Source organism: Neofelis nebulosa, chromosome 15, assembly GCF_028018385.1.
Source record: "Neofelis nebulosa isolate mNeoNeb1 chromosome 15, mNeoNeb1.pri, whole genome shotgun sequence".
Lineage (NCBI taxonomy): Eukaryota > Metazoa > Chordata > Mammalia > Carnivora > Felidae > Neofelis > Neofelis nebulosa.
The window spans coordinates 16913259-17487027 of NC_080796.1; the positions used below are offsets into that span (position 1 = coordinate 16913259).

The window sequence follows — 573769 nt, forward strand, 5'->3', positions numbered from 1 at the left end:
TTGGCTCAGGTCACGATCTCATGGTTCATGGGTTTGAGCCCCGCATCAGTCTCTGTGCTGACAGCTCAGAGTCTGGAGCTTGCTTCAGATTCTATATCCCCCTCTCTCTGCTCCTTCCCCACTCGTGCTCTGTCTCTTTCCCAAAAATAAACATTAAAGATTTTTTTTTTAATAAATAAATAAATAAATAAAAGCATCCCTGACAGCTTACATTTGTAAGGTTAATGGGCCAGCTACTCTCATGGAGAGGGGACACTCTTCTTGGGTCTGTTGAAGCAGAAGAACTTGGAGAAAGAATAATCATCACCTTCCTCGTGGCCATGAGGGGGCTTTAGAGACCCCAGTCTCTGAGTTGAGAGGTCTTTTCCCCCTAGACTTGAATGAGAGGCAGTCGAAGGGAAAGAAACCAGGACAGAAAAAAAAAATAATAATAATAATGCCCTGATGAGTCTCGGGAGGATGCGCTGTGTACAAAAATTAGACATTCAGCAAGGCAGGACCTGTGAACTGCGGCTACCAGAGATCAAGAGATAACACCTTAGGACCAAGTAGGATCGAGTTGCATGTGTGAGCTGTGATGTGGTTTTTTGACTGATAAGCTGACAAGGGATAAAGGAAGGGAGAGAAGCTTCATTTGTTTGTTTACCATGTGCTTCCTGAGTGAGAATAAGCGCGAGGAAGGCATGTGCTGAGGAGACACTAGAGAATATTGAGGAAAGAAGACGTGCCCACACTGTGACAGGAGGTAGACAGAGGGACCATAACGAGGGGAGGGGAGATGGCTATGGACAGCGCACATTGCTAGCAATTTAGGAATTCCTCTTCAGCGTTTCGTTTCTCCTCAGTAATGATCCCTAAGCAAGCGGTCACCCTCCTTAGCTCATCAAATGTTACTACTACAGGCCCTAAAGTGCTTTCTTACCACCCCACATCCTTCTTATCAACCCTAGTTCTCCCTCGGGTCCACCAGCCTTATGACTTGTGCATGGGTATGAAAGAAAAAGCACCAGGCAAACAGGCAGACTCAAGACACAGAGCCAGAGAGATAATTCATAAAGCCTTAAACACAGCTGCAGAATTAAAACAAAAATGTCAAGGGAACAGAGTGTTCCAGCTGATTTAACTTCCTGTTGATAAGTCTCTGAAGAGGAGGGGTGAGGTCTGGAGTTCTAGAATTGTGGCAGAGGGAGGGCTGGGGTGCGGGTGGACACTTTCTCAGGCATGGTCACTCAGGAGCTGGGTCCCCATCTGCAAGGCCCTTAACTCTCACTTCCCGAGCTGACGATGGTCAGAGGAGGCTTTCAGCTACTGATGTGCTCAACCTACAGAAAACAGGATGTTAGGTTTCAGATCTGATTAGGCCACGAGATGCAAATTCCTTCCCCACCCCACCCCCACCCCTGCTCCCTACCACCGCCACCCACACCGTTCCCCTTTCCGCAGCAGAGACCGTTCATCTCCCTGCGGATTTCCATCAGGGACTGTCTGCCTCCTTTGTTCATCACCAGCCGGGCTGGGTAGGGTCACATTTAGTGCCTAAGCCTTTTCACTCTAGATTTATGGTCATTTTCATTACGAGCGCCTCACTTCGTCCCTGGGTGACCGATGAGAATTATCCTCAAATAAGGAAAGAGAATGGCCAAGTAACTTTGTCCTTTAGGAAGCACACAGGTGGTAGGAAGGGTCCTGGGGGCCCCGGGCCTTGGCGTGGCCCCTCTGCCCTCAGTCGCTACAGGTGAGTGGTCGTCCTGTCTCTCTCCCTGCTCACCCCATGTCTTTCTCTGCGTTGCTGCCTATAGTCCCCATCACGTGCGAAAACAAAACAAAAAAGACAAATCAGATGCAACTGTGCTCGAGGTCAATGCACATGTCATCTGTTTTTTTAGAAGCAGATACCGAGCGTAAAGCACTCCCAGAACAAAACTCTGGGAGCAGCCGGCCCTGCACAAGGAGGTCAGGATAGAGTAAACGCGATGCCCACTCAAAGGGCTAACGTGTGCCCGTTGCAGCGGAAAGTGTACACCTGAGAAGGATCGCCCAGGCTGGCGTCAGACGAAGACTCAGTTCCCTCTCCGCCCCTCCTCAAGGCTCCTGGTTCGCTCACATGGTTCTTCGACCCAGATCCCCACCATCCCCGTCTGTACCAAGCACACCGAGCTCAGCTTCCTCTATCCTCTTGCCTCCGGGCCTTTTGTGTTTAGTTCAAATTATGATTCAAGCGTTCAAGGGTCTACTCAGACCTTTATCGCCTTCTCAGATAAATGACACTCCTGTAAGATTGGGACCCCGTGTGGGCCTCACAGGGCCAATGGTACTGGGCACACCAAGATGAAAACAATCTTAAAAAGCCTGAAATAGGGGCGCCTGGGTGGCTCAGTCGGTTGAGCCTCCGACTTCGGCTCAGGTCACGATCTCACGGTCTGTGGGTTCGAGCCCCGCGTCGGGCTCTGGGCTGACGGCTCAGAGCCTGGAGCCCGCTTCGGATTCTGTGTCTCCCTCTCTCTCTGCTCTCTGACCCTCCCCCGTTCACGCTCTGTCTCTCTCTGTCTCAAAAATAAATAAACATCAAAAAAAAATTTTTTTTTTAAGTCTGAAATACTATCACAGGTCAGGAAGCAGAAAAAGAAGAAAGTTGTGTGCAGGAAACGTAGTAATGACATACTCCGAAACTGGACGCTCATAGAAAAGCCTTTGGCACGAAAAGTTGCAAGGTTATCCAATAGTAGATGAGGGCAAGTAAACTAGTTAATAAGTGGTAACAGTCGGAAGAGAAGGTCAAATCCTTGACGATTCCAGAAAAACCCCATAGTTTCTGCATGAAATTGATGCATTATTTAAATGAGGGTAACTTAAAACTCGTTTCCAAAATGAAGAAACACTGCTCAAGCGAGTGAAATGTATTTATAATTGAGATATGAAACCCCTGCCTCCCTTCCCATTTTTTTTTTTTTTGGCCTGTGCAAGAAAAAAAAAATGCAGAATTGAATCTGAACATAGAATATTCAAGAAGTGCTGAATAGAGTACAAATCAGAAGAAATATGACAAAGATGACCCCACGTTTATCACATTCAATATTCACTGGCAACTATATTAAGCATTTCCCATGTATTACCTCATTGACTCCTGACAGCTCTATGTGGTAAATTCTATTACCCCCATTTTACAGATGGAGAAAAAGAGGGGCAAAATGGTTAGGTGACATGATCAAGGTCACAGGAGGACCCAGGAAGTCTGGTTTCAATGTGGATCTTTATAAATCTCTGTGCTACCCTCTCTGTTACTATGCTTTATGGTTTTTTTTTTAATTTTTTTTTTAATGTTCATTTTCGAAGGAGACAGAGACAGAGTGTGAGTGGGGGAGGGGGAGAGAGAGAGGGAGACACAGAATCCGAAGCAGACTCCAGGCTCCGAGCTGTCAGCACAGAGCCCGGGGTGTTCTGGAGAAGAGGCCAGAGAGGCAGGTGTGGCCTTGTCAGGAAGGGGTGTGAGTGACACATTTTGGCAAGACTGCTGTCCGTAGAGTGGAAGCTGTGTGGGGGGAGATGGTGAGTCGGGACAGCACGGGAGACGCACGGAGACGCACGGAGGACATCTCATCCGGAGGAACCACGGTAAGCCACGGTGACGGTGGCTGGTGGGGGTGGGGCAGGATGTTTCAGAGCCTGACTCGTAGCACCTGGTGGTGGACGTGAAGGAACAATCAAGAACGACTCCCAGGTTTCTGTCCCGAGCAAATGGATGAATAGTGAGACCACCACAAGAGGAAAAGAGAAACTAACAGGTGACGCCATGGGTTTTTAGCAGAGTTTTGCAGACGTGCGCTGTGCTGGGGTTGCAAATGAGCACATGTGTGCAGACAACTTTCCACTTCATTCTTTGCCTGTTGTCCGTGTAAAAAAGCGAAGGGGGATGAGTGGCAGGCGGGACTCGGGTACTCATGTTTCTCATAACCCGTTCTACTTCATTCGTGTAGAATCATCGCGGATATTTATCTTAAGGCCATGTGGATTTTTATTTTAAGGCCAAAGCCTCCAGCCTTGGACAAGCTCTGCCCAATCCCAGATACTGATTCACATTAGTAAACGCCTCTACAAGCAAACCTGCCTCAGCACTTACCGATACTAATATCCTACAAGAAATTGTGATACGCAGTTATTCTAGGAAAACGTACTTTTAATTCTGTACCTACCACCCACTTTTCTTTCTAGAAGGAATCAGTCCTTTTTCTTTTTAAGGACAAGGAAAGGGGCGCCTGGGTGGCTCAGTTGCTTACGCATCCGACTTCAGCTCAGGGCATGACCTTGAGGTCCGTGAGTTCGAGCCCCATGCTGGGATTCTTTGCTGACCGCCCAGAGCCTGGAGCCTGCTTCTGAGTCTGTGTCTCCCTCTCTCTCTGCCTCCCCCCGCGCCACTCATGCTCTGTCTCTGACTCTCAAAAATGAATAAATGTTAAAAAAAAAAAAAAAAAGAATAAGGAAAAATAGATGATTATCTATACCTGCTCCCCCAAACTCAGATGGGAATTAAGACACTTCAAATTCTGACAGTGATTAATCTCATTTATTCAATCTAAATTTTTTTCGTTTCCAATAGGTATTAGCCAGGTTTCCCACTTTTTGGGGGGGGGGGGTGGCATCGTATTCTCCCATCTCTGTTTATCTCTGTATGTGTGTGTTTCTCTCTCTGCCCTTCTGTCCCATCTCTTTCTCCACATCTCTGCTGAACATTTTTTGAGGAACTCCTTTCCCTGCGCTGGTATATATGTCTGATTTTGTCTTCTAAGTTTGTGTTTATCTGAATCACGTGGACGCTAAGTTTGTGTCTCTCTGACTCGCTTTCAGCTATAACAAAATATTGTGCTCCAATGGCTTGAGCCACAAACAAATATATTGCGTCATATAACAAGAAATCCAGGGGATAGTCCCTCTAGAACTGGTCAGTTCAGTGCCTTGATAGTCATTGGGGTTCCTTATTTGATGAATATTCACTGAGTGCCTATTTGTGCCTGGCCTTGATTTAGGTACGTGGAATATACACGGACCAAAAAAGAAACAAAAGACTCCGTCTTCCTGGAGTTTCTATTCTGGCTCTTGCCAGCTTTGCCTCATAGTAGCAAAATGGTTGATGCACTCCCAGGCATAACATCAGGTAGGAAAACACCCAATATTTATAGAGCTTCTCTTCCTATGTGTTTATCAGAAAGCATAAAGATTTTCCCCTTTTATCTCATTGGCCAACATGTCCTCACTTATTTCTCTCCAATCCAATTTCTGGCAAGAGGAATGTTATTTCCATAATTGGCTTAGACTATTCAGGATTTACCTCTTGGCTGAAGCTTACAAAACACACTGATACCTGGCACCACTCCCTGTCCACTGGGGTGGGGCCCAGGAATAGATTTTTTTTTTAATTTTTTAAAATGTTTTATTTATTTTTAGGACAGAGAGAGACAGAGCATGAGTGGGGATGGGTCAGAGAGAGAGCGGCAGACACAGAATCCGGCGCAGGCTCCAGGCTCCGAGCTGTCAGCACAGAGCCCGACGCGGGGCTCGAACTCAAGAACCGTGAGATCATGACCTGAGCTGAAGTCAGACACTCAACCGACTGAGCCACCCAGACGCCCCTAGATATTTTTTTTCAAAGCTCCTTGAGGCATTCTAGTTTACGGCTGGAGGTGAGAGGCTGGTTCTCAGGTGCTCTGCTTGAGATGCTTCAAGGCTGAGAAGGTTTGAGATTCCTCGTAGGGCTGTGTAATATCATTCCAGAACATGGGGTCTGCCTCAGAAGGAGAAGGTCGCAATCTTTTGGGGCCTCCAGACCACCCACTTTGGGTTTTTGTCAACAGTGTTCCTTGGCCTTGGTGATGGGACCACGTTCCTAGCTGAGCTGCTCCTGCCCCACCCTAGGAAATCCCTAATTGGCCTTCTCTCAGCTTTGGACCCCCAGCCCCTTTCTAGGTGCACCTGAGTGCAGGCTTTGTCAGTACATACAGCCCTCCCTGAGTCCAGTTTGGTTCTTTGATTTCTTCTTTTTTTAAATCCTCCAAATCACAAAGATGCATGTAGTTATCGCAACCACAGAAAGATATTTGTACAAAGACTTGAATAATCTCCCCCTTCCTGTCTCCATCCTCTGTCATGCCAGAGGACCGGGTATTCTCTGCCTATCGTCTCTCTCCAAAGCAGGGGACAGTAGACCCCCCAGCCACCTTGTGGATGTCTGGGTGGGGGTGGAGCGGGGAGGAACAGACGACGGAAGGACTGGATAGGGAGTCAGTTGAAATCAAAGAAATGGGACAGCTCGATTCTTCCCCCACCACCTTTTTTTTTCATTTCTTTAGTTTGAAATAATTTTAAACACTGAGAAAAGCTGTAGGATTAATACAAAGACCCCCCACATCGCCTTCACCCAGGAGTCCTTACGGTGTTGCCAATTATCCTAATAATTTCTTTTTTTCAGCTTTACTGAGGTATCGTTATATGGACTGGTAACACTGTAAGATACTTAAAGTGTATGTGGCCATGATTTGATACAGGTGCATACGATAACCCTTTGATAGACTTTATAGTAAAAAAAAAAAAAAAAATAGACTTCATAGTCAAAGCAGCCAACCCAGAACCACACATGGAACCAGTGGTCACGTGACCTCCATCTCCTTCAGCCTAGGCCCCTTCCCTGCACTTCCTCCTCTGACTGCACTTGGAGACCATGGACCCGTCACTTTGAGGAATGTCTTCCTATGTAGCTTCTGCAACGTTTCCTCATGATTAGATTCGGTTTATGCACTTTGGGCAAGAATATCACAGAAGTGATGGTATGTTCCTATTGTATCCCATCAGGTAACATGTGATATTAGTTTGCCCCACTGTCAGTCATGTTTACTTTGATCACTTGGTTAATATGGTGTCTGTTACGGTTGTTCCCTGTAAAGGTGCTTTCTCCCCTTTGTAATTTATTTTTTTTATTATTTTATGTTTTTTAACTTTTTTTTTATTTATTTTTGAGACAGAGAGAGACAGAGCATGAACGGGGGAGGGGCAGAGAGAGAGGGAGACACAGAATCGGAAGCAGGCTCCAGGCTCTGAGCCATCAGCCCGGAGCCTGACGCGGGGCTCGAACTCACGGACCGCGAGATCGTGACCTGAGCCGAAGTCGGACGCTCAACCGACTGAGCCACCCAGGCGCCCCTCTCCCCTTTGTAATTAATGAGTAACTTGTAGGGGCGATCTTTTTAAATCATGTAAAATCCCATTCCTCATCTCGTTTTTCCCCCACTGGATTTAACACCCCATAATGTTTCTCACCTGAAATTATAGCTACGATGATTGTCACACGGCAGTTTTCTTCTAAACTTTGTTTTACATTTGTTCATTGGTATTGTGCGGTAAGAACCTTCTCTTCTCCCACTTGTTTGTTTATATCAGTTTAGACCTATGAACTTCTTTTATTTTTTTTTATTTTTATTTATTTTTATTTTTTTTTCAACGTTTTTTATTTATTTTTGGGACAGAGAGAGACAGAGCATGAACGGGGGAGGGGCAGAGAGAGAGGGAGACACAGAATCGGAAACAGGCTCCAGGCTCCGAGCCATCAGCCCAGAGCCTGACGCGGGGCTCGAACTCACGGACCGCGAGATCGTGACCTGGCTGAAGTCGGACGCTCAACCGACTGCGCCACCCAGGTGCCCCGAACTTCTTTTATTTATTCTTTTTTTTTAAGTTTATTTGGAGAAAGAGAAAGAGCGGGGGGAGGGGAAGAGAGAGAATCCCAAGCAGGCTGTATGCTCAGCACAGAACCCGGCGTGGGGCTCGAACTCACGACCATGAGGTCGTGACCTAAGCCGATACTCCTGTAAGCGGGCTTCGGCGTCTTTTTAGTGTCTCTCTGTCATTCATTGAGAACTTCCATATTTTCTGTCAAAACAACAAGTTCCAGGCTCATCTTGTTCTTTATCTGCCCCAGCCCTGTCATCACCCATTTTCTCCAAGGAGCCTGTGGTCCTTTAGTGGAGAATGGTATTTAGAAACCAAGACCTGGGCTCTGGGTGCACTGATTGCTACTGGGGTGTCACTGCTCCTACGCTCTCTCAGTGGCTCAAACTAAGAAATAGATGCGTGTGGGTATATGCATTGCTATTTACAGCTATCTACAGGCTGAAAGCCATGACTCCACACCATTACCTCCCATTCCAATCCAGCACCAGAGTTCATTCTAGTCCAGTCTAGTTCATTCTAGTCCCCCCACACCACCCCTTGCATATTTGTACCTCCCTTCACCATCAGTGAGAAACTTCTCTCCCACTGGCTTCGATATATCAACTTATTTGCTCGACTTCCCTGTGTAGCCAATCTCCTGACCCCCAAAGGGCCAATCAAAAGCCTTCCTCATGAGGTCTCCAATCCCTGCTGACGGTTCTCCACACACTTCAACGTCTTCCCTATGGCTCCATTGCTACCCTGCTGCCTCCCTCCTCAATTGACCTTTCACACATGAAATACAGCTACTGTCTTCCTCTGGGAAACCCTCCATGGCCACGCCGTAAACACGTAAAAACCCTAAGGCTTTATGCTTTCCTTTCAACGTTTTCAACTCCGTTCCTCAAGGATAGTCACCTGCGGCAGAATGAGTTGTTTTGTTTTTGCCACATTCCCTGAACTGAGGGCTGAAAGATCTATTTTTTTAAAGTTAATTATTTGCAGTCATGCAAGAATATTTGTTGGGTTCCTTGCTCTTAACTTTTTTAAAAGTTTTAGTTACTTAAGCAATCTCTACACCCCATGTGGGGCTCGAACTCATGAGCCCGAGATCAAGAGTCGTATGCTCTTCCAACCCAGCCAGCCAGGTGCCCCTTCCTGCTCTTCATTTTAAAAATAGACCATCAGCAGCACGCTGTGGCCGCTTACTAAGAGCTGACTGAATGAGCTCTTGACACTTCTGTTCAAAAATCTCAATTTTGAAGTTACTGCCTAACTTCTCATGGCCTTCAATGATCTTTTCTCCCAGTGGGTCTTTTCTCCCCTTGGAGACCTATCTATGGAAAAGGCTTTGTCTTCGATTTAAAGACAAAGATTCTACTAACTTGCTTCACTTATTCGTTTGTCCACTCACTCACCAAGTATCTGTTGAGGGCCTGCCATGTGTGTCCGGCTGCCCGTGGTGATACGGGCTCCACTAGGGGATCCCTGCACTGGCTGTGTCTCTGTTGCCCTCTGTTCTTCATCCTGCCCTGGCCTTTATTTACTGCTTGGCTGGTTCAGACTGCAAGGCTGTGTGCAGGGGGCGTGGGAGAAAGTAAAGGAAGTGGGTCCTGATGACACAGCCAGCCCCCCAGAGAGGGAGGGGAACCACCCCCTCCGAGCCACTTTCCCTTCCCCTTAGGCTGTCAGCTTCTCCCAGCCCATAGGGCGGCAAGTCACAATCCCAGGTGACCCAGCAAAAACAGAGTGTTTACCAGCAGGCTATCGCGACTCTGGCTTCTGGGGATCTTCTGGAGGGGCAGGAGGGGCAGAAGGGGGGCACACCCCCCACCCCTACTCATGGCTGCTGAAACTGAGCTCAGAGCTGTCGCTCCCCCCACCCCACCCCCCTGACCCCTCTCTCCCCATTTTCCATTCCTGCCTCCAGTGAAGGTCTCTGTCTGGGGCCCAAAGCTGCAGCAGCTTTCTACTCTGCAGATCTCGAGACCCCGGAGCATGGCAGAGGCCGAGTTTGTTCGCACTGTGGGCTGTGGGTGCTCACTGGGCAAGGGAAGGCCTGGGGCAGGGCGTGGGGTGCAGCTGCAAGTTACCTTGGGTGACTGAGATGCTATCTGGGCCTAACGGTTTCCTTTGGGTAGGCACTTCCGTCCTTCTGTTTTGAAGCCAGAAACCTGTGCCGGGGCAGTCCCCTCGGCTCCCTTTCTGAGCCGAAAGGAAGGGTGACAAGATGGAGGCAGAAAGAGGCGCCATGAGTCAGGGTTAGAAGACATGGTAAGAAACTATGTTCCTGTCACCAGCTCAGCCATGCCCCTTTACCCAATGTTTTTTATTTATTTTTGGGACAGAGAGAGACAGAGCATGAACGGGGGAGGGGCAGAGAGAGAGAGGGAGACACAGAATCGGAAACAGGCTCCAGGCTCCGAGCCATCAGCCCAGAGCCTGACGCGGGGCTCGAACTCACGGACCGCGAGATCGTGACCTGGCTGAAGTCGGACGCTTAACCGACTGCGCCACCCAGGCGCCCCAGCCATGCCCCTTTAAAAGGAAGAAAGGAAGGGGCGCTGAGAGCGGCTCAGTCGGTTAAGCGTCCGATTTCAGATCACGTCATGATCTCATGGTTGATGAGTTTGAGCCCCGCATCAGGCTCTGGGCTGACCGCTCTACAGCCTGGAGCCTGCTTCAGATTCTGTGTCTCTCCTCTGTCTGCCCCTCTGCTGCTTGCACTCTGTCTCTCACATCGTCTGAAAAAATAAATAAACATTAAAAAAAAAAAATTTTTTTTAAAAAGGAAGAAAGGAAAACAATCACAGCCACAAGTATGCATTGGAAGGTACCAGGAAATTTCCTTTCCTGCTGCCAGTCCTGCCCTAGAGTCCTCACATCTGTAGCTGTGTGGCTGAAACGGGAAGGGGACCCTTTCCTTGGGCCCCAGAATGCCCTGCTCTAAATAAAAGAAAGATCTGGTCCCTACCGATTGCAGCTTGTACACAAAGTGAAACATTGTAAAAATAGCTACTCTTCTCAGAGTGACTACTAAACTGTACAGATTGAGGAAACCGGGGATCAGAGAGGTCAAGTGACCTGTCCAAGGAAACTCAGCAAGAAAGTAGCGGAGCTAGAATACAACCCTCAATCTGTCTCTGAAATCAAGGTCTTTGCCCCCCGTTGTTCCATTCAGTTTGATGAACTAGAAAATACTTGGGCATTCGGGCTGTTAGTGTTTTAGAAAGTCAGGCTTTAGAAGGTTCTATGATAGGAAGAAGGTCATGTTTCTAAGACTGGTACCCGAAGCAGCAATCGAAGGGCCTGAAAGACCCCCCGGGGTGGTGTTGGGATGAACAGCAGAGTCAGGGCAGCTCTCCCTAGTGTGAGCAAACTCTCAACTTGTTTCCTTTATGGGATTCTCCGTATATGTCCCCTTCACAGGGCCCGCTGCCTCTTGGCTGCCCAGAGGGCTGGGACAGCGCTGGGGGAGGGCTGCTATGCTGGGTCTTCTGGGAATCGGATGTTCAGGATCTTGGCCTTTACTCTATTTAACAGGAACGGGGAAAGGCCCTTTAGCAAGCAGCTTGTGGGAGCTGACATTCCCACAGAATCCAATGCATCAGTCTAATCAGGGGAAAAGAAAAAGATTTCACTCCACAGGGAACCTGAAAATCTTTGCTTGGATTTCTTGTCCTTCCTCCCCAACCCTACCCCCCCCACCCCCACCCCGCCCTATACTCAGATGAGAGACGGATAGATTGATAGCGGTTTCCTGAAAATGTGACCGTGCACGTGGAAAAGAAAGGCGAAAATAGGAAAGGTGGTCCTGTCGGTGCCACCCTGAGCGTTGCCACAGCTCCCGTCTGGGGCCGTGAGAGAGCACGGACGCCTCCACAGTCCTCTCGCTCCCACGCCAGAACGCCAGGAAACCCAGGTATGACATGAATGCAATAATTTAAAAAAAAAAAAAAAAAAAAAAAAAAAGGAAGAAAGCAACAAGGATGCACGAAAAAGAAACAGAAAAGAGGGGAGAGGAAAGGAACAGAAGAACAACTTTAACTTTTAGAGCCAGAAAAAGGCATGTGAAAGGTGGGCGAGGTTGAAAAGGGCTGGGACCCGGGCAAAGACCGGGGTCCGGCGGAAACTTCGCGAGGAAGAGGGGCCAGGCGGTTGTCCCATCCCCATGTTTGGGCAGATTAATGGAGTCGCGGCTCCCTCGCCCGAGTCCTGCCCTGGGAGGGGACAGTATCTGTTTAGATTTGCGTCTAAATTTAAACCCTGATCGCCGGCCTCCCTCCCCCGCTCCCCACCCCTTCCCCCCTCCCCCCACCCCCGGCCTCCCCCTCCCTCGTGCTCTCGCGCAGGGCCGGGCCGCCCGCAGTCCCGAGCGAGGCAGCCGGCGCGCCGCCGCCCCCTTGCCCTGCGCGCCGCAGCCCCGGCCCGGCGGGCGCGGGGAGCCGAGCGGACAGCGAGCGCGGCCGCCGCGGAGCCGGCACCTGGAGGCCATGGAGGTAAAGCCCCGGGCGCAGGGCTGGGGGCGCGGGGCTGCGGCCGCCCCTCCAAGGGAGGGTGGACGCGCCCCGGAGCGCCCCGTGCTCCCCGGGAGACATCCCCCCCCCCGGGGCGGCGGGGGGACCCGAGAGGGAGCGCGCGGAGTGGGGGGGGGGGGGGGGGTCGAAGGTCCCGTCCGGGGGCTCCAGGTGTGGGGTGTGGACCTCCGGGCTTCAGAATCCAAGAGTGCGGTGCAGCCGACTGCGTAAACGCGCGAACGCGTGGGCGAACACTCGCACGGAAGCCGAAGCCCCCGAATCTGCAGAGAGGACGGGTACTGAAAAGGGAAACAGAACAGGCGACGCGAGGCACTTCTGTGCCCGGCTGTGGGCTTCCCTTTTCCACTGCAGACTGGCCTCTTACAGAGAGTCCTCTTGCTTGTCAAGCCCCAGTCTGTCGCATGTCCTTTCAGAACTTTCCGAGAAGCTCCCCTCGTGGGCAGTGAAATGGCACCGTTTCTGGTACACGCGCGAGTCCCCTGCATGTCCCCGCCGTCTGAGGTGTGCTGGCCGCGTGTGGGGGGCGCACCCCGGGGGAGGCTCTCCGCGGCTCCCTTCTGTGCGTGGGTCTTTCCTGGCGCCGTTCCGGCCTCAGTGGGGTCCAGGCGCCGCTGTCCTGTGCAGGAATGCCCGCTGGATTCCCAGGTCCCTCCCTTGGCCACATTTGGAGGCGTCCGTAGATTTCCCCCTTGAAATGGAGACCTGACCTTCAGCCCTCAGCCAATCTTAGCAGGACAGGGCTTTCAAAAACGATGAAAGGAGAAGGTGCAAATGTTATGTGGCTTCTAAGGTGATTCCCACCCACATTCACCGCTGGAAGTGCGCCTGCCAGGGGTGCCACTCCCACCCGTGTTCAAAACGAAAACTGTTCCTCCTGAGGCTGGCAGCGACAATCAACTCACAGTTTTCTCTCTTCCCAGCTCCAGGCTCTGTGCAGGAGCCCTGGCTGGCTGTCCTAAGCTAGACTCTCTGCTGGGCCTGCCTCTGTGACTTCTCTGCAGGGCTGTGGGTCTGTCCGGAGCAGCCATCCCGCGTTCAGGCATGCAGCTCGACCGGTTGTCTTCAAGGAACAGGGATCATCTTCAGGGAGCCTGCAGAGTGTGGGATGGACCCTCCGTAGCAACATTTGCAAGTCAGGGAAACTCAGGCAGATCAGGGCTGCGGAAGGGTGGCAGGGAACTCTCGGCAAAGCTCAGCAGGTGGTGTTCACAGGATTCTCTCCGTTGATACGGCCTCAGGGCAGATCAGGGCTAAGGAGGGAGATGCCCCCCCCCCCCACCCCGGGGCGCCTGGGTGGTCAGGCAGGGTGAATGAAGGCTCCTAGAGAAGTTGCTTGAGAAGTGGGTTCCCTCAGGGGCACCTGGGTGGCTCAGTCAACTTCCACTCAGGTCGTGATTTCAAGGTTCGTGAGTTCGAGCCCCATGTCAAGCTCTGTGCAGACAGCTCAGAGCCTGGAGCCCGCTGTGGCTGTAATTCTGTGTCTCCCTCTCTCTCTCTGCCCCTCACCCACTCGTGCTCTGTCTCTCTCTTTCTCTCTCTCAAAAATAAATAGACATTAAAAATGTTAAAAAGTGGGTTCCCTCCTCTGGGAGAGTACAGGGGGCCTCAGGCCCTAGGCTAGAGGTTCAATATGATGTAGGACCTGGCTCATTTCTTGCAGAAATGGACTGGGGATAAGAGCAAAGCACGCTTTAGGCTTAAAAGCATGTTGCCGCTTGAGGGCCAAATGCGTGTGTGAACTTTGTTCTGGGAAGAGGTAGAGGGACTCCTTCCACAGAGGCACTCTCTTCTCCCTCAGCTGAGGAAGGAATGGTGTGCGGGGAGGGGTGGGGAGGGAGGCCCCGAAATTCTCACCTGAGCAACTTCCTGTGTGGCTTGGGGCCGGTGTTGGGGGGGGAGCCCCCCTCTCTGTGCCCCCCCTCCCGGCTCCAGAGATGCGTAGTGTAGTTACTGATGGGGGAATCTCACCAAGATGGGGGGTGTGGGGGGTGAGGGGGGATGAGAGGAATTGCTCAGCTAGCCAGGAAGTCTGTCAATGTGCCCTGCTTTTGAAGTTTCTTTGTCAAAACGACTGAAAAAAGAACTTGGACTGCGGGCCCTGGAAAAGGAAGTAAAGAGGAAACCGAGAGGCTGGGGAAGTGACAGTTCTGAACCAGGAAGTAAATTTTTTATGGGGGGTCATGGTATGCAGGAGTGGGGTTTGGGAACTCCTGCCAACTCGCAGAGTAAAACCCTCTTTTGAGAGATGAGACTCCCTTTTGAGCTTGAAGGCACCACTATACTTGGGGAGAAACTGAGTTATATTAGCAGCATTAGGAATTCAAGTCAGACCAACAGGGCTGACTCAACATTCATTCTCTAGAACCCACTTGCCTATTAGAAGTCTTTGGCGAACCTTTTCTTTTTTTCAGTCACTGTTCCCATTATCGACAGTCTCAATCATTACTTCAGCCCTCATTAAGCCCTCTGGAATAAACAAGATAAAGATGGGTTTTAAAAGCTCACACACAGTCCGGTAGGGGAGATGGGACTTACTAGACCCCATCGTGGACGCAATTTTCAGATGGGTGAATGCCAAATGAATGACTACTGCAGATCATAAGTGCTACAGTATTCCGATATTTCGAGGTGAGACTTGACAGAAGCCTTGAAAGAAGGGTGGGTGGTGAGGAGGAGAAGGCATAAGGAATGGGTACAGGGAGAACATGCCAGCTTTGTTCAGGAAAGTAGGCCAGTTGGCTGGAGAGGAAGGTAGGGAAGCAGTGAGAGGAAAAAAAAAAAAAAATGAAAGTAATAAGATAAAAACCACAGGGCCTCCGAGTTTAGTGGATGCTGGCCAAGTGGGTGAGTGGGAGCTGGAATCCAAGCCATCTGGAGGAAGGGGTTACTTTTTCTTCCCACAAAGTCTCCTTGTCTCGCTGTGCCCCCAAGGGGTGCCTTTTTCTAAATCAGACAGAGGCCAGCTGCAGGCCTCAAAGGCCAGGTAGTGGATGGCCCCGGGTTCTGCTCCATGGACAGTAGGAAACTGCCGGGCATTTAGTAAGATGGCGGCCGGGAGGTTGCAGGGATGAGTTGGCAGAAATGCCAGTTCATTGAGTGACCAGGGGAAGTAGGCTGAGAAGCTTCTCTGAGGGTCCGCGCCCAGAGTCTGACTTCGAGAGACAAAAAGGATGGAAACGATGCAGGGGTGAAGACCCCGTGTTGAAGGAGAAATGAGAATTGACGTCTGGTGTGTGAGCTCAGTTAGCACAGTGCCTAGAAGTATAATCATCTCATTTCTCAAGAGAAGTTTGCTTGGGAAATGAATTAACAGCCACAGGGAACTCCTTGACCTCTCTGTCCGCGGCTCCAGTGTCTCCGCCTCGGGAAGCCTTCCCAGATGCCCCCAGGGTCGTCGACCTCGCTCTCAGAGCACTTTGTTCAAGCTGCATTAGAGTCCTAGGCCGACTTGGAACTGCCTGCCCACCTGGCCCTCTCCCTGGAAGGCCCAGCAGACCGTAAATGGTTTTTGAATGAGGAAATAAATAAATGATTGATGATGGGAGAGAGATCGGATTTTGTAATTTAATCTTATTTGTTTTAATTTATTTTTTTTTTTACATTTATTTATTTTTGAGAGACAGAGACAGACTATGAGCAGGGGAGAGGCAGAGAGAGAGAGAGAGGGAGACACAGAATCGGAAGCAGGCTCCAGGCTCCGAGCTGTCAGTGCAGATCCTGACACGGGGCTCAAACTCACAAACCGCGAGATCATGACCTGAACCGAAGTCGGATGCCTAACTGCCTGAGCCACCCAGGTGCCCCAATGGGATTTTTTTTTTTTTTAAAGCAAGGTTCAGGTATATTGGTTTTGGGATGCCCAGCACTCCATGAGAAATACAGGCCTCCCAAGATGCAAATGCGATTCATTTTTAGAAGAGATCGTAGGTGACATCACTGTGGATAGGAGCCCAGAAGAGAGAATTATATAGTAAAGAAAGAGCTGGAGACTTAGGACATCTACGTTAAATTAATATCCTTAGTTGTTTAAATATAAGTTGCAGGACCTATCAAATAGCCTGAGAGTGCTTGCAAAAAGTTTAATTTTTACAGACTAAATGCTTCACGTGTTCAACTAATAGTAGACACGGGAAAATTAAACTTATCTCCCACGGCCATATGTCTATTTCGTTGAACAAATGAAAGATTTCGTCTGGAACCATTAAACTTTATTGCCACTGAGCAAACAATGGATTTCTAATTTAGATGGAGACAGTTAATGAGCCCTTTTCTCTGAGGCAACTCCACGTCCTTCCCAGATATTCTTGGTTATTCGTCCATTTATTCCATATTTACTGAGCATTTATTGCATACTAAAGCTTGTGTTTGAAATGTTACCTGTGGGGCTGTCATATCTTTTATCCTTGCAGACTGTCAGTAGCACGATGATGAGAGAAAGAGGGAGGTACAGAGTGTGTGTGTACGTGTGTGTGTGCCTGTATATATATATATTTTTTAACCTTTATTTATTTATTTTTGAGACAGAGACAGAGCATGAACGGGGGAGGGTCAGAGAGAGGGAGACACAGAATCTGAAACAGGCTCCGGGCTCTGAGCTGTCAGCACAGAGCCCGACGCGGGGCTTGAACTCACGGACCGCAAGATCATGACCTGAGCCGAAGTCGGCCGCCCAGCCAACTGAGCCACCCAGGCGCCCCAGTGCCTGTATATTTAACGTATTCCGTTTGTAACCTGCTTTTTCACTGATTTTTTTTTTTATTTCATTAAATTTTTTTTTAACCACAATTTCACCAACAGCCTTTGCTGGTTTTGGACTCCCCCTCTCACTGAGCCATATGTTGGCTGCTGGCTGGAGTTTATGGGTCATAATCAGGGACCGCATGGCCTCTGGAAGCTGGGGTTTAGCTCGGAGGACTTGTGGGCATGCCCCCATAGCCCCACATTTCTGTCTGGCTCCCAGGTGCTCTGTGGGACCCACAAAGTTACACTGGCTTCCACTTAGCTGACACCTTTCATTCAAGGGGCTGCAATGACAGCGGGAACTTGGGGCAGTCGAACTGGAAGGGCCCAGGCCCGATCACAGGAGGGGTGAGTGTGCATTCCTGGGAGGGAGTCAGGTTTCAGAGCCTGATCCGCAGGGAGCCTCCTCTGGGCAAGGCGAGCGGTTCCGTGGGAAATCTGAACGCTGGCGGCTCAGCAGCCCGGTAATCTTATCAGGGCCACAGGGGAAAGCATTTTGGTTCCAGAGAAGTCTGAAGGCAGCCCTGCCTTCCTCTAGTATTAGTTTTAGGTTTGCAGCCAGCTTGACCAGCCCTACTCCACTCACTACAATTGAAACATCTCAAGGCTGTGGGTGGAATGAAACCATCTCTCGGCTGTCCCCCCTCCGCGCCTCTTCACCCCTTCCCCCCCGCCCCCCCCATCATAAGGGAGGAAGCCGAGACACTGAGGTTGCTGTTGGACCTTTGGAAAGCCAACAGCAATGCTTCTCTCGTCTGGGGAGGAGTGCAGCCTAAGCCTTGAGAAGTACGATCGTCAGTTTCATCACAAAAGCGATACCACTTCATGTTCGGCCTTCGGGGTATCATACAGACATTTTTATCTCTGTGTGCAAAAGAGGACAAACGATACTGCGGACACAGTGCTAGGGCTTGGTGGCCGCCATCAACCTTACTGCCCTGAGGCTCTCCAGGAGCTCACCTCCTGAATGGATCTACCTGAGTCAGACCGGCGAGGACACTGCCCTTGTACCCTGGTCGTTTGGGCAGTGAACGCCCCATCTTCTTCCTTTGGGGGCCTCCTGGATACCTGTCTTCCAGGGGATTGTGGACAATGACGGCTGAGCCTGTGAGGCTCCCCTGTAAAGGCTCATTTGGATGGGTCACATCCTTTTCTGGGAGAAGGGGCTCCAGCCACTGCAATCACAGCTCCAGTGGCTCCCTGGGAAGGTGATGTGGATGTGTAGGACGTGTAGGAGACCTTTCTGAGATGCCATCAGAGCCCATCCTTAATGGATAGTGTTGGGGCCCCCGAGCTGGAAGCACTGAGAAATTCCGAACACCAGAGTCCGACATTCTCTCCAGCCAAGAAACTAAGTGTCTGCATTGCCAGACGTCCCCAGCCTTTTGTTTGGAACCTGCTTGTGCCATATCAGGACCACCCTCCTGGCCTCGGGGTAGCAATCACAGCTCTTTCCCAGACTGGATGTTCTGTAATCGATCCCTACCAATTCACAGGACACCACACCCTCGCTCTTTAATTAGGCCAGGCACTGGGGGCACAAAGATAAAGGCCTCACCCCGCCCAGCCTTGCAAAACTCAGGTCTGGGGGCAGGGCGAGCACCCAACAGTGCAGAACTGAGGTTTGAGCTGCCAAGCACCCAGGAGAGGCAACGCACCTGGCCTGAATTCAGGGGGACTTCCTGTGACAGACCGTTTCTGAGTCTTGAGACATGAGTAGGAGTCTTGGTGCACAAAATTGGGACAAGTGTTCCAGTGAGAGGAAGTGACAAGAGCAAAGTGTTTGGTGCTGGAAACAGCATGGTGTGTCTGGGGAACCACCTGCCGTTCGTTCCTGGAGGATAAAGCGAGATAAAGGTATTTGCAGTTGGGGGACAGGATGGGGTTACAGAGAAATGTAAGTTACAGTTCCCGCCTTAAAGGAGCTCTCTTCTATTTGGGGAAACAAGACGTACACACATGACATAACATAAAAAAAAATTCAAGATAGTGTCTTGGTAAGGTCTCAGGTGTGTAGGAGTTCAAAGGCAGCCTCTCTAATGGGAGCCAGAGAAAACTTGCTTCCTCTGCCGGGGATCCCCCCACAAAGGTGCAGCCTCCTGGCGGCCCTGGGGGTGCTCAGCCATGGGGATTTCAACCCAGTGACGAGCGTGCTGTGCCCCAGGCCTGCACCTACACACTCTTGCTGAGGAAATCCATATGAAACGGGCTGCGGGCCCCAGGGGAATGCCTTTGGTCAGGCTCACCAGAAGTCACCCCCACGGCCCTCTTTCCTTCCCCAACAGAAAGAGGCCTCTGGGACAGGGCACCTGGGTGGCTCACTCCGTGAAGCGTCTGACTTTGGCTCAGGTCATGATCTCACGGTTTGTGAGTTTGAGCCCCGCGTCGGGCTCTGTGCCCGGAGCCTGCTTCAGATGCTGTGTCTCCCTCTCTCTCTCTGCCCCTCCCCTGCTCATGCTCTGTCTCTCTCAAAAATGAATAAACTTTAAAGAAAAAAAAGAGAAAGAAAGAAAGACAAAGAAAGAAAGAAAGAAAGAAAGAAAGAAAGAAAGAAAGAAAGAAAAGAAAGAAGGGAAGGGAAGGGAAAGAAAAGAAAACGAAAAGAAAAGAAAAGGAAAAGAAAAGAAAAGAAAAGAAAAGAAAAGAAAAGAAAAGAAAAGAAAAGAAAGAAAAGAAAAGGCTTCTGGGAATAACCAGGCTCACAAAAAACCTCCTTGTCCATTCACACCTCTACCTGCAACCCCTCTCATTCTTCCCACTGTGGCTGTTGTGGCCGCACAGTGTGTGCATGTTCTAGAAAACCAGCGTTTACCTTTGGCCCAGGGCAGTGCAGGGACAGGCAAGGTGGGCCCAGCAGCAGCCGAGCATGTGCATCGCCCCGGCTGGACCCAGCGACACAGCACAACAGAAACAGGAAGCTGAGCTTGTGGCTGCTATTACGAAAGCCCAGCACCCACAGCAGAGGTCACTAAGAATTTACGTGTCACAATATGACACCCAGGGCTTCAGGCGCCCTCGGGGCCTCCCCTGCAGGCCCTCGGGGCCTCCCCTGCAGACCCTCGCCCAGCACATGAGCTAAAGGGACAGCTCTGCCAGCATGAGGGGGTGGCCCCCACGTCACCTCCCCCCCCCCCCCCCCCCCCCCCCCCACAAAATACATTCCCAGGCTTTGGGTCTCTGGCTCATCTTGCTCTTGAGGTATGTTTTGATGGATCAGGGAGAAGTTCTGAGCAACCACATCGATGTCAGTGTGGGAGTGCCTACTAAAATACAGAGGTTTTGCCTAAGTTTATCTTTTTTTAGTCCTCATAAAGACCCACCACATCTGTTTTCGTCGGTGTGGTTCAGTTATGTCTAGAAGGTGACGGTAGTCTGGAAGAGCCAGCCCCCCCATTGGCCCCTGTTCTTTGTCCTGCACTGGAGAGGCTCTGACCGCCCCCACAGTGCCTGTGTGCTCACGGGGAGACCACAGGCCCCTCAGCCTGGCCACTCCTTCAGCTCAGGGCCAGCATACAATGGAGGCCAGGTGGCTAGGCCTGGGGCCTTAAAGGTCGGGCAGAGATTTACTCTGAGACCTTGCTACATATCGGAAAGATTTGCGAAAGGTTCCAGTTGTATCTCTGGGTGAAACTAGCCTAAGCGTCTATGGCCAAAAAAAAAAAAGGAAGTTTAAATAAAAATTCAGTTTTAGGGCTTAGGGTTTTGAGAGCAAGAAGGAATGTTAGCAATCTCTCCCGTTCCGTTCATTTTAGTTTTTTTTTTTAATTTTTTAACCTTTATTTATTTTCAGAGAGAGAGAGAGAGAGACAGTGAATTTTCAGAGAGAGAGAGAGAGAGACAGTGTGAGTGGGGGAGGGGCAGACACAGGGGGAGAGAAAGAGAATCCCAAGCAGGCTTCACGCTGCCAGTGCAGAACCCAGCACGGGGCTTGAACCCACAAAACCACAAGATCGTGACTTGATCTTGTCAGATGCTTAACCGACTGAGCCACCCAGGTGTCCCTATTCCGTCCATTTTAAACATGAGGAAACTAAACAGAAATGCTTGACCGATGGTCATGCTTAAAATCAGTTAGTGGCGGGGCACCTGGGTGGCTCAGTTGGTTAATCGACTGACTTCGGCTCAGGTCATGATCTCGCGGTCTGTGAACTCGAGCCCCACGTGGGGCTCTGGGCTGACAGCTCAGAGCCTGGAGCCTGCCTCATATTCTGGGTCTCCCTCTCTCTCTCTCTCTGCCCTCTCCCGCTCATGCTGTCTCTCTCTGTCTCTCAAAAATAAAATAAACACTAAAAAAAAAATCAATTAGTGGCAAAATCAGACCTCCGCCAAAGGACTCTGGGTGCTCAGCGCAGGAACTTCCCTTGTACGGGGCACTGCACATCCGTGTGTTGAAATCAGCTCGTAATTCCTTTCTTGCCTCCCCAGTTCTGTGTATGGTCTACGTGCAGGCAGCGGTGCTCAGTTTCCTAGGTCATACCCAGCAAGCACCATTAACTCTGGGAGGGACAGGGACAGGAACAGCTTTTATTGTCATTGTTCTAACCCAGGAGCGCAGAGATTGGGGGGGGGGGCGGTGCTTGGAGGCCCAACCCCCCCAGGTGCAGTGCTATTCCCTTGTTCTCCTAGCCTCCCTCGAGGGGTCTTCCTGGGAAAGCCCCTGGCCCCTGTTTCCCAGTCGTGCCCAAATCCCCTCCCCTCCCCTGAAGTGAAGTATGCGGGAGAGGAACCGGGTTCCAAGCCCCTGTGTTTTCAGGGGCGACGAATGGGAGGCCCTGAGAGCTGCCGACGCCCAGGCGACAGCAAAGCGCCCGAGTGCTGCCCACGTGGGGGTCTAGAGCCCGTGGAGATGGCAGATAGAAGAGTTTGCTGGGACTGCCACAACGTGGCTGCAAACGAGGTGGCTTAGAACAACAGGGATGTATCCTCTGGGTTCTGGAGGCCAGATGGCTGCAATTGGTGTCCCAGGGCCACATTCCCTAAGGAGGCTCCGGGGAGTCTGTTCCCCGCCTCTTCCAGCTCCTGGCAGGCGCCGGCTTCCTTGGCTTGTGGCCACTGCAATCTTTGCCTCACGTTCACGTTACCTTCTCCTCTGTGTGTCTCTCGTAAGGACATCTGTCATTGGATTTAGGACCCACACTGATAATCCAGGGGAATTTCCCCATCTCAGAATCAATAACCCTTTTACTAAATGAGTTAACATTCCCAGGTTCCAGAGACCGTGGAGTGATCAGATCTTCTTGCAGGGTGCCGTGTAGCTCACTACAGCGGGCAACTTGCTGTCCGTTCTAGGGGCAGGGGACTTGGGGATTGGCAGGGTGAATCCTTGGTTATTGCAAGCCACATTGGGACAATACCGCCTCTGTCACTGCCCTTGAGTGAATTACCAGTGAATATTTGTTGATATCTGTCATGTGACCAATTTCCTGCCTCTCGGGTAGCAAGACCCACATCGGGGTGGATCGCAGCCACATTTCTTTCTGGTCAGAGCCACAGTTGGGAGACGAGGTCCACAGGGTGCCATGGGACATTGCCATGGAGCTATAAAGATTATCTCCCCCTGGTCTGGTCTCTTTCCAATGAGATAAGTGTGGTATTAGCTGGCTGGGAGGAGCCACTTAAGATTATCCAGGATCAACTCCACATTCAGAAAGGATTGTGCCAACAAGATGATAAAATTGCATTTTACAAGATGTCATTTGATATTCTGTTATCAACTACCTGTTCATTATTCATCCCTCTATTCACTGAGTTGGGGACATGTTTTGAGTGGCTACCAAATGGACATTAACAAGACATTAACAAGACAATACCTGCTCTCAAGATCCATAGAGCTTGGCAGTGGAGAGGGCGCAGAGGTGGAAGAAATGATACAAAACTGTTTGATTGGCTCTGTAAAGGCAGTGAGTAAGCAGTTTGGTGTCACACGTGATGACAGGTAATGGTCAGGACAGGCTAGTGTGTGTCTGTAAAGTGCAATTGCACAGTCTTAGCGGCTGAAGACAGCACAGGTTTCTTTCTCTCACGCTACGTGTCGGTTAGGCGTTGGGGTGGGGGTAGGGGCGCCTGGGTGGCTCAGTCGGTTGAGCGTCCGACTTCGGCTCAGGTCATGATCTCGCGGTCTGTGAGTTCGAGCCCCGCGTCGGGCTCTGGGCTGACAGCTCAGAGCCTGGAGGCTGCTTCCGATTCTGTGTCCCCCTCTCTGTCCGCCCACCCCTGCTTGTGCTTTCTCTGTCTCTCTCTGTCTTTCAAAAATGAATAAACATTAAAAAAAAAAAAAAAAGAAAAGAGTTGGGCTGGGGGTTCTGCTCCGTGTCCTTGTCCTCCCTCTGCGACCCGGGCTGATGGAGCAACTTCCATATGGAACATTGTCAGTTGTCCTGGCAGAGGGAAGGAAAGTTTTGGAGGACTGGCACCGGCCCTGGCTCTGGCCGTACAGCCACACTCAACCCCGGGACTGGGGAAGAGCGATCCTCCCATGTGCCCCCATGTGCCGGGAATGAGAAGAGTTAGGAATGTGTCGTGAACACCGTCCGTGTGCCTTGGGGTCTTACAGGACTTCCAGAGGAGACGAGATGATCCATGAACTGGGTCTGGAAGCAAGACCGTGTCTTTCACGCTGGCAAAGGTGTAAAGCCTGGGGAAGAACACTTACCTGTGCCGCTCACGCTCATTCCCTGGGGACTTACACACCTCATGGCTGGAGATGTTTCTCCCCGATGAAAACGAAACCTGCTTCGCAAACACAAAGAATGTTTTCAGTGATTTTAATTCCCCTTCATGCTTTGGAGCGTGATTCGGAGCGGCAGGTGGGTTTGGAGGCAAAGTCATGGGGCGAACACACACCCCCCGTTTCTGTAGGAAAACGGTATCAGTGAAATAAAACATGAGCCATTAGGTGCAACTGTTTGTAGTGTTTCTCAAAGAATAAATGAGTTAGGGGCACCCGCGTGGCTCAGTCAGTTAAGCGTCAGACTCTGGCTTAGGTGGCGATCTCACGGTTCGTGAGTTCGAGCCCCCCATCAGGCAGCCTGCTTCGGATTCTGCCTCCCTTTCTCTATTCCCCTCCCCCTCTTGCACTCTGTCTTTGTCTCAAAAATAAAATAAACATTAAAAAAAGAATCAAGAGGTTACAAGAAAAAAAAATAATAGAATCGAAAAGTTTCTCAAACATCTTAGCCCCGGAGCAGCCAATTCCACCGACTGTGCCACCAAGAGTCACTGCTTGCAGCCACCCTTGCTGGCTCGGAAACGCTCCCCCATAGTGAAGAGGGAAGCTGTGCTTTTTTTCCCCGCATGTAGTCACAAAACACGCAGAGTTACAATTTTTCCCATAAGCCCTTCCTTCTGTGTCTAAGGAAGGGGTGAGTGAAAGCCTAGAAATATCACTGGAATCAGGTGGTGGAATTTGAAGGCAATGGTAGCAACAGGCCACCCTCTGCCCTCGGTTCCCCCTTGGGTTTCCTTTTCTGAGCACCGCATTTGGGACAGGCCAACAGGGATGCTGTGTGGACGACTAAACCAGGAAACCTGAGTTCCGGGTCCACAGTCAGTAAGTAGCTTTAAGGTCCTGGTTGGTACCTCCGTCTATAAAGCTTGTGCCCGCTTTACCTACCTTAGAGGGTTCATTTGAGAAGGAAGTAAGATCATGTGTGATGGAAAAAAAAAAAATTATGAAGCTGCCTTGGAACATGAAAACATCCCATGGATATAAAGTCATGGTGGCATGGTTATTAATATTTGTTACGTGGATATTGTGAAAAATTGTAACATCCCTGAGCGTGTCTTCTGTAAGAAAGTTCTGGTGTTCTCTTTGCCTAATGGGAGGCGGCAGAGGGAGTGCAAAGAAGGGGATATTGGCGTCTATGAACACAGCTAAGACTTCCCCTGAAGGCCGGAAGATGCATAAAAAAGATCCTGGTCTGTGTAATGGTCATACGGAAAATGTTTTCCAATTCTACCATGCTTTTTTAACATTTACTTATTTTTGAGAGACAGAGAGAGGCAGAGCATGAGCAGGGGAGGGGGAGAGAGAGAGAGAGATAAAGAATCTGAAGCAGGCTCCAGGCTCTGAGCTGTTTGTTAGCACAGAGCCCGATGCGGGGCTCGAACTCACGGACCGTGAGATCATGACCTGAGCTGAAGTCGGACGCTTAACCGACGGAGCCACCCAGGCGCCCCAGCTTTCTTTTTAAAGCACGCTCCCTTATCTCTTCAACTAAGCAGTAAGCTCTAAGAATCCTCATCATTGGCCCTAGTAGCCTACAATCAGCACAGTATGTATTCAACACACCCTTTTGAATGAAGATCGGATTGCAGGCTTCACATCACCTCCCGGAGAGGCAACGACGTGGCATAAGGGTTAAGAATACACACACAATGGGGCGCCTGGGTGGCGCAGTCGGTTAAGCGTCCGACTTCAGCCAGGTCACGATCTCGCGGTCCGTGAGTTCGAGCCCCGCGTCAGGCTCTGGGCTGATGGCTCGGAGCCTGGAGCCCGTTTCCGATTCTGTGTCTCCCTCTCTCTCTGCCCCTCCCCCGTTCATGCTCTGTCTCTCTCTGTCCCAAAAATTAAAAAAAAAAAAAAAAAGTTGAAAAAAAAAGAATACACACGCAGGAGCCACACAGCTGGGTTCGAGTCCTGACTTTACCAGTTACTAGCTTGTGACCTCTCTGTGCCTTGGTTTTCCCATCTGTAAAAATGTAAGAGTACCTACACGATTGGGTTGTTAGAGGATTCAATGAGTTCATATTTGCGTCAAGTGCTTAGAACAGTGCCTGTCACATAGTAGGTTGGACGTGATTGCTGAATAAATGAGTAGATTTTTAAGAGAACGGCCTCCCTCGCTTTTGGTGCAGCTTTGGCTGGGACCCAGGAGAGACAAGAGGACATCTGAAGTTCTCCTCCGGCCCGAGAGTGCGTGACTCCCTGATAGCGTGTGTGTAGAGGGGCGCACAGGGCCTGCAGACCTCCGCTGGTGAATCTCCCTGGGGCCTCTGTAAGAGGCTGGTGCTTGGGGCGGTGCTGGAACAGCAAATCCAGGCCGCAGGCTCGCAGGACAGCCAAGGCCTGGAAAGGAGAAGGGAGTATCATTGGCTCAGTAATTATATTTCAAAGAAAGGGGTGTGGGGACAGGAGACGGCACGTGTGTTTGGTAGGTTCGCCTGGTAGGACAGTGAAATGAGGCAGGACCTGGGAAGGAGAGAGGCTGACCATCCTACTGCTTTTCTCCCCCTCCCTCCCTCTCACTTACCTGGGTTACGCCTCCCCTGACCTGTCCTCGCCTTCCACACCTGCTCGGGAGGCCCCTGCTGGGGAGCAGAGGCTGCTGGGACGTATTTGGAAGTTCATCACTCAAGCCAGAACCCTTCTCAGCGGACGTCAGTCCTGAGCTTCCGGCTGGGTTGAAGGAGTTGAGAGCTTCCATGTGCCAGCCAGGAAATGTTGAAATCTCAAAGAGTTGCGTTACTTGTGGTACGAAGGATTTTTCGGCAAGATGAATTCGGAGCGGGACGAAGTACCTTGCCCAGAGTGTAGGGGGCCACACTTCACCCCTCAGGGTTTTCCGGCGGGATGTCCCCAGGGCTGGGCCACAGGGCTCTGTCCTGAGCCCTGGCTTTGCGAAACATGTTTATTCATGCCTTTGATGAAACACTGGGGAGAATCCAGATGACCCCCAGCCAGGATAGTTAATACACGCTGCGTGAGGTATTCAAGTTCAAAATGATTTATATAGGATGGGGTGCTGGGTCCAAACAGACCTAACGAAATTAAACAGGGATGAATGTAAAGTCCTGTGCTTGGTGTTGGGAAAACGTGCGCCAGGCCAGGAGAGGCCGCTTGGTCCGTCATCCCACGTGTGTTTAGTGGGCCTACTAAGTAGGTGCTGCCTCGGTCCCTCCTCGGAGGGAGTCACACATAAAGGCAGGATCTCAACCACCTTCCTACCGGGGGTGGGAGGTGACAGGATGCATCGGCACATAAGTGCAGGGCACAGGGTGTTATGTAAGTGACAAGATCACGGGACCGGGGGATTTTCTCAGAGACTGGTGCTGTGCACGAGGCTTCAGGGGAGGGGTGACTTCAGAGCGGGCACTGAACGCGAGGAAGGTTTTTTTAAGCAGGTGGCTGTGGTGCAGGGACGGGGAAGAAACGGTGGTGCGGAGCTAATGTGACGAGGAGGAACGAGAGACGTGCGTGGGCAGCCATGAGTAGTACCTCAAGTGACCGAAGTGGAGGGTCTCTTAAGGGAGCGCGCGTGTGTGCACACACGCACGAGTGTGCGTGCACGTGGGGGTGGGCAGAGGTGGGGCTGGTGGAAAGCTAGGATAAAACTAGACTGTGCACCTGCTGGAAAGACAACACTGGTAATGTGGGCTTTCTTCAGTGGGAAGTGAAGGTCCTGGGGGGGGGGGGGAGGGGGACTCCCAGGGTCAAAGGGGCGCCCGAGGGCTTATTCATCTGGTCCCAGCGCACAGGGGGAGGGTGGGGAGACTCTGGAGGGTGATGTACCAGCTGAGGGGCTAAAGCACAATGAGAGGTGGCCTTGAGATTGGAAAGGCCAAGGAGCTGCAGAACAGATGGAAGGGGGGATCCCCAGTATTTGGTATTTCGTTGGAAGCAGCCTCGGGGGCAGCGGTGAGAGAGAGAGCGATCAGAGCGACTGCACGTTCCATCCAGAGCAGCGAGAAGAATGTTGCTAGTTTGGCAGGGGAGAGGCTGAGTTTTGGTTGAGGCACCGGCAGGACATTGGGAACCGGACATTCAGAAGGTTCAGTGGTCCCCTGCACAGAAATAGTCTCTGAAGCAGGGGAGGTAAAAGCCACTGCAAGGAGACAGTGGCCAAGGCCATGGGCAACTCTCACGTTTGAGGAACACCAGGAGATGAATAAGGACAATGAAAGAGCGCTTTAATTCACATGCACAGGGTTGGGAGTTTTGTTTGTTAATGTTTATTTATTTTAAGAGAGAGAGAGAGGGCAAGCAGCGGAGGAGGGACAGAAAGAGGGACAGAGAATCCCAAGCAGGCTCCACAGCTGCCAGCACAGAGCCCCACGTGGGGCTCAGACTCACACACTGTGAGATCATGACCTGAGCTGAAACCAAGAGTCGGATGCTTAACCTACTGAGCCCCCCGGGGCCCCCCCAGTTAACTGACCATCAACTTCATGTAAACGAACACAGAAGAAAAAGTACTCCATCTCAGTCTTTCTCTCTGTACCCCACCAATGTAGGACCTGGAGTTTTTATCCTGCACAGGAGGCCTCCCTAGGTCTCTCCTTTGTGGGGTTCCATTTTCCTTCCCTTAACTGTCTCTCAAGCTCAAGGAATGGGGGGCCTCCTCACCTCTCAGCTGTGACCCGGGGGCTGGGATTGTGATAGCCAAGAGGAAGAGAATGGAGGGGGAGGGGACAGAATTATTTATTCAGTGGGCAGAGGGCTTTTAAGTGCTGTTTGTGGCGATCAGGCTACAGACCCCACATCAGAGAATCCATAGACCTACAGCCACATGTTGAGAAGGTCTGAATTAGGATGTTCTTGGTATTATTTGTAAAACAATGCTAAAACCACAACCAACAAAAAATCCTCCCAGAAAACCCTAGGACGTTGTGTTCAGGAGTTTTCACTTTAGCTTTAAACTGTTATTTTAGGGGCGCCTGGGTGGCTCAGTCCATTGAGTGTCTAACTCTTGATTTCGGCTCAGGTCGTGATCCCAAGGTCATGGGATGGATCCCCATGTTGGGCTCTGCACTGAGCGTGGACCCTGCCTAAGATTCGCTCTCTCTGCCCCTCTCTCCTGCTTGCACTCTCTCTCTAAAAATAAATAAATAAAATGTTACTTTATTATTAGGTTAATATTGCACATTTAAAGGTACAATTGTAAAAATTCATCATCCTAACACAACTATTTTTCTTTTTCTTGCTCCTTTCTGATCCTCAATTGTAATTCCCTTTGTCATTAAGAAAAAAATTGGGGGAAAAAGATGATTCCGCGTAACGTAACTACTTTCAATTTTGTGTGTCTTTATTATTTTTAGCCACACACTTAGTTGTTACAAAGTTGTAATCAGCGTATATGGGAGTCTATATCTTTTCACTTAGTCTTGTTTCCAAGACAATATCCTTGTTCTACATAGCCCTCTTTTCATTTTAAATGTTTGGATGGTATTCTGTTATATAAATATACCATAACTTATTTAATCATTTTTTTTCTATTTTGGGACATGGCATTTGCTTTCACGTTCTCCTTACTGTAAATAACATAGCGATACACAGTACATGTATCTTTTTTGTTGTCCTTTTGAATTATTTCTTCGGAAGCAATTCCCAGGAGTGGAATTATTAGGTCAAAGACTATGAATGTTTCTGTGGTTCTCAGTAAATGTCGCCAAATCGGCCCCATCCTTCCTTCCTTCCTTTCTTCAAGGCTCTCTGTACCTGGCGTGCACAAATTGTAGGGAATGTGAGGTGACAGCGACCCGTGGCACCTGGGTCGGTGCAGAGCCCTGTCCTCCCAGGTCCTCCTGTGGGTCCGCCACCAGCCGGGAGGAGCAGGGGAGGGCAGGAAAGGGCTGTGGGCACCGTGGGAAATGAAGCAACAATCTGGTACTTCCGGCTGGAACAGCTGCAGTTAAAGGGGAAATTACATGCCAGCGAGGGGGAGGCGGGGCAGAGACAGCATGGGACCCCAAGAGCCTCACTCCCAGTCAAGGGTGGGGACAGAACACCCTAGGGTTTGGAATGGCCTCTGGGGAGCAGTGGACTTGCACCTAGGAACCCCCTCACGGTCATGGGCAAGAGTGGTCTGGATTAGGGAGGAGAGACACTCACTCGCTTGCTTGCTTAGTAAAAATATGTAATGAGCGCCCACCATGTCAGGTCCTGTGCCGGAAATTCTGGACACAAAAGGGAATAAAACTTGGGCCCTGCCCACAAGGGGCTTGCAGCCTAGTAGGGAAGTTGGAAGGATAACAGGTGACTGCAACAGCGTGGTCACTTATTCTAATAGATGTGTGCCCGGGGACACAGATCGGGGTGTGACCTGCAGGGAGGAGGAGAGGTGTCCCAGAGGAGGTGATACCCGGGCTCAGTCTGGGACGAAGCAGGAGAGAAGGGAGTGCGCGATTTCTGCGTAGGATTTCAGATTTGCAAGGAGTCTCTTTCAGGCTCGGTCCGCTTAGCTCACAGTCCCGATCGCGAGGGAGGGGGAGCCTGAGGGGCCCTGGAGGTGCATTTGTAGCACACACTTTTTAAAGTAGTCAGTTGGGTGTTTATTTGGCGTGGCTGATGAGATCATGGGGAAACCGTTAGAGCTCTCCAAAGCCACCTCTTGGTGCCCCCGCCGCTTTATTCTCAGGGCAATGGGGGGCACGGAGTCATGTGATCAGATTTCCATCTCAGAAAGTTTGCTGTGGCTCAGAGAGAGAGAGAGAGAGAGAGAGAGAGAGAGAGAGAGAGCTCGGCATGGGGTCCTGTAGGGGGCTGGTCAGTCGTCTGAACTAGAGATCAGGCAAGTGGGGCTTCAGAAGGGACTGTGGGGGTAGAGGGGGGAGGACCTCCCTCCCCCCTGGAGGGGGACCCTTCCTCCCAGGGCCATGAACTTTCTCCCTAAGGCCTCCCTGGAGACTAAGGGAAGGGGCAGCCCGGTTCTAGGGCTCTGTGCTCTAATGGGGATGCCGAGGTGTGGCCACAGCGTTTGAAGGGAGGGCAGACCTGGGGCTGGGCTTCGAGTGTCCATAGTGAAAGGCAGCTCACCTGTGCCCCCGGGGCCTGTGAAGGGCACTGTGGGTGTTGGGGTGTGCCCCGGGGGAGAACCAAGCGAGTGTCACAGCCCAGCTGGGAGAAGTCAGGCACAGGGGTGCAGGTCAGGGCTCTGGACTGAAGTCCATCGCTGAATTGCTGTGATCAGTGGCACAAGATTTGGGGTGCTCACCAGGTGTGTCACCATCCCTGCTTGGCTTATGGGGAGGATTGAATGAGACCATGTGTTCGTAGTCAAGGACTTGCAAAAGGTACAGAAGAGGCAGGGTGTTGTCACCTTTGTGCTTTGGAAGACACAGGGAAGTATCTGGAAAACGACTTGGTGCCTCAAAGAGAGGCAGGCGCTCTGGAGCCTGAGAGAGAGAGAGAGAGAGAGAGAGAGAGAGCGGGGGGAGGGGGGAGGCGGGGAGAGCCACAGGGTGTGCACCTCTGCCTGGGTCTCTGCTTCCTCCTCCTCTTGTGGTTTGCCTTTGAAACTCAGAGCAGCTGTTATAGACAGGTTGGGTCCAGCCTAGATCACTGGGCTCAGAGGCAGAAGCCATGTTGGATCCACAATGAGGAAGCCGGCAGGGGGTCGGCAGGACTTCTGGCCTCTCTCGTCTTGGATATCTCTGACCCGATACCCCTGGGGCCCACCTGGAGGCCCTGGGTCATGAGGAAGGGCCTCCTGTCCATACTAGAGGGACCACTGCCCCCTCACTCCAGCCGGGAGCTCTGCTCTAGCCACAGTTCAGGGCAAAGTTCAGGAGCTAGAGGGACCCCCTTCTTCTGTCCGGTGGCGCGTTTTGAGTTTTAGAAACACAAATACCAGTTAAGACCAGAGCAGGGAGGGCCAGAATTCCAGCCCAGCCAATGGCTCGGTTTTGATAGCGCAGGGGAAGTGAGGCGCTCTGGCCCTGATCCCATGCCGTGAGGGAGCGCATTCACAGCGGGCTGGCACGAGGGGGACCTCGGGGCCCAGCCCCAGAGGCAGCTTCCGCAGGCCGGGTTCAATGCCTGTGTTAGTTGGCTGGGGCTCCCGTAACCACGTACCACAGACCGTGGGCTCACACAACAGACGTGCATTTCCTCACAGCTCTGGAGGCCAGAGGTCCAAGATGAACGTGTCCTCGGGGCTGGTTTCCTCTGAGGCCTCTGCTCTTGGCCGTAGGATGGGCGTCTTCTCCGGCATCTGCACGGGGTGTCCCCTCCGTAAGTGTGTTTCCTAATGTCTTAGAAGGACACCAGTCACGTTGGATGAGGACCTGCCCTAAGGACCTCGTTCTCACCTAACTTTCTCTTTGAAGACCTGTCTCCACATGGTCTCCTGCCGAGGTCCTGAGGGTTAAGACATCAACATACGAGTCTGGGGGACACCGTTCAGCCCCTAACAACACCCTCAGACCCAGAGCCTCACTTCCAGCCGTAGGTGAGAATGGAGAGGTTGCGGCGGAGGTCACGGCCCCCGAACCACCGCCACGGGGTGGAAATGAGCTCCGAGGCCTCTGAGCACCGGAGCGGTGGCCCAGGGCCCACCTTTCACTCCATGCCTGGCTCCTTGTTACCTCTGTCATGCCTGTCCCTGGGCCATATCCTGGAAAGAGGGCACCCGGGCACACTGAACCCTGCACTGGCAGCTCCCGCCTGGCTCTCATGCTCTCCGTGCTCCCCTCACCTAGGCCCAGCCTCCGTCTGGTCACCTCTCCTGCCAACGCACAGTGCGGTCCTGTGGACTGCGACCGTGGCACTTTCCGGCCCTTCTGGAAAATTCTCATAGCTTCCTGTCTTGTAGGCCTTGGCTGGTGCTGGTCCCTCTGTCTGGAACTTCACCGCTCCTCCCCATCGCCCTGCGGGTAGTTTTTGTGGCCGGTACGGGGCTCTTACTCCCCGGTCACTATTCCATTGGGGATGCCATGGCTGCCCGGCCAAGATGAAGGGTGAATCTCAGCAGGACCATGGACATCAGTCCACTGCCTATGTGCCCTCTGTCGAGAGGGCGCTGGGGGCTGGCAGAAGGAGCCAGAGCCTCCAGCAACCTCTCTCCCAGTTGCTCCTGAAGAGGCTGCTCTCCCCGCCTCACCTCCACTCCTGTCTGGGCGGGGGGCCCCAGATGTTTCCTCTCCCACAGACAGCAGCGCCTTTTCCCACCCGAGGGCAGCGCCCTGTTTCCAGGCCCAGGGAGGAGATCCCCCCCGCCCTGGCTCCTATCTTTGTTCACTCTCCAGTGATTCCCTTCTTATCATCCGGACTGGAGAGGATTAGAGTTTAAAAGGAACTGGGCCCCTTTAAAGTTGAAACCTCACCCTGGCCAGATACAGGCACGTATTTCCAGCCAAGAGGCCTAGGTAAAGATACCAGCAGCTGTCAGACTGGCACCAGGCCTCCCTTCCAAACAGAGAGACCTGCCACTTGCTGTCCCAGCTGGGGGCACACGTCTTCTAATGATGAAAACCGTGAACAGCTTCGAAGCTCACGAACATTACGGTTTTTTGTTTTTTTTTTTGCCCATCCTTCAAAATTGACTTCTCTTGTCTCTGTCCGTTTATATCTGTGTTTCTGTGAGTCTCATCACTGCCTACCAGGCAGTGAATCTCCCAGCCCTTGTTTTCTTTTTGTTCCATAAACATCTCTGTGTCAGGAATGTGGAGTGCTTGTCATTTTTAATGGAAGCGTAGTGTTTTACTGCCTTCGTGCCGTGTGGTTTTCTCCAACGGTTCTCTCAGATTTAGTATTCAGACGGTTTCTAATTTTTCACCTTTATGTGAATAGCAATGCTGTAGATAATTTCATATAAACTGCATTTTTCTTCATTTCCTTAGTGTCTATTCTGAAAATAGAGCAAAGCATTTTCAAGCTCCTGTGACACAGTCCCAGACCATTGTTTCAAGAGAGGGCAGCACGCATCAATAGGTAATGCTAACAGCAGTTTTTAAGGAAACCATTTCCCTATAATCCTGGCAATTCTGGCTTTTTATCATGATGACACATTTTGCCAATCTAATGGTCGTGCGATGTTACCTTAAAGTCAATTTGCATTTTATTATTGACCACCAACGTTCTGTGTCTTCCCAAATGATAACTTGGAGTATCTTCCCCTTCAGTTTTGGAAGTTTTTCTGCGTTAGTTGCTTTCTGGTGCTTATTTCACAGAGATTTCACAGGTGTAAACACGTTGTGTGATTTCCCTTAGCAAGCTTCTGCCCTGGCAGCCTTTGCCTCCTCTAAGTCTTTTTTAGATCAAAGCAATGGTTTCCAGCCCTGGGTGCGTGTTAGAGTCCTGTGGGAGAGTTTCCAAAATACAAACCTTGGCCCCCTTGGAAATACAGGAGAGGAGCCGAGTAGACGACGGCTGGTTTTTTCTAACAGGTGGAGGCCCCGAGACTTGGTCCAGAAACCAGGGCCTCAGTCTTTACCCAGTGGCTGTTGTCTTCAAACCAGGAAATATTTATTGCACACCCACTCTGAATTGGCCACTCTGCTAGGAGTGGGGGAAGCCCAGGTAAAGTGGATGGGACATGCCTGCAAGGGGAGTCATGCCGGTGAGAGGGACGGAGTTCATTGTAGCCAGGGAAGTGCTATGGGAGAGGTCCCCGAAGGCTTCGTGGAGGCAGCAAGAAGCTGGGTCTCGGAGGAAGAAGAGCTATCCAGGAGGAAATAAAGATGAGGCTTTTGAGGTAGAGAAACAGCACGGACAAAGACACAGAGGCATGAAAATACAGAGCGTGCTTGGGACGCCGCAGGAGAGCGTGGTGGGAAGAGGAGGGTGTGGAGCTCGACTGCCAGGGCTTTGCCATCATCGTCCACAAGTCAGGTAGCCTCTCTGAGCTCCGATTCTGCCGTTAACATGCATCTGCAGGCAACATGATGATCATAATGCCTGGCTGGCTGGCTGGCGGTGACCCAATGAGATCTCTTTATTGAACACTAGAGTATTCTTGGCACATGGTAAATGCAAGATAGGTACTGACTGTTATTGAGAAAGTTCCAGGAGAGGTGGGGGTGGGGGGGTGGGGGGGGTGGATGCCTTTAGGCACAGCGACCGCTGTGAGAATGAAGGGGCCAGACCTGAAGTACAGGATGAACAGAAGACAGTCACTAGGCTTGGTGACCTGTTGAATGTGGGAAGGCAGGGGAGAGAGAGCAGAATCTGATGTCTCCTCATTCCACCACCTGCACGTCCGCTCCTGGGCTCAACCTGATCCAGGGACCCAGCGATTGTCGCTGACCTTCATGGCTCCCAGAGACCGAGTCCCAGGGGTTGGGAAAACCGTGGAGGAAGAGCACAGGGGCCCCTTGTTTCCAAAACTAGATGGAGGCTACACCTCTGCCCCAAGGAAATGAGCTCAGCTTCCTCAGTCCCCCGCTCCTGCAAAAGGAATCTCAAGCGTGGCGACTTAGAGCCTGCTCAGGACCTTCCGCGACCGCCATCCCGGGCCTCCGGACGTCTTGGGATGTTGAAGCGTGTGGCCCAGGCACATCTCTGCCCACAGGAGGGATGTGCTTTGCAGAGAGGAAATGGCTCAAACCAGATATTGCCTTGTTTGTGTTCCTTGTGAAGAAAAGGGACCATTTTACTCTCCTCTTTTATTTATGTTTTCGGGATCAGGCAGTTATTTTTAATTCCGCCAGTTTCCTGCTGTCCACAGGTGTTTCCTGTGGCGGTGCCGTCAGAACGAACAGAGCCCATGACATCCTCAGCTTTGTTCCTGAGATTTCCAAAACGTCTCCCCGCTTTGTGACCTGCGTGTGCCGCCTCGGATCCCCTCTGGTGCACACACGGCCCCTCCACAGCTCGCTTTGTGCTGTCCACCATGCGGCCGTGCGGTGAGCGGGCCTTTGCTCCTAATGCCACCTGGTGAGAGGTGGCAATGGGGAGACTGCAGAGCGGGAAGCCTAGTCTCTGCAGACCTCTGGTTGTCGAGTCCCTAGCTGTTGTGGCATTGATGACAGCTTCGCAGCTCCGGGAGGATCATTCTTTATTTCTTATTTGTGGGACAGTTAGTTCTCCCACCTCCCACCAATTATGATAGCCCTGTGGAACAGCTACTGAAAAGGCAGAATATCTGTTTATTTTTACCCCCAGAAAGTTACACACAAAGGAAAACTTTGGGGAAAGCCTTTTGGTGACGGGAAGCCCTTTCGTAAAGCAAAGAAACTCTCAGTAAAGCACATCTCTCTCGGTTCATCTATTTTACAACATACGTGAACCTACGGAGCCTCGTATCTGTCTCTTACAAGGAACGGGACACTTATTTATCGAGTACTTTTGTTACACGGCTAGTCTTTTAAAACCTTCACAGCCGTTCTGCGAGTGGGGTATTTCTGGCCCATGTTACTGATTAGGAGACTAACGCTCAGAATGGTTAAGGGGTCTAGTGGCTGCTGAGGGGGCAGGAGCAGGACTCAAGCCCAGGTCCCTCCCTCATCCTGTCTGGAGTTCACCCTGACCCCCCTTAGAATCCGATGAGGAGATGATAATGCCCGCGATGTTATTTAATATTAAGAGCGATGAATCAGTGATGAACACTTGATAATCAAAACTAAATGCACCTATTAAACCAAAGGATAGCTCCGGGGATTATCCAGGAAAACAGGCCAAATAGGATAAACATTCTTTCCATAAATCAGAAGTAGCAAACTTCTGGATCACATGCCGCAGGCAGACATTGTCTCGCCCCAGTGAAGTTTTCCTTTTTTTGTCTTGTTTTGTTTTATGTTTTGTTTTTTGTTGTTAAAAATGAAATCAAGGAGCACCTGGGTAGCTCAGTCGGTGAAGCATCCGACTGCAGCTCAGGTCACGATCCTGTGGTTCACGAGTTCGAACCCCGAGTCAGGCTCTGTGCTGACAGCGCAGGGCCTGGGAGCCTGCTTTGGATTCTGTGTCTCCCTCTCTCTCTGCCCCTCCCCCACTCGCCCTCTGTCCGTCTGTCTGTCTCTCTCCCTTTCAAAAACAAACATTAAGAAAACCCAAATCAATAGATCATACTTACAAGTCAGGCTTTTAATCTTCTCTTGAAAAAGCTAATCACTTGAATGACCCTCTGCAAAACGACTCAGTGTGAGCCATGCGGGCAGTTGGCTGGAGAAGGGTGACAGCGGCCCCTTTCACGGGGGTGGCGGGGGTTTCCCCCACCCAATCCTGTCCATCACCTGCCTGGCCTCTGAGGGCACCTCGGTTTGTAGCGCCCACCCTCAGTGAAAGCGGAGAGGTGCATAAAAACAGGCTTTGGAGGTACACTCGGGATCAGAACGGGTCTTGCACGCTGGGAAAGTCTCCCACCCGCTCTCAAAGAGGTCGTGGCTCCCAACTGTCAAGCTGCATTCCCAGCATGGCAGCTCTTGTTCGGAATCCACACCATTGACATCTAGAGTACAAACACACGTCATGGAAGGGAGGATGGCTGTGTCGCGGTAAGCGTCAGTCTGACCAAGTTCTGCACCCAACTCTGCTAGACCAGCGTGGGACTCTGGGAGGATTCCTTTATCCCTGTGCTTCCTTGTCAAACAAGGCTAATGGCATAGCAGTATCTACCCCACACGGCTGTTGAGGGGATTAAACACTACGTCCATGATCCGCCTCGAACAGAGCAGACACACGATCCGTGTTGACTCCTGGCCTCTTTTTCCTTTCCCAAACCGCTGATTACACGACTCTGCTGGGGACGTAGCCTGTTTCTCGTCGAGGGTAGAGATGTACCCGTGCTGAGTGGTCCAAGATCTGTAGAAAATCAGGGTGTGGGGCCTAAAGGAAATGACCTCTTTCTCCTTTCTCTTGTCTCGTAATTGGTTTTTTTCTGAGTATATGCTGACCCGGAAGGGGATGCTTTGGCTTCGGATCGATCGTTTCCTTGAGCAGAGAGCAGTCTGTAACTCTGCTCTCTTAAATGCAACTCTGCTTTTAAATGCAAAGGGACGGCATTTAAAAATGTGTTTGGGGGGCGCCTGGGTGGCTCAGTCGGTTAAGCGTCCGACTTCGTCTCAGGTCATGATCTCACGGTCCGTGAGTTCGAGCCCCGCGTCGGGCTCTGTGCTGACAGCTCAGAGCCTGGAGCCTGCTTCAGATTCTGTGCCTCCCTTTCTCTCCCTGGCCCTTCCCCACTCATGCCCTATCTTTCTCTCTCAAGAATAAATAAACATTAAAAAAAAAAATTTAAACTTCGTGACACAGTACCTTTTTTTTTTTCATTTTATTTTTATAGCCAACATACGGTGTTATGTTCGTTTCAGGTGTACAATATCGTGATTCAGCAATTCCATACATCGCCTGGTGCTCATCATAACAAAGGCACTCCCTAATCCCCATCACTAATTTTCCCCATCCCCCACCCACCTCCCCGCTGGTAACCACCAGTTTGTCCCCTGTAGTCAGGAGTCTGTTTCTTGGTTTGTCTCTTTCTCTTTTTCTCCCCTTTGCTCCCTTGTGTTGTTTCTTAAATCCCACGTGTGAATGAAATCATGTGTGTGTGTCTTTCTCTGACTGACTTATTTCACTTAGCGTTATACTCCTAGCTCCATCCATGTTGTTGCAAATGGCAAGATTTGACTCTTTTTATGGCTGAATAATATTCCATTGTGTATATATACCACATCTTCTTTTCCATCTGTTGATGAATACCTGGGCTGCTACCATAATTTGCCTATGCTAAATAATGCTGCTACAAACATTGGGGTGCATGTATCCCTTTGAATTAGTATTTTTGTGTCCTTTGGGTAAATACCTAATAGTGTGATTGCTGGATCATAGGGTAGTATTTTTAACTTTTTGAGGAACCTCCGTCCTGTTTTCCACAGCGGCTGCACCAGTTTGTAATCCCACCGCCAGTACAAGAAGGTTCCTTTCTCTCCACATCCTTGCTAACACCTGTTGTTTCTTGTGTTGTTTTTAGCCATTCTGACAGGTGTGAGGTGATGTCTCATTGTGGTTTTGAGTTGCATTTCCCTGCTGATGAGTGATGTTGAGCATCTTGTCATGTGTCCTTTAGCCGTCTGTATGTCTTCTTTGGAGAAATGTCTGTTCATGTCTTCTGCCCATTTTTAATTGGATTGTTGGTTTTTTTTTTAAATTTTTTTTTTTTTTCAACGTTTATTTATTTTTGGGACAGAGAGAGACAGAGCATGAACGGGGGAGGGGCAGAGAGAGAGGGAGACGCAGAATCGGAAACAGGCTCCAGGCTCCGAGCCGTCAGCCCAGAGCCTGACGCGGGGCTCGAACTCACGGACCGCGAGATCGTGACCTGGCTGAAGTCGGACGCTTAACCGACTGCGCCACCCAGGCGCCCCTGGATTGTTGGTTTTTGATTGTTGAGTTGTATCAGTTTTTTATATATTCTGGATACTGACCTGTTATTGGACGTGTCATTTGCAAATATCTTCTCCCATTCTGTAGATTTCCTTTTAGTCTTGTTGACTGTTTCCTTCACTGTGCAGAAGCTTTTTGTTTGGATGACATATGTAGAATAATGTTGCTATGGTCGGTGTCAGAGACCTTGCTGCCTCTGCTCTCTTCTGGGACTTTTATGGTTTTAGGTCTCACACTTAGGTCTTTAAACCATTTTGAATTTATTTTTGTGTATGCTGTGAGAAAGTGGTCCAGTTTATTTCTTTCGCGTGTCGCTGTCCAGTTTTCCTAACTCCATTTGTCGAAGAGACTGTCCTTTTCCCATTGCATAGCCTTTCCCGCTTTGTCCAAAACTAATTGATCATATAGTTGTAGGTTTATTTCTGGGTTTTATATTCTTCTCCATTGATCCGTGTGTCTATTTTTGTGCCAGTACCACATTATGTTGATTACTACAGCTTTGTAATATAACTTGACCTATAACTTGAGGTCCGAAATTGTGATACTGACACATTTTTTTTTAATTCATTTCTTAAAATCCAAGTTAGTTAACATACAGTGTAGTCTTGATTTCGGGAGTAGAACCCAGTGATTCATCACTTACATATAACACCCAGTGTTCATCCCAACAAGTGCCCTCCTTGATGCCCATCATCCATTTAGCCCATCCCCTTGCCCACTTCCCCTCCAGCAACCCTCAGTTTGTTCTTTGTATCTAAGAATCTTATGGTTGGCCTCCCTGTTTTCATCTTACGTTTCCTTCCCTTCCCTATGTTTATCTGTTTTGTTTCTTAAAGTCCACCTATGAGTGAAATCATATATTTGTCTTTCTCTGATTGACTTATTTTGCTTAGCATGATACACTCTAGTTCCTTCCTTGCTGCTGCAAATGACGAGATTTCATTCTTTTTGATCACCGAGTCATATTCGGATACTGGATTCATTTTATTTTAGTATCAGTATAGTCAACATACGGTGCTATGTTCGTTTCAGGTGTACAATATCGTGATTTAGCAATTCCATACATTGCCCGGTGCTCGCCATAACAAATGCAACACAGTATTTTTATGGAATTATTAACTTCGCTTCCTCCTTCTCCTCCCATCTGGGCATATGTGTCCTGTCCCCTGACACTCAGGTCCTGGTTTTGATATTTTGAGAGGACTGACGACCCACTCCAGAGATGTTTTCAGGTATTCGTTCCCCTGTTCCAACCGGACCTTCCCGAAAGATTTGGGGAGTAGAGTTTCAGAGTCTCATTTCAGTATGCAAACACTTTTCATTATGTTTATCTTATTATATGTCTTGGCAACGTGCTTGCTTTCCTTTGAAAACAACGCTGGGCAACCCTAGAAATCAGTTCTAATTTACTCATTCAAATACATATACTCAACGCGATGTAACTGAAATGATAGCAAGCATATTGGGTTTTACAGGCAGTGTTTTCCTTTTGATTTGCCTCCACCAAATCAGCTTCCCTCCTCCCCACCCCAGCCTCCAGAAATCTCATATAGCCCTTTCTGTAGGATAAAAGTATTCTATCCTATGTAAGTCATTGCATATATGTTATGCAAACACACTCCTGTAGATACACACACCTAGTGAGATGGGTCGCTTAGCATTGCTTTATAAAACTGAAGTCGTGTTTTTAAAAATTTTCTTTTACATTTATTTATTTTTGAGAGACCGAGCACAAGTGGGGGAGAGGCACAGAGAGAGAAGGAGACACAGAATCCGAAGCAGGCTCCAGGCTCTGAGCTGTCAGCTCAGAGCCCCACGCGGGGCTCGAACTCACAAACTGTGAGATCGTGACCTGAGCTGAAGTCGGACGCTTAACTGACTGAGCCACCCAGGCACCCCAAACTGGAGTCGTATTATACAGACTTCTGTGCATCTTACTGTTCTCACTTTACAATTTTTCATGGAAGTTTGGAGGGCTCTAATTCATCCTTTTTAATGGTTTCATAATAACCCATTACGTGGATGGGCCATAAACCATTTCCCTCTTTATGGGTATTTTGCTCTGTTCCCAGTGTTTTGCCGCTATAAACAGGGCCGCAATCAGCCTCCACGTCCTTATACGCTGGGCCTTTTATGTTTATGGAGTATATTCTCAGGAGCATGGGGCTGAATTGCAAGGTTTGTGTAATCTAATTTAATAAATATTGACAGATAACTTCCCCCAAAGGCTGTAAGAACTCACATTTCCTCCAGCAACGTATGATGGTTCCTTTTTCCTGTTTCCCAAACAGCAATAACTATTTCTCTCCTCTCCTGCCTCCCCCGTGACCTGTCTGATAAACATAAAGAGAAGTCTTAGGGTTAATTTAACTTATATTTCTCTGCCAACTCACAAGTTTGAGCATCTTTTATGTTTCCTGGACTTTGGGGGTTTGCTTTTCTGTGAATGGCTTGTTTATATCCTTTGTTACACATTGTTCTTGTCATTTTGTAAGAGCACTTTACATAACAGATACCATCTCCTTTTCATTTGTTACAAACACTTTCAGATCTATTGTCTTCTCTTTACTTCATTTACAGTATTTTTACCATAAAAAAAGTTTTACTTTTTTTTTTTTTTTTTTACAGCTAGAGGGGCTTCTTTTTTTTTTTTTTTAATTTTTTTTTTTTAACGTTTATTTATTTTTGAGACAGAGAGAGACAGAGCATGAACGGGGGAGGGGCAGAGAGAGAGGGAGACACAGAATCTGAAACAGGCTCCAGGCTCTGAGCCGTCAGCACAGAGCCCGACGCGGGGCTCGAACCCACGGACAGTGAGATCGTGACCTGAGCCGAAGTCGGACGCTTGGCCTACTGAGCCACCCAGGCGCCCCTAGAGGGGCTTCTTTTTAAAAGCTTCTAGAATTTCTCTCTTAGTTAAAAAAGGGAAGTACTTCATTTTAACAGTTTTATCCTGTACTCTGCTGTTGTGTCCTGTGCTTCAGCTAACTAATCTCAGTGCCTTCAAAATGTCATAAACCCCAGGGCGCCTGGGTGGCTCAGACGGTTAAGAACCTGACTTCAGCTCAGGTCATGATACCGCAGTTTGTGGGTTCGAGCCCCGGTCAGGCTCCGTGCTGACAGCTCAGAGCCTGGAGCCTGCTTCCAATTCTGTGTCTCCCTCTCGCTCTGCCCCTCCCCGCTTGTGCTCTGTCTCTCTCTAAACTTAAAAAGATAAAAATTAAAAAAAAAAAAAAAAAAAGACTATCAATTAAAAAAAAAAATGTCATGAACCCCAGAGCCAGGCGTGGGAATTTAGCAAAGCATGCTGGGAACTGTTATTCCAGGCTCCCCTCAGACCACGTGTGTATTGTCTGGCCAGATCCTACAGCTGATACCAGTCTGGAGTTTTTCTATCTCCAGCTCTTAGCCTCTGTCTTCTCTTCCCGCCCCTGACAGCCCCCTCCTCCGTTTGCTCCTTAAATGGGATTTTTCCTTCCATTTTCCCAGCTCTCTTCTATATTTTGTCCGTCTTTCTGGCAGAATAAATGTGGAATGTCCCTGAACTCCCCATGCGCTCCTCTCCAGAGCCTCCGAGGTCACAGGATCCCTTCCTGCCGCCTGAGCTGGGTGTCCCACACCTTTTCTCCAAAAGGCCGTCTGCATCACTGTGGGCTGCTCGAGTGCCTCTTTGCAGTGTGGTTTGCCTTGTAAGAATTCAGGACAAATTTTTTTCCTTTAAACTCCCCGATGGACTCCCGACAGATTCAGGATAAATTCTCAGCCCTTTGGCTTCATGTTTAATAATAGCCTGCGCTGATCGAGCATTTATTACGTGCCAGACTCCGTGCTAAGCACTGTATGCACGCTGTCCTTTGAATCTTAGACAAGACCCTGATGTAAATATTGCTATCCTCACTTTACAGATGAGGCCCCCGAAACCGCAAGAGGCGAGGTTCCCTGCCCACAGTCACATCAGGAGCAGAGTGGGGCTAGGAGTCAAACACGCTGTCTCCAGAGCACTGTCTGTAACCACCTTCTGATCCAGTCTTACCCCCGTCCTTACCCCGTGGCTTCTCCTTCCTGGGTCCTCACAGGCAGCAACAGTTACCGCCTGCGCTATTCCCTGGGGCCACTAGTCATGCCTCCATGGACACGACGTCTGTACTGTCATCTTCGTCACTCGCTCCTGCTTTATTTTTGCTTCAGATTTCCCCAACTGGACTCCACAGAGCAGGGACCGTGACTGAATTTCTCTCAACAAATCAACTTGCTGATTGATTGCTTTTTAATGTTTTTAATCTTAATTCCGGTATAGTTCACATATGGCAGTGTTCTGTCAGTTTCAGGCATACAGTGTAGGGGTTTAACAATTCTAGGGGCGCCTGGGTGGCTCAGTCGGTTGGGCGGCCGACTACAGCTCAGGTCATGATCTCGTGGTCTGTGAGTTCGAGCCCCGCGTCAGGCTCTGTGCTGACAGCTCGGGGCCTGGAGCCTGCTTCCGATTCTGTGTCTCCCTCTCTCTCTGCCTCTTTCCTGCTTGTTCTCTGTCTCTCTCTCTCTCTCTCTCAAAAATAATAAACATTAAAAAAAAATTCTTGGGGCGCCTGGGTGGCGCAGTCGGTTAAGCATCCGACTTCAGCCAGGTCACGATCTCGCGGTCCGTGAGTTCGAGCCCCGCGTCAGGCTCTGGGCTGACGGCTCGGAGCCTGGAGCCTGTTTCCGATTCTGCGTCTCCCTCTCTCTCTGCCCCTCCCCCGTTCATGCTCTGTCTCTCTCTGTCCCAAAAATAAATAAAAAACGTTGAAAAAAAATTAAAAAAAAAAAAATTCTATGCATCATTCAGTGCCCATCACCTGTTTTCACCTTCCCCCCACCCACCTCCTCTCTGGTAACCACCCGTTTGTTCTCTATAGTTAAGAGTCTGGTTTTGTGTTCATCTCTTTTTTTCTTTGGTTGTCTGTTTTGTTTTGTTTCTTAAATCCCACATGTGAGTGAAATCACGTGGTATTTGTCTTTCTCGGTCTGACTTATTTCACTTAGCATTGTACTTTCTAGATCCATCCATGTGGTTGCAAATGGCAAGATCTCGTTCCTTTCTTACGGTTGAGTAAAAAAGTAATATTCCATTGTATATATACCACATCTTCTGTATCCATTCATCTATTGATGGACACTTGGGTTGGTTCCATAATTTGGCTATTATAAATAAGGCTGCAGTCAACACGGGAGTGCGTATATCTATTTGAGTATTTTTGTTCTCTTTGGGTAAATACCCGGTAGTGAAATTACTGGATCATATGGTAATCCTATCTGTAATTTTTTGAGGACCCTCCATACTGTTTTCCAGAGGCTGCACCAGTTTGCATTCCCACCAACAGTGTGAGAGGGTTCCTTTTTCTCCACATCCTTGCCGACATTTGTTGTTTCGTGTTTTTGATTTTAGCCGTTCTGACAAGTATGAGGTGATAATCTCATTGGAGTTTCGATTTGTATTTCCCTGATGTTGATTGATGTTGAGCATCTTTTCATGTGTCTGTGGGCCATCTGATTGCTTTTATTTTTCAGGAACTTTCTCTGGCCTCCACTAAAATGAGGTTTAGCCATGACTTCTGGGGAAATATTGTATCTTTTTAAAATCTTGCTTGGCTTTAAAATACCTGCAGTGATGAACCTCTGGAGAAGTCCCTGCTTAACTTAAATATCTCAACGACCAAGCAGGTCCTAACCCTAACAAGGACCAGTTCTTGTTGAGAACCATCTCTTGATGAGATTGAATCAAATTGGTGGAGAGTAGGAACAATAACTTTCGGCTCGTAAGACACTTCCCACACTCATTTCATTTAATCTTCGTAATGATCCTATGTAGCAGGTATCATCCGCATTTTACAGACGAGGGAATGATTTCTAGAGGAGACGGGTCCCCGCTGAGAGGGGCAGATCTGGGACTAGACTCTCCTTTGGACTCTGAGCCCTCTCACTGCAGCTCACCGGCCTGAGCTTGGACAGCAGGCTGGCGGGGCCCGTCTGACCTCATTACCACACCATGCTGACCCTGAGATGGAAATAAGCACCGCTTCCTCTCTGTTTTCCGTGGGGGTTAAGGAGGTCCTTTTGCACTCCCAGATTCCCTGCGTGTGAAGGGGCCTGGAAGCCTCTGAGAGTGGAGCCACCTCTCCCGGAAAAGCCATAGCAAAGGCCTTCCCGGGCTCCCTGGAGGCAGTGAGCAGGTGTTGGGGGGGTGTGATGGGATTAAGTATTGCCTGGGATGGGCACAGCTCCATTGTCGATAAGAAAAACCAAAGCGGGGGCGCCTGGGTGGCTCTGTCGGTTAAGCGTCCAACTTTGGCTCAGGTCTTGATCTCACGGTTCGTGAGTTCGAGCCCCGCGTCGGGCTCTGTGCTGACGGCTCGGAGCCTGGAGCCTGCTTCGGCTTCTGTGTCTCCCTCTCTCTCTCTGCCCCTCCCCCGCTCGCGCTTGCTCTCTTTCTTTCTCTCTGTTTCTCTCTCAAAAATAAATAAGCATTAAGAAAAAACCAAGCCATCTTGTGCCCAATAAGTGAGGAGCAGATTGGCTGGTGTCTAGAGAGACTTCCTATGTGCAGGCGGTGGAGGAGACAACAGAAGCGGAGGAGAGGACAGGGGGAGGAGATTGGTTTATTTGTGTCTTGGGCCCTGTACTCATTGCTTCCTGGGCTGGGATCAGTGTATTTGTGTGCTCACCATGGGAAGGACCCCTTCCGGGTTTCTTGTGATGAATTTCTGCCCAGAACCTGGGGGGCCCATGTGGAAAGGATCCCTCCTTCTTCCCACAGGGCCCCAGGGAGTCACCCACGCTAGGGTGCCTGTCCGCACCTACCCCCAGAGCTTCCTTGCGGGTCCATTAATTCTTAGAGCCCTAGGCAGGCACTAGCCTGCCTCAACCCTTCCCCCTTCAGAACTGCGAGGCTGCACCTGCCCCTGGGTGCACAGATAGCAAACATGCCCAGGGGTGTGAATGAAAGAAAACCAAACCTGTCGTGACTTCTTTGTAAGGCTTCCCAGATGAATAAATTTTAAAAGAAAACCAGAGCGAGGGGTTCTTCTTTCCCCACCTGGGGCAGCAGCACAGGAAAGAACCGGCCTCTCTTGTACTCCTTTACTTTGTCCCTTCACAGGTACGCGTCTCTGGGCCTCGTACCCCCGGATCCAGTTTGGTCGTTGTTCTTTGTTGCTGGGTTTTCGTCCACTTTCTCTTGAGTGCTGAACGCTTCGTAGGCTATTTGAGCCATGCCGTCTTGCTCTTCTGAAACCCTTCTTCCCAAAAGAATTCCTGAGCCCAGTTTGCCAATTGGAATGAAGGGATTACATCACATTGCCCATTTGATTTCCGGTTTGAGAATGGGAGGGGGGTCCATTCTTCGACTCTTCCTTGGAAGGAGGAGGAGAAGAGCTGTGTGTAAAGATGTTCAGGCCGTCCCACTCTTATCTCCTTGGGATTCCTGAGCTTGCTGGCAAAGTTTGCTCCGATTCTGCGTGAACTTAGGCTACCTCCCTCCGTTTCCATCTCCACAAGAAAGATGACCTAGGTATTCGTTTTCTTCAGAGTGACGTTAATGTGAAAAAATAAAGAGCGAGCTAGCTTTAAGGGCCTTAGTGAGCCCCTCATTTCGCAGATGAGGAAACAGAAGGGCAAAGAGTTCACACAGCTCCCCTGACTGCTGGGTCAGTGGCCTCCCCGCCCTCAGGCTGCTCAGCTCTTGAAATAACTCATCTGGATATTCCCTTCTGCAGGACAGAGCATGTCTGCCCAGAAACTTAACCCCTTATTCCCACTCCTGCACCATTTGGACCCAAGCATGTTCCCTGGAGAGCTGCTCAAGCCATTCGCCCACAGTAGCCCCAGAGGGCCTCTGCTCCCTCTTGAGAAACTGTCCTGGTCGGACTTGGACCTGCAGGGGCAGGCATAGCCCTCACACTCTGGCCGTGGGGCTTTCTCCTTTTACGGCCCCTTCGTGGTGCAGGGCCCTGGGTGAAAGGCAAGACCCTTCCCCACCTACAGAAACCCGAGGCAGACCTCCCTCTGATGGCTGGTCCCGCCCCCATCACCCCCAAGACGTCCACATGACCCAGCACACGGACGGCCCCGCTGTGAGTGAGGCTGCTTGTGGCTGGGGTCCAGAATCACACTTGATTCTTTTGTGTGATTCAGAAGATTCCCATTTGTAAACTCCTCTGACACTGAGCTGCAATGCCAACCCACCTGGTCGGCCAGCTTGTTCTGCAGGAGGAGAATGAAAGTGACTTGGCAGGTCCCTGCCCAGCCCTTGCAATTCTTCAAGACCAACTGGCAGCGGCCAGACATCCCTGCAAGGAGTGCGAGGGAGCCCACGTCCCAACTAACACCTACTGTGTGGCAGTCAGTATCTTAAGTGACAACAACAATGGCTAACATGTGAGGGAAACCTTGTTATGTGCCAGGCTTTACATGCATGATCTCATTTGGGCTTTATAGCCTGAATAATATAATCAGATGAGACAAGTGCTATAAAAGCTTTATTTTAGGGGCACCTGGGTGGCTCAGTCGGTTAAGCGTCCGACTTCAGCTCAGGTCATGACCTCACGGTCCGTGAGTTCGAGCCCCGCGTCGGGCTCTGGGCTGACAGCTCAGAGCCTGGAGCCTGTTTCAGGTTCTGTGTTTCCCTCTCTCTCTGCCCCTTCCCCGCTCATGCTCTGTCTCTCTCTGTCTCAAAAATAAATAAAAACGTTAAAAAAAATTTTTTTTTTAAAAAGGCTTATTTTACAAGCGGGGAAACTGAGACTCAGCAAAGTTAAGAGTCTTGCCTAAGATCATAGATCTAGTAAGAGGCAGGATGTGGATTTGAACCCAAACCGTCTAATCAGACACTAACTCAGCGTCCCCGTGACCCCACAGGGGCCGTTATTAGCCACATTTTACCGATGAGACTCTGAGCAAACCAGGCAGTTGCCTGAGATTCCACCACCCGTGAATGGTGAAAAACCGGGCCTTTTCAGGCTTCAAATTCTGTACTTGCCTCACCATTCTTGCTTCATGAGTGATGGCAGCTGCCCTGGGTTAGACCGGAATGGCTGGGTGTGGCTTGCTCCTAGAGGCTTCCAGGGGCTGCCAACCTCCTGCAACCGTGGTGCCATCTTGCCAATGCCATTGGGCCCACGGGGCTGGCATCCTGGGACCAGGCTGGGGTCCCTAGCCCCGGGGCAAGTGAAAGGACACCTCATGCAGACAAAGTGCAACCTCAACCTTTAAAAACGTTTTAATTTGATGAGTACTTTTTTCTTAATGTTTTAAATGTTTATCACATTCATAAGGTAAAATCTGTACACGGTAAAATTCACCTATTTTAAATGTACAAATTGATGAGTGTTGACAACTATGTACATTCATGTACTCCCCACCATAAGGTATAAATCACAGCCGAGGGATAGAACATTTCCTTCACTTCGAAAGTTCCCTTGTACCTTTGCAGTCAGTCCCCCGTCCCTACCCTCGGTCCCGGGCAATCAGCGATCTGCTGTCATTTTAGCTTTTGCCTTTTAAAAATATTATGTAAATGGAATCATACTGGTAGTGTTTTGTGTCTGACTTCTTTCATTTGGCATAATGCTTTCAGGATTCACCCATGTTGTTGTACGTACCTCTGGTTTATTCCTTTTTTGCTAAGTAGTATTCTGTAATACAAGTATCACACAGTATTTTTGTTTACCCCCTCACCAGTTGATGGACATTTGGGTTGTTTCTAGATCTGGGCTATTAATAATAAAACTGCTCTAAATATTTACATACGAGTTTTTATGTGGAAATATGTTTTCACTGCTCTTAGGTTAGTGTGTGTGTAACTTGATGGGAAGCTGCTAAAATATTTTTCTGAGTGGCTATCCATTTAGCGTTCCCACCAAATGGGAGGAGCGTTCCGGTTTCTGTGTAGCGTTTCCACCAATGGTAAGAGATTTCCAGTTTCTGTAGCGTTCCCACCAATGGGAAGGGTGTACCAGTTTCCGTGTAGCGTTTCCACCAATGGTAAGAGATTTCCACTTTCCAGGTAGCGTTCCCACCAATGGGAAGAGCGTTCCAGTTTCCGTGTAGCGTTCCCTCCAATGGGAAGGGCGTTCCGGTTTCCGTGTAGCGTTCCCACCAATGGGAAGAGCATTCCAGTTTCCGTGTAGCGTTTCCACCAATGGTAAGAGATTTCCACTTTCCATGTAGCGTTCCCACCAATGGGAAGAGCGTTCCGGTTTCCGTGTAGCGTTCCCTCCAATGGGAAGAGCGTTCCGGTTTCCGTGTAGCGTTTCCACCAATGGGAAGAGATTTCCACTTACCATGTAGCGTTCTCACCAATGGGAAGAGCATTCCAGTTTCCGTGTAGCATTCCCTCCAATGGGAAGGGCGTTCCGGTTTCCATGTAGCATTCCCACCAATGGGAAGAGATTTCCGGTTCCCGTGTAGCGTTCCCACCAATGGGAAGAGCGTTCCGGTTGCTCTGCAGCCTCACCGACATGTAGTCTTGTCGGTTTGGTGCATCTGAGCCATCTTGTGTGCGTGTAGTCGTGTCTCTTTGCAGTTTTAATTTGCATCTACCTAATCACGAATGTGCGTATTAGCCGCTCATAGATCTTTTCTGGTGAAGTGTCTGTTCAAATCCTTTGCCCATTTTTTTTTTTTAATTGGGTCGTTTGTCTTATTACTTAATTCAGCAGTACCTTTTAATCTCAAAATGTGAACTCACAAATGCTTTTCTGCTGGAGGCCGCGTGGTACTGTGGTTAGGACACGGGCTTCTGTAGACCGTGTGCATGTGGATGGCAGGCCCGTCATGGGTAGCTGTGCAGTACTGAGCCAGTTCTGGAGCTGTCTGTTTTCCCATCCGCAAATTGGAGGTGACCACGAAACCCGTGTCCCAGGGATGTTGTGAGACTTGAAGGAGACAATCTTAACACAGCACCCGGCATGGTAAACGCGCGGCACGTTAGCTGCTTTATTATTGCTATTATTAATTCAAAACGAGTTTCTAAAGAGAGACGTTTCAGTGATGGCAGTGGGTGCGGATAAATCACTCCGAGTGTTGACAACGTTGGGTACAACGGGGACCCAGTGGCCCTGTAGTCACTACACGCAGGTCTGCACTCACAAGGGGCTGCTGCCCTGGAATGCTGTCAAGCAGCACCTGGAGGGACCGCTCCCACCAGGCCCCAAGGGAGCCGCTGGCGCGAAGGGCAGAGGAAAAAGGGAGGTGTGGCCATCGACCAGCCTCTGCAGGCTGAAGGCCAAACTCCCCACCCTTCCTGTCTCCCCTTTTCAAGACCAAGGAAGCCAGCAGTTTTGCTCTATAAAACCCAATAGACCTTTCAAGTGAAGCAAATAACTCAGGCAGATGGTTTTCTTTTCTCTTCTTTGAAGGATGTGGCAAGACGAGATGGGAAAGATCATTAAATAAGAGCTTCAGGACCTCCGGCCCCTCCCAGCTGGGTAGGCTTCCAGGGCAGGTGGAGCCTGTCCCGTGTATGGGGCCTCTAGGACGCATCAGAGATCACAGACTCCTGCCGAGAGCAGCCTGGGCAGCAAAGGTGTGGAGGACGGTGGCAGAGGTCAGGGCAGAGCTGTGGGCCTCAGATCCATTGGGGAAGGCGCCATTCTACTTTGGCAGGGGACCCGTGCCTCCCTTTGCCTCAGTCTGCTCCTTGGTGAAACGCGTCCGAAAATATCGACAGGCGAGCACAAAGATTCAACCACTCTAGATAGAGAAATGGACAGATTTTAAGGATGTTTTAGATAGGTCATGTTTGAGGATAGATTGGGTTGTTAAAGCTGGAGACGACAGATGCCAGGGATGGGAATACGAAATTATAATGGATTGCCCAGCTCCGAGCAGAGGTTGGAGGGTCAGACTGCCAAGTATTCGACTGGGCAAGGAAGATCTCATTCCTTGCCCCTTCCTAGCCCTCCAGTTATGATTGCAGTGACCTTGGATGAGTCAATGAGCCTTAATGAAAATATTCAGCTCTGGTATGCCCAGAGCCAACCCTGGCTGACACTTTGTTTCCATTTTCACTCCAAGGTCCTGATCTATATTTATCAAGCTTTCACAATGTCAGCCCAGTGCTGTTGGCTAGTACCGTGGCGTCATTCGTTTCTTCATTCATTCATTTACTGGCATTTCTCAAGCACTTAACGTGGCCCAGGCAATGGGCTAGGGGATGGGGACATGAATAAGACATGGTCCCTGTGCTCGGAGGTTACAGCAGAAGGAGACAGTCTTGCAAAACTGTGGGTATTTGATAAGCTCTCCGAGTTCCAGCCTCCTTTCATTACCGCAAACACCTGTTCTCGGTTCTTGGCCTTTGCGTCAGCTCTCCTTGGAATGCTCTTGGCCACCCCCTCCCCTCCCCACCGCATCTCACTCGCATCCCTTCTGCTTAGTTTTCAGAGCTCAGTTTAAACACCATCGTCAGGTCAGGTCCCCTTGTCACTTGCTCTCCCTGTCCTTTCCCCGGGGATCCTTCTCCTCCCTGGTGAACAATCAACTGGGGTAAGAATAATGATGACCGTGGAACTCATGGCTCCCTCACTAGGCTGTAGCTTCCGTTATGGAAGAACTAGTTTATTGTTCTGTCCTGGCCCGGGGCCTGGAGGGACAGGAAGAACAGATGGATGGATGAATGAATGAATGAATGAATGAACGAGGCCAAGATGTGGTAAAACCACAGGAGGGAGCAGGGAGGGAGCGGAGGGCCCGGCCGTGCACCCTGCCTGCGGTGACCCAACCTGCAGAGCGTCCCCAGGGGCTCCCTGCTAAAAGTCCAGCCCCAGAGGTGGAGGGAGGAGGGGAGGGCAGGGGAGCTGCTGTAACAGGAGAGGCTGCAGCTGACCGGGAGGCAGGCCCAGGTCCTTGGGTGACTCGTTCTAATCTTAGAAGGCATGTCTCCGCTTTCTGCTGCGGCCTGAAGGACAAATGTCCCGGACCCCAGGACACATGCTCACTGCCACGTTCACCCCGGAAGCAGGAACGGCTTCTAATTAGGTTCTCGTGCGGGGCCCCCAGGGGGCTGCGGCTATGACCCCCGGGGGTGGTGGCTCCCTGGGCCCCACCCCGCACCTCAAACTTGAGGGGCTCTCAGTGAAACGGGCCTTGTTACGGCACTAAGCAGTGTGAGACAGGGCCCTTCTGAACTCACTGGAGAGCCACGGATAGTAGGTTGATTTGTCGGCCTCGGTGGGGGAAAACCCACCAGAAGAGCCCTGCCGGCTATGCGGAGTCAGTTCTTTTAAACACTCCCTTTTGGCCTACAAATTATAAACAAAAACAAGAAGCCGAGCTGTTCAGAGGCCGCCCGACAGGCAAGGCTGGGGGGGGGCTGCCGCTCCTCTGCACCTCAGCTCACCTTGTAGCAGGAGCCAGGTTTCTTTTTTTTTTTTCAACGTTTTTTTTTTAATTTATTTTTGGGACAGAGAGAGACAGAGCATGAACGGGGGAGGGGCAGAGAGAGAGGGAGACACAGAATCGGAAACAGGCTCCAGGCTCCGAGCCATCGGCCCAGAGCCTGACGCGGGGCTCGAACTCACGGACCGCGAGATCGTGACCTGGCTGAAGTCGGACGCTTAACCGACTGCGCCACCCAGGCGCCCCAGCAGGAGCCAGGTTTCAAACCGAGGGTGCAGACTCCAGAAATCCCCGGCAGGCACTTGGGGGGGGTGGGCGGTGCGGGGGCTGACCCCTGACCCTCCTGAGAGCCCTCCGCTCCTGGGGCTGGCCCTGCCTCTCACCACCCAGCTCTTCTCCCCGGGCTCCCCTCTCTGGAAAGGGAGCCCCTGTCTGCCAGAGACGTGGGCAGGATCCTGACTTCTCCCCGCACCACCTGGACAGGCACCCATCCTGGTTGGGAATCCTTTCTCCCAAAGTGCTTTTGAGTCCTGTCCCTTGCCAGTCTGGGAAGATTCCCTAGTCTGGCAGCCCAGACTAGGCTTTACGGCTGTAAAGCCATCCTTAAGACAGCCACTGAATCCCAGATGGACGTTTTGCTCACGGTCTCCTCTGAGCCCGGGTCTCTGCCCCTGCGGAGTCCTGGTCCTCACTCTTCTGCAAGGCCGGCAGCCCTAAGCGCCCCATCGGCCCGCTCACCCACAAACCCCTGGAGTCTGGCCGAGGGCCTGCCGTGTGGTAAGGGCTCGTTTACATCTTCTGAGCGGGCGAACCCACAAACTCTGCGGCCTGACGCTATTCCTTTACCCACGAAAGGTGGGCCGTAGACGCTTGGGATTCTCACCCCTCAAGAAAACACAATAGGGGCGCGTGGGTGGTTCAGTGGGTTAGGTGTCCGACTTCGGCTCAGGTCATGATCTCGTGGTTCGTGAGTTCGAGCCCCGCATTGGGCTGCGTGCTGACAGCTCAGAGCCCGGAGCCTGCTTCGGATTCTGTGTTTCCCTCTCTCTCTGCTCCTCCCTCTGCCCCTCCCTCCCTCACATGCTGTCTCTCTGTGTCTCTCAAAGATGAATAAAGGTGAGAAAGGAAGGAAGGAAGGAAGGAAGGAAGGAAGGAAGGAAGGAAGGAAGGAAGGAAGGAAGGAAGGAAGCAAAAATAAAAGGCTGCTGCTTGCACTAATAGCCTTTACTCAAGGTGCAGATTGCAGGAGGGGCCAGATAACGCTAGACATCTAACAGCTGTACATCTGAGATTGCAGACTCCCGACCTTCAAGACCCTTGGGCCCCCTGTCACCAGACTCGCTTTCATCCTGGCCACTGCCCCCAGCCATTGTCCCTCAACATTTGTCAGGATCTCGGCCCCTTTCCTGCCCCTTCCACTGTTCCCCGCACTCAGTCTCCCCGAACGCACCTCCTGGCCGCCCTGGCAGATCCAGACCTGGCCAGAAGCCCCGTGGGCAGCAGTGGCTTGTCAACATGCTCATTGTTCACCTTTTATGACAATGGCAACAGCTTCCAAACTGGGCTCCTGTCCCCAGCCATTTCTCAGCCACAGGGATCATCGAAGTGAATCCAGTGGTTTTGCTTAAAACCCTCCCGTGACTTTGCCTGGCCCTTAGAACCGGGTCCCAGCTCAGAGGGATGGTGTCCTCAGTTCACAGCATCCTCAACTGAGAGTCACCTCCTCCCTCCTCTTTCCTCCCCCTCTTCCTCTTCTTCCTCCCCCTGCCCCTCATCCCCCTCCTCCTCTCAGGGGGGGGGGGGTGGTCTCCTGTGATCACGCCCCAGAAGCAGTGCCCGGCGCCCCCTTTTCGGGCTAACCCTTCAGAGCGTTAGCACCACTCACATACAATACATCCACTCGTTCATTTGTTCACTGCCGGTCCCTCCCCCCCAAACGTGGGTTCCAGGGAGAGCAGGTGTGTCGTTTTCAGCACTGTGATCCCACAGCCCAGACACATGGCCAGCGGGTGCTCAGCAAGAACTTGCCGGCTCGCGCTCTTTTCCCACAGCCAGTGTAACAAAGTTCGTGGCTTCAACAATTCAAGTCTGTTGCTTTGCGGTTCTGGCGCTCACGAGTCCGGAATGGGTCTCTTCTGTGTCACTTCTGGAGGCTCTAGGGGAGAAACCCCCTCCTTTTCCAGCTCTGAGGCTGCCTGCCCGGCTCAGCTGTCGCCCTCCTCGTCTTCAGGGCCTGGGGTGGTGGGTTACGCCCTCCTTACAGCCTCACTCCGGCTAGCAGCCCCCTTTCACCCGGCTCTGCCACATCTAGGAATGCTCGTCACTGCACTGGGACCACCCAGCTAATTCAGGACAGTCTCCCTATGTTAAGGGCAGCTGATCGGCAACCTTCATTCCACCTGCTCCCTTCATTCCCCTTGGCCACGGAACCTACCATAGCCACACGTTCCAGGGATTGGGATGTGGGCGTCTTTGGGGCCCATTTCTGCCTACCATGCAGATCCATCACACGTTAGATACGTTTTAACCCATCTCTGTTCCCCAGCAGCCCATAGACTCTGGGGTGCAGACAGTACCCATCCTGGCCATCTCTGCTTCCTCTCCTCCTTGAGTCCTCCGAGCCTCACGACTCTCCCGCGAGGAAGGTGAGGCGGGCTTTATTCTCCCCGCACAGAAGAGGAGGCTGAGGCTTCAGGAGCTCAAGTGACACAAGAAAGGGACCGATCCGAGATGATGCTCGGGACCTACCTGGTGTCCCTAACCAGCAAGCCTCGGAGAGCTCCCCATGTTAGGTGGTAACAAGCTATAATCACACCAGAAGGAGGAAAAGCGAAGGAGGAGGCGAGGGGGACGGAAACACACTTCCCTTTCCACCAGCACCGCCTTCACAGAGCGGCAGCTGCCCAAGGGCCAGAAGGGATGGAAATACATGTTGTTGTACCACCTGCTTCCAGAGGGACGCTTCCAAACAGCAAATCCTATAGCTCCCCGTGAGAATGTGTTATGAGCTCACCCTAGCCTCGGGAAGAAAGTCCACACCCCATAGCTCAGCCTCAGTTCCGCGGCTGGCATCGTTCACGTCCCACGTGCCGAGGTTCGAGCCTAGCACAGAGGAAGCTCGGGGTAAGCGTTGGCTCTGGTGGCCATCATCTCATGCCCTCCTCATCCCAGCACAGCGAGACGGGGATTACCACCCTGATTGTACAGGTGACGAAACCGAGACTCAGAGAAATCAAGATTTGCCCAGGGTAAATACAGCTAACAGGGAGACGCCAGGGCCTGACTTAAATTGTGGAGATGCCTCAACCCTGGGCAAGCCACAGCTTTCCGTTTCTCTACCTCTTTTCTATCCCCCCTTCTGCTTAGCCCACGTTGAGCCAATTAAAGTCTCCCCAAGACAGAGTAGTCTTCCACGCTTTGACACTTTGCACCTGCCAGTGGGTCCCCTGTGCCTGACGAGGCCTCTTCCCTCTCCCCCCACCCGCCGTCCCCCCGTCCCTCCGTCCCTCCCGGCCTTCCAGACTGCTTAAGCGTCACTTCCTCGGCGAAGCTTTCCCTGAGTCACCCACGTGGCTTAAGTCCCCTTCTCCTGAGCTTCTATCGCAGTGACACACGTTTCCCAATTGCAGCCACGGTCTTTCTGCATTATGGTAGTTTTCTTATTCTGTTTTTCAGCTGGACGAGAAGCTCCTTGAGCGCCAGGACCACGAGCTTTCGTCTTTATATCCCCACACTGAGGCAGTGTTGGGCACATGATAGATGGTCAATAAATATTCACGGAGTGGATAAATAAATGAGGGACCGTGGACTGAGTGCCCCCTAAGTGTCAGGCTCTTTGCTGGGTGTTTGGCTTCAAACTCATTCCGTCGTCCTTACAAACCTATAAGGTACCTGACTACATAATCAGCCCCTCCAGCAGCAAGTTGGGAGAGACTCCTTAGATAGGTCTGCAGCCGTAAGGCATGCTGGGAGCCTGGGAAAGCCCGAGCCTGTGGGTAGAGGAGGCCGACCATGAAGGCAGGGAAGTCAGGAACGTGGAAACAGAGCTGCTTTCTCTCCATTGGCCTCTCCCACTCCCAAACCGACAGGCTTTATTGAGAGCGAATTTGCGTGTCACACAATTCACCCATTTAAAGGGTGAAATTCCACGGTTTTTAGTATGTTCACAGAGTCGTGCAACAATCACCACGGTCAGTTTTGTAACATTTTCATCACCTCCCAAAGAAGAGGCCCCTTGGCACGCACCCCCTCCCCCCTTGTCTACCCCTCCCCTCCAGCCCTCGGCAACCACTGCTCACCACTAGGAATCTATTCTCTTGTCTCCAAAGATTTGCTTCCTCTGGACTTTCTGTATAAGTGGAGTCATGCAACACGTGGTATTTGGTGACCGGCTTCCTTCACGGAGCGAGCGGCACGTCTCCAACGTTCATCTGATGCTCTGATCCAGCTGCTTTGATTTGACAGTGCTTTGGACAGCTGGGACCTACGTCATGACCCTAAAAGCCATCCTATTAAGCTTAGTTTCGCTTACTGTTTTTAATCGCGCGTTCCTGTGCACGCCAGTTGCTCGGCGATGGTTTGAACAGCCAGTGATGGAGTGTTAGGAGACTGCCCGGGTAATAAGACAGCCCATCCTTGAGCTGAGAATGGCAGGAAGCAGCGGGAGCCCAGGTTAGCCAGCTGGGGCTCCCCCTGAGGCTTCCGTGACCCAGAGGGAATGGAAGGGCAAGAGTAGATTCGACAAGACCCTGGACATCCCTTGGCACATTTAGGGGAGCCGCTAGCCCCACAGCCAGCGTTCAGTAACAGCTAACAGTTCTGGAACACTTAACTTCATTCCGTGCCCCATTCTAAGCATTTTACATGCATGAACTCATCAACTCCCTCCAGTGACCATGTATCATAGGTGCTACCCTCATCATCCCCCATTTTACAGATAGAAACTGAGGCACAAAAAGAAGCTGAGGCACACAAAGGCTTCAGGTAGCTTGTCCGAGGCCACAGAACTAGTGAATGCAGAGCCAGGATTTGAACCCAGGCAGTCTGGCTCAAATCTGAGCTGTGTGCTCTACTGCCCCACAGAGAGCACGATAACATAGTCAGCTGTGCACGCTTCCTGGAATAGACCAGGCTAATTCTAAATCTCGTGGGGACTCTGGGGCTATCAGCCACTTGCTGGTGTGTATGAGAAAACGACGGTGCAGCCTCCGGAAGACAGGGCACGTGTTGCACATTGGGTTGGAGCAAAGGCTGACGGGTGTTAGCAACTCTGTTTACAAATGAGGAAACTCAGGGTCAGAAAGGCCCGCATCCAACACACGTCAGAGCCAAGACTAGAACCCAGGTCTGACTCTGAATTAGTTGCTCTTTCCACTTCTATCAAATTGTCCTTGTGCACTGCCAACCGCATCAGACTCAAAAGAAATGTTTTCCTTATGCTTGTCCGATAGTTAATGGGTCTTTATAAAGAAATTTAACATACCGTATCTCCCAAATTACATTTTTTAAGGTCCTGTCTCTATAATGGCACTAGAACGAGCATCTCTGTCCCTCTTCTCTGTTGTCCCTGCTGTTACCTGGGACGCGCCTAGACCCTAGCCCTGCCTGCACCACTGCCACTAAGCCCGCCTGGGTGAGCCACCAGGCACCTGGGGCTGTGGGCTACACTGCTTCCGAGACCACGAGAGCAGTCGGCACGGTGTCCTGCCCATCGAGGGCTGCTGAACTCTGTCTATGCTGCTGGGCCACAGCACCGCATCCTGGGAGGAAATGGGAAGCCCTGAAGGTCCTCAGGAGGGACACACTCCTCGGGTCAGGGGCCTGCCCTTCCTGCAAGCACAGTACTTTACCTGGGTTTTCCCTGGGAGAGATTCTCAGAGGCCAAGCACCTGCTATTTTCAGATCCTTAAATTCTATAAGTGGGTAGGGAGGGGATATTGGGGACTTTTTTAGACTTATACGAAATATTTGTTGGTTTTAAAAAAAAATAACAACTTAATGTTTATTTTTGAGAGGGGCAGAGGGGGAGGGGGAGGGGCAGAGCGAGAGGGAGACAAAGAATCTGAAGCAGGCTCCAGGCTCTGAGCTGAGAGCACAGGGCCTGACGTGGGGCTCGAACTCACGTGAGATCATGACCCGAGCCGAAGTCGGATGTTTACCCCCAAGCCACCCAGGTGCCCCTTATGTGAAATATCTGATCAGCGTTCACATCCGCTCCCATTCTCCTGCCTCATCATGTTGCTGTTCTCCTTCACATCCCCTCCACTCCCACCTCCTCCAAAACAGGCTGTTTCCTCTGTCAGGGTCACCGTTATCCCAGCGCGTCCTGTGGGATCTACAGATGCTCAAGAAATGAGGAATAAGGGGAGCCAGCAGCATGGGTGAAGGACATGAGGTTTTTTTCTGGCCGGTGACATTCCAGGATTTCTTACCTTCTGTCACCTAAGGCACAGAAGTCTTCCGGCGCCCACTCCTCCCGTCTGCAGTCTGCAGGGAAGTGTCTGCAGGGCTGGCCTTGCAGCCCCAGGAGCAGTGTCCCCACCTTTGTGAGCAAAGCCAGCTCAGCGCCGATAAGCAGGTGGCCCAGAGTTCAGTCTGTGGACCTCCTCCTTTCCCTGTTCTGTGTATCCTGTGATTTCATCTAGTCCTGTGACTGCAAATACCATCTCTAATGAGTTTTGTTTCCAGCCTGGATGCCTCCTCTGAGCTCCAGATGTGGGTGTCCATTCGGCTCCCTGCACTGTTGTCTCCACTTGGGTATCTACAGACAGTCCAGACTTTCATGAGCAAGCAAGACCTGTTCATCCCCCCATCTACCCTCAGTCACATTTCTTTCCCCAACAAGCCGTCCCCAACCCAGGAAACAATACCCCCGAGTCCCGTTGTCCAAATCAGACTTCCGGGAGTCGTCCTTGGCCACTCTCGTCCCTCGCGTCCTGGACCTGGTGCATCAATAATTCTTCGCTGTCCTACTCCCAGCACACCCTTTCGCACCCCCTGCCTGCTGCAAGTCTGGCCACGCCACCATTACCTGGACCACTGCCAGAACCTTCCTCCTGGTCTCCACTTCTACTTCTCATTTGTCCTCCACAGACAGCCTCTTATGTGTGACCCAGGTCACACCCGTCCTTGAAACCCTCCAAATGGCGTTCCATTCCTTCAGAATAGAATACAGATTGCTTCCCACATGGCAGGCCCCAGGCTGTCTGTCGCCCTTACCTCCCCTTGTCTCACGTATCCAACACGTCCCTGCCACGCTTTTCGCTCTGGCCCTCAGCCTTCGTTTCTGTCTGTGCTTTCTGCTCAGGAGAGTTTTCCCCCCACCCTTTCCTCAGCTGGGATTTAACTCGGATGATGTCTTCCCTCATAAATGCCTTCCCACACCCCCCAGAGATAAAGTGCCCTATTTTATCTCTTCCTTAGCATTTAACGAGCTACCTTATTTATCTGTGTGTATGTTCACTGTTTGCTTCCCTCGCTGGAATAGCAACCCCATAAGGGTAAGAACTCTGCCTTGTTTGCTATTATATCCCGGGGCCTAGAACAGTAAATATTGATTGATGGCAGACTAAGATATTAATGACTGAATAAGATAACCCTTCCAGTAAAGGTCTAGAGTTATCTAGCATGTTGGTCTGGAAAGAGCTAGAGCTTTGGAATCTAGATAACTGTGGGGCTGGCCCTTCCTAACTTGAATAGCAACTCTGGGCAGTTTCTTCTTCTGGCAGCGGTGTTGTGAGCGTTACAGGAAATGTGTCAAGTGCTCTTAAGGACAGTGCTTCCCACATAGCAGGTGTCCTAAGTATGTAGGGGGGTCAAATGGGCCCATCTGGTTCCCGGTCCAGTGCCGTTTGCATCATCCAAGGATGGTAATGGCTGGACACTGGGGTGAACTGAAGTGTCAGGGATATAAGGTAAGGGTGTAAAGGAAGACTCTGGAACCACTGTGGCATCCCAGAGAGACTTGTCTGTTGAGCCCTTTGAAGTGTGGTTTAAGTATGGTCCTGTTGGAAGAGTGCAGATCCCTTAAATGACCGGGTTAAGATCCCCTGTCGATCTAGAAGTGCAAAGAAGCAAGCACACCTTATATTTTCAAGGCTCTGGGTGTCTGGCCTGTTTCTGGTGAGCAAGAGAACCTTCCGTTTAGCCGAGAGCAGGGGTTCCTCAGCCCCCGGGCAGAGCCCCCTCATTGCTTCTCCTCCCAAGCTACAGATGAAGAGGCCTCCCTTGGTGCCTTGTTTCCCTAATCCAAGGCCCAGACACTGTCAGATACTTAGACTTTGGGCCACGGTGGAGGATGGAGAAACAGGGGCAGAGCCAGGGAGGTGGGCAGAGCCCAATTCGGACCTGTACACAAAGGTCCCACTATGTGGATCGTAGGCAGCATGCAAATCGTATTTACTCAACATGGCAACAGCTTGGGGGAAGTTCCATGCCGTCCAGACACAGGGGCTCCTCAGTTCTGAGAAGAAAGTCCCATAGAAATGGAAAGTAAACACCAGAGGTGATTTTTTTTTTTTTTTTTCTGGCCTAGGCAAAGTCAGACAGGAACCACACAAGTGGTTTCCAAGCTGGCTGGCAGAGCCGGGCTGGAATGGTAGCAGGGAGGGCTTGGTAAGCAAGATCTGGGCCCAGGAAAAGGGAATGAAGACCGACAGTCCGAGGAAATGAGTGTCATCTAAAGCAAGACACAAAGGGACAGGAGTCCAGAAAACAGATTTAAGACCTAGAGATTGGCCCAGGAAGAAAGGATGAGCTGAGGTCTAAGCAGTGGTTAAGACTCAGTGTGGATGCAGGCCGGGGTGGTCCTGTGACCGACACGGTCCAGAGTGTGTCAGTGACCCTGGGAACAGGTACCCAGGCCCTGAGACTGCAGGCTGGGTTGGATGTGGGGAGGAGAAAGACAGCACCCTTCAACAAGACTTTCTATGTTCCAGGCTCTGTGTTAAATACTTTGTGGACATTTTAGGGGCAGAGAAAGAACACTTAATCCCGGGGAGGCTGAGGGGTCCCAGGAATGTCTGAGACGAGGCAAGGGCATGGAAGTCCTTCTCAGTCCAGGTGAGAGCATGGCCTTACCAAACCAGCCCCAGCGCCAAGACAGAAAGCTAGTGAAGTTGCTCACTAACCTGGACCTGAGGTGGTGTGCCATCAGACCCCTGGAGGAGGTTAGTAGTTGTACCTGCCAGAGTCGCAAGGCAGAAATCCAGGCAGGACCTCAGACGGGCTGGGCCACTGGCTTCTGTCCACCTCCAAGGCCATGCTTCTTCCATTGTACCCGTGCAACCCAGTGGCTAATAATAATTTCACTCTTTGTACAGCACTTTAGTTTTCAAAACACCTTCACAAATTATACTACTTAACTAATATCCTTTGCTGGGTTATCGGGTGTTGGAGTAAAATGTTTCATAGATTATTGTTTGGCTTCCTCCTGTGTGACTCTGGCTAAGGTACTCGCCCTTTCTGGGCTTCAGTGGGCTAGCTAGGAGAAGGCAGTCTTCTACAACTGAGAATAAGAGACTGTGATGGGCATTGAGGAGGGCACCTGTTGGGATGAGCACTGGGTGTTGTATGGAAACCAGTTTGACAATAAATTATATCTAATATTTAAAAAAAAAAAAGAATCTGAGGAGGGGCGGGTGGTGAGTGGATGTAACAGTTTCAACCAGCTCTGGAGTCCTTAGACGTTCTGAAGAAAAGTCATTCATTGGGCTCCAGGAAAACAAACTCGGGTGTATTAAAATCTTTCCTTCAACCCAGCTTTTAAGCCCTAAATGCTTCCAGAAGCCTCACAGTTCTCTCACTTCTGAGCCCCTGGCCAAGCCCAGTTTCCAGACAGGGAAGTTAGGGAGGAGTTTTTGATTCCTATACAGCTCTATTTTTATCTGGAATGTATCTTCCTGCACACCAGTGATTGGGTGCCTTCGAAGCTGAGGTAAAGTACGTTGTCAGCAGGACCCCGAGCAATAAATAGCAACGGACAGAGAGACTGATCTGTTAACGTGGGCAGGAAGTTAGACAGATGGACAAACTGATCGGCCTGGCGTCTTTGCCAAGGGCGGCCCAAGTAATCACACTGTGCCCGAAGCCTCTCCGTTGTTCCCAAAGGATGAGCCGTTCCCCTCTGACAACCCCCATCGTGGCAAGCGTGGAAGGCAGACAGGTGTGAGTCGTGTGCCTCTGCCCAGCGGGCCCCTCCCGGAGTGGGCATCAGATTCCCCCGCTTTTCCCCAGCATTACGGAGAACCTGGCATCTTGAAAAGAGGTGAATCTTTTCACATCTTTATGCGAAGTCAGCATCGGGTGTTTAGGCTGGAATGGGGTTGACCTTGAATCGCCGCCGGAAACAGTAAAGGCGGACGGACTGGTCTTTCCTCCAGAACAGCCTGTTCTCAGATCTGAAGGGCCGTGGTCCCAGCACTTCTTGCCCGTCTCTGAACAAAGCCTTCCTCACAGAGTTCTGCCCCATCTACTTAACTGCACCTTTCCTTGGTGGGCTCCGGGTTTGCCCTGCCCCAAGCCGGCAGCGTCTGGCACAACCAGACACATTTACTGCGACACCCCTACGGAAACTCACCAAGGCAGAAAAAAAGGAGGGCCTAAGAAGTGCGTGCGCGCGCATGTGCAGTGCACGCGCCCCGTGGGCACGCATGCGTATTGGCGCACGCATGCGTGCGTGCGTATGTACGGGTTTTTTTGTTTTGTTTTGTTTTGTTTTTTGGCGCGCGCATGCGTGCCTGTGTGTGTTTGTGTGTCGTGGGGGCGCCGGAAGCGGGGGGAAGCACGCCTTGTGTTTGGGAAGTATGCGCCCCGTGGCGACGTGGACTTTTTGGGCCAGCTGCCGCTCAGATCCTCCCAGTCTCAGGCCACCCATGAGGAGGGGAAGAGGTAGGGCGCGTTTGCAGCCGTGTGAGAAATGCCGTCAACGTGGTCACAAAACACAGAAGCCTCATGTCTTAAGAAGGGACGTTTAAAAAATTACTATGGGGGCCGCATGCGAGGCGGCCCTTTACAGCACTCGCTGACTCACCGAGTGTGTCGTGTCGCGGTGACAGGTGGCAGGCGGGGGTGAACGGTGTCTGGGGTGCGTGCGTCTTGGCCTCCTGGGGGAGCCTGGAGGCACTGGAGGGAGGGAAGGCTGCGGGGAAGCAGTGGTCTTTGCTGGTGGCAGGGCAGGGGCACAGGCACGCTCGTAGCCAACGTGGAGAAGCCCATCGCCCAGGTGGTTCCCCCAGCAAAAAGAACAGGAGGGAAAGCGATGAGTTTCTGGGGAGACAGAAACGCACCGTGTCAAGCACCTGACCTGAATCATCACAGGGGCTCTTGAAAGGACCCCGTTGCTGTAGGAATTTAAACAAATCTTTCAACGCGCTTACGGGTGTGCCAGGCCTGGTCCCAGCCCTTCAGACAGATAGTAAATCATTTAATCCGCAGACCCTGCGAGTGATGTGCTACTATTATCCCCGTCAGGGCACAGAAAGGTAAAGGCGTTCGTGCAGGTCACTGAGCTAGTGGGAGACAGAGCCACCCAGGGGTTGAATCCAGGGGGTCTGGCCGTGCTACCTGCTTCTCCTGTCATTTATTTATTAATTCAACAAATACGTACCGGACGCTTCTTTGTCCAAGGCATTCAGTTAAGGAGGGAAGACAAGACATATACACATGCTAAAAGTTGAATAAAGGGCATTTGCTTACCCCATTTCATACACTTGAAGCCTTGCTTGCCAATGCATTTTGCCAGCCCCCATTTCTGAAAGCCTCTTCTGACCAAAGGAAGGCGACTCCTGTCATCTCCTCTCCACATGCCCCTTTTCAGTCTAGGTCTTTGCAGCATGAGGAGCACAGGGCTTACGCTGCTTCCCAGACCCCTGGGTTCCCCTTCGGGTCGGGACCCAGAGCCACACCCAGGGCCGAGCACACCCTAAATATTCACGGCACGTGGTTGACTGGATGATTTAAAAAAGGTTTTTTTAATGTTTGTTTATTTTTGAGAGAGACAGAGACAGGATGCGAGTGGGTTAGGAGCAGAGAGAGAGGGAGACACAGAATCCGAAGCAGGCTCCAGTCTCTGAGCTGTCAGCACAGAGCCCAACATGGGGCTTGAACTCACGAGCTGTGAGATCATGACCTGAGCTGAAGTCGGACGCTCAACCGACTGAGCCACCCAGGCACCCCGACTGGATGATTTTTATTTTTTTTTTATTTTTTATTTTTTATTATTATTATTTTTAATGTTTATTTATTTTTGAGACAGAGCATGAACGGGGGAGGGTCAGAGAGAGAGGGAGACACAGAATCTGAAGCAGGCTCCGGGCTCTGAGCTGTCAGCACAGAGTCCGACGCGGGGCTCGAACTCACGGACCGTGAGAGCATGACCTGAGCCGAAGTTGGCCGCTTAACCGACTGAGCCACCCAGGCGCCCCCGACTGGATGATTTTTAAAATCCTTGGATGCAGGGGTCAGTTGCAAGATGCTGTTAAAATACCTCATTGTCACAGCTTCTCTGCTTACGGTCACAAAACAAGGGCCGTGTGTGGCACCCAGTAACAACACTGAGAAGAGCCAAGGATAGATTTGCTGGTTAACTTTTGCTTTCCCTTGGTTTGCCAGGAAAGACCGGCAGAGACCAGTGCCAATGTGGATGACTCGGCACCCCCCTCGGTGGCCCAGCTGGCTGGGCGGTTTAGGGAGCAGGCAGCCGCTGCAAAGGAGGTGAGTCAGGCGTCTTCCGAGCCCCTCTTCTGGAAGGGGGCTGGAGGAAGGGGAAGTCTGGGTCAGGCCCAGAGGAGAGGGAGGGAGGAGGCTTGGTAATTACCAAATTAGGAAGAGAAGCCAGAGAGGGGTCCCTCTGAATGTGAGGAATGTGGCCATGCTGCTGGCCTGTGCAGGATCTTTCCTCACCAGAGTGAGGCTTACACTGTGGCCCGGAGCGAGGAGACAAAGGGCAGAGAGCTGGAAAGATGGATGCCTGGATTCATTTCCATCTCGATCATCCACTATGGGAGACTTAGATCTCGCCCAGCTGTGCCAGGCCTAGACTGGTTCAGAATAAAGAAATGCCCATCCTCAGCCCTGCCCCAGGGTCCAGGAATCAGGAGCAAGGCAAGAGGGGGACAGATTCTGAATTGAGAGTTGAAGAGGAAGAGAAGAGTTACAGGAACGTGCATTCAGATAGGAAGCCAGGGATCCAGAAGGACAGGGATCCAATGATCAGTGGGCCCCAGAGGTATCCTGCTGGAGAGGACAGAGTAAAAGGGGGAGATTTGGGCTACATTTTCTGGAGTCACGCAGTCTGAAGAGCTCCTTAGGAGAACATGAAGGAAGGGCACCCCAAAGTTGGGGGGTGGCCCCTTGGGACAAAGGCGTTGCTATCATGCTTTTTTAGGTACAGTGTTTTGTGCTTTTGTTTTGCCATCTGAAAAATCAGTCCTTGATTTCTAGACATTGTAGGAATGTCATAAAGGGTGAAGAAGCTAGTGTTGGTCTAGGGTACTGGCAGCGCCTGGAGGCTAGAAGCAGATCTCGGTTTGAGATGTTGTTTCAGGCCAGCGAATGTCAAGTAAGGCTCCAGCAGCAGCAGGACTGGGACGGGAGCCTGGGAGTCAGAGGGGTGGACGGGTGGAGAGAGTTCCTGTGTATGGCTAGTGGCAGGCAAGCCGTCCTACATCTTTTCTCCTCCAGACATCCCTGAACATTCCTCAACCAGCTTCCACTTCCTCCTCTTCCTCCCTGTTGCCTGATTACCTCTCTCTCTTTTTCTTTCTGTGTGTCTGTCTGTCCCCCTCCCTCCAGACACCAGCCTGTAAGCCAACAAGAAGGAAACCACCCTGCTCCCTCCCCCTGTTCCCCCCCAAGGTAGAGCTGGGCCAGAACGGTGAGGAGGTAAGTGCCGTTCCAGGGCTCAGGGGACACCGGTCGTGAGTCTGCCTTCTTCTTCTGACGGGAGGGGGCACAGGAGGCACACATTCAGACCTTGTAACCTGTGCAGGGAGTTTCTCCCTTTCAGACTGGGGGATGCATCTCCTCTTACTGCTTCCAGAATTCTTTACTTTGGAGACCAGGTTCCTTCCTACTCTCTCTAACGGAGCCTCCTTCAGGGTCTGTCAAGGACAGGAACACTGTTTCTCAAGACTGAGAATTTCAACAAAGAGAATGTGCTGTAGAGTATTATGTTCTACTCCAGGTCCGGCTTATATGACATTCCTTGTGGAAAAGACACCTGGAAAGAGACGCAGCACTTACATAAGGCAGAATTGCCACATGAGTGAATGCCATGGTTCTGTGCTATCCTTGCAAAGACTGGCTGTTGTTCTGGATCATTGGAAGAAAATCAGAGCACACAGAAGCCTCGTTGCCCTCACATATAAATAGCCAATGTTACCAACACAAGGAAGGTGCTGGTATCACAGATCATAGCCGGCAGTAGATTCCCAAACTGCATATGTACCGACCCTTATTTATCTAATTGTAGCTGTAGGAGTGACTTCTCCGTCCCCCATCCCAGCAGCCCATGAGCTTTTACTGTGCTCCCGTCACACTCCCGCAGAAATGAACTCACGTGTTCTCTTGTCCAGCCTGGGAAGCCAGCCTCTAGAGAAAGCAAGCAAGCCAAAGACGGTTCAATTCACAAATCCCGCTTCAACTACCTCCCTCCCCCTTCCTTTTTGAGGACCAGCAGCCTGACCATAGACACTAGATACCCGTGTGACCTTGAGCACGTATGTAACGAACACGTGGAGGAGAGCAGCCTTTCCCACCCAAGGCTTACAGGCCAAAGCCCACCAGAGAAAGCGGAAACTCGCAGCTGCCCCTGATCCAGTGGGGTGGGGGCGTCTAGAGCCCCACTGCTCAGAGATCGCTGCCCCACACACCGAACAGCAGCCTTCTTCTGGAATGGGAACCCCGAGAAACACGGTTTTTAAAAACTGAGTCTTTTCTGTTGGCATTTCTTCAAGCACTGACTTGATGGTTGTGTGGCATCATGGGGTTATGAGCTCGTGCTATGGCCAGATGCATACCGACAACTTCTCTTTACCAAGGGTCAGCTTCTCCTTGTGACTTGCAGCCCCTGGGCGACAGGCTGCGGCCTTGGCCATCAGGAGCCTCCTGTGAGGCTACCCCCTGATGACCCAGAGTTGGCCCTGGAGAAGCCACCATACTGCACTGAGCCTTCTTCCTTATTTGTGAAGTAAGACAGGAACACTAACCAGACAGATGATGGGGGCCAGATGGGGGTGTTTTATTCTCTGGAATAAAAGCAGAATGAGTCAGGTTAGTTTCCCGGCTCTGGGAGAAATAAACCTACAGGCTCATCCCATGAGGTACCGCCCAGCGGTTAAATAGCATAGAAGAAGGGCCAAGGGCTGGATGAGTAGGAGGGTGGATGTTAGAGGAAACAGTCCTGTCTGGAGTGACAGGCTGCTTGCACATAAGAAGGACATCGCTTCCAGGATCGATGACTTTTTGTCACCTTGAAAATCACACAGAAATAAAAAGAACAACCAGCTTTGTGTGGCTGGGCTGGACGGAGTCTGTGGCCTGCAGTTCTCCACTTTACGTTCCCACGGCGTGGCCTTGGGGAACCTCAGGGGGGCCTGAAGGGAGGGCCCCAGTCGGGCTGCCGCTCAGTCCCCGAGGCGCAGTGCAGGGAAGGGTCTCTCCGTCCCTTCATTCCCGTCCTCTCCCTATGCCTGCTCAGGCCTGAGACCATGGGGTGACCAGGAGTTACTCCTTTCTGGAGAACCCAGGCAAAAGGGTATTTAATATGGCCGTAAACCTTGCCTTGTCTGCCAGAGAAGGGCCGAAAAACACTCCCATCTGAAAAGTCAGGTTCATGATTTCTAGACGGTATAGAAACATCATGTGCAGAAATGAATATACACACATAGAGCTTGAGGCTGGTTTTTCTCCTTCGGTGGTCTTAGGCCCAGCCACCTGCCTGGAGTCCCGTGTTAAATGGCAAAGGAAATGCTGCCACCTGCTGCCATTCCTAGGAACTGCACTAGCAGCTATTTTTGGAGTCCTCCTGCTTTGCTGTTCAATTCCAAGCAATAAGGATCTTGGGGAGCATGAGCTAGGTTCCCCGCACTATCTTATAGCGAAGGCGCTGCGTGTATTGAATTTTCACTCTCATCAGAAGATAGTGGTCAGGGGGCGCCTGGATGGCTCAGTTGGTTAAGCATCCAACTCTTGATCTCAGCTCAGGTCTTGATCTTGGGATCGTGAATTCAGGCTCCATGTTGGGCTCCGTGCTGGGCGTGAAGCCTACTTAAAAGTATATATATGGGGGCACCTGGGTGGTTCAGTCGGTTGAGCATCCGACTTCGGCTCAGGTCATGATCTTGCGGTTTGTGGGTTCGAGCGCCGCGTCGAGCTCTGTGCTGACAGCTCGGAGCCTGGAGCCTGCTTTGGATTCTGTGTCTCCTTCTCTCTCTGCCCCTCCCCCACTGGTGCTCTATCTCTCTCTGTCTTTCAACGATAAATAAATTATATATATATATGTATGTATATATACACACACACATACACATATGTATACGTATATACATATAGTGGTCAGTTGAGGAAGAGAAGAGTTTCTGGTATTACAAAAAGCAAAGTTTGTCAGCAAAATTGTTGCTGCACTTCCTTAAACAGTATCTTTAGAAATAGTGGCTCGTGTGAAATTTCACCATAAAGCACAGAAGTCAGCTGAGTTGGGGCTGGCAGCTCTTTGTACTTGTCACCAACACAAGACGCCTTGAAAACTGCTCTAGGAGTTTGTCTGACAGTGTAAACTCATGGAGCCAGAGGCACCTTCGAGCTGGAGGCGTTCTGAGAGTCATTTATTCTAACCCACCTGCCTGGGTGTTGGTGGAGGAGGCTGAGGCCGGGGCACCCGTCCGGCTCTTGTCAGAGCCAGAGTCCCAGCTGGAAACTGTCCCACTCCAGTGCCTCTTCCTCAATGTTGGGCCTTAAAAGGGTCACAAGGAGTTGAACTGAGTAAATCTTCCTCCTTCCACCACTAAAATACAATCATCTCACTCAATAAGTATCTCAGAATGTTTCCAGGAGATTGGTGTTCTTCTTTCTGTGATCCGGGTAAATGAGTCCACGGGGGCTGGGGCAGGTAATGTGTGTGGGGTCTCTAAACTGTAGAAAAATCCCTTTTGTGCCTTGGCCTCTGCTAAACAACATGGAAGTCACCGCCATCTTCTTTTTCACCATCGTCATCATCAGTGTCCTCATTTACCTGTAGAACCAGACTCAAGTTGCAGGGATTTTAGACAAAACAAGAAGGGGTCCATCTTTTTAGATACAATAAAATACAGACAAGGTTCCTGACCTACATTCATCACAAACATATCTCCAACTAGCAGAACATAACGTATGGTTTTGTTTTTTATTTTTAAATTTCTTTCAACGTTGATTTTTGAGAGACCAAGAGAGTCAGAGCACGAGTGGGGGAGGGGCAGAGAGGGAGGAAGACACAGAATCCGAAGCAGGCTCCGGGCTCTGAGCTGTCAGCACAGAGCCCGATGTGGGGCTCGAACCCACAAGCTATGAGATCATGACCTGAGCTGACGTCGGACACTTAACCAGCTGAGTCACCAAGGTGCCTCCATATGTATGGTTTTATATGTATGTATCAGCCCTCGATCGCTTCTAGAGGCCAGAGACCATATCGTGTTCATCTTCATATAACCAGGCAAGACAATGCCGGGAATGTAGTAGGTACTCGGCAAATGTCTGCTTAATCGAAATGAACGGTGTTTTGGAAAATGATAATCTATAAATAACACTATTGGTGGTTTGGATTTTCCAAAATATCATTAGTTCAAGGGAGAAATTTCAGTTAAACCTCTGTAAGCTTTCACCTTTGGTCTGTGGTGTCTTCTGTTGTTTGTACAAACAGAACAAATAGTCATTTTGCCCTTTCTCTCTGGAATTCCCTCCCGTCATTGGCTCATGTTGTTGAAGGTCAGGAGGTGAAAATCTCATCCCCTCAGACATAGTCTGTTGTCTCATAATGACCAGGAAGTCATCCTTTCTGGAACAGGAGACCGCCTGTGTTTCAGATGTCTGTCCAGCCTGCTCTGATTCATAGATTCGAGTGGTCTTATACCTGTGAGACGAGGGAGGGGTGGTGGGGAGCCCACCCAGGCCCAGGCCCTGACCAGGTGGGTGGGCTGCTGAAAGCTAAGTGGGAAAGCGGTGAAATCAACTTCTCCTCTTCTTTCACCTGGGCCTTTGGGGCTCCAGCCAGAACCCCACCTCCCTTCACCTCACTGATTCCGTTGTTTTGGTCCGTTTGCTCTGTAGAAATCACCGCCCAATGCAAGCCACCCTCCTAAAATCAAGGTGAAGAGTTCGCCTCTGATTGAGAAGCTTCAGGTAAGTGCACAGTGGTTACCCATTGCTACTTCTGACGCCACCCCACCTCTTGTGCAACCTGTGCACGTCTTTGGGGCTCCTGGGGATAGCACCGTCTGTCACCTGAAGAGTTGATCTCTGATAACCAGCTGTGAAGGATGAGGAGCCCTATCTAGGGGCAAAGAGCTAAAATAAACATCATGTCAAGCATGAGCTCATGAAGTTAACAGATCATGGCGGTTGGCGGATAATGGGATGTCTCAAGAATCTTACAGGAAAAAGACATTAGAGCCCAAGAGACACTCCAGGACTAGCCAAGTCCTCCCAAGCAAGGCCTGAATGCCCCCACGAACCGTTTCAGCTTTACACAGGGCTGAAATTCAACAGCTAGGCATTGCACTGACATGGCAGAATCCGTTGTTTGGAATGCCCGCCTCTCCGTCTATCAGCTTGTGAACCCAGAGCCCTCACCATTGCACCACAGCTGGCCGCCTTTCCTGGGGATGGAACTGACCGTGCGGCACTGTACTTGAGCTCGCGGCCTTTTGGGGGAGACGGGATTTTCACACCTAGTACAATAAGAGACTTAAAGGAGAGGAAACCCCAGAGGTCTAAATGGTGTGCTTGCCGTGTGTCAGTTCTTACTCCTCTAAATCAGAGTTCCTCAACCTGGGCAGTGTTCGCGCAGGATGATTTTGTGGCGGGGCACTGCCCTGTGCATCGCAAGATGTTTAGTAGTATTTCTGGTCCTTACTCACTCAATGCCGGTAGCACTCTCCAAAAGTTGTGACAATGAAAGACGTCTTTGGGCATCTCCCGGGAACACAGTTGCCCCCCACCGTCGCCCCAGGTGAGAGCCGTGCTCTAGAATTTTAGAGCAAGAAGAGAGAAGAGTGGGCAGGAGTAATTAATGAATGCTTTATGAAACACCTACACCCTGAGTTGGTCCTCAGGGATGGGTGGCTAGAAAGGAAGGAGGAAGGTGCCCCTGGTGTGGGACAGCGTGAGCCAAAGCGCAGAGGAGTGGGGCATGTCTGGATAGGGCGTGTGGAGGACGCGAGAGCTCTCACCACGGTCTCTGTGCTCCACCCAGGAGAACCGTAAGGCTCCTGTGCACCGTATCCTCCCATCTGGGCCCGACCAGGAAAACCTAGTCAGAAATCACTGTTATAGAGGCGTGCCGAGACAAGTAGCTGCTGCTTCTACAGTTCCACCTCTGGGAGAGCCCGGGCCTGATTTCTGGTCAAGAAAAGCCTCTCTGGTTTCTGGCCTGAGCCCGCCCTGTGGCCGGTGGGAGGGGACTCCCTGAAGGGTAACTCCTGCTGAAAAGGCCTGATGGCACCACAGCAGCGGCGGGGAAGGAGCTTCTGCCTGTGCAAGGCTCCCGAATACGTACGTAAGGAGGGTCTCTCAGAAAGGATCCCGATGCACAGCCAGCTGAGGGGTGTAGCCCGGGACCTGCACCTTGGCCTTCCTGCAGCCCACCTCAGCCCTCATCCGAGTGCCAGAAGTTAGTTCCCACATGCTCTGTGCCCCGCAGTCTCGGTCTCCTTCCCCTTTCCCGTCAGTGAGGAACATCTCTGGGAAGCTCAGCCACTGAGAAGAAGGTTGTGATCACTGATCCTTCAATCTCATTAAGAACATCAGCAGCAAGGAGCGCCTGGGTGGCTCAGTCGGTTAAGCGTCAGACTCCATCTCAGCTCAGGTCTTGATCTCAGGGTCGTGAGTTCTGGAGCCTACTTTTAAAAAAAGAAGAAGAACAGAATGACAATTTGGCCAGGTGCCATAGGAGCCCTTACTTTGTTGGGAAGGGGGGGGGGGGCCAAGAACTAAGAAATGCATCATCAGCTAGACTTTCCTTCTAAATACTCTATTAGATGAGTTATGAGGTATGATTTTTCTTCACTGGACTAGCCCATAATTCCAAGTTCAAGTTTCCTGCTGGCTAGCAAAATATATTTTATTTGCAGGCAGTCTTACAGAGGGAACTTTCCAGCTTGAAATTGGGCGGGGGTGGGAGGGAGACCTCTTAACTCCCAACCCAAGTGTCCACTGCCCTGAAGCCGTCACAGGCACTCACCATGTGCTGCTCTTTGCCATGGTTTGGGCTCACAGCGTTGCTATGCAACCTTCATGTTCTTAACTCTTACCGTGACTGAGTTTTGTCCATATTGTAAGGCCTTTTTTTTTTTTTTTAAGTCTATTTATTTACTTGAGAGAACAAGTCAGGAAGGGGCAGAGGGAGAGAGAATCCCCAGCAGGCTCAGTGCTGCCAGCTCAGAGCCCAGTGTGGGGCTCAAACCCATGAACTAAGAGATCGTGACCTGAGTGGAAATCAAGAGTCCAATGCTTAACCGAGTGCCATCCAGGCGCCCCTGCTGTAAGGTCTTTCTTAATATCACAGAGATACTGGTACTTTCCTAAACAAGAATAACAGCGTAGAGTCTGCAGGTCCAAAAGCACACACAGTTCTCCTGGACAGCAGAGCCTTGGCTGGAAGAAGGGGGCACTGGGGGGGCTCTGGAGGGAGGCAGGGAGTGTGGAGTATGAGTGGGTGATGGCAGGAGCGAGTGCCAGGGACCAGATCATGAAGGACTCAGGCGGTCACGCTAACCGGTTTGGACAAATACAGTTCAAGACTCAGGCTATTTATTGGACTCACTGGAGGTCACACAGCTATTAAGTGAAACATCTGAGCTTTGCAGTCAGGTCTGTCTGTGTGGAGAGCCCCTGTACTTCCCACTGCGTCATCTGCCCGTCACACCATCCCTTCCGGGCGAGTCCTCCCTGCTGGGCCAGGATCTGGAGACCCAGAGGGCGCCGGAGCAGGAGGACTGCCCCTCGATGGCGCTAAAGAGGACCCAGTGCTCACTGCAATCCACCCCACAGGCCCTCCTGCACCACCACCTTCTCCACTGCCACAGGGTGGAGCTGGGACCACCTGCCTCGCCCTGCCCCCCGCCCCTACCCAGCTCTTGGCTCCCTCAGGCCTCTGTTACCTTTGGGTAACCTCTCCCCTCTGTTGCCCTCCGGATGCCCTTGAATTTGGTTTCGCCTGCCCCGCCATGGCCCAGGTGGGGCACACACTGACGTCTGCTCCGCGGGCTCCCTCTTGGAAGGGCTGGGCAGCCTGCTGTGTCCACCACTCTTCTGGCCATCTACCAACAACGCATAAGAGACCAGCAGAGCTGGCTTGAATCTCGGGGCAGGCTCCTTCGCCACCTTCCTGACGTTCACGATCAGAACAAAATGGAACACACAGGTCTGTTGTAGAGGGGAAGGTTTTGTATGCCAGCAAATAGGAGGCATCCTGTAGGCAGTGACTACTATTGGCTCTGCTGAGAAAGTTGATAAAGGGCGTTGACTTGCTGTGAGATCGTGTGCCTGCAGGTGCTACTTTGGCCTCTTTGTGTATAAGTTGGAGCTGTTCCAGGGCATTTTTGTTGGATCCAAATCGGTACTTTCTGGGCTTTCTGGAATGCAGCCTGTGGTGAGCCAGGTAGCCAGAGATGGCTTGAGGAGGCAGTGTTTCCAGGGGTCGGACGCGATGTGACCGTGGATAATTGGTTAGGAAGTAACCCAAAAAGCCTCATGTTATATAGTCGCAACCAGTTCCAGGCCAGGCACCCAACAGGCTCACGCAGACATACCCATCTCCCACCCATTTGAAACGTCTCACTTTTCTCGGCAGGCCAACTTAGCTTTTGATCCAGCAGCCCTGCTGCCTGGTGCCTCACCCAAGAGTCCTGGACTCAAGGCCGCGGTGTCACCATTCCAGAGCCCGCCGTCCACCCCCAGCAGCCCTGGTGTGCGGTGTCAGGCTGGCGAGCTGGAGGAGGTGCCGGTCAGCTTTGACCAGCCTCCGGAGGGCAGCCATCTGCCCTGCTACAATAAGGTAACCTCTGGGTCCGAAGCGCTGTGGCCCTGTCCGGTGCCAGTCCTGGATTTTCTCTGCCCTGATGTTGTCTCGGGGAAAGGGGGACGCTTTTGAGCTGCAGTCGGAGTTGGTTTCCAGCAGAGGGGAAATTTCTTCTGTTGCTGGTGATCTGTGACTGAGATCATCCCTCTGCCTAGCCTGCCTCTCATCCCCTGTCCCAGTAGCTGTGCTGCTCGCCCAGAAAGCACAGTTGGGGGGTGGAACGCTCTATCCTTTGTGGAGAGAGGGGTGAGAATTCAGGACCGACCCCAGCTGCACAGAGAGTCGTGTCAAAAGCTGAAAATAAACGCTAAAGGCCCGATCGGTGATTGATGCAGAGGGTGGGCAGGGTCACTGGGACTCCAGAACATTCTGTTCTGGCTTGATGTTAATACTTCTAAGCGACCCAGTATGGGTTTAAATCATTCTTACTGCAGCCTGCCCGTTAAAGAACATCCAAACGGTTCCCTTTGCAAAAGGATGTACCTAGGGCCCATTTCTGTAGATGCTGCCCTGATGTGTGTGCTTCCTTTCATCAGATCCTCTGCCTGATGCCATACACAGTACGAATCAGAGATATTCTCCAATACAGCCCGTGCAGGTGTCCAGCAAATCTGGGCCAGAGCCAGGCAAGGGCCGACATAAGGGGCGTGTGACTCCAGGGAATGGCGGATGGATATAACTTTAAAGTTATAGATGGAAAGAGTGGGGTCTTTTGGGCCATTCCAGAAAACCCATCTAGGGGAAGAAAGTCAAATGTGTAGAAACAGGTAGGACCCAGGGAAACAAACTGGCGCTAAGGCTTGAGTCTGCTGGCTGGGGATAGGTTGGAGATCCTCCAGCCCAGAGTGAGACCAGAGAGAGACCCCTGACGGCAGAGAGGAATCCAGGGGAGAGCCTTGTCTCTTCATAAGGTGCTCTCTAGGGAGGCTAGGGAGTCGGGGCAGGGAGGGAGGCACTGCCCCCAGGTTGTAATACTGGAGGCTTTAGCCTTCTGACAGCAGCAGAGTGAGGCAAGGTTATTCCTGAACCCTCTGATCATGAGGGCCGGGCAGAGCCTTGATAGCTTATGTAGGGCTGGCAGCACCAGGGTCTCAGGAAAGGGCCTAGGAAGCCCTTTTAAACCAAGTATTGACTCCATATTTCTGAGAAGGAACTAGAATTGACAAATAGCCAAAATGTAAGCCAGTGGGAAAATCAGATTTGAGGTTTATAAAAATAAGATTTCATCTACATATAAAGACTTAAATAAGGACACATCACATGAATAAAGTAGGGCATCCAAATAAACATTTCCATTGAAGTTATGGCCAAGTCCAGTGGGCCTACGTGAGGCCTGAGTGATTCCCAGAGAGGAGAGGATCTTCAGGCAGCTCCGTTGGACGCTTCTAAGGCATGGCTTCTGCTTACGGTGGACCTGGTTCCTGGAAAGCAAAGGCATCTAGCTGCTCAGCTTTCCTGGCATTAGCCAGTGCTGCAGAGGGCCAGGAGGGCCACGCCGGGGAAGGGGGTGAAGCTAGTCACCAGCTGTCCAGCGGTGTGCCCATGAGGTCCCAGAGCAAGGCCAGGCCATCAGCAGGCCCTTAACCCTCTCCTCTGTTGGGTTCACCTTTGCCAAAGTATAATTTCCTGAATGCTAAAACGTGACCCTTACTCACAAGAGAGATAGATTTTATTCAGCTTGTCAATTTAGATGGTAAAGCTCATTCAGAGAACAAACAACTGGTTATTTATAGGCAATTGAAGAAACAGATGTTAGAATCAAATTGCTAAGTTAGACATGAAACTGATGAACGTTTCACAGGATAATAAAATTGGAGGTTATCCTTTTTAGTGGAGGGAAAGCATTTGCGTTTTCATGAGACAAAAACCTATGGGTTACCTTGTGCTTTCACGACCCCCTGGGGCCCTAGCCAGTGATACACAGCACACAGGGTACATTCTCCTGGAAAATCAAATGACCCTTTGACAGCTGGCTGACAGAGCGGTGCTTTGGACGTTGAAGGAACATGCCATCCTCCTCTTGGCCTTTTTTTACAGGCTTCATATAATTTTTCTTCACCTGTTCTTCCAGGTGCGGACGAGGGGCTCGATAAAAAGGCGTCCTCCCTCCAGGCGATTCCGAAGGTCTCAGTCAGACTGTGGGGACCTGGGAGGTTTCAGGGCCCCCGAGTCATCCCAGGAGAATGGTGCCAAGGAAGAGAATGGGGATGAGGTGTTCCCATCCAAGAGCAAGGCCCCGGGGTCCCCGCCGCCCAGCGAGAAGCCGGTGGGGGAGCTGGGGTCCCAGGAGAAGCCTCCTCTGAGGAGGATGTCCAGCAGGACGGAGAAGCAGGAGGAGAAGGGCAGGGCCCCGGGGGAAGCCCAGCATCACCAGGAGGCTGTGGGGGGCTCTGAAGAGGAGGCCGGCACCCGTCCAGCCAAGGAGGAGGCCGTTCAGCCAGCCCCGGCCTCCAACCCGGAGGCAGCGAACGGGTGCAGGAGCCCCACAGAAGAAAAACCAGCCGGGGAACAGACAGAAAAGTCTGCAGAGGTGAAGGAGGAGAGGGCAGAAAATGAAGAGGGTGAGCCCGGGCAGAGTTGCCAAGACACAAAGGGGCTGGCGGAGGGAGCTGCGGGGGAGGCCCCACCGAGCCCCCCTGGAGGAGTGGAGGGCGGCCACAGCTTTGAGCAGGGGAGAGGCGAGGAAAAGGACCAAGAGGGGGCCGTTCTGGAGCCAGGCTGCAACCCCAGCGATGAGGCCCCCAAGACAGAGGTGAGTGGCCGGCGTGTTCCCCTGAGGAGGCAGGGCCGGGGCCAGCGCGTGCCTGCTCACACTTCCTCGCAGATGAGCTCAAGTGTGCAGAAACACAGGCACTGGGTTGAGACGAGTTGTGGCAAATGTGAGGGGACAGAGGGACAAGAAAGGAGGCCCGTGCCTTCTCCACCTTCCTGCCCATTCGGAGGTCTGTGGTGCTGTGGGTGTGTGCGGAGACCGAGGTGACTGAGTCAGGGCCCTGGGCCCAGCTCCCTGCCAGAGAGGCTCAGAGATGAAGGGGGCACACCTTCCCCATCAACTTGGCTAGTGTGGGGGACCAGCAGCTCTTTGGGGCGCTCTGAAGAAGGCGGAATGTGGCAGTGGGCAGGGAGTTGTCTCGGGGAAGCTCGAAGCACAAGCAAAGGAGAAAGTGTGTGTGTTTAGATCATCTACTCGTGGCTAAAATTACTCACCTCCTGTATTCAATACCTAGGGCTGCCATAACAAATTCCACAGACTTGGGAACTTAAAACCATAGAAATTTTATTTTCTCACAATTCTGGAGGTGTGGGCAGTGTTGGTTCCCTCTGGAGGCTCGGAGGGAAAGTCTGTCCCGAGCCGGTTCCCTAACTTCTGATGGTCGCTGGCACCCCCGGCCCCTCCTCGCCTCTCCCAGCATCTGGCAGCCGTCAGCAATCCTCGGCATTCCCTGGCTTATAGACCTGTCACTCTGATCTCTGCCTCTGTCTTCATGGGGTCTTTCCCTGGCTCTATGCATCCCCAACCCCCCTCCTTTCTCTCAGAAGGACACCAGGCATTGGATGTAGGACCCACCCTAAATCCAGAATCATTTTGAGGTCTTTAATTACATCTGCAAAGATCCCAGTTTCAAGTAAGTCCACATTCACAGGTACCGGGGGCTAGGATTGGACATATCTCTGGGTGTGCATCCCACTACGCCTCCCCATCCCCTGTCCCACGATATCCCAGTGCACTCAAAGTAAATCCAAACCCTTTGTGAGGCCCTGCTGCTCTCAGGTGCCCCTGATCCTTCCCCTCACTGTGCTTTAGCCACATCAGTGGTCATTTGGTTCTTCAACTATACCAAGCTCACTCCCTGCTCAGAGCTCTGTCCCGGTTGTCCCCCACCTGGGACGCTTCCCACCCATCCTTCGGATGTCCCTCGGGCCTGTCTTGACCACTCGGCTACTCTCATCCACTGTTGCACTTTGCCGTCATGGTGTGTATCGCTATTTGATACGCTCTTACTTATTTTCTTATCATCTCTCTCTACCTTTTTCCCATCACTGATCCCCAGCATTTGCCACTAAACCGAGAACATTGTAGTTCTTAAAAAGTATATTTTTTGAGTGAATAAATGAATTTTTAAAAAGGAGAAAACTGCTTGACCCAAAAGAAGTAATCTCTAATGATAGAACTAGACGTATCAGAGGGGTTGATGTGTTTGGGGGCAGGGGAACTCACCAGGGACCCTCACGTTATTCCCACTCAAGAGAGAAGGTGTGAGTCCCAAAGACTCTTGAGGTATGACTAAGACCCCTCTGGCTGGGCTGTTAGACAAAGATGCTTCACGTTTCTTTAACACCGTCCATTATAGATGCATGATCTGATCCTGTCACCTGGAGACCTCCACCAGGTGTCCAGAACGCAAACAAGTGCCTCGGATATGGACTTTTTTCTTTTAATGTTTGTTTATTTTTGAGAGAGACTGTGTGTAAGCAGGTTGAAGGGCAGAGAGAAAGGGACAGAGGATCCAAAGCAGGCTCCGCACTGACAGCAGAGAGCCCGATGTGGGGCTCGAACTCACGAACCGTGTGATCACGAACTACGCCAAAGTCGGACACCCAACCGACTGAGCCACCTCGGTGCCCCTCAGATCCTCACTTCTTTTTGACGATGAAGCCACTGAGTCCACGTGGCCACCTGCCAGTGGCTGCTGCCTCTTATTTTCAGGCTAGGAGGCGCCTGTCTTCCCAGGAGAGCTTCCCGTCTCACTGGCAGCATCTTCTAGTCTTGAAGGGTTAGGAAGTCACCCTGGTGGAAAAGCTTCAGGGAGGTCTCAGGTAGAGAAGGCTTCCTGCAGAAGCTCTGGGAGCTTTGGGACAGGCTCACCTGGACCTCTCGGGTCACTTGTATCTGACAGCCCTGGGGAGGGAGCTGGATGCCCTCACCCTCATGAGCGCTCTGCTTCCAAACCCAAGCCCAGGTCCCAAAGAGTAGCTCCCCACCCCCCACCTCTCTGTCCTTCTCCCCCTCCTGACCTGTCACCTGTCACGGAGGCACAACACTTTGACACCCTTCCTCCAACCTCCTGGTTTTCGAGAGGAAGGAGCTGAAGCTCCAGGAGGGGACATGACCTTGTCCAAGGTCACAGAGCTCAGTGTTGACATGACAGACATGGGCTCTAGTCATCAGAATAAGCTACATCACACAGCATCTCTGCACATCCGCGGATTCCTTTATCCCGGGAGGCGTGTCGACTCCCATCCTCTTTGTCCCTCTCAATAATGATGACAGATAAAGTGATGAACAAAGACAAGATGGGAATAAATGTGATTCTTCCCAGAGACGGCAGCCCTATGTGAGGCACAGAGGACGGAGCGACTCCTTCAAGAGAGAGCAGGGGAAGGCCGCCTAAGTAGGCCCGAGGCATCGGCACTGTGGAGGGTTAACCGCCTGTGTCCCAGCCCCTCACAAGTATTTTAACATTTGGTGCTTAAAGAATGAGCCATTCCGGGAACTCCAGTCCTGGAACAGGCTGGCTATATCAAATCACAACACGGGCTTCTGTTTACAGGCAAAGCGCCCCCAGAAAGAGGGCACCGAGTAAGATCCGGCTCCCACACTGTAAATAAACTGAACAAGTGATTCTCAGATGCTTGTTACGTACCCAGTACTGTGTAGGGCGCTCAGGTGATGCCAGAGATAAACTTACCCCAAGGACGACACTCAGGATGTTTGACATCACATTCAAGACTTTGTAGGACCGACAAGTGCTGGCTTCCTCGCTGCCTGGTTCCAATGCTTTTCCCGGGCATTCTCCTTGATCTCTCAGTATTTGATTCGAAATTCCTTTCTCCCTCAGCTGATGAGATACCACCTTCTCCTGGGCCTCCCCTGCCTTTAGAACTCTGTTTACTTTTCCCCCCTGGTTAAGTGGGCAGGTCTCCAAGCCTCAGTTCTTGGCCTGTCTCTCCTCACTTGGGAACACACTCCTGTGCTTTCCCTCTTCAGCCCCTCCCTTAGCACCTGTCCTACGCCGAGAACTCAGGGGGGTCACAGGGACCAGGTCCATGGCTGGCACTTCAGTGCTATCCTGCACCTTCATTGCCCTCACTTATTTTGTTTTATTTTATTTTTTATTTAAAAAAAAAATTTTTTTAACGTTTATTTATTTTTGAGACAGAGAGAGACAGAGCATGAACGGGAGGGGCAGAGAGAGAGGGAGACACAGAATCCGAAACAGGCTCCAGGCTCTGAGCTGTCAGCACAGAGCCCGACATGGGGCTCGAACTCACGGACCGCGAGATCATGACCTGAGCCGGAGTCGGACGCTCAGCCGACTGAGCCACCCAGGCGCCCCAATTTTTTTTTATTTTAGAGAGAGACAGTGCATGTGGGTGGGGGAGAGGGGCAGAGGGAAAGAATCATAAGCAAGCTCCTCGCCAAGGCTCGATCCCACAACCCTGGGGTCATGACCTGAGCCGAAATCAGGAGTCGGACGCTCAACGGACTGAGCCACCCGGGTGCCCCCTTCATTGCCCTCTTCCCATTGACCTCCTCTCTCTCTAATCTGCAAAGCTAAGCCACCGTCGCACCACCCTCTTTGCCAAGACTCGTGTGTGTCACTGTGCAATTCACACGGCCATGCTGCCTGGATCTATTAGGAACTCTTACCAACCGGGCTGAGCCAGTCTTCACCCACATTCCTCAGTTACTCCTCCCCCCAGCCCCTCCCGCTCTGCAGACGACCTCACCTCCTAGGTGACTGAAAGGAAGAGCAGCCGGGGCGCTCCCTGCCTCAGACCCTCAGCGTGTGAATCCGAGAACAGGTCCCTACTTGCTCAGACAAACCCCCATCTGCTGTGATCTGGCTTCCCCCAAATGCCAGTTGCTGGACATTTTTACAGGACGCTTGTAGTGTGTGTCTGTGCATTTTAAGTGAGGGGTGACACTGAGGATTTCATCCATCCATGTATTCTTCCGGGTTTCTAGCCCCTCACTAGCTCACCCCCTTCTGCCTACAGACCTGCTCTGATCTGCCCAGTCCTAAAGGAATAGCCCCCAAGTCTGCCCCTCCCCTATCGCTCTGTCTCCCTCTCATTTGCTTCCCCTTGTGGTCTTGCTCTGAACTAAGAATTGAAGCTCTAAGTGCCACCAAAGACTGGTCATCCTCACCTCTGCCAAGGGGCTGATGCTGCCAACCTGCCCCGGATGCCACCTCCCTCCCACCGGTGTCCGTCAGCGCTGGGCCACCCAGCCAGCCTCCCTCCCTCCCCCTCCTAAAGAAGAGCTGCCACATTCTGTCCTCAGCCCCGGCTCCCACACTCTAGCTGTTGTGTTTTGTGACTGACCCCTGAGGTTGGGCCTCACCACCAGCCACTGGGCCGCTCCTGACTGCTTAGCGCCAGCCTGGCCTGTGTCCCAACCCCACGGACAGGGCACTGTGCTCGGATGCCTGCCAGCCCCTCACACCCAGAACCAAACTCCTCCTGCTTCTTCACTTGTATTCTACTGGAAGCCAAAGGGTTCTACTGGTTTCCTTTGTTCTCTTTAAGCGTTTCTGCTGATGAGGTACTTAATTTCTCCCACCTCCCTACCTAATCATCTGGGTCTCAGGGAGTTTCCCATTTGGTGCCTTCTGCTGTCCCTCCATCTCCGCCGTGGCCCCAGCTCTGCCCTTTCTTGTCTCTGCAGTCACAGCCCACTCCGAACGGAATCCCTGGTCTCCAGACCCGCCCTGTACACGAGCACCAAGCTCATCATCCCGAAAATGCCACCTCCGTGGCTGCTCTCCTACCGCAAAACCTTTGATCCCACTTGAGTTCACCCTCCTCAGCATGCTGAACTCCCCCGTCCATTCCCTTTCCCCTGTGATGGCGCGGGACTCCAGCCGGCCCGCAGCACCCTGCATTCCACAAGATGCGATGCATCCTCCGCCCCCCACCAGAAACGCCTGCACCCCCAACCGAGGTGGCCTTCACTGCTACCTGGAAATCCTCCCACTGAATCTCGGCCTTCCATAGGCCTTCCCCGACCGCCCCAAGGACAAACACCCCCAGAGACTCAGGCGCCTCCACACACTCAGTATAGTCCATTGGGGGGGGCAACGGCACATGCTACCTGATGCCTCGGGTGCGTTCATAAATGTCTCTTTCCCAGCCAGAGAACTCACGGTGGTAATGCCAGCTCATCCCAGAGGGAGCTAAAACTAATACTTTTGGATGAGTGTTGACTAAATGGCTATTTTCCTGTCCTTTTACTAAGTATCCACCTTCTCTTTTCGATTCCTTCTGTTCTTGTTGCACTTTTATGCCACCAAAGATCTTGGAGCAGTGTAACAGGAAGATGAAATTCAGTGGGATGAGGTAGTGGCTAAGAAGCTAGGGCAGGAAGCACATGGGAAGTCAGGTGTCAGGGAACGGGCAGTGTCACCTAGTAGTTGAGGGCTCAAGCTCTGGTCCTTGGTTTTGAATCCTGACTCCATTACTTCCTAGCTGTGTGACCTAGAAGTCACTTGACCTTTCTGTGCCTTAATTGCCTCACCTGTAGAACAGGGCTAATAGAAGTACCTAACTCCTGTCGCTTTTGTGAGGAATAAATGGGTTGATGCATGTAAAAAAAAAAAAAAAAAAATACATCAAGCACATAGCGTTATTATTACCGTCACTTCTACTGGTGGTACAATTACTGCTCGATCTGGCATCCCCAAGATGTGCTGAGGATTTTCCCCACCGTCTCTTCCTAACTCCTTCTTTCCTCCTCTGTTCACAGGATGACACTCCTGTCCAGGACACTAAAATGTGAAGAGCTCCTTGTGCCTAGTGATGCAGCTGCTGGAGACCTCTCTTTAGAAGTAGCAGCAAGAGTAGTAGCAGCAAATGAAGCCAAAGCAGAATTTCGTGGAGGGTCGGAGGCAGCCTGAAGACAGAGCGTGTTATTTCCAGGCCTCCACGCTGAACGTCCCCTTGCACACAGAGATCCGGCAGAGGGCAGCAGCCTTTTATCAGCCTGAGTTTGTGTCACTTACCGGACTTGGTTAAAAGCAGACAAACAAAAATTATTTAAAACAATTTACTGTGGTGACAACTCCCAGGAATACTGGTCAGCTGCGGGGCCTGAATCCTATCCACACCCACCTGTCCCTGTGGCTGACGTCGGAACTGGATTCTGATTTAGCTAATCAGATTTTGTTTGTGTAAAGCGATAGCCTTTTTACTGTTCTGACAAGTTTTTATGATTCTCAGATGTAAGTAAGAACTAATTTCAGACCGGCTAGGAACAAAAGAAAATAGAGTCGCTGGAAATATAAATCCTGTAAGTTACAGAAGACCTTACATTTTATCAAGACCCGGAGACAGCCTCTCAGCTTCATCCAAATTTGAACTGGCCAGCCAGTTTTTAATCCTTGGACTGGAAAGAGATACTTACTGCAACATTAAAAAAATAGGTATCTGTTCCATCCAGAGGGAGCTTTTACTTTTGGGTAGTTTTCTAGTTGTTGGTACACCGGGAGGTGACAGGCTTAGCCGTCCCTCTTCTGCCGAGGGGGAGGGGGGAGGAGGTGGAGGCAGAGAGCAAACCTCATGGAGAAGCAGATGTCAAGAGGTTTCACGGCTCCGTGCGCTGCATTTGCTGTGTGCAGAGCAAGGATTCCTTAACGATGCCTGCCCTCGGCCTGGAGGGATGAGATTTGCACTTCCAGGAGGAGATCTTGAGCATGGAGTAGATCTTTCCTGGGAGGTGCTTTGAGCATCATATTTTGAAAGGTACAAAACTAGAACATCCTTCCTAGATTCCCTGGGAAGCTGCTCTGGAATCAAAGCCCGGGCTCTCTTTCCAGACTCAGGAGGAGGGTTGGGTCTTCAGTCTGTTCTCACTGGGTAGCTTTCGCTTTAATGTTCTTGGTGGAAAGTGCAGGGGCTTTGCAAGGAACAGGGGCCTGACTACCCGTTCCTTGACTAATACCCTCCTCCCCTCTTGATGCACTCGTGCCCAAAGAGGTCAATCCACATAAATGTTTAATCTTTAGGGTTGGTTCTTACTCAGGTTCGAGTATTTCAGTGTCTCGTTGTGCTGATGAGGTAGGTGGGCAGTCGTTTTTCTGGAGGCCTGTTAGACCACCTCCTACCCTGACTCAGAAAATAGTCCTCCAGACCAAGGGCCTTATGTCACTGCTGGTACCTCTATGTTTTCATCCTGTTACAGTTTTCCTAATGCCAGAATAGTGTTAATACTTGGGATATATATTTTTTCAAAACTATTTTTAAATACATGCATCTTCTAAAACTTGTAACATAGTCAAGCCCAATATTAGAAGTTTTATGTTTTCACAGAGTTTTGGGAGATGTGTGTTTCAGTTAATTTGAGGTCTATATAATGTATATCTGTCCATCCAATCATCTATCTATCTGTCTATCTATCATCAACAGAGATGTATACCCCCCCCTCCCCGCAAACGATTATATATGTCTTTGGGTTATTTCTACACGCACGCATATTCAGACCAGAGTTTAGTGAATGTGTGCATGATTATGAGCATGTGTGACATAAAGGGGACATCTGCCACTTTCCTTGACTTGAAAAAGGACTGGAACAGAAAGCATGGGATGTAGATGTGAAGATGAAACTATTTTTTGTCTGGAGCGGCTACACCTTACAGCAGCAGGTGAGTAAGGAGCAATACAAAATGACAGGAATGTGACACGGAAGGAGCAGGTGTGATGGGGTCAGAATACCTTTCTGTCTGCCTGGGTCCCTATTAGTCACATTCCTGAATCTCTTTTGTGAGAAAGCAGAGACCCTATTCCCAGAGGTTGTCATTAGTGATGGGGGCTCTCAGCAGGGAGTTCACAAAGTGCAGGAACCTCAGAACCCCGGGTCCCGCCACAGGCTAGGCCAGCTGGTTATCACCCTCCTCTCCCGAAACAACTCTGATGATGTGTTGCATTTGCAGATCTGGGATCTCAAAGGTGAGGATCAAAGGAATCTATGGCTGTCTTAGATAGCTCCAGGTCCTTACCGGGCCAGGAAGATTGTGTTTCCTTCGGGCTTCCCTAATAGGCTTGAAAGAAAACACTGATTCTTCACAGCTACAAGGCTAAAGAAAGGGGGCAGAGTCCCTCCTCCTGTACCTCTGTCATCCAGCTTGAATTTTAAACTGTATCCTCCCTTTCTCCAGAAACGGAGCAAGGAAAAAACCCCGGATGCTTTGAAAGGATGTGCCCGTGTTTACTAGGGGGCTGTGACACTGTTTCAGTTGCATGTGGAACCAGATAACCAGATGACCACAAGAAGCCCCGGGGTCTGAGCCCTCCATTCTCCTCACTGAGGTCACCCTGAACCACGTTGGTTTGGGCCTGTGATCAGTAGACTAGACAATAAATATATGTCCAATAAAAGGAAGAAACTAGTGGACAGGCAATCGGTTCATCATCTTCTTTTGATTAAATACTTGAGGGAGTGTAATAGTTTAGTTGAATGAATGAGGACCTGCAGTTGCTAATGAAAGAAGCCCAACTCAAATTGGCTGATGAAAACCAAAACTATATGAATCAACCTCTCTCTCCCTCTCTCCCCCTGCCTTTCTCTCTCTCTCTCTACCTATATACTGAGGTATATTCCCAACCAGGCTCTTCACAGCCTGCAAACCAATTGGAAAAAGCAGATTCTTTTCCAATAAAAACGGGGGGGGGGGGGGGGGAGGAAATCCTGCAAAGGTTTTCTATAGGCCCCTGTGGATCACATGTTCCTAGCTGAACCAGTCTTTGTGACCAAGGAGATGCAGAGTTCAGATTGGCCAGGCCTGGGTCACATGACACCACCACCCTGACCCCTGCCAGGAGCTAAGGGTCAATCCTGTGCAATCTGCAAGGACTGTGAATGGGAACAACGGAGCTCAAATGGGGTGCTGTTACCAAAGGGAATTATGCTGGGTAGGCAAACACACACACGCCAGATGCGTCCAACAGGGAAATCCCAGATACACCAAACTACTATTCCATCGTTTACTAAAGAATTAAATTTGTTTTAATCAACTTGATGCTCTATGGACCAGGTAAAAATAGTATGAATAGAATGCTTCTATATGATGTGTGACCAGATGACTTCTGAAGATACCAAGACCACTGAGCAAAATGCAAAGCGCTACTCAAATAAAATGGAATTTCTTTTCATAAGCCACCAGTGAAAATGAGTCTCATGATTTCATGGAATAATGTGTTGCCTGTCCAGAGCTAACCTGGAGCTCCATGAGGGTAAAGATGATGTCTGTATTGTTCTTCATTGTGTATAGTGCCTCATGCGTTATAGGTGCTCAATAAATATTTGTTAAGTAATGAATGATTGAACTGATTTCGGAGCTGGAGTAGGATTATTTTCAACATCTATCGCTACCCAACACCTCCCTTATCTGATACCAGATGCCTGAAATGTCATAATTAGCCCCTGATCCCACTGGCTTCGGTCTTCTTTCCCAATCAAAATGCATGTCCTGAGAGAAGGAATAGTTTAAGTCTCCTTTGTCATCCCAGCTTGGGTTGAGTTGGTTTTTGAGATCCTCCCCAGATGGGGTTGAAAAAAGAGCAAGGTATAGAAAAGTCTAGGGGCAGGAGACACACTTCTCTCACCTCCCAGTATTGCTTGGGGTAACCCAGGTTCCCCCTCAGTCCAGTGAGGTCCCGACCCCAGTGATTATGGTTGCTGAGAAGACGTTTATTCCAGCTCTGCCCTCAAATCCCACAAAGCTGTGGGAATTCCGGAGAGGCTCCACTGTGGTCAAATGGGGCGGGAAACCGTGGTTCTTTGAGACCCCACAGAGGAGGAGGAGACAACGAGTATGTTTCATGTTTCTCAGTGAAAAGGGAGCCACCAGGGCAAAACCATCCCCCTCAAAAACAGAAGCAAAAAGACTTCTTATTCCTTCTAATCCTGGCAAGTTGTGGGCTTCTCTGTGGGAGCTGCAACACCCCGGTCCTGGCATTGCCAGGGAGATGCCAGGAGAGGCACATGATACAGAAGGAAGGGGTCAAAATGAGCAAGAGTCCCCCTGGGTACTCCCGTAAGTAATGACTCTGGCCCTTCATGGTGTAGTTTTACATACAGATTTCAGGAAAGTTCTTGAATTTAGGCAAACCTGTCACGTCAGTTATCACACTTCTCGACTGCCTCTTTTTTAAAAGAATGAGTGGACTGGATTGTACTGGAATGTACTGGAATTGTCTGGAATGTACCAGCATTCAGAACAAGACTCTAGGATGATTATATATGGCTGGTACTCAAAATAATAGGACTTCCAACACTGGTCACTCCTGTCGGACTATCTAAGGAAGCCGCAGGTGCGGCATGGTGCTGGGCATGTCCCCATCACAGCTGCCCCTGGCCCCTCAGGGGTGACAGTCACTCACTGACCACCTCTGGAAGCAGCTGGCATGAAAAAGCAAAGGGCCTGCTTTGCACTGCCTCCGATTCTGTATCTCCTGTCTTCCACCAAGCACAAAGAAAGTTTTAAGCCCTCTGTGTTCCTTTGTGATTTCAAGATACTCATTATCCTTATTTTTTTCCCTCATTATAAAAGCAGTACATCTTTATTTTAAACAACTTGTGGAGGAAAAGAAAAATAAGCAAAAAATTGTAATTCCTCTACTTAGAAATCACTGGTGTTAAGATTTTATGGATTTTTCTAGTTTTTAAATCTGTGTGTATATATATATATATATATATATATATATATATATATATATATATATATATAAAATATATATATATATTTGTTTTGTTTTAATTCTTGGTTGTAACAAAATTAAGATCTTACGATATGTAATCGTCTATCTTTCTTCCTTGTCACACACCATCATGAACAATCACACTTGTTGCCCATGGAAACCGTGCACTTCTGTCCTCTTCTCCCCAGCCAGTAACTTCCAGAGCAAGACCAAGTGTGTATGAAACAGAAGGAAAATAAGATGTGCTGGTGGAAATGGTGTTCTGGCAGAACGTAGTTCTTGTCACAATCTAGACCTTGGACTTCTATCCCCTCTAGGACTTCGTGCACTCTCAAAGCTTAAATCGAGTGCAAACTTGGGAGTGAAAACGCTCAGGCCGAGGCAGCTCCAAAGATTCATTTCTGATGATCCAGGGACTGCAAAATCCAGAGGAAGGCATGAGATAAACCTCAGAAAAAGAGTCACCGAGGGGAAACCACATCGCAACCCAGAGATGTGTTTCGTAAAAAGTAGCTGAAGCTACTATGGGATATTGGACTGGAGCCTGGAAAAAGACACGCATGTGAGAGCAGATTCAAGTTTCTGTTTGGATCAGGACATGGCCTGCAGTGGTGAAGCAGATCTGCCAGTGGTGACAACTGCGGTGGCCTGAGAGGCAGTTGGTGCCTAACCTCACAGGCAGCAAACAAGGCTCGGCACCCAGTCGAGAGTCCAGTCCCGGGGGGCCGAGTGAGCAGGAAGGTCCCTCTGAATGGCGGAGCCGTATGATTAAATTGTATTCTCATTTCCAAAGAGTAACCACATCATGGCAGAACCAACCTCTGCACCGCTGAGGTCTAGATTGGGTCCGAATTCAGTGGCACACAACCATTAATCATAAAATAGGAACCTAAGTGATGTTTAAAGCCATTCACAGTTTCAAGGCTGACATCCTCCCAGCGTTATTCTAATCATCTCTTAATGGACCTTCTCTAATCTCCCCATCTTCCTCTCGTGCATCTGACCCCAAGTCAAAGGTATCTTTCTTCCGTCGGACTTCTAACGTTACCGTCATTCTCAAAAAGCCTTGATGCCCCCAAATCCCTTAAGTAAAATTAAAACATCAAAGCACAGGTTTCAAAGTTCTCCAAGAACCACCAGTCCCCTTCTTCCACGCCAGTTTCCACCTTACTTGCTAACCAGCCAAGCTAAGCTCATTGGCATGGAATTGCCTCAAGAGCCGGAGAAGTCGTCAAAGGACAAAAACGGTCACCTCCTTTGACCATGTCACTTCAGGAAATCACCTAGAAATCTGGAAAAGGGCAGATGCGTCAGTCAAGTCACATTTACATGGATGAAATGTTGGACACCACTTAGGGTCCCTTACAGAAGAAGGAGATCATGCTGCATTGTCTCGCTGGAGCCCTCTGAAGTCACGGCAGACAGCTTAAGGGATGAGAAAGCAAGCGTGGGAAATTCAACAATAACCTTGAGAGCGGACACGGGCAGAGGCAGGAGAGGCCTCCAGCCTTACCTCCCATGGCACCTGGCGAGGGGAAGGAATGAGCCCCAGGAGGGGGCTCCAGCTCAGGCAGGGCAGAGTGAGCCCAGCGAAGGCACCGTCTCAAGGAGAGGGCAAAGCGGATCGCTCAGGACTCTGCTGAGAGCTCCTCCCGCCCCGCGGTCACCCCTGAACCCACCGCACCCCGAACCTGTCCTCAAACTACGAAGGAGTTCGAAGCTCTGAAACCTCGGCTCAGGAGGAGGAGGGTCACCTCAGACAAGGAGAGGGTGTCGTTAAAAGTTTGACCGGCCATCAGAGCAAATAGAGGGCTTGGCCGGGCTGCCCTCCTCCGCCACGTCCTCGGGCAGGGCTCTGGGATCACTACGGGGCCAGATTCGGTTATGAAAAAGGTTTTTTAGTTTTGCTCTCTGATTTGAGGGCTTTTCACTTGTGTCCCTCCGCCCCCGCCAAGGGCGTGAGCTCAGGTCCTGACCTTCAGTCACTGAGAGACACCCCAAGAGCCCGCTGGCCTCAGGAGGAAGGGAGAGGCGAAGAGCAGAGAAGCTGGGGGAAGCGGGGAGCTTCCAAAAGGTGAAGGGGCAAGAACACTGACCCCTCGGGAGAGCTGACAGCTACGGAGCAACGGCTGCCACGGACCCCGACTCAAAGGAAGCTTGGGGTCCTGAACCTGGCCCTCCGCAGCCCTGGGAGGAGGCGGGCGCCGGGGGCGGGGCGCCGGGGGCGGGGCGCCGGGGGCGGGGCGCCGGGGGCGGGGCGCCGGGGGCGGGGCGCCGGGGGCGGGGCGCCGGGGGCGGGGCGCCGGGGGCGGGGCGCCGGGGGCGGGGCGCCGGGGGCGGGGCGCCGGGGGCGGGGCGCCGGGGGCGGGCGAGTCGAGGCCCCGCCCTCCCGCAGCAGGGGGCGCCCGGGCCGGAAGTCCTCCAGGCCCCTGCAGTCGTCTAGGCGCCTCTCGCCTCCGCCCCACCTGCCGCCCCTTCCGAAGCCTTTCTAGCCCACCGCCTCGAGCGAGCTACCTGGCGTGTGGCGCCTTCGTTCCCTTTGCAAAGGGAGACCCGTAGTGCCTACGGGCGGGACGTGGCGAACATCCTGCGAGCTCCGTACCTGCAAGATCCCATAAGCAGCACTGGGAAAGTTAGCTCTTAACCCTCCTCCGGGGTTTCTTCCGCGCCCGCTCCGCCCGCCTGCTTTCAGCAGCGGGCTGCCGTCCGAGGGGGCGGACGGGAGGCTGAGCCAGGCGCGACGGTCCCCTCGCGCCCAGCGAGCGCTGACGGCGGCGAGACGCTGCGCGGCCGGCACCCCGCGGGGCCCCGCACCCTCCCAGCCGCGGCCTCCGCGCCCGCCGCCACGCCGTGTGCAGCGTAGACCCGGGCGCTGGGTGGTCTAGCTGAGGCGAGAGGGGTTCCGAGGCCCACCGCTGCGGGTGCACGGTCCAGGCGGTGGGAGAAAGGTCGCAGGTCGGGTCGGCGGGAAAGGCGACGAGAGGCGGGGCGAGGCTGAAGGGAGGCGCCGGGAACCGTTCTGCCGAGAGTGGCTCGTTGGTCTAGGGGTATGATTCTCGCTTCGGGTGCGAGAGGTCCCGGGTTCAAATCCCGGACGAGCCCAGGCTTTTCTTTCTTTCCCTCCGCACTTTACACTTTCATTCTTTTTTCCTTACTCACACTTATATGAAACAGAGTGCTCTGGTCCCTTGAGCTCGAATGTTGATTCCCCCAATTTTGCGAAGCAAGAAATCGAATGGGATCCATTCGTACCAAATGGCCACGGTGCGTCGGAGAGCAAGGGGGAGAACCGCTGTAACCTTACAGCACGCGCGCTGGGAAAGAGAGGCGCCTGGTGCAGAATCCTGGTCCCCCCAACACCCCCGCCGCACGTGGGCAGGGCGCCGAGCACTGGCCGGTCGGCGAGAAGGGGCGCGCCGTCCACCTGCAGACGCCCAGCACCCGGCCCGCGGCTGGACGGGCGCGGTGGGGCGTGGTTAAACCACACCTGCGGGCAACCGAGAACGGAACTCTGCGTCCCTTGCCCACGCGCGCGACTCGGGAACTGGCCGGGGTAGGGACAGCGTTTCCAAAGTGTTAAAATGTCTTCAAACTTTTACGTTTTCACGTTGTCTTTTCATGGTATCGGGTGTAATGTTCAAAAACAAAAACAAAAACCTCAATTTCGAGTTTTGCACCAACATATGTTTATTGCGTGTATTGCTCTAAGAGTCAGAAAGTTTTTAATTCATCAAGGAAGTTTTTTAAAAAGGAGGGCTCGTCCGGGATTTGAACCCGGGACCTCTCGCACCCTAAGCGAGAATCATACCCCTAGACCAACGAGCCGATGGAATATTCTGCTGCCTGCTATACTAAAGGAAGGGAAAGATACTTATTCTGGCGCCCCCAAGTGGTTATTTACATATTGAGTCTCCAGCGTTCGCATGGTTTTGTGTTCTAGAGTTTTCTATTTTCCTTTTTAACTTTTTATCTTCGAGAATCCGACACAGAAGAAAACAAACGGTCTCGTTACCAGCGTAATATTTACCTCTTATTTCGAAAACCGTAAGTCTGTTTATATTCATCGCTAAAAGATCGCAGTGTGTCTGTTGCAATGTCCCTGTGGCAGGAAAATCCTAGACACTTTCCCTTACCGTGTTCTGGACCTTGCGCTTTCTAATAATAGTAAAATTGTCGGTTTCAAAATGCCACCTTTCCAAGCCTTGTGAATTCCCATTGTGTTTTTACTCAAACTATTCTCTTCAGCTGGAAAATCTCTTTCCTTTCGGATAAATCCCAAGCTCTGACCTTCCGGGAGAGATCCTGTAACATATTAACATCAACTGTATGTGGCATATAACTGGGGTGCAGTCTTGTCTCCTCTAATCATGATTTATTGGAGGACAAGATGCCAACACCAACACTGAAATCTGTATAACTGGCAACCAATTGTGTAATTCATTATAACTGGTGTCCGATCGTCCCAGTATCTTTTATGGCATGACTTGCTTACTATATTTTAAATTCTTAAATATTTAGTATTTAAACTTATGCCAACAGAGCTGGTGCTCAGTAATTGGCGAACTGGTTTCAAGTTCCTTAACAATACAAATCTTGGTAAACTGTCTCTCTAACAAATAACAAACCAGATCGGCAACAACAAGCGGAAGGGTGGCTACCCTAAATAGACCCCTTCATTTGTTTTATTTCATATCAGTGCGTTCATTCATCTGATTGCTCAACAAACAGTACAATACTATGTACCAGACACTGAATGGTCAACTTTCTTCCTATGGTTTTTGATTTTATTAAAGCCCCAGGACAGGACCCATGGGCAGCAAGAGCCGCCAAGAAGTTTCTATTTCTCATGAGAATGAGGAGCTAAAAATTATGACTTGTGAGATAAACTACTGTCGCCACTTCAGATTTCTGAAAACCTCAGTTTCTACGGTTCCTAAGGTGTCTCTGTGCTCTCCTTTCCCGCTTGAATTTGCTATAGTTATTACTGTTTTCAGGGTTTTTTTTTTTCCTTACTCCTAGTGCGCTCCAGGGATTGCAAAACAGTTTATCTATTACTCTTCAGGCTCCATCAGAGTATCTTACTTGCCTCTCACAACGATGCAGGAAGACCGACAGTAACAAAACTTCAGAATATCGATTGCCCAACCCACAGTGATAAATATGTGTGTCCTGGTGAAGGAACACCTGTGACCTGTGACCCTCTGCAAGGGACATTCTTCCCTTGTAGGTTTCTGTGAAGCAGAAGTGGGGTCCAGGGAGGCAGAGGATCCTAAGGAGCATTTTCTCCCCGTCGCAGTGAATGAAGAAGCCTGGCGACATGTACTTCTACAGTCAACCTCTCTCTAAGGACCCCCATTATTCTTGTTACCCCAATTTGGTGCCCAGAAATATCATAGACACTAGAACTCTAATTTTCAGTATTTTCTAGCAAAAAATGCAACCCTTCTGAATTAAGCCGTCCTGGCAATAGAAATGTCAATGAAATTGATTCAGCTTCAGGCAAATCTTTTTCATGGTGGCCTGGGATTCATCTTTGACTCTGATATCTATTTGTGAATAATCCGATTCTCAGTGTTCCAGAAACCTCTTGCTATCGCGACCCACAGATCACAGTGTTCCAATGCCTCTAGCAACAGATCTTAAAAGACAAGGAGGGAAAGGACGCCAGTGAGAATACGGGAGGTGGGGGAAGATTCTGCCACAATCACAAATAGCTGTGCGAAATTTTGGTGTCTGTCACCCTCTTCCTAATTTCTCCCATTAATTCCAGCCCTAGAAAATTCTGTCTGTATATATTTGCCAGCACTAGATGCTCCTGAGTGCCCCTTATCTTTTTTTTTTTTTTTAAGTGTATTTATTGAGAGGGGGAGAGAGAGAGAGAGAGAGCAGGGCAGGGACAGAGAGAGAGGGAGAGAGAGAATCCCAAGCAGGCTCCACACCAGCAGCACTGACCCCGACGCAGGGCTCTAACTCATGAACATGAGATCATGACTTGCACCAAAACCAAGAATCAGACACTTAACCGGCTGAGCCACCCAGGCGCCCCACAACTGCATTTTTTGTGCACTGCATGGAAAAGGAAGTCTGTGAGCTGATGGGCCTATGTAGATAACTGTTATCAGAAGGCCTCTGTGCATGACTTTTTCTTATTATTGATTTTGTGGGGAAAGTTCTCCCCCAAGGAGCCCCTTCTTTTCAGAGGCAGTCATCCATTAAAAGGATCTTTCTGACTTGATTGGAAGTCCTCAGTGGATTCTGATCGTATTGCCTCGACTGCTTGAGCTGGTGAAGGGAAGTTTCTAGGAGGAGGAAAGCGGTATGGGAAGACAAGGAGGTTTGTTGGGTGAGGATCACGGACGGCTAACCAATAATGATTGGAATCCAAAGGTTTTGGATTTGTTTTCCCATTTACTTTCTACAGCCGGATCAGAAACCACAGTGTAAGGGCTGTGGCTCAAACAACCTCGCAAGATTGTTTTTTTCTTTGTAACTTCACTAGATCAATTTAATGAGCATTCCCCGATCTCTTCATCCGACAAATATAATGCAGACATAAATTGCATAGGGAGGGTTTGCGACTTGAATGGGTGGTAAGCATAGGCCTCTTTGAGAAGATAACATGGCAGCAAAGGCTAGAAGGTCAGGAAGGTGTGAGGCAGGTCCGTATCTGGAAGAACCAACTGGGTAGAGGGGGATAAGCCAGTGCCAACACCCTGAGACCTGAGTGTACCCGAAATGTTCCAGAAATAGCAATGGGGACAGTGTGGCTAAGAGGAGGGGAGCAAGAGTGAGAGTAATAGGAGATGAGTGTTGCTGTGTGCCAGGCTCTGTCTGAAGGCCCTGGGAAAACATGGAACCGTATGGCTAGTCCCTCGTGTCCCTAGAGGGGGACCATTTTATATGGGAGACAGACAGGTAAGTAGATAATAGCAAGCAAGTGCTGATATGATACTAGTTAACATTTATTGAGAACGTACCGCCCAATACATTACTCCCATGTGTGTTTGCAAAGACCCTGAGAGAGGAATCCTATACTAAAACCTAAAGACGATGCGTTAGAAATCAGAAGGAGTACAGAGCTGTACCGGATGGCAGTGGTCAAGTGCACACAGGGCGGCGTAGGTATTACAGACCGCGGGAAACCTTTCTAGAGGAACTCACCCTCCACTTATAGTCTGAAAGACGAGAAGATAAACTTTGACCGTCAAGGGACAGAGGGAGGCCTGAAGCCTGAGGAAGCAGCGAGAACAGAGCCCTGCGGGCGTGAAGAGGCAGGGCTGGAGCCGAAGGCAGGTTCGGATTGCACGACTGGAGTGTGGGCTGGAGGGCACAGGGCAGGGGCTCACAAACGCAGTCTGCAGGGATGTGCATGCCGGCCAAGGCGTTTGGGCTTCATGCTTAGGGCAATAAGGAGCCGATGAAAGGCTCTAGAAAGGATGTGAATGGGAAATTCATTCTGTCCGCTTTCAGGTGGAGGCCAGCCCCCTGCGAAACAACTCATAGTGGAGGTTTTCTCCTTTGTTCTCTCTGGCCTGGTTTTCCTACCTGTGGGGGGTGCACACAGGCTTTGGGGGACCGGAGAGAATGCCAAGGCATGCGGGGAGAAGCTGGCTGGGGCTTGAAGCTAGGGAAGAAGGGAGGGGGGCTGCTGTGCTCCGGTCCGGGGGTGGCCAAATCCGGGTGTCATCCAGGAGTCCCAGCAACTAGTGCTCGGATAGACAAGCCCTCTGACTTTTCCAAGCAGGTGATGTCTCAGAGGTCGTTTTTCCCGTGTACTGTAGAGCATCTCACTGCCACGGCAGCCTCTCAGGCTCCATGTAGCCCTTCTGCGGCTTCCCCGGGCGGCAGACCTCGATACCTAATTGCCTTCTGGTTGCCCATGGTGTGTTCTCGGCATTTTAAGCTATGTCCAAGGCCCAGCTCGTTAGCCGTCCTCACAGACCAGTTTCTTTTCCTTGGCTTTTATTTTATATATATATATATACACACACATATACATATATATATATATATATTTATATATATGTATGTGTATATATATTTATTTACATATATATGTATATATGTATATATTTATATTATGTATATTATATATTTATATATATTTATATATAAATATTATATATTTATATGTATTTATATATAAATATTATATATTTATATGTATTTATATATTATATATTTATATTTATAAATATATATTTATTTATATATATATTTACATATATATGTATATGTATATATATTACATATCTATAAATTTCTTTATTTTTTATAAAAAATTTTATTTATTTATTTTCATTTATATATTTATTCATAAATTATTTTATATAAATTTATTTGTATATATATTTATATAAATTTATCTGTATATATGAATTTATTTATGTGTTTATTTATATTTTATTTATATTATATGTATATTATTTGTATATATGAATTTACTTATTTATTTATTTATTTACATCCAAGTTAGGAGTAGATTCCTAAATGCCCCTTACCCATGTAGCCCACCCCCGCCTCCCACAACCCCTCCAGCAACCCTCTGTTTGTTCTCTATATTTAAGAGTCTTTTATGTTTTGTCCTCCTGCCTGTTTTTATATTATTTTTGCTTCCCTTCCCTTATGTTCATCTGCTTTGAATCTTGAATTCCTCATATGAGTGAAGTCATATGATATTTGTCTTTCTCTGACTAATTTCACTTAGCGCAATACCCTCTAGATACATCCATGAAGTTGCAAATGGCAAGATTTCATTCTTTTTTGATTGCCGAGTAATACTCCAGGGTATATATATCCCACATCTTCTTTATCCATTCATCAGTTGATTGAAATTTGGGCTCTTTCCATACTTTGGCTATTGTCGATAGTGCTGCTATAAACATGGGGGTGCATGTGTCCCTTCGAAGCAGCACACCTGTATCCCTTGGATAAATGCCTAGTAGAGCAATTTCTGGGTCATAGGGTAGTTCTATGTTTAATTTTTTGAGGAACTGCCATACTGTTTTCCAGAGTGGCCACACCAGTTTGCATTCCCACCAGCAGTGCAAAACAGACCCTCTTTCTTCGCATCCTCGCCATCATCTGTTGTTGCCTGAGTTGTTAATGCTAGCTATTCCAACAGGTGTGAGGTGGTATCTCATTGTGGTTTTGATTTGTATTCCCTGATGGTGAGCGATGTGGAGCATTTTTGCATGTGTCGGTTGGCCATATGGATGTCTTCTTTGGAGAAGTGTCTATTCATGTCTTTTGCCCATTTCTTCACTGGATTATTCGTTTTTTGGGTGTTGAGTTTGATAAGTTCTTTATAGATTTTGGACACTAACCCTTTATCTGATATGTCATTTGCAAATATCTTCTCCCATTCTGTCGGTTGCCTTTTGGTTTTGCTTTGTTTCCTTTGCTGTGCAGAAGCCTTTTATTTTAATGAGGTCCCAATAGTTCATTTTTGCTTTTGTTTCCCTTGCCTCCAGAGACGTGTTAAGAAGTTGCTGTGGCCAAGGTCAAAGAGGTTTTTGCCTAATTTCTCCTCGAGGATTTTGATGGCTTTCTGTCTTACATGTAGGTCTTTCATCAATTTTGAGTTTATTTTTGTGTAGGGTGTAAGAAAGTGGTCCAGGTTCATTTTTCTGCATGTTGCTGTTCAGTTTTCCCAGCACCACTTGCTGAAGAGACTGTCTTTATTCCATTGGATACTCTTTCCTGCTTTGTCAAAGATTACTTGGCCATACATTTGTGGGTCTATTTCTGGGTTCTCTATTCTGTTCCATTGATCTGAGTGTCTTTGTGCCAGTACCATACTGTCTTGATGATTACAGCTTTGTAATACAGCTTGAAGTCTAGGATTGTGATGCCTCCAGCTTTGGTTTTCTTTTTCAAGATCCCTTTGGCTATTCGGGGTCTTTTCTGGTTCCATACAAATTATAGGATTGCTTGTTCTAGCTCTGTGAAGAATGCTGGTGTTACTTTGATAGGGATTGCTATTTTATACATATTTTAAAAGTTCATTTACCTATTTTGAGAGAGACAGAGACAGAGAGCGCAGGCAGGGGAGGGGCAGAGAGAGAATCCCAAGCAGGCTCTGCACTCAGTCCCAATCCCAAGAGTCAGACACTTAACCAACTGAGCCACCCAGGAGCCCCTCTTCCTCAGCTCTTAGTTTTGGTTGCCTGGTTATCACCATTCTTTACTCAGGCCAAAAACTAGAGGTTACACCTGTCTTTCTGGATTCTTTTCTATTGACTAGACTTCCCATCCAATTGATCCCCAGCCCTGTCACCATCTCCCTGAAATGCTTCTCCACTCCTTGTCTTCCCCTCTACCTCTCTTCCCACTCACCTGGTCTGCTGCAGTGGTCACCCTCCTAAAACACAGGCTTGAACTTGTCCCTCCCCCTTTACCTCTCCCCACTGCCTGTGCAATAAAGACAACCTAGGGCTCTTCAAAAGAGGACCACAGCCTACTTTTCCAGCATTCTCTTTCCCTCACTCCTCTGAAGTTCCAAACCATGCAGGATTTACTATTTCTCGCACCTGGTACTGTTTTCCTGTTTCTGAGTTTGCTTTTCCTGCCACTTTCTGGTGAGCCTGTACTCATCGTTTAAAGTCCATCTCAAATGCTACATCCTCTGTGCACCTATCTTTCCCACACATCTCTTGGGCCAGTGGTTCTCAGAGGGGGAAGGTATGTGTGTTGAGGTACATCACAGTCAGAGAAGCTTGTAACATCGCATGTGTCTTTGAGAACCACTGCCCCTGTTGGCCTTGGGTTTCTCCTTTATTCGCCCTTCTCTTCAAGCATCAAAAAACCTCTAGTACCAGGGTACCTGGGTGGCTCAGTCGGTTAAACGGGTTGAACGTCCTACTTCGGCTGGGGCCATGATCTCATGGTTCACAAGTTCGAGCCCTGCGAGGGGCTCTGTGCTGACAGCTCAGAGCCTAGAGCCTGCTTCACATTCTGTGTCTCCCTCTCTCTCTGGCCCCTCCCCTGTTCACACTCTGTCTCTCTCTCTCTCTCTCTTTCTCAAAAATAAATACAAAATTAAAAAAAAAAAATCTAGTACCTGTTTGTCTACTCTGGTGGATTATGCACTTCTTGAGAGTAAAGCCTAGGTGTTCTACAGCTATAGCACATAGTAGTTCGTCACTGAATGCATTTGTATTCTATTCAATGGACATTCCAGACACACTTCGTTAGGATCTTATAGGGCAAAATGTCATGCTTTTTTAGTTTTCTCTCACTAATGCTAATTATTATGAATTTGCATACAAGGTTGGAAGGCTAAAACAGCAAAAATATCAGGACCGGCGTTTATAAAGCTGACTTTAGACAAAACCCAAAATGAGAGATCGCACTTGGGTTTTCTCACCAGGCCCCACTCTTGTGCTAATTGTGTACGTTTCGTTCCTTCCTTCACTCCATCGCCCCCCCCCCCCCCCCCGCCGCCAATCTGTATTCTTCCTTTCCTTCACTTACTCTCAACTTTTCATGCTTCTGTTCCCCCTTCTGTGCCCTTCTTGGGTATTCTCATAAGGACCCTTCCAAACACTCTCCAGTGCTTATTGGGCATCCAGTGAATGGCATACACTGTTCTGGGCCAAAGTAACCAAGTTGAGCAGAGTCGGCCAAGGCACTTCAGAGTCAGAAACTTCCCCACGCCCACTTTTAATGACAAATTGAGGGACATTTAGTGTGCAAAAGGAAAACAAACAAAAAGCACATTCATTCGCGTTCCAAGCAGCAGGAAAGAGTTCCCAGTTTCCACCCTTTCTTAAGCCAAAAGGAGCACTCCTAAGAGGAGATCCGGGCAAGATGGAGACTTCTTTTAAAGCTAGATTTCTCCAATTGCGACACATAAATTACCTAGTCGAGGCAAAGGACAGGCCTCGCAAGGGGCCAGGCGGGAGATGTGCTCCATGTGGGCGACCGAATCATCCCATCATCCCATCGTCCCCTTCATTCTATTTTCTTTGTAAATGAACTGCTGCTTTTCCTTTAGGTGAGGCTCCAGAAACCCAGAAGGGCTGACCCAGAGGCGAGCGCAGACCCGGCGAAGACCCGCCGGCCAGGAGACACTATGCAGAGATCTGCTGGACTGGAGCTCCGAAGAGGCAGAGGAGACGGCGGCCGGCGGCCGGTGGACGGGACGCTGGCGGACACCGGAGCAGGCGGCGGGCCGGGCGGCAGCCCAGCGCCGCCCAGGACCCAGGCCTCCAGCGCCAGGAGAAGGAGCCTGGGGTGGAAGCCTGGGTGGGACCGGGGGGAGGGCGGGCCTCCGGAGCAGAGGGCGTGATGGGCAGTCGGTGTCCTCCAATCGCGTCCTGGCGAGGGAGCGGGGCCGGCCAATGAGCGGACGGCTGGGGTCGGCGTGGGGGCCAGGAGCGGGGAGCGCGGCGTGGAGGTGCCAGCGGGCGCGGGCGCGACGAGGCTGGAGCCCCTGTGGCGAGCCGAGCCGAGCGCAGCGGGGACGGGGACCCAGGGCCGCGGCGGCGGCGGCGGCGGGAGGACGATGGCAGTGCCCGCCGGGGCCGAGGCAGTGATTGCAGCCCCAGCCCGCAGGCGCTGGCTGTGGTCGGTGCTGGCGGCGGCGCTCGGGCTGTGTGAGTGATGCCGGGGCCGGGCCGGGGCGGCGGGGGCCTCGCGGGGCCGGCGCCCTTCCCTCACGGCAGCCGCGGGCCCTGCGCGCCGGGCGCCGAGATGGGGAGGGGGCGCGGCCTGCGCGCTCCGAGGCCGGGGGAGCGCGGAGCCTTCCTTCCTCCCGATCCCTGCGCGTGCGGGAGGAGGGGCGAGCTCCCCACCTTGCTCCTTCCTGGGGGGGCTGTCGGGACCGCGGGCCGGCGGGGTCTCCTGCCCTCCCCGCCTGGGGACCCGGGGTGGTCGCCCGGGCCCGCCTGGGATTCCCGTTCGGGAGCCCGGGGTTCGGGCGCTCTCCACCTATGCGAGGTGGCGGAAGGTGGTAGGACTTTCATTTGAAAGGCCTTTGTTGGGTTGTTTCCCCGCTTTAAGCGAATGTTTGGTTTTACCTTGTAAGTTCCATTTCGGGTGCTCTCCGATCCATTTTTTAAGGCTCGTGATGGAAGAGCCCTGGGGTCTCGTGCGTGGCTTGCAGAGCGCCCACCGAGGGAACATTTAGATTACCTCTGCGTTAGGAAGCAGAGACTGGGAACATCACTGGAATACTGGAATGAGCTGGCTTAAAAGAATTTGGTCAAATACGTAATAACTCCAGGCATAGTCACCGCAGTTTGTCAAGACACATTAAAAAGCCCGTTTTTCCTTTTCCCTTTTTTTTTTCTTTTTTTTTAATGACCCTTTTTTCTTGCTTAATTTCATGGATCAACTTAAGGTAAACCCCAGGCTCGATTTATGGCATTGGGTGAGTTGTTTTATGGACATCTGAAGTGTTGGCCATAGGACTTTTTTGTGCTGTTGTTCAAAGCGGCGTACTTGCTTCCTCAGAATGTGGTTAAGTAATGGTTATAAAGAGGGCCAACTCCTGGGAAACCACGTAGACTTTTTCGTTTCTTTTGTTTCTCAAAATACCAGTTGCATCACAGTGTCTGAATACAAGTTTACTCAGTAATTTCTTCCCTGGAAAAGTCTTCAGGGTAATCTTCCGAACCAGGAAAACTTACCATGTAGCCACTGATTCCAACATGGTGAGGGATGAATGTAGAAGTCTCACCCTCCTTGAAAATGTACTTCGTATGCCTAAGACAGTCCATTCCCTGTAAATATCTCTAGTGAGGAAAAAAAAAAAAAAAAAGTTAAAAGTGTGTGTGTGTGGGGGGGGGTTTGTTGGTGATGATGACAATATTTGTCTTTTAAGTAAAGGTAGGAAATAGCCTAAAACTAAGGTTTGTCAGAAAGCTCGGGTGCTTCAGACAGAATAATCAGGCACGAGAGGTCAGACATTGTACTGAGGACGTCAGGATGATCTTAATTAGACTGAAGGTGCTAAAAAAAGCAGAACTGAAAACCTGAGTATTCATGGATATTAATATGAACAGATCATCAGAATGATAGCTACCTTTATCTCGGATGTACCCAGCTCTTCAGTAATGAAAGGTGACTACTGATGTATGAGTGTCAGCAGCTAAGGTTAGCTTAATTTTAGAAAACGATTGAATGCTGCTTCTTGCCAGATCGTCTTTTTCTGGTCATGGACAGTGTACATAACAGTTCGTTTTTATAGAAAACCTTCCTGAATTTGATGCAGATACATAGTTACTCAGCAAACCTTTTAAGTACCAAGCACCAAAAGTATTCTAGAAGGATGGCCGCTGACTTCACATCATTTCCAGTTCAGTGGGAGAAACAGTGTGATAGTTAATACAAGAAGTCCTTGGATAACGGTGTGCTGTGAGAGCCCTAGGCAGAGCCATCATCTCAGACTGGAGGGCAGGCCACCAGAGGAAGGGGTGCTTAAGCTGAGTAGGCACTGGGCGAGGAAACCGCATATACAGAGTCCTGAATGGACCTGTTGGTCGGTCCGTGTGGTGGGAGGTAGGAGTGTGGCTGGGAAAGAGATGGGGGCAGTCAAGGCAGGAGAGCCAGCCAGAGGCATTAACTCACAGAGGACCTTGTTTGCCATTTGTAAGGCTGGATCTTTATCCTGAGGACTGTGGAGGCTGGTGAAGCCTTTCTTTCTCTGTGGAGACGTGAAGGATGGGTCGGAGTGGTCTGAGACTGAGGAGATCAGAGGGCTGTTCTAATAATCCAGAGAGGGGGGCGTGAATTAAAGCAGTGGGATATGAAGAGAGGACACACTCTTGAGCGCTAGCTAGAGAGTAAATTTGATAGGGCTTCCAAATTGATGTGCTGTCGGCTTGAAAGAGGAGGGTAAGGTGATCCGAAGGTTCGGGGCTTGGGAAGCTGAGCCTATTTTTGGCAGGTGGGGCTTCTCACAGGTCAAGAATGTGGATGAGGGAATAGCGTGTGAGGAAGACGGTGATGAAGTTACTTTGGGGTATGTTGAGCTTTACGCGCTGCTGAGACATCCTAATAGAAGTGGGCAGAAGACAGTTGGGATAGATGGTGCTGGAGAGATGACGAGAAAGCTCTGGTTGGAAGCACAGATTTGGGAGGCATCACAGAAGAGAGTAAAAGCTTGCATGGTTTGGATGAGGTCACTGTGGAAGAGTGTGTTGAAGGAAATAGCAGGGGGCCGACGACCGAGCCCTGGGCTATAGGGAACCTGGGAGGGAGGTCTGATGAGGAAATGAAGAACTGAAAGAATGTGGTGTCTTGGAAACCAAGACCGAATGAAGGTTGAAGGAAGAGATAGTGGTTAACAGTGTCAGATGAGGATTGAGTGCATTTGGCAATTGTCGTGTCTCTGATCACCTTTACATAGGAAGGACACACACACAGGGTCTGAAGAAGGAAGCTCCGTGACCCGCACCACCCATTTCAGTAAATGGCGTTCATCTAATTGCCCAACCCAGAAGGCTGGGACCCACCCTCGATTCCGCCCTGCCCCTCATCAAGCCCCACATCCGGTTCTGCCATCGCCCAAATGCGTTTGGAATTCACCCCCTTTTTTTCTGGTCAACGAACAGTCCGCTTTTAGCACTTTAGGCAGAGTCACCCAGCTGGTCTCCCCATTTCCCCATCTTGCCTCTTTTTAATCCATTCTTCGCCCAACTGCAGGAATGATTTTTAGAAAAATGTAATCAGATCGTCTTACTTTCTTGCTTACAGTCCTTAATGGCTTCCCCTGACATTCGCAATGACTCACCAGCTTCTCCCCATGGCCTGCGGTGCTTTGTGTGAGATCTGGTTACTGCCTCTCTGACTTCGGCTTGTGTCACTCACCCCCTTGCTCACTATATTCAAGCCACACTGCCATCTTGTTCTCTTGGACACTCATCCCCCTCTCAGGTCCTGTGCATTTGCTGTTCCGGCTCCCTGGCATACCGTTTCCCCAGGACTGCCCAGAGCGGTCTCCTTTTCACCAGTGAGGGCATAAATGTCACTTTTTCAGGGGCACCTGGGTGCCTCAGTTGGTTAAGTGACCGACTTTTGATTTCAGCTCAGGTGGTGATCTCCTGGTTCGTGAGTTCAAGCCCTGCATTGGGCTCTGTGCTGACAGCACAGAGCCTGCTGGGATTCTCTGGTCCCCTCTGTCTCTGCAGCTCTCCTGCTCGCATGCACACACGTGTGCTTTCTCTCTCAAAAATAAATACACATTTCTTTCTAAATGTCTTTTTTTCGGAGAGGCCTTTCTGTAACCACCCTACCCAGGGGAGTTCCCTGTTATCATTTCCTGGTCCTTTGTTTATTTCTTTTTTGTAATTTCTAACTATTTGGTTTTTCTTCTTTCCTCTCTGAGAATCCAGGACAGAGATAGCGTTTGTCTTGTTTATATAAATATCCCCAGTGCTTAGCACAGTGGATAGGATAGATGCTAAAGGGCAGCGAGGCATATGTATGTCTCAATAACAGTTTGTTAGTAGTTTGTAATCTGTAGTTAGCATTTAGCCTGGCGCATAGCGGGTATCCAGTGTTTCTTGAAACAAGGAATATTTTTTCCCAAGTGTGATTTCATGTATCATCTGGTTATTTTCACTCTTTAAGTATGTGTGCGATAAATTAACATTCTCCAACTACTTTATTTTTTTTTTTAGTTTCCTTATTTATTTATAAGCTTATTTATTTATTTTGAGCGAGACAGAGAGAGTGTACAAGGGAGGGGCAGAGAGAGAGGGAGAATCTCAAGCAGGCTCCGTGCTATCAGCTTAGAGCCCGACGCGGGGCTCAAACCTACAAACTGTGAGATCACGACCTCAGCCAAAATTAAGAATAAGAATCAGACACTCAACTGACTGCCCCTTAAGGTTTATTTATTTAACTAATTCCACGCCTAATGTGGGGCCTGAACTCATGATCCTGAGATAGAGAGTCACATGCTCTTCTGACTGAGTCAGCCAGGCGCCCTCTTCAACTACTTTAAATATCATAGTTCTGGAATTACTAGTTATTACATATGTAAATTATTTGATCATGTTCATTGTTGCCCTTAAGCGTTTTGTCAGTAGGACTTTTCTATTACTTGACGCTTGTTGCCAAGATTTAGACTTGAGACACCACCTCTGCAGTTGAAACGCCACGGATCTCAGTACTAATTCCGTCAGCCTTTTGCTAATTTACCCGTCAGGATACTAAAACTTAGTCTTAAAAAAAAAATTCTACCACTTGTTTTTACTCTAACTCTAGCATAGCCCCTAGGCTCAGATACTGCCAAAAGAAGAAATAAAAACAAGTCCTCTGTGAAAGATCTAAGTGAAAAGTACATGAAGCGAAGTTTGTGTTTTCACCAAGTCTTTATGCACTAAATAAACACCTACCGAGTGCCGGGCGCCCTTTGAATTACTGTGGATACAGCAGGGAGACTGGATCCTCCACAGGATGGATATGCTTCAATCATGAATAGTGAAGGACAGATTATGAGGTGCCTGGGTGGCGCAGTCGGTTGAGCGTCCGACTTCGGCTCAGGTGACGATCTCGCGGTCCGTGAGTTCGAGCCCCGCGTCGGGCTCTGTGCTGACAGCTCAGAGCCTGAAGCCTGCTTCGGATTCTGTGTCTCCCTCTCTCTCTGCCCCACCCCCGCTCACGCTCTGTCTCTCTCTGTCAAAAATAAATAAACATTAAAAAAAAATAAAGGACAGATTAAAAATTCACGACAGTCACCACTTTTAAGAAAATATGATTCACCTATTATGCAAATTCACAGAATTAAAAAAAAAAACCCATAGAGCACTATTTGTATTACAAAATAGGTATTTGTTTCAACTCACAAAGGACACATGAGATTTCGTTGATGGTTGATCTTTCCTACTGAGTTTTTAGAATGCGATTTGATTGGGAAAGACTCGATCTACATGGTTTTTCAGAAATATTGCTGCATCTAGAAACTGCTGGCCTACCTGTTAAATATTTCTCGCATTCCTTTCTATTCCCACTGAGGCTGATTCATGTGATTCCACAATCACATTTTTCCTGGATGATTAGAATCTTCTACGGGCCCCCAAAGCCGGTGTTTTTATTTCAGTTGTATCTTTTATCTGAGAATTTGAATTCTCTGTAAAACGTGCATCTCACGTGTGCCTAAACCTTGTGAAGATTTTAATCTTGCTCTCTCCGACCACTGGCATAATTTGAAAAGCGAGAATAAAGGGTTTGCTCTGACAGAATTTTTATGGATTCGCTTGGTCTTTAAGTCCCATCGAAGGGAATTTAATTATTAGAAAAACTAGAAGGTCTCGAGTATTGTACGGCTCTGGGTCTTGGTCCCTGCGGCTGAGGAGATCTGAAGTCTTCGTGTATCTCGAGTGATTTTCCTTTCTTCCTTTTCCACTCTTATTTTGCCAAGTGCTTGACATTAGCAATGCCCTAGAGTCCAGACCACAGTCCTTGGGACTTTGACTGCCACAAGAAGGCAGAGATCAGTTGGCTTTGGGCCCATTCCTAGTGCCTAAATTGAGAAGTTTAATGGTCTCTTGGGACCTTTATATCTTTGCCCTTAAACCTCTTTATTCATTATCTTTTTGAATGCATGTGGCTGCTGTAATTTTTATTCACTTGTAATTATCTCTTGGTCCCATTAAGCCTTTGTCAAGAAAAGGATGATTTCATTAATAAATTGTTCGGTAATCTATTTATGTATTTTTCTTCCAAACTCCGGGGTCTCTTTAGAAATTGTGATACTTTGCAGTACCTCTGATTGACTGGGCATGCAGTTGGAATGTGGTTGGCCCTTGAAGAACACTGGGGTTAGGGACGCTGACCACCCCCCCACCCCAGTCGAAAATTCAGTTACAACGTTGCTTCCTGAAAACTTAACTGCTAATGGCCTACTGTCGACTGGTATTGTTCAAGGGCTCAACTGTAGTTTTCTAGCAACTGATACACTGTACCCAGACCTTAGTTGTAATTAATTGGGTTTAGAAATGTACTATGTCTTTTTTTTTTTTTTTTAATTTTTTTTTTTCAACGTTTTTTATTTATTTTTGGGACAGAGAGAGACAGAGCATGAGCGGGGGAGGGTCAGAGAGAGAGGGAGACACAGAATCAGAAACAGGCTCCGAGCCATCAGCCCAGAGCCCGACGCGGGGCTCGAACTCACAGACCGCAAGATCGTGACCTGGCTGAAGTCGGACGCTTAACCGACTGCGCCACCCAGGCGCCCCAGAAATGTACTATGTCTTTACCTAGCCTGTTATTTATTATTGTAGATAACTGCCACGCAGATTGAAATCCACAACTTGAGCGCAGTTAGTATCATGCTGTAACCAACTGAACAAACTTCAATGAATTTGCAGTGAACATTGTTCATGCTAGGACTCTGATGTTCTACTTTGGGATCTGGGGAATTTATTCTGTGCAATTGAAAGACATTTTTGGGGGTGCCTGGGTGGCTCAGTCAGGTAAGCATCTGACTTTGGCCCAGGTCATGATCTTATGGTTCGTGGGTTCAAGCCCCGTGTCAGGCTCTGTGCTGACAGTGTGGAGCCTGCCTGGGATTCTCTCTCTCTCCCCCCGCCCCCCGCCCCTCCCCTACTTGCATGCTTGTTCTCTTGTTCACTGTCTGTCTCTCAAATAAATAAGCTTTAAAAAAAATAAATTATTTTTAAGATGCCTTTATCAAAATTAAGAAATGTGTTATTCTTTTCTCTTCAGTCACGAAGGAACACAGTGTGGAGTTATGTCACTTTAACATAATCTTGTGCTTTTTCCAGATAGCACTTGAAAAAAATGAAGGTGCTATATTGAGCTTCACTGAGAACTTTATGAGTCTGCACCAGACCGTGTCTTATAGTTAGTTACTCTCCAGTCACATTCAGGTTGTATTTGTTATATAGCCTTCTTCTACCTAGGTGATAGGTAAAAGACTCCGTTTCCTAAGAGAAAAATGTGTTAAAATGCAAATATTTGAAATCTCCTAAATGGCTAAGAAGGGCAGAGAGAAAGTGAGTAGTTAGGGAGAAATTTTGAATTGATTGATATTATATCTGTCTATATAGATACAGGTTCTGTGTGTGCGTGTGTGCGTGCGTGTGTGTGTGTGTGTTCTACCATCTATACTTCCTGTTTCTTAGCCCTTGAAATTTGGATTTAGAACTAGCTTCCTGTTGTCTTTTGCTCTGCCTTTAGTGACTGAGTGCTTACTGTGTGCCAAGCCTTTGCTAAGCAACTTACGTGCATTATCTCATCAACTCATTACAATTCTGTGATAATTATTATTTTTATGAATTTTATAGATGAGGAAACGAAGAATCAGATAGGTTGTGTAACTTGCCCAAGGCTACACAAAGCTAATATATGATGGAGTTGGAACTCAAAGCATATATTTTTGCAACTTCTCTGCCGTATTATAGGATTTCTCTTGCGAAGTCTCCAGACATTTTTTAGGAGGCTTTTGGCATATCTGAAATGTTTACAGAGCGTCTTTACTCTGTCCTACGGTGTCCACCAATTTCCTTCTCTTTGTGGTAATGTTTGTGTGAGACTCTCCAAGCCTCCGTACTGCTGATTCTGCTCTGGAGACACAGCCTCCATGTTGAAGCCATCCTTAAGAACAGCGTGGAATCTGTTCCACCCAATGCTCTGACTACTCCTCAGGGTTTTTAAAGATTTATTATTTATTTTTGAGAGAGAGAGAGAGAGAGAAGGAATGCGGGAGAGACAGAAAATCCCAAGCAGCCTCTGCACTGTCAGCACAGAGCCGGATGCAGGGCTCGAACTCATGAACCGCAAGATCGCGACCTGAGCTGAAACCAAGAGTCAGATGCTTACTCCGACAGACACCCAGGCGCCCCTACTCCTCAGGGATTTTTAATCTTGAGTGGTTTTCGTAGGTTCTTCTCCCTCTTACGCAGATCCTTCTGGCTAGGACACAGCCGGAATCCAGTCAACCAAGTGTCTGACTCCATGCTGGGCTCAGAAAGGTCCCTTGCCCCTCGTCAGGAGGCACTACATGTGGACCAGGCCACTGAGCCTTTGCCTCTCTCCTTGGGCTGAGTTCTTCTGGAGGCTGTGCAGATCTTTCTGCAGTTAGACCAGTGGCAGGCTTGCCCTGCAGGACGTCCACACAGGCCCAGGGTGTTTGCAGCAGAGGCTCCTCGCCGGTGCCTTTCTTTGGCCCCTGCACCCCTGCATCCCACTGGCCGAGGCCCTGTGGCCCTGTGGCCTTGCCGTCTGCCGCTAGAGGAGGTCCAGCCCTGAACTTGTGGGGACTTGCTCTTCATCAGCTTTCCACTGTTAGGAACTTAATTTTTTTCCCTGGTGCCTGGCAGTGTAGAAGAACCCTGGTGAGAGTTGCTGAATCGTACATCGTGGAGAAGGTAGAGAAAATCTTGACAGTACGTCGAGGCGACACCGATTGCGATCAGGCTGTCATACGTGCGCTTCAGAAACAGAACATGCCGGGGGACAGTTTCTCGTTCTCCCTTCAGACCGTAGCTTCGCAGCCTCTTATCAGCACTTTAAAATCTCCAGATCTCTGGAAACCAAACGTTTTTTTCTAAGCTTGACACAAACTCTTTTGGTTGCAGAATTTGACCGGTACTAATGAGAGCCTATTTTTAGGCACGATCCCAACTCGGTGTGACTGATACGTGTTTCACTGCAGAAATACTGATGTGTTTGGTTACGGGATGCTGCCCGGGGCCCTGCCGGGACTGGGAGACGATATAAAGTGTAGGCATTGTATTCATTTTTTTAAAACCTGAAAAATTCTCCATCTGAAACACATCTGGCCCCAGGGGTTTTCGGTAAGAGGTTGTGGGCCCGTACAGTATTTTATCTCTGAAATTTTCTCTTACTCTTGTAAATACTAAGAACAACAGAACACGTTTTTAGTTCTTTAAGTATTTTGGTACATAGAGCTAGTGGTTTGCCACTTAAACACCTTCATTCAAATTCCTTTTTTTAATTTATGCTAGTTTGGACCTGGCCTCCCCTTTATTGAGGGGTTCTGGGTCTGTAAACTGGCTCAGGGTTGGAATTGATCGAGGACATGTGACTTTATGTTTTTATGACTCAAGACTTTGATTCACTTGACCTACAACTTTTCTGCTTATAAAGATCAAGTGGGGGGGGGGGCGCCTGGGGGGCTCAGTCGGTTAAGCGTCCGGCTCTTGATTTTGGCCCAGGTTATGATCTCACGGTTCGTGGGTTCGGGCCCTGTGTCGAACCGTGGGATTCTCTCTCCCTCTCTCTCTCTCTCTTCCTCTTCCTCTCTCTGCCCCTTCCCCCGCCTCTCTCTCAAGAAAAATCAAAACAAAACATTAAAAAGCCTTTACATGTCAAGAATTGAGGAGGCTGCCCGTCTATATCTCTTCTAGGAACACCACGATCATCCAGCTAATGCTGCAGGTCTGTGCAAGGCTGGCTGTTCCGATTCTGCCCTCACTCCACAGTGTTCAGGTACCCAGACCCACCGCTGCCACTTGGCCCCTGCCACTCCAGGAAGCACTTCCTTCCATCGCCTTTAGGAGGCACTGTTCCCACCGAAGGGCTGGCTTACAAAGTAATCACAGAGCTTTTCAGGGATGCTGGGGCTCCTCCCGGAAATTCATTTCTCACCATCATGGGGAAAGGTGTGTCTGTTGGACCCTCCCGGGGGAGTGGGGGGGTGGGGGGTGTGTGAGTAGGTCTTAAATGACAAATCCACTCTAACGTTCCAGTCTACCTAAGCCTTTGAATCCCTTCCTCTCTATTAACCCAAGACAGGCCTGGCACTTCATGTTCATTTGCTGTGGCCACTTGTGATCCGCGTTTCAGCCAAGGAACCAACTATTAGAGCTCTTCGTGACTCTCTGAGCTGCCACACGAAATGCAGAACCTCTGTTGAGTGCGCCCATATCAATAAATTTGGCCTGATCCAGTTTTGTTTCTTTTTCCATTCTCCCACACGCAGTCCCTGGATTTCTGTCTGTATAAATGAGAAAAATCTAGTAGTTCTTTTGGAGTGTAGTGGGTCTCCTCGTGGGTCATGCTCTGTACCTCCAGGGGCCTTCTGTGACTTGAGTCTGCTTCTAAATCTGGAAGCACAGAGGAGTGGTGGGTGTGGGTCCCGAGGAGAGTCGGTGTCTTTCAGGGCAGCTGCCTCAGAGAGGCCATCACCGTTTTCTCAGGTTAGTCTGCTCAGACAGGTGTCTTGTACTGAGAGAAGACTCGTCAGTGTTCAGGGGTTCAGTGTCTCCACCTTATCAGAGTCTTGCCACAGCGTCCCTGGTTTTCAGGGTTCTAGTCCTTTCTAGTCAGTGCTCTCACTTTAATAGATGCCCTGTGAGGTTAGGAATTCTGTTTGCTTTGTAGTTCAGCCCCTCTCAGGATGAGATTCTGGGCTTGGTGTCCTCAGTCTCAGCTCTGTGGCTAAAGCAGGTAAGGGTCTCTTTCAGGATAGAGAAATTTTCTGATCATTTGTTCAGAAATTCAACTTGGAATTTGGACCCCCTCTTTCCCACCTTATCTAGTGACCTTAGGAACAATCAGCCCATACCATTGTATTCATTAGTTTGATGAATGTTCAAAGGTGTTATATACTTGGTGACCCAGAACCTTGCCTTTATAAGTGTTTGATTAGTAGGCTATCCAGTGGTGATGTTTACATATCTCTTTGATCATATCGTGCCATGGACTATCGGTGCTCTCTTTACCTACTGGAAATTGAGTCATTTGTGTCTTTAAATCTAATCACATTAGAAAGCCAATTCCAGACACCCCAGGATCAGATTCAGAAAACTGGGCCTTGAGATTCTGTTAGTCTAGAACCATTCTCTGTACCCAAATCTGTATTAGTGTTTGAGAAACAGAACCATAAGGATGGATGGATGGATGGATGGATGGATGGATGGATGGGTAGGTAGGTAGAATAGATAATTTTAAGGAAATGACTCACACAGTTATGTAAGCTTAGTAATCCTAAAATCTACAGGATAGGCCAGCAGGGTAGAGAGTCAGGGAACTAGTATAGTTTGAGTCTAAGGGCAGTCTGCTGGTAGTATTCTTTTTCAGGGGTGGTTAATCTTTTGTTCTTTTACAGCTGAATGGATGAAGCCCCCCTACACTCTGAAGGCTAATCTACTTTACTCAAAGTCTGCCAGTTTCAGTGTTTCAAAAAACAACTTCATAGAAACATCCAGATTAATCTTTGGCCAACGATTATTGGTCCAGCTGGTGACCCAGCCAAGATGATACAAAAAAGCAACCACCACACCAGGAATGAATTATACACGATAGGCCGTAGGTGGAAATCTCAAGTTGTTGATGTGGCCGGGTTGCGAACAGTTCTGTTCTTTGCTCTGTTTCAGTACTTCCTGTTCACATCTCCTGTCGTGATGTCTGACCTCCTCTCACCCATGCGACACTTTGATAAAGGCCACCTGATATCGCCAAACCAGATGACCTGTTGCAGGCCTTTTTGTTCTGGACTTCTTTGCTTTCTTTGATGTTGTCAGCCGCTCTGATCTAACTTCCTCGGTCTTTGAGTCGTCGCTTCGGCTTCTCGTTGCTCTTCCGTTCGCCCCAAGCCTTTCTCTCCCTCTGGTGCCCTGGCGTTGATTTTCCTTCGGTTCTGCCCTCAGCCCTCTGGTAGTCTCACCATGCGCTCATCTTTGGTGACCTTCTCCTTTCGTTCTTTCTATCACAACCCATATTCGGTAGATACAGGCATTCCATTTAGGGTTTGTTAGGGAAACGGTGACTCCCAAATGTGTCTTCATCACCCTGAACTGCAGACTCTTGGCCTTGTCCACATACTTTCCTCAGAGCATCCAGAGGCACCCCGGCCCTGCCTATTGAAAACTCAACTCCACGTATGTCTCCTTTCCCACATTGCACCTCCACTCCACAACCCCCCGCCGCATTGTTCTCATTTCCTGCTGTCCCATTTGCTTTTCCCTCAGTCGCCCAAGACAAAAGCTTGAGCATCATCTTCGAATCCTCCCTTTCCCTCCCCCACCTCCGTGAATGTAATCAGAGTCTTGCCAGTGTTTTCCTTCTATTTCTGAATTCATTTCTACCTTTCCAGTGTGCTGGGACAAGTCCCAGTCATTTTAAGTCCAGGTTACCATGAGAGCCTCCTCACGGGGCTCCCCTCCGCGACATGTTCCCCTCCGGTCGACCCTCCCAGCTCTTGCCAGAGGGGTTTTTCTTGGGCGGATGCAGTCAGGCCACTCCTGTGCTAAGACCCCTTCATCCCTATTATCTCTGGGATGAGCTCAGGTCCTTGGCTTGATTCCTACGTCCTGCCCTCATCGCCTGCCATTCTCTTGCTTGCGCTCCACTGATCACGTTTGCAGTGTTTCTGCCCGATACTCATTTTGCCTTCTTGATTTTGTGTATGATATATTCAGTCTCCCTCTTGATTGCCCTTCTCTGTATTTGTTTACCTGGCTGACTCCTCTGTAGCCTTTCCATCTCAAGTGCAATGTCATCTAGCAGATATCCCCAGGTGAGGCCAAGCACCCTGCCTCTAAGCTTCCTTTCTATTGCTTTATATAAGATTATCTTCTTATAAGATAGCTTCTCCAAATGCAGAAACGGTGTCTTGTTCATCTCTGGGTCTCTAACATTTAGCACAATACCTAGACCATGGGAAGCATTTAGTAGATCTTAGGCGAACCATTAAACTGAACCCCAGGTGGGAACTGTAAACATCAGAGCAGAGAGTGAGCGAAAATAAGGAGGCAGGTCCTCCTAGAACTTGGGACCTCAAGATCCAGGGAGCAGTCAGACCTTAGTCCAGACACGACTTGACAGTGATACGGCTCAGGGGGAAACCATCTAACCAAGCTCTCAAGGGCACGATATTCAGTAAGAACATAATGTCAGCTTATTAACTTAAAGTAAGCGTTATAGATGCTGGGGCGGGGGGGGGCAAAGTGGTTAAGTGGATGGGGTTGATAGTGCATTTTTCTCCCCTGTGTAAAGACAGACTGTCCTCACAAGATAGTCCAGGGAATATGGGATCATCAGAGTGACCACAGTGGCTACAGTCATCAAGCAATGGTAGCCTGAAATAGCTTTCTGTCCGTGGTAGGAATATATATATATATATATATATATATATATATATATATATATATTTATAATGAACTGACAGATGCATTGGACTGGTTAAGTCCTGCTCTTCACTGGCCAGTGCTGCCCCGCACCGACAATTACACCTTAGACATGAAGAGACAGCCTAGAAACCTTGACTGGGCTTTAGAGTTTCCTGTGTCTTGAGAGAGCCCCTAGACAGAGAGCCTGTCGCATAGAGTGGATTCCCCACGGGTGAATAGCATCACCCGTTGAGTGTTGATGCTTCTCGTTTCAAAATTCGTTAGCCTCTTTGTTTTTCTTAATCTGTTTTTTTTTTTTTATCAGGTTTTGAGGTATTTACTACCCCAACATAACATGGAAAGAATGTTGGGCACAGGCGTGCACAAAAATGAACGCACGTGTGGCGAACGCCCGTGGCACCTAGCAAGGCAATGGCCCCAAGTAAAATGAGCATGAAACTGCCAGCCCCATTATTGCTGATGTCCATAGCTCTCGTGTGTAACCTCCCTACTGTTTATAACAAAATATATTCTTTTTTTTCCTTACATGTCTACTCTTGCTTGGCTCTCCCACTACAGTGTAAATCTACACTGGGGCCCCAAAAAAGAACCTGAAACGGTGGGAACCCAGTAGATGTCTGTTGAGTTGTGGGTCACCATATAGCAACGTGTTGCTATATACTTGGTTCAAGTAAAGTTTTGAGATACAGGAGCTTTCTGAATATCTAAAATAAAAATTAAAACTCTAAAATCGGGGCACCTGGGTGGCCCAGTTGATTGACTCTTGATTTCAGCTCAGGTCATGAACCCAGGGTCTTGGGAGCCCTGCGTTGGGCTTTCTGCTGAGTGTGGAGCCTGCTTAAGATTCATTCTCTCTCTCTCTCTCTCTCTCTCTCTCTCTCTCTCTCTCTCTCTCTCCTGCCTTTCTCCCTGAGCGCACACACTCTCTCTCTCTCTCAAAAAAAAACTCTAAAATTTTAAGGTATGATTTACCTTATAAAAGCATAGAGTTTGAGCTGTGAAAGTCTCAGCAGGTGCTGCCTGCCTCTGAGCATTGCCATGACCACCCCCCCCCCACACACACACACATACAAGGAGCCCCAGGGAGCCTGCTGAGCAGCTTTCTACCTGGGGAACAGGCCAGAGGGTTTGTTTTGTACCTCCCTCTCAGGGAGTGTCTGCATTTTCCCTTCATTTGTCATATCCCTGTTGACCACAGTCACCTGCAGGGAGTTTCCAGGCGCGTGCTGCCTCTTGACGAGTTGTGTCTTACGGCTCTGAACATCTGCTCTGACCATCTGCCCTACCCGCTTGTCTTCCCCGAACCTCGTCAGTACCAGAAAATGCACCAGCTCCAAAACCTCCCCCTGTCGGTCAAGCACCCTCCTCTTCTTCGAGTCTGACTGCAATACTTTCTGGAACTCATTACCTCTGATGCCTCCCCATTTTCTTATTTACGTGAATCACTTCCTGGCTGCTCCTCTCTCCTTCTCCAGCCTGGAGTCTGTGATCCATTGTTAGAATCACTTCCTTGCAAAAATTCCTGCCTCCTTTGCCCTTCCGTCCCTTCATTGTACCGGGTGGGGAATACAGCTTTGGGGAAACCCGAAGCTCTTTTCGTCTACCCAGAGCTTCATTGCTTTAGTTATTGCCTGTCTTTGGATCATTCTTCTTACAATACACCCTTTCGCTACCTTTCCAGGCTCCGGCTCTCAGCAGAATTTCTCAAGAACTGCCTGTGCTCCTGTCTCTGCACACACTTCCTTCCTTCCCATCCTTCTGGAGTCCAACCTTGTCACAGCTGCTTCCCCCTCATACAGACTTCTCCTGTCAGGATTGTCCGTGCGCTCCAGGCTGCCAGTCCCTTTTTACCCTTTGCTGTGGTCATCTTCTGAGACCTTTCTGCCACTCCCCTTCCCTTGGCTTCCTGACACCCCGTTCTCTGGTTTTCTTCCCTTCTCACAACTTGCCCCCGTCTTCCCTCCATACCTGACCTCGACAGCTCAGTGCTCCTCATCACTGAAGCCTGGCCCTTATCTTTCTCTACATTATTGTCCAATGTGGTGACATTTTCTTCTGTGATTTAATTTTTTAATGTTTTATTTATTTTTGAGAGAGAGAGAGAGAGAGAGAGAGACAGGATATGAGTGGGGGAGGGGCAGAGAGAGAGAGGGAGACACAGGATCCGAAGCAGGCTCCAGGCTCCGAGCTGTCAGCGCAGAGCCCGATGCGGGGCTCGAACTCGTGAACCATGAGATCATGTCCTGAGCCGAAGTCGGATGCTCAACTGGCTGAGCCACCCAAGCGCCCCTCTTCTGTGATTTTAACGACCACCTGTGTATTGCTATCTTCAGAAATGTATACACAGCCAAGACCTCCGTGAGCTTCAGCCCTCCATATCCTGGTACCTACTTGACTCCATTCGGAGGTATGTAGACGTCTCAGACTCAACATTTGCAACAATGCAGGTTGATTTCTCTTCCTTCTCCCCAGCTAAACGTCCAGCTCTATGAGCACCTTTATTTATCCGGTTGTTCAGGCCAGAAACCCAGGAGTCACTCTTGGTTCATTTTTCTTCATTCCCCCGTTCAGTCGTCAGCACGAGGTCCTGTTTAGTGTCCATTTCTGCCTCGTCACCCCGCCCCTGCCGCCCAGGCCACCGCTACCCTGTTCCAGAACCGCTACGGTAACTTCCCCCCGGTTTCTCTGTTTCTGTCTGTATTGCCCCCATTCTATTTCCCGCGCGGGAGCAGGAACCATTTTGCATCAGATCATATCGCTTTCCTTAAAATCCTTCAGTTTGATCAACTTATTTTTGTTTTCCACATAATGTCAGAAACCTTGAACGCAAGTGCCCATGTAAGAGCAGGTTGGTGAAGTGGAATATTACGGGCAGAAATATTAATAATCACTTTCAATAAAAGGTAATTTTCAACTCTTAAAGTAAACATATATGGATTGCCGGAAGGCATTCCGTAAGGAGTCCCCTGTCAGTCTACCAGAGTCAGAATGGGAATAATTGTTTCATGTTTTAGAGCCAAAACATTTTTTAGGTGGTGGTGGGTGGTAACTTTGAGCCAATGTTTGCTCTGGATGATATGATACAGAATTATAAATGTGACAGAGGAATATCTTTTCCCACTCATTCCGTTGCTAGGTTTATGGGTACATTTTATCACTGAAGAACAGACACTTGGTGACAGTATTCGGCACGATTTCTTATGGCTGTCACAACCAGCTTCATAGGCACACAGCCAGTGCAGTCACACGGGGCACCGCACTCAGAAGGACCCCTTAATCAACTTGGGGTTTAATGCTCTGAGGTCACCGTCTTGAAGCTCTTGATCATTTTATCTTTTTTTTTTTTTTTTTTTTTTTTAACGTTTATTTATTTTTGAGACAGAGAGAGACAGAGCATGAACGGGGGAGGGTCAGAGAGAGGGAGACACAGAATCTGAAACAGGCTCCAGGCTCTGAGCTGTCAGCACAGAGCCCGACGCGGGGCTCGAACTCACGGACCGCGAGATCGTGACCTGGCTGAAGTCGGACGCTTAACCGACTGAGCCACCCAGGCGCCCCAATCATTTTATCTTTTTAGAAAATGACTTATTTAAGTACTCTCTACACCTAACGTGGGGCTCGAACTCACTACCCTGAGATCAGGAGTCATATGCTTCTCTGACTGAGCCAGCCAGGCACCCCAGTAGTTTTATCTTTGCTTGTTGTGTGTTTTTTTTTAATGTTTATTTATTTTGCAGAGAGAAAGAGAGCGTGAGGGTGCATGCATGGGGGAGGGGCAGAGAGAGGGGGAGAGAGAGAATCCCAGGCAGGCTCCACGTCCTGAGCAGAGCCCAGCTGAAGGCTCGAACTCACGAACTGTGAGATCATGACCTGAGCCGAAATCAAGAGTCAGACGCTTAGCCAACTGAGCCACCCAGTCCCCCTCCCCAATAGTTTTATATTTGAATGTGTGCTTTAAAAATTTTTTTTAATGTTTATTTTTATTTTGAGAGAGAGAGAGAGAGACAGAGTGCTAGCAGGAGAGGGGGAGACACAGAATCTGAAGCAGGCTCCAGGCTCTGAGCTGTCAGCACAGAGCCCGACGCAGGGCTCGAACCCACAGACTGTGAGATGATGACCTGAGCCGAAGTCAGATGCTTAATCGACTGAGCCACCCAGGCGCCCCTTGAATGTGTGTTTTGTCCATGAGTCTGATGAGACAGTGGGGTATACACAGGGACTTAAGAGCCTCTGCTCACATGCAGACTTGCCTCTTGCCACCTCCCTGCTTCCCTGGGATGGGTCTTTTTACCCAGCTGCTTTCCAGCACCTGGTCTCCTGGGCCCTGCACAACCTCCCCTGATCTGTGACCACTGCTCTTCTCCCAGGGAGGATCAATGTCCGGTGCACGCTCTGGGGTATCTTTGGGCGTACGGTGTGGTGACCATTCCCATCCCCCTGTGGGCTGGCCCCACCACGGCGAGTGTGGTGGGTAACTCAGCAGGGACCTCTCACCCTCCTGATCTAGGGTACCAAGCCCTTTCCCACTCCTGGCTTGGGCCCTGCAGAGTGTGTAGCACATGGCTGCCTTGGGTGACTGGTAGTAAGTGCCATGGGAAATTTCTGGACTAAAATCGTGTTGCCTGTGCTCTGTGTTCTAGAGCCAGCAGTGTGATCAGTTCATTTCTACTTCATCCGGGGCCATTCCCAAGGATTACTCTCCAAGAAAAGCGCTTGCTGTCACCTTCAAGGGGCCCGCCCATCGCTCCCCTCCCGCGGGTGAGGTGGCCACAGATCTGGCTACAGAGAGCCTTGATTTGGCACCTCGGTTTTTACAGCCGGCTCTGTTCTTTGATCTGTTAAGAATGCGGGCCTGCCTTTGATAATCAGCACAGACCCCAGTGGCAAAGAATATAACGGAAACGGTTCACCAAACAACTTTTATCAGCAGCCCAGTTAAGGGAAGTGGTCTTTGTAAAGGATTGTTGAAGTGAAATACAGTCCATTTATTTCTGAAGCTGTTCCACGTTTTGTCCTTGGCTTGGCTTTGCACTTGGACACTTGGGCTTAGGCCCCTTGTACAGTTACTTTCTTTGAATCTATTGTGGTGTCGTGTTGCCAGCCAGGGAAAGCTTTGCTTTAGCCACTATATGGACCATATCTCCTGCCTCTCTGTGTTCTATTCTCCTACCCCAATATCGATCTTTATATTTTCCTGATTTCCATATTTTATTTAATATTTATATGCATTTACGGTAAGCAACATCAGCTCCTTTAGGCAGAGTGTGAGTAAGTGAAGGTAACGATGCCTCTTGCTTCCAGTAGTCAGGTCATAGTGTTTGGGGTTTTTTTAAAAAAAAAAATTTAATGTTTTATTTATTTTTGAGACAGAGAGAGAGACAGAGCATGAGCAGGGGGAGGGGCAGAGAGAGAGGGAGACACAGAATCCGAAGCAGGCTCCAGGCTCTGAGCTGTCAGCCCAGAGCCCGATGCGGGGCTCGAACTCACGAACTGTGAGATCATGACCTAAGCCGAAGAGGGACGCTTAACTGACGGAGCCACCCAGGAGCCCCAAAAATGTTTATTTATTTTGAGAAAGAGAAGAGCAAGTGGGGGAGGGGCAGAGAGAGAGGGAGACACAGAATCCGAAGCAGGCTCCAGGCTCTGAGCTGTCAGTGCAGAGCCCGACACGGGGCTCGAACTCATGAACCACGAGATCATGACCTGAGCCGAAGTCAGCCGCTTAACCGGCTGAGCCACCCAGGCGCCCCGATATTGTTTTGTTTTCCAGGGCTCTGATCCTGGCTAACTTGGCCTCTGTCTCTGGATTCTGTGTGAACGATTGCTGAACAGCCTTTACTTACCGATTGCTTTAGAACACCTTCCATTTCGAGAAACAGATCTCATTGAGGTGGGGCTGGGCAGCCTTTCTAGCCTCTCCTTCCGGCTACAACTGGTACACCGTTGCCGAAGTAGCCAGTCCGGCCCACATCACACAGCTAAGGAGGCTGACGCCGCAAAAGTGCCGTGGCAGGTACAGCAGAAGCCTGGGGGGGTGACCTGTGTGTGCACTCAAGGTGCTTCGAGTGCATTTGGAGGGAGAACAAATAATGCATGAGATAAAGGGGACCACGATTTGGGAGCTCCTTATTGGTACAGTGGTTGCTCAGAGAAGGGCGAGGCTACTGTCTGTTTTGATGGGTACTTGGTATAGTCCAGAAGCATCCCGTTGCACAAATATACCTGAGTGTCATTGAAGCTGCTTAGTGATTTATCAGAAGTCCATGTGGAGCTTCCATAGGCCAGGCCTTCTTCTAAGCCCTTCAGCCCGGTAATGAGATACTAGCTCATTTCATTCTTGTAATAACCATAGACACTATGGTTACCATAGACACTTGTAATAACCATAGACACTATTATGAGAACAATTTAAGCAGAAGTGGACACACAAAGGGGTCTTTGCGCCAGGTTATACACCATTCTTTGTGATTTCAGGTAGCCCTCTGGCGTCCACAGTGACAGAGCACATAGCCACGCTGGTAGTTTTTCAGGAAAAATTGTGGTTATCATGTCAAAAACTTACCCTACAGGGGGCACAACTTTTTTTTTTTAATTTTTTTTTAACGTTTATTTATTATTGAGAGACAGAGGGACACAGAGTGTGAGCAGGGGAGGGGCAGAGAGAGAGGGAGACACAAAAATCCGAAGCAGGCTCCAGGCTCTAAGCTGTCAGCACAGAGCCCGATGCGGGGCTCGAACCCACAAACTGTGAGATCATGACCTGAGCCCAAGTCGGCCCGCTTAACCGACTGAGCCACCCAGGCGCCCCAGGGGGGACAACTTTTGATAAGTAAAACAAGTAAGATCTGTTAGAAAGTGCGGCTAAGTAAAGTCCACGGATTCTGTAGGAACCTATGGATAGACGGGCAGTTGGCCTGCCACCTCCCTCTGAAATTAGTTCTCCTATGGGCCTTAATAAAAGTTCTTTTCATGGACCCTTTACAACAGTGGGTGAACATCTATATGTGTTGGTTTCATTAAATCTAATTGGGAGTGAAATCAGAAGATCAGCTCAAGAATAACTGTTGTGGGCGCTGCGGAGGTGGAATGGATCCCCCTTCCCGTCCCCGCAGTATTGGGTTCAGATGTAGAAACGGAACGTACCGCGTATGCACCAAGAAGGCATGACAAGGTTTGCTAAACATGTAATGAGACGTCCTGGGAAGAGCAGGGCAGGCTTCCCAAGCAGGGTCAGAGGTGGCTTAGAAGAACAGGTAAAGGGGACTGGCTTCATCTTGACCCTGACCAGATGGTGGGGCGGGGCCAGGGCTGCTGGCTGGGGTTCGGTTGTAACTTCCTGCCTGCTCCACAGGAGGGATCACCTGGGCTTTCTTATCAGCCTGCCTAGGGGCGGGGGCATGGGGCCGCCTGAAAGCCGTCAGCAAACATCGGACAAAAATGTTTTTAAGTGCTTACCATTGTTTCTGTTCTAGGGCAGAAATGCTGTCTGTGGACTAAAGTAAATACCATGTCACATTAATCTAATACTGCAAATGGAAGGTTCTGCAAACTCTAATATCAAGAATGTTTCGGGGACCTTGGACCCAAGGCCGTATCCTGTGTATCTTTTAAAAACACTGAAAATATTTGACATCTTTACTACGTTCGGGTTAACCCCGATTCTGAAATACTTGGTGTTGTCTTGGTCGTTGTAGGCAAAGAAGCTTTTTTTTTTTTTTTAGTTTTATTTGTATGGCATTAATGGTTTCTAAGTCTTATCACATTCTTTGTGTATTTATTAAGCAGATGCTTAATAAATAGAAACTCTTGGTTTTAAATTTAATAAATGGGACTCCTGTTTTACTGTGCGCATCTTAAGTTTTAGGTTCTGGGTTAACTGTCGGGGAGTAGGATCAAATGGGAGTAAAATGCAGATTTTTAGATGCCAGAGGCCTGGGAGAGACTGGGAAACAGTTAGCAAGAGACGTGTTACGGGTAAATAGTCGGAAGACGACATCTTTACCTTTCAGATTTGTGGTTTACTGCAGATCTTTAATTTTGAGACATTTTCTCATGTTTTAATATCTCTGACATTGGGATATGCCTTACAGTTGCTGGTGAGTCAGAACCAGCATTATTCAGTTCCCACTGGCACATGAAATAATGGGTCGTAACCATCAGTGGCATCTTAGAATTGATGAAAGATGCAAATCTGTATAGCTTTATGCCTCTTCTGCAGAAGTGCATTTAAGCTTCAGGGAAAATATCCACAGTCAGAACCAAGTGACAGATGTGATTGTCTTAGAGTTGCCTTGAAGGAAAAGTAGGCTTTAGCTCAGTGTGAGTGAGCGGGAGAGAGGAGCATGTGCAGAGCACGTCGTTGTTAAGGACTGTATTGTGTCGGGGAATGGGCTAGGAGTTCGGTGTGGCAGAAACGTAGGAAGGAGCGGGAGTGACATGGGGAGAGTGATCAACTGGCGGGATGGTAGTCTGGAGCCAGCCTTGGGAGGATGGGTGGGGCTGGCTGGGGAGTTAGGTTGTATCGGTGCGTCCACATAGCCTTGTAGACCGGCTGCCCCTGTTTGCATCCGCGAGGGGTGGGTAGCACTGACATAGTAACAGAAGAGGGTAGAGAGTGCAGTACATCAAATTCCATCAGCGGTACAGAGCTCTCCCAAGTGAAAGCAGCTAGCCAGATGGTGCGGAATTGAATGGAAGGGAGAACTTTACCCAGTGGGGCTATTTCCTTCTGCCCCAGGTGTGAGTAGAGCTGGGGTTCGGTGGCTTGTTTTGGAAGAGGGGCAGAGAGAGAGGGACACGTAGAATCCGAAGCACGCTTCATGCTCTGAGCTGTCAGCACAGAGCCCGACGCGGGGCTCGAACTCACAAACCACGAGATCATGACCTGAGCTGAAATCAGAGACTTGACCGACTGATCCACCCAGGCCCCCCAAGAATGGCTTTCATAGGGTAGTTTTAATCCAACTGGATGGGAATTTGGAGGAAAGCATGCAGGAAGTAGTGTTTCTAAGCTGTTTTTGGCTTTCTCCTAAGGGTCATTTATTATTCTTATCTTCCTCTAAAATATAACATCTGGTAGAAGAAGGTTTTAAAAAAGTTTTTCAAATAGATTTTTTTTTTCTAAGTTTGGAAATTTGATCCCTTATAGGAAATATTTGTTCAGTTTGGGCCTCCAAATAAAAGAGGCACAGAAAATGTGTTCATCAGAGAGCCACTGAGATACAAAGAGAAGACCAATGAGGAAAAGTTAATGGAACCGGAATTAAACAGTATAGAAAACCGCGAATTTTTCTGTTATTTCCGGCTAATTTTGGCCTTCATACCCTCTGCTGTCACTGAGTATATTGTTGCACAGAGCTTTGCATTGTTAAACTAGCGGAAGGGACTAGTCTATTAAAAACATTTTCTAATTTCAGTTCACCTCTAATAAAAAAAAAAATGGACATAGTTCAGAAGTTTAAAAAGAGAGTACTGTACATAGTAAGAAATCTTTCTGTCTTCGGAGTCCTTGCTGAGGAGGCCAATGTTAGTTTCCTGTGTATCTTTCCAAAGACATTTTATTGAGACCTGAGCAGATCTGTAAATTGGTAACATCCCATACCCGCTGTTCAACAACTTGTTTTTTTAAGCAGCAGCTTTATTGGGATATAATCCACCTAGTGTAAAATTCACCCCCTTAAAGTGTAAAATTCGGTGGTTTTTGGTATATTCACAGAGTAGTGCAGCCATCATTGCTACCTAATTTCGGGACACTTCCGTCACCCCATGAAGAAGCCCTGTACCCCTTAGTGGTCACTCCCCATTCCTCTCTGCCTGCAACCCCCTCTAATCTACTTGTCTGTCTCTGTGGGCTTGCCTCTTCTGGAGATTTCTTGTAAATAGAATCACAGTGCGTCTAGTTTTCCTTAGCATGATGTTTTCCAGGTACGTCCTTTGCGTATATCGATATTTTGTTTCTTTTTATGCCTGAAAAATATTGTACCGGACTTTGTTTACCTGTTCGCCAGTTGATGAGCGTGTTTTCAGTTCTCTTGGATGTATACTTAGGAGTAGGATTGCTAAGTCGTAGCAACTCGAGCTGCCAAACTGTTTTCCAAAGGGCTGCACCATTTTATGTTCCCACCAGCAACGCAGAGAGGCTTAATTTCTCCTCATCCTCACCAATACTTGTTACTGCCTTTTTGATGATAGTTATCCTAACAGGTGTGAATTGGCATCTCATTGTCGTTTTCATTTGCATTTCTCTCGTGATTAATGATGTTTCAGCATCTTCTTATTGGCTTATTGGGTTATTTGTTTGTTTGGGTTTTTTGGGGGGAGAAATATCTATTCCAGTCCTTTGCCCATTTTTTAATTGGTTTGTCTTTTTTTGTTGTTGAGTTTAAAGGTCCTTTGTATGTTTGGTTACAAGCCCCTTCTCACATACAAAATTTGCAAACAGTTTCTCCCATTCTGTGGGTTGACTTAATTGATGGTGTTCTGTGAAGCACAAAAATTTTAATTTTGATTTAAGTCCAGTTTATCTATTTTTTCTTTTGTTGCGTGTGCTTTTGGTGCCACATCTAAGAAACCGTTACCTAATCCAAGATCGCAGAGATTTACTACGTTTTCTTCTAAGAGTTCCATAGTTTAAGACCACATTTAAGTCTGTGGTCCATTTTGAGTGAATTTTTGTATTTTTTTCATTGAATTTTTTTTTTCATTGAATATGCCTTGGAGATCATTTCATATCGACGCTAATGGACTTCCTCGTTCTTTCTCATGATATATTTACTTTTATAGATATGCCAAATTTATTTAAACCGTTCCCCCATACATAAACATTTGGATTTGTAAATTTTTTCGGATATCCTGGGGCTTGAAAAGTGATTTCATATCAGCCTCCTCAAGATGGCAGTTTCAACCATTTGGCAGGCTTTTCTGTTCTAAGCGATTCTTGTCATCCAGAAGCCTTTGAGTAAATGCCATTCCTCTGGGGAGAATGACTCCAAAGAATTGTTTCCAGAGATTTCATCCCATTAAATGTTCGTAGTAAGTCAGGAGGCAGAAGATGCTCTCCGTTATCTGAAAAATACCTGGAAAAATACTTTTGGAGGAATAAGGCGCTCCAGTTGTGCCTTACATTTTATTGTGTTGTGCACTTTAAACTATATTCGGTCCCAGATGACTTAATGGCATGTGCCCTCCTTTTGCTGTTTGGCCGCATTGCTGTGTCTCATGTATATAAATCTAAGTGAGTAATAATCTGAACTTTGGGCAGTTCAGCCAGGCACTCTGCAAGCTGTAAAATATCTGGAGATTATGAGACATGTGGGTTTCTTTTTTAAAGAAAGAGGAAGCTTCGGGGGGAAATCTTAAAATACACCAACGCCAACACTTTCCTAATCCGCGGAGGCTTATCTAGCTACTTGGAAGTAAGCAAAAGGGGGCACCGAGGTGGCTCTGTCAGTTGAGCATCTGACTTCAGCTCAGGTCATAATCTCACGGTTGGTGGGGTGGAGGTCTGTGTTGACGGTGCAGAGCCTGCTTGGGATTCTTTCTCTCTGCCCCTCCTCTGCTCTCTCAAAAATAAATAAATTAACAACAACGACAAAAAAGAAAGACACGGAAGGTCGCTTTAAAAAAAAAAAAAAAAAGTAAGCAAAAAACCCTCCAGTGAACAGCAAAGATTAATATGACAAAGTCTGCTCCTTTGGGTTCTTGCACTTTACTCATAATATGCTTCTTCATAAATAAACCACTTTATGTTATTTTATACCCTCATCAGACCAGCATGATGTCACAAGCAGAGCAAAACAGTTGTTCAGATCCTTCTTCTGTTCTTGATAATGTGGATACCTTCTATCAGTGACTTAGCCTCTCTGGGCTAGAATTGTGTCATCTGTAAAATGAACGTGAACTAGGTCAGTTTTTCCAAGCCCGTAATAGATTAGAGCAATTAGCAGGCGCAGTAGGGGCTGCTGGAGGCAAGCTGCAGTCGGCAGTGGTGACGGGGATGCAGCAGATAGGAAGAAAATTAAAAGCATTTATAAAAGTTCAAAAATAATCATGCTGGGGACCTCTAGATCGGGGCAGATAGCCTCATGTATCCGAGGGGCCCCAATGGGCATCACTCAATTTTATTATGTTCCTGATGTGCATACAAGTCCTGTTACCAAAGAGTCAGCAAAACAAAAACAAAAGCAAAACCCCCAGTTAAACAAAATACTACATTATTTCTTGTCCATTTTTATTTTGATGTAATTTCAGACTTACAAGAGAATTGCAAAAAAAAAAAAAAATAGCATTTACCCTTCACCCAGATTTCTCAAATGTTAACATTTTACTATATTTCCTTAATCCTTCTCCCTCTCCCTCATGTGTGTGTTTTTCAACCATAGGAAAGCTGCAGAAGTGCTGATTCTTTATTCTTTTTTTTTTTTTTTAAGTTTATTTATTTTGAGAGAGAGAGAGAGAGAGAGCCTACACAAGCAGGAGAGGGGCAGAGAGAGAGAGAAAGAGAATTCTGAGTAGGCTCCGTGCTGTCAGCGTAGAGCCCAACTTGGGGCTCGATCTCACAAACCTTGAGATCATGACCTGAGCTGACATCGCGAATAGGACACTTAACGGACTGAGCCACCCAGGCGCCCCGATCCTTTATTCTTAAATACTTTTGTGCGCCTGCGTGCATGTATGCCCCCCATTATCTTTAAGTACTTTAATGTTTCTTTAAGTACTTGAATGTTTCCTGAAGACTAGGCGCATTATCTTACGTAACCACGGTGTAATTATCAAAATCAGGAAATTAATGTTGAGGCGGTACAGTTACTGTGTCATTCAGATGTTGGTGCAAGCTGTCCCAGTAATGTCCATTATGGGAGTTTCTTTGAGCTGTCGGGGCCCTTCTGTCGCCTTCAGTTTGCATTACTGCCTGAATCTTTTTTCTTTCTCTTCTTGAGTTTACATTAACATGTTTTAAGAATAAGGGCCACTTACATAGTAGAATGTCCCTCCGTCAGGTTTGTCTGATGGTTCCGGTCACACTCATTTGTCAGGAGTACCACAGAAGTGACGTGCTGTTCTCAGTGCATGTGATTGGGAGGCATGTCTTACCAGTTTGCTCCATTACTAATGACGTCCCCTTTAAATTTTTTTTTTTTTAACGTTTATTTATTTTTGAGACAGAGAGAGACAGAGCATGAACAGGGGAGGGGCAGAGAGAGAGGGAGACACAGAATCGGAAACAGGCTCCAGGCTCTGAGCGGTCAGCACAGAGCCCAACGCGGGGCTCGAACCCACGGACCGTGAGGTCATGACCTGAGCCGAAGTCGGACACTTAACCGACTGAGCCACCCAGGAGCCCCTGATGACGTCCCCTTTGATCCTCAGTGGAGATGATGCCTACCATGTTTCTGTACTGTAATGTAACTATTTTTTTCCTTTTGTATTTAATAACTGTCTGGGGGAGGAATACTTTGAAACTATGTAATCGCTGTTTCTCTGCAAACCTTTACTCACCGTATTATCTTTTTAGGAAGACAGAAAAAAACAATACATTTTGGCAATATTTCCATCAAAATGGTTGTAGTGTTAAAAGGAGCTTGTGGGAGCCATATGACTAACGTAATCATGTGGAATTATTAATTATTTCAAAGAAACTAGATATATGTATTACTTAGTTAAAAAATGTTTTAAGTTTATTTATTTTGAGAGAGAGTGCCTGAGCTCGAGTGGGGAGGGGTAGAGACAGGGAGAGAGAGAATCCCAAGCAGGCTCCACATTGTCAGCGCAGAGCCCGACGGGGGGCTTGATTCCCCTGGACCAGCCCCCCTGGACTGTGAGATCATGACATGAGCTGAGATCAAGAGCCACACCCTTAACCGACTGAGCCACCCAGGCGCCCCGTACTACTTATTTTTTTAAAAATATTCCTCACGTATCTAAACTCACTTCATAGGGTTATATACGTAAGAATAATTTGGTCTGTAGTAGCATTGTTACTTATGAAAGATTTAGACAAGAGTCATGCCTGGAAGTTTTCCTGTTTTGTCCAGTGGTGGGGGCAGAAATGAAACAAACAAAAATCCTTCGCAGGGAGAAAATCTTCTGAATGTCTCTTCTTTCCCGCCTTTTTTCTGTGTTTTTCATGTCTCCGCCGAAAAGTCCACTTGAACCGTATCATCCTTCTCGAATATACTCAATGATGTCCCCCCTTCCTGCAGGATCAAGTTCCAGCTTCTTGGCCTACCTTTTTAACTTTAAAGCTTTGTTCTACCCCAGCCAAGTTAACCTACACAGTTCATTTGTAAACATCATCCTGTTTTTCTCTCTCTGCAAAATGCCCTTCTATCCATCTATCTTGGTTCTTTTCAGCATTCCAGATAAATTGCAAGTGCATTTTCCATGAAATGCTGCCTCACCTCTTCATTTTTCAAAGTTCAACTACATATAGTCTGTTTGCTACTTTAAGGAGATGTTTTCGTAAGGAACTTTTTTAGGGAGAGTAAGGTGCTATAAACAAGAAGTAAAGTACAGACGGGGTAGCCTGTGATCCCCGTTTGGAGGACTCTTTCCTGGTTCCTGCATCGTGCCCGGACCCCGCACACTGTCGGCACTTGCTGTTTGTTGGGTGCATTCGCGATGCGCGTGTGTTCACGCGGGGTGTCTCATGAGACTGCATCCCTCACAGAACGAGCCAGCCCTTATTTGCTATTCAGGAAATGAGTTGTTTAGTTGATACTAATCCTTTTTTATTATTATCTTTAAAATTATGGGGCGCCTGGGTGACTCGGTGGGTTGAGCGTCCGACTTTGGCTCGGGTCATGATCTCACAGTTTGTGAGTTCGAGCCCCGCGTCGGGCTCTGTGCTGATGTCTCAGAGCCCGGAGCCTGCTTTGGATTCTGTATCTCCCTCTCTTTCTGACCCTCCCCCACTCACACTCTGTATGTCTCTCTCTCTCTCTCTCTCTCTCTCTCTCTCTCAAAAATAAACATTAAGGGGCGCCTGGGTGGCGCAGTCGGTTAAGTGTCCGACTTCAGCCAGGTCACGATCTCACGGTCCGTGAGTTCGAGCCCCGCGTCGGGCTCTGGGCTGATGGCTCGGAGCCTGGAGCCTGTTTCCGATTCTGTGTCTCCCTCTCTCTCTGCCCCTCCCCCGTTCATGCTCTGTCTCTCTCTGTCCCAAAAATAAAAAAACAAAACAAAACAAAAAAAAATAAACATTAAAACAATTTTTAAAATTTTTTTGTTGTTATCGTTTTATTCTAACAAAGCCTGCATCTCAACAAGAAGCAAATGTTTTTTCAGTTCTCATATTTTATGTTCTGTCCAAGGATGAGCATCCATACTTTGAACGCTCGATGGCGGTGACAAAATGGTGCTGATTAATCTTGTTGCCTGAGGTTAGGTATCCACTAAAGGGCAAGTTGGTTTCTTTGATTTACTTCAGCCAGAGAAAAGTGCTTATATGTTTCATTAACAAGAACTTCACATTACAGGAATCCTAAAAATTCAGCCATTAATCAGCTTGTTTCCTCCTTAAGTGTTCTTTGAGAGCTTTGTGACCACCCGGAGGTATCCTGTGCCTCGGCCCACAAAGGCCAAGTAAGATGTAACTCCACCCCTCAAGGAGTCTTGAGTGTCGGGGTGGGGGGTGCTCGGGATGATTGCTGCACCAAAAAAAGACCTGGGCTCTCACTTGAAGGTGCTGCTTCAGTAATCAGTAGCCACAGAGAGATGTATGAGAAATACCGAGTATTGGGGCAGAAGAGGTAGTCAGATCAGGGAGGGTCTCACTGAAGTCACGTTTAGGTGGAGTTTTGAGAGTCTGCAGGATTTTAGAGATGGACCTCTGTTGCCCAGAGGTGTGCCGTCTGCGCGACCTGGTGAGGGAAGTGAGAGCAAGCTGGTACCAGCCTATCCATTGGCCTTCACCGATGTAAAGCAGAAAAGGCGGGGGGGGGGGGATGTTACTTGGAAGAGTCTAGTGCTCCATGCTGAGGACCAGGGGCTTCGTGAAGCAACGGGGCGACTTTTAAACCGGGTTTTATTTTTATTTATTTATTTTTTTAATTTTTTTTTTTTAACCGTTTTATTTATTTTTGAGACAGGGAGAGACAGAGCATGAACGGGGGAGGGTCAGAGAGAGGGAGACACAGAATCTGAAACAGGCTCCAGGCTCTGAGCCGTCAGCACAGAGCCCGACGCGGGGCTCGAACTCACGGACCGCGAGATCATGACCCGGGCCGAAGTCGGCGGCTTAACCGACTGAGCCACCCAGGCGCCCCTAAACCGGGTTTTAAATTTCAGAAATTGGCATGGGTAAATTTGCATTTAATTAAGAACGTGCCCAAAGAATAAGCAGGGAGGAGACCAAGCTCTGAGAGCACCCATAGCTCTAACCGGAGTGAACCATTTCCTTCTCCGTTGGATCCACTTCTCCCGTGTGGTTAACGTGTGGTTAGTCTGTCTGACTGTAGACTGCGGCAGTAGCAGACTGTGGCTTTACTCCCCTGCGGTAAACCTGAACTTCTCAAAAACCGAGCAGAACGGTAGTTTCCGGGCTCTCTTCAGTAGATTCCCGGGGGCGGGGGGTCTGGCAGCTATGCTTTTAGAGCTTCCAAATGTTGGATGTACGTTTTTTTTCCTAAAGTTTATTTTTTAACAATGAAAATAATAATAAAGAGCGACATACATAGATATGAAGTTATAGGCATAATTTGAGGACTGTGAGACCACTGCCATGTTGATTCCAGCAGCTAATGCATTCTTCAGAATGAAGCAGATTTTTGTAATTTCTGTGTATATGTTTAAACTTGCAAGTGTGTGGTTAAGAAGGTAGTCAATCACTGCCTTAGTCTCGTAAAAAATTCAGGTCTCTGCATGTGTACTAATAATATATTTTACAAGTGAAATACTGCACCTACACTCAGCCAAGTGCCAGGTAAGGCTTGGCCCGTATGCTTCGGGCCCGTCTCACTGTATTATAGTACCATATGTACAGCCCCATATCTCACTGGTCTATAAGATAGTGGTTACAAATTTAGAATCACCTAGGGGTCTTTTAAAAGTCTTGGTGCCCAGGCCATGCCCCATGCCAATTAAACCAGAGTCCCTGGGGTTAGGGGTGGGACTCAGACATCAATGTTTGTTTTGTTTTTGTTTTTGTTTTATACTTATTCATTTTTGAGAGAGAGAGAGAGAGAGAGAGAGAGACAGCACACAGGCGGGGGAGGGGCAGAGAGAGAGGGAGACACAGAATCCGAAACAGGCTCCAGGCTCTGAGCTGTCAGCACAGAGCCCGACGCGGGGCTCGAACCCACGAACCGCGAGATCATGACCTGAGCCAAAGTCAGACGCTCAACCGACTGAGCCACCCAGGCGCCCCAATATTCGTTTTTAATAGACTTTATTTTTCACAGCAAAATTGAGAGAAAGGTTATATATCCGTATGCCATTTTCTCCCAGGCATGCATAGCCTCCCTGGTTACCAACATCCCCACCAGAGCTGTGCATTTGTTACAGTTGATGAACCTACAGTGATACATCTGAACCACCTGAAGTCCCTGATTTACAGTAGGGTGTACTCTCCAGGTTGTACAAATGCATAATGACATGTATCCATCATTACGGTATCACGCAGAGTAGTTTCAGTAGGCATCGGTATTTTTTACAGCTACTGTTTTTTTAAATGTTTTATTTATTTATCTTGAGGGAGAGAAAGCATGAGCAGGGGAGGGGCAGAGAGAGGGAGAGAGAGAATCCCAAGCACGCTCCGAGCTGTCAGCACAGATCCCAACATGGGGCTTGGTTCCCATGGACCGTGAGATCATGACCTGAGCCAAAATCAGGAGTCAGTTGCTTAACCCACTGAGCCACCCAGGTGCCCCAGGCATCAGTATTTTTTAAATTTTTTTTTAACGTTTATTTATTTTTGAGACAGACAGAGACAGAGCATGAACGGGGAAGGGTCAGAGAGAGAGGGAGACACAGAATCTGAAACAGGGTCCAGGCTCTGAGCTGTCAGCCCAGAGCCTGACGCGGGGCTCGAACTCACGGACCGCGAGATCGTGACCTGAGCCAAAGTCGGACGCTTAACTGACAGCCACTCAGGTGCCCCAATGGCATCAGTATTTTTTAAAGCTCTTAGGTGATTCCAGTGTGCAGCCAAGGTCGAGAACCATTGTGCTGTGCTGCAGTTCTTGGACTTAAATTGGAAGTTTTGAATACTTCTTATCCGACTTGTATGTGAAAACTACCTCTTTCTCCGTTACGTACTCTGTTCCCCAGAAGAACCCATATTTTGTTTGAATAAAAGATTCATTTAAAGCTTGAGAATCAGCGTAGCGGAAAGAGCTAGGCTTTGGGGTCAGCACATCCTGGATTCAACTTTTGGCTCCATATCTGCTGAGTAAGTGACTTGGGCAAGTTCTTTAGCCTCTCTTGAGTTTCCATCCAATAGATAACACCCAACAGTATTGTTGAAAAATGATACATGTTCCTTAGTTTAGTAATGCTTTACCCGTAATAAGCACTCAGTACGTGGTGTTTTTCCGTTGCACCCTTTTACCTTATTTTGGAGGTGAGGAATACCCTTCTTGCCCTTGACCACAGTCACATTCTTTCCAATCTCATGTTCTGTTGTGGGCTCTTAATATTTTGTATTTTGGTTTTTTTTTTTTCTGGTTTGGATTAAATTTCGGTTCAGATATCTTCGAACGTATGGTAGACCTTCTGATAAGATTTGAGAGCTCGGAAAGATACACGTAAGGTACCGTGGTCTTTTGCTTGACTAGAAAGAGAAGTATATTTTAGCACACGAGAAGCGTAAAGTATGTGATAGTGTTTTGTTTGTTTTTGGGTTTTTTTGGGTTTTTTTATCTATAACATGTGCCCCCCAGAGCTTTCAACATGCTCTTTACGGTAAGCCCTTTAGTCCACTATCATCTATCGGAAATAAGATGATCTGATTTCTTACTTTCATCAGTTTGCTAAGAACTGAGAAATGCTAGGACACTTGATGTAGATGGTACAACTCAGATTGACTACAACTGTGGCATTTGGGTTGACTGCTTGACTGTTTGGACACTTTGTCCCTTAGTGGAAGCCCTGGTCCTGTAAAGCCTCTGCGTCCCTGGGGCCAGGCACCATGCCTCTGCCACTGCACTGTAGATACTTGTTTATTTGTCTCCATGAGACTGTCAGTCCATTAAGGGCAGAGGCTGAGTCCCAGTGTGGTTTGAAAGAATGAACCGTTGATTGAAGGAAAGGAAAGCGGTAACAGGAAAGAAAGATGAACAGTGCATACATAGAGGAGGGCAAAGAAGAAATCCCAGGGCTTTAAGGAGTCAAATGATCAGTTCAATGACTGGCCCGATTCAGGACCTTTTGAATGTCTCTCATTTGAGAAACAGAAAGACCTTTGTTGGTGCAAAAAAGGTTAAAGATAGAGATGTGGCCAGCTGGACATTGATCATTAGTGGAAGGAATGGACTCTGAGAGGAGTTGAGTAATCCTGTGTGTTAGTGAAAGTACACAGACTTATTATTATTTTTTTCAAGATAAAGTTTTTTTTTTTTTTAGTTTTAATTCCAGTGTAGTTAAGATACAGTGTTATATTAGTTTCAGGTGTATAATATGGTGATTCAGCAGTTCCATATATAACTCAGTGCTTATCAAGATAAGTGTGCCCTTAATCCCCATCACCCCATCCTCCCCCACCTCCCCTCCGGTAACCATCAGTTTATTCTCTATAGTTAGGAGTCTGTTTCTTGGTCTGTCTCTCTTTTTTACCTCTGTTCATTTGTTTCTTAAATTTCCACATATGACTGAAATCGTGTGGTATTTGTCTTTCTCTGACTATCTCATTTCACTTAGCCTTATACTCTCTAGATCCATCCATGTTGTTGCAAATGGCAAGATTTTATTCTTTTTTTATGGCTGAATAATATTCCATTATATATCTTTATCCATTTACATCTTTATCCATTCATCTGTTGATGGACACTTAGGCTGTTTCCATAATTTGGCTATTGTAAATAATGCTGCAATAGATAACATAGGGGAGCATGTATCCCTTTGAATTAGTCTTTTTGTATGTTGGGGGTAAATACCCTGTAGTGCTATTACTGGGTCTTAGGGTAGTTCTTTTTTTTAATTTTAGGGGAACCTCCATACTGTCTTCCATGGTGGCTGCCCCAGGTTGCATTCTCACCAACAGTGCACAAGGGATCCTATTTCTCTACATCCTCACCGATACTTGTTTTTTGTGTTTTTTTTTTATTTTAGCCATTCTAATAGGTGTGAGGTGATGTCATATTGTAGTTTTGATTTGCATTTCCCTGATGATGAAATGACGTTGGAGCATCTTTTCATGTGTCTCTTGGCTATCTGGATGTCTTCTTTGGTGAAATGCCTGTTCATGTCTTCTGCCCATTTTTAAATTGGATTATTTGTGGCTTTTTTTTTTTTTTTTTTTTTTTTTTTTTAGGGTTGGGTTGTATAAGCTCTTTATATATATTTTGGATACTAACCCTTTATCAGTATGTCATTTGCAGTATCTTCTCCCATTCGGTAGGTTGTCTTTTAGTTTTGATGGTTGCTTCTTTTGCTGTGCAGAAGCTTTTTATTTTGGTGTAGTCCCAATAGTTTATTTTTGCTTTTGTTTACCTTGCCTCAGGAGACATATCTGGAAAGATGTTGTTACAGCTGATGTCAGAGAAATTACTGTCTATATTCTCTTCTAGGATTTTTATGGTTTCAGGTCTCACATTTACATCTTTAATCCACTTCTTAATTTTTTTTAATGTTTATTTATTTTTGAGAGAGACAGAGACAGGATGCGAGTGGGTTAGGGGCAGAGAGAGAGGGAGACACAGAATCTGAAGCCGGCTCCAGGCTCTGAGCTGTCGGCACAGAGCCCGACGCGGGGCTCAAACTCGCGAGCTGTGAGATCATGACCTGAGCCAAAGTCGGGTGTTCAACTGACCGAGCCACCCAGATGCCCCCATCTTTAATCCATTTTGAGTTTATTTTTGTGTATGGTATAAGAAAGTGCCCAGTTTCATTCTTTTGCGTGTCGCTGTCCAGTTTTTGCAACACCGTTTGTTGAAGAGACTTTTTCCCATTGCTTATTCATGCCTCCTTTGTTGAAGATTAATCGACCATATAAATGTGGGTTATTTGTGGGCTCTCTCTTCTGTTCCACTGATCTATGTGTCTGTTTTTGTGCCAGTACCATACTGTTTTGATTACTACAGCTTTGTAGTATAACTTGAAGTCTAGAATTGTGATACCTCCATTTCTGTTTTTCTTTGTCAAGATTGCTTTGGCCATTCAGGGTCTTCAAGTACATAGACTTTTCTTACTGAACGTTTCCAAAGATGAGTCTCCTTTGGGATTCTCTCATCTAGATTGGAAGGTGAGTCTCTTGAAGCCTGGCTCAGCCTCGTCCAAGACAGATTCAGCATCCGAGCCTGGCCCTGAGTCATCTTTGCAGACACTGTTTGTTTGGGGCATTATCCTACAGGCATTTGTTGTGAAGCAAGTGTGTAATTTTTATGGCTGAGCTTATCTGAGTCTAGTTGGTATGTTTTCTTTTTCTCTCTTTTCTTTCTTTTCCTTCCTTCCTCCCCATTTCCAAGCAAACGTTTGTTGAACGCGTTGACAAAAGGCATTTGTGAGGTGATGAGAATATGACGGTGAACAAGGTGGACACAGTCCCCTGCTCTCTCCTGGTTCCAGACAGCCGGTCATTCCGGTAGAGTGTGAGGGAGCCTTCACAGGGGCAGGCAGGATGTGAGGGAGCACAGGGTGGGGATTTGGGGCACACGTTGTAAGGATGTCACTTTTAGATTGAGGCCCAAAGCATAACAACAGACAAAGCGTGTAGTAGAGGAGTGTGTTCCTGACAAGCGAAAAGCTGAATTTATTAATCGTTAGGGTTCATTGAAGAGAGTCTATTTTTGTAGTCTCCACTTACTTTGTGCTATCCAGCCGCGGGAGTCCAAGATAGATAGCCCTGACTCACGGAAGAAAGGAGCCCGCTCCAGCTGCAGAGTGGTCCCGTTCTGAGGATGTGAGGCCTCCAGCCCGGCCCCTGTGCTGTTTCCACTGACACACGTCATCAGTTGGCTTCTTGGTATCCAGCCTGATTGTAGGAGTCACAGTTGACACTGTGAGGGAATCCTGTGCTGAATGCTTTCACTGGAGCATTCTGGAATTGAAGTAAATCTCTTACCACCTTACTGATGTCTTCCTTTCTTTTAAAAAGAAAAGCAGTTTTTATTATGAAAAATAAAATACATACAAAAGAGAGAGAGAGAGAGAGAGAGAGAGTGTGTGTGTGTGTGTGTGTGCCTACAGTTTACACACCTCACGTTAAAATGAGCTCCCATGCCCTCACTGCCTACCCTAGGAAATAAAACGTTACCAGTAGTGTGTGCCTTTTTCCTCCTGCCCCATCTACCTTCCTCCACTCAGAGCCACTCGTCTCGGTTGTGTTCAGTGCCCTTTTATTTCTCCCTTTTAGTATGTTTTAAAAGGTCATGTTTATGCTTGTGGTTAGGCGATATTATGATATCAGGTTAACACTGTGTACCAGTGAGATAGGCCAGAAATCTATTTAAATAAATTACTTGATTGTATTCTTCTAGGCAGGAGAATATTCTGGTGACATCAAAGTGTTTCCAAAACAAAACAAAAAAATAATCAAAACAAAAGCCTTCTTTCAGTTTCAAGGAAAACTGTGGTGGGAGCTGTTCAAAGGATAAGGTTTTTCAAACCAGGGTACTACAAATGGACCCAGAAGTGATATGCCAAAGAATTGTTTCACTTGTTAAGTGTTGGGATCTCCGTCTAGGCCCCGCAAGTGTTTATTCATCCGTAATAACGCTATTCCAGTGTATTTCAGATGATTTTATAGTATGAGTTTGAATTTACTTGGAGCAAGACCATTTGGCACTTCTGGAGGCATTACTGACATTGCATTTCTTCCACAATTCACGGTATTGAAACAGATCACATCAGGAAACAGACTCCTGGCCAAACTATTCTTGAATCTGAATTTGCTTTTTTTCCTTTGTGGTTGTGATGGGTGTTATTTTTGTATCGTGTATTTACTTGGATTTTCCCCCAACACTGTTCTGGTTCTCCATCCAAAATGGAAGAAAACCAAGTTGTAGGTGTCACAGTTGACTGCTGTAGAAACAAATGACCCGTGTTGAGTTGATTCTGCGAACTCTTTGATTACTTGTCAAATGATTTTTCAGGCTTCTTTCATTTGAATTGATCTCCTACAAGAAGGACTGCTCTTGTTCATCTTCTTGCCCTCTGGATGCTGGTGTAACTTAGCAGGTCAGGATTCCTTCCCCAGGAAGAAAGTCATAAGCTCAGCTCCTGTTACCGTTTTTGAAATTTACATGTAAGTTAATATGTAACTCAGAGTCCAAAGTTGGCAGGATATAAAAACGTTTACATATCACTTAATCTTTCCATTTCATTTCATTTCATTTCTGTGTTTTTTATTCCTGAGGCAATTGGTTTTTCCGGGATTCAGCAGGACACTTTTCCCCATCCAAGTTTTTGAATTAAAGCTTTAATACTTTTCACAGCAGTTTTTGCCCGTGTACTGTAACTGTAAATCTCAGGCCTAAAAGACCCCTATTTAATGTCTCGTTCGGACTGGGATTCCCGTCCTCAGTGGCATGGACTTGATGGGAGTTTAGAGCAGTGGTTTCTCTGCATCTCAGGGTACTTTACATTTGCATTTTTAGCCATTTTAACTGGTCCCTAAAAATTCTCTTTTGTGACTGTGAAGACAGGCCCATCTGAATTCCACAATAATTTTACTGTGTATTCCCATAATACTCCTAGTGACTCAGGAGGGGAAAAGAAAAGGCCTGGACAAAGCAAACCATTCCCAATTGTTTAAGAAACCAGTGAACTCATCCCTTGCTTGAGCCTCATGGAATGCAGTCCGAGAGGGAAACCGGTGTTTTCCCCACACAGGAGAGCTTCTCTGGCAGTCCGATCTTGCTCATCGCATTTGGTTAGAAACCGCCGTGCTGTGCTTGGCGACCACAGGCACCGTAAGCAAGGGTGTCTCCCCAGACTCCTCCCGAGAGCAGCCGGGGGAGAGGCACCTGACTCAGGGTGCCACATCGCTGCTTGCTCTTCCCTTCTCTCTCCTGGCATCGTGACTTCCTGGGATACCTCCATCTTTTTGTCCTTAGCGTTCTCTGTCCTCGGGGGCCCCCATCCCGGGCAGAGGAGCTACAAAATGACCAGGGTGGCTGCTGCAGCGTGTCTGAGGGAGGAGGGTGGGAGGCGAGGTCTGAGAGGTGGCTAGGAGTTAGCTCTTGTCGGGCTTTGTGGACCTGTGAGGACTTTGTCCTGATCCCGGCTACTGTGGAGACTGTTTGGAGTGTTTGGAGCAGAGGAGTAATAAGATCTGATATGCATTTAAATTTTTTTTCAGTTTACTTATTTATTTTGAGAGAGAGGAACAGAGCAAGTGAAGGAGGAGCAGAGAGAGAGGGGGAGAGAGAGAGAGAATCCCAAGCAGGCTCCACACTGTCGGCATGGAGCCTGATGTGGGGCTCGAGCCCACAAACCATGGGATCATGACCTGAGCCGAAACCAAGAGTCAGGCACTTAACCGACTGAGCCACCCAGGCACCCCCTGATAATGCATTTTAAAAAGCATGGACTGCCTGTGGTTAAGTGGGTGAGGGTAGGAGCAGAGACACGAGTTTAGGAAGCCACTGAAATATCCCAAGTGAAAGAGGAGAGTGGCTTGGACCAAGGTGGCAACACTGAGAGAGGCAGGGAGAGATCACTTTTGAGAAGATGTTTCTAAGTAGATACAAACCTGTTTTGTGACAGCGTGGTGGTAAGGATGTGAGAAAGAGGTCTCAAGAAGGACTCCCGGGTTTTGGCCTCAGCCACTGGAAGGCTGGAATTGCCATTTACAGAAATGGAATAGGCTGTGGAAGGGTGGGTTTGAGGATGGGAATCGGGAATTCAGTTTGGTCATATTAAATTTGAGATGCCAGGTAGATCCAAGTGAAGTCGTTGATAGATGTGTGTGTGTGTGTGTGTGTGTGTGTACAGGGATCATCAGCGTTTAGGTGATATTTATAGCCTTGAAACTAGATGAGGTCCCCAAGAGATAAGAGGTCAGTGGGAGAATCTGGGACTCTCCAACATGCAGAGGTCAGAGAACTAGAAAGGAACAGGCAGTGAGATAAGAGAACAAAAGAGTGATGCTTAAGAAGTTAAACTGGGAAGAAAAACTGTTCCAAGGCTGGGAGGGATCGGCTGTGTCAGATGTTGCAATAGGTCAGTTTGAGAATTGACTGTTGATTTAGCCACATGGAGGCCATTAGATTCTTTGACAAGAACAGTTTTTAGGGGCACCTGGGTGGCTCAGTCGGTTGAGGGTCCGACTTCAGCTCAGGTCATGATCTCATAGCTTGTGAGTTCGAGCCCCTCGTCGGGCTCTGTGCCGACAGCTCGGAGCCTGGAGCCTGCTTCAGGTTCTGTCTCCCTCTCTCTCTGCCCCTAACCCACTTGCATCCTGTCTCTGTCTCTCTCAAAAATAAATAAACATTAAAAAAAATTAAAAAAAATAGTTTTAGTGGAGTACTGGGGATAAAAGCCTGGATTGGGTTTATTCAAGAAAATATGGGAGGGGGTGGCTGGGTGGCTCAGTGGGTTAAGCATCCAGCTCTTGATTTCAACTCAGGTCATGACCTCACGGTTCGTGAGATCGAGCCCCGCATCCTGCTTGGGATTCTCCTTTCTCCCTCTTTCTCTGCCCCTCCCCCATGCGTGCTTGCACTCTTTCTCTGTCTGTCTGTCTGTCTCTCAAATAAACTTAAAAGAATTTTAAAAAGGGAGAGAATATGGGAGGAGAGAAACTGCGCACGGTGAATATAGACAGTTCTTTCAAATGAGATGCAGGGTCAAGATGTTTTTCCCCCTAAACCTGGGATATAAATATAGGTATTTATTTGGCCGGTGGCAGTAACTCAGTTGAGAGTGAGAACTTCAGGAGAAAGAGGGAGGATTGCTGGATTAACATCCTTGGTGAGGCCAGAGAAGATGGGGTCCTGTGCCCCGAGCAGGGACTGGCCCCGAGGAGAGGTGCAGACCTTTCGGGCGTGGTAGCAGAGGAAACACGGAGCGCGGGGCGTTGCTGCGGGGAGCGAGGGACGTGAGGAAGTTGCCTTCAGGTTTGCTTGTTTTCTCGGTGAACTAGGAAGCACAGACCTTAGCGGAGAGTCCAGGCGAGAGAGAAGGGGTATGAAGTGGTCCTCTGGGGGGGGGGGGGCGGGGGAGGGTGACAGATCTTAGGTTCTGATGCGGCTGAAGGATCAGCAGAGTGTTGGAGGAAGTGGTCTGGAAAGACAGGAGGAGGCCGTCAGAGAGCAGAGAAGCTTGAGATTGTGGAGCAGGTGCTCGTATTGGTAGGGCCTGGGGCACTGATTCTCAGCCACGGGCACTTGGCCCATGAGAGGATGTTTCAATGTCTGGGGACCTTTTTGGTTGCCACAGCTGGAAGGGGAGAAGATTCCACTGACATCTGGTAGAGGCCAGGGACCCTGCTGAACATCCTGCGATGCATAGAACAGACCTGAGCAGAGAACAATCCAGCCCCGTTGTCAGTAGTGCTAAGGCGGAGAAGCCCTGGCCGAGGGTCGGATGTGAGAATGGGGGGCTGGGACAGGCCTGAAACATTTTTGTAGAAGAGAAGATCAACAAAGAGACCAGGGCTTTGGGAAGTTCATTTGATGACTAGTTGGGATCTCCAAGAACTAGGACAGCTGGAAAGAGAGAGAGAGAGAGGGAGGGAGAGAGAGAGTCAGGGATCACAGGATGCTAACTAGCTGTGCATGGAGTCATTTTGTTCTTTTGGAACAGCTGATTGGCCAGAGTTGGAATCCATAACCCTGGCTGTAACAGCTGCCTGTGCAAATGAGCCAAAGAGTGAGGGTTTTTGTTTTTGTTTTTGTTTTTTTTAAGTCACGTGTATATTAACCAGCTCTGGTGTAGTTAAGTCTGTCTCAGATCGATTGTCTAAAAGCCACTTTAGGGATTTGGTTAGTCTTTTCGGCCAAAATTCCGTGACTGTAAACTGAAACATCTTTAAATAACCTCTCCGGTACCGACCAGATTTTGCAGGCCGGCCTTGAGGCAGGGATCTGGCTTGAGAAAACCCTTGAGGAGACTTATTTATTGACTTCGCAGACTGGCTTTCCTTGTAGCGCTTGCCACTGTGGAGAAAACTAGTCAAAATCACGCAGCATAAATAAGGGTTATAAGCCAACACTGCTTCCTGGAAAAGCTGGTCAGATCTTCTGGTCTTGTGCTTTGTCCCTCGTTTTGAACTCAGATGCCCTGGGGCTGGTTTTCTGCCTACCCACAAAGGCAAGGAACATCTTTTGTTTGCTTCTTGTTTGAAAGAAGGGTTTGTTTTGAGGTTTGGGCCACAAATAATAATCCATTGTTCTCTATAATAATAATCCACCCTCTTTAGCAGAAAAAAAATCTGATTGATACAGTATGGCTATCAGTTTATTTAAAAGAATAGCCAAAGTGCCCATTGTGTCCTGCGAATAAACATTTGGAAGATGGTTGGGAGAACTGGGGGAGTACTCTTTTTCTGCCTGGCCTAGAGTCTCGGGCAAGACCTCAGGAAGAAAAACTGAGTGTGATCATCAGTCCTGGGTGACAGTAAACCCCTCCTCATTCTGCTCATCTGTTACATTCTAAGAATAATTGGAACACTGCAGATACGGATTCTTTCCAAACCATTTCTTTAGAAAATACCCTATTTGGAAGATAATATTTCCTCCATTAGCTTTAATTGTGTCCATTTTTAGGCTAACGAATTTCCTTTCTGACCTTCATTTCATCCAGGAAAGTGTCTTTTTTAAGTGAAGATTATTTTAACAGCCATCCTTAAAACCCTGATTAAAATTAAGTTGCCTCTGATTACAGATCTTGGAAAAAAAAAAAAAGGAGCTATTTTTGTATTACAAGTGATAGACATTTGAATTACTATTTCTGGGCTTAGGCTGACTGAATAAAACTCAAGGGGTAGAGTGAAAACGTGGCCCGGTGTGGTCAGCTGGTTCTCGAACTCACAGTTATCTAGCACAGGTTACACTGAGATGTAACGGTAGATGGGATTTCATTAACGAAAACAGCATGTTGTGCATGTTTTTTGCCTTAAATCCCTTACAGGAAAAGGATCAGTGAAATAATAAACACGGCTCTGAATGAAGTGATACCTTACCTAGAATAGCTTTAATTGTGTTAAAATTAAATGGAAGATGAGAGAAGTTCAGTGTGATAGCAGTTGAAATTTAACAGGTGAATGTGAGAACTACTTAAGCAAAAAAATATGTATATATATATGTGTATATATATATATATATACACACACATACATATATATTTTTAATATATATATTTATATTTATATATAATATATATTTATATATTTTATATATACATATTTTTAATATATATATTTATACTTAATATATATATTTTTATATATACATATTTTTTGTGTATATATATATATATATATATGGCCTCTACATCATTAAAAACAGACCACCAGGGAAGCAACCAAGATGTCCTTCAGGAGGTGAATGGATAATATCCATACCGTGAATATTACTCAGCAATCAAAAGAAATGAACTGTCATGCTATAAAACGACAAGGAGGAAACTTAAGTAAATACCGCTAAGTGATAAAAGCTAATCTGAAAAGGCTGTAGGATTCCGGCTCTATAATGTTCTGGAAAAGGCAAACGTACAGATACAGGAAAAAATCAGTGGTTGCCAGGGGTTTAGGGGGAGGGGGGAGGAATGAATGGGTGGAACATGGGATGTTTAGGACAATAAAAGGATTCTGTGTTTTGTTATAATAGTGGATACATGACATTGTACATTTGTCAAAACCCATGGAATGTGTAACACACAATGAACCCTACCATAAATGATGAGCTTTAGTTAATAGTGTAACAGTATTGGCTCATCAATTGTAACACATACCACCCTCACAAAAGATGTTATGAGTAGGGGAAACTGGGGGTAGGGGTGGGGGAATATACTGGAACTCTCTGCTTCATGCTCAGTGTTTCTGTAACCCTAAAACTGCTCTAAGAAAAAAAGTCTGTTAATGAAAAAGAAAACATAAACATGAGGTAATAGCTGAACTCGTGAAAGTATCTTCTTACTGAAAACCAAAAACAAAATCCCAGACCGTCAGCAGTTTATCCCGCTTCTGGGAAGCACCTGGCTGTGGAATATTCTGCCAGAAATGTGTATGACACAATGGCAGCAGAGAGAGAGAGATGATTGATTGATAGACAGACAGATAATCTCTATAACTGTGTATATCAAGTAACTTTCTCATATCTTTGTCATATGCAGCATGATATTTGTACTAAATGCTACTCAAGCTTTCCTTGCTCCTCTCTCTCCAGTGACCACGGGCACATCGGCCTTGGAGGTATATACCCCGAAAGAAATCTTCGTGGCAAATGGGACACAAGGGAAGCTGACTTGCAAGTTCAAGTCTACTAATACCACCGGCACGTTGACCTCAGTCTCCTGGAGCTTCCAGCCAGAGGGGACCGACACCACTGTGTCGGTAGGAATGCTTGATCGCGCCTGCTGGGCCTGCCTCCCGGGTTCTTGACGGCTGTGATGTCATAAATACCCATTCTTCTGATGGTTCCCTTCCCAAAGGAGTGACTGCGTTGACCTGGAGATTTCAAGGCCCTTCCCTTGCTCTAAACTCTCCAGGAAAAAATAAGTTCAGCATCCCTTGCTGCCCCCCACCCCCACCCCCCGCCCAGTTCTTCTCCATCAAATCCCCTTATGGAATTTCTCTTCCACGGAGCCCCCGCTGGCCAGCCTTGCTGACTCTGATCGTGGTTTATGACTCTGATCCACATTTCAGCTTTCATTTGCCCCATTTTTTATTGAATTTCTTTGAGGTCTTCCTGTTACACACACACACACACACACACACACACACACCCCTTTCTGACTTCATTATGAGGTTGTTTGCATTTATCGTAGAGCCGCCTGATTCAGCAGTCGTCCCTGGAGCTCACTGTGCGGTGGGGATGTGGGGTCTTCAGAACCGTCTGCAACCCAGGCTGTCCCTCAGTCCTCAGGGGGAGTAAGGAGTGGGAGTGGGGTGCCTGGGTGGCTCAGCCGGTTAAGCGTCCCACTCTTAATTTCATCTGCGGTCATGATCTCTCGGTTGTGAGATCGAGCCCCGCATGGTGCTCACATGCTCTCTCTCCCTCCCTCCCTCTGTCTCTCTCTTAAAAAAAAAAAAAAAAAAAGGAATGGTTTGTGGGTGACTTCAGACTAAGGTGAGTGGCGGAACGAAAGCGAGGTCCAGTTAATAACTAGCCGAGTGCTGGCTGAGCCGTGGGGTTCTTCAACACCGACCATCCTGGTTCTTGTCCCAAAGAGGGGGGATGCTCACACCTTCTGGGGCTGCTGTGAGGGCCCAGGGGGACATTGTTCAAGTCTGCTCCTGCTAAGTCTAGTTCCTGAGGTGGCTAGCGGGCATAACTCACCGTGTTTCCGTTCCGTCTGCGTGTTGACCGTCCTTTAAGTATCAGCATGTGCTTTCTCAGTGTTTCACAGTCCCGGTTGTCCGTGCGCAGCTGGGACAGAGTCTGTCATTGCTCTTCCAGATCACTTCTTCTCTTCCATGATGACGAGTTACCTTGTTGGTCCTCACCCGGATATAATTACGCCCCTCACATCACCCCCTCACCTTCACGAGGAAGGAGACTTCTCCCCACTTACAGGCTGGGGAGGGCCTGGGGACCTGCTCCGAGAGTCGTCACACCGTCCGGGCTGGAATCATTCACACCCCGTTTTCTTGCACTCTGGTTACTCAGTTTTTTTCCCTTACATGTTCTTTCTCTCTCAGATGGAAACATTTGTTGATAACCAACTCTAGGCTTTAGGGATTGCTTGAAGCACTGTTTCTCAGTCTTTTTATTCATGGTCACCTTCCTAAGGAGTCTTTTTAAAACACACTTTTCCCAATTTCTGCCCCCCATCTACGAAACTTCATTCATTCATTCATTCATTCATTTATTTATAGGTTTTTTGGCTTTTTTTTTTTTTTTTTTTTTTTTTTTTTTTTAGAGAGAGAGAGAGAGAGAGCAGGGCACAGGCAGAGGCACAGAGAGAGAGAGAGAGAGGGGGGCTCCATGCTCAGCACGGAGCCCGACTCAGGGCTTGATTCCATGACCATGAGATCATGACCTGAGCCAAAATCAAGAGTTGGACCCTCAACCGACTGAGCCACCCAGGTGCCCCATGCAATTTTAATACTACAGATATATTGCATATCTGTGCTTTATGTGTAAAAAGAGCGAAATATTTTTCTCTTTCTCCCTTGCCCTTAGAGCCAGTATTTGCCCCCCCTACCCAGGGGAGATGTCACCCCTGTTGGGAAGGCACAGCTTAGAAACTAGTGGGAATTATCTGCCTCATAGCTGCTGCTGCTATGACGTTTTGAAGTGTCTTTTTTTTTTTTTTTTTGCAGAAAGCCTTGTGTTAAGAATTTACCCTTGATGCCTTTCCTTAAAGAACAGAGGGACTACCTGTCCATTGTCTCTAGGTCCTGAGTTCCTGAGGGTCTTCTCTGGGAAAACTTGGGGGTGTGCATTGAGATGACTATAGCCCCTGAAATAAAACCGTTTTTATGTTTAGCCTCAGTGGCTTCAGTTTCATATGTGACGTTATCAAAGCTATGTATCTTCTGTTGAAATAAGTCTCCAAAAGAAAATCTCGGTTGCACTGGGTTGGAATATATACCCGATTTCCAAATTCTTGGGTGGACCTGTGTCCCCCAGGATTTATATAAAAAAGGAGGAAACCCTGGGTGTTGTACCAAGAGGGAAGGAAGGCTGAGGTCAAGTCCAGGAGTGCTCACCGGGTCCGGCTGGGTGTGATTCTCTGTGTGGTAGCACAGGAGTGAGTGAGAGCAGGCATCACACACACACACACACACACACACACACACACACACACACCTGGGAAAAATTACTGCTGCTTCACACAAATGTGGCCTCAGTGCACAACATGCTTCCTGTAGAGGCAAAAGCAAGCACGCGTAGGTTTACTCAAGAAAGTCTGAAGAATAGTTTAAACCTGCGAGGGTTTCCCAGCTGAAGTCTTTGGTCAGAGTAGACATGGGGGGCATTGTTTAGTCTACAGCAAATTAAACATCCCCTGGAAGATGTCCAATGGTAATAACTTTCTTTCAAGTAGTGGCTCCATTTATGCTACAAACATTCTTGCCGAGGGGGTCAAGACAGGTGAACATACCTCAAGACTTACTATAAAGAACATGCTGTATTTTTGATGAGTGTATATTTAGCTAATCCATTGGTACTTCCACACCAGCCTGGTTACAGGTAGTTCCAGAATGCTTAGCTATTGATGGAAGATCTTTTAACTCACAGGTGTCAGAACGTGTATAAGAAGATGAGCAGGATGCTTTTGATTTTCACAGATTTTCAGGAAAATTGAAGCCCGGCATACCACAGATGCCTTTTCTGGGCTGTGGAATCAGAGTCCCCATGTCTAAGCTGGAACTCATCTTTTCTCCCCTCTGTTTACCTTCTTTGCTAGTTCTTTTCAGGTAGCTGTGTCTGTCTAATGACCCAAATTTTAAAATCTTGAGTCTTATGGGGGTTCATTTTGGTCCTGTCCTTCCCTATCTGCTCCCACTTCTTTTCCATCCCAGGAAATAAGAATGTTTGCTGGGTCTTCTGTTTTGATTTCTGACATTTAGCGCTCATCAGCCTTTCCTACTTCTCTGCTCTCCATCACATGATAAAAACCGTGCTAGGACTAGTGCAGTAGCCCCATTGGTTGTTCCTCCACTTCTGTTCATCTTTCAATCCAATCCTACATTCCACGAGGTTCATAGCCCTACAACAGTTCTTGTACCTTGTCCCTCCTCTCGTTGGAAAGCCCAGTTTCCCACTGCTAACAACGCTCAACGCTTTGTCTAGAATGTCTTATAGGTTACTTCCAGCTTCACACTTCAGCCCTGCTTCCATTCTCTTATGAGATCATCTCCAAGCTAGTAAAAACTCTAACAGACTTCCAAGGAGGGTAAAATCTGAGAGCCTTCATAGTTGTTTGTTTGTTTGTTTGTTTGTTTTAACATTTACTTATTTTTGAGAGAGACAGAGTACAAGTGGGGAAGGGCAGAAAGAGAGGGAGACACAGAATCCGAAGCAGGCTCCAGGCTCTGAGCTGTCAGCACAGAGCCCAATGCGGGGCTCAAACCCTTGAACCATGAGATCATGACCCGAGCCAAAGTCAGATGCTCAGCCAACTGAGCCACTCAGATCTTAGTTCCTGAGAGCCTTCATAGTTCTTAACAAGCATTTAGATTATATTAAGCATAGGGGTATATGCTTGATAAATGATAATAATGTAATTATTACTATTAATATTTTCTAGTGATCTTTTAGGCATGGTGGAGGGTGGGTTAGAGGAGATCAAGGCCAGTAAAGAGGCCACAGTCCAAGATGATGAGAGCATGAAATGAGGTATTATCAGTGGGACTTCAGTAGAGAGAAGAGAGAAATATATGAGGTAGAATTGACAGGATTCACTGGGTGGAGATTAACTGCATGGGAAGGAAGGTAGAGGAATCAAGGATTACTCCAGGATTATAGTTCGGGAGACTGGAATAATCCACCAGTTGAGATGGGACACACAGGTGGAAGGTGAAGGTTACAGAACAAGGTGATAAATTTGGAGGTAGGCAGCTGGGTTGTAAAGTGAGTAGGCATTTGGGTGAGGAGATTCTAGGGCTCAGGGGAACATCACGGATGGAGAGAGGGGCTAGGGAGTTACCAAAATATCAATGGTCCTTAAATCTTAGGAATGGATGCATCATAGGATTTGCTGTGGTTCTGAAAGAGGGTTCTGAAAATGTTCCGTCTGAGTTATTGTAGAGCTCGTGGTTGACTCCTGCTGATTTGTTTGCCTGGCCCCACTATCACCCGACCTGTGAATAAGAAGAAAGGCATCAGGCCTCCTGCCGAGATACTTGGATTGAAGCCAGGTATCAGGATAGATCCCCACTTGCCAGGCCTTAATCTAGTTTCCAAGGTGCTGGGCTTGACCAGCCCTTGTCAACGTTTTCTTTGAGAAAGGAATTCCTTGACTAAAAGCAGGTGTGAGGAAAGAGTGAGCTAGAGTCTGACTCTTCAAAGAGAAGTGAGAACAGTGGGGGTGTCTGGGCTTCCACTCACACACCCATGCCATTTCCAGAGGAAACATACATAAGAGGGAGAAACCCATCAGACTAGCTGATCTGTCATATTTAGGCTTTGTTTTCTTATGTCTTTGTATAACTAAATAGTAAACTTCATGAATCCAGACTGAAACTTTTGGATTCACAGGCTCTGTCACGATGACAATCACTGGCTGTGAAGGGTCAGATGGTCCTGACTTTGACTTTGGATTCATCACCTGTTATCACTGTAACCTTGGGCAAATGGCTTCTTTGAGTCTCCTTTTCCTTCTATATGAAAAAGCGGGCAGTAAATCACTACCTCAGGGGTATATTGCGAAGATTTAAGATGACACATGAGTTTATTTCTTCCACTGAAATAGGATTGAATCCTGTGATTTCTAAACGGTCTGGCTTAGATTCCATAGCTTATTTGTGATACGAAGTTGTATTTCTTTCTGTATGAAGTCTTTTTTTAAAAAAGAACCTTCCACACACAGCATGCCTATTACAGAGTTTAGAGCGTCTGCCTTTAGAAAATCTCATGTGTTCTTTTTTTTTCTAATTGCAGTTTTTCCACTACTCGCAAGGGCAGGTGTATCCTGGGAATTACCCACCGTTTAAGGACAGAATCAGCTGGGCTGGAGACCTCGACAAGAAAGATGCGTCAATCAACATAGAAAATATGCAGTTTATACACAACGGCACCTATATTTGTGATGTCAAGAACCCTCCTGACATTGTTGTCCAGCCAGGACACATTAGGCTCTATGTTGTAGAGAAAGGTACTTCTTGAGTATTTCGGCGGTGATGGTGGCAGTCCCCTTTATCTCCGGTTTAGTTGGAGAACAAGAGTTCCATCTGGGGGTGCATTTGGAAGGGGTGTTTTTGTGCTAGTTATGTCCCTGTTTCTGTGCACCTGTGGTCCCTCTTCACGTGCCAGGGTGCGGGGAGCCACACTCACACAGCTGTAGCAACCGGCCTCCTCATTCGTATACCTGGAGCCTGCTGGTCCGGTTTCGGGAGTGTCCAGTTTTCAGTATCAGAAGTTAAGACCAAATCCGCTATGCTTGGGTGGGATGGGCACCGGGAGAGAAGAGGAATACTGCTTCTCCATTCTCCAGGAGAAAGTTTTAACGTTTGCAAAAACAGTACAGTTCTTTCTCCCCCCCAACCCTCCTTTTTTTTTTTTTTTTTCCTTTTTTGGAAAATAAGCAGGAAACGCAGGTTCTGGTGTCTCATTTTGAGACAAAGTCTGCTTTGTTGGAGAGCACACTGAGGTAAATTCACACCCTGGATTTTCTTTGACTTCAGAGCATTGAAAGGGAGGGATTGTGTGTGCAGAAACGCTTCGCCCGGAAGCTCATTCTTTAGAATTTGTACATCCTCAGTTAGACACCAGAAGTTCATAACGCGGATGATAAGAGAGGACGTGGTCACCTCTAAAGCACTCGCTTACTAATTTCATAAAATTCCACGTCTTCTCTTGGTAGCAAAGCACCTTAAAACGATTTTGTTCTTTCTCTCTAGAGATCTTGCCCGTGTTTCCAGTTTGGGTGGTGGTGGGTATAGTTACTGCCGTGGTCCTAGGGCTCACTCTGCTCATCAGCATGATCCTGGCTGTCCTCTATAGAAGGAGAAACTCTAAACGAGACTACACTGGGTAAGACGCACTGCTTTTGGGGGGGAAGGGCGGGGGGGGGGCGGTGGGGGAAGGAATCAAAAACTGTCTGTATTTTTTATGGAAAAAGAATTGTGAAGAATTAGTTACTGTTTGCATTTACACCAGAATCCGAGGCGTGCCGACGTGGGCGCGCAGAAATCGGTGGCCTGCTGTCAGACGTGGGCTGTGACACTAATCCCTGCTTCAGAGGGATCAGTGTCCCTTTCTTAGGTCTGGTGCAGTGAAGCCAGTAAACGGCTTCAGCTGACGGACGTGATGACGAGGGCTTTTCCTTTCTGTACTTTTGTAAGCAGCTGTATTGCTTTGATCATTCTGGAGTGCATGGCTGGACCCATCCGAACTGGGATACAGTAAAAGTTGGGCACCCAAACGTAGAGGGAAATAGATGTTCTTTTTGTTTATGGCCGTTCCCTTGGAGCAGAGGGTGTGTGCCTAACTGAGGACCTTCTCTCTCCCCGACTCCAGCTGGACAGCTGACCCATGTAAGCTATGTAGAACTCGTGGGGTAAGACTGAGCGGAGGCTGGGTTCCCGTTGTAGCACGAGCCGGGTCCCACGTGCACGGGCGAGGCTTACCCAGCCCGAAGGCACGGTGATCTGAGAGGGTTGCATGCCCCGGACCCCCTTGCTCGTGGGCGGTGGGAACCCGGGCCCCTCTGCGCTGGGCTTTAGGAGTGCCGTGTTTTAAACAAGCTCGAGTGTTCAAATTGAGATACTGTTTGCTCGGAATGCTTCTGTTCTGCCGACTGTATCTCCCCCCTTGCATGGTGAGTGCTTTACGAGGAAATATAACCAGAGTGTTGGTTTTCAACGGGAGACTAATCCAGGATGGGGACATACTGGCCTCTGTAGTTCTTCGCTTTGGGGTTAATAAAGGGGCAGAAGAGCGTGCCTTCGAATCCTGCATGGCGTCGTGAATGCTGCTTTTCTTCTTACTTCGGTTTTTTTTCCCCCTCCCTTTTTCTACCTTGGTGTGCCGGGATCAGATCCTGCTTATCTTCTTAAGAAAAGCTGACATAGACGACACACTGGGACTGTAACAGGGCTGGGGTCTCCTTCCACCTACACTAGACACATGGTAACTAATCACATCGCCCGTTGCTGTTAACATCCGTGTGTACGTATTCAGCCCATCTCCCTTGTTGACGACTAACTAGCTTGCTCCGAGCTAACCCAACAGTTATTATGGTTTGTCCGCAAATACGTTCTGCGTTTGCACTGGCAACTTGTCGAGCATACCAGCCCAGTGAAATTGGGTTGTCAGGTTTCCTAGGGCTTTGTATGATTATCCGAATATATATGTTCTTCATGTAGAATGGCTTTGTGTGTGTGTGTGTGTGTGTGTGTGTGTGTGTGTGTGTGTTTTAGTGTTCTTTCATGCATGAATCGTGTTGTGATTGAGACCCTCTCTGTGTTAGATACTCAGGCCATTTTCATTTGGGATGCAAAGCTTCCCGTTTCAGAGAAGACACAGCTTAAACACACAGCTGGCTTCGGTCTTTGTAACAACACTTGAACGTGAACCTTGCCAAACTCCTAAGATTTTCTTTAAAAATACATCCGAAAGGATTGAAGTTCTGACAAGTACCAATAGAGAATCCCTAAAGAGTTCCCTCCCGGCATTTGCCTTCCCTTCTTTATTTACGAGATAATCCTTGTTGTTAAAGACCCCCGCACCCCCCCCCCCCCGGGCCCTTGAAAAAGTCCAGCCTGTGTGATGTGGCATTCCACAGTTTCTTATCACTCACGACTTCCTGGGTTTTCTTCGGTTTGGTTGTAGTTCTGGTGGGGGGACACTGAAGATGGGGAACTAAAGAATGAAAGGAATGAGATGAGCCAAGACTGCAGCCTCGATGTGGATCTGTAATTCGGGAAATACATTCAGCAGGGGCTCGCCTTGCATTGCTGTTACGAAGGCTTAGCTTGCTCCCGTAAACCTTTATCCCAGAGGAGTGACGGCAGGAGAAACACACAAAGCAGCCAGAGGATAAATGGGCATTATAGCCAGAGGCCCTTCAGGAGACAGGATTGTTGCACAGTGAGGCAAAGAGGTGGCACCGTACTGGTTTCTGTATTTAGCCCAGAGGAGGTTCACTGACTTACAAGAGATAGTGTCAGGGATTAAAAAAAAGAGTCTCAAGATCTGTGATCATTTTGACACTCATCGTTCTGTCGTGTTTTGTTCTATCTGCGGCTTCATCTTGTCATCACTTGCATTTCTGTATTTTTCCCCCTTTATTTTAATTAATTTTTTTTTTTTTTTACATCTGTTCTCCACATTGCCAACTCATCAGCTGCAGTACATCAGAGAGTGTCTCACCGGTTAAGCAGGCTCCCCGGAAGTCCCCCTGCGACACAGAGGGTCTAGTAAAGAGCCTGCCTTCTGGATCTCACCAGGTAACGGCTGATTGCCCTTTTGCCCGCCGCCCTGTGCTCTCTGCCACTTGCCTGGTGCAGGAGAGGACACTGAGCCGCGAGACAGAAGCGGAGTAAGACAGAAAACAGAGCAAGAGAGGACGAGGGGAAATAACGCTGGCTGGGGAGGATCGCAAGCACCACTAACAGATTGTTCGCCAATAACGTGGCTCCTCTGGCCCGAATGAAATTAGGAAACGGCTTTGGCAGGTGTAATTCCTTCATTGCTTAAGGAAATAAATCCAAAGACCTAGATTCTGTTTTGAGGTCCTCTATAGGACCAGAAATTCGCAGGGAAGAGTTGATATTCTTGGTATTGAAAATAAAAAAATTATTTTGTAGGAATTCTTCAGAAGAAATTGAAAGTCAGCATTTATCTGGATAACTGGTAGGCTGGATGAACAAGGAAAGGCGTCGATTTCTACTTCTAGAGAGTACAGAAGGGGCACCTGGGGGCTCAGTCGTTGAAGCGTCTGACTCTTGATTTTGGCTCAGATCATGGCCTCGCAGTTTGTGAGCTCGAGCCCTGCGTCAGGCTCTACGCTGATAACACAGAGCCTGCTTGGGATTCTCGGTCTCCCTCTCTGCCTCTCCCCTGCTCCTGTGCGCTCTCTCTCCCTCTAAATAAAAAAAAAAAAAACATACTTTTTTTTTTTTTTAAGTACAGAAGAGAAAGAACTTTTATTTGGAACTTAGCACAGAATCTAGCATCACGGTTAATACTGTGTTTTGGCTATGCTATTGTAACCGTAATTGTGGCGTGGCAAAAATTCCACAGCTTAGTATATACAATTCTGTTGTAGAGCAATTTTGTTCTTCTGGGGTCGAAAGCATCCTAAGGAATTTGGTTAGTTACAGCTTTTCCCTGAGGTGTTTTAGAGGTCGGATGGATTCAAAAGGAAATAAAGGTGTTAATACATAGTGAGGAAACTGAGGCATTGTGGTATTAAATTACTAAAAGCTCATACCCAGCTAACAACAGAATTAGGGCTAGAGCTCAAGTTTCTAGACCGTACATTCTCTGTCATAACAGCATCAGGGCTCATGACTTATTCCTAGTCTGTCTGTCTCTCTTGGATAACACAGTATACCTCAGATACACTAATTTGGATTGTGAATGAGAATAGGGTTGTGAATAAAGGCTTGAGAGTTGGGCCTAAGATCTAAAAAGCCTTGGAAACTTTTTTTCTGCCTTTGAAGTGCTGTGGGAGTTGCTCACCCGCTGAAAGCAGACTAGGAAACAAATGGTTTGGGGACGTTGGCAAACAGGTTGAATGGTACTGTTTTCCCTGAGAGAAAGGAAACGAGGAGTCCCGTGATCGTCTGAGTTTACTGCCTTGAAGCAGTCCACACTGCAGTGCCAGGAGAAGAAACAGAAATGGAGCTCAGTTGTCTCACCGAATTGAGGAGGCAGAAGTCAGTGTTTGGAGAGGCCAACGTAGCTAGGCTTGCTGCAGCAAAGTACCAGAGAAGAAGAAACTACACAGAGAAGAAGAGAGTTTCAGACATCTGGAGTGGTGGGGCTCCCTTGAGCCTTTTCTGAGTATAGTTTTTTGCATGCATGGGAGAAAAGACCCTACAACCAGAGAAAGAACCACTTGAAAAGAAGTAGGTTATATGATATCCTACAGGGCTAGGAATTGTTTGTGTTCCTAAAAGCCAGAGTGCAGAGACCTGATAATATACAGAATATCAGTCGTGGTCCTCAGAATGGTCATGCGTTAGTAGTGGGGTTAAGGTAGCACCAGAAAAAGGATGCTGTGGATCTGCCATAACAAAACGTAAAAGGAGGCCTTTAAAGAATCAAACTAAGAAAGTATTTTAGCTGCATGCCATAACAAAACCCAACACCCTTTATAAGAATACAACAAAATTCAGCACCCAACAATGCAAAGTTTACCGAGTCCAGCACCAGTCAAAAATTACCACACATACAGAGAAGCAAGAAAATAAAAACATAAATAAGAGAAAAGCCAATCAACAGAAACAAACCCAGAAATGACAGACAATGGAATACATAGAACCAGGACTTTTAAACAAGTATGATGAATCTTCTAAATAACCTTAATGATGTAAAGGAAACCTTGACATAATGAGGAAATATAAAAAAGACCAAAGTGGAAACAAAACAAAATAAAACAAAACATTGGATGGTGTAAACCACAGATTAGACACTATAGAAGAAAAGATCAGTAAGCTTGAAGACACAGCAATAGAAATTATCCAAAATGAAGCATGACGAGACGGGCAGACGAGTGAAGATGGACAATATCAAACAATCTGATGGGAGTCTGGAAAGGAAAGGAAAGAGAAGGGAGTAAGGAAAAAAACCCAAAGAATAATAGCAAACGCTTTCTATTCTTTTCACTATTTCTTCTGATACTTATCTTCATGTTTCTAAACAACTTTATCACATTGCTACTTCAGTACTTCAATTTTAGATACTATCTACTGACTCCATACTATGAAAAACGAGAATATACATTTCTTTTTCTCCCAGCCTTTCTTCCCAGCACACACTCTGTCACATACATATATATACACCGGCCTCTCCCCAGTGTGTATCTCACTGTATTTAGGTATATTTCAGTGCCACATGTACCTGTTTGTTTTTCACTGTTGTACCACATATATATGCTTCCTTTTATACTTTTTTGTTTTTCACGGAGCCAGTATTTGCCTCATTTTTTGTTTGCATAGTTTTCTAAGTACATCTTTATATTCCATCTCAGAACTCTCTAATTGGAACACCTTCAAACATGTCACATATTCTGTTGGTTTCATTTTCTTTTTGGAGACATACCTGTTAGAATCTTCTAGCTTTGTTGTGCCTTAGGCTGCTGCAGAGCAGTCATCCTGGGCCTCCTCTCCCAAGGAATTTCATTTACTCATTTCTTATTTAGACCTCAGGTCTTCACCTTTTTAGTTTATTCTCATGTTACAGTGGGACATATCATCCATCTTTTCTTGAGAAAAGATGCACAGGAGATAAAAATTTTGAGGCTTTGTTTGATAAGCAGAATAATGACCCCAGAGATGTCCAGATTCTAATTCCTAGGACCTGTGGAAGGTATTGCCTCACCTTTCACAAGGACCCCACAGCTCTGATCAAGGATCTGAAATGGGGAGATTCTCCTGGATAATCCATGCGGGCCCAGTGTCGTCACAGGGGTCCTTGTAAGAGAGAGAGGCAGGAGGGTCAGAGTCAGGGAGAGATTTGAAGGTGCTATACCTTGGGCCTTGAAGATAGAGGACGGAGTCTCAAGCCAAGGAATGCAGGCAGCTTCCGCAAGCTGGGAAGAACAAGGAGGTGGGTTCCCCCCCACAGCCCCCAGAGTAACGCAGCCCTGCTGATACTTGATTTTAGCCCTCCTGGCCTCCGAAACTGTAAGATAACACATTTGTTTCTAGCATGTCTAAAGTTGTTTTTACTCTCCTCCCTCTGACGTGCTCGATAATGCAGTTGGGTAGGATTCCAGGTTATAAATTGTTTTCCTTCAGTATTTTGAGACGTTGATTTTTCTAGCTTCTAGTGCTAAGTTGCTGTGTTCTGATTCCTGCTTCTTTGGTAGTGGTTTTATTCCACTTCACAGAATCTTTTTTATCCCTTGTGTTCTGAAATTTTATAAAATTGTGAGTCTTTTTTATTCATTGTGCTGGATGCTCCATGGGCTCTTTCCATTTGAAAACTGTGTCCCTCAGTTTTAGGATATTTTCTTCCATTATTCTTTAGAAATGTTCTTCCTTCCATTTTCGGTTCTCTCTTTTTGGAAATTCCTACCAGGAATTGGACCAACTCCTAGATCAGTCCTTTAGTTTTCTTATGTTTTGTTTTGCAGTTTTTGTTCTGCTTTCTAGCAAATTTCTGCAATATTATCTTCAACTTTTATTGAATATTAAATTTCAGCTTTTTATTTTCCAGAGCTATTTCTTTTTTTTTTTAATTTTTTTTTAATGTTTTATTTATTTTTGAGTCAGAGAGAGACAGAGCATGAGCAGGGGAGGGGCGGAGGGAGAGGGAGACACAGAATCTGAAACAGGCTCCAGGCTCCGAGCTGTCAGCACAGAGCCCGACGCGGGGCTCAAACTCACGGACCTCGAGATCATGACCTGAGCCAAAATCGGACGCTTAATCGACTGAGCCACCCAGGCACCCCTCAAGAGCTATTTCTTATTCTCTAATTATAACGTCCTCTACTTGTTTTCATGAATGCATAGTCTTACCTCTCTGAGCATATCATTTTTTCTTCTGTTTTATGTGATTTTGTAAATGTTTTCTCCCATCACTTGATTTTGCTGTTTCTTTTGAATTGCCTTTTTCTCTTATTATTTCTGTCTTTCATATTAGAAGCTTTACTTAAATGCCCAATGATCCTTGGCTATCCATCATATTTAATTCAGGTACTCAAATCTGGGGGCGCCTGGGTGGCTCAGTCGGTTGAGTGTCTGACTTTAGCTCAGGTCATGATCTCACAGTTCTTGAGTTCAAGCCCACACCGGGCTCTGTGCTGATAGCTCAGACCCCACTTCGGATCCCCATTCCCCCCTTGCTCTGCCCCTCCCCCCCCCTCAAAAATAAATCATTTGAAAAATAAGGTACTCAAATCTGATCAGCTCTTTGTGCAGAGATAGAGCTTCCTGGGGGGGGGGGGGGCTTCGCTGTTTGTATAAAGTGCTGTCTGTTTTCCAGTTCGGGGCCTCTAAGTGTCAGTTGCAGAGGGTCCTTTCTCTTGAGTTAGTCAATTTTTCCAGAAGGAAATCTGATCTCCGGCTTGGGAGTTGAACAGAGGAAGGAGAGATGAGGGCTCACTATTCAGGAAGCAGACTCGCCCACCCCGTTTTCAGTGCAGACACCTCCCCCAGCCGTGCCTGCTGTTCTTGAGTCAGAGACTGCCTCACTTCCTGTGAGTAAGCCCCCCAGGGTTCTGCCCAGGCCTGACTCGATGGCATTTTCTAGAGGTTGGTGAGAATTCACGCACCGTGTCGATCTCTATTGGCATTTTTCGGCATTTGCAAGATAACACCAGGGTAGCTTTGGGGTGTTCCTCATAGTCAATCCTTGGCTTATTTCCTCGGGCTCAGTGCAGACCCCTGAACGCCCCTGCTCTCCCCGTCCTGTTGTAAAGCAGGGTTTCTGTTCAGGTGGCATGGACCTGGAGTCCCCTGGGTCTTCCTCGGTTATTTTCATCTTGCCTACCAAACTTTTTAGTTTCCAGTGGTGCTTGTTAAAACTAGTTTCTGCCTTGCACGTTTCTGGAATTTACCAATCCCGTGCCAGTTAACCCAAGGCTTGGAAGTGGACCGTGTGATTTCCTAGCAAATTCATCTTCTAGTATTTGTTTCATTGAGATTTGCATTTAGTGGGCGTGTCAACTTACAACGGGGAATGTTACCCTAAGGTTAAAACATTCGCTTCACTTACTCTGCAAGCCCCGCAGAGCGTTAGCAGGTGACCCTGGTGTGTGTTTTTATTCACCACCACACGCTACCTTCAGCTCATGTCTCAGGGGTGCATACATTTCAGAGCCCCAGAGTATTTAACGGAGGTGGTTCTCTCCAGAATCCTTTATGGTAGCTGTGTCTTCAGTTTGTTCAAACTAAGGCCACAATGGTTTTCACAGTTTGGGAAACTTGACCTCATTAGGGAATTTAGGAGATTAAATACGTTTTATAAGTTGGGCACAACCAAACAATAATTCTTTTAAGAATCTAATCATCCCAAGGGGCACGTCGGTTAAGCCTCCGACTTCAGCTCAGGCCACGATCTCGCGGTCCGTGAGTTCGAGCCCCGCGTCAGGCGCTGGGCTGATGGCTCGGAGCCTGGAGCCTGCTTCCGATTCTGTGTCTCCCTCTCTCTCTGTCCCTCCCCCGTTCATGCTCTGTCTCTCTCTGTCCCAAAAATAAATAAAAACGTTAAAAAAAAATTAAAGAATCTAATCATCCCTTTGTATGTTCTGTTTTGATCACTTCCACACACAGGTGAGTGCTTACCGTACGTGCAGTGTGGGCCGAACACGGGAGATGCAGGGGTGATTAACACCCAGGCCCTGCCCTTGAGAACCTTTGAGTCTCCTGGGGTGTTGAGATCATTTTTAGGATTTTCCATTATGTGGAGAATTTTTTTATACATAGCCTAACGCATAATTGTTGTCATTATTGTTTTTTAATACCCTGACAAACAGCCTTGAGGAAATCTTTGTATTTAGGTAAACTTCAGGGTAGTGTTTTCAGAATTAATGCTGTGTGAGGTGCCCGGGTGGCTCAGGCGGTTAAGCGTCCAACTTCAGCTCAGGTCACGATCTCACAGTCAGTGGGTTTGAGCCCCGTGTCATGCTCTGTGCTGACAGCTCAGAGCCTGGAGCCTGCTTTGGATTCTGTGTCTCCCTCTCTCTCTGCCCCTCCCCCACTCATGCTCTGTCTCTCTCTCTCTCTCTCAAAAATAAATAAACATTTAAAAAATTTTTTAAAAACAATTAGTGATGTGTTACAAACTAGCACTGACTCTGGGGTCTAGCCAATGGTGTTAACTTGGGGAGAATTATTTAACTTCAGCGTCTGTTCTCATCTCTGAAATAATGGGTTAGGGCAAGTTGATCTTCTCATTTTTCTTCTTCTTCTTCTTCTTCTTCTTCTTCTTCTTCTTCTTCTTTTTTTTCTTTTTTTAAGTAGGCTTCATGCCCATTGTGGAGCCCAGTGTGGGGCTCAAACTCACAAGCTTGCGATCAAGACCTGAGCTGAGATCAAGAGTTGGACGCTTAACTGAGTGAGCCACCCAGGCGCCCCTCATTTTTCTGTATGTAATTATAAGGGCCCCTGGTGCACTGTGCTTTATAAGAACAGGTTTAGGCAGTTGCTGCCCACCTTAGCAATCAGGTCGGTGAAGTAGGGGTGTGGATGGGAATATTTGCGGACGATCCCTTGGTGCTTTCCTCCAAGGGTTCTACCGTGACATGTTCCCTGATAAGCAAAACCTTCCATTTCCTGCCTGCAGGCGTCATCCTATCTAATAGCATTAGTAATGACCACTTGGATGAGTAAATACCTCCATGTTATCAGAAGATGAGTAACATCCAGAATGCGCTAACAAGGAAATTTACAAAAGATGTAACACCCGGGCAGGACGTTAAGTTTGCTGTATTATTTGTCTGTCCTTGGTCACCGTTTTTGTTATAATTGGAAGACTTAGTAACAGAAAGCTTGAATAAAAGTGGCTTTCAAATTAAGTAAGAGGCTTATGGGGCGCCTGGGCGGCTCAGTCGGTTAAGCGTCTGACTTCAGCTCAGGTCATGATCTCGCGGTTCGTGAGTTCGAGCCCCATATCCAGCTTTGCGCTGACCGCTTGGAGCCTGGAGGCTGCTGTCTCTCAAAAGTAAAAAACTTTTTAAAAAAAGGAAGAGGTCTGTTAACTCACAAGAGTCCCAAGCACTGTACTTCTGTCTGGGTTCTTCCGGTCTGTGGCCCAACGGTGTCGTCCACGACAGTTCTTTCCATCGTATCCTCTGCATATTGTCTTTGTTCTCAGGCTCCTTCCCGCAGCTGCCCTGGTTCCAGGCCGGACATGGGGAGGGGGGCAGGGAAGAGCTGAATCTCCTTCCCTGCAGTTTTTATTATGGAGGGAAAACTTTACCAGAAGCCCCCCAGCGAACTTCTGAGTCCCCTTTGGGGCAAGGTCACATGCTGTAGCCTCTTCCAGTCATCTGCAAAGGGACAGGAATTATGACTGGCTTCACCCCTGGGGGCGGGGCAGGGTGGGGTCATTTACCCAAGCAAAGGGAGGGTGAACACCCAAACCTAAAGCAAGGTCCTTCCAGCGAATCGGATATGGAAGGTTGGATGAGCAAGGGTGTTCGGTAGGCCCTCCTTGGGGTATCGCGGCATCAGGGATGAGAGGTACCATTCTTTCTTTGTAAAGCTTAGTTTAATAATTTTTGTGGGTATCTTTTCTGAGGAGTTGGCTTTCTAGATCCTTTTCTGGAAATGGTTCATGTTTCGTAGGCAACAGGCAGCCCTTGGGGGAGGGGTGATTGAATGGACCAGTTCGGTACTGGTTGGCTGGGTGCACAGACCTGGTGATGCTTGAGGAAGCCCCCCGCCCCGGGGCATTGCCTCACCCTGTCCCCACAGCAGCCCGGCGAGGCACGTTGTCTTGTCCCTGTTTTACACATGGAGAGACTGAGGCTTGGTTAGGCAGAGTCACCTGCTCAAGGTTACTCGTTAGTGGCAGAGCTGGTGTGAGACCGAGATCTGTCTGGCTGGAAGGCAGGCAGGCGCTCATGGTCTCGTGTCTGTCCGGTTCTTTTCAATGATCGTCAGTCTCATCGACCTCGGAGTTGTAATACGCAGCTGCGTTTCACATCTGTGTGCGGCAGAGACACGAACACCGACAAAGGTGTTGAGTGAAAGTCACCGAGCACGTGGTGGAAGCAGGTGTTCTGTCTTGGTGGTGCCTGTGCCAGGGGCTCAGGTGTGACTGAGGTTAGAAAGGGTCACAGAGACCACGGCAAGTGGGTGGCCGGACACACTCAACACAGTGGCTTCGGCGTGGTTAGTGCCTGAGTGCAGCTACAGGCCTCCTCGGTCTCCCCCAGCCCTCTCCCCTCACCCTCACCCTCACCCTCACCAGTACGTTTTCATATTGGAATACATTCCATGCACGTGGAATCCAGGAGTAATTTTCTCTCGAATTGGCGCTAAAAGAAAAGATCGGGGTCAAGCGGTTCGTGTCTTGAAATATTTTCAGGAGTTAAGGATAATTTGTGCAGTAAATAGTTGGGAAAAGATACATCCAGAGCCATTTTTCATTTGATTGTTGTTATTTCTTAGTGGAAAAGTTCCCTCACCATCCCCTGCCCTCCCGCCAAAAAAAAAAAAAGTGGAGGGTGGAAAGGGTGAGTGCCAAGATGTACGGTAAAAAACAGCTAGATTACTGATAATGCTGTTCTGGGGGTTGTTTTGATTCTCGAGTCCCCAAAAGTGACTGTCTTAGCAGTGGCAGTCATTTCCAAGTTGATATTGATTCCCTGGATCCTCTGTGTTCCACAGAGACTAAGGATACTTTCAGCTTCCAATTAATCCTGAGAACCCAGCTTCAGAGAGCTGTTCTAGATTGAACTAGACCTGGGGTGCCTGGGTGGCTCAGTCGGTTGAGCGTTCCGACTTCGGCTCAGGTCATGATTGCTCAGTCTGTGGGTTCGAGCCCCACGTCGGGCTCTGTGCTGACAGCTCAGACCCTGGAGCCTGCTTCCGATTCTGTGTCTCCCTCTCTCTCTGTCCCTCCCCCCCGTGCTCTGTCTCTCTCTCTCTCTCTCTCTCAAAAATAAATAAACATTAAAAAAAAAAATTTAGACTGAACTAGACCTACCAGCAGATGCCTGATCTTGACCTACATCCCAGAAGTCGAAGTCCTTTCGTTCCATTACGTCATCCACCCCCTCACCCAGCACCTACTGGGTCTGCCCAATACTGCTCTAGGCACGTAACTAACAAAATCCCTGACCTCAGGACCCTATTCTAAGAGGGAAGGAGAGTGAGGGCATTGGATAGTGGTAAGCAATTTGTAAAAACCAAACCCATCGACAGGAGGGAGTTTCTTTTATTCTTTAGTGATTTCCCAGTTGCTTTCAACAAATTGTTGTGTCCTCTTGTCATAAAAGACCGCACTGTCTCACATGAGAAGCCTTATTGGTATTTTAACATTTACTGACTGATTCTCAGATTATTCTGTGTTCTTTTTCTTCTTTGCTTTCTCTGTTCTCTTTCTGTTCCACTCCCCTAGTGTGTCAGTTACCTAATGCAGTGTAACAAACCACCCCGAAACATAATGGCTTAAACAGCCACCATTTATTCGGCTCCCAATTCTCTAGGTGGGTTGGGTGGGTCTTCTGGTCGGGGGGCAGAGCAGCTGATCTCCGCTGGCTCACTCGTGCACCTGCCGTCGGCTGGACAGTCTACAGCGGTCTCAATCACCGTCTGTTAGTGGGCAGGCTGCGGGCCAGAGACACAGTTCGAGTTCGAGTGCCCACACCCCCCAGGATCCGCCGTGACACCCGGGGAGATGCAGGCTGTGGGCCTCCTAGGTGGGAATAAGGATGTTTTGTCCAAACACAGGCTTTTGGCTACCGAGCTTATGATTCCAAAGTTGGAAGCTTAAGCACAGTATTCGACTTCTCAAGGAGAGTTTTCCTGGATGGGGAGAAGAGTTGACTTTGGGTTTGATTGGACTTTTCTTTTACAGTCAGGGCCATTTTGTTGTTGTTTACAATTTTAGAATCTCTGGGTTGGAAGGGTCTATAAGGGTCATGAAATGCAAGCACCGGTCTGATAATTGAAACCCCAGCCTCTGCTCAGACCTCCTCCCCAGGCGTCCAAGAACTCACTGTGCCCCGCCCCCCCACCCCACCCCACCCCACCCCTGCCCGCAGCCCACCTTCCCTGGCTGCCCCCGCTGGGGCCCTGCAGCCCCCTTCCTCCCTGCTGAGGCCGAGGGGAGGACCTCTTCTACGCTCGTCCATGCAAGGTTTTCTTTGCATCGTAGCTTCTTGGTTTTTTATTTTGAAATAGGAAAAATAGTTACCTGCTCTTAAATATTAAAGAGGCAGTGCTTTTATTGGTTATGATAGGATCAGACTAAAAGGATTATACGGTAGGTATGTACATGGGAGAATATTTGAAGTGTTTTTAAGCACCTGTTTGTACAAAGTGACCAGTTCAAATCGTTCGTGACTTTGCTGGCATCCAACACACTGGTTTCCTACGTGCATCATTCTGAGGCTCACCACGTCCGTGGGTCTCAGGTTGGTACAAGTCCCCATCTTCGTCCTCGGATCCCAGTTCCAAGGGTTGAGGAGCCCTGTGACAGGGACTAAGATAAGGCTAATTTCTGAGGAGGAATATTGCAGTGTATAGAAACTCCCAAACAGATACACAGCCACGTAGAGTAAGGAAACACCTCTGTGCACCAGCATTAACTGTTACCAGAGCAGCCCAGCCTTGGTGATAAAGTCAGTCCTAGACATCCTGCTCCTAAGAGATCTTCTGGAAGACCTTCCGAAGAAGGAACCCTTTACTCTGGAACCCTAATGTTAGCACTCTAATGATTGCTTCGGCACCTGCCCTCGAAGGGACCACCCGTTTCCCCAGATCCCTAATAACTGTCCTTCTCTTCTCCAGGGCCCAGTCATATATGCGCAGTTAGACCACTCTGGCGGACATCACAGTGACAAGATTAACAAGTCAGAGTCTGTGGTGTATGCGGACATCCGGAAAAATTGAGAGAAGACCCAGAACGTGTCCTAAGCAAGAAGCAGATCCAAACTGGACTCTTACGCAGCAAGGGTAGCCCGTGACCACGTGTGGCCTTGGAGACCTGGGCAAGGACGAGCACATGTGTATTCATGGAGGGAGGAAAAGACGTGTATAGACGATATGCGTAACTATTCTATTTAATCCGATGTGGGGAGCCAGTGTTGCATGATGAAAAGATGCTATGACTCTACGTGTATATAAATTGTCTTGCTGTTTTGTGCTTTCCTTCAGGGTCATTTACAGTTGAGCAAAGTCAGAAACATTCCTGTCGCTGTGCTTTAGGTGTGGTTTGCCTTACCGGAGGTGGTAGCCGATCTTGGTATTCGAGTAGACGTGGCCCTTTGGTCTAAGGGCTTAACCGGTCTTAGCTTTTATTGGGGTTGGAGAGTGGAGATACCGGTGACGGGAGCACGCCCGGGGTGGCCTCTACCCAGTGTCTGCACCACCTGTCCGGCTGTCGTTTTTAGAAAACATCCGCGAGCTCTGCCACTTGGACACCGTTTGAGGGTTTTTGTTAGTGTTTGTCTCTCTAAAATCCAGGCGTGGTTTTCTTTGTTTTTGTTTTTGTTTTTTGCTTCATGTGTGAGGCTTGCTTTAACGTCACGCCCTTTATCTTAATCAGTGTGTGGACCCATCATAGCAAGACTAGCAAAGGGTGAATGCCAAGGTCACTTCCTTCCAGGTACTTTCAGATCAATGCCATACACACAACTGAAGTAGAAAAGCCAGGCCTTGCTTGAGGAGTGCGGTAGCGTTTGGAGGCTAAAAGGTACCACTTAACATTCTTTGCCAGAGTCCTTGCTGCCTGAAATGAGGGTCCCCAGACAGCGGAAGGAGACGAGCTTCATTTCCTTTTAAGTGGGCACAAATGGGCTAATCGGAAAGCCAGCCCGTGGTACCCCAGAGCTCTCGCTGGAGAATCGGCCTTGTAAAAGCTTCCGTCATCATTCCAGCAAGAGGCAGCATCCGTCGTGGCTCTGCGATAGCTTCTCGGTGCCTCAGAGACCTCGAGGTTCAGGACAGTCTAGGTTTTTTTAAATCAGCATAAATCAGCAAGCAGGGCTGTTAGCACTATTCTTTCGGGAATCTCTTCTCATTCCCGTTTCGGGGCTTTTTGTGGTGGTTTGTTTCTGGTTTTCCTTTTCTTTTTTGGCTTTTCCTTTTCTTCCCACCCTTTCCCATTCACATGGAATTGGTAAGCAAGGAGATGAGGAAAAATCTAGACACTTTGGGTATTCTTTCCAGTAGCTCATTTTCTTCCACTGACTACCCCCACCCCCTGTCGGGCCTCTGAGTTTTTATCTTTTGCTGGGAGTGAAAAGCATGGCGAAGGTCCTCGAGCACATTTACATTGTCATTCCCCCTTTTTCTAGATTATTTTGTTTTAACAGAATTTAACAGGCCCCCAGCCAGCCAGGGATGCAGAGGGCTCACCCCGAGACATTTCTGCAAAGCGGTCCACTTTTGCCTGGCGTCCTAAAACTTCCTTGCATCCATTGTGAGAACTACAGGAGCCTTTAAAAGACGTGTGTGTGTGTGTGTGTGTGTGTGTGTGTGTGTGTGTGTTGGGGAGGGTGGGGGGTGCTGGGATTGTCACCCTTCTTCAAACTGATGCCAAGTTAACAATATTCTTGGCAAACCTTTGCCACTGTGAGAATCTGTGACCAAGACTGTTTTTAAGGCAGAAAGAACACGAATTGTTGAGAGACCGAGTGTGTGCCTTTGTACGTGTAATGGTTCCTTACAGTCGCTTTTTACAGAGAAAGGGCCACTCTCCTTTTTCTGCACAGGTCCTGTGAATAAAGCATACATTCCTGACACCTCCTGACAGCAGGAGTCCCGATTCCTTCCTTTCCTTGCCGGGACCCTGTGCTCGTGAAGGTGCCACCCGGAACCAGCCCCGCGCGCCCCGCCTCCCCCACCCCTGAGGTTGCCTCCCACCAGGCCAGGCGCCCTACCCACCCGGCCAGACACCCCGGGCTGTCGTGTCAGCCCGTGCACGGTGGCCGAGAGTCCCCCACCACGCTGCAGCGCCCCCACCCCGCTCGGTCCGCGGGGCAGGCTTGTCTGAAGGAAGCTGCTAGCAACTGGGGTAGAGTGCCTCGGGGGCAGGGCTTTTGCCTAACCTCCTGTGGATTTTTGGGCCCTTCCTCTTGCCTGCCAGCGTGCCTGGGCCTGGCCACACAGGACACTGGCCCAGTTGCCTTTTCCATGTCCAATTATTGGCAGAATGAGACCTTTTAAAGTTACATGTGATTTTTGTAGGGGGCCACCTAGAAGGGATTAGAGGTGCAAATTCCAAACCACCTGTAGTGTTTCGGTGGAAATGTATCTGGCTAGGGGAAAAACCATCAAGTTCATTATTAATTTTTTGTTTTTTTCCTTTCTCGATTGTACCTTTGTGAATATTTTAATACATCTTTTTCAATTACTGAACTGTGTCGTGTGTTCATTTTTAACCAAGGAGAGAAAGAGAGAAAAGCCTTTTCGCTCCTCCCACTCCGGCCACACTGGCCTCCTCCTTCTTCAGAAACACCAGACATGTGCTGGCCGCGGGCCCTTTGCACCTGCCGCCCCCTCTCTGCCTGGAGCACATCCTGCACCTGTTTGTGTGGTTTGCTCCCTCACTTCCTTGAAGCGTCTGCTCAGATGTCACCTCCCGGAGACTTTGTGCCACATACAGAGCAACCTCACCCACCCCCTGCCGCTGGCCCTCCCTAGCCCCCTTACTCCCACCTTGTTCTTCTCCCTCTGTCCAGCTGTACGTGTGCTGCTCTGTTTTCCCCTGGTAGCAAAAGCACCAGAACTTTGCTGTTTTGTTCACTGCTCCGTCTTCAGTGCACAGGATAGTACCTGGCACCTGGGGGCTGAGCAAATGTTAACTGGTTGGATGATAGTGGCTATTCCTTCAACAGAGTTATGTTGAGAACTGTCCCGTGCCAGGCAGTGTGCCAAGATTAGGAAATAAAATGAACAAGACGTAGCTCCTCAAGGACCTTGCCACAGAGTAGGAGTGACAGGGGACATAACAGAAATAACTAAGAGCTCCTAAGGACTTGCTACGTGCCAGGCACGTTGCGTTGCTTACTCTGTGTTGCATTATGAGTTTACGCTGGTTGTACTCAGACCTGCTTTTGGACAGTGTCGCGCTTAGGGTATATAACTTGTCCAGGGTCACTCGGCTAATCAGATCCAGAGAGGCAGGGCCGGGCCTGGGGCTGTTTGATCCCAAGCCCTGTTCTTAACCACTGCGCCCTTGGCATAGCTCAAAAAAAGAAAAAGAAAAAAAAAACAAAAAAGATCTCTTCCTTATTCAAATAAGTGTGCTGTGTGCCTGAAATAGTTTTCTGTGTTCCTTACGAGCCGGGTGGGGGTGCAGTGAGGGAGGTGGTTAAGCCGTTGCTGGAGGCCCAGGGGCCTGAACCTCAGTTTGGAAAACTATATGGGGACAGCCTGTTGAGAGCGGTGTCACAAGTAACGTCTTACTAATAAGCATGGATTTCCTGCGATTTATTAATTTAGTAAATTACTGTGGAAGTTCCTGCGAGTAATGGAAACTCGCAGGTGCTCTGCGGGTTCTGCCCCAGTAGGAACTGAACCCTGGGGCGGTCCCGCCAGCCGAGGAGCTGGCCTCCGAGCCGCACAGGGAACCTGCCAACCAGATAGGTGACTTCTGAGGGCGGCCGCGGCCCGGGTGAGCTGCTTGGGCGGTACCCAAAGAGGAGACCTCACGCTCTTACCCCCTTGATGCTGAAGGCTCCCTCCCGATCCTTCTGGGCGATTCTAGTGCTAACCAGCTTAGATTTAGGAACCGGATGATGTCATCCTCCCGACTGTCCATGGAAGCTGAGGGGGCAACCTCACGGAGGAGGAAAGTGGCATTTGTAGTGTTGGTGGAGGTGGCATAAGGAACTGACCACCTGTTTCATGGCAGGTTCCCACGCAGACACATTTTTCCCGTATATTCAAGATCGTGGCATAAAGAATTTCAAACAGGCACAAAAGAGAACAGTAAAGCTCATCCTCAGCGATTGCCTCATCCACCCCTTTTGGCTTTTTCCTCTTTTTCGAATTAAAACAAATCCCAAAGCATGTCAGCTCACCCCTACATTCTTTGATGGGCATCTTGTAAAAATATGTACGTTTACGGGGCACCTGGTGGCTCAGTCGGTTAAGCGTCCGACTCTTGACTCTGGCTCAAGGTCACGATCTCACGGTTTATGAGTTCGAGCCCCGCGTTGGGCTCTGAGCTGATGGTGCAAAGCCTGCTTGAAATTCTCTCTCTCCTCTCTGCCCTTTCCCTGCTCGTGTTCTCTCGCTCTCAAAATAAACTTAAGAAAAAAAGAAATAAAAATATGTACATTTTCTTACATAACCATAATACCTTGTCACATTTAACAGAAACATTTTTTTTTTAATTTTTATTTTATTTTAGAGAATGAGACTGTGAAAGAGGAAGACGGCGAGAGAGTCTTAATCAGGCTCCTTGCTCAGCACGGAGCCTAACATGGGGCTCAATCTCACGACCATGAGACCGTGACCTGAGCCAAAATCGAGAGTTGGTCGCTTAACCACCTGAGCCCCCCAGCCGCCCCCAGAAGCATTTTTTTTAAAAAACGCATTTCAACAGTTCCTTGATGTCATCTAATACTCAAATTTCCCCCTGTCTCAGAAATGGCATCTTACAAATGGTTTCTTCAAGTGAGGGTCCAAACGTGGCTCCGGTAAAGACTTCCCTGCCTGTTTCACAGACAAGAGCCTAGTACCCTGCAGTTCTCTCCCTCAGCACTGTCAGGCTTCTGTGGGAGGAAGGAAAGAACCAGACCATTAGCCCTTAACACCCATGGGGCCTTCCCTTGGATAGATGTGCCGTATTTAAATTTTTTTTTTTTCAACGTTTTTTATTTATTTTTTGGGACAGAGAGAGACAGAGCATGAACGGGGGAGGGGCAGAGAGAGAGGGAGACACAGAATCGGAAACAGGCTCCAGGCTCCGAGCCATCGGCCCAGAGCCCGACGCGGGGCTCGAACTCACGGACCGCGAGATCGTGACCTGGCTGAAGTCGGACGCTTAACCGACTGCGCCACCCAGGCGCCCCTTTAAATTTTTTTTTTAATGTTTGTTTTTGAGAGAGAGAGAGCATGAGCAGGGGAGGGGCAGAGAGAGAGGGAGACACAGAATCCGAAATGGGCTCCAGGCTCCGAGCTGTCAGCAGCACAGAGCCCGACGCGGGGCTCGAACTCACGGACCGCGAGATCATGACCTGAGCCGAAGTCGGACGCTTAACCGACTGAGCCACCCAGGCCCCCCCATGTGCCGTATTTGAAGCCACTTCTGGGGCGCCTGGGTGGCGCAGTCGGTTAAGCGTCCGACTTCAGCCAGGTCACGATCTCGCGGTCCGTGAGTTCGAGCCCCGTGTCGGGCTCTGGGCTGACGGCTCGGAGCCTGGAGCCTGTTTCCGATTCTGTGTCTCCCTCTCTCTCTCTGCCCCTCCCCCGTTCATGCTCTGTCTCTCTCTGTCCCAAAAATAAATAAAAAACGTTGAAAAAAAAAAATTAAAAAAAAAAAAAAGAAACCACTTCTGACTTTGTGGATGTTTCGATTGTCTCTAGTTGTCCTGTTTCTGTCCATCCCAAGTGGTACTGTAATTGTCACGTGTTAGGAACTACTGAAAAAAAAAAAGGCGAAGGTAAATTATTTGCAGCTACGGAGACGCAGCGCGGGACGAGACGCATCCTCCCGGCCCCCTTGGAGGGGGACCTGATGTCTGAGGGTCACGACGGTGGCTTTCAAGCTCACCTCCCTGTCACATCCTTCTGAAAGCCATCGGGGACTGGCAGAAGGGCCACCGGCTGGAGCTGTGGGAACAACTGAGGGTGGGAGGCGGGCGGGACCCCCAGCACCCAGAGGGGGCCCCGGCTGTGTTTACGAGGAAGGAAACGAGCCGTTCGAGCTCCCAGAGGGGCTGCCGCTTCCAGCCAGTTTCCTCCCGCAAACAGGATGTTTAACTATTGTCCCTTCTTGGCTCCGATTTGGGTTGGATTGTCGGTTCCTCACAGACCTTGTGGACCGGTTTGCAGGACTCCTGAACGTAAGGAAGGGGCTGGGTTCTTTTTTTTTTTTTTTTTTTTTTTTTTTTAAATCTCTACAATTGGGAAGAAGTCTGGCAGGTTTTATCTTCCCACATCGGGGTTGGAGCCCCGCCCTCCAGCGCTGTGTGCCTGACACATTTGGGGTGATTCTGAACCCGAATCCCTTTCTGCTGAGGCACTGGGGGACAGGGCAAAGCCAAGGCCAGCTTGCTGAAGGTCTGAGGTTTGCCTTCTCCTTGATACGGACTCCAAAGACACGGAGTTTTGAATCTAGACCCATTCTTGGTTCTTTCTCCGGCTTTGCATAATCTTTTTTTTTTTTTTTTTAACGTTTATTTAGTTTTGAGACAGAGAGAGACAGAGCATGAACGGGGGAGGGGCAGAGAGAGAGGGAGACACAGAATCGAAAGCAGGCTCCAGGCCCTGAGCCATCGGCCCAGAGCCCGACGCTGGGCTCGAACTCACGGACCTCAAGATGGTGACCTGAGCTGAAGTCGGACGCTTAACCGAAGGAGCCACCCAGGCGCCCCTCATTTTTTTTTTTTTTTTTTGAAATCATAGTTTCTTTCAACTAGATAAAAGAAACATAAATTTTTAATTTATGTTGAGGGGAATCTCTTAGAATGTACAACAGCCCCCGAGGAATGTGGAACATTTTGCAAAACCCTGCCCTTAGCTCTTGCTGGCCCAGCAGAACCCCAGAGGGTTTGTTTATAACATGTCTGGACGTTCCTATCTGAGTAAAAGCCCCGGCCTTTGCTCTGTGTAAGCGATTCCTGAAGATAGTTGCTCTGCCAGAGGGAGAAATGTTTCTGAAAAGCCTGCTCAAGGATTTTCGTCCCGAAGAATGTAAAATGTCTGCGGGCCACACGGGTGTGCCCTGTGTCCCTGCGCCCAGGCAGCCCAGCCGAGCTCCGGGGTCCAAGCTTGTGGAACAGCACCGCATCCTGGAACAGAGCTCACAAGGCAGACGGCGCAGCCTGAATCCCTCTGACACAGGACACCTCAGGACATGCCAGGCTCTCGGAGAGGAAGCTGAGCTAATGACTTTGTGTTGGCCCAGTGAGGTTGCACCAGAGAGAAGAAAGCCCGTGGGAGAGAAGGAAACAGGAAGAGAGCTCACACCTGGCTAGAAATAACTGGCCTCCTTCCATGTCCTGTCTAAAAAAAAAGAAACAAAAAAGTACCATGAGAGAAACCGAACGATCTGCGTTCCTATTGTAGGTTTTGTCTATTTCAATTCATTTAAAGCTTTTAGATTATGGCTCTTCCAGGACTGCCCTCCGTGCCTTCTCCTCCCTGTCAGCAGGCATGCATCAAAGTCATTGCAAAATGCAATCCCTTCCCCTGGAGGCCGGGGGATGATAGGAAGGAGGACAGCATTACAAAGCGGCCTCGCCAGCGTGCGCCCTGGGCACTAGACCGACATCAAATGTGTTGTTAAGCACCAGCTGGACGTCCTGGAATCACATTAATTGGAGAAATACATATGGATGAGAGGTGTAGGCGATCCAGCCTGATACATTTTCTCTTCTCCCCTCTGATCCAAGCTGCTACCATTCTTTGCTATAGAAACGTCCCAGTTCAACCTTTGGGGGTTCTGCTTTGGCATTTTTAAGGTCAACGAAATTACTGTGGTGGCCAGTGGCCGCATGCGGCCATTTACATTTAAATGATGTGAGATGAAATCAGACTTAAAACTCAGATCCACGGTCACACTAACCACACTTCAAGCGCTCGGCGGCTACCTGTGGCATGGGACAGTACTGGACAGTGCAGAGATAGGGCGTTCCTGCCTCGCAGAAAGTTCTGTTGCACAGTGCTGGGGTAGACCGTGAGGGGGCCGGCAGGCCTTTGGTTAGCTGTGCACACATGCTCACGGAAGACTGGTGAAGGCTGTTCCAGCTGGGAAGAAGAGCCCAGAGGTTTAGGATGGGAGAGAGAGAGAGAGAGAGAGAGAGGCCAGCGTGTTTGCAACATTGGATTTGGCGGGGAGCCAGGCCTTGAGAGCCTGGTTAAGAAACTGGGATGTTGTCCTGAAGGCAAATCGGGTTTTACACAGGGGACAGAGCAGTAGCAAACGGGGATATGTGCAGGTTAGCAAACTCACCCCGCCCACCGGTGGGGGAACCGCAATCTGAAACCGGAAGGGGAGTGCCTTGTGTGGCTGTTGGAGGAGCTCAGTCACAGATGACCAATTGGATTTTCAGCGGCAGTGGGAAAGCAGATGGTCAGGGGGGCCTGAGGGTCAGGGAGAGTGTGAAAGGGCTTTGGCAGATACAGAGACCGGCAGGGGCTGGAGAGAGAAGACTCGGGAGGAACAGTGACCAGCGCCCCCGACCGATGGGAAGCTGGGTCACGAGCAGGTGATCCTGGGGGAGCTGGGGGCTGGGGCGGAGGCGAGAGGGGGTGATGTAATAGTCCATCTAGCAACTGCTAGAAGATGCGAGTGCCTGGCCCTTCCCAGTTCCCAGTTTACTGGGCTTCTCCCTATGTATTTGTGATTTTTGAGCACCCTCCTTGAGAGGCCAGTCTCTGAATTCAGTGCAGTCTGCCTCCTCTCAAATCAAAGACCTTATCTCCATCTCTGCTGCGCCTTCCCTCCTGCAGGATAAGGTCCCAGCCCCCAGGCTGTCTGGTCCAGGAGGCCTTTAGCCCCGAAAAGCAACCCCCTGCCTCCCACATCATCATTCCCCCCCTCCCTCCCCCACCTCCACTCAGTGGAGCTCGTTCAGACCAAGTGGGAGGACCATGGCTTCCAAAACCTCTCCAGCACCGAATACCAGGCCCCCACCTGGAAAAGTCCTATGTCTTCTTCCAGGAAGCTTCCTAGAAACTTCTAAAGCCATGTTAGGGTGCGTGCCTCCCCATTTTGTTCTCCCACAAACCCTATGCGGTCCGCTTCATAACTCTGCATTTTCATTGCCTGCTTGTTCCTTCTGCAGAATTCTGAGTGCCTTACCTGAATTAACTCCTATCAACCTTATTATAAGATGGAGAGTATTAAATCCCCACTTGAAAACAACAGAACTGGGGCGCCTGGGTGGTTCAGTCAGTTAAGCATCCCGCTCTTGGTTTCAGCTCAGGTCATGATCTCACAGTTCGTGGGTTCGAGTCCCATGTTGGGCTCTGTACTGATGGTGTGGAACCCGCTGGGGATTCTCTCAGTCTCCCTCTCTCTCTCTCTCTCTCTACACCTCCCCCTGCATGCTCTCTCTCTCTACCTCAAAAAATAAATTTTTAAATATTTTTTTAATGTTTGTTTATTTTTGAGAGAGAGAGGCAGAGCGTGAGCGGAGAAGGGACAGAGACAGAGAGAGAGGGAGACACAGAATCCGAGCTGTCAGCACGGAGCCCGACGCGGGGCTCGAACCCACGAACCGCGAGGTCGGACGCCCAACCGACTGAGCCACCCAGGTGCCCCTCAAAAAACAAACTTAAAAAAAAAAAATGTTACAAAGAAAAGTAAAACAACGGAACTGACACACAAACAGGTTGAATAACTTGCCAAGGCTAGCAACTGGCAGTGTGGAGATCCAGTGTGGTGATGTCCCAGGCCCACACGTGTCACCTCCGTGCCGGCTGGTTCTCATCGGTCCTTGCAGTGGCAGCACAGAGCCGGGCCCGTGCAGTCGATGTCAAGGAAATTTTGTTAATCTCCACGAGGGTCCACATAGTTCACACACTCAGTAAATACTGGGTTCCTACTCCTCAGGGGGCCTGGAGGAATGAACTCGAGATGGTCAAATGAAAGTGTTAACACATTCACCAGTCTGCCAGCACTTTCCGAGCGCTGTCTGCCCAGGCACGCGGTCTGAATGTGGGCCGAGCCCCTGCCCTCCAGGAGTTCATACCCTGGTGCGGGAGGCTTCAAAGGCTCATGTTTAATAACACAGGATAGAGCATCACTTCTCCGTTCCTCTCTGTTCCCGAAGCCTTCACGGCTTCCGTGTCTTCTGAAAAGAAGTCTCAGCCAAATCTGCTTTCTCCAGCGATGCCCCTGGAAGGCACGAGCACCTCAGAAGCAGAAGTGCTTCTAAGGCGTGAGGCCGCGAGCCTGGAACTTGACGAGGGGCAGGGAGGAGGACAGACTCACCTCCGGGACAGCACAGCCTCTGCAGAATGCCCCCCCCCCGCCCCCCACCCGAAGCTTGGCCTACATCTCCCATAAGCTGGAGTCACACACCTGTTTTCTGTTGGCCACGGCGGGGCTCACGCCTGTCCCCGCCTGTGCTCGCCCAGGCTCTCCTATACCCCCACTTGCCCTCCACCCACTCCAGGGAGGGACCGTGTAACCAAAATGACTTCCTTTCTCAGGCAGTTCCCCTAAGCCTTCGCAGCCGGCTGGCTTTTGTGTGTGCTGCTCCCCTCCACCGCGCCCTCGTCTAATCCCCGAGCAGCAGCTACACCAGCTTTACCCGTGTGCCTTCCTCCGGAAGGTCCGTGAGCTTGCCCAGGCCAAGAACTGGTCTTTTCGGTCTCCGTATCGCAACCTCCGCTACTGAAAGCGTTCCTGGTACTCGGTGATTAGTCAAGACAGGTCAGGGCACCTGGGTGGCTCAGTCGGTTAAGCGTCTGACTTCGGCTCAGGTCATGATCCTGAGGTTCGTGAGTTCGAGCCCTGCATTGGGCTCTGTGCTAATGGCTCAGAGCCTGGAGCCTGCTTCTGATTCTGTGTCTCCCTCTCTCTCTCTCTGGCCCTTCCCCTCTCGAGCTCTGTCTCTCTCTCTCTCTCTCTCTCAAAAATAAATAAACGTTAAAAAAAAAAAAAAAAAACAGGTTGGTCAGAGGAGTGAATATGGGAATGGATAAGTGATATACAAAATAATGAAGGTCATTAGAAAGCAAGGACGTATGCAAGTCGCAGAATAGCAGCTTTGAAGGGGATGACCCTTACGTGAGGTTCGCTATTTGATGTGTTTATTTCATTTTCATTGATTTCGAGAGAGGCAGGGCGTGGGAGCAGGGGAGGGGCGGAGAGAGAAGGAGAATCCCAAGCCGGCTCGGTGGGGCTCAAACGCAAGAAACTGTGAGATCATGACCTGAGTCAAAATCAAGTCGGATGCTTAACCGACTGAGGCACCCAGGCGCCCCTGCCGTGTTTGTTTTTAAAACCAGTCATCTCATGCTAATTTTACTTGTGTGGCGGGCGCGTTGTCGTCTTCAACACCTTTTCGCCTTCGTTATTCTATCCACTACCCACACCCGTGCACTGAAATAGGGAGGTTACGGGACAAGCCACAGGGACAATGTGTGTGGCAGAGTTCATGCTGGAACTTAATGCTCGCATTTTCCTGGGCTGCTGTCCCCACTCCGTCAGGCCACCGGGCTTCTGGGGCTAGCCTCCTTTGTGGAACGCAGTTATGGTACCAGGACGAAAAACACACGGCTTTGCCTTTTGTTGCAGGACGACAAAATACTGGTCTATTAAAGAAACGCCCTTGGGGCGCCTGGGTGGCGCAGTTGGTTGGGCGTCCGACTTCAGCCAGGTCACGATCTCATGGTTCATGGGTTCGAGCCCCGCATCGGGCTCTTGCTGACAGCTCGGAGCCTGGAGCCTGCTTCGGATTCTGTGTCTCCCTCTCTCTCTGTCCCGTCCCCCACTCACATTCTCTCTCTCTCTCTCTCAAAAATAAACATTAAAAAAAAAATTAAAAAAAAAAAAGAAAGAAAAACAGCTGGGGGGGGGGCGGGGGGTGGAGCCAAAAAGCAAAGGTTGAATAGGACACTTCTTGCAAAGAAAGAATCAATAGGATCTTGTGGCAGGAAAGAGAGGTTAGGTGATACTGGTTTGACACCTGGGAACCAGGACAACAAATCCCTCGGTGGACAAAACTGACAACCCAAGGGGCGCCTGGGTGGCGCAGTCGGTTGAGCGTCCGACTTCAGCCAGGTCACGATCTCGCGGTCCGTGAGTTCGAGCCCCGCGTCGGGCTCTGGGCTGATGGCTCGGAGCCCGGAGCCTGTTTCCGATTCTGTGTGTCTCCCTCTCTCTCTGCCCCTCCCCCGTTCATGCTCTGTCTCTCTCTGTCCCAAAAATAAATAAAAAACGTTGAAAAAAAAAATTTAAAGAAACGCCCGTTAATGGTGGCACCGCCTATGGAAATCACTATGAGACAGCGAGGTGTGTGTGAAAGGAGGACACGTCGATGCCATCAGAAGAACCCCCTTCTGGGATCAGAAGAGGCCTGGAATCGACACACGAAAATCCGGGTGCACCTGCCTGAGGTGACCATGGGGGCCCATGAAATGAGGCAGCACGAGGGAGCTGTGGCAGGGTGGAGGTGGCTGAGTCTCCATGGACTCCACTTGTCCCCTCCGAGGCACAAACTGCCACCAAGACTGCTTCTGTCTGCCCAGAGAGAGTGACTGCAGGTGGCTCTGGGGCACAATCTCCAACATCTGGGAAGTGAAATTGAATGCTATTACTCTCTGAAATAAAGCAAACTAACTCTAAGCACGTAAGCGTACCCACAACGAAAGTACTATTATCTCAACTTTAAAAATTGTATCTCCACAGATACTTGATGCGTGTGGTTAGAAGGGCTTGGAAGCTGCCGTCAGGCGCTACGAATATGTGTCTTTTCTTTTTTTATATATATATTTTTAATGTTTATTTATTTTTTGAGAGACGGAGAGAGACAGAGCATGAGCACCGGGGGGGGGGGGGGGGGGGGGGAAGGAAGAGAGAGAGAGGGAGTCACAGAATCCGAAGCAGGCTCCAGGCTCTGAGCTATCAGCCCAGAGCCCGACGCGGGGCTCGAACCCACGAAACCTGACATCATGACCTGAGCCGAAGTCAGGTGCTTAACCGACTGAGCCACCCAGGCGCCCCCAAAATGTGTCTTTTCAAATCTTGCCCTTACAGACCGTGAAAAGCATTTGCCATTTGCCATATGCCGTGCGACGTACAAAAGATGGGACAACTGGACACGTAAAAATAAACATTTTCAGTTTAATAGAGTAACTAGAAATGTATCTGTCGCTGCATGAACCATTTTGATATTCATTTTTTCCCACAGGACACACATTTTGCCTGGGCTGAAATGAACAGGTCGAGTTGAAAAATGAAAGGCAGGTACAGTTTGGGTAAAGCTGGGAGAAAGTAAGCATGCGGCCGCTGACCCTTTCTGACCCTCCAGAAAAAGAAAGAAGAACCCGGAGCGTCTGCCTCTGTGTCTGGAATGGCAGAGAATACGCAGGAACCTGGAGGGTGCTGGTTCCAGAGAAAGGTTAATAATGGATCATCGCAAGAGAGGGAGCCTTACTGAAATCTTTGTTCTTTTTCACGAAAGGTTAGAAAGGATTGTCCAGGATGTTAACTCTCATCAGGAATTTGTTTTTTTGAATATCCTGCATGTTTACCTTGCCCGATACAATTTTTTCCCAGGAGGGGAGATTCGAGACTGTTTGAAGCCATTGGTCGTCCATGAACTCGGAGTCTGAGTACCACCATTCCTGAGAGGAGAGAAAGGGCGAAGAATTAATCAGCGCTCCCCGACTTACGTGACCAAGCCCGGTCTGATACCAGAACTGGTCCAGGGTCCTTGAACTTTTTTTTAATGTTTACTTATTTTCAGAGAGAGAGAGAGAGAGAGAGAGAATGCATGTGCACATGGGCGAGGGGCAGAGAGAGAATCCCAGCGGGCTCCGTGCTCCCACAAACTGTGAGATCATGACCTGAGCCAAAATCAAGAGCCAGACGCTCAACCGACTCGGCCACTCGGGCGCCCCCAGGTCCTTGTGCTTTTAAACCACATGAACCCACAGACAAATGATGAATTTTGCCCCCCAGACTAGGCTACTGACATGTGACTCTAAATAAACACACGGAAGTATAGGCCCATTCGCTTATTCAACAAGTGCTGAGTACAAGGCGCTGGGCTGGATGCTACACGTGATGTTCGCCTTCGAAGAGTTCACATTCTCAAGGGGAGGAGAGACCTGCGTAGCAACATTAACACCAAGTGGAAAGCGGTGAGGGCTGCAGAGAAGGGGCGGAGATCTTGCCAAAGCAGATGTGAACTCGAGGGAGGTTCCATGGGAGTTCCAAGGGGACGAGGAGGCACACACACCTGAGCTACGGATCTATCGCCCCTTTTAGGAAGAGTCCAGAAAGGCCCGTGATGGCCTTCCGTGCTTGGGGAAAGCTAACGAGGCGGTAGGCTTGTGGGGCTTCCTTGGAAGGGTGGGCATCCCCACGCCACCTGCTGGCTGGTGGTACGTACTTTGCTCATGTTCAGCCAGCATTTCTCCAGCACATTCCCCTGTGTTTCAGAGAGCCGTAAGGCTGTGTTCAGGAACAGGTCACAGTTCTGGCCGTCTCCCATGAGTATGCAGACGTAGGCCATCAGGTGGTAAAGCCTCGGGTAGAAGACAGGGCCAGTGGTATTCTGGGTCACCAGACTCTCCAAGTTCTAAAGGAAAAACAGCATATCAGAATCAGAAAGGGTCCTTGGCCGCAACGATTTTTTCTCCACGGATGATGTGGGAACGTTTCAAAGATTGAAGCAATCAAATGAAAAAGCGTATTACAGAGACAGTACATAGGATGTAGTAGACACAAAGTGACACGCGTCAAGTGGGGTAGCTTCAGCGTTCTACCCGGACCAAGCATGCGATATGGGTGGGCTCACTAACCCTTTTCGGCAAGCACTTTTTTTTTTTTTAAGTACCTTTTCTTTTTATTACCAAAGCAATATAAGTTACTGTTCAGAATTTAGGGGGAAAAAATGGAAGAAAAAAAAAGAATTACCCATAAGCTTAGCACCCGGAAAGAAATATTTTTTTAACATTTAGGTACATGCTTTCCCACTTCTCTCTGTCTCTCTGTCTCTCTCTCACACACACACACACACACATACACACACACACACACACACACACACACACATATCATACCCCCAATTGGGATCATACTAATCACATAGTATGGCAACTTTTTTTCTCATTTAGCATCACATGATAAACATTTTCCAGTGACATGATTCTTTTACATCAGAGCTCACAAATTCAAATGCTGACAAGAGTCAGGCAAGGAACATAAAGAACCAGGCTGGCTATAGCATGATAAGAGCAGAGGGGATTATGTCATGCTAGAGATGTGCCCTATACAAGTGTCACCTCTCAATTCCGGCCAACAGCTGTCCTTTAGGCATGTGGGCTTGGAGTCACCAGGTACTCCAATTTTTAAAAGAAGAGTCAGAAATTCAGAATTTTTACGTAAAATATCCCAATGTTTAAATGTGCCATTTCTGACTTAACCAAACTTTTTTTTTTTAATTTTTTAAATGTTTTTATTTATTTTTGAGATACAGAGCATGAGTGGGAGAGAGGCAGAGGGACAGGGAGACACAGAATCCGAAACAGGCTCCAGGCTCTGAGCCATCAGCACAGAGCCTGATGCGGGGCTCAAACTCACAAACTGCAAGATCATAACCTGAGCCAAAGTCAGACACTTACCCGACTGAGCCACCCAGGCGCCCCACCAATCTTCTTTTTGAAGTGCATATAGTTTTTATTTTCTCCTAGTTTTTTACTACTAGAAACCTGAGATCAACATCTTTGTAGACAAATTTTTGTTTGTCATCTGATTATTTCCTTAGGATAATTCCCAGGAAGAGAATTAACCAACGTGCATAGTTTAAAGATATTTTGCCAGAACGCGCTCTGGAAAGTTTATGGGAGTCTTTCAGAGTAGGAGTCTGTCTTCTCACGTGTCTTTGCTAATCTGATGCTCAGCGAAACAATGTCCTATTGCTTTGTTGCCTTTATTTGAATATGATAGACATGGGATCAAAACGTTGGGTTTTCCTGACTGACCTGTTAACGCGTCTGTTTAGTCTATCAATTATTGATCTAAGAAATGCTCACCTGCTGTGAACAAGGCATCATTCTGCGTGCCGTGGGAGATACACGCAAGCTTGTGCTTCACTCATTCGTGTTCCTGTGTTGTCTCTGCTCCCTCCACCACCCCCCCCACCTCCTTTTCGAAGTCAGATAAATCACAAACTTCTTGAGCACAAAGACCGTGTTTTTCTCATCTTTACTGAACCCGGTAAGTACCTATTGTATTTTTCACCTGTACTGTCTTTGGGATAGAGGAGTTTTATCACTGTACTATTCACTAAATAAAGACGTGCTTTCTTTTCATCATCTGCTAGTTTATCTACCTGGACTTTCATATGTCAGACTGGCCAAAAGTGGCCCCCTTTGTTAGTATTCGATCAATATTTGAAAGTGATAGTGACAGGGATGCCTGGGTGGCTCAGTCGGTTAAGTGTCCAACTCTTGATTTCGGCTCAGGGCATGATCTCACGGTCGTTAAGACTGAGCCCCACGCTCGGCGCGGAGCCTGGTTGAGATTCTCATGAGTCATTTTCTCAACTCCAGACACTCTATCAAATCACATGAAGTTACAGAAGACATAGTAATTCCGTAAATAATACATAATACAGAATAATCACATAAAGCAAGATAATGTTTTAGGTAACCAAGCAACTCCATACCCTGAATGGAAGCCAGCAGAATGCTTTATGTAACAGAAATACAAATACATCCTCTGTATCCAAAGAGAGCATACCTCTAAGCAGAGGTGACAATGACCTTTTAAGTATTTCAGGCAGGGATCGGTAAGCAGTGTGAACAAATTGCAGGAGGAGACCCCGGGGCCTGGCTGGGTATCGTAGGAGATTGGTGAGCACAGCTCCTACCTGGGCAGATGGAAGACTTCCTCCTAACAACGTTCTGAGGATTAAATGAGCTACTTGTACTTCAAGACGCCTTGAAGTCCCAGGATGCCTTGCTTTGACAAATTTGTGACATCTCTGAAACAGAGACATTCCTAAATTTTCAGCCTCTGGATTCTGCTCACAACCTTAAGGAACCTGCAAGCAGATATCTTCCGAGATCTCTAGGGAAGATCCCTACCCAGAGGTAGTTTGGTCAGCATATCTTGATTTTAAAGCCTTCTAAGACCCTAAGCAGAGAACCTGTCAAGCCTGTCCAGACTTCTGACCTGCCCACGTGTGCGATGAGAGGTTTGTGTGATTTCAGCTGTTAGGTTTGTGGTAACTGGGGGCCCGGCAATGGAAAACTAATACACATGGGCTTAGTTTTGAAGAGGACAAGGCAAAACATTGTCAAGTCAACAGGAGATTTGGCCCTTCTTCCCTTGGAGGGTTTGCCCAGCCTAGGCTGTAAACTCCGAGAGGCGGGTACCGGGTGTGATTTGCTCCCCCTCACACCCAGCGCCTAGTATCTGGTGGTTACTGCCTATCAGGTAGGAGGCCAGTGTTATTTATTTATGTGTTTTTGCACTCAGCACACGTTTGTTCGGTGAGTGGAAGATACGCACGTCCTGTAATGCTTATACTGAAGTGTCTGAAAACGCATTTAAAAAAATTTTTTTTAATGTTTATTTTATTATTTTTGAGACAGAGAGAGACAGAGCATGAACGGGGGAGGTGCAGAGAGAGAGGGAGACACAGAATCGGAAGCAGGCTCCAGGTTCTGAGCCGTCAGCCCAGAGCCCGACGCGGGGCTCGAACTCACGGACCGCGAGATCGTGACCTGAGCCGAAGTCGGACGCTTAACCGACTGAGCCACCCAGGCGCCCCTGAAAATGCATTTTAAAAGTTTTTGTTTTTGTTTTTTTAAGAAGTTAACATGAGCCTGGGTGGCTCAGTCGGTTAAGCATCCGACTTTGGCTCATGTCACGATCTCGCAGTCCATGAGTTCGAGCCCCGCGTTGGGCTCTGTGCTGACAGCTTAGAGCCTGGAGCCCGCTTTGGATTCTTTGTTACCCCGCCATCTCTCTGCCCCCCCCCCCCCGACTCGTGCTCTGTCCTGTTCTGTCTTTCAAAAGTAAATAAGTGTAAAAAAAAAAAAAAGGAAGTTAACTTAGGGGCACCTGGGTGGCTCAGTCGGTTGAGGGTCCAACTTCAGCTCAGGTCCTGAGCCTGGAGCCTGCTTCATTCAGATTCTGTGTCTCCTTCTCTCTCTGCCCTTCCCCCACTCACACTCTCTCTCTCTCAAGAATAAACATTAAAAATTTTTTTTAAAAAAGTTAACTTAAAAGACACATTCAGGATCAGCTGAATATTTTTAATTTCCATGTGCAAAGACTTAACCTCCCAAGATGTTTATCATAATAACTGCCGTAAAATACTACAAAAAAATTCTATCCAAGGACAGTTTGGCAATATCATCTAACAAGATCTAGGAGACTTTATCTATAAGATAAAATACTATGCTTCCTTTTAACTCGTGGTGTAGAAAACAATTTAATGACAGGAAATTATTCACAATATATTTTATTTGATAGCATGTTTTAAAAATGGAAATGTGCGCACGGGCACACACAGAGAAAAGACTTGAAAAGTGATGTCTCTCTTTGTAAAAAGTGGTTACCTCTGAGTAGTAAGGTTGTGAGCAATTTGTATTTCCTTCCAATTTGGGGGGAAGAAGTTACCTTAAAAAACTGTACTATAAACATAGAAATTCTGGGGCGCCTGGGTGGCTCAGTCAGTTAAGCGTCCGACTTCGGCTCAGGTCCTGATCTCGAACCCTTTGTGAGTTCGAGCCCCGCATCAGGCTCTGTGCTAATGTCTCAGAGCCTGGAGCCTGCTTCAGATTCTGTGTCTCCCTCTCTCTCTGCCCCTCCCCTGCTCATGCTCTCTCTCTCTTTCTCAAAAACAAGTAAACATTAAAAAAGAATTTTTTAAATAAATATATAAATTCTGGAATCAGAGAAAATAATTTTCACGAGAAGGTAGACAGAAATCCACTTACGGAGTGGTTTATCCTGGAAACTGGCTCACCTTGAGCAGCTCGACTCCACTGTCCTGAGCGTTCTCAGACTGCCCCTCAATCTGCTTTTGAAGGTAGAGGACTTGCCCTTCCATGTACCTACTGATTCCTTCATAGTAAAGAGCTGTTGGGGTTCTTCTTGGCACTAGGTTTTTAGCTCTACTGGAAAAGATGTGAAAGTTGTCCCATTCCTGAAGCCTGGCATACCTGCGCCAGCACAGAAGAAGAAGACAAATCAGTAGCGCCCTTGGAATGTTCTGAAATGGGTCTCCCTGCAGGCCCAGCTCCTGGGACCTGGGCCTGGAGCCCACCGCCTGCTCCCCAGGAGAAACAATGTGCTATGGAACGGGGCAAGAAGAGAATGTTTGGATGGTTCGTGATGAATAGACTCCTCGGGAACCCTCGGCTAATATTAGCAAGCACCTAACTCTTTGGACTCTAAAAGGATCATCAAACACTTGGAGCTATGAATTCTAGAGCTTGAAGACATTGCTCCAATTCCAGAGAGAGATGGCCTAGGCCAGTACTACTCAAAGTGTGGGCCACCGACTGGGAACATCCGTGTCACCTGGATGCTGCTTAGAAATGCAGGCTCGCTGGTCCAGCCCCCATCTGCTGAATCACTCTGGGGACTGGGACGAGGCCAGGAATCCATTAACAAGTGTTAACAAGCTCTCCAGGTGATTCCTGTGCCCACTAACGTGTGACAAGCACAGGCCTAGGCCACAGCTGTCGAAAGAAAGTCAATAAGAAACTAGGATGACTTTCAGACTTTAGATTCCTTGGATTTTTAATTCACCCGGGCGAGTTCATTTGACTTTGAACTTTAATTTCTTTGGACTCTTACTGGTAAGGGCAATTAATTTTTAGATTTTAATGTCTCCCAAGGAATTTCGGAATAGATCTCTTTTCAGATTTGGAACTGCTCTAGTCTGTGGCGCTTTGGACAGGAATGTCTTCAGATGCTCATTTCACTCATCGCAGAGTCCAAATAAACACTGGACACCATGGCTGCACATAGCATGTTGGGAGTGGCTGCAGAAGTCATCTAATGAACGTTCTGGAGCCTTGCTGTTGATCTACTTCTTTGAAGGTACGACCATAGCTGCAGGTTTACGGAGTTGAAAACTTAATGAGTGAAAGGCGTTCAGCCACAGTTGTGGTCAGGAGGTGACAGCAGTGTAGGAGGTAGGCAGGTGTGGCTTGGCACCCGGCCCTCCCCATCCTGAGGGGCAGTGAGGCCCGCGTAAAGGAGCTTCATGTGGCGCTTCTCTCTGCCACAGGGTGGAAAGCTCTTGATGGGGGAGAACTGCCGTTTTCCAGAACCGCCTCCTGCTGAGTGGGCAAGTCTAATCCTGGGCTTCAACATTAGGAAGCCCACCCGCCTGCAGATACCTGCAGACATAAGCCACATCCTCCAACATCCGTTCTATCAACAATGTTTTCCAATATAATTCCATCTGTGGGGGGGGAGGGGTGTGGGCAGGTGGCGCTATTTTCCACCCTCACGCCTTCAATGCCTTCAATCTCTCAGGTACAACAAAGTATAAATTCTTTTCTTTCATTTCTGTGTGTGTGTGTGTGTGTGTGTGTGTGTTGTGTGTTGTGTGTGTTAATCTCCCCTTCTTCAGGAGTCAACATTTTTCAAACGTGGGAGTTTAGTGAGTGCAACACATTGTTACCAGATAGCTATACTCGAGTAAAGTCCCAGGAGGATTCCACTTTGGAATTTGAGGATTCTGTTGTCTTCATTTTGGTATATGAATTCCAAACATTCTTCAAATGTCTTATAAACAAAGCCTAAAAAAAAAAAACAGAGAGAAACAGCAGAGCTTTGCTGGTGGGCGGGGGTGGTCCTGTTCTGGCCTAGTAGCTTCCAGGAGACGTCCCCACTGTGGGGAGAGGCCTTAATCTCTGTTTATGAATCCAGACGGTCCTGTGGATTGCAACAACCTTGTGACCACACTGCCCGCCCCGCCCCTGCCATGCTTCCTTTGCTGGCAGCAATATCTACAGCCCTTTTCAAAATCACACGGTGATGGAGGCGCCTGGGTGGCTTATTTGGTTGAACGTCCAACTTTCTGGCTCAGGGCACGATCTCACAGCTCGTGAGTTGGAGCCCCGCGTCGGGCTCTATGCCGATACCTCAGAGCCTGGAGCCTGCTTCAGATTCTGTGTCTCCCCCTCCCTCCCCTGCTCACTCTCTGTCTCTCTCTCTCTCTCTCAAAAATAAACATTTAAAAAAAAATCCCTTTCAATTTAAAAAATCCCGTGTTGGGGAACGAATGTCCAGGCCGGCCCCTCTGGTTTACTGTGGACACTGAGGGCTGCCTCGTCGGTGGAGCTCCTTTTCCGAATCTCTGAGCAGCTACCGGTGCCCGGATCCATTGGCAATCCAACGCTCCTCGTAAAGCGTGAAGTCTGTCCGTATATTCTGCTAACAAGTACTCTAGTAAGACACTGTCACTACCACTTGTGTGTAAAGTGATCTGACGCTAAACTGGCCGCTTACACCCGTCAGGTTCTTCTGGGCCAAATTCTCCTCCTTCCTTCCACCTTCCAGATGGCTCCTAGCTCTTACACCAGCCTCTCCCCTTCCCTGTCCGATAGGTCTTTCCAGCCGGAATCCTAGTGGGCTCGAGACCCCAGCCCCGAGAGCGGCCACACCACACTAACACGTGTGTTAAACCCCAATTTCTTGTAAATTCCAAAGCCACGCTTACCGGAATAAAGCATGAGGTCCAGGCAGACGAAATAGAAAAAGGCCTTGCTGAAGATGTGCTCTTCTGATATAGAAAGGTCCCACAGCCACCCCAGCACTTGGATCAATTGTTTGTTTCTGTGGGCAAAGGAAGGTGGTAAAGATTAGGAGGTGCTGGGGAGGAGAGGATGGAGTTTAGTGCTGGGCTCGGCTTCATCCTGCCCGCAATTCCGGACCAAATGCGGCCCTTTCGCAAATTTCAAAGCCACTCCCAAATCTCAAATTGGCTCTTGGCTCAAACTGTTGTCACGGGCCCCTGCGTCAGGGCCACCAGAGTCAGGCCAAGTTGGCTGGAGCCTCCGGTCCTGGTTGCCCTTCTCTGGGCTTCTGCCTCCCCTGTGAGACTCCTCCCTTTCCCTTCACTTGGCAGCCTGACTCCCATAGCAGGGGAAGACAGTAAACAGACTAGGGATGATGTACACACAGCAGGGGCCTGGCTGGTTCAGCGGGTGGAACTCACGATCTCAGGGTTGGGAATTCGAGCCCCACACTGGATGCAGAGATTACTTTTAAAAATAATAAAATCTTACTCAACACGTCTCCGGAGGCAAGGGAAACAAAAGCAAAAATGAACTACCGGGACCTCATCAAAATAAAAAGCTTCTGCACAGCGAAGGAAACAATCAGCAAAACTAAAAGGGAACCGACAGAATGGGAGAAAATATTTGCCAACGACATATCGGATAAAGGCTTAGGGTCCAAAATCTACAGAGAATTTATGAAACCCAACGCCCAAAGAACAAATAATCCAGTGAAGAAATGGGCAAAAGACATGAATAGACACTCCTCCAAAGAAGACATCCAGATGGCCAACCGACACATGAAAAAATGCTCCACATCCTCATCATCAGGGAAATACAAATCAAAACCACAATGAAATACCACCTCACACCTGTCAGAATGGCTAACATGAACCACTCAGGCAACAACAGATGTTGGCGAGGATGCGGAGAAAGAGGGTCTCTTTTGCATTGTTGGTGGGAATGCAAGCTGGTGCAGCCACTCTGGAAAACAGTATGGAGGTTCCTCAAAAAATTGCTGGTCCGCCGACCCAGCAATTGCACTACTAGGCATCTATCCAAGGGATGCAGGTGTGCTGTTTTGAAGGGACACAGGCACCCCCATGTTTATAGCAGCACTATCGACAATAGCCAAAGTATGGAAAGAGCCCAAATGTTCATCGATGGATGAATGGATAAAGAAGATGTGGTATATATATATATATATATATATATATATATATATATATACACAATGGAGGATTCCTCGGCAATCAAAAAGAATGAAATCTTGCCATTTGCAACTACGTGGATGGAACTGGAGGGTATTATGCTAAGTGAAATGAGTCAGAGAAAGACAAAAATCATATGCCTTCACTCATATGAGGACTCTAAGAGACAAAACAGATGAACATAAGGGAAGGGAAACAAAAAGAATATAAAGACAGGGAGGGGGACAAAACAGAAGAGACGCATAAATATGGAGGACAAACGGAGGGTTGCTGGAGGGGTAGGGGGAGGGGGGAGGGGCTAAATGGGTCAGAGGCCCTAAGGAATCTACTCCAGAAATCATTGTTGCACTAGATGCTAACTAATTTGGAGGTCAATTTTAAAAAATAAAAATAAATAAATAAATAAAGTAAAAATAATAAAATCTTAAAAAGAAAATGCCGTGCAAAGAGCAGTGGTGTCCCAAAGTCTATGATCATCAGTCACATCTTACCGTAAATCCTGCTCCCTTGCCAGCCAATGGCCAGGCTAAAGTGAACCCAGGACGCTCAATTCCTATGGCTTCCTCCCTCTAATTTTGGGAAATGCTTTCGGCTAAATACCTGTTTTTCAGGAAGAGACATTTACTAAGCCAGCAGAGGACCATATACTGCCTGTTAGGATTTCGGAGCAGTGCCCACATCTTCTGGGCTCGAGAGCCTGGGAAGAAAGCAATTCCAGGATGTTTCAGGATGTTACTTGGTATCTGCATGGCCCTTCTTGCCCAGACAACCCTTACCTAAGTCAATGGCCAAGTCCAAGTGACCCATTAAAAGCTTGGTGTAGCCCAGTTTATCAGCCACATATGACACGATTTCAATGCCCTCGCCTTTCAGGGGGAGGTTGAAGATCTGTTCCATGGCCATGATTTCATATTTGTACCACACGCCCTGGTAGCCGGCCAGCTGGTGGTGCAGTGAGTAATTCAGGTAGGCCTTAATGATCTGAAATGCCAGAAGTGGAGAAGAGAGGTGACACACAGATGGCAGGAAGCCCAGGGACACCACCCGGCGTGGGCCGGTGCACGTGTGTTTACTAAGCTTGAGAATGGAGCCGGTCATTTGGCCAACGCACGGGCTTTGGTGCAGAAATTAAACTGGGTCTCTGCGCCCTTTTTATTGGGTCATCCGGGACAAGCTCGAGGGCTCCCTTGGCCCCAGGGTCCTTAAGCAAAATAGAAGAATTTCAGTTTTTGTGAAAAATAAAAGCCGTAGCTTATATATGTGGATATAGGACTGCAAAACAAAAAGCCTGGAAGGGTTCACTCTGAGGTGCACACAGTAGTTACCTATGTGGGGAGGAGATCTGAGGGACAGGAGCGACTTTCCTTTTGACTTTATACGTTTCTGTGACCATTTAATTTGTGAGAACAAGTACCCGTCCTTCTGTTGTTTAACAAAAAAAGAAAGGGGGGGTTGGGTTTGTTTGCATGTAAAAAGAGGAAAGAGTAGTTGTAAACTGAGTTTTGAGACTCAGGAGAAGTTGGTTACTCTATAAACAACTCTTTTCAGTGGGAAAGTTGCACCAGGAGATGAACGCTTAGGGACAGGTGAAAAGAAAGTTCCTGCTAAAGAAGCATCCCTGATTAGAAGCGCCAGGTACGGAGGGCAGTCAGTGGGGAGGCATTTAGGAAAAGGGGGCTTTGGGGGCACCTGGGTGGCGTTGTCAGTTAAGTGACGGACTCTTGATCTCGGCTCAGGTCATAGTCTCACAGTTCACGAGTTCAAGCCCCACCTTGGGCTCTGTGCTGATGGCACGCAGCCTGCTTGGAATTCTTTGTCTCTCCTCTCTGCCCATTCCCCCCTTGCGCCCAGGCTCTCTCTCTCTCTCTCAAAGCAAATAAAAATAAATAGGAAAAAGGGACTTTTTCCTAGGATTCGTCAAATCCCGCAAAATAAGCGGTCCACAAATTCGGTGCTGCGGGCAGTTCTGTGGGCACCTGTTAAACCACAAGTCAACCTGTGGGAGTTTCTGTGCTCCTGATCCGTGTTTCAGATGGTGCCACCAGAAGGGCAGGGCAGCCGGAAGCCATGGAGAGGAGAGGACTGCGGGGCGAAGGAGATGTCCAACGCTGTGGCAGAACCCAGAACTTCTTGGATTCGGACCAAGAGCATGGCATCCGACTGCTTCATTTTGTCGGGAAAATAGAAAGCTTGGTGGTTATGTGGCTTGGCAGTGGTCACGCCACAGATAGGTAAAGTTCTGGAAACCACTCTCTCGGGACTCATTCTAGTTCTTTCTGTTATCCGACACCGAGTGGCTCATCTGCTCTGGAGCACCCAGAGGTTGCTCTGCCCTCTGTCACGGCCACCTTGTTGGCACAGAGCCCAAGGTGGGGCTTGAACCCGTGAACTGTGAGTCCATGACCTGAGCTGAGATCAAGCCTCTTTCGATTCACTTTCCGATTTTGGCTTTTCCGCTGTCGTCTCCCGTCCTCCAATGCCACCGCGTTTTTAGGAGACGGCCGCCAAGTATGGAGGGGAATCAAAGCATTTCATCCAGTAAATATTTGTTGAGCACCTACGATGTGCCAGACACTATTACTGGGGCTCGGGACGTGGAAAAGATAACAGACAAGGTCCCTACTCTCATGGAGTTTATAGGCCAGTAGGGGACACAGGCTGCACACTAACAAAAGAACAAACAAGTAAATGCCAGATGGTAATAAGAGTTACTAAAACAGGTTAGAGACCCTGGGTTAGGTGGTCAAGAAAGGCTTCATGGAGGAGGAAACCTTCCAGCTGATAAGCACAGAGACCGGGAAAGGTTGGGGGATGGGCGCTCAAGGCAGAGGAAATGTCCATTGCGAAGACCCTACAAGGGGATTGAACTTAATGTTTGAGGAGCCAAGAGAGTCTAACATGGCTGGGTGTAGTGGCCCGGGAAGCCACAAGACAAGGACAGCATATAGGCAGAGGACTATATTTGATGGGCTTTATACATATTTATGTGCCCTGGTCTACCGAAAGGCAGATTCCTGGCCAGGAACTTAAGCTCCTCCAACATTTACAGTGCTACTTGACCATTTCCTTTAATTCTCGATAATTAATCGCCACAAGAGGAAGTTCTTGCCCCGGAAGAAACCTAGACTTGATGTACTTTTTATGAGGGAACCAGGTCATTTTCATTAGCTGAATTGGATTTAGCTTAATAATGTCTTGATCTTGTCCCTTGGAGTTTTCCTCATCTAATGGAAGATGTCCCAGTTCCTGACCTCGTAGGAGCCGAGGGCAGGCTGCCCCCAGACGGGCCACTTTGGCACGGACATTATTTTGATTAAGAGCAATGGAAACCCAGCAGTCTCAGGAAATGCTTTTTTGTTTTTTAGGCTTAAACAAATTTGTTTCATTTTTAAAATTGAAATATAATTAACATACGGCATCCTATTAGTTTCAAGGAAAAGCTCTTTATCTGCCCCCCAACTGCCTGCTTTACCGAACTTCATGTGTGTGTGGATTCCCTGTACATACACTACTGTATTTTATTTTCTCCCGTGAAACCGTCTCCTGGCAACTTGATTCTTAGTCCAGCTGGAAGGACCCTGAATGGCAGAGGAAATTCCTCCTCCCGACAACTTAGACAGGCAGTTCTCCCAGTGTGGTCCTGGGATCCCCGGAGGTCCCTGGAGACCACTTTAGGGAGTGCCTGGAAGTCAAAGTCAATATTTGCGTCAGGAAACATAGTGAAAGACTGAAACAGACAAACAACAAACTTGGTGGGTGTCCCGTCTAGCTCACTCATGAAGGTTATCTCTGCTTCTCACGTCTTTGGGCTATTTTACAACTCTGTATGAGGCAGAAGAAAACTGATAATATTGTAAATTATTCTCTTGCATGGACATGTAAGTATTCCGGGGAATATGTGTGATTATTGCCCCATGACTGGGCTATTTTTGCATCCAGTCATAATTGAATTCTCCTTAGAACAAGTTGTAACATCTTACTAGCTCTCAGTAATTAAAGTGTTTAATAGAGTCTTTGATATGTGTTCTTTTTATGTTGCTAAGAGTCATGATTTTATCTTTAAAAAAAATTATCTTTTAGGGGACACCTGGGTGGCTCAGTCAGTAAAGCATCCAACTTTGGCTCGGGTCATGATCTCGCAGTTTGTGGGTTCGAGCCCTGCATGGGGCCCTCTCTTGTCAACGCAAAGCCTGCTTCAGATCCTCTGTCCCCTTCTCTCTGTCCCTCCCCTCCTCTCAAAAATAAAACTTTAAAAAATTATCCTTGGGGTGCCTGGGTGGCTCAGTGGGTTAAGCGTCCGACTTCAGCTCAGTTCATGATCTCACAGTTAACGGGTTCGAGTCCCACATCGGGCTCCGCGCTGACAGCTCAGAGCCTGGAACCTGCTTCAGATTCAGTGTCTCCCTCTCTCTCTGCCCCTCCCCCACTCGCTCTCTCTCTCTCTCTCTCTCTCTCTCAAATAAATACATGTTAAAATAAATTTTTAAAACATTATCCTTTAACGTTTTCCTTTTTTTACCCTCTTTCTCTACCGGCATATAGTGGCATTTTCCAGGGGCGACACCTGATGCTGGAACGGAGCCAAGGCAGAAGCAGGCTGAGCACCCAGCTGCCTCCCATGAAGCCAGATGTTAAGATATTTGCAAAACTTTACTCCGTGCCACCCTTGTCACTAAATTTTTTGTTGGGGAAAATTATCTTTCAATGGACACATTACAGAGGTAAGAGCTTTATCCTTCTTTGAAAGTATTTTAGTACCTCTGTTTTCATTGCTCACAGTTTCGGTCGATGCAACCCGTAGACATAAACAGCTTCGCGGTCCCCGGTAATCGACCGAAAGCATCAAGTGACGCTGGGGCCCAAGTGCTTGAGAACTACCGGCCTGGGTGAAACACTCCAGCGGGGAAGGCCTTGGGTACACCCCCATGGTTTTGAATTCCTGCCGGCTTCCGCCAGGACCCTCCCAAGGGAGACACAGACATTGACAAAGCAGCCGCCACGAAGGCAGCCTTACCTGAAAATCGTCTTGGGTTTCCAGTGCGGTATTTACTTCCATCATAGCTGCCAGATGGCCGTAGTACTTGTAGTGAAAAAAGTAATTTAGGCTGTATATCTGCCACAGCAGGGAGAAGCAGGCGGTTTGCCTGTAAAGCTGAGCCAGCCTCCTCTTCCTGCAGACACACGAGGGGCACAGAATACCGTCACCGGCGTGCTTGAGGGGAACGCCGGCCCAGCACCCCCGCTGCGGGCTCGGGGGTCAAGACGTGGGCATGAGTCCTTGCCCCCTTTGCAACGTGGTAAGGCACAAGCACGCTCAGTTTTAGGGAGCACGTTTTCTCCACCACAGGACGGGGGGCGCGATGCCTACTTTGTGATGATTAGTTAGGGTAATCGAGGTAAGTCGCTTTATCCCCAGGCAGGGCATTGCCACTTCAGCGAAGTTATTGAAAAAGCCCATTTACATCACTCATCACGGTTGATTCCGATAACAACCCCGCGAGAAAGGCAGACGTGATGAGCCCCATTTTATGTCAGCAGGTGAGATTCAGGCAGCCTAAGTAACTAACTCAGAGCCACACGGCTAGAACGTGGTTGTGCCAGGACGCAAGCTCTGTCCACTTCCAGCCTGGCCATTCTCGTGTGTCATTTCCTCCACTGAACATTACTCTCGGGAGCTGGCTGTCAGCTCAACGAAGGAAATGAGCATTTTTTAACGATCACACTCTGCTATGGTCTGAATACATCTCCACCAAATTCGCGGGTTGAATTCTAACCCCCCAAAGTGACGGTGACAGTAGGTGGGCCCTTTGGGATGTAATTAGGTCATGCAGATGAGCCCTCATAAAAGGGGTCAGGGCTCTTATAAAAGAGACTCCAGGGGTGCCTGGGTGGCGCAGTCGGTTAAGCGTCCGACTTCAGCCAGGTCACGATCTCGCGGTCTGTGAGTTCGAGCCCCGCGTCAGGCTCTGGGCTGATGGCTCGGAGCCTGGAGCCTGTTTCCGATTCTGTGTCTCCCTCTCTCTCTGCCCCAACCCCCGTTCATGCTGTGTCTCTCTGTCCCAAAAATAAATTTAAAAAAACGTTGAAAAAAAAAAAAATTTAAAAGAGACTCCAGAGCTTTCCAACCCCTTCCCACCATCTGAAGCTAAAAGAAGTCTGCGACCCTGAAGAGAACCCTCTCCCAACCATGCCGGCACTCCAGCCTCAGACTTCAGCAATAGATTTATGCTCTTTATAAGCCACCCAGTCGATGCTATTTTGTTACAACAGCCTGAGCAGACTAAGACACATTCCAACAGTGGAATGGAACGTCATGATAGGTGGTGAGCCTCCCGTGCTGGAGGTATTCAAGGGGAGGATGGATGACGACCTACAAAGAATGTTTGGGTTCGCAGTCTTGGCTTTGACAAGCCACTTAACTGATAATGTAGCCAACGATCCCCTTTATTTGTGATAACGATGGGAACCTGAGCCAGTTGGCTGCAATATTAGTGATTTAACAAAACCAAGAAAACGAAATGTAATTAGAAATATTTATCCACAAGCAGATTTTAAATAAAGACGAGAAAGGGGGAAGACAGAGATATCCTGGAGATTTTAAAGACGAATTCCAGGTACTTTCAATTTAGACACTGATGACACTGATTCTGTGGTGGAAATTATTTGTTAAAGGCTCGGAAGAAACATGGACAGCATGGGACGTTCATGACGGCCCTGGAAACTCTGGCATTAACATTGCTTCTTGTCCTCCTTTTTGAGGTCAGAACTTCTGGGGGGGCGGGGTTTGAAAGAACATCTCTGCAGATGTTTCACTTCCCCCCCTTTCCCTCGTGCAGGTCACTTCCTGCTCCTTTCATGCAAGTGGCTGTAAACTAGGCTTGTGAAAGTTAGGGAACGAAAGGGTGGGATGCCCGGTTCAATTTGCAATTCAAAACACATAATTTGTTTAGACTGCAAACGTCCTGAACATTTTCCGTGACGTATGTACACGAGAAAAGTGATTCTTTGTCCGTCTGAACTTCGAATTTAACTAGGCATTCTGTCCCCCTACTCAGTTTATCCCCCCACCATCATTATTTTTTTTATAGTTCTTTATAGGCAAAATTGACATGCGTGGAAGTGTACAAATCTTAATGGTTTAACCTTGACTGATGGATAACCCCCCATTGCGACCCACATCCCTAACGGGATACACAGATGGGTGGCAGTTTGTCCTCTGCAGATGCCTTGGGCACCTGCTATTTTAGTTTTGGACAGGGACAGTACCCAGGGCTGTACCTCCTGGATGGAAGAAGGCTTGTGACAGAGGTCCCGGGAGCTTGCAGCTTCCACAGAGGCACTGATGGGACCGAGTAGGGCAGGGCACTTGGCAAAGGGCTTCCTGGTGCTTTTGTCACTTGAATTCCCTTTCACAAAAGCTGCTGTGAAATATTCCAGGGCCACCCCGCCCTGTCCTGGGAGGCCCTCCCCCTACTGGCTCTGCCGGCACCAGTGAGCTAGGTCAGAGCCACCCGGCCTTCTGGCGCCCCCTAGGGGCCCAGGCATTGGACGCTGATGGAGTATGTGCAGGTCTCTCCCTCTGCGGAGTGAGACCTTCGGCTGTTCCCAGCTCCTTCCCTTACCCTGGAGGTGCGCTCTCTTGGGCCTGTTGACTTAGGTAGTAAAAGTGTCTGTTTTTCTCAACATGGGTCTGGAGAAACAGGGAGATTAAGTTGTAAGGAAAGATTCGGTGGAGAAGCTTCAGGGCCTTCCGCAGCATTTTCTTGGCAAGCACCATCTGGCCCATGTTGAAACAGACCTGCAGGGGACAAGGGGAGGGGGGCGGGGGGAGGAAGGAGAAAGAGCAGGGATCCTGGACTTCATCGGCAAGTTCCAACGACACGTATTTGGGGGATTCTTAACAAAAAGGCAAACCTAAGGCCCAGGAACAAAACCCGCCCTGGCAGAACCGTAAATGTTTACAAATGTATGCCTGGAAGGATGGCTGGCTGAGGGACCGGAGTTCTCATCGCGTCTCTGCTGTGCGTCATCGGCCGCCGAGAAAGTGTTCACCCGCCCCGGTCCGTTAAAAAAACATTTCGTAAAGACCAACCACAAGGTCAAGGGAGACCTTGCTGGCAAGCGAGGGCGCGGAGGGGTGCGAAGCGCGAGGACCGGCCGGGGGGTACAGGGCTGACCTGTGCCGCTTCTCCGCAGCGCCCCAGGGACGAAGAACACGTGCTCGTGTTTCCAGTGGCTTCTTACCTCGCCTTTGAGGCTGTGAAAGGTGGCGGACTCAAAAGTGTGACTCCAGGACTTGTCTTTCTTGAGCGTCCTCAGCAGCCTCTCCCCCTCATTCAAATAGATGTAGGCCTGCAGCCGGCACAGGGACACAGAGGGGCGGGTCGGCGGGGTGGCCGCAGGGGGCCCGCCGGCCAGCCTCTCGGGGCCCCTCTTTGTCCCCGGGCTCACTTACTCCGAGGGATGAATCTGGGCAGCTTCCTCCGCTGAGTAATTCCATGGCCCGATTTCCAACAATGTACCCACCCCCTACCCCCATGGCACCCCCCACATGTACAAGGAGCTGGTCTCTACCTTGGGAATGAGTTAGGACCCCCCCCTGCCCCCCCCCCCGTCCCCTCCCCCCCCCGTCCTTTGCCAGGGCCATCTTTGGAAGGGATGGGGAAGGCCCTGAGCAACAACCCCCACCACATTTTAATTAAGCCTTCTATGACATCGTTAGACGGGACAGCCTTGGTACCTGTGAGTGCCAAGTCAAGGGCACAGTTGAAGAGTAAAATAAAGGAAGGAGGTATCCTCAAGTCTCCTATAGCCAAAGGGGTTTGAATGGGAGGCAGGAGAGAGGCACACATGAGTTGGCCACCAGCCCTGGTCCTACCAGATTTTTTTTGATGGGAGAGAGGCTACCAATGGTACATTCTGGGTACCTTGTACCTGGGCTCTGCGTCCAGTCATTGCCTTTCTGACTATTCCTATTCCCTGCTGATTGAAAAGGGGGTATTGCACAGACTTGGCAAATTGGCTCCCCGGGCTACCTAAACCTTCTCTTCCTGGGACTCACTGGCCATATCCCCCTTTTCTCTATGTATCTATGTATCTATGTATGTATCAAACATTATCATCATCATCTATCATCTATCTATCTATCTATCTACCTATCTATCATCTATAAATATATATAAAAATGCATTCCATAGGGGCTCCTGGGAAGCTCAGTTGGTTCGGTGTCCGACTTCGGCTCAGGTAATGATCTTGCAGTCTGTGGGTTCAAGCGCCGTGTCGAGCTCTGTGCTGACAGCTCAGAGCCTGGAGCCTGCTTCGGATTCTGTGTCTCCCTCTTTCTCTGCCCCCCTCCCACTTGTGCTCTATCTCTCCCTGTCTCTCAAAAATAAACATTAAAAATTTTTTTGATGCATTTTTTTGATGCTGCATATATATGTGTATATATGTATATGTATATACATGTATATGTACATGTATATGTACATGTATATATGTATATGTATGTAGATATATGTATCTATATATGTATATATATGTATATATGTATATATATACACACACATAATATGCCTGGAGACTTTCATCTTTAACATAAATCCTGAGAGCACTGGGGCTTACTAACATTCTTAATGATTAATTTTTACATTTTACAAACATCTCAGGTTCGAGGGCCAATTAGGCTGCTGTGATCAGAAGCAGCCATAAATGTGGAACAGACCAGCAGCGTGGACTTGACCTGCAGGCATGTCTGCTCAGGTACGTGAAGCTCTTTCTGAAGCTGGCTGAGTCAGAGGGGCATTTCCTGAAGTGAGTTTATGGAATGTTCGTCTAGCCAGCTGCTCTATGAAAAGGGATCTAAGGCTCCAAGAAATTTGAGAAACACAGTATGCCCCAGAACCGGCCTGACCCTCTGGGAGTTTTCCGCGTATCCTGACATGGTAAGGCCCGGAAATATCTGCGGTAAAGAAACCTATTTGGCCTGATGCGGCTCAGTGCTTCCCAAGTCACTGAAGAGCGAATTCTCTTTATTTCATTACACACGCATCACATCCCCACGCTTCAGGGGGTGTGTTGCCCTAGACTGTTATTTACAACTATCCTGGAGAAACACCACAGCGTTGGGTCTAAAGGTATGTGTGATAATGTAACGCAAGTTACGCAAAGACCAAAGTGGGCGAGCTCCTTTGTTCTCGTTTTCATTTTTCAATCTCAGGTCCTTTCCCTCCTAAGCAATTTGATTTTCAGAGGAAAGAGGGGCTGGCGGGAAATCAAGAGCATGCAGTAATTCAAAAAGCCCCTTGAATTTCCCTGCAGGCTCGGTGGTCTCAGGCTCCCTTGGGCGAGGGGGGGGGGGGGTTGGGCGGAGATCTGGGTTGAAACACCTTACCATGTAATTATCACCCAAGATGAGATAAGCGGATGCAATTTCTAGAAAGTAATATAAGGCTTTGTTGTTTTCTCCCAAAGCCACAAAATGGTGGGCCAGAGGCATGATGATCATCTCTAGGATCTCCTCACACTGGCAAGACTCCAGAGGGATGATGTCTTCCTCGGATGTCCTCAGTTTTGTTATAATGATGTCGAAGAAACTCAAGATCTTTTCTTTTATTTCTTCAGGACTGTCCAAATGAGAAATAAATAGGAGTCGTAACTTAGAAGCACACTGAGTTTTTGATAGGAAACTGGCTTTAACAATGAAGAAAAGAGCAAGACCAGAGGACCTAACGTAGATGCCATGGACGGAACTCACCAGACACACACACGCCGACACTTCCCCACTCGCACCTGAGAGGTCCCGAGAACGGACCAAACGATCCTGAACTTAGTGACAACGGTCTATGCCCTACCTCCTGGACAGTTACATACACCCGTACCTGAGGTTTTCAGCAAATAGCTCAGATTTCTTAGGGGTCTCTATTTTGGAGAAGGTGATCTCTTCTTCAGCTAGAAAATAAACAAACAAATGAGTCGTATGGGTCGCGAAATGTTCCGTGTGGCAGAAATGTCTGGCGTCCATCAAAGACTTGTTCCTCTCTCACTACATACTTGCTGACCTGCCAGGAACTACATTTCCCAGTCAGTCTCCGTTCCACCTTAGGTGAATCTGCATAGATTAATTTAAAATGGAATGATGGCAGAAGTAATACCAGGTGCCTCTGAGCTGAGATGGTTTGGTGTCGTCTCCACCCTTTCCTTCCACAGGAAAGCAAATAATCGTGAGACGCTAAGGGATAGCAAAAGGGCAAAACGGAAGCAACCTGGGTCCCTGGCTTTCAAATTACTGGCGTGCATGGAGGGAACCCACCCGGATGGAAATTTTAAAGACAGTGAGGCGACGTGAGCCTTCTGTGAGCTAAGGAGAAGGCCAGGGGTCTGAGGGTACAAAGGAGGGGAAAGACCGTTTGCTGTGTTTGGAAAACAAAAGTTGCCCTGTTATGCAGATGAGTTTCTCAGGTAAGGAGGAATCTCCGTCAATAGCTCTCTTCCTGTTAAAGCAGGCAGTTAGTTGAGGGGCTGGCGAAGAGCTTTTTCCCAACCTGCTGGGTTTGGATTGCTTTTAACTCAAAATAATGTTCATGTCAAAGTGGGCCATCTGGGGGTGAATTGCCCTTGGCCCCGACACTGTTAAGGCGCTGAAATGTTGGGGGTGATTATAGATGATAATCGTATCTTAACGAATTTATCCCTGCAGCAACTAAAACGATGAATTAACAATCTGTCTGTAGTGGAGAAGCGTAGACATTGAAATGTATACCCCGAAGGCAGACAAGCTTGAATTTAAAAAGCTTCCGTCTGGGGCGCCTGGGTGGCTCAGTCGGTTAAGCGGCCGACTTCGGCTCAGGTCACGATCTCGAGGTCCGTGAGTTCGAGCCCCGCGTCGGGCTCTGGGCTGATGGCTCAGAGCCTGGAGCCTGCTTCCGATTCTGTGTCTCCCTCTCTCTCTGCCCCTCCCCTGTTCATGCTCTGTCTCTCTCTGTCTCAAAAATAAATAAAACGTTAAAAAAAAAAAAAATTAAAAAAAAAAAAAGCTTCCGTCTATCCAGACTCAGGAGAGTGGAGACTTCGTAATGATCTTAAAACAGAAAACAAATGAGGATGATTGGATGTAGCCACGTCTCCCTGTAGGAGGAAGGAGGAACCCTAGTGAGGGGAAGGGACTTGTCTCAGATCATCTGTTAGGGATGAAACAAGACCAGCACCTAGGTCTCCTGGCTCCAAAGGAAATGCATCAGTCCACAGGACGTGGGGAACAAAGGCAGAAGGAAAGGGCAGATAAAATTAAATTTCCCTATCACCTGCAGCCCACCGACACATACCTGAGGCCGAGGCCGGCAATTTCTGCGGGGGAACTCACTACTGTCTTAACGCTAAAGCTTCGCTAGAGGGAAAAACATCCTCAGTCTGACAATAGCTAGGCCTCCGGTGTCCTGTGAGTTGCCTTTAGCATATGGAAATCTCATCGGAAACTTCCCCTGGACTTGACCCCTGCCCCCATCCCCATAGTATGTAACCAGCCTCTCCTCATGGTTCCGGGGCAGCTCTTTCTGCCCAGAGGTCCTGTCCCCGTGCTTTGAAATCACCTTTTTGCACCAAAGAATGTCTTCAAGAATTCTTTCTTGGCCACCGGCGCCGGACCCCCGCAAACTCCACTATTATCTTCTGATTTCTAACAATTCAGTTTAAGCCCCTAGTCATCACCTTCCTTTGAAAAGCCTTCTGTGCCCTTGTCGCCATAGCTCTAGTGTCCCAACTCACGGGTGCCCTGTGCTGACCTCGGTCACAATCCTTTTCACACTGTGTAAGGAAGAATTTGCCCACCTCTCCTCCTACATTGCCAGTTAGTGTATTTCTAGCGACCGAGAGCTGAATAAATTGAATTAGGCCTCTTTCCTTGTGCTCCTCTAAAACTGTTCTCGTGGAGGTTACCGGTGGCTGCCGGTGGCCACCATGCGGCCAGAACCAAAGGTCACATATTTGTCTACATCTTATCACATCTCTCGGCAGCACTAAATACAGCTGACGGCTCGCTCCCTCTTTTCGCCAGCTTTTGGAACAACCATCCCCCTGGTTGCTTTCTTCATTGGCTGCCCACTTTGCTGGCTCCTACTCCTCTGGCTACATTCCCAACGTTGGTAAGCTTCGGTTTGGCCCTGGGCCCCTTTCTCTATACAAATTTTTCCTGGGTAATTTCGTCTGCCCATGACTATAAATTACATGCATATGCCAATGACCTCCAATTTTTTAATCTCTACACCCTGACATCTCCCCTTAACTACAGGCTCATATACCCAGATGCTCCCTTGGCAACTTTTGTCTGAATGCCTAATAGGCATTTAAAAATTAGTATGATCTGGGGTGCCCAGGTGGCTCAGTCGGTTAAGCGCCCGACTTCGGCTCAGGTCCTGATCTCAGGGTTTGTGGGTTCGAGCCCCGCATCGGGCTCTGTGCTGACAGCTCGGAGCCTGGAGCCTGCTTCGGATTCTGTGTCTCCCTCTCTCTCTGCTCCTCCCCCACTCGTGCTCTGTCTCTCTCTGTCTCAAAAATAAATTAACATTAAAAAAATTTAGCACGATCCAAACAGAACTCTTGAATCTCTCTTCCATAAGCCTATATCCACCTATGTTTTCCTGATCTTATTAAGTCTCAGTGCCATATATCCGCTTTCTCAAGGCAAAAAACCTAGGCAGTGTTCTTGATTCTTTTCTTTCCCTTATCCCCATTTAGCCCAACAGGAGGTCCCATTAACTTTACCTCAAAACACACCTGAATCCAACTTTACTAAAGTGCTGCCCTAGTCCACCACCAAATTTTATCCGGACAAGTATGAAAAATTGATCTCCCTTCTAGTCCTATCCCCTTAATCTGTTTTCTACAGAGAAGGCAGAGTAAGTTTTTATTTATTTACTTTAATTTTTTTCAGAACAAGTGTTGTTTTTTTTTTTTTTTTAAACATTTTTATTTATTTTTGAGACAGGGAGAGACAGAGCATGAACAGGGGAAGGTCAGAGAGAGGGAGACACAGAATCCGAAACAGGCTCCAGGCTCTGAGCCGTCAGCACAGAGCCCGACGCGGGGCTCGAACTCACGGAGTGTGAGATCAGGACCTGAGCCGAAGTCGACCACTTAACCGACTGAGCCACCCAGGCGCCCCCAGAACAAGTTTTTAAAAACATGACTCAGATTTCTGTGGCAGAAACTGTTGCTTTCCTATCTCAACTCCATTTTCCCTTTTCTCCTTACTAATAGAACTCAATTCTACTCAGGGCAGCTACTTCCTTGCAACCGGATAGAGCCATGTAAGTTCTCAGTAGGACTTCTAGAAGAGTCCTTAAAAGGGCATGGGCATCCTTTTCATTTCTTTTGGTTTCTCTTCTTCTAGTCTTAAATGTAAACATGATGGTTGGAGCTCCAGCAGCCATTTGTGGACCAAGGGTTTCTGAAGATCATGAAGCCTTTATACGAGTCCCAGAGATGAGACAAACATTTTACATGAGAAAGAAATAAATTTAACCGTCAATAAATTTAGGTCATTCCACCTGGGTCCTTGTTACATACATCCCATACTAATTCTAATTTTAATACATCTCCAGTGTGTTCCAACTCCCTTAAAAGAAAATTCAGACTATTTATCAAGGCCTATAAGGACCTTTGATGGTTTTATTAATTAATCTGTTTATTGTCTATCATCAGACTTAATGAAAATTCAAATATATGAGAGTAGACACATGTCTCTCATTTTAATCTTATTTAAAAAAAATTGTTTTTTAGTGTTTATTTATTTTTGAGGCAGAGAGAGACAGAGTACGAGTGGAGGAGGGGCAGAGAGAGGGAGACACAGAATCCGAAGCAGGCTCCAGGCTCCGAGCTGTCAGCACAGAGTCCGACGCGGGGCTCGAACTCACAAACCATGAGATCATGACCTGAGCTCAGGTCGGACGCTTAACTGACTGAGCCACTCAGGCGCACCACACATCTGTCATTTGTAGCATGATACCCCTGGTACTTAGATCACTGCCTAGCACATAGTAGATACTCAATAAATATTTGCTGAATAAAATGCACATTTGTTGAAAAACATAAAAAAGAAAAATAAAATGCTATTCCTCCATCAACATCTACACACACACACACACACACACACACACACACACACATATTTTTAAAGTTTATTTATTTTGAGAAAGAGTGCACGTGTGCACACATGGGGGACAGAGAGAGAGAGAGAGAGAGAATTCTAAGCAGGTTCCGTGCTGCTAGCACAGAGCCCAACACAGGGCTTGATCTCACAAACTGTGAGATCATGACCGCTGAAATCAAGAGTCGGACGCTTAACAGACTGAACCACCCAGGCGCCCCAACATCTCTCTATTTTTTTATGTTTCAAATTGTAATAGTGATAGAAGGAGATGCAGAGACAAGCAATATTGGCTAGAAAAGGAAACAAAGTTGGGGAGGGGTGCCTGGTGGCTCAGTCGGTTGAGCATCTGACTTGCTGATTTTGGCTCAGGTAATTTCACAGTGAGTGAGTTCAAGCCCCAGGTTGGGCTCTCCTGACAGTGTGGGGCCTACTTGGGATTCTCTCTTCTCTCTCTCTCTCTCTCTCTCTCTCTGCTCCTCCCCAACTCTATGCATGTGCATGCTCTCTCTCTCCCTCTCAAAATAAATAAATAAAAATGAAAAAACTTTAAAAAGAAGAAATAAAGTTGGGGAATACAAGATATGGTTTTTGTCGTTATATCATCTACCCCTCAGGTGAATCATATTATTTATTGTTCTCAATATTCTTCGTATACGAAGGAAATATTTTATGAAAAGTTCCCTACTTCAAAGAGAAGCTGTCAAATCGAAAGGAAAAAACATAGGGGCGCCTGGGCGGCTCAGTCAGTTGAGCTTCCGACTTCAGCTCAGGTCGTGATCTCACGGTTCGTGAGTTCGAGCCCCGCGTCAGGCTCTGTGCTGACACCTCAGGGCCTGGAGCCTGCTTCGGATTCTGTGTCCCCCTCTCTCTCTGCTCTTCCCCTGCTCACATGCTGTCTCTCTCTCAAAAACAAATAAAGATTAAAAAAAAAATTTTTTTTAAAGGAAAAAATATACACAAAATGCTTGTAGGTTCTCAGAGGGAGAAAAGCCAAGATATCACTTGCTCATCTCGGGGTTTCAAAGACCTGGAAATAAGACCTCAGCTTCAAGGTGACAGATTGAACTCTTTTGTTTCTCTCCTGTACCTCCGGGTCTACGACAATTTTACCCCATTAAAATGAGAATAAAATACATTTTTTTAATTTTTTTTTTATTTTTATTTTTTTTTAATTTATTTTTATTTTTGGGACAGAGAGAGACAGAGCATGAACGGGGGAGGGGCAGAGAGAGAGGGAGACACAGAATCGGAAACAGGCTCCAGGCTCCGAGCCGTCAGCCCAGAACCTGACGCGGGGCTCGAACTCACGGACCGCGAGATCGTGACCTGGCTGAAGTCGGACGCTTAACCGACTGCGCCACCCAGGCGCCCCTAAAATACATTTTAAAAGCACAAACCCACAATGTATAAAATAGAAGGGATCAATTCCTGTCTTGGGGCCTTTGTGCTGTCTATCCTCTGCCTGGATGCTCTCCCTCACCAACCCTGAGACAAAATCCCTCATTTCCTTCATCTTTCTAGGAATCTCACCTCTCAATGAAGGCTTCCTAATGGCTCTACATTCCTAATCCCCCTGGCCCTAACTAATATTCTTTTCAGTTTTCTTCCTTGGGATGGGATTTACCCCTTGTGACATCCTATAGATTTGACTTCCTTATTAAATTTTTTTCTCCATCGTCTGCTTTTCCACAAGAGAATGCTCTTTTTTTAAAATTTATTATTTTTATGGGGCGCCTGGGTGGCGCAGTCGGTTAAGCGTCCGACTTCAGCCAGGTCACGATCTCGCGGTCCGTGAGTTCGAGCCCCGCGTCGGGCTCTGGGCTGACGGCTCGGAGCCTGGAGCCAGTTTCCGATTCTGTGTCTCCCTCTCTCTCTGCCCCTCCCCCGTTCATGCTCTGTCTCTCTCTGTCCCAAAAATAAAAAAACGTTGAAAAAAAAAATTTATTATTTTTGTTATTTAAAAAAATTTTTTTTAATGTTTATTTGTTTTTGAGAGACACAGAGACAGAACGCGAGTGAGTTGGGGCAGAGAGAGAGGGAGGCACAGAATCTGAAGCCTGTCCGAGCTGTCAGCACAGAGCCTGACGCGGGGCTCGAACTCACAAGCCGTGAGATCATGACCTGAGGCGGAGTTGGGCGCTCAACTGACTGAGCCACCCAGGCGCCCCTGGTGGATGGGATTTCAACACGTTTGGAAGACAAAGGAGCAAGAGGAGTGGTCATTGATGAAGTAGGTAGAGCGACCTGAAGGACGGAGCCCCGGAGAAAGATCTTTGGGGATCGAGACTCATGAAAATAACAACGTTCAAGAAGGACTCGAGGACTGAGAGAAAATTGAAAAGAGAATCAACTTCCTCCCTATCTAATCGACACCTAATGGCATGTCTTTGAACCTCTTCCAATTACAGCTGACCTTTGAACAACACGAGGGTTTTGGGACGCCGACCCCTCCCCACCCCCAGCAGTTGAAAATTCACACATAACTTTTGACTTGCCAAAACCTTAACAGTCTACTGTTGACCAGAAGCCTTGCTGATAACCTAAAACTGATTACCATATTTCTGTTTTCTGTATTATATACTGTAGCCTTGCCATTAAGTACTAGAGAAAAGAAAATATTATTTATTTTTTTTAAATTTTTTTTTAATGTTTATTTATTTTTGAGAAAGAGACAGAGTGTGAGTGGGGCAGGAGCAGAGTGAGAGGGAGACACAGAATGCGAAGCAGGCTCCAGGCTCTGAGCTGTCAGCCCAGAGCCCGATGCGGGGCTCGAACTCACAAACTGTGAGATCATGACCTGAGCTGAAGTCGGACGCTTACCGACTGAGCCACCCAGGTGCCCAAAAAATATTATTTAAAAAATCATAAGAGAAAATACATTTGTAGTACTGGACTGTATTTATTGGAAAAAAATCTGAAGTGAATCTGCGCAGTTCAAACCCATGCTGTTCAAGGGTTAACTGTATGTCCTTCACTGGGTATTATCTACAGGCATAAGGTTCAAGGGTAATGAACAGAGGACCCAATCACGACAGACAGGATATTATCAAGAAGATGTTGCAAAAAAAAAAAAAAAATTATCCTAGAAACTCGAAGGAAAATAAACTTTCATTAAGAACCGTATTCACAGGGGCGCCTGGGTGGCTCAGTCGGTTGAGCGTCCGACTTCGGCTCAGGTCACGATCTCACAGTTCGTGGGTTCGAGCCCCGCGTCGGGCTCTGTGCCTGGAGCCTGCTTCGGATTCTGTGTCTCCTTCTCTCTCTGCCCCTCCCCCGCTCATGCTTGGTCTCACTCTGTTTCTCAAAAATAAATGAAGGTAAAAAAATTTTTTTTTAATTTTAAAAAAGAGAACTGTATTCACAGTACATTACTTGGTTCTGTAATGAATAGCATTTATGCGGTCTTCGTAAGGATTTATCTAATGATGACAATGTATGGGGATAATGATAATGGGGGAGAGGTCCTGAGGCGGAACGGGACAGCGGTAAGTCCTCACCCTGGCCTGCTGTATCTGTTGGCCACAGTAGGAAGAAAACAGATAACATCAGAATTTGAGTTTCAAAAAAGCTGTATAAACACGCCATTTCGTATATGGAGGCAATGACTGAAGAGAATAGTGAAGTCAAGGTGTTTGTCCCTGAGAAGCACTCCTGAAAGCGTGTGGGACACTGGGTCTTGGGATCATTGTTTCAGTCGTAAAACTTTTCAGAAGTTTTTTTCTGGTCACAGAATCGCCAGGGCAAAACTGCTGAGTTACATTAGAGAACCCCCAAAATGAATGAAGTTGCTTTCTCCGACGACGCTAGCAGCCTGCTTAAGACCAACCGCTCAGATTGACCCATTGCCTGCTGCCAGCTGGTTCCTCGAGTCCTTCTTAAAGGTCATTATGGGGCGCCTGGGTGGCTCGGTCAGTTAGACGTCCGACTTCAGCTCAGGTCGTGATCTCAATACTTGTTGAGTTCGAGCCCCGCGTCGTCGGGCTCCGTGCTGACAGCTTGGAGCCGGGACCCTGCTTCGGATTCTATGTCTCCCTCTCTCTCTGCCCCTCCCCTACGCGCGCTCTGTCTCTCTCTCCCTCAAAAATAATAAATAAACGTTAAAAATAAATAAATAAAGATTTATTTTGTAGCTACTATGTGCTGGGCACTTTCCATACATTTCTTCCCAGTGTGTAATATCCACGAAAGATAGGAATCCTGTACTTTTAAGCCTCTGGTTTCCTCACCGGGTTTAGCCACAGTCACCAAGGCTTTAGCTAAGACATGTAGCCCACCAGTTCTCCCTGGTCACCCACGAGGGGGGCTGGAATCGGGGTTGCGACCCTTGGCCTCACATCCATCATGCCTATGGTACCAGAGTCCTTGGTCCCTCTTGCCCCTTGAAACCTGTGTTTCCCCAGATCGCGTGGCTGACTTGTGCTATCGGATGGTAACTTTCTCACTTTTGCTTCACAGATGGGCTTGAACCCCTGCCCTGAGTGGGAGCCCCCTTTTCTGGCATCCTGACCCGCTTAGCCCTGCATAATTCTACCTCACTCGCATTCTTTCTCCGCTGGAACCTTGTTTCAGACCTGACGGACAAAGCAACGGCATTCTTGCCTGCTGAGAAACACTCCTCCCTCTTGCTCCTGTTTCTGCTTCAACGTGTGAGACCCGGCCCCCCCGACCCCCCCCCTCCCCCCACTGAACCTTCTATTCCATCCCTTGGTGTGAATTAAGCTGGGTCAGCTTTATCCCTCTGGATATTTTCCTTTGAGCTCTGGTTGTGCCCCCTTTCACCAGCGTGCTGATCCCCAAACCCCCTCTGACAGTCTCACAGCAAGACGGTTCCCGCTGGACTCGGCCGCCCCCGCGCCCCCCTCTCCCTCCCCAGGGGTAGTTAGAACTAACGGGGAATAAAGTAAGTCTTACTTGTAAATCCGCGGGACTTGGCCATCTTCTTAATAGTATCCAGGTCCAAAGTGTTGAGCCGAATGTCCACCGTGAAGTGGTGACAGGGGATGAAGTCGCGGCTTCGGCAGTGGTCACACCTGTGGGCATTTTCCTCTAAAAAGCGGGCGCACTTCAAGTGCATGGCTTTCTTCTGGTCCTTCAGCCACAGCTCATAGGCTGTCTTCTGCATCATAGGCCTGCAGAATCGGATGATGTGGCACTCGATCACCTCGCTTTCCAGCTCGCGGAGCTCTTCCTCCTCACCGTGGGCTGGGACGAACAGAAAGGCGGCGGATCAGCTCCCCCAGCCCCCCTACCTCGCACGTCAGCCCTCTGACCGGACAAAGAGGAGATGTGGGTTGCCTCCCGGATCTACTCACCCAGCCCTTCGCTGGGCTGCAGAGACAGGGAGCGATAGTTGACCTCAAACGAGGCCGCGTTCTGTCTTAGAGCCATTCGGAGCTCCTTGCCGTTCCGGAAGCAATCGAAGATGTTGGATTCCACCAGAGTGGCCAGGGCCTTGATCATCATCTTCATGTTCCAACAAGGGAGAACCTCGAACAACAGCTCCGTGGTGAAGGTCAGGCCGATAATGGCCGCGCATCTCACCAACATCTGGTGGGAGAGACTCATGCTATCCAGCTGAACCAGAGAGATTTCTGCGGGTGAAAAGCCACACAGTAGGGAACCAGTCACTCGTCCGGAGCAAATACGGCCCACGGGCGGACAGCCGTCCTGCTCTACTGTGCTCGCTTCACGCAACCCCGGCCACGCGAAACCAAACGAGGGATCTGCCTGGTGTCTACACCACAGACAGCATGCGCTGGGGGGTACGAGAGAGGCAGGTGCCGGCGTCTGAAACACGCCCGGCATGACGGCCTGATCGGCATAAGACTGATGTCGCGGTGTTCTGATCGGACGCAAAAGCGTGACGGGGTTTGTGAGGAGAGGGGAGGTCACGGCGGGCCACGGTGGTGGGAGGTGAGAGCCTGTCATCCACGAGCTGGGTTGGCTTCTCCAGCGGGCCCTTGTCTGTCCTCGTCACTGACTCACCCTCCTCCCAGCAGCAAGCCTCCCCTCCACCTGCCCAGAGACTCCTTCTTTCCTGTGACAGCCTATGAGTACCACCTCTATGCTCACGACCAAGTGCCAGAGAGCTCTGAGCTCGAATCCCGGCTTCTCATCTCAGCCCAGGTGTCACGGTCACATGGCTTCCAGAACATTTCTACCAGGATGTCTTGCTATTACATCACCTGCAGTGGGACAAAATCTGCCTTTCTCAACTTGCCCACAGAACACTGTAGAAGGCAAGCCAGTCCACCTTCCTACTTTGATAGACCTAGCAGAAGAAACAAATGATGCTTTGGGAAGACCGAGGACCTTGAGGTGTCCCTAGGTCACCCTTCAAAACCTTTTCAGTTATTTATAGATGGCATGGGTTGGAGCCCAAGTTACACCAGAACGTTGCTTGAAAGCCACTTTTCTTTAAAAGAGTAATAACAGAGCTTGGATATAAATTCCATGCTCTCCACGTCTTTTAAAAGTAAATGGCAGCAAAAGCTACAGGATTAGATTTTCTCTCTCGTTACGTGGCGTTGGTTTAATGAAAAATGCATTACGCTTCATTCTTTCATGCAGTTGAACAAAACTTTGTTCAAGTCAGCTTCCAGAAATTGCACAGGGGAGCAGGTAACTCTCCAAATTAGAAGCAGGGAGGCAAAGCCCACGGTGGAGACTTCGACTGCCCGGGGCAGCACAAAACAGACAAACGTCATCAGTCTATGATGACCTTCCTTTCTCCCTTTTACGCAGTTGTCCTCGAGAACGAAAAAGGGGAGTCTAGGTCCTGGAAAATGAACACGCAAATTGTCTTTACCTTTTAATGATGCTGGAGGTGACAAGTTTTTCAATATGACACCACTAGCGAGGTTACAGACTTCCTCATTTCCCTCCTCGTTACCGAGAGTAAAAATATTTAGTTCCTCTGTTGGCCTACTAAAATTCTCTACAGGGGGAGAACAAGGGAGAAAAGTTGAGAGTCATTATTCTGTTATCTTGATTTTCCAAGAAACGTCAAGAGGGATCTTACGAGAGACAGTGCACGCAGAGACGTGTGTTGGCTCGCCAAATATTTTGGAATACTGTTTAAGCGAACTCATACGTGAAAATCGAAATGTATTCAAAAATGTTCTGCTGCCCCCAAAGGATTGGCAGTAACTACCGGAAGTCTTCTGTGGTACATGCGGTTTACAAAAAATCTGATTCACAGATTATCAGGACGTATCTCATGGTGACATATATTTGCACGTGCGTTCAAATATCCACACTCAGATGCAAACCCATTCTGTGGGAGACGACTTGACTCACCGCATGTTCATCAGAGAGAGATTGTTTAAAATGGTGAGGTTGGGGGTGCCTGGGTGGTGGTGACTCAGTCGTTCAAGTGCCTGACTCTCAGTCCAGGTCATGATCTCATGGTTCAATGAGTTTGAGTCCCACGTCGGGTTCTGTGCTGATGGTGCGGAGCCTGCTTGGGATTCTCTCTCTCTCTCTCTCTCTCTCTCTCTCTCTCTCTCTCTCTCCCCCTCTGTCTCTCTGCCCCTCCCCTGCCCTCTCTCTTGCTTCGTCTCTCAAAATAATAAATGAACTTAAAAATTTTTAAATGGTGAGGCTGGATCATAAACTTGCTTAGTAATTTTGTCTCCTGCTACTCTAAAACGCATTACTGACTTACCCTTCAGTCATTCATATAACACCTTCATCGTAAGGCACGGCGATATGTGATGTGGAAATATGGAGGTGAACATAGCTAAGTTTCCAGTCTCCTGGAGAGATAAGATATGTACGCAAGGAGCTAATTTTCCAGGCAGTAAACAGGTGCCAGATGAGTGGGCTCAAAGACCGTCGAGAGTTCATTATCAATACGGTACAGACCCTTTGTGCACCATAGCCTGTGAAGGCTGTAAATGTGAATAATGCATGCTTCCAACCTCCAGGAGCTCAAAGTCTACAGAAACAGAGAGGTAAGTAACTAATCGTCGTGCCAGGACAAGGGAGCTAAAAGCTAAAAAAGCAAGGAGTACTATGTCGTGAGAAGCGAGAAGAAAAAATGATTCAGTCTTGGATTCAGAAAGGCTTCATGGAGGAGAAAGTATTTTGATTGAATCTTGAAGGATGAAGGGGTTTTCCATTGGAAGACGGGCGATCAATGTGAAGGCACAGAAGCCACAGGGCACTCGGCAAGTCAGGGGAGTGTAAGGAAACCAGGACAGCTGAACCCTAGCGTGTGGGATGCTGGAGTGCTACCGGGGGACATGTATTTGGGGAGACGGTTTGGGAGCAGAGTGTGGAGGGCGCTGAACGGCACACTGTGAAGTTGGGACTTTATTCCGAAATAAAGGGGACCTAGCACAGGTTTCCGAACAGGGGAGAGTAGTGATCCGCCAGCTACTTTTAGGAAAGTAACCCTGGAAGTGGGTATGGGAGATACAAGAGAACAGGAGAAGGAAGACGGGGTAAGAAACGGTAACAACGGGCGATCAAGAAGTGATGGTGGGTAGGACTAGGTAGTGATACTGTGCGGCACACCAACGAGACGGAGGAAACGGGTCTAAGCAAGGTAGTGATGGTGCTGAGACATGAATGTTGCCGGTAGTCAAGCGGGGAAATACAGGAGGAGGTGCAGTATGGGAGGGAGGGCGATGCATTTAGGTTTAAGGAGGTTGAGTTTGAGGGGGTCTGGAAGATGATCCAATGGGCAATTGGGAATACACCGTCTGGAATTAAGAGCGAGGCTGTGGTTGAAGCACACACACACACACACACACACGCACACACACACACGGAAGCTAGGGAGTAGATGAGTAACTGACCAACACCTGGGGAGAGAGAGACACAAGCTAGCAAGGAAGACGGCTAAGGAACGTGAAGAATGCTGTCATTGCAGGAGTAGACCCAGGGACAGGAGACAAGCTGAGGGCTGGTTGGGGGGGACAGGAAGAGTTCAGAAGCAGGGAGGGGAGGTGCGAGTGTGTTTGAGTACATTAGGAGCAGAAGAGTGGGGTTCAAGGGCACGACTCGGTCCGTGCTCTTTTACGCGTGTTCATTTCCCTTTCTAAGACCTAGCAACTGTGAGACCCGTTCTTTCAATCACACAACCCATACCAACTGAGCGCCGCCAGGGTACTGGGCATTGTTCTAGGGTTGAAGATTCAAAGGTGTGCCAGATTTCCTGCCTCCCAACGCTTAAATTCCAACAATGGCAGGGAGACAACGAACAGTAGATAAATAAATTAATGGGATAATGCCATCGTGCGATTTAGCTGTCTGATGAAATAAACCCAGTAACAGAGGGTGAAGGTCAGGGAGGCTTTCCTTTTTTTTTTTTTTTTTTAATGTTTATTTATTTTTGAGACAGAGAAAACAGAGCATAAACGGGGGAGGGGCCGAGGGAGAGGGAGACACAGAATCTGAAACAGGCTCCAGGCTCTGAGTTGTCAGCACAGAGCCCGACATGGGCTCGAACTCACGGACCGTGAGATCATGACCTGAGCCGAAGTTGGACGCTCAACCGACTGAGCCACCCAGGCGCCCCCAGGGAGGCTTTCTTTAGATGGGTCAGAGCAGAGAGAGTTGCCCCAAGCAGGCCACACCTGGGCTGAGGGAGAGAGAGGGGCCGGCTGTGCCAAGCGTCGGAGGAGAGGGGACAGCGGTCTGCGGCAGAAATGCGGCCAGGGTGGCGGCAGCACGTTGCAGAGCGCTGGTGAGGCCAGACAGGTGTGGAGGTCAGAGCCCGTGGGCTCTCTGGTCCCGGCCGGGAGGCTGGATTTCACCGCCAGCTCCACGGGAAACCCCCAAAAGTGGCATGCGTGTCTTTGGAAAAGCTTTTTGTTTGGAAAGTTTCTCCAAAAGTTGTAAGAATACGACCATGTACTCCTTGCTCAAAGTCACCCACCGGGAACATTTTGCTTCATGTGCCATATCCTTTTTCTTCTCTGCACGTACATGTTTTTTTCTGAAGCATTTACACACAAGTGGCATCATTCAGGCCCCTTTGCCCCAAGTACCTTACTCTGGATTTCCTGAGAATAATGGGGCCCTCTTAGATAACTAGAATACACTTAGAGGCTTCAGAATATTTCATATTGAAATAGTAATTTGCTGTCCACAGGCCAATGTTGTCAACTGGCTCAACAGTTGGGCCCCTTGAGTACTTTTTTTCTTCCGATATAGGATCCAGTCTAAGATCATGTATTATATTTAGTTGTTGTTTTTTAAGTTACGCGAAATTCATATCCAGACAACCGTCTTAGTGTTTTCAATTCGTTGGCATTTGGCGCATTCACACTGGTGTGTAAATAAAACCTCTCTCTAGTCTCAAAAATTTTTAATCACCCAGAAAATACTGAACGATCTTTTTTTAAAAAAATTTTTTTTAATGTTTATTTATTTTTGAGATAGAGAGAGACAGAGCATGAACGGGGGAGGGGCAGAGAGAGAGGGAGACACAGAATCCGAAACAGGCTCCAGGCTCTGAGCTGTCAGCCCAGAGCCCGACGTGGGGCTCGAACTCATGGACCGCGAGACCATGACCTGAGCCGAAGTCGGATGCTTAACTGACCGAGCCACCCAGGCGCCCCGAGGGGTACGGTTTCTAATCTTAACTCAAACTGTTAATGGGGTGATACCAGTAGGCTGTGATGACATATGCTATATGATGTAACAGCTAGAACAATCATTAAAAATCTATACAAAGAGATAGCCTCAAAAATACTGTAGATAAATCAGAATTCTAAAGAATGCTCAAATAGCAAAGGGAGGCAGGAAAATGAGAACCGTAACATGGGGAGAGAAAAGGAAACTTTTCTTAAAATGGCAGACTTAAGCCCTAACATATCAATTACTGCATTAAATCTAAATGGTCTAAATCTACTAACTGAAAGATAAATCACCTGAGTATATTTAACTACACGCTATATACAAGGAATTCACTTCAAATATACTATGATATAGGCAAGCTGAAAGGAAAAAAATAGAAAAGATATATCATGCAAATATTGATCAAAAGAAAACAGGAGTATCTGGTATAGTAATATCAGGCAAAGCAGACTTTGGAGCAAAGAAAGTTAACAGAGAGAGAGGGATATCATATCATGATAAATGGGTCAATTCACCAAGACAAATAGCAATCCTTTTTTTTCTTAAGGTTTTTTTTTTTTTAACGTTTATTTATTTTTGAGACAGGGAGAGACAGAGCATGAACGGGGGAGGGTCAGAGAGAGAGGGAGACACAGAATCCGAAACAGGCTCCAGGCTCTGAGTTGTCAGCACAGAGCCCGACGTGGGGCTCGAACTCACGGACCGCGAGATCAGGACCTGAGCCGAAGTCGGCCGCTTAACCCACTGAGCCACCCAGGCGCCCCTAGCAATCCTAAGTGTTTATTCACCGAACAAAAAATACGTGAAGCAAAAGCTGATACAATTAAAAATAGACAAGTCTACAATTATAGATGGAGACGTCAACATTTCTCCCTCAGCAATAGGCAGAAAATGGCCCAGGATATAGAAGAATTCAACAACCACAGGGGCCCTTGGGTGGCTCAGTGGGTTTAGCGTCCGACACGTGAATTTTTCTCATCACTGTCGACTCCCCACACAGACCTTTCCTTATCATTCACAGAAGCTTTAATCCTCCACTTTCTGGAATGCATCCTTTTCCCATTCTCCCCCTCCCGATGTTAAAATTATTCTCTTAAAAACTCCAGCTGGCCTCCTTTATGCCATTATCTCAGATTTCATCCTCCCGTACGCGTCTGTAGTATGGGAAACCTGGTGACAATTCACTTTGAGCTAGAAGACTCTGGAAGACAAGGTATTTTCTCCCACCACCTAACATCTAAATCCCCTTCCGTGTGGATTCTGGGCTTTAAGATTCCCCAGTGTTCTTCTGTGTTCTTTCCGAGGCACACAGTCTCCCTCCGTTCAGTGAGCCCCAGGCAACGGTAAGTTCTCTCTCCATCTCAGATATCAGAGCTGACACTCCTTGTCCCCCTGACCCTACGGGATGCAGCCTGTGGAAAAAGCCATTACTGCCATTCTCTCTGCAGAGGACAGAGAGAAAGAGCCTTCACCGGGAGACTTACTGAACAGGTTGTTCCAGGTCATATTGGTCTTTTCCTCCACCTCCATTGGCTGGAAAATGAGTACCCTGTGATGGTCAAGGTTTTTTAGCAATTCTTCACAGTAAAATGGGATCCCACAGCTTCCCTCCACTAGGTACCTGCAGTGGGAACAAGGCCACCTGTTTGCACCAACGAACCATATTTTCCAAAGGAAAAATATTTGACTCATTTCAACCATTTGAAAATAATATTATTCTCTATTTGTTTCCATTTGTTTTCCTTTTCTAGGGTTGCTTTTTTTTTTTCGTGTTTATTTTGAGAGAGGCACAGGGTATGAGTGGGGGAGGAGCAGAGAGAGGGGGAGACACAGAATCTGAAGCAGGCTCCAGGCTCTGAGGTGTCAGCACAGAGCCCGACGCGGGGCTCGAACTCTCAAACCGGGAGACCAGGACCTGAGCCAAAGTCGGATGTTTAACCGACTGACCCACCCAAGAGCCCCAAGGGTTGCTTTCTACATCCATCTATCTTTCTTTCTTTCTTTCTTTCTTTCTTTCTTTCTTTCTTTCTTTCTTTCTTTCTTTCTTTCTTTCTTTCTTTCTTTCTTTCTTTCCTTCCTTCCTTCCTTCCTTCCTTCCTTCCTTTCTTTCTTTCTTTCTTTCTTTCTTTCTTTCTTTCTTTCTTTCTTTCTTTCAATTTTGAAGAGAGAGAGAGAGAAAGAGAGCAGGTGCAGAGGGAGAGAGAATCCCAAGCAGACTCCATGCTCAGTGTGGAACCCAACATGGGGCTTGATCCCACAACTCTGGAAATCATGACCTGAGCCAAAATCAAGACATGGGACACTCAACCAACTGAGCCACCCAGGTGTCCCTCATTTTTAAAAATTACATAAAACATTCACATGTTTTTCAAAGCCAAAACTATATAATCAGGAACATCCTCAGTCTTGCTTCCCTTGCTGACTTTATAAATAACCATGTCAGTCAGTTTCCGATTTCTCCTTTCAATGTTTCTTTTTATTTTTTTTTAATTTTTAGAAAAATTTTTGGACGTTTATTTTGAGAGACAGAGACAGAGCGTGAGAGGGGGAGGGGCAGAGAGAGGGGGAGACACAGAATCCGAAGCGGGCTCCAGGCTCTGAGCTTCAGCACAGAGCCCGATGTGGGGCTTGAACCCACGAACCATGAGATCATGACCTGAGCTGAAGTCGGATGCTCAACTGAGCCACCCAGGCACCCCTCAATATTTCTTTTTAAAAACATGGGGCACCTGGGTGGCTCGGTCGGTTGAGCGTCTGACTTCGGCTCAGGTCATGATCTCACTGTCCGTGAGTTCGAGCCCTGCGTCGGGCTCTGGGCTGACAGCTCAGAGCCTGGAGCCTGCTTCAGATTCTGTGTCTCCCTCTCTCTCTGACCCTCCCCCGTTCATGCTCTGTCTCTCTCTGTCTCAAAAATAAACATTAAAAAATTAAAAAAAAAAAGTAAAAACATAAACAGGGGTGTATATATATATATATATACATACACACTATATATATATATATACACACACACACACTATATATATATACACTATATATATATACACTATACATATATATATACTATATATATATATATATATATATATATATATATACACTATACACACACACACACACAGAAAAAGAGGGGAGACAGAGTGAGAGACAAAGGGAAAGACCATGCCAAGTTCATGCCTGGGGTTATTTTAAATGAGACTTTGTCCAAGACATCTTTCCTCCAGAAGCAAGGCAAACTCATTAGAAAGAATGGATGCAGGGGCGCCTGGGCGGCTCAGTCAGTTGAGTGTCTGACTTCAGCTCAGGTCGTGATCTCGCGGCTTGTGGGTTTGAGCCCCGCATCGGGCTTTGTGCTATCACCATAGAGCCTGGAGCGTGCTTCAGATTCTGTCTCCCCCTCTCTCTGCCCCTCCCCTGCTCGTGCTCTCTCTCCCTCTCTCTCTCAAAAACAAACACTAAAAAATTAAAAAACAAAAAAAAAGAAGGATGCAGATACTAAGGTGGGTTGTAAACAGTCAAGCAGTTGCACTGTCCATGTTGCTAAGGCAACTGGGGTCTGGGCCCCGGTGGAGGCATCACTGAGACACTCAGAAAGCAGTGAGTAAAGAGCCAGCCTTCAACACCTGCCACCGACGGAGAATATTCCAGACTACAGTACTGCCGGACCTTGTTCATTTACAAGTTGTGTCCTTAAACTTTACCAGTGGGGTGCTCGCTTCGGCAGCACATAAACTAAGTTTTCCCAGTTTGCCTTTTGTGACACTTGCCCACGACGACGTCCTCAGTCACTGCTGACTACACGGAGAATGCCCGTACCCAACACAACGAAGGGGAAGCAACACTGAGGTCACCGAGCAAACGTCTGAGACAACCTAACGGGGGGCAATAACAAGGAAGAGGTGAACGGGGTCTATCCTACCAACCACGAGAAATGGCTCTTGAACAGCGGGCCCCGTGAACATACTGAGACGGGTACTTGTAGATACTTCTTCGGGAAACCCATGAAGTCTGGATCTGGGGAACGGACACGGAGGTCGGGACCTCAGGAGAGAAACAGGTTACTCACGCGTCCAGTTCTTTGGGGATGCCCCTGACATCGAGGTCTAGGCAGACCTTGTTGCGGATATCCTTAGGCTGCACGGCTCCGAGGGTGACGTAGGTGGTGTTCCTGTTCTTCATTATGGCGCTGGCAGCCGCACAGGGTATGTCAACGAAGGGGGACAGGGACATGATGATGAAGATAGGAATACTCCGGATAAGCTTCTCCATGAAGGACCAGGAGGCTGCGTCGATGAACTGGCCCTCGTCGATGATGAAAATAATCCTTTCCTCTTTCACGGTCTGTACAAGGTGGAGACACAGAAAAGTGTGGTGGGACTTCGGGTTTTTAGTCACGTGTGCGGGTCTGCATGTGGACCCACTGAGTTTTGTGGGGCTAAATCAAAATCTTCTTTCCAGGTAATTTGTATTAATTTAGATTCCAGTAACTTGGGAGTTTGTGGCGATCGGGACAAAGCTAGCTGGAATGGATTTTCTTACTTGGTCAGAGCTTTGTGTAAAGATAATGTGTAGGATAAATGGGGTTGTAAGCAAGTGAAAGGACCCACTACATAAAAATGACTGATACGTTTACCACAAGTCATTTTATTTTTTATTTAAAAAAAAAATTTTTTTTTTTTAACATTTATTTATTTTTGAGACAGGGAGAGACAGAGCATGAACGGGGGAGGGGCAGAGAGAGGGAGACCCAGAATCCGAAACAGGCTCCAGGCTCTGAGCTGTCAGCACAGAGCCCGACGCGGGGCTCGAACTCACGGACCCCGAGATCATGACCCGAGCCGAAGTCGGCGGCTTAACCGACTGAGCCACCCAGGCGCCCCCACAAGTCATTTTAATCTATGGACAAATGAAGATCTCCCGGGGGTATGAAGGAGACGAACCTCGTTTATGCTGTTCTAGCCTGATGTATGGTCTATGGTACCTTGAAATCAGATCACCTGTCCCATTCCTTGGGTAGGCTACCTCTCCCCCAAATAATCTGAATGATTTATGCACTCGTTAAGCATTTATTGTGCATCTACTAGGGTCAGGTATTGTTCTGGGTGGTGGGGCTACAAGGATGAAACAAAGTGAGAGTTTACATCTTAGTGTTGGCCCCTTACAGGGCACACCCTGGATTCCACTGTGTGAGCTGGCTAAATGGAGAAGACCTCCCCCGCTCTTCCTGCTCTGCACCCCTCTTGGCTTCCTCTGGGACGAGACTGGGTTAACCCACTCATTCCCTCCACATTTTTACAAACAAAAGCAGCAGAGGCTACTTGAAAATTTCACATTTCGTAAGAAAATCTCATAAAGTGTTATGACCCATTTTATCACATTTACACGATAAGTCTACTCTTATGGCCCCGTTCTGTTACCATATTTAGCCGTTCATTGACCTTGAGGACATTTTAATGGATGGGGAGGTTAGCATTGCATTGGTTTTGTTTTGGATTGATGCCTTTAAAAATACGGGGGAGATAGGGGCCCCTGGGTGGCTCAGTCCGTTAAGCGTTGGACTTCAGCTCAGGTCATGGTCTCGCGGTTCGTGAGGTCATCCCTCCCAGACTCATGCTCTTCTCTCGCTCTCAAAACTAAATGTTAAAATATTTTTTTAGCAGGAACTAAAAATCATGAATTCTATAGTGCATCATGGGCCCTGGTTTCTTCATATTTAAAAGGAGAAGGTTGAACTGGATGGTCTCTAATTAATGTGACTAAAAGCCAACATCTACATTGTACTTAATATGTTCCAAGCACCGTGTGAGGCTCTTCCTAGAAAGTAACTCATTCTCCCCTCCGCAACATTCCCAGGAAGTGGTACTATTGAAGCTATGCCCTGTGAAAATTTCAGTTAAGCAACTTGCCAAGGTCGCACGGAGAATAAATGATCTAAAGACAGTTGTCTTGGTGCTTAAAGCGTAGCTTTAGCAGTGGTTTCCAAACTCGGCGGTGTGTCAGAAACAACTGAGAAGTTTTCAAACAAAGGCCAGCGACTAAACCAATCCCTAAGCCCAACCCAAGTCCCTTGGGATCTTTAGGTGCAGAAGTAATAAACCCGTGTGTTTTGTTTTTTCATTTTCCGCAGAGATTTTAATTCAAGTACAATTTAACGATGTTATATTAGTTTCAGGTGCACAAGATAATGATTCAGCAATTGTATACATTACTCAGTGGTCCTCACGATAAGCGCACTCTTAATCCCCTTATTTATTTCACCGGTTTCGCCTCCGCCTCCCCTCGGGCAACCACTCTTTCGTTCTCTGTATTGAAGGGTCTGGTTTTGTTGTTGTTGTTTGTAAATCCATGTTTTTTTGTGTTTTTTTTTTTAATTTTTTAAATGTTTATTTTTGAGACAGAGAGAGACAGAGCATGAACGGGGGAGGGTCAGAGAGAGAGGGAGACACAGAATCCGAAGCAGGCTCCAGGCTCTGAGCTGTCAGCACAGAGCCCGACGCGGGGCTCGAACTCACAGACCGCGAGATCATGACCTGAGCCGAAGTCGGACGCTTAACCAACTGAGCCACCCAGGCGCCCCTGTAAATCCATGTTTTTTAAGAAGCTTTCTGGATACTTGTAATGCCAACTGTCCAGAGTCTGACATTTTGAAATTACTCATAATGCCTCGCTTATTTCCCCGAAGTGGAGAAGGAGAAAGTGGTGGTACAAATTTAAGACAATGCCACAAACTTGTATCGATCATTTATAATGTGCCAGACGCCGTGCTGTGCAATAATAATACACAAATGAATCAGGCTCCCTGTCCTAAGAAGCCCACAATCGCCTGAGAGGCAGAGACACCCATATAAGGAACAAATTGTAATACTGTATGGCAAATATAATAAGAAATATGTTCAAAGTGTTACAGAAGCAGGGTGGAAGAAGGATCAGTCATGCCTAGCGCTTTGGGAGTTTTCACCAAAGAAGTGACGTTGAAGGATGAATAGCATTTCTCCAGGTTAAGAAACGAACAAAAAACCAAAACACTTTGGACTTATGTCATTAGCCCTGGGAGTGATGTGGACAGTATAAAGCACGGGGTGGCGCAATTTACACGTGTTCTGGCAATTACGTGGAGAATGAACTGGAGAGGAGAGGTCTAAGGCACAGAGCCTCGTTGGGAAGCCATGGAAGTCGTCCAGAGTGACAGAACTTGAACGACAGCAGAAGAGAGGGAGGAGACATTCCCAGGGAGAACTGAGTAGCTGTCGTAGAAATGGCAACCGATGAGGAAGAGAGCAAAGATCATTTCAAGTGATGCGTGAATGAATTTGCCATTAGCTAAATCAAGGATCGGAATGAGGAACAAGGGGCCCTGCGGGAGGAAACATAAAATTTAGTATTAGATGCTGAACTGAACGTGAGTTTCTACATCCACGTGTTACATATGGAAGGCTCTTGGAAAGCTGGTTCTGGGTGCTTATGAACGAGGTGAGGACTCGAAAAGAAATCTGGTGATCGCCCACATTCGGTGAATTGTCATGAGGTTACTCAGGGAACGAGGTAAGATGCGGGGGGCAGGGGGAGGAGTGTTTCTGACAAAGAGGCGCCGTTCCAAGTGTGTTTACACAACGTTCCAAGTGTGTTTACACCACCCTGTGACTCAGGTACTGCTATCTGCCTATTTTATAGATGATTAAACAAGGGCATAGGTAAGTCAACTTGCACAAGGTTACCCAGGTAGCAAGTGATAGGCCTGCGGGTTCAAATGTGGGTAGCGTGGGGCGCCTGGGTGGCTTGGTCGGTTAAGCGTCCGACTTCAGCTCAGGTCACGATCTCGCGGTCCGTGAGTTCGAGCCCCGCGTCGGGCTCTGGGCTGACCGCTCAGAGCCCGGAGCCTGTTTCGGATTCTGTGTCTCCCTCTCTCTCCGCCCCTCCCCTGTTCATGCTCTGTCTCTCTCTGTCTCCAAAATAAATAAACGTTAAAAAAAAAATTGTTTAAAAAAAAACAAATGTGGGTAGCGTGACTAGGGAGCCTCCACACATGACCCCTTGGCCATACTGTACCTCTCACAGAGCGAGAAGAAAAAAGGGCTGGTCTCAAGGAGAAGCCAGACTCCCGGGAGTAATGTGAAAGGGACCCCTTTCAAGCACAGCTAAATTCTGAACAGACTCTTGACTTGAGGTTTGGAAGGAAGAAAGGAGAACGACACGCCGGCTGTGTTAGGATAAAGCTCTCACACCGGTCGAAGCCTTTTGCCGGTGGCGTCTGAACCCCTCCGGCCGCCTCCCGGTTGCCCTTGCCCCCGACTCGACCCACAGCGGCTCTTACTTGCTCCAAGATCTTCATAAACAATGCTTCCAACTGCTTTTGCTTTCTGAAGGTGGTCATCCTGGAAACCTCTCGTGAAATAGGGAACTGTACAAAGAATCAGGAGAAGATCAAGTATGGGAACATAGCAAAGGGCGCTACTAGCTGTGTGACTTGGGGCGAATCACTTTCCCATTCTGTGCCATCGAATCCTCATGCGTTAGCTAATTCATGGAGTCCCTTCCGGCTGTCACATGCGATGTCACTGAATCTAGTAAGATACAGGAAGTAACGGGGCATACTCTGTCTTTGCACTGGCAGTCTCCTGGACCAGCTAGTCCAGTGTAGCTATGATGGGAAGGTGAGAGCCAAACGAATCAGCGGGTTTGGGATTTTTTTTGAGTATGGTATTTCTAGACACCTCCAATGTCTCACGAAGGGGGATGCTCATTCAAAGACGTTTGGGAACCATTTCCTTCATCACCCAGATTCCCCACATGAGAAAGGAAAAAGGCGATAAACGGCAAAGAGACGCTAAGGCGTCAGACCTCAGGCAGGGGTCGCTGCGCGGGCCCTGTCCCTCTTTCCTGCAGGCGTCAGATCTAGTGACTCACCCGGACGTGGAAGATGTCATTCAGAAGACAGTGGAACTTCTCGTCCAACAGTGTCTTGACTTTATTTTGAAGGTTGGTCTGTCGTTCTTTATAATGTTTACAAGTATCCAGACCTAGTACACTGGCCATGAATATCTGGATGGTATAAAAATTTTGATGGAAGCTGATCTTAGTCAACGCGATAGCAATCGTCCTGTTCGTGAGAAAGCCAAGAAGCAGAAGAGAGTTCTTAAACGTATGTTTTGAAAAGAAGAAAGAACGACGGAACGCTCCGGTTTTTCGTAGTCAGTTACAACAGAACTTTCCTATATTATCTGGAAGCTGTTCGTTACTCCTGCTTCAGATACACCCCCTCATCCCGCTATGTCCCTGAGCCCTCCTAACTGACCCTGGCTCTGCCCTCTTCTACGGCCCCACTCCCACCACCTTGCTCTAGGCCCTCAGACTTTCACCCGCACTGCTGAGTAACATGCTCCTACCCTTGCCTAGTGCCACGATTCGACGCACCACCTTTACAGAAGCCCGACGTTAACGGCATCGATGCCAATTCTCTCTCCGATCTGCAAGTCTTCAGCGGCTCCCATTGCCAAAAGGTGTAAGCCTACGCTTCTTTTCTGTGACATACAAGCCTTTTCCAGGTCTCAGTGTGCCACTTCTTGCCACTCTGCCCAGCAGTCCATCCTCTACCAACGAACTGGTGAGACATCCCTGAACACCCAGAGTGGTTTCTTCTCCCCATGCCTCTGTGTGGGCTGTCTCCCCAGCCTGGAAGCTTACCACTCCTCACAGCCCCTGGTAACCCCTCGTCTCCTGCTTGTCTGCAAATCTCAGCTCAGGTGCAGCCTCCTGGAAATCTTTCCTGGAGCCCCAAGGTTGCGTTACATACAAGGTTGGGTTTGTCCTAGCTTCTGCAGTATCCCGGTTGCACACTTCAATCACTGTCCTCACCGATCCTATTTTCATCGTCTCTCTCTCCTCTTCCGTGAGCAGTTACGTAGCGGCATAGATTGGGCCCCTAATCCAAAATGACTAGTTTCTTTATAAGAAGGGGAAATTTGGGGCGCCTGGGTGGCTCAGTCGGTTGAGCGTCCGACTTCGGCTCGGGTCACGATCTCGCGGTTCGTGAGTTCAAGCCCCGCGTCGGGCTCTGGGCTGACAGCTCAGAACCTGGAGCCTGTTTCAGATTCTGTGTCTCCCTCTCTCTCTCTGACCCTCCCCCGTTCATGCTCTGTCTCTCTCTGTCTCAAAAATAAATAAACGTTAAAAAAAAAATTAAGAAGGGGAAATTTGGACACAGACAAGGCACAGGGAGAACACTATATAAAGGCAGAGATCGGGTGATGCTTCTACAAGCCTACAATTGGTAGCCAACCACCAGAAGCTAGGGAAAAAGGCATGGAACAGACTGTCCCTCATAGCCGTCAGCAGGAACTAACCCAGCTGTCAACCTCGGTCTCCGACTCCCAGCCTCCAGTACCTGGAGGCAATACATTTCTGCTCAGGAAGCCATCCAGTTTGTGGTTCTTTGTTATGACAATTCTAGCAAACAAATACAGCCCTCAACAGTTCCCGGAACACAGTAGGTACTCAATAAGTGACGGAATACATGAATGAATAAATAAATGTCTTCTGGTTATTATGAATAACCAGCGACGTTAAAGATATTTACAAACTGGCCTTTCGCAGGCTTGACATTGAAAAAAGAGTAGAGGGGCACCTGGGTGGCTCAGTTGGTTAAGCGGCCGACTTCGGCTCAGGTCATGATCTCGCGGTCCGTGAGTTCGAGCCCCGCGTCGGGCTCTGTGCTGACCGCTCAGAGCCTGGAGCCCGTTTCAGATTCTGTGTCTCCCTCTCTCTGCCCCTCCCCCGTTCATGCTCTGTCTCTCTCTGTCTCAAAAATAAATAAACGTTAAAAAAAAAAAAATTAAAAAAAAAAAAAAGAAAAAAGAGTAGAAAAAATACAGGTAATGTAAGGTTTCTAAGCATATTCCCCTTAAAGGCTTGAGGTCCGATGGTGAAGGGACATGAGACACCATTGTCATCTCAGTCACCGTCACCGTCACTGAGTATCACTCTGTCCATGAGGCGCCACATGACATTTCTTGTATGAAAACACATGAATGGGGTGAGATAAGTACATTGGCTCTGCCTTCCAAAGGAGAATCCAGAGGCCTATCATTCTCTATCTCCAGCTGGATAAATTTCTGTTTGTTCTGCTGACCCGATCTTGCCCCCAACGTCCATGCCAGGAGTTCTCAAAGTGTCCGCACACTGGGATTACTTAGGAAACTTTAAAATATTGATATCCAAGCCCCGCCTGGCATTAAATCAGGATCTCCAGGGGTCAGCCCCGCTTCTCATTTTCTTAGTTCAATCTGTTTATCGTCTATTACCTATTTAGTACAGAGGGCATGGCACCCAGTAACTGATAGACTGTGGGTAGTTCACAAAAGGCGAATTATATCGAGGAGAGGAACGTGACAATAAATGAAACTCTTAAGGACATCAGGAATCTCTGAGTTCTCAAGAAACGATCATGGCAAGACACTCACCTGTGGTTCTCACCTTGGGCCAGATACTCAATTTCCATAAGTATCTGGCTTTTTCCATATCCTGATAATCCTTCGTACATTAGGACTCGGCTGCAGTTGGACACCAAAAATTCCTTCATACTACACATGAAGTATTTGATCTCCTTATCACGTCCTGTAATTTGCATTTTTTAAAAAGGGAGCAAACCTAATCAACATAAAGTAGTCGAGACATATATAAAAAAAACACATAGTGATCACGCTCCTACAAATACCTTTAGAATTCCCATGGAATTGCTCATGACTTTTCTTGAGATACTGTGCACTTTAAAAATTTTTGAAACCTTCCTCTGGAGCTTTCTAGTTACGGTTTTATCTGATCCCCACACGCTGTGAGGCCAAGTATTCTTAGAACGCTCATTATAACGTCCATTTAATTTTAGTGTAGAAAACGGAGATTTAAGGTAGCAAACTGCTTGGATTACACAACCCAGAATTAAACCAGGGTTGTCTGACCCTGGTCCTTGCGTTCTTTTCCTTTTCCTTTTCCTCTATAGCACACGAGAAGTAATCTATAGATTATTACATTGGGAAATAAGTTTATTAAATTAGGGTTCCCACGTTAAACAATTATGGAAAACATTTTTTATTCCTACTTCTGTGAAAGAAACTTGCTCTCTTCTATGAGAAATGATCCTTATCTCAGGGCTACTGGAAACATTATCCGTACTAAGAAAATTCAACTTGCTTTCAAAAGTCATGTGTAGATTATTTCTATCACAGGAACAACCGACATTATAAAATATAGTCTTTTTCTGATTGTGAAACTCAACACATGCTTGCCATGAAAAATACGGAAAACTGAGAAGAAAATAAACATCACCTTGGTCACAACCCCGACACTTCTTTTTCTTACATCTTTTTAAATATATGTAATAGGAAGCCTGCCTGAGATCTGAAACCCAGCCCACAATTTGGGGAACCTTTCAGGGCTGGTTCTTTCTTCTTTGCTGGATTGGGCACTGCTGGCGGGGGTGGGGGTGGGACCATTTTGGACCTCTTCACAGAGCAAACACGTAGCCCGGTGTTATCTAACGTCTAGCAAAAACCAGGACGATTACTCTAAGCTTAGATGTTTTATACAAAGCAGCCGAGTGTTTACGTGGTAAGGCAAATTTCTGGGCACGATTCGGCGAGAACCACTCTGCAGGTTTCACTGCTTCATTTGGAGGAAACGTTCCCTCTCTGAAAATGCATTTGAACTTCAGTATTGTCAGATGTGTCACACTCTTCTTTGGCCTGAACCTCACGGAGGTAACTCAGAAAAGTCACGTCACCTTGTTTCTCTTCCAACGAGGCCCTAATATCTGGGACACTTTTTGAGTATAGGTTTGTTAACATCTATGCTGTTAGCATATATGATTTCATTTTCAGGAACTCTTGTTTAAAAAAAGGGTATTTCCTATAGTCCTCACCTCTGACAAGTTTCTTTTTGGCTAGAGCGATAAGGAAAGGTTGTGTGGGCTTGATCTTTACCTCACAGCGATGGAATCAGGGCAAAGAGGCGCCCAGACCAGATTGGGAAACATAAGCAGATTGTGCCAATGTGGCCTGCTATGGCGGTCGGATGGAGTCCTTGGTCTTATACAAGGGGGTTAGGACTTCCATTTGCTGTCAGTCGCCGTGACAACAATCATATCGTAGGACGGGCAGTAAGGCCTCGGAGGAGGGTGAGGGTGAGCATTCCTTCTCCTTTCCAGCCTTCAAGCGTCTGGGAATCTGTATTTACAAGAAGTGATTAGACTCTGAAAAACACACTACTGAGGATCCAAGTACCCTTTTCAGTTCTGGAACTGCTGCCTTCTTTCTGCTCTGCTGAAATCAAGATTCTGTCCTGATATCCCCCCAAAGTGTGGGACAGAGCCTCCTCCTGATTGTCCTAACATAGTTAGGACCAGGATTTAACTTATGATGATACTTTTAGGGATGTTCATCTAACAGAAGAAAATTACAAGTGTTCCTAGAAATGGCTGTCTTCAGATTCCACAGGCCTATCTTCATGACGGTCTCTTCCCCCAGAGGGTGTATCCTTACCTCATTTTAGGCCCCCTTCCCTGTCTAATCTCGTGTCAAGTTAGCTTTCTCTTGATACGCTTCCTGTCACCAAGAATCACAAAAACACACTGCCATTGCCAGATAGATGATAGATCTAAATGTAAAAGGTAAAAACAAAGTTTCTGGAAGAGAATCTAAAAATAGATCTTCACGATTTGGGGTGATGGAAAACTTTTAAACCGTGTACAAAAGCACTAACTGTCAAAGACCAGGTTTATATAACCTAGATTATACAAAAATACAATATTCCGTTCATCAAACACATCACTAACAGGGTGAAAAGGTAAGCACGGGATGGGAGGAGTTACGTACAAGAAACACAAACGACAGCGGACCCGTGTCCAGAATACACAAAAAATGCCAACAGATCTAAAATAAAGATACGACCCAACTGGAAAATAGGCAGCAGAGTTGTATAGACGCGTTATAAAAGATGATGCCCAAATGGCCAACAAATATATGAAAAAGGAACTCAACCATATCAGGGAAGCACAAATGGAAATCACAGTGAGACACTACCACACACCCAACAGAGTTATTAAAATTATGAAGACTTAAAACGAAGTTGTTGGTGAGGATGAGGAACTCTCCTAACACCGTGGGTCAGCATGTAAGTAAATACAGCCATTTTGGACAATTATTTGGTATCATCTCCCAAACCATCTCCCAAACCTCAAGAGAAACACGTACGTGTGTTCGCCAAAAGACACACACAGGCATCTATTTTTCCATTTCTTCGCCTGGAAGGTGATTGTACGCCCATTTTGTGATCATTCGTTAGGAGGCACGCTTAACGCTGGTATACTTTTCTGTATGTTTTGTTATAGTTCAGTAAAGAAGCTTAAAAATCGCGGCTTACTACCTACCCAGCAAAGGGTAGCCCTCATTTCTGTTGCAGATGAGGTATGCCATACCAAACATGCTGAAGAGAAGAAAAGAAAAGATGTTAGAGTGAGAACATGGAAATATAGAAAATTCTACCAAGTGCCCAGGCGGTGATTTGGCAAGCACATGCTGTGTGCCTGGCACGGTTTCAAGTCCTCCGCCCACGTATCACCCTTTACCCCGGACAAAAACCTTATGAAGAAGGTACGATTATATCCATTTTACAAATGAGGAAATTGAGATGCAGAGCATTTAATTTGCCCGAGATCCCATGGGGAGTGGTGGCAGGAACGGAGAATACCGACAGAATCAGTATCTATAACCGGGCCAGTGTATACACGCTTGCCCACTGCGCACTACTGTTTCTTGAAGGAAAGTGGTCCACTTTTTAGTCAAGTGGACCATCCCCTTGTCTGCACTGCCATACCGTTGTGTTACGTCTCTGTTATAGCACGTACCAACTTCCGCGTAATACACAGCTCACGGGGCGTATTGTGTATGTTGGTCTTCCCCGTTAAATTGTGAACTTTCAGGGCAGGACCCAGGCCTGTTCGTATTCGTATGTGCATTTCGACACTATCTCATCTGCAGAAATGGTATAGAAGAACTAGGAGGAGGGCGGCCTTTGGGACGAGATGGTCCTGAATTTCTGTGGCAGACGGACCGCATTAACGGCCCCACTTCTTGAACCCTACTTGTATCTACGCCCTGGGCTCTGTCACGCTACAGAGCCTTCCTGCTGTGGGCTCATCCTTGTGAATGCTTTGCCAATGGGATGTTTTTTGTTTTTTGTTTTTAATTTTTGTTTGAGAAAGAGAGAGTGAGCAGGGGAGAGGGACAGAGGGGGAGAGAGAGAGAATCTCAGGCAGGCTCCACGCTCAGTGTGGATCCCGAGGCGGGACTCGATCCCGTGACCCTGGGATCATGACCTGAGCTGAAATCCAGAGTTGGACGCTCAACCAACCGAGCCACCCAGGTGCCCCTGCCCGTGGGATGTTACCAAACGCGACACAGAGGCTTGACAAATGCTTGGGCTTTGGGCTTGCTCTCTCTTGCTCTTCTGATATTGCCATGAGAACAGGCCTGGGCCAGGCCGATGGAAAATGACACAGATAGAGCCAAATCATCTCATTTATATCAGCCAAACTTCCCACCTACCCACCGACCCCCTCCCCCACACCCCCCCTCCCCCCGACATCGTCCTGGATCAGCCAACAAACTGCTGAACTCCAGGCATGTGAACAGGCATAGACAAGATCAGCCAAACCCAGCCAAGATCAATTGAGTCCCACATATTTGTGGGATAAGTAAATATTTACTGTGGTATACCACTGTATTTACTGTGGCTTCCTATAACGGAGCGTTATTGTGGCATTTTGAATCTTGGCTCTTTGTTTGCCAGATTTACGACCACGGACGTAAAGTCGTTACGCCTCTGAATCTCAGTTTTTAAATTTATAAAGCAGAGACAATGATAGTGTCTCCGTGATGTGGCTGATACTAAGAATAAACTACGTATTTTGAGGTAAAGTGCCTAACCCTTAAGAAGGACTCACACAAAAAAATTAGTAGTATTCATTCACTTATTCACACAGCATTTTATTGATGGTCTATGCAAGCCAAGTACAGTGCTGAACCCTGGGAATACAAAGACGAAAAATAAAGACTCCTTGAACCAACTGCAGCCCTGGTACTGTTATATGATCCTTTAAGACCTAGATTCTAGCTCGCTAATATAAAGAATAAATACCTTTCCACTTTCTGTATTACTCATTTACTTGTTATTAATGAGTGCCTGCTATGTGCCAAGCCCTGGGAGTATTAAAAATGAACAGGAAATAGCTACTATCATCAAAAAGCTCATAATGTGTATCAGATCAGCAATCATGATGGGTATGTGCTAGAGTTACAGAGAGGAGGAAAATGCTAAGTTGACTGTGGTTGTCCCAGTAGACAAGGGTGGGGGAGGGGATGGGGAGGACACTCTATTTAGACAGCCCAGAGGAGAGGGCACAGGAGGAGATACGGTTGGAAAGGCAGATGGCTGTATGTCATTTTGAGGGATTTGAACATTATCATGAAAATGACTGGAACCCGCTGAAGGACTTCCAAGGGGATCCCTACGTATCTAAGCTGGGCTTCTGGGGCTTCTGATTTCACTAAAGACCGAGAGGAGGAAAAATATCTCACACTCTTTTAGCCCCATCCATGCCTGGCACATAGTTGGTACGATCAGTAAATACTTAATGGTTGGCCGCTGTGTCCATCTGGGTCCCAAAAGATACTCAAATGAGGGGTTCTCTGTTCAGTTTGCACCACCTTTGAAGAACCACCCTTAGATTATCAGTAGTGACGGCAGGATGGGATCATACCACTATCGTGATGCTATACTATCAGTAAGATAGAGAAGGACGAAGGATTTGGGAAATCTGGGCCTCGTTCTGGGGAAGGAATCGGTTTCACTTTCATAAATTGCGTTCAAATCGGGCACGGGTGAGTGATGGTTTTCGCTATCCTAATTTTCCCACTTCTTTACTAAAAAAAAAAATACCGCAAAATCAACGCCCCACACTCACACTTTCTCATTCAGTCCCAAACACTGGTAGACGGGTCCGGGGTCCGCAACACCTTTCATGACTTTCTTTGGAAGCTCTTTGAAAAAGTAGGCTGGGAGGTTGCTGCCATTGTAGGTGACGGAGTCACAAGTCACGGTTCCTGGGTAGTACATCATCATCCTGGCAGCTATGTTGACTTTTTGGCCAATCACTGAAACAGAAGGGAGGAGGGCAAAGGCCGGGGAGAAAGGAGCCATTGAACTAGCAGAATGCAATCTGGAACACACTGTCCCCAAGTGGCATGTTCTTTAGGGACTTTTAATAGGAATTACGAGGAGTAACTGTCTAATGTTCACAGGAAAGGGTTATAAAGGCGGCCTCATTCCATGCGCTTACAGCCTCTACAGATCCCCGCGAACGACTACTTATTTCTGATACGCATGCACAGCTCAGAAATCCACACTTTGCAAGCAACGAGCTGCCAAGGGGCAAAGCTACGTGGCTGGGCTCCAAGCTTTCAGAGGGCAGGGCCCCTGTCTCGCTTAGCTATCCTTCCTCCCCCAAGGCCGGAGGACAAGGCGAGGAGAGAGGAGGAGTTAGCTCAGCGCACCTGTGTATTCATGCCTCACAGAGTGTCCGACGATTCCACAGAAGACGATCCCGCTGGCCACGCCGATGGAAACGGTACTGGCAGCCGGGAGAAAGCAAGAGAGTTGTAAGGGAAAGGTACTGAGCAGAGAGAAAGTGGGGAGGGTGGGGACACGATGACGAACGGGGCAGGGGAACGGGCAGGGGGGCAGGGAGGCTTTTCGATAAGTAACTGTCTTCCCTTGTGGGGAGTTTAGGGCGACTGCCCAGGGCCCGGACGTGCGAAGGAGGCACGGCTTGAGATGCAGAACTAAGTTCTCAGAAGTGACAAATCACTTCCCTTTCCTGCTACTTTTCAATACCCATCTGAGCCACTTTTCTGGAAAATAACCTCTCACCACCGCAGGTGGACTTGAATTGCCGAGTGACACTGTAAGCATTGTAACCAACTCAGCGATGTTTGTTATGGCGAGAAAGAACAAAGTCATGGAGGAACTCAGATGTAGTGTGTGGCCGTCAAAAGCTAGCTTAGTTAATACATGAGGGTGGCTGCATAGATGGATGACGAGGGGCTGACGTGGCAGAAATGCTTAGAGCCAGGGGGGTGGTACCTGTTAAAGTAGAGCCCCGAGTTGGGGACATTGGGGTGCTCGGGCGAGGCAAACCTGAGGGCCTGGGCTCTTAGGCAGCCCGGGCTGGGGATGCTAAACCTGACCCTCTTAACAGCTTAACTGTGAGTGGATCATCTTGAGATCGGATCAGTATATAAATTTCCAACCCAAGGACTCATTGCATCTCTCAGTTATTAAAAATCAACTCAAGGGACACCTGGGTGGCTCAGTCGGTTAAGCGTCTAGCTTCGGCCTACGTCATGATCTCGTGATTCCTGGGTTGGGGCCCCGCATCGGGCTCTGCACTGACAGCTCAGAGCCTGGAGCCTGCTTTGGATTCTGTGTCCCTCTCTCTCTGTCCTCCCCTGCTCATGCTCTGTCTCTCTCTGTCTCTCAAAAATAAATAAATGTGGGGGCGCCTGGGTGGCTCAGTCGGTTAAGCGTCCGACTTCAGCTCAGGTCACGATCTCACAGTCTGTGAGTTCGAGCCCCGCGTCGGGCTCTGGGCTGATGGCTCAGAGCCTGGAGCCTGCTTCCGACTCTGTGTCTCCCTCTCTCTCTGTCCCTCCCCCATTCATGCTCTGTCTCTCTCTGTCTCAAAAATAAATAAAAACGTTAAAAAAAAAATTAAAATAAATAAATAAATAAATAAATAAATAAATGTGAAGAAAAAAAATCAATTCAAGGGGCACCTGGGTGGGCTCAGTCAGTTAAACGTCCCACTCTTGGTTTTGGCTCAGGTCATCATCTCAGGGTTTGTGGGTTCGAGCCACGCATCGGGCTCCGTACTGTCAGCACAGAGCCTGCTTGGGATTCTCTCTCTCTCTCTCTCTCTCTCTCTCTCTTTCTCTCTCTCTCTCTCTGCCCTTCCCCCACTCACTCTTTCAAAATAAATAAATAAGCTTAAATTTTTTTTTCAAAATCAACTCAAGTCTTCCATATGGTGTTGGGAGTTCAACCTCTTACCAAGAAGCCAGAGCATAGACAGGCAACCCAAGTAGGTTTTCTTGCAAACCTGCTATGTCTTGACCTTTTAAGAGTGTCCTTTTCTGCATTTTGCCTTCACCATCCCTCTATGGCTGCATCACGGCTGGGTTGGCCCCGAGGAATGAGTCCGAACAGAAGGGCTTCCAGTCAACCACAGCCCTCTCCTTCCCTCCTGTCCCCTGACCGTTTGTGCCATCTCCCCATATGCTACGAAATGGTCAGGGTCCACCAGATGGGAGCAGGGTCAACACTCACTGGATTTTGTGAACCTGAGAGCAGAAGTCAAATATATCCATAGCACTTTCCAAGGCATGAGTGACCTCGTCAGGAGCCTTTTCCCCAGGGAAACCAAAGACACAGAGGAAGGAGCAGCCCTGTGAGGGAGAGAGTCAGCACACACAGCTGGCGGAGGGCCATCTTTCAACTGAACCAGCCAGGGGCGCCTGGGTGGCTCAGTGGGTGAAGCAACCGACTTGGGTTCGGGTCATGATCTCGTGGCTCGTGGGTTCGAGCCCCACGCTGGGCTCTGTGCTGACAGCTCAGAGCCTGGAGCCTGCTTCGGATTCTGTTTCCCTCTCTCTCTGCCTCTCCCCTGCTCATGCTCTGTCTCTGTCTCAAAAATGAATTTTAAAAAACATTAAAAAAAAAAAAATTTAAACTGAACCAGCCAGAAGGCTACTGGAAGGAGGGCAGCAACACTCACTTTCTGAATCACCCTTGATCATGATTTCTCACACATCTATTTTATTTTTAGTAAACGTCCTCTGACTTCTAGCCTGAGGAGGGCTTGCTTTTCTCCAGAGACAATGGGTTGTGCTGGGCTATTTGTGGGTACCCACCTGTCTCTCCCCCTGCGGCCAAGGTCTTACCTTACGCGCTGCTAAGTTTAAATCTGAGAAAACAGCACAGAGCAGTGGAAAAGGCACCCGCTCTGCAGTCAGAAAATCTGTGTTCTCAGGCCACTTCACAAGTGTGGGAACTTGGATAAGTCAATTACGCGCAGCGAACTTCAGTTTATCGATCTGCAAATGGATATGACATAGACCTGCGAAGGTCGCTCTGGCTCCTAAAATGAGGGTTCTATGTATATACACATACACATGTATAACTTTGCAGACTACTTTACAGCATGTGTATACTTTACATAGTATATTACGTGTATCCTGTATTTTGTATAGAATATAGACTTTATTATTTGTATTTTTTAATGTTTATTCATTTCTTGAGAGAGAGAGAGAAAGACGGAGCGTGAGCAGAGGAAGGGCAGAGAGAGATGGAGACACAGAATCCAAAGCAGGCTCCAGGCTCCAAGTTGTCAGCCCAGAGCCTGACGCGGGGCTCGAACCCACGGACTGTGAGATCATGACCTGAGCTGAAGCCGGATGCTCAACTGACTGAGCCACCCAGGCGCCCCAAATATATACTTTACAGTATATACACTTTTATAAACTTAATGTTATATATGTAAGTTTATATGAAACATTATATACATTTATAATGTAAACTTGGTACACAGTTACACTTTGTGAACTCTAAAGTTCTTTTCAGATATTGTTATTATTCTTAGGGATGATGGCTTAAACTGAGAGTGCTTTTTCTTGGCATAGACTTAACTGTTCCAAGCAGTATTAAACTCTTTGCAATCTTAGTATCAATCACTTAAACAATTACCTGCGTCAGATGCTGTTGTCTGTAAGAAAAGAGCATAATAATTAAAGGATGATGGGCTACAAATTTCAGTCTGTATACGTGACATATCTTGATGAAAGGCAAAAGAGAACGCCTCGATTTCTTTAACCCTCTCCAAAAAGAATCTAAGTGTCAGATCCTAGTTGGCGCTGGGTTCTATCTTGATGGGATAAAGGAAGCCCTGATTCAGGTCTGTGCAAAGACTAGAGGGTAACCCTTTCTACCAAATGCTCAATAAATGCTCTCAAATTAGTGAATGAGTGAATGTGGGGCAGTGACTTAGTGCTCTGCTCTTACGATGCAAAAACTTGACATGGGGAATCAATTCTCCTAGCACTTCTGTGGTAATTTGGTAACCACGTCGTTTTTCTCTGAACCTATTAAGAGCAGATTAAAAGGGGCACCTCGGTGGCTCAGTCTGTTAAGCATCCGACTTTGGCTCAGGTCATAATCTCGCAGTTTGTGGGTTCAAGCCCCGCATGGGGCTCTGTGCTAACAGCTCAGGGCCTGGATGGAGGCTGCTTCAGATGCTGTGTCTCCCTCTCTCTCTGCCCCTCCCCTGCTTGCACGTTCTCTCTCTCTCTCTTTCAAAAGTAAACATTAAAAAAAAATTTTTTTTTAAAGGAGCAGATTAAAAATATCCAGAAGTGGAGCACCTGGATGGCTCAGTTGATTAAGTGTCCGACTCTTGATTTCAGCTCGGGTCACGATCTCACGGCTTGTGAGTTCTTGGGCTACATGCTGACATTCGAGCCTGCTTGGGTAATCTCTCCTTCCCTCCGTCTCTGGCCCTCCCCACTCACACACACTCCCTCTCAAAACAAGTAAATAAATTTAAAAAAAACACCAAGCACCCAGAAGCTACAGGTGCCCCTCCACCCCACTCAGCCTCCCTCCCCCTGCTGAAGCTGGAAGGGGAACTGGAGGTGTAGACGCGGCAGGTAGGGAATATCGGAAACAGGCTTCTGGAGCGTGAAAGTTACCAGACACGTGACCTAAAGTCTCCAGGAGATGCATTATACGCTGGGCTGGAGATGTGCACATGGCAAGAGCTGGTCGGGCAACAGTGCTTGAGGGCAGAGACTGGGGAGGCGGACTGCCTGGGCTCGAATCCGGCCCACCACCTACTAACGGGATGGTCATGAGCAAAACTGAATCTCGCGTTGTCTCAGGATGCTCATCTGTAAAATGGGGACAACAACCACCGCACCTACCTCTTAGAGTAGTCCCGCAGGAAGAAATGAGTTAATGCGTGTAAAGTATTGAGAACAATGGGTGGCACACAGTAAGGGCCATATCCACCATACAAGCTATTTCTAGAAGTCCAAATAGAGACAGATATTTTTAGGTGAGAAGTGTCTGTTCTCTCCCTCTCCCCAACGTCCATAGGTGTGAATGCCAACTTTAACTTATTGGTAGGTTTCCGCCCCTCAGTTCACATTTACCTTGTCAAACATGAAGACTTTGTTGATTTGGCCTCGGGAGACCCTCAGGACAGAATTGATGTGCACACAGGCATCCTGGATGGCCGAGCCGATGACTTCTGCCTTGTCTTGGTCCTTAAACATCAGGTTCACGAACACAATGGTCACAGGGCGAAGCTCAGACAGGTAACCCCGAAGCTGTTTGTCATCGATCTGCAGAGTGGAGAGCAGCTTTCTTTAGCCCGGATCCTTGGCAGTGGATTCTTTGTTGCAACCCCACCCCCGAGAAGGCCGCTGGCCTTTTGCGATCCTCTGGGGAGCTGAAGTTACCGGAACGCACGACATACAACATGGCCGAGGCAGCCCAAAGTCGAGCAGATGGAGATCTGCTCTATCAAAATCTCTTTCAACGTGAATTCACAGACTTGCTCACTTTTGGCCAGCAACCACATCCTTGCCCCAACTGCTAGCTCCCTAGGGCCAGTGGGAGCCGTCACAATAACAGAGACAAGCACTGTTCCTTTTGGCTCCCGTACAATTTAGGGATAAGAACAGCCTATTATGTAATCCCACCTGGTACGTTCACGGCCTGGAACCTTCAGGAATACTTTCACATCCTACCCCACCTTATCCTCAAATGAGATAAAATAGGCATTATGATCCTCACTTTACTGATTAGATAACGGAGTCGTGGAGAAATAATGTTAAGTTTCCCAGAGTCACGCAGAACCCAAATCTCCGGGCTCCTAGTCCAATGTCCCAGTGACAACACGACCCTGCGTCTCTGGGGAGGTATGTATGTCATTCGGCTCCCCTCTTCCGTCCACGCCCATCCACCACAAGCCCGGGGAAAGGAGAGTGTTCCCAAATCATGCCTGCCTATCATGATTCTTGAATTTTGTTAAGTTGCGTGCATGGCAAACCGATGGGGGAAAATTACTGCACTTTCTCCCTCAATAGCACAAAAGCATCAGATCCTCCGTTGACAAGATAAAACATATCTTCTAGGAGGTACCTGCCTGGCTCGGTCAGTAGAGCACGGGACTCTTGGTCTCAGGGTCTTGAGTTTGAGCCCCACGGAGTGTATTAGAAAAACAAAAACAAAACAAACCCCCAAACACCGTATCTTCCGAACGAAAGGAACTGCGTATAGGAAACCCAGCAGTCATGCTTCCTAACTGGATGGCACAGTCCTGGTGTCAGGTGATTTTATTCTTTTCCTAAAAGAATAACTTCTAATGAATTGATACGACGATTTCCTTTGATTTCTCAGATAAATCATTGAATAAGAAATCCATATTAAATAAATAGTATTCAAGATTAAACCCGGTAAATAAATGAGCTAAAGATTATTCTGTCGGACCGGGCGATCCTGTTTTGCTTGGAAAAATGCAACCACTGCATCTCCAAGGATCTCTGTGGTTGAGGTGCAGGAAAAGCCTTCGTGCTGTTGTGAAAGGTCTGTCTTCTGCCTCCTTTCAGCCCCCGTAGCTGTATCTTTTCACCCCACGTTCATCATTCCTACCCACAAGTCCTGGAGTCTATCTTGTAGCCCCTTCCCGTAGACCTTGCCCTCAGCTGGCAGCAGCTGAAGAAGTGTAATGTGTTGTATCTCTTGGAGGCAGAGAGGGGAGGGCTTTCTGGAGCTTCAGAAATCTTGAGGAGTCAAACAGCGCAGGGACCGGACGTAGTGCTTCTAAATTGGACTGAAGGGGGCGGGGTGCGTTCTGATACCGTTTCAACTCACTCTATGAAGGCAGCTGCCCCCTGTTCAGGCTTGCCCAAAGATTTCCTCCAGGGCACAACTGCATTTTGATGGAAGTAAGGATTAAAACACTCATATATTAGGAAGGTGGGCAGCCTGTGCAAAAAAATGTAGGATTCAGATAGAACAAGGTTCAAACCCTGGCTACATCTCTTACTTTATAACCTTAGGAAAGTTCCTGGTATCCTTCTGGGTCTCAGTTTTCTCACATGTAAAATGAGGATAAAGATATTTGGCAAGAATTGTGAAGAATAAATACACGAAATAGCAGAATGCCTGGCATACGGTGAGTGGCGAGAGAGTTTTAATTCACGTGAATTAATACATTTAAGAGAGCCCAGATCTAGATGAACACAAAGGGAAAATTTTAGGGGGTGGGGGTAGTTCTGGGCATTCTCATTGTCTGTATTGTTAACTCTCGAAGCTTAAGATCTAAGGTAAGTGACTTAGAGAAACATGGTACCAATGTGAATTCTAGTGAACAATGCCTCCTTTAACTCTTAAAAGTATCCTGATCTGAAAAACCAATGTGATAGTCACCTACACATGGAGAACGTTGGCCCCATCTCTTTTTAGTTCAGTGAAATATTTTACTAGCTACTGGTCTTCTTGATCTTTCCAGTTGTCCAGGATCCCGGACACCCCAAAAGCCAATAAATTAAACTGCGAAAATACCTGCTTCAATATGCTTTCCATCACATACTTTTGGAGGGACAACTCTAGCTCAGGATCGGACTCCAGCATGCACGCAAGCCTCAGGAGGTCTAAGAGAGCAGAAGGAGGGGCAGGGTCAGAAAAGGAAGTATGGTCTGCAGTGCTGGGGACCGGAGTCTCCTAGTCCCCATTCCCTCGGACAATGGTCTTTATGGTTCAGTCAGGTGACTCTGGGATACCTAGCAGCCAAGCAGAACCAAGGGAAATCCAATGAGGATTCTTTTTTTTTTTTTTCCTTTAATTTTTAAAAAAATGTTTTTATTTTGTTTTTGAGAGAGAGAGACTGAGTGCGAGCCATTCTTGAATTTTGTTAAATTAAGTACATAGCAAACCAATGGGGGAAAATTATTGCATTTTCTCCTTCAATAGCACAAAAGAATCAGACCCGCCATTGACAAGATAAAACATATCTTCTAGGGAGCACCTGGCTGGCTCAGTCAGCAGAGCATGGGACTCTTGGTCTCAGGGTCTTGAGCTCCACGGAGCCTACTTAAAAAAACAAAAACAAAACAAAAAACAAAAGCCCATATCTTCTGGACAAAAGAAGGAATTGTGGTAAAGATTCTAGTCTGGCTGGAATCCCATGTGAGTACTGGAAATTAAGAAGAAATGATATGAAACAGACTGTGGAGAGAGGCAAGGGAGCAGGAATTATAAAGGTCTAGGCTACTGTAGTGGCAACGGTTATGGAGAGGTATGTGTGCCTGTAGTAAAATAAAGACTTTGGCTGGTATTTGTTCCTGGTACCTGGGAAGTAACTTCTAAATCTTTGGACTTTTTCAAGTAATGGGATTGTCTTTGTTCATCATGGTGGGCCCTTTGGACCACAGCTGAATTTATGCTAATGAGGTCTCAGGATTGGGCTAGTTGTGCTGGAAACACCAACCATGTGAGGAAAGGGTGGGGACTTTGAGCCATGTGATATGAGCCTGACCTCTGACCCCTGAAGAGGGCAAGGGGGCTGAAGGTTGAGTTTAACCACATGGCCGATGATTCAATCAACCATGCGTTCTTAATAAAACCCCAATAAAAACTGAACACCCAAAGCTTGGGTGAGCTGTCTTTGGTTGGTAATCCTACAATGATGTACAGGGAGGGTGAAATATCCTGAGGACACAGAGACTTCATGTTTGGGGCTCTCCAGATCTTACCCTATGTGTCTCTTGATTTGTCTGGTCCTGATTTGTGTCCTTTACAATAAAACTAAAATCATAAGCATAGCACCTAAGATCTGTGAGTCACTCCAGTAAATTATTGGGAGCACTGGGGGGGAGGACCCCTAGATTTATAGACAGTTGGTCAGAAGTGCAGGTGGCCTGGTGATCCCGGAGCTTGCTGCTGGTGTCTGAAGTGAGGAGAGTCTTGGAGAGAACGTAACCCATGAAATCTGTGCTGAGTCCAGATGGTTAGTATCAGAATTGTATTGTGACACTGCAAAGCCCAAAATCAAGCCTGAAGGAGCCCTTTACTGAAGGCACCATTAAGATCTGGGAGATGGGATGAGGTAAAGCTTAAGGAGTATCACTGGACTTTCTCCATCTCTGGAGATTTTGGGTTCTTGGCCTTTCCTGGTCAATTTTCCTACCGTTTCCCCCCTACCCCACCTCCTGCCCCATTACATAGTACAGCTTAGTACAAGAACAATCTACTACTTGTGATGTTCAAAATATTTATGACCCGGATGTAGATGACGAAAAAGAAGGCTGATTCAAAGATGTTTCTGGGGCACCTGGACAGCTCAGTCGGTTACGCGTCCGACTCTGTTTCGGCTCAGGTCATGATCTTGCCCTTTTGTGAGTCTGAGCCTCGCATCGGGCTCTGCTATGACACTGCAGAGCCTGCTTGGGATTCTCTCTCTCTCCTTCTCTCTCTGCCCCTCCCCTACTCACGCTGTCTCTGTCTCTCTCAAAATAAATAAATAAACTCAAAATAATTAAAGAAAATATGTTTCTGAAGTTTCTGGTTTGGAGGAAGAAACGATTCCTAGGGAAAGGTAAGTGGCTCAGTGTTCAGACCTTGTTGACCTACATTTCTAGGCCCAACATGGAGCTGCTCCAGCCTGTGGTACCATGTCAGCAAACTGAAACTTCAGAACTTTCAAGTCCCTGGAAATGCCTCACTTGACCGGAAATGCAGTCCATCTAGCCAGGCAATCCCCAAATGCCAAGCCAACTCTTGGTCTTCTCACCCCAAACGAGGTTGACTATGAGCCCCACCACCCCCCCCATCAGATATTTTCTGTCTGTCACTTCCTTGTTCTTTATTCTTTCTCTTATAAAAGTTTCTTGCCTTCCACCCCATTTTGCGGGTCTCCACAAGGAGACTGTCCACACCTCATGAAGCATCAAAGTTTGTTTGCATCACCCAGATTGTCATCTTTAACCATTTTTTAACAACATGTTAACGTTTGAGTACCTGTTTGACATCCAGTGAAAATGACCCATGGGCAGTATTTTTAGGGGTCTAGAAATCGTGACAAAAGTCTGGGCTGAATTCCGGCAGTTAGGGCTGGGTCTTATGTGGGGCAAGAAGCTTGCAAAACCATGAGTAGTGCCTCCTTAAATTTCATGCCCTAGGCTTCCCTTTTTCCTCACCCTAGTCCCAGCCTGCTGGGAGTCCTAGGGAAGTTAAGCATGGATACATAGAATAGGTCTCCAAAATGTGAGCAGAGAAGACTAGGGGGTCAAGGACAGATCCCTAGAATCACCAACATTTAAGGAATGGGAAGGAGGGTAAGCAAAGTCACTGAAAACAGGTGGCTTAAGGTGTAAAAGCAAAACTGGGAAACAATATTCTGGAACCCAAGAGAAGAGAAGAAGGTATGTCCATAAAAAGAGGGTAACTGAAGACCAACCAGCTAGGATGAGGCCTGAAGAGAGGTCATCTGCTTTGGCAAGTTTGATGGTCATTGGTGGCCTTGACCTAAACAGTCTCAGTAGACAGAAGAAGTGGCTAGAAGCTAGACATCAGGGGCTCAAGATGGAAAAGTAGGTGAACACTACCATGCCACCCCCGAGGCATATGCAATTTTCACCCAAGTTTATTGGGTGAATAAATAAATGAGAAGATAGGAGGAGGCACAGACATATAGATCACTCTTCTGAGAACTTTGGTGGTGAAAATTAGGAGCAGAAAGTAGGGTTTATAGAAGGTTTATTTTTCCTTTTATCATGCGGCAGACTTGTACATGTTTAGAAGATAAGGGAGAAGAGTCATTGCCAAAGCAGAGATGGACGGCCTGAGGAGGGTTATACTTGGAATCACGGTCATGAGGAATGGGAGGAAGGTCCCCTTTGTGGGTCGCTGGGAGCTGTACTGAGGAGGCCGGTCACTTATAATAGAGCCCTTGGCATTGGTTAAGACCCTACTGAGCACTGGTAGAGGCCAAGGCTCTTGTCCATGGAGCGTACTCACTTTTATGGTCACCAGAAGGGTAATAATCCATGAAAGTCATACACTTGGTGAAAAACTCATCAAAGTTAAAAGTAGAAGGCGGCTTTAAGAAATTCACCTATTGAAGAAAAAAAAGAGAAGTTTTTTGGTTATTCTGAGGATTTTCTGGTCCTTTGAATATAATTGCTCAGCACAAAGGGCAGGGAGTATGCTCTTAACATGTCCAGGACATGGTAAATGGAGACTGGCATACTGAGACAACCGAGATCTATAATTTGGATACGATCACACTAAAAGTCTCTCTGACTAGTCCTTAAGATCTCAATTCTTCAGTGTATATACAGAAGGCCCCACCAGGGGGCTCACCCGCGTGCTTTCCCACTCTTAGAATTTCCTTCTTCTTTTTTTTTTTTTTCCTTCGTAACATTTCAATTTAAGTAAAACCCGGTAAAGCTATGTATCATTTCTTTCTTGTAAGTATAAAAGGACATAGGGGGTTGATGCCCACAAATGTAGTGGGGAGCATCACCAGTAAGAAGATTCATACCACGATCAAGAACCCCATTGGTACGATACGTACAACCTCATTTTTGTAGTATTCTTGTCTCCCGCCCCATGTGAGCAAACCCTAGTCCAATAATGAGAGGGTGGCAGGCAAAACCAAATGGAGGGACATTCAACAAAGTGGCCAATATACTCTTCTTAGGTTTCAAGGTCACATGAAGGCCAGGAAACACCGAACTGTTAGAGACTGCAGGAGACTCCGCAAAAATGACAACGAAATGCAGTGCGAGATCGTGAAGAGAAACCTGAACATTCCACCTAGGGTATTAGCGGGAAACCGGTGAGGTCCAAGTAAGGCCTTCAAGTAGAGAATAGTATTGCATCGATGTTCATGTTTTCTGGTTTCGACAACTGCACCCTGATCATGAGAGATGCTAACATTTGGGGAAGCTGGGGAAGGGGTATACGGGAACTATAAATTTTGAACTTCTCTGCACGTCTAAACTTAATTAAAATGGAAACAATTCCAGGGCGCCTGGGTGGATCGGTTGGTTGAGCGTCCGACCTTTTGATTTCAGCTCAGGTCATGATCTCGGGGTCATGGGATCGAGCCCCAAGTCGTGCTCTGCCCTGAGTGTGGAGGCTGCTTAAGAATCTCTCTCTCTCCCCCCTCCCCCACTCGCCCTTCCTCTCTCTCTCTCTCTCTCAAATAAATAAATAAATTAATTAAAGCAAAACAATTTCTAAGGGTATCCTTAAGGAATGATGGCGTTAGATGGGAAACGGGGCACCGTGAGCCAGCTCGGTCACGCATCCCGGGGGACACCGCGGGAGGAGTGACGGTGTGAGGGCCGTAGAGCGATGCACGGTGTAGGAGAGTCTCTCGCCTCGGCCAGCAGCTACCTGGACCCTCCCCCTCCTCTCCGTTGGCCCTGCATCCATTCCTGGTGCGGCTGGTGGCACGGCCGTCCTCCCTGCTACACACGCTCAACGTCCAGTGTCGCTGAGTGACCATATCCCAAGGACAATTCTGCTTATAGTTGGTCTTCAGCTTCACCGCAGTGTCTGCGATGAGGCAGGGCTGTAGGGCGTCTCTCTTCCCTCACTAAAGGGCTGCCCCTCTCCCTCCACCCCTCCCCCTTAGTGATCCCTCGCCCTGAGTTAGAAGGGTGCTGAGTAGCGACACCTCCAACGACACCCCTCTGCTCCTAGGTCGGCAGGGGACCCTTCCTCTTCCGTAAGCAAGGGCACTGGCACACCACAGGCCTCCACACCCAAAGTCCGCATCCTTAGCACAGAGAAACCTAATCATTTCCCCCTGAACGCCGGGCCTTGGCTCCTGGCCTGAAGCCTGTAAGTGTAACTCAGGCTGACGCATCCGAGAGTCTCCAGGCCAGGAGCTTCATGGGACCAGCCTTCCCAGTGGTCTTCCTGACGGGGTGGTATGGGTGGGGGCGGGGGGGGGGGCGGGGACAGCCCTGGCACAGACCGATGGAACTTTCTGCAAGCAGCAGAATCGTACCTACCTTAACTGCTCTCTGATCTGGAATCCTCTCAATTTCGATCATGCTCCGGTCACAGAGCTGCCAGCAGTTTGGTGACAGAATGACATCGTTCATCTGTGCCATGTTCTGGGCAAGGCGCACGTCGTCCACCGCCTGACCGATCACCAGAAAGAAGTTGCGTGTCTCATCTCCGAAGACCAGCATGGTGATGTGGCCAGCAGCCAGTCCTGGCAAGAAGGCCCGCACAAGAATTTCCGGGTTATTCCCCGGCGGCGCTGGTTCTTGGAACAGTCAGAATCGACCTCCGAGCAAAACGGAGGTTCTGAAACTTTACGCAGGAATCTGAGAACGCCTCTGTGGGCCCAGACCTTCCAAAGCTCCTCTCTTGTCCCACGGCTAGAAAGTCAGCTACTAGTTTTCGCCTGTCCTTGACACTTAACTCTCTAGAAGGCCCGATCAGTCCCCAAAGTTATTTTCTTTTCTTCGATGTATTTGTACTTAAGAACAGCAGAGAACAACTTTAGTAATTCCTTTTGGAGAGGATTTGCATTTTATCAGAGATTGAGGCTTTCATTGAAAAAGAAACCAGGGGTGCCTGGGTGGACCAGCTGGGTAAGCATCCAACTTCGGCTCAGGTCGCGATCTCACAGTTCGTGGGTTCGAGCCCAGCGTCGGGCTCCGTGCTGACAGCTCAGAGCCTGGAGCCTGCTTCAGATTCTGTGTCTCCCTCTCTCTCTGCGTCCCTCCCCCTCATATTCTGTCTCTCTCTCCTTCAAAAATAAATAAACATTAAAAAAATTTTACTTCAAAGATAAATAAACATTAAAAAAATTAATGTTTATTTATTTTTGAGAGAGAGACAGAGTACAAGTAAGGAAGGGGCAGAGAGAGAGAGAGAGAGAGAGACAGGGAACACAGAATCTGAAGCAGGTTCCAGGTTCTGAGCTGTCAGCACGGAGCCCGACGCGGGGCTCGAACCCACGAACTGTGAGATCGTGACCTGAGCCGAAGCCGGATGCTCAACTGACTGAGCCACCCAGGCAACCCCCCCTAATTTTTTTTTTTTTTCAAAAAGAAACCCTCAGGGTTGAATCTCAGGCAAGAGCCGGAGGGGAAAAGGTTGAAGAAAAGGAGTAGGTATTTTGACAGTCAGGTGTCCCATCCCAACAATGTGCCCTCTGTTTTTAAGTTGAGAGTTAAAGGTTTTGGTACCAGAGCAACAAAAGACAGAATGTTGCAGAATGTGACAGGTACACAAAATGTACGTATGAACGTATCAACTATAAATGATACATTATATTTATATATTTATATATATATTTATATATTAGGGATAGTTCACTAATTTGGATGTAAATTTAAGAAAATAAAAAATAAAATACATTATATTTATATATATATACATACATAAAATACATACAAAATAAAAAATAAAATACATTGTATTTATATATATACATACATTTATACATGTAAAAAATATAAATACATTATATTTATATATTTATATATATATTTATATATTAGGGATAGTTCACTAATTTGGATGTAAATTTAAGAAAATAAAAAATAAAAATAAGTGATACATAGTTTTTTTAAATGACTATCACTGACAGCGGTAAGACCTGAGAACAACAGCAGTAATGGTAATAATGAAGAGTATTTCATGGAGTGGTTATTCTGTGCCAGGTACTACACTAACTATTTCAATTTACTTTTCGTAAGAGCCTGTGAGGTAGATCTTAAGATTCGCCCAAGTTCTAAGTGGTAAATGAGGTAGCCAAAACTCATTCTGGTTAGCTTAATTCCCAAGTTCAGGACATGATAGGCGGGCTGAGCCACTGTGTTCCACCCCATTCTATGTCTTCTCTTGGGGAGAGAGTTTCCTCGGGGGTCAGGACCCATGTCCAGATTGCTTTAGCGTCTCCCCTTTCTCAAAGCTTACCTATCTTGACTCGGACATCCAGGCCTTCTTCGGACTCCTGAGTCTCGAACAATCCGTGGATCTCCAGGCTACATTTAATTACCACCGTGATAATGTTTTTCAGTTGCCTTCGCTCCACCTTCCACAGGGCGAGTAGTGCATCACCTTGAAGAGACAGATACACGGAGGGCTCCTGCCCCGCCCTGCCCTGGGGATCAGTTGTGTCTGGGGATTCAGACTGTTGTGTCTGAAATCTGCGTAGACACTCTTCAAACATTCCTCAAGGCGCGCCTCAGCATTCCTTCCTTACCCCTCCCATCTCCGTGAGCCCCCCTACCTGCAAATTTTAAGATGTCTCCTCCAAAAATCAACACTTCTGAGAAAAGAAGAAAACAAGGTAAATCACACTCCAATTCCTTAAAGCTAGTAAGAATTCATTCTTCATCCGTGGAATAGAAATTAGCTCAAGAGAACATTAGTTCAGAGTATAAACTCATGCTAAAGATGCCTGAAACAAGTCACTTATACCCACTGAGGTGTTTCCTCAACTGTAGAATGCACACAGAACGAGACTAGTACGTGGTCTGTTTCTGTGAATGGGAAGAGACAGGAAGGCAGGTGGGGTTTCTGGTGAGGTCTGAAGACAGTGAGCTATGCCCATGATAATGGAGTGCTTTCTCCTGATCAATGGAACGCTCGAGTGGCATGGGCAAGTGGAGGAATGACAGGACTCCGCATTGCAGTGAGAATCAAGAAACCGGAAAAGCACAACTAAGGTCAGCTTGGGTGTTATTACCAACTTGCATTTTGTTTACGTAGGCTTTACAAGAGACATGGGCATTGTTTTCTCCTCTGTGTGTGTGCCACAAATTTGTTGAGCACCTAAGGAGCATTAACTTTGGTCTAGTTGGGTGCCACTAAGATAATGCTGGAGAACGTAGAGCCCAGTAAGACTAGACCCTGAGTTTACCTTAATGGAGTAAGACTTTTGGCTTCATGAATAGTTCAGATGAAGAATACACACAAGATGGCCGGCAGAGGTTGAAAAGTCAGTTGTAAGTGCTTCCGACTCCATCATTAGAAGACAAAGCACTAATAAGTGCGTTATAAATCACTCACCTGTTCATACAACATTCTCTTAATGACTACGGTGGGGTTATGTCGATGCTTGCTTTTTTTGAGTCGTTGAATATAACTAAAGTTCTTTAAATTTAAAAAAAAAATTTTTTTTAACGTTTATTGATTTTTGAGACAGAGAGAGACACAGCGTGAACGGGGGAGCGGCAGAGAGAGAGGGAAACACAGAATCGGAAGCAGGCTCCAGGCTCTGAGCCATCAGCCCAGAGCCCGACGCGGGGCTCGAACTCGCAGACCGCGAGATCGTGACCTGAGCTGAAGTCGGTCGCTTAACCGACTGAGCCACCCAGGCGCCCCTTTAAATTTTTTTTTTTTTTTTTAAATTTTTTTTCAACGTTTTTTATTTACTTTTGGGACAGAGAGAGACAGAGCATGAACGGGGAAGGGGCAGAGAGAGAGGGAGACACACAGAATTGGAAACAGGCTCCAGGCTCCGAGCCATCAGCCCAGAGCCTGACGCGGGGCTCGAACTCACAGACCGCGAGATCGTGACCTGGCTGAAGTCGGACGCTTAACCGACTGCGCCACCCAGGCGCCCCTAAATTTTTTTTTTTTAACGTTTATTTATTTTTGAGACAGAGAGAGACAGAGCATGAACGGGGGAGGGTCAGAGAGAGAGGGAGACACAGAATCTGAAACAGGCTCCGGGTTCTGAGCAGTCAGCACAGAGCCCGACGCGGGGCTCGAACCCACATACTGCGAGATTGTGACCTGAGCCGAAGTCGGAAGCTTAACCGACTGAGCCACCCAGGCGCCCCTAACTAAAGTTCTTTAAAGGTAATCTCTATTTCAGTGTTTTAACTGGTCCAAAACATTCTGTCCCTCAGTCTGTGTTAGTGAGGTTTGATCACGTTCCTTCACTCGCACGATGTTAGTTTCCAAAAAAGACTGGTTTCATACACATTTCATGAGGAAAATAAAGGTAAGTGTTCTGTCAGGCTATCACCAAAAAAACACAGGGAAACAATGAATTAAACATACGTAAGTCAGAAACCCGTGGGGACACTTACTCTCGACTATTGCGCTTATGTAGTGGTTGAGGATTTCCACCAACTGCTCAGCCCCTCGGTCCATGTACATGGCTGTGCTGAACTTCTCAGTCATTGCAGTAAAACCTGTAAGAAATGTCCACCTAGTTTCCTAGGCTGCCTGGAGGAACCAGACAGAGGCAAGACAAGAGGAACTCATTGGAGAGCACTGGGCTCCAGCTCTTCAGAACGGGCAAGGTTTCTTCTCAATGATCGTCAGCAGCCCCCCTTGTCTATGCTTATTATCTTAGGGGTCACGGGAGGATGCCAGCTACCTCTTGCCTCTGAATTTCTCACCTTGCACAGGGATGGCCGCAATTCCCTTAGCTGGTCTAGAACTTCCATCCCATGGTATTGAAAACACACAACATGTAAACACTTCTGAAGAGGTGACCAGTTTACCGTTAAGATGTAAACAACATCTGGAGGACCATTTCCTGAGGTCAAGTTTACCTGGGATATGTATGGGGCTTGGGGACTAGAGTCAGTGCTGTCGGGACACTGGAGTCTAAAGTTCCAGGCATGGGACTGGGGCATCTCAAAGGTTTTCCCATGACTGGACGTGTTGGGTAAGGGAAGACAGGAGGGCCAGGTACACAGGCTGTCCCTCTCCCTCCTGTTTTCTCCGTAGCGATAGCCGTAATAGTGCAACAGCTCAAAATGGGCCACCCCACTCTGGAATCAAGCTGTGCATCCACCCACATGAAAGATTCGCTTTGTGCTTGCCTGAAATATCAACAAACATCAGGACTCCATCAAAATAATCCACAGAGGGTCTCTCTGGAGAGAAGTCTCCATAGACAATGAGGTCTGGTAAATGCGCGGCTATTCTGACGATGGCCCGGTCCTGGGATTCTTCTCTTCGAGTGCTCATGTTCAAGGCAAGTGTTCAGGAGTTTATGGTCACAGCAAACAGTCCCCAGATAGACCTTCTGGAAAGAAAAGCTGAGAATGGAGGACATCTGACATCTTCATTGACTCATTTTCCTATTCTTTTTTCTCCACCTGCGTTGTACTAAGCTGTGAACGACACTTATTTAAGCGACTGAGTAGTGATAATGCCTGATGTGTGCAGTCATCCTTGAAAGGGGCCACTTTTCTATTCTGAGTACCCCTCACACACTGGGCCGCCAACCCTGAGCAGCTGTTACATGAACGAACACCATTGCAAACAGGATGGGGTGAAAGAGGGCAGCTGAATGAGTCCATCCGTTTTCACGAAGGGATGAGCTGGTCAGTGTGCAAGTCGTGTTGCAGAGGGGCCAGTGGCACTTTTCACTCAGTCTACACCCCTTGTCCTTCTGTCCCCATGGGTCATCCTGCTCTCTCCCTCCCTTTCGTTCTCTCTTTTCTCTCTCCTTTTTGAAAATTAAAAAGTGTGGACGTGGGTTTTGTGGGTGGATATTTATACAAAGGTGAGAGGCAAAGTATTACATACAAGCAAGAGATCAAGTGTATTTAAGGCACAGTCGTAAATAAACAGAGGAACGGAATTCAAGGCTGTGTGTGTGTGTGTGTGTGTGTGCGCACACACACACGCACAAGGTTTTAAACTGTAAGTAAAAGGAAATGTTGAAATTTCAATCCATTGCCCGGTTAGTTCTAAGAAGACTAGAATTTCCCAAGGCCTTCCTTTAGCTGTTGGGGCCAATTAAATGTTCATGCCTGGATGTTGTAAAATCATGCTGTACCACGCTGATGAGAAATAGCATACCCAACATTTTTTCAGAGCAATCCAAGTTCCTGGAATAAGTGATACAGAAAAATAAAAGAGCTTAAAAAAAAAAAAAAAGGCGGGGGGGGGGGGTGGGGGGAAGGAACTGTTACTGACCATCAGGGAGGAACTGATTAGTAATTTCAACCAGACATACATAGGTCATATTGGGGTACGTGAGAGCATTAGAAGGAAAAGTGAGACAGTTTTTTTTTAAGTTTATTTATTATTTTTTTTTTTTGAGAGAGAGAGAGTGTGTGAAAGAATGTGCACGTTTGCACATGAGTGAGCGGGGGGAAGAGAAGAAGGAGAGGGGGACAGAGGATCTGAAGCAGGCTCTGCACTGACAGCTGAGAGCCCAATGTGGCTCCAACTCATAAACCATGAGATCATGACCTGAGCCGAAGCTGGATGTTTAACTGACCGAGCCGCCCAGGTGCCCCAAGACAGTTAATATTAGTATTTTTAGCAAACTTTAAAGTGTCTGGAAAACCTCTCAAACTGAGCACTAAATATTAGGTATTGAAGGACCTTTAAAAGGAAAAGTCAAACTCAATTGTTTAGAAGTGAAGAAAAATACAGAAATGTGTAAATAGGGTTAAAAAATTAAAACATTCAATAAAAACCACAGCATGTACCAGGAACAATTAGATCACATTAAGTCAAATAATTTCAGATAGTGAATTTGATAAGTGTTATATGAACTTACAAGAAGGGTGGGAGAAGACTGAATTCCCAGAATAAACTGAGACTTAGGAAAAATGCTTAAGAAAACTTAGAGGGAATTTTAAGCTTTATTAAAAGCAAAGAAATCTTTAAAAGAGGAATAAGGGCAAAGCTTCTGCCTTCTTCACTACAGAGAATTGAAAAGTGTAACAAATATTGCTAAGAAAGAATTGAACTCCAAGCCAAGAAGGTAATGGTAAAGCACCCAGGCATTAAAAAAATTTTTTTTAATGTTTATTTATTTTTGACAGACAGGGACAGAGACAGAATATGAGCAGGGGAGGGGTAGAGAGAGAGAGAGAGAGAGAGAGGGAGATACAGAATCCGAAGTAGGCTCCAGGCTCTGAGCGGTCAGCTCAGAGCCCCATGTGTAACTCGAACCCACAAACTGTGAGATCATGACTCTAGCTGAAGTCGGACGCTCAACCAACTGAGCCACCCAGGCACCCCAAACACCTAGTCATTTTAAATAAATTCAAGGAGCCAGCCCCAGATAACCTATAAACACAAATACTGAAATACTGGACAGATGTAATCTCAAGAACAAGAGAGGAGCTGGAAAACTGGAGGTGGGGACATTCTCTTCTGAATTTCAAAAGATGAGGCTACAGGGGCCCCTGGGTAGCTCAGCCGATTGAACATCTGACTTCGGCTCAGGTCACGATCTCACAGTTTGTGGGTTTGAGCCCCATGTCGGGCTCTGCGCTGACAGCTTGCAGTCTGGAATCTGCTTCAGATGCTGTGCTCCCTCTCTCTCTCTCTGCCCCTCTCCGCTTGTGCTCTCTCTCTCTCAAAAATAAATAAACATTAAAAAATTAAAAAAAAAAAGATGAGGCTACAGAAAACATAGACTGGTAAATATAATGTATCAGTCAGTATAAGCTAGGTCATGCTTCGTTAACAAATACTCCAAAATCAAACGTAAAGAAGGGCTATCTCCTGCTCATTTCTTGCTTGTGCTACGTATCTTTTGTAGGTCATCTGAGGCTTTCCTCTAGTGATGCCTTCACTATGGGATCCGGGCTGGGACATTCTGGATGTCAAGACAGTGGGAAGAAAGGATTCAAGGGACAGATTCATTCTTAAAGTGTCCTCCCAGAAGTAATATATTTCTCCTTCCACTCACATGACCTTGGCCATGAATTGTGAGAACACAATGTCAAATAAGTGAAGTGCAATTCTACCATGTGTGACAGAGCTGGCATATTTGTGATAATCCAAATATTTGTTAATACATGAGCACGTAGATAAGCAAGAGGGATTTAAAAGGAGTCAAAATGGATTCAGAGCCAAGAGCAAAGTTATTTCCTTTTTTGAAGTTACTGAATTTTTAAGTCAAGAGAAAGCTGTAGATAAAGTATATCTTGACTTTAACAAGATCTTAATGGCCAAATTGCTCACATCCTTACGGGTAAGACACAACATTTTAGGAGTGATAAACACATAGTTCTCTGTTAATGCAGTTAACAGTCCTACCTAAAGGACACTGATTTGTGTTGTAGTGTCCATTCAGAGGGGAGCCTCTACGGGCACGCTAGAGCACATCTTTAAAGATGTAATTGGAGAGAGAGCCAATGAACTGAATGACAGAATCAGGATCTTAAAATGTCTTCATTGACTAAAATAATAATGAAATTTCAGAAGAATAAAGGCAAAGTGCTATACATAGAATTGTAACAAAATCAAATGCATAGGCACATGGTACGAAAACTAGATTTATTGCAAATTCCATGTTATCTCTTAAAAAACATTTTTATGGGGTGCCTGGGTGGCTCAGTCGGTTAAGCGTCCGACCGGCTCAGGTCGTGATCTCACGGTTCGTGGGCTCGAGCCCCGTATCGGGCTCTGGGCTGACGGCTCAGAGCCTAGAGCCTGCTTCGGATTCTGGGTCTTCCTCTCCCTCTGCCCCTCCCCTGCTCATGCTCTGTCTCTGTCTCAAAAATAAATAAAACAATAAAAATAAATAAATAAATAAAAACATTAAAAAATTTTTTAAACAGTGTAAAGTCCCCATCTGAGCAAACTTGGAGAGTGCTGGACTTCCTCGTGAGGGGCACAGCTGCCTCGCCTTCCAGACTGCAGTGAATCTTATCTTTAATGGAAAGATGATCGCTAGGAGTCCATTGTTTTAAATAAGTTGATTTGAGGACTTGGGCAGGTTTTTTTAGGTTTATGATTACCAGGCAAGGAAAGTAGATTCATTTGGCCACGAACATGACAAACGTATGAGGAAAAACGGAATAAGAAAATGATTTGTCCGTGGGCTGAAGAGGCAAAGACATCTCAAATGAATCCCTGAGAGTTTTTCTTGGGAACATTCATAAGAAGACAACAGACAATTTCTAATTTAGAAGGCTTAGATTAATATTTACTCTGTGACGCATACCACATTTTAACGTATTGATAGGTTGCCTCAAAACAGCACTGTGGGGTAGGCCCCACTCCCATTTATAGATACAGAAACTCAAGTTCAGAGAGATTAATTTGCCTTGGTTCACACTGCTGGAAAGCCCAGGTCTCTGGGATTTAAATGTCCATGTTGTTTCTATCACACCTGCTACATCCCATTTGTGTATGTTTTATTTTTGTTTTTGTTTTTTAATATAATTTATTATCAAATTGGCTTACATACAACACCCAGTGCTCATCCCGACAAGTGCCCTCCTCAATGCCCATCACCCATTTCCCCCCCTCCCCCACGCCCCCAAGACTGAAAGAGCAAGCAGGCGGCTGAGACCCCCAAAGACATACCGAGAAAGAGTTTCGTGAAAGAAAGGAGTGTGCAGTTCCATTCTACTCAAAACTCAGCAGTATCACAAATTAAAATGAAATTAAAGATCAGTTATATCCATGATGGTTTCTCTAAATACATCCTCTAGAAACTTCTATAGATTTCAGCTTTCATCCAGTTTTTCACCACTCTGTAAAACCAGGTTTTACAAGAGTCCAAAGAGGAGATATTCTGAACTTCAAGGGATAATATCGTGAGGAAAGCTTGCCAGACCACTCTAGCCAAGGCAACTTGTCCTCTGTGCTATTAGGGCACTTAGAGTCTATAAATGTATTAAATGTGCCTTACTTCCTATTTAAATATCCTTACTTATCTATTCCTCTCTTTATGTCTTCCTGTGCATTGTAAACTCCTCTGTTTTAGAGACCCTGGTCTACGCGTCCCCGTTTCTTCCAGAGCATCTTCCTACCACCCCCACTTACACGGTAGGCACTTGCTATGTGAGGAGGCTATCGGGTGAGCAGTTGTAGGAGGTAAAGACAGCACGCATCCAGGATAAACAGGATGAGGCCACATTTAAGATCTCAAGTTTCTTTTTTTTGTGTGTGACGTTTTATTTATTTTTGAGACAGTGAGAGACAGAGCATGAACAGGGGAGGGTCAGAGAGAGGGAGACACAGAATCTGAAACAGGCTCCAGGCTCTGAGCTGTCAGCACAGAGCCCGACGCGGGGCTCGAACTCACGGACCGTGAGATCATGACCTGAGCCGAAGTCGGCCGCTTAACCGACTGAGCCACCCAGGCGCCCCAAGACTTCAAGTTTCTAACCTTACTTAAAAGCCAGAGATATATACATCATGATTATCTATCTACCTACCTACCTACCTACCTACCTACCTACCTACCTACCTAATCTGGGACTCCTAGCCCAAGGATTCCCCACTTTCCTCTAAGCTCCAATATCTGTCTTCCCAGAGGGCAGCCCTCACCTTTACCTCTGCAACCGTTCTTTCTACTGACATGGCACATACCTCTTCTTCCTCCAAGGCTGAGGAGAAGCCAGGGCCTGGATCAGGTACTAGATCTTTCGGGGGTGCATTAACAGGAAAGGGGGCTGGGCGACATTATTCTGAAGCCAGCAGAAGGGCTGTGTCCACTTAGAGCTGACCCACAAAATGACAGTTTTGTCTAAAAGCCGTTTTCCAGGCCACACCCTCATCAGAAGGTCATTGTTTCCCCCGCTCACTGACCCTGCTCCTGATTGGCTGGCCCTGCCCTCCCCTCCCCCACCAGTCCCAGTGACCTATTGCTCCTATAGGGACTGGCTCTTTCTGGTTGGCAGGTAGGACAAGTGGGGCAAGGGTCAGGGAGACTGATACGACCCCCGAGTAGTTTTCACGTCTCTTTCTCTGACCTTGTGGAGGGTGGTTGAAATTAGGCAATAGTTTGTAGGTGGTTATTATAAAGCCACGGATCTCCAGAATAAGCAAATACCCAATTTGGTTATTGATTATAATTTACCAGGACTATGAAATTTACCAGTTACAATGCATTCAGTACTTAATCTTCAGGCATTTCTGTGAGGCAGATTTTTGTGTGAAGAGTTATGTACCTGTCTTTTTTGATCAGTTAAGTGCACGCTTCTGACCTCATTTACCCCAAAGGTAACTTGTGGCCCAACGTTGGCATTGGATTTGGGTTTCTCAATCCAGTATGACACCGGCAAAATCTTTTAAGTGGGTGGCATATTTTCCAACAGCTTACATCATGTTTTGATTTCCTAGCTGTTCTTACGTATGTCATAACTACACTTAACATTTAGTGACACGTACGTAAAACTTGAATTTAAGAAAGTTGAACTGAAAAAGCAAGGAATCATTCTCAAGTAAAGCCCAGCCCTCTAACTGAATTTACTGTGTGCTCCAAAAAGTTGTAAAACACAGTTGTCTTAACGGAGGAAGAGATTCCTTTAATTATGTCTGTCGAGAAAATTTTCTGATGTCAGTTGTGGAAACCGGTCTTAATATAATTAGAATCATACCTCATATAATTAAACAGACCCCTTAGGGAGGAAGCTGTGTTAACATCAGTGTTTTCTATTTGTGTTTCATTATGTAAACAAGCTCCTGTTTTGCTTCATGGAGAGGAACCTGGGATCCCAGGTCAGGCCAACCTTTGCTGATTGTTTGAACAACTTTAAAGACAGACAATCTGTTTACTAGGCAGAAATGAGTCAATGTTGCTTTGAAATGAATGCCAAACCACAAGAAGATTAGGTTAAAGAATTTATCTTGAGTATGCGCCACCCTGCCTCTGGGTCCCCCACGCCCCCCACCCCAAGCAGCTTTAACCTGTGGAAGTCTTAGAAATTCCAATAGTCACTACTCCAGAAGGTGTGCAAATAGGGGTAACATGGTCCACCCTTTTTGCGGGTATACTTTGGTCTAAGAAAGTACTTTTGGGGTCTACCTTCAATTAATAAGCTTACCGTTTTCTGAAACTTACTACACTTAATTTTGTGTTAAAACGTTAGTTTGATTGAGCTTTACAACAATCTTATCAAGTAAATACTCTCCTCACCCCATTTCACTCTTGAATATACTAAAGCCCAGACACAAAGGGTAATAAGGTTTCACAGTTAATATGTAGCAGAGTTGAGCTGAAACACCCTGGGAACTCACCTAATGAAGTTTTGGGGACCAGTTAGAAATTTTGATGTAGAATTCAACTCAACAGGACTGATCAAGTGATTTGCACCACTGTGAAAAGTACTTCTACAGAGCTCAGTGCCTACATTGGTAGTGAGGACTTCTGGTATATAAATTCTCCTAGGTTTTCGAAAATAGTTGTGAAACTGGTCAGTGGACTATGTGTTTCCAATGTCAGCAAGAGTTAACTAGACTCTCTTAATTTTTAGGATTCAATAATGGGATGGATGAGAGTTCTGGGGCATAAATAAAAGGATGAGCTGATGGTCTGTCCATGGAACTTCTGAGAACCAACAGGAAGATAACTGTGATTGTACCTAAATGCTACAATTAATTTGACGAAGTGGGGCTTAGAAGAACCCAGTTAGGAAAGAGCAGGTTTCAATGAAAAGAAAGAAACATCACTTCAACATATATATGTTAATAAACTTTTTTGTGTCTATGCCATATTTCATAATAGATGTTTTTCTTAAAGGTTTAACCTTAGGAAACATACACACGTGCTCACACATGCCAAACTAATTCGAACAGCATGGTTTATACAAAGAAAGTAATAATGGGGCACCCGGGTGGTTCAGTCAGTTAAACGTCCAACTTTGGCTCAGGTCATGATCTCACGGTTTGGGAGTTCGAGCCCTGAGCTGGGCTCTGTGCTGATAGCTTGCTTCGGGTTCTGTGTCGCCCTCTCTCTCTCTGACCCTCCCCTGCTCATGCGCTCTCTCAAAAATAAACATTAAAAAAAGAAATTGGATGGGGCGCCTGGGTGGCGCAGTCGGTTAAGCGTCCGACTTCAGCCAGGTCACGATCTTGTGGTCCGTGAGTTCGAGCCCCGCGTCGGGCTCTGGGCTGACGGCTCGGAGCCTGGAGCCTGTTTCCGATTCTGTGTCTCTCTCTCTCTGCCCCTCCCCCGTTCATGCTCTGTCTCTCTCTGTCCCAAAAAATTTAAAAAAAAAAAAAAAAAAAAAAAAAACCAACAAACAAAAACAAAAAACGTTGAAAAAAAAAAAGAAATTGGACTCTTCAGGACCTCTTTACTTCTGTGTCAAATTCTCTAATCCTTCCTCCTCGAAGGTGGATTACAGGGAAGGGATAAGTGATTAAAAAGTGCAAGGTTTTCACTGATAATTGCCTCGATCAGTTAAATATATTATTTAAAAAGTTCTTGGGGCACTGGGGTGGCTCAGTCGGTTAAGCGTCCAACTTCGGCTCAGGTCATGATCTGGTGGTTCGTGGGCGAATCCATGGTGTGGAGCCTGCTGGGGATTCTGTCTCTCCTCTCTGCCCCGCCCCCACTTGTGCGTGCGCACGCGCTCTCCCTCAAAAATAAACATTAAAAAAAAATGAATAAAAAGTTCTTTTTGTCATTGCTTCTTCAAACTTAGAAATAACTTGCTTTGCTGATTCCTTTGACTACAGTTCTGCCCAGGACGGGCTCTAGTAGGATTTTCAGAAGGAAGCTCGGTACTCCAAACTGGAGCTCCATTCAAATAGGATATTGATTGTATTTCTAGCACGGAGTAGTCTACGTCCAGTCTCTCTCTTCAAAATGGGGACAAAGGTCACACGTGTTTACACAAAGCTGACTTGGGGCGCCTGGGCGGTGCAGTGGGTTAAGCGTCTTGATCTTGGCTCAGGTCATGATCTCGTGGTTCAGGAGCTGGAGCACTGATGGCGTGGTGCCTGCTTGGGATTCCCGCTCTTCTGCTCTCTGCCCCTCCCCCGCTGCTCTGTGCGCACGCTCTCTCTCTCTAAATAAATAAGTAAACTTAAAAAAATTTAAAAAAAAGAAAGCCAACTTATGTTCCAGGCATTCTAGTAGGCACTTTGATTTGCCCAAAGTCATAGATTATAATAAGCCATAGAGCTGGGATTCCAATTTAGGACCGGAGAGCCTTTTCGGCCACATTCCATCAATTACTGACTGTAATTCAACAACTGAGAAATCTTTTGTTACTCTGTAGCCACACAAGAATTGCTAGCCATTCTACTACCCATTTCTCCCTCTCTTTAGCTCTATTTCCTTTTATTTCTAGCTATTTCACCACCCTTCCCTGTAAAAGAGATAATTTAACCTTTCGGTCCTCTCTGGTTGAGTAGTACAGAAGAAAGCCAAGGGTATGTAGGAGCAAGTATGATTTATTTGCGGCAGAGAGTAGGAAAAAAAATGTTACTGATAGCCATAGATACATTCCTTAAGTCATATACAAAGAAACACTGTTATTAAAAGTTTGTTTTATTTTTCTGTGAAATTGAGTATTAGCCCCCAGTTTACAGTCTGTTTTTTTTTTTTCTTTATGGCTTCCAAACATTAGCACAGTTAATATCACCTCATCAATAACCAAATAATAAATCAAATTAGTCCCAGTGGTTGTATGTCCACATCTAGATTGTTCGGGTGGTCAGGAACTCTTAGTTGTTTGCTTTAGCTTTTAGTTCTTGGTTATATCTATAAAGGAAACAGAAAGAGAATAATTATGCATCACCACAGATAACTATGTAATGAGAAGGGAATGGGAAGCATATTCCCCGTCTCCTTTCTCACTAGTCAAGAGGCTGTATCATTTTAGCTACAATCTTCTCAGGGGCTTGTGGGTGAAACAGGCAGAAGGGAAAGTGACCTAAGGATTTTATTTGCATCTGGCTTCCAACTGCCAAAAAGTTTCAACGACGTAACTGACAAATAGCTTCCCGTACAAAAGTCTTATTTTGGTATTTTCATTCTTGAATTATACCAGTGTAACAAACATGTGAACATACAAATAAAATTTAGCAAAATGTGGTCATCTGGACCTTTATTTTATAATCACGGAACATCTTTCCTAAGAATAAAATAAATTGGGAATGAGATCCTAAGCACTAAAAATAAAATATACTTTTTAAAAAATAAAATAGACTTTTGTGATGCTGACAGGCTACTGAGTTTTTAGCAGTTTGTAGACACTGGGTTAACAGAATAGTAAAGCAAAGGCCTATTTCTTCAATTCTCATTAATCCGAAGAAGAATTAACCACCAAGTCAGAGTCTTTCCCTTCTACAACACCCAGAGCTTCATTTACTATTCTGTCCCAGATTATAAGGGTGGAGAAGAGAGCAGAAGAAGTAACTTATTCCACGAAGTCTACCAGAATCCCAGATTTCTCTAAAGGTTCTGATTTCAAATATCCCATGGTGCCTGTCTAACTGCTCCAGAGTCCAACACTTATATTTTGAGCTAAATCTCCCAATCTACTGTTGTGACTGAAAACAGTGCCAAAAATCCTTTTGTCAAACTGTATCTGTGTTTCCACTTTAGAGACAATAATTCCAAATGTTGCATTCCACGGGTTTGCAGCCCTCCCATTATGGCTTAACATAAGGTTAAAATGCAACGGTGGATGAGAAAAATACTCGTGAAGAAAGTCCCCGTACAGACTGAAGTTTGTATCAATGCAAGTAAGCTCGAAAAATGCTTGTCGGATGTGCGGTAGAACGAGCGAGTGATTCATCATCCATCTATTCTGTGCTAGAGGATAATGAAAGGATTCACGTGTCAAGCTAGGATAGCAAAGATGAGGAAAATGGAGGACAGAACGCCTTCTGAAAGGAAGGCAAATTATAACTGAATATTGTCCATTTCTTTATTATGGAGATCATTTAATTTTTTTTTAGCCAAAGAGCACTGTTTTGCAATTTAGGAAGGTTCTGTGGTTCCAGCGAAGCCAGAGCCTTCATCTACGATGAGCTCGAGGCAGAGTGTGAACCAGTCACTGACAATATTAACTACCGAGTACAGACAAGCTTCGCAGACATAGTGGGCTCAGCTCCAGACCACCACGATAATGAATATTTTGTGAATGAATATTCAAATGAGTATTTTGGCTTCCCAGTTCATATAAAAGTGACATTTACGCTATGCTGTATTCTATTAAGTGTGCAATCGCAGTAGGTCTAGGAAAAAAAGTACATACCTTGACTTAAAAACATCGCTTAAAAAAACGCTAGCCATCATCCATGTTTTCAGCAAGTCGTAATCTCTTTGCTGGTGGAGGGTCTTGCATCAACGCTGATGACTGCTGACTGACCCGGGTGGTGGCTGCGGAAGGTTGGGGTGGCTGTGTTTTCTTAAAACAGGACAACAATGAAGTTGCCACCACATCAACTGACTCTTCCACAGATGATTTCCCTGGGGCATATGATGCCATTGGATAGCACCCACAGTGGAACTTCTTTCAAAACTGGAGTCTATCCTCTTAAACCCCGCCACCGCTTTATCAGCTAAGTTTATGTGATATTCTAAATACTGTACTTGGTTGTCATTTCAACAATCTCCACAGCACCTTCACCAGCAGATTCCATCTCAAGAAACGCTTTCTTTGCTCATCCATAAGAAGCAACTCCTCATCCATTCAACCCTGTGATTGCAGCAATTCAGTCCCATCTTCAGGCTTCGCTTCTCATTCTAGTTCTCTTGCTGTTTCCACCACATTTACAGTCACTTCCTCCACTGAAGTCTGCAACCCCTCCAAGTTATCCACGAGGATTGAAACGGACTTCTGCCAACCTCTTATTCATGTTGATATTTTGACCTCTTCCCATGAATCATGACTATTCTTAACGGTACCAGGATGGTGAATCCTTTCCAGGTTTTCAATTTACTTTGCCCAGATCCATCGGAGGAATCACTCTCTATGGCAGCTATGGCCTTACAAAAGGTGTTTCTTAAATAAGAAGACTTGAAAGTCAAAATGACTCCTTGATCCAGGGGCTGCAGAATGGATGCTGTGTTAGCAGCATAAAAACATAAATCTTGTTGTACATCTCCATCGGAGCTCTAGGGTAACCTGACACATTGTACGTGAACAGGAATATTTTGAAAAGAATCTTGTTTTCTGAGCAGCAGGTCTCCACAGTGGGCTTAATATTCAGTAAACCACGTTGTAAATCGAGGTGCTGTCACCCAGGCTTTGTTCCATTTCTAGGGCACAGGCAGAAGAGACTGAGCATTATTCTTAAGGTCCTTAGGATTTTCGGAATGGTGCATGAGCACTGGCTTCAGCTTAAAGTCACCGGCTGCATTAGCCCCTAACAAGAGAGTCAGCCTGTCCTCCGAAGCTTTGAAGCCAGATATCGGACTTCTCCGTAACTGTGAAAGTCCCGGAAGGCATCTTCTTCCAGTAGGAGGCTGTGTCACCCACATTAAAGATGTGCTGTTTACCGTCGTCGCCTCCTTCGTTATCTTGCTCCATCTGCTGGGTAACTGGCTGCCGCCTGTCCGCCAGCACCTGCTGCCCCACCTTGCGCTGTATGTGGCGGAGACGGCTTCTTTCCTTGACCCACAGGAACCGACCTCTGCTGGCTTCAGACTTTTCTTCTGCAGCTTCCTCACCTCTCTGAGCCTTTCAGAGAATTGAAGAGAGCGAGGGCCTTGCTCTGGATTGGGCTTTGGCTACAGGGAACGTCGTGGCCGTTTGATCTTCTGTCCAGACCACTAAAACGTTCTCCGCATCAGCGATGAGGCTGTTAAGCTTTCTTATCGATCGTGCGTTCACTGAAGTAGCACTTTTGATTTCCTTCCAGAACTTTCCCTCCGCATTCACAGCGTAGCTAAATATTCGGCACAAGAGGCCTACTTTTCGGCCTATCTCGTCGGCTTTCAGCCTACCTTCCTCACTGAGCTTAATTATTTCTAGCTTTTGACTTAAAGCGAGAGATGTGCATCTCTTGTTGCCTTTCACTTGAACACTGAGAGGCAAACTGTAGGCTTATTAATTGGCCTATTTTTACTATTATTGCGTCTCAGGGAAGAGGGAGATCTGAGCAGAGGGAGGGAGATGGGGGAATGGCCCAGTCGGCGCAGTTAGAACACACAACGTTCATCAGCGAAGCTCACGGCCTCATTTGGACGTGCTTCGTGGACCCCCAGACGACGACAGCAGTAAAATCAAAGATCATTGACCACAGAGCACCACAAGATTGTGAGAATGACCAAAATGTGGCACACAGACACGAAGGGAGAAATGCTGTTGGGAAAATGGTGTCGACAGACTTGCTCGACGCGGGGTTGCCACAAACCTTCCATATGTAAAAAGCACAACATCTCTGAAGCACAATGAAGTGGAGTGAAACGAAAATGTGGGACGCCTACAAACAGTTTTAAAAATATTCAGAGGATACTTTCTGACAAGACCCGTAGCCTCACACCAAACATCATTTCCAACCACTACATAACCACACCCGTTTTATTATCTATAATTGAAAGCGAGCGTTAAAACGTTCATAGAGAAAATTACTTAGTATTTCGTAAATCATGTCTGTTGTCTTAAAACAGATTCTATGAATGGGCTGTATTTCTAGATAATACACAGTCAGATTTGAAACCTATGTAGCAAACATACTGCTTAACACTTTGAACTTAAACCCCCAGATTTTTCTAGACATTTCTGCTTCAGGCCTATTCCATCTTAACATCATACATGAATCTTAAAAAAAAAAAATGCACTGCCATCTGGGCGGCTTCTGAGGCAGATTTCTCTTTTTACACCTTTGGTGGGCTTACCTCCAAATACGAAAGAGCTGAGAGGCCCCTGCTGCCCCCACGAAGAAATTAACAGCAAACAGACTCCAGTTTTTTGGAATAATTACAAGTGAGTATCTTGACCAAATAAACCCTGTTGAAACAAAAGATTTTTTTTTTTTAAAGCACAGGTACTGCTGCAATATCTTTTGAACATTCTGTATTAGAGCAACATAATTATAAGACTGTGACAACATAAAGCAGGATAAAAGAAAAGCTGTGCTTTGAGTCTTTAATAAAGTTGCTATAATTCAGTGTTACACAAAATATGCAGTTCTTACATCAACAGGGAATCTTTATAGGGCAAATGAATATTAACTAACTTTTTTTCCTACTTACAAAAAATATGTTCGTGGTAAAACAAACAAACAAACCAAAAACTCACGCAGATACTTATTCACAGTAACTGTCTTATCGAATAATTAATTGCCCAACGAGAACACTGTTAATTCCTTTGTGTGTGAGTGCATGTGCGTTTCAAACAGTAAACCGTTAAATAAACTGATGTAAGACAAAAACAAAAATACTGAATGCCCTAAATGGAACAGAGAAAATACTCATTTAATTTACCTGTAGCCATGAGAACAGCAGACTGAGCTGTGCTGAGTTTCTCTGCAGGTCTGGCCATGTCAGCCAGCCCAGCACACACGAGGCCCTGGAGAGACACATTAACACACAACAAGAAAAACAGCGTCATGAGTGTGCAGTAATAATTCTTCATTTTATTTATTTATTTATTTATTTATTAAATGTTTTTATTTATTTTTGAGACAGAGAGAGAGCATGAGCAGGGGAGGGGCAGAGAGAGAGAAGGAGACACAGAATCTGAAGCAGACTCCAGGCTCTGAGCTATCAGTACAGAGCCTGATGTGGGGCTCGAACTCACGGACTGTGAGATCATGACCTGAGCCGAAGTCAGGCGCTTAATGGACTGAGCCACCCAGGCACCCCTATTTTATTTATTTTTAATGTTTATTTATTTTTGAGACAGAGAGAGACAGAGCATGAACGGGGAAGGGGCAGAGAGAGAGGGAGACACAGAATCGGAAGCAGGCTCCAGGCTCTGAGCCATCAGCCCAGAGCCCGACGCGGGGCTCGAACCCACGGACCGTGAGATCGTGACCTGAGCTGAAGTCGGACACTCAACTGACTGAGCCACCCAGGCGCCCCAATAATTCTTCATTTTAAATAACACATAAAGTTTCAGAGATTTCCACGTGATAGTAGCTATGATTTTAGTATCCACACATTAAGAAAATATATACATCACCAAAAACTACAATGAGTTCAGGGCTGCTTTTTGCATTTGTGTCTTGTTAACCACATCAAGTGGCCTCATATATTTGAAAATTAGTAGTGTGTGCGTATTCTTTTTTAATTTCGTTAAAAAAGTAAATATGTTTGAAAGTTATTAAGAGAGAGAGAGGGAGGAGAGAGACAGAGCATGAGCAGTGGAGGGGAAAAAAGAGAGGGAGACACAGAATCTGAAGCAGGTTCCCGTCTCTGAGCTGTCAGCATTGGGCCCGATGCAGGGCGTGAACTCGTGAACCGTGAGATCATGACCTGAGCAGAAGTCAGTCTCTTAACCAACTGAGACACTCAGGTGCCCCTGCGTGTGTGTATTCTAACAAATAATACTTTTTTCCACGTGTGAAATATATATATATATATATATATATATATATATATATATATACACACACACACATATACATGTATGTATATATATATATTTTTTGCTCTCAAAAAATTTGCATGAGTGGGGGAGGGGCAAAGGGAGAGGGCAAGAGAGATTAGAATCCCAAGAGGGTTCTGCACTCAGCATACAGAGTCTGATACAGGGCTTGATCTCATGACTGTGAGCTTGTAGCTTCAACTGAAATCAAGAAGTGGATGGATGCTTAACTGGCTGACCTGACCACCCAGATATCCCATAGTTATATATTCCTTTTTTTAAGAAAATGTTTATTCATTTCTGAGAGAGAGAGGAAAAATGAGCACGGGGGAGGGGCAGAGAGAGCAGGGGACAGAGGATCCCAAGCAGGCTCTGTGCTGATCGCGGCCAGCCCGATGGGGGCTTGAACTCCTGAACCGCGAAATCATGACCTGAGCTGAAGTCAGATGTTCAACCCATTGAGCCACCCGGGCGCCCCCAAAATTATATATTCTTCATACATGTTGGAAACCACTGGTGTGGTGGATGCCTAAAAGCTGTTGAGGCATTTATGTAATTTGTATAGCGTCCTCCTTTCATGTTTTGGTCAGTGTTAATTCTTTTCTAAAAGTGGAAGTATCTGAAAAGCTCTGTTATAATTTTAGTTTCTTGGTTGGATAATTTTTCTTTAATGTCAAAGGATACATGGTTATTCCTTCCCTGCTGTGTCTTTAACACTGTTATGTAATCATCCTACTAAAACCCTACCATCAACATCACTCAGAAAGTTCAGTAATGAGTCTTTGGTTATGCTGGTTATGCTCTTGGTTATGCTGCTCTATTGCAGAGATAAGAATATGTAATAAAATGATCTTTATTGATGAAAAATTCAAACCTACACAAAATAAAAGACGAGTACAAAGAACCCCTACATACACGTTATGCGTATTAGAGTTAAAATTCTGCCACATTCGCTTCACCTCCCCTCTTCCCTTTTATCCGTTAAGTATTTTATTTATTTATTTATTTATTTATTTATTTATTTATTTAAAATGTTTATTTTTGAAGGAGAGGGACAGAGCATGAGCAGGGGCAGGGCAGAGAGAGAGGGAGACACAGAATCCGAAGCAGGATCCAGGCTCTGAGCTGTCAGCACAGAGCCTGATGAAGGGCTCGAACCCACAAACCATGAGAGCATGACCTGAGCTGAAGTTGGACTTAACTGGCTGAGCCACCCCAGGCACTCCTATCCTTTCAGTACTTTAAATCAAATCCTAGATGTCATTAAAGAATATGTCTTTAAGAAATTATTTTTAGGTTTTATGGAGTTTCTGAAAGATGCTCTCACCTGGAAAATATAAGTCAGCAAAGGACTTTGCTCCTAAACAGAACACACACATACTTGTGAATTTATACACAGATTTAAGTCAAGTACAAAGGGTTTTGAATTAGTGAAGTCAGTAGTTCAAGAAGGCAACGATTCTGATTTAAAAGGGGGAAAGTGGGTAAGCAGGGGTACAACCAGATAAATCACAGCTAATGCGATTTTGCCTCTTGTTAACTTTCACCCACAGTCCTGTGATTTTTCTCCCAAATGCTTCCTAATCGTCCTTCCTCCATTCTTCTTCTAGGTCCCCACATGCATTTTTTCCATTTCGTATTTGTTCTACTTCTATGGGGTGGAATACTGCCTTTGAAATGGGGAACAAAGGGGTTGATTTCTGCTGTTGACCTACCGGGTCCACGTATTACACTGAGGCTTGCTGCACAGATCTATGAACACTATAGGCTACATTCTAGCATCTTCTTTTAGAAGAAGTCAGTGGTCATGATTTATTTATGCTCACAGTATACCCTTTGTTTTTCGGGGACACCTTAGTAATTATTCTCTCCCACAAAGGTCTTGAGCTCTCTTTCTACTTTTACATCATTCTAAGCTTATGTAAATTAGCTTAGAAAATCTCACTGTGGGGAGCCTAGGTGGCCCAGTTAGTTGAGCTTTAGGACTCTGGATTTCGGCTCAGGTCATGATCTCTCATGGATCTGATCTCACGGTTGTTGGGATGGAGCCCCGCATTGGGCTCCGCCCTGAGGGCGCGGAGCCAGTTTGGGATTCTGTCTCTCCCCTTCTCCCCGCCCCTCCCCTGCACTCGTTCTCTCTCTCAATAAATAAACATTTAAAAAAAGAAAAAAAAAAGAAAAGAAAATCTCACTGTGAATCTATTCTCCATCACTTACTAGCTGTGTGACTTTGGTCAGATTACATAACACTTTGTCTTAAATTCCTCATGTATAAAATGAGAAAACCAGTAGCTACCCTTGCAAAAATGATATATGATTAAACGAGATAATATGCACAGGTGCCTGGTAAATACTATTATTAACAACAAGAACAGACAGCTTTTGTCTGTAGAGTCACAGAGAAAAAGGAATGTTAGTTTTCTGTCCTTTCCTGCATTACTAGCCTTAGGCTAGGAGGCAGCAGGTCTGTACTCGTTTTCATCTTTATTATGAAGCTTATTCAAATAATAGAACTACATAGATTTTATTCGGAGAGTGTTTAGAATAAACAACAAGATTGTGTAAAATATTCTCCAACGTACAAAGAAAATACCAGGTTAGATCTGCAGCGACTATTTTAAAGGTGGTCATGTAAGTGTGTAAGTGCATAGGCTTTGGAGTCCAACAGACCTGGGGTTTCAAGTCTTGATTGTGCCCCTTACCACGATGGTATATTCAGTCATCTAGCTCTTTGAACCGTAGTACCCTTACCTGGAAGATGGTAATAATATTTAGTAATATTTGCTTCTCAGATTTTTTTCTGGTGAAGATCAAATTCACGAGACCATGTATCAGATAATCGAATACAGTCTGGCATTTAGTGGACTCAAGTCAGCTCCCTGTTTCCATTAGTTAAAAAATGCTCTTCAAATTATCTAAAGCCCAGGACTACGGTTCTTTTTGGCATCTGATTATCTCCACTGGGTGGGGTAGATATTCCTCAGATGGTATAAAAACCTTTTTTCTTTCTTTCATTCAATATTTTCTCCTCTATTAAAAAAAAAAGTCTCAGGACGCTTTTAGAGGAGAGTTAAAAAAATGAGATACCACTATAGAATATTCCAATCCCCAAATGCTTAGAGACAGCAAAGCGCTCAGGATTTTTAAGCCATTAATTAATCTACATAAATAGTTCCAGCTGGAAAAGCAAACAAATAGGTATTAAAAATCTGCACGGATAATCTTAAAATAGCTTAATTTATTCTTAAGGAGAAGAGGAAATAAACAAAAAATTAGCTACACAAAATGGCCTATTATTTGAGAGTTAAGTATAACCCTGTTTGTACAAAAAAGACTATGAACAAAGATAAAAGCTCTCTTAAGTGACCTTCATAGCATAGCTTCCCAGGCTAGCCAATGATCTTCATTCCTTCTGTAAACAAGCTAACAGATGTCCAAAGGTTTTCATTCTGTGTTGCATTCATGAATTTTTGCTCCCACCAGTTGAACTGAACTTTTGTCAACTTTGTCCTTAAACCTAATGTAACCTACATAATTTAATGAACTACCAGGGAATCACATGCAATACAAAAGAGGTTGTCATTTTTATGAAAACTAAGTGACTGCTCTGGAAAGACTGAATAAAGGCAAGTTGCTGAAGCCTGCGGTCAAATGCGGTGAGAACAAGACAGATATAAAAAGACTGGGTGGGAAAGCCATAAAGATCCAGCAGATTTCTGTTCTTATGCTATTATGAAAAGTGTCTGTGAACTTGCTTTGCTTTAAACAAAACTAAAGTAGAAACTTCTTAAAAACTTTTTTTTTTTTTAAAGTAATCTCTACCCCCAACCTGGGGCTCAAACTCACTACCCTGAGATCAAGAGTCGCATGCTCTTCCAACTGAGCCAGCCAGGCGCCCCTAAAATGGAAATTGTACAGGATGCATTACCGCATAATTCATCCAAAACAGAACATGTGGAAATGAGTGGATCCATACACAAAGAAAAGCTTTAGCCCTATAGATGATTGGCAAATGAGTGTCTCTTAAGTTAAAAGAAAATATTTAAGATATATAACTATTTTTTTTTTTTTTTTAATGTTTATTCATTTTAGAGAGACAGAATGTAAGCAGGGGAGGGGCAGAAAGAGAGGGAGACACAGAATCTGAAGCAGGCTCCAGGCTCCGATCTGTCAGCACAGAGCCTGACGTGGGGCTTGAACTCACGAGCTGTGAGATCACGATGAGCCGAAGTCTTATGCTTAACTGACTGAGCCACCCAGGCACCCCGGCATTGTTTTTTAGGATTATCCATTTTGACCTCAATGGTTAATTATTTGCTCTCAACAAAAGTAGTTAAGAAGGATTCCACTACAGTTAAATGTCTGAAAGTATAGTCTGAAATTCTTAATACAGAACATATGTCCCCTGGAGTAGTAACGGTTATGTGTCATGGACAGACTACCATAGATGAATTATTATCATCTGCTGCTATGCTGTCACCAGAAGACTATGTATGATTTCAACATGAACTTAAAATAGATGTTTTTAAAGGAGACAGAGAGCCCACAAGGCACTTGGTATATATCATATTGTCAATGTTTCAAAACTTTGTTCAAACCCTTTGTCGATGTTTCAGAAGAAACACCAAAGCTATTGATAAAATCCTATAAACTTCTATGTTGTGACAAACTTTAAGTCAAAAGTACACCCAAATTGATAATAAATAGGGTCAATCATTCTTACTCTTTCAATAATGGTGCTAGAAAGAATTGTTAAGCAATCAATTACACTTTATAGACATACAGTTACTATATAATTTTCAGTGCTGACATAGAGAGAAGAGATAGAAAATAATAATACACTTTCCATTAGTTTTTTTTTTTAGTATCACACTAATTCGAATGGTGTTTTTGCTTTGATCTGCATTTTGATTAACAGACAACCCGTTTTAACATTAAAAAAAATAAAAAAGAGGACATTCACATATCACACATTACACTAACTGGGTTTCCTACAAAGGGACCATTAGTGTCAGTCACCAAAAATTTCAAGTGTTGTTGTTGTTTTGTAACTTGTTCTACTGACATTTTAGCCTGTCTCACCCTCAACTGTTCTATTTCTGCTCTGCAGGTATCAGCATTTACATTAACCATTTGCACAGCTCATAAAAATTGCATTATGGGAAACTGAAGCAGGGCCTGCCCTGGCTCTGCTGTTCTTCATGGCGTATTTTGTCCATTATCTCACAGCAACTACACTGCTACAGTCTCCATTACCATTTAAAAAGCATCTGGAATTCCATGCTAGCCACGGGAATTAACATATATTCAATACATTCAATATATATTCGATATATTCATATATCCATATATTTATTCAAACCGGACACAAAATTATGTGTGAGGCTGAATGAACAATAAAAGCAAATCTTATCCTTAATGGTTATTGTAGAATAATTTCAATCATGTCCTTAGGATTCTGAATCCCATTTTATTAAGGAAAGTAATTCATGTGAATGCATGTTTACAAATATTAGTAAGACAGCTTACAAGACAGCCTTTGCTATAAAAGTCTACATTAAAATTCAGTCTGGGGGCGCCTGGGTGGCTCAGTAGGTTAAGCATCTGACTTCAGCTCAGGTCACAAATCTCACTGTTCGTGGGTTCGAGCCCCCCATCTGGCTCTGTGCTGACAGCTTGGAGCCTGGAGCCTGCTTCGGATTCTGTGTCTCCCTCTCTCTCTGCCCCTCCCCTGCTCACTCTGTCTCACTCTCTCTCAAAAATAAATAAACATTTTAAAAAAATTCAGTCTGGACCCTCGAATTCTTGTCCTGAGCCTCTTGTGAGGAGTCTGTCCTATATTTAAAAAAAAAGTTTATTTATTTATTTATTTTTGAGAGATAGAGAGAGAGGCAGAAAGAGAGGGAGGCAGAGAATCCCACGCAGGCTCTGCATTTTCAGTACACAGCCCGACGTGCGGTTCGAACTCATGAACCGTGAGATCAAGACCTGAACCTAAATCAAGAGTCGGATGCTTAACTGACTGAGCCACCCAGGTGCCCCGAGTCTGCCCTACTCATGGAGTTCTACCAAACAGGAATGGGGACACGAATGAACAATTTTCACTCGCTTAATGAGGAAGTGGGGTATACACATAGACGGAGGTGGATTACCAAACCTCAATTAGCCCTCCGGGGAATAAATGTAGGCTTGTAATGGGATTTAGCGTACAGTTACGTTGATGAATCGCATTCAGTTACAGGGCAACAAAAACATAGATCAAATGTCTGTTTAACTAAGTCACATGAAAAGGAGAAAAAAAAAAAGATCTTTCTGTGGGAAAAACATCAGTAAATGTACATAATTCTGGTCTTTGGTAAGTTGAAAGCGAGTGAAAACTACTTAGTAATTACGTATCAAGTCAGGAAGAAAATCAGAATGAAGTGCTGGGGAAGCAGATGAAGTTAAGGCACCATTATCTACGACTCAGTGACTGGCACTTAGTCTGAAAAAGGCTCTAAAGACATGGGTGATAAAAAGCAGTATCATTCTCCCCTCCCTCTATGAACTTTGTAGTAGTTCTGAACATAACTACCTATTATTTGTGCTTTGCTTTTTGGCCCCGTGAATAGCAGCTGCACTTCCTGGTAACATCCTGTATCTTTCCCTGAGTGTCTGTGGACACACACAAGAGGTAAAGGCTGTAAACGGCGTGAAATAGGTAAACGAACATGCTGCGTCTGTGTAGGAAACAACGCAAGACAGGTGGCTGAACTGACACGGAACTCTCGGACCATAAAGCTAGTTTTTAACGGTCAGAGCGAGCAGAAGCATTAAAGATGACATATTCAAACTTAAAAACAATTTTTTTAATGTTTGTTTGTTTTTGAGAGTGAGACAGAGTGAGTGGGGGAGGGGCAGAGAGAGAGGGAGGCACAGAATCCCAAGCAGGCTCCAGGCTCTGAGCCGTCAGCACAGAGCCCGACGCGGGGCTCTAACCCAGGAACTGAGAGATCATGACCTGAGGCCGAAGCTGGAAGCTTAACCGACTGAGCCACCCAGGTGCCCCTAAAACTTTTTTTTTTTTAATTGACGGGAGGGTTTTGCAAAATACCGTTAAAAAGACAACCACAGGCCCAAAATGGCATCACTTAGGCCAAGACACTAATACCTAATGTAACTGCACTTTCAACCTCCCCCAGAAAGGTTGTCTTAACTAGTCAGTTAGGAATTTTCTGGTCAGCACCAATGAGGTACTCTCTGGCATAGGCCCTCTCCCCATCCCCAAAGAATAATTCGCCTACTAAGACTCTTTTGTCCCCAAGTGAAGGTGACCTCACCTGGAGATAATCTTTTTTTTTTCTGTTTATGACTTCTTTGTCCTGCCTTTAAAAACTTTTCTCTTTCTGTAGCCCTGGGGAGTCTCCCTCTCTATTCATTCGCTAAATAGGATGCTGTCTCATCCATGAATCATTTAATAAAACCCCTCAAGCTTACTTGGTTGAATTTTGTTTTTTAACAATACAAATAATTAAAAAAAGAACTGCTCTGTAGTTCTGTATAAAATGCAGCTCGGAAACACTAACCTACTCTAGTCATTTTATAAATAAGGGGAGAAAATGACAGATTTAATTTACCTAAGGCCATAAGATTAAGGGACAGCCAATTCTAACATTCTCAACTACTTAGATGTATAGCTGAGTTTCTGAAATTGTTCTAACAATTTTTTTTTAAATTTTTTAAATTTTTTAATATTTATTTTTGAGAGAAAGACCGAGAGAGAGAGAGACAGAGCGCGAGCTGAGGAGGGGCAGGGAGAGAGGGAGACAAGAATCCAAAACAGGTTCCAGGCTCTGAGCTGTCAGCACAGAGCCCGACGGGGGGTTTAAACTCACGGCAAGATCATGAACTGAGCCAAAGGCAGACGCTTATCTGACTGACCCGCCCAGGCGCCCTGTGTTCTAACGATTTAAAACATTACATTTAAGAAAATTAAAATAGCCTACAACTCAACAACAACAAAAAAACTTGATTAAAAAATGGACAGAGGGCTTGAATAGACATTTCTCCAAAGATATACAAATAGTCCATAAACACATGAAAAGAGTCTCAGGATAACTAATCACACTTGAAAATGCAAATCAAACCCACAACGAGCTACCACTTTCCACCCATGAAGATGGCTATTATAAAGCAACAACAACAACAACGAAAGTAACAAGTGTTGGCAGGCTGGACGTGGAGGAATTGGAATCCTTGTGAACTGCTGGTGGGAATGTAAAAACAGTGCAGCCGCTGCGGAATATAGTGCGGCAGTTGCTTAAAATAATATTGATTCAACAATTCCACTTCTGGGTACATACCCCAAAGAACTGGGAGCAGGAACTGGACCGGATATTGTGTGCCATTGTCCACGGCAGCATCATCCACCGCAGCCAAAAGGCGGAAGCAACTCAAGTGTCCATCAACAAATGAATGGATGTGCTTGACACTAAGAGAATCGTTAAGATGGCAAATTTTATGTGTAGTCTGCCACAATTAAAAGAACAAAAAGCCTACAGACTAGTACTTTTCACATTGTAGAAGGTATCAGAATCACTTAGAGGGCAAAATTACTAGTGACTCCATCCCCAGAGTTTCAGATTTAGCAAATCTGTGATGGAGCCCCCAAATCTGCATTTCTTTCTTAAAAAAGAAATTTAATGTTTATTTATTTTTGAGAGAGAGAGAGACACAGTGCAAGCAGGGGAGGGGCAGAGGGAGACAGAGACACAGAATGCGAAGCAGGCTCCAGGCTCCGAGCTGTCAGCACAGAGTCTGCCCCACAAAGAGGGGGTGAAGGGGAATCATGACCTGAGCCGAAGTCTGATTTTAGGCACCCCTAAAATCTGCATTTCTAACAAGTTGCTGGGCAGGGCCAATGCTACAGGTCTAGGGATGACACTGAGAAGCACTGCTGTAGGCCAAAACCGGCCCTTTCAACATAAAAACCAGTGATTTGCTTTATTATTTCCATGGCCGTGTCTTTTCATTTTCAGCTAAAGGAGAACTTCGGGAATGAAAACTCTGGCCTCAGGTAAAAAGCACTGGTCTTGGGAGTCAGAAGTTCTGGATTCTACCATGTACCAAATACGTATGATACGTAGGATAATTTTTTCTACTTTTTGAGACTAAACTTTCCTTGCCTGTATTTTGGTGTTGGTATCGTCAGTTCATATACTAAATTAATAATAAAAATTAATTTGGGGGGTTCTGGTTGGTTCATTTTACTTAGTCATAAAATCTTAGAATGAAGTTTTGAGTTTCTAGGGCCCACAATTATATAAGCTTTTTGATAACAAATATGTTCCTAGAAGGCCTCTTATCTAAGAAGCTCAGAACTCAAGTAGGTAGTATGCTTTATGCAGTAAAAATGACACATCTAAGATTATTTGCATGAAATCATCTCCAGACAGACCATGAACATTTAATTTTTTTTTTTTTTTTTTTTTTTTTGAGAGAGAGAGACAGAGTGTGAGCACGGGAGGGGCAGAGAGAGAGGGAGACACAGAATCCCAAGCAGGCTCCAGGCTCTGAGCCTTCAGCACAGAGCCCGACGCGGGGCTCGAACTCACGAACTGCGAGATCATGACCTGAGCCTAAGTCGGAGGCTTAACTGACTGGACCACCCAGGTGCCCCCAGACCATGAACATTTAAAAAAGAACATTCTTCATAAAAGTGACTTCAAATTAATAAGTTCCTTTTAAAGAATATTTTTTTTCAGTACCTTCTGCAAAACTCAGGACTTACCCATTTCATAATTGGAGCCCAGAAAAAAACTGTTTTGGGACCTGGAAAAAAAAGAAAAGAAAAATTTAGAAATAACCCAACTATTTTATACACGACTTAAAAATTTTTTTTAATATTTATTATTTATTTTTGAGAGAGAGAGAGAGTGCATGTGCATGAGTGGGGGAGGGGGGGGCAGAGAGACAGGGGGAAAGAGGACTTGAAGCCGGCTCCATTCCGACAGCAGGTGCCAGATGGTGGGGCTCGAACTCGTGAACTACTGTGAGATCGTGACCTGATCCAAAGTCGGCCGACTGAGCCACCCAGGTGCCCCTGGTCCTTAATTATCTTTTATCCTTCTCAAACGAATTCATTGGGCTTATAGTAAAATTCGTTAACTCAACGTGATTTTAATACAAAGAGATTTATAAATCTATCATAGTGTCCTTTAAATATACAACTGTGGTTAGTGGTAGATCTATTTACCTATAAAAATTATGACCTCCTTGAAGCTAGTGGCTAAATCGTATTCATACTTGTATCCTTACCACCTAATGGCTGTTGAATAAAGAGCCAGCACAACTGGAAACAGTTTATATTAACCAGAGTTTAGACTTTGACTTTGATAAATACGGGTATATGTAATACACGTGCCTATATGCAAACAACTGAAAAATTCATTAAAATCAGAAGTTGTTTTTATCATTCCGACACTTGCATATTGATAAGCCTGGCTTATCCTTTGAAGAGTTTTTAAAGTAAGTTTGCTGATCTTCTAGACTATTTACATCTAGTCCTAAAATCTTTCCACAATCGAAGTCTCATTTTCTCAATCTTCAAAGGACCTGGATGCTAACTTTAGACCAACGATTCTTCAAATTCTAGAAGTACACGGCTCAGAGTCTGTCTTTCCTCGTGCGCCAAAATGATTATAATACTAAACTGCATTTTCTTTTTAAAAAAAAATTTTTTTTTTAACGTTTATTTATTTTTGAGACAGGGAGAGACACAGCATGAACGGGGGAGGGTCAGAGAGAGAGGGAGACACAGAATCTGAAACAGGCTCCAGGCTCTGAGCTGTCAGCACAGAGCCCGATGCGGGGCTTGAACTCACAGACCGCGAGATCATGACCTGAGCCGAAGCCGGATGCCTAACTAACTGAGCCACCCAGGTGCCCCAAAACTGCATTTTCTCACCTTCATGTGACAGCTAGTCATTTTCATGTTTTCCTATGTACTTTCAGCTTTTCCATATTTTTAAAAATTTATTTATTTTGAGAGAGAGAGAGCAGGTGTGAGCAGGGGAGGGGCAGAGAGAGAGAGAGAGAGAGAGGGAATTAGAGAAATCCAAGCAGGCTCTGTGCTGTCAGCGCAGAGCCCGACACAGGGTTCATTCCCATGAATGAGATCATGAGCTGAGCTGAAATCAAGAGTGGGTGGGTAGGCTCAGTGCTGACAGCTCGGAGCCTGGAGCCAGCTTCGCATTCTGTGTCTCCCTCTCTCTCTGCCCCTCTCTGGCTCACGCTCTTTCTCTCAAAAATAAATAAACGTTAAAAAAAAAAAAAAAAGAGTCAGTCGCTTAACTGACTGAGCCACCCAGGCACCCCTCAAGTTTTCCATAATTTAAATTGTAGTGCCAATCTGGACATAGTGCTGAAATGGCTGTTGGGAGAATTAAAGCTATTGAGGAGTTCTAAACTTTGCTGTTCTTTTTTTTTTTTTTAAATGGTTATTTATTTTTTTTAATTTATTTTTTTAAATTTATTTATTTTTAAGAGAGAGAGAGGGTGTGAGTGGGCAGGGGCAGAGAGAGAGGGAGAGGGAGTTCTAACTGTTGACGTTCTTGTAACTGGCTGAAAATCTCTACATATTCAATTTCTGGGTTACTGTACTTATCTTTTATCCGGTTCCCTCAGCTTCGTACTGTTCTGATCGCAATTCCCATTACCCCTAGAACTCTAGCTGCATAATGATCCTCTCCTCTGTATCTTGAACAAGAATTGGAAACAATTTTCTTTCGATGTTGGAATTTTAAAATAAATTTAAAGGAACTAAGGAAATAGAAAAGAAAACGTGAAGGCACAGAGTTCAAGAATATAAATTTCCAATCCTGACTTAATTACATTTTAGCTCAGGTCACTGGTTCTCCACCAGGGGTGATTCTGTCCCCCCAGGGGGGGCGTTTGCAATGTCCCAGGACACTTTTAGTTGTCACAACTGTCGTGGTGGTGATAGTGCTGCTACTGATACCTGCTGGGTAGAGGCCAGGCAGGCTGTTAAACGTCCTCCAACAAACAGGACAGTCTCCCACAGCACATAATCAGCTAGCCCCCCAAATGTCGATAGAACAAGCTAGGCAAACACACAACTAGTTTCATGCTGTTTACTGGCTCTAAACCTTAGCTTATGCTTCCACTAGCCCCATATTCGGCCTTGTCTTCATCTGGCTAACTCCCAACGTCGTTCAAAAACTTACAGATTGCACCTCCTCAAGGAAGCCCTCTTTAACATCTCCAGGTTATACTAAGCGGCTCGTATACTGCTCTGTCGTTTTCTGCACTGAGCAATTAAAATGATCTGTTTATGCATCTGTCACTTTCACGAGACAGGGTGAAGGCAAGGCTTATTTCTTGGTTTCCCTTAACGAATAGTCTTTGTGAACAGAACTGAATGGGATTAACCATATCCGGGACAGGTGTCAATCAAACATAAACTTTAGGTCTGATCCTAACCGCTTCATCCTCAAGGGCAGAATCTGCTATTTACTCATCCCCAGGGACATCAAGTTCCATTACATCAGGGCTGTACCAGATCTTCACTCACTAGTTACTCTGCTCTTAGACCATCACACTCCTCTATCTGGCTCCTGAAAGTTCTTCCCGTAAGTCTGATGGCATAATGTACTGATCCTATAAGTCAGTCTTTTCAAACTCTCTAGTTATTTTATTTAGTTTGAGCATCTGAGATTCCCATCAGAGCACACTGGGTTTATTTTTGTCACATACAAAGTCTCTAAGTCATATGCAATATCAATCACTATGTTTATTTTTTATTCCCTGCATGAAGCTTGCCTTCAGCACACAAGTGTAAGTCAGCACAATGTTTTGGTCGCTGGCTTTGAACTTCTCAGCCAACTCCTTCTTCCTTCTATTTCAAAACTGATGCTTCCTCCTCTGCCACCTTAAAAATTGTTTCCTGAATAATGCCTCTAGGTTCTGGTTTCTTTATGAGCTTAAATATTTGATCCTTCAGAGTTAACAAACAGTCAGGCTTTTCAGTAAGCGTTTGCTTGGTAACTAATTTACTCAACTGCTCCAAGCTGGATGAGAATTTTAAAATATTAACCGCTCCTATCCTTTACAACCAAACCAAAGAAAAAAAAACTTCAAACATGAAACTGTGGCTGCTACAACCTAGACCAAGAGAGGTAAGACTATTTTAGGGAATACTTTTAAAATATAAAACAAGCCCTCCATTATTTTCACAACTGCTAAGCACTGAATTAAAAAATATCATTAGCAAATAGGTATTATAAGACATTCTAAATTTCTCATATTTCTGAGATATCAGAGGATGCGGACAGGTGACACAAAGAATCAGAGTTGGATATCTACAAATGCAAATAGTGTTTTCTTCGTTGTTAAGAAAAGCAAAATAGGGGCTTAACAAAACCTGTGACCATAAAATGGACGAACGAAACATCTTAAAGAAAACTTATTTCAGTTCACTTTTCCATTTTATCTTAGCTAATCATTTTGTACCTTATGAGTAAATAAGTAAATTTAGACACGTATGAATTGAGGTCCCAGAGGCTGTCTTCCTGAAAACCACAATCGACAGTGGAAATGGTAATGAGGAAACATTCCTACTCACTCCAACATTTGTAAAACACCAAGTTTTGACAAAACAAAGCATTTGGAAATAGGTATCAAACAGTGTGAACACGTCATACTGCTTTTCTAAGCATGGTCTTTCTATACGATGACACAGCTATTCCTTTTTAAACAATATATATAACAAGACTTCCTTCAGTCAACCATTTTTCTTAACGTTTGATTTATTCTTTTTTTTTTAATTTTTTTTTTTAACGTTTATTTATTTTTGAGACAGAGAGAGACAGAGCATGAACGGGGGAGGGGCAGAGAGAGAGGGAGACACAGAATCGGAAGCAGGCTCCAGGCTCCGAGCCGTCAGCCCAGAGCCCGACGTGGGGCTCGAACTCCCGGATCGTGAGATCGTGACCTGAGCTGAAGTCGGACGCTTAACCGACTGAGCCACCTAGGCGCCCCAACGTTTGATTTATTCTTAAGAGAGCGTGAGCAGGGGGCCACAGAGAGAAGGGGGCAGAGGATCTCAAGTGGGCTCTGAGCTGACAGCAGCTGGGTCCCATGAGGGGCTCGAACTCACAAACCGTGAGATCATAACCTGCGCTGAAGTCTGACGCTCAACTGACTGAGCCACCCAGGTGCCCCTAACAATTCTTTTTTCTAAAGAATTCATTTATTTTGAGCGAGCGAGAGCACTCGTGAGCGTGCAAGTGGGGGAGAGGCAGACAGAGAATCCAAAAACGGCTCCCCAGCTTGTGGGCAAGCTCTCCCTCTCTCCCTCAGACTAAATAAACATTAAAAAAAAAAATCCCTAATTATCTTATTTTGGGGCGCCTGGGTGGCTCAGTCGGTTGAGCATCAGACTCCTGGTTTTGGCTCAGGTCATGATCTTGCGGTTCATGGGCTCCCACCAGTCAGGCTCCTTGCTGCATGCTTGGGATTCTATCTCCCCCTCTCTCTGCCTGTGAGCTTGCCTGCACTCACTCACTCTCTCTCTTTTTTTTTTTTTTTTTTAATTTTTTAACGTTTATTTATTTTTGAGACAGAGAGAGACAGAGCATGAATGGGGGAGGGGCAGAGAGAGGGAGACACAGAATCGGAAACAGGCTCCGGGCTCCAAGCTGTCAGCACAGAGCCTGACGCGGGGCTTGAACTCACGGACCGTGAAATCATGACCCGAGCCGAAGTCGGCCGCTTAACTGACTGAGCCACCCAGGTGCCCCACTCACTCTCTCTTTCAAGATAAATAAGTAGATACACAAATATTTTTAAAAAATGAGATAATTATATAATTATGATACCTGCAGGGAGATAACACCTTAAAATCAAGACAATCAGAAATATAAACAGTATCTAGCTAACATTCATTACAATGAATGAAAAATTTGAATAGGTAGAAAATTTGAACTGCTGAAAATATCCTGAATAAAAATCACCTCTTATGAAATTTAATTTGGAGTCCAAGATGAGGGAAATGTGTCCCCACCAAATATAAATGTACATTCTTTTCGACAAAGAATTAACTAATAAGGAATACAATTAAGTAACAATTTAAATAATTCTTAAGCCTCTTAGAAGTTTACTGGTTGGAAATTAAAAAAGGCCTCAAATGCTGACAATTTGGAAATATTAAGCATTAAAAAAAACCCCATATACATTTTATATTTAAAACTGACTATTTGCAAGTATAACAAAGAAATACAGAGAATAATGGTCATTTTTCTCTTTGAGAGTATGAGTCTGTCTCATTTTATTTTTTTAAAGTTTATCTATTTATTTATTTTCAGAGAGTGTGAGTGAGTGAGCACGAGTGGGGCGGGCAGAGAGAGCTAGCGAGAGAGAGAATCCCAAGCAGCCTCTGCATTGTCAGCGCAGAGCCCAATGAGGCACTCGGATCTACGAAGCTGTGAGATCATGACCTGAACTGAAACCAAGAGTCAGATGCCCCTGGCCTTGTCTCATTTTAAAAGTGAAATCGATTTTTTTTAAGGTTCAAACTTTCACAGAGGAATTTGGGAAATTCTGCAAGGGAATAGCATAACCAAATATGTGAGACATACGTTTTCAGAATCAGCAAAATTAAAGGGCAACCGACGGAATGGGGGAAGATATTTGCAAATGACATATCAGATAAAGGGTTAGTATCCAAAATCTATAAAGAACTTATCAAACTCAACACCCAAAAGACAAATAATCCAGTGAAGAAATGGACAAAATTCATGAATAGACACTTCTCCAAAGAAGACATCAGATGGCTAACAGACACATGAAAAAATGTTCAACCATCACTCATCATCAGGGAAATACAAATCAAAACCACAATGAGATACCACCTGACACCTGTCAGAATGGCTAAAATTAACAACTCAAGCAACAGATAGATGTTGGCAAGGATGCAGAGAAAGAGGATCTCTTTTGCACTGCTGGTGGGAATGCAAACTGGTGTGGCCACTCTGGAAAACAGTATGGAGGTTCCTCAAAAAATTAAAAACAGAACTACCCTATGGCCCAGGAATTGCACTACTAGGTATTTATCCAAGGGGTATAGGTGTGCTGTTTCAAAGGGACACATGCACCGCAATGTTTGTAGCAGCACTATTGACAATAGCCAAAATATGGAAAGAGCCCAAATGTCCATCGATGGATGAATGGATAAAGAAGATGTGGTATATCTACACAATGGAGTATTCCTCAGCAATCAAAAAGAATGAAATCTTGCTATTTGCAACTACATGAGTGGAACTAGAGGGTATCATGCCAAGCTAAGCAAAATTAGTTAGAGAAAGTCAAATATATGACTTCACTCATATGAGGAACTTAAGATACAAAACAGATGAACACAAGGGAAGGGAAGCAAAAATAATATAACAACAAGGAGGGGGACAAAACATAAGAGACTCTTAAATACAGAGAACAAACAGGGTTGCTTGGAGGGGTTGTGGGGGGGGGATGGGCTAACTGGGTAAGGGGCATTAGGGAGGACATTTGTTGGGGTGAGTACTGGGTGTTATACATAGGGGATGAATCACTGGAATCTACTCCTGAAATCATTAAAGCACTATATGCTCACTAACTTGAATGTAAATTTAAAAAAATGAATTAAGAAAAATAAAAATAAAAAATAAAAAAAGAGACATATATTTTCAAACAAATTAATAAATCTAGTTGTCTTGATAAATTTTGAAGAACCTGTTAATAAAATAATGACATAAATTTACTTCCTAATTTCCTTATCCGAGAGGAATTACTGTTAATGAAATATTATATAAACGCTACCCAGAAAGTGTGTCATTTATTTTATGTATAATTCTCCCTAGGAAAACCTTCCTTCTGGGAATAAATAACTTTACACACATGCAAAGATACACAGATACAAATATTGAATTGAGATGCTATGTCCCAATGTGAAAAATAAAGGTTCTTATTCAATGTTTTCACTACCTTTTCCTGTCCCTTTCACACCATTTCTCTATGGTTTGTTGTTTTGCAACATTCCTCAACATTCTTCTAAGTTCCTTATATTAAGCAAATTTGCCCTCATGTGACCAACCTCTTACAAATCCTTAGAATTTGTAAAGGTTACTCTTTGACACAGATATGTACTATCAAAAATTGCTCATTTTATTTGTATGAAAGCTAGCTCTGATTTCACACTAAGAAGGTGACTGGGCCACCATTTTAGATCCATATAAACTTTGTATCTTCCTTAAGCCCTTGGCAACAGCCATCACTCAAATAGCACACAGAATATAAAGGGTACATAATAATTTTTACGATGGCGATTGCAAAGACATCCAGATGGCTAACAGACACATGAAAAGATCCTCAACATCACTCATCATCAGGGAAATATAAATCAAAACCACAATGAGATACCCCCTCATACCTGTCAGAATGGCTAAAATTAACAACACAAGAAACAACAGGTGCTGGGAGAGGATGCGGAGAAAGGGGAAGGCTTTTACACCGTTTGTGGGAATGCAAACTGTGCAGTCACTCTGGAAAACAGTATGGAGATTCTTCAAGAAACTAAAAATAGAACTACCCTATGATCCAGCAATTGTACTGTTAAAGATTTGCCCAAAGGATACAAAAATGCAGATTTGAAGGGGGTACATGCATCCCAATGTTTATAGCAGCATTATCAACAATACCAAACTATGCAGAGAGCCCTAATGTTCATCGACTGATGGATAAAGAAAATGTGGTATATATATATATACATATATACATACACATAAACACACACACACACACACACACACACACACACACACAACTTGGCCATCAAAAATAATGAAATCTTGCCATTTGCAATGACGTGAATGGAGCTAGAATGTATTACGCTAAGCAAAATAAGTCAATCAGAAAAAGACAAATACCATATGATTTCACTCATGTGGAATTTAAGAGACAAAACAGATGAACATATGGGAAGGGAGGGAAAAAGAACAGAGGGAAACAAACCACAAGAGACTCTTAACCATAAGGGAATGAACTGAGGGTTGATGGAGGGAGATGGGTGGGAGATGGGCTAGATGGGTACTAAGAAGGGTACTTGTGATGAGCTCTGGGTGTTGCATGCAAGTGATAAATCATTGAATTCTATTCCTGAAATCAATATTGTTGCACTGTATGTTAACTAAAATTAAAAAAAAGAAAAATAAAAATACTTTCTCTATATAAACTAAAATAAAATAAAAATAAAATAAAATAAAATACAATACAATAAAATAAAATACTGATTGAAAACAGGCTTCGATGCAAGTGCCAAAGTAAAATAACAGGTGAAAAAAACTAGCTAAAATAGTTAACATGCATTTTAGGGTTAATATATTTTAAGCTTACATTATTTGTTCAGTTGCAAAGAAATCAATGTCTTTTAGATTTAAAAAGATAGTTGAAATCATCTAGTTCAGGCACTCCTCTTATAAATCAGGTCAATGAAGCCCGGAGACATAAAATTAGCTGTGTAAAGTACATAGCACAGCAAGGATTAAAAACCTCTCTAAATCCTAACTTAACAATAATTACATAGTTTTCCCCAATGAAATCTGAGTTTCTTGAAAGCTCTGAAACGAAGGAATGCTCCAGTAAAAATACCAAATTGTAGATTATTACAGCTAAAAAGGACCAGAAAGAAAATCCAAGCCACCTTATTTTATTCGTTTTACGTTTACTTATTCTGAGCACGTGCGTGCGTGAGCAGGGGAAAGGCAGAGGGAGAGGGGGGTAGAGAGAGAGAATCCGAAGCAGGCTCCGTGCTGTCAGTGCAGAGCCTGACGCGGGGCTTGAGCTCATGAACTTCGAAATCATGACCTGAGCTGAAATCGAGTCAGATACTTAACTAACTGAGCCACCCAGGCGCCCCCAAGCTCCCTTATTTTAATAGGTGAAAAAGAAAAGGCATTTAGATGTCACGTGATTTGTCTTATACGCTGGTAGTTCCAGATAGAGCAGGGAGCAGAACTGGTCCACTTCTTTCTCCTATGTCATACCATGCCTTGAACATTTTCATACCCTCTTATAACCAAAATTAATATTCTCATATGACTTGGAGGAATCAAAGTATTTCTAGCTTTCCTCAGGGCTTGCTTCTCCTTTGATCTCTCTGTTGAATCAAACTAGGTAAGGTGTAAATAGTCTTGCTTTCGTTAAAATCAGGTGTGTGAACAAAAGTTGTGTTAAAGTGTCAAACGAACGACTACAGCAAGGATTGTTTTCCTTTCATGATTTCTCCTGAGAATATAAAATGTCTGTGGGTAGGGTTTTTTTTTTTTTAAATTTTTTTTTCAATGTTTTTTATTTATTTTTGGGACAGAGAGAGACAGAGCATGAACGGGGGAGGGGCAGAGAGAGAGGGAGACACAGAATCGGAAACAGGCTCCAGGCTCCGAGCCATCAGCCCAGAGCCTGACGCGGGGCTCGAACTCACGGACCGTGAGATCGTGACCTGGCTGAAGTCGGACGCTTAACCGACTGCGCCACCCAGGCGCCCCTAGGGTTTTTTATTTTATTCACTAACATACCCCAAGTGCCAGAGCAGTGCCTGATATACAGCAGGCCCTCAATAAATATTGAAACATTCAACTTACTTGGTAGCTACTGGTTTAAAGATATCCTACTCTTCGTCAATATCTTACAGTTGTATTTGAAATCCCAACTTGCCATTTTGGTTCTCATTCTTTAATTTTAAGGGCAACAGAGATTATTACTGTAAAAAATAATATATATATCCACACATTTAATGTGTATATAAACATAATATATATTAGATATATATTTAAGAATATAACTATATACTATATATGATACAAATACACACAATATCATCTCGATATCTAAATACCTATCCTAGACTGGCATTAATATTCTTCAGATAACTGTAGCAAGAAAATAAATTGTTCTAACAGAAATGCTAAAAAAATTGTTGATTCATTACTTTGTGGGCATCTACACTATTTATTTGATTCACGTTTGGCTTTATTTACATGTAATAATACATACTCTGAACTAAGTTGTATTAAACTATCAAGTATAACACCACTTCTCTTAGGGGCGCCTGGGTGGCTCAGTTGGTTAAGCATCTGACTCTTGATTTCAGCTCAGGTCATGATCTTTTTTTTTTTTTAATTTTTTTTTAACGTTTATTTATTTTTGAGACAGAGAGAGACAGAGCATGAACGGGGGAGGGGCAGAGAGAGAGGGAGACACAGAATCGGAAGCAGGCTCCAGGCTCCAGGTTCCGAGCCATCAGCCCAGAGCCCGACGCGGGGCTCGAACTCACGGACCGCGAGATCGTGACCTGAGCTGAAGTCGGACGCTTAACCGACTGAGCCACCCAGGCGCCCCAGGTCATGATCTTAAGGTTGATGAGATTGAGCCCCATGCCGGGCCCTAGGGTGACAGTGAGGAGCCTGCTTGGGATTCTCTCTTCCTATCTCTCTCTCTCTGCCCCTCCCCCACTCGTGTGCTCTGTCTGTCAAAATAAAGAAATGCACTTACACAAATTAAAATAACATTTCCTTTAATACCTAATTTTTACTTTTTATGATAAAGATAGTCCCTTATGAATACTGCTAACATGGGTTCATTGTTTAGTATGTTTTTATTTTATTTTATTTATTTTATTTTATTTTTTTTTAATTTTTTTTTTTAACATTTATTTATTTTTGAGAGAGAGAGAGACAGAGCATGAACGGGGGAGGGTCAGAGAGAGAGACACACAGAATCTGAAACAGGCTCCAGGCTCCGAGCTGTCAGCACAGAGCCCGACGTGGGGCTCGAACTCACGGACTGCGAGATCATGACCTGAGCCGAAGTCGGACGCTTAACCGACCGAGCCACCCAGGCGCCCCAAGTTTTTATTTTAAAACGTATTTAGGTCTCTAAGATAAAAAGGAAAAAGGAAGTCTCTTACCCGGGAAAAATACAAATATTATTGTTACTAAGATGTTAAAGTCACTTTCCCTGTGAGACTTCACGTGGAGAATATCATGGAATGCAGAGCAAGATATTTGCAGCTGCAGCACACTAGACATTGCAACAGATTTCACACAACTATTTTTTCAAAAGTTCTTCCACTTAAGCCAAAATGTAACTCAAGAGAAGCGAAGAAAGCTACGGGGAGATACACAAAATGATAACGGTTCAAATACCTGTTTTATGGGCTGACTTTGTTGAAGCATAGTTTTTATTTTTATTATTTATTATTTTATTTTTCCCAAGTTTTACGGAGATATAATTGGCACACAGCATCGTATTAGTTTAAGATGTACAACATAACGTTTATACTGCAAATTACTACACAATAAGCTTAGTTGACATCCATTGCCTCACTTAGCTACGATTTTTTTCTTCTCGGAAGAATTTTTAAGATCTATTCTCTTAGCAGCTTTCAAATATATAACACAGTATTGTTAACTATAGTCACCTGTTGTAGATTATCTCCCCAAAACGTATTTATTTTATAACCGGGAGTTTGTACCTTTAGACCACCTTTTAGGATAATGTTTGGGTTCTTTAGGGCTGTGGTCTCCTAACTACTTTCAAACATATGTCCCTATCATTAAAAAACAAATTTTTTTGAGCACACATTCCCCTACATATAGATTGTATGTATTTATGAGAATACATGTAACTTACATACATGCATATATGTACGTATGTTGACTCCACAGAGCTCAGTTGTCGTCTATGCATAACTATATACATCTATACTGACATATTTTTATATAAGACGTGTGGAGAATAGAAATTTTAAAAGGATGAAATAATAGAAAGCTTTAATAGAAGTTGTATTGTTTTCTTCTACATTCCAATGTTTCATTTTGTACGTAGCTTGGGACAATTCATCTCATTTTCGAACTCATAAATACAAATGACACTCCTTCACTAATAATGTTTTTTTTCCCCCCTCAGCTAAGCTTTTAAGTAAACATGGGGCAGCATGATTTCAAGGTTATTTCTCTGACAAATACCTGGAGTAGGGCTATGCAGCTGGCTGGTGTAGAGTCACATACTTTCATAGTCAGGAGGTGGTGGTGAAGAGGGACATACCTTATGAGAACTGACCTTACTGAAACACACATTTGGTTAGAACTCTATTCTTAACCTATGGAGGTAGATCACATTGTGCCAGGAAGAACACATAAGAGGATGATGAAGGCCGCAGGTCTAACTATACTATATATCATTGCGATATAATGATATACATACGACAATATTGTCACTCTAATATAAATCTACATAAAGACATGTTCTTGTTACTATCTGGACTCTGTGCCGGTGATAAAATTAAATTTCCAAACGTTAGAATCCACAATGTATGCTATCCAACTGTTAATATCCTAGCCTTGCATATCATTGTAAAAACCTCCAGTGTGTGACTTTAGTCTAACATTTAAATGAGGATTCAATAACACACTATTATGCAAAACAGCACACACAAAAAACGTGAATATTCACTCTGATAATTCTTGGAGCAGTAATCAAAGTTGCCTCAGATTTTCCTCAGTACTAACGAATCAAGAGTTCTATTTTTCATGCTTCTCCATTTCTACATTTGTGTGCCTACAACTTTTTAATCACCAATGATTTTTTTTTTTAATTTTTTTTTAAACGTTTATTTATTTTTGAGACAGAGAGAGACAGAGCATGAACGGGGGAGGGTCAGAGAGAGAGGGAGGCACAGAATCCGAAACAGGCTCCAGGCTCTGAGCGGTCAGCACAGAGCCCGACGCGGGGCTCGAACTCACGGACCGCGAGATCGTGACCTGAGCTGAAGTCGGACGCTCAACCGACTGAGCCACCCAGGCGCCCCAAATCACCAATGATTTTGCAGTGATAGGTATTCTTTTTTTTTAATATAATGTTTATTTTGGGGGGGGGGGCAGGGGCAGACAGAATCCGAAGCAGGCTCCAGGCTCTGAGCTGCCAACACAGAGCCCAACACAGGGCTGGATGGAACTCATGGACTTGGAGATCATGACCTGAGCCGAAGTTGGATGCTTAACGGACTGAGCCACCCAAGAGCCCAACAGAGGTACATATTCTTATTGCACGTATTGGTTAAAAGCTTAGATGGGAGAGAACTAACACTTGTTGAGAGTCTAAATGTAAACACTTTGCTAAACGTTTTATAGCCATTTTATCATTTAATTTGCACAACAATCCTTAAATGAGAATTATCATCTCCATTTTATAGATCAGAAAAATAAGGCTTCGGGGCTTTAAGGTCAAGGTCACACGGCCAAGCTTTAAACCTACCTGCGTCTGGCTTCAGAGCCTATTCTCCTTCCCTCACACTGAAAAAGAGGTGACAGTAACTGAACTGATCCAAGAATATCAACATGAGATGCACAGTCTACAAATGAAAAGGTAATGTCTCCTGATTCTGAAAGATGACTGAAGTATTTTAAGCGGTAATTATAAGTGTGCTAAAGCCAAGGCCCTGGAAAAGATCACTATAAAACTACCTTCCACTGTATTACATTGCTCCTCCTCTACCCTGCCCTCATGCTACAGCCCAAATACAAAGCTTAAGAGAGTCCGAGTTGACGCCATAGAATTCAGTTGACTTTAAAGCCTGGATTACTACAGGAGCATTGCTCAACCCTCCCACCCGAAAACCTTTGTCACAAAACAGCACAATTCCAAAAAAATTGAGTATTAAAAAAACTAAAAGGCAAATAAGCTAAATAAACTTCTCAAAGAATTCTCCTTTAGCTCTCCTTAAACATCAATGTTATAACGGGTATCATTACTGCAGTAAATCATATACTAACGCATAATATTTACTTCATACTTCAGTATACTAAAGTACACTAACATTATTATACTATTCATTCCATTATCCAACTGGAAATCAGAGCCAGTAACCATCTCAGACTCCAGAGACAGGCTTCCTAGTTCAAATACGAGGGGAAAAGACAACTTTCCTAATGATACCAACTGCAGAGAGAGATTTAACTATGAAGGAAAAAAGGATCACTTTTGGGTTGCACTCAATTTATGACACATTTTCTCATTTGCTAAATCTTAGGCTTGAAAGAGACCTCAGCATCTCCAGTTTTAGTTCCCAGTCAAGTATTATTACTGCCCACTTTATAGAAGAGGTAACAAAATTCTAGATCTTCAAGAGTTGGAAGGATTAGCATCTTTCAGTTTCTTAAAGAACTCTTTGCTTTCAACCACAGGAACACTTTTTTTCCAACAGGACAAGTGAGAGCCAACATGTGCGAGGCATTTATGAAGAATGAAACACATATGTTATCGTTAATTCTTACACTGAGCAGATTTTACAGAAATTAAAATATCTAGGATTTCGCCCAAGGTCACACCTACAGGAAGAGGCACAGCAGACATAAATCCGGGAATGTGCACAGGAAAAAGTCTAGGGAGAGCTTGCTCAGTAATTTCACGTGTAAGGACAGACTTAAACAAACTGGACCTATGCGACGTGGTAGGACACCGACTCTGAAACCCGGGTAACGCATCTGCAGGCCTCTGCCGGCGGGAGCTGAAGGAAGTGTGACCTTTACTCCAAACCCTTCAGGGCGACAAGCCGGCTCTGCTCCGCGTGGGTCAATCTACCGCTACTCTTGGAGGGAAAGAGGAGTGAATGAGAATTTCGTGGGGGCCCACACCGATTCGTGGCTGCGGAAATGGAGAAGGATAAAATCCAGAGGCCCGGTCCGGGTTTGGGACGCGCCTAAGGGATGGGGTGCAAGAAAGGTCGCGAAGGGCGCTGACTCGAGAATCACAGACTTAGGAAAGACGTGGATGGAGAGAAAGCAAAAAGCAAGGAGGATGGAAAAGTGAGACCGATTCTCTCGAAGGGAAGAGATTGGGGCTGTGGGTGATGCCTCCAGCGGCAGGGTGTCCGTGGCCTCTAAAGGTCTATTTTCGAGGAAGAAGGAGGGAGAGAGAGAGAGCTATTCTGGATCTATTACCTGCTGGGTGGTTGTAAATCGGCCTCAATTTCTCCGGCAGCATGAGCTCCACTTTATCGAGGACCCGGTGGTAGGTGGCCCGAAGGCCCCGGACGCCAGCAGCTGACATCTCTGCGGACGAGTGGTCGTGGGCGGCCGAGTGGGGCAGCGGCCGCGTGCTCCTCCCTGGATGACAACGAAGGGCACTCGTCACTTTCTCCTGCCACAGCTCCTCGCGTCCTCCTCTCCCCTAGCGTGCCCTTCCCGCAGCTCCGCCTGCCCCCCTGCTAACCGCCGGGTGGCCGGGGCCCAGAAAAGACCGAGGGGGCGGAGGCTTTGCGACGGCCCGCCCCGGGTCCGCCTCCTTCCCCCCCACCGGCGCGGGAAGGAGGAGGAGTCATGGCAACAGGTGCCAGAAGGACTGCCTCACCAAACCAACCCAGAGCCCTGGCGGCAGCGCGCTTGCGCAAGCCGAGCTGGCCACTGTGATTGGCCTGCCCCACGGTGCGGGCGGGGCCCAGCGCGAACCTCTAATTTCTCCTTCCTGCCCTCGAGGCCATGTTGGAGAAGGGAAAGTGAAGCTGCACCGGCTCTAGTCCCCTTTCACTCTGATTAAGAAGGCCCGTAGTTAAAATGGGCTTTTTGGGCCTTCAGTGCCCCGACTAAAGATGACGCCGCACAATGCTCTTGCTTCGTTTGGAATGAGACTCGTGACTGAGACCCTTCACATCTCATCTTCTTCTCTCTCAACTCCTCACTTTTCCATAAGAGTCGAGGATTTGGCTGCAGGGTCCCGAACCCACTTTTCTAGGGTGAGGGCAGCCGTGGCGAACACGGGCCTCAGTCCCGGGGGTGGTCGTCATCTCGCGAGAAAGGCTTGGAAGGGAGGGTGTTGAGAACGAGGAGAGGGAGGAGTCGCGGCCGCCTCCGCCTCCTCCTGTTGGAGGGGGGCCGAGGGAGGGGACTGTTGCTGATCTCTGGATGTTCTGGGTAGTCTGAGGAGGAGAGTATGAGGCGAGCTCCGGCCCGGGCGCGGCCGGGCTTCGGGGGCGAGGGCGCCGCCGCCATCTAACTCGCTGAGCTCGCGAGGCCCGGCGCGCGGATGGTGCTGGTGCGGCTCGGGTGTTGATCCGCGTGTCCCCTCCCCCTCCTCCCCTCCCCCACGCGGTGGTCTACCCTCCTACCCCGGCCCGGCAGAGCCATGTCTCGGGGTGGCTCCTGCCCACACCTGTTGTGGGACGTGAGAAAAAGGTCCCTCGGGCTGGAGGACCCGTCCCGGCTGCGGAGCCGCTACCTGGGTGAGCGAGGGCCCGGGGGCGGAGGCGCTGAGGTCGCCGCCCAGAGGTGGGGGAGGGGGCCGCGCCGCCGGGGCTGTTGGAGGTGGGACAGCGCCTCGGCAGGGGCGCCCCGGAGACTCTGGGGTGCTGGGTGGACGTTGGCCGACGGACCCCTTGCCGGTGTCCTCCCACGGCCAAGTCCCCCTTTGCATGCTGCCAGCCGCCGCCCTTGTTGGGTTTTCCTCGGGGGGCTTAATGGGGGGGGGGGCAGACGGCACTGGCCCGGAAAGGTGTTGGGGGTCGCTTGTGGAGTGGGACTGGGGAGAAGACTTGCCGAACCTCCCGGAGCTGCTTCGTTTCGAGCCAAAGTTGGCGCTTGTGCTCTTCCCCAGCGCTCTCCCCGCTCCGCCGAAGGACTAAGTTTTTGTTGACAGCCCCCTCCCTTCCAGTCCTCGGAGGGTTTGGGTGTCGGCGGCGACGCGGTGCCCACCTTCGGGGACTTCACGCTCCAGACGGACTCCGCGTAAACTGTCCTGCGGCTCGGAGCCAAAACCTAAAAGTGATAGCTGAGCTCTCCCCACCCCCGCGCGCTTTCCCTGTTCCACTGTGTGCTGTTGAGTTCGTTTTGACCGCTTTAAGGAGGTGTAGGGTTTCACGTTCCTATTCCCACCCCTGTAAAACACACTTGGCATTTAACTGTTTCTTAGTTAAGCTTTCTAAAAACAACCTTCAATACTTGAGGGAACAGCATGCCGCTTTTTTTCGTTTTGGATACAGTGGTTTTGTGAGGATTCTGGGTCAAGCCGAGCTAGCTGAAAAAGTCCAGTAAGGTGGACGTATTTCTAGGAAGGGGCTTTTTTCTTCTGCAGTCTTGCAGCACGTGTTGTTCTTTTTTCTATTTGAAGATAAGACATCATCTAAAACTTTTTTTCTTTCCGGTTTTGTCACTTTTTGCCAGGCAAGTATTCGGTGATGGCATTTGGTGTTGCCTTCAAATCATTATCTTTTGGAAAATGAAATCTTACACCTAACGGTTCTGGTTTGTAAATTATTTGAGAGCACTGAGCAAGCTTTTTTTTTTTTTCCTATTCTTGTTATTTAGTGTTTCAAGTGACATCTGAGTACATTCTTGTACAGACTTAATAAAAATGAAGCAGAAATTCCTGTGATTCCCTCCCATTCCAGGTACACACACATACACACACACACACACACACTCACACTCACACTCTTAGAGGTGACAGTTATCTGTTTCTTGAATATTCCTGCAGACTTTTTTCTTTGCATTTTTACAAGCCCACATGTACATATGGAAATGCTATAGTTTTGTGTGGTGTGTGTGTGTGTGTATGTGTGTGTGTGTGTGTGTGTGTGTGTGTGTGTTTGAATCCTGCATATATGGTGTCATCTTGTAAACATTGTTTTGCAATTTGCTTTATCTACACTCCCTCTTGGAGATCTTTCCAGGCAGTAAAAATAGACCTATTCAGTCTTTTAAACTATTGCATAGTATTTACTGTATGTATTTATTTACTGTATGTATTTACTGTATGTATTTACTGTATGTATTTACTGTATGATGGTACTGTAATCCACTCAGACCTTTCCTCTGGAAATGAACCTTGGCTGTTACAAAAGCGCTGCAGTGAATATTCTTGACTTGCTTGTTGTGCATGTGTTGTAGGATAGGTACCTAGAGTGGTGATTGTTTTAAAATTAAACATAGTAGAGAGTGTGTTTTTTAATCATTAACCTAAAAAGATGTGCAGTATTTTAATATTTATTTGTTGAAAAAGAACTTAATTTTAGCCTGATAAAACAAATTTTAACACTGCGTTCTGCGTGAATAAATTTGTTTGGTCCTGTATTAGTTGGACTGTTTAAGTACTGATCTATATAGGTTTATGTATTCATGTTTTCTTTTGGTTCAGTTCAGCTGTATCTATGACAGTCAGTTAAAATATGAATCTATACATTTCCTTTTTCCCCTTCCTCCTGTAACTCCCTAATGGGAACAGAGTTTGCATTGGGTAGAGGGGAATTGAAAAGCAAGAATCCACGGACTTAAGTAGAAATTCCAAATCATAGATTTTCAGATACCAGTATATATATATATATGTATATATATATATATATATATATATATAATAGGCAGTTCCTTATCTTAAATAATATTTTAAATGTGATAATAACATATGCTTTATAAATAGCATATTCTTGAACAGCATCCTTTAAATGTGGTTTTCTAAGTATTTGAAAATGACTTGTAATTTCTTGGCCTCAGTAGACCTTCTTTACACCGTTTATGTAATTCTTTTACACCCCAGTGCTAAATCTTGGCATAGCATTCAGGAAATAGTAAAATCCTCATTAGTAGTGACTGAATTAACGAGTTTCTTAAAAATAATATTTTGAAATACTCCTACAAAGTCTTTATAAAGCCCAAGTTAAAGAATGTAGAAGGTGGGGGTACCTGGGTTGAGGTTAGGTGTCCAACTCTTGGTTTTGGCATAGGTCATTATCTTACGGTTTGTGAGCTGTGTGCTGACAGCTCGGAGCCTGCTTGGGTTCTCTCTCTCCTCTCTGCCTTCCTCTCTCGTTTCTCTCTCTCTCTCTCAACTTTTTTCTTTTTGAGACTTCAAACATTTTGATTGTTTATAGTATTGTAGGTTATTTTTCCAATTTATTTCCATTATTCGTATTCTTCATAATGAATTACTGCTAGCTAAATAAATAATTCACAGATAGAATTGACAGATTTTTCTTGTAATGTTTACATTTCAAATTATTTCACCATAGTCTGTGTTTTTCCAGGCTTTGTAGGTGAGTTTAAATTTGATTAATTACTTATTTTCCTCCTACCAAAGAAAACTGCAGTTCATAAAACATCTTTTTATATTGTGGGAATGAAGATAAATAATTTGTTATATGTTATTTAGGTGAAAAATATATATGTTCACTTAACCCCGAAATTCACAAGATTTCATCGGGATTCAGAGGCTAGGCCAGCTATTGTCATCTTTATGGGCCTGATCTAAATGTCAGTGTAGGATTTATTTTTTTTAAAGAGTGATTTACAAAGTCCAGAGTCAGAAACACCTGTAGATTTAAATGTTTGTTTCTCAAGATACGGTAGTGCTTTGGGGATTCAGTGATTATTGTGATAACTTATTGGTCACAAGTTTTCTATATATACACACACAGTGTTATAAAGGTAAACATTGCTTATAAAAGAAGCTATCATTTCTGTACATTTCCTCTTTCTATTCATATTTCTCTCATTTTAAATGGACTTGTCCACATTTGAATTTTTACTTTCTCACCTTTCTACTTTAATTGACAAAAGAGTAAAAGAACTTTTCAAGGGAGTTGTGTGCCATAATGTATAGTATGTTTCATATAAAATGCTTAAGCTATGATTAGGCAGTGTCTTGGTCAGTTTAGGCTGCTCTGACAAAATAGCACAAACTAAGTAGCTTTATAAACAACAGAAATTTATGTCTCACAGTGTCGGAGGCTGGAAGGCTGAGAGTAGGATGCCTACATCATGATCTCAGTCTGCTAAGGAGGGCCTGCTTCCTGATTCATATAGCATTCTTTTCATTGTAACCACACTGGGCAGAAGCAGGGTCTCTTTTAGAAGGGCACTAATCCTAATCTGATCACCTCTCCAAGATCCCATCTCCTAATGCTAATCACTTTAGGGGTTAGGATTTCAACGTAGGAATTTTGAAGAGACCCAACCATTCAGACTATAGCAGGCAGCGAATGACAACTTTGTTTATTTTTAAAGGTTTATTTTTGAGAGAGAAAAAGAGAGCACAAGCAGGGGAGGGGCAGAGAGAGAGGGGGACAGAGGATCGGATGCAGGCTGCATGCTGACAGCAGCAGGCCTGATGTGGGGCTCGAACTCAGGAACTTCAAGATCATGACCTGAGCCAAAGTCAGATACTCAGCCAACTGAGCCACCCTGGTACCTTCCTATGACAACTTTATAGTGGAGTTTGAAATTTCTATTTGTAAGGGGATTAGGAAATCTGTGTTTTTGGAGTATCATTGGAGTCATATATATTGAAATGGATAATTTTTGCATTTAGATTCTTCTTCAGCATATTCTGAGTACATCTGCGTTACCCAGTTCTTCATAATGTGTTGCCAAGTTACAATATGTTATATGAGTCAATAAATTCTGACTTTTGCTTCCTTGTTAGCTACTGGGGAAAAGTTAGTGGAATCTTCGTATTTTGTCTCTTTAGTTTTGAAACCTCAATGCAAATTGAAAGATGTCTGATTTTAGTGGTGAAAAATGACTGTCAAATATGGCAAATACGTGTAATAGAATATGCTGACGATTCCTGAAGATAAGACCACCAAAGACATATCAATCATAGCAGCTGCAGACAGATTTGAATGGCTCTACTGTGGATTTCATTCTTCCTGGGTATAGGATGAGAATGCTTAGAAGGGATAGGAGCTGCTGGTAGCACAGAGTTTGTATTGTAGGCATGTTCTAGGTCAGTGTTTCTAAAATGTTTGACCATGATCCACAGTAAAAATACATTTACATGGCAACTTGTGGTATACACATGCAACTAAAATAAAAGATTCTCCAAGTGGTGGTTAGCCTTACTATTTTCTGTTCCGTATCATGCTAGAAATTGTGGTGTTGATGTGGTAGAATGTTTACTGATACATCTTGGCTTGAGGTTTGCAAAACTTTACTAAATGGTTTATATTTTTAATAATTGTAATTGAGTGTCATTGATGTCAAGGTTAGGGTGGGTGGGTTTCAAGTACTTGCAGCAGATTAAAAAAAAAATTTTAAACACTGCTCATGGCTAATAAAGAATATATAAATAATGAAACCTTGTTTACTCCTTGGGAAAAATAACTAGAGTAGGACCCTTTTAAACCCTTATTTCGTGGGTAGTAACCTGCAGTAGGATTGCTGAGTTGTGTAAGTGTATTTAACTTTACAAGAAATTGCCAGACTGCTTTCCAAAATAGTTGTACCATGCTGCATTCCCACAGCACTTGGCATTGGGAGTCTTCCTAATTTTAGCCTCTCTAGGTATGTAGGTATAATGGTATCCTTATCATTTTAATTTGCATTTGATTTATTCCTAATGATTAATGATGTTGAGTATCTTTTCATGGCTTATTTGCCATCTGTATACTTTGGTTAAATGTTCAGATTTACCTTCTTACTATTGTAAGAATTCTCTGTATAGTCTTGATACAAGTTCTTAATCAGATATGTGTTTTGCAAATATTTTTCTCCCAGTTTGTCTTCTCTTTTTCTTTTTCCTAACAGGGTCTTTTATACTTCATGCTTTCTGTGTCCTATTTAAGAATCTCTACCTAATCCAACATCACAAAGATTTATACATTTTTTTCCTAGAAGTTTTCTCTTTTTAATTCTTATATTTAGGGGTGTGAACAATTTTGAGTTCATTTTTATCTGCGCTGTGAGGTAAGGGTCCACTTTCATTTCTTTGTATGAATGTGCAGTTGTTCCGGCATCATCTGTGAAAAGACAGTCTTTCCCGTTTGTTGAGAATTAGTTGGCCATATATGTAAATTCATTTCTCTGTGATGTTCCATCGATCTAGCTGTCTTTCTTTATAGCAGTACATTGTGTCTTTATAGTGAATATTGAAATCAGCCAGGGCAATATTTTGAACTTAGTTCTTTTCATACAAAATTATTTGGGCTATTTTGGGTTCTCTTCATGCTCATATAATTTTTTTTTTTTTTTAAGTAAACTCTACCCCCCATTGTGGAGCTTGAACTCATGACCCTGAGATCAAGAGTCACATGCTCTACAGATTAAGCTTCAGGTGCTTAATCAGGTGCTCCTCATTCCCATATAAATTTTAGAATCAGTTTGTCAGTTTCTACAAAAACTCTTGGGGTTTTGCCTGGTATCATATTGAATCTATATGTTATTTCAGAGAGAACCTGTAGTCTTTACAATATTGAATGTTTTGTCTCCAATTATTTAGGTTTTCTTTCATTTCTTTAATGTTTTCTATTTTTCAGTGCACAATTTTACACATGTTTTTGTTATATTTATCCCTGTAACATAATGTTTTAAATACTATTTAAATGGTATTAATTTTTAATTTCAAGTATCCAGTCGTTCATCATGGACATATTGAAATGCAGTTGATTTTTTTTTTATTGACCTTGCATCCTGCCGACTTTACTAGACCTACTCATTCCTCCCCCTCTTCTTCTTCTTCTTCTTCTTCTTTTTTAAAAAAAAAAAAATTTTTTTTTTAACGTTTTATTTATTTTTGAGACAGAGAGAGACAGAGCATGAACGGGGGAGGGGCAGAGAGAGAGGGAGACACAGAATCTGAAACAGGCTCCAGGCTCTGAGCTGTCAGAACAGAGCCTGATGCGGGGCTTGAACTCACGGACCGTGAGATCATGACCTGAGCCGAAGTCGGACGCTCAACCGACTGAGCCACCCAGGCGCCCCTCTTTTTTTTTTTTATTAAATTAAACTCCACCCTTAACTTGGGGCTTGAATTTACAACCCCAACCCAAATCAGGTTTCACGTGCTCTAGCAACTGAGCCAGCCAAGTGCCCCAATTACTTCCTATAATTTTTTTTTTCCAAATCTGTAGGATTTTTACATAGAGGATTATGTCTCTGCATATTAAAACAGTTTTATTTCTTCCTTTTTCACCTGTATTCCTTTTTTCTTTTTTTTCCTTTTTCTTACTTAATTGCACTGGCCAGGATTGCAATAGAATCTGAATGGAAGTACTGAGAGTAGGCATCCTTGCCTCATTCCTCATCTTGGAAAACATTTCAGATTTTCACTATTAAGTATCTTACTGGCCATATGTTTTTTGTAGACACTCTTTGAAGAAATGTCCTTCTCTTCTTAGGTTGCTGAGAATGTTTGTCATGACTAGCTGTTGAATTTTGTCAAGGTTTTTTTCCTATATCTCTTAAGTTGATTATATGATTTCTCTTTCATTGATTCTGTTAATTTGGTATATTAGCATATTAAATGATTTTTTTAATGTTGAACTGATATTCAATTCCTGGGCTAATCCTACTTGGTTATGATAAATTATCCTTTATATGTTGCTGGCTTGAGTTTTGGTAGGAATTTTGTGTCTATGCTCATAAAATTTAGCTTATAGCTTTCTTATAAGTTACAAACTTATAATTAAAGCTTATAGTTATATTTTTGCTTGTTTTGGTATCAGGATAATGTTGGCCTCATAAATGAGTTGAATGTATTCTCTTTTTCTAAAGAGGTTATATAGAATTGAAATTACCTTTTTCTTGAACATTTGATAGATTTCATTGTTGAAGACCTCAGAGCTTGGAGTTCTCTCTGTGGGAAGGTGTTTTTTTCTTTTTTTTTTTTTTAACTTGGTACTTTCCTTAACTTCTTATTTTGAGGTAGTTGTAGGTTCATATACAATTGTTAGAAATAATTTGGGGAGATCGCATATACCCTTCAACCAATACTGCCAATGAATGGTAACATCTTATATACAACTATATGATAATATCACAACTAGGAAATTGACATAGATAGATAAAGCCATGAACCTTATTCAGATTTCCCCAATTATATGTGTACTTATTTGTGTGTGTGTATGTATTCTGTGCATTTTGAACATTAATTTTAATTAATTTTAATAGATTAACATGGTCACCACCACAATTAAGATAGGGAATAATTCCATGACAACAATCCTTTGTGATATCCTTTTATAGTCACTGCTGTATCCCTTTCTCCCTGCTGCTAACCTCTGGCAACTAGTAATCTGCTTTTCATCTCTATAATTTTGTCAATTCAAAAATTGTTATTTATGTTAAATTGTTATTTATATTATATAAATAACATGTATGTTAACATAAAAAACAGCATGTAATCTTTCGAGACTGGCTTTTTTCACTCAGTGTATTTCCCTTAACATTCATCTAAATTGTTGTATTAATAGTTTATTTGTTTTTACTGTTTATTAGTATTTCATGATATGGTTATATGGTTATTTAACCATTCACCTGTTGAAGATATTTGGATCGTTTCCATTTTTGACTGTTAAGTATAAAACTGTTATGAACATGCAGTTTCATATAAATGTAAGCTTTCATCTTTTGGGGATGAATGTCTAAGAATTGCAATTACTGGATTGTATGGTAAGCACATTGTTTAATTTTGTAAGCAACTGCTATACTCTTTCAGGTATTACTATACTATTTTACATTCCCATCAGCTCTGCATCATCACCAGCAGGAGTGTTATCACTATTTTTATTTCTAATTATATAGTGATAGATAACTCACGGTTTTAATTTACATTTCTCTAATGGCTAATTTTGAGCATCTTTTTATGTACTTCATTTGCCATCTTTATATTTTCAGTGAAATGTCCCTTTATGTTTTTTTGCTCATTTTTTGTTTGGTTTATTAATTGTTTTTTACTGTTGAGTTTTGGGACTTATTTATATAATTTAGGTACTAGTCTTTTGTCAGGTGTGCAGTTTGCATATATTTTCTCCCAGTCTATAGCTTGTTTTTTTCATTCTTTTTGTAGGGTCTTCTGCAGAATAAAGGTTTTTAACTTCAGTGAGGTCCAATTTATCAATTTTTCCTTTTATGGATTATGCTTTTGGTATCCTGTCTGAGAACTCTTAACCTATCCCTAGGTCCTAAAGATTGTCTCCTAGGTTTTTTTCCTAAAATTGTATTTGTCTGGGGTCCATTTTGTGTTAAGTTTTGTATGATGTGTGTGGTTTAGCGTGAAGTTCATTTTTGTGTCTATGGATGTCGTCTTGATCTAGCACCATTTGTTGAAAAAGCTATATTTCCCCATTCAGTTACTTTTGCGCCTTTATTTTAGAAATCAGTTGGGCATTTTATGTGGACCTGATTCTGTGTTCTTTGTTCTCTATCACTGATCTGTGTGTGTGTTCTTCTGTAAATAATACCACACTGTCTTTTTTTTTTTTTTTTAATTTTTTTTTTTTTTAACGTTTATTTATTTTTGAGACAGAGAGAGCATGAACGGGGGAGAGTCAGAGAGAGGGAGACACAGAATCTGAAACAGGCTCCAGGCTCTGAGCTGTGAGCACAGAGCCCGACGCGGGGCTCGACCTCACGGACCGCGAGATCATGACCTGAGCCGAAGTCGGCCGCTTAACCGACTGAGCCACCCAGGCGCCCCAATACCACACTGTCTTGCTTATTGTAGCTATGTAGTAAGTTTTAACATCAAATTGAGTGATCTTTTCCCCCCTTAGTTTGTCTTTTTCAAAATTGTTTTGGGTATTCTATATCTTGTGCCTTTCCATATGAATCGTAGGACAAGCTTGTCCATACCCCCAAATTACTGAGATTTTGATAGGAATTGCATTAGATTTATATATCAATTAGGGAAGAACTGATGTCTTTCACTGTGTTGATTCTTCTGATCCATAAACATGGTATACTCTATTTGTTTAAGTTGTTGGTGTCTTTCATCAGCATTTTGTAATGATCAGGATACATTATATTTATTTTTTATATTTATGTCTAAATATTTAATTTTTTTTGGAGCAATTACAAATGGTTTTGTGTTTTAAGTTCAACTTTCACACGTTCATTGTTAATATATAAAAATGCAACTTTGTGTATCTGCTGATCTTGTATCCTGTGACCTTGCTGAACTCACTTATAGTTCTAGGATTTTTGGGGGGTATAATCTTGGGGACTTTTTACATGCAAAATCATGTCATCTTCCAATTGGATCTGTTTTATTTCTTCCTTTCCAATATGTATGTCTTTTTTTTCTTTTTTCTTGCAATATCACATTGGCTAAAACTTCCAGTACAGGCATATCTTGTTTTATTGTGCTTCATTTTACTGCACTTTGTGGATACTGTGTTTTTTACAGATTGAAAGTTTGTGGCAACTCTGCATGGAGCACCTGTTTTCCAATAGCATTTGCTCACTTTGTGTCTCTGTGTCACATTTTGTGGCACAGAATCTGTAAGAATTTGTAATTCTTACAATATTTCCAACTTTTTCATTATTATCATTGTTACATTGATCTGTGATCAGTAATCTTTGATGTTAATATTGTCATTGTTTTGGGGCCCCACAAACCGTGCCCATATAAGACAGTGGACTTAATCGATAAGTGTTGTGTGTGTTCTGACTGTTCCAGTGACCAGCTGTTCCCTGTGTCTCCCTCTTTTTGGGTCTACCTACTCCCTGAGAACAACAGTATTGAAATCAGGCCAATTAATAACTGTACCATGTTCCTTTCAAGTGAAAGAAAGAGTCGTGTATCTACTTGTTTTTTAAATGTTTATTTTTGAGAGAGAGAGACACAGAGTGTGAGTGGGGGAGGGGCAGAGAGAGAGAGAGACACAGAATCCCAAGCAGGCTCCAGGCTCTGAGCTGTCAGCACAGAGCCCGATGTGAGGCTGGAACCCAGGAACTGTGAGATCATGACCTGAGTCGAAGTTGGCACTTAACCAACTAAGCCACCCAGGAGCGCCTGCATATCTCACTTTAAATGAAAAGGTCCGTGATTTCGAGCCCCGCATGGGGCTCTGGGCTGATGGCTTGGAGCCTGGAGCCTGCTTCCGATTCTGTGTCTCCCTCTCTCTCTCTGCCCCTCCCCCTGCCCCTCCCCCGTTCATGCTGTGTCTCTCTGTCTCAAAAATAAATAAACGTTAAAAAAAATAAAAAAAAAATAAATTAAAAGCTAGAAATGATTACGCTTAGTAAGGAAGACATGTTGAAAACTGAGATGGGGGCGCCTGGGTGGCTCAGTCGGTTAAGCGGCCAACTTCGGCTCAGGTCACGATCTCACGGTCCGTGAGTTCGAGCCCCGCGTCGGGCTCTGGGCTGATGGCTCGGAGCCCGGAGCCTGTTTCAGACTCTGTGTCTCCCTCTCTCTGCCCCTCCCCCGTTCATGCTCTGTCTCTCTCTGTCTCAAAAATAAATAAGAGTTAAAAAAAAAAAATGAAAAAAAAAGAAAACTGAAATAGGCTGAAAAGTGGCCTTTTTGTGCCAAACAGTAGCTAAGTTGTGAATGCAAAAGAAAATTTCTTGGAAGAAATTAAAAGTGATATTCCAGTGAACACGTGATGGATAAGAAAGTGAAACAGCCTTATCGTTGATATGGGGAAAGTTTTAGTGATCTGCACAGAAGATGAAAGTCGCAACTTTCCCTTAAGCCAAATCCTAATTCAGAGCAAGACCCTAACATTCTTCAACTGCATACAGGCTGAGGGAGGTAAGAAACCCGAAAAAGAAAAGTTTGAAGCTAGCAGAGTTTTTGTTCATGAGGTTTAAGGGAAAGAGGCCATCTCCATAGCATATAAGTGCAAAGTGATGTGGCAAGTGCTGATGTAGAAACTGCAGCATGTTATCCAGAAGTTCTAGCACGATGGTGGCTATAGTAAATAACAGACTCTCAGTGTAGACAAAACAGCCTTCTATTGAATAGTTTTCTATAAGAAGATACCATCCAGGACTTTCATATTTAAAGAGGAGAAGTCAGTACCTGGCTTTAAGGCTTCAAAGGACAGGGTGACTGTCTTGTTAGGGGCTAATACAGCTGGTGACTTTAAGTTGAAGCCAGTGCTCATTTACCGTTTTGAAAATCTTAGGCCCCTAAAGATTGTGTTAAGTCTACTCTATCTGTGCTTCATCTACTTTATCTGTGCTTCAGCCTGAATGATAGCATTCTGTTTACAATATGGTTACTGAATGTTTTAAGCCCATTGTTGAGACCTATTGCTCAGGAAAAAAAAGATACCTTTCAAAATATTTCTGCTCATTGACAATGTACCTGGTCATTCAAGAGTTCTGATGAGTGTTTTCATGCCTGCTAACACAACATCCATTTTAAGCCCTTAGATCCAGGAGTCATTTTGACTTTCATGTCTTACTATTTAAGAATTGCATTTTGTAAGGCCATAGCTGCCATAGATTGTGATTCCTGTGTTGGATCTGGGCAAAGTAAATTGAAAATCTTCTGGAATGGATTCCCTATTTTAGATGCCATTAAGAATTTTTGAAAAAACTAAGAATTTTTGATTTATGGGAAGGGATCAAAATATCAGCATGAACAGGAGTTTGGCACAAGTTGATTCTAATCCTCATGGATGACTTGGAGGGGTTAAACACTTCAGTGGAGGAAGTAATTGCAGATGTGGTGGAAATAGCAAGAGAACTAGAATAAGTGGAGCCTGAAGATAGGATGAATTGTTGCAATCACAGGATTCGAGTGGATGAGGAGTTGCTTCTTATGGGTGAGCAAAGAAAGTGTTTCTTGAGATGGAATCTGCCGGTGAAGGTGCTGTGGAGATTGTTGAAATGACAGCCAAGTATTGAGAATATTATTACAGAAACTTACATAAACTTATTATTACATACACTCCTAGGCCTAGTTGCTGCTCATTCCAAGAAGGTGAGCTAGCAGATACACAACAACACGTATAAGCAGCATGAGCTTTGCTCCGACCTTCTGAGTGCAAAGTCACTATGGCTGTAATTGTACTTCATTCATCAGTCTTGTGCAGAAATGGCTGGTGATTCATCCTAAGGCGAGATCTACAGGGAAGGGATTCTGGGAAGGTAGTTCAGTGTGACTTGACACATTTCAGTGCCACCACACTTCCTATTGATTATTTATCAGATGGGAGGGGGTTTCCTGCCCTTCCCTGAAGGATAGGCAGTGTCTGCTTTTATCCTTTTCTCAGGGCAGTTGCCCTTTGCCTGAAATGATGGTGAGGGTTTCCTGCCTCTCTCACCGGTAGTAGACATTTACTGAGGCCATTTTTAGCTTGGGTTTCTGCAGTGGCTTACGGCTTTTGTTTCCCCTGAGAGAATGGCCTGAAACGTGAGTGGGGTTTCATGCCTGTGTCCTGCCAGAGAGGGACTCTTTCTGGTCTCCTGCCCTGTTTCCAGTGTTTCTTGCAAGTTCTTGGTGGAAGCTAACAGAAAAGAGCCGGTGACCGAATGAAGACTTTGCCTGTGTCTAGGATCTCAGAGATTCAACCATCTTGTTAGCCCACAGTTGGCCTTAAAGCATTTGTTTGCATCTCACAGTGTTCTCCTTCTGCACTTTGGTGGCAGCTGCCTCTTTGTCCTGTGCTCTGTCCAAGATGAAACCCTTCTGTGTTCTGTCTCACCTCAAAGGAGTTTTGTCACCCTTTGATTTTCAGTTCTCCTGGTTATCTGGTAAGATGCCATGGGAACCAAAGAAGAAGATTATTTCAAGAAGATGGCGTCAGCTGTGACAGATAATACTATGAGGTCATGAAAAATGTGTCTTAAAAGGGCCCACTGGATTTACTGATGACCTATGATTTCTAAGAACAAAACCAATGGAGAGGAGGGGGCAAGGGACAGTGCGGGGGAAAGAAGAGCTGACGGTGAGCTAGGGAAGGCGGCGTGTGGAGATGACCAGAAGGTTTGGCTTTAAAGACAAAGTAGTTCAAAGGGACAATAGAATGAAGTAAAGTGAAAAAGTTTGTTAAAATGCTTTTCCATCTCTGCTGTTCAATATCACCAGCCTTACTGTTTTTCTTTAATCAGCTGAACTTACCTCAACTCCTAAATGAGGTCATTTTTAAAAAATGATTTTCTCTCTTTTCAGGCAGTATTAACTTGGAACAATCCCACCTGTGTATAGGGAGAGAACTCATTTTAAGTGTAGAGCGTATCAGCAGGTCCACAAGTTTTGAGAATGCTAATTAATTTGCTCCTGACAATAAATGTGTACCCATCAAATGTAAAACTTCCACAAATGTAACGTAAACTAAGGCTCTGAGAAGTTAGGTTTTGCCCAGCTTATTCGTAGTATGTTCCAAGTAGGTATTTAAACCTGGCCTAACACTTATCTCAAGCATCTCACGGTCTACTAAGGGAGATAGGTATGTGAATAAGTAAGTTGCAAAGCTGTTTAGTACGTTATATAACCATTCAAAATGAGCAATAGCTTTTATAAAAAGAGCAGTAGCTGTATATTTATTGTCATTGAAAGATGTTCACCCAACAGAAGACATATTCTAGAACAGAGCGAGTATCATGATCCTATTTGCTTATTCACTGATTGAGCAGATGTATATTAAATGCCTATTTTGTCCTCCGCACTGTTCTAGGCACTTAGGGTACCCGGGTGATCAAGAGTGTTGCTCTTTTTATTGAGCTTATGGTCTGTTAATAAAGAATAGAATGTCAAAGCAGTGATGGAATTATGAGAGGCAGCATGGGTTGCAAGAAAGACATGAGTAGGAAGCCACAGCAGTAGGTAAATTCATCCGTAACAAGTGTGTAATTGTTGGGAGGCAATTCTCCATGCGTCTTGCATTTCTGCACATTTGTGAGCAGAGGCACTGGCTGCTTTGTTCTGGACTATCTTTTCAATAATGTATATACAAGGAACAGCTTTGGAAGTTATAATATCTCTCTCTGGAGCAGAGGGCAGATTTATTTATTGTCCAGTATAATACAGATAATGTCACTCTCTGGGAAAAAGGTCAGACAAGTTTGCTTGATCTTTTGTAAGATTTGGGTTTCCTCAGTTCAGGGTTCTCCAGCTCTGATTCAAACCCCCAGCATATCCAGTACTTACCTAGGCTGCTCCGCATTGCCCTGTGGGAATTGGGGGACAAGGAGCCTATGTGAACTTGAAGCTTGCATTGATTAAGGAGAAAACTCCTTTGCTTCTGACTTAGGAGTCTTGTGTCTTCTGCCAGCATTCATGAGATGGTGGCAGGTACTTGTTAGCTTGCGAGTAGTCTAGACTTCATAGTTCTTGACGACAGGTATGAGTTTATTTTTATTTTAATTTGGGGGGCTCCGCTTTTTCACCTTACGATTCTTATTTTAGGGCATCTGTCAGCTCCTATTTTTTGGTAGTACATTTAATTAGTAAAGGGTAGAGGAGGTTTATGTTAGTTGTTTCTGGAAGCACATTTAATGAGGTATGTGGACAATACAGTCATTTTGATCTCCAAAGTCACATACAGAAATCATTCGGGAGCTATTTAACTGTCAAGTCTCAGTGCATGTTTTTATGTGTAGGTTTCATACATAAGAGTTCTTGCTCGGAGAACTCACCTTGTCTTCTGTTCTCTCATGTCCCACCACCATTTTCTCTAGGCAGAGATGGCTAGAGCTGTGTTTTCAAACCTAGATTTTAAAAATTTTCAAGAAAAATTTGTGGTTCTTCTTCCTTCTCCTCTCTTCTCCTCCTCCCCCTCCTCCTTGTATTTTAATGAATTTTAATTGTTGTCATGTTGATAATATGATCTTAACTCTTAATTATAACTCAGTAGGATTGCCAAGCCTGCTGTTGGCTGAAGGGCGGAAATTTTTTTTTTAATGTTATCTATTTAGTACAGTTAGCGTCTTTTTAAAACTGAAAATCAGATTGAAAAGTTAATTATATAAAGTACAACCAATTCATGAAAATACTGAATTTCTGTAGGTTGTCTTATTCCAATGTTTAGAACCATAGAACATTCCCCCCACACAAAAAAAGAAAAAAAGAAAAATTCTTTAACCCACATGTTCATCCTTTACCTAGCCATCTTACCAGTCATAAGCAAGCACAAAGAAAGAAAATAGTTCATTCTCAAGAAGATCTTGATATTTACATCGAATGGCAAGAAAGTGTAGAGAAATCTGTCCCTGGTGACAGTGTACAGAGAGCATAGTCAAATTTAATTTTATTTGAGATCTCATCAGCCTGATTTGCTTAGCTAATTATCGTTCTTTGTCATATATTCAGCTTCTTTTCATTACAGCTTCTGAATAAACATGAAGCTTTTTGGTCTTTCTTTGATAAAGATGATTCATTTTTTAAAGGGAAACATTTCTCATTTTCAAAGGGATTTCTATTTTTGCAGTATTATAATTCTGCTATTGATGGACATTTAGGCTGATTTTATTTTATTTTTTTGCTGGTACATTTCATCGTAAAATGAACTTTAAAATATTTTAACGTTTCTGAAATTGAGATGTGTTTGAAAGTAGGTAGTATCTAACAAAACACTGTTTGCCCACCTATTTAAGGTTCAAAACCCTACCCCCCACCTCTAGTCCTATCCTCTTTCTCTATTTTTCCATTTGACACTTTCATCAGGTGACGTGTTGTTTATTGTCTTTCAATAAGCTCATTAGAGTGCAGAGTTCTTTTTCTGTTTTATTTCACCACTGTACTCCTAGCTCCTAGAACACCACCTGGAATGGAATGAGTACTCAATATATTGGTTGAATATATATGTGAATGATTACTGTGGTCCAGCCACTGTGCTAAGCCCTTTCTATCTTTGAACCGTTTTATCCTTGCAATAACAGCATCAGGTAGGCAGGAACTACTTAATGAGGGAATGAGGGCTGAGGCGATATCACTCAGCTTCTAAGTGGGAGTTGAAGTTAGAGCTGCCTCATGCGGGATCCTGGGCTCTTAACTTCTTTGTTATACTTTCTTCATCAAGAATGACTTATAACTTATTTAGTTTGTTTTTTTTTTTTAACAGGAAGAAGAGAATTTATCCAAAGATTGAAACTTGAAGCAACCCTGAATGTGCATGATGGCTGTGTAAGTAATAATTAATTCTCCACTATGAAGGACCTTAATACCAAGTGCTCAATATTTAATGAAATGCCCCATCCTCTTTGAAGAGATTATGAATAACTGTAATAAAAAATGGGAGAATGAAGTTTGACGTTAAAACATAAAGTTTATTTTGATTTTAGAAAAGTATGCGGGAGATTTTTAAGAGTACAGATGAGTTTTCTAATATTATCAAAAGGCTTCCCTCTCACTCAACGGTACTGCTTTTGTGAAGGTCACTAATGATTACCAGTGGTTACTTCTCAGGAAATTTAGACATTAATTGAACACATGTTCTTTTTTGAAATATTTTTTCTCTTGGTTTCTGCTAACACCACACTCTCTTGGTTCTCTCTGTATCTCATTGACTGACTGCGTCTTCTCTGTCCTCTAGCTGACTCCTCCGCTTCTTGACCTTCAGTTGTTGGATGTACTGGGACTTTGTCCTGGCTCCTCCCACCCTCTTTTCTCTTCACTTTTCTGAGACATGTTATCCGGTCCCACGGCTAAAAAACCATGACTTCCAGCTCTCTGTTTCTTCCCCAAACTCCAGATTCACGTATCCAGCTCTCTACTGGTTGCATGTCTAATGGCCATGCCATATTTAACAGGGCCAGAACAGAATCCTTTTCCTTTTAATTTCTGTTCTGAAAATTTCAGGCAATGCTTTTCATATACTCATCAGGTGGATTTAGCAGTTATGAAGATTGGGACATGTTTGGGGCGCCTGGGTGGCTCAGTCGGTTAAGCGTCCGACTTTGGCTCAGGTCGTTATCTTAACAATTTGTGGGTTCGAGCCCCGCGTCGGGCTCTGTGCTGACAGCTCAGAGCCTGGAGCCTGCTTCAGATTCTGTGTCTCCCTTTCTCTTTGCTCCTCCCATGCTCGCTCGCTCGCTCTCTCCCTCAAAAATAAACATTAAAAAAACATTTTTTTAAAAATATTGGGACATATTTTCCATTTCATTTTTCTCAGAATATCATAATACCCTAGATATTATGTCATTTCACTCCTGTGTGTAGCCAAAAAGCAATGGACATTTTCTTATGTAACCAAAATGCTATTATGTAATTTAACAAGATTGACAGTATATTTTTGGTATCATCTGATATACAGTCCATAATTAAATTTCTCTTATTATTTAAAATGTCTTTTTATAGTTGTTTGTTCAAAAGAGGTTCTAGGCAAAGTTTATTCCTTGATTGCCATGCCTCTTCTTTTTTCTAGTTTTTATTTAAATTCTAGTTAGTTAACATACAGTGTAATATTAGTTTCAGGAGTAGCATTTAGTGATTCATTACTTACATACAACACCCAGTGCTCATCATAAGTGCCCTGCCTCTCAAATCACTATTAAAGTAGAGCAGGCTTCCCCTTCTTTGTTCCTGCCATTGACTTGTTAGAGTGTAAGTCAGTTTTCCTATAGACTGTCACACATTCCAGATACTAGTTTGGTTTCTTGTGGTGTCATTTAACTTGTTTTTATATACCCTGTATTTCCAGTGCGCTATTATGGAATTATAATTATGCTATAAATACAGTTCAGGTATATGTATTTATTTTAAAGCTAAAAACCATTTTTGGAGGGAGCGGGTCAAAATAATATATGTGCATGGTTCAAATGGATCATAACAAAAAGTAACAGATGTGTCTCACTTTCCCTTATTCCTATCCTTTTTTCCAAAAACAACCTCTTTGAATCATTTTTCATTTCAGATCTTCTGATGATTTCTTTTGTATCTCCATGTAATACTCTTACATTGATCTTTTTTGAATTGGCAACTTCAAACATCATCTACTGAGTTCCTGCCATGATAGAGAACTTAACTCATTTATAGAACTCTCTCTCTTTCTAAGATGTAGGCTTCTCAGAATTTTTATATTACTGTTCTTAGTCTCTACACTAAACAACATACATAAACATCCTTTTGTTTTTCTGTCATTTATAGACGGTATCTCTTGAATTTCCATTCTGTAAGGTAGAGACTTTTAATTCTTTCATCCTTCCCTCCACCTTTTTTGTTTAAGATTTTATTTTTAAGTAATCTCTATACCCAGCATGGGGCTTAAACTCACAACCCCGGGATCAAGAGTTGCATGCTCTATGGACTGAGCCAGCCAGGCACCCCTTCTCTCCACCTTTTTATCTCTGTTTCACACCTCTGTCAGCTTGTATGCTTTTATATTGTCATATTGGTTGTATGTACCCTTTATTCTGTAGTCCTGGTTATCTTTTATTATTTGTCTATGTATTCTTAAAGTCAAAATGCGGTAAACAGTGTTATAAGTCTTATATGTATATGTACTTTTCTGAGTTTCTGTTATATCCTTCAAAATAAGGAGAGGGTAGAAAGAAAATTTATAAAGAAAATTATGTGACGTATCATCTGTTCATAATACTCAACTGCTCAAAACTCTCCAGTCGATTTCCAGCGTACTTCTAGTGAACGCCAAGGCCTTGTTGCTTCCAGGCCCTGTGATTTGGCGCAAGCGGCTCTCTCCAGTTTCATCCTGTACTGTGGTCTCTGTTACGCATATTTGTTCTAGTCACACTCATCTCTTTGCTGTTCCTCGAGTACACCAAGTCCGCCTCTGCCTTGTATGTTTTATGCCTTCTCCTCAGAACTCTTACTCCATATAACTGTAAAGCTTACCTCCACATTTCATTTAGCTCTACGTATTACCAGGACTTGATATTTCCTGTCTGTGTTTGATAATAGCCATTCTGGTATGCATGAGCTGATCTCTCACTACTGTTTTGATTTCCATTTCCCTCATGATTAGTGATGTTGAGTAGCCTTTCATCTATTTATTTGGCCATTTGTATATCTTTGGAAAATGTCTATTTAGATTCTTTGCCCTTAAAAATCAGATTATTTGGGGTTTTTTGTTGTTATTGTTAACTGATTATATGAGCTCCTTATATATTTTAGATATTAGCCCCTTGTCAAATTATGGTTTGCATATATTTTCTCCAATTCTTTAGGGTTCCTGTTCATTTTGTTGATTTCTGTTGCTGTGCAGAAGCTTCTGAATTTGATTTAGTCCCACTCGTTGATTTTTGCTTTTGTTGCTTGTGCTTTTGGTGTCATATCTAAAAAAATGACTACCCAGGTCAAGGAGTTTTTCACTGTTTTTCTTCAGGTCTTATGTTTATAAGTCTTATCCATTTCTTTCTTTCTTTCTTTCTTTCTTTTTTTTTTTTTTTGCTTTTATTTATTTCTTTATTTTTGTCTTTTTTTTTTTTTTGTCTTATCCATTTCAAGTTAAATTTTTTTATTTTGTATGTGAACATCCAGTTTTCCCAAAACCATTTATTGAAAAGACTGTCCTTTCTCCATTCAATATTCTTGGATCCTTTGTTGTAAATTAATTGACCACATATGTATGGGTTTTTTGGGCTCTGTAGTCTGTTGCATTGGTCTGTGTGTCTGTTTTTATGTCAATACCATATTATTTTGATTACTGTAACTTTGTAATATAGTTTAAGTCAGAAGTGTGATGCCTCCAGCTTTGTTTTTCTTTCTCTGTGGTTCCATACAAACTTTAGGTTTGTTTTTTCTCTTTGTGTGAAAAATGCCGTTGGAATTTTAATAGAGATTGCCTTGAGTCTATAGATGGCTTTGGGTAGTATGGACATTTTGATAAAATTAAGACTTCCAGTACATGAACTCAGCATATCTATTTATTTGTGTCTTCTTCATTGTCTTTCATCAATATTGTGTAGATCTCAGTGTACAGATATTTTACCTCTTTGGTTAAATTTATTCCTAAGTATTTTATTGTTTTAGATGCTATTTTAACTTGGCATTAAATAGTTGATTATTAGTATGTAGATATGTGAGTGATATTTGTTTGTTGATTCTATATCTTGAAACTACTAAATTCATTTATTAGTGCTAACAGTTTGTTGGTGGAATCTTCAGGGTTTTCTATGTATAAAGATCATGTCATCTGCCAGCAGACACCATTTTACTTCATCATTTTCAATTTGGATGCCTTTTGTTCTTTCTCTTGCCTAATTGTTCTGGCCACGACTCCAGGACTATGTTAAATAACAGTGATGAGAGTAGTTACCCTTCTCTTGTTCCTAATCTCAGAGGAAAAGCTTTCAGCTGTTCACCATTGAGTATGATGTTAACTGTGGGCTTGTCATATACAGCCTTTAAATTGGTGAGATAATATTCCTTCTATATTTAGTTTGTTGAGAATTTTTATCGTGAAAGATGTTGACTTTTGTCAGATGTTTTTTTCTATATATATTGAGGTGATCATATGATTTTTATCATTCATTATATTAATGTGGTATATCACATTTATTGATTTGTGTATACTGAGCCATCCTTGTATCTCAGGGCTACATCCCACTTAGTCATGCTGTATGATCCTTTTAATGTGCTGCTGAATTTGATTTGCTAGTATTTTGTTGAGAATATTTATATGTACATTCATCAGGAATATTGGCATGTAGTTTCCTTCTGTTGTAATACCTTATCTGGCTTTGGTGTTAGAGTAATGCTTGCCTCAGAAAATGCATTTGGGCATGTACCCTCCTCTTCAGTTTTTTGGAAGAGTTTGAGAAGGATTGGTGTTTATTCTTTAAATGTTTGGTAAATATTTAAAGCTCCTGAGGCCATTTGATCCTGGGCTTCTCTCTCTCTCTCTCTCTCTCTCTCTCTCTCTCTCTCTCTCTCATATTTATTGTTGAGAGAGCAAGAATTTCAAGCAGCCTCTCTCTCAGTGCAGAGCCCGATATGGGGCTCAAACTCTCGAACTGTGAGATAATGACCTGATCCAAAATCAGGAGTTCAACCGAATGAGCCACCTACACACTCCTTTTTTTTGTTTTTTTTTTTAAAGGTTTTTGATTACTGATTCAGTCTCCTTACTTGTTAGTGGCCAATTCAGAATTTTTATTTTTTCATGATTCAGGTTAGGTAGGTTATACTGAAAAGTAAGTTGTCTAGTTTGTTGGTGTGTAAGAGACTGTGTTCTCTTACAGACCTTTGTATTTCTGTGGTATCATTTGTAATCTCTTTTATAATTTTATTTATTTGGATCTTCTCTCTTTTTTCCTTGCTAAGTCTAGTTAAAGGCTTGTCATTTTTTTTCTTTTCAAAAAACCAACTGTTAGTCTTATTGATCTTTTTTATTGTTTCTGTATTCTTTATTTCATTTATTTCTGCTCTGATCTTTGTTGTCTCCTTTCTTCTGCTAACTTCGGGTTTAGTTTGTTTTTCTTTTTCTATTTCCTTAATGTGTTAAGTTCTGTTGCTTTTTTGTGATCTTTCTTTTTTCTTACATAGGCATTTATTGCTATAAAATTCCTGCTTAGAACTGTGTTTGCAGCATCCCATGTGTTTTATTTCCATTTTTGCTTATTTCAAGATATTTTTTTCTGACCCATTAGTTGTCCAAGAGTGTATTATTTAATTTCCATATGTTGGTGAAATTTCCAGTTTTCCTTCTGTTTAATTTCTAGTTTTCACCATTATGGTCAGAAAGATACTTAGTATGCCTTAACTCTTTTAAAATTTGCTAATATTTGTTTTGTGATTTAGCATGATTTATCCTGGAGAATGTCCTGTGTGCACTTGAGAGGAATGTCTGTTCTGCTGTTTGATGAACTATTCTGTGTATGTCTAAATCTTGATCTAAGGTGTAGTTCAATTCTAGTGTTTTCTTATTGATTTTCTGTCTGTATGATTTATCCATTGTTGAAAATGGGTTATTGAAGTCTGCTGTTGTTTCATCTGTTTCTCCTTTACATCTGGTATAGTAATTTAAAAAAACGTTTAGACATTCTAGTAGAAATCTAGTGATACCGTGTTGTTGTTTTAACTCTCTGTCCTGTTTTTGCATATTTGTCTGTATTGCACCAACTTTCTAAACTCACTTATTAGTTCCAGTACTTCTATTGTCTTTTTAATATTCTGAAGACTTGGTACAGAATTCTCATTATTTAATTATTTTTAAATGTTTGGCAGAATTCACCAGTAAAGCCACCTGGGCCTTGAGTTTTCTTTGTGGAAAACTCTAACTATAATCCCCTAATAAAAATAGATTATATTTTGAGTGAATTTTGTTTAGTATGTGTGTTTCAAGGAGTTTGTCAATTTCATCCATGTTGTTGCATTAATGGCATAAAGTTGACCATAGTGTTCCGTTAATGTTTAGGTATTTGTAGAATATGTAGTTAGTGATGGATATCACCTTTCTCATTTCTCATATTGATAATATGTTACCCTGACCCCCCCTTTTTTTCTTGATTAGTCTGACAAAATGTTCATTAATTTTATTTGTCTTGTCAGAGAATCAGCTTCTAGTGTTTTTGTGTATGTTTCTTTTTCTTCTTTTTTTTTTTTTTTTTCTGGTTTCTGTGGTTTCATTGATTCCTGCTCTGATACTCATTCTTTGTAATCTGATGCTGACTTTGGGTTTTACTTGTTCTTTTTATAATTTTTTTTAATAGAAGCTGAGGTCACTGATAGGAGACCTTTATCTTTTCTAATATAGGTACTTTAGTGTTATAAGTTGATTTCTAAGTACAGATTTAGTTGCAACCCATAAAATGAGATATGTTGTGCTTTCATTTTCATTCAGTTCAAAATACCTTCTAATTTATTACGTAATTTCTATTTTGAGCATCTGTTATTTTATAGTTTCCAAATATTTCTTTGTGTTAATGATTTTCATTTAGTTTCATTTTGGTCAGAAAACATACTCTGTATTTAGTTGAAATCTTTTAAAAATATTAAGATTGGTTTTATGGCCCATAAGTATTTTCTATACTGGTAAATAGATTTTTGTGTACTTAAGAAGAAGGTGTAGGGGCGCCTGGGTGGCGCAGTCGGTTAAGCGTCCGACTTCGGCCAGGTCACGATCTCGCGGTCCGTGAGTTCGAGCCCCGCGTCGGGCTCTGGGCTGATGGCTCGGAGCCTGGAGCCTGTTTCCCATTCTGTGTCTCCCTCTCTCTCTGCCCCTCCCCCGTTCATGCTCTGTCTCTCTCTGTCCCAAAAATAAATAAAAAACGTTGAAAAAAAAATTAAAAAAAAAAAAAAGAAGAAGGTGTAGGGGCACCTGGGTGGTTCAGTTAGTTGAGTGTCCAACTCTTGATTTCGGTTCAGGTCATGATCTCAGGGTCATGGGACTGAGCCCCATGTCGGGCTGCATGCTGGGTGTGGCACCTGCTTAGAATTCTCTTTCTCTTTCCCTCTGCCCCTCTCCCCTGCTTGCTTTCTCTCTTTCTTTCTGTCTCTCTCTCTCTCAAAAAAAGGGGGATGTATATTCTGCTGTTTTTCAGTTGTTGCAGATGTTATAGTAAATTTGGTCGGTGTTATTCTGTCTTGACTGAAAGTGGAATCTTTTTTTTTTTATTTAGATACAGTTCATATGCCATACAATTCACCCACTTTAAGTGTGCAGTTCAGTTTTTTTTTAGTATGTTCATAAAGTTGTACCGTCCACCGCTAATTCCAGTATATTTTCACCACCTGACAAAGAAAGTACATAGCAGTTATCATTCCCTCCCATTCCCCCTCCACCTAGCTGTTGGCAATCACTAATCTACTTTCTGTCTCTACAGATATGCCTGTTTTAGAATTTTGAAATAAATGGAATCCTATAATATGTGACCTTTCAGATTGGCTTCCTTCACTCAGCATAATGTCTTCAAAGTGTATCCGTGTTGCAGCTTGTGTCCACTGTGTATTCCTGTTGCTGCTGAGTATTTCCTTGTATACATATTTTGTTAGGAGCAAATGGATAGTGACATTTTGTTTATGCATTCTTTCAGAAATGTTGGGGTTGCTTCCCTATTTGGCTCTTAGGAGTAACGCAGCTCTGGTTTTTGTGTACACGTTTTTGTTTGGGCCATGTTTTCAATTCCCTTGGATATATCCTTGTTGTAGAATTGCTGGGTCATAGGGTCGCTCTGTTTCAGTTTTTGAGGAACTGCCAACCTGTTTAAATAGCAGCACAATTTTGCATTCCTACCAACAATGTATAAGGATTCCAATTTCTTGACAATCTAGCTAACTTACTATTTTGTGTCATTTTTTTTTTTTTTTAATCATTATAGCCATCCTTCTGGGCGGGAAGTGGTAATTCATTGTGGTTTTAATTTTCATAAAGATTGATACCTGTGTTTCCTTCTAAGTTTTATAGTTTGGGCTCTTACATTTAGGGTTTTTTTTTAGCATTTTCAGTTAATTTCTGTATGTGGTGTTCCTTTCCTTGCGTATATCCAGTTGTCTCAGCACTATTTTTTGAAAAAATATTCTTTTTCCTTAGAATGGTCTTAGATCCGTTGTCAAAAATTACTTGGCCATAAATGTACAGGTTTATTTCTGGACTCCAATTCCATTCCATTGATTTAAATTTGTGATCATGACAATACCACACAGCCTTGATTACTATAGCTCTGAGTAAGTTCTTTTAATTTTTTTTTTAAGGTGGCCTGGTTTTATGTTTCTGGGTACAAAATGAATCAATTAAAATAAATTTAAACAATAAAATTTAAAGACTCCGTCATTTCATCGTGAATTTACAGAATGTTATATTTACTAAACAGCTGTATTTTCAATAGGTAAAGTGGTAAATACTGCTTATCATAGATGCAACTTTATTAGTGATAATAAATTTTGAACCGTCAGTTAACTGAAAGATGGCATACTTGTTTTTATGTCCAGCTTAAATTTACATTTTGTTTTCTTTTTAGGTTAATACAATCTGTTGGAATGAGACTGGAGAATATATTTTATCTGGCTCAGATGACACCAAGTTAGTAATTAGTAATCCTTACAGCAGAAAGGTAAAGTGGTTTAAAAAATCTATCATTTCATGAGAAAAATTAAGCTAAAAATTAAGAAACTGTAAATGATTATGGAATGGCCATTTGTAACAAAATATCCTTCTTATTTTGCTACAGTTATATAATTTGGAAGTTATTATATGAATATCCCTTAGTCTTCTTAGGAAAGCATTAGATTTCACTGGGCTTTTGACTCCAGCAAATTTGAATATGCTTCACTGTATCCACCTGGGTAAAATTGCCAAAAGTAACATTATCTCAATAAATCATTCTTTGGGAGGAAAAGGACAGTGTGATTTTTTTTTTTTTTCTTTCATGCTCAAAAAATCTACCCTTCAGCCAAGTGGTTTAAGATATTATCAGTTTGAAAAAACAGTATTTAGGTTCTAGTGAAATGCTTCATGATATCTACTACCGTAAACTGACATATAATACTGAGTTTTAGGATTATTTCTCATTTTTAGTGGCTCTTCTCTCTATATGGAGAAACCATACACCTATTTTTTTTTTAATTTTTTTTTTTTTAACGTTTATTCATTTTTGAGAGAGAGAGAGACAGAGCATGAACGGGGGAGGGTCAGAGAGAGAGGGAGACACAGAATCCGAAACAGGCTCCAGGCTCTGCGCGAGCCCGACGCGGGGCTCAAACTCACGGACAGCGAGATCATGACCTGAGCTGAAGTCGGCCGCCCAACCGACTGAGCCATCCAGGTGCCCCCAGATACACCTATTTTTGTATCAGTGAGAACTTGGTAGATTGTCAGACCAAACACTCATTTAAAATGGTAGCAACCTGGGGTGCCTGGGTGGCTTAGTCGGTTAAGCGCCTGACTTCGGTTCAGGTCATGTCTCACGGCTCTTGAGTTTGAAGCCTGCATCAGTTTCTCTGCTGACAGCTCAGAGCTTGGAGCCTGCTTCGGATTCTGCGTCCCTCTCTTGTTCTGCCCCTCCCCCACTCATAGTCTGTCTGCCTGTCTGTCTCTCTCTCTCTCTCTCTCAAGAATAAATAAACATTAAAAAATTTTTTTAAATAAAATAGGAACCTTAAGAATAAATTATTCACATATTTCTTGTTTTTCCACATTTAAACAGTTAAGATATTCTAATAAATGTTTGTGGTCCTTCAGTCTGAATGAAGTTCATATTGAAGATATTCTTGATTAAGAGACAGGTCATAGTTTTGTTTCAGAAATAGCTTTACTTAATTGTCCTGACTTAGCAGAGGGAAACTTGATATTTTCAAATCCTACTTGTTTTAGGTCTGCAATTACTAGGTCTTTTAAGGTGCCTGGACCCAATTCCAGTGTGGAGCTTGGGGCCTGGCTCAGTGGCATGTTGAAAGCATTCTCATCTCCCAAATGTGGAGGCCTTCTGAAAAAGGCCAAAAAGCTGTCTTCTTGGGTTTTTATGGAGGCTTCATTACATAGTCCATGGTCCTGACTGACTGTCTTTAATCACTGACCGAGTCAACCTCCAGCCCCTCGCCACTCCCAAGTTGCAGCTCTCTAATCTTACGGCTGCCCTTTCTTGCAACCAGTTGCCACCCTCTGGTGGATTCCAAAAGTCACCTCCATTGATAACAAGACACCCATGTCACCTTTATGTCTCTGAAGCATTTTCAAAAACCATTGAGCAAGACCAGCTATATCAGAGAAATAGATTTTGGTCATCTGAATGACCAAAGATTTATTTATTTATTTTTTAAATGTTCGTTTGTTTTGAGTGGGGGGTGGGGGGGGGTGGGGAGGGGCAGAGAGACAGAGAATCCCAAGCAGGCTCTGTGCTGTGAGTAGGGCTCGGGCTCCATACCATGAACCATGAGATCATGACCTGAGCTGAAATCAAGAGTCAGATGCTTAACCAACTGAGCCACCCAAGCACCCCAAAGGTATATTTCTTATAAATCATTATATCGTACTAGGACAACCTTTTTGTTACGATAGAGGAAATGTCCCGGAATGATGTAATGATGTATGTTTGGAATGCTTTTTGACCCATCACTCTCAGAATTTTAATGCTAACAGTATTCATAGTAGTTGTGTAGACACACACCAATGGAATAATCTTTTTGTTTTTGAAAAGATGCAGAGCTTCACTTTTTTTTAATTGTATTAAAATACACATAACGTAATACTAACTATCTTAATCATTTTTAATGTTTGTGTTCGGTGACATTAAGTATATTTACATTGTTGATGTTATCAGCATATCAGGCTACAGAACTATTTTCATCTTGCAAAACTGAAACTCTGTACCCATTAAACAAGAACTCCTTTTTCTTCCCTCCTCCCTCCAGTCCTTGGCAACCACCGTTCTCCTTTTTGTCTCTATGAATGTGACTACTTCAGATACCTCATATAAGTGTTTATATGATATTTGTCTTTTTATTACTGCATATTTCACTTAGCATGATGTCTTTAACGTTCAAACATGTTCCAGCGTGTGTCAAGATTTTCTTTTTTAAGCCTGAATATTCTATTGTATGTACATACCACATTTTGTTTATCCATTTATCTTTCAGTGGACACTTGTGTTACTTCTACCATTGTGATATTGTGAATAATGGTACTATTATGAACATAGGTGTTCACCTCTCTCTTCAAGTCCTTGCTTTTGATTATTTTGTCACCATACTCAATGGAATAATTTTTAGTAGGTCTTGTTTCTTCTTTATTTGCTTATTTTTGTAAAGAGGACATTCACTTTGATGGCATGGTTCCCAATAGAATATGTATATTTAAAAAGTGCTTACTCCTTCTCGTTGCCAGTTTAAGAAATGAGTAATCAGATAATACTTTTAAAAAGTTTAAATGTAACAAGACTTTATCTTTTTCATGTAGTGGTCTTCATAGATCCAAATTTGCTATCGGAAATAGTAAAAAAAATATATAAACATAGATGATTAATTACATAGGAAAATAGACAGTTTTTAATATTTGTTTATTTATTTATTTAGAGAGTGCATGAGCAGGGGAGGGGCCAAGGAGGAGGGAGAGAATCCCAAGCAGGCTCCGTATTGTCAGCACAGAGCCCCGCATGGGGCTCAATCTTACGAACCATGAGATCCTGGCCTGACCCTAAATCAAGAGTCTGATGCTGAACTGAATGAGCCACCCAGGTGCCCAAAATAACGTTTTTTGATCCTGAGTCAAATATTATCTGTTCTTAGAGTTTGACTTTATTTTTGAGGTCATGGAAAGACCTCATGGAAAGATGACCTCATTAATCATGGAAAGATTAATGCAAATAGAATTTTGAAATGTTTATTTTTTTACAGAGTAAGAGTTTGGAGGCATACCTTATTGATGGTGACTTCTTAGTTGTATGTGTCATCTGTGTCAAATGTATAAAATGGAGACGTTTCTTTTTCCAATAATTATAGTCTAATTTACTTGAACCCATCCTCCCATTGAAAACAACTAAAATATTCTTGATTAAAGACTTTAAAAATTATTGTAAAGAAAAAAATTGTCCTGAAAGTAACAAAGAACTGCCTTGATAGTAAGGGATTATCAGTCCAAAATGTAGGGAAAAGTGAATCCAGAGAAGTGAGCATGAGAGCCACTTTCTCCCTGAAGATATTTGTTAGTCCAGGCATATATAAACTTTAATCTTGATGGCCTTGAAGGTCAAGGTAGACAGAAACAAAGCTTAGGACCCAAATCAGGTATGGATTCCTATAGCAGACCCTGCAAAGCATGCTGGGACACCCCTCCTGGCACACCTCAAAAACCGAAGGAAGGTAGCCTTGTAACACCTAATATAAAAGAAATCCTGAGTGTACCACGTATGCAAAATTTTTCTTGATTTGGTTTCAGCCAGCCCCCTGGGTGACTCTGTCAGTTAAGTGTCTGACTTCGGCTCAGGTCATGATTTTGCAGTTTGTGAGTTTGAGCCCCGCATCAGTCTCCCTGCTATCAGTACAGAGCCCACTTCAGATTCTCTGCCACCCTCTCTCTCTGCCCTTCCCCTGCTTGTTCTCTCTCTCTCTCAAAAATAAATAAACATTAAAAAGTTTATAATAAATCTTAAAAAAATAAATCTTCATTTAATAAAATCCATCTCAATTTATGAACAATATGTGACATGTCAATACATCTATTTGTGTATCTGGTGCTTTTGTTTCTGAAGCTATGCGTAAGCCATGCATAAATCATGAATTGTTAGAATGATGTCTGCTGAATGTGACTAAAGCAAAGCCAGAGGCCTATCAGATGAAGAAACCAATACATACACTGTATGTAGTGACTTTTATATAGTTAGCTACTTGGTAAGCCATGCTTACCAGGTATTTTATACCTGACAGAGTTAAAGGCTGTCATACCTATCTTGTTTAAAAGATTTACATTAATTATTTTCTGTTATTTTTTTTTTTTACCTTAATCTATCAGATCTTAGTGTCTTACGCTTAGAGGAATGAAAGATTTTGAAGGCATTTAACAGACAAATTTTGTTCCCCATTGGCTTTGATTGATGGAGGTGCAAAAAACACCCCCTTTTTTTCTTTGACCCTAATTATATGTGCATTATATATGTAAGACATACTGCGTAGTAATTTATGGTTCTCAGTAAATTCTTATTTTGGCCATAACCTTATAACCTAGGTCTTAAATAAAATGAGGTGATTTAAATATTCAAATTGGTCGAGGTAAATAGCTGCTAATATTCATTACAGATTTATGTTATGATTTGGTGTGGTACTCTCTGTTAAGAATTTGGCAGTTAGTGTCACACAGTAAATACTCACTTAAAACCAAACCCAATATAAAGTTGAAATATATTTTCCTAACTTTGTTTTAAAATTTTAAAATGTAGGGAAAATTTGAAAAAATAACACAGTGAGCATCCACAAATAGATTTTTTTTTAAGCACTTGAGCATAAGTTGGAGGCCTCATGCCTTTCATGAATACTTTGGTATATATCTACTAAGAACAAGAACGTTATCCTATTTTTTTATGTATACCAAAGAGATCAAACAAGGTCATACTCTGACTCATTTCAGGTCTCATACCGTAAACATGCTGTGTCCTTTTCGTGATATATTTTGTCATGTTTTTCCATTTTTATCCTTTTTATTAGCGATTTCTCTATTTTTTTTAAGTTTATTTTTTTGAGAACGAAAGAGGAAGAGGGTGCATGTGCGCTCACACAAGCAGGAGAGGGGCAGAGAGAGGGAGACACTGAATCCAAAGCAGAGAATGTGAAGCAGGCTCCAGGCTCTGTCAGGGCAGAACCCGACATGGGGCTTGAACTCATCAACCATGAGCCAAAGTCGGACACTCAACCTCCTCAGCCACACAGGCACCCCAATGATGACTTCACTGTTTAAAATGTCCCTAGCCTAGGTATCATGCTGAAGTATTATCTTGTGTTTCTAAGCACAAGAAGCCTGGGATATTTCTCGTGGAGAAACTATATTAAATAAGCTTCATGTAGGCATGAATTATAATGTTGTTGGCCATGAGTTCAATGCTAATGAATCAACAGTATACAATAAATAAGGTCTTTAATTTTTTTTTAATGTTTGTTTATTTTACAGACAGAGACAGAGTGTGAGTGGAGGAGGAACAGAGAGAGAGAGGGAGACACAGAATCCGAAGCAGGCTCTAGGCTTCGAGCTGTCAGCACAGAGCCTGACGTGGGGTGCAAACCCACAAACCATGAAATCACAACCTGAGCCGAAGTCGGATGCTTAACAAGCTGAGCCACCTAGGTGCCCCAGTGAGGTCTTTAAACAGAAACATATAAAACAAGGCTGTGTAGGGGCGCCTGGGAGGCTCAGTTTAAGGTCTGATTCTTGACTTCGGCTCAGGTCATGATCATGGTTCAGGGGATCAAGCCCAACATGGGGCTCTGTGCTGATGGCGTGGGATTCTCTCTCTCCCTCTTTCTCTGCCCCTTCCCCCTAACACACCCTCTTTCTCTCAAAATAAATAAATAAACATTAAACAATATTAAAACAAGGCTATGTATTGATTGAGAAAAATGTTGTGGCCAGAGGCTCAAAGGAACCTAACCATGTGTTTCCCTAGGAGCAGTGATTCAGTACTTATTAACTCAGTATTTGTGCTGACTTTATAAAACATAACTATCAGGAATGATGAGAATCGACTGTATGCTATTATTTATATGATACATATATGATTTTCTACATTACACATGCACATATGTACATATGGTCTGTACTCACCTTTCCTCGTTTTTTCATCATTCTGTCACTGCCATTCCTCCTTCAACCCAAGCTCCATCCGTCTTTTCATTTAGTCCTTGTATTTGCTCAGTCTCCTTTACAACCATTTGTCTGATGTTTTCTTTATGAGTAGATTAAAATTAAACATTTTAGCTAAAAATTCTCCACAAATTACATTGTGTCGTACATGATATTAGTCTGTCCTCTTATTGGTGATAAGTTTGATCTTTCCATTTTGCAGATGTGCTGACCTTTTGTAATTAATAAGATGTTTGTGAAGTGGTATTTTGAAACTGTGTGAATATTCTCTTTCATAACAGTCTTAGAGTGATTTTAGTGTTGATTCTTGCCTTAATCAGTTCTTAAAATGTAGTTACAAAATAGTGATTTTTGATTGTCATTCCTTCTACATTTTTAAATTGACATTTTTCTGTAATAAGAGCATTTCCTTTGTCCCTAGCATTTTTTGGAAAAATCACTTTTAGGATAATAGATTTTTAAAGTTTATTTATTTATTTTGAGAGAGAATAGGGGAGGGCAGAGAGAGAGGGAGAGAATCCCAAGCAGGCCCCCCACTGTCAGCACAGAGCCCAATTCAGGGCTCGAACCCATGAACCGTGAGGTCATGACCTGAGCCAAAACTAAGAGTTGGATACTTAACCGACTGAGCCACCAAAGTGTCCCAAGGGATTACAGACTTTTAAAAATTCAATATATTATAATCTATTACTGATACAGTTTTCTTTTAAGTTTATTCATTTATTTTGATAGAGCATGTAAGCAGGGGAGGGGCAAAGAGGGGGAAAGAGAATCTCAAGCAGGCTCTGCACTGACAGTGCGTGGGGCTCTAACCCACTAACTGTGAGATCATGACCGGAGGCAAAGTTGGACGCTTAACTGAATGAGCCACCCAGGTGGCTGATACACCGATACACTTTTTGATGCTTGAATTGCCTCAGTTTGTTCGGTGGGACATTTAAAGCCAACTTTGTGTCATGTTTTGACATGCTGTTACATTTTTCAACACATTTTTTTAAAGCACACCAGATACTCACATTGCACTAAATTCTCATTGTGCGTACATTGTTGGGATGTACCGTAACTCATTTAATAAGTCTCCTGTGTTTTGCTGTTGTGACTAGCTCAGTACATAATTTTGTGCATTTTTTCTTGTATTGTTGGAGGTGTATCTTAAGGTGAATTCCTAGAAATGGACTTGTCTGGTCAAAGTGTAAACACATGTATGGTTTTGAGAGGTACTGCTCAATTCCTCCCCGTTGGTCTTGTACCATGTAGTTCCACAGAAATGCCGAAGAGCCCGTTCCCCATAGGCTCGCTTACATAGTGTGTTGTCAAACTGGGGAATTTTTGCCAATCTGAAAAGTGAGAATTAGTTTGTTAGTAGCTTTGGTTTGCATTTTCGTTATGAACAAAGTTGGGTGTTTTCTCACATGCTTTTTTTTTTAAATTTTTTTTTTAACGTTTATTTTTTTTTTGAGACAGAGAGAGACAGAGCATGAACGGGGGAGGGGCTGAGAGAGACGGAGACACGGAATCCAAAACAGGCTCCAGGCTCTGAACTGTCAGCACAGAGCCCGACGCGGGGCTCAAACTCATGGACCGCGAGATCATGACCTGAGCCGAAGTCGGAAGCTTAACCGACTGAGCCCCTCAGGTGCCCCTTTTCTCACGTTCTTAAGGGCTATTTGTATACCCTTCAGTGAACTATCTATTTGGATCTTTTGCCCATTCGATTAAAAAAACTCAGGTTTTGGGGCACTTGGGTGGCTCAGTCGGTTAAGCGGCCGACTTCGGCTCAGGTCATGATCTCGCAGTCTGTGAGTTTGAGCCCCGCGTCGGGCTCTGTGCTGACAGCTCGGAGCCTGGAGCCTGTTTCAGATTCTGTGTCTCCCTCGCTCTGGCCCTCCCCTGTTCATGCTGCCTCTCTCTGTCTCAAAAATAAATAAACATTAAAAAAAATTTTTTTTAAAAACACAACAGGTTTTGTTGAGTTTCTTTCTCTCAATTTTTAAGAACTATTAGGAGAGTTGGTCATATTTCTGCAGTGTATGTTGCAAATATTTGAATATTTATTTAAAACTTTATTTCTGTGGGCGCCTCGGTGGCTCACTCGGTTGAGTGTCTGACTTTGGCTCGGGTCATGATTTCACGGTTCGTGGGTTTGAGCCCCGTGTCAGTCTCTTTGCTGACAGCTCAGAGCATGGAGCCTGCTTCCGAGTCTATGTCTCCCTGTCTCTCTGCTCCTCCCCTACTCATGCTCTGTCTCTCTCTCTCTTAAAAATAAATTAAAAAAAAAAAAAAAAAAAAACCACATTTCTGTCACAGGAATTTTTAGTCTTTATAATTAAGGAATTAGATGTTGGGACTTCTGCCGTAGTTTCATCTGTACCATTTCATTATTTTGATTTCATGATTCATTTAAATTCAGTTTACTTTTATTTCTTTATCCTGAAAGGGAATAGCTTAAAATTTATCTAGTAAACAGTTTCAAAAGTCAGGATGGTCCTTTCTCCCCACCCCTGTACCCTCTCTCTAATCCTAAAAGTAACTTGTTGAAAGTAGATTATCTGAAAAATACAGGAAAATATTTTTAGAATAATAAAAATCATCTTCTCTGTCTCTATATATAATGGTCCTTTTTTTTTATTTACTGGGATTTTATGAATGAGCAGCTACACCAAATAGGTGGAAATATGTACATTTAATTTTCACAGTAGTATTCCTGTTGATGATACTTCTTCATACATCAGAAAAAAAAAGAAAATATCTGAGATTGTGATTTTTTTAAATTATAATCTTTTGGAATCAAATTATAATTTGAAAAAGAATTTTAAGGTTTGTTTATTTTTGAGAGAGAGCGAGCCACAGGGTGTGAGGGGAGGACGGGCAGAGAGAGAGGGAGACACAGAATCTGAAGCAGGATCCAGGCTTTGAGCTGTCAGCCCGGAGCCCTGTTGTCGGGCTCGAATTTGAACCGCGAGATCATAACCTGCGCTGAAGTCGGATGTTTAACCGACTGAGCTACCCAGGCGCCCCTCAGCTAACCATTTTTTTATTGAGATAAGAATGTTAATGAAAATTTACTCCTGACCAAGATTATATTAAATATGAATGTTACTTTCTAAGAAATAATAAATTACCAAGAACTTCTTTCTTTCTCTTTGTGTTTTAGGTTTTGACAACAGTTCGTTCCGGGCACCGAGCGAATATATTTAGTGCAAAGTTCTTACCATGCACAAATGATAAGCAGATTGTTTCTTGCTCCGGGGATGGAGTAATATTCTATACCAATGTTGAGCAAGATGCAGAAACCAACAGACAATGCCAATTTACGTGCCATTATGGAACTACCTATGAGGTACAGTTTTACTGTGATTATATATATACGATCACATGTAAGTGTGTGCTTTTGTGTAAGTATGTATGTATGTGTAATTTTGTGTATGTATACATTCATGCATATGTAGAAACAGAAATTAGTGACAGACTACCTAGATTTGAGTAAAGTGCTTGAGAGCATGTATGTTGATAGCCTTGTGAATAAAGAAATAAAATGTAATAGTAATAGGGTTTGTAATTGCAAACAGATGTCAGCCTTTAAAAATTCTTCTCTGTTACTGTGCTACAAACTTGTATACTAGGCTTCAGTGTCTTAAACACTTTATCAGTGTCTCACATAAAGTCATTGATGGCATGCTTACCAAATGTTCCCCGGGCAGAAAGAATGCTAGTACACAGGCAAAAGAATCAGATTCCTAAAGGGCATTAATAAGCTCAAGCCCTCACCTGAATTAAGTGAGGTGAAATGAATTTAAGACTCAATTATACAGCTTAACTTGGTTCAGAAAAATTGCTTATTCTACAGAATGCTCTTTTAAAATCTTTTTGTGTCATTTCTTTGTATCAGAACATTCATTGGTTTCCCATTATTTGTGTTAACTTGATGTATCTTTTTCCGTGATTTGAATTTCAGTTCTCTGGTAACCTCATGTTTTGGTGTGTATTTAAAGAAGTAGTATATAGCTAGATTTGATTTTCTCATCCATTCTCACAATTTTGGCCTTGAACTGGAGATTTTAGTCAATTTACATTTATTGTGAAAAATGATATATTTGGATCTACTAATATATCTTATTAATTGCTTTCTCTTTCTGTTTTTTTTTTTCCTCTATACATTCCCCACTAGTCTTTTTTCTTCTTTTGAAATTGTTTGAGGATTTTGCTTTCTATTTTGTTTCTGCTACTTGCATGGAAAATAGACCTTCCTGTTTTAAAAATTAGCAACAAAGTCTAAAATCAATAAATACCTTTGCCCTTCTCTGAATAAAGCCCTTTGGAACATTGTAATCTCTTCATCCCTTGTCTGAGTTCATATGTTTATATTGTTCTGAATTTAGTTACATCTTTTCTCTCATGAATGAAATATTAATCATTGTCTTGTTAGTTAGTATTTGTTTACTAATACCTTTGGCTCTTCCACCACAGATTTTTCCATGTGGGGTCATTGTGTATATAAAATACATTCTTTATGAGTTTCTTTTTGTGCAAGTTTGTTATTAGAAACAATTTTTGTTTCCAATTATCCTTTCCTTCCTTCCTTCCTTCCTTCCTTCCTTCCTTCCTTCCTTCCTTCCTTCCTTCCCTTTTCGTCTTTTTCCAGAAAATGAAGACTTTCATACCAATTCTTCACAGGTAGTTTTGTTGGATATAGACTTCTAGTTTGATAGTTATTTTATTTCAGATGATATTCTACTGTATTCTGACTTCATTGTTGAAGTTGAGAACTCAATCATCAGTCTAATTGTCATTTCTGTTTGGTTAATGTGTCTCTCTGCCTTGACTGCTTTTAATTGTATTTTTCTTTGTTGTTTTTCCCGTCATTAATGTCACCACCATGTTTTTAGATATAGATTTCCTTTTTATTTGTCATAGTTGGAATTTACTGATGTTTTGGTCTGAGAAACTGGCATCTAGAAAAATGTGGGAAATTTGCAGTCAATAGGTCTTTGGTTATTCTTTACCAAATGGAGAGTTTTTTTCTTCTGGAATTCTGATTAGATGTATGTTGACCTTATTCCATCTACCATTAAACTTTTTTTTTTTTTAATTGAAGTACAAAACACATAGGAAAAGTATATAAATCCTAAGTATATAGCTTGGTAAATTATCATAAAGTAAATCTATGCATGTAGCGACTATCTAAGTTAAGAAATATGAAAGCATTAAGTATCCCCAAAGCCCCCTCATTCCGATATTTAATAATTTGTGAAATTCATCTATGTTGGATACAACTCTAATTTGTTCATTGCTGTGTAGTATTCCATTGTGTGAATGTACCATGATTGATGGATTGTTCTACTGTTGATGAAAATTTTAAATTTGATTTCCAGTTTGGAGAACATTCCTTCACATGATTTTAAGTACATAAATGCATATATACTTCATTGGGTATGTACTTAGAAGTAACTTGCTTGGCCATAGGATATTTATTTATTTTAAATGTTTATTTATTTTTGGGAGAGAGTGCAAGTGGGGAAGGGGCAGAGAGCAAGGGGGACAGAAGATCCAAAGCAGGCTCTGTGCTGACAGCAGAGGGCCCAATGTGGGGCTGAAACTCACAAACTGTGAGATCATGACCTGAGCCAAAGTCAGATGCACAATCAACTGAGCCAGCCAGATGGCCACATATTTGTTTGTTTCAGAGATATTACCAAATAATTTTGCAAAATAATCATAACAACTTATATTCCTGCCAATAGCATACAGGAGTTTCTATTGTTGCTCATCTTTGCCAACATTTGGTATTACTGATTTCTCATTTTGGGAGTTTGTGTAGTGTCATTTTATGTTTCAAATGCCTTTCCCTGTTGATACTGCTGGAGTTGATCATCTCTTCATATGTCAAGTGCCTATTCAAAATTCCAGTCGTTCTATTGGGTTTTTCATCTTATTTCATTATTTTTTGATTTATAGGAGTTTCTTAATGTCTTCTGCATATAGACCTGCCTTTTCCTACTCTGTGGTTGTATTTTCACTTTCCTAATGGTGTCTTTTGTTTTGTTTTGTTTTGTTTTGTTTAATGGATTTATTCATCACTTATGTATAACTCCCAGTGCTCATCCCAACAAGTGCCCTCCTTAATGCCCATCACCCATTGTGCCCACTCCCCCCACCTCTCCCTAATGGTGTCTTTGGATGAAGACATGTTTTTAATATTGTCTAATATATTAGTCTTTTCCTTTATTATTAGTTAGTGCTTTCTGCATCCTGGTCAGAATATTTTTTCCTGTCTCGAGGTTATGGAGATATTCTTCCATTTTCCCTTTTAAAAGTTTATTGTTTTGGGGCACCTGGGTGGCTCAGTCGATTAAGCGCCGACTTTGGCTCAGGTCATGATCTCACAGTCTGTGAGTTCAAGGCCCTCATCGGGCTCTGTGCTGACAGCTCAGAGCCTGGAACCTGCTTTGGATTCGGTGTTTCCCTCTCTGTCTCCGCCTCTCCCCTGCTCATGCTCTGTCTCTCTCTCAAAAGTAAACATTAAAAAAAAAATTTTTTTTTTAAAGTTTATTGTTTTGTCTTTGCATTTAGATCTTATAATTCACCTGGATTTGATTTTTGTGGTAGCATGAAGTAGGAGTAAACTTTTTTTCTCCATATGGATTTTTATATTAATGTAACTTATTTTCTTGGAAAATTAAATCAGAATCCCAAACAGCATACAAAGGGGCATTCCCTTTAAGGACATTTGAATAATATATATATCCATTTGCCAAGGGTGTTTTTGTTGAATGCGTATACAATGTAGTTAGAATCCATTTTTTTTTTTTAAACCAAACTCTATCCATTGAACAATTCTGCTCTTCCCTTTTCCCCCAGCCCCTGACAACCTCCGTTTTACTTTCTGTTTCTGAGTTTTAGATACCTTGTGTAAGCAGAATCATGCAGTATTTTGTCTTTTTGTGACTGGCATAATGTTCGCAAGGTTCATCCATATCAGTCTATGGCAGGATTTCCTTCTTTTTTAAGGCTTATTCCTCTCTGATTGTATGTGTGTAGCATACAGTCCATTTCCTCATTTACTCATCAGTGGACATTTGGGCTGCTTCCACCTCTTGGTTATTGTGAATAATGCTGCAATGAACCTAGGGGTGCAAATACATCTTTGGGATTCTGTTTTCAATTTTTTGGATGTGTATACCCAGAGGTGGGATTGCTGGGTCATGTGATAAATCTACTTTTAATTTTTTAAGGAACCTCCATATTGTTTTCCATAGTAGGTGTTCCATTTTACAGTCCCAACAACAGTGCGTAAGGGTTCCAGTTTTTCCACGTCCTTGTTTTCTATTTTCTGGGTTTTTTTTCCAGGAGTGACCATTTTATTTTGATTTTATTTTTTTTAATGTTTATTTATTCTTGAGAGAGACAGTAAGATAGAGCATGAGCAGGGGAGGGGCAGACAGAGAGGGGGACACAGAATCTGAAGCAGGCTCCAGGCTCTGAACTGTCAGCACAGAGTCCCAACGCGGGGCTCAAACTCATGAACCCTGAGATCATGACCTGAGCTGAAGTCCGAGGCTCAACCTGTTGAGGGGATGACCATTTGAATGGGTGTGAGGAGATACCTCACTGTGGTTTTGATTTACATTTCCTTAATAATTGGTGATGTTGAGTATCCCTTTTTGTGTTTGTTGGCCATTTGTATATCTTCTTTGGAGAAATGTCTATTGAAGTCCTTTGCCTGTTAAAAAAAATTTTTTTTAATGTTTATTTTTGAGAAAGACAGAGTCAGTGGGGAGGGGCAGAGAGAGAGGGAGACACAGGATCTGAAGCATGAATAATCCTTTTAACGTGGTTTTTTTTTTTTTTTTTTTTGTATTCTGTGAAGAGTTTTATATAAGTATTCATCAGGGATATAGTCTATAGTTTTATTTTCTTTTAGTATCTTTGTCTGGTTTGGGTATCAGAATAAAGCTATCCACATAGAATGAATTCGGAAGTGTTCCTGTTTCTTCAGTTGTTTTTTTTTTTTTTTTTTGAAGGTTTTGAAAAGGATTGGTGTTAATTCATTCTTTCTTTCTTTCTTTCTTTCTTTCTTTCTTTCTTTCTTTCTTTCTTTCTTTCTTTCTTTCTTTCCTTATGTTTATTTTTGAGAGAGAGAAACAGAGCATGAGCAGGGGAGGGGCAGAGAGAGAGAGGGAGACACAGAATCCAAAACAGGCTCCAGGCTCTGAGCTATCAGCACAGAGCCTGACCCGGAACTCAAACTTGGGAACGGCAAGATCATGACCTAGGCCGAAGTCAGACACTCAACCAACTGAGCCACCCAGGCACCCCCTGGTGTTAATTCTTTAAATGTAGGTAAAGTTCCTCAGTGAAGCCATCTGGTTCTGGGTTTTTCTTTGTTGGCATGTTTTTGATTACTGATTCTATCTCCTTACTATTTACAGGTTTGTTCAAATTGTTTATTTCTTCATGATTTAGTTTTGATAGGTTGTATGTTGCTAGAAATGTATCCATTTCTTCCGGGTTTTTCCATGTGTTGTTGTATAATTATTCATACAAGTCTCTTAAGATGCTTTTTATTTCTGTGACATAGTTAGTAATGTCTCTTCTTTCATTTCTGATTTCTGTTGAGTCTTTTCTCTTTTTTTCTCAGTCTAGGGAAGAGTTTGTCAATATTGAAGATCTTTTTAAAAAACCAACTTTCAGGGGGGCCTGGGTGACTCAGTCATTTAAGCACCCAACTCTTGATTTCGGCTCAGGTCATGATCTCAGGATTCATGAGATTCAGGAGCCTGTTTGGTATTTTTTTTCTCTGCCCCTCCCCCTCTTGTGTTTTCTTTCTCTCTCTCACTTTCAAAATAAATATTTCAAAATAAATATTTCTCATATTTCAAAATGAAAAAACCAACTTAGTTTCATTGATATTTTCTATCTTTCATTTCCTTTATTTCTGCTATAGTCTTTATTATTTCCTTCCTCTTCTAACTTTGGGTTTAATTTGTTGTTGTTTTGTTAGTTCTTCGAAGTGTAAATTGTTGGTTGAGATCTTCCTTATTTTTTAATGTAGGTATTTACTGCTATAAACTTCCCACTTGGTAGTGTACTGTTTGCTTAAAGTACAGATAGGGAAGTACTTTCTATTACCATTTTACCATTTTTTTCTGTGTGTCTTATAATGATTTTATTAGTCTTGTTTTTATGTTTTCAATGATTTTCTTTTTTTTGTATTGACATTCTTTGATTCCTTTCCTTTGTGCATCTTCCACAGATGTTTTCATTGTGGTTAAAATAAGGATTATGTAAGACATTTTAAAGTTATAACAACTTATCTTAAACTAGTAACAACTTGGGGGTGCCTGGGTGGCTCAGTCAGTTAAGCGTCTTCGGCTCAGGTCATGATCTCACAGCTTATGGGTTCGAGCCCCACATTGGGCTCTGTGCTGACAGCTCAGAGCCTGGAGCCTGTTTCAGATTCTGTGTCTCTCTCTCTCTCTCTCTCTCTCTCTCTCTCTGCCCTTCCCCCGCTCACACTCTGTCTCTCTCTCCCAAAAAATAAAAATAAACACTGAAAAAAATTAAAAAAAAAAACTGGTAACAACTTAACTTCAGTCACATACACAAATTACTCCATTACATCCTTCCCCCACTTTATTTTATTTTTTTAAAGTTCATTTATTTATTTTGAGGGAGAGAGCATGAGCTGGGGAGGGGCAGAGAGAAAGGGAGACAGAACCTCTAAAGCACAGTCCATGCTGTCAGTGCAAGCCCAATGTGGGGCTTGAACTTGTGAATCACGAGCCATGACCTGAGCCAACATCAAGAGTTGGATGCTTAATGGACTGAGCCGCCACCTAGGTGTTCCTCCTTCCCCCCTTTTATTTTCACTGTCACATATTACATCTTTGTGTATGTTGTATTCATTGACTTTAGTGTTACAATAATTTTAACGCTGTTATCCTTTAAACGCTATGCCCAAATTAAAAGTGATTTACACATCATGTTTACAAAGATTTCTGTAGTTGTCTATTTACCTTTCCCAGAGAACTTTATATTAAAAATTTTTTTTCAATATTTATTATTGAGAGAGAGAGTGAAAGCACAAGTGGAGGAGGGGCAGAGAGAGAGAGACAAACACACAGAACCCAGAGCAGGCTTGGCACTGTCGGCACAGAGCCCGACGCGGGGCTCGAACCCACAAACTGTGAGGTCATGACCTGAGCTGAAGTCGGATGCACAACTGACTGAGCCACTCAGGTGCCCCCAAACCTTTCTGTTTTTCTATGCTTGTGTGTTTTGCTGTCTGGTACTTTTTGTTTTAACTTGAAGGACTCCCTTTAGTAGTTCTTGGAAAGCAGATCTTGTGGTGATGGACTGACTCCCTCAGCTTTTGTTTATCAGGAAAGTCTTTCTTTCTTTTGTTTTGCTGGATATAGTATTCTTGGTTTGCACGGTTTTTTGGTGGTGGTTGTTGTTGTTGTTGTTATTGTTTTTCTTTCAGCACTTGGAATATATTATCCCATTCCCTCCTGGCCTGTGATGTTTGTGCTGAGAAATCCACTGATCTAATGGGAGCTCCTTTGTACGTGATGACTCACATTTCCCTTGCTACTTTCAAGATTCTCTCTTTGACTTTCGACAGGTTGCCTATAATATGTCTTAGTGTGGCCTCTTTGGGCTCATCATACTTGGAGTCCGTTGAGCTTTTTGAGTATGGCTGTCCATTTTCTTTGGGAAGATTTGGAAAGTTTATAGCCATTATTTTTTCAAACAAGCTCTCTGCTTCTCCCTTTTCTTCGTCTGGAACTTCCATATATATTGCTCAGTTTGTTGTGTTCTAGAAGTCTCTTAGGGTTTTCTTCACTTTCTTTCATTCTTCCTTTTTGTTCCTCTGACACAATAATTTCAAATGAGTTGTCTTCAGGTTTGTTGATTCTTCTTTCTGCTTGATCAAGCCTGATGTTGATCCCCTCTAGTAAATTGGTAAATGTTATTATATTCTTCATGTCTAAAATTACCATTTGCCTCTTTCTGCAGTTTTTACTTCACAGGTGATATTCTCCTTTTGTTCATGCAGTGTTTCTCTAGTTTCATTCAGTTGTCTATTTGTGTCCTCTTGTGATGCATTGAGCTTCTTTAGTACGATTAATTTGAATTCTTTTCTTAGGCAGTTCGTAGATCTTCATCTAATTAGGGTCAGTTACTGAAAATTTGTTTTGTTCCTTTGGGCTGTTACACTGTATCTTTGTGTGCCTCATTATTTTGTTGTTGTGGTTTTTGCTTTGGAAAAAATAGCCATCTTCTCCTGGTCTTTTTAGACGGGTTTTGTGTAGGGAAGGTCTTCACCAGTCAGCCCAGCTAGAGATTCTGGAGGTCCCTTAAACTTTTTATGAGGATGCATCTTCTCCGGTCCATTCAGAGAGATGGAATTTTCCATTCCATTCCACTCCCTTTTCCATCTGTGATCCTGCAAGGAAGCCACTGTGCTCTCTTTTGTTCTCTCAAGTTTTATCAATGCTGAGTCAGAAGAGACAGAAACTAGTCCCTTGGTAGCCCTCCTCCACCTGCCTGTAAGCTGGAATGTTGGACATACATTCCACTCTTCTCTTTCCTTTCCAGTGGAGAAGCTGCAAGTTGGGCTTTCCACCCCCCCGCTCCCCCCCGCACCCCCCCCCCCCGCACCCCCCAGTTTTGTGCTGTGCTGCCTTGGGGAAGGCGCTGGTGTGAATTGAAATGAAATAAGCTTTTCTTATTCTTTTCATTATGGCTGTACTTGGCTTTGAACTTTCCTGGTATATTGCTTTCTTAACTGGTCTTTGGTATTCTCATAAAGGCTTTTTGACTTTATACTGTTATTAAAAGCCAGTGTTTCTCTAGGGGAATGAGTTGAGGCATCCTGTTTTGCAGTTTTGCCGATATCACTCTCCATATGGATTTTACCCACCATCTTTTATGGTAAAGATTGTTTTCCCCGCTGTTGCTATTCAGTGTGCCATTAATCATAAATTAAGAGTTCATATGTGGATAGATCCATTTCTGTACTCTATTTTGCACCGTTGGCCTATTTGTACTTTTTAAAATACCAAACTGTTTTTTTTTTTTTTTTAATTTTTTTTTCAACGTTTTTTATTTATTTTTGGGACAGAGAGAGACAGAGCATGAACAGGGAGGGGCAGAGAGAGAGGGAGACACAGAATCAGAAACAGGCTCCAGGCTCCGAGCCATCAGCCCAGAGCCTGACGCGGGGCTCGAACTCACGGACCGTGAGATCGTGACCTGGCTGAAGTCGGACGCTTAACCGACTGCGCCACCCAGGCGCCCCATACCAAACTGTTTTAATTGCAATAGCTTTGTAATGAATCTTCGTATCTAGTAGAGTTACTGTTTCAAGATTCTTTGTGTCTCAGTATAACTTTTCAAACCAGCATATTGGTTTCCAACAAAAACAATTTGCTGGGGCACCTGGGTGCCTCAGTCAGTTAAGTGTGTGACTTTGGCTCAGGTCATGATCTCACGGTTCGTGAGTTTGAGCCCTGCGTGGGCTCTCTGCCGTCTGCGCAGAGCCGGCCTCAGATCCTCTGTTCCGCTCGCTCTCTGCCCTTCCTCTGCTTGCTCTCTTTGTCTGTCTGTCTGTCTCAAAATAAATAAACTAAAAAAACAAAAAGCAAAAAAAAATTTGCTGAAAGTTGGATTGTTATTATACTGAATTTAAAAATAAATACAGGGTAAACTAATATCTTAACAATTATTATATATTCTAATCAATGAAGATGATATAGTTTTGCATTTATTAAGGTTTCTAATTTCTCTCAATATTTTACAATTTTTATGTGGTGTTACTCTAGATTTCCTTAAATTTTTTAAGTATTTGGTATTTTGGTACAGTCATAAATGTTATCTTTTTAAGGATTTTAATTTTTAAATGTAGCTGTATAAAAAATGCAGTTGAGGGGCACCTGGTTGGCTTAGTCGGTAAGCATCCAACTCTTGCTTTTGGCTCAGGTCATGATCTGAGATGGAGCCCTGCATTGGGCTCTGTGCTGATAGTGTGGAGCCTGCTTGGGATTTTCTCTCTCTCTCTTTCTCTCTCTCTCTCTCTCTCTCTCTCTCTCTCTCTCTCTGTCTCTCTGCTCCTCCCCCATTCATGCGCATGCACACTCCCAAAATAAATAAATAAACTAAAAAAAAATACAATTGAGGGGCTCCTGGGTGACTCAGTTAGTGGAACGTCTGGCTCCTGATTTCAGCTCAGGTCATGATCTCAGGGTTGTGCGATCGAGCCCTGGGCCCTGTGCTGAGCGTGGAGCCTGAGATTCGCTCTGTTTTTTTCTTCTGCCCCTCTCCTCCACCTCATGTGCTCTGTCTCTCTCTCTAAAATAAAAAAAAAAAAAAATCTTCCAATCCATGAACACAATACATCTCCCTTACTTTACTTAGGACTTTAATTTTACTCAGCAATGTTTTATAATTTTCAGTATCATGTGTCTTACGTATGTTTAAGTAGTTCATATTTTTCATGTTATTGTAAATGATATTATTTTTAAAATTTCAGTATCTGATGATTTTGTTGCTGGTATAGAGACGTGACATTGATTTTTATATAGAGACGTGACATTGATTTTTATATATTGATCTTGTATCCTGCCACTTTGCTAAATTCGCTTATTCTAATAAATTCTTTAAAAATTGATTACATAGGATTTTCTGCTTACATGATCAAATCGTCTGTGAATAAGAAGACAGTTTTACTTTATTATTTATTCCTCATTTTATTTTATGGAACGGTAGCGATGTCTTTCAAAACCATCCAAGTGCTCAATAACATTACCTGTACTTTTGTTTTCACCTTCAGATTATGACTGTACCCAATGACCCGTATACTTTTCTCTCTTGTGGTGAAGACGGGACTGTTAGGTGGTTTGACACACGCATCAAAACTAGCTGCACGAAAGAAGATTGCAAAGATGTAAGAATCAAATTTTTGTACAAGTGACAAAAAAATTAAGATTATAATTAAAATCGGACAATAAGTTATCTCTGGGTTCTAAGATTGTGGATGGATTTAATTTCATTAAATCTTGCTGACCTAACATAATTACTCAGTTTTAGTCTTGTATTTCGGAGTAATTTTTGTTTTTTCCTTTTCAGAATGTAATTTTCATTACTCAAATATTATTTGCTTTTTTAACCTCCAGTTTATCTTTCCATATGATTTTTATTTTGATTGGTTTATAAGGAAAATTTACAATGTTGTGTTAGTCAATTTTGGAATTGTGTAGCAAGCTGTAAAAAAAGAAAAAAAAGGAATTTTCCTTATAGTGATAAACTGCTGAGGAGGAATATTGACCACATATATCTATTTTGATCTCACGTCAGCTGAATTTGTTAGAAACACTAACAGATATCTGAAAAATAAATGAAAAGAAAACCATGTTGTTGTTTTCCTTCTCATTATCATCCTAGCTTAGGATTTTTAAGAAAGGTTATTTTCTTCTAATTCAAAGGATAGTATTTTTTTAATGTTCAAGTGTTTTAAATCTTTAGAGTATCCTCTCCGTGGCAGAGCTCTGTGACGCTGGTGTTTTCTCTTTCATAGGATATTTTAATTAACTGCCGACGTGCCGCCACCTCGGTAGCTATTTGTCCACCGATACCTTATTATCTTGCTGTCGGCTGTTCAGATAGCTCAGTACGAATATATGATCGGCGAATGCTGGGCACAAGAGCCACAGGTAAACAGCTGTATGTTAGAGAAAATATAAGATTCTGTCAGTTCAAAGAGTAAATCTGTAGGACATATTTGCAGTTTTAAAATGTCTTTAGTTTGTCATAAAACTCAGTAAACACAATGTATTTAAATAATACGGATTCATAGAAAAACAGCATTTTACCAAGGTTTTATGACCCTATCAGTGTGATGCTTTTGTAGTTTGTCACCTTAAAAAGTTGTAACAGTTGACATGTTAGTTTCCTATGACTGTCATAATGAATTGCCACATGTTGGGTGGCTTAAGATAACAGAAATTGATTCTCACATTTCTGGAGGCTAGATGTCTAAAATCAAGGTTTCACAGGGTTTTCTGCTGGTGGCTCTCAGGGAGGATCTATTGCATACTTCTGGCTTCTGGTGATTGCTATTAATCTTGGCTTTTAAATGTTTCATTTCAATCTCTGCCTCTGTGTTGACATGCCATTCTCCCGTGTGTGTGTCTGAATCCACATTTTCCTCCTTGTATGAGGACATATTGGATCTAGGGTCCACTCTAATCTAGTTATGACCTCATCTTACTAATTATATCTGCAAAGACCCTATTTCCAAATATCCCAAATATTCCAGAACCATTCTGAGGTTCTGGGTGGACGTGAATTTTGTGGGGGACACTATCAGCCCACAACACTTCGCCTTCCTTGTTTTAAAAAAATTTTTTTAATTTCAATTTAGAGAGAGTGAGAAAGAGCGAACAGGGGAGAGAGGCAGAGGGATAGAGAGAGAATCCCAAGGAGGCTCCATGCTCAGCATGGAGCCCAACGCAGGGCTCAGTCCCACGACCCCGATATCATGACCTGAGCCGAAATCGAGTTGGACGCTCAACTGACTGAACCACCCAGGTGCCCCGGCACTTGGCTTTCCTAATTTCTCTTTGCAGGAGACAGAAGAGTTAGAAGGAACAGTGACTTGGCTTTGTGTTACTGTATAGCATATGTTTATGCCTAAAGTACTGTTAGCGATGCTGTTGAATCCATCTGAAACTCCTCATTCGCTCCTCATCCACTGTGGGATCAAACCACTTCTGAACTACCCAACTGAAAGCCATCGTTCTTCAGCATTTTTCAGTAAGGGAAGGCCAGGATTTTATACCCACATACCCACCAAATATACAAACATATGTACACACTTACATATATTCGCATATTTTGTATTGCCCAAAATAAAAATGGACTTTGCCAGAAACTAACAATGTCAAGCTCAGGGTCAATATATGTCCAGTAAAAATGAACATAGATTATGGAAATGGGAGGACGAGGTGGGGTTTGGTTTGGTTTTGGAACCGTGATTGAGGTGTCTTATGTATCTGGATATGCACTTTTAGGAGGAACAGTAGTGATATGATATGAAATTGTAGGCTAACTTACTATTTCTCAACAGATGGGACACGGTTGACATTTTCGGCAGAACAAGGCCTCCTTGTGCAGTGTTCATACAGTTTTATGGGGCTCTCAGAATTTAGCATTCCCAGACCTCCAGTGCACAAAATGCCAGTTGACCCTTTCTCTATTATACTGTATTATGTTGATGACTACCAAAATTAATTAAAGTTGGAATACTACCCCCCTTCGTTATGTTATAAGAGGAAAATTTCAGGACAATCAAAAATCTTTTAAAAACATAGGGGAGCCTGGCTCGCTCAGTTGGAAGACATCTCAGGATCATGAGTTTGAGCCCCATGTTGGATGTAGAGATTACTGAAAGAAAGAAAAGAAAGAGAAGAAAAGAAAAAAGGAGAGGGGAGGGGAGAGGAGAAGAGAGGGGAGGAGGAAGGGAAGGGAAAGAAAGAGGGAAGGAAGCGAGGGAAGGGGAGCGAAGCAAAGGGAAGGGACGGAAGGGAAGTGAAGCGAAGCAGAGGGAAGGGATGGGAAAGAGAGGAGAAAGGAAGGAAGGAAAGGGAAGAGAGGGAAGGAAGAAAAGAGAGGGAAGGAAGGAGAGGGAGGGACAGGAAGGGGAAGCAAAGGGAGGGAAGGGAAGGGAAGAGAAGTGAGGGAAGGAAGAAAAGGGAGGGAAGAGAGGAAAGGAAGGGGAAGGAGAGAAGGAAAGGAAAAGAAGAAACGTGAATGTGAATTTTAAAAAAATTTTATTTGCTATCTTTTTAAATGTTTACTTTTGAGAAAGAATGAAAGTGCGAGTGGGGGAGGGGGAGAGAGAGAATCCCAGGCAGCCTCTATGCCGTAGGTCAGCACAGAGACCAACTCAGGGCTCAGACTCCGGAACCGTGAGATCGTTACCTGAGCTGAAATCAAGTCGGACTCTTAACCGACTGAGATACCCAGGTGCCCCTAAATCATAAATCATTTTCACTGATTAACTCATATTTCTAATTAAACGCTTTATGTAATCTGGAATTCCAGCAACTCAGGAAATTTTTTTAAAAGATATGTAGACTTTATGCTGTATTCTTTATTATTTTGTTATAAAATCAGACTATTGAGAAAAGAGCCTCTTCTAGAAATAGAACAGGATAGTTTGGATTTTATATTGCTACATTAAATCACATATCTCATAATTCAGATTAAGAGTTTTTAAAATGGTTTTCTTAAAAAAATTATACAACTTCCTATTTTCTTATTTAGGGAATTATGCAGGTCGAGGAACTACTGGAATGGTTGCCCGTTTTATCCCTTCCCATCTTAATAATAAGTCCTGCAGGGTGACATCTCTGTGTTACAGCGAAGATGGCCAAGAGATTCTCGTTAGTTACTCTTCAGATTATATATATCTTTTTGACCCGAAAGATGATACAGCACGAGAACTTAAAACTCCTTCTGCAGAAGAAAGAAGAGAAGAGGTAAGCTTACCCAAAACCATGTTCTTCATTCAGTTCAGAAGACACTGACTCAGTGACTCCTGGGGCCTGTAGGCCTTCAAAAAATAGAATTGATTCGCAAGACATTTATAGTCGAAGTTTTGAAAGAGGACTTGGAATATACCTGGAAGAACAGGGGCTGACTAGAAAAAAGTATTGTGAAACATTTTTAAAGAGAAAATTTCTAATAGCAAAATGTTTCTTTAACTTTGTGGATGCACAGGAGCAAGCAAGAAATATCAACAGTTCTAACAGTTGCAGGAAAAGCGATTAAAATAATAAAAAATGGGAGGTGTAAATTCCCAAGAGACTAAATGTTTCTGTTCATACACCAATAGGAGTTGTATCTGTTACCATTTTCTATTCACATGTGGACAGCAATCCCCTTCTCTCCTGATGGTGCCTCTCTTTCACAATTATGAACGAGTGGCCTACATCCGTGGGTTTATTTTACAGAACACATCTGAATGAATGAGAAAAAGGCAAGCTAAAATACACGCACACACACAATCGGGGGAGGAGGGTATTGCTGACCACATATGAATGGAAATGGTATTTGGTTAACTCCTATTGGTGAACAAAAACATTTAGTCTTATTGGAGTTTATATATCACATTTTATATCTGTTACATGTATATCTATACACATACAATATTCTGTATTGAAAACTAAGTGACAGAATTGCTGCCACTAAAATGACTCTACAATAGTGAACCATTAGGGTGCCTGGCTGGCTCAGTCATGTAGAGCATGTGACTCTTGATCTTAGGGTTGTGGGTTCAAGTTCCACATTGGATGTAGAGAATTTTTAAAAATAAAATCTTTAAAAAAATAAAATAGCAAACCATCTTATTTATAAAAGGCAAAAACCAGAAAAAATGTATCTTTGGCAATATACAGCAATAGAAAAATGTTTGTTTTAACCTATTAAACTTCTTTCCCCAACATATTTTTCACTTTGGCTTTTTTTTTTTTTTTTTTTAATGGTCTATGTTTAATCACTTGGCTTGTAAATGTTTTTGAAATTAACTGTTGCTGACTTTTTGGTATTGGACCAACTCCTATCAGTGAATGCATTTTGAAAGTATTAAGGAACAACAATTTTGTAATTCCTGTGAGATGCAAAACTAAATCCAGTACTTACGGTTGCAGGTTTAGAGGGCTATAAAATTAGGAAAAAATCGGGATAACTTTATAAATCTGTTTTGGGCTTTTGAAAGTGTCAGTGTATTTAAATGAATTAGGAAATTGACAAAGAAAGGGGTATGATGGCTAATGAAAGCTGTTTTTGACTTTATTGGCCTGATTGAAAACATGAGATCTGCTCTGTTATTTTGTTGCTGCTGGGTAGTTTTCTCTTGAGATGCGTGTTTTAGTGAATGAAGTTACATTCCAACTTCCTGACTGTTACATAATGAAAGTTGGAATGCAGAAACATTTGAAGTGGGCCAGCCAGCTTTTGTACCATAGAATACTTATGTGTTTACATATGTAAACACAATATGTTTACATAATCAGGGTGAATGAGGCTGAGTCATGAACAGTGAGTGTGGTTTTCTCAGTGTTCTTTGTTGAATTAAGAAAAATAATTCTGAAAATGGATTAAAATTACAAAACTAAATCATGCTTCTATAATAAACCAAATAATTGACAGGTGTATATAGAAGTTGGTAGTCTGTCTCCTTCTTAAGGTCATCATCTGTTCTTAAGTGTTTTATCCTAAATCCTTGACACGTGCCTACTGTGAACTAGGTCCTATACTAAACTTTAGAAAATCTGGGATGACCGTGACAAAGACATAGCCTCTCCCTCAGGAATTTACAGTTTAGTGGGAATAGAGATATAAATAAATGAATATATAAAACCTAATAGAATTCTATATAAGAGTTATGTTCTGGGGCGCCTGGGTGGCTCAGTCAGTTAAGTGTCCGGCTCTTGATTTTCACTCAGGTCATGAATCCAGGGTCGTGAGATCGAGCCCCACATCAGCACAGAGCCTGCTTGGGATTCTCTTTCTTCCTCTCTCTCTCTGCCTCTCCCCTGCCCATGTACGCATGTGCGCTTGCTCTCAAAATAAATAAACTTAAAAAAAAAGAAGAAATTATGTTCTATATGAGTAGACCAAAGGAAGGAATAATGTATTTTGATTGGAAATGTGAGAAATGATTGAGTAGGGTTTTAAAATATGAATAAAAGTTTCACATAATGATTTTTTCTTGTGTTTCAGTGGTATTTTTAAATTTTCTTAATTTGTGGGGGCTTCTTTTTATTTCTTTATATCCTCTAATAATTTCTCTTTTATTTTTTTCATTGTCTAGTTCATTTTTTTTACTTCTCATTTTTCTTATTTTTTGTGTTCCTTTTTTCTTTTTATTGGCTTTTCTGTCTTTTCCTTTTCCTCTAATATCTTTTTGACATTTTCCTATTTGCCCCACCCCATTATTGGACTACTTTGTTGAATCCAGTCTCTAATGTTCTCCTGGTCCCCATGATTTGTGCCTAAAATACATACCCCAGATCTGTAGTACAGCTTCCCATTCTGACTCCCACAACTGCCCTGATCCAAGGCATCAACCATCTCTCCTAGATTATTATGGTAGCTTTTAACCAGTCCCCCTGCTTTGACTCCTCTGCCCCCATAGTCCTTTAGCTACGTAGCAGCCAAAGCGATCCTTTAAAACCGAGTCAAATTATGCTGCTCTTCTGATCAGTACTACAGGTGGCTGCCCATATCATTTAAAGCCAAACTAAGGTTTCTACAGTGGCTTCAAGACCTTGTCTCATGTAGGTCTTGTTATTGCTGCTGTTCTCTCAGTACTCCTATTGTACTCTTCTCTGACCACGTCTGCTTACTTACTCAGGCAGCCCAGGTGTGCTTTACCTTATGGCTTTTGTGTTTGCCAGGCATGAAATGGTCTTCCCAGATAATCACAGCCTTGAACTTTCCGGTACTGCCTATCTCCTTTGTCTACTTAATTTTTTCCCCATAACACTCAGCACTTTCTTTGTATATTTTACTTTTTTTTTTTTTTTTTTTTTTTTTGTAATCATGTATTGTTTTTCTACTCCAGTTGCCTATAAGTTCTGTGACTTTGGGATTTTTGTATAGTTTATCCATTGATCTTTTTCCACTATCTAGAGTAGTGCCTGACACATAAAACATGCTCAGGAAAAATCTTCTTTGAATAACTGAATTAATGCTTGTACCATTTTCGGTATTCTTGACTAGATTATTTTGCGTATCTCAAAAAGTCAAACTTGGGACTGTTTTTAACTTGAATGTCTTGTTCCAGAAATAGTTGCTGAGGTTATAACAACCAGTTCTTTGCTTGTATAATATAAAGTTTCTTCCCCTAACCATGGAGCAGGGCTCCATTCTATTCTAAATATAGTTCACATAGAGTGAGGCCCTCTGTTTCTGGAAATGATTTTAGTCTAAGATTTTGGACAGCTACCACACTAGGCTTTCTCTAATCTTCTGGTTATTCTGTGTTGTACTTGTGGCTTCCTGTGTAGATTTTCTATCCTCTGTTTGCTCTTTGCCATATTTACCTACTTCTGGAATTTGTGAGGGTTTTTATTTTTCTGTCTTCTTTCCTGAGGGTGTTGAGATATTTTTTCCCCCAACCTCCTTATTGCTCAGAATGGTTTCCAGGAGAAAACAGAAAATTTACAGCTAAGTTGTCACCAAGTTTCTATCAAAATCTGCTTAATTGTCAGGGAAAATATCAGTGAATGTTTTGTTAAAAAAATAAAAATAAAGGGAATGACCCACAAAATGGGAGAAAATGTTTGTATAACATATATTTGATTTATGATTTGGAAGCTGTATATATCCTATATTTTACTAATGATTTAGAATCTAGTATCCAAAATATATCAAAACCACAGTGAGGTACCACTTCGTACTCACCAGTTTGGCTAAAATAAAAAAGTCAGTAACGGTGTTGATGAAGACAGGAAGAAATTGGAGCTTTCACACGTTGCTGATAGGAATGTAAAATGGTGCAGCTGCTTTGGAAAACAGTTGGGCAGTTCCTCGAAAGTTAAACATAGAATTATCATGTGACCCAGCAATTCCACTTCCAGATATATACTGAAGAGAATTGAAGACATATGTCCCCACAAAAACTTGCACATATGTTCACAGCAATATTATTCACGGTAGCCAAAAAAGTGGAAACAACTCGATGTGCATCGACTGATGAATGAATAAACAAAACATGGTATATCCAAATCATGGAATATTACTGAGCCGTAAAAAGGCATGAAATACTGATACATGGGGCAGCATGGATGAACTTCGAAAATACTATGCTAAGTGAAAGAAGCCAGACAGGAAGGGCCACATCTGCTTCTGTTTGTGTGAAATGTCCAGAGTGGGCATATCTAGAGAGCCAGAAAGTAGATTGGTGGTCTCCAGGAACTGAGTCGAAGGAGAAATTGGGAGGAGCTGCTCGTAGCTATAGGATTTCTCTTTGAGGTGATGAAAACGTTCTGGAATTAGTGGTGATACAAGTGGTTACACAGCTCTGAGCATATGCACCACTGACTTACATACTTTAAAAGGGTGGGTATTATGGTATATGTGTTATATCTCAATCACAAATGTTAAAAATATAAAAGTTACAGAGAATAATCAAGAATGTCAAGTGCTGTAGACATCAAAATAAGTTGGGCAGTGTGCCATTTGAATTGGGAGTTGATTGTTGATCATTTTGTCATTGATCAGCAAACTGAGCAATTAATCACCCGTTGATGACATTGGTGAGAATGAATTCAGTGGAAAGATGGGAGCGTAAGGTAACGGTGAAGTGAAGGAGGAGTGGTAGATAAAGGAATAAATATAGACCTTTTTCAAGAAGCTTGACAGTAAAGCTTCAGAAAACAGGGGGAAAGAGTATAGCTGACTAAAAACATAAAATTGAGGTGTTTTGTGTATTAAAAATGGTAAAAACCTTTAGCATATCGTAAGGAAGAAATGAGAAAATGGATGCAGGTATGGGAAGGAGTAATTACTGAAGCAAGGTGCTTGAGGAGTTTGAAGGAACAAAATGTAAAATCACAGATGGGAGAGATTAAGCCTTAACAAAAAAAATGATACATCTTCGGAGAAAGGTTAGAAGAAATTAGGAAGTTGCAGATTATAGATAAGTTTGTAGAATGCAGCTGAGGAAATTGATGTCACTTCTGCAGGACTGACTGTATTTTCTCTGAAGTAGGAGGAAGAGGTATTAGCCAAGAACGAGGGAAACAAGGTAGAGTAGAGACCCTGAGGTGAGTCATGAAGGGTTGCAGTAGATGCTGGGGGGAATCGGAGACTAAACCGTCAATGATAATCAAATGGTGATCATTCCCCTTGTCAGATATGTAGGTACTTGACCTACACTACATGTATCATCGTAATAGAAAACTCAGGCTCAGCGTGACTAGATAACTTCCCTGTGGTCAGCTGGTAAGTGATACAGGTGGGAGTAGAAGTCACCTACACATGATTTCAAAGTTGTGTTCAGACTCTTTAGGGTGAAGATGTTAAGTGTAAGCTGTACCATCAGTAGATCTCGTCCTTATAAGAGCTTTCGTGTTTTGACGTAGCATCTCATTTGCATCCTCAGTAAGGAAAGTAAGGACATGGAAAGAATCCGTTAGACTTAAAGCGTGCTTTGAGAGTTGAGCAAATGAGTTTCGTCTTCGTCTTTTAGTTACGACAGCCTCCTGTGAAGCGTTTAAGACTTCGTGGTGATTGGTCAGATACTGGACCCCGAGCGAGGCCTGAGAGTGAACGAGAACGAGATGGTAACTATACTTTGGTTAGGCTTTTCTAATATGGTAGTGAGAAAATAATCTTTTAACTTGTTTCCTTTTTTTTTTTTTTTTTTTTTTTTTGCTAGTGTAAGTGATGCTGCAATGAATGTCCTTGTACATATATCTTAACGTACTCATGCAAGCGTATCTGAGGATAAATCCCTAAAAGTGGAATGAGCAACTGGGTCACTGGATAAGTGCATTTGTATTTTGATAGCTATCAAGTTACCCTCCAAAATTAATGCACTATTTTACCTTCCTCCTAGAAGTAGGAGCGTTCATTGCCATATAAAACATTAGGTATTATCAAACTTCTTGATTTTTGCCTTTTTATTAGGTGTAAAGAGAAACAAAAAACTCTCCGTTTCCAACCCAAGAGTTTTATAATAGCAGATAAAATCTTTTTTTCCCTTTTTATGAAATGCCTTTGACAAAGCATAGGAAATTACCTTGGGAGCTTTAAGATGGCACACTTTTAAAATAGAATTAATCTGTGTGTATTTTACTGATTGGTCTGTAGCCAAAATCTTATTCTGATGACTTCTGAATTCTGTTAAGATCAAAAGCATGTTGGGGCGCCTGGGTGGCGCAGTCGGTTAAGCGGCCGACTTCAGCCAGGTCACGATCTCGCGGTCTGTGAGTTCGAGCCCCGCGTCGGGCTCTGTGCTGACAGCTCGGAGCCTGGAGCCTGTTTCCAAATCTGTGTCTCCCTTTCTCTCTGCCCCTCCCCCGTTCATGCTCTGTGTCTCTCTGTCCCAAAAATAAATAAAAAACGTTGAAAAAAAAAATTAAAAAAAAAAAAAAAAAGATCAAAAGCATGTTTATTCCCCAATATATTTTCCTTGGTACCATCTTATAATATATACTTACATATAAAGCTACATTACATAAAGGCAATGAAGTATAAAGTTTTCACAGAAAATTCAAGAACAAATGATGCGCATTTTAAATTATATGATTGTAGAATAAAATTATCAGTTTTAATTTGATGTCGTACTTCATTTGGTAATTTCCTTAAGAGAAAACATATATTTGAAGGAGGAAAGAGGGAGAGGGAAGAGACAAATGCAGCAGCTTTTGGTTTTTGTTAATTTTGAATATATGGAATATGCTTACAGTATGATGAAAATAAATTCAGTTTAAGGAAATGTAAGTGAGAGGACAAGCCTTTCTTATAATCAGTCAGTTTACAATTCATGAGCACTTCCTGGCTGTGCACTCTTCGAACTAAAGATGTGGGTTGAGGTCAGGATGGGAGATGTGACGGTACCTAAGAATAGACAAAGATGTAGGAAATATAAATTCTATTCTTGAGGAACTCAGAATACAGATAGAGAGTGACTTATATAAACATTTACTATGAAATGTAATGATAGCTCTAAGAGATTCATATACATGCATATAATTTATTTAGGCAGTTTGATTCTTTTTTTTTTAATTGTTTTCATTTTAAAGGCCTTAAAAAATCTAGATTTTTGCATTAATGAAAGATCCTGACTTATTACTGAATTCACTGATGAGACCTGTATTGTAATAGGTGAGCAGAGTCCCAATGTGTCATTGATGCAGAGAATGTCTGACATGTTATCAAGGTGGTTTGAAGAAGCAAGTGAAGTTGCACAAAGCAATAGAGGACGAGGAAGATCTCGACCCAGAGGTAATTTTTCTCGTTAATTAAAGTCAGCCAAAAGCTGGCAAAAGCTGTTTTATATATATATACATATACATATATGTATATATATATATATATATATATATATATATATATATATATATATATTTTTTTTTTTTTAAATGTTTATTTTTAAGAGAGAGAAAGACAGGGTGTGAGTGGAGGAGGGGCAGAGAGCGAGGGAGACACAGAATCTGAAGCAGGATCCAGGCTCCCAGCTATCAGCACAGAGCCCAATGCGGGGCTCAAACCTACGAACCGTGAGATCATGACCTGAGCTGAAGTCGGACTCTTAACTGACTGAGCCACCCAGGTGTCCCGATATTTGTTTGCTTTTTTTTAAGTTTGTTTATTTTTGAGAGAGGAGGAGGGGCAGAGAGAGAGAATCCCAAGCAGTCTCCACACTGTCAGTGCAGAAACTGACGCGGGGCTCATGAACCTTAAGATCGTGACCTGAATCAAAATCAAGAGCCAGACGTTAACTGACTTGGCGCCCTTGATGTCTGTATTATTTATATCATCCATTTTATACCATTTTATATATAATATATGTAATAATCTATAATCATCACATATTTCTTAACTGTATTGTGTGAAGCAGTAGAGGACCAAGGGTTCTGAGTATAATTTGTCCCTTCATGTTGTAGGCCTAGTCCTTGTTTTTGCTTTTCTCAAAAAAAAAAGGTAAGGACATCTGATCGTCCCCTTTGAAGTCCCTTTTGTATGCATTCTGAAAATGGAAATATATAAAACTCTGTAGATAAAGAAGGTTTATATAATGGAATAGTTTCTCCTTTTGGTTACCTAGGCATTGGTTTCTAAGTGCTGTTTCTGGTGCTAGCTGACCCATTTTCAGATCTTGGTTCACTACTTTTCTAGCCTTGGGGTCTTTGGCAAGTTACTTCTCTCTGTCAAAAATGAGGAGTATAAATGTTAATTCCTAAGTTGTTAAAACACCAAAATAAAAAGTTACATTGATTTTTATCCATAAATGATTCGCGTTAACTCCTGCATCTCAATTAACTTTTTAAAAAATTCCTTAGACTGTGGATTTGCTTAAGAGCTATTATATTTGTGCTTAAATTTAAAATAAGAATTATTTAAACCATGGTCATTAAAAGAAAAAGTTCCATATTCTGTGGCAGTTGCATCTTGCAAGATACGAACTTGATTAGTCCATTCCATCTTTTAATAACATCTAGGCTTGGGGAAAATTGTTAATGTTTATTGATTATTCCTAATTATTCCTTTGCAGATAGCACAAAGCCTAGCATAGCACATAGTAGACACTCAAGTCTTTTTAAATCATGACTGAGTCATGTTAGTTTAATGGTTAAAACATTGCTAATGACGTAGGAATCAGAAACTTAACCTTATTTTGACCTATTTGTAACTTTACTCTTCCCAATATTTTTCTTAAATATTTCAAATACATTATGTTGTAGAATGGAAAGATATTCATAAAATCCACTCTCCTATTATCCAGTCATTAAGTCAGAATCATCATCTTTAAATTGAAGAGACTAGATGTTATTTATAGGCATTTCACAAGCTATTATTTAGCTTCGTATAAATGAAGGTACCATATTGAGCTTGAAAGGTGGATTATTTTAACAAAAATGTTCTGTAGGTAGATGTCCCCCCCCTCTTGATCAGCTTATGTGGTTAAATGGATCAGACCACCACTGGGTACGTTTGATATCCTGAAATTATACAAATCTGTGTGTATGTATATGCACGTGCAAGTACACATGTATTTCTTGTTTTTAATTTTTTTTAATGTTTATTTTTGAGAGAGAGAGAGTGAGCGAGTGCGGGGGGAGGGGCAGAGAGAGAGGGAGACACAGAATCCGAAGCAGGCTGCAGACTCTGAGCTGTCAGCACAGAGCCCGACACGGGGCTCGAACTCACGAGCCGCGAGGTCGTGACCTGAGCTGAAGTCGGACGCTCAACCGACGACCACCCAGGCGCCCCAGTACACACGTATTTCTTTAATGTATCTCTTTAGAGTGGTTGGTTTTGGAAAGCAGTTAGTATTTGAATTTGCATTAACATGTGTTCTTTGAAGGTGGAACGAGCCAGTCAGATGTTTCTCCTCTTCCTGCGGTCCCATCGAGTTCTGATTTGGAAGTGGGTGAAACTGCAATGGAAGTCGATCCTTCAGCCGAACAGCTTCTTCAGCCTTCGACATCCTCTACAGCGTCAGCTCAGGCTCATTCGACATCATCTTCTACAGAAAGCCCTCATTCTACTTCTTTGCTGTCTTCCCCAGACAACGAACAAAGGCAGGCTGTTGAGGCATCTGGACGCCATACACATCATCAGTCTGGTGAGGATGCTACTCATTAAATAGGCTGCGGTTCATCTGATGATTTCTGATAATGAAAACTTCTCTGTGGGCTGATTTGAAAGATACTAAATCACATGAACTCATTCTTGCCAGAATAAATGATCAAAATGACATGTAATACGTGAACACGTAACATAAACACAAACTTCAAGTGTGCCTAACTTGAATGAATTTAACAATTATCAGGAATCTTCAGTTTACCTAAGACAGTTCTTTAAAAAATACAGGTACCGGCAGATAGTGTTTTGACATAGTTTAATGCAGTTGACTTTAAGATTACTTTTATATACCGTTATAGACCAAAATGTATTTCTAGACTTATTTGGTTATAAGTCTGTTTTAAAGTGATCATGAAAATATAGCCCTAATTGTTATTAGTTCTAATGCATTTATATTTCTTATTATTTTTCTTTAAATCCGGAAATACTTTTAATACATTCTGTGTGGTGCGTTTGATAACATCTCTTGTCAACAACATATACAACTTACGAAAAGAATTATTTGTCCTATATTTACATGAAAGAGAATTGTTTTAACAAGTCCTTGTCTTCTTGGTACTTGATGTTAGTGGGAAAATGTCAGTTCCTAAATTCTGCTAAAATACTTTTTTCCTCTCAATATTAAAACACCTCATGTTCAACTTTCCGCCCCCAACTATGGAATGTACTAGTATTTATAACAGTAATTTTTAGCAGATATAATTTACTTGGCATTTTAACTGTGTACGTGTAATTATAATGACCACTAAGATTTTATTCGTGTTTTTCTTTGGGTTCCTCTAAAGAAGCATTTTACTTGACACATAATAAAAATTAGCAACTAGTGATACAGCTGGCAGGCCTAAGCTAAAACCTATAAAAATTTTCTAACAGCTTAACTGCCACAAGCTGTCACTTTATTCTTGCCACTCCGAAATCTGATACTAGATCACCAAATATGGGGTGTTTTATAGCAGGCATTTTTTTTTTTTTTAATCAGTATGTCTTATTTTGGTCATTCATTTCCAGTTTCTTTGGAAATAGAAGCCAGAGTCAGTTATGTAACTATTAACACTTGTGGACAATTTGTAATAATAAGCTAAAGCAGAGCTATAAAATCAGGTTTTCTACTCTCTAATTGACAGTTAACATTTCAGCTTATGGGAAAATAAAATATTTTGGAGTGTTTGCGAAGTAGGGACAGAATCAGTCCAAAGTTTGTTCGTCAGAGCAGGTAAAGTTGGTAAAAAAAAAAGTAATAGCATTCTTGGAAATATTCTTAAAGATTCTGATCAATTATAAGTTATCAGGAAAACTGAGCAAGAACATTCCCCGGCTTATATTCATGTTCCACTGAATTCTAACTCCACTGGTTTTTAAACACACTTCTGAGTAAAGTACTTAGTTTGGAGTTTCATTCTTCTTTTTTTGTTACAGATATTTAACACAGTTAATATTGCATTTCAGATTGCTAAATCCCTTTCAATATTTAATGTAAGTATTAAGTAGCAATTTGAATCATCAAACTAGAAAAAAACATTTGTGATGATCATGTGATCATTGTTTTGATCATTAATTGGCACCTTTGCCTGTAGTTTTTTTTTTAAGATGTAAGGAAATAGTTTTAACTGGTAGAGTCTCAAAAGAATTTTGGTTGACTGCACTATGGAAAATTGGAATATTTCCATGTTGTGAAGATAGTATCGCTGTTGAAGAAAATGATTTGATGTTAGATGTAACATCTAAAGATTATGCCTGGAATTGTTTTGATAGCAAGCTTTGATTATCCCTTACTTTAACAATAAGGGCTTAATGAGTTTTTCTGTTTTGCTTCATTCCCCCCGCCCCCCCCCCCCCCCCCGCAGTCTCTTCTGCACTTCTAGGTTCAGATAGGTTTATGGATACTAGGAATAGGGCAGAGTGTCATCTCAGAGCCATGATTTTTATGACAAACATACTTTCTTTTATTGTGCTTTAGTTTGTTGTGCTTGGCTTATATTGTGTTTTTTACACATCGAAGGTTTGTGGCAACCCTGCGTGGAGCTAGTCTGTTGGCACTATTTTCCCAACAGTGTTTGCTCACTTCGTGTCTGTGTCACATTTTGGTAATTCTCACAGTATTTCAGACCTAGTCACTATTATCATATTTGTTATGGTGATCTGTGATTAGCGATCTTTGATGTGACTAGTGTCATTGATTTGGGGCACCACAGACGCCACCCACACACGGCAGGGAGCTTGCTCGGTAAATGTGCGTATGTTCTGACTGCTCTTCCAAACAACTGTTCCGCTCTCCCTTTCTCTCTTCTTGGGCCTCCCTATTTCCTGAGACACAACAGTATTGAGATTAGGCCAGTTAATAACCCTAAAATGGCTTCTAAGTGTTCAAGTGAACGGAAAAGTCACATATCTCTCACTTTAGATAAAAAACTAGACATGGTTAAGCTCAGTGAGGAAGGCACGTCAGAAGCCTAGATAGGCAGGCAGAAAGCTAGGCTTCTTGTGCCAAACGGTTAGCCAAGTTGTGAATATACAGAAGTTCTTGAAGGAGGTTAACAGTGCTACTCCAGCGAACACACAAATGATAAAGAAAGTATAACAGGCGTATCGCTGATACGGAGAAAGTTTTAGTGGTCTGCATAGCCACAACATTCCCTTAAGCCAAAGCCTAATCCAGGGCAAGGCCCTCACTCTCTTCAGTTCTGTGAAGGCCCAGAGAGGTGAGGAAGCTGCAGGAGAAAAGTTTTGAAGCTAGCATTTCCTATTCTGAAAATCTGAGGGCCCTTAAGGTTTATTCTAAATGTACTCTGCCTGTGCTCTAGAAATGGAACAAGCCTGGATGCATGGTTTGCTGAATATTAAGCCCACTGTGGAGACCTGCTGCTCAGAAAAAAAGATTCTTTTCAAAATATTCCTGTTCATGTACAATGTGTCAGGTTACCCTAGAGCTCCGATGGAGATGTACAACAAGATTTATGTTTTTATGCTGCTAACACAGCATCCATTCTGCAGCCCTTGGATCGAGGAGTCATTTTGATTTTCAAGTCTTCTTATTTAAGAAACACCTTTTGTAAGGCTAGCTGCCATAGACAGTGATTCCTCCGATGGATCTGGGCAAAGTAAATCGAAAACATTCTGGAAAGGATTCCCCATTCAAGATGCCATTAAGAATATCATGATTCATGGGGCACCTGGGTGGCTCAGTCTGTTAACCACCCGACTTCTTCTTGGGTCATGATCTTGAGGTTCATGAGTTCAAGCCCCATATCGGGCTCACCGCTGTCGGTGCAGAGCCTGCTTCATATCCTCTGTCCCCCTCTCTCTGCACCCCTCCCCCACTTGCACTCTCTCAAAAATAAGTAAACATTTAAAAAAATTAAAAAATAAATAAAAAGAATATCATGATTCATGGGAAGAGGTCAAAATATCAACCTGAATAGGAGTTTGGCAGAAGTTGATTCCAGCCCTCGTGGGTGACTTGGAGGGGTTGCAGACTTCAGTGGAGGAAGTGACTGCAGGTGTGGTGGAAACAGTACGAGAACTGGGATGAGAAGCGAAGCCCGAAGATGGGACTGAATTGCTGCAATCTCAGCATCAAACCTGACGGGATGAGGAGTTGCTTCTCATGGATGAACAAAGAAAGTGGTTTCCAGAGATGGAATCTACTCCTGGTGAAGATGCCGTGAAGATTGTGGAAGTGACAACAAAGTACTTAGAATATTACATAAACTTAGTTGATAAAGCAGTGGCAGGGTTTGAGGGATAGACTTGAAGTGTGAAAGTTCAACTGTGGGTAAAACGCTGTAAAATAGCTGCTACGAAGAAACCGTTAGCGAAAGAAGTGAGGCGATGCCACAGCTATCCCGCCCTTCAACAGCCTGGTCAGTCGGCCGCCGTCAGCATCCAGGCAAGACTCTCCACCAGCGAAAAGATTGTGACTCGCTGCAAGTTCAGATGATGGCTACTTTTTTATTTTTATTTGTGAGCAATGAAGTGATTTTCAGTTAAGGTATGTATATTGTTTTTTAGACATCATGCAGTTGCGCACTTAAGAGACTACAGAATAGCGTAAAGGTAACTTTTATATGCACTAGGAGACCAGACAATTCAGCTGACTTGCCTTATTGGATATTTGCTTTATTGCGGTGCCTTGGAACCAAACCCGCAGTATCTTCAAGGCGTGCCTCTACGGCCTTGCATAGACATGGAATGGAAAGTGTGCTTCCTCCTTTGCTGTGGATCCACTTTGTGTGAATGTTTCCTTTATGCCCCTTGTATTTCCTCGGTCACGTTTGCTGGGGGGAAGGAAAGGAACGATGGGAACATGAAAACTTGCCTGGCAAAATGCCATCTGTGAACGTAATTATTTGCCTTCTCTTAGTCCGCAATGGAGTCACTGCGTCGTAGTGAAGAAAGTCCCAACCACACATTTCACTGGGTGCTCCGTGCTGTGTCAGAACAGTCTTTCAACACTGCGGCTCAACAACTAGCCAGTGTTTATTTCACACCTTCTTGTCTCCCAGAATTTGAGCACTCCCCTTTTACCCTCATCCTATCCCCAAGCTGATAACCTTCTCATTCACAGTGGGGCGGTATGGGGGGCACTTTTTCCTACTTTCGAATCTCCTGACATTCTAGCATCTGTGATAGAAGCAGACACATTTTGAGAAGAAGTGTGTCTGTTCCTGTCAAAGGCTAGACAGTGCAATTCCCATCCCTTTCCAAATTCTCAGGGACTTTGCTTCTTCTCCAGCATCATTATTATTGCCTTTTCTGTTGCATTGGTCCTTTTCCACCTCAGACATGAGCTGTTATTATCTCCTGTCTTAAAAAAAATCTTCCCTTAATTATCCCACGTTCTCCTCCAGACTTGTGTCTTTGCTTCTTGTATAATTAGAGTCTTCAAAAGAGTTGCTCGCATATACCGTCTCCATTTTCTTACCATCTTCCATGTGTTTATCAACCAACTCCTGTCTGCCTTTCAACTCCGTTTCCACTGAAACTTTTTGTCAGTCACCAGTGACTTATGTTTCGCCAAATTTGCCAAATTTTATCCCTCTCTGTTTGTATCTTACCAGGTTTTTAAATCCATTTGCATTTAACATAGTCTGTCACTCCTTTCTGAAAACACTTTCTTTTCTTGACATCTGATACCACTTTGCTTATTTATTCTTATTATCAACTGTAGCTGTTTTTCAGTAATCACTGTTGATATTTCTTGTTCTGTTACACTTCTGAATATTTTAGTAGAAATCCTTAGTCCGTGCTCTTTGCTCTATTCTGTATCCGTGGGGGGTTGTTGCATCAATTCACATAGCTTCTAAAAAATTATTTTTTAATTTTTTAATTTGAGAGAGAAAGCTTGCAGGAGGGGCCGAGGGTGGAGGGAGGGAGGGAGGGAGGGAGAGAGAGAGTGAAAGAGAGAGAGAGAGAGAGAGAGAGAGATTGAAAGAGAGAATCTTAAGCAGGCTCCATGCCCAGCATGGAGCCCGACACGAGGCTCGATCCCATAACCTTGGGATTGTGACCTGAGCCGAAATCAAGAGTTGGTCGCTCAACTGACCGAGCCACCCAGGTGCCCCTCACGTGACTTTTAATAGCTTCTCTGAGTTGAAGATTTCTAAATGTATGTCAACAATCTGATCTCTGCTTTGAGTTACAAAGTCCTATGTCCAAATGCTTATTTGACCCTTCTTTTTTGTTGTCTTTGGATATCTTAAGCTTAACACGTCCAAACTAAAACTTAATTTAACCTCCTGTCCTTCCTGTCTGCCAATCTCTTCCATATTAGCCATTTTATATTTTAGTAAATTTAAAACCACCTGCCCCGTTTGCTTATTTTAACAGCGTCTGTGTTATTCTTGATTCCTTGCTTTCCTACATGTCCCACGCTCAGTCCGTCAGCAAGTCCTGTTGGTTTGTGTCTAAAATAACTTCTACTTCTTACATCTCACCATCATTTCTTGTCTGCTAATTGATCTCCTGTATCTGCCCTCACTCCCTTATCATTTATTCTCCATGCAGCAGCCAGGATGAGTATTTTATAGTATTAAATCAGATTATGTAACTTTGCTGTTTAAAACCCCTCAAAGACTTCTAATTGCACTTAGAAGTCTAACTTTAGGGGCGCCTGGGTGGCGCAGTCGGTTAAGCGTCCGACTTCAGCCAGGTCACGATCTCGCGGTCCGTGAGTTCGAGCCCCGCGTCAGGCTCTGGGCTGATGGCTCAGAGCCTGGAGCCTGTTTCCGATTCTGTGTCTCCCTCTCTCTGCCCCTCCCCCGTTCATGCTCTGTCTCTCTCTGTCCCAAAAATAAATTAAAAATGTTAAAAAAAAAAAAAAAGTCTAACTTTAAAAAAACTGAAACTTTCTTACACCGTGGGTCTGTAAGAACCGACATGGTCTGGGTTTTGCCCCCCTCTCCAACCTCACTTCATATCACTTTCTTAATTCCCAGGGATCATTATGCTCTACCTGCATTGGTTTCCTTTATTTCCTTGAATGTGCCAGGCAGGTTCTCTTCTGCCTCTTTGTTTCTGATTCTGAGCCTTTGTACTTCTTGTTCTCTTACCGAGAAGCTTCCCCCCTCCATCCCGGCTTATTGCAGCCAACTTCTTTTTCCTTGTGTCTCAGTTCAAGTGTCACTTAAAGGAGGTCTTTCATTCTTACCGTAGCTAGATTCATCTTTCTTTACTAAAATGTTTTTTATATAGCCCTGTTTACTTTGTGATAAGCACTTATTAAAATTAAAAAAAAATTTTTTTTTTAACATTTACTTATTTTTGAGAGACAGAGTGTGAACGGGGGAGGGGCAGAGAGAGAGAAAGGGCGACAAAGATCTGAAGTAGGCTCCAGGCTCTGAGCTGTCGGCACAGAGCCCAGCGCGGGGCTTGAACTCACGGACCGCGAGATCATGACCTGAGCCGAAGTCGGATGCTTAACCAGGCCACCCAGGCACTCCATCACTTATTAAAATTTGTAATTATTTTGGGGCACCTAGCTGGCTCAGTCAGTGGAGCATGCAACTCTTGATCCTTGGGGTTGTGAGTTCAAGCCCCATGTTGGGCATAGAGATTACTTTAAAAAAAGAAGAAGAAAATTTGTAATTATTTTGTTCATTTTGGATTGATTTATGACTTGTTTCTTTTTTTGAGAATGGTTTTATTTTTCATTTTCATTTTTGAGAGAGAGAGAGTGTACGTGAGCAGGGGAGAGGCAAAGAGAGAGGAAGAGACAGAATCCCAAGCAGGCTCCACACTGTCAGCGCAGAGCGTGACATGAGGCTCAAGCTCACAAACTGCGAGCCGAAACCAAGAGTCAGACACTTAGCAGACGGAGCCACCCACGTGCCCCCAAATGTTTTTATTTTAATCTAGATAAAAGAATATGTATAGAGAAGGCCGTTTCTTTGGATTGAATGGGGTCGTCAGTACATAGAGGTCTCACCTTGAGAAGTGAGTCACCAGAGGGATCCATCCGTGTGCTTCTAATTAAATGGACCACTCAGACAATGAGAATTTCGTTTACTTAATATATGATAGGCCTTATGTGTGAATTCCTGCTTATTTACAAATAACTGTCCAGGTTTACACATTTATTTAGGTCTATTCAAAATCTTTACAGTTACATTGAGCTCTGTAGAAAAATTACCGGGAACAGCAGTTGCTCTGTTGTACAGCATAGCAAAGCAAATCTTTCAAAGCCCAAATATCCAGATCACAGCTTCCTTAAAGGAGACCAGAGTCTACTCAGTCGAGGTAGAGACAGTATATAGATTAGAAGCAAGTGGAAATATTAGGTTAATGGTCACTTTGGGGAGACCAAAGAAGAGGCCAAAGGAACTTGGAAGTCAATAAAGGAGTGACAGTTCTAGGGAAAAAATGCACAAGGATCACCTGGCCAAGAAGCAAGGTGGGGTGGAGGACAGAGCCACAGCAGGCAGATTAGGTTCCACCAAATTAGATGGAGAAGTAATGCAGTGTCCAGGACAAAAGAACCTATGTATTGGAGGCAGGACATGAGGTTAGAGCTGAGGGGACCTTTGTCGGGTCAGCTGTAGTTTATTGTTCTTCCATTTCAGTGAGAACTGCGTCACTGGGGAGATTAGCCCAGAGTCCGTCAGCGGAAAACAGGCAGTGGGCAGGTCGTTTCAGGAGATGGAGGTACGGATTTCCCATAAGCAATTCCTGACACATTGTTGAGGGTTTTTTTGTTGCTTTTAAAATTCAACCCCAAAGTATTCATTATATTCACTTTCCATTTTGGTTCATGTCAACAAAAACTAATTCTCAGTGCATTTATTCGCATTATAAATTATATGTTTATGTGTTTTTTAAAGGACATAATGTGTATGTATCTTAACCTGCTAGCAAGACTGTTGTTTAGTCTGGTTGTTTAGTCTGCTTAGTCTGTTTGGAATTTTTAACTTAATATTTGCCATTCCTAGTTAGCTGTGGCAACTTCTGTACCTAGCTTCATTTTTTTGTCTTAAGCCAGGGGCTTGGGGGAAGCCACAATGCCAGCCTTAAAAGTAAAGGAGCAAATTCTTCTTTAACAAGCACTGGAAGCATTGAATAAATAGTTCGGGACGTTACCCTAACTAAATGTTGATTTTCCGAGTTATAGAGCATCAGGGCTTGCACTTAGAGCCCGCTGTTTATATGTTACATCACATAGTGGATCTAGATGGAGACTCTCCTATCCCCATGAAACACTTGGCAGCTCCAGAGAGAGGGTTTGCAATGATGATGAAGTCAGGTGAATTTTTTGGGGGTTTTTGTTTTCTTAGCAAAGTTTGACGTATACGTAGTCTCTTCATGGTAAATTGTTTTGAGTTGTAAAATAACAAACTTTATGGGTGCACAGTAATTCTTTATATTGCTTAAAGCATTGCTGTTATGCCATCAATAAATATGGTGTATGTCTATACCTAAAAAGAAGGCACTGTGCCACTGAGCATCCTAATTTATTCATCAGTGAATACCGTCCTGCTCGGTGCTAGAAAATTTCCTAGGAAGAACCTAGCATTGGGAGAAGGTGATGATACTTGAATTGTTTGCTAAATCTTAACTGCCAGTCGGCTGACTGAATAAAATTCTTTATAAGTAGAGAACTTGGTAACAAGATGTTAATATCTCTGGCACGATTGATTGAGGAAACAACCAAATTTGCACCTTTATACTCCAGGTAAACGAGGCTAGAAGTCGTCGGGGGGTTTGTGTAATTTGCTGCCGGCGTCAACAAGAGACACAAAATTCTTTGTGCCGCCACCATCAAGTCAGCAGCCGTTGCGTCTCTGCCTTGCCTTTGGTTGTGGTGAAGTCGTTCTGGACCTATTTAGAGCCGCCTCCTCTGCTTACCACTGCAGCTCGTCTCTGGGGCTGCTCGGGGACAGCATTCTTGCATTTGCCCCCTTCTCTTCATGCGTCCTCTTTCTTCCTTCCCTCAGTTAAACATTGCTCATCAGCACACAGACATATGTGTTCTTTCTCAAACTCAACAAACTTCCCTGGGCTCTTTATTCCCCCCCCACCCCCCAGCCATCGTCCAATCTCTGTTCCCTGTTAGCAGCAAATCATCTGGAAAGAGTATATGTGTGCCTTGTGTCTCTACTCCATTACCTCCTCTTTCTCTGGAACCTGTTCCAGTCGCGTTTTGGCCCCTGTGATTTCTGCTGAAATAGCTTGTCCAGATCATGAATGACTTCCAAGGTGCAAAAGCCAGTGGTTAGTTCTAGGTGTCTTTTCTGTCATATTGGCGGCCTCTGACACAGCTGCTCCCTCCAACCTCCTCACGGCTTCTCCTTCCTATTCAACGCTGCCGTGTCCCAGAGTTCAGTTCTTAGACTTCTTTCTTCCCGCTTGCACTTGCAGGAGCTTCAAGTCACGTCACCGGCGACATCCAATTTATTGGTGAATTCTACAGTGTCACAGTCAGTCCCTACTCAGGTTCTCCGCTGAGCTATCTGTTAGTTCTCCTCTTCCCTCTGCTACCGCCCGCTGCTCCGTTCTTCCCCGTCACAAAAAATGACAAACTCTTCTTTTTCTTGTTACGTAGGCCCAGAATTTGGGGATCGTTCTGCATCTAAACTACCAGTAAATTCTTCTGCTGTTGCCTGTGATATGTCCCCCACCCAGACACACCTCCTCCTCTGAGCACTTGCACTCGCTCTTCCCTCCACCTGGAACGTTTCCTCCAGGCACCCACGTGGTTTCCTGCCTCAGTCCTCGAGGTCTCTGTTCAAAAATCGTCTTACGAGGGGCGCCTGGGTGGCGCAGTCGGTTAAGCGTCCGACTTCAGCCAGGTCACGATCTCGCGGTCCGTGAGTTTGAGCCCCGCGTCAGGCTCTGGGCTGATGGCTCGGAGCCTGGAGCCTGTTTCCGATTCTGTGTCTCCCTCTCTCTCTGCCCCTCCCCCGTTCATGCTCTGTCTCTCTCTGTCCCAAAAATAAATTAAAAATGTTGAAAAAAAAATTAAAAAAAAAAAAAAATCGTCTTACGAGAGAAGCCTCCCTCAGTGATCATACGGAAAACAACCCCTCCTCCGCTGTCTCTGTTCCCCTCATCTTACCCCGTCCAATTTACTTCACAGCAACTGTCCCTGCTTTACACGAGCACCTACGTGTATATTACATATATGTGTGTGACGTGAGTTCACTGACGTCTTTCTTCCTTTCGGAACATACACTCCACATGAGTAGGGACTATTTTGTTCAGTGTTTTATTTCTCTCCCGAGCCTAAAACGATGCCTCATACATAGTAGGCACTCAAATGTATCTGCAGAATTCTATGTTATATTTCTGCTTTTATCTATGACCGCTGCTTTAAGAAAATATTGAAGATTATATAAATATTTTTTAGGTAAAAAAAAGTAAATGACAATTCTGTTCAGCTGAAAACTATGTAACTTTGACTTTTTAAAGAGCCCTCCATTAATACATTCCAAGAACTGTTTACAAATACATAACTTTTTCATAATTTTAATTGAATTTTCCTTATTATCTGATCGAAGTTAGCAATTTTGTATATAGATTAGATAACTGATAGTTACTAATTTTTCATAGTATCGTTTTGTTATAGAAAGATGAAATTAGTGCCGAAAGGAATATTTTAAAATGTTTTGCTTACGGAAGACTTTATTTTCATTCTGTTTAGTTACTTAAATATCCTTCGAGACTATATGTGTGTAATTCATTTCATTGTGGTTAAATACGTAAGTGTGTATAGTGTATCTCCTAATGTGATGATCAGTAATTTCTTTCTCGTGAGTAATTTGTTTTTAATATTCCTCCATGAGACGTGTTTTCTTTATACCCTTCTCTCTTTAATATGTAACAGATTCTTACCATTTCCTCTCTTATTACTATCTTTTCACCTTTTTTTTTTTTTTTTTTTTTTTCCTATCTGTGTCAGAATTTTTAAGGGGGCCTGAGATAGCTTTGCTCCGTAAGCGCCTGCAACAACTGAGGCTTAAGAGGGCCGAACAGCAGAGGCAGCAAGAGCTGGCTGCGCGCGCCCAGCAGCCTCCTTCCGGTCAGTCTTCTCACGAGGGCTCTTCCCAGGACCCTCGTGCCTCAGGTTATTAACGTCAAGTGTCCTCGAGCGGCTGGTAGAGTTGGTGTCTTAACACTGCTGCTGTGTCACAAGACGCTGCCCTGCCCTTCAGAAAGAGCTGATGGCGCTTACGGCTTCTCCCCGCCTTTGTCGCATCCGGCGCTCCCCGTCGCGGCTAGAGGAACGCGGGCGGCAGCGGTGTTGGCCGGAGAGCTGAACGTAGAATAATCCGTTATTTGGTTTGTGACATTTCTGCAAAGGGGCAGATGTTTATTACTTGTACGCTAATGAGCTACTTTCTAATAACCTCGTGAATTCAGAGCCTGCTTTGGCATTTCTATTGAAATTTCATACATGCTGAAATGATACCTGTGTTTATTGGCCCCTAGCCCTTCCTCTTCTTCTGTTGTTTCTCCTTTGAACATTAGCCAGTATTCCTGGGAAGGTAGTAGTGCTAGATTTTAGAATTACGGTGTCGTTTGGCCAGCTAGCCTGCTGACTCAGTCATCCTCTTCTGTGATTATTTGCAAGTTTTCAGTATCTGCCTACTTATTCCTTGTGTACGTGATCAACTCTCTGATACAGGACAACAAAAATACTCTACAGTCTCCCGCCAGAATAGTCTTATGCTATGAAACTCATGGGAGTTTATGACCGTGATAATCCGTGCCACTCTCTCTTTCTTTGAGCATTTTAATGGCCCAGTTCTCTCATGGCCAGGAAGCTCACGATAGTCCACAGATGTTTGTGGGAAGAATTATATAGCATAAAACAGTTTGCCAATTTAATTCTTTCAAGATGGATGATAGGTATTATATATCCTGTCCTAGAGGTGCTACGTAGTAGGTGCTGTGCAAATCTTTGTTTAGGAACTGGAGTGTGTCCAGGGTCTCCCACAAATGAGATTATGATACTTTGATGTACTGCTTTGTTTTGCCACCCTGCAGAGGTGGGGTATTCATTACTTTGAGAACTCTGATTTAATTACTTGGAATTCATTTATATATTGGTAGAACTTAGCAACCTCCACTTTATAAATAGCTGTTCTACTGTGTGCTGATAACAGAAGCACATGATATAATACCATGGTGAAATAAAATATATTTAAATGACTGTAATATAGGTGTGATGTTTGGAACAGATTCCGAGCCTCATTTTTAATTGAGTGTTATCAGCCAAGGAAAGACGTCTCTGACCATTTTTTTTTTTCCTGTACTTAAAACTGACTGGAAAGCTTGATTAAATGACAGTCATGACATTTAAGAATGAGACATTTTGCTATGATTTTGTGCTGTGCATAAAACTCTAGCCGAAGTGTTTCAAAAGTAAAAATTTTGCAACGTAAAAACCAATAAGGAAGTTAAAGTGTTCCTACACATATTTAAATATTTTTAAAATACTGAAATATAGGAGGTAACAAACCAAATATTAAAGTGAGTTTGAGTATAAAATAAAACTGTCTACATTAGCAGGAAAGAAATGTACATTGTAGACATTAGAACAATATTTTTAGACTCATCCTTTCATATCTAGCTTACCAGTTTGAATTGAAACATTTTTTTTACAAGCAGTAAGCTTTAGAGTGATTATATAGTCTCTGAAATAGGATGCTATTTTACCAACTCTGAAATTTCTTATTAAATAGTATCTAGTTTGGTAATCAGTCTATTTGTGGTAATCTTTAAAAAGTAGACACCTTGCCCATTTTGAGGTTGAGAAATGTGTTATCTTTGTTGTGTTTTGTTGAGTTTTTTTTTTTTTATGTTTATTTTTGGGAGACAGAGAGAGAGAGTGCATGCACGAGTGGAGGGGCGGGCAGAGAGAGAGGGAGACAGAATCTGAAGTAGGCTCCATGCTGCCAGCGCAAAGCCCGATGTGGGGCTCGAACCCACCAACCGTGAGATCGTGACCTGCGCTGAAGTTGGATGCTCAATCGACCTAGCCACCCAGGCCCCTCTACTTTGTTTTTTAACACCCTGTTGGGCCCTGAGGCTGTCTTACATGGTCAGTATTAGAGACCCTTAGCGCTAACAGTCAGTGTGTATTGTTCCCTTCACCATAAGGTAAAATACTTCCTCTGTATCACATGCTTTTTTTTTTAAGTTTATTTATTTATTTTGAGAGACAAAGCATGAGTGGGGGAGGGTTAGAAAGAGAGAGGGAGAGAGGATCCCAAGTAGGCTCTGTGCTGTCAGCTCAGAGTCCGATGTGGGGCTTGAACTCATGAAACTGCAAGATCATGACCTGAGCCGAAACCAAGACTTGGACGCTTAACCAACTAAGCCACCCAGGTGTCCCTCATCTGCTTTTAACATAGCATTCATACGAGACATCTTAGACCCTAATAAGTCTAATCTTGACATGCCCTGTGTTTATTTGATAATACTACTTTTACTCTGTCCTCACATGTCATAAGAACACTATTTGGTAATTAAATAAGGAAAAGTTAAATAATGCATAGTTTGTTACAGAGGATGACTAATAAAAATCTGTATATTCTGTCCATGTAGTACATTTTTGATATGAGGAAAAATGAATAAACTTAATACAGAATTCATCTTTTTAGAACACACAAATTATAAAAATACAGAATAGGAATTCAATTTATGAAATTCAACAAGGAGGTAGATTTTATTTGAATGACAGTTATTTTATTTTATTTTATTTTAAATAATTTTATTCATTTTTGAGACACACACACACACACACACACACACACACACACACACACACTGTGAAGCAGGGGTGGAGCAGAGAGAGAGGGAAGCACAGAATCCGAAGCAGGCTCCAGGCTCCAGGGACCAAGCTGTCAGCACAGAGCCCAAATTCATGGGGCTCCAATTCACGAACTGTGAGATCATGACCTGAGCCTACGTCAGACGCTTAACCGACTGAGCCACCCAGGCGCCCCTTGAATAGCAATTATTAAAACATGTTCTTAAACTTAATGATTAGGTACAATATTGTCTTTGTATTGTGGACATTAATCGATCCATTATAGCTAATTTCTAAAAATTTCATTTTTCAAAGTCAGAATATATTACTTTAAAATATTTTTATTTTTCTAAACTAAAAAGTGCCTTGTATTTCCTAGGCTTTTAAAAAATAATACATCATAACTTATTTCTAGGCTTTGAGTGATTTTTTTTTTTTTTTTCCAATCATAAAGAGGTGAATTTGCCTTCATCAGATTACTGGTGGGATTCTTGTCCTGGCCTTATGACTAGATGAGCTCGGACTGATCATTTGGCTGCTTTGTGTCTCAGTTTCCCAATTACTGATTTATTTAGATAGTGTGGCCTGCCGTAATTTCCAGAGATGACATAAGTATGGGGTAGACAGTATGGCGTAACATGTTTGTATTTCTAAGTAGAGCAGTACACATAATAATGGGCTGTCTTAATTATCATATCTTCCACTTACCACCTCAAAGTTACCTCCTATCACAGCCATGCACAGTTGACGGCATTCACGGTTTTGAATGAGCTCTAAAGACGAATGCCCTAAACAGCTACGGCAGAGACAGTCAGCGGATTGCTGATTTTAAACCCGACTCTTTTTTTCCATTTCAGGTCCTTTGAAGTCATGGGTTGCTGGCTCCTGCTCAGAGTGACAACACCCTGTGGAGCCTGCTGTACTGGCTCGACCACCACAGAGCCCCACTGGAGCATGGAGCCAGCCTAGAGGGGGTCAGGTAGGAACTGTTTTTTCACTTTATGGCACGGTTTTGCTGATTGGAAAAGAAAAAAAGTAATTTTTATACCCCAAGAGGGTATACAATATTGGTGATTATTTTTGAAAAAGGGCTTTTCAAAACTGAGCCATATTGGAAAAAATCAGCACTTACCCGATCCTGTGCAAGCAGGCTCTACACAACATCTAGTCCCCACTGTCCGTGACAACAGTCACGTGTAGCACTTCTCAGATGGATGCATTTGATCCTTGTTTTACTGTTTATAGCATAAGCTGTAGTTAGTAACTCAGATATGATGTCAGTCTCGTTCTATAAGCATCCGTGGCTACATTGAATGACAGAATCTGGGCACACCAGTGATGAGTGTCTTAGAACTTCAGTCATGGGAACACGTTCCATATTTTTCAGAACAGCTTCCTATCATTATTTTTCATTCAATATCATGTTTCTGAACAAGAGGCAAGTAATAGTAACATTAATTGACCCTTTCCTATGTGCTATCTAAGTAGTTTACATGGATCATCTCATTAAGTCTTCATAAGAATAGTATGTGGTAGATACTGTGATTATTCCCATTTTACAGATGGAGAAACTGAGACATAGAGACGTTAAATGACTTGTCCAGGGTTACGGTATTACTGAGTGGAAAAGCCAAAATTGAACCCAGAAGTCTGGCTGGCTCAGAGGGTAGAGCATGCGACTCTTGATCTTGGAGTCTTGAGTTCGAGCCCCATGTTGGGTTTGGAGCTACTTAAAAATAAAATAAAAATCTTATTAAAAGACTATAATTCCTTATTTTTGTCTACACTGGAGAAAATTCTGATGTCAAGGGGCTAAAGAGTTTTTTCGAGACCAAAACACAAATTTTTTGGAAATACATAGAAATTGGCCATGAGACACCTTGAGCTCAGCACTGAATGAGTTTAGCCTAAAGCTTATCTCTACCTTAAAACTAATAATTCTAAACACTTGCAATAAGCGGACCAACCATATTGCATTTTGTAATAAATTATTATGAGACCATTTGATCTGATTTTTTTTTTTTAAAGTTTATCTTAGAGCAAGCACGCAATGGGAGGGTCAGAAGGAGAGACAGGGAGGGGGGCGGGGGGAGAGAGAGAGAATCCTAAGCAGGTTCCACGCCATCAGCGCAGAGCCCGATGTGGGGCTCGAACTCACAAATTGTGAGATCATAACCTGAGCTAAAACCAAGAGTCAAATGCTTAACCGACTGAGCCACCCAGGCGCCCTAGTCTGATTTTTATTATGTAATGGGTGCTTTCTGGAAGATACTTATTTCACAGGCAAATGGGGTAGAACGTGCAAACACACTGACACAATCAGCATTGAACTAATTTTATTGTGTTAATATTTGGAAGTACTTCTGTAAGTTAGAAGTTATGGGTACTGTATTTATGAATATCTAGTGGTATGGAAACATGTCACTTCACATGTTTATGTGCCAGGAAAATAATCCTTCCAAAAAACAGCTGCATGGTGCCCAAGATTGAAAATAGAACAAAGCAATGGTCAAGAAGGATTTCTTCTTAAAGATTGGTTTTTCAAGACGGAAGGAACAACAAATAATTCCCCAGCTACGTACAGTATTGTGACAGATATAAAACCAGTGAGGAAACCCTTTTCATTTAATACTATTTTAATGTAAACTTTTTAAATACCTTAAATCATTAAAGAGATTGAAAATATATAATTTTGAGGAGATAATAGCATTCTAGATCTTTCATTAATGGGTTTTTTAGAGACATACTCTTTCCTAAATTTTTATCTATAAAATTAAATAAGATGGTCTTTATTTCATAAGATTTGTACATTCCATAATGTTTGTGGAAAAATTTAATATTTGAAAAAAAGATTACCTAGAGAGTTGATAGTTTTCTGAGTGCTCTTAGTTATAAATGAAAGTACAATGAAATGTAGAACAAACACAAATATAACAAAAAATATTTCATGAAACGCTTTCTAGGAGGATTTTCTAATACTTACTTCACTGTGATTCAAATTTTTGTTCAGTTTTTCTTTACTTTAAGGAATACAATTTTGGTCTTCTAAAAACCATCTTATCTGTTCTTGAAAAACAACATAGGTAGGAATGTTGTATCTATCCCTGAAATGGATAAATGAGAAGAAACTGTAGAAAGGAAAGCAAAGCATGGAGAGATTCAGGAACTGATTGAAATCCTATCATTTCTTCTTTCTTTTTTGTGTTGTGCAGATTTGTTGAACTGAATGTTCTGATGAAGAGGTGATAAGTAAGGATAAGCCAAAGCTATCATTCAGATGATGATCATGCGTTATCCAAATCTAGTAATTCAAAAGTCTCTGAGCAAACGTATCAGAAGGTAGACGATTTAAAGTTGATAGAAGTGGTCCTAGTGGCAAGATTTAGACTGTTAAATGTACAAATTGAAGCGACCAGGATATACTGAAAAACTTCTTAGCTATTAAGTTAAGGACGCTCTCAACTCAAGATATTTTATCTACTTTTGGGGAATAAAATGCCATTATGAATAGAAACCGGTGACTATCCAAAAGTGCAAGGTTTTTGTCTTGTTAACATTTGCTAAGTACTGGAACACAGGATATTAGAAACTAGGAATTAATCTTACATTCTGGGGGGAGCTGTGCTTATTATCCACATATTCTAGCCCCATTGGGACACTGGAACCCAAGCCAGGACTTAGTAGCCACCTCCTATTCCCTGGTGCCTTGCTTAAGTTACTAGGTCCCTAGGATGGCCAGGAAGAAAGAAGCTTAGATCTAAAAAGTGTCACACGGCTAATTATTGTCAGAACCCGGTTTAGAATCAAAACTCACTAACTCCAAACCAGTGCTCTTTCCATTTTATCATGCTGCCTTTTCCAAACAATAGAACCCATTTATAGAACAAATTCTTACACAGAAACTCAGAGCATCAAAAGGATGAAAAATTAAATGTTTTATTTGAAGCCGGGGTGGAAAGCATGAAGCCCAGACTGGGAGGCCTATTCCTTTCCTCTCTTTTCCTTTTCCCACCAGGCCCCTAAAAACTAAGGCTTCAACAGACCACAGTTTTAATATGCACAACATATCTTAGAGTTTTTAAAATTATCTGTGTTTCTGTCATGGCGATTACTTCGTTGAACTTTTCTCTTACAAACCGTTTTCTTTGTCTCACGTCTTCACTTGAGCTCCTGTTTCAGCTCAAGGTGCAATTCCCACCGTCTAGCAGAGTGTAGTGAGCATCTCATTTCATGCTTTGAATCCTCCAGTCCAGAACGAAAGCCATCTGAAAGGGGCCAGAAAGGGGTTTAAGAAGGGGGAGGAGTCTTCCGTCTAGTGAAAGAGATAACTCTAGTTCTGTGTTATCTACCTTGTACCTTGTGCCTGTGCTAAGTGAATTCGACAAAAGGTATATGCATGGAAGCGGAAGAATATTTTCTCAGCTCATTCTTAGTTTGCTAAGTGCTTGCATGGAATAACCTGTCTGAAGCACATGGCCCCGCTTACTCACTGCTTGGGAAATATACCACGGTACTTACTTCTGTTCTCTGCCCTTATACATTTGTTTCTTAAGCTTAGAGTTGATCATGACATTGCTGTGCAGTTTTCTGCTGCTTACTTTTAAGTTGAAATCTCATTTTTGTTTCAGATTCTCCTTCTTCTGTGGTTAACAAACAGCTCGGATCCATGTCACTTGACGAGCAGCAGGGTGCGTGCAACAGGAGATGCGCTATGCCCATCCACCCGTAGTTTTATTGCGATGCATAAACCAAGCTCTCTCTCTCTCACTTTTTCGTAGCATTTCGTTTTGATTATGGTCTAACAGTCAGTATTTTGTGAGCTAAATTGCCCTACGTGGTATTGTGCATAAAGGTCCTCCTTGGCCTGTGCGGATTATTTTCTACGTAAACTCCGTTTATTTCTACCTTTGGCCCCTTATGCCATCTTTAAATTCTCTTTTTATAACAATATTGTAATGGATATAAGCTATATCTACCTTGAAAAGCCGAGGTGTCATAAAACTGTGTAGAACTGTGGGGTGAGCTTACCATATTACCTAGTGGCTGACCCAGAAAAGGGTATTTGAACATACTAATATTCTGTATTACCAAATGGCTATGGTAATATGTCACTTATCCAGTGGTCAGACTACTGATAGCTTTAACTGTAAGGAATACAATTATGATCTCATTCTGTAGGGAAAATAGTGTCCACAGGTACTTGGCACGTGTGAAGTAGGACAGTGTAACATCAGCTTGAAAGCTCTGAGCACAGCCTGATGAGCCAGGTGACTTATTTTTCAAGCTTTATTACTAGCACATCGGTCAAGGACAGCACAGAGATGGATTGGTAGAGGAAGACGTTCTGACCATGAGAAGGGGAAGCTGAAAAGAAGGATGGAAAGAGAAAGGCTCTAGAAACGAAACAAACAGGCCGTTCAGAATTAGGGAAAGCAACTTTACTGTTGCACCTCCGAATTCCCTGGGTTATTCTAAACGTCTTGTGATGCAGCTGGCAGAAACCAGTGATGTGAAGTTGTCCGGGATAACTTAAATAATACTTTTCTCTAAGAAGACAGATGCATCATCTCTCTACTATATTTTATAAATATGTTTCCAAAAAAATTGGGAAAAAATAACTTTGCTCTAAGGCCATAAGCTATTAGTTGGCTGAAAGTTGACACGTATAGGGTGCCTCATTTGCCAATGGTATTTGGGAACTTCAATATTATTGAAGTACCTGTTTAGTGTGAAACAGATCTGATTTTAGCAGTCTTCCTGGAGACATATTCAGAAACTAATTTTAAAACAAATTACTTCTGATCTTAAATTATTCTTTCGAGACCTGAGATGACCACTATTGCTGTGGGTGTTTCTGTTCTTGAGACTGCATGAATGATGAATGAGTTGGTAAATGAAATTTGAGAACTAAGAAATTAAGCATGTTTTGTCTGTATGCATTTATTGTAAAGGCATGAACAGTGAAGAATAATTCCCTTAAGGTAAAGTACAATTATATCACCATGTTATAATATATTGTACTACTGTTTAAAACTGCTCTCTAATCAAAAATCTTTTTTGTAAGGATATATGAATGCAAATAGTGTATCACCACCAGACAGTTGTGGCCAGATTCATATTCTGTTAATCACATAGAGTAATTTCCATAGATTATATTGAATATTTTATTCAGTTAAATTGGTACTTAATTTACATATGATATGGAATATGGCAGAAAGAGACCAAGAAGGGATAACTCGCAGATTTTTGGCATCAATGCCTGGGTGAATGATGATGCCACTTAACTAAGGTAGATTAGTCTTGAGGCAGAAATCAGGAGGTTCTTTGTTTTTTGGCCATGTCAACTATGATATGCCTGTTAGTCATATAAGGAGAGGTGTTATATAAAAGGGCAAATACTGAGTAGGTTTGGCAGAAGCTATATCGTATTAGACTATCATCAATGAACTGTGTAATTAGAAACGTTCTAATGATGAACAGTATATCCAAATGAATTAAACCCTGAGCTTTTTTTTTTTTTTTTCACATGCCTTTTTGTTTAGCAGGATTACATCCTTTTTTTTTTAGGTTTATTTATTTATTTTTGAGAGAGAGAATGCGGGAGGGGGGAAGGGGCAGAGAGAGAGAGGGAGAGAGAATCCCAAGCAGGCTCCGTGCTGTCAGCATGGACGCGGGGCTTGATCTCCCGAACCGTGAGATCATGACCTGAGCCGAAATCGAGTCAGACACTTAACCGACCGAGCCACCTGAGGGCCCCAGGATTACATCATTTAAAAAGTACTGGGGACTTCTACATTACAGCCTTATACTACCTAAAAATAACTTCTGTAAACATTAAGAGAAACCGCCCACCACGATCTTTCTCATCTGGACTAATACGATAACCTCTCAGCTGGGTTCCTCACACCCACTCAGGCTGCAGCCTGTTCCCAGCAACAGCCAGAGTCAACTTTTAAAAACAAATCTAATCATGTCCTTCATCTACCTAAAACTTTTTAATTGTGTCCCTTTGCCCTTCAAAACAACCCAAGTCCATACCGTGGACTTGACCCGGCCCCTGTCTCCCCAAACTTATCTCAGGCCACCCTTCTCTCACTAAGCTTTTGACAGATAGGTCTGCTTTTAGTTCTTCTAGCACTCTCTACTCCTTTCCCTCTCAAAACTCTTATGTATGCTATTTCCTCTACCAAAAGTCCTTTTCTCCTACAGCAGCTTTCTACCCATCAAATCTCAGAAATTCCTTTCTTAAAAATAATATGACATTTTAATTTGAAGTAATTCTCCCCTCTTCCTCTCTTTGTGACCTGTTTTCCTTCATTGCATTTGTCACAATTTGTAATCATACAGTTTGAGGATTTGTTTCATCCCTGTGTTCTCTAAATGTTGTTTTCATCGACTCTAATACACTATGATACAGATATGCCTAATACCATATCTGTTATACAGTAAACAATAAATATCTGCTTAAATGAGTGAGTTAAATGACTTTATTAAGTAGTGGGATGCCTTAGGAGAAGCAGAACCAGATTTATGTATTGGAAAGATGATTTTGGCACGATTACAGATGGTTGATTGGAAGGGGTTAAGATTGAAAACTGCAAGACCATGGAAGGGGCTGTTGTAATAGTCCAGGTGAGAGACGCTCTGGGGTCCAATCTAAGGTGATTAGAGGTGGGAAATGAGAAAAATGGACAGATTTTGTCAATATTTGAGAGACAGAATCGATGGCACCTTGAGACTGAGTGGTTAAAAATGAATGAGAGAACCATATCCAGGTATCTTGATAGGATAATGGAGAGCGATACCATCAGCCAAGATGGGGATTTCCGGAGAAACAGCTGGTTATAGGGGGAGAAGATACATGAGATTTTCTTGATATGTTTAAGTACACTGAGCTATGCAAATTGAGAAATCTTACGGACAGATAGATGGATATATGTGTCTGGGAGTCACTGGAGAGGTCTGAGGGGGAGATAAAAATTAGGAATCATCAGTTTACAGATAGCAGTTGAAACCATGGTAGTAGATGAGACTGTCGAGGAAACGAGGGTAAAGTGAAAAGGGGGGAGTGTACCCTGCAAGAGCAAGCAGAGGAGAGGGTTCGGCCAAGGAGACCGGAAAGGAATGAGCAGAGGAACTGGCAGGGCAGAAACGATGCCGAGTTGGGGGGGGGGGGGGGGGGGGGTTGGGCGGTGGGGAAGCCAAGTTCGAAGAGGAACTGCCCAGCAGTGACCTGTGAAGCGACGATGTCACGTCCGACGAAGACTGAGGAATGGTTTTGGGCTTTGGTCAGAGGCCGCTTACCCGTTGTTGCCGTGGCCTGGCAGTTTGAGTGGCGCCGTGGGGGCAGAAGCCAGACGGCAGTGGTTTGAGGAGAATGGTTTTCTTTTGGAGGCGGAAACGTTAGCACGTAGATGACTCTTTCCATAAGCTCATTTAAGAATGAAAAGGTAAAGGAAAGGTAATGTCTGGGAGAGGGGTTGTAGTTTCCAAATGGAGCACGTTGATAAAATAAGAAAGAATCTTTGTCCGAGAGGTTAAAGGTGTAGGGAATAGTTGATGTCCCCTTAATGCTATTATTTCACATTTTAATCTTTGTCAAGACTCTTGTGTTCCACTTTACCCTGTAGAATGGGAAAAGTAAAGTTCATAGGTTTTCTTTCTGAACATATCTCTAAGGATTATTTAATTATGTTTCAAGTTTCTTATTCATACTTTTAAAGAGACGCTGTTACATTTTTTTAATTGATAATTCAGTTTCATACTTATTTGACAATGTTCATCTTACAAGCCCTGAGGTACTTTCACATTATTGTTTGATATCCCACCGTAGTCCATAGATTTCTTTATTTGAGGGGATTATCAAGGATAAGAATGCTACTAATAAAAATTTAAAAATTGGGGTGCCTGACTGGCTCAGTCAGTAGAGCATGGGACTCTTGATTTGGGGGTACTGAGTTTGAGCCCCATGTTGGATAGAGATTACTTAAAATCTTTAAAAAAAATTTTTTTAATTGTAGTGGATTTGCTTCACTAAAAGACTTTTTTTCTTTCAGTGTTTATGTACACATTATTGCATTGGTTGGTCAGTCACTGTTTTTGTTTATCTTGAATTTTTGACAGAAGCACAACATTTTTTAAATAAAAGTATATTTAGTCTAAACCTTCAGAGTCCTCAATGCAAGCTGCCTGGTTGCTGGTTGCCTCAATAGTTCTTTTCTTTTATGAAAATATTTTCCTAAGAAACAAAATGTCAAGGAAATAAGTGTACAACATGCATATTGTTTTTATCCTATCGTAAAATACTTTCCAATATCCTGCAAATAGAGGGCTTTGTACACACATTGACAGCCTCTCTGTGCTAATTAGAAACTCCTTTTGAGTAAGCACAATGATACCTGTGCTTTGTGTTTAGTTTGAACAGCGTGTTAATGAGTAGTTCTGGTGTTTCTTTTCATTTATATCCTTAATTATGTAATGCCTACTGTATTATAAGGAAAATAATCCTCTTCTGGCATATATTTCTCATCCCTACTTACATTATTAAAAGTAACACATTATTTTCTGTTAAAAATATTTAGGCCAGTGATTTCCCCCTATTAAAACAATGGAAGAAACCTATGACCTTAACTTTTAATTTTTGACGGAGTGTAAGAAAATTGTTCTGCCTGGGTTTTAAAGTTTGGCCGTGACTAAAGCCAGTTGCTGTATATCCATTAGAGTGATAATCATCCGGGAAGTTGATAATGCTGTTGCGTTTGAAACTTAGGCCCGTGGGCGATTGTGCACCTGCCAGACACCAATTTGTAGCTTTAGAAATACAAATTTTAACTCTCCACTGTGTATATGCACAAAAGCAGACTTCTTTCGATGTCCATAAGACGTTCACTTAGAGGATGAGACTTGCGGGTTACCAGGAACCAGTGAAACAGCTCTGACTGACTCTACTAGGGTAGATGGGAAATGGGAAAATGGGACCTGTCAGGCCTTCCCTTAAGGTCATACGCTGTCACCAGATTACAATGTCATTTTAGTAATTTCATGACAGTATTACTTCAAGTAGTATTTTAGATCTCCATTAAATGTACTTTGACAGTTCTAATTTTTGTTAAATAAATATCTAACTGTTGAAGCCTGCTGCAGTAATGGAAAGTACAAATTCAGTATTCATCATACTGGAGTATATTTGTAAATACTGTATCTTAAATTCTAAAAAAAAAAAAAAAATGTTAGTGAACTTAGAGTTCATTTTAGATTTTTTATATTCCAAAAAATTAATGATCACTTCGTTGCTTAGAAGGGAGCAGTCTCCCTTTCCCCAACTATTAAGTCTAGGTTCTTCGTGCTAGTGATACATTTGTTCTTTTGAAAGTTAAACCCTATTTCATTTTGAGCATATTGTGTATGCTCACTCGTTCTCCTCTCCTGCTAACCAAATCAGTATCTGTCTGTATATCCAGTTAAATTGTTTTCTAGCCCAGAACCGTGTATGATAAAAATAACTGACATTTATTGAGTTTTTAGTGTGTGACTGGCATTGTGTTAAGAATTTTACATGCACTACTAATATTATTCTTACTTACTGATGAAGAAACCAAGACTCCCAAGAAATCTAGAAGGACAAGTGAAATAAGTGATGGAGCCTTATTTGCACGTCTGTGGCATTAACTCAACTCATATTTAATTATCTGTTTACTTGGGGCAAGCACTGGGCTCACACTAGGATGCACGCTCCCTGTGCTGGGAACATAGTGTTGATTAGCAATAACAGTGTTAATAATCATAATAGAGTCGGTTAACCGTAATAATAGCAATAGCAGACACACTTGCATTGCATATTCTTTGTGGCAAACATCACTTCGAGCAATTTTTATTTGTTCATTTACTTAATCCATACCACGACCTTATACCATAGGTACTGTTACGCTCATTTTCCAGATGACGAAACTGAGGCACAGGGAGATTAAGAAACTTGTGTGAGGTTACCCACTGTAAGTGTGCCTTAGTGTTATAAATGTGATCCAGACCGAAGCCTGACTCTGCCATCTGGGATCATAACTACTCCGCTTTGCCTCATCTAACAGTAAAGACAGATGATGAAAAGATAACTCGAAGTGTGGTGAGTGTTATAAAAGAGGAAATAACAGGGTTCATTGGGGAACGCGTAAGAGTGAGTCTCCACGTCTTCTGGCAGGGGGCTAAATACGGCATCCGTGAGGACGAGATACTTAAGCTGAGGTCTGAAAGAGGAGTGTGAGTAAATTAGGAGACGGGCAGTGAGTACAGGCAAGCAGGAACAGCATATGCAGAGGCTCCGAGATAGTCACGTTAGCATGACATGAGCGTCCCACTGCGGCTGCAGTGTTCCTTGGCTTCAAGAGATGGGTGGGGCCCAGATTGAGAAGGACCTTTGGGAAGTTTAAGGTTTGGGATTTTATTTTAAGAACAGCAGGAAGCTAAGGAAGGATTTAAAATAGAGAGTATGGACTGATCCATCTGGTTTGTCCAGAATAGAGTATGGAGATTTGACCAGAGACAGAATCACTTAGGAAGTTCTCCTGGTACTAACATTTTGACCCGATTGATGATAGAAGTCTGGGGAGGGAATGAAGAGATTGAAGAAATATTTAGGCTATAGAATAAACAGGATTTGATAATAGTTGAATGAGGCAGGAGATTGAGGAGGAGTCCAGAGTATAAGCTGCAGTAACCACTTTAGAATTTCTCTGTGGGGGTGGTTTAGTAATGGCAAGCTGGTTGGAGGGACCAGGATGAGAGTATGTGTCTTCACATATTTGTGGTTGTTTGGGGGAGTTACTGATGGGGATTAACAGATGACATTTCTGGCTGCTGTAAGGCTAACTCCCAAGTTTCGATTGAGCACAGTTAAGTGGGTAGACACATTCTTAAATAGGCAACCCTGGAAAAGGAATAAGGTATGGGAGGGGATGAGTAGAAGGAGGTGGGATCGCAGACTTGCTTTTGAATATGTCGATTTTGAGTTTTCCGTGTGAGAGACCCACGTCTGTTGGAAAAGGCAGTTGATTGCATGGATATGGGGCTTAGAAAAGGTGTTAGAGGGTCGCCTGGCTGGCTCAGTGAGTAGAGCATGTGACTCTTGGTCTCGGGGTCGCGAGTTGAAGCCCCACATTGGGCCTGAAACCTACTTAAAGAAAAGAAAAGAAACCCTTTTTTTTTTTTTTTCAACGTTTTTTTTTTTTTTTTTTTAATTTATTTTTGGGACAGAGAGAGACAGAGCATGAACAGGGGAGGGGCAGAGAGAGAGGGAGACACAGAATCGGAAACAGGCTCCAGGCTCCGAGCCATCAGCCCAGAGCCTGACGCGGGGCTCGAACTCACGGACCGCGAGATCGTGACCTGGCTGAAGTCGGACGCTTAACCGACTGCGCCACCCAGGCGCCCCAAGAAACCCTTTTTTTAAAAAAAGGAGGAAAAGATGTCAGAGCTAGAGAAATAAATGGGGAATTTTCTGCATATAGATAATAATTGAAGCCATAGAAGTAGATGAATTGACAAAGATGAATATAAAACGTGAAGGGAGAAAATTCAGTATCTAAAACATCTCAGAAAAAAAATCAGAAAAATTCCAGAATTAAAGATTTTGCTAGAGGAGATAGATACAAGAGACGAAGAAGGAACCAGAGAGGTCAGAGGTAGAGTAGACCACCAGTACAGTGTCGTGAGATTGAGAGAAGAGAAATTCTCAGATACAGGAGAGCTGTGTATCTGAGTGCTGCTGACAGGTCAAGTAAATGGTTTCCAGAAATTCTCTACTAAATTAATCCGTGTGGAGGAGATTGATCAAATTAGAGCAGTTTCACAGGCTGGTAGAGACAGAGGCCACGGTAGACCAGGGGGTGAAGAAATGGAGATGAGAAATAAGAAAAGCATTTCAAAAACATTTTTGTAACGTTTGTTTGTTTATTTTGAGAAAGAGAGAGACCAGGGAGGGGCAGAGAGAGAAGGAATCCCAAGCATGCTCTGCGCAGAGCCTGCCAAAGCGGGGCTCCGAACTCACAAACCTTTGAGATCATGACCTGGGCCGAAATCAAGAGTTGGACACTTAACTGACTGAGCCACCAAGGTGCCCCAAGAAAAGCATTTCAAGACAATAAGCAGGGAAGACAGTAGCTGGAGGGGAAAATGGCTAAAGAGAGTGTTCTTCTGAGCTGTCTGCCTGGTTTGTTCATTTTCACCTGGAGGTCACATATTGATCTGTTTTGTGTGACGGGCAGGTTTGGATTTTTTAAGAGAGAATATTCCCGGGGAAACAGAAAAGAGAGATACTGAGTAAGGATTCGGGGAGGGTTCTTGTGCCACATGGCGTGGGCATCTTTACTTGTTTCCTTCCTGTGTGTTCTCCTCAAGACTGAATGTGAAATAGGAATAGGGACTCTTACGAACAGAGAGCTCTAAGGCTCACGGGTCTGCAGCAGGGGAAAGAGAGCCTAGGTAGCTGCTGCATTTCAGCCCAGAAATTGTAAACGTCACTGGGAGTATGAAACCAGGCACAGTCTGAATCTACATGTATCCAAACTCCTGTTTAGATTCAATTTACATTTCTGTGTTATGTCATGAAAAAAGTTCTTGGATTAAAATTAGTATAATTGATGTAGAGGTTGAGTTTTGATTGTCAGGGAGATATTTTGACTAGAATATTATTTCCAAAAGATTTTACAGAAGAGATTTCCTAAGAAATACCAGTTTTAAAGTTGTGCTTTCTTTGGTTTTGGCTTCCAGAACATCATTTATGTATGTAAAGTCAGATCGCACTAGTGAGAACACTTATTTTTAGAATAAAATGCCTTGCCCCACAGTCATCTGTATGGTAGATAGGTGTTTTCTGTGAAGAATCTACTCCTAAAAGCAGTTTCTCCACTTTGAATCAGAATATGCCTTCTTACGCAAATGATTGGAAGAACTGGATATCCAGTAGTCTGAGGTCTGCAGAAAAATTACGGACTCCTGACCTATAAAATGGAAGTGTTTCAAATTGTTCTAAAAATTATATTTGAGAAATTTGCCTTCTCTTCTGTGCAAGTCAAGTAAGTTGGGAGCAAAATTTGAGAAGGTAGTTGAACCTTATTGATGTGTCTACATTTTTTTCAGAGAATTTCACCGTATGTTTTGCTTCCTTTTAGATTTATTTATCTTTTTAATTTTTTTAACATTTGACTTAATGGAATGAGAAGTGGCAAGAAGTTCATTGCAGGGGCGCCTGGGTGGCTCAGTGAGTTGAGTGTACAAGTTCAACTCAGGTCGTGATCTCACAGTTCATGAGTTTGAGCCCCGTATCGGGCTCTGTGCTGTCATCGCGGAGCCTGGAGCCTGCTTCTAGTTCTGTGTCTCTTTCTCTCTCTCCCCCTCGCCTGCTCACGCTCTGTTTCTCTCTCTCTCAAAAACAAGTAAACATCAAAAAAAAAAAAATTTTTTTTTAGTTCGTTGCATAATAGAAAATACTTTTCATAAAGAATATACTATTTCTGTATTATCCACCGCTTACCTAAGCTACTCCGGGGATTAATGTATGATCGTACAGTTACGAGAGTGACGCAGGAGCAGAGAAATGTTGGGCATAATGATTCTAAACAAATTTTTGTGGCCATATCCTCATTAATTATCTTAATTTTGATTACTCTTTAAATTTACATATAGGATAGGTCTCCAGGGATATCCTAGCTGAAAGTTCAAACATCTGTATCAGTATTTAGATGATCTATAAACCTAGTTACCAAGATAGCCTATTTTGTGCTACTGTCAGCACACTTAATTTTTGGCATGACTCTGAGCCTGTGTTTTTAGAACCACAGAGGAATATAATTTCATAATGTCAATGCACAGATGAAATGGTTTGCGTACATGTGTGTTACCAAAACAAAATTGTTTGTGGTTCATATCTGAAAGGCTTGGAAGGTATCTAATTAAATAAAATTCAGAGAAGTTGCTTTCAAATTATATTCCAGACCATTCTAAAGTTTTTTTCTGAGTCACTATACTAACCTGAAAGGGCTCTTATAACATGTCTGGAGAGGATCTTTAAAATTGGGTCTCCAGAATTTCATGTTATTGACTATTCACTTGTAACCTCGAAAATGAAGTCTTTTACAGTATGTGGTTATTATTGTGCTTTTGATTTTTATGTGGTTATTATTGTGCTTTTGAAACGTGTGTTTTTAAAACAGGTGGTAGTTTGCCTTTTTAGCACTGCAAGCTGCTGTCGCCAGTTTTTAATAATTATTCTTTTTTTTTTTTTCAACGTTTTTTATTTATTTTTGGGACAGAGAGAGACCGAGCATGAATGGGGGAGGGGCAGAGAGAGAGGGAGACACAGAATCGGAAACAGGCTCCAGGCTCCTAGCCATCAGCCCGGAGCCTGACGCGGGGCTCGAACTCACGGACCGTGAGATCGTGACCTGGCTGAAGTAGGACGCTTAACTGACTGCGCCACCCAGGCGCCCCAATAATTATTCTTAAGTAAGCAATATAAAATAGCCATCTCTAACTTCAGCAGTGTTGAACAAATTGAAAGTGATTTTTCCCCCACTACACTGCCCTTGTGCTGAGAGCACACAGTTTAATTAATTTTATCCTCCTATAATGTTTTTAGGAGAAAGAGAAATAGTCCAGTCTCTAAGCACCCTAACCAGAAGATACAGCATAATTTTCCAGTACTCTGAGGCCAAAGTGACAATTTGGGTTACCAGAACCGTGATCAGTTACATTAATATTGCTGAAATGGATTACACATCATTTCTGAGAAATAGTACCACGAACAATTGGTATTTCTAAACTAAAATATTTAAGCAGTCTTATTTTCTATTTTGTATTCAAGTTACTTCCAAGACAGCATAGTCAGTAGGAACTCCATGTAGAAGGAAGCTTAGATGGTGAGACAAAAAAATCTAGCTCAGAATCACCTGTTTCACCATCTGTAAAGTGGAGGTTTAATACAGGACACACCTGTCTCCTGGGACATAGTAATGCTTAAGAAATTCTTGTTATTATTATGATGGTGCTTTTTATATAAAGTCATTTGTTTAGGTGAAGTTCTAACCACAAGGGCTCTTAGATTAAAACTTTTACTTGTTAAGCAAAAAATATCTTAGTTACATATTTCTGTCTGTTGTGTGAAGTTTTGAATAATACAGTTTTAATTATATATACATGTATATATATATATGTATATATACATGTATATATGTATATACATGTATATATATATATATATATGTGTATCTATATATATTTCAGTGTTTATTTTTGAGAGAGAGAAGGAGAAAGCAGAGAAGGGGCAGAGAGAGAGAGAGAATGAGAACCCCAAGCAGGCTCTGTACTGTCAGCACAGAGCCCAATGTGGGGCTCGAACTCATGAACTGTGAGATTATGACCTGAGCCAAGATCAAGAATCTGACGCCCTGAATAATAAAGTTTTTAGATTGTGTTTGCCGATATAAATGGTTACAAATATTTTTTCAAATAGAGTAAAAATAAGACATTTAATTTCTTAGTTTTTTAAAGTGGATTTTTCTCAGACATTTGTAGCTTAAAATACGTATTGTATCAGAAAAGAATTGTGAATTAATTCGCTAGTAAGCCAGGGATCTACATTTCTGAGAAAATTCAACCTGGTAAGATGTAGATGATCAAGAAGAGGAGTATTAAAGTAGGAATAGATTGGAACGAGCCAGGAAATGAATCCTAAACTGTGGGTAGATACTCTTATTAATGCCTTAGTTATGCATTGGGTGGTGTTTCTGCCAGAAGCACTCGTTATTTACATGCAGTCTGTAAGGAGTTAACTAGACTGAGGGGTCTGAAGTTTGTGTAGCTAACAGAAGAATGCATTCTGTTTATACAGCGGTGACCCAATTTTACCCCAGGCTGGTGAGTTCATTAACAATCTCAGTGAACAAATTCTGTCAATGATAGTCATTTTATAAATTAAATGAATACCACTGTGTCTTACATGACTTACAATATGTAGATTGTATTCATGAGAGATTAAATAATAACTTATGGTGGTAGACACCGTAAGGAAGACGGTTTAATTAATATTATCTTAGGAAGCTTCTTGCTTTGCGGGGGTGGGGTGCTGCAATTTAAATAAGATATTTTCCACACCATTCTGACCTCTGGACAAAGGTTGTATTCCTGCAGTTAACAGAGTGCAAGTCTCTAAAGCTGTCTCTTTAGTTTTATACAAAAGGAAATTTTTGATACAGCGTATAAATGGCTTCTTACAACTTATGTTGCTATAAGTGAGGTGGATGTAAGAAATTCAGTCCTGTAATTCTCTCACCCCTTTTGTTTTCTACCCCTTCTTTACTTTTAACAGAAAAATAAATAGGGGTGCCTGGGTGGCTCAGTCGGTTAAGCGTCTGACTTTGGCTCAGGTCACGATCTCACGGTTCATGAGTTGGAGCCCCGCGTTGGGCTCTGTGCTGACAGCTCAGAGCCTGGAGCCTGCTTTGGATTCTGTGTCTCCTTCTCTCTCTGCCCCTCCACAACTTGTGCTCTGTCTCTCTATGTCTCTCAAAAAATTAATTACAAAAAAAATTTTTTAAGAAAAATAAATAGCAAAGCACTTTATAAAGTGTTGTGACAGATAATAAAGGAACCAGCCCAGCTCTGCCTCTTAGTTTCCTGGATCATTCAATCTTGCAGCTGTCTGTCCTCATCAAGGGTTATGATGGTGATTTGGGCAGCAGTGGGCCAAAAATTTCAGCAACTAAGAATAAGGGAAATTTAATTTCAGTAAGATTAAGGGAAAACTATGTGTGGACAAATGACTACCAGCAAATTTCTCAAAGTTGGTCAAGGGTAGGACGGATGTTTTAAAAGTCCCATTCTTAATAATTTTATGTAAGCTAAACATCTGTTAATTCAGTTATTTTCTTGGAATACCATTTGATGAAATACCTCCTTTAAAACACTGAATGTAATACTGAATCTTTGAAAGTTGTATTGGATTGTTAATTTATTCCCAGTGGCTATGGCAATGACATAGTCATAACAGTAGTACAGAAACAAAGTGTTTTTACCATTTGGGAAGCCAGCTTTATAATTTACTGACACTGTTATTTTCAAATAGCAATCAGTATTACAGGAGAGGATTTCTCAGGAGTTAGAAGTGAAGACCCAAGAACTGAAAGCCCTGAGTTTTATTACCAGCTTGATTTCTCATCCCTAGGAGAGAATCCTTTTCCCTTCTACTATAGTTCTCCATTGGAAGTCTTGTTAATTGCCATTTCATAGGATAAAAGTTAGAGCAGAGGTTCTGTCGGATTCTCTTTTAACAAGCGCTCTAGTGTCTTCAAGAGGAATACAGAAAGATAGAAGTCTTTCACTGCAGTATAAAATGGACGTGATAACCAAAGGTCCTGAATAATACTGGTTTTATGAAGTTGTTACTGCTTTTGTTCTTTTCCAAGACAGAAGGCTTACTATTAGTAATGTGTCAGTTCTTAAACTGATAGCAAGAAAACAGTTATATCACAGAAGAGTTTTCTTTCTGCAAGCAACTGGCAGAAATGTTACATGTTTGATTATATAGCAGTTTGTATTTTCTATGTATGCTAATGTTCCCTCAAGCTATTAATCATCATAAAAAGAAAAAAAATTTAAGCTTTATTTAATTTGGTGTTTGACTATCCATGTACTCTTTTGGGGAGGTGGGGAAGGATAACTTTGGGGTGGTCTATATCAATTTGTGTAGAATTTCTTGATTTTATTTGCCATTTTACAAAGATTTAATATGTTGAGATAGATAATGTATCATGGACATCCCCTATAGATTCTTAAGGTGAAATTACGATTTCCGTAGTTTAGAAAACAAGTTCCTGAGATTAGTCAGGAGAGGAAGAGGAAATATACCAAAACATATGATCTTATAGCAAAGAGAGTTTTAGAAATATCAAAAGCATATTAAATTTTCTTTTCCTCCCCTCCCAATAGAGTGCAGGCTATAATCCCTTGCTAGATTATAAATCTGTGAATTTGAAAGAACAGAAAAAATTTGATAGCCTTTAGTTGCAGCAGAGTTTTTACTGAACAGCTGCTTTCAGAGGCCTGGCATCTTGCTTCTCAGTGCTTCTGAAGGAGCCAACGTTAGTTTATCGTGATGCTCTAGCAACTAAAGAATGAAGTCGTGAGCATTCCATGACATGAAAGGACCAGTTTATAACATATCTCATTGCTTGTTAATATTCTTTGATTTCCTAATGACTAAATATGACTCTCAAATGTGTGTGATTTCCATCTGAATTGAAGGGAGTCATGTCCACAAAAGTAGAATTTGATGCAGTGCCACTTTGAAATAGTGTTTCTATAACACTTGCTTTTGAACTTTAAGTGAGAACCGTAACAGATGTGAGAAAGAACTATGACAAGGACAGCCTAATTTAAGTTTTATAAATTTTAGGAAATGTCATCTTTTTATTGGTTTCAGAGACTTTTTCAAATGTTTTAAACACAATTTTCAGATAACAATAATGAAAAGCTGAGCCCCAAACCAGGGACAGGTGAACCAGTTTTAAGTTTGCACTACAGCACAGAAGGAACAACTACAAGCACAATAAAACTGAACTTTACAGATGAATGGTAAGTTAATATTTTTGTAAAGCTGTTCTTAGCCATTTTGTAGGATTGTATTAGATACTATTTTTAGCACTTCGTCATCTTTGTGTTTTGTTTAGTTGTAATGCATTGGTTCTCCAACTTAGGGTGGGTGGTTCAGATCGCTTCGAGAGGTTGTTAAAACACAGATTACTGGGCCCCACTCTCAGTTAAGTTTGAGGTGGGATCAGACAGTTTGCATTTCTAAAAATTTCCCAGGTGATGCCGATGGTGTTGGTCCTGGAATATTTCTTCTGATAAAGAATGCAAAAGATAGAAAAATAAATAATCACCAATAGACCATTAGTGCAAAAAAAATAAACCTAACACTTTGGAGTTTTTTTTCAGTCTTGGTCCTTTGCGTAGGTGTGTGTGTCCACACACATATGTACATATATGTATGCATGTGTGATTTGGGGGTTGCGTTTTAAAGTTAATTTGAATCATACTGTACGTATTCTGTTCTCTCCTGCATTTATTTGGCTTAACTCCATAATAAATATTCCCACATTTCTACTTAGTTTTCGTAAATCTGAAAACTGTGTAATATTCCAGAGTTTACCTAACCGTTTTTCTTTAATCAGGCAGTGAATTTACCTTTCTTTTTTTTATAATGAATATCTTTGTTTACAAGCTTTTTCCTATCTTTAAGAGTGATTTGAGATGTATTTTTAGAAGTCAACTCTAAGTCAAAAGATATTGCCAAATTATTTTCAAAGGACTCTTCTGTCATTACGTTTCTCCCAGCAGCATATGAAGGTTCACATTTTGCTGCCCCGAGGCCAGTGTTCAATAGCAATTTCTTTTTAATTTGTATATTTGATTTTAAAATAATTGTCATTTTTATTTAATTGATTACTGGTAAGGTTGAACTCTATTTGATGGCTATCAGGTTCTCTTTAATGACATTTCTGGTTATATTTATGGCTCATTAATCTAGTTAAATCTTATGTCTTAAAAACAGGTTATGTGAGCTTCTTATATTCTTTTAGTCTGTCTCATGCCTTTTGCTTGAGATAGTATCCAAAATTTTGTATTTAAATTTATTACCATTTCTATATTAATATGATTTAACATATCAATAATATAATCTTTCTTAATATATAATTACATAGTAATATAATTATATGATTAATGTATAGTAATTATATTAATCATTTATAACCAATATATTAATTATTTTGTATAATTGATATTATATTAACATATTCCACTGTTTATTATTATATATTATATGCTCATATAATATATACATAACATATAGCTATATATTGTTTACTAATATATAATTATATGTTGATATGTGATTTTACTTATTTATTTATTCCAGTTCACTGGTTTCCATTTGTGTTTATGTGTCTATGTATTTACATTAAAATCTTTAAGTAGTATTTTCAGATATTACTGAAATCCTTCTGTGTTCCAGAGACTATTCTAGACACTGGGAATACATCGGGGAAAAAAAAAAACTGACAAAAAAATCCCTCCCTATTGGAACTTACATTCTAGATGGGGGAGACAGACAATAAATAGAGCAAATAAATGAATTATATAGTATGTTAGAGAATACTAAGTGCTGTGGAAGAAAATATAGCAGGTAAGGATGATTGGGAGACCTCGGGTAAGGGTAGGCATCATTGAGTAGATGGCATTTGGACAAAAACTTAAAGGGTAAGAAGGAGTGAGCCATGCATATATCAGGAGGAAGAGCATTGTAGGCAGAGAGAAAGCCAGTCCAAAGGCTCTGACGCAGGAACAGACCACGAATGTTCAAGGGTCTTTAAGAAAACCACTGTGGCTGAAGTGGAGGACCAAAGGAGAAAGTAGTAGCAAAGAAGTTCAGCCCAGGTAAGCGAGGAGCATATTTAAAAGGATAAAGGATGTCTCTGATTGCCGAGTAGAGAATAGGCCCTAGGTGGAAGCCAGGTGGCCAGTTAAAAGACTAACAGTAAGAAAGGTGAGAGGCACCTGTGTCTTGGACCAGGATGAGAGCAGGATTCTAGATATACATTTGAAGGTGCAGTCAGTAGAATTTCTAACTTCTTTATGAGCCTTAGTGTTGGAACTCAACTTTTTATAATCATGATCTCTGTGGCCCTTTTTCTTAATATGTAATTGAAGATCATACAAGATTGTTATGCTTTATGTCTTTCTTGTTCTAGTCTCATGTTTCTGTACCGAAAAGGCTGATTTTTTATAAAGAATCTCATCTGAGCATTTTTTTAGCAAAGATCCTTAGTCCCACTCTTCTTTTGAATGCTACTTTTTCTTCTCTAAAAACTGACCATGAAATTCTCTCATTCACTAGTTTCTTATTTCTTTATCAGAAAGTAATTAGTTTTTTTCCTGATCATGAAAGAAAAAAGAAAAAAATTATAAAAAGAAAACTCAAAATGTATGCAGTCTTTTTCATCTCTTTTTCATATGCCAGTATGGGGTCTTGCTTTTATTTTAGTTTCTTTGATGACAGATAAGGCAATAGAGCACACTAAGAGCTTAGACCTTAAACTTGACAAGCTGTTGAACTTCTCTGAATCTCAGTTTTTTCATCTGAAAACAGGCATATCTACTAAGAACCTACTTTAGAGGTTTGTTGGGAAGATTTAACGAGATCACACAGAAAAAGCAGATAGTACTTGGCACGTTGCCTAGCACACGACAGGCCCGGGTGCTGGGTCTGTAGTTCCCTTCTTTGTAAATTGGCCTTTCCTAGCCTTTTCCCGTTTTTCTACTACAGTGTTCATATCTTTTTCTTACTGTTTATAAAACTATTTACCTATTTATTATAGAATTGAGTGAGGATGATACCATTTGTCTTTCATTTGTTGCAAATATTTTTCCCAGTTTGTTGTCTGTCTTTCAGTTTACTTATGGCAGTTTTGCTTTATGGTTCCAGCCTGTGAGCTCATGCTTAGAAAAGCCTGTCCTTCCCAGGATTAGGGGGAAAGTTTCTTCTTATTTTCCTCTTATCAGTTCTGTGATTTTCATATCAGAAATATGTGCTTAATTCCTCTTCAACTTATTCTGTCATAAAGTATGACATAGAGCTATAGCTTGATTTTTCCACATGACTCTTCCTTTGTCCTGTTACATTGATTGAGCAATTTATGCTTTTTTCTGTGATTTAAAATGCCATATTAACATATGCTTAACATGTTTACTTGGTTACATTGTCTTTTCCACTAATGGCTCTGTTTTCCTACATCAGTATCATAATGTTTCAATTCTCATAACTATAATACACTGAGCATTTTATTTATGTCTGTATCATAGCTTTCTCAATGGGGAAAAAAAGATTTATATATCACATTGGCTTCTCTTTACCAAAATTGCTATATATTTCTTTCCGGTTAAAAAGAAATAACATGCTCATTGCAAAAAAAAAAAAGTCAGAATCTAGAGAAAAGTGTGAAAAAAAATCACTTGCAATAATCCTACTGACATTGGTACGTATCCTTTCTGAAATTTTTTTCTGCATATATACCCATGTAGATACGCATTCTTCCTAAAAATAGCATATTATACATGGGTATCCTTTTAAAAAAATCAAATTGTCTTCTGCAAGTAGCCTAAAGGGGGTTTTATAAAATCTTGGCAAAAAGTCCATGACAATTTGCATTGTCTATTGAGTCATTGCTATTTGTCTGTTACTAACAGTTTTTAAGTTACTTGTAACTCTCAGGGTTTTTTTTTTTCTTGTTCACATTTATTCTAAATCTAAGAAATTATTACATTTCTCTGAATTTAATTTTAGTCCTAGATTGTTTTACATTTTCCTCTATTTTCTTTCCCATCTAATCCCCACCTTACACCTATGCCATGATTTATCACAGAACATTCATTGAAAATTATTTATTTGAATCCATCTAGGATTCTGCCCTAGCCAAAAATGCCGACAGAATTGTTAATCATCGTCAGGTGGGTATTAAACTAACAAAAAACATTATCCGAACTTTCTACAAGCCCTGGTGCTCAATCACCTGCCATATGTGAACAACAGTCCAGAAGTAGGAGCAAGCTGCATAGGGGGGTTCAAAGACCAAAGTGTGTAAAACCAGTAAGGATTTGGATGTGGTGAACCATCTGTGGTGAGGACAAGAAGAGAGTCCATGTAATTCAGTTAAAATTCAATACAAATGTATAGAAATAAATAGAAGCATCAAAACCTTGAAAAGGTGGTCCTTCTGTATTTTTAAATCTCTTTTTTAAGGTTAAGGAGGATTAGAATAATCACCTTGATCTTTGAAAGTGGTGTTTTACAAGTACTATTCAAATAAGTCCTATATTTTATCTGTTGTGTGGATTTTTTGTTTCTCTAGTTGTAAAATATAAAAATTACCCTAAAAGTTCATATTTATTAAGTTCCTGGTGGAACCGCTTGTTTTGTTTTGATAATAGGAGCAGTACTGCCTCAAGTTCTAGAGGAAATGGGAGCCACTGCAAATCTGAGGGTCAGGAGGGATCCTTGACCCCACAGAGCTCTGTGCTACCACCAGGAGACAGTGAGACAAGTAAGGTGTTGTTTCTGTTGTCATTATAAAACCCCAGTGTTGAATGTCCACCTGCTTTTATGTTCTTTCAGTGCAGCAGTTTTATTTCTTGGTTAGTTGGTAAGTTAGTTAGTTAGTTAGTATTTTGTAGAGAGCTCGAGTGGGGGAGAGGGGCAGAGGGAGGGAGAAAGAGAATCTTAAGCTCAGCGTGGAACCTGACATGGGGCTTGATCCCACAACCGTGGGATCATGACCTGAGCCAAAATCAAGAGTCGGACACTCAAGTGACTAAGCCACCCAGGCGCCCGTTTTTTGTTTTTAATAAATTACTTTTGCCTCAGTAGTCCAGCCACTACTGTTGATAAACAGATAGCAAATACAAATGGTTGAGGCCTTAAGCATTTAGGGTAGGGAGTCACAGTGAAGCACAGTTCCCCTCAGTGGATACAATGGCCAAGACAGGTAGGTGGTCATTGTACTGAAAATATGTGAGATGTAAATGTTAGTTTGGATTATCTTGACCACTTTTATACCTAGCAGTGAAATCCAAAGTATCTGCCTTGATTTTTTCAAAGAGTATAGGTGGCTTGTGAAGGGGGAAAAAGGAATAAAATTTAAATGGGTTATGCGTGAATACTGTTTCATACAAGAAATGCCATTTAGGAATTTTTCAGAATGCTTTCCTAGAATATTTTACATGACCATTATGTGAAATTTAGTGTCTAGTCCAGAGCCTTGATTACAGGAGATTTTTTTTCTCTGTCTTCTCTCTCTCTCTCTCTCTCTCTCTTTTTTTTTTGTTAGCATATAATTTTTGCTCACTTTTTTTTTTTTTAATGAGGTGAAATTCACGTAACATAAATTAACCATTTTAAAGTACACGCTCTAGTGATGCCTGGGTGGCTCAGTTGGTTAAGCATCCGACTTTGGCTCAGGTCATGATCACATGGTTTGTGTGTTCAAGCCCCATATTGGGCTCTGTGCTGACATCTTAGAGCCGGAAGCCTGCTTCAGATTCTTGTCTCTCTGCCCCTCCCCCACTCATATTCTCTCTCTCTCTCTCTCTCTCTTTCTCTCTCTCTCTCTCAAAAATAAATAAACATTAAAAAAAAAAATTAAGGGCGCCTGGGTGGCTCAGTCGGTTAAGCGACTGATTTTGGCTCAGGTCATGATCTCGCGGTTTGTGAGTTTGATCCCCACGTTGGGCTCTGTGCTGACAGCTTAGAGCCTGGAGCCTGCTTCGGATTCTGTGTCTCCTTCTCTCTCTGCCCGTCCCCCACTTGTACTCTGTCTCTCTCTCTGTCTCTCAAAAATAAATAAATCTAAAAAAAAATTAAGTACACAATCCAGTGACCACTCACAATTTTGTGCAACTATTGCATCTGTCTAGTTCTAAAACATTTTCTTATCCTCTCTAAAGGAAATCCCACAGCCATTAAGCAGTCACACCCCATCCCCTATCCTCCTTCCCCCTTAACCCCTAGCAACTGCTTATTTGCTTTCTTTTATACATCCATTTTTGACTGTATGCTATTTCATAAAGCTGGTGAAAATCAGATGGAACTAATGCTCAAAAATTTAGCCTGGTACAGTAACAAGAGTATTAAAAAATAAGTATAGCTGGTGATGGGCCATCATAGAAAAATCAGCTCATTAATCAAAGAAAAATGGCATGAAATGAATGACGGCCAGGACTGGCATACAGTAGATTTTCAAAAAATACTTGTTAAATGAAGGACTAAATGAATTCCACTTCTTATTAAAGGAATAGATGCCTCAATATAACAGAGTTTACAAGAATTAAGTATGTGTAAAACAACTCTCTAGTAAGCAGATGTGCGGTTAGGAGCAAAAAAGACTGATCCCTAATGGATCTTAGAGTTAAATCCCAGAAGTAAGTATTTTCAGCGGCCAAAAGAGAATTGATGGTAGGGTTCATGATAGTTCAGATTCTACTAAATGCATGGTAAAGGGATAGAAAAATACTCAGTTTTAAGTTTAGATTTTGTGAAGTTTAGAAACAAGGCAAGAGCAAGTAATGTCAGTTGTGAGGGCTTATCTCAAGCAGAAATTCTTCACTACGGGTTTATGAAGGTCCTTGCCTGGGCTTTGGGAGGGGGCAGTGGGCGGGATTGCTCATCCGTCTTTGATAGTGTTTGTACAGTTCGGTGTGGACATAGATATTTGCATTGTACTGAGGGGAGGTTATGTCTGGGTGTCAGAAGATTCTATGATCCCAAAAGGATTAAGAGCTACTTATATATAGGATAGCGAGAGTATTCAGCTGGTATTCATTTTATTAAAAATTTTGGATTTAATGATAATCTGGTGGGGTGCCTGGGTGGCTCAGTCAGTTGAGTGACCGACTTTGACTCAGGTCATGATCTCACAGCTCCTGAGTTCGACCCCTGTGTCGGGCTCTGTCCTGACAGTTCAGAGCCTGGAGCCTGCTTCGAATTCTGTGTCTTCCTCTTTCTGTCTACCCTGCTTGCGCTCTGTCTCTCTCGCAAAATAAATAAACATTTTACAAAATGATAATTTGGTTTATTTCCCAGAAGCTCTTGAAGAATCGTCAGAGGATGCGACAACATGTCAGGAAGGTACATCAGCAGAAAACACACTTCAGAATCGTGTAGATACAGGTGAGTAGTTGTCTTGTTCTCTTTAGATAATTGCTTCATGTGGGCAAATGAGAAGCGTAATTTATGTTACTCTCTCCTGAGACCATTTCCAAATAGATGTGTTATGGAATTTTTCTCTTCCTATTGGGAAATTCCTCATTAGGAAATGCCTGCCAGCTTTAAGGCTAGATTAAATAATGTTGCCAACATGACCAGCTGTTTCTACTTTATTTTCTAACAGCACAATCAGATAAGTTCACATCTGAGCCATTGGATTCCTGCTCAGGAGAAAGAAATGACCTCAATCTTGATCGCTCTTGTGGGGTTCCAGAAGAATCTACTTTGTCTGAACAAGGCAAGGAACCAGGGACTTCAGATCAAACTAGCACCGAAGGTGCTGCCGATCAAAATACCACTAATCCTGAGCCTCAGTCACAAACAGAAGCCATCGGGCCTTTGGCTCATGAGGAAACATTAGCCAGGGACTCTGCTCTCCAGGACACAGATGATAGTGATGACGACCCAGTCCTGATCCCAGGTGCGAGGTATCGAGCAGGACCTGGTGACAGGTTGGTAGATTTTTCATTAAAATGAACTCTAAAATAAAGTACAATTCACAAGGCTTTGTTTGAAGTCACATAAAGGAGTCTCTCCATTTTTTACAGTTGCTTCCCCTAAGGGTATCTCAGGCATACAAACTCACAGAATTTTTTAAACTGTAAATGATTTTACGCATTACATTCTTTGAACAAAGTGTACTTGAGAGGGGAATAAAGTCTTGTTGCTCTGTATGTCCAGGCCTGAGGCTTGCTCCTCAACTTACAGGTCAAGAGAAAGGAATGTGGAGAACGACCAACAGGTTATTTATGAAGTCAGAGCTATATTTAGCTGTAGACATCCTGGCCTTTATCAGTTTTGTTTTATTTTGTTTTTTTCACATTCGGTTTTTCTGCTTTTCTACTGACCCTGGCTTAAGGTCGTGTGATAGTAGTTCTCTTTTTGAGAACATTATGTTGTTCTCTGATGTCTACTAGGTAACCCAATTTAGAAAATGAAAAATCATACCAGATAACAAATATTACAACTACAACGAAGAATCGCTCACGTGTTCGTACACTTTTGCCATTTTTTATTTTGTGTGATCAACACAGGTGTATTCTGTTTTTTAGTAGATAAAATCTCTTGAAGTATATTGCATTCCATACTTCTTAAAAACTATTTCCATAGGTAATGCTATCATATCGCATAAGCTCTGTCCTTTTCCAGAGAATAAAATTTTATATTTAAAGTCCTAGCTTACACAGGTATGAAGAACCATTTCACATATTTCTATGCTCACTATACTACTGTTTGTAAAATATTCTGACATTTCTGACAAGTGAAAAATACAGTGAAAAGATTATATAGCATTGCCATTCTTTCATGGTAAATTAATGATCAAGAGCATTATGACTTGGGTTTGAATCTTGGTTTTACCACTTGGCTATATTTCCTCATTCACACTACCTAATATATTTTTAAGGTTCAGCTTCCTTATCTATAAAATTAGGTTATGATTATCTAGAATTGTTATAAGAATTTTTAAAAATCCATCAATTATTTAGTCAGAGGATCCGTCCACTTTGAAAGCACTAAATAAACAATAACTGTATTAAGCAACCAGGATGTTCTATGTGGCTACTCAGACTTGAAAAACAGTTACACTAAGAATGGCTTTAGGGATAAAGACTGACAGAGGCCAAGCAGAAATCCGGAACAGAACTGCTTCCAGTTCAGCGAAACCACCTTTTGTGACTATGAAAGGACAGTTCCTTCAGTTACGTTTAATCAAAATGTTTACTTGGCAATGGCATTGTTTTTAAATGTAAAGGAAGTGATCTCTCCCAATATTTGTACTTAGCAATGAACCGACCATCTTCTCTTTACCGGCCGCACATTAGTCTTCAGCATTCTTAGTCTCTGTTTTAGACAAGTAAAACTTAGTCCCATTTCTTTCCATACCCAAGAGGGAGATCAAAACCACTTGAATACAGGTAAGGTTAGCAAGCGTAGCACAGTTTGAAAATCAAATTGATGGTTTCTGAAACCCAGGGTGGAGAATTAGAGTCTGTAGAATTATTTTAAGCTCATGCACTTATGGCTTTCTATTTACATAAGTGAACATATGTCTTTTTTTTTTTTTTTTTTTTTTTTTTTTGTACTTCTTATGTAGCTAAAAATGATGCTAAGGTCATAATTGAAAATAAAATTTAAGTGTACTTTCTAGTAAAATGCACCAAAGCACTTACCAGGTTTATTTGCTTAAATAAGAAGTTATGTATTTTTTTTTTTTTTCAACGTTTTTTATTTTATTTTTGGGACAGAGAGAGACAGAGCATGAACGGGGGAGGGGCAGAGAGAGAGGGAGACACCGAGTCGGAAACAGGCTCCAGGCTCCGGGCCATCAGCCCAGAGCCTGACGCGGGGCTCGAACTCACGGACCGCGAGATCATGACCTGGCTGAAGTCGGACGCTTAACCGACTGCGCCACCCAGGCGCCCCAGAAGTTATGTATTTTTAATAGATGTTAGACACTTATAAAATATCGTGATTATTTATCATCTTCTATCCAAGCTAATTATAACACTTTTACACCAAGCCGACTTTATAACTGAGGAAACTGAAATGCTAAGCAGATGATTTGTATATTTTAGACCTAAAAAGTTTTCTTTTTTCTTTTTTAAACACAGTAGTTGAGCATCAGGGAGAAAGGAGGATTTGGAGGGAGCAAGGAAATGAGGGACAGCAGCCTGGAGATGACCCTACTCCATGGAGGTCTCCAGTGCATACTCTCAGGCTAGATCCAGATCAGAAACCTCCTCTGGGTCTGCATTGGCTTCCCTGATTTTTAAAAATTATTATTATATATTATTTAATGTTCTGTATGTTCAGCTCAGGTATATAGCCTTAGTTTGTCCCATATATTTTATTTTATTCTGTTGGACATAATAGTGAACTTACCAAAGAGTAACAGAAGGATAATAAATTCTCACTCTTTAAGAAACTTAATAACTTCTTGAAGAAGAGAGGACAATTCCACAAGCCATTTATAAGAATGCAGGGAAACAGTTTTAATAAAGGAAATGAACTACAGTGTTGCATACATACAAAGATGTATGTACTAAGTCCTTGGTAGTACACACATCTTTGTATGTATGTAACACTGTAGTTCATTTCCTTTATTACTAAAGCGATTATAGTGGCTGTTTAACAACTACATCAGTTTTTCTTTGAGATTTGCATTATTCCTATTTACCAACAATTGTAAATGGTGAAAAATCTTCCTTCTGATTTTTATCTAAATAATTTTGATAGTTCCTGACTTCTTGGCACCATCTCGATTAAATCTTGAACTGCCTATATAAAGTATGTTTTTAATATTGCTGCACCTTGCTAAGGGTTCTTCCTCCTTAAGACAACTGTCCATTTATCTTCTAAATTGAAGGAATAGGTATGTTGACGTTTATGCTAAAGAGAGAAAGTTTAAGATACTTTACTTCTTAAGAACATGAAAAGAACTATTTACCAGCTTGTAAGTAGGCGTATGATTTCTGAGAATTTCTGTTTCCAGAGGGACAAAAGATTTCAAAGTTCTCTTGTAAAAATTACACTGTTTGGTTTTTAGAATCTAAGGATACATTTCATACTTTGATGAAATGCCCAACTAAAGGAACGCACGTCTCGGAGTTCCCTCGTTGCTGCCACTTGAGAGGCCCAGTCAGGGTTAGTTTGGTTAGAGTAAAGAAATGGCCCCAAAATTAAAAATGGTAAAAGTGTATACTCAGGTCTGTACTTCAATGTGTATGAAGAATGACGTAGCGGATCTCATAATTTCTTTTGCCCCAAATTTAATTTTTAAAATGAAAGCTAAAAAGTTTGTAAGTAAGCCATTTTTGGTGCACATTATTAAAAATATCAAAGCAGTTCTTTGCAATGTAAAGTAACTATTTCATTATAAAGACTTGCATTTTTAATTTGGTTAGATAAATATGATCCAGCTTTTCACTTTTGGACTGAGATCAAGCATGAGCAGGAAATGTCTTAGAAAATAAAGGCCTTAACCACTAACATAGATGTTTTAGGATGGAACGCTCTGCCCATGAACCATAGCTAGTGTCGGTACAAATACAACTGGGACCTCTATGGCAGAGCTCAGTAAGCTTTTCCCTAAAGAAACAGATAGTAAATATTTAAGCTTTGCTGGCCAAGAGATAAAGTGGAGGCTACTGTGTAGGTACTTATATAACCATTTAAAATATAACCATTTACAAATGTAAAAACTGTTTTTTGCCTATAGGCTGTTACAAAAACAGGCGACTGGCCAGATTTGCCAAAGAGCCATAGTTTCTAATTCCTGCTCTTTGGCAGATCGGTCTTAGAGAAGCACAACTATAGTCTGTGGTAAGATGTCTCTACTGGCAGATATCCGAAGTTTAAAACGATGAAATCTCTATAAATCACCACATATTTGGTCCCGTTTAACTTTGTCTAGGGCCAGAGCACAGCACATCAAATGGAAACTAAATTGAAGAAAGAATAATTAATCAAACATATACTTTCCAATCTTGGGATTAAAAAATAATAAACAAAAGTAGTATGTGTATCCCTTAGTGATATTATACACCGTATTTAGAAATAGAAACCCATGCCCTTGGAATGAAAGGATCCTGGTCAGGTTTTCTGTTTATATGGCCTCCACATAAACTTTCCACGGTGCCCCAGGGAGCTTACAGTAAACGGTATGATGGCCTGGCTGGTAGCTCTCTTCTTTTGCAAACCCGAGAGGTTCTTGCTTTCTGGGAAGCGTGTGAGTGAGCTTCCTGAAGAAGTTCTTGCATAGTCTTGGACGTTTTTCGTTGTAGACTCCATTGAGATGCTCTAAAGACTTTTCTGGTAACCAGTAAAAATATTAACCTTGTATGGCCTGTTAACCACTTTTTAAAAAATGTATTTTTCATATGCATAGAAATGTGGTTCCGTTTACCTATTCTGGACCCTGGGGAACATGGCCTTTATTTTTAAAGCCAGGATTCTTTGTGTCCTGTAAATTTGTCACCATCCCTTTACTCATCATTATAATCACTCTCAGTATTTCTAATGATTCAAGTGTATTCTTTGTGAAAGAAAATTACAGAGAGAAAAAAGGTAACAGAGAAAGAACTGAACTCCTAGAGAGTGAAAAGCTCTGTTATTCTTTGCTTGCTTGTTATCGAGTCTATGGTTAGGACAAATGAGTCAGCTCAGGGCTTAATTATTTTTTTCTGAAAGAGCAGCATAGCCCTGGGGAGCATAATGTAGGTGTCGCAGTGGATGGTATTGGTGGTTTGAGTCCCTGCAGTTCCCTGCACTCTGCAACGGGTTAGGTTCTAATCTAGTTAAAGATAAAAGGGATTAAGTGCCAAGTCTTCCTTTCAGTCTAGCTTCAGTGAGTGTCTCTGTTTCCTTAATCTCCTCATATACTTTTAAGTTGAAGGACATAATCTCATATAATTCCTTAAGTCAGGAGGGGAGACACAGAAGTTTTCTTAGATCTAGGTGATTAACAGTAGAAGTGGTGACCTTATTAATGCTTTAAATATTTGGTTCTTTGAAGTCTTTGTGAGTGACTTTAGTTATTGTGTTCCCTTCACTAGATTTAATATCAGAGGAACAACAATAGGTGATAGAATAATGAGGTAATTCAGTATGTTCCTTCATTATTTATTTTTTCTTTATGATGAATTTGCCAGGTCCTCCTTTTCCACACCTAACCACCTTTCCTATTAACAGTTAATACCTCCTCAAACTTACTGAACTCTGAGTGCTCAGCCTTGTGAGCAGGTTGCTTTTCACAGACTGTATTTAGCTGCATGCACTGCATGAGAATAGAATGAAGAGAAATTTCCTGTGTGCAGATGTAACTGATACCCACGTCGAGTGTGTCACATGATAAAGTAACTATCATCTGAAAATGATGTACTCTAACCTACTGGTTACTCATTTTGGATATTTCGTCAAAGGATGCAACTTACTTTTTTTAAAAAAAACTTGATTGGCAAAGCAATTAGCCTTAGCAACTTTTTGTTATTATTCAGATATACTCCTTTCCCTTGAAATCAGGAAGTAAAATAAGGACTTGAGTCTAATTCTATGCATAGGTGTAAAATTCTGACTTTTAAGGAAAGCTGTTTTATTAATAAATAGCTTTAATAACTTAATGTCGCACATCAAGATGCTATCTAAGTCTCAGACACTTCTGTAATTTGAAGACAGTGGGGTACATTTTTAAATACAATTTTAAAGTGAGCTTCAATCCCATTATTCTTCTAGCCCAAACCTGGTTTACTGACAAAATCAACTTTGTATCTAATTCTAGGGACACATGTCTGTTACTTACCATTCATTAGTTTCCAAAACAAAGGGGTAATATGAAACATAAAATGGAATTTGTTTAAGGGCTTTTTGATTTTCTGGTTTCTACCTTTCATCTCAAGTACTCAAGGCCAGTTTCTGCTTTTACAGTGAAGATTGCAATTAAAAAGTACCATGTTGCTTTAAACAAGTTACAGAGAAGCTAACAAATTGAAGTGGAGAGTATTAAGAACTAATAAACAACGGTAAAAAAGAAAATGTGCCTCTTCCCTTCCCTCAGAGCTAATGAGATTAGACAGCTTCTTTACCTCTGTTCTTTCTTTCCTATATGGAGGAAATTTCTAATTACAAGGTAGTTTTTTCCTGACATCGAGCACACATTTAGTCTGCTTCCCCATTAGCCGTTGGGAATGCTCAAGGAATGTAAAGTTCTGCTTAAGATAAGATTAGAAAAATAAAATTAGAAAAACAAAATTATCACACGTTATGATCTGCTCTGCTCATATAGCCAGTCTACGTGAGGGACTGTCCTGTAGTGTTTTGTGAATAGGTCTTAACCCTAATCTGCTGAGATTCTGAATGATAGGTGCCACATTTAATCTGTTTCTTTTAATAATAAATAAAATGGTAATCATCCCTTACTCTTCGCTCAGCTGCTATTACTTTGTCACCTGTCACCTGGTCTTCTATTCATATGGCCCTCCAGCTGCTTCCAACCTCTGTCCTCATCACGTCCACTTTCAGTGGCTTTCCGTTGCCTGCAATGTAGAAAACTCCAGCTCCTCTGCCTGGCCTGCAGGGCGCTCTCTGTCATGGCCGTGGCCAGAATTTGCGCAGACTACAGCAGACCTACTGGGAGCGTCTCTGGGTACACTTAATGCCTCTGTTGCTTTATTCACTGTGTGCCTTCTACCTGAAATGCCCTCCTGTCACTGACACCATCATGTCGGCCACCTCATCTCAATATTCATCTTACGTTGCTTCTTGTTGAAACTTTTCCTGGCCCCATACCTTTCATAGTCCCGAGCAGGACTGAACATTTCTTCCGTGTGCCCTTTATACATCTGTTATGCTGTCTGTATAACACTTTATCGTGTATGTGTATGTGTATGTGTATGTGTATATTTCCCTGTGTAAGAAGTAAGCACGTCTGAGGACAGCATAAGAATACATACATGCATACGTAAATAAGAGTTGGGCAAACAAGACACCTTTTTACTAAATTCTAGCTAAGTTTTTATTCTTTTTATTCATATTTCCTTGGATGATCTGGCTTGTTGTTTTCTTCCTCCGATTTCCTAAACTTGAAGTAAATGAAAAGCTATGAATTATAGTTAACCCTTGAACAACACAGTTTTGAACTGTGCAGATCCACTTATATGCAGATGTTTTTATAAATAACAATGTAAATTTTTGACTTTGATTCTCTTAACATTCCTTATGATTTCCTTAACATTTCTTCTCTCTAGTTTAGGTATACAACATATAATACATACAACATAAAGTATATGTTGCTCTATTATTTCTGTTATCAGTAAGGCTTCTGATCAACTGTAGGCTATTCGTAAGGTTTTTGGAGAGTCAAAAGCTTTATGCAGATTTTTACCTCCATGGGAGTGGGGGTCAGTGTCTCTAAGCCCCACATTGTTCAAACATCAACTGTATTGTTTCAGAGGTCCCACAACCTTCCCACATATTTGATGACTTCCTAGAAAGGCTCACAGAATTTAGGTTCATTTGTAATTATGACAAGAGAAAAGACACATCAGAGTCTGGACGAATCCAAGCATAAGCTTCAAACATTTTCCCAATCCCAGCATGGGCCATAGAATGTTCTCCCTTCAGTAATCAAGTGTATTAATGCTTGTGTAGTGTTTCTGTCCAGAGAAACCTGCGTGAGATTCAGAAACCCTTTTTATTGGGGGGTGGTCATGTGGGCACCCTCCACACCAACCACAACTACCTAAATTCCAGACCCAAGAGGAAAGGATGTGTTCACTTTATTTATTTACAGACCATCCAGGCAAGCCGGTACATCAGGCTTCAGTGTCCCAGGCAGGCAGAACACTGCAGGCAGCGTTGGACAAGTCAAGTTCCCAGACATCAGCCAAGAGCCAGCCTTGGAAGCAGACTCTTCTGAAGTCAGCAGTGTCAGGCCTGCTGTCCCTTAGCTTTATTTACTAATACGGTTTGAGGCAAAGAACCCAATTCCTCTCCCCCCACTCCCCCCCCCCCCCCACAACAGCTCACATAAGCAAATTGTGTCCATGTTTTGGTTTTTTTTTCTTTTTCCTGCCCCCAGAGTGGTCAAGGTTGTATTTACCACAAAGAAAATGTGCACATGAGCATCTGTCGTATTCACTTTCCACGCCGTATAGCCTGGGATTGAGCTGGTGACTCTGGGGGCCGGCTGGGCTGCCCTTTCCACGATGGCTTTGGCTTGGGGCTTCTGGGAGGAAACACCGTGAGCAATCCGAGAACAGCGAGATCTCCTGCACCACAGGAGCACTTCCAGCTCCTTGACGTGGTGGACGAGGAACCTCCAGAAGCTTCTGGGCAGCGTGTGCTTTGTTTTCTTGTTGCCCTAAGTGCCCTGATACTCTACAGTGGTGTCACAAAATTTGGGAAATACTACGTTGTGTATATGTCTTTTTAGATTCATGAAACTAACATCATAAAGCCTCTTCAAAGACTTAACAACAAAGAAACCTGTTTAGCTTTGCTTAATCCATTATTTTGCACATTTCACAAACACTTTTTGTGGAACACCTACAAAAATCCCACAATTTGGACAACGCTCTTCCAGTTTACATTCTAAATTGTATCAAGTTCATTAGATTCCTAGACTAGACGACTCTTTCATACCTGCACAGTAAAGAATTTCTTCCAATAGTTTAACTTAAAATTCACCTGCTATATAATCTGACCATGTCCTCACGTTCTATCCTTAGTACAGTATCCTTTTATATTAACCTCCTTTGACTAACTGAATTACTCCTCATGTCATTTAATTCCAGGTTAAATAAATTAATCCTCTCCTAATCTGGATTAAACCATTTTTTCTACCCTAAAATTTCTTTGTTCCCCCACAGACCATTTTAATGACACCAATAATATCAATTGTATCACTCTAGCTATCTGTGATAGTGTTTTGTAAAAGGATAAACCATATTGAAAATAATAGGCAAAGTGATTCACATTTTATATTTTTAGTTTCTGTTTAATTTCTCCTTATATTTTAGCCTAGTCCTCTAACTACTAAATGTGTCAACTTGTTTATTTTTTTTAGTAGGGCTTACAGACTATTTCTGATTTTTTTTGTAAGTTTATATATTTATTTTGAGAGAGAGAGAGCACAAGTGGGGGAGGAGCCAAAGAGAGAGAGAGAAAATCCCAAGCAAGCTCCACACTGCCAGCACAGAGCCCTACATGGGGCTCGAACCCACGAATTGTGAGATCATGACCTGAGCCAAAGTTGGAAGCTTAACTGACTGAGCCACCCAGGCGCCCCTGTTTCTGATTTTTATAACTTCCTAATTTAAACTTGGAGTTACCTTAAGAATTTTACTGACCATTTAGAAATAGTTTTCTAGACTATGCAGTATTAAAAATAAAATACAGGGGCACCTGGGTGGCTCAGTCAGTTAAATGTCTGACTTTGGCTCAGGTCATGATCCTGTGGTTTGTGGGTTTCAAGCCCTGCATCAGGCTCTGCACTGTTCGCCCTGAGCATGCTCAGATCCTGTCTCCCTCTGTCTCTGCCCCTCCCCTGCTCTCTCTCTCTCTCTCTCTCTCTCTCTCTCTCTCTCTCAAAAATAAGCATTAAAATAAATAAATAAATAAGACTCTTGGGGAAGAGGAAGGAATCAAAATATAAAGTCAGGAATCTAGGTTTTTATTTTCTTAGGTCAGTTATATGTTAGATTCATTGTAGATTTTTTTTTCTAGTAAATGCTGTCTCCCATATAAATGGCTGATACCTTGAGATGTTTTTGTTTTTATAATGGATCAGTTTTGTGTTTATTTTATCCATTCAATAAACGTGTATGAACCAAACTCTGTGGTAGATGCTGGTAATCTAAGGATAATGAAAATTACAGCCTCCATTAGCTCTTGGTTCAGTGGGATACACAGACACATACAAATAATTATAAAATAGTAATTGTGGCAATAGAGTTTTGCATAGGCACTGGCATTATTAAGGGCTTTTAACCTAATCTAAGGAGGGGAGAATTGTATTTTTTTTAATTCTTGGTTTGTGACACACTGTCATTGTTGACTTATGCTTAGTTCCTCTTCTTTATTTCATTTATTTAATGGTAAGTGAATCTCAATAAACCCAGCACCCAAGCCAAGAACTGAGAGACTACCAGTAACTTAGATCTATGCATACACCTCCCAATTCTGTGCCCCTGCCCACCTCACCAGTGGCAACCACTCTCCTGAATGTTGTGTTGATCATGCCTTACTTTCGAAACAAAAAATTATCCTGAACATAAATGCCAAAACAATATATCACTTAAACTGTTTTACCCACTTTTAAACTTTATAAAAAAGGACATCATACTAGATGTGAGACCAGGACTTGCTATTTTTTTCACTCAACATTATATTAAGATTCACCCATGTTGTGATGTGTAGCTGATGCTCAGTCTGTTTTCTGCTATATTAATAATCCATAATTTATCCCTTTTCCTGGTAACTGGCAGTTGTTTACAGTTGTGCTATTAACAACAGTGTTGGTTTGAACATTCTGAAATATGTCTCCTTGGGTTTTTCTGGGGTACATACCTAGGAATGGAATCTTTGATTTTACAAGTTAGATTGTCTTCCAACGTGGGAGTATAAGTTAATGCGGTCACTGAGTAATCACACTGATCCACATCTTCTTTAAAACTTGGTTTTGTTAGGGTGCCTGGCTGGCTCAGTCTGTAGAGCGTGCAACTCTTGATCTCGGGGTTGTGAGTTCAAGCCTCACGTTGGGTGTAGAAATTACTTGAAAATAAAATCTTTAAATAAATAGGGGCCCCTGGGTGGCTCAGTCGGTTGAGCATCCAACTTTTGATTTGGGCTCAGGTCATGATCCCAGGATCGTGGGATTGAGCCCCATGCCAGGCTCTGCACCGAGCATGGAGCCTACTTAAGATTCTCTCCCTCTCTCCCCCACTCTCTCTCTCCCGCTCTCTTCCTCTACCCTTCTGCCCCACTCTCTCTCACTTGCTCTCTAAAATAAAAAAATAGGGGCGCCTGGGTGGCGCAGTCGGTTAAGCGTCTGGCTTCAGCCAGGTCACGATCTCACGGTCCGTGAGTTCGAGCCCCGCGTCAGGCTCTGGGCTGATGGCTCAGAGCCTGGAGCCTGTTTCCGATTCTGTGTCTCCCTCTCTCTCTGTCCCTCCCCCGTTCATGCTCTGTCTCTCTCTGTCCCAAAAATAAATAAACGTTGAAAAAAAAAATTAAAAAAAAATAAATAAATAAAATAAAATAAAAAAATAATAAATAAACTTGCTTTTGTCACTTTTTTTGAATTTGCTACCGTTAGCAAAATTTGGTCTTGATTTTCTTTTCTGTATTTACAGAACGAGATTATGCATCTCTCGTTTGTTTTTTGGCCATACCTGGTTTTCTACTGGGGTTGTTTTATTCTTTTTTTAATGTTTATTTATTTATTTTGAGAGAGTGGGTGGGGGGAGGACAGAGGGGAGAGAGACCAAGAGAGAAAGAGAGAGAGAGAGAGAGAGAGAGAGAGAGAGAGAGACCGACCAAGACCCAAGCAGTCTCCATGCTCAGCCAGAGCTTGACTCAGGGTTCGATCTCACAATGTGAGATCGTGACCTGAGCCGAAATCAACAGTTGAACACTTAACCTACTGAGCCAACCGGGTGTCCCTCTACTGGTTTGTTTTAATTGAGTTGTTTTTCTTTTCCGTGTTGTCTTAACTTTTATTACTTATTAAGGAATTCTTTATATATTTTTGATACTAATTTGCTATCATTTATAAGTGTGTAAATATTTTTTCTGGTTTGTGATTTGTTTTTCTTTTTTACTTTAAGCTGACTTGAGAAACCATTCGTAATTTTAATGTAGTTGAATTGTATCATTTCTTTATGCATATAACTTCCTTTTGTTTAAGAAATCCTTACCCTGGATTCAAAAAAATTGAAAATTTTCTTTTAAAGTTTTCTTTCGACAATTTAAGGTGTTAATCCATCTGGAATTGACTATTTATGATGTATATGTGTGCCCATTTAGTTAGCCCTATTTTCCCTGTTCATTTGTTAAATGTTGAATTTCCCCAGGGAGCTGCTATCCTACCTATGTCATATTATAGAATTCCAGATAAACACAGGTCTATATCTGGGCTTTCTGTTTTGTTCCATTGGTCAATTTGTTTGCCCCTCCATCAATACCACGCTCTTTAATTACTCTAGTTTTTTAATCTTAATGTCTTCCAAGTCTCTTCAAGTCTCTTCTCTTTATTTTTCTTTAGAAGGGACTTGGCTATTCTTTGTCTTTTGGTCTGTTTTATGATCAACATATTAAGTTCTACTTATGAGTCATCAGAATATGATAATAGTTGTAGGGGCGCCTGGGTGGCGCAGTCGGTTAAGCGTCCGACTTCAGCCAGGTCACGATCTCGCGGTCCGTGAGTTCGAGCCCCGCGTCAGGCTCTGGGCTGATGGCTCAGAGCCTGGAGCCTGTTTCGGATTCTGTGTCTCCCTCTCTCTCTGCCCCTCCCCCGTTCATGCTCTGTCTCTCTCTGTCCCAAAAATAAATAAAAAACGTTGAAAAAAAATTAAAAAAAAAAAAGAATATGATAATAGTTGTAATAAACCTGGAAGTAAATTTGGAGAATTAATTATCCTCTCAATATTAAGTTATCTCTACATTTATTTAGGCTGTTTAAAAAATGTCTTTCAGTAACAGGTTATTATTATTTTTTTATGTTTACTTAGAGAGAGAGAAAGAACATGGGCATGAATGGGGGAGGGGCAGAGAGAGAGAGGGAGATAGAGAACCAGGGCTTGAAGCTATGAACCATGAGATCATGACCTGAGCCAAAATCATGAGTCGGACACTTAACCGAGTGAGCCACCCAGGTGCCCCCAGGTTATAACAGGTTATAATTTCCTATGAACAAGTTTTGCTTATCGGTTTTTAACTTATTTATAGATACTTTCATTTTTGTTACCGTTGTAAATGAATTTTTTTAAGCTTATGCCTCCCTTTTTTTTTTAAACTCATACTCTGTTGATAGTTTGTTGCTGGTGTTTAGAAATGCAGTTGACTTATATAATGATCTTATATCTGCCCAAGTGTTTTTCTGTTATATTTATTAGTTAGCATATAAATTCCTTTAAGCTTTTTTATGTAGACAGTCATATCGTTCCAAAAAGGAGTTTTCTTTCCTCCTTTTCATTCTTATTGCTTACTGGGTATTGGTTAATGAGGATAGTAAGAATCACACCTTGCTCCTGATTTTGAAAAAAGTGCCTACATGAGTTTATTTGTACTGGTGTTTCAGGGGTTTTGTAGATACCTCCTATGAGGTTAGGGTACCTCCTATGAGGTTACCCTACCTAGGCTGTCCTAGTTTACTAACAGTTTTTATCATGAACGAGTATTGATTTAATCAGTCACCTAACTCTTCATCTATTGAGTTCTATTTTTTCTCCTGTAGCCAGCTAATACACTTACAAATGTTCTAATATTAAACAGCCTTTAACATGTGTCTTATGACCCAGAACGTAGTGTATATTGATGTACGTTCAACTCGAGAAGAATGTGTATTCTGCTGTTGTTGCATGAAGTAGTCAGTAGTTGTCCATTATATCCAGTTGATCAGTTGGATCAACTCAACCAGTTGTTGGGTGCAACTATGGCTTTACTGTCTGCCTCCCGGATCTGCCCCTTTCTGAGACAAAGGTGTTGAAGTCTCCCAACTACAGTAGTGGATTCGTTTATTTCTCCTTGCATTTGTCAGTTTTTTCCTCATGTGTTTTGACCCTCTCTAGATAGGCACATACACATTGAAGATTGTTCGTGGAGAATTGACTCCCTTGATGTTATTTAATGCCCTTCTTTATCCCTGATAACTTGGCTTACTTTGAAGTCTGCTCTGTCCAAAAGAAATATAGTTAATCTTGCTTTCTTTTGTTTAGTATTTAACATGGGATATTTTTCTCCATACATTTATCTACTTTTAATCTCTTTATTTTTTTAATTATTTATTTTTAAATGGATTTCTTTATTTATTTTTAAGTGGATTTCTTGTAGACAACAGATAGCTGGGTCATATTTTTTGATCCATTCTGATAATCTGTTTTTTAATTGGTGTAATTTAGAACATTGACATTCAAGGTGACTATTGATATAATTGGATTAATGTCTACCATATTCATTATAGTTTTCTATTTGTTCTTTGTTCCTATTTTTTGTCTTTTCCTTTTTTTCTGCCTTTTGTGGTTTGAATTCAGCATTTTATATGATTCCATTTTCTCTCCTTTCTTAACATATCAGCTACAATTCTTTTTTAAATCTTTTTTAGTGGTTGCCGTAGAGTTTGCTGTGTACATTTACAACTAATCCAATCCACTCTCAAATCATACTACACCACTTCACAGGTAGCGTGAGTATTATATGATAACAAAATCCTGATTCCTTCTTGTGTCCCTTGTATCATTGCTGCCTTTCATTTCACTTTAATATAAGCATACATAAGCATATATACACATAAGATATATTACATCAACATACATAATGGAATACATTATTGCTATTATTATTATTTTGAAGAAACTTATCTGTTAGGTAAACTAAGAGTAAGAAAAATGAAAGTTTAGGGGTACTTGGGTGGTTCAGTTGGTTAAGCGTCTGACCTCGGCTCAGGTCATGATATCATGGTTTGTGAGTTTGAGCCCCACGTCAGGCTCTGGACTAACAGCTCAGAGCCTGGAGCCTCCTTCGGATTCTGTGTCTCCCTCTCTTGCCCACTTACAATCTGTCTCTCTCTGTCTCAAAAGTAAATAAACATTTAAAAAAATTTTTTAATTAAAAAAATGAAGTTTTTATTTTTAATCTTCACTTATTCCTTCTTTGATGATCTTTGTTTATATAGATCCATATGTCTGATTTATATATTTTTTCTTCTCTATAACAATTTTGCAAGGCAGGTCTACTGGCAACAAATTCCTTTCCTTTTATTTGAGAAAGTCTTTATTTCTCATTCACAAGAAGGATCATTTTGCAGGGCATAGAATTCTAGGTTGGTGATTTTTTTTTTTTTTTTCTGTCAGTGCTTTAAATATTTTACTTTGTTCCCTTATTGCTTCATGGTTTCTGAGGAGAAATTGGATGTGATTCTTATTTTTTTTTCCTCTCTAGGTAAGATGTTTATTTTCCTCTGGCTTCCTCCAGGATTTTTTTAATCTTTGATTTTCTGTATTTTAAAAATGATATGCATAGGTATAAGATTTTGGTTTTGGTTTGCTTTGGGTTTTTTTGATTTTGTTGTTTTCTGGGGTTTTTTTGTTTTTTGTTTTTTGTGTTTGTTTTGTTTTGTTTTGGTGTTTATCCTGCTTGGTGTTCTCTAGGCTTCCTGGATCTGTGATTTGGTGTCTGACATTAATTTGTAGAAATTCTCAGTCATTATTGTTTCAAATATTGCTCTTCTTTTTTTTTCCTTCACCTTCTTGTATTCCCATTACGCTTATGTCATATCTATTTAGTTATCCCACAGTCCTTGAATATTTGGTTTGATTGGGTTTTTGTCCAGTCTTTGTTTTCTTTGCTTTTTGGTTTTCAAGGATTCTATTGATATATCCTCTAGGTCAAGGATTTTTCTCAGTCATGTCCAGTCTCTTAACAAACCTATCAGAAGCATCCTTCATTTCTGTTACAGTGCTTTGTTTTATCTCTGGCATTTCTTTTTACTTCTTTCTTAGGATTTCCAGCGTTCTGCTTACATTGGCCATCTGTTCTCGCGTGTTGTGTACCTAATCCATTAGAGCCCTTCATTAATTATAGTCAAATCATAATTGTTTTAAATTCCCGGTCTGATAATTCCAACATCCCTGTCATGTCTGGTTCTGATGCTTTCTCTGTCTCTTCAAATGTGTATAGCGTTCTGTGTAAAAGGAACTGCTCTAAACCTTTAGCAATGTGGTTGTAAGGCATTGGGGAGAGGAAGCATTCTTAATCTTATGATTCGTTCTCAGTCTTTTAGTGAACATACATCTCTGGACTTTACAAGTGTTCATTAGGTTATTTTTTTCTTTCCCTTTAGGTGGGCTAGGATGACCAGGGTCATCCTGTAGAGAGCTGTAGTTGGCTATTTCCCTCCCCTAGGTTAGTTGGGCTCTGATAGTACCCCAGCACATTGGACTCTGGTTAACTAGTTTCCATTAAGAGCAGACCTTATAAGAAGAAGAGAATGCTCTGGCATATTTCAGAATACTTCCTCTTACCCTCTCCCTGCCAGAAACTCAAGGGGATTTTTCTCCAGTATTTAGTGTGGCAATCTGGTCTGGCTCCTGGAGGTAAATCTGAAAATTTTGGGGGTGGGGGGCACCCTATGACTGGGTTCCCCTGGCGTTTTTAACTCTTAGAGCTGTTCACACTGAGCCTCCAGCAGTCCCTCAATCACAGTTCAGGTGTTCTTACCTTCAAGTTTCTTCTTTGCTAAGCTATGACTCCCTGTTTGCCTGTTTTTCTCTCCAGTCTTAGGAATAGCAATTTGCCCTGTGTCCTCCCCTTTCTTACAGATCCAAGAAGAGTTGTTGATTTTTCAGTCTGTTCAGCTTTTTACTTGTGAGTTTGGAGTAAGGACTTTCAAGATCCTTACATACAGAACTGAGTTAAACAATCTTTGTATTCCTGGGATAAACCTAACTTGATCATGATGTATTATCTTTCTGATACATTGTTGGATTTGATTTGCTGATATTTTGTGAAGGATTTTTGTATCTATATATGGAATGAAATTTTTTTCTTATATTTTCCTCATCCTATTTTTGGTAAAAAGTTACACTAAACATAAGTAGAGAAAAATATTTCCTATTTTTCCTTTCCCTGGTAGAGTTTGTATAAGGTTGGAATGATCTTTTCTTTAAAAGTTTAGTAGATTATACCTATAACACCAGCTGGACCTAGTTTTTTTCTTTTGGAGATGGTTTTTAAGTATTATTTTACTTCTTTAATAGCTGTAGACTATTTGCATGATCTCTTTCTTCTTTAGTCAGTTTTAAGAGGTTTTTAAAAAATGTGTCAATTCATCTAAGTTTGGAAATTTGTTATTATAGTATTTTATTGTCTATTTCATTTCTACTGTCTTGAGTTATAATAACCTTTTTATTCATAACATTATTTATTTAAACCCCCTTAATTTTTTCTTCATGATCATGGCAGAACTCTAGATTGTTATTCTTTCTGTTTTTTATTTCTCCTTTTTCTCTCTCTATCATTTCCTTTCTTCTATTTTCTTTGAGATTATTTTATAGTTTTCTTTTCTTTTTTTTCTAAATTAAAGTTGTAAAAATTTAGTGTTTTTTCATTAACATCTGACTTGTGATCAGAGAATGTAGTTGGTGTTAGATGCATTCTTTGAAATTTGTAGAAACTGCCTTTGTGGCCTTGTACATGTCAAATTTGTAAATCTTTCATGGGCCCTTGAAAAGAATATTACTCTAATTTTTAATGTGGAATTTCATATGTGACCATTAGATCAAGACTGTTCATTGTGTTAAAATTTATATCTTTGCTGTTTGTGTGGTTTTGTCAGCTTGACTTACAAAGTAGCGAGAGAGGTGTGTTAAAGTCTTCACTGTATTGGAAGATTTGTCTCATTCTCCTTGCAGTTATGTCATTTTCTTTTAAAATGCATTTTTGAGGCTACTGAGTGCATATATGTTAAATTGTTATATCTTCCTGGTAAATTGAACTTCTTATGTATTAGTAATCGTCTCTATCCTTAATGCTTTTTATCCTCATCTAATGCTTAATGCTTTTTATCCTCATCTGTTTTGTCTGATATTAATGTAGCTAAGCCACCTTTCATTTGATTAGTATTTGTGTAAGACCCTTTCACTTGAAGCTTTTCCTTGTCCTCGTACTTGAGGTGTATCCTAGACATTCTCTTTTTTCTCCATTGGTGAATTTAGTCTATTTAAATCTACTATCATTATGGCTGTATTTAACTTTCCAACGTCTTCTAATTATCCTGTTTTATATATTTATTTTTTTACTTTCTTGCCTTTTTTGGAATTAAGGTTTTTATCTTTTTTTTTTTTTGGTTTTGCCTTTTTCTTTATTTTTTCCCATTGGGTTGGGATTTATACTCATTATTATTATTTTATTGTTCACTTCTGAAATTGTATATGCTTATTTAACTTTATAATGCCTTTTATGACTTTTAAACTGTGCTCCAAAACTAGCCTAAGCTCTTATAAAAGAATAGCTGATATTCCCCCAAACAACTTTGCAAATGGTAGGCTTTTAATAAATATTTGTTTGCTGATTGGTGTTCTTCATATGTATGTGTCATTTTGATTTTCATTTGATCAAATTTGCAAAGTAATAAAGTACAAATGATTTTCAATGACCAATATTTTTTCAATGTTTCCTGTGAAATATCCTCTAGGAAAGTTGTTTCAGTGTATTCTTTCTAAGATCATTTCTTTAGAAATGTCAGCTGAGTTGGACATTACCTGATTGTATATGTAGATATGGCATCCACAGTTACTTTTTATTCTCTAATTTGAAATTTCTGCACTTGAAGCTTTTTCTCTTAGATAATTTTCCTGTAGTGACATGGTGGCAGGTGCCCTAATTTTAGATCAGAACTATATAATACAAACCATATAATTTGACATCCAGATTTTGAAATCAGGATGGTCAGATCAGACAAACACTAAGCAGTAAATTAGACCATATTCTAGAGCTAACTTTTAAATGAAATGAACATTTTTGATCCGGTACTGTCTTCACTAGTTCTTTATTATTACCACTTCATTAATCATTTGGCTTTATAACTTTGCCCACACATTTTGTTTTAAGTAATTTGAGCTTCTATCTAAATTCATAATTTGTCATATAATTTATTTTTCATTTATAGCTCTGAGGCCCTTGGTTTGTCGGCCCTTGGTTTCCACTGCTACCTGATATTCTGCTTTGTTAGCAAAAGAGTCTTTTTCTTTATTGGTTTTTTGCTCATCATATATTTTTAACTGATTCAGAGTGACTTTTCTTCCAATTCAGGAAAAAAGGAAGATGCAACATATTAATTGTGGGGTTTTTTTGAGAGCATTTGAGAGCTCCCAATCAGAAAATCGTAATAAGCTAAATATGTCATCTTTTTGCCTGTAAGTTTCTAATTATATCTGATTCTAAAATGTATGTGTATCCCTGTGCCCCCTTTTATTAGATATACAAAGCATAGGATAAAGTTTTTAAAGCACTTTTAAATAGGCCTGTATAACTTATGGTATATCCTTTTATGAAAAAGAAAATACCTTTTTATTATAAAAATGGGAGTACAAAATTGTTACATAATTGTTTTAAAAACGTGTTACAATTTGGTGTCCGTTTTCTAGGCCCTTTCTATGCATATATAGAATTTTTTCTCTAAGAATTATTCATTAACCTATGTTACAGTTTTGGCAGTATAATACCAACATTATTCATGTGGTTATTTTATGGATCTTCCTTATCTTTTTTAATGGTGGTGTAAATATTCCAATGTATGGATGTAACATTATTTAATCTATCCTTTCCACATAAAATTTAGATTATTTCCAATCTTTCTCAAAGTAGTACAGCAAAAACTTATATTACACATATATATGTATACATGTATATATGTTTATATATTTGCTTAAGTTTTGTACAGTATACATTCTTTAAAAGTAAAATTGCATCAAAGCAAATTCATTTAAAATTTTAATAGATACTATTTAATTTGTAGTGAACAGGAACTCAGTATATTGCTGGTGGGAGTATAACTTGGTGTACCCACTTTGGAAAATTGTTTGAAAGTTTCTATTAAAGGTGAACATATGCACATGCTCTGGTCCGGCCGTTTTACACCTAGATATATACCCAGCAGAAATAGGTACATATGTTTGCCAAGGACATGAGCCGACACTGATGGTAGCACTAACTCAGTAATCAAAAACTGTGAACAGCCCAGTGTCCGCCAACAGTTGAATGAATACATAAGTTATAATATATTTATACAAAGTAGTAGTCGACAGCAAAGGGGATGAGTTACTACAGCTAAATAAAACAACATGGATGAATCTTACAAACATAATGTTGAGCTAAAGAAACTAGACACAAAAATATATCTCCTCTGATTCCATTTAATTAGTGTTCACAAACGTGCAGAGGTAATTCATACTGTTCGAAGTCAGAATAGTGGTTTCCTTTAAGGGCAGAGCGATGGTGGGAATGAAGCACTAGGAGAATTCTGGAACTCTGGTTATGCTCTGTTGCTCCATTCTGGTGCTGGTTACATGGTCTTGTTTCATTTGTGAAAATGCATTGTGCTACACACTTAGGATTTTATGCCTTCCCATGTATGTGTTCTTTAATGAAAAATTTGCAGTGAAGGAGTTCACTCTGTTTTTGTTATATATATAGAACCACTTCCAGACCCCTGCCATAGCGTTTGGTTTCTGTACTCCTGGCAGTCTGCTAGACATTAAAATCTTTTTGATCTGGTAGATGTACAAAAAAGTCAGTTTTTTTTTAATGTTTTTTATTTATTTTTGAGAGAGAGAGACAATGTGAGCAGGGGAGGGGCAGAGAGAAGGGGAGACACAGAATCCGAAGCAGGCTCCAGGCTCAGAGCTGTCAGCACAGAGCCTGATGTGGGGCTTGAACCCACAAACTGGGAGATTATGACCTCAGCTGAAGTTGGACACCCAACCAACTGAGCCATCCAGGCGCCCCTCAATTTTTTTTTATTTTTATCTTATTATAAGTGAGTCTCAGTATCCTTTTGTACATTTGCTGACTATTCATTTCTTCTATAGTTTCCCTGCTCCTGTCCTTTGCCTATTTTTCTGTTGCAGTGTTCATTTTTCTTACTGATTTGTAGAACTTTTTGGTCTATTACATGTCAAAATAGAATATTTTTGAGAGAGATGGGGAGACAGAGAGCAAGCTGGGGAGGGGCAGAGAGAGAGGGAGACACAGAATCTGAAGCAGGCTCTAGGCTCTGAGCTGGTCAGCATAGAGCCTGATGCAGGGCTCGAACCCACGGACTGCGAGATCATGGCCTGAGCTGAAGTCAGACGCTTAACCGACTAAGCCACGCAGGTGCTCCAAAAGACAGTGTTTTGAATAACAAAACTAACAAACTTACCAAGTATATCATATGTTAGGAAAAGTTTCTTCTAATAATTAAATTAGCCTTAAAGAGAACCCATTATTCTTCAGTCTCCAGCTCTGTAACCAGCTCAGTTCTGAGGAGAGGAGAGTCTGCCTCATTAGCTCCAAATCTATACTCTAATATGGACTCTATATAGAATAGAATCCATCCGAAAGTCCTCGTTTTATTGTATATATATATATTACTGTTCGCTTTTTCTTGACTAGTCTGTTCTTTGCTGGGAACATCGTGAACAAACACTCAAAACAAGTTTACCCACTATTATATGTTACCCTTTGTTTCTCCTCGTTTCTCTTTATGCCTTTACATTTCCTAATATGGAGAAGAAAAATGATACTGAATAGGATTTGTTATATTTGTAATAAATTGCCTATTAATTTTGTCTATACTACGTTTTTATAAAATAGCCCTTTAAAAACCAGTGTGCCGCATGCGATTTCCTTTACTCTCAACCAGTACCAAATTTCTAAGTGATCTTTTCACTAAAATATTTTTAGTAACTCGACTAGTCTGATGTAGTCTCACTGTTGTGTTTGCCTTTTTATGCTTCGGTTGGGGATGCCCTATTGAGATAATGTTTAGTTTAAATGTTTTCTAGACTTTACCGTATTTTAATGTTCCTCGTTTTCACTCTGTAGTGGCCTGTGGATTTTTTTTTTCATTTATTTTTGTTTTTTCTTTTAATATGGAATTCGTAGACGCTCTGCTGTTGCCCGCATTCAGGAGTTCTTCAGGCGGAGAAAAGAAAGGAAAGAAATGGAAGAATTGGATACTTTGAACATTAGAAGGCCACTAGTAAAGATGGTTTATAAGGGCCATCGCAACTCCAGGACAATGGTACCAAATGCTCATGGCACTCTTTGGACAAATTGCAGATTCAGACTATGAATGTTTTTCCATAACGGTGATCTTCCTATGTTGCCAGTGTGCTTCCAGGATAACATAATTGTACCTGAGCAGTCACCTCTTTACCCAAACTTGGTTCTTTTAGTCCTAGAATATATTGCCAGACCATTACTGTTTAAAGAAAACTCTGCCCTACTGAGGAAATATTGTAGAATTGAAAATTTTTTAGCTGGTACAAGTAACAGTTGTGTCTTTCTTGCTTTCTCACACTTGCTGTCTACCGGCCTAGTAGATTTTTTTTTGTTTTTAGCTTGTATTAGCACCCTTTGTTGGTTTGGAGAGGAAGATTTAGATATATGAAATCCAGGCTCATTGCAAAATGTAGTCCAGTGACTTTAATTACAACTCTTAAGATTGACAAGTGAAGATTTGCTTTAGTCACTTTGTCTCTCTAGACTTTAGTGTCCGCCTTTATGAAATAAGAATAGACCAGATGATCTCTAAGATCTGTGCAAGTCTTACAATCCACAAGTCTATATACCCAGTGTCATATTAAGAAGATCTTGCAAGATGATCAGCATAACTGTTAACTCTGAACCATTCATATTTAGAAAGTGTTGTCCTCATACATTCATTGAGTTATCCAAAAGTACCTATAGAATTAGTTTTAATCTACTCTTCAGAGTAAAGGCAAAAAGTTACATTGTGGGAATACCTGCTCATTCGGTAGAATGTGTGACTCTTGATATTGGTGTCCTGAGTTCAAGCCACACGTTGTGTGTAGAGCTTCCTTAACAAAAAAGTTATTTGGGGTAGGGAGATAATTAGCTCTCTCTATAGGTATCATTGGTAGTATCGATTTAATCATTCTAAACTGAATGCTTATTATCAATAGAAGCGATCAATGTACATTTCTTATACCTTGTGGTTAAAATTTTAGATGAAAACCATTGGGGATAGGAATGAAAAAAAAGAAAAGTAAATGTAACAGTAGCGCTAAGCAACAACAAAACTGGCTTCCCCTTTTGTTTTGGCAAAAATAGCAAAGTGGCAGCTACTGATGAAATGATCGAAAAAATCCTGAACTACAAAGATTTTTGGATGGTTTATTCAAAATCATCCATATGGCGTCACAACCATTCCAGTATATCCTATTCCTTTGTCTCGTTGCTTCATAAAAGTAAATACGCTATATCCTTTCTCAGTTGTGGGAGAATAGCTAATAAAAAGATTGGTACTTTTTGTTCTTTTATCATAAAGCAAAATAGAAAAAGGAACTTTTCGTTTTTTTCTATGAACTGTTTTTATTATAAACCTAAAATGGAACCATTTTTGGAAAGGTCAGCAACATATATAGAAGTTTCCATTACACTGCCCAGTCCCAGAAACCCCATTCATTCATTTAGCAGTTACTAATTCAGCACCTAGTGTCGCCAAGTACTGTTTTAGGCCCTATAAATATAGCATTGAACAGAGCAGAATCTCTGTGTTCATGGGGAACTTTTCATTACTTAGTGCCATATCATGCTTGCTGAAAAATCTGTATCATTTTTAAAGTAATAGAAGACAAAGATTCTCTTCTAGTTTTTTATTATTTTCTAATATTTTCAATTGCAGAATAGAATAAGTCTTTGTTTTAATAACTCTGATTTGAGTTTTCTTATTTCCTTTTTCTAAACCCTTAGATAAAAGAAGCCAATTTCTGGGGTGCTAATTTTGTAATGAGTGGTTCTGATTGTGGCCATATCTTCATCTGGGATCGTCACACTGCTGAGCATTTAATGCTTCTGGAAGCTGATAATCATGTGGTAAACTGCCTGCAGCCACATCCGTTTGACCCAAGTAAGATGGCCGTTTATAAGGCAAAGGCTAGAAATCTGTACATCAGTTCCAGTTTTGTGCTAGTTTTTAATATAAAAATAATGCATATTATCCTAGAAGGCAGCCACTAGAGTCAGTTATGACTCTCATTGGGTTTCAATCAAAAAACACTTAGAACCTCCTTTTGGCAGAAAGTATGGGGAGATAGTTTATCCTGCTAATATTTCCTCTAAGTATTATCAGTTGCAAGAGCTTTGGCTGACTGAACTTTGCATTACTTCCCCAAACTCAATCTCCAAGCCTTTTTAGTCTTCACGTGGCCAAGTTAATGTACCAGAACGAGAGAGCTTGGCTTGTTCTTGCCTTCCATTTGACACTGCCCATGTTTCTCATAAAAGAGCGATGGAAAAGAAAGAAATTTGAGTGATTTCAAGATAGTCTTAAAATTATATTCCAGGGTAACTTTTAGAAAATCTTCAAAATCATATTTTCAGTTAACAAATATATCAGTACAATTTCCATTCCAGCTCAGTTTTGCTGTACATGTACATATGTGTATATGCATATACATACATGCATATATATACATGCATAATATATAACATATATGCATGTCTTAGTGGCTTGTTTTTATGCTTTATATTAATATGCACATTTTATTTCTAGTTCTAGCCTCATCTGGCATAGATTATGACATAAAGATCTGGTCACCACTAGAAGAGTCCAGGATTTTTAACCGAAAACTTGCTGATGAAGTAAGTTTTTTACTTGTACTTATTATAATGAGTGTATGTCACTTTATTCCTGAAATGCTTTCTTAAGAAGACTCCCATCAGCTCATTATTAGTTGGTAACATAAACAAGTTTATTTAATTGAGGAGGTCGAATTTTAAGAAAAAGAAACAATAACATGCCTATAATACTAGAGAAGTAAAAATCAGGGTATTTTGATAATTGTAATACTGTTCATCGGTAATACCAGATTAAGTGTATTATAGTTTAAGAAAAACAGATTGACTATCTGTGCTTTTGCAATGAAGAGTCATTTAAAAAACCTTCTGTCCTTTTAAGAAAATAGTTTTACTCTGGCTGTCCTCCATAATCACAGCCAAATAAGTAGCAGAACAAATGACTGGAGAATCTTTTCCTTTTTGTTATATTTTAGATTTCTTCAGCTCCTTGTTAAACCAACAGCTTTCAAACTGGGTTGTGTGAAGCTGTAGGTTTTTTGTGGGATGAGAAGAGGGAAGGTGGAGGACACAAACGCTGAATTCTGGGCTTTTCCTCCCTAACTTCAGCTGGGGTTTTTATTAGTGGGTTTTCATAGAAGATTTCTTGTGAAAATAAGGGTCCATGGCATTAATCAGTTAGCTCCTGACGTAACTGCTGGGTTTCTGTGAGTTTCTGCATTCTGTGAATGCAGCTCAAGTAGATGCTGCAGTCTCTTAAAAACATAAAGTGAGGGTCCATTACTGAGAAATGTTAGTTAGAAAGCCAGAGCTCTAGACCAGGGTTGACAGTTCACGGCACAGTTCCCACATCTGCTTTCTAGTAGACATTTATAACTTCTATGTCAGGCACAGTGCTGAATTTTATTTTTTTATTTTTATTTTTTTTAACTTTTTTTTATTGTTTATTTTTGAGAGAGAGAAAGAGAGAGAGACAGAGCGCAAGCCGGGGAGGGCAGAGGGAGAGGGAGACACAGAATCCGAAGCAGGCTCCAGGCTCTGAGCTGTCTGCACAGAGCCCGACGCGGGCCTTGAACCCACAAACTTGCGAGATCATGACCTGAGCCAAAGTCGGATGCCCAACCAACTGAGCCACCCAGGCGCCCTAATGAATTTTAAAAAATAAACCTTCCCGGGGCGCCTGGGTGGCTCAGTCGGTTAAGCGTCCGACTTCGGCTCAGGTCACGATCTCACGGTCCGTGAGTTCGAGCCCCGCGTCGGGCTCTGTGCTGACAGCTCGGAGCCTGGAGCCTGCTTCAGATTCTGTGTCTCCCTCTCTCTCTCTCTGCTCCTCCCCTGTTCATGCTCTGTCTCAAAAATAAACAAACATTTTAAAAAATAAAAAATAAAAATAAACCTTCCCTCAGAGCTTTTAGGCTGGTGGGAAAGACAGACTTGTGAACAGTCAGCCAGAATGTAGGGAGGCACACACAGTGTTCTGGAAGCCTGTGACAAGGAGCAGAGGTGCTTATAAATGGGGTAGATGGGATGGGCGAGTCTTTGCAGAGGAAGTACAAATTGGACAGAGTTCACCAGGCAGACAGGGAGCTAAGGAGCACTTGAGATGAAGGATCAGCATGTTCCAAGGTGTCCTAAGGTAGGTAAGTAACGAACCAGGGGTGAGTGGGTAAGAAAGCAGCTCCCTGGGGCAAGATTATAAAGGGCCCTGGGGGTGCCCCATGAGTTGAAAGTGTGTAAATCGCTGGGGAACCATTGATGACATTAGCATCTTTCTCTTACTGTCGTGCTTGCCTTTCTTTCTTTTTTCCTTTGCCACACGCTTTGCGGTTCCCTCTTTCTTTTTCCCCCTTTGCTCATGACTGTATAGTAGATTCCTAGGTGTTTATGGGTAATCATTTAGTCCTGTTCTTGGTACTTAAGATACAATTCATTGGTAACTCTTAATCCAAAACTTTATTTTTCAAGGTTACTTTGCCTCAGTCCAGGTAACGTTTTCTCCAGAGATCCACATGACCCAGGGATAGTCATTTCACACCCCTCCGTCACTAAGAGCATCAGCTCTGCCGTAGGGGAACATAATGAGCAGACACAAGGTAGACTGCTCGGGGAAACAAGTTACAAGAAAAAATTCATTGAATTCTTGAATGTTTTAAGTAGCCTCAAAGTGTGACCTTTCTCTTTGCTGCCAGTTGAAAGAGTAGCGTTCTGTGATGTTCCTCCCTCACTGCAAGTTAATTACCTGGCATCGAGTAGCCTTAGGGTGGAAATATACACAGCGTACATGGAAAGAATGAAGTAATTCCTCTTAGGACGTGCTAATTTTTTTACTGTTCTCCTACTCTTCATGGGAACGTATAGTTACTTCATTGCTTCTGACCTGGTTGTTTAACTTGCCTCAGGTTATAACTCGAAACGAACTCATGCTGGAGGAGACTAGAAACACCATCACAGTCCCAGCCTCTTTCATGTTGAGGATGTTGGCTTCACTGAATCATATCAGAGCTGGTAAGGACTGTCATTGTATTATTCAAACCATTGTTATGTTTGAAAAACATGCTATTATTTACGATCTGCTTCAAAGTGATTTGTACAATTTCCTTTAACCACAAAACGAGGGCAATGTAATTCCTGAGCTAGGAGTTCTGTGAACCCTGGATCTTAGTACAGGAAACTTACTTCCTCATGAACCAAATTTATTGAAAAGCGTCCAAATGAAAAGACAGAGTCACTTAAAAGCTTTTATCAGCTGTGCTTCTCTTCTCAGGGTGGAGGATCACACCATAAACCTTACGCTAGGTTCTACAGTAAGGTACCCTTTCATGGTAGATGTGGTCAAAATTACTCCTAGCCCAGACAAAAATAAGTGTTACATGCTACTGTGAAGGTCGAAACAGATACCTCAGTATGGGTTTTTAAATACTTTTTGTTTTCGATGATAAATCGTGAGGTTCAATGCCAAAGAAACACAAAATCGTATATATTACAATTAATATTCAAGAAGGAAGTGAATATAATCAGTGTTCATAACAGTAGAAAAGATCCAGTATCCATTGTAAACAAAGTACATTTATCAAACAAGACAGCGTTTGTTGTTCTTCACTGATTTCACAAATTAAATGTCTTCATATGTTGGGTATTACCTATTATTTAATAATAACAGCGGCCATCGTTTCTAGAGTAGCTGTAATGTGTCAGGCCCCATACTAGTCATTTCACAGATGTTTCCCGATGAGCTCCAACCCTCTAGAAAGTCGGTTATTTATTCGTAATAGCTCGCCCCAGCTCATGCAGCTGATGAATGGTGAAGCCTAGGTGTGAAACTGAGTTCCACGCCTTTACTCCCCTTTGACCTAGAAAGTTCACTTGTAGGAATACGTTCAGATCAGAAATATGACACGCAGCCCCCCAGGTGATCTGATCTCAAGCTTCTTTACAGGCTCATTCACAGTATTTTCTCCTTGTGTGTCCATTCCATCCACTCTGGCCCTTTTTGAATTTGGGGGCATGTCAAACTCTTTTCCACCTCAGGATCTTTATCATCATGCTGTCCCGCTCCCATCCTCACTCTTCATTAGGATCACTTTGCTTATCCTTCAGGTCTTTGTAAGCGATGGATTAAATATCACTTCCTCAGAGAGAGCAGGGACAAATATTCCAGGCAAAGTAAAGGGTATGTAGCATTTTTCGAAGTCCTGGAGGAGAAAGAGTGTGGAGCACATCTAAAGAATTGAAAGAAACTCCTATGAGATGGGGAGAAAATCATGAAATTGTAAATATTAACTACTACCAGGAAAGAATGAGATTTTCAAATGGTCAAAACAAAAAATAAACATGGAACGTAAACAGAAAATGTTAGTAGTCCAACCAAATATTTTTGCAGTAGCTTTTAGGCTCCTGTATTATCACATTAATGACTAAGATTTTTGATCCATTTTCTTCAATAACCGTGAGTAACCCTTAAAATTCATCTAGATTTCAGACTTGAGAAGGCAGCTTTTCTAGAACATTTGCCACTTAGGACTCTTAAAACTTGCTTGTTCTGAAGAGTTTATCTGGCAAAGGGCTCTTCCTTAGTTTTTCTATGGAAAACATTCTTCTCTGGTCTGTGCAGAATCTGTTTTGTACGGGTGCTCACGTGGTTTGTTCGCCAACAGCTGCTACTAGCCTCCTTTGATTTGAGTGTTAGAGAAGATGTCTCACACTGTGAAGATTCCTTTGTTTCTGGTTCTTTTTGCCCGCAACCGAAAACACCTTCTAATTGGTTTAGTCAGCTCCCCCTCTTGCTTCTCTTACGTAAAAGACTGGAAAGAAAGATGTTCCCGAGAGTTGTTTTTATCCTTAAGACCTCAGGTTACTTGATGAGTCGGTTATTCCCCCCTTTCCTCTCCTTTGCTCCTTGTCTCCAGTTCTTGGAGCACCATGAGCGTGTACAGGTACTCAAGGAGAGTTAGTAATGGACGGCGATCAAGTGAGCCCAGGCTGGCTCCAGAATAGGCCAGCCCCTCCATTACTCCACAAAGCTTCCCGGGAGGCCCAGGGAACAGGTACTGGGCGGCCTCTTCCTGGTGGAGCTGTGATCTTCAGCGAAGGCTGCACTTCAGATCCCCGGTTGGGCTTTGTCAACTACAAATACTTGGGTCCTACCCCTTGAAGATTCTTACTCATTTGATCTGAATAGGGTTTGAGCTTCTGCATTTTCAAAACAGCACGCAAAATCATTCCCATGAGTACGGCAGTAAAGACTGTGGTGTCTGAATGTGGTGTATGCTTTGGATGGGGGCCCCCAAATGTGGGGCAACGATCGGTTAGAGGCCGCGGGGGGGGGGGGGGGAGGATTCACCTGAGGCAGAACAAAGGAGATAGAGGTTTACTGAATATGCGGCTGGGGAGCGGGGGCAGGCAGGCAGGCAGGCAGAGGAGAAGCTGTCTGCAAGGAGGCAGTGGGTGGAGGCTGTTTTTAAAGGAGGAGATGAGGAGGTGTGGCTGCCGTGGAATTTTCCCTTTATTGGTAGCTGTGCCTGGTTGTAAGAAGCCCATGGGTCACTTAGGGCCTCTGGCTATTTTGAGGTGGGTCGCCTGGTGGGCCTGTCTGTATCCAGCCAGGTGGTCGCTGTGAGCCCTTTAAACAGTCCATTGCTCGAGCCTGTTTGCCTAAAAGCGGCCTCTACAAAGACTTCTAGTGCAGGCCGGCCACTTCTTGTGACGTAAAGGCAGTTCTGAGACCCCTGGAAGTTTTGATAGACTTTGGACAGATGGTAATTGTGTGTTTGGACCATTCTAACCTCTTCTAGAATGTCTCAGTAGCTGGTAATTTACTCCTCTCCTTAAAACGTGCCTCTCATGTTCTCAGGACAGAGTCCAGATGTGTTAACATGACTTAGGAAACCCTGAAGTATCACTTGACACACTTCCCTTCATACCTCTGGGCCTTGGCCCACGGAGCTCTAGGTAGCCATGGTGCCCTCCGCGGTTGGTGCTAGAGCCCGACCTTGACTGAGCTCACGGCACTTACCAAGTCGTATGCACAGGTTCACTGCGTCAGCAGTTGGAACTTTACTTCGGGATATAACCATATGCACCTACTCTTGGTCTCCCTGCTCCCACCCCTGCCTTCACACAGTCTGATTTCCATAGGGTGGCCAGAGGGATCTTTCTTAAAACGTGGGTCAGCAAACTTTTTCTTGAAATGGCAAAATAGTAACTATTTTAGACTTTGTGGGTCACTTGGTGTCTGTTGTAGCTACTCATGTCTGATGTGGTCGTGTAAAAGTGGCCACACATAATCTGTAGGTGAATGGGCGTGGCTCTGTTTTAATAAAAGTTTCTTTGCAAAAATAGGCTAGGGCTGGATTTGCCCGTCAGTTTATTGGCCCCTTTTTTACATAAATTAGGCTCTGTCACCCCACTTAAAATTCTTGGGGGATCCTCATTGCTCGTAAAATAAGACTGGTCTGGGGCACCTGGGTGGCTCAGTCGGTTGAGTGTCCAATTTCAGCTCAGGTCATGATCTCGTGGTTCGTGAGTTCAAGCCCCGCCTCGGGCTCTGTGAGGACAGCTCAGAGCCTGGAGCCTGCTTTGGATTCTGTGTCTCCCTCTCTCTCTCTGCCCTTCCCCCACTTGTGCTCTCTCTCGCATTCACTCACTCTCTCAAAAATAAACAGTTTAAAAAATTTTTATTAAAAAAAAAAGACGTGGTCTGCCAGGTCCTACATGATCTAAACCTTGCCAGCCTCTGACTTCCAGTCATTCCAGTTGTCCCGTAGCGCACTGCGTTTCAGCATGCCGGCCGGCCTCTTCTTTCCTCAGACTGATCAAGCTTATTAGCACATTTAGGACCTTTTCACTGACCGTCTCCTTTGCCTGAAGGACTTTGGCCCTGAACTGAACATACAGTTGAGCCCTCAGCTCCAGCGTCACCTCCTTAGAAAAGTCTCAGTAGACACTTCACCCAACGTGACGTTGCTTCATGTGCCTTCTCGCTCGTGCCCTGCCTCTCAGTCACCCACTCTGTTCATTGCCTATTTTCCTCAAGTACTTAGCCCAGCTTTTCGTTACTGTATCTGCCGCCTTCTTACAAATTAAAGGGGGAAAATGTTGGTTGTCTTGTTTTCAATTTTTCCCCTTTAGGAAGTGGTCTCATTGAGAGCAGAGACCTAGTTTGTCTTATTCATAGCTGGATATTTAACTCCTAGAACAGCGCCTGGCACATATTCGTTGTTCATCAAATGTCTGTTGAATAAATGGATGAATTTCTGGTGTCACATCTCTAACAATAAGTCACATATTTATTCTTTTTCTTAGAAAAATAAATAATTTTGTGAAGGATGGTCTGGAGAACTGCACAGTTTTTTTGTGGAACACAGGTTTCCTTCGGGGAATTGTTTTCCTCTCTCTCTCTTCATATTTCCCCGACCAAAAATAATTTCCTGAGGAAATATTCCTAACAAGAATAAAAAAGGCTTTCCACAAACGTAAACCTTATTTACAAAAACAGTTTGGTACCGTTGCAGGATTTCTCACCTCAGTACCCAGGGTTCCTTGTCTCGCCGCTTCGAAGAACTTCGAGGCGACACAAAAGGAGCAGCAGGCCAAAGTTTACAGAGTGTAAGGGCAGGAGGGAAGAAGAACATGAAAGCTCTCTTGACAGGGCACATTTGAAAGCGAATGCCCGGGACTGTAGGCAAGGGCCTTTGTCTGGAAGATTCTGGTCGCCTCTCCCTTCCCCGCCCCCTTGTTCCTTCTCAGGTCCTACCCTTATTGGCTGGACAGCTCTAGGTGCTGGGTCATCCTTTCGGGGTTGACTCGGTTCCCTTGTACGAGGAGTCATACTGTCCCTCCTGTAACACACGTTTTATGGTTTGCTTTTAGAGTTAGGTATTTTGCTTATCAGATTCCTGAGGGGGCCCTGAAGGGGAGCTGATGGCGTTTGTTACATTCCTAAGAGGGACCTTGTTTGTGCCTGCGGGGGTTGGCTGTAGTCAGACACTCCCAGCACTGTTCCAAAATACGCAGTCCTCCCCGCCCAGAGCCTCCGGGTCCTACCTAACCTGTCCCTCTCTGCCCGTTTTATCCTGCCTTTTCCTATCACAGTATTGTCTGCCTTAAAAAACAGTGGATATAGAAGCGATTCTTATTTTCAGTTTTCATTTCAAGGAACAGGGTTTGTCAGGCCTCCCCGGTCCGTAACTGCCAACCAGAGGTCGGTGTAAACATTGAGCCGCGGTGCGGTTTCCCTGCCTCGGAGAGGTGGGACTTCACGAACAGAAGGTTTCCTTTATTCTTAGAAACTGGGCTTATGTTCTGAGAGAGGACTCTGCAGTGACTGTGACGGACTTGAAAAAAGAACCACCGTTCTACCCTCTTCTCATTCCGGGAGCCACGGTCAGTCGTTCGCTGGCCTATGCTAGACACTCTTGGCCCTCGCTTAACTCTGTGGCTTGCTCTGGACTCTGCAGAAGTCTGTTGTCTACCGTAAACCCCCCGAGTTAAAGACTGTGACAATTCTTGTTGACCCTCCATTTCCCCATCTTCACACATAGTGTGACAAGCAAAAGGAATGTGGGTAAGAACCGGCGCACTTTGAAACAGGCAGACACTCCTTCCTCGTGCTTCCAGTGGGACAGGAATAGCTTTGTTGAATATAGTCAGCCGTGTCCAGGAGTGCCACTCACGGCAATCTACCGAGGCAGATAGCGACTTCGTGTTTCGCTCCCTCGTGAAAGTGTATCACAATATAAAGATTATAATCTCTTTTATACTAACATTCATTAGTATTGACCAGAAATTCTTCCACTGTGCTTGGATTCCTTAGTGGTTGATACATGAAGGTCAATCCAAACCTTATTTTGGTTCATTTATTTTGCAAATGTGTATGGAACACGTACTATATAATAATAATAGCTAAAACTTGTGTAGTTCAGATTATAGATCATATACATCATCTCATTAGTTTGATTTCAAAAAGGAGTCAGCATAGAGGGGATTTAGTCTCGTTCACTTGGACAGAAAACACACAGTCCCTCTGTACACTGCTCTTGGTGGTGTTGACCTAGGACCCAGTGACCCAGTGGGAGAGTTGACGCCTCTGGAGGTCCTAAGTAAAAGCTCAGGCTTCAGTCTTGCTGTTGACAGCCGGGAGTGAACCTCTCCCCCGTGTCTGATCTCCGTGTTTTCCACGCTGCCCTGGGGGGAGTGTTCCTGTGACAGAATGGGCTCCATGCTAGTGGTGACGGGCTTTTAAAGTGGCCTTCTTCACATAACCTAACGTAACGTATCCTAGTAAAACCTATATGCATGGATTGCTGTACCAGGCTCTGAGGACGGAAGAAAAAAGAAAAAGTTCCTACCCTCCCAGGAGCTCAGAGCCCTTCAAGTCTAGTCTGTAAGAAGACACACACGACCTGTCTCCGCAGTTAGGTCATCTTTATACGGGACACACGGGATAGTCTGGAATGTAGAGGAAGGAGTTCTTCATTCTGCAAGTGGGGGTTTGGAAAAGTCCCAGAAACGTTTCACACGGGACAACGGTTGCACTGAGTAGGTGCGCAGAAGCTTTACGGCTGCAGGACGGGGCGAGGGTCCCAAGCAGAGGAGCAAGACGCGCCAACCGTGACGGTCGGGGACAGCGGGCCGTGTCATGCGCCAGTTCACCATCCCGTATTCCCTCGAGGGCAGAGACCGCGGGTCTGTTTTGGTCACCATTGTATCCTTAGCACGACGCCTGGAACATAGCAGATATTTAACTGAAAAAATTTTTTTTATCAACAGAATACACAGATCCTTAGGTTTCCCCACAGCCCCCTTCGGTCTACTGGTGTCACGAGACACCTCCTTAGGCTCCTGGACTCCCCAAGGAACGCGATCTTTAAAACTCCGCAGTAGACCGGGATATATCCGGATCCTTAGGGTTTTTCTTTTTAATTTGTATTACGGTTAGAATTACATGCATATTCAAAGGTATAGTGCTGTTTCCCGGACTCTCTTATTTGCTTCTAGCGGCAAAAAATAGCTTCCCTACGCACGGAGGTGAACTGATGTTTACGCGATGATACGTTCATATGTATACATTTTCATCGGTTCCAAATAGAAGATATTGAATGTTATCTTAATCGTAATTCTAAAAGTCTCTCTTTTTGTGCGTCTCCTCTGTGTGTTTTCCAGACCGGCTGGAGGGTGACCGATCAGAAGGTTCTGGTCAGGAGAATGAAAATGAGGATGAGGAATAACCAGCTCTTATTGGCAAGCACTTAGATGGTCTGAAATTTGTATAAGACATTGATTATATTTTCTCTTTACAGAGCTTTAGTGCAATTCTAAGGTTATGGTGTTTTGGAGTTTCTCCCTTTTTTGGGGATAACCTGACATTGGTTTGGAATGACTGTGTGCATGAATTTGGGAGAGCGTGTAAAACAAAACTAGCAAAATGTTTTTAAAACTTTTTGCCATGTATGAGGAGTGCTAGAAAATGCAAAGTGCAATATTTTCCCTAACCTTCGGATAGGAGAGCTTGGGTCAACGTGGAGAGTAATTTTCATTATAGTGAAAACGTTGGTTCAGATAAATTTCTACACTTGCCATTTGCATGTTTGTTGCTTTCTAATAAAAGAAGTTGGTTGTTTTAAGATGTCCTGAATTTGACTTTTCATTGAATGCCTTACTACCCCGACCCACATTCTCCAGTCTTCTCTATAACATAAGGCTCTTTCTCTATTCTTTTCTAGAGCTGATAACCTTTTCTGTTGTGACTTCTGTGTGCTAGAATCACATAGAGGAGCTTTTCTCATTTCTCCTTCCAGAGCACGTTACCTTCGCTTCTAATCTCCATCTTTCATGGTTCGTGATCCCTCTTCACCCAAGTACAGGAGTTAGGCTGCCGGCAACAGGCCCAGAGCATCACGGGTAGCTCACGTGACGGACCGGCGCAAGCTCGTCCCGAAAGCGCTGGCCCCCCGGCTTCCCCTCTCCAACTTCTCGGTTTCAGCCACGAGCTGTCGACCGTCCAGTCTTGTAATTCTGGGTCCCCCTCAACCCTGGTGTCCAACTCCACCCCCCCTTAGGCCGTCTCCACCCAGGCCCGCACCTTCTGAGCCGAAACCACCCCTGCAGACGCCACCCTGCTGTCATCCTCCCTCCTCTCCCCTTCGTGCCGCTTCCTCCGGCTGGGCCGTGAATGGACTCACGGGTGTAGCGGGCGAAGCACCCTCTCCCTCGCAGCGACCAGGCATCGCCCCTTCGCCTGGTGGCAGAAGATGGCGGGAAGCCCAGGGACACCGACCAAGAGAAGGCAGACTGGCTTTTTGGACGGAAGAAAAGTAACTCTTCTGCTGGCTCAGCAACTTCAGGTAGACTTCAACATCTAGCTCTTGCCCTGGACGGGACAGACACGTTCTCACGTCAGGAGATGTGGCGAATGGTAAAGGGAAAAGGAATTCGAGCTGTAGCCAAACAGGACAATTGCATGATTTCTGGGAAGCGCAAAGGTCTTCGCTTCTGACTCCCAATTAGTTATGGGACCTGTTTAAGCCATCTGACTTCTCTGGGCTGGCCTCCTCCTCCGTAAGATGGACGTATTCCTATTGTATCACCTGTGTCCCAGGGGCTGTGTGGGGACCACACGAAACCACGGAGATTGAAGGGCTTGACAGAACAACTGAAGTGACTACCACAAGCACAAAAACCGACGTTGTTCCTTGCACTGTAACGAAACCGTGCCGGATATGCTCTAGAGAGGTGCTGCAAGGCTCATGGGGCAGAGGCTACTAGAAGGCTCAAGGGGGAGGTCAGGGAAGCTCTTTGGCTAGAAGAGCATAGAAGAAACTCAAGGGCTGCCTGGGTGTCTCAGTCAGTTGAGCAACCGACCCTTGACCTTCAGCTCAGGTCACGACCCAGGGTCATGGGATCGAGCCCCTCGCTGGGCTCTGTACCGAGTGTGGAACCTGCGTAAGATCCTCTTTCTTTCCCTCTCCCTCTCTCTATAAAATTTAAAAAAATGAAAATAAAATCCCAATTGTCCACTCCGGCACAGACTGTCGGTAGGAGGGGAGCCTGGGGGGTGGGCAGGGGGCACATGGGAACTCTGAACTTCCTGTTCACTTTTGCTAGGAACCTTCAAACTTTTTAAATGTAACAGTACTTGTCAAAGGAGTTATCCCCCCGCCCTGTTAAATTCTGCAGCATCTGGTACCTTGTTACAAAGGAGCAGGTGGGCCAGACCAGCAGTCACGGAGGCAGCGAAGAGAAAACATTCTACGGAGGTACAGGGGACACCTCCGTGGTCACTTCCATGACTCACTGCATGTTGGGGACCCGGACCACAGGGCCCACGTGCTGCTCCGACACAGGATTAGGGCTGCGGTGGTGGCAGGTGAGGGAGCTGGGCGAAGGTGGGAGGTCCCGTGCCTGGGGGTTGCTGAGTCTCAGTGGCAACCTGCCAGCCGCCCTCTGACTCTGGTTACGGGACAGGCTTAGAGACGGCGCGTGGCCGTTCGTCAAACCTCCTTTAAGAACCCTGCACTGGGGCTCCTGGCCGGCTCGGTCAGTAGAGCACGTGACTCTTGATCTTGGGATTTTGAGTCTGAGCCCCACGTCGGGTGTAGAGACGACGTCTTGAAGAATTTATGAACAGCACACGGATGGATGCAGCAAGGTGACTGTGGGGTGTCGACGCCTCCTAATCCTACGGCAGTCGGCCCCTTCCTGTGCGGTCTCCTTCCTCTCGTGAGCCCCCGGGGAGGGAGGCTGCGGACAGGGGTGTGGCTGCACACAGTAGGTAACGGTGGAGGCTCTCAGAAAGTCCCCGGCCCCGGAAGTCCAAGTACAGATCCACGGTCTCCACAGACACGTACCGAAACGGATATTTAACCAACCGGGTAAATAAAGCTACTCAATCTACTTTTACTGGTTTATAAATATTGTGATTTAGAAGAACCCTGAACGTTTTTCTTACCTTAAAAAAAAAATCATCCAAAAACTTCAAGTGCAATTTATTTCAGGACTAGCTTTGTTTTTGTTTTGCTCTGATTTTGCTCTGAAGGTTTTTAACAAGTTTTGCACCCGGGGGTCTGTTATCAGAACGCGGCGCAGCTCCGCCTCCTAGAACACACGCACATCACAGAGGGACAGACCTGTTTCCAGGCAGACCCACCCTTTTTTCCACCGCACTCTGTGGCCACGCAGGCCCAGGCTGCCCGTCCCCCCGCGGGGCTGTCTTCATCGGGAGCGGCCACTTGCCCGGGACTTGGGATATTTCAGAATGGTGGTGTGAAAAGGAAAAACAGAAATGTCTTCGAGTTCCTAAGCTATTAATACTATTCAGGAAGATTCTGAGGGAAACGAACGCAGCTTTGCGTATTATGTTCTAGAAATGTCGTTAAGCAAAACTGTGCTCTTGGTAACCTTATGCAGACTTGAGTTTGTGCTTTGAAATCTTTCGAATGAACCCACTTTCCTTGGGTCGCAGGTTTTTTTAGGTCTGGCGAGCCGGTATTCCAGGCTCCCAAGCTCCCCGGTTTACAATGGTTTCTACCTTCTAAGGGCAGCTGGCCTAGTCTGATAACGAGGACTTTTACTTTCTCCCTCCCGCCTCACCTCACGCCCCCCCCCCCCCCACCTTCTCCAGCTGCAAAGCTGGCTCCTTTGCTCAGCGACATGGCCAAGACCTGGCGTTTGACCCAGACTCTGGCTTAATGCACTCTGGGACCTCAGACAATTCTTAGGCTTCCCTAGGGCTCCCTGCATTCTGTGTTTCCTCTCCCCAACCCAGAAGGAGGGGGTCAGACTCTGTCCCCTCTTGTAGTCACATACGACAGCCACTGTCCTTTACTTCAGGGTGGGAGGTCCCTTCTGTCTCCCACGGGATTCCCCTGGGGTCCTGGATCCGCTGGAGTAGCACGGACTCCTGTCCCTGGGCCACCTCTCCCATCAGGGACTTAGAGGACCAAAGATTCTGTGAGCCCAAGACCCATGGCCAAGCAGTCACTGTCACTGCAAGACAGAGCTGTCAGCGCCCAGGTCACGACTCAAGCTGTCAGGGAGGGAGGTCAAGGCTGAGCTTGTGCTGTGGCTCGGGACTCTACAACAGAAAAGCTCACTTTGCTCCTTTCAGACTTGAGTTCCAGATGCTACCTGCCTCTCTCTCCTCCCTCCTGTCCATTGCCTTCCCCTTCCTCACCGTGTATCTCTTCCCAGAAGACCCTCCTGTGCTATATATATATGCAACACGATTCCCACAGCAGCAGCCCCCAGCACCTGCCGCCTAGGATCACAGTTGCCAAGATTCTCACTTCCTGTCCCGGAGAAGCCCCTGTAAAACCGGCCTAACGCACCCACCCACGGTCACTGGGACGTCACCATAGGGCTCGGCACCAGCCACGCCCGTTCCCGTGCAGGGCGCTTCAATCCACACCGTCACCTGGGAGGGGACCCACCTGGAATCCGCGTCCCCCCAGAGAAATACCACAACTGCGACGTGGAAAGACCGAAGGGCCTAAGAACGCCCGCTCGCGAGCGGCAGCGGGGGCTCGGCCCCCAGGACCCGGCACACGCCAGAGCCTCAGCCGGGCGCCTCCGCAGCACCGGCGCAGCGGCGCGACGGGTGACAGGACGCGCCCACGCGTGTCACCCACCTCACCCTTCGGCAGCCACGTCCCCCTCCCGGGGCCTCGGACAGGAGGCAGCCGGGGTCAAGGCCGCCCACCATCACGAGCACGCCCCGCGGTCCGTCCGGGGACGCGTCTCGAAGGCGCAAGCATCTCAGGGCCACGCCGTCAGGATGGACACGTGCTTGCGGGTGAAGTGCGAGCGGACTTACAAGATCTCCCCGTATCAAAGCACGTCTCCTCCCTCTCCGGCCCCACCCGAAGGCCTCGGCCGATACGAATGCAGAGTCAGTCTCGCGGGTGGCTCAGGTCCATGCAGACTACTTGGCACCCCCGGGCATGAGGACGGAGAACAAGCGCCGGGGGCCCTGGTCTTACAGCCGCGAGCCCACCTCCCCTGCACGACCGAGTAACGTCGGGTAACATACACAGCGGAGCAGAAGCAAGATCCGCCCCGGGAGGGTCTACCGGGGAAGCAGGGGGCCTTGAAGTCCAAGGGCGGCAGGGGATGAAGCGTTCTGAGCACCGGCTCTGCTGGAAGCAAACGAGCCTTCAGCCTTGCCCTTCGGGTTTTCTAGAACTGCAGGTGGCATCACAGCCACGCTGCTGCCACCTAGTGGCCAGGGCCCCAGGCGCCTGAGCTCCGTGCCTCTGGCCGGGGGAGCCGCCTAGGTGTGCCCTGTAGCGTGCGCCACCAGAGCACCCAGACCTGGCGTCCCCAGCACAGCGCAGGGACCCAAATGACAATCTCAATGAAAGCGGCAGAGATGGGCAACAGCCTTAAACGGGAAGACATGGGAGTGAGGTTTTTAAGCAACTGTGTGCCCAAATGTCCACCCTGCCACTGTCCCTATGGTCCCCTAGGAAGGTCTCAAGCTGCCACCACACAGCAGTATGACGCCGACAGGCCCGGGGGGAGTGGGGGCAGCTGGGGATTTGACCTTCTGCACCGAGAACCGGTGTCCTCCAAAAGGCTTCTCGGAAACTCCAGAACATGTGCAAATTGTGGACTTCTCCTCTCCTCGCCCACCTCTTTCCTCACCGGCTCTTGCTCTCACTCAGGCTGGATCCAGATCTCTGGATCCCCGAATATGCAAAGTACGGTTCTAGCTGCCACGCATCCTCTGAGGTCGTCACCTACCTCACGGAGCCATCCCCAGCTGCCCTACCCGGAAATATCCACCTCCCTCCGGTGAATGAATAAGCACTTGACTTTGCCATTAGCTTCGGTATCACCCGAGTCTCTCCCTGTATTATAACGAGTGAAGGAAGACACTTTAAAGGCACCGCCCAGAGGCCAGCCTGGTGCTTTGCACACAGTAGGTACGCAGTGCCTAGGAGCGTCAACAGAAAAAAGGGAAACAGACCCTGTAAAGCCAGGCGCAGGTGAAACCCTAGCAAATCGCAGCCAGTCTGGGATCCGCCAGCGGGGACTTGGGGTCCCAAGACTCTTCCCTTAGAGCCCAGCCGAGCCCAGCTGAGCGCAGCCCAGGGGAAGCGCTCTTCAACCCCTGGGTTCCAAGCCGGCATGCTGCTCTCAAAAACGGCCTCGTAGGCAAGCCATCCCAGGTTATTCCGGCCTAGAGATTAAAGGTCGTCTCCGTGCACACTGGTTTCTCGGGAACACGGTCCCCTTACTAGACAAGTGTGGGAAAAAAGACACACAGAAAACGTAAGAGGCCCTAAGATTCAGGAATGACGCCCAGTAGCGGGAGCAGAGTCCGTGTGACCTGCACGTCTGGGCAGATCCCACAGGCGTATGTGCCCTCCGCTCCTCTGGAAAAGCCACCTGCTCCTTCCCACCCCATCCAGAACCTAGACCGGTGCCCGGCACCCTGCTGACCCGGAGCACTGCCGACGGGCTCGGTCACCAGGAAGGCAGCGAGCCCTCACCTCGGGAGAGGGCTTTAGGAACCTGCGCGCCGGGGACCGCGCAGCCAAAGGACGACGTGTCACCAGGAGCTGGCTGGGCCCCGAAGAAAACACCACAACGGACTGTGCTTCCTGGGGCGGCTGGATCTCCGCGAATCTGCCCCCCGCGGCCCGCCTAGAATTGCGAGGGCGGGGAAAGTCTGGCACTTGGCTGATGACCCAGGCGGTTCGACGGCTTCCCAAGTCACCACAGCACTACTGCAAGCTCACACGTCAACGAATGTCCCAGATCGAAGGGGGAGGCGGGCGCGCTCTAACCAGACGAATCACATTCCCGACGCTCCCCTTCCACCTCTTCCTCCGCGTCTACACCTGGGTGGTCGCTCAGGACCCCCCTGCTCGAAACAGGTCTGACGAGCCCACGCACTGCGCCCGCCCCGCAGGGCTTCATGCACCCATCAGAAACCATCTGGAAAGATGTGCCTGCGCCCGTGGGAGGGTCCACTCCCCCCCGCCAGGCCCCATCTCTAACCTACAGATAGAGAACGTCAAAGATCACAGCTGGAAATGACCTTGGAGACCATTCAAATCCCACTTCTGGCCCCCTTTTCCCACTTTCCGGATGGACGGCTTCGAGGGGCAACAGGAAGTCCCAGATGGTAGCAGCGGCGGAGCTGGGCCAGGAGCACAGGTGCAGCGACGTCTGCACTCCATCCTGCCTCACGCCCCGGGGCCAGGGGACTAGCAGCCGTTGCATGGGGGGATGGGGGGGTGGGGGGGGGGGGACTGTCCCTGTGCAGCTGGAAGCTGCAATTCTGACTGGTCGCGGGGCCACCACAGACTGTCAGAGGAGGCTGTCCTGTGTGACTACGGTGTCTCTGTGTCCCCGCCGTGCTGGGCACCACAGCCCCATTCCTGCTTGGGAGGAGCATGGCCTGTCCTAACCGAACGCATTTTTGTTTTAAATTCTGGAAACGAAACATCTGGCACCTGCTCCTTCCTTGTGGCTTTGACAGTGGTTTTTCCCTTCTTTTGAAAGAATCAGTCAATAGAGAGGCGGGCAGAACGGCCCCCATTCTCAGCAACAGCAGCCTCAGGCCTGCTGCTTCCAGTGGCCTGTGGATCGTCCCTACTGGCACCAGCAGGTGGCTCCGTGCGGACTCCAAGGTCACGACCGGGATGGAGGTGTGGGAACTCCAATCTGACCGGCCCTGCTCCAGGGTCTCCTCTGGGGACCATTCAGTGCAGAACCCCAGTCCCACGGGGACCGCATCAACCAGGCAGACGCCAGGGGCTGATCTCGCGTGGTTAGGACACGCTGTCCCCCAAAGCGCGCTGGGAAGGGCTCACCGCCTGAGATCCCTGCGACAGCGCTTGGCCGGGCGCCCGGGTCAGGAAGAGGGAGTCAGCCACCTGGTGGTTTCCTTCCCAGCCCTGGTCTCTAGTCCCTTCTACGCCCCACCTCCCGGAAAGTCCCGGCCACACCTCCGTCCGCTTTCCTTCGTGCCTCGGACGCCGCTGGTCCCATTGCCAAGACCTCCAAGGAGCCCACGCGCGGCCTCACGAGACACGCCGTTCGGTGTTTCCTGCTGGCCGCACCTCAGGTGTTCTGTCCCCGGGCGACCCCGCGGGACAGACGGTCCACCCCGGGCTCTCATCTCTGTTCCGCAGCTAAAACGTTCCCTTCTTCGATGCTCTGCAGCTGAAGCCTCTGACTCGCCGGAGTCCTGCTGCCTCGGCGGCCCCCGAAGCCGGCGCCCGGGACGGTCCGCGCGGCCGCCAGGACCCCTGGCAAAGCCTCCTCCCCGAACAGGTTGATTTTGGCTTCGGCCTCGATGACTCTGGCCAAGCTGGCTGCGTAACTGTCCAGGGACTCGTGCACTTCGGCTTTCACGTGCAAAACAGGGTTCCTGGCAGCATCTGAGGGAGAAGCAGAGACACGGTTAGCGGAGGGCTGGGACCAAGGGCTAGCGGGAATATTCCGGCTGACGCCTCACCGCCAAGGGGGTTGAGGGCGTAGCTTTTGCGGTCAGATTCCCCGGGGCCGAAATCCTCGACTCCCCATTTACTAGCAGGGGACGCCTGGAAGTATCCCAACCGACGCTTCCCGATCTGTAGCGAGAAGGCCCCGGCGCTCCTCTCCGGGAGGTTTCTGCGATCCGTAAACAGGTCCTTCTGAGATGTTCGGGTCTGGCCCGTAAGAAAGGCTTGATAAATACTCCCCGGTGAGGGTATTCAAAATTCTCCATCTCTGAATGAGTTCTCTGGTGTTCCAGCTCCCGAGGACCACACAACGTCTACACTCCAAACTTCCACGATCCTGAGCGTGGGCTCTCTCCCGGCCACATGGGCTCAGACCCGCCAGAGCCTTCGGGTCGGAAGGAACACAGAGGTCCGCGCGCCCCAGCCAGGATCAGGACCCCCGACAACTAAAAACAGAGAGAGGTGAGTCTGCCACGTCACGCCCAGCGCTGCTCATCACCACTGCCCTCACTGCCAGCTTTCCCGACGGCGTGTCTCCTACCCCTCACATCCTTCCGGAGAGGAGGCAACATCCACCCGCCGAGATGAACACTCCACCCGTCACCCCGTCTCAGGGAGTCTGCAGCCGGACACAAGAATGGAGCAAAGAGTGGCGGGCACACGTCGCCTCTCCCTGCCCCTCTCACTTGCGACCCGAGGGCGGCCCTGTTCCTCCCTGCCGGCAGACAGGCCCTCAGAACCGCCATCCCCACTAAGTGGGTCTGAAGCGGCCAGACTGGCCCCCGTGGGCTGGGCGGTCTGGGTGGGGGGGGAGTCCTTCATGCTTTGGTTCCGGGCTAATATATCACAGAGCCCATGAGGCTGCAGGCCGTCCTCTGTTCCTGAGTCTACTCTGCCGGCAGAGTGGCCCATCTGCCTCCTGAGCTCTGCGACCGCCCCAGTCGGGCAGGAGTCAGGGAGGGGGGCAGGAGGAGAGGTGGGATTCCCTACGATCCTAAAGCTCTGACGGGACCCACGTCGATGGCCACAGTCCGCTGTCCCGATCCCCTGACTCTCCCACATACCACCCAGTGGTTCTGGCGGCCACCCTCACGTGCGGGGATCCAGAGGACAGGGTCTTACGTCGTGGGCGGTCTGGATGGTCCCCTGTCGCTCTTCTAACACGCTTGTCCGGATGGGAAACCAGACCCTACGTCCCAGAGGTGACAAGGACACGCGGGAGACGAAATGTGGGAGCCCACTCCCCTCACAGGCTCACACGCCCTCATCGACTCCAGGGACGACAGATGGTCGAGGCGACAGCCTCTGCTCAGGGGGGAGCACTCGTGGGGCCACTGCTTCCATTTTCCCCGTGAGGAAGCGGAGGCTCAGAGAGGGCAAGTTCAGATTTATACCCACACCGCGTCCGCAAAGGGGACAGACTGTGGAGGGCTCAGAAAGTTTTCTCCAGTCCGGCGGCTGCCCGAGGGAGGAGATGGGAATCAGGATGGGGGCTGTGCGTGCGCGTGCGCATCTACCTAGAGTCCGACAGCCCCACCTTCCCAGCCCGGGGGCCGCATGCCCCAACAAGGGGAGGCCCGGGGACAAGTGAGGCCCGCAGGGTCGGGAGCAGTCACGGTGGCCGGCACAGCGGGGAGCCCTGGAACGCTGGGGGTGTGAGCAGGGCTGAGCCAAGGAATCTTCCCCAGATCCTTTCCCTCTGCTGCCCCCCCCCCCCGCCCCGCCCCGCCCCGGGCTGTCCCAAAGCAGTGAGCCACAGACCAACCTTTCATTTGTTCCACTTCATCCTCAAATGTCACCGAGCTCCTCCTCTTGGGGGGGCAAGTACAGTGGGAGGGAGGGTTGTCATCCGACATGTAGTCCTCGAGCAGCATCACATCTGTCCCTGAAACCAAGGGCGGATTGTGCACACGGAACCAGGGGTGCGAGGTCCTCCTTGCCGCCTCCTTCTCTACCTCTCTCGCCTCCTCGTCCCCACGTATTCAATCCCACCAACAGGGGCGACCATGGCCCCACAGCATGTGCAGGTGCCCGAGGGACACCGTGTGCATGGTGTCATCCCGGGGAGTCTGCAGCCGGCCTGTGGGGCTGCCACACACACACACACACAGTGTGAAGTCGGCCGGGCCTGGGAGGGAGGGGCGGGGGCAGGGCTCAGTGCAGGGCAGGGCCCTCGGAGCTCTGTGTTCTGAGGATCCTTCTTACGGTCTGAATTTCCGTCACTGTTAAAATATGTTGTACTAAATCAACATTTCAAACCGGAAAAGGTAGAGTTCTTTGAGGATCAAAAAAGAATTGAAAAATATACCCCCTAAAAGAGCGGGGAAACAAAGGCAGGGAGGCAGGGGGTCATACTAGAGAGGGCTGGGCTGAGCCGGGACCCTGGCCTGACACCGTCCCCAGCCTCGTTCCATCCCGGTCTCCAGCTTTCAATCCTTCAAGGCCTCAGTGCTGGGGAAACGAGGGAGACAGGGCAGCCCCGGGGTCCTCTTGCTGTTTCAGAGCAAGCCGCAGAGGCATCACCGCCTGGCCTCCAGAAAGATCATTCATTCCCTGGGAGTCAGAGCACCAGTTCGCGCTCCACGCGGACCTAGGATCTCGGGCAGGTGCTGAATCCCTCAGCGTCCTCAAGGCTGCGACGCGGGGATGGTAGTTGGGTCCACCTCACGGATTGGCTGAGGACCGTGAGCTGAGGCGTGGAAAGATGCGGCACAGCGCTCGGCACACGGCAGGAGCTAATCGGGGAGGCACGACTACAGCCGATAAACGGCGGGGCTGGAAGTCACACACGCTCGGGTCCGTGTGACGGCCCAGGCCATGCTCCTTCTCCGGCCACGATGCCTATGCCTTCTGCCTGGCCATCTCCTTGCTCTTCGGGGTTCAATGTCACTCTCCGAGAAGCTGCTCTAATTCTCCCTTCCAAAGCTGCCCTCCCAGTTATAATCTAATAGCAGAATTACTGAAAGCACGTGGGATGACGGGCCGTCTTCCCAGGTCCGCAGAAAGTTCCATGAGTACAGCTCACCACTGGATCTCTGGAACCTAGTACAGAGTCTGGCCAGAGCGAGGGCTGGGTACATAAACATTTGTTGAATGAATGGATGTCACACTGCCTCCGGATCCCTGCTGGTCGTCTGTGAATGGGGAAAGAGCCTGGGGAGTGACCCAGAGACCTTCCCTTCGTTCAAATCACACGAGGGACGCGGGGTGAGAGGAGACGGTGTGACGGTGGTTCAACCCGCTGGCTGACGGGTGAAAGAACATTCTCAGGGAATATTCTGCCTGCAGGGAAAACTGTCCACGCCAGAGGGCCTGGTCTCGGTCCCTACCCACGGCCCACCCCAGCGTCGAGGTCACAGGCTCAGGCGGAGGGAGACTCAGGTCAAGGCAGAGAGGAGTTTTCACAAGCTCCGGGCAGCGGGGATGGAGCAACCCCCCCACCCCCACCCCTCTGAGCCTCGTTCCAGCTCAGCCCCACTCCTTACGGCCTGGCCCGTGGGCACAGGCCCCAGGATGGGGAGCAGACGCCTCTGCCCACCGCCTCTCACCAGGGCCTGGTGAGGTGCCCAGCGGCATGCTAGGCGGACTTCCTGAAGGAGGAGCTCGGCCCGCAGGGTCCCCTGGGGGCAGCCACCGGGGGACGGGGAGCATCTGTGCCGGGGAGGTGTCCCTTCGGGGAGACCGAGTTTCTCAAAGGCAGGGCACAAAAGCAGGCCAGGGTGGTGAGCCAGGGATGGGGCCTCAGGGGAGCTGCCGTGATGGGGGCCAGCTACCCCCAGTTCACACCCGGGGTGCTCCAAGGCTTAGAGATTAAGCAACTTGCCCCAGATGGCACAGCTCAGAAAAGGCCAATGAGACACTGAACACCAGGCAGCTGGACCCCAGAGCCCGTGGCGGCCGAGGGTGTCACACTCAGGGTGACAACTCACGGGCACGCGGCACTTCAGCTTTTCAAAGGGTTCGCTTCATTTGGATCTCACAACAACCACGTGTGGCGGAGAGAAGAGGAACGGAAATCCCGGTTTGATACGGGCGGAAACCGAGGCCCGGAGACGCTGGCGAGCTCAAAGCCCCAACCGGAAAGGCACCTGCGTGGGGAGGTCCCTCCCGCCGGCTCCTAAGCGGGCCCCAGGGCGTGTGTGACGGACGCGCGGGAGGCTTACCTGAGTCCTGGGAGCAGCTGAAGCCGGTGTCCCCGGTGCTGCTGCTGTTCCCCAGGGGCTGTCCGCCTGCCATGAGCGCCGTGAGGTGTGGGGACAGGCCCAGGTCTGGAAGGCAGAGTCGGCGCCGTCAGCACGGTCCAGGTCCCGCCGGGGCAGCCCCCGTCCCTCCCACTCCAGCGGTCCCCACCGGCCCCCCCCCCTCCTGCTCTCCTGTCCCCTCTGTCACTCGCGAGCCGCGCCGTCAACCCACCGCAAGACGGGGAGCCCCCGGCCGCCCTCTGCCCCTCGGCCTTCTCCCCCTCTGCCCCTCGTTCCTGCCCCGGGGGCGTGGCTCCCCCAAAGAGGAAGCTCTCCCAACAACGACACACCCCAGCAAGGCGGGTGGCAGGGAGAACGCGAGGCAGCGGTCTTGGGAGACCATCTTCCGGTTAAACGCGCAACGCGGACGCGCCGCGACCTCCTGAGGTCCGAGCGGCAGAGGGGAATCTGCGTGTTCCGGGGGCGTGAAGCGCCAAGTGGGAGAGAGTGCCCGCCAACGGGAAGGTGCCGACGAGGACCGCGGCCGGCCGGACCCAGGGAGCGGAGGCCGGCGGCCGGGGAGGTCTGGGGGGAGGCCGGTTCTCCCACTGGGCCCGGAAGCTGAGGAACCTCAGGCCAGGAGCCCCCGCGCGGCCGGTTCTCCCACTGGGCCCGGAAGCTGAGGAACCTCAGGCCAGGAGCCCCCGCGCGGCAGGTGGGGCCGCAGGGAAAGTGTCTCTGGGCAGGGGCGGGTCCCCTCCTCCGGCTCCGCCCAGCCCGGGCGCCTCCCGGCAGGATGGTGAGAGGAGCCGGCCGGGGATGGGCTCCGAGACCCCGGCCACGGCCGAGGCATCACGGAGAAAGCGAGAGCACGGTGCCAGGCTGCGGAGTTAACAGTGGGACCCCCGCCCCTCAGCTCGCTCAGCAGGAGAGGGAGGACCCTCCCCGGGGGGCCTCCACCCGCGCCCAGGGCCTCGTCACTGGACACTCCAGGAGAGGCCCCAGCTTGAGAGAAGGAGAAGAAGGAATACCGGAGGAAGAAGGGAAAGAAACGGATCTCAGCGGAGGCCGTGGAGGGAGCTTAAGAAAACAAAGAATTCCATGCGGGTCCCCGGAGAACACTGGGAGAATGACGACTCCAGGAACAAAACAGCCGGACCCTCCGGAGACCACGGAGGTCATGAGAAGGAGCTCTTAGCAATTAACAAGGCAGCACACAAAGCCAAAGTCCTCTGGCCTCGCGAGGAACACCTACAGCCTAGCAGACCGAAGAGACGCCACTACCCACCCCCACGGTCCCCTTACAGACAGGAGACGGCTCGGATCTTTACTTCCATCCTGAGTTTTCAGAGGGTGCGAGGTGATGGAGAAAGCGCTTTCCTGCCTTCCCTGGAGCTAAGGAGGACACGACTGGGGGGGGGGGCGGGGGTGGCAAGGGCTTCTCTCAGGACCACCCCTTCACGAACTCGGGAACCACACTGGTGCAGAGGGCCCTGCTGGGTGCTGCTGTAGAGACGGGCACCAGAGAAGGGCCCAGACATGCTCGTCCCGTCCAGGGCCCCAGCCTCAGAATGTGGCCACGTCTCTGCGGGGAGCCTGGCTCGGGGAGGGGCCCGTGGGGGACAGTCTAGTGCCAAGTGGGCTGGTCGAGGCCGCGGTGGGGTTCGGACACCATCTCTGAGGCTGTGGTGAAAGTCAGAACGTGCCCTGGTCTCCGGCAGTGTGAGGAGTCACGGGGGGCCAGACCGCCGTGGCCGGGCTGACCGCCTGTGAGCGAGCAGCAGCCAGGTGGCCCCGCAAACGGAGAGGAACAAGACAGACCCTCCAGACCTCTGTTGCTCCTTTGGAAGGGGTCTTACCCCCCTCTTTCCCTCTGCTACCACCCAGCTTAGCACTCCCGGAGGTGAGGGAGGTGGCCTAGAAGGCAGGCTCCAGGGACGGAAAGCGGATTGGGGTTCAGGAGTCTGGGCAGATGCAAGCCAGGCCCACAGGGGGCGTCAGAGGAGGGTCCGCGCTCCCTGGCTCGGCCAGAGGGACCGAGGCCCAGAGGTGGAGGCCAGGCCTCCCTCTTCGGCCCAGAAGGGCGTGGGCATTCCGGGGCGGGCGGGGCTTGGAGCAAGGGCAGCCGAGTTCCGCTCCGCGTCCAACACTCAGGAGCTGGGGAAGGCCAAGTACACAGAGCCCATCGGCCCACACACTCTGCAACCCAAAAGCCTCCCACAAGACTGCTCGTCCCTCAGCGAGGAGGAGGCCACCAGCTGCCACGGACCTGCCCACCAAACCACAGAGGGGCGTCCCGGCGTCCTCCCGGCCCCACGGCCTCTGCCGGCACCACCACAGGCGATCTGCGTGGAAAATGCTGGCCAAAAGCCGGTGTTTGTTTTGGTGCTGGCTACCCTCCCCTCCTCTGTTCTCTTCCCTCTTTCTTTCTCTTTCCCCACTCTTCACTTCAGTGGAGGGCAAAACATACGGTTTTTGCCTAAAAGAGCGATTTTACCAAATCTGAGTAAGTTACTCGGAGAAATGAAGCCAGACCGTGAATGCAGTCATGGCTCACAAGTCGTACTTGGCAACAGGGACTTGCAGGGGCAGGCGATGGGCATTTCGGTGGTTACAATACTGGGGTACGGAAAGGTTCTTCTTCTCCTCGGCTCAGAACGAAAACTCCCTCTCTTGATCTCAGGGTCATGAATTCAAGCACCATGTTGGGCATGGAGACTACTTACAAAAAAAAAAAAAGGAGAAAAAGAAGAAGAAAAAGCCCCCGACTTCCTTCCTCTCTCGAGAAGTAACACTCCATCAGCCCACGGAATAAATCAGTGATGTTGGTTTCTTACTGCCTCGTGGAAAAGATCTCCCAACAATACTACCACTGAGTACGCACCACCCTGGGGAATTCGTTCTTGAGAGGGAAGGTGGAAGGCCTCTCTATTCCACGAACAGGAACCTTTCTCTCGAGCGGTCTGAGCTGCCCAAAATCACCCAGAAAAAGATGAGAACTGTAACCTGAACTAGCTTTTTCCAGTCGATCCAAGCGCCCTCAAATCTCTCTTCCAACGGCTCATCCGGGTGATGATCTCCCTCAAACGTGGCCCTAAAAACCCGGCTACTTCCCCATCGGAACAACACGGTAATAACCGCTGGAGGCAAGATCCACCAGTGGATGCTGAAAATAGTGGGTGAAGGCTGAGGGAGAGACAGGGTATTTGCAGGGCCTCGAAGGCTCTCCCCCAGCGTATTTCTTAATTACAGTGGAAAAAACAGTGACTTTACGACGGAGAAACCTGGCAGATGCCTCCCGAACTGTGCGGACTCAGTGTGTTCCCCCAAAATTCATACATTGAAGCCCTAACCCCGGTATGATGGTATCCGAAGTAGGGCCTTCAGGAGGTAATCCGGAGCAGATGAGGTCATGAGGGTGGGGGCCTCGTAAGGAGACCACAGGGCTTGCCCTGTCCCGTCTCCCCATATCCACGTGAGGACGCAGCAAGGGGACAGCTAGGAAGAGTGGTCTCATCGGGCTCCAACCACGTGGCACCTTGATCTCAGACTTCCAGTCGCCCGAAATGTGAGAAATACAGGTCTGTGGTTTATGCCCCCTAGTCTATGGTGTTTGGTGATAGCAGCCCGAGCCAAGGCATCAACCGAGACGTCAAGGCAACCTAAACCAGTAATAAGACATAATGACATACGTGCCCCTGATGTGATCACGGAGAAGACCACAGCACCCCCCCCCCCGGCATTCCTGCCAAAGACGTAGAACCTCATTCTAATCCTTGACAACGCAGCAGCTGAACACAAACCAAGGGCATCCTAAAAACCCCCTTAGCAGTACTCTAAAAAAGTGCCAATGTCACAGAAGACAAGGGAAGAACAAAGACTCGTCAAAGCTTCAAGAAGACAAAGGGAGCCATGACCTGATCGCGAACCGGATCCTGGAACAGCAAAAGGACCTGACTGGGGACATGGGGGAAATCTGCCTCAAGCAGGGCATAGTTAACAGCACTGCCCCAATGTTAATATCTTGGTTTGGTAACTGCTATGATTCGGCCAGATGTGAACGCCAGGAGGAGCGGGGTGGGTGGGAAGTCTCTGTCCTCTCTTCCCAGCTCTTCTCCAAGTCTACAATTATTTCCAAATAAAAAGGGTTAAAAAAAAAATCTATCCCTGACTAGAGCGAGTCCTCTGGGTCTCACCAAAGGTGAGAGGATCACCTCCAGAAGCTTGTTAGCTCTCACATCAGTTACCGGATGGAGCAGCTTTACACACAGGGGACAGTGCCATTTCAAGGTGGCAGGGCGGAAGGCTGGGGTTTGGCACCGACACACGTGAATTACTGGCACCAGCAGGAGGAAACCGCTGACCAGCATGAAAGGCCCGAGGAGGAGCCAAGGAAGGGAGGAGGAGTGCGATGGGAGGGGGGAGGAGCGCGATGGGGGGGGGGGAGGAGCGCGATGGGGGAGAAGGAGCCGAGGAGGGGCGGGGGTGCCTGAAGGTGGACTCCGCTCTACAGAACACCGACACGAAGGGACTGGCCAACAGCGGAGGGGAGCCCGGTCCAATGCTTGAGTTCTTTTGTCTGTAGAAAGGCCAGCGTGCCGTGGCTGGGGACACCAAAAACGGACTTCTGAACTCTGGCGTCCCCTGCCGAAAGCCGCCTGGGAATCACGGGGGACGCGCCGGGACGCTCCTCCCCCGACGCACACCGTGCTTGGAGCCTCGAGGCCGCCGTCGGTCTGAGAGCTCACCCATCAACACGGCAGAGGTCCTCCCGCCCGAGGTGGGCCTCCTGCCCGAGGTGGGCCTCCCCCTCCCCGCAAGTCCCCAGGTTACCTGTGATCCTGTTGGAAATGCTGAAGAGCCTGGAAGTCCTCTGCCGCTGCACGAACGGCTCCCGGTAATACCGATCCCCAAAGCACATGCCCAGCAGCTCCTTGCGAACCGTCTTGTTCCAGAGCCCATAGATCAGGGGGTGGCAGACGGCGCTGGTAAAGGACAGCCACGTGGCCCAGGTCTCCAGGGTCGGGGAGACGTAGTTCTTCCCCCAGAGGGCCTCAGAGGTGATGACAACCATGTAGGGGCCCCAGGTGACCATGAAGGCACCGACGACCACCAGGATGGTGATGAGGGCTTTGCACTGGTTGGCCGAATAGACCACGCCCTGAAAGGCGTTCCTCCTACTGCCGGACGAGGAGGTGGAGGTGCTGGAGTTCTTCCTCCCATCCCTCTGGGGGTCCTCCTCCACGATGACCACGGTGCCACAGTGCACCTTGCGCGCCTTGACCCTGGCCACGCGGAAGATAAAGCCATAGCACACCAGCATGACCAGAAAGGGGAAGAGGGCACACCAGATCTGCCAGAAGGCGGTATAGCCGGGCTCCCGGTGCCACGCAGCCACACACATCCACTTGAACTCGTCAAACTCCACCGACGACCAACCAAAGAGAGGCGGCAGGCAGCCGATGAGGGAGTGAAGCCATATGTAGACAAGCGCCATCACAGCGCGGTTCCCCGTGATCTTCATGGGGTACACCATGGGGTACAGGACAGCATAGTAGCTAGGGAAAGGACGGAGGGGGCGAGAGAGAGGAGTCAAAATAGAGAAAATGCACCCGAACGGGCACCCCGTGCTCTCCGAGGTAGGGAGCTTTGTTGAATTTCTCCATCCAACCCAGTCACGGGGCTCCGAAGACGGTCCCTTCTCCTAACTTTTCCCGGACAAGTCACAGACTCTGCCGTGTTACCCCGCTTTGTAGGACCCGTCATCAGCCAGGAGCTGGAGGCCAGGATGAACCCAGGGCTCAGGCGGTCCTGTTTCCGAGTCACGATGCCAGAGCCCAATCATATTCGGGGCTGTGGGTCCTCTCGGGGCACCTACAGGAGTCCTAAGGGATCGTGCATGAAGCCAGATCACTTCTGTGTTGCTGACATCAACCTGAGATTGATTCGTTTCCAGAGGGTCATGAAAAAGCCAGAATAATATTGACGGACTAGGGGGTTCATTCAATCGATGGACATTTACTGAAGGCCTGCTGAACGCCTGTGCTATGTACAGGAAAGGCAGTGAGAAGACGTGGCGAGAGACAGACACGTGGGCAGAGCATGTGTCTGGGGTGTAAGCTAAATGGAATCCTCACCAACGACTGCGTGAAGCGGTGGGTGTTATCATCCCCCTCATTTTCCAGACGAGGGCACTAAGGCAGAGGAAGAATAAGCAGCCTGCCCAAGATAAGGGGAAGAAACAAGACGTAGACCCAGACGATCTGGCCCCACAGCCCCCAGTGACACGCCAGCGACTCCTAGCAAACCGTCTTGTCCCGGAGACCATACAACAGGGGTGGTTTTTAATCCCTCGGCCCTGTGCAGAGGAGGGAGGCCTGGAGGGCTCCAGCCGCACACTGGCGGGGCACCTGTTCCAGAAGGCGGGTCAGCCCAGGCTCCCTGCGGAAGACGCACACACACCCAGGTCATAAGAGATCGGAGGCACTGGCCTAGGAGTCGCTGAGGAGGAAGGCAGCTCTGGGGTGCGGGGAGGTGTGAGCCAGCACCCGCCCTGTGGGGAACCTGCACGGAGCTCAGCACCGCACGGAGGCGCCGGGGGGAAAGCCAAGGAGGATTTAGATCATGGGGTTGAAAGTAAACCACATCCTCCCCACCCAGACATTTTACCCAAAGGAAACGCTGTTTAATGAATACTAGGGTTTCCCCATGAGGGCAGCCTGTGGAAAAGACAGGGGTGGCCACGCTGATGTCGCCTGGTACAGACAAGATGGAAGAAAACGAACGGGGCCAAGGATCCCACATCTCCCGTCCTGAGTCACCCCGGGGCACCAGCAGCGCAGGGACAGGGCCACGGCCTGACTGCCACATGCTGCTTGCCCACCCTCTTGGAGGGAAGGCTTCCCCCACCTACACCCTTTGTGAAAGACTTTCCCTTTTTTAAAATTTTTTTTAAACGTTTATTTATATTTGAGAGAGAGAGAGAGAGAGAGCACGCGAGCAGGGGAGGGGGCAGAGAGAGAGGGAGACACAGAATCCGAAGCAGGATCCAGGCCCCGAGCTGTCAGCACAGAGCCCGACGCGGGGCTTGAACCCACGAACTGTGAGATCATGACCTGAGCCAAAGTCAGACACTTAACCCACTGAGCCACCCAGGTGTCCCTGCTTCTCTAAAAAAAAAATGGGGGGCACCTGGGTAACTCAAGTCGGTTGGGTGTCCGACGTCAGCTCAGGTCATGATCTCACCGTTCATGAGTTCGAGCCCCGTGTCGGGCTCTGTGTTCTCAGCTCAGAGACTGGAGCCTGCTTCAGATTCTGTGTCTCCCTCTCTCTCTACCCCTGCCCCACTCATGCTCTGTCTCTCTCACTCTCTCTCTCTCTCTCTCTCTCTCTCTCTCTCAAAAATAAATAAACATTAAAAAATAAAATTTAAAAAAAGATTTTTAAATAATCTCTACACCCAACATGAGACTTGAACTCACAACCCTGATATCAAGAGTTGCATGCTCCACCGACTGAGCCAGCCAGGCGCCCCTGAAGGGCCTTCCTAACCGGAGGTGAGCCAGGGGCTGCTGATGTCCGGCTGCACGCTCCCCGGGTGTGGGATCTGAAAAGAGGATCTCGCGGGGACCCTGGGATGGGTCACGGCTATCTATCATTGCACGTGGCCTGGGATGAAACAATCAGTGTCTTATGCTGGTACCTGGGTTTGCATCTTGCAAAGTCCGAGCAGCCCAGGGAAAGAAGCATGCCTTTGGAGCTGGGATCCCTGGGTCCAGAGGGCAGCTCTCCCATCTACGAGCTGTGTGACCTTGGGTGGCCTTCATCTGTAACGTGGGAACCACAGAAGCCCTGGCCCCAAGAACTCAGGGGCCAGACTGAGGGAAAGGCCTGCGTCGTGCCTCCTCTTCACATGGCGGGGGCAGAGCTTGGTCTCTGCCTGTCCACCGACCTTTCCCCCCTTCCTTCCTGAAAACGGGAACCCAGATCGTTCGTGCTGCTCCCAACTGCTATGACTGAATGGGGACACTGGGCCCTTCTGAGTCCCGAGAGATGAATGGGGCCATTCTGGTGGTCTCCTACCTCTTGCCAAGTCATGGCCGAGACACTGACCTGTGTGGCACCATCCAGCCAACGAAACGTGAGGGGGTCTGCTAGGGTGGGATTGAGGGCTGCCTAGGAGGTTTCCTTCACTCTTAAAAAGAAACAAGGCAGAGATTTCTATTTTTCTCTGCCCTTTTAAACTGTGTGCAGGCTCTCTGACCTCAAGACACCCCAGGGGCAGCAGCACAGCAAAGCCGGGCCAGGGAATGTTAACTGCCCCCCGCTCCTTTGACCAGCCCTGTTCTGGCGGTCATAAAAATAATTACAATTAATAAGCGGTCCTCCACATATAATCCTTCTGGCTATTCTCAACATCCAGGTATTATTACTATTTTATGGCAAGACTCCTCCTTTTCTATAATAAATGGTATTTGTTTCACCCGCTGACTAAGGTCCCGGCCACAAGCAATTCCCGTGGGACGTGACCATAACCTCTCCCAGCTGAACCCCGAGTCCCACCGGGGTGCTGGGGGCCGGAGGCCGGCTCCCAAGGGGTCAGTCTCCCAGAGTCAGAGAGGCCGCCAGGGCCAGGGTGCTGCCCAGTTACCCTCCATTTATTTCATTTTTTGTAAAACTTATATACGATGAAACGCACAAATCTACGGCTCTATCAAGATACAGAACATCCCCCATCTGCCCAAGGGAAGACACGGATTTTGTAGATCTGAAACCTCATGTTTTAAACTTAGCCTCATTGAGGCCTGCTGCAGGTTCAAAGGAAAATACAGCACGACAGCAGCTCCCTGTGTCCCTGCACGTCATTAGAGGACCGAACAGAGAGGCTTCTTTTGCCTTCCGTGCTCCTAACTGGCTTCTGAAGCTCTGCCTTTTCCCCAGCAGCTCATTTTCAGGCATGAGCCCAAGCACGACCCCAAGTCCCAGAAGAGCCTCCCACGACGTCTCGTGTAACCGAAAAGTCATTACGCACACAGGGGCTCCGACGCTTAGCTGTCCTGCTGCAAGACCGGCCCCTAAGATAGCGACGTCGGTCCGTGTCGCTAAGACGCCTCCACCGCAAACAGTACGGAGCCGAGGCCGACTCCAGCCACCTCGGGGACAGCACGCTACCACGGACGGACGCTCTCCCGGTGGCACTGGTGACCCTGCACCATAACCACCCACCCCCCAGAGCCAGCCGCTTTCCCTCACCGAACCCCGTTTTCGGAGCCGGGGCCACGTCCACCCGCACGTGCCGCGAAAACCCAATGAGCTGCCGGGTTAAGCGACCACGTCACACCCTCACTCGGGGTACAGTTCTCCCTGGGTCACATGACGTTCCCCACGTGGCCGGTTTCGGACACCGACATTCCCACCGAATCTCTCTCCAGTCAGCCATTCTTCTTACGCGGTCTGTTCTCCTTTGGCTCATCTGCCAACTTAGTTTGCAGAGTTCTCTAGCTGGGGTTCTCAGTGGGGACGACGTGTCCCCCCGGGGACGTGTGGCAATGTCTGGAGACATTCTGGGTGGTGACAACTGGGGAGGAGCCACCGGCATCTAGTGAGCAGAGGTCAGGGGTACTGCCCAGGGCGGCCCCCCGTCCCCACAAAGTGTGACCCAACCCAGAACGTCAGCAGTGCCAGCTTGAGAAACCCTGGGTCAAACTAGCCGCTTGCTGGACTTGATGGGTGGCTCCCTCTGCAGTCTGCTCTGAGTTACGCCTTCGCCTCCTTGGAACCCGACGAGCTGCCTACCAGCCACGTGAGCTGGGGCAGGTTCACAAAGCCTCACTCTGCCCACCTGCAGAATGGGAGCCAGCCCCCAGTTGCAAGGATTTGCTGGGAGGACTGTGTATTAGCAGCAACCCCTTTCAGTGGAGGTCATGACACCTGCCCCGGCGGGTTCTCCACTTCCACTTTCTTTTTTTTTTTTTTTTTTTAAACATTGATTCATTTTTGAGAGACAGAGACAGAGCACAAGTGGGGGAGGGGCAGAGAGAGAGGGAGACACAGACTCCGAGCTGTCAGCACAGAGCCCAACTCAGGGCTCGAACTCACAAGCCACAGGATCATGACCTGAGCCGAAGTCGGACGCTTAACTGACTGAACCACCCAGGCGCCCCCCCACCACCCCCTTCCACTTTCTTAGAGACGTTTCCGGCTCTCTCCTCTAGTCCTGTTCTCTGTTCTTCTTCCCTCCTGTCCTACTGCTGTTTTTTCTCTCTCCCTCATCCTCCCTCCCTCCCCCTCTACGTCTCTCTCTCTCTCTCTCTCTTTCTCACACACAAACACACACACACACACACACACACGCACACACACACACAGAGTTGCATCTTTAGGTTTCCAATAGACTGGGACAAATATGTGACCTCCAAAATTAGCAAGACAGAGTAAAATTAATGTACTAAAATGAAGCAGGCAGAAGGAGTATATTATGTCACTTAGAAGGGCCGGATCACGTAAACTGGCCCAGTCAATTTGTATCTTTACGCCACATGACCAATAATAAACGACCAATAATAAAAAGTAAATTGCATCGGCCACCAAGTTACTTGAAAACACGATGACAGCGGTCGGTACGCTGTAATCACCAGAACGGCCAAGACCCTGCCTGGCTGCACCTTGTGGTGGGGAGGTAACGGTCACCGAGGGGAGGCACAGGTCCCTTCTGGACCGGCTCTGTCACGGGGTGGTGTGGAGTCAGGCCGCGTGGATCAAAGCTCCAGCGGGTAAATGTGACACGTGTGTGTCACCGTGTTTCCAGCCACCACTAACAGCCGGAGACGATCTCCAGCCACCTAGGATGCACGCCCACACCTCCCCCCCCCCCCCCCCCCTCGCAAGGCCCTGGGCTCCTCCTCCCCGCTTGAGGCCCCGCCCAGCACTACCTCGTACTCCGTGGTCCTTCCCCTCCCCTCCGCTCCGCTCATCTGTTCACCTTGGTCGTGCATTCCCCGCACTACCTGCTGGAGGCTGTTCCTTCCGTCGAAGGGTCTTTTCCAGCTCTTCCAGGCCTGTGCCATCCTACTCGCGGTTAGGACTTACTCAAGTGGCACCTCTTCCGGGGAGCCCTCCAGGCCCTACCACCCCAAGCAGGACTGGGGCCGCGTCAGTTCCCTATGCTTTGTGTCCACACCCGCCCTCGCTGGCAGGCCTCTGCCGCCTACGTGTGAACACGTGGGCAAGGTCTGTGTGCTGTGCCCGCTGGTATCCTGCCGCCCTAAGGACCAGGCCCAGAGCCCTTCCTACATGGCCATCCGGCCAGCACCCCCACAAGAGAGAATAAAACACCAAACTGGGCAACACAACTGAGTCTCCCCCACCTGCCCCTGCCCAGCGGGCACGATTTCCCAAACATCCATACACAGACGGCTCCAAGAGAGGCACTTAAAAACCAGTTCCCCAGGGGGGCTCAGCCCCTTAAGCAACGGGTTCAGCTCTTGGTTTGCACAGTTCCTGAGATCCAGGCCCACCTTGGGCTCCGCACTGACACCATGAAGCCTACTTACGATTCTCTCTCCCTCTCTCTCTGCCCCTCCCCTGCTCTCTCTCCCTCTAAATAAATAAATTAAAAAAAAAAAAATCCTCAGCTCTCCTCTAGCGGTTTGCCTTCACCCCATGTCCCACAGGACCCAGGGGCCAAGAAAGGAAATTCAAAGAACAGTAATTTGGGGGCGCTGGGGTGGCTCAGTCAGTTAAAACTCTGGATTTTGTCGCAGGGCATGATCTCACGGTTGGTTGGTGAGTTCAAGCCCCAAATTAGGCTCCGTGCTGCCGGCCCAGAGCCTACTTAAGATTTTTCTCTCTCTCACAAGTAAACAAACATTTAAAAAATCAACAATTTTTTAAAAACATGGAAATTGGAACAATGGCGAGATCCCATGTCTCCCCACTGCCTACAAAGTTCCAATTACTTTTTTCTTTAATGTTCTATTTATTTTGACACAGAGAGAGTGGGGAGGGGCAGAGAGAGAGGGAGACACAGAATCTGAAGCAGGCTCCAGGCTCCGAGCTGTTGGCACGGAGCCTGATGCGGGGCTCGAACTCACAGGCCGTGAGATCATGACCTGGGCCGAAGTCGGACGCTCAACCGACTGAGCCACCCAGGCGTCCCCCAATTACTTTTTTTACTATTATATAATCAGTCTTGATAGGATGCCAACGAACAGCTACTGGAGTAAAAGTCTATCCAGTCTTCTGGAAAACAACCTGCCTTTTACACACGAAGAATCACGAACATGTGTTTCTTCTTACCAAAACCACAATTTCACCACACACATGTTCCTCCAAGTAGAAAGCTACAAAGGGACTGTAAAAATAAATTCTACCTCCACGGGATGGCACAATATGGAACCATTAAAAATCATGCTCTTCTGATACATGAATTTAGCAAAGTTGCAGGATACAAAATCAATGTACAGAAATCAGTTGCATTCTTATACACTAATAATGAAGCAACAGAAAGACGAATAAAGAAACTGATCCCATTCACAATTGCACCAAGAAGCATAAAATACCTAGGAATAAATCTAACCAAAGATGTAAAAGATCTGTATGCTGAAAACTATAGAAAGCTTATGAAGGAAATTGAAGAAGATATAAAGAAATGGAAAAACATTCCGTGCTCATGGACTGGAAGAATAAATATTGTTAAAATGTCAATACTACCCAAAGCTATCTACACATTCAATGCAATCCCAATCAAAATCACACCAGCATTCTTCTCGAAACTAGAACAAGCAATCCTAAAATTCATATGGAACTACAAAAGGCCCCGAAGAGCCAAAGTAATTTTGAAGAAGAAGACCAAAGCAGGAGGCATCACAATCCCAGACTTTAGCCTCTACTACAAAGCTGTAACCATCAAGACAGCATGGTATTGGCACAAAAACGGACACATAGACCAATGGAATAGAATAGAAACCCCAGAACTAGACCCACAAACGTATGGCCAACTCATCTTTGACAAAGCAGGAAAGAATATCCAATGAAAAAAAGACAGTCTCTTTAACAAATGGTGCTGGGAGAACTGGACAGCAACATGCAGAAGGATGAAACTAGACCTCTTTCTCACACCATTCACAAAAACAAACTCAAAATGGATGAAGGACCTGAATGTGAGACAGGAAACCATCAAAACCCTAGAGGAGAAAGCAGGAAAAGACCTGTGTGACCTCAGCCGTAGCAATTTCTTACTTGACACATCCCCAGAGGCAAGGGAATTAAAAGCAAAAATGAACTACTGGGACCTCATGAAGATAAAAAGCTTCTGCACAGCAAAGGAAACAACCAACAAAACTAAAAGGCAACCAACGGAATGGGAAAAGATCTTTGCAAATGACATATCAGACAAAGGGCTAGTATCCAAAATCTATAAAGAGCTCACCAAACTCCACACCCAAAAAACAAATAACCCAGTGAAGAAATGGGCAGAAAACATGAATGGACACTTCTCTAAAGAAGACATCCGGATGGCCAACAGGCACGTGAAAAGATGCTCAACGTCGCTCCTCATCAGGGAAATACAAATCAAAACCACACTCAGATACCACCTCACGCCAGTCAGAGTGGCCAAAATGAACAAATCAGGAGACTATAGATGCTGGAGAGGATGTGGAGAAACGGGAAGCCTCTTGCACTGTTGGTGGGAATGCAAATTGGTGCAGCCACTCTGGAAAGCAGTGTGGAGGTTCCTCAAAAAATTAAAAATAGACCTACCCTATGACCCAGCAATAGCACTGCTAGGAATTTACCCAAGGGATACGGGAGTGCTGATGCATAGGGGCACTTGTACCCCAATGTTTAGAGCAGCACTCTCGACAATAGCCAAATGATGGAAAGAGCCTAAATGTCCATCAACTGATGAATGGATAAAGAAATTGTGGTTTATATACACAATGGAATACTACGTGGCAATGAGAAAGAACGAAATATGGCCTTTTGTAGCAACGTGGATGGAACTGGAGAGCATGATGCTAAGTGAAATAAGCCATACAGAGAAAGACAGATACCATATGTTTTCACTCTTACGTGGATCCTGAGAAACTTAACAGAAACCCATGGGGGAGGGGAAGGAAAAAAAAAAAAGAGGTCAGAGTGGGAGAGAGCCAAAGCATAAGAGACTCTTAAAAACTGAGAACAAACGGAGGGTTGATGGGGGGTGGGAGGGAGGGGAGGGTGGGTGATGGGTATTGAGGAGGGCACCTGTTGGGATGAGCACTGGGTGTTGTATCGAAACCAATTTGACAATAAACTTCATATATTGAAAAAAAAAATCATGTTCTTAAAGGGCACGTGACAACTGCCGGAGGAAGGAAATGCTCCCCATCACTTGTTAAGTCAAAAAGCAGCTCACAAAAACCACATGGGCCATAAAGCCTATTTAAAAAATGTACTGTAAAAAAAAAAATGTACTGTATGCAACCAAAAATTACTGGGGGCAAATATACTAAAAATGAAACAGTGGTGAGACTGTGGACATTTCTTATTTTATTCTTTACATTTTCTGTAACGGTTACATTACTGGAGAAAAAAAGATATTCAGAGAAGCCAACTGATTAGTTCTGACCAGTCGCTTCCTTCATTTTACATCCCCCACAGCCGCCGAGAGCCGACAGGGTTCGGCCTTGGGCCTAGAGGAGGTCTGAGCTCAGAATGGACCATCCAGCTACCACTCATCAGCTAAAATACTGACGGTCCCCGAGGGAGCTCAGGGACTGTGTCACCAAGTGACCAGAACCCTGGCTAGTCTCCTCTGACACCACTGCTAGCTTCCTCCCCCGTCCCGCAAGCTGAATCTACTCTCTCTCCGAAGTCACACACTGGCCTGTGGTGAACGAACTGACCATCAGAGCAAAATCCTAATATGCAAGATGAATCCAGGGGCCCGACCAAAGCAGCAGACGGCAGGCAGCCCTCTGGGAAACCAACATCTCTGACGCATCACCCTCCCCGGCTTCTTTTTCTCATCCTTAAAGCGCGGGCCAGAGATTTCGAGAACTTTCTTTGTAAGCAACGGAACTTCTTTTAAAGACTAAACCTATATGCAGTGTTGGTCAGCTGAAATCAGAGATGCTCTGGTTGAAGGGATGGAAGAGGCTTTCTCACCCTCCCCGGCAGAGGCCCCTGACATCCTCCCCAGGAGCTAAAACGAGATGACGTCTCCCGTTCCCGCTCTGCACACGCTCCTTAACTCTTCCATTCTCGACGTCTGCGGCGAGCTTACCGGTCGACAGCTATGACCCCCAGCGTGAGCATGCTGGCCGAGCTGATCAGCAGGTACAGAAGGGCGGAGAAGTTGCACCAGACCACGCCGAAGATCCATTCCCTCCGGATGGAGCTGGTGGCCACGAAAGGCAGCACCAGCACGGACAGCAGGAAGTTGGACAGGGTCAGGCTGAAGACGAACTTGTTGCTGAGGGTGAGGAGGTAGGACTTCTTGTACAAGGTGACCACGATGACCAGGTTGCCCAGGCAGACGAACACGGTGATGATGATGATGGCGACGAAGCTGGTGACGACGACCCCCTCTTCGCCACCCTCCTCCTCTGTGAGGTTACTCAGCTCCTTCCCGTGGCCGAGGGAGGAGTTGAGGCTCATGGTCAGGGCACCTCGGCGTGCGGTGGGCAGAGCATGCCGGACGACTAGAAAAAGAAGGTGAGACCAGGGGACGGGGAAAGACTCGTCAAATCGCATCCTACGCACTGGAGAGAAGAGCGGCAGAGGCCCCCGTTCTCCTGCCAGTCCCGAGGCTCTCAGCCAGCCTTCCCCACCGGCCTGCTTTCTACAACCGACTTTCCGTGCGGCTCCACGTGTCTGCCTCCTTGAACGATGGGCTCGTCCAACCTAAACCATCCTATTCTTTTCCCCAGGGCCAGCGGTTCAAAACCTGTGACGTCACTTAGGAAGCGGCGCCAGCCAGAGAGCCGATCCTCAGGCCCCAGCCGAGACAGGCTGGTCCCAGAGACCCGAGGTCCAACCTAGGAGTCTGCATTTGAAACGAGCAGGGGACAGGTGATTCCGTTTCAAACGCGCTGTGGACTGCTGCTTCGGGGCCCCCGCAACTCGGGGAGGTCCCTGAACCAGCAGCATCGGCATCACGGCAGCCTACGGCTCAGGCACACCTCTGACTTCCTGAATCAGAATCTGCATTCTCACCCCAGTTGATTCGCGTGCCCACTAACGTCTGACAATAAGATTATCACAGGAGGGCGCCCGGGGGAGCTCAGTCAGTTGAGCGTCTAACTCTTGATCTTGGCTCAGGTCATGATCTCACAGTCGAGGGATTGAGACCCACGTCGAGACCCGCACGGGGCTCCCTGCCGCACGCGGAGCCTGGTTAAGATTCTCTCTCTCGCTGGGGCACCTGGGTGGCTCAGTCAGTTGAGCGTCCAGCTTCGGCTCAGGTCACGATCGCTCGGTCTGTGAGTTCAAGCCCCACGTTGGGCTCTGGGCTGTCAGCACAGAGCCCGTTTCAGATCCTCTGTCGCCCTCTCTGCCCTCCCCGCTTGCACGAGCAAAAATAAACATTGAAAAGAAAAGATTCTTTCTCCCTCTCGCTCTGACCCTGCCCTGCTCACACACATGGGTTCTCTCTCTCCCAAAATAAACAACTGAACACTTTTTGAAAAAGATTATCATAGGAACTATTCTGAGTTCCCCGAGCAGGGTTTCAACAAGCACAACTCATATTGAGACGGCATCACTCTTCTTGTGAGCAGTGGTGAAGGAGGGCAAGGAGCCAAGCACCAATTATAAATAGGTAGGTGCAGGCACAGTTTGAGCTCCTGGCCCACAGACACCATGCTCTACAAGGCACCGTCCCTGCTCCGAGACACTGGCTCAGAATCTCAGCTAAAGCTCAAGGTTAACAGGTGAACATTAAATCCTACAGATGCCTGTTTCCCCAAAACTGCCATCTACTCTGATCAGCCAAAAAATCCCACAGATCACTTCCTCCAGCGGCTCTGGATCCCAACAAACAGAAGACACCAGAAGGAAAGATTTCCTTTCCATGAGCCAGACGACAAGGACCCTGGTGCCTGAACTGCCCACACACAGCGCAGAGCCTTCCCCGCAGCCGCCGGGACCGACGCCTCTGTCCAAACACCTCTGGCCACAGGGAGGGGGCCCTTCTTCTGTTTCCAGCAGTCCTAAGTGCAGGCTAGAAAGCTTCCCTTTTCAGTGAGCCTGACGGCGGTGGGTCAGAACCACAAACCCGAGGCCTGCTGGCTGGAGCAGCACCAAATAATTGTTTTGTTTTTTTAAATTTTTTTTTAATGTTTATCCATTTTTGACAGAGGAGGGAGGAGAGGCAGAGACAGAAGGAGACACAGAATCCGAAGAAGGATCCAGGCTCTGAGGTGTCAGCACAGAGCCCAGCGCAGGGCTCGAACCCATGAACTATGAGGTCATGAACCTGAGCCAAAGTTGGATGCCCAACCGACTGAGCCACCCAGGCACCCCAACTCTTTTTTTTTTTTTAAAGTTTATTATTTATTTTTGAGATAAAGAAAGCATGAGCAGGGGAGGGGCAGAGAGAGAGGACAGAGGATGGGAAGCAGGCTCTGTGCTGACAGCAGAGAGCCCGATCTGGGGCTCAAACTCACAAACCGTGAGATCGTGACCCGGGCAAAAGTCAGACACTTAACCAACTAGGTGTTTGTTAACTCTTACAAGTAAATTATTAATTGATGTCTCGAAACCAAAGTCCTACATAAGCTTATTATTCTTAACTGTACAAGGGATGACATGGTGGTAAAGAAAACAGACTTCGAGTCATTAGACACATGACGAACTGGGAGAAAATATCACTTCTGTCACAGAGAAAGGACTAATCATTCTAATTTACAAATAATGCCAAAAAAATAGAAAAGGTGAAAAACCAGAAACGTGAGCAAAAGATATAAACAGAAACAAATGGAGCTCTCTGAGGAGTTCAGTGTTAACTAGGCTTTTGTGGGCATCATTTCACAGCACATACATCCATCAGATCGTCAAGTTGTATACCTTAGACTTACACGATGTTAACGTGTCAACTTGTATCTCAATAAAACTGGGCGTGAAAAGATGGAAACGGTTCACGGGAGGCGATAGACCAATCGTACTCAAACGTACGAAAAGATGCCCAGTTGCAATGAAAATAAGAGAAATGCACACAAAACTACACAAAGACACCATTTCTTTCCTTTCATGTTCTGGTGGTGGGGCTGCAGGGAGGGGGGCTTTCCCCTCTGTTCCAGATTTGCGTGCAAAAGGGCAAAGCCCAGTGGAGGAGAAGGTAGCAACATCTAACAAAGCTACATATGCACGTAGCCTGTTTCAGATTCTGTGTCTCCCTCTCTCTCTGACCCTCCCCCGTTCATGCTCTGTCTCAAAAATAAAATAAACGTTAAAAAAAAATTTTTTTTAATTAATGCTGTAGAAGTAAATATAAAATGGCTCTGTAGTGAATTTCCACATTCTCAAAATAAACACTCAGTGAAACTGAGTGCATACAATTCACAATGAGGGGGCGTCAACAAAACAAACAAACATACAAAAACAGGAGAATTGACATTCCAAGAACTTAAATTAATAGAGAAAGATGAACGAGACTATACACACAATTAAAAGCTTTAAAAAGAAAAGAGGTAAGAACCATAATGAAAGAATAAGACATGAAACAGAACCAAACAGAAATTACAGAAATTAAAATTTTAGTTGTTAACATTGAAAACTCAATGGCCATGCTGCACAGCAGATTTAGCTAAAGAGAAAGATAGTAAACTGGAAGACAGCTCTGAGGAAATTACCCAGAATGCGATTAAAAGATTAAGAAACTGAAAATAGGAAATAAAAGTCAAGATTCATGAAGGACAGGATAAAAAGATACAACATATGTTCAACACAAGTGGCAGCAAGAGACATTAACGAGAACATGGGTAGCAAACACTGCTGGGTGCCTACCCAACAACCACTCTGGTTTTTCTCCTCACTGGCAGACCTCTTACTTCGTTTTGGTGTCCAATCCTTCTCCCAGTGACTCAGAAGGTTGATCGCATCCCCAGTTTGGGGAGCTAGATCCCGGTAAGTCTAAAGTAATCACTGTGTCCTTTCTCCTTGCAATTCTGGCAAAGAAGTCGGAAAGAGATGTCTGGGGATAAACAGGGTGGAGAAGGGGATATCTAGGAAAAGCTGCTTTGATCTCACAAAGACATTGGGAAGAAAAATCTTTTCCTAATGGCCCTAACGGCAAAGAAAGCACAGACAGAGCAAAGGCAGCCATCTTGGCATCCTCAGATGCTAAGTCAGCAGAGAGCTGGATCCTTGGGCTGCTGGATTAACAGATGCTCAAGTCACTGCATCCTGGCCTCTTGTTATGTGAAATATACATTTTAATAATGTATCTGAATCTACTTAATGTGAAATAACACATTTCTTAAAATGACTTTGAGATCTATTTTCATTGAGGCTTCCGTTACTTGAGTCAAAAGCATCCAATTTACAGTGGGTTGGGTCTACCTACACAGTATTTAAAGATATGACTGAACATTTTCTAGAGTTAAAGAAACATATGAGTCCTCAGAAGGAAAGGGCATATCAAATTCCAAGGGTAAATCAGAAAAAAGTCTGCACAAGGCACATCACAGTGAAAAATGTCAAACACCAAGATACAGAGAAAAACAGTAAAAGCAAATTTTTCTATAAAGAAGTAACAATTAGGGGCACCTGCGTGACTCAGTCTGTTAAGCGTCCAACTTCGGCTAGGATCATGATCTCGCTGTTCCAGAGTTCGGGTCCTAAGTCCGGCTCTGTGCGGACAGCTCAGAGCCTAGAGCCTGTTTCGGATTCTGTGTCTCCCTCTCTCCCTCTGTCCCTCCCCTGCTTGCATTTGGTCTCTCTCTCTCTCTCTCTCTCTCTCAAAAATAAACATTAAAAAAATTTAAAGAAGTACCAACTAGATAAACAGCAGCCTCTTCTTTTGAAGAAAACAGAAAATAGAGGCCAGAAAACCACGAAACGCTCTGTCAAGTGCTGAGGAAAAGAACTCTTGCGCTAAAGTTCTACATTATCATTCAAGAGAGGGCACAATCTACTTTGAAGCAAACAAAACCTGAATGTTTACTAACAGTCCCTGACTGAAAGATCCACTTAAAGACACATTTCATGAAGGAACCCAAATCCAAAACTAAGGGGCAGGGCGCAAGAAGCAACTAACTGTTAGAAAAGAAACTGGTAACTATACGGCTAAATCTAAATAACAACTGAAAAAAAAAATTTTTTTTTTAATTTAAAAAGTCAAACGGCAACAATAAATCTTATACAAACAGCTAATTTGGGAGCTTTTGAAAACAGGCTGAAATGAAAATACAAAGCAAAATGGAAGCTCCTAAAGGCATGGTTAGAGTAGAAATAGTCCAGGTGGGTAGGTACTCGGGGCAGAAATTTTGGTTCCGGCTGTCTCCCCAGCACCCGGACAAGTGCCTGGCACACGGTAGGGAAACTCAATCATTATCGGTACACGAATGACTAGCTGCTGAAGTTCTGTTATCGTGAGGGCAAATACGAGTGCCAACAGTGCGAAGGTAACCGCTAAGAGCATAAAAACAGGACGCAAAAGTTCCGATCCAAAAGAGAAGGGAAAAAGCGAATGAAGTTCCACTTGCCCTTGTTCCCCCCCCCCCCAGTGGCCCCAGGCTGGCTCACTAGTGAACCAGAGGCCCAGAGAAGGGCTGCGGGGCCCAAGACTCAGTGGGGAGGCACAAGCCCCGGCAAATCTCCCAGGGGGGCACCTTTCACGACCCAGAGAGAGGGCGTCCTGGCAGGCGGCCGGCTTACCCAGGGCCTGACAAGCCGGGGCCCATGGAATGGAAGGAAATGCGCGCGTGACTCACATTTCGGCTCTGCGGGCCCCTCTGCCGCCAGACCCACAGGGGCATCAGCACTCCCACACTCCCTGGGTCCTGCCCTGTGCTGCGACTCCCAGAGACAGCCCGAGCATCACGTGACTGGGGTTCTATCAAACCTGTCAGAGGTTACTCCGGGCTGAGAGCTCGCCCTCTCGGGTCACCAGGGAAGGCTCACCTGTCTCCTCCGCCGTGGCTCAGTGCGGCACGGCCCTTCCGAACCGCCTCGGTCCTCTTGGCCATTCCCAGGGACGGTGAACGGCCTGCTGGACTAGACTGCTGGCAACGGCTTCGGGTCATTCAAAGCCAGATCTTGACACTGAAGTGAGCGATCAGTATCATTTTGGCTTAAAAAACAGGCAACCAAGGGGCGCCTGGGTGGCTCAGTCGGTTGAGCGTCCCGACTTCAGCTCAGGTCATGATCTCGCCGTCTGTGAGTTCGAGCCCCCCCCGGGCTCTGTGCTGACAGCTCAGAGCCTGGAGCCTGTTTTGGATTCTGTGTCTCCCTCTATCTCCCTGCCCCTCTCCTACTCACGCTCTGTCTCTCTCTCTCTCTGTCAATAATAAATAAACACTAAAAAAAAAAAAAAAAAAAAATTTTTTTTTTTTTAAACACAAGGCAACCAAATCTGGGTGGCTCAGTCGGTTAACTGTCCGACTTCGGCTCAGGTCATGATCTCACTGCTCACGGGTTGGAGCCCCACGTCGGGCTCTGTGCTGACAGCTCGGAGCCTGGAACCCACTTCAGATTCTGTGTCTCCCTCTCTCTCTGCCCTTCCCCCACTTGTGCACGCACTCGTTCTCTCTCTCTCAAAATAAATGTGAAAAATATTAAAAAACAACAACAAGGCAACCTTACAGAATACTGAGTCAGGTATCTATTGTGTTTTATAAACTGGTTTGCATGGTAATTTCCACGAAGGAATTCTAGAAGTACCTTGATTTGCAAAAACAGAATTACTACAATGTAAGGGTGGGTTCTCTCTCTTGTTTGTGCAAATTTGGATATTTAAATTTTTTTATGTTTTATTTTTTATATTAGAGAGAGAGAGAGTGAGAGCAGGGGAGGGGCAGAGAGATGGAGACGGAATCCGAAGCGGGCTCCAGGCTCTGTGAGCTGTCAGCACAGAGCCCGACGCGGGGCTCGAACTCATGAGCAGTGAGATCATGACCTGAGCCGAAGTCGGATGCCCAACCGACTGAGCCACCCAGGCGCCCCAGTGCAAGTTAGGAGGTTGACGGTCTCCCCTCAGATTCTTACCTAGAACTCTGATTTTCATCAACTTGCAGTGGGCGTCCTTCCTGCCCAGACTGCAGTCGCCCTGAACTTGCCAGAAAAAGACGACGTGGCCTGGGGGTTAAGTGTATAGACACTAAGCCAAACTGCCTGGGTTTGAAGCCCAGCAACTCTACTTCTTAGGCCCATGAGCTCAGTCGACTTCCGTTCCTCATCTGTAAGAAGACGATCTTTCCTCACGGTTACGGCGAGGTCCGGGCGAGTTTCCGCCGATTTCTACCAAGCGCCCGGAGGAGCATGTGGACGAGCGAGGTCTGGCCGTGCGCTCGTGGGAGCCCCCGAGGAGCCTGCTGATTTCACTGTGGGAAAGGACCCTTCCTGCACGTTTTGGCCACGGCCACGTGCCCCAGGACTCTGGCTGGAACAGCTCAAGGACAGACTCGCTCCCACGGGTTGGGAGGCTGACGGGACGCGGGCCGGGGTGGCTGCGGTGGCGGCCGCGTGTGGCACCGTGAGCAGAGCTGAGGGAATGACAGCAAGAGAGGGAGGCACGGGGAAGGGGGGGAGAGAACGCCGTGAGCCCGGCCACGCGTGCTGGCCCAGTAACCTGAGATTCCGAATCCTCTCCTTCTCCCAGGTGCCCTTTCTCCTCCTGTGAGGCTAAGTGGGCTGGGTTTCTGACACCTGCAACTTCGAGAATCCCAACTAATACTCTGATCCGCCACGATCCGCACACAAAATGGCAAGACCCCCACCTTTTCGGACATCGGTACCAGGGACCTTCTCTTCTTCAAGGTTAGGCCGACTCCTCGGGCACAGCTTTGCCTACCTCAGCCTCCTTCTTAACACCTTATCCTTTCCTTCCTGCTGCAGCCCCGCGGCCACCGGTGCCGTGGACTGTCGCAGGGCACCCCCAGCGTGCCGCCTCTTTGGGATCAGGAGATCCGTGGCCCAGTCCACAAGCCGCTACAAAGAAAGGGAGGCCTTCTCTGCCCCCCCCCCCCAGCGCCACTTAGAAGTGAGGCCACCAAAGGGACGCCCGAGAGCCCAGAGACAACGGGCCCAGGCTCAGGTGGGTGCTGGGAGACCATGGTGATCGGAAGGTGGCAGTTCTCTTGACACCTGTCTAACAAGGGGCTGCTGGACATGACAAGACACATCCGTCCTCCCCAGAAGTCTTCTCTAGAAAGACAGTTTCTTTCAGCATAAGGCAGAAGGTTCTCTTCTGACATTCTTAAATATACCCGAGCGGGAGTGGTTCCCGCTCTCCTCCACAGCCACCCACCTTTATGAAGAGCCTGAGCAGCCTGGAAGCTGGGACCGCCAGATGCCCTCTCCTAAAGAAATTCAATGCTGGGGCACCGGGGGCGCTCAGTGGATTGAGCGCCCAACTCCGGCTCGGGTCACGAGCACACGGGTTGCGAGTTCGAGCCCCCGCGTCGGGGTCGGTGCTGACGGCTCAGAGCTCGGAGCCGGCTTCGGATGCCGTGTCTCCCTCCCTCTCTGCCCCTCCCCCGCCCACGCTCTGTTTCTCTCTCAGAAATAAACAAACATCAAAAAATTTTTTAAAAAACAACAACAAAGGAGTATTTCCTAAACACCACTTCAAACAAGCCCAGGCGAGGTCACTGTCGTGCTATTTCGGCAGCTCTCTCAGGGGCTCTTCAGATCAGCACCTCCCAGCGCTTTTTACACATCAATCACCAGCCGGAGGGGGAGACGGGAAGAAGGTTCTAATAACTACCTTGCGGTGCACAAAGTAACTGAGATAGACAGTAAGCCCCCACCCCTCCAACCTATAAACCAGACCACACACCTCGCTGAGAGCCAGAAAGAGATCACAAGATCCCGGGGTCTCCTCCTCCCCTCCCTGGCACTCACATGAAAAGTGTCCCGAACACGGCAGGTGCAGCAACTTGGCCTCTGTGGGGACAGGGATGCCCGCACAGCCAGCCCAGAGTCTTATTACCACGCACAGGGCACTCGGCCCTTGTCCCCACAAGGGCACCCCAAACCCAGGAATGTCCTGGTTCAACATCTCTCACTTCGCATGTAAAGCAGGCCTGAGCTGTGGTCTGCTTGGGAAAATGCACGAGCACTTTTTCTGCACCAGCAGAAGGGGGAAAAAAAAAGCTACAGTCAGAACCCCAAACGACCTTACGTTCTCAGTCCCCGACCGAGCTCTTGGTTTGCCAGCGGGAAAGACCTGGCTTTGGTCCCCTCTGCATGGACATTATCCCCCTGAGTGCCTCACTGTCCTTCACAACAGCCGTCTGTAGAGACTGGAAGGCTGGAGCTGGGGTTCTTCACCGACTGTGATCCTGTCCACAGGGGTCAACAGTGAGTCTGCCTGATGTCTTTCCAAAACCAATTTCTTGTTCCTCAGCACAGACCTTCCCCGAGGCTTGGTCCTTGATCCGTCCCTTTCTCCCAATACGCTTGAGAATCACATCCATTTCCAGAGTGTTGCTTGATTATTTTTAGCTAATAATAAACAGTGTTTGCAAAACCCTGTGCAACATACAATGTGTCCTCACCTGCATCATCTCATCAGATCTCCTGGGTAACTTTTAGAGGGAGGAATTACTCTTCTCCCCATTTCAGAGAGGCAGTGAAACATATGGTTAAAAGCATGAACTCTGGAACTAGAGGGCCTGGGTTCAAATCCCAGCTCCACTGCTTACTGGCTCCGTGACCTTGACATGTTACTTAAACTCTCTGGGCACCGGCTTCCCCTTCTGTAAAATGGGGATAATACTCTTGCTCAGGCACCTGCCTCACAAGGTTGGTGGGAGAAGTCAATGAGTTCATACTTGTACGGTGCTCAGAATAGCGTCTGGAACCACATCAGTGTTTGTTAAATAGATAAAACGGGGAAACTGAGGCTCAGAAAGGTTAAGGGCCTAGTTCAAGAGAACAATAAGTAGTAAACTTGGTCCTGTGGCTGTGAGACTACCGTCTGCCTTCCATCCATCCACTTAGCCCAGGAGAAGCTTCGGCATGGCGTGGCCTCATCTACATTCCAGATTTCTGACCCACCAACCCCTTCACGGGCCTTCCGTGCCAGCCAGCTATGCTGTGTGCTCTCGTTTTCCATCCTCTTTGCTTCTGCCTGTCCTCTACACGGAATGCTCTCCCCATTTGTGGTATGGATGAATAAAGATGTACTAAATCTAAGATATGTTCCTGATCTACTGGTCTAATAACTTTATTGAAAGAGGAAAGGAAACAAACAGGTAAATGGGGCAGCGGGAGACTGAAGCCTAAAGAGCAAACAAAAAATATACCAAGTCACGACATGGAATTTGGCGATGATTTCTCAGATGCGACATCAAAGGCACAGGCAGAAAGAAAAAAACAGACAAACTGGACTTCATGAAGATTTAAAAATCTGTACATCCAAGGATTCTGTCCACAGAATAAAAAGGCAACCCACAGAATGAGACAAAACATTCGCAAATCACGTATCTGATTAGGGATTAATATCTAGACTATATTAAGGACTCCTAAAATTCAGCCACAACCAAAAACATCCCATGTCCAAAGAAGATATACAAATGGCCGACGGGCACATGAAAGATGCTCAGCATCACTGAGCATCAGGAAGAGTAAATAAAACTACAAGGAGATACCATCTCATACTCATAAAATGGCTACTGTAAGAGGAAAAAAAACAAAAACAAAAACAGAAAATAACAAGTCTGGGTGAGGACATGGGGAAATTAGAGCCCTTCTGCACCACTGGTGGGAATGTAAAATGATAGGGGCGCCCGGGCGGCTCAGGCGGTTGGGCGGCCGACTTCGGCTCAGGTCACGATCTCGCGGTCCGTGGGTTCGAGCCCCGCGTCGGGCGCTGGGCTGACGGCTCGGAGCCTGGAGCCCGTTTCCGATTCTGTGTCTCCTTCTTTCTCTCTCCTCCCCCGCATATGCTCTGTCTCTCTCTTCTCAAAAATAAATAAATGTTAAAAAAAAAATAAAAAATCAAAAAAGCAAGGTCTCTAAGAGATACTCGTACACCCGTGTTCCTAGCAGCATGATGCACACCAGCTAAAATGTGAAGCAGCCCAAGTCGGCCCTGACTGATGACTTGACAAGCAACCCACGGTATACCCACATGATGGACTGTTAGCCTCCAGAAGGAGGCTCTGACACAGGCTCCCGCACGGGGGAACCTGGAGGGCCCTATGCTGAGTGAAATAAGCCAGTCAGTCACGCAAGGGCAAATACGCATGGTTCCACTTACACGAGGTGCTCGCAGTAGTCGAAATTACAGCCAGAAGGCAGAATGGCGGATGCCAGGAGCCAGGGGGAGGGAGGAAGCTGGTGAATGGGGTTAGTTTTACAAGATGAGGAGCGTTCTGGGGACGCTCCTGGGTGGCAGGAACGGGTGCCCAACGTGATGGCAGTCCATACCGCTCAATCGCGCACTTGAAAACGGCCACGACGGCACGTGCACAGGAGAGGTACTTAGCACAATAAAGACAGGGAAGAACCTATTTATCGGGGTTGCTTCTCTTGAACTCCTCTCCCCACAGGGTGTGGAGAGTCACGAAGCGAAGGAGGCAGCGGCTATCTTCAGCCGGTGATGATGACGGTGACAAGGAGGAGGGCCGTAGGCGGCGTCCAGAGTAACCTCCAGGCAGCAGGGGGCGTGGGCCGTGTGGGGCGTGGGCGGGTGACTCCTCACGAGCTCCTCGCCCCGGCGGCCACGTCCGCGGCCGGATGCACTAAAGGCACGCGCCCGTCGCGCTGCACCCTCCCCAGAGCACACGGTGAAACAAAACTCAGCTTCGTGCTCCTCAGACTCCTCTGCGGCCGTTTGGGTTGCACACGTTGGAGACTGTGAGGCACACCGCGTACTAAGCCAACTTGGACTCGGAGCCACACACTGTCAGCTGAGTTCTTTCAAAGGGCCACTGGCCTCCCTCCCAGGCCGCCGTCGGCAACCCCGAACGCCGCCAGCATCTCCCGGTCAACACGGACGGGGGACGGTCCATCGCAGCCTCCCGGAAAGTTGGCCAACAACCAGTTGAAGCCGCGACGAAGACAACTCACCAGGGGAGAGTCCTAGGTCCCGAGAGAAAAGCGCTTTAGGGAGAGGAAGCAGCAGCGGTTTCATCACAGCTCTGGGCAAAACATTCAGCAGCCTGAAGGTGGAGCACGACCCGACCAGAGAGACGCCCAGCTGTACACAAGGCAGCTGTCTCTCCTCTGCCAGGCCACCGGCCACCCCCGCCTGCACCACAGATTCCCCCGGGGGGCGGGGGGGGGGGGGCGACAAGGGCAGACACGCCAGCTTTTCCAGGGCAGGCTCGGGAAAACCTCCACAGCACTGGCCCACGGCCACCCTGCCTGGAGCTGGGATCCCGGCAGCTCCGGGAGGCGAAGCTGGGTCACCCCAGGTCAGGACACCCGAGGCTGCTCCTCTTACCTGACGCTGCGGCCAGAGGTGGCTGTGCTGGGCCAAAGGTCTGGTCACGATCCCCTGCTCAGGCAGAGAGGCGCCAATGCCACTCCCGACTCAATACACCCAACTGGCTACTCGACAGCTCCAGTCGGACGTCACGGGCATGGCAAGCCGAGCACGTCCAAAACCGGACTTCAGATCTCTCAGAACTGCCCGTTCCACATTCTTCCTCATCTCCTGTTATGGTTCCCCCATCCTCCCAGGCCCTAAACCTGGGAGTCACTCCTGACTCCTCACCTTCTCTCGCTTCTCCTATCTGGTTCATGAACAAATCTACGGGCTCTAATTTTGAAATGTTTCTAGAATTCAACTATGTCTGACTATCTCTGCTACCATCACTCCGGCCCAGGCTTTGTTGTATCTTCTCGGGATTACTAAAATAGCTTCCTCGCTGGCCTACCTGTGTCTGCCACTGCCCCCATTCTCAACACAGTCCCCAGATGAGCCTGTTCAAACAGAGGTCAGAACAAATGAGCAAGCCACGGCTTTACTCAGAACGCCAAAAAGGATCCCCAGATCACTGAGAACAGGCCCCGCAGTTTCCTACGTGATCTGGCTCTCCCTTACTGCTCCAACCTCATAATAAAAATCGCTTTTTACACCCACTCCAACCACACTGGCTTCCTATTTCACAGACACATCTGTCTATTTCACAGACACATCTGTCTATTTCACAGACACATCAAGCATGCATCTACCTCAGGGCCTTTGTACTTGCTGCTTCCTATGCCCGGAATGCCCTCAGCCCAGAGTTCTTTGTAGGTTGCTCTCCCACTCGAAGTCTTAACTTAAATCACCTTTTTGGCATGGCATTCCCACCCCCACACTACCTTTCATACCCCTCTCCCATACTCTGTGGCCCCATTCTCTTCCTTACTTTTTCTCCTTAGTGCACATGTACATACTCGTTAATCTGTTAATGCCTTTCTCTCCCACGAAACTGTATGCTCCATGAGTGCAAGGAATTCTGGCCTACAAATTTCTTCACTGGCATCCAGAACAGTGACTGACAACGAACAGGTACACAATATACGTGATAAATAACTGAATATATGAATGAGCCACGGGACACTGGGCATCCTGGCACAGCAGGCATTTCTGGCTCTGTAGACACAGCAGCCACTATTCATTATCCAGTCGATACCCCCTTTCCCCTCTCAACACAACTCTCACTTGATACGGGGCACTAAACGTGCCCACGAAAACAGACTCCCTATACAGAGCCTGAGCGGCCATCAGACCCAGTTTCAATCAACAAATGTCTACAACGTGGCCAAAGGCTATCCACTTCCTGGGGGACAGACCCAGCTATGGCTCCCGCCCTTTCTCCTTTCCCCTCCCTCCCGACTGGAACTCAAACCCGATGCTCACAAGTGAGGCAGCCGCCTTCTGACCAGGTAGCCGGAAGTCCCAATGCAATCAGTTTGTGGCCCAAATCACATACCGAACTGCGAGGCCTCCGTGCCCAGGCATGCCAGTCAACCACTTTTTGGTTAAGTCCTTGTAGTACAGTCTCCCCTGCATGCCACGTAGAGGAACGCTAACTTGACACGTAGGTCAAAGGTGAGAAGAGCGACGTAGAGGAAGGCAAACCCTGCTGTGCGTGAATGTTACGGTGCAATCCGATTGCTGGTAAGAACTGGTGCCGTGGGGTCTTTGTCCATCTGTCCGTCGTCTTCTCCCACCTGCCCCGTCCCCTTCCCCTCCACCCCACAGTGATCCTAACTCGTTCGCCCTTTTCCGTGATAACTCTATACAGAATCAAAGACTCTAAGCAGTAGGAAGAGAGGGCCTCCGCTAAAAAGTTCTCTTCCAGGGGCGCCTGGGTGGCTCAGTCGGTTGAGCGGCCGACTTCGGCTCAGGTCATGATCTCGCGGTCCGTGAGTTTGAGCCCCGCGTCGGGCTCTGTGCTGACGGCTCAGAGCCTGGAGCCTGTTTCAGATTCTGTGTCTCCCTCTCTCTGACCCTCCCCATACATATACGTCATTTCCTCCTGTGCCTTTGGGGACAGGTGATTTTCTACTTCTCAACACTCTACGATGTAAGTAACGTAAGAACTGTATGTATACGGCTTAGGTAACTGTAGCATGTTCCAGAAAAACAGGGACCCCTGAAACAGCTCAGAGCTCAGTATCTAATTTTAGTATTTTTTAAGTAGTAAGAGGGAAACTGCTGAATTTAAAAGCTAAGGTTGTTGAGCCCCACTGAATTTTATGCCACCGGAACGCTGGATATAGCAGTTAAATGTATACTGGATGTCTAACAATTTCCAAAAGGCCAAGCTTAGAAAGTAAGAACCTTTTGAAGAGACTACAGGTACATGTGCAGAAGATATCTGCACAGGCCTGTAAAACAAGGCAGAGTGTTACTTGTTCTTGGCTACCTTGATTCTTTAACTTTTATTTCCTCTATAAACTATCCTATCACACATCCTCTAAGTCATGAATTCCCAAACTGCAGGTGGCAGTTAACTGTGGACCAAATAAATAATGTCTCGCACACACGTGAACTATTATGCTTCAAATGTCTATAGGTGCTACTGTGGTCAATACAATTAAAATTCGTTTTCACATAGTTATTGATTCAAAGCAACTTTTTGTATCTGAAGCAACACGTGTTCTCCAGCTGAAGTGATAGTAAAAGGGGAGGCAGATCGGGGCTCCTGGGTGGCTCAGGCGTCTGACTCTTGATTTCAGCTCAGGTCAAGATCTCACAGTTCTTGGGATCAAGCCCTGGGTCGGGTGGGATTCTCTCTCCCTCTCTCTCAAAATAATAAACTTTTTTTTTTTTTTTTAGGTGGGGGGCAGGGGAGGTGGATCCACGCACCCTGGAAAAGCTTGGAGATCACTACGATAACCCATTCCAGGCCCCTGACCTCCTCACTGCCACCTACGTGAATAACATCTAGCTCAAGGTCCATCTACATCAAGAGCAAAATTCTGAAAAAACCTTTCTGGAACATTCCACCCTCACAGTGACCCTTCCTACCTCTTACCATGTCAAGTTTTCCTTTTACACGTTCGTTATCCTCTCAGACATGCATGTCTTTGCACGCGTTTTCATTTTAGGTAAGGAGACTTCCTCCTCCAGGCAGCTTATTAATTCTTCTTCAGTTTCCCCTTTGTATTCCCGACAGCACTTTGCATGTGGGAGAAAATATTTTATATGCCCCCTACTCTTTAATATCTACTTCGATCTGATATTCAGTAGAAAAAATCGTTTCTGGAATCCTGACGAAACCTAGGTCTGAATTTCACATGACCATGTGCATGTCTCCTAACCTCTCTGAGCCTGAAATTCTCCATGAGGAAAGAGACAGTAGAATTAACCTACTTTATGTGATCGTCCAGAGGAATGTATGACCTAGCCACAGCAGCTAGGCAACGGAAAGAAATAAAAGGCATTCAAATTGAAAAGGAAAAGGTAAAACTCACTATTGGCAGATGACGTGATACTATATATAGAAAGCTCTTAAGACTCCACCAAAAAAAATATTTTTTTAAGTTTATTTATTTATTTTGAGAAAGAGAGAGAAAGCACAAGTCAGGGAAGGGCAGAGAGAGGGAGAGAGAGAGAAACCCAAGCAGGCTCTGAGCTATCAGCGCAGAGCCTGATGCGGGCCTTGGAATTCACAAACCATGAGATCCTGACCTGAGCCAAAGTCAGATGCTTAACTGACTGAGCCACCCAGGCACCCCTCCACCAAAAAACTATTAAAACTAATAAATTCAGTAAATTCGCAGGATACAAATTAACATACAGAAGTCAGGTGCATTTCTATACACTAATAATGAGCTATCAAAAAGGGAAATTAAAAAAAAAAATCCCATTTAGGGGCGCCTGAGTGGCTCAAGTCGGTTGAGCGTCCGACTTCGGCCCGGGTCATGATCTTGCGGTTCGTGAGTTCGAGCCCCGCGTCGGGCTCTGTGCTGACAGCTCAGAGCCTGGAGCCTGCTTTGGATTCTGGGTCTCCCTCTCTCCCTCTGCCCCTCCCCTGCTTGCACTCTCTCTCTCTCTCAAAAATAAATACAACATTTAAAAACAAAATCCCATTTATAACTGCATCAAAAACAATAAAATACGTCAGAATAAATTTAACCAAGGAGCTGAAAGACCTTTACCCCAAAAACAATTAACACTGATGAAAGAATCATCTTCAGATGACACAAATAAATGTAGAGATGTACCAAGCTCACGGACTAGAAGAATTAACACTGTTAAAACATCCATGCCACCCAAACAATCTAGAGATTCAATGCAATCTCCATCAAAATACCACAGGGAAAAAAAAAAAGCAATGTCATCTTTCACAGAACTAAAACAACGAATCCTAAAATGGACCCAATGGATTAAGGACATAAATGTAAGAACCGAAACCTAAAACTGAAACGTAAAACTCTTAGAAGGAAACACAGGCAGTAAGTTCTTTCACGCTAGTCTAAGCAGTATCTTTTTTTTTTTAATTTTTTTTTTTTAATGTTTATTTACTTTTGAGACAATGCGAGAGACAGAGTGCAAACAGCGGAGGGGCAGACAGAGGGAGACACAGAATCTGACGCGGGCTCCAGGCTCTGAGCTGTCAGCCCAGAGCCCGACTCAGGGGCTGGAACTCATGAACCGTGAGATCATGGCGTGAGCCGAACGAAGTCGGACGCTCAACCGGCTGAGCCACTCAGGCGCCCCATAATTTATTAATTTTTTAATTTATATCCAAGTTAGTTAGCATATAGTGCAATAACGATTTCAGGAGTAGAATCCAGTGATTCATCCCCTACATGTAATAAGCAGTATCTTCCTAAAGCAGTCACCTCAGGCCAAGAACAACTAAAGTTAACTACATGGGGCTACACCACACTAAAAAGCTTCTGCACAGGGAAGGAAACCATCAACAAGGCAACGCACAGCAATTCTAGTTGCAAATCATTAAGGGCTTCATATCCGAAATACACAGACACAGCTTAACGTCAAAAAACCAAACAGCCTGATTACAAAACGGGCAAAGGACTGGAGCAGACATTATTCTGCAGATGACATCCGGACGGCAAGAGGCACGTGAAAAGATGTTCAGCGTCACTCAGCATCAGAGCAAATCAAAACCACAAGGAGCGATCACCTCACGCCCGTCAGAACGGTTAGTTATCAAGAAGACAAAAACAGGCGCTGGCGAGGAATGTGGAAATACGGGAAACCTCGCACCCTGTTGGTGGGAATATAAACTGATGCGGCCACTATGGAAAACAGTATGGGGCGGCGGGAGGGGGGGGGGGTCCTCAAAAGATAAAAATCGCACTACTACACGATCCAGCAATTCCTGAAGGCATTTACCTGAAGAAGACGGAAACACCAATTCAAAGAGAACTGTGCACCTTTACGTTGACTGTAGCATTATTTGCAAGAGGCAAGATACAGAAGCGCCCAAGCGGCCACCCACCGATGAATGGGGTAAGGAAGACACAGCACATACAGAAATAACGGAAGAGTGCTCCGCCGTAAAAAAGAATGACATCTTGCCGTTTGAGACAACATGGATGGACGCAGAGGGCATTACACTACATGAACTAAGTCAGAGAAAGAAAAGGTCACAGAACTTCACTTCTACGTGCAATCTAAAAGCAAAACAACACACACCCACGAAGCAGAAACAGACTCAGACGGGAAACCGTGGGCTAGCAGGGCGGGGAGGCTGGAGGGGCCGGCGAAACAGGCGAAGGGGATTAAGGGGCACAAACTTCTAGTCACAGAAGACGTAAGTCACTGAGATGTAATGTGCAGCATAGGGAATATAGTGAGTAACTGTGTGTGGTGACAGACAGTCACTGGACTTACTGGGGGGTCATTTCGTACCAGGAAAAAGCAATGTACGTGGAAACCTGTGAAAGCAGGTAGTGGCCTGGCTGTCAGGGAATAAAACTCAAAAAATGTTTAAGCTACTTAAGATACGAAAGGAAGACTCCATTCTTTTCTCTCCCCTTCAAATTTTAAGGACCGCCTAAGACATTTCACTTGACCGCTTAAGTGGATGACACACAGGACAAAGGACGCACTGCAAACGGAAATGGCTGGGGCTCCACGGGGACGGTGCTCAGGGCTTCAGGACTTGAACCTGACTGCTCCATCACTGCAGGAGGGGGGCTCCCGCCCAGCCGGAGTCGCTTCAGTGACTAGCAATGCGAGTGCCCCCGCTGAGTCGGGGTGGCGGGCCCTCAGCTGAGGTTCCATGCACAGCACCCTACCCTGAAAGAGAAAATCTCATTTTTTAAGGGAGTGTCAGGATGGCTGGGGAAGGTCTGAAAATGCCCACACAGAAGACTCTAGGTAACAATCAAACGCAATCACTACCCCAATATTTTACATCAGTGTTTCTCAAAGGAAGGGCGCTCTGCCTCCCCCCCCCCACCCCAGGGAGGAGTCTCTGGAAATGCCCAGGGACATTTTTGGGTGTCACATCTCAGGGGACAGCTCTGGCATGTAAGGCCAAGGACACTGCTAAAGACCCCCTGATGCAGAGGGCAGCCCCCACAACAAAGAATTACCCAGCCCAAGACATCGACAGCACGGAGCCTGAGAAATCCTGTTCCACCGCAGTACTTTGGGTTTACTGCATGTACTTGACGAACAGATCGAAGGAAAATAAAACAACTCTCTCCCTAAAACACACAAACGCACGCACACACGCACACACACACACACACACACACGCGCGTGTGCATGTGCGCTCCAAGAAGAAGAGATGAAAACTATGCAGGGAATAAGGGTAAGATTACTTCTATCACAAGAGAAACAATGGTATCATGTTAATTGGTTTTTACTCTCGATCATTTGTTTTATTCGTAATCCTCCCGGAGCCCAGCACACTAGCTAAACTCATACCGCTAAAATTGAGAATGTTATTTCTGAACGTGTAAAAAAATTTTTTGATGTTTACTTATTTTTGAGGGAGACAGAGCGTGAGCAGGGGAGGGGCAGAGAGAGAGGGAGACACCGAACCCGAAGCAGGATCCGGGCTCCGAGCTGTAGCACAGAGCCCGATGCGGGGCTCGAACTCGAAACAGCAAGATCATGACCTGAGCTGAAGTCAGACTCTGAACTGACTGAGCCACCCAGGTGCCCCTATTTTTACATGTTTTAAAGTAATACCACTTCTGAATCCTTTTTTTCTGCTGACCATATCTGAGACACATGCCGTCACAGATAGCCCTGCTGAATAAAGGATGTCCCCTCCCACCCTTACCACGCTGCTGCTGGTTCCTGGGCACTCCCTGCTTCCCCCTTCCCAGCCCTCACTCAGCCACCCCTAAGAAGGTTTCCTGAATACCTACTCTGTGCCAAGCTGGGACACAGCACTGGGACACAGCACGGAGCAAGGTACCAAAATCTCTCCTCTCCTGGAGCTTTGTGTGGGGTATAGCTTTGTGCGAGCTTCACAGGGAAGGGGACACAAACAGTAAACAAATAGACAATGAATATACAAAATAATTCCAGATGGTGCCAGGTGCTATGAAGAAAGCTACCAGGGGAAAGAAGAAGGAATGGGTGAGTGGGCTGGGAGTGGGTAGTCAGAAAGTCTCTCCAGGTAACATCTAATCAGAACAGAAAACAGTGCAAAGGAATTTCAGGCTAGGGAAGAGCCTGTGCAAAGGCCCTGAGGCAGAACGAACTTTAAGGCATGCAGACTACCCAGTAAGGGGCAGACTACTGAGGACTCCGTGGCCGTGCTGAGGACTATGGATGAGAGCCCATGTGTGACAGAAGCCCCTGGAGGGATGTGACAGACCTGTTTTAAAGGACCACTCTTGCTACAGGGTAAAGAAAAGATGTAGGGCGAGCGCAGAGGCAGGGACACCAGTTAGCCCAGGTAACAGGTGAAGGCTTGGACAAGGGCTATGGTAACGAAGCGGTCTGAAATGAGCAGATGCGTTTATCTCCAACCTTTCAGAGCTAGGAGCGGCCACAGGAGCAACCCGGCACAGCCGTGTTATCTTACAGACGATGAAACCAGAGCTCAGTCACGTATGTAATTACTGGCAGAGCCCGGATGCCCTGACTGTCCTCACCACACCTCTGCCCTTCCTGGCCGTCCCGGGACTCGGCAGGGAGTGCAGGAGACAGGCAGGAATAGGAACCCTCTAGAGGGCAGGCGCAGTCAAGTGTAACATAAATGACTGTCTTGGGGCGCCTGGGTGGCTCAGTCAGTCAGTTGAGCGTCTTGACTTCCGCCTAGGTCATGATCTCGCCATTCTGGAGTTCGAGCCTGCTTGGGCTCTGTGCTGACAGCTCAGAGCCTGGAGCCTGCTTCAGAGTCTGTGTCTCTCTCTCTCTCTCTCTCCCCTCCCCCACTCATGCTCTGTCTCTCTGTCTCAAAAATAAAAATAAAACATAAAAATAAATGACTGTCTTGCTTTGGACAAGGATGACCTCCTCGCCAAATCCAACGGGTCCTTCCTTGAACTCCCCCAGCACCTGATGCCTTCGACTAAGTCATTTTCCTCTGAGACACCCCCCTCCCCCCGCTGCTGCTCTCTCCTGCTTCTCCCTCCTTCTATTCCTTTCCAGGCTTACTGACCTGCAGTCGCTCTGCCCGTGTCACTACTACTGCCCAGGGGCCACTCCCTCTCCGTCTGCAGAGGAAATCAACTGCTCCCTTTGCTCCGGGGGTTGCCCCTGAGTTTCCTCTGCAGAGTCACCCTTTCCAGACCCGGAGTTCATGTGTCTTCATGGACGTGACACATGATTTATGCCTCGCCCATCAGCACATTCCAAACCCCTCTGACCCACTTTACGACTCAGTTTGTGAGACGTACGGGCCTGGTGGTGGGGTAGCTGGGAGACAGACAGCTCCCCTCTCCCGCGGGATTCGCACTGGCATCACCCCCTAGCCATCGTGAGCGGGGAGCCTGAGACCAGAGCAGGTAAGAAAGTGAGTCCTGATGAAATCATTTGAACCTGGAACCCAGGCCTGAAGTCAGATACACTCTGGAGCTTTTTTTAAGTTTGTTTGTTTGTTTGTTTTGAGGGCAGGGAAGGACAGAGAGAGAGACAGAACCCGAAGCAGACTCCACGCTTGGCAGGGAGCCCGACATGGGGCTCAATCCCACAACCCCGGGATCATGACCTGCGCCAAAATCAAGGGCCAGATGCTCGACCAACTGAGCCACCCAGGCGCCCCCACTCTTGAGCTTTTTGGTGATGTGAGCCAATAACTTTCCTTTCTGCTTAAGCCAGTGTGAACTGGATTTTCCACCACTTGTAGAAGGAAGAGTCCCGCCTGAGACCTCCTCTCTCTCTGTACGCGCTCTCTATACCCCCGTAAACAGGGATGACTCCGAAATCTCCATCTATATCGCTCTTCAGAGCTCCAGATTCATATCCACCCGCCTAGTAGGTGTTTCCTCCCGTACTCCCTTCCTGCCACACCCAGGCACCTCAGCTAGAACATGTGCAAAATGGAATTTGTCCTCTCTGCTCCTACCGTTTCTACCACCTCCATATGCTATTCCTCGTGTTTTTCACTACCCTAGAAAAAACATCACCACCCACCCCAAGCACTCAAGACAGAAACCCAGGGCATCAGAGAGTACTCTTGCTAGGTAGTCCTGATGGGGCTAAGGCCCCGACTGACATGAGCCACGGGACCTGGGGGAGATTCATGAACATTTCTGAGCCTTGGATCTTCTTTCATACGGGCTTGCTAGGTGTCGGTGAAATGTCGTATGTAAAGCAACGCGTGCTGGTCACTTCCGTTCCCCGTCACGGACACGTAGTGCCTCCCTAAATTCTGACTCACAACTTCATCGGCCACTGTCATTACCCCGGCCCAGGGCCTCGCTATCTTTGCCCTCGATGACTACCGGACATTTCTATCTCATCTCCTTCCCACCCTCCAGTGTTGCTGGACCGGCTGACTCCTAACCAGCCTGGTCACACCATGCCAAGCTGGGCCACCTGCAGAACGTATCATGGACACGCCCTCCACTGCGGCCCTCCTGAATCGCTCGCTCACGGTTCTCCAAATATACCCACTGCTGTACCTCGCTCCCCTGATTTTGCACGGAAACGTGTCCGCTGTCGGAATGCCCATTCTCCCTCTTCCCCCGCCTAGTGAAGAGCTCGTCCTTCACGCTCGATGAAAATAATCCCTCTAAAAACGAAAGACAAGAGGGATGCCACATTGGCTAACGAGGCTCACAGACAAATTCAAACCCTGTCTTCCCTGGTGTCAGTGAGGAGGGAACCTGAAAAAAAAGGGAATAGGAAAGACACAATACTTTAAAATAGTGTTAAATGAGGGAAAAAAAAAAAAAAAAGCAAAGAGAACAGAGAGGAAAAAGAAAACGTAAGAAGTTAGTCTTGCGATTGGAGAGGACTTCCTAAGCAAAACAAAAAACTTGGGGGGGGGGGTCACAGAAAAGTGATTCAGACCCAATCATGTAAAAAGTCATCACTTCTGCACAAAGGTACAGTTAAGTAAAGCTAGGGAGGAAAACATAAAAGGCAAAATATCTGATTTATTAACAAGAAAAGAAAGTCCAGGATTTAGAGACAGCCTCAAAAACTGATGAGATCACAAACAATTCAACAGAAAAACTGAAAAGGATTTCATGGGCAGTTTGAAGGAGTATAAATTGACTAAGCTTTTTTTCAGTGTAAGCTTGGGAAAACCTAAAATGCACAGAACTTTGGTACGGAATGATCTCGAAGACATAGGTTTTGTTTTGCTTTGTTTTAAGACCATAAGCAGAATAGAGTATATTGTATGCTACCGTATTTTTTTCTTTTAGAGGGAGAAAACACAAGACACATTTTATTTGCCTACAGATGCATAGGCTAACTCTAGATGAATACACAAAAACTGGCAAAATTCATTATATCCAAAATAGGGAAAGAGAGGGCTGAGATAGGACGGACATACTACCCTTTTATACCCTTTGAATGTCGTGCTTTATTGTTTTTTGTTTTTTTTTTTTTAATTTTTTTTTTCAACGTTTTTTGTTTTATTTTTGGGACAGAGAGAGACAGAGCATGAACGGGGGAGGGGCAGAGAGAGAAGGAGACACAGAATCGGAAACAGGCTCCAGGCTCCGAGCCATCAGCCCAGAGCCCGACGCGGGGCTCGAACTCACGGACCGCGAGATCGTGACCTGAGCTGAAGTCGGACGCTTAACAGACTGCGCCACCCAGGCGCCCCGAATGTCGTGCTTTAGAAATACTACCTATCCCCAAATACAGTACCCCAAATACTACCCATCCCCAAACGAGTAAACCTAAAAGTTAGTAAAATAAATTCAATCTCTTGTCTGCACCATCTCCAGATCCCAATAAACAAAGGGAATTTTGCTTAAATAAACGTTTAAAGTAACATACCTTCACCAGCTTCACTTGTAGGAATAGGTTTTATCCAGAAATACTCCCGTGTACACCAGATCTTCGGGGTGCATCCCTGCCCTGCGGCCAGAGGCTTTGGACAGGCCCTTCTCCCCGCTGGCCCCATTTCTCCAGCGCTGCCCGCAGCCCCCTTGTACAACCCCCGATGCGTGCCCGGGACCCAGCCGGGAGGGGTCGAGCTCCCTCCAGGAAGTGGGGGGGGGGGGGGGGGGCTCACGCTGCACTCGGGGACAGACATGGGGGGGTGCCTGGGTAGCTCAGTCAGTTAAGCGTCTGACTCTCGGTTTCGGCTCAGGCCACGGTCTCACAGTTCATGAGTTCGATCCCTGCCTCGAGCCCGCCTGGGATTCTCTCTCCCTCTCTGTCTCTCCTGCTCTCTGTCTCTCAAAATAAATAAACTTAAAAAAATATATAAGTATCAATAAACAATGTACTGCATATTCACCCGGATTTCCAGACTCGGGGGGCATATACTTAGGCCCTGAAGAAGGCCTAGAAAATAATACATTTGCGGTGGTTACCTCTGAGGTGAGGAGAGGGAGTGGAGGGAACTTTATTTTCCTATACACGTCCTATATTTTATTTTCCTATACACATCTATATTTTAAAAAATCTTTCATAATGACTCATGTTTATGAAAAAGCTCCCACACTCTAGATATGCTTTCTATTTACAAAAAAAAATTTTTTTTAACGTTTTTATTTATTTTTGAGACAGAGAGAGACAGAGCATGAACAGGGGAGGGGCAGAGAGAGAGGGAGACACAGAATCGGAAGCAGGCTCCAGGCTCCGAGCCATCGGCCCAGAGCCCGACGCGGGGCTCGAACTCACGGACCGCGAGATCGTGACCTGAGCCGAAGTCGGACGCTCAACCGACCGAGCCACCCAGGCGCCCCGATATGCTTTCTATTATTCACCCAGGGACGCCGGTTTGTAAGTGGCAGGCTGACTTCAGATTGTGCTCTGGATACAGGGCTCTCTCACCGGTTACTTGAGTGAAAAACACACACACCACCGAACGTGCCCCCTTCATGTCTTACCCCCCATCACAGAGAAAACGCCTTCCTTTAGGCTCCCAGCTTCCCCGAACGCATCTGCCCTGAACGCCTGCTGCGCCCATAACTGGCCACAGAAACAGGTAGCGAGCAAGTTGCAAGCATTCTCTTGGCGTAAGACTAGACTCCAAGGAGACTGACACTGGCTGAACGAATGAGGGGCTGAGTCATTAAGTCAGTCCTCCCTCCAAACTCCAGCCAGCCCTGCTGGCTACCTCCAGTTCTGTTGTCGTTTCTTTTTTTGGTTCTCAAAGGAAAACAGCTAGAAGACACCCCCCCCCCCACTCCAGCCACGCTTCATCGCTTCTTAGAATGACAGCAACTTCTTCCTAAGGTCCAACCCAGAGGCTGTCGGCTGGCAGTCTGCAGGCAACGACCAGCCGGCACCTATAATCTGCTTGCCCTGCGTATTTTGAAAAGGGGTTTGAATTCGTTACTAGCTTTAAAAACATGAGATCCTTTTCCGTAACAATTTACAGCTTCCTCCCCCAAATTCAGGTCAAGCAACAAGGGGCTGGAGCTGTCTCTTCACAGGGAGGCGTGCCCCCCACCAGCCCACCTGCCTGCCTGCCCTCCTCTACAGGCAGGCCTCCTGACTGGCCCAGCCCGCAGCAGAGTTTACACTACAGAACCGTACCTCCTTTGGCGGACATGTAGGTCAGTTTCAGTTCAGCCCATTCTGTCTTTTACAGAACCCAAAGAGCTCAACCCCTCTGACGACACGGTCCTCCTTCGTCTCTGATACTCCCACCATGCAGGGCTGCAACGCAAAGAGAAGGATATGAGTACATGAGGTCGTGGATTTAGCTCCTAAAATGCCAAGCGGGTCTCTCTTTGAGGGGGTCCCTAATCTCCTCGCTGCCGTGGCGGTGGAGCTTTGGGACAGGGAGAAGTCCTGAGTTCAAGGACCCACCTGGATGACGGAGTCGACATTAAAAGTACTGCCAAGTCAAAAAACCTGAGTTCGATTCTGGCTCCTTATTGCTGGGCCAAGTACTTAGCTCTCTTGAGTCTGTTTCTCCACCTATAAAATGGGCTGATAGCACTTCACAGGGCTGTCAAGTGAATGAAATTTTAAAAAAGTGTATACGATCGTGCTTATAAACAGCTTACAACTACAAAATAAGATAGGTGTGGACTAGAACAAGAGGGGAGCTGTGGGAGAAGTGACAGAAAGGGGTGACACAAATCCCAGTTTTAAAGAAAGGTGGATGAAGAGCCCGTGGCTGTCTGATCTGAGGTCCCTCCTGCCTCCTCTTTCTGCCTTGGGCTCTGGGAAATGCCTCTCCTCACCTGTCTCATGGCTGCAGTAAGGGAAAGTCACTTTTTCCCCATGCAGTAGCCCCCGGCAGCTCATTTTCAGGGACAGGGAGGGAGGCTGGACTGAACTGGTCGCTGCCGGGCTGGGGAGGAGGCCCGGTGATGTCCTCCCCAGCCAGGAGCACGCTGAGATAGATAGGCGTGCCTGTCGTTACCATCATCCCCATTGGACACATCAAGGCACTGAGGTCCTTTCCCTCCAAAACCACCCCACCTCCCGACTTCACAGGGAGGAAGATCAAATGACCTTCTTTGGAAAGCACTTCGCAAAAACGGATGAAAGGTACAACAGCGAACAAAAATAGCCACAGAGATGCGATACAAAGTCATGCCAATGCACGGCCGTGTGGTTACTGGAAAGCAGACCTCTCGGGAGCGCACCAGAGCATCCCAGTTCCCCAACGGACATTCTCATCTCCCACGCCTTTGTCAAGAGGTTGCACGGGGCTGAGGTCTGGCCCAGGAGGCTGGCCAAGTCCCCCCAAAGCTAACCGACTCTCGCTCTGGCAGATGTGGGGGCGGCGGAGGCGCCCATCGCGCCGCTCCAGGGTCGGCCCGGCGACTTCTGAGCGCTCCTCCCGCCCAGGCTCGGGGACACAGCTCCCTGAGGCCGACTGGGAGGGTGGGACTCACCTGGTCCTCACCGATTCCAGGCGGGGGACGAGGCCGCTTAGCCCCCCACGCCTATCCCCGAGGGAGGAGTGAGCCCGCCGCCTGGAGCCCCTCCGGGCCGGGTCCCGGGCACGCACGGATGCCCTCCCCTCCAGGGGGTCGTACCAAGGGGCTGCGGGTGGCGCTGCAGAAAAGGGGCGGGCCGGGAGCAGAGCCAGTCCGAAGCCCCCGGCCGCAGGGCAGGGACGCGCCCCCAAGATCTTCCCACAAAGAGCTCCGGCTCCCCACCCGCTGGCGGAGCGCGGCCGGGAGCACAGCTCCCACCCGCCGGCGGGGGCGGGGGGGGGGGCGCGGAGAAAGGAGAGCGCCGTGGGGGCGGGGAGGCGTGGGGGAAGGGGCGCAGAGACCCTCCCCGTCGCGCCCGCGCGCGCGCGCGCGCCCGCCCGCCCCGCCCGGAACTCAGTCCCGCTCGGGCCCGCCCGCCCCGCCGCCCTCCGCTCCGCGCCCCGCGCCGGGCTCACCGCGCCGCCTCCGCCGCCGCCGCTCAGGGCCCGGCCCGGCCGCCTCCCGCCTCGGCGGCCGCCGCCGCCGCTTCCTTCCTCCCGGCCGCGCTCGCGGACTGGAGGTTTCTGGTTTCAGGCCGCCGAGCCCCGCTTCGCTCCTCCCGCCGCCCCGCCACCGGCACGCGGACCCGGGCGGGCGCAGGCCAAGTAACTTTGCGGCGCTCCCGCCCCTCCTCCGCCGCGCCGCCCCGCCCCCCGCGGCCCCCCGCGCCAGCGCCGCCGCCCCTCCCCGCCCCGGCGCGCCCCTCCCCAGCCCCGCGCCCCCGGCTCGGCGGCCGCCCGCCCTCGCGGCCACTTCTTCCCGTGCCTTCCCACGGCCGGCCTCGCCCGCCGCTCTTTGTCTCGCCCTCACCCTCTCGGCTCGCCCCGCTTCGCTCCGGTGGCCCCGACGCGGGCCCTCCCTGACCCCGTCCCTCCGTCCCAGTTTCAGCCGTTGGGACGTCCCCTTTTCCATCTCCCTCTCCATCGCACTCCTACTTTCGGATTCTCCCCCGTGGGTTCCGCACAGCCCCTTTCTCCTCCCCCTCCTCCTCCAGGCTCGCCCTGCACTCCCGCTGGCCTTCCCTTTCCTGCCCACCTTTCCTTCACCCACCCGACGTCTAGGGACAGCTGCCGGGCGCCAGGCGCCGCGCCGAGCCCTGGACACATCCCAGGGAATCGACCTGGAGGCCGGCCTTTGAGGAACCCGCAGCCCTCGAGAGTGAGAGGGTGGATGTAAACAGATCCCTACAGTGTTGCTCTGCTCGCCCGTGAACCACAAGGCCGAGGAGCAATCGTTACAACGCGCAGACCAGAGCGCTGCCCATTCAGAGGACAGAGCATTTCCTTTTCGTAATGTTCCTTTTCCCCCTTCTTCACTCCCCACGTTCTGTGCGTCCCTAGCCTCCTGGTGTTTTCTACGCAGCAGTCTTAATAAGGAGAAGAAAAGTTGAAGCAAACGGGCGACCTGGAGCGAAGGAGGAAGGGAGGAAGAAAACAGGGCAGGAAAAGAATCAGGTCAGAATTTACAAAGTCCAGTTCACCAGACTCCAGCACAAACTGATGCTGCCCCCGGAGCAGGATTTAAATTCCTTTGAAATCCATCTGCTTTGAGGAATGCATTAATTATTCCCTTATCTACAGATTGGCACTGTGGGAGCAATAATTTACTATCTTGCACTTGCCGAACACCCAGCTTGTCTTCAGGGACAGACGGGATAATGGGGAGGGAAAAAGTTAATGGATGCCTTAATATTCCTACGGGATAGATGCTTTACTTGGTCAAAAACCGGAAGCTGAAGCTCCTTTCAGAGTCTAGGTCGCCAGAAAGCCAGATGCTGAAGGAGTTGAAAGCGGTTTGTTCTCCAGAGTATTTTAGACTTATCTAATGAAATACCTGGTTATTACTATTATTATTTGGACTTGCATTGACTCTGGCACTGGCTAATCTTTGGGACCCTGCGGAGTTATATAACCTTTCCGAATGTCAGTTTATTCTTACATAAAATAGGCATCCTCATACCTGCCTATCTGTGGAGTTTAAGAAGACAAAACGAGGGGCACCTGGGTGGCTCAGTGGATTGAGCGTCAGACTTCAGCTCAGGTCATCATCTCGTGGTTTGTGGGTTCGAGCCCCGCGTCGGGCTCTGTGCTGACAACTCAGAGCCTGGAGCCTGCTTCGGATTCTGTGTCTCCCTCTCTCTCTCTCTCTCTCTCTCTCTCTCTCTCTCTCTCTCTCTCTGCACCTCCCCCACTCGCACTCTCTCTGTCTCTCTCTTAAAAGTCAATAAACATTTTAAAAAGTGTTTAAGTAAAAAGATGAAATGAGATTAAGTAGATCATCTGGTGCCATGGAGCCTGAGAGCTAAGCCCTCTTGAAAGCTGGCATTCAAGAAAGGTCTGGAAAGATCTGCCATAGACTGACATGGAGAGAATGAGAAAAACAATTATGGATCTTTTGCCTCCGTATCCACCCATGATACGAGGATGCCCTTCCCATACTGAACTCCACTGAAAACCTTTTTTTCTCCCGCTCATTATCAAATACATTATTTATCACAAAGGTCTTTCTTCCCGTAGCTGATTAGCTCAGAACTTACTGTGCATTCAAAGATAGAAATTGCTGCCAACAAATGCATTTTTTCAATTGCTGTCTTAAGATTTTTCTTCTAATAATACTGAGCTGTGAGCAGTATTCACTCAGATGCAGAGAAGAGATAGAAAAGTTATTTTTTTAAATGTTTGTTTATTTTTGAAAGAGAGACAGCATGAGTGGGGAGGGGCAGAGAGAGAGGGAGACACAAAATCCAAAGCAGGCTCCAGGCTCTGAGCTGTCAGCACAGAGCCCGACTCTGGGCTCCAACCCACAAACCGTGAGATCATGACCTGAGCGGAGGGCAGATGCTTGACCGACTGAGCCACCAATATAGAAAACTTACTTCACTAAGTAACACTGTATAGGTGACAGTTGTGTGAAAAACATGCATGGATTTGGGGTGAGAATGTTTTTCAAGAAAAGAAGAGAAAGATACATGGTAATTTTCTTTTTCCAAGTCGCTTTCATAAGCCACTCCCTTTTGGGGCCCCCAAAAGATTTCTGAACTAAGATAACGAGAGGCTTTGTCCAACTGAATCCTAAATGCTGGCTGAAGAATCGCACGGGTTAAGACATCTTTAAAATGAGCTGTCTTTCCTTTTTTTTTTTTTTTAAATTTTTTTTTCAACATTTTTTATTTATTTTTGGGACAGAGAGAGACAGAGCATGAACGGGTGAGGGGCAGAGAGAGAGGGAGACACAGAATCGGAAACAGGCTCCAGGCTCCGAGCCATCAGCCCAGAGCCTGACGCGGGGCTCGAACTCACGGACCGCGAGATCGTGACCTGGTTGAAGTCGGACGCTTAACCGACTGTGCCACCCAGGCGCCCTGAGCTGTTTTTCCAATCCAGCCATCCACATACAACTAGTCAAAGCAAAATTGTGGAGTATGCTGCCTGTTCTGCATAAAATATTATATCCCCACCCTCGCGGCGCGTGTGTTCGAGCCCCGCGTCAGGCTCTGTGCTGACAACTCAAGAGCCTGGAGCCTGCTTCGGATTCTGTGTCTCCATCTCTCTCTGCCCCTCCCTGCCCTCACTCTGTCTCTGTCTCTCTCTCTTCCTCGCAAAGATAAATAAACATTAAAAAACTTCCTTAATAAAAAAAAGAAGAAAAACATGACAACAAGGATAGTGGAAGATTCGGAGGAGTTAGAACCCTTGCACACTGCCGGTGACCATGCACAATGATGCAGCCACCTTAGAAAACAGTTTTTGTTAGTTCCTCAAAATATAAGGCATAAAGTTACCATATGACCCAGCAATCCTACTTTTCGGTATTAAAGCAAGAGAAATAAAAACCTACATTCACACAAAAGTCTATATCAAACAAATTGACAAGTGGATAACAAGATGGGGCTAGCCATACAGTGGACCATCACTCAGTCGTAAAAAGGGATGAAATGCTGACCCCCTGCTACAACATGGGGGAACCTTGAAAACATGAGGCTAAGAAGCAAGACAGAAAGGGCCACATGTTGTATGATTCCGTTTATTTTTTAAAATTATTTTGAATAGGGGCACCTGGGTGGCTCAGTCAGTTAAGCGGCCGACTTCGGCTCAGGTCATGATCTCGCGGTCCGTGAGTTCAAGCCCCATGTCGGGCTCTGTGTTGACAGCTCAGAGCCCGGAGCCTGTTTCAGATTCTGTGTCTCCCTCTCTCTGACCCTCCCCTGTTCGTGCTCTGTCTCTCTCTGTCTCAAAAATAAATAAAAACGTTAAAAAAAAAATTTTTTTAATTATTTTGAATATTCATTTTTGAAGGAGAGAGAGAGACAGCGTGAGCAGGGGAGGAGCAGAGAGGAAGGGAGACACAGAATCCAAAGCGGGCTTCAGGCTCTGAGCTGTCAGCACAGAGCCCCATGCAGAGCTCGAACTCACAAACTATGAGATCATGACCGGAGCCGAAGTCGGACACTTCGCCGACTGAGCCACCCAGGTGCCCCTGTATGATTCCATTTATATGAAATATCTAGGACAGGTAAATATAGAGAGACAGAAAGACTAATGATTACCTGGGGCTGAGGGTAGGGTTGTATGAGAAACGACTGCTAACAGTTACAAACTTTCTTGAAAATGTTATAAAATTAGATTATGGTGATGATCAGGCAACACTGTGAATACATTAAAAACCAGTGAAGCGTACAATTTAATGGGTGAAACTTACGGGATGTATCCTGAGGGTTGCGCAGAATGACCTCTGGCCCAGCTCGGGGGGTGGGCTCTGATTACGGGCAATTTTTAAGCCAGATGCTTGGTTCAGGGGTGGAGACGGGCCTGGGGCCCTTGGGTCAGGATGAAGCCTCAAGGATATACTGCTGAGAATGCTGGGTGGGTGGAACCGAAATTTAAGAAACACAGAGCTGTGAGAAACGGTAGAATTGAGGGCCTGGCTAAATCACGTGATCCTTGACGAAGCCTTCCCTGAAGATGATGTACACCTGGAGGCAATCAATATTATTTTATTGAGCCAATGGGGCTTTAATTTTTGTTATTTGAAATAACAGAAGGCGTGTAGGGGCACCTGGGTGGCTCAGTTAAGCATCCAACTTCAGTTCAAGTCATGATCTCACGGTTTGCGGGTTCGAGCCCCGCGTCAGGCTCTGTGCTGACAGCTCAGAGCCTGGAGCCTGCTTCGGATTCTGTGTCTCCCTCTCTCTCTCAACCCCTCCCCAGCTTGTGCCCCACCCCCACCCCCCTCAAAAATAAATAAATGAATTCAAAAAAAAAAAGGCGTGTGACTGAGTGGTCCTCAATATCACATTTTGGAAATCTATGGGGGCATTTTGGGATTGTTACAATTAGAGAACACTCCAGATACTTAGTGGGTGGGGCCAAGTATACCAGATGTCTTGCAGTGCATGACAAAAAGAACATTTCCCAGGGCCCCTGAGTGTCTCAGTTGGTTAAGCATCTGACCTCAGGTCAGGTCATGATCTCACGGTTTGTGGGTTCGAGCCTCTGCGTTGGGCTCTGTGCTGACAACTCAGAGCCTGGAGACTGCTTCAGAATCTGTGTCTCCCTCTCTCTCTGTTCCTCCCCTGCTCGTGCTCTCTCTCTCTCTCTCTCTAAGATAAATAAACATTTAAAAAAAGAACAATGCCCTTCACATGTGACTTTTGAAAGACCACAAAAAAAGTTATTTTCTGATCTAGAGTCAAACTGTTGACATCTAAGCATGAAGGTGTTTTGTTTGTTTGTTTTGCACGGTTTTGTTCTAAACCAATGTATCCAGGAATGCCATTTACTGTGTAAGTTGAAGGAAGAGCTTTCCTGAGAACAGGCTGAAAGGAAGTGAAGGAGTCAGCCCAGTAGACATCGGAGGAAGTGTTTCGGGCATGGAGGAAAGGCGGCACAAAGGCCCTGAGAAGGTTCTGTATCTAGGCTGTTTAAGAGACAGTGAGGAGACCCATGTGGTGTGAGAAGTACGCTTCAGTGGTAGAGAGGTAAGATACGAGTTCCGAGAGGAAACAGGAGACCAGATTGTACAGGGTCGTACAGATCCTTTGGCTTCTCTCTGGGTGTGATGAAAGTTGTGGATAGAAGAATGATATAATCACTTCCTATTGTTATTAATATTAGGAGATCATATTGAAGTTTCCAAATTCTGTAGGTAGGTAGATTGTGTTATGACCAATTTCATTTCAAGATACTAAAAGGCTGTTATAAAATATCTGTTATTTTAAAAGGGTGTGTTAGACTTGAGAATCGTCCCCCTAACGAATGTGGCGGGTCTTGGGGGGCACCTGGACAGCCGCCTCTTGCCAAGCACAACCTGCAGGGGATCCGGATGCATCAGCTGGGAGCCATAACTTGGAGACAAGCCTCTGAGACCTCCCCCTCGCTCTTCCCTCCCTTGTGATACCACGTACATAAGCAGTTTTCTCTTCTGCCTTCATACTGTGCCTGCTTCCAGAAAATGTTGGAGGAGGCTTACAAAAGAAGACATGGAAACAATATGGCTGATAAAATAGTTCCAGCAAACTGACAACCATGTATAAAGAAGGGGGAGTGACGTACCCACAAACCGGTTTCACGGGGGTGGGTTTACTCTGGGTCACATCCACCTGCAGGTGAAGCCGTACATGATGCCGTGGCCGCAGACTCACTGGAAGCTGCCTAGTCTCCTTGCACTCTCTGCCTTGTATTTGAGGCAGAGAGAACAGGGTGTATGTGTGTGTGTGTGCGTGTGCATGTGTGTGTGTGTGTACAGGATGGCCAAAGAGAAGGAAGAGTCTGTCCAAAATTATAGGAGATAAAGGTATTTGAAAATTTCTATAGAAAACCTTTTGCTTTTAGGACGACGGATTATCTGTGCCAATTCTTGATTAAACCCAGTCAACCTTCTCAAAGATGCTCCCTGTAGAGTAAACAGACATTCAGATTTGAAAAACATGTATTAGGCTTCTACTATGTACCAGTTTCCCTATTTGGCAGTTTATCTGCATTGTTTCACTTCGTCATTATGGCGATTATTGCTGGTTGACAGACGTCTCCATTCCTTAAATTCAAAACTAAGAACTTCAGTTCTGCAATCAGTTCTTTCCCTCACCCCTGCCAAAACATGTGACTTCTCTCTCCCTCAACATCCAGGTCTGTAAACTGGGGACCATAGGGATCCTTTTGAGGATTAAATGACGCAATGAATGGAAATCCCACACATAGTAGGGTGTCCAATAAATGTAGATGTGTGGGTACATGCACACACACACACACACACACACACACACACACTGTTATGGACCAAATGTGTCCCCCCTAAATTCGTGTGTCGAAGCTTACTCTGCACTATAGTGATATTTGGAGGTAGGGCCTTTGGGAGGTGATTTAGGAGAGGATTAGAATCCTTAAAGACGCAAAAGAGCTTACCTCTGTCTGAACTCTGTCATGTGAAGATACAGAAAATAGCCATCTGCAGACCGGAAAGCGGATCCTCATCAGACATGAGACTTACTGGCGCCTCGATCTTGGACTTCCCAGCCTCCAGGACTGGGAGAATAAATATTTGTTGTTTAAGGCAGTCTCTGGAATCTGTAACAGTCCGAGCTGGTTAGACACACCCTTCTACATACAAATCCATATATAGAGAATGGAGAGTAGGGGCACCTGGGTGGCTCAGTCGATTATGCGTCCGACTTTGGCTCAGGTCATGATCTCGCGGTTCACGAGTTCAAGCCCCACGTCAGGCTCTGTGCTGACAGCTCAGAGCCTGGAACCTGCTCTGGATTCTGCGTCTCTCTCTCTCTCTCACTCTCTCTCTCTCTCTGCCCATCCCCCACTCACACTCTGTGTGTGTCTCTCTCTCTGTCAAAAATAAATAAACATTAAAAAAAATTTTTTAAAAAGAATGGAGATTATAACAGCCCCCAGGAGGAGTAAATGAGCTAATAATTGTAAAGCAATTAGAATGGGATCTTCAGCTGGTAAGGGCTATGTAAGTGATAAATAAAAACGAAAATGCGGAGGGGGGAGGTGGAAGTTACGAAATCAGTGAAAGTTAGAAATATTTGGCAAGAAATAGATTCGAATCCTTCCAAGTATTGTACAGAAACTGAACGTAGGCTCTCAAAAGCACTCACAATTCTCCTAATAGAGGCTACTTTGGGCAGGAGTACTGCTCAAGGAGTACAATGCGAACTGTTTTCCACCATGCTGCCTCTGCACCTTAACCCTCCTTCGTTTGGACCTGCACCTATGGTGTCTGTCTCTGGGCGCAGCTGGAGGGGGGAAGCAGGTTGGAGTCATCCAAAGAGTTCTGCCCTTCCGATCCCAAGCTAGTTTAGTAAATGGTAAAGAATGGCCTCTGGTTAACATACGTATATATACATACAAAATAGATAGTTTAAAAAAAAATTTTTTTTAACGTTTATTCATTTTTAAGAGACAGAGAGAGAGAGCATGAGTGGGGAAGGGGGCAGAGAGAGAGGGAGACACAGAATCCAAAGCAGGCTCCAGGCTCAGAGCCGTCAGCAGGGCTCGAACTTACGGACCACAAGATCATGACCTGAGCCGAAGTCGGACGCCCAACCGACTGAGCCACCCAGGCATCCCCAAAATACATAGTTTTAACATAAATGGGCCTGGGGCACCTGGGTGGCTCAGTTGATTAAGCATCTGACTCTTGGCTTCTGCTCAGGTCATGGTCTCGTGTTTCTGTCTCTCTCAAAATGAATAAATAAACTTAAAAAAATCTTTAAGAAAATAAAATAAAAGGGCCTTCTCTAGTATTATCTTTATTAAATGGTAATATAAAAGCATTGATTTTCTTAAATTGTTTGTTCCTTAGTAATATTATTTGCAAACAACTTGTTCTGCAATTCTTTTCTTTGTTAGACAAAGGTAAACTGGGTCAATCTCTTTCCCAAATATCCTAAATCCCAAATTAAAAATTGATGAAATTTTCCTAGCATAAAATTCTAGGAAATGACAGTCTCCACAAACCAATGATTTATTCAAGGGCACCTGGGTAGCTCAGTGGGTTAAGTGTCCGACTTCAGCTCCAGGTCATGATCTTACGGTTCATGGGTTCGAGCCCCGCATCGGGCTCTGTGCTGACAGCTCAGAGCCTGGAGCTTGTTTCGGATTCTGTGTCTCCCTCTCTCTCTGCCCCTCCCCCACTCGCACTCTGTCTCCCTCTAACTCAAAAATAAATAAACATTAAAAAAAGAAAAAAAATAACTTTATTTTCATCTCCAGCAAATACTTATTGAGCACATGCCATGTGCTCTGGACATGTCAGGGAGCAAAATAAAGACCCTTGCCCTCAAGGAGCTTATATTCTAACCAAAATTAGGGCAAGGTAAGGAGGAGCTGGATGCAGGGGGCAGAGGGTGGTTTTTAATATCAAATAGGGTGGTCAGGTTAGGGCTTCTTGATAATCCGACACTTGAGCACAGACTTGGAGGAGATGACGAAATTGATCATTAGGACGTGTGAGAACGGCATTCTAGACAGACAGACCAGCTAATTCAAAGAATCGAAGGTAGGAGGGTCCCTTGCATTTTCAAGGAAGAGCAAATGGGCTGGGGTCACCGGAGCACAGCAAGCAAGCTGGGAAGTGGGAAGAGATGGGTCAGGCAGGCAAGAGAGAAGAAGAGGGGATTTGTGCGGGATCCCACAGACCATGGACGGGACTTTGGCTTCTGCTAGGAGTGGAAGGAAAGGATTTGGAGTAGAAGGATGCCGGTGTCTTGGACCAGGATGCTATCGGTGAAGGAGGTGAGAAAGGGCTGGATTCTGGTTATATTTTATAAGTAGAGGCAACAAGATTTCCTTATAGGTTGGATGTGGAGTATAAGAGAAAAAGAAGTGTCAGGGTTGACTCCAGAGCTATCGTCTGAGCGGCCGAAGGATCGAGTTGCCATCAGCGGCCACGCCAAAGCCTGGAGGTGGGGGTAAGGGCTGGACGTCAGAAATTCAGTCTGGACACATCAAGGCTTTTTAAGAAAATGATTATTTATTTTAAGGGGTGGGGGGAAGGGGCAGAGAGAGAGGGAGAGAGAACCCCAAGCAGGCTCTGCCCCACTCTGAGCCCAAAACAGGGCTTGATCTCACAAACCATGAGTCACACGCTCAGCTGTCTGGGGAGCCACCCAGGAGCCTCAGGACACACGACGTTTGAGATGGGCATTAGCTGTCCAAGTGAGGATGTGAAGTAAACAGCTGAAAAGAGGTGTAAGCCATAGATAAAAGTTTGGGAATCTTCAGCATATAGTTTTTAGAGCTACAAGATCAGGTGTGTCTGTTTCCTAAGGGCTGCAGTGATAAAAGTGCCCCAAACGGGGTGGCTTAAAACAAAAATATTCTGGAGGTTACACATTCTGAAACAATTGTACCAGATTGGAATAGAAGAAATTATGATAATTTTCACCATTATTATGACTCCTCCCAGAAAATAACAGATGCCAAACCAATAAAGTCTGTATATCACCAATAAAGGTGATATAAGAGTTTGTTTACGGGGTATAGGGCATCTGGGTGGCTCAGTCGGTTGAGCATCTGACTTCATGATCTCGCGGTTCGCGAGTTCGAGCCCTGAGTCAGGCTCAGTGCTGACAGCTCAGAGCCTGGAGCCTGCTTCGGATTCTGTGCCTCTCTCTCTGCCCCTCCCCTGCTTGCTCTCTCTCTCTCTCTCTTTCTTAAAAATAATGAACATTAAATTATTTTTAAAAAGAGCATTTTGTATATGGGGTAAATTCCAGTGGATCAGAGATCAAATGTCAAAAATGAAACTCAAATAAGTTCTAGATACAGATGCCTTCCTTTATAATCTGGAAGCAGGACAAACTTTGGTAATTATGACACCCATAGCTGACATCATAATAATACTAAAGATAAGTTTTACTGCACAATTTTAAGAAGTCATTCCTTGGGGGGCGCCTGGGTGGCTCATTTGGTTAAGCATCTGACTCTTGGTTTTGGCTCAGGTCTTGATCCTGTGGTTTGTGTGTTCAAGCCCCACATCGGGCTCCACGCTGGCAGTGTGGAGCCTGCTTGGGATTCTCTCTCTCTCCGTCTCTCTCTCTCTGCCCCTCCCCTGCTCATGCTCTCTTTCTCTCTCTTTCTTTTTTTTTTTAACGTTTATTTATTTTTGAGACAGGGAGAGACAGAGCATGAACGGGGGAGGGGTAGACAGAGAGGGAGACACAGAATCGGAAGCAGGCTCCAGGCTCCGAGCTGTCCGCACAGAGCCCGATGGGGGCTCGAACCCGCAAACCGGGAGATCATGACCTGGGCCCAAGTCGGATGCCCAACCGACGGAGCCACCCAGACGCCCCTCAAATATGGAGATTTTTAATGAAGGGAGTACACGCAGGGCCACAGCCGGGGATGTAAAGGGCTGTCCTTAGCTCCCCTGGAGTTGAAGAGACAAGGGGGGGGAATAATGTTAGAGGAGCCCACCGGGAGCTGAACTTTGGAGAAGGAAGTGCTCGAGAGCTTTACCAAGGGAGGTGTCGTCACTGCTGAAGATGGGAGGGAGTGGGAGACAGCACCCTCTGTTCTCCTGCCAGAACCTCTCGCTGGCCAAACTCAGCCAGAAGCCAGCTCACGCGGGAGTCAGGGTGCTGGGCGCACAAAGCAGGACACTTAGACGGCTGAAAGGTCCCCATCAGAAAATAACCAGCACAGGCTAGGGTAGCTCTGCCTTGTACAGAGCTGTTAACAATTTAGAAGCAAAGTGCTAAACACTTCACTAAAAAGAGGCGAAGGTTGAATAGAGTTCACAAAAAGGACATATGTCAACTGCCTTCGGATTCTGTGTCTCCCTCTCTCTCTGGCCCTCCCCTGATCGCACTCTCTCTCCCTCTCTCTCTCTCTCAAAAATAAATGAACATTAAAAAAAAAAAGGGGGCGCCTGGGTGGCGCAGTCGGTTAAGCGTCCGACTTCAGCCAGGTCACGATCTCGCGGTCCGTGAGTTCGAGCCCCGCGTCGGGCTCTGGGCTGATGGCTCGGAGCCTGGAGCCTGTTTCCGATTCTGTGTCTCCCTCTCTCTCTGCCCCTCCCCCGTTCATGCTCTGTCTCTCTCTGTCCCAAAAATAAATAAAAAACGTTGAAAAAAAAATTAAAAAAAAAAAAAAGACCCTAAGGGGGTGCCTGGGTGGCTCAGTCAGTTAAGCATCTTGATTTTGGCTCAGGTCATGATCTCGCAGTTCCTGAGATCAAGCCCCACTGTAAGTGTACAGCCTGCTTGGGATTCTCTCTCCCTCTCTCTCTGCTCCTCCCCTGTTCTCTCTCTCTCTCTCTCCCTCCCTCCCTCAAAATAAATAAATAAAACTTAAAAAAATAAAGCCAACTCTGCCATATAACATCACATAATCACAAGAGTGACCTCTCATTTTCAGGTTTGGGGATTAGGGCCAGCCATCTTTGTGAAGCCATCTTTGAATTCGGTCACAGCAACATAGAGAAAAAATTTCAAGTGAGTTTGGAATATAGCATTTCAATTTTTTTTAATGTTTATTTATTTTTAAGAGAGAGAGAGAGTGAGCGGGGAAGAGGCAGACAGAGAGGGAGACACAGAATACGAAGCTGGCTCCAGGCTCTGAGCTGTCAGCACAGAGCCCTACATGGGGCTCGAACCCACGAACCGTGAGATCATGACCTGAGCAGAAGTGGGACACTTAAACGACTGAGCCACCCAGGTGCCCCTGGAATATAGCATTTTAACTGTACTTCTCCAGTGGGGTATGTTCTAAAGACAAAAAGAACCTCTGAAAAATCCTAATCTCATTCAGTCACCTTACGTCAGTGACAGTTCGTTACTGTTGTTTGAAACAACGATAGAGGGGCGCCTTGGGTGGCGCAGTCGGTTAAGCTTCCGACTTCAGCCAGGTCACGATCTCGCGGTCCGTGAGTTCGAGCCCCGCGTCAGGCTCTGGGCTGATGGCTCGGAGCCTGGAGCCTGTTTCCGATTCTGTGTCTCCCTCTCTCTTTGACCCTCCCCCGTTCATGCTCTGTCTCTCTCTGTCCCAAAAATAAAAAAAAAAAAAAAAAAAAAAAGAAACAACGATAGATACCGTGTAAGAGAAAGCAAACAAACAACCGTGTTTACGGTGTGGGACCTGAGATTTTGAGTGATGAAAAAAGGAGATGAAGGGTAAAATTGAGGAGGTTAAACAAAAACCTGCAAAAAAGTAATTTGCATTGGAAATGTCAATATGGTCTCATGATTTGTTTCCTCTTAAAAAGCCTGTGTTTCCTAACTCTAGCCACTAAAGCAGGAAAAAATGACATCCCAGAAGCAATGAGCACCCTTAGCCACCAGACCTGGTCTCAAAATACCATTTCTCATAGAGAGGAACTAAGTCTCCTTCCAGAAATGGCTGATTATTGCCCTGGACCAGAACATGTATAAAATGGATCTAGAACATCTTGTACCAAAAACGAAGAGAGATTTCAAAGATGAATGAAGTAATTTCAAAACGACACAAGAGTCAGGGCACCTGGGTGGCTCAGTCCGTTAAGCATCCGACTTTGGCTCAGGTCATGATCTCATGGCTCGTGGGTTCAGACCCTGCAACTTCTGTCTCCCTCTCTCTCTGACCCTCCCCTGCTCGTGCTCACTCTCTCTCTCAGAAATAAACGTTAAAAAAAATTTAAAAAGATGCAAGAGCCGAAGTGAAGGGACAATCTGAGCATCAAAAAAGAATAACTGCAGTGGATGGAAAATACCCAATAAATAAAACTGTGCTTTTGTAGTTAAATCTAGTGGTCACCACTGGTGATTGCTAAGTAACCAACTAATTTCTCTAAAAAATTAATAAACAGAAAGAATCAAATATTCATTCCACCTTTTCTATAAGAATTGCATGCCCGTGGGGCGCCTGGGTGGCTCAGTCGGTTAAGCGTCCGACTTCGGCTCAGGTCACGATCTCGCGGTCCGTGAGTTCGAGCCCCGCGTCGGGCTCTGGGCTGATGGCTCGGAGCCTGCTTCCGATTCTGTGTCTCCCTCTCTCTCTGCCCCTCCCCCGTTCATGCTCTGTCTCTCTCTGTCTCAAAAATAAAATAAACGTTAAAAAAAAAAAAAAAAGAATTGCATGCCCGTGTAACCAAAAGGGAAGTGAAGGAAAAGTTCTTTTTGATGGAAAAATTCCAGCCAATAAATGCAAAAGAAAGAATAGAATTTTAAAATCGCTCCTTTGCCACTGTTAAGGGAATCAGGGTGGTAGGCACCAGTCATCAACGGATACTGAAATCATTAGGTGAATGGTTGATGAGCAACTGATCCATTTAATCTTAATATGCCAAAAAATGGGATGCAATGGAAGTCTACGGCACCGTTTAGGAAGTATTCTCGCATGAATCTTACGAAGCAGGTGGATGTTCCGCAGGAAAAATGAGTAAAAAAAAAAAAAAAAAAAAATTGCCATGTTAACCTTCAAGCAACAATTACTGACTTAGTGGAAGAGAAAAGCCCGGAACACCACCACCGCGTTCTACCCACCTTATGATTTTACCCTTGAAGAGGCTTTCTTTGGGCTGTTGACTTGTCAGTTTGCTGCCGTGCTAATTTCGAGGTGCCTCTTAGCGATTGGCTCTGGCCAGCAATGAAATCTCCAAATCCAGAGTACGTGGGAAGGAACCCGTCAGGTTAAAAATGGGAGCTCTTGAAAACCTGTACACTCGCCGGGCAGAGAAAATCAGTATTTTTTCAGCGACGTTCTGAACCAGCTGAGAAGGCAAAGATACATTTGTGTTCTTACACTTGATTTGTTCAGGCTTAAAACTCAAGATCTTTTCGGATCGCAAACATGTTTATATGCATACCTTTCTATTCTATTGCCGCTGTTACTATTTGCATTATGCATATAATACGTAGATCGCCTCATGCATGGCCCTTTGAAGGATGGCCCGTGGTATAAATGGCAGTCTGCAGTTTGAAAGACAGAAGAGCTGGGTTCGGATCCTGACTCAGCCCCAGCCTTGCTGCGAGTCCTGACTCCACAGGGAGTCAGATCAGATACTAGCAAGGGGAGACGTTGAAGGTAAGGCTCCCAATGCTAAGAGCCATAGAGACCTCTGAGTGGGCTCAAGAAAAACACCCAGGAGGCTGGCGCCGGAGGGCCAGGAAGTGGAGGGAAGGTGAGACATCAGGACGGTTGCAGAGCAAAAGCTCCCCAGCAAGGAAAAGCAAGAGGAGCTGGGAGAATCCCCCCCAAGGTCATGCCGAGAGAGATGGTTAAGAACGAAGTGTTGAGGGGCAGTCGGTTTCCTTCCTGCTAACTCTCCTGTCGTGGCCAATGTAACTTACTGTTGCTTTGTGTTCCCTCAGAGGGGGGAAGAAACGGAACCGAGGCTGGAGCCAATCAGCCGTATCAATCGAGAGCTAAGACTAGGTTTGAGTCGTCTTAAACCTGGAAGCTGTATTTGCTGTTTGGAGTGTCTTCTTAAAATTTCTCTTTGTTTTCCCTTGGTTCGTCTGGGGGATATCCTTTTGAAAATCCCCGGGAGACTTATTTCCATTAAGAAAGTTGGAAACGATGGGGCGCCTGGGTGGTTCAGTCGGTTGGGCGTCCGACTTCGGCTCAGGTTGCGATCTCACTGTTCCTGTGTTCAAGCCCAGCGTCGGGCTCTGCGCTGACAGCTCAGAGCCTGGGGCCTGCTTCGGATTCTGTGTCTCCCTCTCTCTGCCCCTCCCCCACGCAAGTTCTGTCTCTCTGTCTCAAAAATAAATAAACATTAAAAAAAAAAAAGTAAAAAAAAAAAAAAAAAGAAAGTTGGAAAAGAGAAAAGGCATTTTTCTCTGCCCACAGGCCAGGGGAGCAGAGGGCCCCCTAGTGGTCAATGTTGGAACTGCAGCAGCCCCAGCCGTCCTGGTGTGCGGACCTTGGGTTGGAGGGGGGAAGATAAGGAGGGAGAGATTGGGAGGAGGGCAAGGAGAAAATAATAGAAAAGAGAAGAAAAAGAAAAGAATGAGGAAATGCCAACATGGGAATATAAAACATATGGTATATTCAGTATTTACTTTTAGCAAACAAATCTAATACTTTTATCCAATACAAGATCATATTTTGTTTCTCTACAGAAAAATTAAAACATTGGGGTATTTTTGATATAAAGGTTAGAATTTTTTGTAGCAAAATAGTATTGCTGAAAGAATTGTTCTGATTACTGTTTGAATGACGGTCATGTGTTATACATAAGCTATAGACTTAATTGAATTTAAAATATTCCATCAGAGACGCAACGTTCTACCATATACTTGTGCTCACAACAAAAATTTATTAAAAGGTAAGTATTACCAGTGGGGTGGACAGATAATGAGACATATATCTAAGGATGAATTATTAATATTTTCTTTCTCCCATCCTGTCAAGTTTTCTGTTGCTTATAATTTTATTATTGTTTTAATGTTTTAATGTTTATTTATTTTTCAGAGAGAGAGAGGGAGAGAGAGGAAGAGGGGCAGAGAGGGAGGGAGACATAGAATCTGAAGCAGGCTCTGGGCTTTGAGCTGTCAGCACAGAGCCCAACGCAGGGCTCGAACTCAGGAACCCCGAGACCATGACCTGGGCTGAAGTGGAATGCTTAAATGACTGAGCCACCCAAGCACCCCTGTTGCTTATAATTTTATTTGGTGATAATGTGAAAAGTTTTCATTGAAAGTCCTTTGTTAAAGGGAGTCCCCCCATCAAATGGCTTTCCTGATCTCTGCCCCTTATTTCTCCCATGGGGTAAATCCTACAGAGACAAACCTGTGACTTCCAAATCTTAGTACCTATTACAATTACATGGAGATCTTTGAAAAACATAGAGATTCCTGGGTCCCTCCCGATGCCTACTAAATGGTCAATTTGTGAGGCGGTCTCAGACTAGCATTTGGAACTATGGCCTGTACTTTCCTACAATGCTGGTAAAGTGTGTGTTTGTATAGGCATTGAAAAGCAGTCTGGCAATATCTATTCAGTTATAATAATTGTATGCCCTTTGACTCAGAAATCCTACTCCTGGGAATCTATTCCATAGAAATAAAAACACCAGGGGCACCTGGGTGGCTCGGTCAGTTGCGTGTCCAACTTCGGCTCAGGTCATGAGCTCACAGTTTGTGGGTTCGAGCCCCACGTCGGGCTCTGTGCTGACAGCTCAGAGCCTGGAGCCTCCTTCGGATTCTGTGTCTCCTCCTCTCTCTGCCACATCCGGCTCGTGCTCTGTCTCTCTCTGTCTCTCAATAGTAAATAAACATTAAAAAAAAAAGTAAAAAAAAATAATTAAGTATGCAAATGCAAAGTTCTAGAAGATGACAAAGACAGATGAAAATTGATGGGAGTTTTAATGAGACCAAGAGTAAGTTTCTTCCTAAATTTGCTACTTAATGCAGAATCTGTAATTGTGTGGGTTTTCTTTTTAAGAGAAGGAAAAAATAAACCTCTGCTCTGGACTCCAGCTGGGAAGAATTGCTTCCCTTAAAAGGCGTATAAAAGAGTTTAGACTTTCCAGCCAGACGTTCTTGAGTTTGGCTTTCGATTCTATCACTTAAGGAGCCTTGCAATCTTAAGTAAGACACTTTGACTTCTCTAAGCTCTGGTTTCTTTGACTATAAAGTAGGGATAATAATTGTACCTGTGGGTAAAGGGCTTAATGTAGTCCCCGCACACAGCAAACTTTAAAAAAAGGTAGCTTCGTGGTCGATTAATTAATTGCAATATTAATTGGAATTTTTTTATTTTTACTCCTGTGGAACTGTCCAAGAGAAAAAGCTATTTGTGCTGTACTCTCAGTATTTCCCTTCCCTGCTCTAAAAGGGCTTCTTTTTTTATTTATGTATTTGGAGAGAGAGAGAGGAAGAGAGAGAGAGAATCCCAAGCTGACAGCACAGAGCCCCACGTGGGGCTTGATCTTCCGAACTGTGAGATCATGACCTGAGCTGAAATCGAGAGTCGGATGCTTAACCCACTGAGCCACCCGGGTGCCCCCTAAAAGGGTTTCCTGTTTCAGGGGATGTTTGCATCGTTTGGTGGGGGAAGGGGAGGGGAGGGGAGGGGAAGTGGGAGATAGGCAAAAACAGAGACATCGAGACTTCTGCCAACGGAGAAGGATACGGAGAATTAGGGGAACCATGAGTGGCACGGACCTCCCTCCCCACGCCCTCCATACGTCCTGCAACCTGGGACAGGGCAGGATCCCCACGCGACAGAACTCTCAGGGGGGCTGAGCACAGGCAGCGGGGCTCCGGCCTCCAGCTGCAGGCCGGACTTGTGGGCATCGCAGGGGTGAGCACGTGGGCCAAGACCAGAGAGGCTTCCTCAAGCATTTTCCCCTGCGTACGATCCAGAACCCTAAGACCTTTGCATCAGCCTAAGGACAGGGGTGGATCGCACTGGGGTGAGGACGGCACTCGGCTGAGGTTCTGAGTTGAATTTAACCTGATTTGAAGAAAAGGCAGGGGCTATCTCTAGTGTTGCAAGCACCTTCCGTATTTGTATTCTTTTTCTTATTTGCTTTATTACTGTGTGATACTGGGGAGGTAGGCTGTTTGACCCTTACCCTCAGCTTCCTCCTCTGTAGAATGGGCATAATAGCGGGTAGCTCCCAGAGTTGTGGCAGGTGAAGGTTGAGAGGGAGCGTGTGTCTACACCGTCTATAACTGGTCACTGTTATCGCCCCTTTTTTCATTCCCGTGGGCGTTCTGGGCTCTTGGCCTCTGGACATGACGCTTTAGCGCTTAGAGTCATTTTTCCTCTTCTGCTGTTTGAATCCTACTTCATCATTCAAGTCTTAACGGAAGCACGGTCCATTTATGCCTTCCTTGACCACGAGGCAACATTCCTTTCTCTGGACTCCTGAGGCATTTCTCGATCGTGCTCCATTCTCCTTTCACTCATCTGACATTTCTTAGACACCCTCCGAGCGGCAGGTACACCGAGGGGAAGAAGACAAGGTCTTGCCCCCACCCCCCACAGCTCACGTAAGCAAATTGTGTCCATGGTTTTGTGTTTTTTTTTTTCCTGCCCCCAGAGTGGTCAAGGTTGTACTTACCGCAAAGAAAATGTGCACATGAGCATCTGTCGTATTCACTTTCCACGCCGTATAGCCCGGGATTGAGCTGGTGACTCTGGGGGCCGGTTGGGCTGCCCTTTCCACGATGGCTTTGGCTTGGGGCTTCTGGGAGGAAACACCGTGAGCAATCCGAGAACAGCGAGATCTCCTGCACCACAGGAGCACTTCCAGCTCCTTGACGTGGTGGACGAGGAACCTCCAGAAGCTTCTGGGCAGCGTGGGCTTTGTTTTCTGGTTGCCCCATGGCCATCGTGGAGCATCACCATCTGGCCCTGGAGGGCGGACATGATCTGGGGTAGGAGACGGCTGCCATCCCAGCTGGTGGTGTGAAAAGGGAGCGTATGTCTTTTTTCTATGGAGATGTGTCACGTTCCCCAATACGCTATCTGCTTCCTAAGGCCAGAGGTGATGTCCTTTACTTCAGTATTGTCTACAGAGAACAGTGCCTAGAATACAGAAGATACAACATGGATGCTCTCTTGACTGGGTGTGCCCTGAGGCAAGCGATTCCTCCTTCCCCTTTCTTTCAAACCTAGATTCCCCCTCTGTCATTTAGTCCGAAGTGGCGCTTCCTGGGCATCGTGGCCCGTATCATTAGCCTCTTTTCCCAACCCAGCACAAACCAAGCTCGTGTATGTTGGAATACATAAAATAACACAATATTTGAAAGATGGCTGACAGGATTGGGGTGCGATCTGTGGCATGGACCCGTAGGATTCTGGGCAGATGCTCCTCACCAGTCCCCACTTTACCCCTGCTCGGTCACCTGAGTGGCTTCAGAATTACTCAGAACAACGAGCCAAAAATCATTGGGATTTCCAGAATTCCGTGTTACGGTCAAGTAATAGTTGCCTGCATCTTTCTTTCCACGTTTGCGTCACAATCAGGAAAACAGACCTGCGTGGTTGAACGTTTGACTCATTATAGTAACTGATATTTGCATGGCCGTTAATGGTTTAGGAAGGGTCCCACATTTGTGAGGAAGCTAAGGGAAGTCATTCGATCGTCGTCGTTATTATTATTACCATTATGAGGTTACAAAAATACAGATTCCAAACATTATCTCAAGGCCTTATGGCACCGCAAGGCAGTAGCAGATTCAGGAAACGAACAGGCCGACGATTCCAACTCCTGTGGTCTTTGCATTACATCACACGGTGTTTTTTGCTTCACTTTCCCAAAAGCCCACCTCTTCTAGCCCTCAAAGATTTCTTTCATCGTGTAAGGAGGAAATAGATGTCTACATTCGGTCACTTCCTGACACGCCTAGTTCACAGCCAAGCTGAAGTAACCACCCTTGGTTTCAAATACCCTGCTATTTATTTATTTTTAATTTTTTTTTTCTAAATGTTTTTATTTATTTTTGAGACAGAGAGAGACAGAGCATGAGCAGGGAAGGGGCAGAGAGAGAGGGAGACACAGAATCGGAAGCAGGCTCCAGGCTCTGAGCCATCAGCACAGAGCTCGATATGGGGCTCGAACTCACAGACTGTGAGATCATGACCTGAGCCGAAGTCGGACGCTCAACTGACTGAGCCACCCAGGCGCCCCTCAAATACCCTGCTATTTATTTAGGCAGCAACCACTGTAACCCCCTGGTTCCACGCAAGGGGGTACTTCTCAGGAGAAAAAAAAGAAAGACATTCCTTGGGTGGCGGTGGGGGAGCCGGTCATAGGAAAGACACGGAGAAACAATCTGATATCGTTATCGAGTTGATTCGTTAATCGTGCCTTCCTTGGGAAATATTTGTTAAACTGAATCGCGGTTATGCAGTAATCAATTAGTTCTCGCTGTGTGAGGAGAAGGTCATTGTTTTCTCGCTGAGGTAATAAGAAAGCCCAGTATAATCCGGGCCTCTTTATTTGTGCCTCAACTTAAGTCAGCTAATACATTTCCCGGACACCCTCCGAGCATTTGCAAGGGCTGACTTTTATTTCTCCTTTACTAATGAGTTGGTACGATTTCCAACTCACGGTACAAGTGAGAGTAGGCAACGTTTCTTTTTTAAAAATACATTTGGATGGGGGTGCCTGGGTGGCTCCGTCGGTAGAGCGTCCGACTTCGGCTGAGGTCACGATCTCACGGTTGGAGAGTTCGAGCCCCCACGTCGGGCGCTGTGCCAACAGCTCAGAGCCTGGGGCCTGCTTCGGATTCTGTGTCTCCCTCTCTCTCTGCTCCTCCCCCTGCTCACGCTCTGTCTCTCTCTCTCTCAAAAATAAATAAACATCAAAAAAAAAATTAAAAATAAATTTGGATGCAGTCAACTCTCCATAGGAGAAAACTCCCGTGGGTTTTCTGCGTCCTCTCTCCCAACCCACTTACTTTGTTGAAATATTTATATTCTCACCCCTGCCAGGCTCCTCCCCTCCTTTTTGAATTCCTCAAAGTCAGAATTCCCTTATTCTCTCATTCTGCTCCCTCCCCTGCACAGAACCTGGCCTCTCTTGTACATTCTATGTGAAAATTGGGGGATGAAGGGCCGTGGCTAGCGGTACTCCGGGAGATGTTGCAAGCAGGTTCTTGTTTCCACTGAGCTCTTTGGTTGTAAGGAACGGAGACTCTCACAAACGGACTTGACAGACTTGACGAGATGATACCCATGACAGTGAGGAAAGAGCCATCTCAGCCCAGGGACTAAGTTCTTCCCTTGTTGCTCTGTGACGAAACCTCTCTCTTGAGTGATGGAGCCCTCTTTTCTCCCTATGGGTCTGATGCTCTGAGCCCATTCTTTGTTTGTTACAACACCTGTCGGTGGACGGGCTTCTGACTTCCCCTCTCAATGCTGTGGAGCTGGAGTCCCAGTCTTGGTCCTCACATCTGTGACTGCATCTTCCACCCAGATGGTCCCACCAACGGGATGCTTCTGTCTGGGCGGTTTCTCTCCTCATCTACTGTTGGATTTCTCCCGAGGCGGTCCCTGTCTCCCTGGGCTTCCTCCCACCAACTATCTCTGGAATCCATCCCAATCCTTGCCTTGACCCTGGGAGTCCATCCAGTCCCCAGCCTGGCCCTTCCCACTATTGCCCAAGCCTTGGATCATCTGTCCGCTCCCTGGAATGGTTTGCTGAATGACTGCTGTGTCACTCACGGTTCCAAACAGGCTCTGAGGACACACACATGAGTAAGACGAAGGTCCCTGCCCTTGAAGAGCTCAAAACTGAGGAGTTTTGATAATAGCTTCAACTGAATGGGTAAATCAGTGAGGAATTGGAAGCTATTTTGAATCGGGAGCCAAGAAAAGTCGGAGGGAAATAAACGGACCAAAGGAAGCAGGAAGGAGAGTTTGTGACCTAAAGACAGCCCGGTAGAGCTATAGTTTGGTTCAGTGTGGCTCATTTGGAAGGTAGAATCACACTGTTACGATACAAAGCAAGTATTTAAAAAAATTTTTTTAACGTTTATTTATTTTTGAGACAGAGAGAGATGGAGCATGACGGGGGAGGGGCAGAGAGAGAGGGAGACACAGAATCCGAAGCAGGCTCCAGGCTCTGAGCCGTCAGCCCAGAGCCCGACGCGGGGCTCGAACTCATGGACCGCGAGATCGTGACCTGAGTCGAAGTTGGACGCTTAACCGACTGAGCCACCCAGGCGCCCCCAAAGCAAGTATTTTATTGCTGATTCTTTCTATTGAGACTCCCAGGAAATTGAACAGAGTGGAATAGTTGTATCACTGGGCCATTTTATCTGTGTTTATGCAGCCCCAGCCCCAGTTGTCCCATATGTGTGTCAAAGGTACTCTTCACTGTGTGGATTCTGCAAGGCAAAATGAGTTCTAAGCTGGCTCTTCCTGACACTTAGAAGATTCTTGGGTCCATTCCTCCCATTAGAACTAGCTCAGAGAAAGTGCCACGAAATGTAAAGGCCTTCCATATTATTTTATTAGAAATGTGGTTTCATTTTTTTTTCATTTTTGAGATCTTAGCATAATCGGATTTTCAGAAATTTCTTTTGAAATATGTTATAAAATTATTTACCCTAGGGGCACCTGGGTGTCTCAGTTGGTTGAGCGTCCGACTCTTGATTTCCGCTCAAATCACGATCCCAGGGTCATGGGATCGAGCCCTGCGTCAAGCTCCGCATTGCGAGTGCGGAGCCTGCTTGGGACTTTCTCTCCCTCTCTCTCTGCCCCTTCCCCGCTCGTGTTCTCTCTCCCTCTCCCTCTCTCTCTCTCCCTCTCTCTCTTTCTCAAAAAAAAAAAAAATTATTTATCCTAATGAGATGAAACTTTTATTACTGCTTATCTATAGCATGACCACGAAAAAAAAAAGCCACGTAATGGTTTTTGAGCAGGAAGAAGGAATGTCGATATGGTCTAGCCTCTTCCCAAACTCGCCGTGCTCCACCTGAGATATCACACTGTTCCTTCTTTTTGGCTTCTCCGTGGGGGATTCATAGCCTTTTTGGGGGTCTGCTTTCACATGAGAACCCTGCAATCATTCCAGTCTGGTCAGCGGCCCCTCTCTCTGTATTTTCGTAGCGCTTCCCACACGTGTCTATTGGCATTGGGGACACTGTCTATGTGTCTGTCTTCTAGGTGTAGATGGACATTCCTAAGCGTACATACCTTGTCTTTCTCATCTGTCAATCCTCAGGACCTAGCAGGTGCCCGCACCGCGGTTGGCTCTTGGTAAAAGCGTCTGAATCCGTGAGTAAGTCCAGTCACAGGCCCAGACTTTTTTTTTTTTTTTTTTAAATACTTTTACATGCTTCGCAAAAAGGCATTGAAGCGCTCTGTTAAAACATAAATTGGGGGGCGCCTGGGTGGCTCGGTCGGTTAAGCGTCCGACTTCAGCCCAGGTCACGATCTCACGTTCCGTGGGTTCGAGCCCCGCGTCAGGCTCTGGGCTGATGGCTCAGAGCCTGGAGCCTGCTTCCGGTTCTGTGTCTCCCTCTCTCTCTGCCCCTCCCCTGTTCATGCTCTGTCTCTCTCTGTCTTAAAATAAATAAACGTTAAAAAAATTTAAAAAAAAACATAAATTGGTAAATCAGCTGGAGGAACATGCCAATCACTAGTACTAAATCACTAGTGTGCTTGTTTCGATTAGTTTATCAGATAATTTTGTTAGTTACCTAATGAGTACTGAGATAATGAGACACAGAGAAAGTGAGCTTTAACTGGAGAAGGTGTGCAAGGTTCCACGGTTACCTGACCTGCCTCAGGAAAACAGGGGACACTTTAAGGGACTCCCTGCTCATCGGGGGTTGATGTTAAGGGTACGAGTAGAGGAAAGGGGGTGGAGGCTATGATCAACCAGGCACAAAGGTTGCTTAATATACCGTTGAAAATCCATGTGAGCTTTCTGGTTTTATTTATTCAACAAATATCCATGGAAGGTTTATCACGTGCCAGGCACTGTGCTAGGGAATTGGGGAAGATGAACCCACAGCTTCTCCCACGCAGGTTCTTGACGTGCGTCACCTGGACCAGCAGCAGCAGTATCACGTTGGAACTTACTGGAAATGCAGAGTCTTCGAGTTCCCTCGACGGAGTGGTAATAAACCCTCTAAGTAACTCTGTTGCACACTAACGTTTGAAAATCACTGGCTTATACTATGTGGAGAGAAGCAGGGGAAAAAGCAGACCGTTGCTATGTGATGAGAGAAGAGCTTTGATGATGCTGAAGAGAAGGTTCAGTGACAGCATGAAAGAAACATTTCATTCTGACAGGATAGGTGGGGAGGGAAGATTTTCTCAAAGACAGAACACCGGGGCCTGCTTCTGAAGGAATTTATGATGAGTGAGACAGATGGGGCGGGAGGACGGACATTCTCAGGCCAGAGGGGTTTGTGCAAAGGCCCAGGGGTGGGAGAGAGAGAGAGAGAGAGAGAATGAGAGAGAGCAAAGGAGAGGGGAAGGAGGGAGATGGGGGTGCCGTTCACCGATATCCATGAAAAACAAATTCTTACGTACGTTTTTAAGCTGTGTATAGACTGCTCCTTTCAGCGTCCTTAACCGAAATCTTTCCGTGAGGACTCTGTGTCCCTCGCAGCCCTCGTGAGCTGGGCGGCTCATTCTTCCCGACCCCGTATATGGTGGTGGGTTTCAGTCTCCTTACTCGACGGTGGTGCTTCAGAACCATTGCTTTTCCAACACTCCCTGAACCCCCTACCCTCTGAGGCCAAATCACCCCACTTTATCGTTCTCCCACCGTCCTCCGCTCTGTCGTCTCCCGGCCTGTCTGAGAGACTTGGCAACTGGCCTTCCGTTGCCTGTCCCTGCTAAGTCCTGCCATTACCCAGGGGACCTCAGTGCTCAGCAGCTAGTCTACCCATCCAGAATCCTGGCCCGGCGGCCCCCGGGAACAGTTTCAGTTACCTGTAGCCCCTTTGCTGAAATTAGGATGCCCTACGCATAGGTTGGCGGGACATGGGTCACGGTCTACATCAGGTGTCTCACAAATACGCTTAGCTGAAGCTGAGATCATACTATGTTTTTAACGTAAAAGAAGAGCGTAAGTTAAATTTTATTCATGTTAAGAATAAATTTTTCTTCTCATGTTTATTTATTTTTGAGAGACAGAGCACGAGTGGGGAAGGAGCAGAGAGAGAGGGAGACACAGCATCCCAGGCAGGCTCCAGGCTCCGAGAGGTCAGCACAGAACCCGACGCGGGGCTCGAACTCACGAACCGCGAGATCATGACCTGAGCCGAAGTCGGTGTTTAACCGAAGGAGCCACCCAGGCGCCCCTATTCATGTGAAGAATGAAACGGGGATGCCCGGGTGGCTCCCTCCGTCCAACATCCGACTCTTGATTTTGGCTCGGGTCACGATCTCACCACTCGCGGGTTCGAGCCCCATGTCAGGCTCTGTGCTGACAGTGCGGAGCCTGCTCTGGATCTCTCTCTCTCCCTCTCTCTCTCTGCCCCTCCCTCTTCCAAAATACATACACTTAAAAAAAAAAAAAGAATTAAATGAACTCATTTTGTAAGTAACTTATCCCAGTGTCTGACACAGAATAGGTGTCCAAAACATGATAATTACGGTCATCACTATTTTTAGCATCAGGCTCCACCCCTTCCAATCGCACAGGGGTGCATACACACCGACACACCCCTCCCGGCAGAAGAAAAACACCGTGACCAGCAATTTGTAGGGACATCACATTTTCTCCCAACAGCCCAGTGCTCTCTCTTTCTGGGTGAAAGCTGCCTCCGGGGTTGCTGTGTTCTGAAGATTCTGAGTTTCATGTACCTAAGACTAGTGTGGAGGGCTTGCTAAAAACGAAGTACCCCTCTGGAATCAGATCCCACTCTTAGAGATGGCGGATTAAGTGGTTCCGGGGTGCACGTGGCCTCAGGACCACACTTGAGAACGAGCGACGCTCTGAGCGACCCGCGTGCCCTGGGCCTTTCTCCACTGCTGTGGCTGCATTTATTTATGCCGATGGACCGCTTACCGGGCAAGGGCCTTTGCGAGGTACTGTGCTAGGTGTCCGCATGTATCCACCAAGGAAGAGGCCTGATTCCAACTGAGGATCCCCCAGATCTCAGCCCTGTTGTCCCCCACCCCGCCTCGACCAGCTCATCCCTGCCTCCAGGGTCTGAATTTTACGTTGAGGCTTGTGCTTTCAGAAAGAAAGCCTATTTTAGCCATTCAAGTTCCCGGCCTGTAGATTGCCTCAGTTTCTTTTATCCTTGTTTTGGCTACAAAAGAAGCGGGGGAAAAAGAAAGAAAAATATTTTGGCCATACAGCATCCCTGGACAAAAAGAACATGGATTCCTGAGAGCAAAAAGAGCACGGATACCCATTTTGTCGTTGTGTTTTTTATTTTATTTTATTGACTGACTTACTTATTTACTTATTTTAAGCCACCTCTACACCCCGCGTGGGGCTCGATCTCACAACCCCGAGATCAAGGGTCGCATGCTTCTCTGACTTAGCCAGCCAGGCGCCCCTGTTCGTTTTGTTTTTAATCTGTGTTTCTCGGCCGGCGGCCTTAGGATCCCTGGTTCACTTGCTCCTTCCTGCCTTCGGACATTAGCATACGGTGTAGTTCCCCGAGTAAATCTGTGCATAAGAAACTGTGCATATAAAACTGTGCATAAAAATCTGTGCATATAAAACTCGCTGGAGTTTCGAAACTTCGTATTTGTTACCCGAATTAAGGCACACACACACCTACCTGTACCAGACTCTACTGCTATAAAAACACTTTCGAAAAGTGTAATCTGTCTTATTGAAGAATCATCCGGTAACTTTCCTCACAACCTTTCCAGATAACGTTCGAATCAAGGTCTTCTGTGTGTGTATATTTTCCCGAGTCCCCAAATGCCCACCTGTGTACTGAAACACCACCAATTCTCTATGAAATGGACCAGTGACTCCAAAAGTTCACATTATTGTCACGAAGAGATAGTACCCCTGTTTCCCTTTATAACAGATCCTAAAATAGCGTCATTTACGGTCTGTCAGCTTTTCTGCCACTGTGGCATGCCGTGCGCCTGAAGCTAACAGTCACAACGGGTCCCTCTATCATATGCATGACACAACAAAGCGCTACAACGTTTGTGTAATTAAAACCGCGATGCCCGGGGTGCCTGGGTGGCTCAGTCGGTTAAGCAGCTGACTTCGGCTCAGGTCATGATCTCGCGGTCCGTGGGTTCGAGCCCTGCGTCGGGCTCTGTGCTGACAGCTCAGAGCCTGGAGCCTGTTTCGGATCCTGTGTCTCCCTCTCTCTCTGACCCTCCCCCGTTCATGCTCTGTCTCTCTCTGTCTCAAAAATAAATAAACGTTAAAAAAATTAAAAAAAAAAAACAAAACCCGCGATGCCCAACGTGAACATCAAAGACCAAAAAATTAACACAAACAGCGCTACTGATTCCCAACATGGTCACCACTATCAGCCATTCGAGTGCTCTGAGAGGGTCTCAACACAGCTAGGGACCCCCAGCTCTCTGGATGGCCAGCTGCTTCCTGGCGCTCAGCAGCTCTCCAGGCAGGTGAAAAGTCACATCGGCCCTGGGTAAATTCAAAGAAATGCCTCAGAGGCCTAAGGAGGAGTGTTCATTCTCATCGATTGGGTTTCTCCTAATCCAAATGGGCGTATATCGGGTTATAGCAGTAACTATTGAAGACTAGAAGACTGACCTGTAAGTAGATACCCCCCCGTTTTGCAAATTTGGTGAGCCTACATAGTTTTAATGTTGACTTTCGGAATAACCTGGTGCACACCTTTATTCCATCCTTTTGCGGGTCCCCAAACCTTGCCAAAGTGTTGATGAGACATTGGGTCTGTTTTGGGTCACAGAAAACTGTAAAGTACGTAGAGGTAAAATTTCATAACTTCTCTTGCAACTTCTTTTCTCATATCCCATTCTGCCAATATTTTCCGTCCCCAGTGGGGCTTGCCTTTACTAACTATAACACATACTTAAAAACCCTTCTGTTTCTCCCCTAATCAGCCCAAAGCCCACTGTTACAAACACTGGGGGTGGGGGGTGTATATCTATCTCTGAGAACCATTGTCTCCAAAGTCGAGAAGCTTGTACTAACGTGGCCCCATTTAGTCATGCTGACTGGGCTATGCTGAACATGGGACTCGAGATGAGCCAGTCAGATTCTCCCTTCTGGAAATTTAAAACGTGAACCAAGAAACGGCTATCAAGATGTCTACCAGGAAGCTTCTTAAACACGTAGAATAGACTACTTTGCTAAAGCTAGTTTGAAGAGGGTTTCTGTTACTGTCAGCCAAGAGTAACGTGACTAAGATGCTCCCTTAGGGAATGTGCTTTGTGTTTAATATTCTCTACAGGCATTTAAGTCAGGAGACACTTCTAGGCCCTAGGCTAACCCACTGTGAGCTGCTCTCTGTGCTGCGGGGGCTTACAAAACATCTCACATGTCTGCTGCTCCTCTCCACCTTTCTTTTTTTAATGTTTATTTTTGAGAGAGAGAGAGCGTGAACGGTGGAAGGCAGAGAGAGAGGGAGACACAGAATCCGAAGCAGGCTCCAGGCTCCAAGCTGTCAGCACAGAGCCCGATGCGGGGCTCGAACTCACAGACCACAAGATCATGACCTGAGCCGGAGTCGGAGGCCCAACCGACCGAGCCACCCAGGCGCCCCATCTCCACCTTTCATAAGAACTTTTCTTCTCCTTGCCCACGTCGGAAGGGACCAAAGGGTCCCGACCGCCACCTCCTCTGTTTGGTTTTGATACAAGTACAATTCCTTTTGAGGGTTTTTGGAAAAAAAAAGATCAGTTTAGGCAGCTAGTGAAAACAGGGAGCCAGAGAATGGATTTTTTTTTTTTTTAAAAGCACAGGAGGAAAATAATATACATAAAGTGAGATGAGCGGTCAGGATGAAAGCATGCCAAGATCCTTATGTTGTCTGAGAGGAGGGTAGTCGTATAAACTAATAGGCTTTGGGAAGTACGTATGTTGGAAATTTCAGGGGGAACATTAAACGGGAATAGAATATACAGCTTAAATCCTTGGCCTCGTGCACTGTAAGCAAGAAATTTAGGGAGTGTCTATGGTCACCTGTTATAAGTATCTCTGGCCTGTTAGAGCTATGAAGCTACAATAGCACAAAATGAGCCACAGTGATGGCCTTGCAGGTAGACGACCTGCAAGCCTCTTTTTTTTTAAATATTTATTGTTGAGAGAGAGAGTGGTGCAGAGAGAGAGAGAGAGAGACAGAGGATCTGAAGCAGGCTCCAGCAGACAGCCCAACATGGGGCTCAAACTCACACCCCATGAGATCGTGACCTGAGCTAAAGTCAGATGCGTAAATGACCGAGCCACCCAGGTGCCCGTAGCTCACAGGCCTCTTTGGGGACTTTAGAACATATGGGGCGCCTGGGTGGCTCAGTCGGTTGAGCGTCTGACTTCGGCTCAGGTCACGATCTCGCGGTATGTGAGTTCGAGCCCCGCGTCGGGCTCTGTGCTGACTGCTCAGAGCCTGGAGCCTGTTTCGGATTCTGTGTCTCCCTCTCTCTCTGACCCTCCCCCGTTCATGCTCTGTCTCTCTCTGTCTCAAAAATAAATAAACGTTAAAAAAAAAAAAAAAAAAAGAACATATATTCGACACCCGAGTGGGACGTTTAGAGCTGAGGCAGTGAGATTTGAGAAAACTTTAAATACCCTGTTCCCTCAATCGCTAGCCCCCTTCCTGTCTTTCAGATGGTCCTGGTTTGCTTCAAGGCTCTAGGATGACCTCCTTTGAGGCAGACACCTTGCAAGAGGGTGCCAGTTCTCTCTGCGCCCAACACCTACCCCTTCTCGTGGCTTCTGGATCCTTAGCTATATTCACTGTCAGGGCATCCAGAGGGCAAGATGCAAAGTCACATCTAGAACTTGTAAACAGCAAACGAATCGCAATAATTTGGTAACTTACGTTGGCAAGATTCCAGGAAACCAGTAGCCAGATTCCAGGAAATCTGTATTTCCATGCTGAGGATGCTGGTCCAGCGAAGGAGGAATGTAATTTTACAGAGAGCCGAATGCGCTGGTCTGTGGATTCGATGTGCTAGTGTGAGCAGCTGGGACTCGTTCGTTCAGTAGGCTCACTGCAACTTGATCTCAACCATGACCCGTGATGCCGGAACTAGAGATCGCGAGTTTCTTTCGTTTAACGGAGAAGTAACGCAAAGACGTAGGGGACAAGCACGTTGGCATGGATTTCACTCACGTCACCTGCTCATCCGCCTCCTAATTATGTCCCGAGAGGACTAGAGTCCATGCCCTTTACCCAGAAATACACTGACGGAAGGGGCACCGCCATCCTTGAGGGGTGTTTCGTTGGCTGGCTTCTGCAAGGCAGGGATGGAGATAGGAGATGTGCCATTAAGAGTGGACTCCATGATTTCCGTGAGGATGTAGCGATGTCCAAGATGGCAAAAACCAAATAGCGGTACTTAACCGGCCAGAGGCAACGGTGACTATAATAGGCAGCAAAGACAGAGTGATCATCAGAACGGGTTGACTCACAGAGATCTTGGGAATGCGGGGGTAACTGACAGTGGGTCCCGAGGCCAGAAATAGATGAGCGATACGTTAAGGTTCCCCTTGACGTGTACTACCAACACAACCCCGAGTATAGTGAAACAAACAAACTGGGATCGCCACGGAAGCCACAGCTGCTCCCTAATTCCCAGATCGGAGTCAGTTCACAGACCCTGAACCCCTAGAACGAAGGAGAAGCTGGGCAGCCTTGTAGATGGGCAACGTGGCCAAATTGTTTGCAGTTTTAAGGTTCATCTTTCGGCATGCTCTCTTGCAGAGCAGAAGGGAATCACTCTGAAATAGAAGAGACAGTTAAATCAAATTATAACTGATGCCATATACATACTTGAACAATATCTACTGTTTAATGACCACGATCTTTCTTCTAGAAATGCCCCCGCCTCACACAGATCTTAGCATTCCGTGCCCATGTGCATCATCTGGAATTTCACATATGGGGGAACAAAGCAAGTCAGACTTCGTTTCCACAGGCTCTTCCTCAGAAAATTCCTTTTCCTCTCTTTTTATATGATCGTGTCTTTTCTCTTGGGGGTCCCTGTCTTTCTTTGTCATCGCAGAATACACAGGTTAGTTGACAGGCATCCTGATTACGGTGTTGTGATATCCAGGCCACAGACCGGATGCTTCTCTAACATCCAATCAGTCACCTAGCCTTCTCCCATATCTGTCCTTGCCTCTCTAACCCCTCGACTACTGCCTTCAAGTAGGTCGATGGTCCACAAGGTCATTTGATCACTTGACATTAATATCTGTAAAAAATCGAGCACACATCCCAATATTTGTTTGCAAATAAAATACACATGAATATGTGATATATTATATACATTATGAAACATGCACAAAAACAGAACTAAAAAAGGCGGGAGATAAATATAAATAGAAGTATTCATATTTTCTTCCTCCCCTCCAATGCATTTTGCAGTATGAGGATATGTGTGCATGGATCTCACTTTGAAGACACAAGTTTAGGCCATCACACTATCTCACGGAGGCAGTGGCCCCTAATCACCCATTGGAAAAAGTCCCAGGTTCTTCAGCATGACATTCAAGTTCCTTCTCAATTTGGCCCATGCCCACATTTTTCGACTCATCTCCTAGATACTCCCAGTAATGGGCTCGTCTGATCACTCCATCTGTACAGTCTGCTCTCTGTCCCCAAACACACACACACACACACACACACACACACACACAAACACACACACAACTTAACTGTTTCTACCTAAGTTGCTTAATGTTCTGCACAGAACTTATCCATTTATGAAATTATAAATCGTATTTGTTTACTTACTTATTACCTGTCTTCTCCATTATCATGAAAGCTCTAAGACGAAAGGGATCTTGCCTGTCTTATTTCCTGCTGTGTCCTTAGGCCTAAAACAGATTCTGTCACCACAGTTCAGTGCCCCAAAAAGCCTGTGTAATGAGCAAATTTCTATAATAACCCGTTGGTTGTTCTCAGAACTGAATCTTGACAAACTTGTGTGGTAGATGGCTTGATTTTGAGGTTCAAACATCCTTTGTCCAATCTAGCTGAAGAATCACGTCCCAGGTATTATGCCTTCCCTAGAACCAGTTTTATAAAGCAGATAGTTTTTGCATGATAATACTTGAATGGGGACGGACAGTACCCAGTTAATGCCTAAATATCTCTCTTTCTAATGTGTGAGTGCTTTATCTTTCTTTAAGTTTATTTATTTATTTTGAGAGACAGAGAGAGAAAGCATGAGCAGGACAGGGGCAGAGAGAGCAGGAGAGAGAGAATCCCAAGCAGGCTCCGCACTGTCAGCACAGAGCCCAACTGGGGGCTTGAACTCATGAACCATGAGATTATGACCTGCGCTGAAACCAAGAGTCGAATGCTTAACCAGTTAAGCAATCCAGGCACTCCTCTAATGTGTGAGTGCTTTAAATTGTACCTTTAAAGATTTGTTTCTTTGTACTCTCAAGAATTTTAGTCTTTTTTAAAAAAATTTTTTTTTCAACGTTTTTTATTTATTTTTGGGACAGAGAGAGACAGAGCATGAACGGGGGAGGGGCAGAGAGAGAGGGAGACACAGAATCGGAAACAGGCTCCAGGCTCCGAGCCATCAGCCCAGAGCCTGACGCGGGGCTCGAACTCACGGACCGCGAGATCGTGACCTGGCTGAAGTCGGACGCTTAACCGACTGCGCCACCCAGGCGCCCCCAAGAATTTTAGTCTTAAAAACTCTAATAAGTTGTTGAATTGGAGGCCGTAGAGACAACGGGCTGAAATGTTAGATTTTAAATTTAAATTAAAAACTCCTTCTAATAGGCAGTCTTCATCATATCTTGCCTAGGAAAATCTGGGAGGAGGACAAATGTTTTGGAAGGGTAGGTGGGAAAGCACTGACTCAGGTCTGGATAGTGTGGCCTGGTACTTCTCTGTCAAGGCCAGCTCACAGAAAATGCTATAATAAAATCATTTAGACTAAGATGTAAATGACTGATTAAGCAAATCAGTGGCCCATTGCCCTATCTAGGAGTATTTGAAATTTTAGATGAAATTGGATAGATAGATAGATAGACAGATAGATAGACAGACAGATAGATACATACATTTCGAGGGGAAGGCAGTCCTGCCTTGTATCGCTGAAATCATGTCTAGGAATTCCATTGTCAAGCTCTGTTATAAGACAAGGTGAGAGTGCTATTTTTGTAATAAAACGAATGGTTGGCAAATAGCAGGTGCTTACATTTTGACAATCATTTGGATGAATGAGTGGACATTGAAGTTGATTTAAATCAACATGTCGGCCCAGAGAAAGAGGTAAGTAAATCCAGCTCCAGGGTTTAGGAAAAGCCTTTTGAAGACGTATCTGATCAAAGCAAATCATTCCTTGGCTAGGGTGAGGCCCAGGGGCTGGAGAATCCGTATTTTTAAAAGGTGCCAGGCTGAGTCTGAAACGGGATAGGTCTGAATACGCTTAATAGGTTTAAGAGAACAGCAAGAATAAGGGCTTAGAAGTAAGGCTGAGTGCAGATGGGTAGGGCTAAGAGGGAGTTTCTGGAAATGAGACCGGAAAGACAGATTTGGGAAATGTCCTAACACCAAGCCATGCTGTTTTGCGGCAACTGAACCCCAAATCTTTATTTAAGTGATTTGCCCAAGGATGCACAAAACAGCACTGCAGAAGTGGATTTAGCACCGGTCTCTCCGGTATTGCTTCCACCATATCAGGGGCCTGGACCAGGAGAGCCTTGACCAGTCCGAAGGATGAAATTTTTGACAGGAGTCTGTCTTAGTTAAAAGTAGTTACGTGTCCACTTGTAAATCATGTAACGCTTGGTGCAGGACCTCCTAAATTACAAGGATTTCTGTTCTGTGGCCTCAACAGAAGAATATAGGGGCCTCTCCTTTGCACAACGATTCGCCAAAATGCAAGGTAATCACACTGCTTTGCGAGGTCCGGAAAGGCCTTGTAGAACTCGCCTTCTCCACCTCCGGCATTCCCTTAAGGACTCCCATCGGTACAGGCAAGCATCGGATGACGATCCAATGAGTCCGGGGACGGGGGCGGTGCGTCCCTGACCACACCCACTGCCGCCGAAGCCCCGCCCCTCAGCGTTTTCTCCCCTCTGCTGTTTTCCGGTGCATCGTGACGTCAGACGTGGGTCACGCAACATTGGCGCCTGGTCCCGGAAGCAAAAATCGAAAGGGCGGGGTAGGCGGAAAGGAGGGCCTGCGTCCGGGTCGGCCGGCAGGGGGCGGGGCGGGAAGGGGCCGGGCATGGACGGCTCGGAAGCCGAGGGGGCTGGGCTGGACGGAGGCGTAGGAACCGGTGTCGGCCGCCGCCGCTGCCGCCGCTGCTCCAGCCTGTTCCGCGAGGCCCGCGCCGGCGCCGCCTCGGCCATGATGATCCACGGCTTCCAGAGCAGCCACCAGGACTTCTCCTTCGGGCCCTGGAAGCTGACGGCGGCCAAAACCCACATCATGAAGTCAGCGGATGTGGAGAAGTGAGGCTCCGGGACTCGGGACGCGACGCGGCGCGGGGCGCGGGCCGGGGAGCTGGGCCTGGGCGGGAGGCAGGGCGAGCTGCACGCAGCCCCAACCCTCCCCGGGGCGGAGGCTCCGTCCCTGAGGACGGGACCTTCGAAATGACATCGGGAGAGAATCCTGTCGCCACCTCCCGCCCTGCGGTGGGGGGTTCGCCAGGCGCTGCCTTCGTGCAACTGTCACTCCGCCCGGGTTTGAGCGGCGCTTGACTGTTCCGGTGGACTTCGCCCTCGTCGCAGGTCCCTACCTGCCCCAGCCCGCCACACCTTTAGACCGTTGCTTCCTGAGTGGCTGGGCCCGGTTTTCTTGGGGGTCGATAGCGGGGATGATCCATGTGCTTGGATTTTGAGCGCGTCAGGTGCTGTGCCAGGCGCTTGAGATACGGCAGATGAAAGAGACTCTTGCAGGAATTCACCGTCTTAGGAGAGAGACGGAGAGGCCATTGTAATGCCGGGTGAATAACGGACAGAGACGTGTACGCGAGGTTATTTGAGATCGTTGAGAGGGGACAAGGCGTCCGGGAAATTCGGATGCCCGAGTGGATCTTGATGAAAATCAGAGGCACGGGGTGGGGGTGGTCGCGTGTGTGTAGCCGGGAGGCCAGGCATGGGGCGAGCCGGGAGGCGTTTGTGACGCCTGAACAGGATCTGGACAGGGTTTGGGGCTGTCAGGGGACACGTGTAAAGCCGGGAGGCCGGGGAGAGTGCGGGCCTCCATTTGTTCGAAGAACCGTTTCTGCCTGGTTGGAGCGAGAGGTACCAGAGCGGGAGTAGTGGGAAATGGGAGGGCCCCAGGGGAGTGGAGCTACTGAGGGAATTTGTATGCCAGGCTGAGGAGTTGGTATTGTATGGGGGCTCCCGCCGGTGTCCTTTTGTACGAAGGGGTGACCTGGGCAGATGTGCACTCGGAAAGATTTCTCGGGGGTTGGGGGGGGGGGTGTGGGATGCGGAGGATGGATCGGAAGGCCACAGGACTGGGTAAGGAGACCAGTTAGAAAGGGCAGAGGAGAGGAGAGGTTTCAGGAGATTAGGTGCCTGGATGGCCACTTGACAGCAGGAGGGAGGAGAGAGGAGAAATCTATGCCGATGAGAAGATTTCTGGCTTGGGAATAGGAATGGGAAGCCTCGCCAGTGAACACGGTGGGCACAGGAGGAGGAACAGATGGGGGCAGTTGTTGGCTAGAGGATGAGTTGAGATGGTTGAAGTGTGAGTCGCGTGGGGGTCCTAGAGTGGTGGGCATTTGTCTTGGAACTCCAAAAAATGACTGTCGGTGGGTTTAGATTTGGGAATCATCAGCTTATAGTTGACATCTGGAGCCTTGGGCGTGACCTAGGATCATGTAGAAGTCATCCTGAAGAAAAGGAAAGGTTATGGGATGGTATCCTAGGGAACCCTAGGGTATTTTAAGATTCAGGCAGAGGAAGTCACCAGGGAAGACAGTCATGAAACGATGGTTTAGCAGTGTAAATTAGTGACTAATTATTTTATGTAAATAACCGGAGTATTTTGTAAGACCCCTAGATTTTTTCAGGTATATTGGGGAAAATTCAGAATCCTGTCTTATTTCATGTGTGTGTTATTCCATTAAGTAGTTAAAATTTATTTAATTGAGTGCTTTTTAATGGAATTTTTGTCCTAATACATTCAGCCTTCATCTTATTTAATCTTTGAAGTATTTAATTTTTTTTTTTTTTTTAAATCTTGGTGTAGGGGCCCCTCGGTGGCCTGGTCAGACTTGGGCTCAGGTCATGATCTCATGGTTTGTGAGTTCGAGCCTCACATGCACCCGGCTCTCTGCTGTCAGTTTGGATCCTCTGTCCCCTCTTTTCTCTGCCCCTCCCCCATGCACTCTCCCCTGTCTCTCTCTCTCTCTCTCTCTCTCTCTCTCTCTCTCAACAATGAATAAACATTAAACAAAATTTTTTAAAATTTTGCTTTATTGTAGTAGAAATACTTAACATGAGATCTATGTTTGTAATAAATTTTTTCCCCCCCTTGGGAGTTTGCACTTTTTTTTCTTGGAAGTATGTGTGTGTATATATCTGTCTATGTTTATATCTTTATCCATTTATCCTTCGACAGACACCAGTTGCTTTCATATCTTGGCTATTGTAAATAATGCTGCAGTGAACATAGGGGTACATATATCTTTGCAAATTGGTGTTTTGGTTTTGTTCAAATAAATACCCACAAGTACAATTGCTGGATCGTATGGTAGTTCTATTTTTAATTTTTGGAGGAACCTCCATAGTCTTTTCCATAGACTGCAAAATGGCTGCACCATTTTGTATTGCCATCAACAGTATATGAGGGTTCCCTTTCCTCCACATCCTTGTTAACACTTGTTATTTCTTGTCTTTTTAATTTTAGCCATTCCGATAGGTGGATATCTCAATAGGGTTTTGATTTGCGTTTTCCTGATGATTAGTAATGTTGAGCATCTTTTCATGTGTCCGTATGTCTTTTTTGGAGAAATGTCTATTCCGCTGCTCTGCCCATTTTTATTTTTATTTTTATTTTTTAGCTGCTCTGCCCATTTTTAATTAGATTGTTTGGGTGTTTGTTGTGTTTTTTTTTTTTATATTGAGTTGTGTGAGTTCTTTACATATTTTGGATATTCATCCCTTATTGGTTATTTCATTTGCAAATATCTTTTCCCGTTGGGTAAATTGCCTTTTCATTTTGTTGATGGTTTCTTTCGCTCTGTAAAAGCTTTTTAGTTTTATGGAGTCCCATTTATTTATTGTTTTTGTTGCCCTTGCTTGAGGAGACGGATCCAAAAAATATTGCTAAGACTGATGTCAAGGAGTTTATTGCCCAATATTTCCTTCTAGGAGTTTTATAGTTTCTGGGCTTACAATGAAATTGTCTTTAATCTATTTTGAATTTTGATTTTATTTTTGTGTATGGTGTAAGAAAGTGGTTCAGTTTAGGGGCGCCTGGGTGGCGCAGTCGGTTAAGCGTCCGACTTCAGCCAGGTCACGATCTCGCGGTCCGTGAGTTCGAGCCCCGCGTCGGGCTCTGGGCTGACGGCTCGGAGCCTGGAGCCTGTTTCCGATTCTGTGTCTCCCTCTCTCTCTGCCCCTCCCCCGTTCATGCTCTGTCTCTCTCTGTCTCAAAAATAAAAAAAATAAAAAAAAATAAAATAAAAAAAAAAGAAAGTGGTTCAGTTTCATTCTTTTTCTTTGTTTGTTTATATTTTAGAGAGAGAGCGTGTGTGTGCATGAGTTAGGGAGAGGGAGAGAGATTCAGAATCTCAAGCAAGCAAGTGCTATGCTCAGTGCATGGAGCCCGACACAGGGCTGGATTTCATGACGCTGGGATCATGACCTAAGCCAAAATCAAGAGTCGGATTTTCAATCAACGGGTCCACCCAAGCAACGCTCAGTTTCATTGTTTTGCATGTAATTTTCCAGTGTTCCCTACACCACTTATTGAAGAGACTGTTTTTTCCTCTTCGTATAGTCTTGCCTCCTTTGATGAATTGACCATATAAGTGTGGGCTTATTTCTGGCCTCTCTAGTCTGTTCCATTGATCAGTGTGCCTGTTTTTGAGCCAGCACTGTACTGTTTTGATTACTATAGCTTTGTTGAAATCAGGGAGCATCATACCTCTATCTTTGTTCTTCTTTCTCAAGATTGCTTTGGCTATTCAGGGTCTTTTGTAGTTCCCCTCTTTACACGTTTTGAAGTTTACAATGCTTTATTATTAACTACAGGTACAGCAGATTTCTAGAGCTTGTTCCTCTTGCTTGACTGAAAATTTGTGTCTGTTGATTAGTAACTTCTTTCCCCACCCCCCCAACCTTTAGTAACCACCGTTCCACTTTTTAAAAAAAAATTTTTTTTAACGTTTATTCATTTTTTGATAGAGAGAGACAGAACATGAGTGGGGGCGGGGCAGAGAGCGAGGGAGACACAGAATCCGAAGCAGGCTCCAGGCTCTGAACTGATAGCACAGAGCCTGACATGGGGCTCGAACTCACGGACCGTGAGATCGTGACCTGAGCTGAAGTCGGACGCTTAACCGACTGAGCCACTCAGGCGCCCCCACAATTCCATTTTGTGATTCTGTAAATGTGACTATTTTAGATACATCATTTAAGTAGAATCATGCAGTGTTTGTCTTTCTGGGACTGGTTTATGAGGCCCTCAAGGCTCATCCACGTTGTTGCATATCGCAGAATTTCCTTCTTTTTTTTTAAGGTTGCATTGTGTTCCGTTGTGTGGATAAACCATGTTTCCTTTATCCGTACATCTGTGAGTGGACGTTAGGTGGTTTCCACATGTTGGCAATTGTGAATAGTGCTGCTATGAACATAGGTGTGTTAATCTCTCTAGTACTTGATATTTTCTATTTCCTTTTTTTTTTTTTTTAAGCAGGCTTCACACCCAGCACAAAGCCCAACATGGGGGCTTGAACTCACGGCCCCGAGATCAAGACCTGAGCTGAGATCAAGAGTCATACGCTTCGGGCGCCTGGGTGGCTCAGTCAGTTGAGCATCAGACTTCAGCTCAGGTCATAATCTCATGGTTCGAACGCCACATCGGGCTCTTTGTGCTGACAGCTCGCTCAGAGCCTGGAACCTGCTTCAGATTCTGTGTCTCCTCTCTCTGCCTCTACTCCACGCGCGCTGTCTCTCAAAAATAAATAAATGCTTAAAAAAAAAAAAAAGTCGGACATTTAACCCATTGAACCACTCAGGCATCCCAATATTTTCTATTTCCTGATAATGAATACATTTTACTTAAATTTATGATGAACAATTAACATTATTAGATATCTTAAAGATGTGCAGCTTAAAATATTAAATCACTGATAGGTGCACACATACATACACACACAGATGTATTACTATTATTATTATTATTTTTATTACTATTTTTATTATTATTATTATTACTATTGTGTCATAAACATTTTTCTACATTATTATATTTTCTTGTTAAACATTTTTAACGATTCTATAATGTTTCATTCATCGTATGGATAGACCGAAGTTTACATTATGGTTTATTTCCTTATATTCGGACATTCCAAGTATTTCTTTTTTACTATTATAAATAAGATGGTTTTGAATGTCAATGTGTATAGCTCTTTTCTGCTTTGGAGATTATTTTTTTATTACAGATTTCCCATTGCTGCTCTTTGGAGTCAGAAAATAAATTTGATGAAATTCCCGGTACTTTCTCCCTAATTGGTGCCCCAGGGGATAGACTGTAGATTTACACAATCCTTCCAGAAATCCATGTAAGCAAGTGCTGGTTTCCCTCATCAGCCTTGGTGCTTTTGCCTTCTTCATTACCACCTTTTAAAACTTGTGACAAGGCAGGGGACCTGGGTGGCTCAGTTGGTTAAGCGTCATGATCTCACTGCTTGTGAGTTCGAGCCCTGCGTCGGGCTCTGTGTTGAGTTGTCTCAGCTTGGACCCTGGAGCCTGCTTCGGATTCTGTCTCCATCTCTCTGCCCCTCCCCTGCTCACACTTTGTCTCTCTCTCTCTCTGTCTGTAATATAAAATAAAACATTAAAAAAAATAAAACGTGACAAGTTGAGAATTATACTGGAAAAGTTGTTTTCCTACAAGAGACAGCATCTTTAATTGCTATATTTTCTTCGTAACTTTAATTAATATAATTGTGTAAGAACAAAAAGTCTACCAGAAACATGAAGCTTATGGAAACATGAGACTGTGGTATGTTAGGTCATCTCCTAGGCAGTCATAGGAGGATTGGAACCCATATTTATTCTTGAAAGTGGTGGGCCTTTGATGACCCAGGAATGAAATAGATGTTTCTAGTAGGAATCAGTATTTTTTTCCATTGTTTAATTTGTTCATGTAGTTTTCTTGGCTTGTTTGTTTTTAATATGTATGCAAGACTTGATTGGTATGTCTGATTGGAAATAAATCTAAAGCAATTAGAAAGAGGGTAATTGTGGTCTTAGGATATGTGTGATCTTTTATTGGATTTATGTAAGAATATATTCTTTAATATAGTGTTACTTTACCTTATCTAACAATAATAGCTGTGTAACTGTTCAAAAATGCAGAAGTCTCGGGGCACCTGGGTGGTTCAGTCGGTTAAGTGGCCCACTTCGGCTCAGGTCCTGATCTCAGGGTTCGTGAGTTTGAGCCCCGTGTCGGGCACTCTGCTGTCAGCATGGAGCCCTCTGCTTTGGATCCTCTTTCTCCCCCTCTCTCATGCTCATGCTCACTCTCTCAAAAATAAATACTAAAATATTTATTTTTATATATATAAAATAAACATTAAAAAAAAAAATCCAGGGGCGCCTGGGTGGCTCAGTCGGTTGAGCGTCCAACTTCGGCTCGGGTCATGATCTCACGGTTTGTGGGTTTGAGTCCCGCGTCGGGCTCTGTGCTGACAGCTCAGAGCCTGGAGCCTGCTTTGGATTCTGTGTCTCCCTCTCTCTCTGCCCCTCCCCTGTTCATGCTCTCTCTCTCTCTGTATCAAAAATAAATTAAAAAAAATACAAAACATTAAAAAAAAATCCAGAAGTCTTAAAAAAAAAGAAAATCGAAAAGAAAACCTTCTGATCTGCTAAAGTGGCTGTCGTAGAACACTTGCACTAAAGTCCCGTGCCTTCTTTGAGGTCCCTTAGAACTTTACTCAGGGCACATTTAAATTTTTGCCTCTGTTGCACACTTTATAATTATACACATATTGGAAATATTACCTGACTTTTGGTTTTGCATAGGTTAGCCGATGAATTACATATGCCATCTCTGCCTGAAATGATGTTTGGAGACAACGTTTTAAGAATCCAGCACGGCTCTGGCTTTGGGATTGAGTTCAACGCTACGGATGCCTTGCGATGTGTAAACAACTATCAAGGAATGCTTAAAGTAGCCTGTGCCGAAGAGTGGCAGGAAAGCAGGTAAGAATCTCAACATTTACGGGTTAAGTGAAAAAGAAGAGTGGGGCGCCTGGGTGGCTCAGTCGGTTAGGCATCTGACTTCGGCTCAGGTCATGATCTTGAGGTTCGTGAGTTCGAGCCCCACATCGGGCTCTGAGCTGACAGCCCAGAGCCTGGAGCCTGCTTTGGATTCAGTGTGTCCCCCTCTCTCTGCCCCTCTCCTGCTTGCACTCTCTCTCTTTCTCTCTCTCAAAAATAAATAAACAAAAAAAAAATGAAAAAGAAGAGTTGACAGAAATCTTCTGTCATGATATGTGTATTTTATGAGAGTGAAGGGCAGGTATTATTATTAACTTAATAGTTGGATCATTCTAGAAGTCATTTTTCCCATCCATAAAACGGAGATTAGTCACCCTACCTTTTAAATACTTGTTGGGTTAAATTGAATGACGGTTGAGTTGAGCCATGCAAGGTTTACATTTTTGAGCTTTCAGTGTTCCTTGGTGAAGACACAGTAGGCTGTGTACTTCACTGTTCCTGTTTTTGAAGAAAAATGTTTACTGATGATTTGAACTGTAAATGTGAGGAGCATTAAAATAAAGAAAAATGTGTTTTCTTTGATAATCAAATCGGCAGTTATTTACTTTGTGCCTATCGTATACTAGGTACCTTGCAAGATACCAAGAAGTATAATAACGCCTTTATTTTTTTTTTTTAATTTTTTTTTTAACGTTTATTTATTTTTGAGACAGAGAGAGACAGAGCATGAACGGGGGAGGGGCAGAGAGAGAGGGAGACACAGAATCGGAAGCAGGCGCCAGGCTCCGAGCCATCAGCCCAGAGCCCGACGCAGGGCTCGAACTCACGGACTCACGGACCGCAAGATCTTGACCTGAGCTGAAGTCGGACGCTTAACCGACTGAGCCACCCAGGTGCCCCAATAACGCCTTTAAACTGTGTCCTCAAGGAGTATACTAACTAATTGGAGAGACCACATCAGCATATGACAAGTTTAATAACTGTAAATATGCAGACAAACCAAGAAGGATCTTGTATTAGTGAATTATGGCAAGTATATGTATGTATGTATTAGGATGTTTGCATTATTTGTAGAATGTAACTTGGTGTGATATATGAATACAGACAGCCTATATTCTGCATCACTGAATCTGATCCTTCTCATTTTAATATTTGAGGACGGAGGGCGAACACTCCAAGGAAGTTGTTAAACCATACGATTGGACCTACACAACGGATTATAAGGGAACGTTACTTGGAGAATCACTTAAGTTAAAGGTAAATCTTTATTTTTTGCTTTTATGATAAAGTCACTAACTGTCTTGGACAGTCTCAGCATTAGAACTTTCTAGTAATGGATTATTTTTGCTATTACTTTCATCCCACTTTCTTTCTAGTGAGGGGAAGCTTCAGAACCTAATGTGAAGGGGTTTTGCTAATTGATTATAAGCCGAAAATAAGAAGGCCACAGTGAAACAATTTTTATTCTCAAAAGTAACCATGGCAAACTGCCTTAATGTTATCGTTATCACTGTCAAGAAGCATTCAAGGGGCACCTGGGGCGGCTCAGTCGCTTAAGCGTCTGACTTCCGCTCAGGTCATGATCTTACAGCTCCTGGGTTCGAGCCCCGTGTCGGGCTCTGTGCCGACAGCTCAGAGCCTGGAGCCTGCTTTGGATTCTGTGTCTTCCTCTCTCTCTGCCCCTCCCCTGCTCGTGCTCTGTCTCAGTCTCTCAACAATAAACATGAAAAAAAAAAAAAGAAGCATTCAAATGTGCATCTGTTCTTGGTGTGGTTAATTGGGTGATTGAGACAGAACCTGCTAGTTAATAGCTTACGGTTTTCCAGATGAACAGGTAGGTGGGCAGATAGGACCTTTGTTCAGACCGCTTATGTTTTTGTCCTTCCTGCACTATGTGTGAACCTGGTATGATTCCAGGCCAGTTACTGAATCTGAGTCTCAATTTATTAGTAATTTGGGTAAACAGACATATTTACCTTACATCAGAGTTTTGATAGGAGATAATCTGTGGGAAAGCTCTAGGTGAATTCGAAAGCCCCGTATTAATAATGCGAAGTTGCATCTGTGTGAGTCCTACTTAGGAAGAGATTTGCTTTGCGGTGAATGATGCTGGGAAAGTGGATTTGGTAGGTGTCGTATTGGGAGCTTAGCTACATTGCGAAATCAGACCGTATGACTGAAGTGAAAATCTGGCTTAGGTTGCATGTCTCTGATGATCAGAGATAACATTATGGAGAACAAAATTATTTTACCGTAAATGAAATATTTATTGGAGACCCTATATCATGTGTTGGTGCTTAGGCAGAAATGTTAAGGAGATGAGTTGTGTATGGGCTTCTGGTCTCTACAGAGATTTTTAGTCTTGGGAAGACAGAACTTAAAGCAGGAATTCAGTTCTCAGTTTTTGCCGCTCTTATAATCCAAGCTTTACCTATTTTTCTGTGCTGCTTCTGAGACAAATACACACATTTTTTGAGAGAACATGTATTCATTCACTCACTGACTCGCTCTTGAGCTCTTCTCTGTGCCAGGCACCAATCCTAGGAGCCATGGATACAGCAGAGAACAGACAAAAATCCCTCCTTTACAGTCTGTGGGGAGCAAGGTTATGTCAGCCCCTTAATACTTCACAGATGAACGTTCTCCTTTCTGTCTCACTCCTGATTGAAAAACTTTGTAAAGAACACAGTCCATTTGAGATTTCATTGCCGGGAGTGAAGAAATGGGAACTTGTTTTAACCCTGTGCAGGAATGATGACTTCTAAAAAGCCTCCTCTAGGTTATGAAGTAGCATTAGCTGTGACCGAGTGGCTAGAACCACGGCAGTAGAAACGGGAAAAGGAGAGTAGTGGGAGGTGAAAAGCGTGTGTTCAGTCCTCTTCCTGACACTTCTGCCTGTAATGCAATTTGTTCTGAGGCGTTGTTGACAAATAGCGGTGTGATCACCTACTTACTGGAGTTCAGCCTTTGGCAGGCCTGGGTTCAGATCCCAGCACCATCGCTCAACTTGGAAAAGCAATTTAATCTTGCTGAATACTGTTTCTCACTTTGGTAAACTGGATAATAGCAGTTGTGGGAAGTAAATAAGATTATATATGTAAAGTGCTTAGCACAGTGTCTGTTATACAGCAAGATCTCAATAAATGGTAGCTGCTGTTATTAATAATATATCTCAAATGTCAGGGGAACTAAAGTAATATTATTGAAATACCAAGACTAGAAGTAGATATGTAGATATAGTATCTAAATATTTATTCTTGCTTTACGGTCTAAACAGAGTTGTGAGTACGTTCCTTTGCTTTCTTAAAAAATTGAGTATCTTTTTTTTTTTAATTTTTTTAATGTTTATTTTTGAGAGAGAGAGAGAGAGACAGAGCATGAGCATGAGCATGAGCAAGGGAGGGACAGAGAGAGAGGGAGACACAGAATCCGAAGCAGGCTCCAGGCTCTGAGCTGTCAGCACAGAGCCCTACTCGGGGCTCAAACTCACGAATCATGAGATCATGACCTCAGCCGAAGTCGGATGCTTAACCGACTGAGCCACCCAGGCGCCCCTTGAGTACCTGTTTTCTAGGCAAAAGTGTTAAAACTTTGTTGCTTAATCTTCAAAATAACCTTGTAGGATAGGCCTTCTTATCCTCGTTTCGTGGATGAAGAAATAGGTTCAAGATCTTAAAGTATGTATCCCTTGATAACATAATACCAATGCTGTAGCTTATTGGTAAGCATGTTGTATGTGGAAGATCACTCCACGGGCACATTTTTTGCATTTGACTTTCTTAATACCTAAGGGTTTTTTTTGATCTATAATATTACTTGGGATTTTAAATTATTTAATGCTGGGGCGCCTGGGTGGCGCAGTCGGTTAAGCGTCCGACTTCAGCCAGGTCACGATCTCGCGGTCCGTGAGTTCGAGCCCCGCGTCAGGCTCTGGGCTGATGGCTCAGAGCCTGGAGCCTGTTTCCGATTCTGTGTCTCCCTCTCTCTCTGCCCCTCCCCCGTTCATGCTCTGTCTCTCTCTGTCCCAAAAATAAATAAAAAACGTTGAAAAAAAAATTTTTTTTAAAAAATAAAAAAAATAAATAAATAAATAAATAAATAAATTATTTAATGCTTACACCCTTTCTGAAATCAAAAGCCCTAGTGTATATAGGAAATATATGCCTGTGTAGGAGCATATATCTTATATGAACAGTAAGAATGTCAGAATGAGGCATTAGAATGACGCTTTTCCTTTTGCACTTAAATTCTTGCCTTTTAATTGCTGGGAGCTGCTGGTGTGTGTGTGTGTGTGTGTGTGTGTGTGTGTGTGTGCGCGCGTAGTGCTTTCTCATTCTTTTTTGAGTTGTTTTACCTCTTACTCGTGAGTTGTAGCATAATTTAAGAGAAGAAAGCCAGTCATAGAGTTGTGCTGGCTGCTTTCAAATCCAGCTTTGCTGTGTATTGGCTGGGCCACCGTAGGAACATCTCAAAGATTATGGTATAAGAATGTTAGGAGGTCATAGGGCGCCTGGGTGGCTCAGTCAGTTGAGCGTCCGACTTCGGCTCAGGTCAGATCTCATAGCTTGTGAGTTCAAGCCCCGCGTCGGGCTCTGTGCTAATAGCTAACCCACTCGCATTCTGTCTCTGTCTCTCTCAAAAATAAATAAACATTAAAAAAAATGTTTTTAAGGAATGTTAGGAGGTCAGATGCCTAAAAGGTACCTGGCAAAATGTGGCCATTTTCTTCTTTTCGGTTAAATACGTAAACTGACATTGTAGGAGTAGACTGCCTCTTCTAATGATATTGCTTTTTTGGAATAAAATGTGTGTAATGTCCACGCATTTAAAAAGCATTTTTTTTAAAGCATGTTGGAACATTTGCCAACTCCTTCAGTGTGATTTCATGTTTTGAACTTTTTTTTTTTTTTTTTACTGTGGTAAAAAACAACAAAACTTACCATCTTAATTTCTAAATATATTTAGTGGTAAATAAGCATATTCATATTGTTGTGCAGCCAGTTTCCGGAACTTTTTCATCTTGAAAAACTGACAATTGGTACTTTTTTTTTGGGGGGGGGGGTGCATAAAGGCAATTTTATTAAGGCATCCTAGGACACCTGGGTGACTCGGTGGGTGAAGCGTCAGACTGTCCATCTAGGCTCAGGTCATGATCTCATGCTTTGGGGGTTCAAGCCCCACGTCGGGCTTTGAGCTGTGCTGGCGGCATGGAGCCTGCTCGGGATTCACTCTCCCTGTCTCTCTGCCCCTTCCCTGCTCGTGTGCATGCTTACTCTCTCTCTCTCTCAAAAATGAGTAAATAAACTTTAAAAAAAAAACAAAAAGAAAAAAACTTTCTCGTCCTTACTTTATATATATATATATATATATATATATATATATATATATATGAAATTGCAAATATAGGGGCACCTGGGTGGCTCAGTCGGTTAAGCGGCTGACTTTGGCTCAGGTCATGATCTCGCGGTCCGTGAGTTCGAGCCCCGCGTCGGGCTCTGTGCTGACAGCTCAGAGCCTGGAGCCTGTTTCAGATTCTGTGTCTCCCTCTCTCTGACCCTCCCCTGTTCATGCTGTCTCTCCCCGTCTCAAAAATAAATAAAAACGTTAAAAAAAAATAAATGGCAAGTATATATCTCAATGTGTACATACACGTATTACTGCTTTCAGTAATATTTAAAGAGGACATTTTTGAAACAAATTTAAAATAAGGTTCTTAGTATTTAGCATTAGTTGACTTTATATGGTAAATTTAAAAACACCTATAAATCAAGTGACTTCCTCATCATAAACCTCCATCTGACATGAGGGAGGACTTCTTCGAAGGATGTAACTCGGACTCATTTTTCTTGTCAGGTGTCAAGAATGCGGTGTTCCATATTTTTTGTAAGCCTTTTAACGATTGTCAACTCCGAAAACATGAAGTTACAGTGTAATGATTTGTGAAATGTAGCCACTCAGGAAAAGAAAAATTAGAACATTGCAACCACCCTCCAGCGGGACCCTTCCTGATCACAATTCTTTTTTTCAAAAAACATTTCCTAGTATATTATGGCATTTTTCAGCCTTAGCTTTGATTTCCTTGAAACTAGCGTGCGTTGTTGCTGAACAGCTCGGGCCTCATTTCCAGTATCTGGGGTCCCTTGGGTCTTGTCCTATTGGCCTGTTCTTCTGTTGGTTCTGGTTTATGGTGTGCAGGCTCCTGATGGACCTGACCTCCTTAGTTTTGAGTCCCAGGATGATGATGTTTTTTCCCCAGAAGGCAGTTCTGACAGGCAGCCGAGGGTATTCAGAGTCAGAGACATAGTTGTACAAACTTTCTGTAAAGGTAGGAAATACTTGAGGCTCTGAGGGCGGGAGGGTTTATGAGCAGCTGCCCAGCTGTGCTGTTGTAGTTGAACGTAGCCATGGACAGGAAGTAAACAAACGGGCACAGCTTTGTTTCGGTAACATTTTACTTAGGGACGTGGAAATGTGCGTTCCACAGTGTGAGATCTATATTAATTCTTACATAGAATTTCATGTCATGAATTTGAATTTCATGTGCTCTGGAATATTCTTTTTTTTTTTTTCCAATTGAAAAAATGTAAAAATGATTCTTAGTTCCCAGTTCACGCAAAAATGGGTGATAGGGCCACATCTGGACACATCTGGCTTTCGGGTCTTAATTTGCTAACCTCTGGTCTGGGACCCGTGTTTGAGGTTTCTGGGCCTGTAACATAAGCTGTGACACCAGTGTGGCCCCATAGGGTGCCATCCCCAATTCAGGAGGGGCGCGGGGAATTCTCCAACGTCCCTGTCCTTAGCACTGAGCAGTGATGGGGCCAGGAACTAGCAGACCCCAGCCTCTCCCCTGGAGCGGCCATTACAGATACATCAAGGCCAAAGCCAAAGCCAGCCAACTACAGGCTCACTTTCACTTTTTCTGGGTTCCAGTGCTCTTGGCAGATCTCAGTTCAGGAATTCTTCAGGATCTTGACCGTTTGATGCTCTTCAGAAATTTTTGTTTCTTCGTCCAGCTTTTTTTTTTTTTTTTTTAATTTTTTTTTTTTAACGTTTATTTATTTTTGAGACAGAGAGAGACAGAGCATGAACAGGGGAGGGGCAGAGAGAGAGGGAGACACAGAATCTGAAACAGGCTCCAGGCTCTGAGCTGTCAGCACAGAGCCCGACGCGGGGCTCGAACTCACGGACCGTGAGATCATGACCTGAGCCAAAGTCGGATGCTTAACCGACCAAGCCACCCAGGCGCCCCTCTTCGTCCAGCTTTTAAGCAAGAGGGTTTGTCTGGGTTACTCATTCTGACAATACTAGGAGTCAGAAGTACTTGTTACATTTTAAATTTAGCTGTTGGTTTTGGTTTTTTTCCCCTTTTCAGATGCCTGAGTTTAGTGAGAACATGAAAAGAGTTGAGAAAGAGAAAAGAGAAGGAGCAAATGTGTTTTAAATATATTTGTCCTTGTAAATGAAGAAGATAGTATAGATAAATTAAATATAATCAATATCCTTAACCCATGTTGTATCTAATTATTTTCTCTTCCAAATATTAAAAAAAAATTTTTTTTAATGTTTATTCATTTTTGAGGGACAGAGAGAGACAGAACATGAGCAGGGAAGGGGCAGAGAGAGGGAGACACAGAATCCGAAGCAGGCTCCAGGCTCCGAGCTCTCAGCACAGAACCCGACGCGGGGCTCGAACTCACAGACCGCGAGATCATGACCTGAGCCGAAGTCGGCCGCTCAACTGAGTGAGCCACCCAGGCGCCCCCATTGTGTTAATTTATGATACAACTATGTCAAAGAATGGAAAAGCTCAACATTTTGTAGTGAAATTGGATGGAGTAAAGAATGATGTGAGTTACCGATTTAGTGAGCCTACCGATAGGACCTGCCTTATTAGCATTGGTGACGCTCTTGTTGGGTTGTGAATCTGTGTGTCCGTGAGCTGCGAAATAACACAGTGAAAAACTGGCCAGCATCCTCAGAAGCCCAGAATGCCAGGAGTTCTTCCCTCAGAATTTCTCGGAAAGTTCTTAATTTACCTCAGTATTTAAAACACTGTTTTGTAGGCTTGGGGGAGCTAGGCTGCTAATCTAAAATACATAGCAAGACTCTAATGGGAATTTTTTGTAAGTTCCATACCGATGTTTTTTCCAAGTAGACTTTCACCGCACAAAACCGCTCTGGGTGTCTATGATAGCAGTCGTCCATCACGCTGACTAATGTTCAGAGGACTGATTTTTCTCATAATCACAACAGAACACTTGGTTTTTAAAAAAAAAATTTTTTTTTAATGTTTATTTATTTTTGAGACACAGAGAGACAGAGCATGAACGGGGGAGGGTCAGAGAGAGAGGGAGAGACAGAATCCGAAGCAGGCTCCAGGCTCCGAGCTGTCAGCACAGAGCCCAACGTGGGGCTCGAACTCACGGACCGCGAGATCATGACCTGAGCCGAAGATGGCTTAACCAACTGAGCCACCCAGGCGCCCCAAGAACACTTGATTTTAACTTGACTTATATGAAAGCTGAAGAATTTTGACTCTGTCTTGTAAGGCTACAGTATCAGCCACCTGTAGTGTTGTCAGCGTTTGAGGGACAAGGCACATACCTCATCTTTTGTGTCTACTGAGGACACCCAGGTGTAGAGCTGTGTGCTTTGGCCATGCAGAAAAGACCGGTGGGAAGACTGTTCTCCTGTGTCTCCAGCTCCTTCAATTTTCATGTGTTCCTTCTGAAATTTTTTCTTTCAGGTCGTACCTACAACAGACCATATAGATACGGAGAAACTGAAAGCCAGAGAACAGATTAAGTTTTTTGAAGAAGTTCTCCTGTTTGAGGATGAACTTCATGATCATGGAGTTTCAAGCCTGAGTGTGAAAATTGTGAGTATTATAAAATTAACTTCTTTCTTCCAGGGGCGCTTGGGTGGCTCAGTCCGTTGAGCGTCCAACTCTTGATTTCAGCTCAGGGCATGATCCCAGGGTCTTGGGATCGAGCCCCCCATTGGGCTCCGCACTGAGTGTTGAGCCTGCTTGAGATTCTCTCTCTCTCTCTCTCTCTCTCTCTCTCTCTCTCTCTCTTCTTCTGCCCTCCCCACCCCACGTGCAGCACTCTCTCTCTCTCTCAAATAAATAATAATAATAAATTAAGTAAAACTAAATTAACTTCTTTCTTCCATTCTTCCCATTGGTTAGAGATATAAAACTCACTTAGAATCACAGTGTCTTAACATGATATCATGTAAAGTATCACGTGGGTCTAGAGTACATCTTACTATCCATTATAAAGTTCATAAAATCTTAGTATATTCCTAAGGCTTTAGTAGAACATTTTCTTTCAAGAGCTGCCTGACTGCTTTGTAGGTTTTTTTGGGGTTTTTTTTTTTGCTGATTATTTAATTAGAATGAAAATTATGGATTAATTTTCACTCTTGAGTTAAAAATTATATCGAAAGGATCTGCAGACGGCACCTTGGGGGGTCAGAATTTGGGTGCTCCAGAAACTGCACGTCCTTCGCCAGCACAGAGGTGACAGAAACGACAAGTGTAAAACCCCCTTCTCCGTTTGTATTCTCTTCTATCAGTGGAAGGTACTTCCGTTTACAGTGTTATTGGTGGAACGTGTTTAAGAAGGGTAATAAATAGCTCATTCGCATTGACTCATATGTGTTTACTATTAGGTCAGAATTGTGTTTCTAACACTTCACGGGACATCTACTGAAACTTTGTATTACGTGCCTTATCCCTCAAGGCCCAGCCAAAATGTCATCTCCTCTGTAAGATGCACCACAGCTCCCCCGGGCAGAGTTCAGTATTCCTCTTCCAGACCCCCATGAGCACTTTTTCTTAACCCCTCAAGTATAGAACTTACTAGAAGGTCTCTCAAAGACAGGACCCTAGCATCAGAAATACTCTTAGATGGGGCACCTGGGTGGCTCGGTTGGGCGTCCCGACGTTTGCTCAGGTCACGATCTCACCGATCGTGGATTCGAGCCCCATGTCGGGCTCTGTGCTGACAGCCCAGAGCCGGGAGCCTGCTTCAAACTCTGTGTCTCCCTCTCTCTCTGCCCCTCCCCTGCTCGCATTCTCTCTCTATCTCTCAAACATAAATAAACATTAAAAAAAAAAATGTTAGAAATAGCTCGTGGAGCATAATGGTTGTCAGTGTTGGGATTGAAATTATTGTTTTGTCCACAACAAATCAAAACAGCAATATATTTTAAAGCCACGTTTTTCTGTACAACCATAGCATTTTGGAATTACGATGAATTGGTAGAGAATCACTTAGTCTAGCTTCTGTATTTTATAGACAAGGCCCAAAGGGTTCATTTACCTAAGGTCATGAAACTAATTAGCAACAAAGTTTTCCTTGTGCTATCTCGTCTATGTCCTTATTCTAGCATTAGATAACTGAAGAGAAGTGTCATCCTATCACGTTCTTTCTTTTACCTCGTGTTACTTTTAAAAGTGACGTGGGATAGGGTTGCATTTTAAGGATGCCTGGAAGAATTTCATTCGGATAGCGTTTCTTTCTGACAGTGAAACACATATTGCCCTAAATAAATGCCATAGTTCCCAGCAGTGCGGTGTGGATAAATGAAGTTGCTTCTCTAAGCACAGACTAGCCTGGTAAATATAAATGCGGGTGAGAAACCAGGAACGTGGTGCCTGGGAAGCTAAGGAGGCACAGCTTTGCAAGAAGAAGGATGTGAAGGGGCAGCGTCGTGCTGTAAGGAGATCTTAGAATGTGATGGTGTCCACCAGACTAAAAAACTTATTGGTTATAGCAACTAAGATACCGGGATTCACCTCTGCAAGTGCAGTTTAAGTTACATGGTTAGGAAGTAAAGGAAAGATGTGGAGGTGGAGACAGAGTAGACCAGACTTCCAAAAAGCTTCCTAGATGGAGAAGACACAGGGACACGCCTAAGAGAGGACACGCGGTTGACAGGTGTGCGTGAGCATGTGCTTTTTGCTTTTTTAACATGGGGAAGACTAGCGTCGATCAGGTGCTCACAGGAAGCAGTTCCTGGTAGAGAGGGGAGAAAATGAATGGTGTGAGGTTTTGGAGGAGGAGGAAGAGGGGAGGGAAGAGGAAGGCTTTGAGCCTTTACCGGGAGGAAGAATTTACTGTGGGACCCTGGGTTGGAAGAACTCCAGTCTTCTCCTCCTGTGTCTCTCCTTTACTCTTAACGCTCAAAATGTTTCCGACATCAGATGTGTGTGGTACTTTTACCGACACCCAGAATTCTGGGACACTGGCCTCACTATCGACTTGGGGTAGTGTCAGATCTCCTAGGTTAAGGGCTCAAGCCCACAAGACCGCCCTACGTCTTCGGCGCCAGCCACCAGGGGTCATAGGTGCCTACGTTCCCCACAACTTCTGTCCGTCTTGGCTACAAATTGGAGGTTCCCGTGACCTCCTCTCCTTGGATTTAATTATTTGCGACAACAGCTCGTAGACCTCAGGGGAACGTAGCCAAATGTACTATGGATAGTCAGACAAGAAATATTCTTTGTCTTATGTTCACCAGTTTATTAAAGGATATGGTAACAGAGGTATGGATGAACACCCGGATGAGAGAGATATAGGGGGAGGTGTGGGATGGTCCCAGGTGCAGGAGTTCTGCCCCCTTGGAGTTGGGGTGCATTACCCTCCTAGTATATAGATGTGTTCACCAACCTGGAAAGTCTCTGAACCCCATCCTACTAAGATTTTATGGAGGCTCCCTCACAAGGCATGATCAATTATTAACTCCCATTTCTGACCCCTCTCTTCTCTCTGGAAAATGAGGGGTGGAGCTGGAAATTCCAAGCTTCTAATCATGGCCTGGTCTTTCTGGGGACCAGCCCCCACCCAGGAGCCCCCCCAGAATCGCCTCATTAGAACCGAAGATGTTCCTAAGTGCCCTTCTCACTTAGAAATTTATAAGGGTTTAAGAGGCCCTCTGTCAGGAACTACAAGCAGAGACCTATATATGTATTTTCTATTATTTCACATATAGCTTATTTATATCGTCTCATTTAATCCTCCAGAAAATTCTGCTCAGTGAGAGGAAACGGAGGGTCAGAGATATTAAGTAACTTGCCTAAGATCAGTCACACAGTGGATCAGTTTGTCTTTGCTCATAATCTTCTAGGATCCAGATCGTGGGAGGGAGGATTAGCCTTAGACAGGAGAGATGCTTCTGTGGTGATGGGAGGAAAGGGGGTCTGCGTGTAGATAAGCTTACCTCTCATCCAGTGATTCCCAAACCTGGAGTTTTATCAGAATTACCTGAGCAGATTAGAGATTTAGTTGTCTCTGCACTACGGGACAAAGAATATTTCTTGTCTGACCGTGGTACCCTTAGCTATCTGACTGGAAAGTTGGGTAGACGCACGTGGGAATGGAGAGAAGAGGTCAGAAAAGGCCTGAGAGCGAAGTGTGATGAAATGTAGAACGAAGTGTGACAAAGTGTGACGAAGTGTGACGATCATTTCCAGAGCCCTTGCTAGGTACTTTGCACATAAAGCTCACTCGATGCCCTTCAACTGGCCTTTTTGACATAGAACTTTTTCTGATTTAAAGTCTATGTGTTTCCCAGTTGCTCTCAAGTAAAATCTGAACCGTCTCAGATCATTTTTAGTTTTAACAGAGCTCTCCAAGGAACTTCTAAAAATACGCGTAAATGTTGAAGGATTACCTTATATCTTTCCTTATGGCTAGGAGTTTGACTGTGGGTATGGAATATACCATTGACTCTCGAATAGTGAGGGAATTAGGGCAACCAGTAGCCCTCTGTCCACAGTTGAAAATCGTTGTGTAACTTTTTTTCTTTTATGTTTTTATTTTTATTTTTTTGAAGGAGAGAGAGAGAGAGAGAGAGAGAGAGAGACGGAGCATGAACGGGGGAGGAACAGAGAGAGGGAGACACAGAATCTGAAACAGGCTCCAGGCTCCGAGCTGTCAGCACAGAGCCCGACTCGGGGCTCGAACTCACGGAGCATGAGATCATGACCTGAGCCAAAGTCGGCCACTTAACCGACTGAGCCACCCAGGCGCCCCCTCGTTGTGTCACTTTTAATTCCCCAAAAACTTAACTTCTAATAGTCTACTGTTGACTGGAAGTCTTACTGATAACGTTAACAGTTGATTACACATTTTTTGTACGTTATATATATTATATACCGTATTCTTACAATAAAGTAAGCTAGAGAAAAGAATGTTATTTATTAAGAACATCATAAAGGGGGCGCCTGGGTGGCTCAGTCTGTTGAACATCCGGCTTCGGCTCAGGTCATGATCTTATGGTCTGTGGGTTCGAGCCCCACTTGGTATTTTAATCTTGGCCAGAAAACTACTAAAAAGTTCTTATTTTAGAATTTGTGAAGCTAGTTGCTTATGAATGCTTGATTTCTTGGTTTCTTGGTTTCTATAATAATTATAAAGCACCCTGTAAAGAAATGATACTGTAATGTGGAAACTACTTACATAAACAAAGTAACTTACTTATTCAAAAAAATTTTTTTAAGTTTATTTATTTTGAGAGAGTGCAAGCAGGGGAGGGGCAGAAAGAGAAAATCCCAAGCAGGTTCCATTCTGTCAGTGCAGAGCCTGATGTGGGGCTCGAGCTCACTCATTAGGAGATCATGACCTGAGCTGAAGTCAAGAATTGGCTGCTTAACCGACTGAGCCCCAGGCACCCCTTTAAATTTTTTTTTAACGTCTATTTATTTTTGCGAAAGAGAGCACGAGCTGGGGGTGGCAGAGAGAGGGGGAGACATAGGACCTGAAGCAGGCTCCAGGCTCTGAGCTGTCAGGACAGGGCCCGACTGCTAAGGGGCTCAAACTCAACGAACCATGAGATCATGACCTGAGCTGAAGTCAGACGCTTAACTCACTGAGCCACCCAGGCGCCCCCAAAGCAACTTTAGATTCCTGTTATTGTTGGATGGAGCCTTTTAAGTTGCTTTTAACTTACTTAGTTTGTTTCAGGTTTTGAAGTATTTTTACCATCTTAAAATTTTAATTCTAAACCTAGACCATTTTAATTCAAAAAATAATAATGGTTTCCTTGTGACACAGTTCCCCAGGGAGAAAGAGTGGAGCTCTGTGCACCATGAGGTTTTTCGATTTAGTTCAGTGAGTTTAATATGAGTTTTGATAATTTTGTGTAAGTGGCATTACCTATATCTAATTATGAGGTATTCTAGGAATTAATTTTTGTTTTGTGTTTCTAAGGTAGCGTCTTTCAGCTATGTTTTTAGGCTAGGATTTTGTGTTATAATCTACTGTCCTTGGTATGATTTATAGTTTATAGGACTACTCTAAGATCCAAAGAAAAGCTATTTTCATGCTAATATGCAAGGTTTTAACTTTCAGAGAAAATACATTTCCTATCTCCCAAATACTGGCAGTGAGTGATGTTATGTAACCAGCTAATGGTTAGTTCCATTCTTTTTTTTTTTTTTTTTTAAATTCATTTAATGCATTTAACATACAGTGTAGTGTCGGCTTCAGGATTAGAACCCAGTGATTCATCTCTTATGTAAGACACCCAGTGCTCATCCCAACAAGTGCCCTCCTTCATGCCCATCACCCATTTAACCCATCCTCCCACCCAACACCTTCCAGCAACCCTCAGTCTGTTCTCCGTATTTAAGAGTCTCTTATAGTTCGCCTCCCTCTCTGTTTTTATCTTATTTTTCCTTCCCTTCCCCTGTGTTCACCTGGTGAGTTTCTCAAATTCCATATGAGGGAAATCATATGATATTTGTCTTCCTCTGGCCGACTTACGTCACTTAGCATAATACCCTCTGGTTCCATCCGCATTGTTGCAAATGGCAAGATTTCATTCTGTTTTATCACCAAGTGGTATTCCATTGTATGCCACGTCTTCTTTATCCATTCATCAGTATATGGACATTTGGGCTCTTTCCATACTTTGGCTGTTGTTGACAGTGCTGCTATAAACATTGGGGTGCATGTGCCCCTTTGAATCAGCATTTTTGTATCCTTTGGATAAATGCCTAGTAGTGTAATTGCTGGGTTGTAGAGTAGTTCTATTTTTAATTTTTTGAGGAACCTCCATACTGTTTTCCAGAGTGGCTGCACAAAGTTTGCATTCCCACCAACAGTGCAAAAGGGTCCCCTTTTTTCTGCATCCTCGTCAACATCTGTTGTTTCCTGAGTTGTTAATTTTAGCCATTCTGACAGGTATGAGGGGGTATCCCGTGGTGGTTTTGACTTGTATTTCCCTGATGATGAGTGACGTTGAGCATCTTTTCGTGTGTCTGTTGGCCATCTGGATGTCTTCTTTGGAACAGTGTCTATTCATGTCTCCTGCCCATTTCTTCACTGGATTATTTGTTTTTTTTGGGTGTTGAGTTTGGTAAGTTGTGTATAGATTTTAGATACTAACCCTTTATCTGATATGCCATTTGCAAATATCTTCTCCCATTCCCTTGGTTGCCTTTTAGTTTGTTGATTGTTTCCTTTGCCGTGCAGAAGCTTTTTATCTTGATGAGGTCCCAATAGTTCATTGTTACTTCCCTTGCCTCTGGAGACACGTCAAGTAAGCAGTTGTGGTAGCCGAGTTCAAAGCGGTTGCTGCCTGTTTTCTCCTGTAGGATTTTGATGGCTTCCTATCCCAGATCGAGGTCTTTCATCCATTTTGAATTTCTTTTTGTGTCTGGTGTAAGAAAGTGGTCTAGTTTCCTTCTTCGGCCCGTTGCTGTCCAGGTGTTCTCCCAGCACCATTTGCTAAAGAGACTGTCTTTTTTCCATTGGGTGGTTAGTTCCATTCTGAGTAGTCAGGAGTGAATGTGGTCTACCTTCTGCTTCCACGTTTTACCTAAGAATCCAAGTAAATCAGGTAGGCACGCATCTCATCTCTGTGGTACAAAAAATCCCACAAAGCCTGTGCTGAGGTGGCTTTTGTTGAAGTAGTCTTATAGAATGGTCGTGTTTTACGGAGACAGGGTCTAAGAAACGGTTTCTTCACACCCCCTAGTTTTATAGATGAAGGAGACTTTAGGTGGTTTAGGATCTTGATCTGAGTTACTGGTTCTCAACCTACTTCCCCTCGTTGCTCCTTTTTTTTTTTTTTCCTAACCAAATACTTTTAACACCCCCGCCCTTTCACTACTGTGAAATGAATTTCATAGATACTATAACCCACCTTCTTTCCAGTAAACCAACATCGTGTCCTAATTATAAAAGAGAAATAAAAGGAAACTGATTTAGAATGAACGATGTATTTCAGTATGTACGTATGAACTATGCATAATATGACTGCACTAAAGTCATAATGAAGCAGTCCTATACTTACATTTGCATATTGAATCACTGTGAATGTGACAGCTACAAGTGAAGGCTGATAGGGGTGCCAGGTAGCAGTCAGTGACTCAGATAACACAAGACTGCCATTGGTGATGTAATTTTTCAAAAATGGTGAACAACCCTTTAGTAAAGTTCCAAATGAAATAAAGTATAATCTTTCCTTGATTTGCAAAGTAATTGCGTGCCCAGAAATTCAGTGTGTTTTGTATTTGTATGTAAAATGGAGTTAGGGTCTAAGGTTAGGTCAGTATAAATTGTTGGCTTATTTATGTATGTGTGTATTTGTTTGTGTTTATTGCTATTGTTATCTTTTTCCCCACGTGAATGCCAGAGAAGATCTTTGGAAGTTTTGTGGATGCAGGATTGGACTTTGTTGTATAGGATGGTCCTGTGCGTTACAGAACATCTAACGTCTCTGGTCTTTAACTGCCTAATATCATTGTGACGACAAAAAACACCCTCAGAAATTTCCAAACATCCCCTGTGAGAGAACTGCCGTCTTAAAATACACAGTTAAATTGCGGAATTAGGACGAGCACTTGGGTCTTCTGACTCCTGCTCTGCCCTCCGCCACCCTGAAACGTTACTTCAGCCCGCTTCCTGTGTTGTGCCCAGTGTAGCTGTCGATAACCCACTTGGAAATGTGGGGAAATGTGGCCAGTGAGTCTTTCCAGTAATTACAAAGAGCGCTCTGTCGAGTAACGCTGCTTCCCAGTCAGTTGGCTGTGACGTAGCAACTTGTCTAGGTCAGGTTCTTCCTCCAGCCCTTCTTTATTCTGGGTTTTGCTTTGAAGTCTGTTGCTGATAATCCCACCCGAAGGCAGTGTGACTGTGGGCCTTTTCTCCGGCAAAGAGAGCTCCAGCCTCTCTTTCCTTCAGGGAGTCGCTGACGAGCACCCACCGTGTGCTCGCTGCTTGTCTAGACAGCAGGGACAAAGTGATGACCAGAGCAGATGTTCGCAGTTATGGAGCCTGCGGTCTAAGTGGGGGCAGATGGGCTTTAAGCAAGTAAACACGTGAACGGCTGTAGTTACAAATCTTTTCGTTTATAAGGGAATGGAGAGAGAATAACAGAAGCCTGTGGTCATAGAATGGTAGGAGAAGCTTCTGTGTACAAGTGATATTTACACCGAGATCTGAGGCCAGTAGGCATTAGGTCAGGGAACAGGGCTCGTAAAGGTCCTAGGGCAGGAGAGCTTGGCCTGTGGCTGGTGACTCTCTAGGTAGTAAAGCCACTGTTGTTAGTGGGTTATCGTGTTATTTCTTCGCTCTTCATTAATGTTGCCCTGTGCTTCTACAACTCACTCAGTTCCCTGCGTGTATCTTCTATTCCGTGCCTCGGTACTTGTTATACATGCTGTTTCCTCTTTTTGGAATTCTCCTTCTCGCCCCCAGCTCTTCTTTCCATGGTCAGCTTTCCGTTGCCTTCTCTAACTTTCTTCAGCCAACTTCGGGACTTTCTCTGAGTGCTTACTGAACCTTGTGCATACCTCTGTTACTATATCTACCACATCATTTTTTTTTTTCTCTGTTTCCCTCTTTGATAAACTTCTTGACCACTGGGATTGTATCTTTTTATATAAATCCAAGATCTACTTATAGTGAGAACTGGACACTTAGTAGACGACGAGTGTTTATTTAGTAAATGGTCAAGCTTTTTTTTTTTTTTTTTTAAAGAAATGGTCTATATTTTATTTTATTTCATTTTATTTCATTTTATTTTATTTTAAGAAATGGTCTTTATTTTATTTTATTTTATTTTATTTTATTTTATTTTATTTTTAGTAATCTCTGCCCCCAATGTGGGGCTTGCACTCATGACCCCAAGATCAAGAATCATATGCTCTACCAACTAAGACAGCCAAGTGCCCACAAGCATATCCCCTTTAAAGATCTAAAGGCCCCACAATATCCAACCCCTCCCTCCCTGCCACCAGGACCCACCTTCTTACTCTCTCACTGTCTCTGTCTTTTTTCCCTGGTTTACGCTTGGAAAACAGAAATGTGTAGATGTGGCATAGACGAAAGATGCCAAGAACGTGTTATAATGATCTGATAAACCAGTCTTCGGCAGTATGAAATAATACTTAATCGATTGCACTGAATTAGAGCATTTCGTTTAAGTTCTCGCCTTATTTAATGTAAAGTGAGTAGAGATGAGTAAAAACAAAGAAATAGGTTATTCTTTCCTTTTGGTATTACTGGTGTTGACATTAATGGTACGTACTGTCAGTTTTTAACATTTTTTTTTCAATGTTTACTTATTTTTGAGAGAGAGCGACAGAGCGCGAGTAGGGAAGGGGCAGAGAGAGAGGGAGACACAGAATTCAGGCTCCAGGCTCTGAGCTGTCAGCACAGGGCCCGACGAGGGGCTCGAACCCACGAACCGTGGGATCATGGCCTGGGCCGAAGTCGGACGCCCAACCCGACTGAGCCACCCAGGCGCCCCAAGTACTGTCAGTTTTTAAAGTGAACATTGTAATTTTCATATTACTTAGGTAAGTGTTAAGTCTTTTTAACCTCAATTATCTTTTGACCTAAAAAATATTTTTCTGTTGTAGGAAACTGAAGCCAGGATATTTAGAATAGAATAGAATAGAATAGAATAGAATAGAATAGAATAGAACAGAACTAAGTTGGTGCTATGACAAAGAACCTTTAGTTCAGAGATTTCTGTATACTGCTAATTCAGCTTTTCTCTGATGCCTTTTAAAAAAATTTATTTTCTCAGCAAAGTAATAGCATTTAGTTTTCATTAAAATATTAACGTACTATTTTTTTTTTTCAGAGAGTAATGCCTTCTAGTTTTTTCCTGCTGTTGCGATTTTTCTTGAGAATCGATGGAGTACTTATCAGAATGAATGACACAAGACTTTACCATGAGGTATCTCTTCTTATTTAATGCATGTACTAGTTGATGTTGGGCTCGTTCGTGTTCTTTCACTGTCTGTCTGAGAATTTGAAATGAAATAATGCTTTATAATTTATGGCAGTCCTTCTAACCTTGAAGACTGGGTGTTCTACGTTCACTATTGACCACATCACATCTTCCTTTCTGAAAGTTCTGGTAGCTGAAAATGTTTTCTGAAAGACGCTCCCCAGTGTTCCTCCCCAGTAGAGGATGTCTGATGCTTTTTTAAAAACTTCATGTGTACTTAAGCTGTGTTTAAGAAACCTGTCCCTGGGGTGCCTGGGTGACTCAGTTAAGCATCCCGGTCTTGATCTGGGCTCAGGTCATTATCTCAAGGTTGGTGAGATCGAGCCCTGCATTGGGCTCTGTGCTGACAGTGCAGACTCTGCTTGGGATTCTCTTTCTCTCTCTCTGCCCCTCCCCTGCTCGCCCTCTCTCTCAAAATAAACTTTTTTTTATTAACTCTTACCTTTGTGTATCATATGTATTGTTTATATCATGTCTTGATATTAAAAATACCAGTCACGAGGGGGCACCTGGGTGGTTCATTTAGTCAAGTGTCTGACTTTTGATTTCAGCTCAGGTCATGATCTCGCGGTTCGTGGGATCGAGCCCCTCATCGAGCTCTGTGCTGACAGCACAGAACATGTTTGGAATTCTCTCCCTCCCTCTCTCTCTGCCCCTTTCCCGATCATGGTCTCTCTCTCAAATAAACTTCAAACAAAACAAAACAACAATTACATGACCTACTGAAATTTGTGTTACATAATCATTTTGATAGTTGTTCTAAAGTTTGAAAGCTCTGTACTCACCTCTGAAGGAACTGTTAACATACAAGGTTTTCAGAAAAGTTAAAAAAAGGAGGAAGCTTAAATTGAAGGCATGAAAAGTCTTCTAATAGCTTATAGCAGCCTGTCCTTGTGGAATGGATTTGTACCCTCAGATCTGTGATCATGTAGAATGGTGACTTAGCGAAGGGGACACCAGTACCAGTTGGGCAGTCCTAGGAACAGTGAACTCTCACAACCACCCTGTGAAATAAGTCCCGTTATCATCGCTGTTTATAGCTGTGGCAACTACAGCAAAGACAGAGTAAGTAACTTACCCAAGTTACACAGTTATTGGGTGGCAGAAGTGAGATTTGTACCCAGTAGGGTGAGGTTGGATTGGTGTTTTCCCAAATCCTGCACTTATAGACGGGTGGGGCTTTTTTCCTTGAAATAACATGGTAACTGTGATCTTTTTCTTTTTTTTTTTTTTTGCGATCTTTTTCTTTTAATAAGTGGTAGCGAAGTACTAAAGATAGACTGCATTTTTCTCCTTTAGAAAAGATGAAATCTAAGTTTTAAAAATGCTTATGCTTTAAGTCAACAGTATTTCTTAGGAATTTATCCTAAAATCATTCTTATACAGTAATCTGCAAATATTAATCAGGCAGTTGTACATTTATATATATGTAATGTATATATACATATATATACATTATATATGTACATTATATATATATACAGTATATATATGTATATACATATATATACATTATGTATATATACATTATATATATTATACATATATAATATGTATATACACATATGTACATATGTACATATATACATTATGTAATATATGTAATGTATAATGTATAATATAATATATATATAATGTATATATATATGTATGTGAATCTATATATAAATGTATATACACATACATATATATATGTATATATATGAATGTTCATGGCAATGCTGTTGTTTATAATAGCAAAAAGGAGAGAAGGAGCTTAATGCCCACTGAATGGGCACTGATTTAAATTGTTTAATTTATATCCATATAGTAGAAAAGTATAGATCCATTAACATGAATGGCAGAAGTTATATTTAACTGATACGTAAAGATCTGCATCTCAGTGTTGAATTTTAAACATTCATTCATCTATTTTTGAGAGTGCACGTGCATGCACGAGCCGGGGAGTGACAGAAGGAAAGAGAGAATCCCGAGCAGGTTCCGTTGTGGGGCTGGTCTCACAACCCTGGGATCGTGACCTGAGTCAAAATCCAAGAGTTCGACGCTTAACCAGCTGAGCCACGTAGGCGCCCCTCAGTGTTGAATTTTAAAAAGCAAGTATGGGGGCACCTGGGTGGCTCAGTTGGTTGAGGGTCCCACCTCGGCTCAGCTTGTGATCTCGTGGTTTGTGAGTTCAAGCCCTGCATCAGTCTGGCTGCTGTCAGCACGGAGCCTGCTTCCGATCCTCTGTCCCCCTCTCTCTCTGCCCTTCCCCCACTTGTGCTCTCTCTCAAAAATAAATAAACATTAAAAATTTTTAAAAGAAAAAAGCAAGTATGAATCTATGTAAGATTCTGTGTAGAGATTTCTAAGTTAAAGATAGTATTATCTATAGAAGCTGTACTTATATATTATACTTTTATATCATCTAATTTTTCTTTCCTTAAGCATTAATGTGTTTTTATTGATAGAAAAGAATAAAAGTTGGCGTGCCTGGGTGGCTCAGTTGAGCCTCTTGATTTCAGCTTCAGGTCATGATCCCAGGGTCGTGGGATCGAGCCCCATGTCAGGCTCTGCACTGAGTGTGGAGCCTGCTTGAAATTCTCTCTTTCTCCCTCTGCCCCAGGCCCTGGCTTGCACTCTCTCTCTAAAATTAAAAAAAGGATAAAACTTTAAGGGAGTTTAATCTTATGTGATTTTTCTTTTATTGAATAATGTTTCACCAAAAAACAAATTGTAATACATTGCTTTTTAAAACCTAATTTTATTAAAAAAGTTTTTTTAATGTTTATTTGTTTTTGAGAGAGAGACAGAGTGCAAGCAGGGGAGGGGCAGAGAGAGAGAGAGAGAGGGAGACATAGAATCTGAAGCAGGCTGCAGGCTCTGAGCTGTCAGCACAGAGCTCAACGCGGGGCTGAAACTCACAAATTGTGAGATCATGACCTGAGTCAAAGTCAGATGCTTAACTGAGCCACCAGGTGCCCCTCTAACACCTAATTTTAATTTTTTTTTTTTTAACGTTTATTTATTTTTGAGACAGAGAGAGACAGAGCATGAATGGGGGAGGGTCAGAGAGAGGGAAACACAGAATCTGAAACAGCCTCTAACACCTAATTTTAAACAGTTGTAAATGGAGGGTGCCTGGCTGGCTCAGTCAGTAGAGCAGAGGACTCTTAATCTCAGGGTCGTGAGTTCAAGCCCCATGTTGGGCATGGAGACTACTTAAATACATAAGTAAAAAGTCATAAATGGGAAAAATTGAAGTACCAAAAACTTGCTTTATTAAATAAGCAATTTGACAAGAATTTTGTGGAAATAGGAGAGAATAAAATTTGGTAAAGCTTTGTTTTGTTTTGTTTTGTTTTTTTAAACATAAGAGTAGCCTGGTTATGTAAGTAGATACTATAGCTTAAGGAAAAGGTATAGTTCCAAACATGTGGTAATATTAATATCTCTTGCATATCTCATTTGTAAATATACATACTTTCTTTCATAGTAAAACTGGCTGTGTTTCTCTTAGTTGGTAATTATCAAATCTGTTTACATATGCTATCACTGTGATTTATAGAGATTGGAATCAATAATTCAGAATTCTTGGTGAGATTAGTTCTCTCATTACAGAATAAGATATTCTTATCAGACTTTATGCTGCTTTTGCAACCTGTTCTGTTGTCATAGGTGGTTCTGTTTAATAGAAACTATTTGGTAACAATAGAAATATTTATTGCAACCTTTTTTTTTAATCTTTCCACATAGGCTGACAAGACCTACATGTTACGAGAATATACATCACGAGAGAGCAAAATTGCTAATTTAATGGTACGGTGTTTAAATACCAGTTTCTAGAAGTTGACTTTTAATGTTTCATTTTGTGTATTTCCAGCCACATCTGCCTCCCTAGATCTAGCGATTCACCTAATAAGCCCACCTATAAGATAAAGCCTCCTGGAGCGTAACTTCTCTGAATTCACCCCAGATACCAGGACAGGGTTGTTATGGGTAGCAGCACCATCATCCAGTCTAATTTCCACTTTTTATGGTGGAAAAACAGACCCAGAGTTGATTGGCCGTGGGTCTGGTACTGTTACCAATTGGATGTTCATTCCACTTAGCGCCTCGTTCCCCCGTAACTTCTTTCTACCCAGTCTGCTTTTCTGATTTTTTTCTTATCCACTTAGTGCCTCGTCCCCCCATAACTTCTTTCTACCCAGTCTGCTTTTCTGATTTTTTTCTTAAAGTGTGGTAATTCTGTACCGCAACTTGTTTTCACCTAACGTCCTTTATTTTCTTGCCCCTCTGGGACTTGTAAAGGGCTTCTCCAAGTCTGTAGGATTCTGTAATGGGTTGTTTCCCAGGTGCCACCTTTCTGCAAACTTGTTATTCTTTTTCACCCCTAGCGCTTGTTTCCTTCTGGGGGGAGCACGTTCGTGGGTTAGAAACGTTACTTGAGAGTCTGGCGTAGACCCCGTATGGGGCTCTACCCGAAGGCTAGTGCTTTCAAGGTACAAAAGCAGCAGGGAAAGGGGATTGGATTAAGATGTATTAAATTCTTAATACATCTGTGGGAGCGTTATAAATAATCTGTCCCTGTGAGCTTTGAGGAAGTCATTCGGTAACAGGGCCGAATGATCCAGTAACGAGATAACCCGTTCTCATTAGAAACACCTATATGTCCTCATAGACGTCGATTGCCACTCACTTTAGAATTGTCATGCTTTATGCATGCTTGAACCAAAGCATTGCCAAAAAGTATCAGTGCAGTGACTGAATATATACTAATACGATTTATGTATCTCCCAGCACGTTTCACCTTCCCTCTTCACGGAACCCAACGAAATATCACAGTATTTACCAATAAAGGAGGCAGTTTGTGAGAAGCTACTGTTCCCAGAAAGAATTGATCCTAAGCCTGCAGACCCACCAGAAAGTACACCTGTGGAATAGAATGTGCCACACAACGTCTGCTCACCATGGAATCTGACTGGAGACCTTAGCTCCTTGGAGGGGGTATTTTTATTATGAGAATTAATCGCCTTGTCTATGTGCAGATTTTCTGTAGCCTTAAAGGAAAAAAAAAAAAAAAAGTAAATACAGGATTGTTGCAGGCAGGTTCCACTCAACTGCTACTTGTATGGTCTATCTGCAGAGTCCTACTCCAGATTTATATTTTCTGGAGCCAAATTTGGATTTCTAAATTGTCACAAAGTAGGAGCTCACGAGTCTCGATGTGTGTGTGTCTCGTGAGCAGTGGGCACAATCCGCATCCGTCACGGAACACTGTCTTCTCCCGGGAGGAGGCTCGTGGAAATCACGGAACCGCAGCACCTTGTGAGTTTCACGGGATTCCTGACCACGCATGTTGATGTACTGCTAGCTCTTTACTTTGGGCTTTTTGATGTTTATTCGTACTTCTGGAGAGTCGTGAGTTGCCTTTTAGGAAAATCAGTGTCAGACTTTCATGATCTTTACCCACAGATTAAAAAAAAATCTCTCCCCTCTATGTTTAAACTGACTTTTGACGTCTTAGAGAAGATTTCAGACACAGAACTGAGTAACCTAGGGTTTCGGCGAACTAGGGTGTTCTGTCCTTGGAAGCACCTGAGCGAGGTGTGCCTCTCCCAGGCAGGCTCCCAGAGCTGTCCCTCCTCCATCCGTAGGTGCTTTTTCTTACGTGTGGTTCTACTTGTACTTGACGTTTTTTACTTCCTTTTCCATGCAACCGTGGAATGAATAAATCCATTGAATATTGAATTTGTATTACCGTCTAGCTAATTTTGTTAGCTACATTTTGTCAGAAGTGATTTTGGTATTCGTTTGCCCTCTGCATCACCTGCAGGCTATAGGAAATCGGGATTTTGTTGGCTTCAAGAAAATACATGGCATGTTCACTGTATATTAAATATACCTGTATTTAATGTTTTCTCTTAGGACAGAAAAGTGTATATATTGTACTCAGCTTTCTGTTGTATTTTATTTGCCATGCAGATTTGAACAGAATAAACTCTTTATTCATACAAGATACAAGAAATGAAAACTCAATATTCATTAGTTGAAGTTTCGGGGCAACGTCATTATATACGTGCTGACCTTGAATCAGATGTCTTTGTCTCTGAGTCAGGGTTAGGTTACTTATTTTGAGACTCCATTGTTGAAAATTGTGATGAGGAATGAAAAGAATTGACTTTTTTTTTTTTTTTTTTAAACAGAGGGTGGGAAGCTGATAGGATGAGGGCACTTCTGGAAGCTCCTTTAGTTCATCCCTGTGGACAGTACCCAGAAAAACCTGTATTTGCCCATTGCTAAATAAGACGTATGCCATTTTGTATTTATTTGTTCCAAGTGTCTTTTTGTAAGAAAAGAATAAACAATAAGGAATTACTGATCTATGTTTTTTGCTAGTTCATTTATTTCAGTTGTTCCCGAAGCTTCATGAAACAAGGGTTTGGTATCCTTGTCTCATTTGTGCTTTGTTTTGAACTTGGGCAGCATCACAGCCAGATTCTCTGGGCAGATGATAAATGAAAATCCAGCAGATAGTTCAGAATATAATCTCCCAGTTTAGCTTTTGGGCCCTCGTTCTTCCTCTTCCTCGGCCCTCCCCTGCCCCCCGGTACTTCTGTGGATGTTTTAATCAGCCAGTGTTTGCTGTATGGTGGGCTAATGATTTTTGAAAAAAGAAATATCTGCCGTAAGTATCATTTTGTTTAGTTTTAAGGGCTTGGTGTGCAATGTGGCACTCGGCGCGAGGGATTACGATCATGAAGAGACAGAGTGTATGTTTTCACGGTCTTAAAGTTAAGTGGGGGAAACAAAACAAATAATTACAAATTTACAAATTTTAATAAGTATAATGACGGAAATAATAACTGATTGCAGACAATAACAAAATCACCGTTAGTTGAGGTAGTCCGTTCTGCTTCTGAACAGGGTGTAGAAAGTCTCGAGACTGTAACCTCATAAGGAAAAACTTCTGGATAATCTACAAAATTCCAGCTTTCCTTGAGCGTGTCAGAGAGCTGAAGTTGGGAGACGGAGCACACAATCCCGGGGAGTGATCAGCGCTCCAACAGGAGATGGGATATGCACCCATTTCCTTCTAGAAAGAGTGCTCAAGAAGGAAGCGGCCACTATATGAGCAGCTAAAGATAATCTAGAATGTTAAGTTCTTAAAGGAGTTTAAGAATTTGGCATAGCTGAGAGTTTCAAATCGGGGGACTTCCCCACACAAGATCTTTCCCAGTGGCCTATACCAAGTGTTCACAAGAAACACCGGGGCAGGCTGGAGACCAGAAAGCCCCCCCCCCTCCCCCGGCGCTGGTTCAAGCATTCGGGAAGTAATCGGCTACTGCCGAGGGATAGGTAGGTATGAAGCCCTGCCCACTTCCCCAGACCCGTTTCCAGAAGATGCGAAAGCTTTAGGCTGCTCAGGGAGGCGCAGCAAATCCTATCACCCCTGGGGCTCAGGCAAAAATCCAACATCTCTAGGGGAGGAATAAAGACAAAACCCATTTGCCTGTGCGGGAGTAGGAAATGTTCTGCCTTTGGACACAGCCAAAGAACCATTACTGCCGACAAGGAGTACAAGCCAATATCCTCCAAGGTCAGAGGAGGGACAGAAAAACCTGGGCTTGGGATCCTACATGGATAACATGACCCGCTACCATGGGGAGGTGGGCATGAAATTCACATAACAGTATAATGCACACCGTCGTCAAATGTTTAGGGAACATTCACTGAGGTAGAGAATATTCTGGGCCATAAAAAACTTATACGTAGAATTAAAACTAGTAAAAACCAATAACAGAAAGGTATCTGGGAAATCCCAAATAACTTAGGATAAGAGAAATTAAGGAAGTCCTGAGTAAATGGAGACAAATACCACATTTGTAAAATGAAAGACTCAAGATGTTAATATGCCAGTTCTCCCAGGACTGATCTATAGTTAGTGTAATCCCGTGAAAAGTCCTAGCAGGCAGGGACTCGGGTGGCTCAGTCGGGTAAGCATCTGACTCTTTGATTCTTGGTTTCAGCTCAGGTCAAGATCTCATGGTTTGTGAGCTCGCGCCCCGCGACCGGCTCCGAGGCCCACACCAGGCTGCGTACTGACACCCCGCCTTAGGCTCTGTGCTGACATTTTTCTCGAAGTTTTTCTCTCCCTCTCTGTCCCTCCCTCGCTTGTGCGCGCACGTGTGTGTGTGTGTGTGTATGTGTGTGTGTGTGTAGCGTGTGTCCACGCCTGGGTGGTTCAGTCAGTTAAGCGTCCGACTTTGGCTCAGATCCTATATGGTTCGTGGATTAGAGCCCCGCACCAGCCTCTGTGCTCAGAGCCCAGAGCCTGCTTCAGATTCTGTGTCTCCCTCTCTCTCTGCCCTCCCCGGCTCACACTCTGTCTCTGTGTCTCAAAAACAAACAAGTGTTAAAAAAAATTACGATAAAAAACTTCCACTGTTTGAAAGACACTCTTGACGCGTATCAACAGACAAGCCACAGACTGGGAGAAAAGATTTCCAAGACACATAGAGGACATAGGACTTGTATCTAGAATGCATAAAGAACTCTTGTAACACAATAACCCAAATGAAAATGGGTAAACGCTGCGGATGGGAAAAACGCGTATGAAAAGATGCTCGAAATCATCACCTATTAGGCAAATGCAAATTAAAACCAGTAAGATACCACTGATGAGGGAGCTGACATCCGGCAAAGACCCCGCCCCCCAGGTGGGAGACCCCGCCCCCCAGGTGGGAGACCCGCCCCCAGGTGGGAGACCCGCCCCCAGGTGGGAGACGTGTAACATTCCTCAGGCACGTCCGGCTGCCCAGGAACAAAGGAAAGGACAGAAAAATGGTTAAACTGCTAGAGTCGCCCTCAGTTTACAAATATCTTCTCAAGAGCCTAAACTCCAGGAACTCCCTACTGAATGATAACGCTTTGCTAGAGGGGAAAACAACCTTAGCTTGAAAATAGCTAGGCCTCCACTATCCTGGGAATCTTCCTTAGCATATGGAAATCCCTTTAAGAAACTTCCTCTTGGCTTTAGCTCCCCCAACTCCACGGTATAAAACCAGCCTCTCTTTCGCAACCCCGGGGCAGCTCTTCCTGCCCGTGGATCCTGTCCCCGTGCATTAATAAAATCACCTTTTCTGCACCAAAGACGTCTTCAGGAATTCTTTCTTGGCCGTCAGCTCCGAACCCCGCCATCACCCCCAAACCTCACCGCCGCTACGCCTGTTGCAACAGCTGCAATTTAAAAACGGGCGAGACCACCGTCAGTGAGGACGTGAAACAACCAGAATCTCATAGGCTGTTCGGGAGAACGTGAAATCCGTTCAACCGCTTTGAAAAACAGTTTGGCAGTTTCTTGCGAATGTCAGCTTTCACTTACCTTTCAGCTCCTAGATAAAACGGGTCCACACACTGGCCTCACCCAGGCGCCCCCGACTTCATTTCTGTGGCTGTGTTGGGGTTCTTCAGAGAAACAGAACCAATAGGATGGGCAGATACGTGTCCATGTGTCTATCTCCATAGATTCCACGAGGTCCCAAGAGCTTTAGTGGGCAAGCTGGAGACCCAGGAGGGCCAATGGCGTGACTTCTGTTCTGAAAGCCGGCAGGCTTGGGAAAGCCTTGAGAGCCAAGAAGAGCCAATGTTTTTTCAGCTTAAGTACAAAAGTCGGAGAAGACCTTTGTTCCGGCTCAACAGGCAGGAGGAGTTCACTCCCCAGCAGCGTTTGGTTCTCTTCAGGTCTTCAGACGGTTGGGTGAGGCCCACCGGCTGCACCGGGCAGCCCCCTCAGATGTTCGTCTCTTTGGGGGGCCCTGGGCGGCTCGGTCTGACTCTTGGTTTCGGCCCAGGTCGCGACCTCACCGGTTAGGAGTTCGAGCCCCGCGTCAAGCTCTGGGCTGACAGTGCAGAGCCTGCTTGGGATTCTCTCTCTCTCCTTCTCTCTCTGCCCCTCCCCCACTCGCTCTCTCTGTCTCTCTCTCTCTTTCTCTCAAAAATAAACTTAAAAAAACCGCTAATCGCTTTCAGAAACACCGCCACAGACACACCCAGGATAACGTCTGACCCAGCTGACCCAATGCCTGCCTGGGCACCCTGTGTCCCAGTCGGGCTGACATAAAATTAACCGTCACAGCAACGTTCTGGAAAAGGCAACCCTGTTGGGCAGAAATCGGATCAGTGGTTGCCAGGGCAGGGGGAGGCCCCTGAGCACAAAGGGCGGGGAAGGAAACTGGGGAAAGGTGAAGGAATGTGCTACGAATCTCCTTGTTATTACACCTCAACAAACATTCATTTAAAAACACAGAGAATTACGGGGCGCCTGGGTGGCTCAGTCGGCTGAGCGTCCGACTCTCCGTTTCAGCTCGGGTCATGATCTCACAGTGCGTGAGCTCAAGTCCCGCTTCCAGCTCTGCAGCTGACAGTGCGGAGGCTGCTTGGGGTTCTCTCTCCCTCTCTCCCTGCCCCTCCCCCGCTTGTGGTCTCTCTCTCTCTCTCTCTCTCTCTCAAAATAAATAAATACATTCAAAAAATAAAATAAGAAGGAGTTGTCCCCTGTGCTGAATGCTTTAAGGTAAGATGACAGAGTTTCCATCGGTGGCATGGAGGCATCGGTAAGTGACAGCAGAGGCCAGGCCGGGAACACCAGACATGGAGACAGGTATTTCAACAAAGGAGGCTCTCGTGGAATTGGGCTGGTGGCTGGGGGGCGCTGTGGGACGGGCACGTCTGTGGCAGATGGGTGGCTTAAGAGGGGATCGCCAGTGGACCAAACAGCACTCCCGTAAGAGGACTTAAAGCCTCACGTTTTGCGACTGTCAGCCATTTCCCCCAGTCACTTTGTGAAGAAGGGTCGCTCAGTCTACCAAAACAAGGTTCCAGAAACCAGAAATAATCTTTGCTTACTTACCTGCCTGGTTTCCTGCAGGGATTCACCGCATACCAGATTCTCCCCCCAGTCTTTCCCGTGGGGGCACACTTAGCCATCACGGGGAGGCGACACTCACGTGAACGTGAGGTCTGTTCCCGTGCGAGGGCTTTCCTGAGTTGCGTTGGAACCGCAGCGTCAGGCGGTGCTTGTGGAAAATCTGCCTGGACTGGTCTCGTCCGCAGTAAACATCTATAGGTGCGTGGGGTTTCCTATTTATGATGTATTTAGGGCACTGGCAGAGGAAACACCCAGGTGGATTTGAAGCCTGCACCAATGTCACAGTGACAGGCCTCGGTATGGGGGTGTGAGATGGAAAGGAACGCCCCTCGGGGCCAGTCCCACCCTGTCTCCGTTTAGACGCCCTCCAGAGCAGATCGTGTCCCGAGACAATAACCAGGAGGCAGGTAGTTGGGGAGGTAATCTCGGAAGGAACAAGTCAGAGAGTGGGGAAAGAGATAAAGGAGAAAAGGCCAAAGTGGGGGAGGGGGGTACCAAATGCAGGGGTCCCTCCGTGATCACCTGGGCTTAATATTGCCGGAGACTTCTGGGGCGCCTGGGGGGGCTCCGCCGGTTGAGCGTCCAACTTCGGCTCAGGTCACCATCTCACGGTTTGTGGGCTCGAGCCCTGAGTGAGGCTCTGTGCTGACACCACAGAGCCTGGCTCCTGCTTCGGAGTCTGTGTCTTCCTCTTTCTCTCTGCCCCTCCCCTGTTTGTGCGGTCTCCCCCAAATAAATAGACATTAAAAAAATGTTTTTTAATAAAATAAAAAAAGTTTTGAAAATACTGCTGGAGACTTCTGACATAGTGTGCGGAACATAGCTCAGATTCTCCCAGCAGAGGACTGGAAGCTGGGGCCATCCCAGTTTTGGGGTGGTCGCTTCCTCCTCACCACCCCCCCTCAACACACACACACACACACACACACACACACACACACACATAGGAAGGTGCTTGAGGACGTCTGCCACAGTGCAGGTGGATTCAGGTAGGTAAGGGAATACGAGGCGGGGCGCCATGACCGCACCCATACCGCAACCTCCAAATCGACGTATTGTAAACGTTGTCCCCCCCACCCCCACAGTGATTGGCAGAAGAGTCTTGTTCGTATTGTCCCCAATTCTGTGCACTCCTGGACGCTAATGGTTTCTTTGGTTTCTGTCCACAGAACTCTTCCCTGATCGGCAAGCCGGACTGTAAATTGACAAAGGACTTACAAGGGAGGGGAGAATAAATGAAGACGATAGCTAGATATCAAGCCATTACCCTTCAGCAGCCTTTCTGACCTTTCAGTGATCAAGCCTCTTCCCAAAGAGATTCTGGAAACATTATCGCTAAAATCAAGCGAACACACAGAGAAATCTAGTACTTGGAGAAAAAGAAAGCTAGTAGGTGTCTGCTTTCCCTTGAGCCTGGGGTTCTCACTCAGGGATCCATAGTCAATGGCTAAACGTCCGGTCTCCATACGCTGGCCCCTTGGAATTTTAGGCGACTTTTCTGCACGTGGGCACATGGAGAGTGGCTCTATGGCAATCATATTCTCACAAAGGTCTGTGACACCAAAATAGAATAAGAACCACTAACCTGGTTGGCTAAATAAGGGCCCCTTCTCTCCTGTATTTATTAGGTTTCTGTGGAAGAGTCGAAAAAAGGCACGAACACTCATCTGAAATAGAGAGGAAGCCTGGCTGCCCAGATAAATGCCCACAGGGCAGCATAGCCCTTCATGGTCCAGCCTGTGATCTTCACAAGTCCAAGGTCTAACTTGTGACGATGACACAGAGGACTGACAGCTTCCTGGAAGTAGGTTATAATGCAGGAGGCTGCTTGGTAAGCAAGGGATCAGAACAAAAGAACAAAGTTCAGGATTCGAACAGTTGCAGAGCCCCAGGCTCTCATAACTGTGATGGGGGTGCACCTGCCACAACCACGTCTTATCTGCTCTGTGTGTAGCTGGGGTTTGTCAACATTGCGGTAGACAATCCTTTTTCTAGCCTCTGGGATTAACCTCTAGCCTCTGAGGACTTGGCTTTCCTTCCGTCCCTCCCTTTTTTCCCTTCCAGATCTATTAAGACATTCAATCTTGATATCTTGAGGCCTTTTTCTTTAAAATCACCAAGAATGTGGGGCGCCTGGGTGGCTCAGTCAGCTGAGCGTCCGACTTCGGCTCAGGTCATGATCTCACGGTTTGTGGGTTCGAGCCCCGCGTCGGGCTCTGTGCTGACAGCTCGGAGCCTGGAACCTGTTTCAGATTCCGTGTCTCCCTCTCTCTGATTCCGCGCCCCTCCCCCACCCATGCTCTGTCTCTCTCTGTCTCAGAAATAAACATAAGAAAAAATGTTTTTGAATCACCAAGAATGCATAGCTCAGTTCCTGTCATTTCTATGTTAATGTCGTCCATCGGTGCCCCGAGGAGGACCACCCGGTGTCCTGGGGCTACCTCCCCAGCTCCCCGGATACAGACTCCTTGGAGACTCTGAAAGCGACTTTGATTTTAGTTGGTACCGAGGGGAGGATGCAGTTTAACAAGGCTTACATAAAACTTCATCCAGAGCCCCCTGCTTGTCCACCCTGGCGAGACAGACGCCCGGAAGAGCTATGCAGGAGTACACGCTCACTCAGCCTGGGGGCATCGTGGGGAGCGAGGACAATGGTTAACCTTCAGGGCAGCGACTGGAGTAGGCTATTTAGCACCTGCTATGTGTCCCAGGTTCTGCGCTTGGTGCTGGAGATACAAAGGCAAATAAGACAGGGTCTGTGCACGAGACCTTCGTGCAAATGGGAGAAAAAGCGTATTGTCTTTGGAGCACTGTGTGTGGGGGGGAGACAAGGGGACGAGGATGGGAAGAGAAGAGGTGTTTTCCAGGAGGTCAAGGTGGGGAATGAGTTCAGGAACCACGTTTTCCTACCTCTTCCGGCTTCTAGCAGCTGCTGGCTTCAAGCATTCCTTGGCTTGTGACCACGTGACTTCAAGGTCACATTATCTTCTCCTCTTGGGTCTAAGTCTCCCTTCACCTCCTCCTTTTTTTTTTTTTTTTTAATGTTTATTTTTGAGAGAGAGAGAGAGAAGGGGGGACATTGCATCTGAAGCTGACAGCTGAGAGCGGACGCTTGAGCTTGAACTCGGGAACGACCCGAGCTGGAGTCAGATGCTCAAGCAACGGAGCCGCCCAGAAGTCTTCCCCCTCTGCCTCCTTCTTGGGTTCCAGATATTAGACGCGGGTATCTTGTGGGAGACATCGTGCAGCTTTCCACATGGCGGGAGATTGTGAGCAGGGCAACAACTCAGCGCCCCTAAGTTCCCAAGGGCCGTGGAGTGTGTGGGCATCCGAGAGAATCTTCTGAGGACATTCACTGCAGGTGGCATGAAACAGCACGGCCGGACGGTGGGTTGAAGGAAGCCACAGCAGAGTCTCCGTGTCTGGCCAGGGTGACAGCCTGCGGGTCGGTTCGGGGAGGGGCTCAGGCGTCCCGACTTCGTGATGAGCCTCGATTCCCTCCTTGGCGAGAGCCGGGTTACCACGGGCAGGGTGGCCGGTCTTGAGCAGGACGCAGCCGAGCCCGCGGAGCCAGGCTGGAATCAGCCTCCCGAGCACAGATGACTCGGAAACAGCGAGATGGGGCGGATTTGACGTGCTGGCCTCTGCCGGGCTTGTCGAACAGGCCACCTGCAAGCCAGGCACTGTGTGTGACACCGACAGACTTCCCGACTCTTACTGGGATGTTTTGGCCACGTTCAAATGCAGGAACCACCCGCACGTGATGTCCTCTTGGACTTCCAGAGCCTGCCAGGGACATCCGAGCTGAAGTGTCATGCATATTTAGCAGGAATAATGCATGTTTCACTTTTTAATTAAAAAAAGAAAAATTTTTTTTCTTAATGGTTTTTAATTTTATCTTTGAGAGAGGCAGAGACCAGAGTGGGAGTGGGAGAGGGGCAGAGAGAGAGGGAGACACAGAATCCGAAGCAGGCTCCCGGCCCTGAGCTGTCAGCACAGAGCCTGACGTGGGGCTTGAACCCACAAACCGCGGGATCATGACCTGAGCCGAAGTCGGATGCTTAACCGACTGAGCCACTCATGCACCCCTCATTTTTTAATATTTAAAAAAAAAATTAAGTTTATTTATTTATTTTTGAGAGAGAGAGACAGAGAGAGCAAGAGGGGGAGGGGCGGAGAGAGAGGGAGACGGCGAATCCCAAGCGGTCTCCGCACTACCAGCCTAAAGCTGATGTGGGGCTCGAACTCACGAACTGTGAGATCACGACCTGAGCTGAGATCAAGAGTCAGACGCTTAACCAACCGAACCACCAGGCACCCCTGAATTTTTCATTTTAAGTTATTTCTGAGAGAAAGAGAGAGAGTGAGAGGGCAAGAAGGAGAAAGAGCATGCATGCGTGCATGGGAGGGGTGGAGACAGGGAGAGAGAGAGAGAATCCCAAGCAGGCTCTGCACCATCAGTATGAACCCGATGCCGGCCTCGAACTCACAAACATTGAGACCATGACCTGAGCTGAGATTGAGAGTCGGACGCTTAACCGACGGAGCCTCCCAGGCGCCCCTCACTTTTCATTTTAAAGTGTAGTGTTTACAGGGGCGCCTGGGTGGCTCCGTCGGTTAAGCGTCCGACTTCAGCTCAGGTCACGACCTCATGGTTCGTGAGTTTGAGCCCCACGTGGGGCTCTGTGCTGACGGAGCGGAGCCCGATTTGGATCCTCTGTCTCCCTCTCTCTCTGCCCCTCCTCCACTCGTGCTCTCCCTTTCGCAGAAATAAGTAAACATAAAAAAAAAAAAAATTAAAGCGTAGTGTTCACAATCAGTACACATTAGTTAAGCATTTACGTGCAGAGGACAATGCTTACATCATTGTTAGGAGACCAGGCTGGAAAGTCTGTTTGGCTTCATGTAAAGGGGCCTTGACTTCAGATTCTGTGTCTCCCTCTCTCTCTGCCCCTCCCCCACTCTGTCTCTCTGTCTCCCAAAATAAATAATCATTAAAAAAAATAATAAAAAAGTAAAGGGGCCTTGAATGCCAGGAGAGGCCTTCAGGCAGTGGGAAGCTAGTGGGGGCCTCTGAGTCTGGACGTGAGCCCATGAATATGGAGCATGAAGGTGACCACAGCTGTGGTGGTGGCCAGGTGGGCTTGAGGTGCAAGCGTGGCGAGGCAGGGAGGCCACTGTGGAAGCGAGTGCCACCTTCTGGATGTGGGGCGACTGGGACGGAGGCGGGAGAAACGGAGCGGAGAGGAAGACTTGCAGAGAATCTTCCTTCAGGCCATTAGCGTGGGATGGAGCAGGTTCACATGGCAGGGGACAGAGCGGCACCGACACAACAGTCCCCTTGGGAGGGGCTGGCAGGGAGAGTCACTGCACGGTTGGTTTTCTTGCCCTGGTGGTGGGGGCGTCAGAGGCACGTTGGTGGCCCGGGGAGGAGTGAGTCCCGGAATGCTGTGGGAGCTGGAAATTCTGGGGGTCCCTGGAGAAGTTCGGGCGCTACCCTGACTGATGCAGTTTTGGAGCCATGGTGGGGGTCTGGAGCTGATGGCCAAGAAAGAATTCTTGAGATGTCTTTGGTGCCAGAGGGTGGTTTTATTGGAGTGCAGGGACAGGACCGCTGGGCAGTAAGAGCTGCCCTGGGTTGTCAGGAGTGATGGTTTTATACTCTGGAGTTGGTGGGAGGGGGCGGAAGGAAAGAGAGAGGTTTCCCAAAGGACTTTCATATGCTAAAGAGGACTCCTAAGGTACTGGGGGCCTTGCTGTTGGGGAGCTAAAGTTATTTTTCCCTCTGGCAAAACATTAACATTAGGTGGGGGTTTCCTGGAGGAACGTTCTAAAGTGTCTGTGCCTCAAGTATTTGTCAATTGGCTGCAGGTTATAAAGAGATTGAATTTTGTCTGTACTCTCTTCTTGCCTTTGTTTCCCCACATCCCAGTGGAGGGGAGGATGAGGTTAGGGCTCCAGGAAAGGGAGTCCATAGGTTTCTGGAGAGTGCCCTTTTTCTTGTAAATCATTCAGACAGTTGCAAACCGATGGAGACTCCTGTCCTGTAGGACTGTGATCTTTATCAGTTCGCCATTTGTTTTCTTTCCTTTCCTTGGTCCTTGGGCAGCCAGGAGGGCCTGAGGAATATCACACAGACCCCACCTGGGTGGGGGGGGGTCGCTTGTGCAGCTTGCCTTGGCTCCCATGTCACTACTGTCCGGGGTGGAGAATAATCAGCCTTTTGTGTTAAGTGTTCATAGAAGCTTCCTGGCCCTGCTGGGGCTACAGAGCCTTAGGCATCCAGCTGGGACTGGCCACAAACGCAGGGGGTGCTGGGAGCGGGTGAGTGCGAGCCTCGAAGGTGGCTCTGAGGAGGGCTCGGGGTGGGCAGGAGACATTGGTGCTCTGGATCCTTCTAATGGCAATGCGATGGTGGGTGATGAGGGAGCGTGGAGTGGGATGGGGACAGAGTGCAAGCTAGCGCCGCCCCCCCCCCCCCCCGCCCTCCCCAGGTGGGAGGTGTGTGACATTCCTCGGGCACTCCTGGCTGCCCAAAGGACCAAGGAATGGAAAGAAAACAGATGGTTAATGGATAGAGATCATAGTCATCCGGACGTGGGTCTCCATCAGTTTACAAATATCTTAGTAAATGACAAGAAAAGGGCAATCTTATCAAAAGCCTAATCTCCAGAAACCTTGCAGACTCAGTTTCCAGGAGCCCCAACATCACACCTCCATAGCGATGTGGGGAACAAAGGCAAGAAGGAAATGGCAGCTAAAATTAAACTTCCTTATAACCTGCAGCTCGTTGACAAGTACTTGAGGCACAGACAGAGTAGAACATTCCTCCAGGAGCCCCCTACCGTCTAATGCTTTGCTAGAGGGAAAAACAACCTTAGCTTGGCAATCGAGGAGCCCCAAGGTGAAGGATGGGCGCTGGACACCAGGGGAGCACCCAGGACGGAAGGCAGTAGGCACCTATCGGCTCTGGTGTCCTTCCCAATGCCTGGTCTTCTCCCTCCGACTTCCTGATCACTGGATCACTGTGACAACTGTCTCCTCCCCCAATTCCTGACTTAGCACAGGCCTCTGCATACAAAGCTGTTGGCTCAAAACCTTCCAGGTCAGCTGCCGTTCTGTTTTGCTGTTCTGTTCTACATTCTCCCTTCCCTTCCCTCCCCTTCCTTCCTCCCTTCCCTGTCTCTCCCCTCCCCCCCCCTTTTCCTTTTCCTCTCCCTCTTTGTCTTTCAAAAAATAACTCATTGAGTGAAATTTTCATAAAATACAATGAACCATTTCAAAGCGAACAATTCAGTTGCATTTAGTACAGTCACAATATCGTGCAGCCACAACCCTATCTTGTTCCCAAATGTTTTCATCTCCTTAACCAGTTTCTCCCCAGTAACCCCTCCCCCAGCCCCTAGCAACCACCATTCTGCTTTTGGTTTCCATAGATTTATCTGTTCTAGGTATTTCATATAAATGGGATCATAGAGTATGTAACCTTTTTGTGTCTCTATTTATTTTGCATAGCAGATACATTGGCAAGGTTCATAACTGAAAAGTCAGTAGATACACAGGGAAAAGTTCTCTGCCCCACGGTCACCTGGTTTCCCTCCCGGGAGGTAAAGAGTACATCAGTATTTTTGTTTGTTTATTCTTGGTTTTGTTTTTCTATCCTTCCAGATGTATTTTACGTATACGTAAGTAAATACAGATATGTCTACACACATATCCTAACCGTCATGCATCTATCTACCTGTTTACCTATTTGTTTGGATCTGATTTTTTTCTCCTAACAACATATCTCAGAGATAGTTTCATATCAATATATAAAAAGCTTCCTCATTCTTCTCTTTCTTAAAAATTTTTTTTTATGTTTATTTACTTTTGAGAGAGAGATAGAGCAAGAGCAGGGGAGGGGTAGAGAGAGAGGGAGACGGAATCTGAATCAGGCTCCAGGCTTGGAGCTGTCAGCGTAGAGCTCGACGCGGGGCTTGAACTCACCAACCGCAAGATCATGACCTGAGCTGAAGTCGGACGGTTAACAGAGCCACCCAGGTGCCACTCATTCTTTTCTTTCTCACGACTGCCTTGTATTCTTGCGAATGGATGTATCATAATTTACGTAACCACTCCTCCCATTGATGGACTTTTAGCTTGTTTCCAATCTTTAGGTATTATAAACAATGTCACGATGAGTCACCTTGTACACGGGTCCATGTTCTGTAGATAAATTAGGAGTCCAATATTCTGGGTTCAAACTCGGATACATTTAGGGCAAGAGAAGAGTGAACATCTGTTACATTTTCTAATAAATAACATTCATGGATTGGGAAACACCCATTAGGCACTGTGCTAAGCATGTTTTCAGCAGCTTTATTGCGATGAAATGTATATACCATAAAATTCACTCCAAGTGTACAATTCAATGTTTTGTTTTGTTTTGGTGTTTTCACAGAGTTGTGCAACCATCACCACGATTGATTTTAGAACATTTCATCACCCCCAGAGGAACCCTCTATCCATTAGCTATTACTTCCCGTGACCCTCTGTCCCCAGACTGTGGAAACCACTCATCTGCTTTTTGTCTTTGGATTTGCCCATTATGGAACTCTCACATATATGAAATCTGAACAGGTGGCTTTTAATGTGTGTCTTCCTTCACTTAGCAACATGCTTCCAAGGTTTATCCATGTTGAAGCATGTGTACATTACGTCACTCCTTTTCGTTGCAGAACAATATTCCATTGTATAGAGTTACCACACTTCATTCATCCATTCACCAGCTGATGTCCATTTGCTTATGGTGAGAGAAGGAGGTCCAACGTCATCCTGTTGTATGCGGACATTCACCGTCCTGGCAGCATTTGTCGAAAAAAAAATGTTAAGCATTTTCTACTCATTAGCTCATCTACTCCCCCCTAAAACTCTAGGAGTAGGTATGACTATTACTCTCCTTTTACAAATGAGAAAAACCAAGTCTTGGAAAGGTTAAATAAATGTCCCATGGTCCCAAAACTAATAAAGGGAGGAGTCTAGACTCAAACCTATATCCTCTGACGCCAGTGAAAGGACTTTGCAAGCTGTAAAGGATTGGAGAAAAGTGTTGTAAACCCTGAAAGGAATCAGCTTTCTGGAGGTGAGTGTGGAAAGGGAGAGAAGAGAGGGCAGATAACCCAGCCTTGAGAAACTCCCACTTTGGGAAAAGGAAACAAAGCTAAAGAAGAGCTGGTTGTTGAGAGGGGTCCATGGGACCAGTGGTTCTCAGACGTATGGATGTCACAGACATGGTTTTCACAGTGTGACCCCTGGTACCTTGACCACATCACCAGATCATGTATGCAGCTCATAGAAGGGTCAGGTCAGGGCGTCATGAACAGAGTTGAGGAAGACCAAGATATTTAACATTGCTAAGACTATTTAAAAAAAATCCTACTCTTTTCATTTCAGAAAACCATCAGTAATTACAGAAAAAAGAACAATTCTCCCCCTGTGTGTATATCAACACACATGCATTACACCTTGTCATATATTGCATATTAAATATTTTTTTAATGTCTATTCATTTTTTCAGAAAGAGAGAGACAGAGAGAGAGAGAGAGAGCAGGTGAGGGGCAGAGAGAGAGGGAGGCACAGAATCGGAAGCAGACGCCAGGCTCTGACCTGTCAGCACAGAGCCCAACGCGGGGCTTGAACCCACAAACCATGAGATCATGACGTGAGCCGATGTCGGTTGCTTAACCATCTGAGCCACCCAGACACCCCCCAATTGCCCTCCTTAATGCCCATCACCCAGTTAGGCCATCACCCCACCCAGCAACACCCCACCAGCAATCCTCAGTTTGTTCTCTGCTTTTAAGAGTCTCTTCTGGTTTGTCTCCCTCTCCGTTTTTATCTTACTTTTGCTTCCCTTCCCCTATGTTCACCTGTTTTGTTTCTTAAATTCCACATGAGTGAAATCATATGACATTTGTCTTTCTCTGACTGACTTATTTCACTTAGCATAATACCCTCTAGTTCCTTCCACGTCGCAAATGGTAAGATTTCATTCTTTCTGATCACCGAGTAATATTCCATTCTATACAGACATGCCACATCGTCTTTATCCATTCATCCAGACTGGCATCTGGAACTTTACCCACTTGGAGAGCAGAACTGCGTATTTCTTCATTGGCATAGAAATTCAATAAATGTTTTTTGGAGTGAATAACAGACCAACTAAAAGAATGAATCAGCAGCCCCGGGAAGACAGGGGAGCGAAAGGTACGTTTAAGACGCTCGTGGAGAATGTTCCTCGGACATTACCAAACTACCCGCCTAATTGCAGAACTAGTAAAATTGGCTCCGTTGCAAAGTCCAACATTCGGCTTTCCTCCCCCTTCCCGTCACACAGCCAGCTCCAAGTGCTTCCTTCCCTCTTCTTCCCGGCAGGAGAGGAGGGGGGTCTCTAAAGGTCCTTGAAGGCAGGGATGGTGTCGGTCCAGTTCTGCATCTGTGTGTCAAACATCTGGCATTGTGCACCGTATGCTGTAGGTGCTCAATCAACGCGGAAGGAACGAGGGCCGCGAGGGCGGCGGGTTGCAGTCGGCTGGCTTCGCGGGGCGACGCCTGGTCGCAGAGCCAGGCTGGGCGGCCCTTAACCCCCGAGCGGCCCGCCCCCTACCTCCGGCCGCAGCCCCCGCCCCAAAAGCCGCGGGGCGCCTGCGCGGGCGGCCGCCAGGTGGGCAGGTACCTGGGCGGGGCGCGCCGTGGTTGGCGGGCGGCGGCGGCGGGCCCGGCACCCGGAAGAGCCGCCGACTCGAGCGCAACAGGCGGCCGAGCGGGGCTGCGCGGCGCCGACCGGGCCCGGGATGGACAAGCTGAAGAAGGTGCTCAGCGGCCAGGACACCGAGGACCGGGGCGGCCTGGCCGAGGTGAGCGCGCCCGCTGCGGGCCAGCGGGAACCTTTCCAGGCTTTCCTGGAAAGCAGCGCCGCCCGAGTGCGTCCTGCCCCCGGTCGGCCGGGCGCGGGTCCAGCGCCCCACCCCCCCCCACCCCCCCTGCGCCGCCACAGGTGCCGGGCGCTCTGCTCCGGGCGGTCGGCCTGTGCGGTGCGCTGGGGCCCGGCGCCCCCTGAGCGTTCCCCGCCCCGCAGGCCCGCTCGGGAGGGCGGCGCCGGAGCAGAACCGCGGGAACGCCCGCGGGGGCAGGCGCCGTCTCGGGGTTCCCCACCCGCTCGCCCCCCAGCCCCGCCGGCCTCCCCGGGCTCCGGGGCCGAGCCAGGCGGGAGGGCGTGTGGGCCCCCGAGAGCCAGGCGGAGGGAGCCGGCGTCGGGGAGGTCGCCTGGGCCCGGCGACGGTCCCGCAGCCTCCCCTGCCCGCTGCCCCCGCGCGGCGGCCCTTAGTTGTGCGCCTGACCCTCCTCCGCCCCCCCCCCCCCCCCCCCCCGCCCTTGGTCACCTCTGGTTGTTGTGGCCCGTCTCCACCGCCGAACCGTGTTGTGTCTCTGGGCCCCCAGTCTGCATACAGACGCTGCAGGCGCCCGGGACCTCGTGAGGCTGCCTGCGTGTTCGCGGGACCGTTCCCGTGGGATGGTCCCGTCCAGCTGCGGTCTGCGCAGCCGCACCGAATGTTCGTTTCCTATTTCGAGCGCTTTTTCGCTCTTGTTTTCCTTTGTGGAAGGCAAAGTAACATTTTACGTTTTTGGTGTGTATTCCGCGGGCCTCGGTTTCCCCAGCCGGAAAGTTCTAGTTCTGTACATGTGAAACTAGGTGATTTCTAAAAACTCCTCCGCAGTGCCTAATCATGAATAGCCGCCCGACGAGTTTTTTAATTGATGTCTCACCTTCATAAATACACCTTCAACCTTTAGTTTCAGAGGGCTTCTTTCTAAAAGTATAGGTCTTAGGTTTTCCATCAAGGATTCCAGGGAGGAGGAAGGAAGGAGTGGTACCTTTGAAAGCACAGGAATGATCAGTATTCCTTTCTCACCTTCTGGTTACCAGCCGGGTTTCCTCCAACAATTGTTAGCTTTTCTTTATTTTGGCAAGAGCCTTTCTTTTCCCAATCCCAGAGTCAAAGAGACCTTTGTTCTAACTGCCAGACAGCTTGTGAGCAGATTGCCTGCAAATTCTATCCAGGTGCCTTTTTGTTAAAATGTTTTTCTTCCCTTATTTTGAGAGAGGGAGAGAAAGCCCTGGCATGCATGCTCGCAAGCAGGGGAGGGGCAGAGAGAGAGGGAGAGAGAGAATCCCAAGCAGGCTCCACGCTGCCAGCACAGAGCCCGACGCGGGGCTCGAACTCACAAATGGTGAGGTCATGCCATGAGCCGAGGTCAAGTGTCAGATGCTTAACTGACTGAGCCACCCAGGCTCCCCAGTAGGGTGACATTTGGATGGAAATTCAGCTTGAGAGACTTGTGGAACCAACATGTCCCTTTCCTTTCTGAAGGAAGAAACCAGAACTGCTTGGAATGCTCCCCTTCTCCCAAATGGAAGTTAGGCCATTCTGTAGCGATGCCGGCCACACCTGGAAGAGCATCTGGTCCTTCTCTTCAAGCTTCTGGTTTGACAGGAAGTTTGGAGAGCAGGTTGAAAACAGGTTCCTGAGTTGGGAGCAGTCACAGTTGAAGGAGTTGTCAATCTAGTGACCCTTGCAGCTTCCGCCACCCCCTCCTTCCTCCATCAGCGGGTGGAAATGCTGCTGGCCACTTCCCCACCCCACCCCCCCCCCACCCCGTTGCTGGATGGAGACTCTGATGGCCACGCGAGGTGAACCTTGTGTGAATACGCTGGGGTGGTTGGGCAGGAGGCAGGACCTTTGGTCTGAGTGGCAGCTGCCTGTCCCCAGCTTGGAGCAGCGGTGGCCACTTTCATGGGGTGGACAGACTCAGAAGGCCTCTGGCGTGACTGCTTGGCTGTCCCCTTTGACATGGGGTGGGGGGCGATCCCTGGGGAGCCACCTGCAGGCTCCCCTGTTTTAGCAGAGTTGTTTTTGGCATCCTTTGAACCTAATCATGGTAGCAGAGAGTCAGAAGAGTAGGGCAGTCGTGAATTAACTGGGATTTGTCTCACCCTTGGGTGACTTGGCCGATGCCAGCACCCTGCGGCACACCTGTGTGTGCCAGGAGTGAATACATTCAGCCGGGAGCCCGACACGGACGAGAGCCTCAGTCCTTCGAGGTCTCAGGTGCCGCTGGGAGCAGCTCCTGCCGAAGCTTGGCTGGTTGATGCAGGAGACGATGCCCAGCGGACCCAACTGCCTGAGCGCCTGTCCCTGTCTTGTCCCCGTTTCCTGGGCCCCTGCCTGGTGGAGTCCATGCCTTTCCAGTTGACCTCGTCCTGCCTGGGCGGCTCTAGGGTCTGCCGCCTTGCATCACTGGGCGGGAAATGGTTTGTGCCGCAGGCGGAGAGTTCCCACCTCTGCAGATGTTCATCCGGAGGGAGGCTCGGTGACTTCTCATGTGCTGCTGGAGAGATTCATGGATGGATAACGAGCTGGAGTCCATGACTCCCGAGGGCTCTTGGAGCTCTGAGTGAGTCAGATTCTTTGTTCCTGCCTTCCGCAGTACAGACTCACGCACTACCTCTAATTATGTGCTTCCTGGGCGCCTGGGGGAGCTCAGCTGGTTAAGCATCTGACTCTTGTTTTCTGCTCAGGTCATGATCTCGCAGTTTGTGGGTTCGAGCCCCACATCGGGCTCTGTGCCGGTAGAGCAGAGCCTTCTTGGGATGCTCTCTGTATCCCTCCCCTGCAGTCTCTCTCTCATCAAAAAAAATAATTACATGCACCTTGGTTTTGGTGCTATAATATGCATATATGTGTATGTAATCAGTTTTTTTGAAAATTTCAGGTCGTCGAGGCATCTTCGTTAAGCTGGGGCACCAGAATAAAAGGCTTCATTGCGTGTTTTGCTGCAGGAATTGTCTGCTCACTGCTGGTGAGATGTCCCTCTCCTTGCTTGGTTTTTCTCCACCCCGGCCCTCCTTCCCTCTGTCGTCTTCCCTTTCTGTGCCCTGCCTTTTCTCTCTGGTGCTTCATGAGATGCGTGGATAAGAGAGAGAGAGGTTGGGAGGAGCTGAGGAAGGTGGGGAGGAGCGCGTGTTTCTCCGTGGGCTCTTGCTTGTGTGGCTGTGGCAGGAGGGGGTCCTTGTGTGCAAACACCCTGTGCTTTATCTTCTAGGGAACTCTTCTGCTCTGGGTCCCCAGAAAGGGACTGTACCTCTTCGCGGTGTTTTACACCTTTGGTAACATCGCATCGATTGGGAGGTAACAGTTTTTTTGTTTCTTTTTCCTAATCTAAGCGTAGCCGGTCACGGGATGGCAAAATGGGTGTGGATTGTGCTCAAGGGAGGAGAAGGAGGATGCTTTCGTAGTTCTAAGGATTTGGTGGGAAAAGAGGTCGTTAAAATACATCACGTCCAAAAATATATATATATACATCACGCCCATAGAATACTTTGGTATCTTAGTTTATTTTTGTTTTTTTGTTGTTGTTGTTTTTGTGTTTTAAATATAATTTATCGTCAAATTGGTTTCCATACAGCACCCAGTGTGTTAGTTTATTTTTGAAGTCCCCTGGGATATAGTTACTGTTGTCATTTTGTGTCTGAGGGAACCGCACACGGAGCCATTGAATGGTTTCTTTGGGGTTGACCGCACAGCCCTCTCGGCACCCTGGCCTGCTGCGGCCAGAGACTTGAGTGGTGATTTTACAAGGGCCCAGCGGGCCCGAGGCTGCAGATGGGCTGTATTACTATTCTGCCTGCTGAACACCATCTCGCACCTGACTCTTGGCGCCTGAGGTCAGGGCAGCCCATTCTGCACGCTGCAGGTGCCCAGATACCCCAGGTCAAGTGCAGTTCACGCTTCAGCCACACCTTCGGGCTGACAGCAACAGTCCTCTGAGCTGGGAGTGTGGGCCTGACTATATGGTCCTCCTGGAGCCTGAACTCCGTGACCTTTCCCCTCCCTCCTCCTTCCTCTGCGTCTCAGTGAATGGTCTCAGAGTCCCAGGTGTCCAAGCCGTGGCCCCCATTATTACTCACCGTGGCTTGGTGCCGACCTCTTATTGGCTTCTTCTTGGTCACCGTGGCTATTGTCCCTGACTGATCGACTCACATGCTCAGTGAGTAAGCCCTGATCACACCCTGGGCTGGGCTCTGAGCTCTCAAAGACAAGTGTGGATTGGGTCCTCCTGCAGTGGAGCTCACTGGCCAGCCAGGCGGACATGAACTGGTAACATAATAGGGCATGGAGAAAGGGGGTGCTCAGGGAGGGGCAGCTGCCATCATCTGACCCAGGGAGCCAGGGAAGTCTTCTTGGATGTGGTGACCCCCGTGCTGCTCTTAGCTCTGGCCCGCATCACTTCCCGCCTGAACTCCTACAGGATTCCTCTGCTGGCTTCTCTGCCTCCTTTATTGTCCCTCCCCAGGCCATTTTCCACAGAGCTGTAGAGCCATTCAGTGACCTCCCTGCCTAACTGTCTGTAGTGGTGCCTCATTTCCGGCACAGGTGTGTGCATGCAGGAGGGGCCCTTCGAGATGTGTCTTCACCCACTTCCACTCCCCAGCCAGGCTGACCTTCTTGCAATTACCCCAAACTTCTTTGTGCCCATTCTGGGGCTAATTTCTCTGCCTGGAGTGCTGCCCCGTCTGTCTCTCCCTCTCTGTGCCCCACCCCCATCCTTTGCTCGCTTGTCAAGACTTTGCTCAAAAGTCTCCCCTCCTTCGAAACTTCTTTCTCCTTGTGACCTCTCCCCACCCCACCCGGAATCAATGACCTCTTCTTTCATATGGGGTTCTGTGTACCCCAGGTATATTGACACAACAGCACGGATAGCATTTTATTACACTGGCTTGTTAAAAGTCTCTAAGCCACTTGACAAGGGCTGCCTCTGTCTTAACTGTCCGTCCCTAATTGTTCCCAGACCTAGTCTTGGTTTTAGCCAGAAATGTTAACCAAATGAGTGAGTCTTTGACTCTGGTTACCTTCTAAGAGCTTACTTTATGAAGGCCTAAGAGAGTAAAACGCTGGCTCGCCGAGGTGTCTAATCTCGTCTCTAAAGCTCTCTCACATACTAACTTTTGGAGGGTTTTGCTCTGGGCAGACAGCGTCGGCTGTAATGTAGTCTACAGATTGACCATAAATACAGGAAGGAGTGTGTTGTTAGTCCAGAACTATTTAGCAAACCCTAATGGGGTCAGCTCTTCACTGCCTACGGAAGTAGCAAAGGGAGCCGATGATTATTTCCGGGGTGTGGCTAGGAGTTTATGGCTTTGCCTATAATGTGTTATATTTTTGTAGGTATGCTGCACTTAATTTTGAATGCCAGCCTTGGCTCTCCTTGTGCAGTGTTGGCTAAAACACCTGACTTAAGAGTGCAACTATGTGGGGCGCCTGGGTGGTCCAGTCGGTTGAGCGTCCGACTTCGGCTCAGGTCATGATCTCGCGGTTCGTGGGTTCGAGCCCCGCGTCGGGCTCTGTGCTGACAGCTAGCTCAGAGCCTGGAGCCTGTCTTCGGATTCTGTATCTCCCTCTCCGTCCCTCCCGTGCTTTCCCTCTCTCTCTCTCTCTCTCTCTCTCTCTCTCTCTCTCTCTCAAAAATAAATAAAACATTAAAAAAAAAAGAGCACAGCTATGAATTCAGGTTGAAAGTTACTGGCAGTTTACAGAGACGTAGACCTATGTTTTAAATTTGTTGTTTTACCATCACCCAGTAGCTACTGTTATCTGCCGGTTGGCTTGTTAAACACTGGTTAATACCAGTTACTCCCCAGGGTGACGCCACGTGGGGCATTTCTGCCAGGAACCCAGACACATGACAGATATGACCCTCAGGGGCTAGGCATGAGGGTCTGCTTGTGGTTCCTCTCACAGGCCACCTGTCAAGTTCCACTCCTCCTGAAAGCACACTAGGGATTTCTTTTGGAGTTTTGGATCCAATAGATGGGGGTTTGAATGCCAGCTCTTGAAGTTCCTAACTGTGAGATTGTGGATAAATAAGTTAGCCTTTCTAAGCTTCGTTTTCTCATCTCTGAAAAGAAGTGTTATAACACCTAACTCACATAGTTGCTGAGGGATAGAATGAGGCATGGGGGGCAGCATGAGGTCGGGGATGTCCTATCTGGCATTTAGCAAACATTGAACAAATAATAGATGATACCACATGTAGAATCATTCTCTGTAGATTATGAAAGAAAATGAAAGGCGCTACTTTTTAACCTAAACAACCTCCACCTGTCAGATGTGGCTTTCCTTTTTTTTTTTCTTTTTTCTTTTAGAGAGAGAGAGAGAGCAAGCAGGGGAGAGGGGCAGAGGGAGAGAGAGAGAATATCCCAAGCAGGCTCCATGTTCAGTGCAGAGCCCGACCCAGGGCTCGATCTCCCAACCCTGAGATCATGACCTGAGCCCATAGTAAGAGTCGGCCGCTCAACCGACTGAACCACCAAGGCGTCCCTGTGGTTTTTCTTTTTAAAAGTACCCGAGTGTTTGGTTTGTTCATTTGTTTCCATGGGTAGGACGGTAAGGAGGCAAGGCAGCACCCCTTAGAGGGGTCCTCTGACCTGGTGGCTGCGACAGACCTCCATGCACTTATTGCCTGATGCGCTGGGGTTGGGGTGGGGGGGAGCCTGGATAGGTAACAGATCCTTCCGCCATTCAGTTTTGTCATCTGCCAAGTAAGTACGACGCTTTCCTGTCGTCAGCCCCACAGTTGGCGAAGGATTCCGTGACAGTGATGCACCCGAGGCCCTTAAGCACAGCACTTGGCATGTAGTGAGAACTTTTCACATGATGGCATGTGAGAGACAGAGTGCAGGTGAGGGAGGGGCGGAGAGAGGTGTCCGCACAGAGCCCAACCCGGGGTTCGAACCCACGGACCGCGAGATCATGACCCGAGCTGAAGTCGGACGCTTAGCCGACCGAGCCCCCCAGGTGCCCCCACACGTCGGCTGCTCTGACTGCTGTGATTACCGCCAGTCACCTTGGGGGAGGGGATGGGGGGCAGCTTGGGGTTCCGTTCTGGGCTGAAGGCCTGTGTACGTTTCCCTCTTAGCACCGTCTTCCTCATGGGGCCCATGAAACAGCTGAAGCGAATGTTCGAGCCGACGCGCCTGATCGCGACTGTCATGGTGCTGGTAAGGTCTGCCTTTTAGCTGCGCTTGTCAAATGGCCGTTTTTATTTCCGCCGTATGGGATTTTTCTTGTCTTAAACCTAAAGACTGCTTTTCGTTTTCCTTTCGTCTTGACTTACTGCCTGATGCTGGTAGCCACCGTCACACAGGGAGAATTCGGTGTCTGATAATTACCCCCTTGCTGTTGCAGTTGGTGTTAGGGTCCTGCCGGCTCTGCACCCCAGAGGGATTATGAAATTGGCCATACTGATGTGGTAGTAAGAGAGCTGGGACACCCTCCTGGGGATGGGGGAAGCCACACACAGGCGGAGCTTAGCGGGAAGAACCCGGAAAGAGAGAGAGTGTGTGGGGGCGGGGGCAAGGGCAGAGAGAGAATCCCAAGCAGGCCCTGGGTTGTCAGCACAGAGACCCATGTGGGTTTCGATCTCGCGAATGATGAGATTGTGACCTGAGCGGTAATTAGGAAATCAAGAGTCAGACGCTTAACTGCCTGAGCTGCTCAGTGGCCCCATTCATCCGTTTTTTCTGACACGGGTCTGCTTGTTGCTTGCTTTCTTTCTTTTTAAAAAAAATAAAAAAAAAAAAATTTTTTTTTAATGTTTATTTTTGAGACAGAGCATGAACGGGGGAGGGTCCGAGAGAGGGAGACACAGAACCTGAAACAGGCTCCAGGCTCTGAGCTCGAACTCACGGACCACGAGATCACAACGTGAGCCGAAGTCGGACGCTTAACCGACTGAGCCACCCAGACTCCCCTTAAATTTTTTTTTAATGTTTATTTATTTTTGAGAGAGAGAGCGACAGCACAGCAGGGTAGGGGCAGAGAGAGAGGGAGACCCAGAATCCGAGCCAGGCTCCAGGCTCTGAGCTGTCAGCACAGAGCCTGACGAGGGGCCTGAACTCACAGACCGCGAGATCACGACCTGAGCCGAAGTCGGACGCTCAACCGACTGAGCCACCCAGGTGCCCCAATTCAGTTCTTTTTAATCCACATCAGTTCTTACTGGCCGGTTTCGTTTCCTGGGGATTTTAACTCTTCTGCCAAATGTGGGTAACTCGCAAGCCTCCACGTGGGTCCAGTGCTTTGCAATGAAGGGTGCCTTCGGTTGCCATGATCATCACGGAATCGGGTCACTGCAGCGGGAGAAGCATCGTTAACGTTTGCCAACGGTGAAGTCTTAACAGTATTTTTCTCCGTGTTGTTGCTGTATTAATTCGTGTTTTCCCTCTCTCTCTAGCTGTGTTTTACACTCACCCTGTGTTCTGCCTTCTGGGTGAGTGTGCATTTTAATTTCCCTGGCCCTTTCTGGTTTATGCCCCTCGTCACGCACTGTGCGGTAACCGTTGTTTTCTTTCAGTGGCATAACAAGGGGCTCGCTCTCATCTTCTGCATTTTGCAGTCCTTGGCCCTGACGTGGTAAGTGCTGTTTTATGTAGCCCCCTCCCACCTCCATCTCTGACTAGTGCAGCTGAAGGAGATTAAACTCCACGTGGTGTGGGTAGGAGGAGAGAAAGACACAGACACTTTTCAACTTAAGGATTCTCCATGGTGCGAGTGAAGTCAGGCCCCGGAGCCAACAGGTGGCATTAGTGGTCTTGGGTGGCCAGGGGAGGCCGATCATTTGCCCGGTGCGGCATTTTTGTGCGGGGCTCACGGTTGATTTTGAGATGTGATAAATGTGACTCAGTCACTTATGTCCGGTCAGAGCAAGGACGATGAAGCGTTACAGGGGCTGGTAGGAGGAGGCTTGTGAGTCAGGGAGACATCGAAGGAAAGGAGAGCGGTACGGAAGTCGTGATGTTACGTTTGTGATGGAATGAATCATTCAGCAGAAGCACAAAGAGGGAATTGTCAGCAAGAGGTGAATGGTGAAATGGAAAGCCACGCGGCTGTGGGCGGTGGGACCAGCATGTGCACTGGAGGCCGGTTGGCAAGGCCGGGGTGCTGTCGCTCAGGAGCCACGCACAGTGATCGGGCACTGGAGACCCCGTTATCGGGAGCCGGTGGTGGGGCTGCAGGTTCGGGCCCTTTCAGACGGGTCCAACATCGGAGGGAGAGGGTGGTGGAATCGATGGCTTCTGAGACGTTTCTGTAGTACTTCCGGAGTTTGTCAGGGGATGATTCATGCCTGCCTCAGCAGTTTCTATGGTGTGCTGATCCACTTGGGAAAGTAAGAGGGTTTGCTCTAGGGCAAAGGGGACAGGGCCACGGAATGGCTGTGCCCCTGCTCGCTAGACCGCAAGCTGAGCACCCGTCCCTCCCTTTTCGTGATTTTGGACTTCTGAATAAATAGACTTCCCAAATGCTTTCTGGGATTTGCTGTGTCCACAAGTAAACGAGCTTCCGTGTACGGGGAGTATAAGAAGAACAATGGCCTCATTTTTTTTTTTTTTTAATTTTTTTTTTTTTTCAACGTTTTTTAAATTTATTTTTGGGACAGAGAGAGACAGAGCATGAACGGGGGAGGGGCAGAGAGAGAGGGAGACACAGAATCGGAAACAGGCTCCAGGCTCCGAGCCATCAGCCCAGAGCCTTACGCGGGGCTCGAACTCACGGACCGCGAGATCGTGACCTGGCTGAAGTCGGACGCTTAACCGACTGCGCCACCCAGGCGCCCCAACAATGGCCTGATTTTTAATGACACACATTCCGGGAGTAGGTGCCGAAAGGGTCAGGTTTCATGACTTATGTTTTATTTTGGTTTCTTCTGGGAGCTGAAACTGGTACCCACATGCACATGCCTTTCTGATAGACTGAATTCAAATCCAGTTTTCAGAGGCTCAGCATTCATATGGGCTCAGGCAGATGGCCATATCCCTGCCAGGACCGACGGTGTTGTGCTCTTTGCGGGCCGAACAACTCACTCCCTGCCTGACACACGGGCCTCGTCCATTAGGGTTGCGGCCTCCTCCCTGCAGGGTCCTCCTCTCAGAAGGGGCTGAGCCAACTGGGCTCTCGAAGAATCATAGCATAGCTTGCTTACGTTTTTATCCGTTGAGTAGTTGGTCGTGGGTTTTTTTCTTTCTGTTCTCTTATCTTTCAAGCTTAAGAGGAGCAGAGCAGAAAATTATCCCTGTCAGTTATACTCTGTGGAGGATTCGTAAATATTAGAGGACAAGTGATCAGGGTTTTGTTTGGTACTGTTTCAGAATAAGGCTCTACCACCTGGATATGTGGGATCTGCTGGCTCATTTGGTTACAGCGATGACCTTGTGAGGCTGGGGGGACAGGGTTGCTTCCACGTGGGTCTTCTGCCCTTCTTTTCTGGCCACAGATGACCCTACCTCCCTCCCCACCTGAACGTGTGGCACAGCTCGCGTTCACGTGTGGGTGCGAGCGTGCGTGTGCATGTGTGCGGCCTGCACGCTGGGGAGGGAGAGGGTCACAGCTCAGGGCCCGTTCCTCCCAGTGTGCGATCTTCCACTCCCTCCGTCTAATTTCCACTTGTGTTTGTTTTCGTTGCAGGTATAGCCTTTCCTTCATTCCGTATGCAAGGTAAGACGGACTGTATTTCGGACTGTAACTTCCGTCCCTTGGGGCTGATGGTATGTTCGCGAAGGGCGTTTAGTTCAGCGCGCTTTCAGAGAGCACCTATTACCTTCATTGAAATTCTTTGAGACAAACAGGTAAATGTCCTATACCTGTTTTGTAGATTAGGAAGCCGAGGGTCCTCTCCACCCCGCTCCCCCATGTTTCAGGGACAACAGGCGCTGACCCAGGACCACCAGTTCCGGTGGCGTGAACATTCTCCTGTGATACAGAGTGTGTTTGTGCACACGATCACTCTTTGTAAGTTGCAGCTTTGCGGAGATTTGCAAGGGGAATGTCACTTTAATATCACCGAGGAAGAGGGGGAGGCGTCTAAACTCATGCCCGTTTTCTCGCGGTGTCATCGAGAGTGTCTGAGAAGAGTTTACAGACGGAAAATAAGCAGGGCCAGTTCTCGGAGGACCAGGGTTTCCTAAGTAGCAGTGTGACCTTAGGCAACTTGCTGGGCCCCTCTGGCCTTAGTGGACTCAGTGGATAAGCAGAGCGTTGGACCAGATCACCCCCCGCTTCCAGCTTCCACACCGCCTTCAATTGGCCCTTCAGCCATGGGCCTCTCAAAACTGTGATCTTTGCCTGACTCTGTTCTCCTGCAACCATTCGATCTCCACTCATCTCTGTCACCACCTGTCAACTAAAAAAAGAAGGTTTTTCCTTAACCGTGGAGAAGAAAAATCGCATGGGAGCGGGGAAGGAGGGAGAGCAGCCCTGCGTCTTCACGCATTCTGAGTGTGCTGTCGACAGGAATTTGAAGACGCCGGGGGGTGTCCGACGAGAGGTTCACAAGTCCATCAACACAAGGGCAGCCGTGTGGCTCGGGAGCGGGTTCTAGGGGAATAACAGGAAAATTCAGCCTGCTGACCCAGCCGGTTCGGGGAGATGGGGGGCTGTCTTGGGAAACTAGGTTTTTGCATGAAATAAGCCTGAGCCTCCAGTGAGGTATTTATCAGCTTGCCAACAGGGTGAATGTGTCATCGTGCCCGGACCAGTAGCCTAGTTTGCAGGGCCCGGTGCGAAATGTAAATGTGGGCTCCTTGTTAAAAAAATGACGGAGGACTTCACGATGGCAACCACAGGGCATTAACCTAGGCGTGGAACCTTTGAAGTAGGCGGCCCGGTGCAACTCTACACGTCTCTTACCCATGAAGCTGGGCCTGCGTGGTGCCGTTCTTCAAGGGTTGCAGACTTGACCTGGATCGGCATTTCTGGAGCTTAGGCACAAGTGATGGACCG

The 573769-nt window shown here is 45.6% G+C and overlaps 8 protein-coding genes, 6 long non-coding RNA genes and 3 other non-coding genes across 40 annotated transcripts in view; 10 read left to right on the plus strand and 7 right to left on the minus strand.

The window, feature by feature from the left end:
- The first annotated feature begins 11977 nt into the window (after positions 1-11977).
- Positions 11978-86052, plus strand: RCSD1 (RCSD domain containing 1). Of its 4 annotated transcripts, none has more exons than XM_058701615.1 (8): positions 11978-12194; positions 23527-23779; positions 64993-65094; positions 66175-66264; positions 70684-70755; positions 74426-74629; positions 76725-77405; positions 83403-86052. In XM_058701615.1, exons 2-8 carry the CDS (start codon positions 23546-23548, stop codon positions 83433-83435), a joined length of 1416 nt encoding a protein of 471 aa, XP_058557598.1. In that variant the 5' UTR covers positions 11978-12194; positions 23527-23545; the 3' UTR covers positions 83436-86052. The 4 variants fall into 4 exon arrangements, 3 of the variants coding, with proteins under 3 accessions (XP_058557598.1, XP_058557596.1, XP_058557597.1); XR_009254386.1 differs by lacking the exon at positions 23527-23779 and having other exon boundaries at positions 12036-12194; positions 83403-85296; positions 85585-86052; XM_058701613.1 differs by lacking the exon at positions 23527-23779 and having other exon boundaries at positions 12036-12194.
- Positions 45483-53531, plus strand: LOC131496230 (uncharacterized). Its single transcript, XR_009254387.1, has 2 exons — positions 45483-52401; positions 52642-53531. It is a non-coding gene; the product is annotated as an uncharacterized LOC131496230 (long non-coding RNA).
- A 5329-nt stretch (positions 86053-91381) lies between the features above and the next one.
- Positions 91382-91453, plus strand: TRNAP-CGG (transfer RNA proline (anticodon CGG)). Its single transcript has one exon. It is a non-coding gene; the product is annotated as a tRNA-Pro (tRNA).
- A 256-nt stretch (positions 91454-91709) lies between these two features.
- On the plus strand, positions 91710-93855 carry LOC131496231 (uncharacterized). The gene is made up of 2 exons (XR_009254388.1): positions 91710-92395; positions 93414-93855. It is a non-coding gene; the product is annotated as an uncharacterized LOC131496231 (long non-coding RNA).
- Positions 92105-92176, minus strand: TRNAP-AGG (transfer RNA proline (anticodon AGG)). Its single transcript has one exon. It is a non-coding gene; the product is annotated as a tRNA-Pro (tRNA).
- Positions 93856-100427: 6572 nt separating the features above from the next.
- Positions 100428-166558, plus strand: MPZL1 (myelin protein zero like 1). Its single transcript, XM_058702105.1, has 7 exons — positions 100428-100568; positions 100680-100950; positions 143907-144073; positions 149292-149505; positions 150251-150383; positions 152698-152800; positions 163988-166558. Exons 1-7 carry the CDS (start codon positions 100428-100430, stop codon positions 164087-164089), a joined length of 1131 nt encoding a protein of 376 aa, XP_058558088.1. The 3' UTR covers positions 164090-166558.
- TRNAQ-UUG (transfer RNA glutamine (anticodon UUG)) lies at positions 131699-131783 on the minus strand. Its single transcript has one exon. It is a non-coding gene; the product is annotated as a tRNA-Gln (tRNA).
- A 10592-nt stretch (positions 166559-177150) lies between the features above and the next one.
- Positions 177151-253366, minus strand: ADCY10 (adenylate cyclase 10). 5 transcript variants are annotated; one of them, XM_058701626.1, is made up of 33 exons: positions 253211-253364; positions 247735-247940; positions 246991-247095; positions 245181-245219; positions 244865-245008; positions 242941-243146; positions 240932-241028; positions 237479-237567; positions 235060-235251; positions 232181-232299; positions 230350-230426; positions 229761-229950; positions 227166-227221; positions 224206-224359; positions 221654-221846; positions 221061-221147; positions 216816-217090; positions 214234-214370; positions 208968-209096; positions 207472-207750; positions 207071-207361; positions 197895-197964; positions 197408-197639; positions 195262-195369; positions 194640-194707; positions 192032-192188; positions 187794-187998; positions 187618-187714; positions 185749-185864; positions 184708-184825; positions 183037-183232; positions 178444-178632; positions 177151-177673 (listed from the first exon to the last, which is right to left on the minus strand). In XM_058701626.1, exons 2-33 carry the CDS (start codon positions 247880-247882, stop codon positions 177512-177514), a joined length of 4725 nt encoding a protein of 1574 aa, XP_058557609.1. In that variant the 5' UTR covers positions 247883-247940; positions 253211-253364; the 3' UTR covers positions 177151-177511. The 5 variants fall into 5 exon arrangements, with proteins under 5 accessions (XP_058557609.1, XP_058557606.1, XP_058557605.1 ...); XM_058701623.1 differs by having other exon boundaries at positions 194640-194815; positions 247735-247937; positions 253211-253363; XM_058701622.1 differs by having other exon boundaries at positions 194640-194815; positions 253211-253363.
- LOC131496234 (uncharacterized) lies at positions 191594-197574 on the plus strand. Its single transcript, XR_009254390.1, has 3 exons — positions 191594-191738; positions 196683-196776; positions 197488-197574. It is a non-coding gene; the product is annotated as an uncharacterized LOC131496234 (long non-coding RNA).
- Positions 253367-253453: 87 nt separating the features above from the next.
- Positions 253454-255336, plus strand: LOC131496235 (uncharacterized). The gene is made up of 2 exons (XR_009254391.1): positions 253454-253521; positions 255097-255336. It is a non-coding gene; the product is annotated as an uncharacterized LOC131496235 (long non-coding RNA).
- A 1669-nt stretch (positions 255337-257005) lies between these two features.
- On the minus strand, positions 257006-288466 carry MPC2 (mitochondrial pyruvate carrier 2). The gene is made up of 5 exons (XM_058700386.1): positions 288144-288466; positions 272885-272925; positions 262011-262095; positions 261423-261534; positions 257006-257333 (listed from the first exon to the last, which is right to left on the minus strand). Exons 1-5 carry the CDS (start codon positions 288250-288252, stop codon positions 257297-257299), a joined length of 384 nt encoding a protein of 127 aa, XP_058556369.1. The 5' UTR covers positions 288253-288466; the 3' UTR covers positions 257006-257296.
- Positions 288467-289059: 593 nt separating this feature from the next.
- On the plus strand, positions 289060-424673 carry DCAF6 (DDB1 and CUL4 associated factor 6). 8 transcript variants are annotated; one of them, XM_058700366.1, is made up of 22 exons: positions 289060-289420; positions 305924-305985; positions 314718-314810; positions 324195-324380; positions 334875-334988; positions 335619-335754; positions 338369-338583; positions 344304-344397; positions 345944-346063; positions 348147-348407; positions 359817-359981; positions 367301-367360; positions 382175-382292; positions 386706-386818; positions 389353-389439; positions 389660-389987; positions 395091-395132; positions 411895-412033; positions 413728-413884; positions 414530-414618; positions 416952-417057; positions 424213-424673. In XM_058700366.1, the coding sequence occupies exons 1-22, from the start codon at positions 289324-289326 to the stop codon at positions 424275-424277; spliced, it is 2847 nt and encodes a 948-aa protein (XP_058556349.1). In that variant the 5' UTR covers positions 289060-289323; the 3' UTR covers positions 424278-424673. The 8 variants fall into 8 exon arrangements, with proteins under 8 accessions (XP_058556349.1, XP_058556351.1, XP_058556353.1 ...); XM_058700368.1 differs by having other exon boundaries at positions 359817-359936; XM_058700370.1 differs by lacking the exon at positions 367301-367360 and having other exon boundaries at positions 359817-359936.
- On the minus strand, positions 417458-480113 carry GPR161 (G protein-coupled receptor 161). 10 transcript variants are annotated; one of them, XM_058700381.1, is made up of 9 exons: positions 477669-478697; positions 477393-477515; positions 451953-452370; positions 441518-442242; positions 436667-436771; positions 434269-434388; positions 431511-432440; positions 421573-423772; positions 417458-418271 (listed from the first exon to the last, which is right to left on the minus strand). In XM_058700381.1, the coding sequence occupies exons 2-7, from the start codon at positions 477406-477408 to the stop codon at positions 432175-432177; spliced, it is 1650 nt and encodes a 549-aa protein (XP_058556364.1). In that variant the 5' UTR covers positions 477409-477515; positions 477669-478697; the 3' UTR covers positions 417458-418271; positions 421573-423772; positions 431511-432174. The 10 variants fall into 10 exon arrangements, with proteins under 10 accessions (XP_058556364.1, XP_058556362.1, XP_058556361.1 ...); XM_058700379.1 differs by lacking the exon at positions 477669-478697 and adding an exon at positions 479843-480113 and having other exon boundaries at positions 417458-423772; XM_058700378.1 differs by lacking the exon at positions 477669-478697 and adding an exon at positions 479603-479779 and having other exon boundaries at positions 417458-423772.
- Positions 480114-507578: 27465 nt separating this feature from the next.
- LOC131496044 (uncharacterized) lies at positions 507579-511742 on the minus strand. Its single transcript, XR_009254283.1, has 3 exons — positions 511083-511742; positions 509163-510064; positions 507579-507992 (listed from the first exon to the last, which is right to left on the minus strand). It is a non-coding gene; the product is annotated as an uncharacterized LOC131496044 (long non-coding RNA).
- A 1798-nt stretch (positions 511743-513540) lies between these two features.
- Positions 513541-546344, plus strand: TIPRL (TOR signaling pathway regulator). The gene is made up of 7 exons (XM_058700059.1): positions 513541-513769; positions 520526-520705; positions 521881-521980; positions 529473-529604; positions 539834-539929; positions 543719-543781; positions 544763-546344. Exons 1-7 carry the CDS (start codon positions 513543-513545, stop codon positions 544904-544906), a joined length of 942 nt encoding a protein of 313 aa, XP_058556042.1. The 5' UTR covers positions 513541-513542; the 3' UTR covers positions 544907-546344.
- A 12862-nt stretch (positions 546345-559206) lies between these two features.
- LOC131495235 (uncharacterized) lies at positions 559207-562510 on the minus strand. Its single transcript, XR_009253845.1, has 2 exons — positions 562316-562510; positions 559207-559734 (listed from the first exon to the last, which is right to left on the minus strand). It is a non-coding gene; the product is annotated as an uncharacterized LOC131495235 (long non-coding RNA).
- SFT2D2 (SFT2 domain containing 2) overlaps positions 561615-573769 on the plus strand; it is a 13592-nt gene continuing 1437 nt past the window's right edge. Inside the window, exons 1-7 of the mRNA XM_058699976.1 lie at positions 561615-561790; positions 564708-564794; positions 565038-565123; positions 568911-568992; positions 570228-570263; positions 570348-570406; positions 572456-572485. Of these exons, the coding sequence (XP_058555959.1) occupies positions 561728-561790; positions 564708-564794; positions 565038-565123; positions 568911-568992; positions 570228-570263; positions 570348-570406; positions 572456-572485 (443 nt within the window). The 5' untranslated portion in view covers positions 561615-561727. The remainder of the gene's footprint in view (positions 561791-564707; positions 564795-565037; positions 565124-568910; positions 568993-570227; positions 570264-570347; positions 570407-572455; positions 572486-573769) is intronic.

Excerpts from the sequence above, each read along its gene's own strand:
- RCSD1 (XM_058701615.1), top strand. The coding sequence starts at position 23,546 with ATGATCCATGAACTGGGTCTGGAAGCAAGACCGTGTCTTTCACGCTGG. Across the intron at positions 23,780-64,992 it reads AGCGTGATTCGGAGCGGCAG|GAAAGACCGGCAGAGACCAG; the intron begins GTGGGTTTGGAG and ends TTGGTTTGCCAG. Across the intron at positions 74,630-76,724 it reads ATCTGCCCTGCTACAATAAG|GTGCGGACGAGGGGCTCGAT; the intron begins GTAACCTCTGGG and ends CTGTTCTTCCAG.
- MPZL1 (XM_058702105.1), top strand. The coding sequence starts at position 100,428 with ATGCAGAGATCTGCTGGACTGGAGCTCCGAAGAGGCAGAGGAGACGGC. Across the intron at positions 100,951-143,906 it reads GGCGGCGGCGCTCGGGCTGT|TGACCACGGGCACATCGGCC; the intron begins GTGAGTGATGCC and ends CTCTCTCTCCAG. Across the intron at positions 152,801-163,987 it reads TGCCTTCTGGATCTCACCAG|GGCCCAGTCATATATGCGCA; the intron begins GTAACGGCTGAT and ends TCTCTTCTCCAG.
- ADCY10 (XM_058701623.1), bottom strand. The coding sequence starts at position 247,882 with ATGAGCACTCGAAGAGAAGAATCCCAGGACCGGGCCATCGTCAGAATA. Across the intron at positions 232,300-235,059 it reads AAGTCTTCATGTTTGACAAG|GGCTGCTCCTTCCTCTGTGT; the intron begins GTAAATGTGAAC and ends TCTCCCTCACAG. Across the intron at positions 187,999-192,031 it reads AAACCCAAGACGATTTTCAG|ATCATTAAGGCCTACCTGAA; the intron begins GTAAGGCTGCCT and ends CTGGCATTTCAG.
- MPC2 (XM_058700386.1), bottom strand. The coding sequence starts at position 288,252 with ATGTCAGCTGCTGGCGTCCGGGGCCTTCGGGCCACCTACCACCGGGTC. Across the intron at positions 272,926-288,143 it reads GATTTACAACCACCCAGCAG|GTCCCAAAACAGTTTTTTTC; the intron begins GTAATAGATCCA and ends TTTTTTTTCCAG. Across the intron at positions 261,535-262,010 it reads TGCTGTTCTCATGGCTACAG|GGTTTATTTGGTCAAGATAC; the intron begins GTAAATTAAATG and ends TTGTTTCAACAG.
- DCAF6 (XM_058700366.1), top strand. The coding sequence starts at position 289,324 with ATGTCTCGGGGTGGCTCCTGCCCACACCTGTTGTGGGACGTGAGAAAA. Across the intron at positions 334,989-335,618 it reads CGAAAGAAGATTGCAAAGAT|GATATTTTAATTAACTGCCG; the intron begins GTAAGAATCAAA and ends TCTCTTTCATAG. Across the intron at positions 395,133-411,894 it reads ATAGGTGATAGAATAATGAG|ACGCTCTGCTGTTGCCCGCA; the intron begins GTAATTCAGTAT and ends TGGAATTCGTAG.
- GPR161 (XM_058700379.1), bottom strand. Across the intron at positions 436,772-441,517 it reads CATTTCCAACAGGATCACAG|ACCTGGGCCTGTCCCCACAC; the intron begins GTAACCTGGGGA and ends TCTGCCTTCCAG. Across the intron at positions 434,389-436,666 it reads CAGCTGCTCCCAGGACTCAG|GGACAGATGTGATGCTGCTC; the intron begins GTAAGCCTCCCG and ends CCTTGGTTTCAG.
- TIPRL (XM_058700059.1), top strand. The coding sequence starts at position 513,543 with ATGGACGGCTCGGAAGCCGAGGGGGCTGGGCTGGACGGAGGCGTAGGA. Across the intron at positions 513,770-520,525 it reads AAGTCAGCGGATGTGGAGAA|GTTAGCCGATGAATTACATA; the intron begins GTGAGGCTCCGG and ends GGTTTTGCATAG. Across the intron at positions 539,930-543,718 it reads ACACAAGACTTTACCATGAG|GCTGACAAGACCTACATGTT; the intron begins GTATCTCTTCTT and ends CTTTCCACATAG.